At 38.1% G+C, this 472,464-nt stretch overlaps 6 protein-coding genes and 1 non-coding gene across 8 annotated transcripts; 6 read left to right on the top strand and 1 right to left on the bottom strand.

Annotated features, from left to right (window-relative positions):
* Window positions 1-7,895: 7,895 nt before the first annotated feature.
* On the top strand, window positions 7,896-37,229 carry HBP1 (HMG-box transcription factor 1). Its single transcript, XM_044245811.1, has 11 exons — window positions 7,896-7,944; window positions 16,072-16,255; window positions 18,250-18,478; window positions 21,773-21,911; window positions 22,250-22,361; window positions 22,457-22,569; window positions 24,823-24,979; window positions 25,680-25,824; window positions 31,801-32,118; window positions 34,594-34,735; window positions 35,874-37,229. Exons 1-11 carry the CDS (start codon window positions 7,930-7,932, stop codon window positions 35,889-35,891), a joined length of 1,572 nt encoding a protein of 523 aa, XP_044101746.1. The 5' UTR covers window positions 7,896-7,929; the 3' UTR covers window positions 35,892-37,229.
* COG5 (component of oligomeric golgi complex 5) lies at window positions 37,226-326,529 on the bottom strand. Its single transcript, XM_044245810.1, has 22 exons — window positions 326,415-326,529; window positions 321,053-321,192; window positions 317,589-317,646; window positions 309,171-309,225; window positions 309,002-309,071; window positions 283,627-283,747; window positions 195,139-195,269; window positions 168,669-168,834; window positions 159,710-159,822; window positions 159,378-159,455; window positions 125,409-125,490; window positions 108,081-108,285; window positions 99,942-100,103; window positions 97,916-98,015; window positions 75,601-75,711; window positions 73,884-73,946; window positions 63,734-63,837; window positions 59,582-59,819; window positions 53,749-53,825; window positions 44,772-44,898; window positions 44,222-44,301; window positions 37,226-37,864 (listed from the first exon to the last, which is right to left on the bottom strand). Exons 1-22 carry the CDS (start codon window positions 326,506-326,508, stop codon window positions 37,750-37,752), a joined length of 2,490 nt encoding a protein of 829 aa, XP_044101745.1. The 5' UTR covers window positions 326,509-326,529; the 3' UTR covers window positions 37,226-37,749.
* GPR22 (G protein-coupled receptor 22) lies at window positions 243,531-249,285 on the top strand. The gene is made up of 3 exons (XM_044245812.1): window positions 243,531-243,993; window positions 244,950-245,987; window positions 247,652-249,285. Exon 3 carries the CDS (start codon window positions 247,677-247,679, stop codon window positions 248,976-248,978), a length of 1,302 nt encoding a protein of 433 aa, XP_044101747.1. The 5' UTR covers window positions 243,531-243,993; window positions 244,950-245,987; window positions 247,652-247,676; the 3' UTR covers window positions 248,979-249,285.
* Window positions 326,530-326,585: 56 nt separating the features above from the next.
* DUS4L (dihydrouridine synthase 4 like) lies at window positions 326,586-343,838 on the top strand. The gene is given in 9 exon segments (XM_044245814.1): window positions 326,586-326,796; window positions 327,165-327,256; window positions 331,819-331,876; window positions 331,879-331,954; window positions 336,845-336,966; window positions 340,201-340,318; window positions 341,393-341,515; window positions 342,455-342,681; window positions 343,401-343,838. Coding segments are annotated over 7 exon segments (951 nt in total). The 5' UTR covers window positions 326,586-326,796; window positions 327,165-327,256; window positions 331,819-331,839; the 3' UTR covers window positions 343,649-343,838.
* A 2,427-nt stretch (window positions 343,839-346,265) lies between these two features.
* On the top strand, window positions 346,266-395,309 carry LOC122904706 (B-cell receptor-associated protein 29). Its single transcript, XM_044245815.1, has 8 exons — window positions 346,266-346,339; window positions 346,807-346,913; window positions 350,617-350,717; window positions 355,250-355,400; window positions 356,590-356,725; window positions 361,587-361,695; window positions 387,749-387,849; window positions 394,156-395,309. Exons 2-8 carry the CDS (start codon window positions 346,822-346,824, stop codon window positions 394,189-394,191), a joined length of 726 nt encoding a protein of 241 aa, XP_044101750.1. The 5' UTR covers window positions 346,266-346,339; window positions 346,807-346,821; the 3' UTR covers window positions 394,192-395,309.
* LOC122905809 lies at window positions 365,015-365,153 on the top strand. Its single transcript, XR_006384481.1, has one exon. It is a non-coding gene; the product is annotated as a small nucleolar RNA U109 (small nucleolar RNA).
* A 21,803-nt stretch (window positions 395,310-417,112) lies between the features above and the next one.
* Window positions 417,113-468,873, top strand: SLC26A4 (solute carrier family 26 member 4). Of its 2 annotated transcripts, XM_044245808.1 has the most exons (21): window positions 417,971-418,274; window positions 419,049-419,215; window positions 420,691-420,830; window positions 427,820-427,930; window positions 429,531-429,715; window positions 430,284-430,448; window positions 437,702-437,854; window positions 438,762-438,844; window positions 442,142-442,289; window positions 442,878-442,991; window positions 446,769-446,846; window positions 446,988-447,083; window positions 448,298-448,404; window positions 451,056-451,125; window positions 452,895-452,987; window positions 453,933-454,028; window positions 454,629-454,859; window positions 459,217-459,271; window positions 460,346-460,491; window positions 463,239-463,322; window positions 466,590-468,873. In XM_044245808.1, the coding sequence occupies exons 2-21, from the start codon at window positions 419,052-419,054 to the stop codon at window positions 466,611-466,613; spliced, it is 2,343 nt and encodes a 780-aa protein (XP_044101743.1). In that variant the 5' UTR covers window positions 417,971-418,274; window positions 419,049-419,051; the 3' UTR covers window positions 466,614-468,873. The 2 variants fall into 2 exon arrangements, with proteins under 2 accessions (XP_044101744.1, XP_044101743.1); XM_044245809.1 differs by lacking the exons at window positions 459,217-459,271; window positions 460,346-460,491; window positions 463,239-463,322; window positions 466,590-468,873 and adding an exon at window positions 454,367-454,482 and having other exon boundaries at window positions 417,113-418,274; window positions 454,629-454,718.
* Window positions 468,874-472,464: the final 3,591 nt, after the last annotated feature.

The raw sequence follows: 472,464 nt of genomic DNA, 5'->3' as shown, positions 1-472,464 counted from the left end.
AGTCACAAACCAAGATTCTTTACTCTTGGGAGATCCTCCATTGAAATTTCATTCAAGGATACGCTCTGTGTAGCTACGAATTATTCTGGAAGAACATTGTAATAACGCAAGTGCTTCTCCTTGTTTCATATAGTGTGTGTGTGGGTGTGTCTGTGTTCTGCATGTCACTATGAACTAGGACTTGCCTATGGTGTAACAAACACTATCTGTGACACAAGTTGGGTGAATATGCTTGGATTACTGTTAGAAACTAGCAGACCATTTAAAATGTGTAGAAATTCTGCGAGGGAGGCATGGGACATGAAGTAAAGGACTCTGGGTTTGATTGAAATATGTCCGATTAAATGCAGAGTCCTTTTCCTTTCTAGAGCAATATTCTTAATTTTCTCTAGCAATGTTATATTTAGAACAAGGAATTTGTGACCTGTGGCATTCTTTTTTAAAATTTTTTCTTTAAATTCATCAGTCTCATGTAATACCCAGTGTTCATTACATCATATATCCTTCCTAATGTCCATCACCCAGTTACCCAGTGCCCCCACCTTACCTCCCCTCCAGCAACCCTCAGTTTGTTTCCTATGATTAAGAGTCTCTCATGGCTTGCCTCGCTCTGGTTTCATCTTGTTTCATTTTCCCCTTCCCTTCCCCTATGCTCCTCTGTTTTGTTTCTTAAATTCCACATATGAGTGAGGTCATATGATAATTGTCTTTCTGTGATTGACTTATTTGGCTTGGCATAAGTCATAACGCCTTCTAGTTCCATCCGCGTCATTGCAAGTGGCACAACCTATGGCTTTGTTAAATAACTGAAGAAGCAATTCTATCTGAATAAAATGTTAATACTGAAGGGAGAAATGAAATTGTTCATGCATAAGGGAGAAATAGAATAACCAGGAATTCTGGCTTCTGGAATTAAGAGAGTGTGAAGTGTGGCTTGATGTTGAATATCAGAAAGAATTCTGACCAAAACAAACTGGAATAGGAGTTGAGACAAACTTCCCTGCTCCAGGATATTTTTAAAGGCAGCAAAACTGGTTGAGCAACTGAAACTATATAGTTGTTAGTCTTACCCCAGGTACTTTAAAAAAAAAAAAAAGACCTTAAAAGTATAGCAAATTATGGAATCATAAACAATAAAGTTTACCATGTATTGGCAGAGGTCTTATGTGCCCAACAATAAAGATGGGAGCCTAGATCAGTCCGTGTAAGTGAGGAGAGTAGGTGACTTTGCCCAGTTACGTGGTGAGGCCACGGCAGAACTCCCAGGCCACTGATTCCCTTGGTTTCCTGTGCAGTTCTTGGTCTCGTATGTTTTCCCATATTGAGCCGATAGAGAAATTTGCATCAAGTACGCAGGGCAGATGGTTAAGACTCCTGAGAGGAAAACTGTACTTGACCAACAGATCTGCGTCTGTTCCTTTTTATGCCGTAAATTTATAAATCTAAAATTGCCTAAGAAGTCCTCAAGATGCATGTTAACACTTACATTTGGGGAGATGTAATGAGGCATGCTGTGGAAGTAACTGCACCATAAAAATGAAATGACACTTACTAGGTAGGTGCCACAGCCGGAGGCTTGCTACCCTCCCCTCTCCTCCTCAAACCTCCCCCCAAAATGTATATATGAAATATTTTGTATCTATTATAATTGAGATGTTACAGTAAGTAAATGAATTTTTACTCTCAGCTGCAAAGAACAGAGAATGAGTTTCTCTCTAGGGGGCCAGAGAAGGTTTTAGGTGTGAGCCGGAAATGGACTCAACTGACAAAAGCAGCCTTGGCTCCTGACCTCAGCAACCCGGAAGCAAACCTCTAAGTGTTTCTAGCCTAACAAGAACGAGCATATGAGCAGTAAATATGACCAGTAAAAAATCTTAGATAAAGTTGCTTCCAGTCTCTGATTTTCCATATTTATCCTAATTGAAAACCTACCGGGATCCTGCTGAGGAGCAAGAGAATAAGTGATCTCCCAAGAACTCCTCTGCCTCCTTGAGGCCACGCCTTTACATACGACTATATTCTTGAAATGTATACAGATGACGCTTTTAGAAGAGATGCTCGCTTTTCCTTGTGATTGCTCCTTAAATTGGCTGAACTTAAATAGCCTCCACATGTTTATTACTACGGCGCATTGTGAGAGGCTGTGGAACTTGAAGGAGTGGAAGTGGATTCGAAGAATCTTGTTTGCCTTTGTGTGACGGAGAGGAAGAAAAATAGCGCTTACCCTGTGAGCAGATGAGACCTGTCCTCTTAGAGCCGTGATTAATGTTCACACATAGAAAGCCCGTGGAAGCTTGTTCATAGTCTGTGTGCAAGAGAACAAGTTTACCATGTATTGGCAGAGGTCTTATGTGCCCAACAATAAAGATGGGAGCCTAGATCAGTCCGTGTAAGTGAGGAGAGTAGGTGACTTTGCCCAGTTACGTGGTGAGGCCACGCAGGGACATGCAGGAGAGCACATAACATGCCGCACTCATAAGAAAGCTCCTGCCGCCTGTTTCCTGCTCACTTCGTCATTTGTTCAGCAGGCACCTACTGACTGAGTGCTCAGACAAAAAGATGCATTGGAGATGGTGGTGGGGAAGGAGGAGGTAACATTGGTAAATGCTGGCGGGGTGGGCAGCAAATGAAAGCAAAATATTAAGTGTAGCCACAGTGTGATAAGAGCTGTGTGCATATTATTCCTGTGGTTTTAATTGCTTTTTATCACACTCGTCTCTAAAACGAGGTTCTTGTGTCTGGCAACTAAAAGGAAATATATAAAGAGCCTAAAATAACAAGACACAGGAGAAAATACATAGGAGATTGTGTTAAATGGTTCAGATATCAGGAATGGTCTATTCTAGAAAACTCGCAATGAAAAACCAGAGAACAGTTATTTGAAAGATTTCTGCTTCTTAGTTTTATAAAAAGAAAGTAGGGTTAAGTTGAATTTTTTTGTTGCCTTCTCTAAATGCTCACGTTTTCATGAGTACCAAATTGGGCAACTTACAAAAACATTTTGAGGGTGATTGAGGCCACAAAGCGTTGTGCCCTCTGAGCCCTGAGGACACCCAGGCTTATTTCTCTCCACTTGGATCTAAATTCTACATAGGTTCAGCTGCTTTTAGGAACTCTGTACCTAAATTTCTTGCTTGCACAGAAAGCTCATGATTTAAAATTGAACCCACTGGGGCGCCTGGGTGGCTCAGTGGGTTAAGCCGCTGCCTTCGGCTCAGGTCATGATCTCAGGGTCCTGGGATCGAGTCCCACATCGGGCTCTCTGCTCAGCGGGGAGCCTGCTTCCCCTCCCCCTCTCTCTCTGCCTGCCTCTCTGCCTGCTTGTGATCTGTCTCTGTCAAATAAATAAATAAAATCTTTAAAAAAATTTAAAAAAAAATAAAATAAAATAAAATAAAATTGAACCCACTCTTTCCTCTTTTTCCAGTTCCCAAGTCTGTTCTCTCCAGTATTCCCCACCTCAGCAATAACATCGACATACCACCAATACCCACCCACTAGTAATCTCTACACCGGGTGTGGGGCCCGAACCCACAATCCTGAGATCAAGAGTCACATGCTTCACTGACTGAGCCAGCCAGGCGTGCCCCCGCCCCCACCAATTTTTTATTCTTCCCTTTCTTTTTCCCTTTGGCTCTTCCTCCTAAAGGTGATTATGTTAAGACACCCAACAAATCGAAGCAAACTCATGCTCTATGGTCATCTGAGTAAAATTTAAACTCCTAGTGGAATCAAGAATTATAACGTACAACAAACATACTACTCATTTCTAAAACGGCACTCATCATTAGCTCCCAGGCATTCCCTTACAATTTGAATATACTTCAGTACTTGGAATTAATTATAAAATTATAGTACATATATGGAAGGATGGCTCTACGATTTTTAAATAATCTACCCAAAGAGAGACTATCTGAAAAGTTGGGGAACTACTTTCAACCATTTCCTAGTTTTAGGAAATGTGTCCCATTTCTTAATTTTAGTATAGATGGTCTCCAGCTTAGGATGGTTTGACTCACAATTTTTCAACTCCACGGTGGTGCAAAAGCAAAGTGCACTCAGTAGAAACATTCTGATCTTTCCCCAGGCTAGCCATAGGTAGGAGGACAGTCCTCTCTCATGATGCTGGGCAGGGCAGCCACAAGAGCATATGGATCCACAGCCCATTCACTTAGAGCCATTCTATCTTTCACATCCAGGAGAGCATTTAGTAAATTACATGAGATGTTCTACACTTTATTATTCATAAGCCTTTGTTAAATGATTTTGCCCAACTATCACCTAATGTAAGTGTTCTGAGCAAAGCAGGCTCTGGTGAGCTGTGAAGCTCTGTAGGTTAGGGTGTTAAGTGCATTTTCAACTCGAGATGATTTTCAACTTCTTGGACATAACCCCATTGTAAGTTGAGGAAGATGTGTACTTGATTTGAGTGATTTCATTTCCTTTTTTATCAGTTCGAACAGTGATATTCTCAATATGTAAACAATGCCAGGTGCTTGAACTTAATCTTTAGTCCAGCATAGTCGTCATTGGTGTGCCAAATGTAGAGGAACTGAGGCAAATATATTGTTTAATTTGACCCCTAAATAGGGTTTATTTTTTTTTACTACCTTTAACAAATCAGCACTTCATGTTTCTTTATGAAAACAGAAGTTGATTTGTTTACGTGTTCTTAATTATATCTGCTTTAGTGAGAGAGAAGAATTTGCATATATAAAGATTTTCAAGGAGATCTTACTAGTTTTTTACTTTGATCTTTGCTCTGGGTTGTAAGTTGTCTGGTTTTATTAGTCACTCAAGAATTAATGAGGATGACACACCTGTTAAATATACATGTGGTACTTATCCTGTCATTTAGCTTCCCAGAAAAGTCAAAAGACAGGACTAATTGTCCACTTTAAAGGTGTATAGTTCCCAATACTATATTTAATCATTGTGACTGAAGCATTAGAATTTTACTCCCCAATGACTTAGACAAAAATTAAAGTATGTGAAGAGATTTTATATCTTTGAGAGAAACAAAGAGTTCAACAAATAATAGGAACTAAATATTTCTGAATGAGTGAATGGAAAAACTTCTCAGGGCTATTAAAAAGATAATTCATTATAATAATGTACAATATCTTGATCTGAAGTTGAAACTATTCTTACCATCATAGTGTCCACCAAAAAAAAATCTCCAGTAGGGCTTTTAGTAAGAACTTTCAAGTAGAAAACCCTTTTATTTTTTATTTTTTATTTTTTTTTAAAGATTTTATTTATTTGCCAGAGAGAAGAGGGAGAGAGAGTGAGCACAGGCAGACAGAATGGCAGGGAGAAGCAGAGGGAGAAGCAGGCTCCCTGCAGAGCAAGGAGCCTGATGTGGGACTCGATCCCAGGACATTGGGATCATGACCTGAGCTGAAGGCAGCTGCTTAACCAACTGAGCCACCCAGGCGTCCCAGAAAACCCTTTTAAAATAAGGTAAGGTTCAGGGGAATCTGCGTGGCTCAGTCAATGAAGCATCTGACTCTTGATCTCCGCTCAGTTCATGATCTTAGGGTCATGAGTTCAAGCCCTGAGTTGGGTGTGGAGCCTACTTAAAATATAAATAAAAGGAGGTAAACTTCAGCTAAAGGCAGGCCTCCTGGTTTACCCAATGAATAGGGGAAAGGAGTGGCTCAAGTTCATGAGGGCTTTTTTTTTTTTTTCTTTTTTTAAGATTTATTTATTTATTTGACACAGAGCGAGACAGCAGAGAGGGACAAGCAGGGGGAGTGGGGGAAGGAGAAGCAGGCCTCCTGCTGAGCAGGGAGCCCAATGCCGGGCTCAATCCCATGACCTCCTGGACCATGACAGGAACCAAAGGCAGATGTCTAACAACTGAGCCACCCAGGCGCCACAGGGAGACTTATTTTTTTTTCGGGGAAAAGCTTTTCAGTTTCCTGGTGGATTTAAAACATAAATATTCAAATTTTAATTTAAATGACTAGGTAAATTCCACAATTTTTTCTTTTTGTCAAAAAATGACATGCTGTAGACGTAGCACAGCAATCTTCCACAGTAAAAGGTGAAAATAGGAAGACCAAAAAGAAAACAAAATAACAGGGTCACAGTCCACATTCTTTTTTGGATCCCTCTATAAATCTCTGAAAGATAATACATTCAAATCCTGTCCTTTACCCTCAGTGAAAAATTCAGGCATCTTGTTGGCTCTCAATTATTTTTAGGAAAAAATACTATTTGTGAATACAAGAAGTAAATCTTTGATTCTGTGGTACGGAGAATGATTTTAACATAATTTCGCTTCAAGTCTTCAAACAGGAAATCCCTAAAAGAATTGGAAAACTTGTTTTTGTTTGTTTGTTTTTGAAAACTTGTTTTAACCCGCGAGAGTTACTTGGAATTTGGTATGTTATGTTGCTTTCAGGGAGATTTAAAAATTCAAGAAATGTATAGATGGGGGTCATTAAAGGAATAATCAGCTATGGTTTCTGCCTCTTTTCAGTAGTTTGACTATTGATTTCTAAATAACGTAGGGTTTTCCTCTTAATTTTAAGCATACAAATAGTGATCTAAAGATATAAAACTTGAAGCATAGCTTAATGATTAAACGTTAAAGGTTCAAAGGAAAAAAAGCTTAATAATGCCTTTGTAATGTGAATGGTGAGAACATGAATTATAGACTCGGTGGACTGTGATGGACACCCATGTTTAAAGTGAAGGTAACTATAAAACCAAAGAAGCCAACCTCCTCTGGTGAGTCAGTTATTAGTAACTTAAGGAGGAGCTCCTAGTGGCAACGAAGTGCAAAGACACTCTTCTCTCATCAATGGGAAGTCGTCGGGGGGTGGAGGAGGGGGGGGGACACACTGGTTAACAAAAACTCACCAGAGACCCTTAGATAATGATTCACTAATTCAGTTTAAGTCACACACTGTACTGCTGTTTACTTTAACCAATGAGCAAGCTGGTCAATATGGAAAATACCGCTTTGATCGGCTTCAGTCTCTGTAAGTCAATAGTAATCGTCCACCCGCTTCCAGCTTTGTAAATTCACCAGACCCCAAACTTTCCTGCGTTCATCCCCGAGCCTCCCAGGGCACGTCGCTGGCATTCAATACACCCTGCGTGAATTGATCGAAGAAACCCTCTGAAGTTGCTGTCCGGGGAGTGGCCAGGCAAGACTGAGGATAAAGGAATTCTAGTTCTTCCCACTGGAGCGCCACACCACCTTTATTACCCCATAATGCCCGGGGCTGTGATTTGTGGGTGACTGGGTCCCTCGCGAGGCTGCACAGCTTCCGCTTCTGCAGTCATCTCCTTCCCCTCGCACTAAAACAATACCTTGGCCTCCTGCCAAACTTCGAACAGCAAGCGACTCTGGCTGTTTATGGCCCGAAATGGGTGCTGCGAGAGACTGGGGCTCTCCGAGCGCTCAGAGAGGCCCAGAGGAAGAGAAGAGGCCAAAGCTTTAAAACACTCCCTTCCTCCGCCCCCTCCCTTTTGTCCCAGACACCAAAACAAACGAGCTGATACACGTGTCCCTATGACTCTTGTTTACTATCAAGACAGCGCTCTGCACGCACCTCTGGGATATGTAGTCCAACCGGTTTCTCTTGCCTACGGTTTCCCAGAACAGAGCAAGACTGAGACTACGAACCCACAAGCCATTTCGGGGGCAAAGTTTGGCTTAGGTCCCCGGAGTCTCGGCAGCAATCCAATCCGAAGCGCTCACTCTTGTGATTGACAGACCGCCTTCTCCAGTAAACACAACACAAAAGTCAATACAAGCCCGCCTCCCGAGACGGACGACGCGCTCACCCAATGGGAAAGGGGCAAGATCGAATGACACTTCCATAGACCAATAAAAAGGCGAAAGAGCTGAGAGGAGGCTCAACCCCCGGGGGGTTGAGGGGAGGGGGAAGACGAAGCTTGAAAGACTTGGTAATGGCGACGGGTTTGGTAAGTAGGAAAGTTTCGGTTGAGGAGTAAGAGCAGCGGCGGGAGCAGTAAGGCGCGCCGGAGAGACCGGCCTCAGTCGGAGAGAGGGTACATGAGTCGCTGGTGGTGTTGTCGCGTCCAGGGCGGCCCGCGTCGCGGCTGCCCGCACTCCGCGGCGGGTTTGTTGTCTTTCAGTTCGGGAAGGGGTGGGGGTGGGGAAGGGAGGGGCAGGATCCCGAGGGGACCGGGCGGCCGGGAGAGCTCGGGTCCGCGCTCCTCTTCCGCCAAAGGCTGCCCTCACAGTGGGAGCAGTTAACCGTCCGATAACTGCCGGTGGCGAACCCGCCGGACCGGCGCGTCCCGCGAGTTCACCTAGGCTTCGCGGCGGCAGGGCCCGAGGGGGTCTCGGGGGCGGGGGCTGGGAGGAGTCGGCGAGGTCGGCCCTCCGGGCCGGGTTGCGCGGTGGGTGGCCGGGCCGGGTGCGGAGATGGGGCGGGCCTGGGCTGGGGGAAGGGGCCGACGCGGCGCCGGGGCTGCCCAGGAAAGTTTGACTTCAACTTCGCGTGTGTGGGCGGAGGGTGGGAGGTTGGCCTCGGGTGGGCTGTCGGCCGGGGTTGGGGGACCCCAGTGAGGCGCCGCCTCCTCTGTGGGCCGAGAGGGGCTCGGGCCGAGCTGGGAAGCTCGCGGAGCTGCTGGGCCCCGGGGCTCATTGTTACGCATTTCGAATGAATGGGCTTCGAGGCGCCTGCGCGGTGCTGCTGAGCCGAGGGGAAAAACAAGCCTGGAGTCCAGGCTGCGGTCACATGATGGGGGGAGGGGAGGGGAAGGCGATGAATGGCGAAAGAGGGTGGGGGATGGACTTGGCTTGAACCGGGAGGCGCAGCCTCTGTGACCGAGAGCCCTAGCTTGGCAGGCGTTTTCAGTCTCCGCCTTCCAACCTATGCTGCTGCCGCAGGCAGATTAAGACAAAAAAGAATCCAGGGGAAGTCGACCGTGGGGGCCCGGTTTTTGTACCTTCCTTAAGCGCTGCACGGCGTTTGGGGGATTTCACTCGCGGCCGCGCGTGCTTCATTACCTAGAGTTCGTTCTTCATCAGTCTTCAAGAATCGTTTTTAAAAGGAGTGCTGACAACAAGGCTGAACTTCATCCAGTCTTCAGCTCAGGCTGCCGCTATAAGACGGGAGGAGGGTAATAGGGAGCTGTGTATACTAGGAAGTGTTGGGAGTCCTACCAACAATTCCCGACCAAGTGCTGTAGATTTATTTCCCTCTAACCAGCGGTAACAGATGACTCCCAACCTTAGTTTTGAATTAAAGTTATTACCTTTAAAAAATTGAAATAATTTTGACATCTGTGAATACATGTTTAACTATTGGTAATCTACATTGTAATGTATTCCTAGCATTTCGGTCCTTGCCCCCCCCCGCCCCCGCTTTTGTCTTTTGTTTTAGCTTGCTAACAAGGGTGTTAGGGTCCTCTGTTCGGTTCCCTTGATGAAGCTACACTAGTTTATCCCTCCTTACATGTGGAGGATCTGTTCCCAGTCCTGTGGATGCCTGAAACCAGGCAAAGTATCGAACCCTTTGTATGCTATGTTCTTCTTATATTTAAAAATTAGATATTAATAATTAGTAATAAAATAGAACAATATCCTGTAATAAAAGTTGTGTGAATGTGGTCTTTCTCAGAATACCTTATTGTCCTGTACTCACCCTTGTGATTACGTCAGCTGATAAAATGCCTATGTGGTGAGATGAAGTGAGGTGAATGACCTAGGCATTGTGACTTAGTTTGGCTGCTGTTGACCTTCTGACTTTAGGTCAGCAGGAGAATTAACTGTTTCCAGACTGGGTTGACCTTGGGTAACTGAATCCACTGAGAGGGAAACCTTGGATAAGGGGCGACCACTATAATCTAAATATCTCAATTTCTCATGTCAGAGATCTACACTTGATCTTAGCCAAAAGGCCTAGAAGCGATCTCTCATGTCAGAGATCTAAATTAATTGAGCATGACCTTCTGCCCCCCACCCCAACAATTTGAGCTTGGTAAAAAAGTCTTTTGGGATTAGGGGAGGACATAAATCCTTTCCATGATATCCTTGAGGATGGAAAGCTAAGGATTTAGGGACCAATGGGCACTTGTAAATGGGAGTCTCGCCTCTCTTGTCTATGCCTTTTGGCTCTTTTCAAGAAGAAAATGGTCACATTCAGTTGTCAGAGTGCTGTTTTCCTCATCCATAAGGGTGACTGCTCACAGAGCTGTTTTGAGGTTTTTACGGAATTAAAGGAAGTCAAATGCTCTGTACACAGGAGGTAGGCAGTTAGTAAAACCTAATTTCCTACTTGTCCATTCATGGAGATTTAGCTATTTCCGGTCCTCTCCACCTCTGTAAGATATGTTGGATATTTACAACAGTTTGCAAACAAAAGCAATACAAACTTCCCATGTCAACCCAATAAAAATTTGTAATGCTGGAGATGCCATTTCAAAGCATAGCTTGCTGGAGAATTTTACTCTTCCCTTTTGAGAATCCCTGGTGTAGTTGCAGAGTTAGCCACAGTACAAGGCAAGCTATGTCAAATCCTGTAATACCAAAGCTGTATGCAAAAGCATGAATGAACAATAGGGTTAGCTCTACCAGGAGATATTTGAAAGAGAAGCTTGTTTATGAAAATGAATGTCTAATTGGCATAATGTATGCGGGGGAGAATTTTTGAGTACGGACCCTTTTGGTATTTTTTTATTACCGTATCAGGGGTCTTGCTTCCCTCAAAGAGTTTGACAGAAAAGTCTGAGACAAAAAAATTTACATTCATTTAGGGATTTGAATTTTGTTTTCATTTATTTTACTGAATTCTCCCAATAGCCCATTGAGGTAAGTGCAGGTGCTGTGAGGCCGAGGTTAAGTGGCCTGCCTCACATTCCCTGGCGAGCGGGAGGGAACCTTCAGTCTTTAGACTTAGGTCTAGGCTCCCATTTACTGTGCAGTAGGTTTGCTGAAGCACTTTGGCATTATCTCAAGACCACGGTTTGATAGCCTTGAGCAGTGAGAGGAGCACACACATAGAGTTCAAATTCAACAAATACTTGGTGAGTATTTTGTTAGTAAGCAGTAGCTCTGTTTTGAAATGAAATGTTTTTTCCCCAGCTTCTTATAAGAATATTATGAGGGGATGTTGGTAGATCACGAGAACAAGGGGCTGAAGAACCGACAGAAGTTGCGGAGACGTTAGTGTACTGTAAATGGTGAGTGGGGACAGTGCAAGACCCACTGATGGGGGAAGAGAAAATCTAGTTGGAAAATGGAGAAAGCCAAAAAGTTCTGCAGAGGAAAGGGGAGGATAAGAAGAGTTGCAACTCTGCTTTCGTGGATTCTGAGGAGATACATAGGTACAGTGTGACCTCTGAACTTCATAAGCAAGAGAAAATGAGAAAATGGTCAAGTTTAAGATTGTCACTGGCTGGGGCGCCTGGGTGGCTCAGCGGGTTGAAGCCTCTGCCTTCGGCTCAGGTCATGATCCCAGGGTCCTAGGATTGAGCCCCGCATCGGGCTCTCTTCTCAGCAGGGAGCCTGCTTCCCCCCTTTCTCTCTGCCTACCTCTTTGCCTGCTTGTATCTCTGTCAAATAAATAAAATCTTTAAAAAAAAAAAAAAAAGATTGTCACTAGCTGGCTTTTGCAGATCACATCTCATGAAGCATAGTACAACAGATGCTCATAAGTAGTTGTCACTAAGAAAGGTTAAATTGTGTTGTGTATACTTAAGATGTTGGAATATTTTCCATGAAAAGACTTCAAACCCGCTGTCTAAACTGGGAATACTTGCTGTTCAAAGAACTCAGAATGACTAGGTCTCATGTCTTAGGCATTGCTCAATAGGGAATCTGCATTGATACTACCAATTTTCTTTTATAAGAACTCTTGCAAAGGAAGCTGGGAGCCAGTGGCTGGTGAATTGGAAATGAGAGAATACACTGTTTATAATGTATTTTCCCTTAAATATGAGTTATAGATGTTTCTGCATACTTATACCATGTTTCAGTATGATTTGTTTTATAGGCTCAAAGAAAATGTTTATAGTTCTGATCACGTCCGACCTCTGTTCAAAAATCTTCAGTGATTCCCGTGTCTGATAATTGCTAATAAAAATAGTAGCCACTCGGCATTGAGGGTTTGCTCTGTGTTAGGTACTACTGTAAGCTTTTTACATTTGTTAGCTCACTGAGTCTTTCTTTACAACAACCTATGTAGGCGTTTTTTGATTTCTGTTTTACAAACAAGGCAAAAAGATTTTGAGTGGATTGTCCAGGACACATAGCTAATAAGTAGTAAATCTGATTATAAAGTCAGCTTAATTTCAGAGCCCTTACTCTTGTGTACCAAAAACAAAGAAACCAATTTTCGTAAACTAGGATTGAAGATACTAGCGCAGTCTACCTTTCCAGCCTTTGTATCCATGACCACAAGACACATAAGGCCAGCTTCCCTTCTAGTGATACTGGATTCTATGTTGTTTTTATTTTATCCATTATTCTGCAGACTCTTCAAGTTTGCTCATGTGAGTTTCTGTCATTGGAAGGCTTTTCTTGCTTCCTTTTTACCCATTTGTGGCCAAGCCCTGCTGTGTAGAACCGTGATAATTTGCTTATATGTTTCCACTGAAGTGTAGATTCCTTGAGATTGAAGACAAATTGTTCATCATTGAGGTCCAACATTGCAGCTAGTTTAGTGTCTTGTATATAATGTGTATTAAATAAGTGAATATGTGTATTTAAATAAAAATGAATTTAGTAATCATTTTTAGCTCACTTGTTCCTCACAGTGCACCTGGTATTCTTTGGAAATGAAATAAATAAAAAACAGCTCACAGGGTCGTACCCCAGACCAAAGAAATCATATTCTCTGGGTGGCTCAGTGGGTTAGGCCGCTGCCTTCGGCTCGGGTCGTGATCTCGGGGTCCTGGGATCGAGTCCCGCATCGGGCTCTCTGCTCGGCGGGGAGCCTGCTTCTCTCTCTCTCTCTGCCTGCCTCTCCATCTACTTGTGATTTCTCTCTGTCAAATAAATAAATAAAATCTTAAAAAAAAAAAAAAAAGAAATCATATTCTCTGGAGGTGGGGCCTAGGCATCATTTTGTTTGAACCACACATAATCCCGTGCTTGAGAATCACTGATCTAGCTAAAGTGTGCTTGATTTTTGCATTGTGAAGTGGAGGTTCAGAATAATGATTTGGCCAGTTCTGATTGAGAAATCAGTTCGTGTTAGCACATCTCCTGTTGCTACCAGTTTTGCAGGAGATTACTTGTTATACTCCAGCATATTTGCTATTAACCATATAGTAAGACTGTGATTAATTAGTAGATAATAAATTGTACTGAACTGAAAAAATGTCCATTTCTTGCAAACGCCTTGGACATCTTCTAGATGAACTGTTACTTGCCTGAAGTAATGGCATGACCGGTGACTTTTATTGAGATGTGTTGGATAACTTGTCATATTTCTGAGGGAGGAAATTGCTGAAGCTGAATAAACGAGCTCTCTGGTCTCCTGTCATTAACTGTTTTCAGTAACTGTTCTATTTAGGATATTAAGTACCCAGAGTACGTGGAAGGTTGCCCTGCGTCAGTCGAGGGATAAAACATTTTGTAAAGAAGTCATTTTACATTTCTTTGACTCACTGTGTCTCATATCATCCTCACAACCCCTCTAGGAGGAAAGTAGAGCAACTGTTTCACAGATGAAGATAACTGAGTCAGTGAGAAGCTCAGTCACTTAGATCAGATATTTAGTAAGTGGTCAAGCTGGAATCAAAACTCATGACTCCTTACATCTGACCCAGTGCCCTTTTCACTACTCCATAGAACATCTTTGTCAGTATTGAGTAAGACTCTTAAAACAGTGGCTAGGATGTGGGTCATTTTTGAGGGGTGTAGGCAGAGAGAACCAGAAATAGAATGTTAGAAATAAAGTAAGGCAACAGGCAGTTTAGCTGCATGCATTGGGAACCATAAAATGTTTAATTGCCATTCACCAACTAATGTGTTTCCAGAAATCTGAAATAATCTGATATAAGCAGATATTTTTTTTGAAAATTCAAACATTTAGAAGAGTGAAAAATCTGGGGATAGTGTGTTCAGCAGGAGGAGAGATAAGGAAATTTTGGTATATTATGGAACTATGTAAAATCGATCTGTAAAAAACTTAGTGACATAGGAAAATGCTTATGAACTTATGCTAAGGAAAAAGGTATCAATTATGTATAATACAAAGTATGGAGGAAAATACATGATTGTAGGTGTCTGCGTGAAAAAGAAATTGGATTGTAAAACAGTATACCAAAATGGTAACAGTATCTAAATCTGGTTGGTGGGATTAGAAGTCATCCTTCCTGGGGTATCTGGGTGGCTCAGTCTGTTAAGCCTCTGACACTTGATTTTGGTTCAGGTCATGATCTCAGGATCCTGACATCAGCTCCCTATAGGGCTTCGCACTGGGCAGGGAATCTGCTTGAGATTCTTTCCCTCTGCTCCTTCCCCTCTCCCCACCCATAGAAGCCTTTTTTCTCTGTCTCTCTAAAATAAATAAATAAATCTCTTTTAAAAAAGTAATTCTTTCTTTATTAAAAAAGGTTCTTTTTTTCCATTTTTCCCCCCACAGTGATTATGTATTTTACAGTTAGGAAAACATATTTCATAATAAAAAGATCATGAAAAAGCCTTTGGAGAAAAAAATTTGTCAGTGTTGCCAGTGTTTGTTGGTGATTATGTCATGGCTTAGAAAGTTCTGGTATAAATACTGAGCAGTTAACATCTTTTCACTGCATTTTTTATCACCAGAGGCTAGAGTACTAGACTTCTAGTGACTTTAAAGTGCAGTATATTTTATTGTTTTATTTTGGGGTAAAACTATGTCATGTTAGTTTTCTTGTGTGTATTAGTACTTTTTTTTTTTTTTTTTTTTAATGAGCTTTGGAATAAAGCCTGAGAAATCAGGAAATATTCCTGCTGCTGTCAGCCCAGTTAAATAACCAACTTGATCATTGTCCAAAGGCAGAGTGTAAATGGTATAAACACATTTTACTTTTACAACAAAATTTAATTGGTAGACTTTGATAGAAATTATGTAGGTATAAAAATCTGTGTTATTTTCTTCTTTGCGATAGCTTTATAGGCTTAAGATGAGGATAGATTTACTATTTGTTTAAATTTCCTATGATTATTATTCATTTTAGAAATAATAAGGACAGGTACCTTTTTATGATGGCTAGGTACCAAACTCATAAAGAAAACGTGGCATTTTTTTTTTTTTGAGAAGTGTACTATATGGCCATTTTAAAAAACTCTTAATGTTATTTTAAGTATGTTAAACTTTACTTTCAGATAAGAGAACAAAATAACACAGTTGATAAATAGAGAAATTGAAATAGAATCTTTAAAAGTGAAAAAAATAGGGCGCCTGGGTGGCTCAGTGGGTTAAGCCGCTGCCTTCAGCTCAGGTCATGATCTCAGGGTCCTGGGATCGAGTCCCGCATCGGGCTCTCTGCTCAGCAGGGAGCCTGCTTCCCTCTACCTCTCTCTCTGCCTGCCTCTCTGCCTACTTGTGATCTCTCTGTCAAATAAATAAATAAAATCTTAAAAAAAAAAAAAAAAGAAAAAATAGAATATTTCTTCAGTTTTTTAAAAAATTTAACTGAGGAAAGTTTGTTAATTTTCTTTTCCTTTTTTTTAGTTTGTTAATTTTCTTTGAAATTTGAAGATACAAGTTGAGAAAATGGTTTTCTTGGTCTCTCTATTTGGGTCTCAGAGTTTCTTAAGTAAAAGTATATATAATAGTGCTATTATTCTATTAAAGAAAATACTGTGAGACTGACATGCTACCTACTGTGCTAACGAGGCACCTTAAAGAAAATAGTATTATAAATTTAAAATATGAATCCTTTTGGATTTGGGTATAATTTAGTGCTGACTACATGGTCGGAGTCTGGGAGTCAGGGAGTCTGCCTGCTCTAAAGGATTTGAGGGGGATACAGATGGTAATACATGATTAAGTTAAAGATGTAACATTATGAGTCTCTGACAGATTTGATACCTCTGTAATCTCCAGGTCACACGACTTGACATTTTTTCTTTATTATTTTTATTTGAAGTCGGAGCACCATAACATGGTGTGGGAAGTGAAGACAAATCAGATGCCTAATGCAGTACAGAAACTCCTGCTGGTGATGGACAAGCGCACTTCAGGCATGAACGACTCATTGGAGTTGCTGCAGTGTAATGAAAACCTGCCCTCCTCGCCTGGATACAACTCCTGTGACGAGCACATGGAGCTTGGTAAACAAAAGTAAAAGTTTTTTAGGGGTCTGAGATTCATATTCTATGTTTGGTCCACTTCTCCACCTACCTTAAACCGCTTCAAAGTATGTGAAGTTTTTGTACCTTAGGAGTTTTCAGCATTCCACTGTTACTGCTTATAAGATATTACTTAAAACTAATATAACTTTGGGCTGTTTATGGTCATCATCAGAACTCATTTACAAATTATCAAAGTAAGCCACTGTCCTGGGTAAAGGTCGGGCCATTAAACACCTCCGGAAAATCCTGCGTGTGGCTCCTGTGATTTTTGAAACCTGTTGGTGAGCTCAGTACATTGTGCTCGGCCACCTTGTGGCTGGTTTGTGGCTGCGATGGGCAGGTTACAGCGGACCCTTGAAACTGGAGGATCTGTCATTTATGGTCATCAGTGCCGCCAAGCTGCCCATGGGATGTGTGGCCGGTAGAAGTGTGTAGGTAGGACTTGGAATTGTACTGCTAGGAGGTTGGTATTGAAGAGTCAGCAGCCGTTGAGTGACCTGGGCTTGTGGCCCTGCTTTTCAGCTTGGCTCTGTCTGCATTTAATGCCCGGCTTGCTGAAATGTTTGCAAACCCCCGAGAGGCTGTGATCATCTTCCCTTTACCAGGGATAGGACAGAGGAGACTACGTGCTGCTGCACTCTTTGGGAATTTGGAGATACTACAGCTCTTGGGACATTTCCTGCTTGAATGCTGACGGGTTGCTGGGCCCTGTGAGTCACCGAGTGGTGGGTGCCATTAAGCACGGAGCGCCCATTTGTTCGGGTAGTTGCTTCTCCACCAGCCCACCAGTTTCAGGAGGATATCAGGAAGTTGGGGCCAGTGGGTGACAAAAACTCGCACCCCTCCTCATTGCTTGGGTTTAAAAGCAGTTAATTTCCTGAGCTCGAAAGACAAATGAACCCTTTCTATACAGTAACTAAAGAAGTGCTGGTCCAAGAAGGTTGTCAGCAGTGGGGAAAGGGGGATAGCTAGGCCAGAGTGAGAGTTCCAGGGCAGAGTTTGCCTAATGTGATGTTTTTCAGCTGCTCAGTGAAACGGGGGTGGCTTCTACTCCATTTACTGAGTGGATATCCTGAATTAATACTTAATAAGTAAGACATTTCAGCTTTAATAGGCTGTTCTGAGATATCTGCCTTGAGTAAGAATTCTGTGTCTGTACTTTATAGTAACAGCTGATCAGGACTCCTAAGGCTAGAAGAATTTTCTGTTTTACATATTGAAGGGACCCAGTGGATCAGCAGTTTGTTGTAGGTGTGTTTCATGAAGTTTTTTTCAAGACCTGTAAGATGCTTTCTCTTCTCTCCTTTAATTTTTTTTTAATACAGGTTTTTTAGAATTCAGTCTTCGCTGGCGTTCATAGCCGTGGTGTGTACATGAGCCTTGGGAACACACCCTTAAGAAAACATAACCAGTAGTTATCATTGAGTTTAGAATTTCTCAAAAGAAATAATTCAGCTTAGATTAAGTTGAATAAGTAGTACCTAAAACTTATAATATGACCTATTGATCTCATCTTTAAAAATCTTTCTCATTATTGCAGTAATCTTCCGTAACAGGGTAATAAAGAACGGGAGTAAACCCATGTGTGTACATAAAATGCCTTTTTCCTCATTAACTTGTTAACCTAAAAACATCTTTGGTGGCCTATGGACTAATGCCAGGTGAGCTATAAAAAAAAAAAGAAGTCAGAAGACACAGACTTTTTCTGGTCTGGGAAGAGGTATGGTAATTCAAGTTCGTTAGTACATTTACATCCGTTTGGTCTGTTTTCTGTCAGGCTCTGTTGACCCTTGAATGTAGAAGGTGTCATTTTTTTAGATAAAAACTTCCTCATCCAAGAAAACATTTCAAATTTATACTTCCCACAAAATAAATTAGCTACATTTAAGGACCTCTCTTCCAGCTGTAATTTTTAACATTATTCCCTGTATTAGCAATTTTCTTCTTATAATTTTAAGTATGTTTCTTTGCAGATGACCTCCCTGAACTTCAGGCTGTTCAGAGTGACCCTACCCAATCTGCCATATACCAGCTAAGTTCAGATGTTTCACATCAAGAATATCCAAGACCATCTTGGAACCAAAATACCTCAGACATATCAGAAAATACTTATGGTGAAAATGAGGTGGATTGGCTGACTGAATTAGCAAATATCGCCACCAGCCCGCAGAGCCCACTTATGCAGTGCTCGTTCTACAACAGGTGGGAACACTGACTGTATTGTTACTGGAAATGTCTGTCATTACAGAGAACTATTTTTTTTTCTAGTTTTAAAAGTAATAATACTACTAACCATCTAATGAGTGGTTTACTGAAAGTAGAATTTATAAGTCATTCGAATTAGGTTCTTTGTTCTGTAGTGATTATAAAGCTTTTTCACCTGGCATCATGATTTCATACTTTGAGAAGTAGATAAAAGGGACCAGAACCGCAGAGTCAGAAATATTTGTAAGTATATTAAAGTCATCAAAAAATAAACCAGACCAAGAAATACTTTTATTAGATACTTAGGCTTATAGAAATGAAAATTACACTATGTCTAAAAAACCATAGTTGTAATAAATGTTTTATTTTAAAATCTTAGCAGCCTTGAGTTTGGTTCCTTTTGGTCTAGGTTTATTTTCTTCCACAGTGTATGTAACCTTACGTTACCTTACCTGTTCATGAAAACTATAATTGCTAATGTTAAATCTAGAACTTCATAAAAGTGGACTGCCATTGGTGAGCACCACTATTTCATATACCCAGACCAAATTTTCTGCAAATGAGTTGTTCGTGCTATGAAATTATGGAAGCTTTGAACTAAAATTCGTAGAGAGACCTTAGTGAGTAATGTTTCATTAATTGTCCGTAAAATTAGAAAATTATCTATGTGACTGGGCACCTGGGTGGCTCAGTTGGTTAAGCGACTGCCTTCGGTGCAGGTCACAATCCCGGAATCCCGGGATCAAGTCCCGCATTGGGCTCCCTTCTCCATGAGGAGTCTTCTTTTCCCCTCTCATTCTCTATCCAATAAATAAATAAAATCTTAAAAAAAAAAAAGAAAGAAAGAAAATTATCTATGTGAAAATACCTAGATAAATATGATAGTTTGTAGGAGAGAGAAACGGATTTATACTTGCGTGGGTAGACAGACTAGATAGTCCATATGAGGTGATGTAGGAATAACTGAATTTTGGTAGTGCTTCTAACTTAATGTAATTCTTTGCTAAAAAATAAACTTTTCATGTGTGAAACCCTGGTTTTCTTGCAACCCATTAAATTATTTTGTTTTTCCTCTGTTCAGTGGGGTGTTGGTCTCCATTAGGACAAATTCAATTTAGTTAACTAAATTTCTCAGTTTAATTCCATGGGAAATTTCCAAGAAAAATAGTCAAAAAGCTAAAAATTTGTTTATAATGAAAAACAAACAAACCAACCCTGACTTTCCTATTGGACTTTCTTTTTCCTAGTTTAGTGATAACACTTTATTTATTTATTTATTTTTAAACAGCAAACTTAAGAGAATTAACAGTGTAGCTCACGGAAAGTTGAGTAAACCCCTCAGAAGATAATCGATATAAATAAAAACATGAAGGAGTAGTTCCCCAAAGATAGAAACTTATTCTCTGCAGCATCTTCTGTGCTTCCCTTCCTCCTGGGGAACAAGACCAAGAGTCAGGCTCTGCTGTCTGGCCTGCCTCCTCACACTGTCAGCGGCTGTTCATGCAGCTTCTTACAGTGTGTTAAACAGTGTTAGTAAGCTTTGGATGTCTGAAGTCCGTAACTGTACAGTACCAAGGGGTTAAGGACAGGTGCCATTTACATTACCCCTGCATAGGTAGAGGGATGAAGAGACCAGTGGTGTTGGGTGTTTCAGACACATATGGCATGTTAATTTTTACAGAATGTTTAGGCCATACACATTTTAGAACATTGCCTTGTTACTTCTCCTTAAATGGTTCAACAGAAGAACTCATGACCCCCAGTTTCTTTTATTAGTCCTAAAGGCAGGGATATACTTAAAGACATTTAGCAGTCTGGCCATTCTCTAATATCATAAAGGTCTAAATGTTGGGGCGCTTGGGTGACTCAGTTGGTTAAGCAGCTGCCTTTGGGTCAGGTCATGATCCCAGGGTCCTGGGATCAAGCCCCGCATTGGGTTCCCTGCTCAGCGGGGAGCCTGCTTCTCCCTCTCCCTCTTCCTGCTTGTGCACGCGCGCTCTCTCTCTCTCTCTGTCAAATAAATAAATAAATAAATAAAATCTTAAAATAAAAAACAGTATTTGTATTTTGAAATCCAGAACTGGAGAGTTTTTTTTTTCTTTTAAGATTCTATTTTGACAGTACAAGCAGGGGGAGCGGCAGGGAGAGGGAAAAGCAGGCTGAGCAGGGAGTCCAAAGTAGGACTTCGTCCCAGGACCCAGGGATCATGCCTGGAGTTGAAAGCAGGTGCTTAAGTGACTGAGCCACTCAGGCGCCCCTAAGGGGTTTTTATTTAAGAAGGGACATGAACATGAAAGCATAGTTTTATAGACCCTTATCAAAAAGTAACTTCTGCAATGGCATAATGAAAAAGTGTTAGTGAGGATAAAATAAAAATCGTGGGGCTAACACAATCTCTCAGGGAGTAAGGGAACACCTGGAAAGTGAGATGTCCCTCCCCCTTTAACCAGCTAAGAGGGTTAGTACAGACATGCACATACTTTGCTCTGTTACGGCCCAGATTCCTTCCTGTTTGGCACCTCCGAGAACTGTCCTGATGTGGGCCCTTCGGGGTGGGTTGTTCTCCCAGATCCTGCAGTCTTCCTCCCTGTTGCTCTCCGAACTCCTGAGCTGAGCACATGGTGCCGCTCACCCTGGCTGGGCAGGCTGCCTACTGCTCCCCCTTCTGGGAAGGATTGGCCTTTTTCTAAGGTGGTCCTGGGGGAGAATAACTAGCCTTGTGAGTAGATGCTTTTCCATATGTTTGTATCAGAAAACGAGAAATAGTGTCCATTACAAGAAGTTGCAAATAAGCTGCTTTCTGCTATAATAAGTTGAAACGTTTTAGCTTCAGGTAGTTCATTTCCTCTGCCCGGTGACAGGTGGTTGGTAGGTGGAGGGTTCCGTGTTGGTCCCGTTCAGCTTAGATGCCCTGTTCATACCGACGGAGTCAAAATAGAGGAGAGAAATGGAGAGGGAGCCCTGCACGTAACCCTTCATGAGTGAGGGTATGCATGTTTGTGTGTACTTACTGATGTAAAAACGTCTGAATAAAGGAATAAATAATTTGGAATTTAAAAATACATGGCTAAATTTGAAAAAAGAATGGTATTTAGCATGTGTGAAGAAGGCTTGGGTAAGAAGTTAAGGAATAGTGTTCTCCAAGTGAAATCTTGAAGTCTTTACTAGTGTTTTCCATAAGTGTCTTATATGTGTAAGTTGGTATTAGGAATATGAAGTTCTTTTCATCAAAAAGAAAGATCTGTGTGTAAGGACCTCTGCTTTATGGTTAAAACCGCTTCCTTATTTTAGATCATCTCCTGTACACATCATAGCTACTAGCAAAAGTTTACATTCCTACGCACGCCCTCCACCCGTGTCCTCTTCTAAGAGCGAGCCAGCCTTCCCTCATCATCACTGGAAGGAGGAAACACCAGTCAGACACGAAAGGGTGAGTGTGTTCATGAGCATAAACTTACGAAGTTTGCACAACAGTTGAAATATGTTAACTTTCCTTTTCTCAGAAGTACTTAGGAAGCACGTACAGCTGGGAAATTGTCTCACTGTTCTAGCGATCGGGATTCCATTTTATGTTTGTTACCAGTGGGAACGTATGTTGAACCAAAACTTTCAAAAAGTTCAGTTTTCAAAGGCGTTTTTTTCCCCTAAGTTTACAGTTTAAGTTATCTATTCAGGAGGAGAGAGAGCGAGCCAGAAGCCTTGAGATAAAGACAGATATTAACAGAATATGTTACAAAATTAAAAAGTTTCTGATGTTTTTCTCCATAGGCAAATAGTGAGTCAGAATCTGGCATTTTCTGCATGTCCTCCCTCTCTGATGATGATGATTTGGGCTGGTGCAATTCCTGGCCTTCAACTGCTTGGCACTGTTTTCTGAAAGGTGAAAGAATGCTTGAATTTTTATAGCTGACTTGTATAGCATGCTAGGCACATACCTAATTTTCTTTTCTTTTTTTTTTTTTACTTAAACTTCAGGCACACGACTGTGCTTTCATAAGGGAAGCAATAAGGAATGGCAGGATGTTGAAGATTTTGCTAGAACCGAAGGCTGTGATAATGAGGAGGATCTCCAAGTGGGCACTCACAAGGTGGATTTAAAATTCGTAAAACTTGCAAGTCTTTCAGAAGGCAACCTAGGCTCAATACTAATCTATAGGAGCATTCTCTGTTTACTTTCGTGCCTAAGTGACACCTTACATTTTAGGAAGAGGTTTTGTGACTCTGTGTTACGGCTCAGCCAGATGGAGTACCACAGTGACTTAAGGCTTACCTTTGTAATCATACTTTCTCAGGTGGGAAAAAGATGTATTTCTTAGCTGTTTTTGTATGTTCTATGTTGGGGGAGACTAAACTGGCATTTAAAATAAAATGAACAAATGAACCAAGGCTTTTTCTTAGGTAAGGTACAAAGGAGTTAATTCCCAAATGGATAATTGAGAGTTGATTATATTAAGTTACGTTCTAAATGATCTGATAAAATACTGGCATTTTTTAAGTTGATAAGCAAAAGCTGTAGGTGGCAGGTGTCAGAAATGTCAGTTGGTATCTTTTTAACATCTTAATTTCTGAAATCTCGGAATTCTCCATCTCTACTAGAGGCAGAGAAGTTGGGCATGTGGACTGTGCTTGTTTAAAATTCCTGTTTTGATCCTGCTGTTACTTACTGTTGAGACTAGAGAGAAATAGTCCCGACTCAGCTGCCTTCCGGTTTCCCTCTTGCTGCTCTTCACTTGTATTCAAGATTGTCTGGTCTGACTTCAGCCTCTGCCATTCTGCTCAAATTGTCTCAAAGGTTCCGAGCTTCATTCTGATTTCTAGTGAGACTTCTTGCTTTGTTTGGCATCTTTGCAACATTTGACTCGTCTTCTCTTGATTTGTGTAGCGTGGCAGGGATTCGGGTCCCTGCTGTCACCGTCTCTGTGACTGGTGGCTTCTCCGCCCATGGTGCTGAGTGTGAAAGAAGGTTCTGCCCCTTGGCACTTCTTTACCATTTCCTGTGTGCCCATAGGGTCATCAGCAGCTCCTTGGTGGGCCTGTGGAAGGTGCTCTGTTGTTGGTCATAGACCTGAGCTCTGGTTCTGGTTCTTCAGCAGCTGTGTGTGATCAGTGTTGGGCGGACTATCAAGCCTGCTGCGTGTTGGCTTCCTGATCTGTAAAATGGGGCTGGATTCATTTGGATGTCTTGTAACCCTAAGAATGAGAAGATTCTGTAAGTTTTTTTTTTTACAAATATATGGCTGTAGCCTTCCCCCACATGTTGGACATCTGCACGTGCTTATCAACCAGTCCTTTATGCTTGACTTGTTAGTATAACGGAGACTGGACCCACCTTTTTCTTCCCCTTCTTGGCCTCCTTTCCCTCCCTTCTTCTTAACATACTGTTAACCTTCTTAATTGGTAGATTAAAAACCAAGAAGTTGATTGTTCTCTTCTCCATCCATAGTTAGTGGATCAGTTCTGTTTCCCTAAAGATGCTTTGCAGTTACCCTTCTCTCCTCCGTCACTTCTTCCTCCCGCTAGTGGAGGAACGGTTGTGTACTAAAGCTTGCCGGTGACCTGTCGGTCTCCTTGGTTTCTCTGTGAATTTAAGGGTAGGGATCCTGTGTAGTTAATGTGTTTCCAGAACCTAGCACCTGGCTTGTGCCCACTGCTCAAATATTGGTTGAATTTAAATTTAGCCTGGTTCTACCACCACAGCCCTTGTCGAATAAGACTAATGGGTTTCTTTCCTCTTGTCTTCAAAGAAATTGGATACCAGAGGCACCTTTTATTCTGCAGACTTTATCATCTTCTTAAAGTGGACCGTTGTTAGTAAAATACTTTAATTGACTTGCAGTACCCTCTCGAAGGAAGGTTTGGGCACTTCCTCAGTCCTTAAAACTCACCTTACTAACTGGCCTCTCCTTCTTGGGCTTTTTTGCCTCACCTCTGAACTCGCCTGTATTTCTAGCAAATACTTAGCACTCTGCAGAGCAGTCACCAGTTTCAGCTGTTCCTGGCATTGAGGCACATTCTTCTACCTTCTGGGTTGCATTCCTTTAAATCCCAGTTCCAGTGGGAGCCAAATGCTCTTTCTAGTCTCTCTTGCAGTTTATACCTCCCTTCATTAAAGTCCATTAGCATTGTTTACACTTCACTTAAAATGCTAATTCCAGTCTGCTTTACATGGTAGTGATTTATAGATGAGCCTTTCATCATCACTGGGTGGAAACCAAGGACCCTACAGGCAGGGATCCTGTCTTGTTTATTGTGACCTTTTCCACAGAGTCTTACATGTAAGGAACTTCACTGTGTGTTGATTTAAAATTTGCCTGTTGTTCACTCTATGCATGTATTTTCAGGGCTATGGTTCTGATGGTCTAAAGTTGTTATCACATGAAGAAAGTGTATCATTTGGCGAGTCTGTACTGAAGTTGACTTTTGATCCCGGTACAGTGGAAGATGGCTTACTTACTGTAGAGTGTAAGCTGGACCACCCTTTCTATGTTAAAAATAAAGGTAGGGCTTCAATTTGAATTTATAGTAACTTTTTAAAGAAAGCTTCTTAAATCTATAACTATGTCTTGTGTCACAATTCTTTGATGATTAAGGAAAAAACTTGAAGGGCGAACTTCTTTCAAACTTCAGAGAACTACCCTAGGAAGTGCCTTATCATAATACCTACTGATGTGTATGCGTTTTAGCAGGAGTCAGGCCGGGTAGGAACTCTTAGACTCGCATAGCACACTATATAAGCAGCTCTCTGTTACCTTGGTATAGTTTGGGGAATGGAGTGTTCCAGTAATTGCATTTTGGTTTAAGATTACCAGATATGCTATATATCTGAGTCACTTTTCTGAGATCTGTTACAACATCACCATGTTAAAAATGATAATTCAGAGGCAATATATTTCATGGTCTCAGTCATCATCATCTATCACTTAACTATCTTGTAAATTGCTGGAAATGCCTATTGATGAATTCTGTGTATTAATAAAATGCTGAATTAAACTAGTTTTGGAGAGCTTTTGCATTGCTTGAAGAAAATACTTGGACTTGCTTTTTGGCAAATATAAAGGATATGTTAAAAATCTGGGACTTAACTAATAACTTCTTATTTTTAAGGCTTGGAAGTGATAGGTATATTGTAGAATAAATAATTAGGGTCCCTTCTGTCCATCTCTGTCCTTTATGTAACTGCTGTTTGATTTAATTTTAGGTTGGTCATCATTTTACCCAAGCTTGACTGTGGTACAGCATGGCATTCCATGTTGTGAAATTCATATTGGTGATGTATGTCTACCTCCTGGACACCCCGATGCCATTAATTTTGATGATTCAGGTGTTTTTGATACATTTAAAAGGTAACACTGGGTTAATTTTTTTTTCTGTTAATTTTTACCTTTAATCTCTTTAGTGATTGCTAAGTCAGATATTTAGGAAATTAAACCTAAAAGATTTGAGAATTACAAAAGGACTACTTAGAGGAAGTATGTACATGATTAAATGAAAAAATAGGTAGGTAGTATAAAATAATAATTCAAGGGGAGCTTTTCACAGAGTAGTCATATAGGAAACCCGGGATTTCATAAAATATTTGATATTAGATTAGGAAAAAACCATACGTTATGTGACCAAGAACTATAGAGATGAGTGTTTTGATTGTTATGTATATAATAGTTATATGTATAAAAAATTGCTATATCTAGCCAGCTGTTTTCACCAGACCACAAGTCTCCTAATAATGTTCTTTTTTTGTAATTAATCGTTATCTTTCTTTTCTTAACTGTTTCTTTTAATATTCATTTCAACCAAGGGCATTAGTTGCATGAATGAACAAATAGTAAAAATAGTGAAAAATTGACATTTGGAAAATCTTAAAGAGGAAAGTGATTTTTTCTGAGAACAAAGTAAGTATGCAGGTGTCCTGACACTCAAGAAGGCTGATGTGATCAGCTGTCTTCAGTTTGTGTGCACCTTTTCTGGTTTTAGCACTGAAAGGCCCATGGCCCTGGTCGCCGCTCAGGCCTGGGCACGCTGGGGTCGTGAGTTACCTACACCTAGGGATTAACCAGAGAAAGTGTGTGTAGGTATCTGGGATTTTAAAACTCATTTTTTTCTTTACGATAATTATTAAGTAGAGAATTCAGAATTCCTGCTGGCCTATAGGTTTTATTTCATTCATTTTAACATAAAACATAATGTTAATAATATACCTTTATTTCAAAAGGATATGTGAGGTATTGTTTTAAAAAAGCAACTAGCACAGGCCCTGACACAGGTTATATGCTCTGTAAACATCTGCAGATTGGAATCTAAATGCCATTTGATTATGTTCTTCATACATACTGTTCTAAAAATTATAGAGAAATGAGACAGTTTGAAGATCTGATACTCTAAACATTCTTAAGATTTTGGTGAGAATATTCTAGAGACACAGAAACTTTGGAATTTGGCTTTATTTTAACACTGAATATCTGTAATAGTTGTACCTAGGGAAGTGCATGTGCCCTAGAGAAGCAAATTCTCATAGACATGCACCAGGAGAGATGTAAGATCATAGCTGTGTTGCTCAGGATAGCAAAACCGTGGAAACAATGCAGTTGTTCATTGCAGCGATTCAGCAGCTGCAGAACACATACATAAATAGTGATGTAATCATATGACAGAATTATAGGTGGAAGAACAATGAGCCATAGCCAGACATTGTAAAACATGAGTCAATTTTAGAAATAATGTTAAGATTAATCTCAGAGATATGCATTATCATTCCAGTTTTTATGGAATCAGATGTTCTGTGGAAATATATCTAAGAGAATTTTAAATCTAATTACATTTATGTAATTTTTACGCAGTATGTTATAATACACATTGTACAGTTAGGGATTCAGCGATGTAGGAGGGTGACTCATAGGATTTAGTTTGTAGTCACACTCATGCCTAAGATTTCTTACAGTGAAGGGATACAAAGCAAAATCACAAAAAGGCAAGGCACGTGGGGTGAAGTCTGGAGGAAGCCAGGCTTCCAGGACTTGTCTCCCAGGGGAGTCACACACGCGTGCATCTCTCTCTCTGCAGTGTGTGCTAACAGCAGGTAGGCCGGGGTGTCAGCCTGGGAAGCTGTTGGGCACTCTCGCCAGGGCTTTGCCGGGAGCTGGTCTCTTAGGCTGCCTCGGCCTTGCATGTACCGATTACAGACTTTCAAAAGGAAAGCAGGTGTTTAGGGCAAACCATGTTGTTCGTACATGCAGTTTAGGCACGGTGAGCCACTCTTACCAGTTGTGGAATGATGAGAACTCTCCTTGAAATCCTAAGTCCAGATGCTGGTCGAGGGCCAGCCTTGCATGGATGCCCTCGAAGGGAGAGCAGTCTCCCCTGCTCTGTTAACTCTTTGCTGCATAACAAGACTTTTACATGTTACGTGCTGATACAGTTGACATATTAACATGATTAATGCTGCTGTAGTGTTTATATATTGTGTTTATGAATTTTTTCTAATACCATACTGAAAAAGTAAGGGGATGATAAACTGTTCAGCAGAGTGGTTTTTCTCTGAGGGATGGCAAATGGAACTTTAGTGAGAGAAATATTCTATTTCTTAATTAGTTTGTGGGTTTACGCATTTATTTGTACACTTGATAACATAAAAGTTCTATGTATTTTTTATCTAGCCATGTTGTAAAACTTTCCTTTAAGCAAAAAGGAACACTAGGCTAACTCATTCCCGCTTTGCCAAGATGGTAGGTTCCCATCACTTGGTCCCACTGAGTGGCAGTCATGCCTGAGATGACCTTGGACATTGGTCTTGTTTTGTTGTGGAGTGAAGCAGCATCGTCCCTTCTGCTCCTCATAAAGGAGTGGAAAATGGGCAGTTTGATCCAGGGGAAACCATGACAAAGTTGGGAAGCATGAAGTTGCTTACATTCTCACTGTGGATTAGATTGACTTCGTGGGTGAAGGGAGGTACTTCCTGGCGTAAGGAAGGCAAGAAGGGGAAGAACGGCAGGAAGAAGAAACCCTTGTCTGAGAGGGAGCCCCGGGGTAAATTCCGGGGAATCTGGAGCTTTGGGGCCAGCTCTTAGGTCCTGCTGTACAGAGAAGGACATTTGAGTATATTTTAGCTTGGTAAGGACCAGAAGTCAGCACAGACGAGCTCTTAAACACAACTTCCAGTTCATTTGTGGAAAGGAAGCTTCGGAGAGCATGATTTGGAGAAGCCCATTTGAGCCACAGAATTGAGGCCGGTCTTCTGGCATCAGGCAGTTTTCAGTCACTTCTCATTCTGTGAAGTTGGCATTTCTGTTCCAGTGTTAGAATTTAACAAACTTATCAGGAGCCCGACTGTGCCCCCAGGACTGTACACATGTCAGCTGAGGTAATCCGCGCCCAGTGAGATGACATCTCCCTTTGCTGGGGGTGGAGATGGGGCACCATTAAGGAGCTAAAACAGCCATTAGTGTCAGAACCAGGTTTCAAGTCTGTGTCATCTGAGGACTCCGAGTTTAGTGCTCTGTTTACCAGTCTAGGTTCCTTCTGCAGTAGCAGTAGACACCCCAGTGAGTGCCTGCGGGGCGCCAGTCTCCGCTGAGTTCCATGGATGCTGTTGTGGTGGCTGCACAGCTGCGCGCTCTGTGCGAACATTCCTCTCAGAGACGTTAACTGATCGAGGCGCGGGGTTCGTGACCTTCTGCCTGCCCAGCCCCGCCGCTAGTAAGTGCAAGAGGTGGGGTTGAGCCCAGTTAAAATCCTACGTTATTACGTTGTACGGCATTTACCTTCTCAGTCGTCAAATATTCGAGAGCCCGGTGTATGTGCCGGGCATGGGGACTGAAGGTCTGGGAAGACGGGGCCCGCCTCTTGCTACCCGTCTGAGGAAGAGCAGGCCCGGGGCTGTGTGCGGCCCGCGTGACCGAGCTGCGGAGCCAGGCCACCTGCGCCCGCACATCAGCTTCGCGCGGCTCCGCTGGGGAAGCGGGACTCAGTCGATGAATTTCGCTGCGGCCTGTGAAACTGGCTGTGAAATGATCATGTGGAGGGACGAGTCCGCGAGTGGCTCACAGACTGGCGGTTCACAGAGCTACCCCTGCTGTGGGGATCTCCTTGCTCAAGTGACAGCTGGCCAGGCGGGCAGGGTGTTGCAGGGAGGCCGCAGGGAGAGTGCGGGCGGGGCTCCCCGCGGTAGGCGCACCCGGCTGTCGGCTGTCGGCTGTTGGGCTGTCCGGATTGTCCAGATCCTCGAGGCTGGCTTTTAGACAGTCTGGGTCCTGTTGTAATGCTTTTGTGACATCAAAATCCAGAATTCTGTGATTACGTATTTCAGGCTAAGGACGTTGTATCCGTAATGGAAACAGGGCAGGCTCCATTCGAACCACTAGATGGTAGAGTTTTCATATTTTAGTAGTTCATGAGCTTGCCTGAGAATTTTGTTAAATCTTTTTTGGTATTTCACATTGTAATCATACTTTTTTGGTGGAGATGAATAATTCCATGTCAGGTTCATTTATAATGCTTTTTTAATTTTGCTGTTTTTCTCAATTATATATGGGAGGGGCTTGAGGATAGCAAAAATGGTTTCTTTATTGTAATCCTGACTGCTAAACATCGATCAGATGGTTTTGGAGTCATATTTATGTTGATTTCATGTGATACCTTAAAAAACCCCCACAGGAGTGGTTGATAATCGGTAGGGAGTCATTTTTATTGTGTACAGTGAATGGCGTGGGCCTCACACGCTGCGCCCGCTCCGACCCTGTCTCTGGAATAATTCGTGATCTGTTGCTTTACCTTTAGGCAGATACTTACTATTCCTGGAGCTAATATCAACCTGTTGTGATAGATCCCAGAATTTCTGTTTCAGGAAGAGAGTGGGAGAGTAGGGGCTAGATTTAGAATAAAAGTTGTTTTTTAAATTTTATTTATTTATTTGACTGAGACACAGAGGAAACACAAGCAGGGGGAGTGGGAGAGGGAGAAGCAGGCTTCCCGCAGAGCAGGGAGCTGGAATCGGGGCTCGATCCCAGAACCCTGGGATCATGATCTGAGCTGAAGGCAGACACTTAACGACTGAACCACCCAGGCAACCCTAGAAATAAAAAGTTCTCTATTAAGAGAAGAGGTATAAGCAGTGGGTGTTAACACATTTGGAACAAAAGAAATCTTGGACAGGTGTAATCTTTAGGTTGTCTTGTCTACATTAGCTCCACTTTTGAGGTAGTATTTTCGGTGAACCTGATTATCATTTCTTCACCTTGAGGTCACCCGGGGGCAAGGCGGAGCACTGTGGTTTTGGTGAGGAAATCTAAGGGCTTTGGAGGTGGAAGGATCGGATGGGGGGCTGGATTTAGTAGTGTGGGGCCTTGGGGTAAATAGTACTTGTTCCGTTCTTGGCCTGTTTATTTAAAGAGAGGCTAAGGATACTCGCTAAGTGAGCTTGTTGGGAAAATGAGAGAATATGGATAGCTGGTTTCCATGCTCACGTAAACTGAATATACCTGCCAAAATACGGAACCTGCCTGATGAGTGCAAGTTCTCACTTACAAGTTATTAAACTGTGTTCTAAATGGATGGCCTTTAGGGGTGATGGATGTGTACATGACTGTCTTGATGTAAACAAACAAAATTTTAAGTTCCTTTAGCTGTATTCAACTGCTTTTTAAAATTTTTTTTAAGATTTTATTTATTTGACAGAGAGAGATCGTAAGTAGGCAGAGAGGCAAGGCAGAGAGAGAGAAAGAGAGAGGGAGGCACGCTCCCTGCTGAGCAGAGAGCCCAGTGTGGGGCTCTATCCCAGGAACCCCGGGATCATGACCCGAGCTGAAGGCAGAAGCTTAACCGACTGAGCCACCCAGGCGCCCCAGTGTGTTCAACCACTTTTGACTGTCCTTCCCCACACTTTGCCTTGTCTAGCAGCTAGTCCTCAGGCCTGGTACATGCCTGCTGCTCCATCTGAATTTTCTAGCTTTATTTAGAATTCTGTAGGCCAAGAAATCAGATTATCAAATTTGTCAAAAAGTGAATTTAAGCAGTAATTAAGCGGGTTGTGTGGGATCTGGAGGAGGTACTTGCTATGGATAAAAGTGTGCAGATTATAACATTCTTGTGGGGGGCTTGAAGTTTTCTTAACTTTTGTAGTCTCTGTAGATTTAAAAAATAATAATTTTAGTCCGTGCAGATACAAGCTTTCAGCTTACAAGCAACTATCAGTGGTGAGGTGGTTAGAGTTGGGTAACATACACATTGACGTTTCCAATCAGATGTTAAGGGTTTTGTTTTTGTTTTTTAATCATGTTTTTACAAACCAATTAAACTGAATTAAAACCATGTTAATAAATTTTTTTTAGCTATGACTTCACACCTATGGATTCTTCTGCAGTCTATGTGTTAAGTAGTATGGCTCGTCAGCGTCGTGCATCTTTGTCTTGTGGAGGGCCTGGAGGTCAAGACTTTGCAAGATCTGGACTCAGTAAAAACTGTGGCTCACCAGGATCATCACAGCTCTCTTCCAATTCCTTGTATGCTAAAGCTGTCAAAACCCACAGCTCAGGGACTGTGAGTGCCACTTCTCCTAACAAGTGCAAAAGACCAATGAATGCCTTCATGCTTTTTGCCAAAAAATACAGAGTTGAATATACTCAGATGTATCCAGGGAAAGATAACAGGTAAAAAGAGTATTTCTGATTCTAATAATTAACACTCAGTACAGTTTTACAGGAACTGGGGTAGTTAAGTAAACTTGTCCTCCAAAAGCTTTTATTACTATTTAAAGATTTTTTTGACTTAGCATGAGAGAGGGGCAGAGGGAGAAGCAGCAGCCACCTCCCTGCAGAGCAGGGAGCCTGATGCTGGGCTTGATCCCAGGACTGCTGGACCACGACCTAAGCCAAAGGCAGATGCTCAGTTGATTGAGCCACCCAGGCACCCCCCTCCCCCAGTAGTTTTTATTATTGAATTCATTTCCTTAGGTTGACTTTAAAAAGTTTGGAATTTTTAGGGTCATGGGTAAATATTTTATAATACCTGGAGAGAATTTGGGTTATCTAAGGATCTGCCTTCTAAAATAATATTAAATGTTGTTTGCCTATTGGAAGTCACAGTTCTAACAGCTGTCTTTTCCATCTTTCTAGAACAGTTTCTTGTGTCAGATCTCAAGGATGTCATTACAACTGTGTCATACTACAGAATGGGCAGGCAGTGGCAATTTGGACAAATGTAGAAATCATTATAAACTGCCAAAGATGAAACTCAGAACCCAGGGATAAAGTTGACTCCAGTCTTTTCCACTCTCTCTGTTTATCGCTTAACTGATCTCTTAGTGAGCGTCCTCTACTCATTCCTTCTCACACCAGCCTAAATTCTTCCTGTATTTAAATTACTTCTTCCAGTTTCCCCAGTTCCCTGACAATCAAAGCTACTGTTTTCCTTGATATCCTTGAAAAGCCAAATGATTAGCCACGTAAAATAACTGAGTTTTGAACTCGAGGTTGAATGTCTCATGAGCTTAGCTGCTACACAGAGGGACAGGGAGTGGTCACGGTTTCAGATCAGCGTCACCATTTGGTGTCTGTAGAGGCCCTGAAACCCTCACCACAGGACAGCCAGTTACGGCCACCACTGCATGGTTCCAGATCTCTTTTGTAAGAACTTCTAGGAGCTCCTCTGCGCACCTTTCAAATGCACAGCACAGCGGTACTGACCGCAGCCGCTGTTCCGCACCTGACGGCCCCACGGCTGGCTGACTGCACAGCTGAAGTTTGTACCTTTTGACCCCCTTCACCCATTTCGTGCACACCCCACCCCCGGCCTCTGGCAGTTACCAGTCTGTTCTCATGAGCTACATTTTTAAGGATTTACATTTAAAAAAAAAATATCTCAAACCAAATGCACTTCTTAATTTTTTTAAGACTTTTTTTTAAAAATTTATTTGATAGAGATCACAAGTAGGCAGAGAGACAGGCAGAGAGAGAGAGGAAGGGAAGCAGGCTTCCCGCCGAGCAGAGAGCCTGATGCGGGGCTCGATCCCTTGACCTGAGCCGAAGGCAGAGGCCTTAACCCATGAGCCACCCTGGTGCCCCCCAAATGGACTTCTGATTTGGGAATTGATACCTAACGTTTCTTACTGATTTAACTGGTAAATGTGTCAACCGTTATGTGGTACCTTTAACCCATTGTAAAAACTGGGTTTTATTTTGATAAAGGAAGATGCAATACAACATTTAATTGCATCAACTTACTGGGAAAACTACATACACATCTGTCCGTGTCCATATTCACTGCACAGTGACTTCTTGCTAAGCAGTAGAGCTGCGCTGCTGTTCTTCCAAGGCCCGGACGCCCCACTCGAGCTTCCACATCAGGCACTGAGCTCACTTGTATACACTTCGCGCAGCGTACGTGACCTTTTGTGTCATGGCATCCATGGTTTCTGCATGTTCTGGATGAGATTTAAACACTGGTTTTAGGAGCAGTTTAACAAATATAAATAGAAAATAGCTTTAGATTTCTATCTTGATGTGTTTTATTCAGTTGGACTTCTTTCCTTTGGAGTTTATCCAATTTCTTCCAGTACGGAGCTCACCTAGGATTTAGTTGGCGTTGTGTTAGGAGGGGAATGGTCCGGAGCGCATGGTTAATGCCTCCACATTTTCACTAGGGTTACAGGAATAAATGAAACTGACCACAACTATTTGATGGGTTATGTATGAGCACAAACAGAAAGCAAAAATAGCTCTTATTACTTTATGCTGCTGATAGCGAACACTGCCTTGCTCTTTTAAGCATCTTTGAGAAAACCGATGTACATCAGGGTAGAGCCAGTGGTAATTTAAACCATTTCACTGAAATACTTCACTTTTTTCTTTAAGCTCTGTAGGACACTGAATTGGTTCTCTGACAACTGGAACTGGCACTATTCCAGGAGGCTTTAACTGCCAAGATTATGATGAATGGGCTCATGGGACTGGGATTTTACTGGAAATGACTACTATAGTCTTGACCTTTTTCCTTCTCTCTGTTGGACAAGATTCTTGTCTTTTTTTCTTTTAACTTTTGACTATTTCTTTCTGAGGTAGCAGCACTGGACAAGCGTCTTACAAGAAATTCTGGCCTTCAGCATCGTGTGCATGTTTATTTTACAGAGCCATAAGCGTGATCCTCGGCGACAGGTGGAAGAAAATGAAGAATGAAGAGAGAAGGATGTATACATTAGAAGCAAAGGCTTTGGCTGAAGAACAAAAACGCCTAAATCCTGACTGTTGGAAAAGGAAAAGAACCAATTCAGTAAGTCTCAACAACTTGTTGCTCAAAAAGATCTTGACTTTTCCCCATAACTGTACTGGTGTGTGGAGCAATGTTTATAACTTGAAAAAGTGGTATCGAGTCTCTTCTCAGCCTTTTTATACTTCACAACCTAATAACGTTTTACACCACCCCATGAGGCAGGCTGCCTTTTTTTTTTTTTTTTTTTTTTTTTTAAATTATGAAGTGCCCTTTACTCTTTAGCATGGAAAGTAGAAGTGTCTGGTATGCTTAAGAAGAATGTTTATCCAGAAACATTGAGGTGGAAAAATAATTTTAGAATGGTAGGATTTTTAGTTGGGTTGAAAGTTGGGTATAACCAACTCAGTAGTGCGGTACAAAATCTTTCTAATTTGGGGGTGACATGTCCCAGGAGCCTTTTTTTTCTAGGACACATTAACTTTCCTGGGGTCTTCTGACATTTGCACAGAACTTCTAGATTAAAAACCTCAGGAAGGAGAAGAAGGAAGGCGTAGGAAGACTCTACTAAATGAATTCACACCATAATAACACAGCCTTGGATGGAGCGGATTCTTAGAATGTTTCCATTACTAGGCTAGCAACTTTTGAGTTGTGTTTTTAGATTAATTCTGAAGAAAACTTCACATGATAGAACAGAGTGAGCTCAATTTGAAGTACCATTTAAAAATGAAGGGAAGACGTCCTTCACAGCGGGAGGACTAGTCAAGGATGTCTTACGTCCATTTTGTGGAGTTACAAGTGTCTTTTTCAAGTAACATGCAGTTCACAATCGCTTACGTGTATCAGGAATTTCTTGGTAAAGCAGCAGACGGTGGTCAGACTCCAGTAGAAGAGGGCGGCTCAACTGTTTTGAAGTTATTACCTTAGACTTGCGTGTGGTAGGACTTGGCCTGGATCGCCTTCCTTTGCTCCTCTTCCCTCTTCCTAACCCATCTCTTCTCACTGTTTTCATACATTTTTCTGGATGCTTGAGCTGTTGGGTGTTACCACACTTTAAAAAATAATTGTCCCATTTGAGAAAGTGATCTTTTTAAAAATAGTAAGTTTATAAACATTCTATTCTCCATCTTAGCTTTCGTTTGTAGAATTACTGTGTATTGATTTGTAAGCATTCGCTGTGTTCATTTTCTCTCCACAGGGCTCACAGCAGCATTAAGCCAGAATGTGCTTATGTTCTTAAGTCTGTAGTTGCAGAAACACTGTTGACGGAGGGACTTAAGAAGATCAAGGTGTCACCATTTGTCCTGAATTCGTGTGACCATAAGATACTGATAGCATTGAGTCTTGAAATGATTTAATAATATGAGTGAGGATTTGCTTTCTCCATTAGAGCATTAAGTAAGCTAAAACTATCAACATTGTAAACCAAATTGCCTTATTTTTCTTCCAAACTTCATATATGTCTATCAGGTAATATAGGCTTGAAAATTGATATCCTGTGGTGCTAAAGTACAGTAGAAAGAGAGGAGAGTGTATACATGTTTTATTTTAAATTGTACAAAGGGGGAATTTAAAAATATGTAACTGCTGTTTATACATTGGCTCCTTACTGCTTATTAATCTGTAATGTACACATAGTGGAAGGCAACAGAGCCGGGAGCTGGCCTTTCCTCGAGCGACCACCGCATGGCCCAGCCTCTGTGCCAAACCCGGGAGCTCCTAGTCCGGCCGGGGCCGCGAGGCTCCCAGAACGCGGCCGGTGCGCGGTGTCGGCGTCCCAGTGCGCACACCGCCTGCCACAGGGCTTCCCGGGCACGCCGGGCGGCAGCACCCCCCAGGACTTCGGGCGGAGGCCTCGTGCAGGGCCCGGTCGAGCTAGTTAATAGCATTGGGATATAGTCACTGTCATGGTGCTGTTAACAGTTGACACCATTGTATTGTTTAACTTTGTGTTCTGTATCTCCTCAGCCACATATCTTAAATATCTCGTTTGTCATCCTATGTGTATGGTGGGGGCAGACTTTGCACTTACTGCAGTGCGACACGTGCACTTTACTTTCCCTCCAGCTGTCCGAGGTGAGAGCGCACACGCTTTTGCTCTGAGCTACAATCATGGCTTTTCATGTTACTTACCAAGTGGTGTTTCTGATTAGGAATCACAGCTGTAAAATTGATTTCAGTTCATTATACTTCTTCATGATGTTGCCCCTAAATTTTGCACACTATATTCTTGTATATTATTTCAAATAAAATGGAAAAAAAAAGCCTGTTTATCTCAGATTTCTGATTGAACTTGACTGAACTTTATGTCTGAGTCAGAACAACAGGTGCAGGGCATGGAAAATATATTAAGTTGCTGATGGGGTTTTTAAACATTAAATTAAAAACAAAATGTTAGTGACAGGTCATGGGCAATGGAAAAACAAGGATCTAGATTATCTACGTGTAAGATCTTTGTAGACCAAAAATTGTTTTTAACTTGACATCTCTGCTACAAAGTTGAACAGCCAGCCCCCAAAGCCTGCTTTTAATAAAATGACGCACACAGTATAAAGATAGGCGTGCTCTGTCTTTATTAAAGATACTGTAAGAGAGACTTAACGTATGACCCTATGTCTTAGCTTTGGGAGATACCAGCGGTTCCCAGACTTCACTGCATATTGGAAACACCCGGGGATGTTTTTAAAAACTAATGCCTGGTTCCCACTCCCCAGAGGTGTCACCAGGGGTGCACAGGGGGCATCAGGATTTCGAATGCTTTCCGGCAGCGACTCTGATGTGCAGTCAGATTTGGAAATCACTGGGCTACACACCTGGTGAGGGCAAAGGTTAATTGGGAGCAGCGGGGTATTTGTAACTTGATCAGATCCCTCTAAAAGCAAAAGTAAAATTTTGACATATTACGCTAAAAGGAGATGGGCTGAAGAGGTAATATAACAGAAGATAACAGGGAATACAGAGAGGCGGACTACAGAAAGCAGTAGACGGCAGCTGGTTCTAGAGCCCACGTTTCTCAGGCGAACTGCAGCCTGGAGCTGGGGCTGTGCCAGGGGGATCAGGAAGTAGTGCCGGGGTCACGGGAGAGCAGACATGGCGTTCTGAAGCAGCTGCACCATTATGGGATAAACTGGTGCAAATTCTTTGCCTTCTCTACTTCTTACTGATTGAACATAAGCTTCCAGAGCTCCCCTGAAAACAAAAATGAAAACAATGTCAAAATAAATAAAACCACTTAGAGGGTTACCAGTATATAAAAGCAGCCCATTTCTGGAATCTCTGTGTCCAGTTCCACAAGCTAAGTGACAAAGTGACAGCCTTCAAATGTCTGGCGGTAGCATTCCCATGGCTACCGCCGAAGTCCAGGAACACTGTTCGTCTGTGTTGTACTCCGTGGTCTCCTCACACACAGGCTCTGCGGCCCCGGGTTCTCAGTTTCCCTTCTTCCCGGGTGCAGGCTTCTGGCCTGCGGCAGCCTGTGCCGTTCCACAGAGCTCACCAGGGGGAGCCCGCCGCCGCCGATCAGCGCGCTCAGGGGCGCGGCGGGACGCGGCTGCCGCGCACGCGGTCACGGTCAGCCGGGGCGGTGCCTCAATCCCCCTGACCTGGAGGAGAGGAAGAACCCCCGGGGAGACGGTACTGCCGCCGGGCTCGGAGTTTCAGCGACTTCTGGGATGAGGTTGTCTGACTTGAGTCAGGAGGGCGCGCTACTAGCGGTTAAAACCATGATTGGGGTCTGCGTTGGGTCGGGGACCCGCGAACCAGCCCGGCCCGGCGGAGAGCAGCGCCCGCTCACCGCCCGCGGCTTCCCGGCCACAGCCGCAGACGGACCCGCCGGCCGGGCCCGCGGGGCCTACACCACCTGCCGTCTGCACCTTTATAGAGAAAGTTCTCTAATCTCGGAACCGGATGATCTGTTTAAGTGTTATATCATGTTTAACTGGAGCTAAGAATGGTTGAAAGATTTTATTAGTCTATTTACGCCCCAAGTGGAACAGTAAAATTTCTGTCATAGTCCTACCGTTCCAAGTTTCACGCTGAGATGAGATGAGCGCGTTTCTACAAAGATGTGTTACTAATACCTCCACTCGCTCACGGACTCGGTGTCAAGTCTAACATGGAACTCGTAACCGGTTTTTCTGCTCCCAAACGCTGCGCATACTGACCCCCGGTCAGATGTGCCGATCATCGCTCCTCTGGGGCGCCCCCCCCCCCCCCGCCAGCCGCTTCATGGCCCTGCTGTGACCCGTAACGGAGTTCCCGGTCTCATGTCCACTCCGACCTCCCTCCTGACTTGCTCCGTCTGTGTTGTGGGCAGCATTACCCGACTTCTCTCACGTGCCCTGTCAGAAACAAACTCCTGTCAGAAACAGGGCACTACAAACCCCAAGAACGATCGGCACCGGGGAGAAGCCTCCCGGAAGCCCGGGGCTCTGGGAGACAATGATGCGCACGTGGGCGCATCAACCGGAACCGTGGGCCACCCGTGGGGGACCCTGCTAATGGGGGGGTACCGTGGGGTGGGTGGAAACTCTCTACCTTTTCAAATATGCTGTGAGCCTAAAGCTACTCTAAAAAAGAAAGTCTAGGGGCGCCTGGGTGGCTCAGTAGGTTAAGTGTTTACTTTCCGCTCACGTTCTGATCGCAGCGTCCTGGGACCGAGCCCCGCATCGGGCTCCCTGCTCAGAGGGGAGCCTGCTTCTCCCCACTCCCCTGCTCATGCTCTCTCACTATCTCTCTCCCAAATAATTAAATAAAACCTTAAAAAAATAAAAAATAAATCTATCCAGGCGCCTGGGGTGGGGGCTCAGTCAGTTAAGCGTTCCAGTGGTCATTACCACTCAGGTCATGATCTCCCGGCTGTGAGAAAGAGCCCTGCTTGCATCAGGCTCCGTGCTCAGTTGAGAGTCTGCTTCTCTCCCTTTCTCTCTGCCTCCTCCCCAGCTTATTCTGTCTCAAATAAGCAGTCTTTTAAAAAAAAAAAAACATAAATTTTAACAATTTTAGAAAAAAGTCTATCAAAAAAAGAAAAGAAACTCGGGGAAAAACCCTTCAGGGTAGTGTTCTGCCCCCCATCTCCTATTTCAGCAGAGGCCCCCACCCTGTGAGCCTCTATCTGAAGTCCTCTTTTCATCTTCCTCACAGATTTCTTTTTTTTTTTTTTAAGATTTTATTTTTTTATTTGACAGATAGAGATCACAGGTAGGCAGAGAGAGAGAGAGAGGAGGAAGCAGGCTCCCTCCTGAGCAGAGAGCCCGATGTGAGGCTCGATCCCAGGACCCTGGGACCATGACCTGAGCTGAAGGCAGCGGCTTTAACCCACTGAGCCACCCAGGCGCCCCTTCCTCACAGATTTCTACCCCCAGTCCCTCCTTTCCCCTCGGCTTCCGTCTCAGTCCTGTCGTGTGCTGCCCTGATACCTGGTGCCGCCTCAGAACACGCTGCGCCATGAGGCCAGCGTCTACACTCGCCACCCACGGAGCACCGGCTTCATCGTGACCTCCCAGCTGGCCTGTGCTGCTGCGGGCTTCTAGGTAGTTCGCTGTGGCCTAAAAACACCTTTGAATCGTGCTTCCATTGTTTGTGTTACTTATACAGGAGCAGAGCAGCCTCCCCCCACTCATGACCCCGAGCCCGACCCCGAGGCCCACCGGGGAGAGGCCCCATGAGCGGCCAGCGTCTCGCTGAAACGAAGCGGAAACAAAGCCGTCTCTGCCTACCAGGGTGGGGCTGCGGGAGGGCCCTTTGTCTCCCACCACACAGTCTCTCCCCACTTTGCCGAGACCCATCCTTCGAGGCCTTTCTCAGCTCTCGTCCTTCGTTTTGGGAGGCTCTTCCGGGTCATCTTCCCTGCAGGGCACTCTGCTAGGGGCCGGCTCTAAGGCCTTCGTTTTCAGAAGCCTCTTCGTTGACAGAGCCTCTTCTAACTCCAGGCAGCACGACAGAAACCCCCTTGTAGCCCTGAGAACTGGTGGAAAAGGTCTAAGACTGTGGCGTCAAGAGCCGGGGCTTCGTGGGACCCTGCACTGTGGAATTCCTGCCGGCCGGCTCCAGGCTCTGTTCGAGGCAGGACGACTTGCGGTCAGCGGTGTGGACGTCAGGCTCTGCCCTATTACTGAGTTGCACGATCCCGGCTCCCTTGTGAGCCTCTTTGCTCAAACACCCACATGATACACTTATGAGAATTAAGACTGTACTGGGAAGCACCTGGCGCTCTTCTAGGAACATCTCTGACCCATAAGGCGCTCAAACACAGTTCTCCCACCAGGCTTCCAGCGGGCATCAGCACACCACGCCTAAGTATCCACTACAGCACAAGGACCTGGTTGGTGCCGAACGTAACTTCATGTGGAGCGGTGGGGCTGTTTCGTTCCTTTATGCAGCCCCAGGATGTAGTGCCTGACAGATGCATGATCGGTAAATTTTAAAAAATGAATCAGAAATACAGGAAGATAAACTGTTATGAAAAGCAATGACAGGAGTGCAGAATAAAGTGAATAAAGGGGAAACGGCACTGTAGGGTTCACAAAAGCAGCAGCTACATGAAAAATGGAATTTCATGCTCTTAGAAAATAATGTTTTGGAGAAGCCTTAGTTCATGTCAGAGCTGAACCTTCGTGAAGGGTTTCTTTATGAAAAATCTTGCTGCTTTTAGTAATATTTTTCAAGTTGCTATGGCATCCTGGGCAATCGCCCCACTCCCAAAATGTAGCCCCTGCAGACTTGTACACAGGACAGAAATCCCCAAGGGCTCGGGCTGTCTTTGACACAGCGGTGTCTACACAGCAGTCTAAGATATCAGTACACTGAAATTCACGGAAACTGCGGTTGATCTGAAGTGAATGAGTTAGATCCACTTTAATAAAGGAACGAAAATCAACTTCATTTGCATTCAAAAGGACAAGACATTACGTAAACTACACGATATGCAGAAGAAAGTTCAGAAACAAGCTTGGTTAGTTTTTTGGTATTCATGAAAAACACCATCAGAACTAGAGGGAGAAAAACAGATTAAAGCTACCCTCCCACATAAAATCAGAACAGGATTTTCAAGCAATTATTAAATAACTTCATTTGCTTGAGCAAAACATCAGCTTTCTTGGAAGTCAGGCCAAGCATTATGTAAGAGTTAGTCTCAAGTCTCGTTTGTCATCAAAATGAGCAGATTGTTAGTTATCCTTATTGAAAAAAAAAAAAAAAGCACAGGAATTGCACAGCTAGTAGAGGAAAGACTGGTGGTAACACGGCAACACGGCTCAGTGTGCTATAAACCAGCCAAGTAGAGGTTTTTATGCGACACAAAATCCATTTCTGTCGGGCATTAAGTATGAAATCTGTCAAAGACTTAAAAGATCTACCACCTGCCTTCAGAGCCAAGGAAGCCCCTGACTCCCCCAGGCCCCGTCCTCACTCTCGGTTCCGTCTCAGGCACCCAAGCCACAGGTATCTAGTGTGACAGGGACACCAGGAGGGGAGACCAAATGTTCCTCTCATCAGCCGGGATCCTGCTGCTCCGCAGAAGGGCTGAGGAGCTGGGATGGTTCTGGGCCTGCAGGCCCTGGGCCATAGAGGGAGGACAGAGGGTCCCCGGCCGCATCTGGTGGGGACAGTTGTCCCACCATTGAACAGATAAACAGCACCGAGGGACCAACAAAGCTCTTCAGCATTTCTGACACGGTGAAGGAGCAGAGGAGGAGAGCGCCGTGGTAAGAGCTGCGGCCCCACGGGAGATCGGGAGAAGCCCCCCCCCCCACCCCTGCAGAGCCGAGGCATCAGTCCTCCTCTTTGCTGGACACTCACTCAGCACCCACAGGGCCCCAGGCCCTCCCTGAGGCTGCCGCCCCTGCCTGGTGGGCGCGGAGGACCCCCAGCGGGCTCCCACTCGCACCACCTGCCCCACGAGTCAGCGAGTCCTCCGATTTTAACAGGATCGTGACTAGTACCCATTCACGCTCTTGAGAAACATCTGGTGTCGAAAGGAAACAGAAAGGCAGGCAGAGGAGGCTTCACTATTCGCCACGCACTCAGCCGCAGCCGAGTCTCCTGACCTGGCCTCTTTATGACAACTGAGCATACTGTGCCGGGGGGACCAAGGAGCACGCGGCAGGGTCTCCCCAAAGGTCAGAACAAAAGTACTGACATTTAAAGAGCAACAGTCACCCTGGGCTTATCTACAGGGGAAAGAAGTTCATCTTGTGCTGCTTCGGCTCGCACGGACCAAATTAGTTTTGCAGTAATAGATAAGAAAGAACATTCTCTAGGACAAAGCTCCTCTCCTTGCCAGCAGCCTGGGCTGTGGTAGGAGCACAGCGGTTTGGAATCCCCCACGGAGGGCTCGGTGTGCTGCCTGGGCCTGGAGGTCCTGACAGCCGGCGTGTGTTTTAAAAGCCTGACAGTGCCTCTGAGCATGATTTTCAGTTGCTAAATATAGGCTTAGCAACAGCACTGGTGATGAAATCACTCAAGAGACATTTTCAAGAGAAGCAAAAGCAAACAGATTTGTGATGTGCCCACAGCAGGACAACTGTTGTAGATGAACTCCTTCCAGCTCGCTAAGACACACAGGAGCCCCATTCAATTAACCTCCTCCTGACTCCTCCTCAGCCCAGGGTGCTACAGCTCAGCCCGTCTTTGAGACTCCGCAAAAGCATCCACCCAGACACCGCAAATCTCCAAGTTAGCTCCAGGCCAAGACTCTCCTCTATCCCTAAAGCCCCTCCCAGGGCAGCTCGAACTGGCCCCACGCACTGGCGGGAGGCGCCTCTGACCTCCTGTCCCAGTTCTGGGCCCGGATGCTCACAGCTGGGATAATGGGCTCCTTGCCCACCCAGGCTCTGGACACCGAACCCGAGGGCTCGGGCTCCCTCCCAAAAGCCACCACACTTGTGTTTCTCCACCGTCCCTCCCGGCCTCCTCCTTGGTGGAGTCTCAACCTTGGCTGTGCTGCAGACCTGCCCGGGAAGCTTTAGGAAATCCCAGGGCCGAGCGCCCACCCTGGACATTCTGAGGTGGCTGAGGGGCTGGCCTGGACACCAGGCTCTCTCCAAGCTCTGTGAGGGATTCTCCTGTGCGTGTGCGCTGGGGCACCATCCTGCCCCATCAGCCCCTCTCCACTCCCCTGCCCTGCTTTGGGGAACCCAGGTTATGCGGCTTTCGGAGCTCTTTCAGAAGTACGACTGACTGAGATTTGGAGAACGAGGGTGATGGGAGTTGCATGATGTCACAAAGGTTTCTCGAGGTTGGCCACTATGTGACAGTGACATCCCAACATGAAGCAGAAAATGGGGACCTACAGCAAGGAGTCTCTTTGTCGCCGGCCCCCGTTCTCAAACCCAGGGTGCACAGATTCTGGGCTGAGTTGGGCATGGGGCAGCCCAATGAACCACCCTGTGGGGTGCTCTGGGCACACGGTGCGCACGAGGCGCCACCGTGTGTCCACCCACGCCCTGCTCCTCCCTCCTCCTGGTCGCATTCCCCGCCCCCCCCCACCCCCGGTCCTAGCCCGCGGGCTGCTAGATACGCAGGTGTCCCAGGGGCGCACGGCCTTACCTGATGAGGAGGAGCCGGTCCTTTTCAGACGGGTGGTCATCCAGCCACTGGGAGAAGCGTGCGTGGGACCATTCTGCCCTCTGCAGGGTTGAACACAAATTAGAGAAGACAAAGTGCATCAACATTCTTCAATGAAGGATAGTACGGGGCACAAGCAATCTCAAGGATTCCCAAGGTGAAATCACCCAAACACCTGCCTGAAGGAAGGCGGCAAGCCTGTGGTGCACCTTCTTGGCCCCCAAGGAACTTTCTGGATTAGCCACTGGCAGGAGGGCTAGCAAAAGTGGGCCTCCATCAGAAAAGCTTTACGAACATGAGTTACTTGAGCCATTATACTTAGAAGGTGAATTCGGGCTTCCTCGGGTAATTTGCACAGTGCTGAGAGTCCGGCTGGGGGGTGGGGACTCTCCTTCTTGAATCACTCACTTCCAAGGCAGGGATTCGTGACCAAGTAAGGCAAGAGAAGGCCAGGAACGCAGTCCGTGAGTGGGGCTCTGGATTTACGGACTGAAAAGGGACCTGTAAGAGCATTCTGGCTTTACTTTATTACCTGAAAAGGGGACTTCAGCTCAGCGGGTGCTCTGGTAAACAAAAACTGAATAATGATGCTGAACGGAATAATGTCCCCCAGGGCGGGGCTGCTGGCCACATGCTCGCTCGTCTGGAAGAGCAGCGGTCTAAAGGAAGAACACGCAGTGGTTATTTCACATTGTTCAACCCTGAAAGAGGCGCTCTGCTAGACTAGCGCGATAGCAGACGCCAATGGCATAGCGGAAGAGCGCTCACCTCGACTGGCGATTCCCGTAGCCATTTCTTAGCCACCCCCCATTCGGCCTGAAGACAGACAGACACAGACACACAAACACACCCCTAACCTATACGCTGTGGCAGGCTGACCTGCCCTTAACTTCCTTCCCTGGCTTACTGGCCTTCAGGTCTGACTCGATCTCCAGGGGGCTCAGCAAACCCCCCTCTTTGAGCTCATCTGATGACCAGGCCAGAATCAAAGCAACAGAGGAAGCTGCAGGTAGTTATAACCTCCAGCTTCTCAGCACGGTCAGAACTTCCAGCTTCCACTTCCCACAAAATCTTCGGGCCATAACCTAATGGGTAAATGTAAACACTGTCTACATCACTTTCAAATAGCAATTATGTCCTGTAGGAACACAATTATTACCTTGCTGAACATCCCATCGAGACCTGTGCCAGCTCCCTTCCAATACATTACACATCTGGAGGGTCACCCCCCTCTATTTCACAGGGACGTGTGGGCAAATCCACCAGGCACCCATCACCTACCACCTTTGCCAAAAGGCTGGCAGGAATAACTGGAAACTTCCATTGACCTCTCCTTGGCTTGGGGCTCTGATAGACAGGAGGTGACTTCAGGCCCAGCTGTGGTGGCTGAATCTGAAGAGGAAAGATGGCAGCGCGGTGCCTCCACCGGGAGCAGAAACGGTTCAGCAGCATGTGAAACAGCTCTGTGTCCTGTGCTCTTCCCTCGCTCATGCTAATCACTCCTATGTACACAGGAGGCCGGCACAACCCAGAGACCGGCTGCTTCTTCACACAGACAGCAAGGTTTCATGTCAACAGTCAGGAGTGCACTCAACAGGCAGGTGGTTCTCACTGGATCCAGACTAATCTTCGATTTTTTTTTTAAAGATTTTTATTTATTTATTTGAGAGACAGGGAGAGCGAGAGAGATCACAGAGGGAGAGGGAGAAGCAGACTCGCTGCTGAGCAGGGAGCCCGATATAGGGCTTGATCCCAGGACCCCGGGATCATGACAAGAGCCGAAGGCAGACACTTGACCATCTGAGCTACCCGGGCGACCTCTTGAAATGTGTTTATATTAACTATTCCGTAAATGAAATCTATCTCTGGTAGGGATTTTTCTAATTTCAAGTATTTTCTCAAATAACATAATCCTGTAATTTCTTTAGATACTGTGGACACATTTCAGGACATTTGTGTCGGCCATCACCAACAACCCATAAAGCTGTACACCGGGCCCTCCGGCGTTGGTGGTGGGGGGGAGGTGAGGGCCATCCTCATGTGTCCCCCTGAGGCTGCGGTACCCCTGCCCTGATGATCCCCAAGGCCCCAGTCATCCGGCGGCCGGGTGGTAGGCAGTGAGTCGGCACCTAGGAAGGTACGAAGCGGTTGCTGAGGGCGGTTCGGCACCCCGGAAGTCGCCATGCACGGGCAGCGGTGTCCATCTGGCGAGGGCGCCAAGATTAACCACCACAGCAGCTGCCACGTGCAGCGTGCACCATTTGCGATTCCTGCAGATGACCCTGCGAGGTCGGTAGTGTCCTGCCCCCATCCTGCACGTAGGTAAACTGAGGGGCAGAGAGAACACATAAAACCTGGAAAAGGGAAGAGTAAGGATTCGAACCCAGACATCATGGCTCTTAATTTTGCCATGCAGCCTCTTTGAGGATTATCAGCTGTAACCATGACTAGACCTGTTTTCAGAGCAGAGGGACTTCTCAATGGGGAACAGAGAATCCCGGAAGAAGTATAATTTCTTTTCTTTTCTTTTTTAAGATTTTATTTATTTATTTGACAGAGAGAGATCACAAGTAGGCAGAGAGGCAGGCAGAGAGAGAGGAAGGGAAGCAGGTCCCCTGCTGAGCAGAGAGCCCGATGTGGGACTCGATCCCAGGATCCCAAGATCATGACCTGAGCCGAAGGCAGCGGCTTAACCCACTGAACCCCCCAGGCGCCCAAGAAGTACAATTTCAATTGTGAACAGCTCCTGGAGAAAAGCCTGAGAAAAGGGAATGATTACAGGATACCCCTGGAAGGACAGGCAATCATTATTTCTTTGGGGGACCCCAAATTTTCTCAAAATGGCCCTCCAGTCGCCTATGTACCTCAACCATATCACACAGTTTCCACCTGGCCTGACCTTCCGATCCTGCCGGGCAGTGAGTGGGACTGTCTTAAAGGCCTCTGGACACAGACTCGGGGTTGGCATGGGGATGGAGCCCAGCTGGTCCCACTTCCCCAGCAGCAGTGCTTAGACGGCTCTAGCCCTGGTCCCCGGGTGCCCAGCAGCCGCCATTCCCAGAGAGCTCCCCGGAATGGCAATTCCAGCTGGTGTCCGAACAGTCTGCTTCCCGCTTTGGGGACAAGGCTGCTCTGGCTCGAACTGTAACAGGGCAAAGAGGCAGTGGGGAGGGGTCCCTGCCTGGGGTCACAGGCTCATCCTGCAGGCCCGGCCTGGCTGACAGCCATCATGAGGGATGTGGGGACACACAGCTCGGGTCTTCCTGAGCCTTCTTTGCCTCTCTGGCCCAATGAGGCTTTCCCCTCGCCCCAGGAAAGCTCACTCTGCCTATGCCAGCTGATTTGGCAGGCTTCCTCTTGAATCCTAGTCTACGACAGGAGGAGACCCTGGGGGGCCAGTTCTGTGTGACAGTCCTTGACTTGGGGAGGAGCAGTTACACGGAATCCCTTCTACCTCTCCTATAGGATGACAACTAGACTTTGGTCCCACATCTCTCAGTGCTCTGCACACAGAGTCCTGGATGCAGGTACTTTAGCATTAAGTCACGGGGAACACAGGGCGTGCTCTGAAAACTCATGCATTTTCTTCCTTCTGAAAATGAGGATTACACAGCTGATTCAGCCTTTCTTTTACCTTTAGCCTCAGGGAGTTTCAAGTTAAAACAAGAAACATATTGGGGCACCTGGGTGGCTAAGTCGTTAAGTGCCTGCCTTCGGCTCAGGTCATAATCCCGGGGTCCTAGGATCGAGCCCTGCATCAGGCTCCTGCTCAGCAGGAAGCCTGCTTCTCCCTCTCCTACTCCTTCTGCTTGTGTTCTCTCTCACACTGTGTCTCTATCAAATAAAAATCTTAAAAAAAAAAATGTCTCTATAGCAATTATATTGCTTTAATAGTCTGAATACTATGCTTTTATTTTCCTCTAATAGATTCTTGAAGCAAACTGCAAATGATATAAGGGCGAACAGGGAATGAGGACAGGACAAGAGGGAGGGAGGGAGGGAGGGAGGGAGGTTAGCAGCTGACCCCGCTGGCTGATGGGCCCCAATAACCAGGCCTGGTGAAAACTGGTTTGTTTTTAAGTGGGATCTTTTCATCACCTGTCCCTTTGTAGCTCTGAGTCAGAGCAGTTATTTTTCTGCCAAGACCAAATCTTCCCCTCCAGCCAGTAACAGAACTGCCAAAAGAGCCATGGAGAGCAAAACTGGACTGGATTCCACACCATGCATCACTGGCATAGTTACTTGCAAGCATCACATGCAGACATTTCAGTTCTGGTGCTCATTTTAAGAGCCTGAAAGAACCCAGCATGAGCACTTCCCTTCCCCCTGACTCCAGGTGGAATTTGAAATACTGGCAAGTTAAAAAATAAATCTCCATCTGAGGTGATATAAGGAACAAAAGGAAATTAATTAAGATGTTATAAAACGCAGTTACCCCAAACGCCGCAGTACCCTTCTCAGAGAAGGGTGCTGGAGATAGAGCAGCGCTTCCGAGGTGAACCCTGGCACGCAGCCAGCAGTAGGCAGTCTGAACTCATCATGGAGTAGGTCCTGAGATAATGTCATCTCTGCAGGAGGGACCTCCACACTGCAGGCCGATTATGAAGTAAAGTAAGACTGTGTGTCCTTATGTCCACATCCACCATCAGGGGTGGCCCAAGCCACTCGGCACACCCCCATTCCAAACCTTTTGGTGAGGGGCCTGGGAGGGTGGCACAAGCATGGGGAATGTGCACGGGTACCTGCGACTGGCAGAGAAATGGAGGGAGGGAAGGGAAACACATGTCCGCCCGGCACAGGACCCCTGAGGGCCTCCTTTCTGGAGAGGGGAAGGGAAAGCTGTAGGCTTGCAGGACGGGAACCCAAAGAGTGTGGCAGTAGGGGCCATGTGGGTCCCTGGGGAACAGAGCAGGAGGCTGATGGCTATAGGTAAGTCAGGACGCTAAGTAAAGAGGGAAAGAAAACTCGCAGTTTCCTTTCTTAGGGTCTAGACATCATCAACTGCAGCAGAGCAGGTGGGAAAGGAGGGAAGGTTTCAGGCAGATGTCCTCTAGGAATCACAGTGTACATGTGGCTCAACATTCTTCAGGTATGTTCTGGAAACCTGTGTATACCAGACAGCGGCAAGAGACAGAACTGCATACATAGCAAGTAGTCACCACTACGGTGGGGTCCCAGATCCTCTTCACGCTGACATTCTCCTGGATGGCTCGGATAAGCTCTAGGTGCTATTCTAGAACCAGGGTGAAAACAAATGGGAACTTCTGGAATAAGCTCTGGTTGTGGTGGTTACAAGCACAAGCCTTGGGATCAGGCAGCCCTGGGTCTGAAAGGCAGTTCTGGAACTCCCACATGACGTTCAGACATGCAGCCCTGTCAAGTGACCCCTTTCAGGACCAGTGCCTTCCGGGTCACTCTTGCCTCGGAAGTGTGGTGGAGAAGACGAAACCATAAAGTGTCAGGGAAACCCTTAGCACAGGCTGAGCACCCCGTGAATGATCCCAGAGGGACTGCTGGAATGAAGGCGGGGCTCAGCTAACTACCCAGCCCTCCCTGTTTGCCAGGTGCTCCTAGCTCTGCCCAAGTATCAGCAAACAACGAACGAAACCAGGCCCAAGACGGGGCTGCCGTCTGGCTGCAATGCTGAAGTCTGCAACTGGGAACAGAGAACCCAGAAACCTTGGGGAAAGAGCTGTTTCTGGGGATGGACTCACAAGTACAAAGAAAGGCGGGCATACAGTTGGAGGTCCTGATGCTCGAGCTAGAAGCAGCAGAGACGGCTGCCCTTCCTTCCACAAACATGCTGGTGGAGTGGCGGCATGGCACGTAGAAAACCCTCCCACGCCCAGAGTTAAAACCAGCAGACACGAATTCTCAACACCAGGGTTACTGCAGCTTCCCTTCTATCACCCCTTAGGGCAAAGGGCCCTCCAGAGTAGCCCCTGACCCCCGATAGCTTTCATCAAAGCTCACAAAACTCCCAGCAGAGCATGCTGTGGGCATAGTTCAGGGACAAAGCTGTGCCCTCCGGAGCAAAGGCACTGCGGCCTGCGCGAAGGCAGGTCTGTGTCCCTGCACTGGTAAGAGCATGAGGTCCCTCTTCGGTCCCTTGTCTCACAAGCATCTGCACTGAGAATGTCAAGTTGGAGCTTCCAGGCCCCTGGTCAGGCAGAGCTAGGGTAACCACCCTTGCAAACCGCACTTAGGGGACAAGGCCATGCTCCAGAGGGACAGACAAGGACGGGGCCTTGCAGCTCTGAACCTGTGTCTCATGTAGAAATACAGATCACCCAAGGGCAAATCCCTAATGTCAGCGGCTTTCTGAGGCCACACTCTGTCCTGGGGAAGAAAACAATTCTTGCTGCCTAAGAAACTCAAATGGAGACAGTAGAATGTAAATGTATGCAAGAAGCTTGCTGGCCGAATTCAACAGTCCACTAATATTACCGTCAAGAAGCAGGCACCCTGCAGCAGATGGCTGTGTGATGGGGGGAAGGAGCGCCCGCGAAGGCCCGTGTGGCTGGGTGTCTGGTGGGGTGGGGGCGGGGGGGTGCCGCACCTGCGGTCTGCACTGGAGGGTCTCTGGCTGGCGCTGTCCCTGTCCCTCCCAAAGAGGTCCCTGCACCAGCCTGCTGCCCTCCCCCCTGCAGTCACTGCCTCTTAGCCAGACGTAGGCCAGCCAGCTGGGTTTTGGTGGTTTGCCTGCCTATTTTTCTCACCCCCCCATTACATAATGTTTTAGAATATTTTGTATTAGTTTTTAACTTCCTTGTTATTTTTAAATAGGAATAACACTACAAGAGGACTTTAAAATATATTTACTGGCTTTTCTAACTGCAAATATAAAACAACCAAGGCAAAAATCATGGAAAATATAGAAAACTTCTAAAGGGAATATCGCTAGTGACAATCCTGCTACCCTCAAATTTTGATGTTTATCCTTCTTGACTTTTCCTCTCCAAACATACACTTATTGACTTAAAAATAGGAAGGATCAGGGCTCCTGGGTGGCTCCATTGGTTAAGCGACTGCCTTCGGCTCAGGTCATGACCCTGGAGTCCTTCATGGCATCCGGCTCCCTGCTCAGCAGGAAGTCTGCCTCTCCCTTGGACCCTTCCTCCCACTCGTGCTCTCTCTCTCAAATAAGCATACAAAATCTTTTTAAAAATTTAAAAAAATAAAAGAAATAGTGGGGATCATACCGTATCTACTGTTTAGTAGCCGGCTTTTCATTTCATGATGCATTACGAATTTATTTTCCCAATTTTTAGACACCGACTAGCAATATAACTTGTGAATGGCTACCTACAGCATGAGTGTTTTGAATTACACATTGATCGCTCATTAATTTCTGAATCCAGACACAGGTACTAGGTGTCATCATTGGAACTTCAACCGCTCCATCAGAGAGGGTTCTCCTGAGAGGCCCGCGAGGGCTGGCGACAGACTCCCCTCTGACAACAGAACTGGCTGACAACAGAACTGGTTTCACGCAAAACTGTCAGAACCCATCTCCCATGCCGTAATATGACTTTAAAAGCACAGGGATGAAAGCACATCGAAGGGTAAGCACCATTTTAATTCATACATGTGCAATAAACAATGAAACATGGCAGCTGGGGCTATAAAAAATAATACCCTAATCTTAATATGGCAAATCCCAAATCACAGCTTTCCCACACCTTTTCCCAACCCTGGTTGGTTAATGACCTCCACTGAGCCGGCTGATTCTGTTAACTCAGCATCGATTTGTCACCCAACGGGGATTGCTGGGTTATCATATTACTCAGTAAGTGACTTTACGGGAGTATTACTGGAGTTATTTTCATGGTACAGGCAGGGAACTGGTGGATCAGTGACCTCAGGACCTCCTAATCACTCAGCCTGTCTGTGTTTGGTAATGCCAAACCCTAACGCTTCAATAATATACATAAATACTTTTTAAAAGGTCTGAGCTGATCCAAAGATATTATCTGGAAACACATGTGGTCCAACTTTAAGTCTTTTTAAAAACCCAACTCTGTATAGATGGGCATTTAAGAAAAATGATTCAGTCTCTTGTTTTGGCCTTAAAAAGAACTCTTTGCCAATTACAAATACACAGGACAAAGCATGGGGCTCCCCTTTCAATCAACAACCTTGGATTCTTGTGTTTTAAGTGACATTTAAGTGACTGATTTTTGTACTATCGAAAGCTTAGATGACATAAGACAGTGAAGCAGTCATTTAAAGGACATGCTTCTTATTGATTGCTCTAGTTTCTAGTTCTGAGTCAGTTTTTAGAAAACTGCATGCCTGGAATCTCTTACCTTATCTTTATAAAGAAACAGTCAAAGACCATTATGGTATTGGATATTATGGACAGTTACATCAAGGTTTCCCATCTGGTATGCTGTGGTCACAAAATGGGTTTAAGTATGATGTTTGGTTCCCTCGGGCCTCAGGGTTGGTCATCTTTTCATATGTATAACATTCTCTGTGCGCCACAATGTGGCAAAATTTGGAAAGTTCTGGTTTATTGAATAAACAGTCCAAACAGTTGTTAAGTTATTCAGTGTTCCTTACAATCTAAACTGGTAGGAGGCCTATCTAAGCATTCAGTGCTGAAAAGGATTTTCCCATACACTGGTATATTCTTAGTGAATTTGAATTAACATACTGTTTTTCTCTTTGAACTGGTCTCTAGGAAGCTCAATCCTCAATTTTGTGCTCTACGGCATTAGCCATCTTGATCCTAAATTATCTGTACCATTTCTAGTCATTCCCTACATTTCACTGCTAAACTCAATTCTCTTAAGATTCTATTAACAGTTTTGCTATGGAATGTAACTCTGACATTTTTATTTTCATTACAAAAATTTTTTTTTAAGATTTATTTATTTGAGAGAGAGGGAGGATAAGTGAGAGAGAGCACATAAGCAGGGGCAGAGTGAGAGGGAGAAGCAGACTCCCTGCTGAGCAGGTAACCGGAAGCCATGAAAGACTCAGTCCCAAGACCCTGGGATCGTGACATAAGCTGAAGGCAGACGCTTAACCAAGGTGCCCAACCTCTGACATTTTTAAAGGTAGGTTAGAATGAAAATGATAAATGAACAAATGAAAATTTCAGAAAAAAGATGTCTACATAATTACGAACTGCCTGTTATTACTACTCAATATATTTTGGTAAGAATGGAAAGTAAAAAAAAAAAAAAAAAAAAATCCCCCTTAGAAAGAGCATAATAAAATTTATCAGCTCAGTCTTGTAAATTTAAACTCAAAAATCATGCACAAACGTGCACGCGTGTGCGCGCACACACACACACACAAACATCACTGCACATAATTCTGTATGGGTTTCTGGTTTGAATAATAACTTTTAGGATAAATCACGTGCAATAGCTATTGTTGTAGGTCACAAAACAGCTGAATATTGGCAATTTCATAGAGCTCAACAAGAACAGTGGGGAAGGATTTGACGGCTAACAGGATATGGATATATCAACAGCAATAACAGAACTACGTCTCACCTGAATGACCTCAGCATTCGATAGGACTTTCCTAAATCAGAAACTCTTCTGCAGAACGGACCCACAGCCAACTCCATCTGAAACAAGAGAAGATACTCCACAGCATTAATGCGAGAATCCTGTGTCCAACTGGGCTCACATCTGGCTCACAGAAAGTTGCAGACTGCTGTACACCTAATTTCATCTGGACTGTGTGGCACGTTTTAAAAGTCAACTAAATTTAACAAAAGGCATGAACTTAGATGACTTTTGCTTTTATTTACTAAAGAAGCATAACATGAGACCATTCCTTCAAGAATACAGAAAAATATTTTTTGGTTATGCGAAACGAGGAAATTCAGATATTTTCTCCACTGAAAAACTGGAGAAGGGAAGGTTTTTAAGACTGTGCGCCTGTATTTGAAGTAGGCATCACAAGCCTCTTTATATTAAGTAGAAACCATGACAACTCTTAGCAAGCTGGTCCAAGTGATTAGAAGCATGGACTCTGGAGGCAGCACACCTGTCACAACGCCAAGGCTACAGCGACTAGTTGTGTGGCCCTGGACTTCACTTCCCTAAGTTCCAGGCTCCTCGTCTGTCAAACGGAGACAACGCTAGCTCATGTGGAATTACAAAAACCAAACAGGTGATTTCACAAACCAGTATGTGCATGGCACCTAGCAACTGCTTGTTCCATGTTGAAAATTATTAACAGTATTTTTCAAACGTTCCCCCTTTTACATTATTAGCAATTAATTTGCTTCTTGACTCAAGAACTGTTGGTTTCACTGCTCTTTATTTTCCTTCTTTGGCTGGAAATTTTACTTGTCATTAAATGGAGTTTTAGGCCCTCTGTTCTTTATCTAGCAAGTGCAAAGTTTTCACAGATCTGGAACTTCGATGACAAACCATTTCTCTGTTCTTGCTATTGACAGGACCCTGGTAGAAAACAGCTTAGAAAATGTCTGAAAAAAAGTAATGGAGAGTGGGGCTTCTCTCCTGTTGGTTATCCCTCTAGAATACTGCTCAGATCTCTTGCCCCTGCAAATCCGAGGAGACCTAAACAATCACTCATGTGATGAACATTTCTGACTTCCTATTAGTTGCCAGGCACCACATTACACATGGTGATGAGAAGATAAATTAGTCAACCTTTAGGGAGCTCTTTCAAACTTAGTGAAAAAGGGGCTATTTATTTAAACAACATTATTATTGAACAAAATCACAAAAAGGCGGACGCCTGGGTGGCTCAGTCATTAAGCATCTGCCTTCTTTTCAGGTCACGATCTCAGGGTCCTGGGATTGAGTCCTACATGGGGCTCTTGCTCAGTAGGGAGCCTGCCTCTCCCTCTGCCGTCCCCACTGCTTGTGTGCTTTCTCTCTCTCTCTCTCTCAAATAAATAAATAAAATATCTTTAAAAATCACAATAAGGTGTGTCTATACACAAATACATACACACACACACACACACATATATACACACACACACACCTGATTATTATTATTTTTAAAGATTTTATTTATTTGTGAGAGAGAGAGATAGTGAGAGAGAGCATGAGCAGGAAGGACAGAAAGCAGCAGACTCCCCGCTGAGCAGGAAGCAGGACTCCCAGGATCATGACCTGAGCGGAAGGAAGACACTGAGCCATCCATGAGTTCACCAGTGACCCTCAAGACCTTCTCAAGGAAGCTGCCCACCAGATCCCCCCACCCCGCCCCACTCCCACCCCCGGAAGAGTCAGCTCATACACTTGACAGCACACTTGTAACTTTGCATAGTAACAATCAGGTGTGGGGGTGCCTGAGCAGCACAGAGTGTGTCTTCTGTGTCCTAGAGGAAAACCTTAACACGGTTAGAAAATTCTCTAAAATAGAGAAGGTTAAGTAAATAAAAAGAAAAATCCGAGGCAATAAAGTCTAGATTCTTGCCAATAAAGCAAAACAGAGCTGCTTTAAGCCAGTGTTCTCAAATCAAGACAGTGGTTCCTTGGGACCTGTTAGCTTCTTCACTTGATGAAGTTGCTGGTGTCCCTGAGCATGTGGCATGATTTTACACTGAATGCAAAGTAAAAATGTTATTATCATGTATTCCGGATTTGGTAATTCCAATCATATATGTGTGTATGTGTTACGGTTTTTACACACTAAAATTACACAAAATGTTTTTCATGAAATACTTGTGACTTTTTTTCAATTCACCATCTTCAAAGATTAAACCAAAAATCCTTTGCCTTAGCATCTGAGCAGCACAGAATGTTACAAAGTTACGATACGAGAGAATATGACCTTGAACAGCTGTATAATCTATGATGGTACAGATTTCTATGCCAGACTACAATTTCAAAATGTTAGATGTTTAAAATAAATAAAGGACCCCCAGCGTCCTGAAAAGCATATTCTTCTGTCAGACTTCCATGAAACAATAAAGGCCATGTTTCCAAAGGGCAGGAGTGTTCCTTTTAGAGGAGGTGACTCTGCAATTAGCTGTGGACACATTGAGTGGCAGGTACAAGTGCCTCTCTCCTGCTACCAGTTTGCAAGGAGCGAGTGGTCAGCTGCAGGTGCAGTGAACTAATTACCAAGTGGTTCCTGCCCCACCGCAGACATTTGGTTAACCACGGGGCATCTCCTGATACTCCCACGGCTCTCCCGCCCTGACACTGTTCAGGAGAAAAGGCAACTGCAATGAAAATCTTTATTATTTTCTTTTCTAAGTGTATATATTCAGGCAAATATGAAATACATATATACGTATATTTAAAGTGCGCCAGAAGACCTATAAATAGAAACTGCTAGGAGGACCACTGAATCAGTATTTCATGTCAGCTCCACGAGCCATCCTTTCCCTCGGGGAAGAAATGAAATTGAGGGGCAGAGGGAAGTGGGTGCTTCAGAGGGCTGGGGTTGGGGAAGGGAGGGACAAATCCCCCCCTCCCCCGCCCCGCCCAGAGGCTGTCAGTAGACCCCAGTGGCCTTGAGCAAGCAGAGTGTTTTAGAATTGCTGTGTGATGAGTGCAGACACAGAGAGCATGTGGTCACAGTAGGAAATTAATTACCTGTAGGAAACCACCTCATGCCCATGACCTGATTCCTAAGGAGACTGTATGTCAGGTACTTCCCTTGCCACGAACCCTCCAGATGGCACCTGGCAACTACTTTCCCCCCCTCACCTGTGCAACAGTGCCAGGAGGGACAAGATAGGATTCCTAAAGAAACCTTTAAACTCTATCACTGTCTGTCTTTGCAACCGGCCCGAATGACAAACTATTCAGCAAGCCTAAGCCTATGCCACGGGTCTCTTCCGAGCTCTTTCTCTTTCTGCTATTTATGCCAGAATGAGTAGGCACTTTTATCACAAGAACACTTAAAACCCAGAGAGGATTTGTGTGTTCTTGATTCCAATGGCCTCAATGGCTGTGTTTCATTTTGAATACAAACTGATAGAACTTTCAATAAGAAGGCAGTCAAAAGGCTTTCTAGTCCCCAGGTGCTGCCTGTCGTGAAAATGAACAACGTCGGGATCATACCTACATGTTTTGACTCACCCGGGGAAAATACACCCAACCAAGCACGGTCCTGAAAGCTGAGGGGTAGCATCACGGGACAGCAGGGGTGGCAAGAGACCACATCAAATTAAACAAAACCCCCAATTCACTGTCATTTTCTTAAAAATGGGGAGGGAGGGGCGGCGTAGGTGGATCCTGTTTACCAAAGCCACTGGTCACAAACGGAACGGCGCTTCCACCTGTCTCTCCTGTGTCCACAAGCCGGGTGGAGAACCATCCGCAAGGTGAGGGGCTGGGCAGGGTGCTCTGAAAACTGGGACACACTGTCCGGGAGGGAACAAAGGAATCAGCACCACAGGCAGTGCAGCGACCCGTGTCACGGCGGGGGGGCTTCACACTGAATAAATGCTGCAGTTTCTCTATTGAAGGAATGGAAAACAGGATGCCCTGGAGCTTAAGTTAGTAGTAAGGACTAATGAGTTTCATTTATCTTACCGGAAGGGACCTGAGAAAAGGGCCAGTGGGTTGCGCAACACTAGAGAGAAGGGGCGCCTGATCAGAGTCTGAATAATGCGGTTTCTTGGGGGGGGGGGGTGGGAGCTCAACTGCCACCAGGGGCTTTGCATTTTGAGCCGGTGCTGGCTGCAGGAGCAAGGGTTACAGGACAATGCCTTCCATCCTTCAGCACTCAGAAGAGAAAACTCGGGCCGAACAGGCTGCCTGGCGCGGCGCCGGCACTCATTTTGGCCATCTCCCGCTCACTGCCACTCTCCTCGGACTGGAAGTGCTGCCTCCAGGAAAGTGACTCAAGAACCAGCTGGAGCGGAATGCAAATCAACTGGTGGGGGAGGGAGGCCCGCTGAGGGAAGAGGAGAGGAAAAGAAAAACAAAATTCAGGAGGAAAGGGGGAGACAAGAGAACAGACGCTCATTTCAGTAGAGCCCACAGTGTTTTTAACAAACAGGAGCAGGACTTGGTGCGTCCTGGTGTTTTCAGTCCCTGAGCAGCCCGTGACCCCAGTAGGGGACTTAGAGACAGTCCTCTTTAAGCTGAGGTTTACCTGTAGCATTAATGCAAAGTGTACACGGGCATGAGAAGGAAGCTTCTGAAAATGGGAAAGATCAAAGGAGCAACATTAATGGTAACATTTAATTCCTATTTTTAGGTCTAGGCTACCTAAGGTATATTTCCCAAAGGAATGCTCTTTACTATGGTCTAGTGGCAGGCATATCATTTGAGGATGAAAATGACTAATTCTACACCAATTAGTATGCAAAGAACCCAGCTCTTGAAACACTCAACAATGTACCTGTTCCTTCTGGACAGGTATGAATGAGTCTGACAACCACCCTCCGTACAAGGAGTCTCCCACATCTGCTCCTCGGTGTGGGAATAATGAATCCAGACTCGCTCCCAGATACACATAGGGATAAATAAGAACATTAAATACAACTACCTTTATTAGCTGGGAGAGCTGGCAAATTATGAATAATCCATCTGAATAACTCCTGTAGATGAGTAAAGTTAACAGTTCTGAAAAGCATAAAAAATGAGTCCATCTTTGACATGCTATATAAATACGAGTGACCTGTTTCGGCACCTTTTTATTCACAGGTATGTTTGAGGTGTTTCTTCTTTGCCTCTAATACTACTGGAAGCCTTCAAAAAAGTCTGTCTTAAAAAAAAAAAAGGAAAACCCCTGTTCTATAAGAGGTGATCATGGTTTGAGAGCCTGGAATGATTTCAAGGGCCGCCAAAGACCAGAAAGGTACTCTGTTCAACAGAGGGAGACCAATCAGCCCGCTACGTACGTGGCCCACTGCACACAAATGGATTCGAACATTGTCCTGGAACACTGAGCTGGCCTCTAGGGGATTACAGATGCGCTGGGAGTTCTTTCTCTTCACATGAAAACAGATAGCCCCTTGACAGTATTTGAAGGAAATGTCATTGCCTATATTAATTCCCAGCAAAATTAATCAATTACTCTTCTCAATACTAACCTCATGGGATAATAAAATAGTAAGAAAGCCCTACATTATGTAGAAGTGAGATATGTTTTGTCCTATGGCATGAGCTACTTCACCTTAACCTTGAAATCTCAAAGATGAGGGATGATTCATTCATTAAATACAAAGAGGAAAAATCTCTTTTCCTCTTGTATGAAAGGTATGAAAGTCTCTTTAAACTCTTCTCTTTTTCTTACCAGTTTAGTTTAAGAATTTATTTTTCTTTCTGCTTCAACTCTTTAAAACACTAAAGAATATATACTTAGTCTTTCAATGAATAGATAATGCGGGGGTGGAAACATTTCCCCGCCTTGTAGCTATGGAGCTCCATTTACCTGAGCAAAATCAGCAGCAAGTCGTACTTTCCCACCTTCACCAAGAGGTCGTATGAGACTGGCATTGCGAATAAAAAGTTCAATTGCTCTTTGGGCGATAGCTTCTGTGTTGTCAAAGACAAAATCCAAGCATTCAAAGTGTTTAAAGTAGTCACTCATAACTCTGGCAATGAAACCCTGAAGCTCCTTCATGTACAGAGAACAAGGAACATCAGGCTTTCCTGAGCTGGGTAGTGACCTGCGAAAGGGAAAAAACAGCTGATGTACTAACAGCTACCATTCAACTTTTGCCCACCACCGCCCCCACCTGCTATTTCAATCCTAAACCATTTTTTCCCCGTAGTGGTTAAAAAGGTATTGCTTATTTTTACTAAGAATTAAGGAGCATAAAACAATGTTTAAATTATAAAGACTGTTTTAAGATGCTAGGAAGATTACTGAAGAAATCTTAGCATCCCTTTACCTAGAGATTATTAAGAATGAAACGGCCGACCATCTGTCTTGGGTGATTCACACAGTGCCTTATGCACTCTCTGACCTCTCAAGGTCCTTCTCAGCTTTACGAATCTCCATGCACTCATATGTTTTGCCTGGTTAGTGAATAAATCAATAATGAAGCCTGAAATAGCATTTTACACTTTGTAAGGGCAGAAAACACTGCCTTCCCCAAACAAATTCTTGGCAAAGATATTTCTGCTCCTGTGCTATTTAATCTGATCAGCCCAATAGTAGATTTCTGCCTGTGGGACTGGTTATGCAACAATACACATGGTATGCAATTTTTTCCTCCCAGATGATGAGGTTTGCAAAGGCTTTAATTTGGATCAACAGATGATGCCAGCTGATGCTCCATGAAATACTATTTATAATTTATAAGTGTTTATAATTGCTCTTTAAGGAATATATTAAAAGAATGTGAAATATTTATAGGAAAGAAGTTATACCAAAATTAGAAATCACCTGATATTAATTAGCTAACCAATGAGATCATTGGCTACAAAGTGCTGAATCGTCTTCAAAAAAATGAGTGTTTCCATATTCTGGGAATGACGTAGAAAAAGTGGCAATGGTCTAAAGAAGAATAACAGATATGACTCAAATGCCTAGACCAGAGAATGAGGCGAACTTAATTATTTTCAAAGACAGCAATGAGTGCTTATTATCAGAGGATGTTAACCAAAGGTCTTCTATTTCCAGAAGCAGATAGAAATAGAGAAACCAGTCCTAAGTTCCAGAAGGGAGAGAGTTTGTTCAGGTGTAAAAGAGAATGTCCTAACTAAGGCAAGGCCATGGAGGGGGAGCATGACAGACCACTGCTGCCTGCAGGATCACAGCCAAGTGCTGCTCGGTACAGCCTCAGCTGACGACGGCAATCTTAGGTGGGTTTGGCTGTGCCAGATTCAGACCGTTGCACAGCCTATCTTTGTTCAGTTCAACAGACTAGGTTGGAGAAGGGAAAAAAGGTACCAATCTCGTTCACGTTTTTTTAGGCTTTATCGAAAGCACTGTGGTTACCTTGAGCTACTCCAGAGGAGTGTTTCAAGGACTTTTATCTGGTCAGTTGAAATTATTTCCATGAAGATTAGAAAACAATATACTAAAACCAGTTCCAGGGGAACCTGGGTGGCTCAGTGGGTTAAGCCTCTGCCTTCGGCTCAGGTCATGATCTCAGGGTCCTGGGATGGAGCCCGCATCAGGCTCTCTGCTCAGCGGGGAGACTGCTCCCCCCGCCGCCCCCCCACCCCGCCTGCCTCTCTGCCTGCTTGTGACCCCTGTCAAATAAATAAATAAAACCTTAAAAAATAAATAAGTAAAACCGGTTCCAAGCACATGGCAATATAAGTAAAATAATCCACCAGACAAAATTTGGAAATAGGTATTATCAATTCTTAGTATGGATTAGAAGCTTGATTTAAATTTATTAGCATATGAAATGTGCCTGGCCATGGCTACAGCACAGTTTTCCCAATTATGCTGAAGCTTTTAGAAAGAGATTTTCAGCTGATCCAGTGCAACGGTAAGCTGTGCAGAAATGTAAGGGTCTTTATCAAGAAAGCCTGTGTGTGCAAGCTGAAGGCAGAGGGACTAACCAGATGCACACCTGAGAAGTGACAGATGATCACCTTCAGGTCCCCTATCTTTTTAGGGTGTGCGTGCACTCTCCCTGCGGCCGAGGGGCGCATCCTTCACTTCAGGATCTAGGGTCTTCCTACTTTTACTGCCCTTCCTCCCCCATTCAAAGCTATAATCAGAGATGAGCCATTTTATTTTAAATGAAAGAATTTCAATCAATGTACTATGTCCATCAGACATTTACATTTTGAGCTTTCTCTAATTTGGAGAAAAACACACTGGTCCTATTAAATACATTTCATGTACCAGAAGACTGTGTTGGGCGTTACTTTTTAAGTAGCAGAGGGATTCTGTAACCACAGTCCATATACGGCTGGCTGACAAGGTAAATCTGCTTTATTCCTTTTACCTAAAATAAATATAGAGGGCTTTCAAGGGCAGCTGTTCACTACTATTTTTCTGAGTGTGACCCCTGGCCCTACTATAAAAGTGATTCCTACTTCTTGACTAGTTTCATCTAACTTCACCTTTTATTTCATTCAAGCCACACATTTGATATGGGAAATGAAATGACAGAATTCCTAGTAATTACCAGTATCAAAGTTCTAGAAAGTGAGAAAATTACTGCCCTGGGGCAATAATTCCTAATATCTCAAATGTCTGCCATATGTAGACAGAGCGGAAATGGGACTGTTAAAAGCCATTTGGGGGAAAAATTAAGGGCAGTGTTACACACCTTAAAATAATGCTTCTTACTTGTGGCAACATATGACCGGCTCCCTAGTATTTAGGCAAACTAGTAAGGACATACCTACTAGGGAGACCAACTTTTAATGTCCAGTCCACTGGCTACAGGCAGCAGCCGCGGTTCCCTAACGTACACAGCAGCTGAGGTAAATAGCTGAGCACTCTTACAGAATGAGCCTTCGCTTTCTGCTTCCTTCTCACAGGCATCGAGGATTGGTCTAACTGGGACATTTCAGATCACTTCTGAACAAAATGCATTTCCCTCCAAATACTGCTAAGTCAGCAGTTTTGTATTCTTAGCTCAAAATATTACTGCATTTTGTGTATAATACACTTGACCCTCCGTGCTTCATTCCACTATTAAAAAGAGGGATAACTTTTTACCCTTCAAAAGATATTTTGTGAATGAGACAAGGGGTTTGAAAAATTAAAGGACAGTGTAAAATTCACACAGTTTTCTAGCAACATCTAGACTAGTGGCTGGACATTTAATAATGTAGATATTTAAACAATATGAAAAGAAATACAAATAGGAAAATTCTAAAACAGTAACTATGAATTAGGAAGATAAAACACATATCTACGCATTAGTATTCAAATGTTTAGCTCTAGAATATGGTTAAGAAAAATCACTCAAAGCATGTGCAAATAACTATTCCAAATTCTCTACAAATAATGTCTTAATACAGGGAGCTCAAACCATTTTCCTCTCCTTAAAAACATTTCAGTGAATATTAGGTTAAAACCTATGATTTTTATTCTCAAGACACATAGGATACAGGTAAGCAGTACTCCTGTAAACAGCTGTGGGATGGTCCCGAAGCACTGATTAGGCCAGGTGTGACACGATCAGATCAGACTGCCACAAGACTCTGAGAAATGAAAGTGATTCTTGCAGGGGGCTGGATGCAGCGTGCCTTCAAGGCCAGAGCAGGATTCAGACTAGCATCGTGGCACAGCTGGGACATTTTATATAAGAAATAACATGCCTACGCCAGAAGCTTAAGTACAGGGCATTTGTGAGAAAGAAGGATCAGGATCAGCTTGAAAAGAGAAGATGGTACCCGCGACCAGAAATCCTGCAGTGCCAAGCTGAGTCCTGCAAATGTTAATGATTCTGTTTCAATGACAGGAGAGAAAGGATGAAAGCAAGAGCTGAAAAATTTTAATTAGCTAATGGTGCTCACAATGGATAAAGTAGTATGAGGTTGGAGGCCAAACCGGTCATAAGAGGAACAAGGCCTACAGGGAAACAGGGAGGAAGGGCGGAGGTGCGTGAGAGAAAAACCAACATGGGAAAGGCTAGTGAAGACTGTGGTTCAAAGTGCTTACCCAGAAAAATCTTCCTGATGCATGGTGATGATTATGGCCTCTATGGCATCTCCCACTGAAGTCAGCAAGGGCTGCAGAGCGCTTCCCATAAGAGCATGGATTGTCTAACAAGAAAAAGGAAGGGCAGGCAAAATTAAAGACCAACACAAATCCAAGATGGGAGAAGCAGCCTTTTTTTTTTTTTTTTAAGATTTTATTTATTTACTTGACAGACAGAGATCACAAATAGGCAGAAAGGCAGGCAGAGAGAGAGGAAGGGAAGCAGGTTCCCTGCTTAGCAGGGAGCCCAATGTGGGGCTCCAACCTAGGACCCTGGGATCATGACCTGAGAGGAAGGCAGAGGCTTAACCCACTGAGCCACCCAGGCACCCCGGGAGAAGCATTCTGACTAGAGGTTTTTATATCAAATCCCAACGATATACAGCGTTTGAACTGTAATAAGCTCAAGAGAAGCCTGTTCTTCTCCCAACTGCTGCTGGGAGTGATCCTTAAAGCCAACAATATCTGGAACATGGCTCTGCAAATTTCAACTCCCCCACGCCTCTCAAATTTTCAGGAAGTTTCATGGTCAAATGAGCTCCTGGAGGGAGGAGGAGCGAGGAGCAGTACTATGTACAAAGATCAAATTAACACATTTTGTGGTTTCTGAAAAGGATTAGGGCAGACCAAAAGTTATTCTTCAAAACTGGAACAACATCGTATGGCTGTAACCAGAGGGAATGTAATAAATATGCTTGTGGTTCTTACAGGGCAGAAGAGTGAGGCATTTCATGGATTAAGTTCCTATTTAGTAGGAATACTTTTGGTACTTGGTGCCATCTTCCCTTCCCAATTTTTGTCACAAACGCCCAGTACTAGGGCCTCTGGCATGGGCATTTGCTACTGGCCTCTAGTGGATCTAGCATGGGGATGCCACTATGACACCGACAATGCATGGGACAATCTCCCACAACAAAGAACTACACAGCCTAAAATGTCAACAGTGCCAAGGTTGAGAACTGTTTGACAGTGAGGTATGATCACTGGTTAAGTTACAAAGACCCCTTGGCCTTAGTTACAGGTTTTTAGTGGGAAAATACTGACTGGGACTAAGTATACACTTAAAATCTAAAATTCAAATATATATATTTCAATGATGATTACATACAATGGAGATGCATGGCTTTTGCCTCATATGAATGCTAGAAATCAATCAGAAAACGTTAAAATAGACCCTTATTCATTAAATTCCTAAGTGTCATCTCTAGCCCTCAGTCTCTGATAAAAGTATGCATACTGTCTGTGGGGACGGAGAGCGAGAGGGAGGCAAGGAGAGCGAGAGCGAGTGAGCAACGCCTGAGCAACAGCACAGAGTCTGCCCTCAGGGAGTTCACAGTCTAGTGACAGCAGAGAACAACTTACAGTCCCATCAAAGCTGTATAGGGTGCTATGGGACCGTGGGAGAAACCTCCCTTACATGAGATGATCTGGAAAATGAAAGGCACTGTCTAAATTGACTTTCAAAGGACAAGTAGTAAGAACCAAGTGAGGAAAGATGGGGCTGAAAATACGGTTAAAGATTTGAATTTGGGAAACATTATGTTGGGTGGTAGATCGGGTAAATAGACCAAAGGCAGTAGTAGCATCAAAGCAAAATGGTGAGAGCCCAAACCAAATCAGAGGCAGTAGGAACAGATACAAGGAGATAGGCTGGAGATAGTATAAAAGGAGAATGGCAGGACTGTGTAGTTACATTTGAGAAATATGGAGCAGAGAGATTTAAGAGTACACCTAGATTTTTTTTTTCTTTTATGATCTGATATTATTAACTGGATGTCTAAATGCAGAAGAAGCAGGTTGATTTGGGGATGCAGAGAGAAAATGATGAGTTCAGATTTGGACATGAATTTCTTGGAGGGCACATAGGAAATCCATATGGGCTATCCAGGAGATACTGAAATATTTATATTTGTAGTTTTTGACACATTTTGACTAGATTTGGTAGTCTTTGGCTTTTAAGAGATTTGGTAGTCTTTGGCTTTTAAGAGGGAAGCTGAAAGTCTATGAGATCCAGAGGATGGTTTGTAGAGTAAGGCTAAATGCCGTTTTGAAGTCATTCAGAAGAGGAGAAGCCCTTGAAGGAGTAAGAGGGGTAAGATTTTTATTTAGTATATATTATGTGCCGGGTACTGTGCTATGTGCCTCAGATATTATAATTCCACTTAAAATTCAATTACTCCTTCCTCTAAAAATATTAAAATCTCTAACTTACAGGTGGGGAATCTAAAGTAATTTATAGATGGGGAGACTAAAGTTAAGGGAAAGACATTGTCCTTAAGTGAACAAGCAGAAGGACTGGGATTTCCTAGGCGTATGTGACTCCAATGAGCTTTTGGTTACATTTTGCCCACTGGCAGCAGAGAAGAAGGAAGAGACCTTAGAGTATGGTAGAAATAAATGGACCAGATTTCAAGAAAGAGGGGCAAGTTTTCTGCTCTATATGAAGGAATGATACCTAACTACAGACCCTCCTACAAAGAGGACAAATAAACAACATACTAGAGGGCTCAGAGATGGGGGGGGGGGGAAGCAGGTAGTTTTAGAGGGCTGTGGGAATCTGCCCTCTAAGGGCAAGCCACAGAAGTGAGTTCTCCGTTTTCTGTGACTTTGTCCTAAGAGCGCCTACAGTCATGGTGGTGGCAAGGCAGGGTGGCTAAAACTCTGAGAGAAAAACAAAACAAAACAAATCCAGCAGCCTTTCAGGCTAAAGGAACAATGGAAAGGAGCCCTGGTCCAACCAGGGCTGCTAGAGAGGGAGATGGGAACCTCAGAAAGGAGAAAGCCAGAGAAGAATGCCTAATTCTATATTTAAACTCAGCACTACTCTGCAGCTGACTCATCAACCATGCCCGTGCAAAGCAAACACAAAGCGGCTGGCAACCAAGGCTTGAGAATTGAACTGAGGTCTGAGGCATGGCCAGCTGCAGGTATGACAGTGTACAATCAGCGGCTAATCAGGCTGATTAATCACTAAAGAAATACCATCAACACTCAGAAGTAATGTTAAAAAAACAAAACAAAACAAAATAGTCAGTCTACACAACCTAACATTTACGAAGTCCAGGATACATTAAAAATTACTAAATATTCAAAAAACTTGGAAATGATATCAGTTTTCAAGGAGAAAGATCACCTGCCAACCTTGAGATGATCCAGACTCTACAATTATTAGGCGAAAACCTCAGTGAAGTAAAAAAAATAAAATAAAAAATAAACAATAGGAACCATATAAACAGTATACAACAGGAAACCTCAGCAGAGTGACTGAAAGTGTAAAAAAGAACCAAATGGATATTTTAAACTAAAAAATTTGCACTAGATGCATGCAGATGTAAATGTACTTCTATAAATATGAGGTTTCTATTTTTATATAATATGGCACAATATTAACTCTATGAAGATTATGGAAACTTAAGGATATACATGGTAATCCACAGAAGAACCCCTAAAAAAATCACATGAAAAGGTACAGATAAAAATCTAATAAATAAATAAAAATGGAATCAAAAAAATTTCAAAGAATCCAAAAGGAAACAGAAAAGGGGGAAAAGAGGAAAGCAAAAAAACTGAACAAACAAAACAAATGGGATAAATAAAAACTAGATAATAGGATACAGCTAAATAAAACCTTATTAATAATTATATAATGTCACTGGACTAAACACTCTAATTAAAAGGTAGAGATTATCAGAACAGAAAAAAAAGACAACTATTTACTCTCTTGAGGAGATACACTTCAAAAAAGAAAGACACAGAGGAGTTGAAAGTAAATGGACAGAAGATATACCATGTAAACATTGAGCATAAAAAGGCTAAAGTAACTAAATTAATATCAGATAAAACAAACTGCAGGACAGTATTAACAAAGCTAAATATTTCATAATGATGAAAGCATCAGTTCATCAGGAAGGTATAACAATAATAAATACGTATGTAACATAGCTTTAACGGAACTAGTCAATAGCTTCAAAATTGAGGCATCAAGAATTGACAGACTTAAAAGGTCCACAATCACGGTAGAAAATTGTAACTTCTGCCTTTCAGTAATTGATAGACTACATAAAATATCAGTAGAGACACAGAAGATCTAAACACAGTATCACTAAATAGATTACCACTACCTTGACCTAACTGCTATTTATATAACACTCTACTCAACGACTATAGATTACACGTTTTTGTCACGCACACGTTCATTCATCGAGACAGATGACATAAAACTAGACTCAATAAATTTAAAGAACTGCAATAATACAGAGTATGTTCTCTGATAACAGAATTAAACTGAAAAATCAATAAGACATCTAGGAAAATCAGAAATCATTAGAAGTTAAAAAAAAACCCACTTATAAATAACTCATGAATTAAAGAAGAAATTGCAAAGGAAATCAGAAAATATTTTAAACTGAATGAAGATAAAAGCATAACATATCAAAATTTAAGTGCTTAGAGGGAAATTTACAACTTGTTATTTTGGGAGGGCAAAGGCCTAAAAATCAATAATATAACATATTAAAAAAAAAAAGGCAAAGAGGGGCACGTGGGTGGCTCAGTGGGTTAAGGCCTCTGCCTTCGGCTCAGGTCATGATCCCAGGGTCCTGGGATCGAGACCCCCATCAGGCTCGCTGCTCAGCAGAGAGCTTGCTTCCCTTCCTCCCTCTTTGCCTGCCTCTCTGTCTACTTGTAATCTCTGTCAGATAAATAAATAAAATCTTTAAAAAAAAAGGCAAAGAAAATCCAAAGTAGATGGAAATGAAAAAGACAAAAGCAGAAATCAATGAAAAAGAAAGAGAATATCAGTCAAGTCAAAAGTTGGTCCTCTGAAAAGATCAACAAAACTGGTAAACCCCTTGCTAAACTGATGGAAAAGAAAAAAAGAGAGAGACAGAGAACACAAACACTAAAAGAAACAATTAAAAAGAGGTTATCACTATGGGTTCTAATGACATTAAAAGGACAGTAAGAGAATATTATGTACAACATTATCCTGACAATCAGGGAACTTAGATGAATAGATAAATATCTGGAAAGTCAAAAAAGTATCAAAGCTCATTAAAAAAGAAACATAACTTGAATAGCCTTTCACCTACTAAACCAATCAAGTCTGTAGTTATAAACTTCCTACAAAAAACCCCACAGGTTCTGATGGTTTCACTAGTGAATTCTACTAAGCATGTAAGAAGATAACAATACAAGTTCTTTCAGAAAACAGCAGGAGGAAATACTTCTAAACCTAATTAATGAGGGTAGTAATAGCTTGATACCAAAAGCAGACAAAGAAACTACAAGAAAACTACGTACCTGTATCCCTTATGATTACAGATGTAAACATCTTTTTAAAATAATTTTATTTATTTATTTGACACAGGGAGAAAGAGATTGAGAGAGAGAAAGACAGTGAGAGAGGAAACACAAGCGGAGAGGGAGAAGCAGGCTTCCCGCAGAGCAGGGAGCCTGATACAGGGCTCGATCCCAGGACCCTGGGACCATGACCTGAGCCAAAGGCATAGGTTTAACAAATGAGACACCCAGGTGCCCCAGATGCAAACATCTTTAACAAAAATTACGTAGATCAAATTCAGGAATATATAAAAAGGGTAATGCATCATAACCAAGGTGGGTCTGACATTTGAAAAAAAACTTCTGTATTTTATTAACAGAATAAAGGAGTAAAACTATCTGATAATTTTAATAGAGAAAAAACTATTTGATAAAATACAATTTATAATTTTTAAAAAAGTGTCAGTAAGCTAGGAATGGAAGGGAACTTGTTTTATCTGATAAAGGCCACCTAACATCATAATCAAAATAGGAGAATATGATGGAGTGCTTTCCCCCAGTCAGGAAAGCACTCACCAACATCCACTCTCACCAGTTCCAATTAGAACACATACACTAGGGGTTCTAGCCAGAGAAACAAGATGGGGGAAAACAGGCATCTACTTGCACACAATATGATAGTTTACACAGAAAATGCTCATTCTGGCTTCCCACTTAGGGGAAATACAAAACAGGAATGGTAGAGGATTAAGGACTACCGGAGAGAACAGAGAAAGAAGACTAGGTTCTATTTCATAAGCTCTTTACAAAGCAGGGAAGTGTGTCATACATTTTCCAAAGGTTTACCTAAAATAGATAAGATTATAAAAATATAGAAGCCTCAGCAATCTGGATTATTCTCTCATATAGAACACAAACCCACACATTAAGGGAGAAATGAAAAATTGTCATATATAAGCCTAGCAATACCATCACTACCCGTATAAAACAATCTCAGTAATAAATGGATCAAGGTTTTTAAACGCTACTTACAGCTGATAGTGGGTATAATGAAATGGCTCTAAATTAATATTAATTGGGCCATCCATGGCATAGTAGATCATTACGAGATGTTAAACCTCAAGCCTAAAATAACCTTTAATTCTGGATAACATCTCAACAAGGTAGAGAAGAAAAGACTGTTATGTATCCTTACCCACATTTTTAGTAAGTGAAACATATATTTAATATCTTCTTTATGAAGGGGTGCCTGGGTGGCTGAGTAGGTTAAGTGTCTGCCTTCACCTCAGGTCATGAGGTCATCATTGTCGGATGGAGCCTCACTTCTCCCTCCATGCTCAATAGGGAGTCTGCTTGAGAGTCTCTCCCCCTGCCCCTCCCCCTGTTCTCTCTCTTTCTCAAATAAAGAAATCTTTTAAAAACATACATTCTCTATCAAACAACAAATGCATATAGATTTTTGATTCTTGGGCTGCAATCATTTATGCACCCTAACATTCTACCCCGATTCAAAGTAATGTATTAAGTCTCCTACAATTTTAAAATTCGAGGTTCTCTTTTTTCTTTAAGTCAGAAGGTTTTGTTTTTTACTTCATATGTCATCCGGTTTTCATATGATTTAACTTAAAAAGCAAGGTCACAACTGTTTGAGTTCTGTTAACATATGCTGTTAAGTATCTACTTGTCAGGGCCACTGCAGAGGAGACAAACCAAATGCTAGTCTTCTCTCACCCAGTTCTCAAGGCCAACACTGGATGCCTCAGCAAACCAGCACCCAGCTCCATGGGGCCCTGGCTCTAGCGAGCAAACCCAAGAGTGAGGGCAGGAGCCTAAGAACAGGGAATTTTCCCTGCACTAGCCTCAACTCCCAGTCCCAAGTGACTAACAACAGGAATAACCTTTGTTGTATGCCAAAAATACAGATTCAGAGAGCACACCATATCCTGAATTAGAGTTTCTGAAAAATTTCTTTTTTAAGATTTTATTATTTGAGAGAGAGAGCAAGTACAGAGGGAGTAGGAGAGGAAACGATCTCAAGCAGACTCTGTGCTGAACCTGATGTGGTGCTCAATCCCACAACTCTGAGATTATGACCAGAGCCCAAATCGGGAGTTGACACTTAACTGACTGAGCCACCCAGGTGCCCCTGAAGAATTTCTATTTTTAATTTGTCAGGAGACTTTTATTATCAAGCAAAGTGTAGGCACTTGTCTTAACCCACAAACTGAACTTTCTCAGACTATGAGCTGTGATCCTTAGGGGTCAAAAAACCAATTTAGTCAATCACTATCAGAATGTTTTAAAAAAGTAATAGATGAGGAGGGCACCTGAGTGGCTCAGTCGGTTAAGTGGCCAACTCTTGATTTCAGCTCGGGTCATGATCTCAGGATGGTGAGACGGAGCCCACTGTCAGGCTCCGAACTGGGCATGGAGCCTGCTTATGATTTTCTCTCTCCTTCTCCCGATGCCCAGCACCCCACCACTCCACATGCACGTGCTCTCCCTCAAATAAAGTCTTAAAAGAAAAAAGTAACACATGAACATAGAAAATATAAGCATGTATCACACAAAATAAGGAAAAACATTGTTCTGTGAAACTTTGTTTCAATTACAGAAATACATGTAGATGTGTATTCTATACATATACAAGTATATGTGTGTGTATATATTTATAAATTATGTATTGTGCATGGGGTCACAAAGTAAAAACTCTTTCTTTCTTTCTTTCTTTTTTTTTTTTATATTTTTATTTATTTATTTGAGAGAGAGAGAGAGAGAGAGCACAAGCAGGGTGAGGGCCAGAGGGAGAAGGAGACTCCCCGGTGAGCACACAGCCTGATGCAGGACTCAATCCTGAGACTTTGGGATTATGACCTGAGCCAAAGACAGACATTCAACAACTGAGCCACCCAGGCACCCCTTAAATCTGTTTCTTATCTTGGGTAGTGATCAAAATATGTTTGACAGCTACTGCTAGAAGAGAAGGAAAAAAATGTGGAACTGTGGGAAAAGGAGACTTTGTAAGTTCCCTGCTTGGAAACAAGAATGTTAAGACCTTTTGATTTGTCATATTGGTCTGATGTCTGCTATTTTTATGATCATCGATAACTTGGAGAACTCTTAATAAAAACAATTATTTTATGATGGAGGCATGAGTAATACTTCATCACAATGAGATGAGCACTTTGGGGAAAAAAGAGAATACAGTGAAAACATCCAAGTGCACCCTTACTGTGCTGAGGGAAAACAGACTTGTCTTCTCCTACCTTCCAAATGAATTTAGTGTCCTTAAGTTTTGGGGCCTATTAAATCCCCATCCATGTTACCTATAGACAGCATTTGACCCCAGAAATTCCCTTCTCCTTTAGGATTGTGAAATATCCCCTCCAAAGCTTCTTCCTCAGTTCACTGTTGTTTCTTTGTAGCTTCCTTACTCTCTTAAATAAAAGTATCTCTCCTTGGAGTTCATTGGTAGTGTCTGTCTCTGTCTCTCTTTTTTAAACTCTACCCAAATGATCTAAATCCAACGAACCGTTGACATCTATTACGGTTGTATGGTTATATTGTGCCATTTTACAGATGAAACTAAGGCAAGAGAAAACTAACTTGTCTGAGGTTCTAAGGCTAGTTGAATAGCTGAGACAGCATTCATCCACAGGGAGTTTGGCTCTAGAGTCTGCTATACAGTGTTCCTTAAATACCAAAAAAACATTTAGTAAGCCAATGAATGATGATGGCAAGGTGTAGTAGACATGACTCTCTTGAGTCAGTGAGGTCTGAGTTCACCAGCATCAGGACTTTGAGCAAGTTACTATTTCTAAGTTGTGCAACATAGGGATAACAATACACAACTTGAACAGTTGCTATAATACTTCAATATATGGCATGTGACTGGCAAGTAGCAGATGGTAAATAAAGGATATCTATTACTATCATTACAATGAATGATATCCTTTTTTTTAAAAAAAAGATTTTATTTATTTATTTAACAGAGAGGGAGAGAGATCACAAGTAGGCAGAGAGGTAGGCAGAGAGAGAGGGGAAGCAGTCTCCCTGCTGAGCAGAGAGCCCGATACGGGGCTTGATCCCAGGACCCTGGGATCATGACCTGAGCCAAAGGCAGCAGCTTTAACCCACTGAGCCACCCAGATGCCCAATATCCTTGTTTTTTAGAAGAGTTACCCATTGTCAACTACACATGGCTCTGAATCTCATACCAACGTCAATTTTTATTAAAATTCCAGAGTGTATTTGTGTTAGTATGTTGGGAAAAAAAAAAAAAAGGAATTTACCCAGATTTCTCACCTTCTGGATACACTTTAGAGTATGTCAACCTTGGCATTATTGACGTTTTGGGCCCAGTAATTCCTTTTTGTCTGGGGCTGTCTTATGCTCTGCGAGATGTGTAACAGCATCCCCAGCACGAGATGCCAGGAGCACCCCACTCCCAGTCATGACCATCAGAAACATCTTGAGCTTTGTTACATGTTCCCTAGGGAACAAAATCACCCTCACAGAGAATCACCACATTACTGGGATCATACGAGGCTGTAATGGCTGAAGATACAGTGACGACTTGAAGACTCTTGCCTCCCTGGCTTATGATAGAATTCTCATAACTAGAACACAATCTGTAGACACCAACAGGGTTTATTTTTGAGTTCTAGAAAATATAAACACACATGCATTCTTTCTCTTTAGGATAATTATCAGCAGCTACTTTTGGTGTGTGTAGAGGATTTGAAATTATTTTTAAAATGTGAAATCCTGCACTCATCCAAACAATTCTAAACCCACTTTGATCTACAGCGTCAAAGATGAATTCTTTTACCTTTAGAGCTGACATTATAGTTTGCTCAGCTGCTGGTGGGAAGGAGCTCTGACTGGAAACCACCTAGAACAAGGTTTTGAAACAGAGTTTTGCTTAAGTCTTTTACTTTTATAAATACTGATTTTGGTAGTAACATGATAAAGCTGTTTCCACAGACACACAAAATAGTATAAATACTTTAGATTACATCTCATACATGTTTTAGATACTCATTAGTATTTATTAGTTAAGATAGGTTGAAAACTACTTTCTTGTATAAAGCAATTATACTACATAAGGCAATTATACTATATACTTCAAATAATCAAAACATGAAGAATTCTTTTTTAAATGTTTTTTTTTTTAAAAACATGAAGAATTCTAAGAGTTGGCTTCCCTTTATTCACTTTAGATAGGTTTTAATTATAAAGTTTTAACTTGAAAAGGTCAGTCTAAAGCCATATTTACATTTTTCTTTTAAAAAATTCAATTTTCTCCAGGCGGACTATAATTTTCGACAAGCCTTTAAAATACAAATGTCAAACACTTACAAATATCAATACAAATATTATGAAGATTCTGAAAGTATCAAAAAAAGCATTGAAATCACCCTAAAGAAAGAGAAACTTTCATTGATTGTGAGGCTTCAGAGTAATAATGAAAGGGAATGGAAAATGTTTCATTTATTCTTTATTTACTTCTGTTACTTTTCTGAGATTTACTTGTTAAAAACACTTTAAAATTCTCTTTAATGTGTGACATACACATTTTTGGAAACTCCTAACTGACACAAGGACTTGTTAAAAATTGATGTAAATAAATAGTCACATAATTATTCTAAAATGTAATTGAGCAAATTAAAACTTAAAATAAAGGTCATGTTCTCAAGAGCATCCCCTAACCTTTGGCTTCCTTCAGGTCTTCTAAATATTGATCTCTCTACTTACCTAAATATTTTGGAAATGACTTATAAAGAGAAAACATGAGCTATTCAAAAGTCAAGGATTGGGTTGAAAGTGTTGCTTTCTTGGTAATTATAAATACAGTTCATCTTAGAAATAATACATGAAGGCAAACAAGTTAACATTCATCATAAAAAAAATAGCAAATAGCAAACACTAGTAAAACAACAGTAATAATAGCAAAAAGGATATATATTTTTTACTTCCAAGGAGTCATCAGTGATTATATAAAAAATCAGTGTTTAATGCAGTTCCTTCCCTCCTTCTTTGTGCAAAGATGGAACCTTCGCAAGTTGAAGGGATTAAGATTTCTTATGAAATTATGCTTTTAAAAAATTTTTTTTTATTTCTTTTCAGCATAACAGTATTCGTTGTTTTTGCACCACACCCATTGCTCCATGCAATCCGTGCCCTCCCTAATACCCACCACCTGCTTTCCCCAACCTCCCACCCATGAAATTATGCTTTTTAATTGGTATGAAACACATATGATTTACCCTTAAATCATTTGCTCAATAAAGTTGATTATACCACTCAAGCCTGATGATCTAGAATTCATATGTTTTAAACCAAATGTATTGAGAAAAGTGACACAAATGATAAAGGTCAGGAACAGAAACTGTTTAAAAAGAGTTCCTTCTGCAACCTATTTTACAGTCATCATGTTTTCATTGTATTCTTTGGCCAGAAATTAAACAATAATTCCTTGCTGTCTAAATTTGAGGTGAAAAGAACAAAGCTGAAAGTAAAAGAAAGTAAAATAAAATAAAGATTACCTTTGTTACTGATTGGTGCAACTTATACAGTGAATTCACTACTGCCACATTTCTTCTCTGCCCTTCTGTAAGAGGCCCAATCACCTGGCTTGCATCTCCTTGTGTGGAGAGCTGTAAGAATTCAGCACAAAAAGAAATGACCAAAATGACAGTTCATATTTAACTGGGAAGCTCATGTCCTCCTAACCATCCCCAGCCAAAAAAAAAATTAAAAAAATGAATGTTCACTGGAAAACTGGAAATACTCAGATCAAGTGTTGGACTTCAGGCACAGCCAGAAGGAACCTCTGTAGAGAGAACAGCATGAATGGGGAAGCCCAATCAGCCCAAATGTATGCACAAGAAGATCATCTTCCATCAATACTTCAGAGCTGACGGACCTGAGGCACATGTGACCCAAAAGCCCAGTGTGTGCTGGTGTTTTCACACATCAGCGCAGTACTCTTGGAATATGTTCTGGCCACTGCCAATAGTCCTTCCACTCAAAAACTCAGAAATAAGCCATCAAAACAAAACAAAAAAGAAAAGTAAATAAAGGAAGGGAGGGAAGGAGGAAAGAATGAAAATAAGCCTCCATCCTATTTATATCTGACAGCCATCATACTAGTCCATGAAATGGGTGGTAAAAGAGGGTTTTACTTTCATTTTTATACATTTAAAATTTTGTTTGGAAAAGGAAGTTAGCTAAGATTATACTGTATATGGATGATCAGTAGAAGTACAGTTAAGAACTTTCTACTCCTCACTTGTTAGTTCTAAATACAAGAGTTTTAGGAGAGAGGACATGTAATGCTTTAAGAGTTAATGTAGAATTCCTGTAGTTTGATGTGAGAAAAGAATCCACATATAAACTGTTCTCATACCAATAAGATTTTAATCAAGTCCTCTGTAACAATTTTTTTTTAAATTCACTTATTTATTTGAGAGAGAGAGAGAGAGTGTGTGCACGCAAATGGGGGCGGGAGAAAGAGAGAGCATCTAAGTGAACTCCCTACTGTGCATGGGGCCCAGCACGGGGCTCAATCCCAGGACCCTGGGATCATGACCTGAGCTGAAATCAAGAGTTGGATGCTTAACTGACTGAGCCACCCAAGCACACGTGTAACAAATATATTTAAAGGTGAATTACATTTGAGTAGGACAAATAAAAATGACTTAAGTCAACTCTATGACCGTGGATACAGATCTCAACATGTGAAAAGCTGGGCTTTTAAGAGAACTGAAACGAAGATCATCTTGCCTTTGTTATAGAGAGTCAAATAAAGTCTAGGAGAAAGAAATACTATTTTGCTTTCTACTTTCCTTTGAGGAACACACACACATCCATTTATAAAAACTGAACTCAACTCCTACTTTATCAATTCCTACTTGTAGTAGTAAAATACAATTTAAAAATAATAAAAACTGCAATTAAAATAAAGGGAATATTCCTTTGTTAACATTACAACCCATGATGATAGCTATAAAGTCAACATAAGTCCTTTTGACCTCGGGTTAAAGAACTCTAGTTTATCATGCCTTTCCTTACGGACATGGTCACCAACTTGTAATCCAGTCGAGCTCGAAAACTGGAGAATAAAGTGGCATCATCACTGGCACCAGCAGTTATGGCCAGCTCAGCGTGTTGAATGTTAAATACGTATCTCTCGATAAAAGGCATCTAGAAGTTATGAACTCTAGCTATACAATTTTTTTAAAAATCCAATCTCTCTTACTTTTCAAGAGATTCTCTCCAAATAATTTTGAGGTAGTAACAAAGAAATGGAAAAAGGAAAGAATTTTTCTTGTTATTTTATGTCTATTTTATGTATTCCATACTTATAGAAGAGAGTCTTGCTGCTAGAAAAGCATGAAGATCCTATTCTTACTGATAACTGACTACATTTGAGGGGTTTAAAAGTAGAGAAAGGCCTGTCAGACCCATGATAACGCTGTAATAAAAAAATCAAATAGTAACAAATGCTGGCCAGAATGTGGAGAAATCAGAACCCTCATACACTGCTGGTGAGAACGTAAAATGGAGTGGCTACTTTGGAAAACAAGTCTGACAATTTCTCAAAGATGAACACAGAGTGACCATATATACCCAGCAATTTGACTCCTTGTTATATACACGAGAAAAATAAAAACAAATGTTCACCAAAAAATGTGCATATATAAACGTTCACAGCGACATCATGTCATAGTGTAATAGCCCCCAAATGAAAACAACCCAGATGCCAACTGATAAGCGGACAGATAAGATGTAGTCTAGTCATACAATGGAACGCTGCCTGGCAAAAAAAAAAAAAAAGGAATGAAGTTCTGAGCATGCAAAAGGTGGATGAACCTTGAAAACATCTTAACTAAAAGAAGCCACTCACAAAAAAGCACATATGGAATGATTACATTTACATGAAATAGCCAGAATAAGCAAATCCAGAGACAAAAAGCAAATGAGTAATTAGGAGATGGGCGAAGAGGGTAAATGGGAAGTGACTGCTAATGCATAGGAGGTTTCTTGTTGGGGTGAGGAAATGTTCTAAGTGAATATACTAAAAACCAGTGAATTGTACACTTACATGAGTGAATTACATTTTAATAAAGCTGTTTTTTAAAAAACTATAGAAAGAAAAATCCCTAGACTTCAACGGTTAATGCTGGATGCCTCAAGCCTTGTAAGGACTAAGACTAAAGTAAAATGGCTAAGTTGGAGACCTACAAAGTTCTGTGAAGAAAATAACACACTTAGGGTGTCTGGGTGGCTCAGTCATTAAGCGTCTACCTTCAGCTTGGGTCATGATCCCAGGGTCCTAGGATCGAGTAATGCACTGGGCTCCCTGATCAGCAAGGGAACCTGCTTCTTCCTCTCCCCCTCCCTTTGCTTGTGTTCCCCTTCTTGCAGTGTCTCTGTCAAATAAATAAATAAAATCTTACCAAAAAAAAAAAAAGAAAGAAAATATTACACTTAGAAGAGCAAAACATTGATGACATAAAAGAACTAAACATGAAATATCACTGTGTCAAAAACAAGGAACAAAATTCAAACATCAAAGTGAAATATAACACTAGAAGATTGGAAATTTAAGATAATCTGCTGCTAATCCTCGTTTTATAGCACAGAATATAGTCAGCCCAACATCTGAGCTTGGTGGATCACCCTGCGTCTCTCCAACACCATTCCTGCCATGACCATTTTGGGGCAATAATTTGAAATTTACAAAATATTACAGAAATAAGAATAGCGCAAGGAGCACTCATAGACACTTTACCCAGATTTACTTTTTTTTTTTTTTAAAGAGTTATTCATTTACCTTAGGGGAAGGAGGTTCAGAGGGAGAGGGAAAGAATTTCAAGTGGACTCCCCACTGAGTGCAGAGTCCCACATAGGGTTTGATCTCATGACCCTGAGATCATGACCTGAGCTGAAATCAAGAGTCAGACACTTAACCAACTGAGTCACCCAGGTGTCCCTAAATCAGATATTTTTAACAAAAACTTTGAAAAGTTCTCATAAACTCTTAGCTATATAGTCATATCTATACTTAATTTCCTGAAAGTGGTAAGCATGCCTGTATAATTACCAAATTAATTTTTAATGAGGAATTTATATTAAGATCTTTTGATCTAATAATGTTTTCTATCCAATTTTGGGATTTACAGCAAAAAAAGGACATACAAAAAGACTAAGTATTATTATTATTATTTTAATGAAAAGTATAAAGGGCAAATATTTGGCTCTCAGATTGTCACTGCCCTCCCATTCATAAAGAAGACATGAGTAATCAAGACTTACTGTTACTATCTCACGAAGACAGTGCTCCAGGTAGCAACGACCAATTTCTTAAACCCGACACAAGGGATGAAATCAATTTGAAATCCCTGATCTATGTCATATCAGTTTTTCTAGACAGATGGTCCAATGATTCTAAGCATACTCATCAATGTTTTCTAGGTCAAGAGATGCTAATGAGCAATATATTCCAAGAGCCTCAAAGCTGCTATATCCTTACTTATCCCACTATTAGAAATGTATCCTAAGAATATAATACTTACAGTTACATGCACAAAGATAATGTTATTTATGAAACAGAGAAACTGGAAAGCCCCACATGTCTAAGATTAAGAGAACAGTCAGGTATATACTAGGTAATTCACATTATGTTAGAAAAAACAATCGGAGGTGCTTATATTATTGAGCTAACTAAAAAAAACAAACAGCATATTTGTGCAGGAGTTTACTCTCACAAAAAGACTGGGAAGAAAGTGAGCATGTTAAGAATTATTATGAAGGGCGCCTGGGTGGCTCAGTTGGTTAAAGCCTCTACCTTTGGCTCAGGTCATGATCCCAGGGTCCTGGGCTCAAGCCCCTGCATCGGGCTCTCTGCTCACCAGGGAGCCTGCTTCCTCCTCTCTCTCTCTGCCTGCCTCTCTGCCTACTTGTGATCTCTGTCCATCAAATAAAATGAGTAAAATCTTTGAAAAAAAAAAAAAAGAAATATTCTGAAGCATTACACACTGAGGAAAGTTACTAAAATATTAGTAAAGGCACCATGGAATTTCATTAAGTATCTAAAAAGGTTCATTTGTAGAATGCACTTAGAAATTGTTGCACAAGATAAGTTTATCCAACGATAAAAATAAAGGATGTACAATCTCCATCCTTGAAAGATTTAAGATAATATGACAAAATACACTGCTTTGGTCACTGTTTACCTGCCCAAAAGAAGGTTTGGGGGAAAGATAGTTTCTTTCTTCCCTTCTTTCTTTTCTCCTCCCTTCCTTCCACCCTTCCTTCCTTCCTCTCTCTCTTCCTTTCTTTTTTCCTTCCTTCCTTCTTCCTTCCTTTCTTTCTCTTTCTTTCAGATTTATTTATTTATTTGAGAGAGATGGGAGAGAGAAAATCTCAAGCAGATTCCCTGTAGAGCATGGAGGCCAACCTTACAACCTTGGGATCATGACCTGTGTCCAAAATCAAGCATGGGATAAGCCAACTAAACTATCCAAGGGCCCCCAAATAGTTTCTTTTGATCTACTATTCTGTGACACAGATGAAAATAACTGGTTTTTATTTATAATTACTTATGAAATGCCTTCATCATAGATAACCTGGCTGAGAGCAAGGAATACAAGAAGTATAATTAAATATCACTTAGCTCATTATGTCAATTACCCTATAAAAACATAAAATTAAACACAGACACTCACAATTAAATGATCAAACATCTCTAGTCTGTAATACATTAAAAATTATATTGTATTTGGGGGGGGCGCCTGGGTGGCTCAGTGGGTTAAGCCTCTGCCTTCGGCTAAGGTCATGATCCCAGGTTCCTGGGATGGAGCCCTACATTGGGCTCTCCACTCAGTGGGAAGCCTGCTTCCCCCTCTCTCTCTGCCTGCCTCTTTGCCTACTTGTTATCTCTCTCTCTGTCAAATAAATAAATAAAATCTTAAAAAAATTATATTGTATTTGGAACCCAGACATAGGGCATGTTTCAGCAAATGTGCAGCAAAGGACAAATTCATAGATTTATGTAGCAATTCTCCATTTCCCTGGCATATCAGCTTACCTAAACTTCCCTGACAAATGAAACTAATTTTCTTAGATGCTAAAACTATCAGAAAATATTTCCAAGAAAATCTTTCTACAGTGTATGTCATATTTTTTGGGTTTCATACATAAGACACACAGAACAGGTAAGCAAATTCTACTTAAAATGAACCAGTGCATGTGTTCACTACTGTTCCAGTGAGCCATGTTTGTGCAATAACACATTTTTGTTTCAGAAGTCACTTCATTAGAGCTTAGCAGGTAAGTATGGCTGCTTGTCCCTTCACTCATATCTTTGGAAATTTTGTCTTCCCTTTTTCTTGAGCTTTTAGAAATTTTTAGGAATCCTTCTCTTATTCGTAAGGTGTTAGTTTTCTCTTCTTGATCTTATCTTCCCTCATCCTGGTCTAACTTGATTTACAGTGGGAAAAGCGAGGGCTAAGCACATGACAGCTGGGAGCCGTTCCTTTGCACAAGCGTATACTTCGTGGACACTGAGACATCACCTCCAGCAGGTCAGAGGATATATTTATTCCCTTCCTGGTTCTTATTTATATTTCAGACTGCTGAATTTGTCAAATATTTGACCACTTGATTAAAAAATAAAGGGGGGGGGTGTTCCTACGTATCTATTTATCTAAAAATAAGGACAGGTACATTTAACCACAGAACAGATTCAACAGTAATGTTGTGTTTTGACATCAGATTAAGCCTTCACACAAATGTGTTATCAAAGAGGTGACAGCTTCAAATGGGCTGCCTTTTAGAGAGTTAACATACAACCAAAAAGGTGGAAATAAGATCAAGTCTTGTTTATAAGTACATAGGAATGACATGTAGCTTTGTAATTCAAAACTGTGGGAGGCCTGGGTGGCTCAGTGGGTTAAGCCGCTGCCTTCGGCTCAGGTCATGATCCCAGGGTCCTGGGATCGAGTCCCATATCGGGCTCTCTGCTCAATAGGGAGCCTGCTTCTCTCTCTGTCTCTGCCGGCTTGTGCTTTCTCTCTCTCTCTCTCTCTCTCTCTCTCTGACAAATAAATAAAAAACAAAAACAAAACTGTATTGCTCATACAATCTGTATTCCTTTAAAAAGACATTTCATCAATCTACTTTTCTCATTAACCTCCTCTAGATCGTCCACACTCCTGTCAAAATGTCCACCTGGCTCATGGGATTTGGTAACCTCAGAGGGTGGGCAAGGCAAACACAATTTGCTCAGAATGGATCATTTAGAGCTCTTACTTTATTTCTCTTCAAAGGACCTTATGCTTTTGAACAACAGATGGAATTTCCACCTACCCAATCACTGGCTCCTAAATACTGGCCTTGTTAATTAAATTTAGAGTCACAAGTCTGCACATTTTTAATTCCTTGAAGAAGAGAGAACTGTTCACTGTCAGGTATACTGAGCTTTTCCCATTCTCCAATAATGAATAACTATGATTAATTCTTTAATTATCAGAAAAACTTTTTACATGCCTTGATTTAGGATACTTTTGAGTTTAGCACAGAGTTAATTTCAAACTACAGATTTTCCAAAAGAAATGAAAGTTTATTATCCTCAGGGATGTGAAAAAACTAAAATCCCAGCATCCTACTATTAAAGTCTAAATTAGGGCGCCTGGGTGGCTCAGTGGGTTAAGCCGCTGCTTCGGCTCAGGTCATGATCTCAGGGTCCTAGGATCGAGTCCCGCATCGGGCTCTCTGCTCAGCAGGGAGCCTGCTTCCTCCTCTCTCTCTCTGCCTGCCTCTCTGCCTACTTGTAATCTCTCTCTGTCAAATAAATAAATAAAATCTTTAAAAAAAAATAAAAATAAAGTCTAAATTAGTTAATAAAATTTTAAAAAATAATAGCATCCTACTATGAAAAGCTTAGTTAATAAAATTTCAAAAAAATAATCAGTAGTTTATATATTTGCAAATATAGACTAGTACTTTAAGTTTTTGAGAGATATAAGTTCTAATGTAATTAAACCTACAATCTTGAAAGCAGTATTAATTTTCATAGCAAAGTTCTTTATATACAGTCAAAAGATAAATTTCAATTTAACTAAAGTCCTAATAACAAAACAATTTTATATTATTGAACTCCATTAAGTAATAAGCCTCTCTCTGAATATTAACCTTAACAGTGGTGTTTATAATGTTAAACCGGAAACAAACAAGATTACCTGATTGAGAGCAATTATTATCTAAAAAACTAGAAATTAATTTTGCAAAATCTGACAGTTATTCTAAGTTTGTGTCTGCCTTAAATGACTTCAATTGTCTAAGAAGGAGTCTTAAGGAGGTAATTTTAAAGAGTATCATTCTACAGTGGCTTGATTAACCCCCTAACCCATGCAACTTCCCATTTTAAGAGTGGATTTGTCAATTTCTGAAATTCTATCCATTCATTTTATTAGTCTGAGGTTGCATTGTAAGGTGTATCATAATTCCTATACCTTCCTAGTAAATTGTTCTTTTTCTCATTTTATGATATCTCCCAAATCCCTAATAATGCTTGTTGCTTTAGAATCTATTTTGTCTGATATTATTGTAGCTCATTTTATCAGCTCTCATCTAATTAGCATTTGCTTGAAATATTTTTTTAAGATTTATTTATTACTTGTCAGAGAAAAAGAGAGAAAACATAAGCAGGGGGAGCAGCAGGCAGAGGGAGAAGCAGACTCCCCACTGAGCAAGGAGCCTGATGTGGGACTTGATCCCAGGACTCTGGGATCATGACCTGAGCCGAAGGCAGATGCTTACCAACTGAGCCACCTAGATGTCACTGAAATATTTTTTCTCCATTCCTTTACGTTCATCCTTACTATGTCCTTATTGATGAGAGACAGAAGCACAAAAAATGTTCACCTTTAGCCCACAAGGCTGACCAACAGCCTGCATAGTTTTGATAAGGATCAAATATGTACTGGCTGCTACATTCTTAAAGGGTCTCATGACTGCCTGTCATCTTAATGTTAATATCAAGATGAATGATAAGCACTACAGAAATCTTGCTAAAGTAGTTTTATGAGTGGAAATTTGAAGAAGACATTTATGATCTAATACTCCTTGTCATCTCCCCCTTGAGCACTAAGCATATAACCATCAGCTTCATACAGCAAAAAGTGCAGCTCTTTCTGCCCATAAGCCCTATCCCTGTGCTATAAGAAAAGCACCTTTTTGCACCAAAAATGTCTCAAGAGTTCTTTCTTGAATGTCTGCTTGTGAACCCACATTGCTTATGGTTTAGGTATATCACACAAAGTTAAACTTATTGGTTCTATGCAAACTAAGAAATGTCAGGGGTCAGTTTAGTCTATTTACATTTATTGTGATCAGTGATATATTTGAAATCCATCTTACTATGTAATTCTCATATGATTTTCTTTGATTTTTACTCCATTCACTTCTCAGACTTTTATTGAACCGATATTTTCCTCTTTTACCCATTTTCCCATCAGTTCATTTAGAAGTTATACATTCTATTTCCATTCTTTCAGTGGTCATAATTAAATTATTAAAGTTCATATTCAACTTAAGCCAAAATATCTATGACTTTATAGTCCTCCTAAATAATGAAAGCATTTTAGAATGCTTTAAAATTCATTACCCCTTCTCCTCATTTCAAACTTTAATGTGGAGAAAGTATTTCAGTTCTACCTTGTTTATATATTCATAATTATTCACTATTATTCATTATCTTATGCAATTAAGGCTCAGATTTACCTACATATTTACCAATTGCTTACGCTTACTCTTACTTCTTGCATTTCGATCCTTCCTTCTGAGTTAGATTTCCTCTTGTGTCCGACTACTAAATGGCTTCCCTTTCAGAGTGAAGGCCAAGGCCAAACCCCCTACTATATCCTGCAAGGGCTAGCGTGATCTAGAGTTAAGGTTACAGAGCTTCAAGGATATCAGATTGGGTCAGGGGAATTCAAGGAACACACGAGCATTTAGCCAGTCTCTAGTCTCTCAGTATTCCGGAATACAGGCACATACCAAGGCCGAAGAAGCCGGGTCCTTAAAACCAGAGACTCTGGGTCGAAGGTGCCACTTTATGTATAACAGATTCGAGAGCACAAACTGCTTCAAGAGCTACCAGGCTTCTGCTGGTTTTTAAGCCACTTGTTCCTCTCCCCTCAGCCCCACTCGGTGTGATCAGGCCCTTTGGGTGCGAATTCAATTATTTCTTCCGCAAGTTAAAAACCTGCATATGATAAAACTGAAATAGAACTAACTTAAAAGTATAAACTAAAAACCAAGTGTTCTCTCTCCACTAAAGATTAGTCCCACTCTCCAAAGTTACACACTAACAGTTTCTTCTTGTGACCTTCCAGGAAAAAAAAAGAGAGAAAGAAAAAAGGAAAAGCATAGAACAGCATTTAGTTATATTATCTGTTTTATTTATAGGTGGGACTGCTAAATGTATTTATTTTCACCTTCTTTTTCTAGCTTCATAATATGTCTTCGAGAGTTTTCCGTATTAGCACATAGAAGTCTTCACAAGACTATCCCCTATTTCCCTCACTAGTTTATAACCAAGCTTTCAAACTATCAATATTTTCTTGAAGCATTTTCCACAGATTCTTGAGAGAAACAGGAAGGGAATCTGAATTCCCCAGAGTTCAATATTCCTTCATTAATGTAAATCTTTGATGGCTACCAGAATGATTACAATTAGAAATTCAATTTCCCAACTAAACAGGGTTCTCAGCAAAGAGAGTGGCCACATGTATTTTACAAAAGCAAAAATAAACCTACACCCAAGAAAAGATGCCTTACACCTACACATGCGTGCATGTGTCCATGCACAAGTGTACACACACACACACACACACACTCACATTCCTTTATTTTCTCCAAACTTCCAAATGTACAGCATATTATATATAGTGTTGGTTAGTCTATTTTAGGAAGTTCTTAGATATTTAAACTGGGGAGAGGTGGGTGGTTGGTGAAATCAAGAAGCAAAAGAGACATTTTTTACTTTTCCTGATCTTAGTCCTTTTCACTTTTTTTCTAAGATTAGTTTACCCAATATTAGAGATTCACTAAACATCTTCCAAAATTTATAAAAGCTCCGTATTCTTCCAAGTCCTAAGGACTAAATGATTATCCTCCTATAAAACAAGAATACACCTATGTGCCACCTCTACACATACCTTTATAGTTTTTTAAAGGTACTTTTAATAGAAATATTAAATTGATACAAATGTATACATACAGATAAATGAGTCATCACAAATCATAGACTCTTGTGACCACAGACAAAAAATTTAAGTATTACTAGTGCTCCAAAAACCCTTCCTTGTAGTCCCAACTCAATCATCTCTTTCCTCCTATAAAGTGACTTCTTTATACAAATGTAATCATCGGGATATAATATTTCATACATAATAACTATATACGTATTTATATTTTGCTCAACATTGTTTGTTAGATTCATCCACGTAGGAATGTATGTAAGCTGTATTTTGTTCATTTTTCAGGATTGCACACTATTTCACTGATGAATATCTCAGCATTTATGCATCTGTTTCAGTGTTGATGGACGTTTGGGCTGTTTCTGTTAAGGCTATTACAAATAACGGGGTTCTATATGTCTCATGTTGTATATGTACGGGTATTTCTTTTTTTTTTTAAGATTTTATTTATTTATTTGAGGGGGTACAGAGGAAGAAGGAGATGCGAGCTCCCTGCTCAGCAGGGATCCCAATGTGGGGTTTGATCCCGGGATCCAGGATCATGACCTGAGCTGAAGGCAGACTCAACCTCATGAGCCACTTAGGTGCCCCCATCTAAGGGTATTTCTACTAGGTTTCCCCTTTCACATTTAGATTTACATTGTATCTAAAATTGATTTTTGCCTCTTAGTGAGAGCCAATTTTCATTTTTTTCCACAAGGCTATTAAACAAACCCATCATCACTTACTGAAAAGACCATCCTTTTCTCACTGTTCTCTTCTGCCATCTTTGTCACACAGCAAGTGACTATACACATGTGGGGCTGTTTCTCTTTCAATGTATTTCTTTATCCTTGTGCTAAAACTTCACCATCTTAATTACTGTATGTTTCTAGTGGATCCTGATATTAGCAGAACAAATATTTCTGCATTGGTAAGAAGTAAATTGTTACACTGAACTTATAGGTCAATTTTGGAAGAACAGACTTGTTTATTATACTGAGCCATCCGACCTATGAAGAGAGTATATGCCATCATTTATTTACTCCTTTAATTTCTCTCAATATGATTTAGAGTTTTTGGTATAGTCTTGTCCATGTTTTCTCAAATTATTCACAGAAATGTTATTTTCTGAAGCCATCATAAATAATGTTTTTTAAAAAATAAATTCTGTGTTCTGTTTGTAGCTGGTATACAGAAACAGTTGGTTTCTGGATAACTTGTGGATAAAGGAGCTCAGGACATGCCACCGCAAAATATGCTGCTCTGGTGTATTATTTTGAGTTGAAGTCACTGAAAAACAGCAGGTATGTCAGAATGGCTTTCTCTGAGCCTGCCATATCTGCTTAAAGGCAGGTCCTCCAAAAGGAACTCAACTGTCATAAATTCTCTCCCTAAAATTTCATCAACCAGGGAAGACTGACTCTTTTCACAGGACAGAAAATAGGAAGTGGCCATCACACCCACACAAGTTTTGTCACAAACTGTATCTTCCATCTATTTTTCCAAGGGCCTGATCAACTTTCTAAAAATCATTCATTGTACCCAAGTAGCTCATATCCCCTCTTCTTTTTCCCCTGTTAAGACATTATAGTTTGCAAATAACACATATGGGGAGGTTTTCTAGATACAGTTCAGTTATTTCAGGAGAAAGGATTATAGACCTCTTTGAAATAAATCATGTTTTCCCAGAAAAAATTCACATGTCATAACATTTGACAGTTTCCTGGGGTTCACAGATGCCCTGAGGACCCTTCACCCCCCTTCTAGATTAACAATTTCTACCCTAAGATATTGAAAAATGATTTTAAAAAAAGATTGAGAAAAAAAAGATTTTCTTGATTCCTATTATAGAACACTTTCCGTATGCACCATTTTTTTTGGTATGTCTGAAAAAATACTCTAAATGGGCACAACTTCCTACTAGTGAGTTGAGTAAAAGTTGCCTAGAAGTGCGCTATTGCTTGATATAGTAAAGGATAGTTAAAAAAATAATCAGTCCTCTAAGATATAAGTTTTTTTTATATTTAAATGCAGCAAACTTTAGTTAGCATCCCCAATTTTTTTTAAAGATTTATGTATTTATTTATTTGACAGACAGAGATCACAAGTAGGCAGAGAGGCAGGCAGAGAGGGAGAGGCAGAGAGAGCTCCCTGCTGAGCAGAGAGCCTGACGCAGGGCTTGATCCCAGGATCCTAGGATCATGACCTGAGCTGAAGGCAGAGGCTTTAACCCACTGAGCCACCCAGGCGCCCCAACTTTTAAAGGAAGTGTTTTTCTGTCTTTTCCTCTTCCTCTCTCTAATTATCCCAAATGTCTGGGGGGTTTTAGAGTAGCCCTTTCAACCATGCCTCCCCCTCACCACTACCACCACTGTTCTCCAATTCACAATCATATCTAATGCTTACAGCTCAGAAACCCCATCACACTGACACACTGCAGATCCAATTCCTGTGTGTGTTTTGGCCTGGGTCCATTTACCAGGCAATCTTACCAGGCTGGTAATTACAGCAGCCCTAAGAGGTAAATGTAGGTTTTCTTTCTTATTTGTGAATATGGCTAGATCTTTACTGTTACGTGTTACCAGTATGCCTGAGTGTGTTTGGATAGGAGGGTGCTCTGAATCAAAGCCTAAACTTGACTAAATGCTGACAATTTCCTCTCACAGAAACATACTTCCATAGAGCATAATTTTGAAACATTCCTTAGGGAATTAAATTATATCCCAATACCCTGGAACAGGGATGAGAATAAAAGCTCTTTTTGATCATTAATATGCTTGAAAAGAGGTAAAAGCTCTACAGGAATGACACTTCTAATTCCTGTAAAAATGGACCAGGTAATTCAGACTAGTTCTGTTAATGAGAGTACCTTGAAAAAGTGAATAATATCTTTAAATATCTTCATGGTATCGAAGAGCTAATATGACAGAAAAAATTATGAGGCAAGATTCAATTGCCCAAATTTCTTTTCAAGTCCCTAACTACTACTTCTATTTCCTGGAATTAGTATCTATTCTATTACTCAGAGACTTCAGAAACTCCACATTCTGAAATTAAGTTAAAAATAAATAAAAGAAAAAAAATTAAAAAATATTTTGTAATGAAAGAAATAAAGAAAACATAGAAGAAGAAAAATATTTATTTGAGTATTATATACTGTAGCAATGAAAACAGGTTTAGGGGAATAAAGATTAGAAAATGTGGGGCCCCGGGTGACTCAGTAGGTTAAGCCTCTGCCTTCAGCTCAGGTCATCTAAGGGTCCTGGGGTCGAGTCCCACATCGGGCTCTCTGCTCGGCGGAGAGCCTGCTTCCCCTTCTCTCTCTGCCTGCCTCTCTGCCTACTTGTGATCTCTCTCTCTGTCAAATAAATAAAAAAAATCTTAAAAAAAGAGAGAGAATGTGATAAGGGGTCAAAATACATATCATCAAATGAAATATACAGAAAAAGGCTTATATGTTTTTTAAAGTAATATTCATATTAATTAAAATCATTAAGTGAATTACGATAGTAATAAATTTCTATCTTTTGGCTATGAAATTGATACTGAATGCCATAAAAACTTAATATACACTTGGGAGAAGATATTTGCCAATCATGTATCATAAGAGGTTAATATCCTGTATATATTAAGAACTCCTACAACCCAACAGCAAAAACAAAAAATCCAATTAGAGATTAGATCTGAATAGACAACCACAATGATATTATGGTATCTCATACCTACTGGAATGGTTAGTATCAAAAAAGACAAAAAATATAACAAGCGTCAGTGAGGATATGAAGAAAAAGCAACTGTTGGGCACTGCTGTTGGGAATATAAATTGGTGCAGCCCCTATGGAAAACATTACGGAGCTTTCTCAAAAGGTTAAATATAGAACTATCATATGGATCTACTTCTACTTCTAATTCAACTTCTGGGTATTCACCCACAGAAAATCACTATTTTTTTTTTAAGATTTTATTTATTTATTTGACAGAAGAGAGACACAGCAAGAGAGGGAACACAAGCAGGAGGAGTGGGAGAGGGAGAAGTAGGCTTCCCGCCAAGCAGGGAGCCTGATGCAGAGCTTTGTCCCAGAAGCCTGGGATCATGACCTGACCTGAAGGCAGATACTTAATGACTGAGCCACCTGGACACCCCTGAAATCACTACCTTGAAAAGATACCTACACTCCTATTTTCCTTGCAGTATCGTTTACACTAGCCAAGACATGGAAACAACCTAAATGCCCACAAATGGATGACTGGATAAAGAAATTTGAGATGTATATAAATATATGTGTGTACACACACACACACACACACACACTTAAGTATACACATACACATATTCATACATACATCACATATACACATGTATACATACATATACACAATGGGATAATATTCAGCCATTAAAAGAGGAAGGAAATCCTGCCATTTGTGATAACATGGGTGGGCCTTAAGGGCATTATGCTAAGTCAAATAAGCCAGACAGAGAGTCAATACTGCAATGTATCACTTCTATGTGGAATATTTTAAAAAGAACTTAGATACAAAGAACAGATTGGTGATTGCTAGAGGCAGGGGGTAGGGGAAATGTGGATGAAAATGGTAAAAAAATAAAAACCTCTATCATAAGTAAGTCCTAGGAATATAATGTATAGCAGGGGACTACAGTTAACAATACTGTATTGTATACTGAAAACGACTAAAAGACTAAACCTTGAAAATCCTCACCACGACAGGGATGCCTGCCTGGCTCAGTTGAAAAAGCATGTGACTCTTGATCCTGAGGTCATGAGTTCAAGCCCCACATTGGGTGTACAGATGACTTTAAACAAACAAACAAACAAACTTAAAAAAAAAAAGTTCTCACCACAAGAAAAAGAAATTAGGGGCGCCTCGGTGGTACTGTTGGCTAAGCATCAGACTCTTGGTTTCAGTTCAGGTAGTGATGTCAGGGTCACTAAGATCAAGCTCTATATCAGGCAGGGAGTCTGCTTAACTTTCTCTCTCTCCACCCACCCTTTTTTCTCACTCTCTAAAAAAAAAAATCTATCCATCTGTCTGGATATATATATCTATAACTTTAAAAAATCATGTTGTATACCTTATGCAGCTAAAAATAATACAGCTGACTCTTGAACAACATGGGTTTGAACTGTGCAGTTCATTTTTTCCAATAAATACAATATAGTATTATAAACTATATTGCATTTTTTCCAATAAAAACAATATTGTATTATAAACATATCTTCCCTGTGATTTTATTAATAATACATTCTTTTCTCTAATTCATATTAAGACTATAGTATATGATACATATGACATACAAAATATGTGTTGACTGTTTAGTGTTATTTGTGAGGATTCTGGTCAACAGTAGGGCCACTAGTGTTATGTTTTTAGGGAGTTATATGCAAATTTTCAACTCCATTTTTAATAGCTCAAAAATATACATATACCTATAAATAGGTATTTTAAAAAACTGAATGCATACTGACAGGATTCAAGTAGGGGGATTAAGGAATAAAAAGAAAAGTCCATGAACTCTCTTGTCTTGTTATTGCCATGTTCTTAATTTGGCTTTGTGACAGATGGCATGATGGGTCCCAAGCCTCCATCCCTGTCTGCATCCGCATCCTCTGCAGTTAATACTGCACTGTGGTTGGGTTATTTTGGTGAGCCAGACTTTGGGGAATATTTCCTCTTGTGTGCTTCTGCCTTCATCACAGGATTAAGCCCAAGAGAGCTTGCTGCAGGAGGCGAGACATACAGAACAGAGCAGTGTGTTTAACTATGGTCGAAGTCAGCCTCCGTCAGCAGCCAGCCTGCTGTGAGTAAACCCAGCTAAGATAAGTCACTTAGTGCCCTCCACCTACCTGGGGAAGTATGAGTACTCAGCGTGTATGGTATGCCATCCAGGTGTTGTGGTGGTCTGTCAGGCAATGTTCTCAGGGCAACAGATAATACACACTTTGCAGGCTTTAGTCAGCAACTTTGCATTTTTTACTTTCTTTGGAAAATACCGCCCAATGACAATAACCATTTTTTTTTATTATGCTCAGTTAGCCAGCAGACAATAACTATTATTTGATATTTTCCTCTATCTTCACTCTGGCTTGCTGAATCTTCGACTAACATGACCATTTACTACTGACCTGGCAGAGCCCACAGAAAATCAAGCTCTCACAAGTCTGGGAAGTGATTCAGAAAACGATCTCAAAGGAAAGGAGGAGTGATCCTAAAGTAGTTCAATGCAAGAATGGAGGTACGAAAGAGAGGAAGGCTATCTAAGCATCAAGACAGTAGGTAAGCCAAAGGGCTCAGTCTGTTTGCATTACAGCTAAAGTACCTTTGGGCTGAAGAATCTACTGATATGTTTTATATCTTTGCACTTAATATAAAAACTCTTTCAAGTTATTTTTAAAATATAAAATATAAAAACTCTTTCAAGTTATTTTTAAAAACCTTTTATTATTTTAATGTTAATAAAATAAATTATTACCATTTGATACTATACAGAGCAGCATCCAGGTAGATGACATTTAAATCTGCATTAAATAATCTGTTTAAAACTAAGAAAGTTGAACCCACGTATCTCTCTATCATCATTTAAATATCACACGTGTAGGTTTTCTTCCACTATGGGAATGTCAAGTCTCCAAATTGCTTAAGAAATTACACAAAGAATAAAGGGTATATTTACAAAGCTTAAAAAAATAAAACCCAAAACCCAAAACCCTACTGCCATCTAGTACTATCAACCTCATACACAGCTACTGACCTGCATTAAAGTTGAAACTGCCCCTTAAATGTCATTCCTATTATTGTTTCCATTTAAATGGTCTGCAACCTAATTAAATGCCAATCTACTTTCTCACAGTTTATAACATCTGACATTTACACCAAGATTCTAGATGTCATCCCCTGAAACCATCAGATAATACTTACTGTTGGTCACTGTCCTTACAGTTTACCTTTTAAAAGGACTACTTACTAGTGTATTTGATATCACAAGTTCACAAGCCTGTAAGGGTTTATAAAGTACCACAATAGCTCTTTCACATACTAATATTTTAATTTCGTTTTAATATACAGAGGACAAGGAAAACATCGATTCAAACTTAAAATAGCAAGGTCAAGTGACATTTTCTTCTAAAGGTCACATTTCAGAACTATACAAACAAATTACAAATATATAACCATTAAATAATCAGTTTGCTCAGTTCAGTCATAAACTATACTATCTATACCTACAGGTATGTATTTTGAACATAAAATTCTACTTAGCAAATTAATTATAACTTCACAACTGCTATCAAAACAAGTGAATAAGAACTTTTAAATAAAGACAGTCTAAAAAGCATGCCTCTCCTTTTCATAAAAGGGCACCTAAGAAGCTGATATTCACATTATACACTAAATTAAATACATACTAGAGGTGGTAAAACCTTACTGGTTATAACTCACATAAGAGAATTCAAGGTTAAATCCCTGTTTTTCTAAACTAAACTACTAAACTATCTAAGTATCTGCTACGCTCTAAATGTTTGCACCCTTCCCACTCACTCCACCCCAGATCTATACCTTGAAACCTAACGCCCAAGAAGATGGGGTCTTTGGGAGGTGATTAGGTCACGAGAGTGGAGCACTCATGAATGGGATTTATACCCTTAAAAACGAGGTTTAAAAAAGCCCCCTTGCCCCTCTGGCCTGTGAGATTTCATGGAAAAGGTAGCCATCAGTGAACAAGTAAATGGGCATCAAGTCTGCTGGCGCCCTGATCTTGGACTCTGCAGGCTCCAGAACTGTGAACAATACATCAATGTTATTTTTAAGTCACCCAGTTCGTATCATATTGTTATGGACCAAGGCACTATCCGTTAAGACCACAGAAGTTAAGTAAACTATAACACATACATAAAATATATCATGCATGTATTAAAGTAGATTTAGATCTCTATCTCATATTGTAAAGTAAATCACAAAAACAATCCTACTTTTCTCAAATAAAAAACAATGTAGCTATGTTGAGGTATGATACAGTTTAAAGCTTGGTCTAGAGTCAAATCTGAATTTAACTGCTAGTTGCAACACTTGCTAGCTTTCTACTTTCAGCAGTCTGTTTTGGGCATGCTATTAAATTTTCTTAGTCTCAGTTTCTCCCTTCTGTGGTGGCAGATATTGATTCTTTCATTTCACAGGATTGTTGTGAAGTAAATGAGATAAGATACATAAATGGCCTGGCATAACCCAAGCCACTATAAAATGTTTAATAATCGTTATTTTCATGGCCATTCCCTAACCTCAAGAAATAAATTCTCTGGGACCATTTAAGAGTCAGAAAAAGGAACTTAAAAATTTGTCCCCACAGAGTTCGTATGACCTGTCCCTAGGTTTGTATGACATATAACTTTGGTGATTTATAAAAGAAAAGCCTTAGGGGTGCCTGGGTGGCTCCGTGGGTTAAAGCCTCAGGTTTGGCTCAGGTCATGATCCCAGGGTCCTGGGATGAAGCCCTGCATCAGGGTCTCTGCTTGGCAGGAAGCCTGCTTCCCTTCTTCTCTCTCTCTGTGTGCCTCTCTGCCTACTTGTGATCTTTATCAAATAAGTAAATAAAACCTTTAAAAAAATAATAGAAAAGCCTAGAAAAACTAACACATATGTAATGATAAAATTATTTCAGATTATTATAAGCATATACATGTACTACATACATATAATTTATGTCACACTCTACTATATCCCAGATTATTAAAATAAGGAAGTTGAAAAGAAATAATACTACTTTTCTAAGCCTGTGGAAGAATTTATCTAAATACACATAGTCATTGAGATGACCACAAAAATGGTCCATAGAAGGGATCAACTTGAAAAATCCTATTAATTCCTGGTAGGAATTAAAGGTACAGTTAAGTATATGAAAATGATCTGATACCCAACAAACCTGCATAACTGACCTTTAGTGAAATAAACTTAGGATTCTGGAAAGCTGTTCATTCTACATCTCAGGTTCTATATTTACAAGTCCCCCCTTTTGAAAACATGTTTGTCTTGAAAATTTCAGCTTTCCTTCATCTCACTGCTTGGACATTCCATTAAGGATCTGATTTCTGTCACTTTCCAACCTTGTGGACTTATATTTTTCATCTATAAAAAGAATACTCCATTTATAGAAATATGTCATATCATATTTTAAGTCAACATTTCCACTTACAGATAAAGTAGCTATTCTACTTCAAATTTGTTTCAAGTCTTTCTCCCACCGAAGGAGGGAGGCTATTTTCCTCTGAATGTTTTTAGTTAAATAAGTCTAAAAGAACAGGAATACAGCAAGATCAAAGAATAAAACCCAACAAATTTAAAAACATAAAGGAGTAACAGAAATAGTACAATTAGACCAAAATAAGAGATGTATACTAAAATGTTACTTGAGTCCTTAATCAATACTATATTTAAAAAATAAAGCATATGATGTTTTTTCTACACTTAATGCTTAGGATCTCCTTAGGCACTAAAGTCAAAGTTGAAAATGACTTTCTGGTTAGCCTTCAGCATTTTAAGTTTCGTAAGCCTGAGTAATTTAGGGTCATAGACCCTCTGACCACCAGTACCAATTCAGTCAAATGTTTATTGATACATTTTCATTTCGGCAAAGCCTTTTACTATTAGTGTCTTTTTTTTTTTTAAGATTTTTATTTATTTGACAGAGAGCAAGAGCAAGCACAAGCAGGGGGAATGGCAGGCAGAGGAAGAGGGAGATGCATCCCCCCTGCTTGGCAGGGAGACCGACAGAAGGCTCAATCCCAGGACCCCAGGATCATGACCTGAGCCGAAGATAGACACTTAACCAACTGAGCCACCCAGGTGCCCCTACCATTAGTGTCTTAACTGAAGTTACATTTACCATGTTGGTACCACGTTACCATTACCACTACCACCTCCTGTAGCAGAAAAGCAAAATATTTTCTATGCATATGCTTGTTCTTCCTTATAATATTGTTCCCAGGTGGGACCATCAAATGATTATTTTCTCCTGACATTTTCAGTAATTACACAGATTCTACAGGATATTAACACTGAAATTCATTTATAGCAACAAACCATGTTTTTAAAAGCAATGAACATCATAAAGAAGCTTCTATTAAAAAGTTTGAGAGAAAAATAGTCATTTAATTACCTACAAAGAGCTACCATGGTCTGTGTAGAGCCAGTTTTCAATAAACAAAGTTTTAAAAAGCTGCTTCTAAATTGCTTGTCAAGGCTACAAGAACAACTGAATGGAAAACAGCATATTAACAGGCAAACAAAATGTGGCCATCCAATGGAACTGAAAGTCTCATGATATGACTGTTCCCACCAAGGATCATTTTATGCAAATTCCTTCAGTTCAATTTGTCATCAGCCTACACTAAAAATCATTCCCAAACCAACTAGAACTACCAGGATGTCCGTAAAACCACATTACTTCATTTTATGATGTTTCATTTGGAAGCAGTCAGAGAGGCTAAAGTGAAAACATGGTTGGGTCACTCCTGTAAAGACAGTAGAGATTTTGGCACATTCCTTAAAATTCATCTATCAGCACAGCTGAAAATGTACTAAAGCCTTGTTTCTTGGATTCAGTTGGAATTCAAAGTATATACTAGTTATATATATACTAGTATATAAAGTATACATATACTAGTTAAACATGTGTGCTTAACTTTAAAACATTAATGCACAGAATTAGGATTATAGTTCAGCTAATTACCCAATATTTTAAATATAAATAATTTTTTAAAAAGATTTTATTTATTTATTTATTTGACAGATAGAGAGATCACGAGTAGGCAGAGAGACAGGCAGAGAGAGGAGGAAGCAGGCTCCCTGCTGAGCAGAGAGCCCAAAGTGGGGACTCAATCCCAGGACCCTGAGATCATGACCTAAGCCAAAGGCAGAGGCTTAACCCACTGAGCCACCCAGGCGCCCTAAATATAAATAATTTTTAAATAAAATTATTTGAGAGTTTAACTTCCAAGTTGTAGGGTTAAAAGCTTTCAAAAGTAAATCAACATTTTTTATCATAATTTTAAGCACTTCACTTTCTCTCGCCATTTTTTAATAGTTCAAGTCAATTTCACAATTCACAGTTTCACAACAGATAACTGCATGAATGATATCTGGAGTAAGTGGTAACAACACGAGAATTTTGATCAATCTGAGATAATTATTTATATATACATATAAAATATATAAAAACAATTTTTAATAATTTATATAATTATATAATTATTACTAATCGATAATAACTACTGTAATATAGAATTAATTTTTTATCATATACATAAAACAATTATATATATAAAAATTAGGCCATAAGGTGGTACAGGCATTTTTTTTCCTAAAAGCCTTAGAAAACCTTCCTGCATTCTAAAAGCAGAACAATGGTCAGAGGGCCATTTTCCAAATAGATTTAACTTTTGGGAGGGGTTAAGTTCACCAGAAAGTTTCAAAATTTCTATTAAGTAAAATCACCAGTAAATTAACATTCAGTCAATTTGATATTGACACTTAAGAGTCAAGTAGAATCAGCAATTTTAAACAAAATCTCGAGTGCTGACATAAGGGCATCACTTACAAGCTGCTCTGATTTTACACCATACAACTGGACCGTCTTTGCCACGTTTTTTGACACAGCTAATGTGAGGTCTGCATCTACAGCGGCTACATTTAGTTCACTGCAGAAAACAAAAACAGACTTTCATTATTAGCAACACAGTTCATCAACAAAGTAGAGAACAACATATAAACTTAAACCCAATAAGCAATGTAGTGATTCTTTTTATAGATTTCACTGATTGCTTCCAAGAATTGGTTGCATTGTTTCTTTTTTCCTCCTAAATTCGGCATTAGGGAAAAGTGCTTTGAGATGGCTTGGTTAATGACCAGTTTCTCATTAATAAAAGCACGTCATGTGTGGGTTCAGGCTGTGATTAAGAGAGTAAATTGTGTACAGATTTTTAAAGTAGCACTCTTGTTAATACTGATAAGTGCAATTAGAGACACTGCATATCACAGACATCTGCAAGGAAATGACAGCTTTTGAATGGAAATGATGACCTTGAAAGGACATAGGCTAAAAATATAAATTACACATGATACATAAAGATGCTCGGTTTCTGTAGAAATTATGTCAATCCATGCTATTTTGTAGAGTAGCTTTTTAAATATATCAAAAGCATACAAAATTTTAATTTGAAATTTTAAAATTTGAAGTCTTGAAGTATTTGTTTTGCCCCACTTATTTTCAACTTTAACACTGGATTAGTTGGGATTGCCAAAAAGGAAAAGAAAAAAAGTGTTTACAAAGACCATGGAAAAAATACTGCGAGTTAAAAACAGCACAAAAACATATACATAGATAGAAAGCAGGAAAAGTAAGTTACTATGGCTCTGAGATAGCAAAATAAATCTTGGCACTTAACAGATTCTCTTTATGAAGAAAGTGAAGGACTTTGAAACACAGGTGCACACTGTGTGTAATAAAAATGCCCTTTCATAAATAGTGAGTCAAAACTTTATTAAATTCTATTGAATACTGGCAATAACCACGCTTCCTTAAGCTTCATGTTATATTTGATTACAACATCGCCAAGCTGCCCTGAAGAATGGGAGAGATGCCTCTTTAACATTTCCATAAATAGGTCAAAAGATCAAATCCACCACCCCAACCAAAGAATCAAGTTGAATCCAAGACTGTTCTTGTCACTACCATACCAAACTGATAACAGAGACATTATAGTAAAAAAATCTAGAGTCAGGACTTTGGAAAGGCATGGTAATTATGGAAAGATTCCAGATCTTGATCACATGGTGATCTCGACACCATACGGGTATGACTGCAGCTGGATATATGCTCACAGAATTGTACCTGTGGCTTCTGGGTTCTACTCCACATGCCTGCAAGTCACCAGGTTCAAACCTATAGTCCAAAACAATCTAGACAGTCCTCTATTGCCTCACTACTATTTTTATTTCTCAAAATGTTCATCTACAAATGTACAGACTGACTGTTATGACCACTTGTTAGCTGTGACAGGAACTGAGATAGTCTTAATAGCACATTCATCTGGGTAAGTGTAAATGTCTCCAGCAACAGTATAATTACATTGTCTGCAAGCACTCAGGTGGCACCTCCACGAGGATACCTGGCCTTCTGAGAGTTTTAAAAGCTGTCGCATTCTCTTCGAAAGCTCAAAATAGCAAACACAAGTAGGCTAATCAAGATTATAATCCTGTGTATGCCATGAAGTACTTTATGGATTTAAGATAAAAAAACACTAAGCTCTATGCTTTAACTTCTCAGTTTGTAAAATTATTTTTGTGCTTATTTTACTATATAATATTATTTACTATGGCATAAAAATTAGGTTTACTTTGTATCCTTGACAAGATACAGAATAATTATAATAAGCTATTTTTAGACTGTATTTAAATGGTTTTATTAATTGGAATCTTAAGTACCTACGATATATGCACTGATTCACTGCACAACTCTTGATTTAATTGCAGGACTAATTACTTGAATAATTTGAAGTAAATTAAAACATCACTAACAAATGTGGCAGGCATTTCACAGCATGCCACTTTATAAAAACACGTACCTTGCTATAGTTTTAATGATACCTTCAAGTTCATCCACGGAAGGAGGATTGCGACCACCAGGGGGAAAAACCAAGTTGATAGGATCAAAAAGTCGAGATAGAGATTTTGATAAATAAGCAGCTTCATAGGGTTGCAGTGAGTCTTTCAAAGCTTTTTCTGGGCTGTGGGGACAAAATTTATTAAAGAATTCAGATCACACAAAACTAAATGCTATTGTATTAGGTTATAAACACCTTTCTTAAAAACTGATCTTCTATATAAAATATTAAACCTTTTATGAACAAAAAGAAAAAAATTCTGTTTAAAAATGTATATATTTACAAATACATTTCATAACTAGACAGTTATTGAGAACTGAACATTTTAATTTACACATAAATCCTATGTATAAATGTAATATAATACATGCCAGTATCTACTGTGGTAATTCTGTCTTTGAAACTAAAAGAACAACAATGTAAAATCTTACTCATTCTAATGGGGCTATGCCTTTGCTTAGGAAATCCAGTTTTTAGAGAGTATCAAAGCTTCACAAGAGACTCAAGTGTACAGAAACCTGCTCTATGAACTTGACCCTTTCCACCTGCTGCTGCCATTTCCCATAGAGCTCCTCTGTGAGAGGGAAGTGCACAGGGTCTAGGCTGTTATCATCCCTCCAATGACAAACTAATAGAAGGGACAAAACAAAAAGTGTTTGGGAAAGTGCTATGATCACATAAATCCTCCCGATTGAAGTCCTAAACTCATTTATTTTACCATATTCTTCACAAACTGGAACTTGGCCTACTATACACATCTTTCCTTCTTAATCTTCCCATGTCTCCAGTTATCTGTATTTTCCGTTAGCAGTCCCTCTATCGGGTCTTTTATCTTTCCTTTGGCAATACTATTGAAATGTCTAGAACCATTATTTCCATCTGCTTTCTTATTCCTATAATTAACTCCTTATCTTCTCACATCACCTGTGTTTATAATCCTTCTACCAGTCCTTCTGTTGTCTTTCTTTTTTTCTTAAGCCCCCTTTCATTCTAAACATCAACCTTAAAAACCTCTAATTTGCTCCACTGTATATGAATTATGAAACCTAGCTTTTTTTCTTTCCCCACACTTTCTGGTCATCTAAGGAGCCCTAGAGGTCACAATGCTCTTGGTTTGTACATCGTAATTCCATAGTTATCTCTTAACGTTTCTCATTCAGTAAGTATTTCCCTCAGCACCTATTTACTGAGAATACTATGTACCAGGCATTGTTAAGTGTCGGGAAGATGTAGATTACAAGTACTTTACAATGCAGGGAAGAAACGTGCAGGTAAATTGCTAACTATAGTGATTTCTATAATAGGTGAAGATAGAACACAATGGGAATGGGGAGGACGGTGTCTCAATCTGCCTGACTCAATCTGAGTCATCTATTGAAGACCATCTACTTAAATGTCTTCACTATTTTTGCTCCTTTCATTTACTGACCTTAAGAAGCCTCTTTCCTCTTCTGCAGATATTTCAGTTCTGAATTATAAGTACTAAGAGCTTCCTGTCTCTGAATCTGCACTAAAGATCCTTGGAGACTACGATGTCAAAACGGATAACTTTCTGGGGAGCCTGGGTGGCTCAGTCAGTTAAGTGTCTGCCTTCAGCTCAAGTCATGATCCCAGTGTTCTGGGATCGAGCCCCATGTAGGGCTCCCTGCTTTCTGGGGAGCCTGCTTCTCCCTCTCCTCCCTGCTTGGGCTCTCTGTCACTATCTTAGTCTCTTTCTCAAGTAAATAAACAAAATCTTAAAAAAAAAATAGACAAAACAAACCAAACTGATAACTGTTCTAAAACTCAACCTGTTTGAAAAGTCTGCTTTTATTTTAGTTTTAGTAGGGATCTTCCATATTTGAGTCATCATTTTGAATTATTCTTCTAAGATCTCTAAGCTTGAAGACAACTTTTCAAACTCCCACTGTCCCCATCTTATTTGCTCCTACAAATACTGTTAAGTCTCTACAATTTGCCAGGTAATTCCTAGGTGTGGGAAATACGGTAGTCAAGTCATTTAAAATTCCCTGTTCCTCTTAAAGTTCAGTAATGAGAAACTTAAGGTTGCTAATGAGAAAGACAAACACAAAAATAAACACACATTTTTAAGTGTTTTAAATATGGAATATGAGAATCATAGTTTTAAGAGAAAAATAAAGCAAGCAAGCCAGAAAGAATGTGCTCAGCTCTCTCTCTCTCTATCCTATTTTGGATCCTATAAGGCGAGGGAAGTTGCTGAGCAGAACTGAGGAGAAAGAGGGAGCCAAATGACAGAGATTTTCAGGATAAGATCATTCCAGGCAAAGAAAACAGGAAGTGCAAAGGCCCTGAGGAGGGGCCACACCAGGCTCAGTGCACCAAAAACTTAGAGGTGCAGAGCACGTAAGTGCCAGGAGAGTAGCACAAGACGAAGTCAAACAGAATGGGTGGAATAAATCATGCCAGTCTTTGTAGGTCAATAAAGGTGCTATGCTAGATTTTACTCAAAAGAACTTGCTCTTAGACCTTACTGTGATCAATGGTATGGAATCCTTTCCTACTCTCACCCTCCATCAGCCCACCAGGTCTGTCCTCCTCTGTCTGCAGCCAACTATTTCAAGGAACTCTCATTAGCATCCTGATTTTCCTAATTCACCTTCCTTTCAAAACTTACTAGAAATATCTTATTTAGATGGTCTCTGTATCTGCTGCTAAGCTACCCACATATTGCAGAGAAAAAGTAATTTGTATCTATTATACATCTATGCAAACCCCTTAATTTCAAAAGACCTGAAACACATGGTATTAACTTAAAATTCTACATTTGCAGCCCCTTGCTTTCTACAAGTGACCATTTGCCTCTACTTTACACTAAGACCAAACCATTGGCAACGGCCTTCATCGACTTGGACTTCTCTAGTTTTTTCTCCCTTTGCGACTTCATCTACTCTCTGATTTTCCTGTTATCTCAAAGAAAGAAGTAGCTTTATTTCTTTTTCCATATCAAAACTTCTCAGAAGAATTGAATCTACTTCCTTTCCCACTTTTTTTTTTAAATAAATTGCTTTCTTGAGAGAGAATTCACATTCAATTCAACAATTTTTTAAACTGTACAACTCAATGGTTTTTAGTATGGTCACAGATATGTGTAACCATCACCATCAGTTTTAGGACATTTTTATCACCTCAGAAAGAAACTTTGTACCCTTTAACTATAACCCCTTTACCTTCTCACTCTATCCCCAACCCTAATTAACTACTAATCTAATTTTTATCTCCACAATTTTGCTATTCTAGAATTTCATATGAATAGGATAAAAAAAATTGTATTTTTTGTGACTGGCTTTGTTCACTCAGCATAATGTTTTTAAGGTTCAGTTACATTGTAGCAGGTATCATTCCTTTTTATGGCTGAATAGTATTCCATTGTATAGACATATATCACTGTTTTTTACCCATTGGTCTGCTGATGGACATACGGGATGTTTCTATCTTTTGGCTATTATGAATAATGCTGTTGTAAGCATTTGTTACAAATTTGTGTCAACATTTAAAAAATCTGCTTAATGCTTTCTTTTGTAATAAAATATAAAGTTTATCATTTTAGCCATTTTTAAGGGTACAGTTCGGTGGTATTACATATATTCCTACTTGACTGTGCAACCATTGCCACCATCCATCTACAGAATTTTTTCATCATCCCATATAGAAACTAGATCCATTAAACAATACTCCTCAATCCACCCTCCCCAAACATGTTTTTACTTGTCCAGGCATGTACTTAGGAGTAGAATTGCTGGGTCATGGTGACTGGCTTTAGTTGTTTGAGTAATTGCAAAATGATTTCCAAAGCCCTATGCCACTTTAGATTTCCACCAGCAATGTATGAGAGTTCTAATTTCTCCACATTCTTGCCAACACTTGTTATTATCTTTTTGATAAAAGCATCTTAGTGGTGTAAAGGAGTCACTCATTGTGGTTCTGACTTGCATTTTCCTGATGGCAAGCATATCCTCATGTGCTTATGGGCCATCTGTCTATGTTCTTGGGAGATAGGTCTACTTAGATCCTTTGCTCATTTTTTAATTGGTTATCTTTTATTGTTGAATTTGAAGGCTTCTTCAATATTCTACATGCAAGTCCATTAACAGATACAGGAGTTGTTAAGTACTTTCTCCCATTCTTGATGATGTCCTTTGAAGTACAAAAGTTTTTTTTTTTTTCTGAAGTACAAAAGTTTTAATATGTGAAATAGTCCAATAGGTATTTTCTCTTTTGTTGCTCTTCCTTTTGGGGGTCATATAGCTAAGAATTCTTTGTCAAATTCTAAGTCATGAAGACTTGCCTGCATATTTTGTTCTGTTTTATATTTTTGACCTTATATTTAGTTTTTTTTTTTAAATCCATTTTGAGTTATTTTTGTATATGGTGTGGGGTAAGATTCCAGCTTTATCATTTTGAATGAAACCATCTAGTTGTCTTACCACCATTTGTCAAAAAGAGTATTCTTTCCCTGCTGTATGATCTTGAAAAGCTGTTTGAAAATCAGCTGACCATTGATACATAAGTCTTTTCTAGACTTTCCACTCTTCTTTCTTTTTTGAAAGACTTATTTATTTATTTGAGAGAGAGAGAAAGAGAACATGCACGGGGGTGGGGGTAGGAAGAGAGGGGAAGCAGACTCCCCACTGAGAAGGGAAGCTGCCTTGGGGCTCCATCATAGGACTCTGGGATCATGACGTGAGCTGAAGGCAGCCACTTAACGGACTGAACCACCCAGGCATTCTTGGACTCTCAATTCTATTCCATTAATTGGTATGTCTCTCCTTTTACCAGGACCTTATCATCTTGATTACCATTGCTCTGTAGTAAGTTTCACAACTGGTAGGCATAACTCCTACTCTTTTTTTCAATACTGACTTGGTCATCCTAGGGTACCTTGCAAATCCATATGAACTCTAGAATCAGGTTGTTACTTTCTTTTTTAAGATTTTATTTATTTATTTATTTATTTATTTATTTATTTGCCAGAAAGAGAGAGAGAGAAAGCACACAAGCAGGCAGAGAGGCAGGCAGAGGCGGAGAGAGAGGCAAGCTCCCTGCTGAGCAAGGAGCCCCATGTGGGACTCGATTCTAGAACCCTGGGATCATGACCTGAGCTGAAGGCAGCGGCTTAACCCACTGAGCCACCCAGGCATCCCCAGGTTGTTACTTTCTACAAAAAAGTCAGCTGAGATTCTAACAGCAACTGAGGTGAATCTGTAGATCCATTTTGGAAATATTACTATCTTAGTGATGTTAGGTCTAGTGATTCATGAACATGAAATGTTTTTCAATTTACGTAGCTCTTTGATTTCTTTCAGCAATATTTTGTAGTTTTCAGAGTATAAGCTTTATACTTCTTTTGTTAAATTTCTTAAGTATTTTATCTTTGTGGTATTACTGCCATATACAGTGTATCTATTAATGCCACAAATCCAACAATAAGTCGTTATAATTATCACTCTACAATCTGTCGCCATTTCCATAGCACATTATAGCTCTGCTCCCACCTACATCCTTTATGCTCTTATTGGCAAATGTATACACATATATTGCATTTCTATGTGTTATAAGCCCAACAATGCATTCTATATGTATTTTATACAACTGCATTTTAAATCAGTTAAGAGAAAAAAGGAGAAAACATGCATTTATAGTATCTTTTATAATTCCTAACTATCTTCACTGGTGCTCTTCATTTATGTGTACTTGAATTACTGACTGAAATGACCTGGTTTTGGGCCTGAAGAACTTCCTGTACTATTTCTTGCAAGTTAGGTCTGCTAGAAACAAATTCTCTCAGTTTCTGTTCATCTTGTTACGTCTTCACTTCTCTTCATCATGAACAACAGCTTTACTGAATACAGGATTGCTGCTTCACAGTTTCTTTCTTTGAGCACTATGAGCCGACCACCTTCTGGCCTCCTCTGTTTCTGCTGAGAGGTCAGTTATAAATCTTTGGGGCTCCCTTATAAGTGGTGAGTAGTTTTTCTTTGCCTGGTATCGAGATTTTCTCCTCATCTTTCACTTTGGACACTTACACCACAATGTGTCTGTTTGTGGTCTTTATGAGTTATTCCTACTCGGAGTTTGTTGAGCTTCATGGGTGTGTACATTGTTTTTCAATAAATTTCAGAAGTCTTCAGCCATTATGTCTTTGAGTATTTTTTTTTTCTTCTCCTTTCTCTCTCTCATCTTATTGTGGCACTCCCATTACATATGTGTTGCTATGTTTAATGGTGCTACACATTTCTCTGAGGCTCTGTTCATTTTTTTTCATATTTTTCTATCTGTTCTTAGGCCTACATAAGTCTAGTTTCTGGTTGGATAATTTTTTTTAATGCTAGTTCAAATCTATTATTGAGTCCCTCTAGCAATTTTTATAATTTTAGTGACTGAACTATTCAACTGCAGCATTTCCATTTGATTCTTTTTTTATAATGTTCGTCTTTTTATTGATAATCTCCATTTGATGCAACACTGTCATCATATAGTTCTTTACTTAATCATACTTTTAGTTCTGTGAACACAGTTCTAATGGCTAATTTGAAGTCTTATTCTATTAAATCTGATGTTTGGTCACTCTGACAAGCAGTCTCTGTTGCTTGTTTTTTACACACACACCCCAACCCCGCTGCCACTCAGTGTATGGGTCATACTGTTATGTTTCTATGTATGCCTCATTATTTTTGTTAGAAACTGGACATTTCAGATAATACATTATTACAACTCTGGGTACTAGATCTCTGAGCCTCTAGGGTTTGTTATTGTTATTTGCTTGTTTTGTGACTGGCTAGATTATTTTAGTGAAGTCTAGAAACCTTTGTCAGAGAGCCACACCTTTGGGTATGCTCACAGTCACCCATGGAGAACAGTGGTGTTGACAGGGTTCTGTTTCCTCTCTACCATGGACCATGCTCCTTTTTAATTTTAAGGAAAGCACAGAATACAAAACAAAAACTCTATCTCCTGGAGATAAACCACTATCACTATTTGTTGTGTATACTTCCAGACCTTTTTAGGGGCAAGAATATGGGTTTAAAAATAAAACTAAGCCAAAAATAGAATGAAAATATATATTCTATTTTATATAATATTAAAAAATGTATTAGGTCTTTGTATTTCAAGAGATGAGTGAAGTTCTCTTGCTCCTCTTCCATTAGTTCTTATCAAATCTCTATGTTTAGCAGAAAAGAGTTATTGAAGAGAAAAATGTAATTTCATTCTATCTTCCCAGCCATGCCATTTATTTTGCCAGTGAAAACTTCTACATCCTATATTTCACTAGCCAGAACTTCTCACTACAGTGGATAAAATTTAAGTATTTAGAAAAATAAAAACTGAAAGAGAAACATTTATATTCACCCAACATTTTTTTACAAGGTAGGTGATAAAAATCTGCTGTTACATGAGTCAGCCTTGTCACACTAAATGATTCTGGTGTTTAAAGAAAATATGCAAACCAATCAATTCATTTGTTGCTCAAAGAGAAATTTGAAAATAATATTCTTTTTCCATTTAGGAGGAAAGTTGGCTGCTTTAAACTTACTGATATGGTACACTCTTTTCCAAAGTTGCACCTAACTACATACACTGTATGTTATTTCCAAAGTTGCACCTAACTACATACACTGTACTTTATGCATAAACTAAGACATTTCAGGTTTAATTGTGACTATACTCAGTTTTTTCCTACCAGACTGAGAAGCTATCCTAGCATAAGATTTCCCCTATAGTTCCTGAACACACCAGTTACTTTTATATCATATTTATTCCTGTGGTCCATCAGTAATGATACTATCTATTATAATTATAGGTATATTACCAACTAAAAGATAATGACCACATATGCTGATCTCCCACCTTCTACTCACCCTACTTGGTGCCATACTTTATATCAGATTCCAGTTAGGAACCAGGCTGCTCAACTAATGACTTATTCATTTATGTGCTGCAAAGTCTTCTGCAGTCTACATATAAATCATGATTATTACAAATCTATAGAAGATTAGGATATTCCCATTCTCTACTTTTTAATAAAAACAGAAGACAAAATCCTTATCATGACAACAAACAGATCTGATTAAATAAACATACTCATAATCTGGCTTTTTTGGTATGAAGATGTCTTGTGTGTCATCTTCCATATGTTGTAGGTCAACACAGAGGTCTGTAGTTCCACTTGCATTAAAGTTTCCTTGCATATTTTGGCTGTATTGTTGAAGACGCTTCCATAAGTCATTATAAAGACGTAATAATTTAGGGTATTCTCCTTCGAATGCCTGTTTCAAAAACATAGAAGCTGCCAAGCAAAATAATAACATGATAAACAATGTAATAAATGTTATAATAACAAGATAATATAAAAAATATAAATATAAAATACATAATAATAAATAATTATTTATTATTTATTATACTATATTATACTAATGATGGTAGTATATAATACTATCATTATTTATTATTTGAATAATAATAAATAATAAATAATATAAAAACAGTAACAAGATAAACAATAAAAACAAAATGTGGCAAATAAATTTTCTTTTGTATATGTTGATGCTACAAATAGCCTATACTAAAGGACAAACCAAATTATCTAGTGAGACTTTTAAAAATGCTAGTAAAAGTAATTTTCCTCCTAAATTAACCACTGCATTTGATATGTGAACCATATTTTGAAGCCTAATCTATAAAGAAACAGACCAATCAATAATTATTATTGAAGATTTAGATCACCTCTCTTGCAGTAACTGATGAAACAGTACACAGAAAATCAGTAAGTATATAGAAAATCTAAACAATACGCAAACTCACTTAATTGATATTTATATAAAACTTCATCGAAAATAGCAAAGTACACATTTTGAAGTAGAAAACAAGACCAACAGTATTTGATGCCATAAAAGAGTCTGAATAGATCTAAAAACCTTCAAGTTATACAAAGTCAGTAACAGAAAGAAATCTTCAAAAATCCTGAATAAGTACCCAGAAGTAGAATTGCCAGATAAGATATGAGAGTTCTATATTTAATTTTTTTGAGGAACCTCCATATTTCCACAGTGGCTGTACCAATTTACATTCCCACCAACAGTGTACAAGGCTTCCTTTTTCTCCACATTCTAATCACTTGTTACTTTTTGTCCCTATCCCTTTTTGCAAGAATATAAAGCATACAAAGTCTCCTCCAACCTAACTGGCTAATCTTGAATCCACTTACAATACGAAAATGACCACCCTTATTATCTCACAGAAAAAAAAAAAAAGGTCACCCAAAAAAATCCCTTCAACTTTTTACCCTCCATTTCCCTATAAATGTTTCTAGTTTTCAGCTTTCTGCACAGGAATCAAGTATCCATTCCATAGAACACACACAATAGAATAACAGTAATAATACTACCTTCAGTAACATGATTTACTGAAAAGAGTTCATGGGCTTTTGGGTGGAATTCTCATTGTCCTTTCATTATATCCCAATAGGGCTAAAAAAACCATTATGAAGTAGTCAGATGAGTAAAAAGTCAAATGAAAGAGTGCCTCTTTGTGTGGTTTTGCCACCAACTGGACAAACATCTATCTGCATTAAGATTTTCCATTTTAGGGCGCCTGGGTGGCTCAGTGGGTTAAGCCGCTGCCTTCGGCTCAGGTCATGATCTCAGGGTCGTGGGATCGAGTCCCGCATCGGGCTCTCTGCTCAGCAGGGAGCCTGCTTCCCTCTCTCTCTCTCTGCCTGCCTCTCTGCCTACTTGTGATTTCTCTCTGTCAAATAAATAAATAAAATCTTTAAAAAAAAAAAAGATTTTCCATTTTACTTTTGATTTTTAGCAATTTCTTCTTTCATTTTCATTCCATTTTATATAAAATTATATATATAAAATATATAAAATTATACATTAAATATTTATAGGACAATGAAACTAAATCTATACAACAAAGTACATTTGAAGAAGCCTATAGCTTTTATCCCTGGTCTCCCTAATGTATTCTTCACACACACCCTCCCGTCCGCCCCTGCTACTGGTAATCATTTTTTGGATTTTATGGTTTATTATTCCATTTCTTTTTTTTTCTTAAAGATTTTTATTTATTTATTTGACAGACAGCGAGAGAGGGAACACAAGCGGGGGTAGTGGGAGAGGGAGAAGCAGGCTTCTCACTGAGCAGGGAGCCCAAAGCGGGACTGGATTCAATGAGCTCAGGATCATGACCTGAGCCGAAGGCTACACTTAACGACTGGGCCAACCAGGCACCCCTATTCTTCCTTTTCTTAAAAATATAAGTCAAATGTATATTTATGTCACTCCCTAACTTTGGTAAACAACAGCATACTGCACACATATTTCTCCACTTTTTAAACTTAATATCTTGGAGATCATTCCATAGCAGCATATAAAGATATTCCTCATTTCTTTTTTTGGGTCTCTTTCTCATTCTTTCTCTCTCTCTCTCTCTCTTTTTTAAGATTTTATTTACTTATTTGAGAGACAGAGAATGAGAGAAAGTACACAAGAGTGGGGAGAGTTAGAGGGAGAAGCGGACTCCCTGCTGAGTTGGGAGCCCAATGTGGGACTCGATCCTGGTACTCCAGGATCATGACCTGAGCCGAGGGCAGTCCCTTAACCAACTGGGCCACCCAAGCGTCCCTCTCATTCTTTTTAATAGTTGTATGGCATTCCATTCTATCGACGCACAGCTTGTTTAATCACCTAAGTGATGAACACTTCGGCTACTTCCGTTTTTTTTCTATTCCAAATAATGATCCAATGAATAGTCCTGTGAATACAACTCTTCATGGTTTTGCTAGTTCGTCTATAGAATAGATCCTTAGAAGCAGAACTGCTGAGTAAAAAAGCAAATGCTTATATGACTTCATTAGATACTCTGAACTCCCCTCCAATAAGGTCTGTATTTGAGTTCACAATGTGTGAGGAGTGACGTTTCTGCACAGGCTTATCAACAGAGTGTGTTTTTAAACTTCTCTGATTTTTTTTTTTTCTCATTTGATAGATGAGAAATGGTGTCCCTATGTACTTTTATTTTGCATTTCTCAATTCATGGGGAACACTGAGCAACTTTTTCAAATTAAAGGAAGCTACCTTTTTTTCCTTTAGGATTGTTGGTCTTTTTCTTCTAATTTTAGCAGCTTTTTATAGTAGGGATACTAGCTTCTTTTCTATGATGTAAGTTATAAATGTTTTTCAAGATTGTCACTTTTTATTTTGCTAAAGGTTTTTTTCCTGCCATGTAAAAAAATTTTTTTTTAAAGATTTTATTTATTTATTTGACAGACAGAGATCACAAGTAGGCAGAGAGGCAGGCAGAGAGAGAGGGGAGGAAGAGGAAGCAGGCTCCCCGCTGAGCAGAGAGCCCGATGCGGGGCTAGATCCCAGGACCCTGGGATCATGACCTGAGCAGAAGGCAGAGGCTTTAACCCACTGAGCCATCCAGGCGCCCCCCCTGCCATGTAAAATTTTTAATATAATCAAATCATCAATCTTTTCATAATTGCCTCTAGATGTTAAATCAGTTAGAGAAGTTTTCCCTATTCCTAGCTTACTCACTGTTTTCTTCCAACCCCCGAATGGTCCATAGTTTACATTTAATTCTTTGATCCATTTGGCATTTCACTCTACTCTTCAATTCTGAATGCTTTATCCATTTCCTAACAATTGGGTCACATTTGTGTGTTCAACAAATCCTCAAAAAGGATTTAATTAAATATCTTAGTCTCATGTTTGCTTTCTTTTTCTACCTCAGTGAAAACTGCTTCATGTTTTATGTGGATGACATAAAATCTTAATTGCAAAGGATCAAATATATAATGGTATAAGGAAAAAGGTAAAAAGTATTTGATATTCTATTATCCTAAGATAATCACGCCAACATTTTTGTACTGTCCTTTCATGTCCCTGTTTATCATACATATACACTGTTATTTTCTAAAAGCACTTCACATTAGGATCTCATTTAGCTTGTAAAAGCTTACTATTTTTTTAATGAAAGGTATTTTTATTTTTAGTTTTTCTGCTCAATTTCCTAATTCTTACAGCCTTTAAATATTAATTTAACACTTAGGCATCCATTTCAACAGCATGTCAGTTACATAATGAGCACTCTGCTTTGTGACAGGAACATAATATGGAACAGAGGTACTGATAAGCTTTTTCTAGAGCCTGGTGGAATGTACAGACAAGCAAGGAGGTGGCCCATTATGAAACGGTGGGCTAATTACTAAAATTGGGGACATATAAGAGCTTTATGGGAGCAGACAGAGGATGTCAAACCCTTATCTAAGCATGTACATGGGGAGGGAGATATCAAGAACACTTCATTTCTAAACTGAGATTGGAGAAACGAATGTGGGTTATCCATATGAAGGGGAGGATACAGACATGTGTTTCAGGTAATTGTAAAGATGAGATGAGAGAAGATGACTTATTCACAAACTAAAACTCCATTACAGAGATAAAAATTTAGAAAGGAAAAAAAAAAAGAGCACTGATAAGAAGGGACTAGAAAAGGCATGTTGGGAATGTATCCTGGGAGTAACAGGGGAAGAAGAGTGGAGGCAGACCAGGGCTCCCACTGTAACAATTAAAGAAGCAATATAGGGCGCCTGGGTGGCTCAGTGGTTAAGCCGCTGCCTTCAGCTCAGGTCATGATCTCAGAGTCCTGGGATCGAGTCCCGCATCGGGCTCTCTGCTCAGCAGGGAGCCTGCTTCCCTCTCTCTCTCTGCCTGCCTCTCTGCCTACTTGTGATCTCTGTCTGTCAAATAAATAAATAAAATCTTTAAAAAAAAAAAAAAAAAAAAAGAAGCAATATACATTTTTTATAAATTCAAGATGGGACCAAGCAGAGAACCTCATGCTGGAGAAAAAACTAGCAGAGCTTTTAGTGGTTCACGGAACTGGAGTATAAATTTTGAAATTTAAGGACTCTCAACCCTAGTGTCCCATGGAAGATTTAGCTAGCTATGGACTTGCAAGGGAAGCTTGGGAATTAGGTCTAAAACTTCAAAGGGCAGAAGTAAAATATGCTTGATATTTGTGGAAACATATTGGAAACAAAGGCTAGCTGAAGGGAGAGAACATGTCACAAACACACACAGTTCTTCCTTCCCATGAAGACATTCACCAGATTCTGAAGTTTCATGAAGCAGAAGGCTGAAGAGCCTTGTCTGGAAACTTCTGGATGGCAGAGCTAGATCAAACTCAGTCTTTCAGGGATGAGGAGACAAAGACCCTCCAACCTCTCAATTAAAAACCATGGGAGAAGCATCCCCTCCCCCCAAATAAAGAAAAATTAGAGATAGACTGAATCTTATTAAAACTGCAACTACCCCAATCCAACCCAACCCAAGAATGAGTGGAAACAATCAACCTATTTATGTACAACTAAACTGCCAAAGGGTGAGAAAAGAGAACAGTAAAAGGCTTCAGAATATGTGAATAAAATCTTATGAATCAATCAGACAGGCAGTTCTACAGAAATGAACAGCAACTTTAAAAAAATATGTAAATAGCTCATAAATATGTGGGAAAATGAGTATCATGAAACACTAGGGAAATAAAATTAAGATTGCAATGTGATTTGACTAAATGTCCACCAAAATGGTTAAAGGAAAAAAACACGAACAATACCAAGTGCTGACAAGGATGTGGGAAAATGTGGACTGCCAAGGAAAGTTTAAATTGGTGCAACGTTTAAAAAACTCTTTGGCAGTAACTATTGCAGCTGACAACTGTAACAAATTACCGCAGATTTGGTGGTTTACTATAACATAAATAGATAATCTTGCAGATCTGGAGGTCAGAAGTGCAAAACTGGTCTAAGCCAAAATTGAGTTATCAGCAGAGCTGTGTTCCTTCTGAAGGCTCCAAAGGAGTTTTTCCTTGACTTCTCCACCTGCCTATAACGCTTGGCTTGTGGGCCCCTTCCCATAATCACATCTCCTCCTCTGACTCTCCTGCCTCTCTCTGACCCTTCTACAGGCCTCTGTGACTATACTGGGCCTGCCTAGATAAGCCAGGACAATCTCTCTACCTCAAGATCCTTAAATCACACCTGCAAAATCCCTTTTGTCATGTAAGGTAACACATGCAAATCTCTATGCAACATATAATTTGGTCCACTATGTGTACCTATTTTCTAGTCCCAGGTTTATTCCCAGTAAAAATGGACAGAATTGTCATAGTAGCATTACTCAAAATAGCTCAAAATGGGAAGCAATCCAAATGCCCATCAATAATATGGTGGATAAATATATTCTGATATATTTACAAAATAGAACATTTTATAACGTTGAAAATGACCTACAAGTGCATGCAACAATATAGAGGATTCTTAGAAGCATGCTGAGTGAGAAATGTCAAACAGCAAATATAAGAGTACAAACTGGATCATTTTATCTGTATAAAATAATAATTTAAAAAAACTGTGTCATTAGAAATGAGTGAATACTCTTATATAGGAGAAGGGCAGGCAAAACCAGGAGACCTGAGGGGAGCTCCTGGGTCAGGTAATACTTTATTTCTTGATTTTGAGGCTGTTCTTCATCTTGTTACATAGCTATATTAATATAATATATACATATATTATATTATTTTCTTTATTATTAAGTCTTATAATAAATGATTTTTTTAAAAGATTTTATTTATTTATTTGACAGACAGAGATCAAAAGTAGGCAGAGAGGCAGGCAGGATGGGGGGAGTAGGCTCCCTGCTGAGCAGAGAGCCCGATGCAGGGCTCGATTCCAGGACCCTGAGACCATGACCTAAGCCGAAGGCAGAGGCTAAACCCACTGAGCCACCCAGGTGCTCCTACAATAAATTATTTTTTAAGAGTAATTGGGGAGCCTGGGTGGCTCAGTCGATTACGTGTCCAACTCTGGATTTCAGCTCAGATTGTGATCTCAGGGTTGAGGAACCAGGCCCCGTGTTGGGCTCCTTGTTCAGCACAGTATCTGCTCATCCCTCTCCCTCTGCTCCTACCACTCCCCACCTGCTCACATGCTCTATCTCTAAAATAGATAAATAAAATCTTAAAAAAGAAAAAAGAGTAACAGGGAATCAATGAAAAATTTTTAATCTTTTAAAATTTATTTTTTTGTTTTATTGAGATATAACTGACTTGTAACATTGCATTAGCTCAAGGTGTGCAATATAATGACTTGATATATATATATATATAATATATATATAACAAATATATATACATACCTATTTATATATATACCAATACAAGATTAAATATCTTTTTTTTTAAAAGATTTTATTTACTATTTAACAGAGAGTGAGAGAGAGATCACAAGCAGGCAGAGCAGCAGGCAGAAAGAGGGGGAAGCAGGCTCCCCGCTGAGTAGAAAGCCCGATGCGGGGTTCAGTCCCAGGACCTTGAGATCATGACCTGAGCCGAAGGCAGAGGCTTAACCCATTAAGCCACTCAGGTGCCCTAAGATATTGAATATCTTTTATAAGATATATATATGAATACATATATATATTTATGAAACCAATATAAGATATTTGTTAACATAAGATATATATACATGAGATATATATATAACCAATAAAAGATTTTTATTAGAGAATTACATGATCAAATTTTCCCTGCAAAGAAAGTCTCCAAAAACTTATTTGATGGCTAAGACTCACCTTCCTCTAGGTTCTATAAACTTTCAGTACATTCCTTTTTTTTTTTTTTAAGACTTTATTTATTTATTTGAGAGAGATAGAGAGAGAATGAGAGAGACAGAGCATGAGAGGGGGGAGGGTCAGAGGGAGAAGCAGACTCCCTGCTGAGCAGGGAGCCCGATATGTCGATATGGGACTGGATCCTGGGACTCCAGGATCATGACCTGAGCCAAAAGCACTTTCTTAACTAACTGAGCGACCCAGGTGCCCTAAACTGTTAGTATTTTCCTAAAAAAAGACTTCAGTTCTCAACAAGAGTTATTCCTCTTTTTGAACAAACTCCAAGTTTTTGACTTTAGGTACTAAACACAGGGTGCTTTGGAAGGTCTCTTATAAACCCATTTGAACTCTATAGTGAAAAAGTGCTTCAACTGCAGGGATCAAAATTCTAAAAGTCACTTACATGAAGGTGCGAGATGTAATTCCTAATATGTATTTTTAAATTGTACATTGACTTTTAAGAAATGTATCACGATTATCATTTAACATGCACATCATTCTAACATTTAAAAAAATCTACATTAAAGAAAGTACCCATAATTCACAAAGGTTGCTTATCATCCTTCTTCTCAGGACAACTAGACTTCTGATTTATCACTATATTTTTAAAAAGGTAAAGAAAATGAGTTTTAGCATACATGTCAAGTATTAAAGCTTTCTAAATCTTAAAAGATATATATCTCTCCAGTGTATCTCTTACTCACGCTTGGTTTTCCAAAGCACTACAGATATGTACCACATAGCTCTCTTAATTGTATGAATCATCTCCTTGAATTGCGTAAGAGTTTTGAGAGAATGATATTATACAAAGGTTTTAAACATTTTTTTAAAGATTTGCTTGCCAGAATATTTCAAACATATTTCAAAAAATGTTTTAAGTTCTTAAGCTTTTATCAGAGGACGCTGGCATTTTTTCTTACTTGATTCCTCCCTCTTTTCTTCCTTCCAGTCAACAAGCCTTCGTTGAAGTCTACTGTGTGCCAGTTACTTTTTTAGCTATTGAAAATACTGCTGTTATCAAAATAATATTTTGATTAGATTACATTCTAGTGGGGGAAAGGGGATCCAGACATGAGAAATAAATATTAACATATATTAACAAGTGATATAAGCTATGATGAAAAATAGGGCAAAGTAAGGGGGATGAGACATTCCAGGAAAATCATCAGATAAAAAAGAAGAATTATGTTCTAATTTCAAAGAGCTTAAAATGGTAATGTTTATCTTGCTTTTTTCTACTGAGTCTTAAAAAATATATATATATATCATAACACAACAGGTTGGTCAACAAATACTATTACCTAGAAGTACAATATAAAAGTAATAAAGCTTAGAATTCATTTTGTAAATAACTATCACCCATAGATAATTAAAGTGGCAGATACCCTATAGAAGCTTTCAAGGTAACAAGTTCAAGCCCCATTTTTAATAAAGTAAATTCACTGTCGTGGGTTATATTTTATTATACCTACTAGAACTTCTTTTTACTCAGCATGAACATTTATAATCAGAAAGAACATGTTCCTAAGTAGGAAAATTTCCTTTTAGATATTTTCTGCCAAAATATTACTTACTTAGACAATCTGTTACATTGTGTATAATCTTCAACTCTGCAGATGGTTGCATTCCTTAATATTGCCTGTCTATAATTTTAAGAAGTACTACAGCACACTTCAGGGACTGTATGTGCTATATAAATGGAAGGTGCTTTACAAACAACTTGCTTTGGAGTTCTCCCAAAGGAAGTTATTAAAGTAATAATGCTATCAGAAGTAACAAACTACTGTGAATGTGAAATATTAATGGAATTTTCTGCCCCAAATATTCTATTTCCTCTCAGTAGCTTCTTCTGACTATACAAGCTAGACAGGTCCTGTAATGAGAACTGGAAAACATCTCCTGGATTTGGTAATTAAAAAAGTAGGTCATTGCTTACTTTAATGAGAACAATTTTGTTAGAATGGTGGCAGACCCCTGGAGTACACCTAGTTGAGAAATCAACAGGCTGGAAATGAAGACAAAAAACTGCAAACTACTCTTGTGAGAAATTCAGATAAAAAGAGAGATCAAATAGTAACTAAAGAGGAACTCTATAGTTTTTAGTTTTCTACTACATCAGAGTGACTTGATAGGTTTCCTGTGAGGAAAAAAATCAAAAGAAAAGGAGAAACACAAGTTAGAACAAAGAGACCAAAGAATGGTGTTGCTTCCAGCAAAGGGTAAACAAAGCAGACAGGTGGCCAACAGTGAATGGGTAGCTCTGAAGAATAGGATTGTCACCTCACTCTCAGAGATCCACTGGGAGAAAATAAGGCTTTTCTTAGAGGGAAGGTCCGGGCTATTGAAAGAATTTCCTAATGCCACTAATTATCTTAATAACCCAGGAGATGGGGCTGGTCACTGAGAGAGAGCAGAATGGGAAAAGGAGAGCATGTGAAAAATGTGAAAGGCTTGTAATGCTTAAGGATGATGAGAAAGCAGATGACCAAAGAGAAGTAAATGACAGTACCATTGAACACACACATACCATAAACATTTTGAAATGTACTTTTAACTATTACTCTTAAAACTAGATGAGATACTTCTGCTTCTTGTCAAGGTGGAGTAACAGGGACCAGAATTAACCTATCTGCAACAACCAAAAAAACACCAAACAAAATATATGAAATAATGGTTTTGAAAACACCATGCATTCAAAGATAGCATGTAATAAAAGACAGTGATCCCTGAGAGAAAGGAAATAAATGAGGTGAACCCCTATGATCACCCCAGTGTCATTGGGGACTCACTAACAAGTCGCAAAAACTCAGTTTTCTAGCCCTGCTCACAGGTACTGTTTGCTACCAGAAGCTAAGGAGGGATGCCAGAAACTACAGCTCCAAACAGGCCCCAAGATTCAATTTTTGACTGGTTTGATCCAGTTCAGACACTGTGTTAACCCTCCAGATGACCTCATCTAACTGCAATTAACAAAAACACACCTAACAGCCTATGACCCATCCAACTGTGCCCATTTAGGGGAAGAAAAGAGGTGGTACTCTTGGTTCTGAAGCCTCCTCCTCCTTCCTGGAAAAAACCCCTCTGTTAATGTGCTTACTAGCCCCTTAACTGCCCTAACCCCATAAAACCCAACTGGGGAGAAGGTGACTTTAGAGCACAAGCTTCCCTTCTCTATTCTCTGGCCATTGAATAAATTACATGCTTGCCATCAAATACTGTATTGTTTTTGGCCATTTGGCAAAAGGTATCGACCAGGGAAAGAACCTACCACTTCGGTAACATCAGCTTATTTCCTACCAGGGGCTTCCATAGCCTGGAAGGGGAGAGCTTCCTCTACCCCTACTGTCCCAAGGACCAGGAAAACTGAAACAACTAGAATTGATGGGACAGAAGACCAGAGAGAAGAGAGCTGTTCAAAAGATTAACTGCGGAAATCTGCAAATGGTCCACCATTAGTACTCAGCAAAACGTTATGCAGCATATGTGTGTGAGAAAAGTTCCAGAGTCTGGGGGAAGAAACCATACAGGATTAGAAATAATATACCTCTTACTCACATATGACTGGGAAGCAAGCCTGTTCCTGACAGCCAGGTTGGAAAACCTTATGATTCAGAATATTTGGTAGAGTATGAAGAAAAATATTGCCTCAGGAGTAGAAAATAATTAGGTCTAGACCAAATACTGCTCAGGTTTTGCTAGTGAATCTTAACAAGCAAGACTCAAAAAAACCAAATTGTTTCTAAGTAACTTGACAGTATCTAAGAACAAGAATATTTATAGGAAGATTAAAGTGTTAGTATCAAACACTGTAAAATTCATGTCTGATACCCAATCAAAAATGATTAGATATGCAGAAAAGTGAAAAAACTACCCGTAAGAAAATTCAATCAGATCCAGAATTGAGAGATGACCGAATTAGCAGATAATGACATTTCCTTTGTAGCCTCACCTCCACTCATTATCTGTGTGATTTGTTGGCATGAAATTTACCTTACACAATTTCTACTAAAAACCAATACTAAATAATACTGGAAGGTTCAACTGGTTAAAGGTTTGAAATTTTTCAAGAATGCTAAAGGCAATTTTCTTTGATACATTCCTGCCATTCAGAGAAGAGATATTCAAATTAGGAACTAAATTTACACACTACAGTAAAGAAAACACTGACTTTAACAACTCCAAGCTTTCAAAGAGGATTATAAGTATATTTTTAAAAAATAATTTATTTTTCAAGAGAGAGTGAGTGCGGGAGTGTGTGCATGAGGGGAGAGAGGGGCAGAGAGAGAGAGAAGCTCAAGCAGACTTCTCCCACCCCAACTCTGGGCTCCATCTCATGGCCCGAGCTCATGACCTGGGCCAAAATCAAGAGTCGGACAGACACTTAACTGAGCCACCCATGTGCCCTGAGTACATTTTTAATAAATGCTTAAAAACAGATATCTTACATAGCCATAAATGAGCTTTTAACATTAGCTTTCTTTTATTCTATCTAAAAACTGAGGTTTCAATCAATTTTATAATTATGCTTATATATTTTGTAAGTAAATTTATATCTTTGTATTTCCTTTCTGGCATATTAGTAAATACATTGCATTAAACATAATAGACTTATGACATGGGAAGTTAAATATTAAAGAAAACTTCATGGTGATTATTGTTTTCATGAAAACCCATTACTTCCATACATGGTGTGAGAAACTATTGAAAGTCTGTATTTACATACTATTACATCTGAATATTTGAAAAATTACCTCCTAAAAATAATTCATGAATTTTAAATTTCAAACAAACATATCAGTTTCAAAATACTCATTTAGTGAGAAAACTGTTAACAAATACTGAATTGAAGGTACAGATATATAGATGCTTCTTTGCTATTTTATCTTTTCTATTTGGAAAAATAAAAAGGTGGCATGCAGCTAAAATACTGCTTATAGATAAATCTGCAGCATAAACAAATTAGAAAAGGAAGGGTTAAGCCAATAATCTAAACTTAGCCTTATGAAAAAAGAAAATAAACATATCAAACCCAAAGCAAAGCAAATAAATAATAAACACAAGAGCAGAAAGCAATGAAATTGAAAATAAAAAAGAGAAAAATCCATGAAACCAAGTGTTGGTTTCTTTCTTTTCTTTTTTTTATTTTTAATTTGACAGACAGAGATCACAAGCAGGCAGGGAGGCAGGCAAAGAGAGAAGGAGGGGAAGCAGGCTCCCCGCTGAGCAGAGAGCCCGATGGGGTACTCTAACCCTGGACACTGGGATCATGACCTGAGCCGAAGGCAGAGGCTTTAAACCACTGAGCCACCCAGGTGCCCCAAAAGTATTGGTTTCTAATAAGACAAAATTAATAAACCTATAATTGTAATTATTAGGAAATAAAGAAGAAACTAATGATATCAGGAATACAGAGCATCACACATCACATTCCACATACATCCAAAAGGTAATAAGGAAGGATTACAAGCAATAATTTAGAAAACTTCAATGAACTAGAAAAATTCTTTGAAAGACATAAACTACCAAAGCTTACCCAACAAGAAAGAAATGGAATAATCTAAGAAAAAAAGTTGAATTTGTAGCTAAAATCTTCACACCAGGAAATTTCTAGGCCCAGATGACGTCTACCAAACATTCAAACTGTATGTTTGAATGATTCACTTCTACCAAACATTTAAAGAGGAATAATGCCAATTTTACATAAACCACTAGAGAAAATTGAACAGGATGGAATACTTTTCCTTTTCTTCTCTGAGGTTTGCATTACCCCGATACGCACAATGGAAAAAGTCATTAAGAAAAACTAAATATCAATATCTTGTAAACACATTCAACAAGCCTTACACCCAGTTTGAATCCAACAATATATAAAAAGGACAATGTATCATGACTATGTAAGGTTTATCTAAGAACACAAGGTATTAACGTACTAAAAAAAATCCATTTGATCATCTTAAAGGATGCAGAAAGCACTGTAAAAAAAATTTACAATAGTATTAAAAAGAACCTCTCAAAAATCTAGAAATGTAAGGGAACTTCCTCATCCTGATTAATGGCATCACTGAAACATGCCATTAAGATATTAAGGTGGACTGAATGCTTCCTAAGACTATAAACAAGGCTGAAATCAATTCTACACTACTGGAGGTGGTAACCAAGAAAAAAAATGAAAGGAAGCCAGGTTGGACAAGAAGTGAAACTGCCTTTATTTGCAAACTATATGATCATCAATATAGGAAATGTTAAAAAAATCTCCAAAAACTACCAGACTAGTAATAGGGGTAGCAAAGTCAAAGATACAAGGTCAGTACCCAGAAATCAACTGTATTTCTATATTCTAACAATGAACACTCGTAAACTAAAATTTTAAAAATGCCATTTACAATAAGATCAAAATATATGAAATAGTAATAAATTTAAGAAAAGATTTGCTAGATTTGCACACTAAAAACTATATAGCACTGATAAAATTATAAAAGACCTAGATCAAAGGAATATTCTAGTCATGGATCAGAAGACTCAATACTGTTAAGATGTGAATTTACCACAAAATGATCTGTAGATTCATCATGTAATCCTAATCAAAGTCTCAGGAAACACTTTTATAAGAACAACAATCTGATTCTGAAATATTTATGGAAAAGCAAAAGGCTAGAATAAGCAAAATTATTTTGACAAATGAAATAACATAGAAGAATTTACAATTTTGTGATTACAAACCTAGAGATGCAAAACAAACAAAGAAACAAAACGAGAAAAAGAGAACTCTAGAAATAGTCTTACACAGATATAACCAATGATTTTTCTAAAAGAGTGCCAGGGCAGTCAGTGCGTAAAGTATAATCTTTTAGATCTATATTCCAAGAAATAACCTTGACCTTTATATATCATACAATAAACAAAAATTAACTTCAAATGAACTTGGTAAAACTTCTGGAATAAAATATAGGGGGAGATACTTCTGGCCTTGGGTTAAATAAAGATTTCTTTAGTCAAAAAAAAAAAAAAAGAAGAAAAGAAAAGTTGGTAAGTTTGACTCTATCAAAGTTAACTTTTATCATTTGGAAGGCCCTGTTAAGGAAATTAAAAGGCAAACCATGGACAAAAGAAATATATTTGCAAAACATACATCTGAGAAAGGACTATGAATCTAGAATGTATAAAGATCTCTTAAGACTCAGTAATAAGAGAACAAGCAATAAAATAAAAATAAAAAGCTATTAATTTTGACAAACACGTGACCAAAGAAGATACATAGATACCTAATGTGCCTGTGAAAACATGGGTCATCATTGGTCCTTAAGCCAGTGGAAGTTAGAACCACAATGAAAATCCACTACACACTCTGAAGAATGGCTAAAATGAAAACAACTGACAATATCATGGATAGATAAGGATGCAGAGCAGCTTGGGTTATGAAAGACTGCTAATGGGATGCAGAATGGTACATCCATCTTGGAAAGCAGTTGAACACTTATTTACAAAGTTAAATACATACTCATCAAATGATCAGGCAGTTCCACTCATATTTTACCTGAGAATGAACACAATACATCTACAAAAGACTTCTATGCAAACAACTGCAGTAGCTTTACTTGTAATAACCCAAAGCTGTAACAACCCAGTGGTCTCCCATCTGGGGAATAGATAAACAAACTGTTGTATACTCTATACAATGGAATACTAATCAGCAATAAAAAGGCACCACTGATATACACAGCAATATGGATGAATCTTACAATAATTATGCTGATACAAAAGAACACAGCCTGTGTGATACGAGTTTTACAAAAATTTAGGAAAAGTTAACTTACACTGACAGACAGTTGATCATTACTTGCCAAGAGCCAAGAGCTGGGAGTAGGTGATTACAAAAGTACATGTGGGAAATTTGGGGGGTGATGAAAATATTCTATATCTTCATTGTGGTGGTGGGGAAAAGGATAAAAATGATTTCAAAACTCATAGAATTTTCTGCCTGTAATTGGTGAATTTTACTGTATATAAATTGTATCTCAAAAAAGCTGACCAAAATAGATACATAATGCAAAGGAGGTGCACGGTCTTCTTGGAGTAGTGTATTTTGTAGAAGTAAATGGAGTGAATCAGTTCTAAATACACCCTCTGCTTATGTTCTGTTTGGCCACACATGAATAAAGACCTCCTCTGTGGTCACTGCCGTGATGCATATTTCCTCAGAAACAGTAGTAGGGAGGCCAGGGTGCCTGGTTGGCTCAGTCAGTTAAGCGTTTGACTCTCCATCATTTCAGCTCAGGTCATAGTCTCAGGGTTGTGAGATCAAACCCTGCTTCAGGCTCTCACTGGGCATGAAGCCCAAGAGATTGAGCCCCTCATATGGCTCCATGCTGGGTGTGGAGCCTGCTTAAGATTCTCTCTCTTCAGGGTGCCTGGGTGGCTCAGTGGGTTAAGCCTCTGCCTTTGGCTCAGGTCATGGTCTCAGGGTCCTGGGATCAAGCCCCGCTCAGCTCTCTGGCTCAGAGATCAGGCTCTCTGCTCAGCAGGGAGCCTGCTTCCCTTCCTCTCTCTTGTCTCTCTGCCTGCCTCTCTGCCTACTTGTGATCTCTGTCAGTCAAATAAATAAATAAAATCTTTAAAGAAAAAAAAAGATTCTCTCTCTTCTCCCATTGCACCTTCCTGCTCATCTCTCTCTCTCTCTCTCTCTCTCTCTCTCTCACACACACACACACACACACACAATAGTAGGGAGGCAGGTAGTGTGGTTTATTCAACTCTGGATTACCACTGACTAAATAATGTTCACATCTACTACATACTTTCAGTAACATTTGTAAGTAAGAATTTACATACAAACTTCTAAAACCCTTTTTACATTCATTGATTAGGCAGGCAATGCCATTATTTCATGACCAAAAAAAATTAACAAATTTTAGAGATTGTGTTTGAACAAGCAACTTCTAACTCATGATGAAGGTTTTTTTTTTTTTTTTTTTTAAGATTTTATTTATTTACTTGAGAGAGAGTGAGTGAGAGAGAGTACCAGCAGTGGGAAGGGGTAGAGGGAGCAAAAGAAGCAGACTCCCTGCTAAGCGGCAAGCCCAAAGCAGGGCTCCATCCCAGGACCCTGGGATCATGACCTGAGCCGAAAGCAGATGCTCAGCTGAGCCACCCAGGCACGCATGATGAAGGTATTTCATCTGCTCATTCATCACATCCTCATTTTTTTTTCACCATGTAGCTATCTTTTACTTACTTACTTATTTACTTATTTATTAACATATAATGTATTATTTGCTTCAGCAGTACAGGTCTGTGAATCATTCGTCTTCATAATTCACGGCACTCACTCCTCATTTATAATAATAAGGAAATAATATTAAGTCTTGTATTTTAATATCTTTTAGTTAGAAACTAATTCTATAAGCACCAACTAAAGTCTTCCACATCAACTGCTTTACACCCTTTATATTGGAAAACTTCCGAGTTCCTCTATGTTTGAACTATGGGGAATTAACTCATTCTTCTGGAGAATTTTATTCCACATACTAATTTGAAAAACAAAAAATTAACGTAATGTTGATAAAACTAAATATGGTTAGCAGAAGAAATGATAATTGGACAAGAGTTTTCAAAAAATGTGTATTATAAACCAATTAAGCAAAACTTCTTAACATTACATTTTAAAGTACGTGGAAAACTTTAAAGCATGTGGAAATGAAACTAACTACAAAATAAACAGCATACTTACAATCTGTTGCTATTCGGAATTGAGAAGAAAGTGCCTGAGTAACAGAATTCCAAAAAGTGTACAAAATTTCAGCTTGTCCATCCTGTGACCCAAAAAAGGAATGTATTCATTAATTATTAAAAACTGTAATGGCTAAGAAGATATAACATTAAAAATTTAATAAAAATGTACTTAAATGAAATCTTCTAAAGATATCTATCAAACAATGGAATTAAGTAACTAAAGACAAATATATAGTTGACTCAAATTATGTTTCATGTTCTCATGTCCAAGTAATCAGTCATCACCCTCTGCTACTTACTAGTTGTGTGAGCTTTGGGCAAGTTGTTGAATCATTCTGAGCCTCCTTCCATCTCTAAAACAGTGATGGTATCAGTATTTCATTGCAGTATTATTTCATTGCAGTATTATTATAAGGATTAAAAAGTTTACAAAAAGTAGTGTTGGGATAGTCCCTGACACATAATAAGCCCACAGTGAATTTAGTTATTACTATTATAATTGTTATTACCACCTTCCTTACATACACAGAAGGTAATTGTGTGACCATAACAAAATGATGAACACAGCAAGCTTAGACCAGAATGATCACCAGAGTATAATTCACCAATTACAAAAGAGAACTGCCTAAAGTATAAATACAGTTAAAAAGTATTTTTTTAAGATGTATTTATGTACTGCGAGAGAGAACGAGTGGGGGAAGAGCAGAGGCAGAGAATCTTTCAACCAGACCCCCTTCTGAGTGAGGAGCCTGACTCCAGCTGGATCCTACAACCCATGAGAGCATGGCCTGAGCTGAAACCAACAGTCAGATGCTTAACCAACTAAGTCACCCAGGCGTCCCCTATTAACAAATTCTAAAAAGTCAAAGGAATTACTACTATTCAGCACAATGTTTCATTCAACTTTGAATAAATGTTTTAGAAAGCAATCACTAAAAAGAAAAGAGTTTCATTTGTTAAAACAACACAAAATAATACTGTTAAACCTGAATCACACATCTAGAAATTTTACCAAGTACTTTTAAGGTATTTCTACATGTGTGGTATACAGTATCAAACTGCCAATATTCTACTTTTGAAGTATGAAAATGACAATTCATATGCTTAACCCTAATAACAATAAAATATACCTAATATTCATATATGTCATAAATATGAGAAAACTCTAATTCTGTTTTATTTTGGACTTGCAACAAATAAAATTCCAATTTTCAAGGTTATAAAAGAAAAACTGACCAATGAAAAGTACTGATTTTTCACTTTTATACCTATGCACACATACTTCTGTTTTCATTGTTTGTTTCTTTTAATAAATTTTTTGCTTTGAATCCAAATGAGTATTTTATACCCTAAAAAAGGCAAATCAAGTAATTGTTCATTTGCTAGGCAGTGATCAGAAAACAGATTCAGAGGCCTAAGATTTTTTTTTTTAAAGATTTTATTTATTTATTTATTTGTTTGTTTATTTATTTATCTGACAGACAGAGATCACAAGTAGGCAGAGAGTCAGGCAGAGAGAGAGGAGGAAGCAGGCTGCCTGCTGAGCAGAGAGACTGATGCAGGGCTGGATCCCAGGACTCTGAGATCATGACCTGAGCTGAAGGCAGAGGCTTTAACCCACTGAGCCACCCAGGTTCCCCCACCGTCCCAAGATTTTATATGATATGTATATTGCATATCATGAACCTTAAAGGAAATGTTTTTATATTAAAAAACTTTTAAATATACCACACATTAACAGAATGAAGGACAAAAAGAACATGATCATCTCAACTTTAGATGCACACTAAAGCATCTGACAAAATTCAACACTCTTTCATGATAAAATCACTCAAAAAGCTGGGAACAGAAATTACCTCAACATAATAAAGGTCACATAAAAGTTCAGGTTAGAAGGTTATTATGGAATTTGATGTACTGGACAGCTCACTGTGATGGTAAATAGGTTAAAAAATTATCTATATATATAAAAAAAATGAACCAGAATAGTGGGAACAAGTTAAAAATAAAAGTCTTATGAAGAAAAAAAAAGGTCACATATGAGAAGTCCAGCAAGAATAGCAAAATGGTGAAAAATTGAAAGCTTTTCCTCTAGATAAAGAAAATCTGATGACTATATAACTAATTCTATACATACATATATACATGTGGGTAAGAAAACTTGGGTCAACCTTGCTTAAGAATACAAATACAGGGGCGCCTGGGTGGCTCAGTGGGTTAAGCTGCTACCTTCGGCTCAGGTCATGATCTCAGGGTCCTGGGATCGAGTCTCGCGTTACGCTCTCAGCTCAGCAGGGAGCCTGCTTCCCTCTCCCTCTCCTCTGCCTGCCTCTCTGCCTACTTGTGATCTCTGTTAAATAAATAAAATCTAAAAAAAAAATACAAGGATAAAATTCTCAGATATGAAAGCAAATTAATTTCAACAGGTATTAAAATAATTATTTGATAATAATCTAAACAAGTAGGATTTATGCCCCCAATGTAAATATTATTTAGTATTAGGAAACCTATTAATAACTTAATGTCTCAAATAAGGAAATCCTCAGAATAACTTAGCTAAGTGAATTCAAGGCAATTAATACTCTTCAACCTAATAAAATACTTAATACACAATCATTTTTTAAAAAATTCATAGAGGGGCGCCTGGGTGGTTCAGTGGGTTAAAGCCTCTGCCTTCAGCTCAGGTCATGATCCCACGGTCCTGGGATTGAGCCCCACATTGGGTTCTCTGCTCAGTGGGGAGCCTGCTTCCTCCTTTCTCTGCCTGCCTCTCTGCCTACTTGTGATCTCTGTCAAATAATAAAATCTTAAAAAAAATTCATAGAAAATAATCCATAAAATGGTAGTAAAAAACCCACAAAATTTAGAGGTGCCTGGCTGGCTCAGTTGGTAGAACATGTGACTCTTGATCTCTGGGTTGTTGAATTCAAGCCCCATGTTGGGTGTAGAGATTACTTAAAAAAATAAAATCTTAAAAAAATACAGTACTTTCTATCTTATCTATTTTTAAGTGTACAGGAGTGTTAACTATATGTATCTTATTGTACAACAGACCTCTAGAACTTTTTCATCTTGCGAATCTGAAATGTGATACCAACTGAACTCCTCTTTCTCCCCCTCGGCTCCTACCAACCACCTATCCTGCCTACTTTCACTTTCTAAGAGTTTACCTACTTTAGTATACCTCATGTAAGTAGAACCATGTCTTTCTGAATGGTTTGTTTCACATAACCTTTAGTTTCCTTAAGTTTCATCCATGTTGTAGCATGTGACAGGATTTCCTTCTTTCTTAAGGCTATATTCATGTGTGTGTGTGTGTGTGTGTGTGTGTGTGATATTCTCTTTATCCATTCATCCATCAATGGACACTAGGACTGTGTCTCTGTCTTGGCTATTATGAATAATGGTGCAATGAACATGGGTGAGCAGATTCCGCTTCTGAATCATGCTTTCAATTCTTTTGGATACATATCTCCAGAAGTGAGATTGCTGCATCATATGGTAATTCTATTTTTAAATTTTTGAGGAACTTTTCATACTATTTCTCAGTCAGTTGTACCATTTTATATTCTCATCAACAGTGCACAAGGGTACCAAAGTCTCCATATCCTCACCAATACACTGTTCTTTGATGAATGCAAGGTGACATCTCATTATTTTAATTTGCATTTCCTGATGACTAGTGATGTTGAGCATCTTTTCATATGCTCTTAATTACTTCTGTGTCATCTTTATATGCCTTCTTTAGAGAAATGTGTTGGAGGCCACGGCATGGTTGGAGTCGAGGATCAAACCAGGCCCTGACTTGTGTCTCCTTCAAAGTCCGGACACCTTGACAAGGTTAAGGACGGGAAAGTTGAGTAACACTGAGAAAAGGGTCTGTGCTATGTGTCGTGCGCTCGCCTATGTGACTTCCCACACACTTCCCCTACAGAAGGGAACAATGTGGTCAGGGTCATGAATTCTTCCCTCCTGCCCCCATCTCTTTGTCTCTTAATTTCTTTTCACCATCCTCTTAGCCCTCACGGTTTTCCTGGTCGATTCGTCGCGCTGGCTGCGACAGAAATGTCTATTCAAGTCCTATTTACACATTTTTTTAATACAGTTTTTTTGCTGTTGTCATTGAGTTGTGGGAATTCTTTATATATTCTGGACACCAATCCCTTATCTGATATATGACTTACAAGTATTTTCTCCCATTTTGTATGTTGCATTTTCATTCCTTTGTCACACAGAAGTTCTGAAGTTTGATGTAGTCCCATTGGCCTAGTTCTGCTTTTGTTGCCTGTGATTTTGATGTCTTATTCACAAAATCGCTACCAAGTCCAATCTCATGAAGTTTTTGCCCTATGTTTTCTTTCAGGAGTTTTATAATTTTAGGTTTTACATTTAGCATTTTAATTCATTTTGAATTAATTTTTGTATATGGTGTAAGGGAAGGGTACCTTTTTTTTTTTCACAAGGATTTCCAGTTTTTCACAGCACCATTTGTTGAAGAGACTAGTGACAGATAATTTGTGTGACCCTCCTTATTCTATGTACCATTATTTGTTGTTTTATCTGAAGTTAATACTATCACTATTGCTTTCACTTGAGAAATGTTTGTTACTCCATTTATTCTTATTCCATATTGTTTGCTTTTGATGTGATGCTTATAAATAACACTTTTTTATTTTTAAATATAATTTTTTGTCTTTTAGTTAGAAATTACAAATCAAATATGTTTACTTAATAGTTGTTCTTGCTTTTATCATTTCATTTTATGCTTTCTTTGTATTTCCTTTGTTTTCTGTGTTTGTTCTGTGGATTATTTTCATTTGCTTTTATCTCCCCCAGAGGTTTTTTTTCTTGTATTTCTTTCAGATGTGTCATTATTCCTATAATTAACCGTAAATTCCTTTGAGGTAAATCATCTTTTGTAATTCTACAGAACTACTGAAACAGATTTCTAGAAATAGCAAAAAAAAAAAAAAAAAGTGAGGGGAGATGCAATGCAAAAGAATGCTGGCATGATAGAAATGAAATCACTGTCTTGAAGGGATCCCTGCACTCCCACATTCACTGTAGCATTTTTCACAATAGCCAACACATGGGAATAACCTAAGTGTCCATTTACAGATGAAGGGATAAAGAAAATGTGGCATTTGTATAGATATATACAATGAGATACTAATCAGCTGTAACAAAGAAGGAAATCCTGCCATTTGGGCAAGATGGATGGACCTTCTAGGTCCAATGAAATAAGTCAGACAAAGAAACAAAACTACCATATGATCTCACTTCCACGTGGAATCTGAAAAAGTCAAACTCAAAGAAAAACAGAGTAGGATAGTGGTTATCAAAGTCTGGGGTAGGGTGATGTTGGTCAAAGGCTGCAACCTCAGTTATAAGATGAATAAGCTGTGGGGATCAAGTGTACAGCACAGTGAGAATCATTAACATTACTATGTTATATACTTGAAAGTTGCCAAGACAATAAATCTTAAATGTTTTCACCACACACATATACAAAAAGGTAATTATGTGATGTAATGGACATGTTAACTAACTCTATTGTGTTAATCATTTCAATATAAATACATGTAAAAAAATCATCACATTATATAACTTAAACTTACACAATGTTATATGTCAATTTGTGTCAATAAAGCTGAGCGGGGAAAAAATTCTTCAAGGCTTTAGAGAATTGCCAAAATAAACAAGAAAATTCTAATTCCTTGACACACTCTTTTGAAAGAAAATATTGAGTCCCAAATAATCTGGTTACTTTTTCCCCCTTAGTGAGAAGTCACTCAAAACTTGAAATCCACGAACTATATATACTTTTAATCAGAGAATCCAGACAAACCTTGGCTAAGAAAATGACATTTTCTGAATGTGCTTTATGAAACAGTCACTACAGCATATTATATCTCATTTAAACCTTAAAACAACCCCTAAAATGTAAACTCCAAGACAGCAGAGGCATCATTTTTGTCTATTTTACCACTGTAATTTCAGCATTGAGAATGTGAGCCTGATAGAAAAGGCACACAATAAATATGTATTGTACTGTATTGATGTCTTTTTTTTTTTAAGATTTTATTTGTTTATTTGACAGACAGAGATCACAAATAGGCAGAGAGGCAGGCAGAGAGAGAGGAGGCAGCAGGCCTCCGGCTGAGCAGAGAGCCCAATGTGGGGCTCGATCCTAGGACCTGGGATCATGACCTGAGCCGAAGGCAGAGGCCCTAACCCACTGAGCCACTCAGGCGCCCCTGTATTGATGTCTTATGTACAAAATCACTGCCAAGTCCAATTTCATGAAGCTTTTGCATATTTTTTTTTCCTTCAGGAGTTTTATAATTTTAGGTTTTACATTTAGTACTTTAATTCATTTTGAATTAATTTTTGTATAAGGTGTAAGGTTAGGGTGCCTTTTTTTTTAACCTGGAAACACAATAAATACTTATTGAGTGGACGAAAAAATCTCAAAAGAAGGCATTCTTAGTCCCTTTCTAGAGAAAAAACAAACTCAAAAAGATAAGGTAACCTGCTTAGAATTAAATAGAAAGTAGCAGAACTGGAATTTGATCTAAGGTTTTCTGATATATAAAAGTATTATTCTTCCTTAATTGGACTTACAAAGCCTTTATGATTTTATTTTCTCAGGCTATTTCTCCCATTTCAAGATTCAAGCTTGTGGTTCAGAGATTCAACCACATTCAAATTCTTTCAGGTTCTTGAAGGTTCTTTCGTAGTCTCTCTTAGTTAGCAGCTATTAAAACCTGAACCTTCTTCACAGTTCGGTTTAGGTATTTCCTCTCTCTTGGTTGCCCTACGTTTGACACACTCTGTTCTATACCTCTAAAGTATCCCATATTCCCCATCATAATGATATTTTCCTATGAGATATTTTCCTTTGGGAGTAAAGGAACATAGTAGTGGTTAAGAAGAGGAAATCTGGAGCCAGAATACTGAGGTTGAAATCCAGACCTCACCATTGCCTGTGACCATGGATAAGTTAATTTCTCTATACTTTGGTATCCTCATCCATTAAATGGAAACCCATTTCATACATTTACCATGAAGATTAAATGGGTTAATTCTGATGAAGTGCTTAAAATGTTGCCTGGCATAGGAAGCACTATATAAATATTTGCCATCACTGCTAATACTCTTTGTGATATATAATCAAAATAACTAATATGTCTCACTGTATCTCCAGTGACTGATACATAGTACTATCTACTATTGTAATGGTTACTTTTATGAGTCAACTTGACTGGCAATGGGGTACCCTAGGTATTTGGTTTACATATTTCTGGTGTGTCTGACAGGGGATTTCTGGATGAGTTTAACAGTTGAACAGATAGAATGAGTGAAGCAGAATGCCCTCCCTAATGTGTGTGGGTCTCATCCAATCAGTTGAATGCCTAGGCAATCAAAAAAGGCTAAGAGGGAATTCCTTCTCTCTTACTTTCTTCAAGCTTGAGTATCAGGGTGTTGGTTTTTTCTCCCTGTCCTGCTTTATGACTCAGAGTGAAAGAGTGGCTCTTCCTGGGTCCTCAGCCTGTGGACCTCTGGGCCAGAACTACACTATTGGCTCTCTTGGGTCTCAAGCCTTTGGTTTCAGAGCAGAAATATACCATCAGTTCTCCTGGGTTTCCAGCTTACTGACTGAGATGTTGGGACTTAACAGCTTAAAAAAAAAAAAAGATTGGTCACAATCTATAGTTCTGAAACTTACTTAGTTGGACCTTTGGCTGGGACCAGTAAGTTGAAAATAAAGCAAAAGTCAGATGTATTTTATATATAATAGAATACTATGCAGCCATCAAAAACCAAAATCTTGCCATTTGCAATGCCAGTGGAACTAGAGGGTATTATACTAAGTGAAATAAGTCAACCAGAGGAAGAGAATTATCATATGATCTCACTGATATGGGGAATTTGAGAGGCAGAGTAGGGGGTTGTGGGGGAAGGGAGGGAAAAGTGAAACAAGATGGGACTGGGGAGGGAGACAAACCATAAGAGACTCTTAATCTCAGGAAACAAACTGAGGGTTACTGGAGAGAAGGAGGGTGGGAGGGATAGGATGGCTGGGTGAAGGACACTGGGGAGATTATGTACTATGGCAAGTGCTGTGAATTGTGTAATACTGATGATTCATAGACCTGTACCCCTGAAACAAATAATATATTATATATTAATGAAAAAAATTACTTTTCTTAAAAACAAACAAAAATAGTAAATAAATAAGTATATAAATAGTATAGGGGTGCCTGTCTGGCTCAGTTGGTAGAGCATACAACTCAATCTCAAGGTTGGGAGTTCAAGCCCAACACTGGGTGTGGAGCCTACTTTTTAAAAATTTTTAAAAAATATATAAATAGTATAAAAACAAAATCTACAGGAATTCTAAAACATTTATGTTTGGATGAATCTGTTATTTAGAAAAACAGCTTGATCTTTGGCTGCTTCTGTCATTAATTTTGACCTAATTAAATACATAGAGAGAAACTTAAAATGACAATACCTGGGTAAAATTGATTTCAAAGCAGATATTATTCAGTTTATCTTTATAACATGAAAACTACCATGGGTTTTCTTGGTAATATGTAATCGATAGTACCTTATTGTACATTGTTATAAGGTCAAAACCTTCAAGTGGACATTCTTGCACTTAGGTGTGATGAAAGGGTATGGGCACTGAAGTAAAAAAAACCTTGACTTGTATACCTAAGGTCTGCCATTTATTGGCTCTGTAACCTTGGGCAGGTCCTTCACCCTTCTGGGCTTGTAAGCTATGTAAACAATAGGGATAAAAATAATCTACAGAATTTACTGTTATGAAGAGTCAGGATATCTTGGGCTAGATTCCAAGGAAGACTGGAATTTACCATAGAGATGGGATGAAGAGATGAACAGAGGACATTCCAAACAGAGGGATGAACGGAGCATAAAGATGTGAAAACCATTTTCTTTTTTTAAGATTTTTTTATTTTGAAGTAATCTCTATACACAACATAGGGCTGAAACTCACAATTCTGAAATCAGGGGTCACATGCTCTACCAACTGAGCCAGCCACACGCCCCATAAAAAGCATGTTCTTTTCTCTGAATGCATAGTGAGCATTCAGGAGAAAGGGAAGTGGTGAAGATAGAAAGTAAGATAAGAATCATATCAAGAAGTGTCTTAATTTATCAGGTAGATAACAGTGAAATATTTAAGGATTTTAATGAGAGAATGCCATGATTAAACTTGTGTTTTAGGTAAATCACTCTGATAATAATGTGGAAGATGAACAACATGTGGGGTGGCGGTGAGCCTGCAGGTGAGATCAGTTATGAATTTGCTGGAAAAAAGAAATGTAGGTGAAACGGACTTTACTATGGCAGCAGGAAAACCGATGGGGCTTGATGAACAACTGAATATATTTACACAGGACTAGGACTAGATATATTTGTATAGGACTAGGAAGATGGGAGATCGATCAATCAACATGGAATTTTAGCAGGGGCAGCAGGTGGGCAGAGAAAGATGAGCTCATTTAGACTTACGCTTCTAGACTCTGTGGGGCATCCAAGTGAAGAGATCTAAGCTAGTGAATATGAATCTCTTGCTAAAGAACAAGGTCTAAGCTGAAGAAATAGGTTTAGGTGTTATCAGCATTTGGCTGTTGTAGAAACTGTTAGAATGGGTGAGCTTTTCTACTTATTGCATGTAGCATGAGAAGGAAAAAATGTTGAGGATGGGACCTAGGAGAACAACATTATTGAAAGGTTGGCAGAAGAAATAATTCAGAGTAGAGAGAAAGGAGTAAGTGTAGACAGGTATGACAAAAAAAAAAAAAAGAGAGAGAGAGAGAGAGAGATTGGTCACAAGTTAGTAACTGCTAAAAAGCTGGATGAGAGGTATACTGTCAATCACTGTCCTGTACTTTTGTACACCGCTCTCTACTTTGGTGTAGGCCTGAAAGTTTACAAATAAATCACTTCCAAAGGAAGGGTAGGTGGAGGAAAAAGAGTCAATGAAGGGTTCTGAAAAGTAGTAATATCTGTGAAGGAGGAAAGCACTAAGCAGAAGAAACAGTAAAATAAAAGAGGGTTATAGAGGTGAGAAAAATGATTTAGTAGCTGGGTCATCAGAATGAATTTAACAAGAACTATTTCAATGTAGAAGCTTGACATCAATGGCTTGGTGCAAAACAGAAATAAGAAAGCAGATATACAAAGTACCTTACTAAAATCTGGGCATAAAGGGAAAAAAATACTTCGGTGGAGACAGAGGCCCAAGAGTTTTATTTTAATTTTGGCTTTAGATGGTAGACCCTTGAGAAGAAGTAGCCAGGAAAGGCTGGTATTGGAGGAAGCAGAGAATGTTCTAGGAAAGTGTAGACTATAAAACAAAAGTAGAGGGGTAAATCTGAGAAAAAGAAAAACAAAACAAAACAAAACAAAAAAAGACGCAATCTACCTATATCTTTGAGACAAAGAGAGAGGTGAGGATCAGTTCAGATAAAGAGTTTATAAAGTTAGTGCTTAATAAGAGAAGACCAGAGGGAAGCAGAGGGAGTTAAGATAAAAACAGAAGAGCAAGTAAAAGACTGAGCAAAAATTCTGTGCCAGAGATCTCTGTGGAGAGATCATGATGTGAGTAAGAAAGCCTGTAGACTTGATCAAAGAAACCAAATATATATGGATTTTAAATTAGCTTGTAATCATCTTCTGCATTCAAAGCAGAGGGATCCTGGTGAAGCAAATAGAAGGCCAAAAAAACAAAACAGAAAAGAAAAGAAAACACTTTTACTGGAAAATATCCTTCAGGGAGAAACATTTTGCTGTGTCAATTACAAAAGGAGACAGACACAAATTCAGTAGGGACTTCAAGATGAACACCACAGAGCAAAATGAGAAGCCTGTACAAAAGAAATTTGGCTGAAGTCAAAATGTTGGCTTTTATATGCATATTGTTCAAAGAAGCAGAACAATACTTTTGGTACATTCTACTTTTTGTTTTTAAAAATGAGGGATTAGACTACAGTGGTAGTGGGAGGTAGTGAAAAGTAGTCAGATCTCAGATACCTTTTGAAGGTAGAACAGATAGGGGTTGATATAAAGTATATACAGTTAAACAGAAAAACTATATACAAAATGTTAACAGATTATCTCTGTGTGATGGGATTAAATATGATGGTATCTTCATTCTTCTTAATTTTTTTGGAGGAGTAATTAGATAATCTAACTTCATTATAAAGAGAAGAATATATTTTTGATGTAAAATATTCAATACTGGAATAAATACGGTAAAAATTTAAAATTCCTCTTCAAACTCAAATCCCATACTCTTCCCTAGAGAATACTGTTAAACTACAGCAAAAGGGTTTTAAAGCCCTTTCTATATAGTTTATTGTGTTCCTCAACCTTTTTTCATTATTGCCCCTTCAAAGAGAAAACTAAATTGAATAATTAATTGCATACAAATGTATAGTACATATATCATGCTTATATAATTATAGTGTACTTAATTTAAATTTAATTTAGTTTCTCACTAATAAGGGAAATTAAATACTAATAAATAAGATTTTGTAGGGCAAGGTTGAGCTATAGAGGCCACAAACCATTATAATATCTAAGATGTTTTGTGCCTCCTCACTACCAGCAAAACAAAACAGAACAAAACAAAATAGAACTATTTCTCCCTCTTGGGGTCAATTTGCCCTTGTTGAGAATGCATGGCTTATTGGTATTTAAAATTTCAAATTAGATTTAGTATGAGCCACACTCTCCTTAAGTCCAGTCCCTTGGCTTCCCTTACCATATTTTTTTTGGTTTCATCCTCCTCCAGGATACTCCTTGTTGCCTTTTTTGTTACAGTGTTTCCCAAACTCACTCAGTGGAAAATATTTTTTGAAACTCTAAAATATGTTTATTTAAAATTATACAAGTACTATTATATTAAGATACATACAATATAAAATATATGAAATAGTTTAAAGGATAAGGCTTTTTAAATATATGGATAGAAATTATAACTATAATTCTCCAGGCCAAACTGCATATACCTCTTTGGAAAATACGGTTCTATATGAATTTTATAAGTTATATATTTTTTGGACTCTGTCTAGGTACCTTTCTTTTTTCTCTATAGCCAATTTCATCCACTACCATGGCTTTGACTACCATCTATGAGCTCATGTCTCTCAAGTGAGCTTCAGTTCCACCTATTAAATTGCCTGACATCTTCAAATGGATGTCACGTAAATGAACACTTGACAATATAGCTCACCACCTTTCTTTTTTTTTTTTTCTTCAATGTAGACTCTACACTAAGCATGGAGCCCAACACGGGACTTGAACACATGACCCTAAGATCAAGACCTGAGCTGAGATCAAGAGTTGGACACTTTATCACTAAGCCCCTCATCATCTTTCCTCTTAAATATCCTTCTCAGTTTATGCTCCCAAATAAAATCACTCCTATCTCTCAGAACCTTTGTCAAACCAGAACAAAGTCATCTTGATACCCTCCCCATCTCACCATTTCTAATCTATTACTAAGATACATCAGTTTCATTTCCCAAGTAATTCTCAAATCAGTCCACTTGTCTCCATTTTCACTGCCATCAATGTTAATCATTGTTACAGGCCAAATCATTTCCCCACAAAATTCATATGTTGAAGTCCTAAGCTTCCCATACCTAAGAATGTGACCATACTGAAAGATCATTCTCTTTAGAGAATTAAGTTAAAATGAGATTATTGGGATGGACCCTAATCCAATAAGAAGAGGACATCTGAACACAGACACATATAGAAAGAAGATGATCTGAAGACATAGAAAGAGGACATTCATTTATAAGCCAAAAAGAGAGAGGCCTAGAAAAAAAGAGATCCTTCCCCAGTGGCTCTCAGAAGCAACTCTGCCAAATACCCTGACCTCAGACTTCTAGCCTCCAGGTATGAGAAAACACATTTCTCTCATTAAGCCACTCCGTTTGTGGAACTTCTTACAGCAGCCCTAGGAAACTAACACAACCCTTTTTAACTCTTTCTGAATTTCTGCAACAGGCCACCTTTCTCTACAGTCGGTCCCCTCAATCTATATCCCACAGTGTAGTTAACATTAAAAATTATAAATATGAATCAGGTTATTTGTGCTTAAGATAAAAGTTCAAAATCTGTAAAATCGTACATGAACATCTCCTGGGCACATTACAAAATGCTCTTCCCCCTCCAGCCACACTTGACATCTGTTGGTCCCTGAAAAGGATAATGTTCCATTCTTTTTGCATACTTCTCCCTTTCACCAACCCAACTCATCATTAACATCTAAGCTTTTTAAAATTCATTTACTGAAGTCACCACATTATATATTTTCATAGACTCTGTAAGTCTTTGTAAGCTATCAAATTATAAACCATCGTTTATACAATTGTTTGCTTAATGTTTATTTCCCCAATTAGTACCCATTTCTGTTCTGCTCATTCTGAAATTTCCAATCATTATCACAGTGCCTGTAATATGGAATGTGGCAGGCACTCAATAACAATTTAGTAAAGAACTTAGACATACTTTACTTTCCTAATGTTCTGAAATATTTTACTATAATCTTAACAAAAAGTAATCATTTGCTTGTAAATATATGCTATACAGACAACACTACTTAAAGAACATATAGAAAGACCTACTTAAAGAACTTAAAGAACTACTAAAAATTTCCATTTCATTTCTCCTTCACTTTGAGGAAATAAGATTCCATAAAAGATATACATGTTCTTACAGTTAAAAGGATTCCTCTCAATGCAAAAACTCATTTTTATGGAAATATAATCTAAAATAAATAGAGTAACAACTGGAAACTTTGATATAAAAAATAAGCCAGACTCTATCAAAAGCAATTTCATTAGATCTGTTAAAATCATGTGTCTTTAAAAGTTTTATTATAGTCTTAAGTTTGACGTACATTATGTCCTAGATAAATTAAACTGTTAGAAAAAATATATTTTACTATAGACTTTAGTTATGGTGTTATTTATTTATTTTCCCCTCCCCCAGAATATAAACAAATGCCTGAATTCTTTTACAATCACTTAAATTAGTACCAACATGACTAAGAAAATCCAAACATTCATATTCATTACTCACATACAGACGTGTACATATACACAAAAGCATGCATCTTGACATATGCTTACACACGATTTCATGCTGAAATTCAGATCCTTAAAGATCTTTAGTTTCTGTTGTTAAATAAAGGAGATACAAATTAAAGTGAAATAATAGAATGCTTGCCTTAAAATATCAAATTAACATGCCATGGCTTAATCCTCTCTAGTCGACAGAATTAACATGATAAGTAATGTACTATATGAACGACTTTTCACATATCTAGCTCTTATTTCCTACTTCTTTCCCATTTTGCAAACAGTGAGGCAAATATGTGCCTACTGTTTCCTCCTTCAAAAAGCAGAAAAGCAAAAATAGAAAAACTCTTGTCAATATCTTATTTTAAAAAAAACCAAGAGATTCTGTGACATCAGATGGTGGAACAGGAAGAACATCTTTCGCTCATCCATAAAAACACTGACTTAAGAAAAATATATGGTCTAAAACTCTTACTAGAATTCCAGAAACCAGTTAAGAAGTCACAGGACCCCACACAAGCTCAAAGTCAAGAAAAGGGGCATTGAAATGGTAATAAAAAGCATTTCAATCATGTCAGTTCCTCTCTCAAGCTAGCAAGCTCAGAACTGGGAGGAAAACTCCAACTTGCAGATTCTTCCTTGGGAGGAAAAGAGAAAAGTAGAAGGTACATGACCTTGTATGTACAACACCCTGAAGAGTCCATTTAAAAAACTGTTAGAATAAATGAATTCACCAAAGTTGCAGAACACAAAACCAATTCATAAATATCAGTTGCATTTCTACACACTAACAACAACAACCTGAAGAGGAAATCATGACAGTAATCCCACTCACAAAAGCACCAAAAAGAATAAAATGCTTAGAATAAACTCAACCATGGAGGTAAAGGACTGTACAAATGAAACTACAAAACACTGCTGGAAGAAATTAAAGATGACACAAATAAATAAAAAATTATCCAGTGTTCCTGGGTTGGAAGACTTAATACTGTTAAAATGTACATAGTAACCAAAGCAACCTAAAGTCTCAATGTAATCACTATCAAAATCACAAAGGAATATTTTGCAGAAATAGGAAAAAAAAAACATTTAAAATTCACATGGGATCTCAAAGGACCCCAAATAGCCAAAACAATCTTGAGGAAGAAAAACAGAGCTGGAGGTGTCAGACTTCCTGAGTTCAAAACATATTGCAAAGCAAATAAAAACCAATATGGTACTAGTATAAAGACAGACATAGAAACAAATGTAACAGACCAAAGAGCCCAGAAATAAATCCTCACATACATGGTTGTATGATCTCTTATGAATGTGCAGCAGCTACACAATGGAGAAAGGATTGCACTGGTATCCATGTTCGAAAGAAAGCAGACCTTTGGTTTACACCACATATAAAAATTCAAAATGAATCAAAGCCCCAAATATAAGACCTACAATTGCAAAGCTTATAAAAGAAAACATAGGGGCTTCATGATATTGGATTTGGCAGTGATTTCACGGATGTAACATCAAAATTACAGGCATCAAAGGCAAAATTAAGCAAATGGCGCTACATCAAACTTCAAAACATCTGCGTGGCAAAGGAAATAATCAACAGAAAGAAAAGGCAACATACAGAATGGGAGAAAATACTTGTTAGCCATGTATCTTAAAGTCCAGAATACATAAAGAACTCCTACAAGGCAACCGGCTAGCTCAGTCTGTTGAGCATGAGGCCCTTGATCCTGTTACGGTCAAGAACTGAAGCATCACATTAGGTGTAGAGCTTACTTTTAAAAACAAACAAACAAAAAAGCCAACAGAACACTCCTACAACACAATGACAACAAGAAACAACTCTATTAAAATATTTGTAGGGGCGCCTGGGTGGCTCAGTGGGTTTAAAGCCTCTGTCTTCAGGTCATGATCCCAGGGTCCTGGGATCGAGCCCCACATCAGGCTCTCTGCTAGGCAGGGAGCTTGCTTTCCCCTCTCTTTCTGCCTGCCTCTCTGTCTGCTTGTGATCTCTCTGAAATAAATAAATAGATAAATAAAATCTTAAAAAAACAATGTGTAAAGGACATGAATAAACATTTCTCCGAAGAAAATAATACAACTAGTCAACAAACTTGATTAGTGAAAAGATCATTATCACTAATCATCAGGAAATGCAAAAAAATACCGTAATCAGATATGACCTTATGCCTGTTAGGATGGCCACTATCAAAACCCAGAAAGTAATAACTGTTGGTAAGGATGTGGAAGAATGGACTCTGTGTACTGTGATGGAAATGTAAAATGGGCCAGCTGCTATGGAAAAACACTATGGGAGTTCCTCGAAAAAATAGAAATAGATTTATCATATGTCAAATCTTAATTGGATTACTAAAAAGAAAACAACATTTCATTTCAGGATCAGATTTCTGTTTGAGCAAGCAGCCCAAGACAAGATTTCTTTTTATAACAGAAGTACACATTAAGCCTAACTAAAGTACTCCTACTAGTTACTTAATAGAACTATAAATGTCTTTCATTTGTACTTGAGCTTTTTTTTTTTTTTTTAAGATTTATTTAGTTGACAGACAGAGATCACAAGTAGGCAGAGAGAGAGGAGGAAGCAGACTCCCTGCTGAGCAGAGAGCCCGATGTGGGGCTCGATCCCAGGACTCTGGGATCATGACCTGAACAGAAAGCAGAGGCTTTAACCCACTGAGCCACCCAGGTGCACCTGTACTTAAGTAGCTTTAATCCCTACATAAACTAATAGATGCTGCAGAGAATTTTGAGGAACCATAATTGGTTACTGGTTAGAGAAGTCTATGACTCTTGAGAGAAAGTTCAGTTCTTCTACAGAGTCTAAATATCATTTTTGCATACCAAGAATAAACTTACTACAGAAGTCTTTCTATAGGTCTTTCTACAATAAGCTTTTCTTCTTCAGATACTTTAATATTTCACCACTATAAACTATTAAAAGGTATTTTGTTAGTATTTTAAAAGAATACCGTAACAAGTATATCCCTGTGAAGGGTTCCACGAATGGAACAAGTATGACTGGAGGAAACCACCAGGAAAATAAGTTGTCTAAAGGCAAGGACTATGTCACTTTGGTCAACTTTTTATCACAGTGCCCAGCAAAGCATTCAATTATATTTTATAAATATGTTCATTTCAGTATCAGATAATATTTTGTTTTATAGGTAAAACATGAATTAGAAATTTTATTTAAGGGGATGCCAGGGAGGCTCTGTTGGTTGGACATCTGCCTTCGGCTTACATCATGAACCCAGGATCCTAAGATCGAGTCTAGCACTGGGCTTCTCACTCAGGGGGGAGCCTGCTTCTCCCATTGCCTGCCACTCCCCCTGCTTGTGCACTCTCTCTCTCACCCACTCTCTCTCTCTGACAAATAAATAAATAAAATCTTACTTGGGGCACCTGGGTGGCTCAGTGGGTTAAAGCCTCTGCCTTCGGCTCAGGTTATGATCCCAGGGTCCTGGGATCGAGCCCCTCATCGGGCTCTCTGCTCAGCAGGGAGCCTGCTTCCCCCTCTTTCTCTGCCTACTTGTGATCTCTGTCTGTCAAAAAAATAAATAAAATCTTTAAAAAAATTTTTACTTAAGCAGTTCTCAGGGGGAAAAAAAAGCAAAAAGAGAAGAATTAGAGTGACTTTAAGGGTATTTAAGTGTCTGCACATTTTCTTAACTTCTACTCATACATGTCTACTCACCACAGCTTCTCTACAACTGCAACAAGGGGAGAACACTGACCCACCTGCTTGGAATGGTGAAACAATGTAAATATTTACCAAGGTTCTAATTGTTTAATACAGAAAAAGGGTCTAGTATTACAACTTTGGCAAAAAATGATAAGTGTATCATATGGAAATTAAGTGTTTTGGGTATTTTAATATTTATTATCATACAATAAGCAATTATTGAGAGAGAGAATAAAAATAAAGTAAGTGTCTTCACTCAAATGAGAAAAAAGTGTTTGGTGAGAGCCTCCCTCCATCCACCCTAACAGTTTGCTAAATGTGGCTGAGAAGAGGTATTACAGATGATCCTAATCAGTACAAAAACTGTTGTATTTACAGTTGTGTTCATGTCCAGGACTTTCAAAAGCCAACATTTGATACATGGTATGAAAAAGTTTATAGAGAAGTAATTGGTACAGATTAATTTTAAATTATAGGCAGTACTAGATTAGCTCAATTTTCAAGAGATAGACATGTAGCCTTCTGTTGACTCTGATAGATCTAAGATTTGTTCAGATGTACAGAAAAGCAATAGGAATGAACTCTTCTGGGATTTTTGAAATCTATTAATTTATTTTTCTTCTCTTATTATGTTGGGTTGGTCCTGCAGGGCAATGTTGAAAAGCAGCAGGGACAGTGGGCATCTGGCTTTTTTCCTAACTAAAGTCAATGCTTTCCACATTTTATTGGTAAGAATCATGACTGCTAAAGGTTTAATTAGAAATCCTTTATCAACTTAAGAAAGCCCATTTCTCTTAGCTTGCTAGTATTTGTTATCGTCATGAATTTTGTCAAATACTCTTGTTATCTACTGAGATAGCTGTATAATTTTTACTTACTGCTATGCTTGGTGTACTAGAAGTTTCAGTGTGTGTGCCTGAGCATGACTGGACTACAATTTCCCTTTCTTATAATCCTTAATTGGTTTGGTATAAAGCTCACTTTTTAGTCTCATAAAATGAGGGAGGGAGTTTTCTTCTCTTAAAAAAAGAAAAAGAATGAAAGCCCTTAAAATTTTGGTAGAGGTCGCTTGCAAAACCATCTGAGACTACTGGTTTCTTGGTAGAAAGACTTTGAACTAGCAAGTCAATTCCTTTGAAGGTTAAAGGACTATGCATAGGGCCCAATTCTAGTTTAACAATTTTGGCATGTTCTGTTTTTCTAGAAATGTGTCCATTTCACCTGCCTTATAAAATCTGTTGGCATGAAGTTTTTTATGGGACCTTTTTTCCTTCAAAGTTTACATTTTGAACTTAGAGAAAAATTTTAAAGAAAAGCCCCAAGAATAACCTCCCTCCCCAAATCCTACTGTTTGTTCACTCCAACTCACCACTTGTTAACTAACATTGAGCCACCACATTTACTTTATCACCACCATTCTCTCTCACTCGCTCTCTTATTCATTCAAAAACATCTGAGAGTAAGTTGTACATCAGAGCTCTGTACCACTAAATAATTAAGTGACCCTCTAGGAATAAAGACATCCTTCGAAACACCCGTACTACAGTTATCAAACCTGGGATTTTTAACCTTGTTACATATATATCTCCTATACTATTCATATTCCTATTTCATGAACTGTCCAGTGTTTTTTATAATAAAGCATTTTTTCTGCAACAGGAACTAGATGAGGTATTTTAGTTAGGTATTTTAGTATTTTAGTTTTTTTAGGTATTTTAGTTATTTTAGGTATTTTAGTTAGCTGTCATAACTTTTTATATAAGGTCTTACCTACTATGAAACTATTTTTTTTCCAATTTATTTATTTTCAGAAAAACAGTATTCATTATTTTTTCACCACACCCAGTGCTCCATGCAAGCTGTGCCCTCTATAATACCCACCACCTGGTACCCCAACCTCCCACCCCCCCGCCACTTCAAACCCCTCAGATTGTTTTTCAGAGTCCATAGTATCTCATGGTTCATCTCCCCTTCCAATTTACCCAAAAGCACATACCCTCCCCAATGTCCATAACCCTACCCCCCTTCTCCCAACCCCCCTCCCCCCAGCAACCCACAGTTTGTTTCGTGAGATTAAGAGTCACTTATGGTTTGTCTCCCTCCCTATCCCATCTTGTTTCATGGATTCTTCTACCCACTTAAGCCCCCATGTTGCATCACCACTCCCTCATATCAGGGAGATCATATGATAGTTGTCTTTCTCCGCTTGACTTATTTCGCTAAGCATGATACGCTCTAGTTCCATCCATGTTGTCGCAAATGGCAAGATTTCGTTTCTTTTGATGGCTGCATAGTATTCCATTGTGTATATATACCACATCTTCTTGATCCATTCATCTGTTGATGGACATCTAGGTTCTTTCCATAGTTTGGCTATTGTGGACATTGCTGCTATAAACATTCGGGAGCACGTGCCCCTTTGGATCACTATGTTTGTATCTTTAGGGTAAATACCCAGTAGTGCAATTGCTGGGTCATAGGGCAGTTCTATTTTCAACATTTTGAGGAACCTCCATGCTGTTTTCCAGAGTGGTTGCACCAGCTTGCATTCCCACCAACAGTGTAGGAGGGTTCCCCTTTCTCCGCATCCTTGCCAGCATCTGTCATTTCCTGACTTGTTGATTTTAGCCATTCTGACTGGTGTGAGGTGATATCTCATTGTGGTTTTGATTTATATTTCCCTGATGCCGAGTGATATGGAGCACTTTGTCATGTGTCTGTTGGCCATCTGGATGTCTTCTTTGCAGAAATGTCTGTTCATGTCCTCTGCCCATTTCTTGATTGGATTATTTGTTCTTTGGGTGTGGAGTTTGTTAAGTTCTTTATAGATTTTGGACACTAGTCCTTTATCTGATATGTCGTACTATGAAACTATTTTTAATCTTTTATATCACTGATATTTTTAAGCAGTGAACACTAGTTATTTTACAATTGTCCAAAAGCTTTTATTTATCTTGTTTCCACACAATTAGACTCAGGTTATGCATCTTTGTCTGGAATACAACATAAATAATATGTTCTTGGGATAGCATGTATATTTGCAGGGTGTTGTGGGTATTAATTGTGATTACATAAAGTGTTATCTAATTCTTTTACTGTATAGTTGCTACCTTTCCTTGTGGAATTAGTAAGTAATTACTGGGAGACAACTTAATACCATGTAAATATACTGTTCCTTCTCAAACTCCTTCCTCCAGATTTAGCATCCACTGATTACTGCCTCAATCACATTTTATTATAATAGTTGAAAAACAGTTGTTTTTTAATTACATTGGTCTGTTTTCATCAGTTCACAGTCCATTTTAAGGGAGAGCTTTCCCTTCTCACTTGTCAGTCCATCTGTCTAGTTTGACATATGGACCTCTGAATTTTTATTTTATTTAATAGGTTAAAATCCATTACTGTCCTTACTTGTTGTGATGATCTGTTTTGGAGCATTTCTTTATTTTCTAGCACAAGACAGTCCACGCTCATCTTCAATTTTCTTAGGTCCAAACCCAGAAACAGCAATTTTTTTAAATAACCGTGGTAGTATTCGGTCCTCTTATTTTGAGTTGGTACAATGCAAAATACATATTGTAATCCATATAATGTATATATTCTGAGTATCAGTTCTTAATAAGATATAGGACTTTGAGGGAATTCATGCAGTTGTGCACCATCAGCACAGTCCACTTTTAGAACAATCCCATCATCACAAAAGTTCCCTCCTTACCCATTCATCCATCAAACCCTACTCCAACACCCAGGGACAATAATTTATCTGCCTTCTATCTATAGTTTGGCTTTTACAGAAATTTCATATAAACAAAATCTTACAACATGTACTCTTTTGAGTTTGGTCACTTTCACTTAGAGTGTTTTTAAGGTTTAACCATGTAGTCTGATATGTAAGTATTTTATTTCCTATTATTGTGGAATGTAATCTATTATATAAATACATGACATTTTGTTTATCCTTTGACCAGTTGATAGACACAGAGACTGTTTCCAGTATTTGGCTATTATGAATAATGCTGCTCTAAACAGTGTGTAGAGACCTTCTTTGTGGACACAGGTTTTCATTTCTCCTGGGTAGATACCTAGGAATGCAACTGCTGGATCATAAGGAGAGTGTATATGAAAAAACAGCCAAAATGTTTTCCAAACTGGCAGTACTATTTTACTTTTGCACCAGTAATATATGAATGCTCCAGTTTCTCTACATCTTCACCAACACTTGCTACTTATTGATAGTCGTTCTGATTCCACTGGTTGTACAGTGGAACCTCACTAGAGTTTTTATCTGTGTTTCCCTAATGATTAATATTGAGGTTTTTATGTATATGATCATTATTCATCTGCATATCTTCTCAGTTAAACAATCTACTAGTATCTTTTCCCCCACTTTAATTCCTCCCTCTGTGGCTCCCCAACCTCCTCCACCCCATCTCTTCCCTGTATAACCACTGACCTGTTTCTATCATGATAGATTAGTTGTATTTTCCACAACTTTGCATTCCAACCAGTCCTTGTTGTGCATGGTACTGTGTTAACAGAAACTCGTGTATATCAGAACTATGCAAAGTAAGGACATAGTTTGAATGTGCATAATAAGTTTCAGTAAACACAGTCCCATGTAAAGTAAGGACTGCCAATATACAGAACTGTAGAATACATCCTTTTCTCTTTGGAGACTTCCATTCAACATAATTTTGAGATTAATTATGTTTTCACATGTATCAGTAGTCCACATTTCTTTTTGTTGCTGATCACTTTCCATTATATACCTTTACCATGATTAACTTATCCATTCACATGTTTATGGACATGGGGGTATAGCTCAGTGGTAGAGCATTTGACTGCACATGTTTATGGACATCCGTTGTTTAAGGTTACCGGCTATTAAATAAAAATCTGCTAGTGGACACTTGCATGCAAATCTTTCATTTCTCTTGAATACATGGGAGTATATTGCTGAGTTACATAGTAGGTATATGTTTAACTTTTTAAGAAATTGTCAAACTATTTTCCAAAGTGGTTGCACAATTTTGTATTTCCCACCAGCAGTATGTGAGAATTCCAGTCACTCTATAAGCTCACCAGCACCAACACTTGATATGGTCAGGTCTTACAAATTTTAGGTATGTGCTTATTTGACATCTCTCGGTAAAATATCCCTTTGAATCTATTTTTAAAATAGGACAAAAATAGAAGCTGAATGCTTTCTGAGTTCTGAGAATTTTTTAGACCGAAGTTCTTTATTAAATATAGATTTGCAAATACTTTCTCTCAGTATATACCTTGTCTTATATTCTCTTAATGAAGTAATTTGCAGAGCAGAAATTCTTAATTTTGAGTAAGTCCAAAATACCAGGTTGTTTTTTCTTTTATGGATCAAGCTTTTGGTGTTCCATTGAAGAAATCTTTGCCTCCTCAAGGTCACAAAGTTTTTATTTTGTTTCTCCAATCAGTTTTAGAATTTTAAGTCTTACATTTGGGTATCCATATGTTCCAGCATTATTTGTTAAGAAGAATATTGTATCACCACTGAATTGCTCTTGCAACTTTTTTTGAAAATCAGTTTTCCATATATGTGTGAGTAAATTTTTTTACTACTCTGCATCAGTGATCTAGGTTTCTAACTTGACAACAATGCCACACTTGCTTTTCTTTTTCAAAGCTGTGTTGGATATCCTAGGTCCTCTGTATTTCTATTTGAACTTTAGATGCAGCCTGTCAACTTCTCCAAAACATCTGATTATAGATCTGTTTGGGAAGAATGGACTTCTTAACAACAATGAATCTATCAAACCATAAGTGAGGTATCTCTCTCCATTTACTTAGGTCTTCTTTAATTTCAGCAATATTTTATAGTTTTCAGTATACAGATAATATTCATCTTTCAACAGATTTATTCCTAAGTATTCCTAAGTATTTTATATTCTTTGATGCTACTATATAGGAATTATTAAATTTTAATTCTCAATTGTACATTACTAATACACAGAAATTGATTTTTTATATTGACCTGTATTCTGTAATCTTGCATTAAGTGACTTTTTAGTTCTAGCTTTTTTTTTTTTAAAGATCCCATCAAATTTTCTAAATAGATGATGATGTCATCTCTAAATGGAGACCATTTTATTTTGTCCTTTCCTGGACTGGAAATTTTTCATTTCTTCTCCTTACTCCATTACTCCTTACTCCATTCCACTAGCTAGGATAATGTTAAATAGAAGTAGTGAGAATAGAAAGAAATCCTTGTCTGCTCCCTGGTTTTAGGAGAGAAGCATTCAGCCTTCATGATTATGATTTTACCTGTTTCTTGTTCCTAAATGTCTTTTATCAGGTTGAGAAAGCTCCTTTCTATTTCTAGTTTGCTAAGAGTTCTTATCAGGAATGGATGTTGGATTCTGTCAAATGCTTTCCCTGCATGTATTGAGCTAACCATACAGGTTTTAGTTGTTGTTGTTGTTTTAGTTTGCTGGCCTTCCTTTTCCAACTATAGCCTTATATTAAAACCTCATTTAATCCTCCATAATTTTTAACCTTTCATATTTTCCATATCTTTCATTTATGCTGCATTCTGGATAATTTCATTAATTTTGTCAGTCTAATTCATTCTTTGACTTTATGGAATATCTGTATGATCTATCTGCTCAATTTTTTTATTTCAGTGATTTTATTTTTAATTTTTTAAATGTACTATTTGGTTCTTTTTAAAGAACTACCTGGTCATTTTTAAGTCTTTTGTTTCTCATTTTTTATTCCATTTTCTATTCTTTAAATATGTCATATATAGACATTTGACATGCATAAGAATATGTGTATATGTATCTTTTTTTTTTTAAGATTTTATTTATTTATTTGACAGAGAGAGATTACAAGTAGGCAGAGAGGCAGGCAGAGAGAGAGAGGAGGAAGCAGGCTCCCCGCTGAGCAGAGAGCCCGACGCGGGACTCGATCCCAGGACCCCGAGATCACGACCAGAGCCAAAGGCAGCGAGCGGCTTAACCCACTGAGCCACCCAGGCACCCTGTGTCTATGTATCTTTGCCCCTCAGAGATTCCTCACCTTTTACAGGCCCAAGAGTGTATTATGTTTATGTGTGTGTGTATATATATATATATATATATATATATATATACATACATATAGATATATTTTTTTTCCCAATGTACCCAGAATTTATTTATACTGTAGTAAGGGGACTCTTCACCGGATCCAGTCCCTACACGAATAAAAGCAATAGTCTTTTCACCTTTATAAATTACTTACTGAGGATATCTGACTTAGAAATGTAATCGGCTTATTGTTACTTGATTTTTTAATCAAATTAAGATGCCACAGATAAATGAGTTAACATTCTTCTAATAATATTAAAAATATTTCACGGTTGGATGTCCTAAAAGTTTTCTGAATCTTTAATTCTATCACGAAATCATTTGATATGTCTAAAAGAGGAAAACAAAACACATTCTTTTTCACAGTTAAAATTCTCATTAGTACTATAGCTGCTTAAAATGCTGAACACATTCCAAATTTAGCCTAATACATCCTACACACGATTACAAGACTATGTTTGGTGATAAAAATTGCTGGCTTAGAAAATGAAAGTATCATATCTTGTGGATCCTGATAATATCCTGTGGATCCTAATACTTTGTCAATACTTTGCTACACTCACTTTAACAAAGGGTTATATACAGATTTGATAATTATATAGTGACATAAGAACTCCTAACTGGTTTTAAATGACACCAAAATTGAGCAATTGACAGATATGAATATATCTTTTCAAATTATACTATAAACTTAAAATAAGAGTCTGTTCTACAAGTTAGCCAGGACATTTATTAAATTAAGCAGAAGTAGAATTAGTTATCTTCTTAAGGAAAAGCTTTCAAAAGGGCTCCACATTTAAATTATATTCCTAAAATTGTTATACCTGATATAATTGGTCCAGTTTTATTTTATATTCATGTGATAAAGAATATATCAGTATAAAGATGACACAAATGGTTGGTATGAACTATTTTCTATTATAAATCAAATGGAAAGTATTTATTAATTTAGCTTTCAGTAAATTTCAAAACTACTTATAAGTATTTTAAAATTTTAAAAAACAAATTTTAAAAAACTCTTCTAGATAGATTCCAATCTTAAAAGGTATTTACTAGAAATAATCTGAGGAAAAAACCCTTAATTCCTAAACAGATGCTATAGAAAGCATATGGCATAATTTTAGTAAGTTTCATCTTGAATTATTTACAATTTTGTTTAATTTTTAACATATAGTCACTGGTTAAAAAGACGAAAGCACTAAATTAGAACTTTCAAAACTAAGATATTTCCTCCCTAAAAACCTTTAAATTGCAAAAGCTAGTGGTGTAAAAACTTTCTGTTTATAACCTTTTCCTCAAAAAGAGATTACACAAATATTTAGAAACATTGGTCCAGATATCACTCTTCAATGACCCAGAGCACCAGATACACATCATCTTCTACTCAAAAGTTCTCTGAAGGCTTTAAGGATCATTATTTGGGAACTCCACTCACACTAGAAATCCTGCACTTTCTACAAAGATTCTGTTGCCATCAAAAATTATTTTCACTAGAATAATAATGTTCTTACATGGTAGTTATATAATTAGCAAAAGTATCTGTTCATAACTTTTCAATAGAGGAAAAAACTCAAGAAATTATAGTAAATACAGTGAAGTTTATGTGCTATTTCTGCAATATGTAACAGGTATTTTAAGGGCTTTTATTTTGTTTTGTTTTTTATTTTTCTCTTGCCCTGGAAATTCCAAGTATTTAGGATCAAAAGTTACTTTGGACTTTTCACAAAAGACTGATCTTTTTTGAATATACATGAGTACACTGAATCCCAAGAGGAAGTTAATTTTTTTTCATAAACAGTGCCATAAAAGAACAAATAACTATACTGCAAATGTGTGTTGTATATGAGCATATATATATATATATATATATATATATATATATTTTAGAAGATTTTATTTATTTATTTGATAGAGATCACAAGTAGGCAGAGAAGCAGGCAGAGAAGGAGAAGGGAAGCAGGCTCCCTGCTGAGCAGAGAGCCCGATGCGTGGCTCGATCTCAGGACCCTGAGACCATGACCTGAGCCAAAGGCAGAGGTTTAACCCACTGAGCCACCCAGGCACCCCTATATGAGTATATTTTTAAATAGGAAAGAACAGTGTTTGAAAAATCAGTCTTTCTTGGTTTTATTCTTAATTAAGTAAGAAATTTTGTGAGTTAATGTAAAGATTGACTAAAATGAAAGCATATATCCCTGTTTCTAATAATCCTTGATAATTGGTAGTAATTCACATGCTTTTAAAATCTGGCCCACAGAAGTTGCCAGTTCATTCATAATAATAATTGATAAGAATTTATATATGAGTTTCTGTGTAGAAACTTTAATAATGTGAGAAAAAAATAATGTCAGAAACATAAGCATCTTTAAATGGCACTATTCCTATTTCTGTTTTTTTTCTTCAGATTCCTTTAAATTGTTTTTATGTTGTTAGTAGAATACAAACTATTAAAAAGCAGTAAAAACATATACAAAGGATTACCTAGAAAAAGCTTGAAATCAAGCCACTCTAATAAAGAATAAACTAATTTGGGTAGAAAGGCAACCAAAATTAGAAGAAATGAATGATAACACTGCATGTGTATTTTCTTACCCATAACCATAAAAGAACAAATAACTATACTGGAAATGTGTGTTGTGTATGAGTATATTTTTAAATAGGAAAGAACAGTGTTTTTACTCTTAATTCACATTCATTCCACCACTAAAGGTAAAAAATTAATAACTACACAAGGGAGATTAATAACTATGCATTATACTATATGAATCCCCATAACAACTGGCTAGAAAAGCAAGGGGAGCCAAATTTCTTGAGTTCTTGCAAAAAAAATTTAAGTCCCTCTCGAAAAACAAGAGAGGGGAAAATGGCAAGAGAATAGGAGGTCCCTAGGCTCTCCTTGTACCATGTATACAAATAGATACCTATCAAATCATTCTAAATACCCCAGAAATAGACCTGAAGATTGGCGAAACAACTAAAGGTAGAGAAGAGGCCACATTAAAGAAGGTAAAAGTGTGGAGACACAGTTTGGAAGAGAAACTGACTGTGGTCACTGGGGTGGAAAGGGAGCTGTCATTGTGGAGAAAGGCAAGAGACAGAATAACACCCAGGGGAGTACAAGTGGAAAATGAATCTCCATAGCAATTGGTCTGGAGAGCTAGAGGGGCTGACTTTCATGAGTTCTTATAGCCAGCAGGGCTTAAACCCGGAGTTCTGAACACCAGTAGGCATGGCTTGGGGAGAGTTCAGAGGCATTAGAACTGCTCTTGAAAAGGTGGCAGGTAAACAACATGTGGACATACAGCATGGAAACAGTGACCTGAAGAGTACCTAGGGCATAGAGTGGGTAGGTTATCTGCTCATCTCAGAACTTGTCCCAGAGAGGCAGCATTCATGGAAAGACCTTACCAGGAACAAAGGAACTGGTTGGCACCATTTACCTCCAGCATCCCTCAACATAAGCACAGGGCCACCTGGGGGAACAGTGCAATGCCCATACTCCTTATGTAACTTCCTTACACCAAGCTGGCCCCCCTCCCACTCCAGTGGAACTGCCCCTCCTAGTCACACTTGCCTCAACCATAGAGGCAGGACTTCTTCCCCAGAAGACAAGCCCAAACCCCTGCCAACACCACATCTCCCAAACTGAGAGTTTTGCAGAGTCTCTGTTCTAGCAGCAGTGCCAAAAGGTCTCATGTCACAAGCAGACCAGAGGACACCTACGTAAAATGTGTCACATTCAGGCCAGTAACCAAACACTGCCCACAACAGGCAAAGACAGCCTCTGTAGATGACTGGCCTGAATGAGAAAGCAGCCAGGACAAAACAGCTGATCACATGCAGCACATAGTGGAGACACTGCTGGAAGTGCCATGCCTTGAGGAACAGAGGACACTACACAGCAGGGCAGTATAGGACCTCTTCTTCATAAGGCCATTACCTTCAAGAATAGGAGACATAACTGACTTTCCTAACACACAGAAATGGGCATAGAGATTTAGACAAATTGAAAAGGCAGAGAAATTTATCCCAAATGAAAAATCAGGACAAGGCCATGCATATCCAGAGATTTAAGCAGAATGGATATGCTTGTTAGAGAATTTAGAGTAATGACTGTAATGATTTAGACTATTCACTGGATTTGAGAAAAAAGTGGAAGACATGAGTGAGACCCTTAACACAGAGATAAGGAATATCATAGCAAAGATAAAGAGCTCAATAAACAAGATGAGAAAAACACTGGACAGAATGAATAGCAGGCTGGAAAAAACAGAGAAACAGATCAGTGATCTAGGAGACAGAGTATTGGAAAGAAATCAAGATGAACAAAATAGAGAAAAAAGAATGACAGAAAATTAGAATAGACTTAGGGAACTTGGTGACTCTATCAAAGAGTAATATTCACATTATAGGAGTCCCAGAAGAAGACAACAAAGAAAAGGGGGCACAAAGTTTATCTGAAGAGATAATAGCTGAAAACTACCCTAATCTGAGGAGGAAAACAAATATCCAGAACCAGGAGGCAGAGAGAACCCCCCAACAAAATCAAGAAAAGCAGATTCACACCAAGACATGTTACAATTAAAATGTCAAAATACAATAAAGAAAAAACGTTAAAAGGAGCAAGACAGAAGAACACAATTACATAAAAGGGGAAACTCCATAAGGCTATCAGGGGATTTTTCAGCAAAAACTTTCCAAGGCAGAAGCGACTGGCTATTCAAAGTGCTGAATGGAAAAAAACTTGCAGTCGATAATACACTATGTAGCAAGGTTATCATTCAGAATAGAAGGGGAGATAAAAATTTTCCCAGACAAACAAAGACTAGTGGAATTCATGACCACTAAGCCAAACAAGCAAGAAATATTAAAGGAGAGTCTATCAGTGAAAAGGAGAGACTACAGTAACAGTATGATGGTAGGAAACACAAAAGCAGTAAAAATAAATATTTTTGGAAAAATATCTGTCAAGGAACTTACAAAATAAAAGGGTGTGAAATATGACACCATTCAGGTTCCAGGCTGGGTTGGAATTCTCTCTTTCCCTCTGCACCACCAGCTCTTTCCCTCTCCCTCTATCTCTTAAAAATAAATAATAAATAAATAAATAAAAACAAACAAACAAAATAAGACCCATCTATACGGGCTTACAAGAGACTCATTTTATACCTAAAGGCACCTGTAGCATAGAGAAACTTTTATCATGAAATATATTTCCAAAGAAAGTTGGAGCAGCAATAATTGTATTGAACAAAATAGACTTTAAAACAAAGTCTGTAACAAAAGACAAAGAAGGATACTATATAATCATAAAGGGGACAATCCAATAAGAAGATATAACATTGTAAGTATTTATGTATCCAAATACATAAAATAGTTAATAACAAACATAAGGAACTGACAGATAATAAAATGGTAACAGTAGGGGACTTTAACACTACACTTACATCAATAGACAGATCATCTAACCTATAGATCAACAAAGAAAAAATGGCTTTGAATGACACATTGGACCAGATGGAGTTAAGAGATACATGCAGAACATTCCATCCTGAAACAGCAGAATACACATTCTTTTCAGGTGCACAAAGAACATTCTCCAGAAGAGATCACATATTAGCTCACAAAACCAGTCTCAACAAATTCAAAAAGATCAAAGTCATACTATGCATCTTTTCTGACCACAAAGCTATGAAACTAGTAAATCAAACACAAGAAAAAAATCTGGGAAATGCACAAACACACAGAGGTTAATAATGGCTACTATACAATGAATGAGTCAGCCACAAAACAAAAGAAATAAAAAAGTACATGGAAACAAATGAAAATGAAAACACAATGATTCAAAACCTCTGGGATGTAGCAAAAGTGGTTCTAGGAGGGAAGTATATAGCAATACAAGACTAGCTCAAGAAGCAAGAAAAATCTCAAATATGTACCCTAACACTGCACCTGAAGGAGCTAGGAAAAGAACAACAAACAAAATCTGAAACCAGCAGAAGGAAAGAAATAATACAGGTTAGACAAGAAATAAATGATACAGGAAACAAATAAATAAATCAACGAAACCAGGGCTGGTTCTTTGGAAAAAAAAAAAATCAAGAAAATTGATATACCTCTACCCAGACCTACCAAGACAAAAAAGAGAGCGTGTCTGGGTGGCTCAATTGATTGAGCTTCAGACTCCCGATTTCAGCTCAGGTCATGATCTCAGGGTTGTGAGATCAAGCCCTGGGTAGGGCTCTGTGCTGGGCATGGAGTCTGCTTAAGATTCTCCCTCTTCCCACAAGGGCACTCTCTCTGAAAGAAAGAAAGAGAGAGAGAGAGAGAGAGAGAGAGAAAGAAAGAAAGAAAGAAAGAAAAAAGAAAAGAGTATGCAAATAAAATCACAAATGAGAGAGGAGAAATAATAAGAAACAGCACAGAAACACAATCAGTTATAAGAGAATATTATGAAAAACTATTTGCCAATATAAAGGACAACGTGGAAGAAATGGATAAATTTCTAGAAACATAAACTACCAAAACTGAAACACAAAGAAATAGAAAACTTGAACAGACCGATAACCTGCTAAGAAATTGCCTCAGTAACTTAAAAGCTCACAACAAACAAAAGTCCAGGAACAGATGGCTTCAAAGGCAAATTCTACCAAACATTTAAAGAAGAGTTAAGACTTATTTTTCTCAAACTATTCCAAAAAATAGAAAAAGAGGGAAAACTTCCAAATTCATTTTATGAAGCCAGCATTACCCTGATCTCAAAACCAGATAAAGACACCAGGAAAAAAGATGTGGTGCAAACGACAGACAGATCACACACACAAGAATATTATTCAGCCATAAAAAAGAATGAAATTTTGCCATTTGCTAGAGAACATAATGCTAAACAAAATAAGCTGGAGAAAGACAAGTAGCGTATGATTTCACCTGCATAAAGTATTTATGAAACAAAAACGAGCAAAAGGGAAAAAAAAAGAGAGAGACAAATCAAGAAACAGATTCTTAACTACGGAGAACAAACTGATGGTTACCAGAGGGGAAGAGGGTGGGGGATGAGGAAATAGGTGCTGGGGATTAAGTAGTACACTTGTTGACAATGAGCACTGGGAGACGTATGGAATCACTGCATCACTATAATCTACACCTAAAATCAACATGATACTGTATGTTAACTGAGTGGAATTTTAAAAAACTTTAAAAAATTAATTACTATACAAATTGACAAAATTAATTACTATACAAATTACTATACAAATTGACAAATTACTATACTTATTGTTTCTCTCATACAATTAAAAGGCAAATATAAAGCAGGATAATGGAAGTGGGCATATACTATTGTAAGTACACATGCAAAAACGAATTTGCCCAGCAAGTCTGAGATTGCTGTAGTTAGAAATACCTGCTTGTGAGGGTGGTTCTTGGCTGGTACCTGGGACTTGGATTTTGAGGGCATCCTTGTGATTCTCTGAGAAGAATGCTCACTATACCTAAACTGTTTATACAAATAATGTGGTGTAGGTTGACAACTGCTTTCTTTGGGAGTCTGGAATTTTGGTACATGCCAGGCAGTAACTGATTCCTCATTAAAACTTTGAACTCCTAGGTGCAAGGTGAACTTCCCTAGAGGACATTTTACACACTTGTTGGTGGAGGAATTAAAGGTGTCCTGTCTGTGGGTCCTGGAAGAGGACTCTTAGAAGCCTGCACCTGGTTGCAACTATATGCTCTTTCCCTATTGCTGACTTTCCTTTTATGAAGCTGGGTTTTTTTTGATTCATATCCTTTCACTGTAAGAAATCATTGCCACAAGTACAACTATATGCTGAATGCTCTGAATCCCAGCAAATTACCAAACTTGGGGGTGGTCTTGGAGATCCACAACACAACATATGAAATGCTTAAATTTTGGACTTACATTTGTATCTTTAGGGTAAATACCCAGTAGTGCAATTGCTGGGTGTTAGGGCAGTTCTATTTTCAACATTTTGAGGAACCTCCATGCTGTTTTCCAGAGTGGGGTACCAGGTGGTGGGTATTATAGAGGGCATGGCTTGCATGGAGCACTGGGTGTGATGAAAAAATAATGAATACTGTTTTTCTGAAAATAAATAAATTGGAAAAAAAATCTAAAAAAAAAAAATTTTGGACTTACAAAGGAAACGATCTATACTTTAACACTGGAAACTTACTGAATTTTTTTTTGAACACTTATGTGTCAGGATTAAATGATGAATAGAATAATTAATTACTCTTTATTCCTTATTAAAAAATGTCAAGATAAATGAATACAATGTAGAGTTGGATTTCTATGCATGGAAGGAATTCTTAAGACCCATGAGGCCAGTGGATTGGTAGATGAAAGAAGGAAGAATTTCAGAATATGAAAAAATGGGATATAGCAAAGTGCTTTATAAGAAAAATTAACAACTGAATGGACTCCATCATTTTCAGCAAAGACTTTATAAGACATTATAATGACCACTAATTAAATTTCTCATTCACCCCAAATTTTCTCTAATGGAACTTTTTAAAAACATTTACAATGAATAATTTATATGATGGAAAATCAGAAATTAGTTTATGCATTTTAGAAATTAAGTCTATAAAAAGTATTACTGGTAGCATCTATTCAAAGAACAAGTGTGCTTATACATACGTCATAAAGAAAGCTTTTTGTTGTTAAGAAATACAATTCCAGGGGTGCCTGGATGGCTCAGTTAAACATCTGACTCTTGGATTCTGCTCAGGTCTTGATCTCAGGGTCATGAGACCAAGCCTTACATCAGGCTCTGCACTGATGTGGATCCTGCTTGGGATTTTCTCTCTCCCTCTTCCTCTGCCTTTTTCCCACCCTGAACACACACACACACTCTCTCTCTCAAAAAAAAAATAGAAAAGAAAGAAAAAAGGAAAAAAAAATACAATTCCTTTGGCTATCCGACATGCAGCCATTCTGTAAGGTAAGAACACAAACAATGCTGGTCATATCTTCCTGCAGTTTTCAATAAAGAGATAAAAATATTTAAATGTACCTTAACTATCTCTTCAATGAAACAAATATGAGAAACAGGATCTCTCTTCTTGGCTAATATCTTTTGTAGATGTTGTACCTACAAACAGCAGAAAGGGGGAGAATGTACATAACTGGGTATTTTCAAAATGAAACAAATGTAAAGCTTAGACACTAGAAGCAGCCAGGGAAGGAAAAGGGCATTGCGCTAGAGCCTCTACATATATTATAATCAGCTAATGCAGGCACTGTGAATGCTTAGAGATTTTAAGAAAGCTACCCAAGGTCACACAATTTAGAGTAACAAAGCATTACTCCATAATTAATGTTCTTTCCATTCTCTAAAATATTTACCTGTCCACAAACAGTACAAATATGATCCACAAGTTTCTCCATATTGGTCCAGAGGGAGGCACGAAAAGCTGCAGTGTTTCCTGGGGTTGGCATAGTAGATCGTCCAGGTCCCCCTGTATATGAGTGACAAATATGAAAAATAAAAATTTTCAAACATAACAAAATATTTTGTTATAAAAAGCATACACCCAAGCTAAAAGAAATAAGTTCCTTCTTTAAGAATTTATGAGTAATATGTAAAACCCTTTTATATTAAAAGGATTCGAAACATTTTATGTTTAAGAAAGGAAGGAAAATAAGATCTCACGCTTGGGCACACCGCATACAAACACACACACACACACAAACACATACACAGAGGAGAGCTAAAACAAAAGACAGTAATTAATGAAAATAGTTTTCTAAAAGTGGCAGTAGGAGTGGTAGGGGACATACAAGGTGAAAGGAATGGAGATAGAAGTGGTGAGTCTTTATGAGCCATGTAAATGTTTTATGTATTTTATTTTTTTAAATGATTTTATTTACTTATTTGACAGAGGGAGAGATAGAGAGACAGCACAAGCAGGTGGAGCCTCAGGCAGAGGGAGAAGCAGGCTCCCAGCTGAGCAGGAAGCCCAATGTGGGGCTTGATCCCAGAAACCTGGGATCCTGACCTGAGCTAAAGGCAGATGCTTAATCGACTGAGCCACCCAAGCACTCCTGTTTTACGTATTTTAAAATAAATGTAAGTTTAAAGAGAATGGAAAAAGCAAACCGTAAAAAATGCAAATAAATATCAAAACAAATGAAACCAACTGTGTATCAAATTGATAACACAACCACACTGGGAAAAACAATTAATTGAGGTAATTTTTAATTACAGAACCCTAACTTTAGTGAGATATATCTTAGGGGCAAAAAGAATTGTAAAGAATAATAGTACTTAGCAGGTTTTTTGCTCACACAGCAATCCCGAGACTACTTTAGATGTAGTTTGCAATAGACTAAATGAAGATTCTCACCATAAACAGAATAAAGATTCAAATATGCAATGGGATCAAAGGAATTTCTCAACTCTGTCCACTGAAAGGGTGAAGAGACAGTGACTCCTAAATAGAAATGAGTACACCTAGCACCCAAATTCTGATTTGCATGCACCATTCCCCAATAAAAGAAACCAGGGCTCATTGAGGAAAAGGGTCATCCATATTTGGAGCAGTGAAAGCACAAGGTATATCCGGTACATACTGTGCCAGAGAGCAAAGAAATGTTCAAAGACAAATGGAGACTGGTCAAAGTACATAGGACCTTGACTGGAAGGGGCTTCCCAAAAAGATCTGGGAACATCTGACCATCCAGAATGATAGTGATGGTAATGGATCATAAAATACTGATTAAAAAATAATTCATTAGTCATAGTGAAAATTCAAATGTTTAAAAAAGATGAACTTGTGATGAGCACTGGATATTGTATTCAAGTATTGAATCACTATATTGTGTATCTGAAACTAATATTACACTGTAGGTTAACCAAATGGAATTTAAATAAAAACTTAAAATAATAAAAAGGATGGAAATTTCTCTTTACAGAAGAATGTCATAAATGCAGAGAGAATGCAGAGAGAATAAACAATAATAATAAATAAATGCAGAGAGAATGATAGAAAATAATAATAATTTTGTAACTCCTAGCAAAATAATTGAGGGAAAGATAACCACTGGATATTAAAACATTGGATGAAATGTTACAGAAAACAGGATATTCACATGGTCTTAAGGTATGCACCACAAACCACTTCCTAATCACAAAGAAAAGAAAGTACTCTTATAAAAAGCAGTCTGGCATATACCACAGTAATGAGGTGATTTCCTTTAGCATCAGCAGTAATGAGACAAACTGACAAAATTTGGGTGCTTACTGATATGATGTTAATGGTAAATATACAATATCACTTCACCAGTTTGTTTACTCTGAATATACCCATGAAGAGACAATCAGATAAATCCAGATAAATTCAAATTATGGAGCTCTCCAAATATGTTAATGCCATAAAAGGCAAAAAAGGCACTGGAGTTATTTTGATTTAAGGAGAGAAAAGAGATAAGATAACTCATAGAAAAACATAATTCTGGTTGGTTCAAGTTGGGGGGGGAAACCACTGTAAAGAATATTTTGGAGGGAAAAAATATTTGGGAGAATAAGTGAAAATGTGGAATATGGATTATACATTAAGTAATATTAATATATCAATGTTAAATTTCTTAAGAATGATGTCTAAGAATGTTCTTGAATGTAATACAGAAAAACAGCTATCTGTGCAGGTCTAAAATGTTTCAATATAGAAAAAAGGAATTTTAGTCTCAAGTGGTAAAGTATAAATTCCAGGAGCACCTGGGTGGCTCAGTCAGTTAAGCATCCAACTCTTGATTTTGGCTCAGGTCATGATCTCAGGGTCATGAAATCAAGCCCTGCACTGGGCTCTGCACTCAGTGTGGAGTCGGCTTGAGATTCTCTCTCTCCCTCTGCCTTTGCCCCTCCTCCCACTTGTGTTCTCTCCCCAAAATAAATAAAATCTTAAAAAAAAAAGAAAAGAAAAAGCGTCAATTCCAATCCAAATTAAGCTTTAAAGCCACGCAAAAGAGCTCATCAATGATTAATTTATTCTGTTTTTTTTTATTTCTAAACCATAGTTTTTATCATATACTTTCTTTTATTTTAAAAGATTTTTTTTCCAATTTATTTATTTTCAGAAAAACAGTATTCATTATTTTTTCACCACACCCAGTGCTCCATGCAAGCCATGCCCTCTATAATACCCACCACCTGGTACCCCAACCTCCCACCCCCCCGCCACTTCAAACCCCTCAGACTGCTTTTCAGAGTCCATAGTCTCTCATGGTTCACCTCCCCTTCCAATTTACCCAAATTCCCTACTCCTCTCTAACGCCCCTTGTCCTCCATGCTATTTGTTATGCTCCACAAATAAGTGAAACCATATGATAATTGACTCTCTCTGCTTGACTTATTTCACTCAGCATATTCTGTTTTAAGGGGGGCAAGGAATCCAGAAAACTAGAGGCTGTGTTTGTAAGCTGCTTCATTACAGATTTTCAACAATTCTAAGTTTAGAAAAGAATTACATGTATCCTCAGCAAAGAGTGGCTATTAGTTTTTAGTCTGATAACAGTGGAAAGCAATAAAAGAGAGAAACACCTATGAGAAAAATACTGACTTTAAAAATATGAATAGGGGCGCCTGGGTGGCTCAGTGGGTTAAAGCCTCTGCCTTCAGCTCAGGTCATGATCCCAGGGTTCTGGGATTGAAACCCGCATCAGGCTCTCTGCTCAGGAGCCTGCTTCCCCCTCTCTCTGTCTCTGCCTGCCTCTCTGCCCACTTGTGATCTGTCTGTCAAATAAATAAATTTAAAAAAAAAGAATAATTCCTGTTTGAAAGCTAGACCTAAATAACTTTAAAAATTATCTGCAGTGTTGTGCAGACTATTAAAGAAAAGCAAACAGGGAATAGAGAGGTAATCTTTAACAATCTGCAGTTAGCTCACATGTCATACAGAATGAAATAACAATGAAGAAAGGGTATACAGTATCTTTGTGAAAATTAGAAAACATTGATCAAATTCCTGGAATATAGCTCAATTTTATTATAAAGAATTATGGGACACATCAACCCATCACTCTCAAAATAAGTATGAGCAGATACATAAGAAAGTACTATTTTCTGTTTATATTTATTTTGGAGAAACTGAAGCAGAGAAAAATGAGATCACAATCATTGGTTCATCTAGCTCTAGAGGTTTCATTTTTCTTACTTATTTGGTACTTAAAGATTTTTATCCTCACAAGCTAAATACATCTTGTTGAAGAGATCAACATGATAAAAATAATCAACTGAACATAGAATAGCTATATAAAGGAAGAGGAGAAAGAATAATTAAAACAGAAAAACTGATGCCATTATCGGCTAGCTTCAAGGGAATCAAGAAACAAAGTAGTGTCATAAACTAAGTTTTTTTAAATTGATAGAGGAAACCAAGAGTTTCTCAAAAAATAATACTTAAGTATGATTCCTAGTTCCTGAGAGTAGAGTAAAATCATTTTTCTACAGTCTTCCCCTAACAGCCAATGAAAATAGAACAAAAAGTAGAGGAAAAAATTAACTTCAAAACAAAAAACAAGGAAATCAACTAAAACAGCAAACTTGAGATTATGTATGCCAAATGCTGAGGATAAATCAAAATGAAGGAACCAGACAGCTGTCATCTTAGACTATTAGCAAAAACCAAATTGTCCTTAAAATCAATTGTAAAAATTTAAACAGGCTATCCAATGATTCTTTGCTGAGAGCTGAAATGGGGAGACATGGGTGAGTGAGGGAAGAAGCTAATAAAATGTTTAATGTTACAGAATAACAACAAAGAAAAACTAAAGGAGAAATAACAAAATTATATTTACGTATAATAAATAGTCCTCTAGTTTTGGGAGACTCTTAGAGGTAAAAATGAGGTGAAAGAGGAAAGAAAAGCAGAGAATGTGAGGTTTCCACACAAAAATTGCTTAAATGGCTTTACAGGGACCCACGCTAAGCTCAGAATGACCGAAAATTTGAGGAAAGATGTGTTTCCAAGATGGAAGAAAGGAAGTTGGTGAATGGTTACTCTAGATATCAAACTTAATCCTAGTTATAGACTGTCCTAGTCTCTCCCTATAACCACCCCTATATTATTCTTCAGCAACCAGCAGTACCTTTCAAAGATAAGTAACAATCAGAAACAAATAATATAGGACCTAACACAGATCGAGAGGGAAGGAAGGGGGGAAGGAAAAAACTTAGGTTGCCAAAGAAATTCCCAAAGGAAACAACAGAATGAGTAACTCTTAGAAAACTAAGAGTTACTTAGTTTTCCACAGTCTCAAAGTAACTATGAGGAATATTCTTAGTGTAAATACATAACAGAGATTAAGAACACATTACAAATAACAGAACAATATAATGATCAAGAAGAAATTATAGAAAATGAAAGTCCAAAGAATTAAAATATAATAATTACAGAAAATATGTTATAAATGGAAAACAAATAAGTTGTTACATGTATATAATTAAAGTTCCTGAAAAGAACAAATGGAAAATAAAAATATTCAAATATACAATTAAAGTAAACCTATAAAAGAGAACGTATTCTAACTCAGGAAAAAAAAAAAAGATGAAATATAGAGCATTCAATGCCAAGATATATCCTAAAGAAATTACTTAACTTCAAAGATAAGGAAAGATCCATAAGGAAAGATCCATATGGACATTGTTAAAAAAATAAAATAAAATTCAAGTGAGCAAATTTTAAAGATCTTACTGGCTTTTATTCAATGATTCATGAATCAGGCAGCAACAAATGTAGCAAATACAAAGGAGATTTCAGGAGCTGTATGAAATGAGAGATCTTTATAGGCAGAAGGGAGCAGGAACAGAGAAGTTATACTAGAAAAACAAAAACCAACAACAAAAACAACAACAACAATCAAATTGGTTATGGCAAGGTCACTTTCTTTTTAAGGGCAGTAGGGCAGAATGACCTCACTGGTACTAGTACTAACAAAGTGATTCATGATTGACTGGTTTAAAATTCCATTTCTGAGAAAGGCTGAAACTATAATTAAGTTATATCATTTTGGTGATGTGGGTTTTAGCATAAGTGACTCCATTTAGGGTCATCTGTCTTACTTTTAACAATGTCAAAGAAGAAACAAGTGAGGTATGGCAGTGAAAATCCGAGTTAGCAACTTCCATGTCTGGTTCTAACTGTGAGGAGCCTCTAAGTTGCCACTCTGTCCTAACAACAAGTAAGATGACAAACAGACTGAGAAATTAACAACTCTTCTTGGACCTGTAAGAGAGGAAAGGACACATGGCAAATCACTGCCCCCAAGATAAGAGAGACTGACTGGCGAATACGGGAAGTCTCCACCTAGGGGAGCAGAGCCTTGCTAGCGGAAAACAAATGCTGGGAGCCAGTGCGAGGGAAGGAAAACCTGAACTGTAACCCATGAATTGCTAGAGGCTCAAAGTGGGCAACTCTGAGTATTAAAAGCTCCAGGCATACCCCGAGGGGGCCCACAATATTTTTATATTTGCATCCAGGAGCCCAAGTTCCCACAGTAAATATCAGAGAAAAATCCCCTCATGCCTCCAGCAGGAGGAATCAAAAAAAGAACATCTGAAAATACACCAGAGTACTCTATTCTTTTAACAAGGCCTGCCCTGAGGGAAGACTAGTTAACTAGAGCCTGACCCTCTGGGGTATTATCAGAACATAAATGACCTGGGGAACGGAAATACCCAACTCCAGCCCACTCTGGTCATTCTCTCCCATACAAGGGAGGAGCAAAAAAAAAATAATAATAAAATTAGTATACTTGTGAAGTTCAAGGTACAAAGGCACAGGCTCAGTAAAAAACAGAGACCCAACGATAGCATTTTATTTCCACTGGAGGAAAGACTGTTTTCACTTTATCACTACTATCAATAGTAATACAACAAAAATTCCAAGAGAATTTTTTTTTCTACGAGAAATTATAAGATCACAAGGTACACAGTTTTAACCTTAGAGAACAATTTGATAAAACTGAAGTGGCTGAACAATTTCATTCTCCTACAATCAGTATACTAGAGTTTCTGCTCTTGTCTAACATTTAACTCTTAGATTTTGCCTCCTCATTGAGAAATTGTATCTTGTTTTATCTATATTTCCCTAATAACTAGTTGGTTCATCCTCTAAAGAGAAGCTGACCACATTCTCCCATTAGATGTGTTCTTCTGTTAATTGCCCAAGCATATTCTTATTTTTTCAACAAACTTATATATATCTTTTTCTTACTGAATTATAAGCTTTTGAAATACATCATGGGTAATATTTTTCCCTTAAAATTATATCAACTTTATATATTTTAATATTTCTGGAAAATCTCATTCATACAGATCTGAAAGCATACTAAAAAAAAATTTCCTAGAATCATTTGTTAGTAAGTTACTGACATGATGCCCCATCACCCTTAATACTTGAATGTGTATTTCCAAAAAGGACATTTTACTCCATAATCTCAATATAACCAACAAGATCAGCAAATTAACATGACTACTGCCAACAGCAAATTTAAAAAACTAAAAATAATAATGATTATTCTTTTAAAAAATAATAAAGAATTAATGGTTTAGGTTTCTACAATAAATCACAGTATCCACTCCTCAACAGATGATAATAAGGCTTTAAAACTCTTTATTCTTTCAACAAAAAGGGTGTACATTAGGATTGACAGCATGTGAATAATTGCTTTCATTTTTTTTTCCCTTTCTTGACAACACAAGAGGGAATGAGATTAAACTGCTCCTAGAAATTTAAACATTAGATCAAACTTTCAGAGAATAATTGCTGGGAAAAGCTGAGAGTGAAATCTCCTTTGGCAATTTGTTTTCAAAGCTCCCCTTCTGGGACAGTGTTAAAAAAGACCTATTCAGAGGCTAGGGCTAACCTTTAAAAATCCCTTTAAGATCTAAGATTCTTTTATCTCTTCTTATCTAGTGCAACTGATTTATGAGTGACATATATTTTGTGTTATTTAAGGCTATGTTTATATAGCAAATATAAAAATAATAATCACTCACTGTAAATTTGTTCAGTATAAGCCATGTATGAGGAACTCTGTTATTAATTCTATATGCATTATTTCTTTTTTAGGACAACTCTTTAGACAGAGAAGCTTCTTCAATATGAAAATGGGAAGAGGGGTGCCTGGTGGCTCCATTGGTTGAGCTTCCAGCTCTTGATTTCAGCTCAGGTCATGATCTCAGGGTCATGGGATCAATCCCTGTATCAGGCTCTGTGTTCAGCACAGAGTCTGCTTGTCTCTCTCCCTCTGCTCCTTTGCCCCTTCCCCCACTCTCTCTCTCTAAAATTAATATGTAAAAATCTAATAAAAATGGAAAGAGAAAAACTGTCGAGACAATAAATAAACACAACAACTTTGGGGAATTTTTCTGTAGTCTAAAGAAATAAATGGGGGAGCAGAGCTGAAGAAGGAAACATAGACAAACATAGATCTGTCTTTCAGCAGAAGGTACACTAGCATGACTGTATGTAACAGGAAAGAGACTTAAAGAAGGAAAACTAACTAGATGGCAGACAGAGGAGATTTGCTAAAGCAATGCCTTTGGGACATGGGATCTAACATAGGAGCACAGTACTTGGTCTTTGCTAGGAGCAAGCACAGCTCACCCATGTTAAGAGTAGAGAAGAGAAAATACAAGGAGAGAAATGCGGAGGTAAGTTGGTTAGATGAGAGGCACACATAACATGTCTTTCCCATCTCATCTGTGAAAGGTGTTTTCTACATGAATGCCAACAGCAGCTGTATCTTGGCAGGAAAAAGGATGCAGAGTGCTATTGTTGGGTTACTCCTCTCTCATACCTTTCTTTTGTAGGGTTTTTTTTTTTTAGATTTTTTTATGGTTTTAATGTTTCTAAAGGTTTTTATCAGTTTCTAAGTTCACAATGAGCCTTCTTTGCCCCTGAATACCAGAATTATTCCAAGGAAAAGCCCGAAAAGCTAAGGGAGAAACTGCATTTCCTTAAAAAATATTTTCTGTCTCAAGGAGTACTTGTGAGGATAAGGATTTCAGGAAGAAAAATGTTCTTTTTTTTTTCTTGCATCTGTTTCCTCTGAACTAAGTGGAGCCACAGTTTATAGATTTTTTTTCTAGAAGTTCTGAATATACCAATTGGCCGATTCAACTCACTGATTAGACAAAAAAAAAGTTATAAATACATTCTGAAACATAATTTCTTCTCTCATTTTCTGTCTACTAAAAAATGAGTCATTAGATTGCTTTGAAACTTAAGTGTTTCACATACTATTCAAAGGACTTCTTGGTTTATAAATAAACAAAGCAGCTAAATATAAACCATAGCCATACCTCTCACAGCTGACTGCGAAGGCTGAGTCAGAACTTTGATGTCTAACGCACTGTTGATATGTTCTTCTAAAGTAGTGCAATATCCATCCACAACACTGGTAATAGTATCCTTCAAAATTCCAAGATTATGGAAAACCTGAAGAGCTGTTCCGACTTGGGTTGGATTCTTTAAAAAGGTGGGGTTGGCAGGGTAAGAATAGATATAAATAGGAAGACAAACAAAATCAATATAAATCTACAATTTTAAACAGTACATAAGCAGCGACTACCATATTTTTTAAATTATCAGAGACAAGAACAAAGAGAGTGCATTTGGAACAAATATTATTTTTAGTCATTTATCTCATAAAAGACAAAATTAAATACTATGTATATTATTCCCCCCTTCCCTTTTTCTCCTCCTTTAAAGGATAATAACAAGATCAGAAATTGGTTATATTATTAGAGCTTATTTAAAATTTACCACCAATGCCTATAAAGAGAGCCATGCTGGAATTAACAACAGCCCTACATCTGTTTGGAGAATAAATAAATGAATTCCACGGAATTAACTGAGGGCTGAACTGTGCAGACTGACACTATTCATTATATTTCATTCATTCATTCATTCATTCTAACCACAAATATTTATACAGGGCTTACTGTGTATCTGTCTTGGTTCCAGGTCCTGGAAATATAGTAGTAAGCAAAACTATTTAAGTCCCTACCCTCATGGAACTTATATTTACTCAGAAATATATTAAAAATATATATGTAACAGACTATCAGGTAGTGATAACTGCTATAAAAAAATCAATCAGGGAATAAGAATAGAAAATGATGGGGAAAACATGGAGAAGACTCAGAGAATGCATTTCTGAGGTGATTTTTTCAAACATGGACCTGAATAGAATGAGCGAGGGAGTCTGAGGAGGATATGAAGAAAAACAGATCTGGACAGGTATCAACAAAAGCACTGAGGTAAAAATATGGTTGGCAGCTAATCAAACACCAAGAAGGCCCTGACTGTGGCTGGAACAGAGTGACTATAGTAGAGAGAGGTAGGCGGTGAGGCAGGTAGTAAAAACACTGGGCGGTAGACTGAGTCCATAGTAATAGAAACATGTTGTTGACTCTGTCACTAAGTAAATGAATTATCAAGGCAGAATCTAGTACCTCAACATGTATCACCAGGCCCAAACAGGTGAAAGTCTGCTTTCACTTAATGATTCAGCGACTATGTTTAAAAGCACTTAGTTTAAAAGTTAAATTATTTCATTAACTTAATTTCTTAACAGTTAAGTTGATAAAGAAGACAAAAAGTTACTTCTGAAACATATTGGTGTTAGTAACATAACATGGTGCAGTAACACACACTCATACCCAGAGGCCAAGTAGAATCAGCTTACAGAAAAAAAGCAGACAAGGTTAGTGGCTACAACACCCATTTTAGATTTTTTTTTTTTTAAAGATTTTATTTATTTATTTGACAGAGAGAGATCACAAGTAGGCAGAGAGGCAGGCAGAGAGAGAGAGAGAGGAAAGCAGGCTCTCCGCTCAGCAAAGAGCCCGTTGTGGGACTCGATCCCAGGACCCTGGGATCATGACCTGAGCCGAAGGCAGCGGCTTTAGATTTTTAATTAAACATGAAAAAGAAGCAAATGAACATCATTTCAAATGCTTTAATGAAAAAAGCTTAATTTAATATGGTTATAACAGAATTTAATTCTAGTATATACTATCAGTTCTCTATCAGTGAACTATCAAAGAAAATGGGAGAAAATAAGCTATTTAATATAGAATTAGTCAACTGAAAACATGGAGTATAGTACTATGCTTTGGTTTTTGTTAGTTCCATTTTTTCCTTCCTCCCCAGAGCAGAATACTTTTCTACTTCTTAGTAAAGACTTTTAATTTAATTTAATTTATTTGACAGATGTAGACCACAAGTAGGCAGAGAGGCAGGCAGAGAGAGGAGGAAACAGGCTCCCTGCTGAGCAGAGAGCCCATGCCTGGCTCATCCCAGGACCCTGCAGGGCTTGATCCCAGGACCTGTGGGGCTCAATCCCAGTACCCTGGGATCATGACCTGAAGCTTTAACCCACTAAGCCACCTAGGAGCCCCTAACTGAAAGACTTTTAAAGTCGTATTTCACTTGAAAGGTCTGGCTAACATGGACCACTTTTTTTTTTTTTTTAAAGATTTTATTTATTTATTTATTTGAGTTGCTTAACCAACTGAGCCACCCAGGCACCCTAACATGGACTAGTCTTCATCATTTCCTGCTCCAAAAATTATTAACTCCCCCAAACTTTTCAATACAGAAACATATATAACTCCTTCCTTTTTTTCTCTTTTAAACAAGAGAGGGGAATGATTTAAAGATTTATTTGAGAGAGAGAGAGAGAGCGCTAGCTAGCTCACAGGGGAGGGTGAGGGACAAGCAGACTCCCAGCTGAGCGCAGAGCACAGAGCCTGACTGAAGTTGAAATAAGGAGTGGGCTGCTTAGCCAACTGAGCCATCCAGGTGCCCCTAGCTCATTCTTAAAGAAGCATCTAATATGGCAATATTTGAAATAAGTATAATTTATAATACTTATAATAACTCTAGTAATTTTCAGCTTTCTAATTTATATAACCACTTTTTCAGTTAATGCCAGTTACTCACATTCATTAGCTTAATATAAACATACCATTTGTGAATTGGAAAACTACAAAATATTATCTGAAATAAAATTCTTGAACATACAGAGGAGTGGGCAAGTTATGTAAATACAACTTTAAGAATTATCACCAAGTGAACGTATCTGAGTAACTACCACCTAGGCTATGAAACCAAATATTATCAGGAACTCTGAATCTATTATGGCTTGCCTAACTGCATCTCTTCACATATTATCACTATCATAATTTCTAACACCATTGATTAGTTTTGCCAATTTCTGATTTTTACATAAATGGAACCCTAAAGTAAGTTATTATTTTCTGTCTGCCTCCTTCTAGTCAATATCTTATTTGTAAAATTCATCCATGCTGTTGCATGTAGCAGTACTTGACTCATTTTCACTGCTGTTGAGTCGAAATTTACCTTAGTTTATCCACCTAATATCCCACTGGTGTACATTTGAGTTATTTCCATCGTTTAGGTATTTTAAATAATGCTTTCATGAACATTCTGGTACACAGCTTTTAGTGAACATACATGCATATGCATTTCTGCTGGGTAAGAGCAGAAATGCTGAATCATTAGGTATTTGTATGCTTAGTGTTTGCAGATTCTGCCAATTTTCCAAAGTCATTGTACCAATTCACACCCCAGCAGCAATACATGAGTTGTGGGTGTTCCACAACCTTACCAAAATTCAGAATTATCATCTTTTTAAGCTATTCTTTGGAATGATCACTGTGGTTTTAATTTACATATCTGTGATGACTAAGAAGTTATCCCTTCTTGCATGTTAATTATCCATTTGAGAGCTTCTTTTGTGAAGTGCATGTTCATTTTTTTTGCCCATTTTTCTCACTGATTATTTTCATCTTTTACATATTTGTAAAAGTTGTTTACATATTTGGATGTAATCACTTTGATAATTATATATATTGCAAGTACGTTCTCCCACACTTAAGAATTCTTGTAAGGAAAAAGAAGTTCCTAATTTACATGCAGTCAATTTTATCAACCTATGGTTAGCACTTTTAGTATCTTATTTAAAAACTTTCCTATCCCACATTAATGAAAATGTCCTTCGTTCAAGAATTTATCCTCCAGAAACTCTATTCGTTTGTCTTTCACGTTCAGAAATATAATCCACCTGGAACTACTTTCTGTATGAGACAGGAGCCAAGATTAGTGATTTTCTATATAAATACCCAACTGGCCCAAAACTTCCTTGAAAAAACAAACAAGGAAATTAAAATCTTTACCTCTTTGCTCTCAAAGCCTACCTTTGCAGTAAATGAAGTTTCCATTTACGTGTTTTTACCTGAACCTTCAATTCTGTACCATTTGTCTACCTTCATTACATCAAATCACCAGTGTAAACTGTTGTAGCTTTAGAATAAGTCTGATAGTCCTCCATTTCTGTTCTTCTTCAATTTGGTATAGACTATTTTTGGTTCACGATACTTCCATATAAATTTAATAATGGGCTAGAGAGTCTCCATCAAAGAAAAAGCTCCTGAAATTTTGAGACTATGTAAAATCTATACCTAAAATTAGCAGGAATTGAAACCTTTGTAAGAACGATTCTCTAATCCATGAATATGGTAGCTCTCCTCATTTACTCAGGTCTTCTTTAACTTCTCTTAACAACGTTACAGTTCCTGTGAAGAGCTATTACATAACTCCAATGTGAATCATTCCTACACATTTGGTGCTTTTTGATATTTAAGTGGTAATTTTGAAGTTTTTTTTGCTGCTTGTATAATAAAGATACAATTGATTATTATATATTGAATTTTACCAAAGTTTCAAAGTTCTGTTATTAATTCTAATAGTTTGAAGATTGTTTTGGATTTCCTATATACATAATCATGTTATTTCTAAGTAATTTTTATTTCTTCATTTCTTTTTTAAAAATTTTTAAATTTTTTTTTTATAAACGTATAATGTATTATTAGTCCCAGGGGTACAAGTCTGTGAATTGCCAGATTTACACACTTCACAGCACTCACCATAGCACATACCTTCCCCAATATCCTTCATTTTTTTTTAAAAGATTTTATTTATTTATTTGACAGACAGAGATCACAAGTAGGCAGAGAGGCAGGCAGAGAGGAGGAAGCAGGCTCCCTGCCGAGCAGAGAGCACAATGCGGGGCTCGATCCAGGACTCTGGGATCATGACCTGAGCCCAAGGCAGAGGCTTTAACCCACTGAGCCACCCAGGTGCCCCTTCATTTCCTTTTTTTTTTTTTTTTCCAATTTATTTATTTTCAGAAAAACAGTATTCATTATTTTTTCACCACACCCAGTGCTCCATGCAAGCCGTGCCCTCTATAATACCCACCACCTGGTACCCCACCCTCCCACCCCCCCCCCGCCACTTCAAACCCCTCAGACTGTTCTAATCCTTCTATATTTTATTGCTTTCTCTTACTGCCCTGGTAAGGATCTTCAGTATGTTGCTATGTAAAAGTGATGAGTAATATCTTTGTATTATTCCTAACCGCAAGCAGAAAACCTTAAATATTTCTTTATTGGATTTTGGATTTATTGGATTAAGAAAATTCTATTCTAGGTCTGCTAAAAATTTTACATCATAGACTGATGTTGGATTGTATTAAATGCTTTTTCTGCATTTACTAAGATGATCAATTTTTCCCTTCATTGATGACATTGCATTGTATTTCTAGACTAAAGCCATCTTGATAATGATGAATTATCCTTTTTAGATGTCCCTGACTTACATTTGCTAATCCTTCCTTTAGTAGTTTTTTTTTTTTTTTTACAATTTTATTTATTTGCCAGACAGAGATCACAAGTAGGCAGAGAGGCAGGAGTGGGGGTGGGAGCAGGCTCCCTGCTCAGCAGAAAGCCTGACGTGGGGCTCAATCCCAGGACCCTGGGATCATGACCTGAGCTGAAGGCAGAGGCTTTAACCCACTGAGCCACCCAGGCGCCCCTTTGAAGTTTCTTTGAGGGAGGTTGTGTAATGATAATTAATTTTGTCAATACAACTAATCAGATTTTTAAATTTTCCTAGTGTTAGTTTCAGTAAGTTGTTTTTCTAGAAATTTCTCAATCTTATCTATCCTTTCAAATGTACTGTTTTAAAGTTATACCTAGTATCCCCTTATTAATTTATTATTTTCTGTTGAACCTATAATTGGGTCACTTTTTTTTTCCCTTAATACCAGTAATGTGTGCCTTTTAAAAAACTTTTTTTCCTATTCTTAATAGTCTTTTTCAGTATTTATCAATTTAATGTATTAATCTTGTCAAATAATGAATGGTTGGATTTGTTGATTCTATTATATAAAGTTTTGTTATACCTATTTCACAGGTATTTGGAGCCAGAAGCCTAGATCAGAAGCCAAGCACAAATAGTTAGTAGCCAAAACCTTAGCAAATTATTTAACCATCCTGAGACTTAGTTTCCTCATCTGTACTACAGTGAAAACAGCAGTATCAACCTTATATGTAAATGAAAATGTCCTTATAACTGACCTAGCACTGCAGACAGAATGAAGAGCTCAAGTATTAGCTGCCTTTACTTTGATCTGCTGGAATCATAGTTAATGTGGGCTTTTAAAAGTAAATAGTCTTGGGACAAAAGCCTAACTTTGTATAATCTGTGTGACAATGGGAAAATTCCCTTATCACTCATCAAACTTTATATTAATAATATTTCTTTCCTCACCAGATTTTAAGATCTCTGAGGGGAGGATCCAAATTTGTTTTATTCACTTTAATACTCATAATTTCTAGCACAGGTGCTAAAAGGATAGGTGTTGAATAAGTAAATGAGTAAGTAAATTTTTATGATTTGGCTTGCTAATATTATTCTTTGCATGACAACTTTTCAGTTTCAGACTATTTCAGACTATTTTTCAGTCTAATTTTCAGACTAATTTCAGACTACTGAAATAACATATTCAAAATACCTAGTATTCAGTGGAGGACCTGGGTGGTCAGTTGGCTAAGCATCTGCCTTCAACTCAGATCATGATCTCAGGGTCCTGGGATCCAGCCCTGCATTGGGCACGCTGCTCAGCAAGGAGCCTGCTTCTCCCTCTCCTTCTGCCTCTGCCACTCCCTCCTACTGGTGCTCTCTTCCTCTCTCTCTAATAAATAAATAAAATCTTAAAAAATAAAATACCTAGTACTCAGTATGGATAGTACAAAATATTGGTTCTCAGGTCATTTATTAATATTCTAAAAGAATTAAAAGAATGCTACAAGAGCTTTTGTTCCAGTTCCCAAGAATTTCCTTTTTTTTTTTTTTTTCCAAAGCCAAACAGTAAGGGTCTTTTATTACGAGTCCGAACCGAACCTCCGCGCACTCGTTGCCGGTGACGCTAAGAGGTCCCGAGTTCGGGATCACAACACCTTTTATACACTATTTTTGGGGAGGCAGGGACTTAGCATACATCATAGTATCTTCTAACAAATTGCCACATACTGCGGGAAAATCAAAAAAGAACTCTATAATATGACTGGCGTGCTACAGAGCGGGAAAAGGCTGGGAACAGATTATTGGTTAGGTCAAAGGGCTGTCATTCTTCAAACTGCTGAGTTGGCGCCGCCAGGGTATGTGTCACCTCAGGATTGACCAGGCTCTTCCTGTCAAGCCTCGGGGCGCCAGATGGTTGTTATCTCTCGGCCCAGAGTGGGATTTGGGGGGGGGGGTGTCCAGGAGCAGTCATTCTGTCACGTCCAATTCCGGGTGGGGTTTCCTCTTGGCCCAGAGCGGGGGGAGGGGTCCGGGAGCAGTCATTCTGTCAGGTTCAATTCTGGGTGTGGGATGTGTGGCTACAGAGTGTCCATAGAAAATCTGCTGGTATTTTTCCATCTCTTCATGGGTTAGCAAGCGAAGGTACAGAAGCAGAAATAGAAGTCATGGTTATAATTTAGGCATCTCATGGTATTCCCCACGTTAACCTTCTCAAATGTCCAGGTTTGTTGAAGGGATGGTGGAGAAGGTGCTTAGAGAAGAACACCGGTTCACATTTCCCTCTGTGCAGAGGTGCTATCTGTGGAGCTGGTTTAGGGTTCCCCATCTTCCTTTCTTCTTTTAGTGGACAGAAGGTGGCGTGTGAAACAGCCAGTGGCTATGTGGGAATGAGACAGAGGGTTTCCTTTGGGAAGCAGGTGGGAGAGGGAGGACCAGTCGATGGATAATCAATAAACTCCCCAAGAATTTCTTATCACTATATCTTTACTTATTCAAATGAGTAGTTACCCAATAGATACCACATGAGTAAGCTTGAGGTACTTGGTTCTCTCCTCTGCATCTTAATTTCATAAATTTAAAAATGATGAGGATAGATGAATGGAGATTCCCAAAGCTATCTGAAGTTTTTTTGTTTGTTTGTTTGTTTGTTTTATAAAAATGTAGCCAGCAAGACCTCAACTCCAAAGACTGTTCAGTTGGACCAGACTGAGACCTGGTTACAGAATTTTCAAAACTCTTCAGATGCTTCTGATATAGTTGGCCTGGCAACCATCTGGGAACCACTGGAATAGATGACTGTCAGACTTAGAAGGAGAAGGAGAATGAAGGAGAAGGAGAACCATTTATTCATGTGAAGATGGCTTTTTTTTTTTTTTTTTTAAAGAACAGAATACACCAAGAAATGACAGAGGAAAACTACAGAGTATATGTAAGGAGCAATAAAGAGATTCTATTGCCACAAATGTTATGTGCATTAAAAACTCATAATAAAAGGTAATGCTGAGCTGATAACAAGGGTCTGGTCACTGACAATGCTGAGTGGCATTCTGTAAAGATTTTATTTTATTTTATTTTACTTTGTTGGTAATAAAAATGATTTTTCTAAATATCACAATCTAAGCTGTTTGAGGAAATAAAATAATCAGCTGAAAATGCAGCTTGAAGTAGAGAGCTGCAATGAGAGTATAAAGAACAGGACAGATACAAGAGATTTTGAAGCACTGGAAAGAAACTGGATGCTGACTGATTACAATGGAAAAGAGGCAGGGAAGAGACTAGTATCCTGGAAGTGTCAAGTTGGTGAGCTTGTGAAGACAGGCATAGCAAAAGGACAGTCAGAAGGAAATCATCCAGGTGAGTGGGTGGGAGAGAGCAGGCACGGGAGGATCAGGGGCTGCTGCTAACAAAGCACTGAGTTGTTTGTCCTGCTGAGTGTCAAGTGCCAATAGGGTACTCTGGGTGGAAATGAGAACACATTTGAAATAGATAATCACAGAAACCTAGTCTAGGTAGCAAACTAAACTGAAGTAATAAATAATGAAAATAGGGGTGCTGGAAACTATAAATCACAAAGAAGGTAAATCAAGCACAGAATTAGTGAGAGTGAAGAACAGCAATGCAATGGAACAATACTCTAGCCAGGAACGAGACTAGAACATTAGAAAAATTGAAAATGAAATCATTTCGTCTAGCTATGATACAAGTGAAAAACATGTCCTGAAGATACTGAACATTAACATCCTTTCTCCACCATCCCCTCTCACCACAGACAAATACTATGGATTTTGATCACAGGCTTTTTCCGAGCCCTTACTAATAATACATTCTGGGCTTTTAGTTTCCTGATCTGTAAAATGAAGGAGCTGGACTAGATGAACTCTAGTACCTTTTCCAGTACTGAAACATGATGACTTTACTATCATTGAATGTATATCATCCACTATCAATGCACGAGACACAAGGAATTTTTTTAAAAATGAGGCAAATATTACACTCTGACTTATTATAGTCTGAAGGGATATAAAGACAAGTAAAGCAGCAATTAGAATGCACCATGATAAATGAGAGGAGAAATGCAGAGTTTAATGAAAACATGTCAAAGGGGTATTAACCTAGATCTGGGAGGGAAAGAATAAAGGATGGAGGAGTCAGGAAATGCTCCATGAAGGAGTCTCAGCTAAGATCTGAAATGAAGGTGTCTGGTGGCCTGAAGGTAAGATGTGAAACATTTACGTGAGGAGGGGGCGCCTGGGTGACTCAGCCAGTTCAGTGTCCGACTCTTGATCTTGGCTCAGGTCTTGTCCTCAGGGTCATGAGTTTAAGGCCCACATTGGGCTCCATGCTACTATTTATAGGAAGAAGCAATTTACAGGAAGAGGGGGAAAGCAAAAGGAAAACTCCTCCAAGCAAAGGAGCAGCACATTTGAAAGCCTGTGTATGAGACCGTGTGATGGAAACTAAGCCCACTAAAATGACAACTGATAGGTAAGAGATCTATACAAACACCTGCCACTTTGGGTACCTATGCAAGTGGCTCTCAAATTTTTAGAAGATACAAAAGAATTACCTGGGGGAACTTGCGAACTGCAAAAGGAGCATATGAAAGGTTTGTGGAATGCTGGTAAAGGTTTTAGTGTTTTTAAATCTGAATGTTTAGTTATATGTTTGTTCACTTTGTGAAAAACATTGGGTTGTACTCTTATAATGTATACACTTCTCTGTTCATTGTATTTTAATAAAAATGTCTAAGGTAAATATTGGGAAATGAAAAGGGTAACAAATTATGACAAAAATATAAATCAGATACCTTAGATACCTAAAAACATCATTCAATAATGCTTCCTAGTTTGGGGGGCAAGATATTAAATCAAATAAAATAATATATGAATGTTTATATTACTATATAAACATGAGTCTTCTGTGAATTTTTTCCTAAAACAATAAAAACAAGTTTTATGTCTGAATACACACTATCACAATTGCTTTTTAAAAATAACTGGTTCCTAAAATATTGGCTAATGTAAAATACGTATTTTAGTTTTGCAATTTGTTATGGACTGAATGTTTGTGTCTGTCTCACTCCCACCCCTGGCCCCCCAACCAGTTGAAGCCCTAACACCCAATGTGATGTTATTTACAGATGGGATTATTTGGAGTTAATTAGGGTTAGATGAAGTCCTGAGGGTAGGACCCTGGTCTGATGGCATTAGTGCCTTATAAAAGAAGATACCAGAGACCTTGTATACTCTTGTCTGTGTATCATGTGAGAACACAGAAAGGAGGCAGTTGTCTGCAAGCCAGGAGAGACTCCTCACCAGAAACTGAACCCTGCCCAAACTTGACCTTAGATTTTCTACCATCCAGAGCTGTAAGAAAATAAATATCTATTATTTAAGCCACCTACCTAGCCTATGGTTTCTGTTGTGGCAGCATGAGCTGCCAAATGTTTATACGCTGTACAAACAGATAAAATTTTAGATGGTGTAGTGTCTAAATTATTGCCCCTTGTCCCCAACAATTTCACGTCCACCTGAAACCTCAGACTATAACCTTATTTGGAGAAAAGGTCTTTGTAGATGTAACCAGTTAAACTGAGATGAAGTCATACTGGATTGTGGTGGGCTCTAAATCCCATGACTGATGTCCTTAAAGGAGAATAAAACACCCAGAGACAAACACCATGAAAAAGGCAATGTTTGACAACAGAGGCAGAGATTGGGGTGATACAGTTATAAGCCATGGAACGTGAAGGACAGAGTGGAACCAGGAGTAGTTAAATAAGAGGCTTGGAAGGATTTTTCCATAGTCTCCAGAGGGAGCGTGGCCCTGCCAACACCTTGATTTGGATTTCTAACTACCAGAATTACGAGAAAATAAACTTTAGTTGCTTTAAGTCACCTATTATGTGGTCATTTGTTAGGGCAGCCCTAGGAAATCAATACAAAGGATTAAAGGCAACAGAAAAACATGCGTATGCACAAAGAAATGGAAAGACATTCCATGCTCATGAACTGGAAGAAAAAATACTGTTAAAATCTCCATTACTACCCAAAGCAATCTACACATTTAATGCAATCCCTATCAAGACACCAATAGCATTTTTCATTTTTCATAGAACTAGAACAAATAATCCTAAAATCTGTATGGAACCACAGAAGACCCCAAGTAGCCAAAACAATCTTTAAAGAGAAGAACAAAACTAGAGGGATCACAATCCCAGGTTTCAAGATCTACTACAATGCTGCAAAAATCAAAAACAGTATGGTACTGGCAAAAAACATGCACTCAGATCAAAGGAACAGAAGAGAGAGCCAAGAAATAAACCCATGATTATATGATCAGTTATTATATGACAAAGGAGCCAAGAATATCTAATGGACTTCAACAAATCATGTTTGGAATACTGTACAGTAACACAAAAGAAAATGAATCTGAACCACTTTCTTACACTAGACACAAAAATAAACCCAAAGTTGATTTTTAAATGTGAGACTTGAAGCCATAAAAATCCTTCAAGGGAGCAGAGGCCATAATTTCTTTAACACTGGCAGTAGCAGCATCTTTCTACATATGTCTGCTGAGGTAAGGGAAACAAAAGCAAAAATAAACTAGTGGGACTACATCAAAATAAGAAGTTTCTGCATGGTGAAGGAAACAGTCAACAAAACTAAGAGGCAGCCTACTGAATGGGAGGAGATATTTGCAAATCGGATATCCGATAAAGGATAGTATCCAAAATATATAAAGAACTTTCATAACTCAACACACAAAAAGAAACAATCCAATTAAAAATTGGGCAGAAGACATGAGTAGACATTTCTCCAAAGAAGACATCCAGATGGTCAACAGACACATGGAAAGATGTAAAATATCACTCATCATCAGAGAAATGTAAATCACAAATACAAAGAGATATCACCTCACACCTGTCAGAATAGCTAACTTCAAAGACATAAGGAACAATAAGTGTGGGCGGGAATGCAAACTTGCCCAGCTGCTTGGGTGCCTTCCACATTTTGGCTATTGCATTCAAATAATGTTGCAATAAACATAAGGTTGTATATATTATTTCAAATTATACTGGGTAAATAACCCAGTAGTGGAGTTACTACATCACATGGTAATTCTATTTTTAATTTTGTGAGGAACCTCCATACTGTCTTCCCCGTTTTAAAGAGCCTTCATATTTACTGATATTAATTTGTCATCACAACATAGGCAGAATAAGTATTCCTATCCTTACTTTACACTTAAGGAAACCAAGGCAGCAAGAGAGCAGGCCCACAGTTGGCCAGTTTTAGGTCTTGGGCCCTTTCGTGCCTATTCTGTACTCTACCACAGGTCATCCCATCATCACTTGATTTGAGAAGATCTCCAGATATGCCAGTTTTGCAGGCAAGAAATACTCTCTGGCAAATTTTAAGAGCTCTCAAAACATACAGACTAAACATATTTGAAAATACCATGATAGTAAGAGATAAGCTTCTGCTGAAAAGGTAGCCATGTCTTCTAGACAATGTCTTCTCTTTTAAATAAGACAGTCAAGTCTAAGGATAATTTTTCTACAAATTGTCACTGTGACCTTCAAGAAATCATTTAATCTTATATAAAATTTCCCAACTTCATAAATTGTGATATAAAGTGAGATTAAAGCCCCTGTAATAGAGAAGAAAGGGATAATTTCATAAATAGATCAAGATAAATTTCTACCTCTTCAAAAGCATTTCAGAAGATGGCACAACCACTTTCTTTTTATTAAACTAAAATTGTTTCTCCTGCTTTAGAAACAAATAAATACAATGTAATTTTTTCCTTTCTCCTCCAACACCTTAGTAGTATTATATGGGAAGAAAAGAAAATACCATAATAATATAGTCAGAAAAGCAACACAGTTAAGATCCTTGAAAAGCTTGCCAAAACAGTAACACTGTAACCAAAGCAACAGCTGGCACTGAGCTAATGGAACAGAGATCTAGGCAGACTGCTGTAAAGATTGTTCTATGAAGCAGCAAGCAGTATTTCAGCACTTACTAAGTAAGCTATACACTAATAGGAGATGACCTTCATGAGCACAAATATAATATTAAGTCAAAAGTTTAATACAACTTGAAAAATTTCATATAACTAGCAGCAGAAATGGAGAGAGTGACAATTTAAGTGGAAACAAAATGCAAAAATGACATAAATGTACAACTGTGAAGGATAGCCTGAAATTATATTAAAAGTCTGAAAGGATCAAATACTCTTTGTATCATGAAGACAATCACATTTCACTCCTTCCCTTACTGAAATAATTGTTCAGCAGGTAAATTCTTTTTCTTTAGCTTTCATATAAGAAATGAGCTGAGAAAAGAAAAGGACGAATGTAGAATATAAAATCAGCTGATGCTATTCTGTTGTAACAGTCTGTGCACCATTCCAAAGTGACTCAGTTCATAAAGCTTTAAGTCCTATGATAGTCTTAGCTGTTTCCCCAACTGATTTGAACTAGAAAGGCAGGCATGAGATTCTGAAATTTTACTTTTCCTTAGTGAGGTTTAGAAATACATTATTTCCTCAAAGTTTGATCAGTAAGCCGTTTCATACTCAATTAAAACAAAAACTAAGAAAAAGGAAAAAAAAAAACCCCTAAGGAGCCCCAGAAATACATTCAGAGAGGGGGCTGATAGGGAGGGAAAGGGAGAGATCAACTTAGTGTCCCTCAAAAGCACAGATATTACAGTGAGAAAGATGCAAAGTCAGTTCAAGCAAAACTTCAGAGAACAAGTAGAACAAGCTATGTTTCACTACACAGCCAGTCCTTACTGCTGAGTAAAAATAAAATAATACACTTTCTGTAGTTTTATTTTACAGCAGAGAAAGGATACAGATTTAATCATCTTTACCACAAAGCAGGTAATTCTTTAAACCATGCCCTCAGTAGAAAATGTACTTAATAAAATCAGGCTGATTTTCAGGTAAATTTAAAACAAGGAAAAGCTCAGTACCTAAAACATACACAATAATTTACAAATTAAAAATTCCAACTATTTTATTTAACAAAAATAGTATTAATAAACTCACAACACCCTATACATAACAAGTATATATTAGGCCAAAATACTGAAGGCAATTTATAATCTCCTAGCCATATGCCCTAATGGGACAGACACACTGGACACTTTTTCTGGAGCTACAACATGCCTAAAACACTGAAAACTTAATGGAGCTCCATGGGAGATTACATGTCCTAAAGGAAGAGAGAATCACATTAAATAACATAATTTAAAAGCAAGAATTATATTAGCTACCTTGGTTGTGATTTAGAGCTTACCAGTGTCTTCTCTGATTCAGTAACATGCAGGCCATTAATGCTGGATATGTACTTCTCAGCTAACCTAATATGATTATTTCAGAACCTGTTAACAATCAACAGTCAACAGTGCATAACCCAAATGAAATTAAGAAACTAAGAAGGACATTTAATAGCACAATATGATCTTATCAACCAGAAATCAACTTTATTCTAGCCCTTTTGGAAGAAAAGCAGAAAATAAAAGAGCTATAGAAAGACAAGGAAAAAGGACAGTAAAAAAGGAGTGAACATGGACAGGAAGAGGAGGGTGCTTCAGAAGAAGTGATGACACAGAGAAAATGGAAAAGGGAGTATCAAAGGATAACAGATTTAGAGTATCAAATCTAGAGAGCATTTGAAGTCATACATTGGCATTAAATAAAAATATTTAAATGATGTCAATGCTTAGAGGAACATTCTCTTTTTTTTTTAAAGTAATCTCTACCCCCAACACGGGGCTTGAACTCATGACCCCATGATCAAGAGTAACATGTTCCACCAACTGAGCCAGCCAGGGACCCCAGAATAACATTCTCATTGCATTAAAGATCAGTAGATTAGTTTTTCAAGGACACTAAAATGTGTTCAATAGTAAAATGAATTTTATAGGACAATGACAGTATAGGAAAATAAGACAATAATGTACTAAGGCCCAAATGTTATTTTAATATAATTACACTTTTAAGTCAAATATATAAATTCAGCTTATCTTTTTAAGTTACAGAATAATTCTAGTCATTCTGTGCTTTATCAAAGACATTTATGGTAGGCATTACTAGTTACTCCCTGAAATTCAGTTCTTCCTTTCTTAACATAATGTTCCCAATGTTTCTAAAGTAAAAACCTAATTTTCTCCTGGGGTGACAATGCACTCTGCCCCCAGCAATGGCCCATGAGCAGTGCAAGCCAATGCTGACAATTTTGTGCTTCTCTGCCAGATCCTTGCTTCCACAGTACTCCTGACAGCTGGGATGACCATGCGGCCCAGATATGGTCAATAAGACAGAAAAACAGGTATCCTGGGGCAGTTCTGAAGATTTGCCCTGCCTTTTGGCTGACAGCTGACACTGCCCCATATCCACACATCAAACATGGGCATGATGCCTAGTGGTGGGAGACCATGATGTGACCAGCAAAGGACACTAAGGATGACAGAATGGAAGAAAGACCTGAATCCTTATTGAACAGCTGAAACAATGTTAGCACCACCCACAACCAGACAAATCCCTATTTTTAAGCCATCGTTAGTCTGGCTTGGTGTCACAGCTCTCGCAGTCTCACCCAGCACCACATATATAAAAATACACGAGTCCCTAACAGTTCTTCAAAAAAAAAAAAAAAAGAAGGAAAAACAAAAGAGAACAAAATCATACCACATTTGCTGCCACTGGAGGTGGCTATCATAGCAACTCACTACTTTGTAAATTGATAATAAAGGTGCAAAACTTAAATATTTATTGATCATTTTAAAAAGGAATTATAGTTCAGGGTAACCAAATTTCCTGAGTTGATGAGTGAAAGTTCTTCTTTACATGAATCATAGCTAATAAAAACAGAGGAATAACAAAAATAGAAATCACTTTCACATTCTCCAATGAAAAATATAAAATGATTTAGACAAAAATCATCAATAGATGTTAAAACTATCAGTAGAAAGAATGACAGGCAATTAAATATTCTCCAGGTGCCAAAATATCTGCCAATTCACAATGAAGTAATTCAATGAAAGAAAAAATAACCCTTTTCAACAAAAGGTGCTCAAACAACTGCCTATTTCTATGGAAAAAATGAACTTTACACTTAACATAGAAATTAAACAATAAACTCATAAATTCTCAAAAAAACACAGGAAGAAAGATTTGCAATTTTAGGGTAGGCAGAAATTTTATGTAACATGCAAACAAAACCACAGATAAACCGGTCTGTCAAAACTAAAAAAATTTGCTCTTCAAAAAGATGATATCAAGTGGGGGGAAAAGGCAGCATTATTCTTTCTTTCTTTTTTCTAAATGCGTGGCTTGAATGCGTCCTTGATCCTGAGATCAAGACCTGAGTTGAAATAAGACACTTAACTGACTGAGCCAATCAGGGATGCGAGCAGCATTATTCTTAATAGCTAAAAATCTGTAACTAATCTAATGTCCATCAACCTATAGATACATGAACAGTGACTATATCCACAGAATGGAATATTACTAAGCAAGAAGAGGATCACTTATGCATGCAACAACAAAGATGAACCTAAATAAAACAATGTGCTAAGTGAAAGAAACTAGATGTCTAAGAATACATGCTGTGTGGTTCCACTTTTATGAAATTTTAGAGAAAGCCAGAACTATAGACATGGAGAGCAGATCAGGGATTGCCTGGGTTCAGTAGCGGGAGAAGGGACTGACTGCGAACAGGCATGAGGGAATGGTTTCATGGCGATAACAGTTTTCCAAAAAAGTGTGTTGTGACATGGTTGCACAATTGTACAAACTGACTGAAATTCATCAAACTATACGCTAAATGAACAAATGTTATGGTATGTTAAATTACACCTCAATGACAATGCAAAAAGAAAAAAGGCAAGCCTTAGAAAATATTTATAATACACATATGTGACAAAAGATCTGTATCCAGAATACATTAAGAATTCTTATATTTCAGTAAGAAGAATAAAATAAACTCTTTAAATACCAATCAAAGACCTTTCATATTAAGCATATGGGAAAAGCTGGTCACATCAGCTATTAGGAGAAAGGCAAATTAAAACCACAATGAGAATCTACTACCTCCACCTGTTAAAATGTCTAAAATTAAAAAAGACTCCCAACATCGAATTTGGTGAGGACCTGGAGAAACCCTAACCAACTCAGGTGAGAATGTGAAAAGATAGAGCCACTCTGGAAAACTGCTAGTTTCTTTAAAAAGTAAATATACCATTCTTTGCAAAAACCCAACCATTCTTGCATTTCATACTTACCCAAGAGAAACGAAAACATACGCTGACACAGAGACTTGTACTTGACCCATGGCAGCCTTATTTACATAGCCTCAATCTGGAAATAACCCCAGATGTCTGTCAATTAGTTAACAGATAAAAGTACTTCAACTAAAATGGAATACTAATCTGCAATAAAAAAGGACCAAGCCACCAAAGCATTCAACATGGATTGATCTCAAAATAATTATGACGGAGAACAGACATGTTTCTTCATCATGTCTTCATCATGTCAGACATGTCTCATGTTTCTCAGACATGAGAAACCACACTACGACTTTGGTTATATGAAACTGTAGAAAATGCAAACGAATCTTGAGTGACCCAAAGCGGTTACCTGGGTCTTTTCTTTTGAATTACAAAATAAAAATTTAAGTATTTGCTACTATAATAAAAAGCCAGCATTAGATTGTTTAAATTAAGTAAAAATCATTTAAATAAGAGTTGCCCAAATAAAAAGTTCTGAGTTTTTGAGAAACAGAAAATAATTACACAAATTTTAGACAAAGAACAGGGATAGATTCTATGTGAATATAATAAAAATTTAGTCAGTTATTGAAAAAATTATTCACAGGGAAGTATGAAAATGAAATGCCACTCAGTGAACTGGAAAACTATGGAAAGCTATAATACCAAAAGACCCCACTGGCTGAAAGTAGACAGTTAATTAGACTGAATTAGAGTGAATCTACACTAGAAGATAGCAACAAAATTACATCTAAAAACAAAGTAACCAATGTTACAGTAGGTTGTTCATGACAAGAAAATGTATCAAAGAATAAGAAAATAGCATGAATACATAATGCAGAAACAAAAATAACAGTACCACTTTACATTTGGCATAAAACAAAAACACAGAGCAGTACCATATGATAACTGAAATGCTACAGAAGAGAATGGGGTCGTGGAGAGAAGGAAGGAAGAAAAATACTAAAACATACACGATGAAGAAAATAAAATGATTTAAAGCAAGGATCAGTATACTTTTTCTTTAAAGGGCGCAAAAGTAAGTATTTCAGGCTTTCCAGGACACATATGGTTTCCATTGCATGCTCTTCTTTGTTTTTTTCAACCACTTAAAAATGCAAAAACAGTTCTTAGTACTTGGGCCATAGCAAAATCCACAGTACCAACCCTTGATTTAGAGTGTTTAAATAAGAGTTTAAATTAATTTCCAAATTTAAGGATAAAATAGCAAGCACAAGCTAAATAATAAGACTAAACTTCGGGGAAAACATTTAGAGATCAGTATCTTTTTAAGTTCTACAACACCAGGCCAGTACATTCCAATTTTAGTATATGTGCTGCCGAAGCGAGCACAACACCAGGCCAGTACAAATTAATAACGCTACTATTATTAGTAACAACATATAACAACATATTAACTACAGAAGAGTAATTTTTAAAAAATTATTATTTACACATGTCATAAACCTTATTTAAATATAAATGTGCTCGTGCAGATCTCTTTTTTTTAATTTTTAAAAAAAGTTTTTTAAAGATTTTATTTATTCAGTTGACAGACAGAGATCACAAGTAGGCAGAGAGGCAAGCAGAGAGAGAGAGGAAGGGAAGCAAGCTCCCTGCTGATCAGAGAGCCCAATGCAGGGCTCAATTCAGGGCTCGATCCCAGGACCCGGAGATCATGACCTGAGCTGAAGGCAGAGGCTTTAACCCACTGAGCCACCCAGGAGCGCCCCGCCCCCGCCCCAGATCTCTATTAAATCTAAGGAAAGCTAACAGTGATAGGAGCAAACAGACAAATATTTGTGGTAGATGGGGGTAGTAATGACAAATTATCCACTGAATTTAGTAAAGGAAATACATGCAACATTTAGCTCTGGTTAACTTGAAGAGCTCTTACTATAATCATCCTTTCAAATTGTTTCTTTTCAAATTGAAGTATAATTGACATGCAACATTATATTAGTTCCAAGTGTATAACATAATGATATGATATTTGTGTATATTGCAAAATGATCATCATAAAGTCTAGGTAACATCATCACCATAGTTACAGATTTTTTTCCTGTGATAAGCACTTTTAAGGACTATCCTCTCAGCAGTACTGTTGTATTAACTATAGTCACAATGTTGTATATTACATTCTCAAGACATTTATTCTTTACCCGGAAGTTTGTACCTTTAATACCCTTCATCCATAGCACCTACCCATCCTGAAGTTGTTTATTTTGGGTCAAAAAAACTGCTTTGGGAAAACTCAAAAAGTTAAAAATAGAATTACCATATGATGCAGCAATTCCACTACTAGGTATTTACCCAAAGAAAATGAGAACACTAATTCAAAAAGATATATGTACCCCTATGTTTACTGCAGCATTACTTAAATAGCCAAGATAGGGAAGCAACCTGTCTACTGACAGATGAACAGATAAAGAAAGTGTGGTGTATGCATACTGTTGAGTAGCCATAGAAAAGAATGAAATGTTGGGATGCCTGGCTGGCTCAGTCAGTAGAGCATCCGACCCTTGATCTTGGGGTCATCAGTTCAAGCCCCAGGTTGGGCATAGAGCTTACTTAAAAAAATAAAATTAAAATTAAAAAAGCCAAAAGAATGAAGTCTTGCCATTTATGACAATATGAATGGACCTTGAGGGTATTAAGTTTAGTGAAATGTCAGACACAGAAAAATAAATACCATGAGATTTCACTTCTAAGTGGAACCTAAAACAAAATAAAAACAGAAACAGACTCACAGGAAACAAACTGCTGGTAACCATATGAGGGAGGGATTGAGGGGGCAGGCAAAATAGGTGAAGGATATTAAGAAGTACTAACTTGCAGTTATAAAATAATTAAGTCATGGGATGTAATGTACAGCATAGGAAGTACAGTCAATAACACTGTAAGAACTTTGTATGGTGACATTAACTAGACTTACAGTGATCATTTCATAACATTTAAAAATATCTAATCACTATGATATACACCTGAAACTAGCAGGATATTGTATGTTAATTTACAAAAGTTTAAAAAATGAATAAAAAGAAGAATATTTCAACAAGAGTTGAAAAATTACTGAAACTCTGCATTTTGTAAATGGCAAAAAACCAAAAACCAAAAAGCACCTTGGGACCAAATATACAAAAGGAGTTTATATAGATTCAAATGTTCTAGAATTCATGAGACAAGCCAGGAAAACTTGCAGCAGCTAAAGACAGAAAGCTAGATCTTTAAAAGCAGATATCCAACTTCACAAATCAACTGACACCAAGTCTATTACTGGTGTTGGTTGGGCCAGCACAGAAGAAAAGCGATCACAAAAGAAGCACTGCATGCTGAACTACCATAAGTAGCTACAAAAGGAATTTTTTTTTCTTTGTTCAACTTTGCCAGGAAGTGTTTTTGAAGCTTAGGAAATGCTTAATTTCCACAGATCTTCAACACAATGCATTTAAATTGGTACCCTCTCTATGCTAGAAGCAAACTGAGAATTTTTAATTACAAAAGTAAAAAGGGTTCATAATATCATAGTCACTTACTGCGTGTTATGGAGACATTTATCTATTGAACTTCAGTTCTACAATGTCATCTCTTAGAAAGACTCTTGTCTAGGGCCCCTGGGTGGCTCAGTTGGTTAAGCAACCGCCTTCGGCTCAGGTCACGGTCCCGGAGTCCCAGGATCGAGTCCCGCATCAGGCTCCCAGCTCCATGGGGAGTCTGCCTCTCCCTCTGACCTTCCCGCCTCTCATGCTCTCTCTCTCAAATAAATAAAAAAATTAAAAAAAAAAAAAAAAGACTCTTGTTTAGACCTCACTGTCACAGTACTGTTAGTTGTCAACTGATAAGCACCAGAACCTTGGGCTCACTTGACCAAGGAGGTTTTCTGCCTCAGGGAAAAGACAGGTCTGTGGATATTTACTTCCTAGCACTGGCAACAATTACCACGAGGGAGATCACTGCCGAGTACTAAGCTCTGAAAGAACAGATCACATAGACCTTTGTCCTGATGACTTTTAAAGACAAGTGACTAAGTACATCATCTTCCCCCACCCTGGAAACTCCAGAAAGTCCTGCACTTGTTTACCAGGAAAGCTTATAATTCACAAGTTAAAGCTGTCTTTCTAATTAAAATGTCATCATTTCACTGTGGAGGCCTGGTATCTATGGTGATGCAGGAACTCATCCAGATCAAAATCTTTGTCACCTATTTTTGAAAGCTAGTTAGAGCTCGAGGTAATGAATCTGCTGCAATCCTGAAAATATCATAAGGTTCTCTCTTTCTTTGTCTGGCTTCTGTCAGCGAAAGAGTCTGAGGATCAGTACAAAAGAGGGAGAGATAAATTGGAGGAAAGGAAGAGCTGCGGATGGAAGCCATATCAAGCCCCATGTCTGTGACAAAAATGGCCAAGTGAACTGAAGAATGTTTTTTCTAATGTGGTGATATGGTATGCTTCACCAGAAGATGCACTCCAAATCATCAATCCTTCCAAACTCTTAATAAAGAAAATGGTAGTGATACCTCTACAAATCTTTTCCATATAGAAATACAGCCTTTGTGAGGTTAGTTTACTTTCATATTTTTTATGCAGAAACAAGAGCTCTTCAATATCTCAGTAGTCATTTAGCTTATGTCTTCAAAAAGAGAAATTATGAAACACTATAGCAGAGATTTTGTGATACTACAAAGCCATTTAAAACCTACAAATGAAAATAGCACATTTATGCAATTAACCAGGAAAAAACAGTAATGATCAAAGAGAAATTATCTATATTTACTAAAATTTTGGTTTTGGAAAAAGAATGCCAAGAAAATAAACTTTCTTTTAATAAAGTTAAGATTTATAACTAACTGACACTAAAAACGATAGCTATCAACTACACACTCAAAAAGAAATCACTTTTGAGAAGCCAAATTAATGTCAGAAGTTGATTATTAAATGCAAGTGATGACGTAACATTTTTCAAAAGTTCCTTATTTTTTGAAAATTTCTGTTCATGTTATGAGCCTATAAACTGATTAGTGTGCAAATTTCATTATTGCAATATACTTCAAATTAAAATGCTGTCATTCTTTTAGTCTATATTTACAATAAATATTAATAATACATTTAACTATTTCCTTTTTTTTAAAAGATTTTATTTATTTATTTGACAGACAGAGATCACAAGCAGGCAGAGAGGAAGGCAGAGAGAGAGTGGGGGGAAACAGGCTCCCCGCTGAGCAGAGAGCCCGATGCGGGGCTTGATCCCAGGACCCTGGGATCATGACCTGAGCCGAAGGCAGAGGCTTTAACCCACTGAGCCACCCAGGCACCCCACATTTAACTATTTCAGTGACATCTGATAAATGGGAGAATGTGATTTGAGAATAAAATAGATGCAAGCTGCAGCATCTGTTTTAATAGGAAGTGGAAGGAGTATTTCAGGCCTAAAAGGAATATGAAAGCCCTAAAGAAGGAAGGAAAGTAGGCATGTGAAAAACGAAAAGCAAGCCTGTGAGCCTGAAAAGCAGAGAACACAGGGGAAACTGGCATCAAATATGCATGTGTAAATGCTGATGAGAAGGAAAAGAACACAAGACAGAGCATAAAACAGAAAGGAGATGTGGAAATACAACAAGATAAGGTTCCTAATACACTGGGGTCCCGAGCACAGGCAGCGTGAGAGGTCTGTGTACAAAGTAGAAATTAAGAGTATCTGCTCAGGGTGAACTGGAGTGTGTGACAAAGCGGGCAAGGTTGATGGAAAGTAGAGAAAGTCTGAAATACTAACTGCAGAGAATGGGGGGGGGGGAGTTGGCCAGAGAAACATAAAAATCCTGAGGAATACTAAAGAACTGGTTTAGATTAGTCATCACATGGAGACTTCCCAAAGAAATTTTTATGGTATAAAAATTCTTCTCAACATAAATTACTTTGCAGATTGTCAAATAATTTAAAATATGATTATTTAACAAAATTAGAATAAAGTGCTTGGTCTTATTTAAGAAAGGCATTCTCAGACCATGATTCTACCACCTGCTAGCTGTGTAATCTTCAGCTAATTTCTTAACCTTTCCAGGGCTTTGTTTCCTTAAGTATAAAAAGTGGATAATTATATCTTCCTCACATATTTGTTCCTATGACTGAGACAACAAATGTATAGTGACTAACCACAAATCCTGGCAAAGAACTGCATTCAATAAAGGTTAGTTTCTTTCTTAATTCCTGAACTGCCTGCTGACCCAGCCGGATGACACCTCTGTCTTGCTGCTTTCTAAGAGGTAAGGCAAAAAGGTTCCTATATAGACTCCTTCCACCTTGTCTCCCAAGAAGCACTGTTTCAGTAGCATCATTACTGTTGACGGTTTAATGTCAGTTCTGCAAAGGCAGAAAGCGGACATCGTGAAAATAACCCAGAGGACTCAGGTCTGAGAGAGACAGACACACGTGACTATATTCATTAATAAATGTCATAAACATGAATATTAATTTATACACAACAAATACTGTAGAAATTGTAAAATGAACCAGAATGTTAATACTGGCAGATTGGTACACTTTTCTTCCTTTAGGAAAATTATGTAGGAAGCCCAATTATTCTCAGGTTGGTTACTTTATATTTATAGACTCTAAACGAGACAAATGAATTGGATAATGCTGACTAATGAACGACAAACTTTGCTAATATAACCCATACAGCCTAAAACAGAGATAATATTTCCATCTACTAAGCAGAATCTACCCTCCTTCAAACCACACTGAGACATTCAAAATTATAGCTCCCTGTTGACTGTTCTTCTCAGATCCATGCAGATCATCCCACATCTACCCATGAAGACACATATTATTTTTATTTTTTTTCTTCTTTATCTAACTTAATCTCACTGATTAGACATGGGCCATTAGCTAAATAATGACAGTTATCTACTTGAATAATCTTTTCATTAAATTTATACAATTCAAATTTTTAACACTATTAATATTTAAGGATACTAATTTCTTACAGGTTTATTAGTTCTACTTTAAATTTAATATTATTTAAAAACTGAAGCAAAGTCATATTTGACAACTGTTAAAAGGTACCCCAAAACAAAAACATATCTAAAATTGAATTTAGTTAGGAAAAATTATCCTAGAAAATATTTCCCCATTTTAGATATGTAAGAACACAGTAAAAAATAAGCCTTTAAAAGTAACTATTCCTTTGCACTGTGTTAAAATCACCCACCCCTACTGAAAAATGGTATTTTAGTTAAACAAACTTTAGTAATGCTTCTTTTCTACCATTTTTGGCTTCATTCCCATGACTCTGAAATGTAATAAAATACTAAGGATTGCATAGATTAAAGACATAAGCATATAGGTACATACATACATAGCAATACATACTTCACAGGAAAAATTTTAAATAGTATTACATAAAGTTTGAAATCTGTGAGGTAGTGATAATATGGACATTAGATGAATATAAAAGGCTTGGGATCCTTCACTTTCTGAAATGTTAATTGCTACCCCTCTCGCAACTAAATGAAATGGGTCAACTTTCTATAGAAATATTCATCTTAATTCAAAGTTGACATGGAATTCCTTGAATATTTCTCTGAAATTATCTTCTCTAATTTGATGTAGGTGAGTATCTTTTTTTTAACAGTATAAGCAGTTTACTTTCACAGTGAGACCTAAAGTCAGAACAATCAGTAGCAGGTAAAACTCAGCTCCAGTATTCTAAGTTGGGATACTGGTTACCTTCGGGAAAGAAGGACAGCAGTGACTATGAGAGGGAGTGAAGAGAACCCAGGAGGGCTGGGAGTTTCCCATTTCTTGACTGGAGCTTGATTTCACAGATGTGTTCACATGGTGGTATTTCACTCTACATGCATGTGTGTGTGTGTGGTATTTCATTCTATATGTACTTATCATCCATTCACTTTTCATTATGTAAATAATAATCAATGTCAAAAGTTTATTTTAAACAGTGATACTCAGTTATGCTTTTTAAATTTTAACCATGAAGAATCAGAAGTCAAACAAGTACCTTCCTGATTTAGAGACTAATTAGAGAATAAAATATTTGTAAAATTATTTTTGTCCAGTACAAATACACAAAATACAACACCTAGTTTAAAGGATCCAAATAAAAATAGACACTAATAATTGTATTTGGGTCCAATACAAATGGAGAAAATATCTGGGTGCAATTGAAATGTAGAATAATAGGTTACATCTAATTTGTTGACTACACCAATAACTTTGGATTTCTTCAACTACAGAATATTTAGCAACAGGCAAATGATACCTAAGAAATATCTCAAGCCAAAATATATATATTTTTAAATTATGGCACACTCAAATAAATAAATAAACAAATATATACACAGTGATTGTAAATGGTGCAGGATTCTGGGGTTAGAGTGCTTAATGTCTGGATCCGAAATATACCATGTGATACTTAAGTTCTCAGTCTCCTCATTTGTAAAACGGAAATAACAATACTGACTTTACTGGGTTGTTGAAAGGCTTAAATAAGTAACAGTGCTTAAGACAAAATAAGCATATTCAACAGGTATTAACTGTTTATCTACATAGACACATAAATTATATCTCATTATATATATCACATACTAAAATCTTGTAATCTATTTTTAAAATTAGATAAACATATATTAAATAAAATTTCCCTATACTTACTCCATACCCTACTCTACAATTTAAACTGTAGACATGGTTCTTCAGCGAAGAGGGCATATATTAGTTTTTTAACCTCAAAGTCAAATCTTCATCTGTCTTACGACATATTTATCACATTAACAAAATGCTATTACTTTTATTACCTGCGTCTCTACACCCTGTTCCAGGAGGCGCTTAGCTTGATTTTCCACTTCAAGTCGAGCTCTTGCAATAAAAAGTAAATCATTTTCTATTACTTCTATTCCAGAAAGATCTATTCCTTGAGAAAGATAATCTATTAAAAAAAAAACACACCAAAAAACACACACATTTAAGTATTTCACTATTAAATAAATATCAAGGTACTGAACTACCATATCTAATTCTTCAAAATACTTCCCTTTCCAAATTTTTATTTTAAAAAATATAGTTACCCAAACATTTTCTATTTAATAAATATCTTTACTCTGGAGCAAAATATTCTAAATAAGATAGAGTTGATAAAGCAGGAATAGAAATCATAATTATAGTAAATTCCCAGTAATGTCAACACATTACATAAAAAGTAGTGTCAAATTTATTTAAATATAATGAAATATCCTGATCTTGGAAACCTTAGAAATCTGTTGCAAGACAGTTTTAAGTTACTTTATCGTAACAAAATATTTGAAACATTTAATCAGCATTTGAATAATTAATAAATCATGAAAATAATTTAGCATGCTAGAATTTATCATGCTGTCAATGTATATGATTTTGCAGACCTAAGAGCAGCTTACATTAAAGGATTTTCATGATATCATTGAATAAAAAATTTATAAAGAGGAATCAACTACTTATAGAATTAACATTCTATTTATAAAAGTATACAGAGCAAGAATCATGAAAAGATCTCTACAAAGATGTTAACAATAATTGTGCATACTTAAAATTTGATAGTTTTTTAAAATTTTTATATTTTGACTTATTTTAGACATATCTAACGTAACTAAAATGCTAAAACTAAGGTCCAGATTTTTTTTTTAAGATTAAGCAGCTTATTCACAGTTCTAAGACTCTGTTTTTTATTTTTAACAAGATAAATTATTTCTAAAAAATACAACAGTTTTATATAGAAGATTACTTTGTTTTCTAGTTACTCAACAGAATATCAAATCTGTTTTTCACCATATTCTTTTAATTGGAACTGATTTTTTAAGTATTCTTAAAATATATTTCAAGCACTTACATATTATCATCTTTTACTTAAGCAAAGTCACAGCATACTACCTACTGAATGCTAACGAACCACTTAGTTAACTATCCACTCTAATATCTACTGACGGAACACCATATATATAGTTAGTACTACACAAGATGACAAAAAGAAATCAAACAGAAGGGGAACTGAGCAGTGGTTATTGCTAATGGCACCTCAACCATAAGCATTTTTGTTAAATGTGCATATTTAAAGGGACTTTAGCCTACCCCAGTGGAAAGAGTTTTGAAAAACCTCTAAATCAAACAACAACAACAACAACAATATCAAAACCCCCTCTAAATCATATGGGCTTAGGATTCTGCCTCCTAATTTACTCATGAAGTGATCACAGTTACAAGATATAGCCAGCCTCATTAAGCCTCAATTTTTTCACCTGTAAAATGCCAACAGCATATAAATCATGCCCTATATAACTCTTAAAACTATCATCAGAATCAAAATAAGTTAACAAATGCCAAAGTACTTTATATACCAATCCATTATGTAAATGTAGGGTGGATTATAATACACAAAAAAGTTTTTAAACTTATTTTTAATTTTAAATTTTATTTTTCAGAGAATTTTTTGGGAAAACTATATTTGACTCCAGTCATGGTAATGATCAATGAGGAAATGGCTATGTTTACCCTAAAATACTTACTAGACAATATAGAATCAAACTACAGGCATGCACACAATAGAAAATAAGTATTTTCTTTTCCAGCCAGTTATCAATGTGTTTCTTTTTTTCTGTAATCTGAAGAGGAAAAATACTACAAGTAAGAAAAAAAGAAAGGGGGGGGTGAGAGACACTATGAGTAAGAGATCTGTCTGGATTCTATTTCTTTCAAATATATCTCTGAATATAAGTCTTGCCACCTTTGGTACCAGTTACTTTATTTGAAAAACAAAGAGCTAGAGGATATAAACCTTAAGGTTCCTTCCATTTATACTTTTCTAGAGATAAACAAAGCCAAAAGTTGCTTTATTCTTATGAATGCTGATCTGTCGCTCTGGAGACAATTCAAATCATTCACTCAAACCTTTTATTGAGTATCAAATATTTATAAATCACAGACACCAAAGAAATGAACCAGACTTAATTTCTCACCCCAAGTAGCAAAATCTAAGAAAGGAAAACAAAGCACAAAGTTGCAATCTCTGAAAGATAAAGATAAAATGTATTATGCTAGGTGTCATGGGAACAAAAAGAAAGTAAATATTGTTTATGTTATCACAGTCTACCATCCAGTAGGGGTGAGAGGATAATAAATGATTAATTCCAATACTTATTTAAGGTAAACAATGGCCCCCATCACATTATCTAACCAACTCCTTCTCCAACTGCCTCATTCTGTTCATCCACACTGTATAACACTTAAAAAATAATCAAAATACTAGACTTGGAATACAAAGGATTCTATTGCCTGGGAGGGAGAAAGGCCCTATTATTTTCCTTACTGATTACTCCACAAACCAGCTTTTTAATAAAAGAGGTTCAGTACAGAAAGGGGTGAAAAACAACAGAAAAACAAAGTAGCAACACCCCACAAGCACCTAGCCAGGAGAGTGGAAGGATTATACCAAGTTGTCCGCTCTTGTTTAATTGTCCCATACAATGGCAATCAGGGTTTCAAGTCTTCGCAATTTGCTCTTTGTGAAACATATCTAGGGAATGGGGCCAAGGACAAGATGATGATGATGATGATTCCAATAACAATAAATATAATTTTGAACATGTAACATACAGAGGGCATTAAATCAGACACAAAATATCTTTTTATTATTTTATGTATGCTTCGATTATATGTAATATTTTAAACAGCCTTGCTAGAAATATTATTGAATTATTAAAAATTCAGTTGGCTAGTAGGCAGCAAAGAGAATTTAAATCCAGATCTGACTTCCATCTTTTCACTAGATCATCCCAGGCCAATCCCACAAATCTCAGAAAGAAGAAAACTTTATATTCAAAGGATAGATAGCATTCCTCCCATAGTACTCCAGTTTGCTCAGTGAAAGAATAAAGATGTAAAAATCTTATCAAAATTAACTGGAGAGAGCGCCTGCGTGGCTCAGTGGGTTAAGCCTTTGCCTTCAGCTCAGGTAAATTTCAGGGTCCTGGGATTCAGCCCCTTATCAGGCTTTCTGCTCAGCAGGGAGCCTACTCCCTCCCCCATCCCCCCCCCCCCCGCCTGCTGCTCTGCCTACTGGTGATCTCTCTCTCTCTCTCTGTCAAATAGATTTTTTAAAAAATTAACTGGGGAATTAAATTAAGACAAGCTGGAACAATGACAGAATTAAAAACTCATATTTTGATATTCCATAAAAAGGAAAAATTTTGAAATATATAAAATGTCCTTAAATGCTAAATTTTGAAATATGCCAGCATTAGTCACACTTTAAAAATTAAACTTTAATACATGTGGAGTACGTAGCCAGAATTATCTTTCTGTCACTTATTACTAATACCTGTTGAATCCTTTCCCATACAAAAATATGTATGAAGAAACCAACAAGATCCTTTGGCTTTAACATATCACCTCCTTAGAAGAAGGAAAATGATGAGACTACTTTTTTTTTTTTTTTGGCTAGAGTTTTATTTATTTTTGCTTTTTTTTCCCCAATTTATTTATTTTCAGAAAAACATTATTCATTATTTTTTTCACCACACCCAGTGCTCCATGCAAGCTGTTGATGGGAAAGAAATGATATTGGTCATCTCTTTGTTTAATTAATCTGAGAAAAATTTAATCTATTATTAGAAGTAAAAGGAATTCAACCAAAACACCTGACACAGGTATCAAGAGGATGGATAACATAATCATAAACATTTTTTTGTCAAATATACACAAGTCTTTGAAATTTAAGGTACTAAAATATAAATTCTGGTTTCCCCTATTACCACTGTCCCGGTCTAAAACACTAAAACTTCAGAATAAATTTCATATGCTTGGGGCACCTGGGTGGCTCAGTGGGTTAAGCCGCTGCCTTCGGCTCAGGTCATGATCTCAGGGTCCTGGGATCGAGTCCCGCGTCGGGCTCTCTGCTCAGCAGGGAGCCTGCTTCCTCCTCTCTCTCTGCCTGCCTCTCTGCCTACTTGTGATCTCTCTCTGTCAAATAAATAAATAAAATCTTAAAAAAAAAATTTTCATATGCTTTGCACCCAGGCAGTCACTTGATCTCAGTGATTGGTTCTTGTATTATTTCCTGGGACTACCCATTTCTTTTTATTTCTTTAGTCTTCAGAATAAACCAATATCTCAATATGCCTTTTATTACTAAGATATATGCCTGTCATTTTAATAGACTCTCAGGGTTCTAATCAGTACTACACCTGGCTAGCAGAATAAATGTTCTCATGGTTCTCTCCCACTCACGAATTCTATGGCTTCCTGTTAACTAACAATTTCTCTTTCTATTTTGCAACACAAATCCTCTTTATTGATTCCAAAATCCTCACTGCCTCTTCTGCTACCATCATCCTCCTTTGTCTAAAACAAACAAAAAGAAGGGTAATTATAGTTTGGTAAATGATTCAGTGCATTTATTTTTCATATGGTAGCACTAAATTATTGATTTGGAACAAAAGAGATGAGGGAAGGGTTCATGTGTAAAGTTGGGATAGTGCTTGAAGTCAGGAGAAATCAAAGAGGCTAAATCTTCATGCTTCATTATAGAAAGCCAAAGAAGTTAAAAACTAAAAAGTGGAAACACAGGTAGGTTAGTTAAATATGAGGGTAAATACCATGAGAACTAGCAAAAACGTTTTGAAATGACTGCCTCTGGGGAAAAGTAAAGGGTAAAGGCATTGTTATTTTTTAAATAATAAATCTTATAGAACTATTTGAGTATGCTATGCATATGTAATCTTCTTAACAAATAAAACTAAAGAGTAAATTAGAAATAAAGAAAAATAATTTGAAAAATTAAAATAAGGTGGCTAGCTTAAGAGAATAACAGAATTCTCATCTTCTAAATCAATGATTCTGCTTATGGGAATAAGTAATCCTTAAAAAGAAGAAAAAGTGCAGTATATTGGGGTAGGAAGATATTAATCACCATGTTAACTGTAATAAATACATACATACATATGTATATCTGCATGTAGATGTATACATGTGCATATAAAGAGAAACACTGTAAATGATTAAAACCACTTTGAAAATCAATTTGGGATAATCTAATATGATTTCATATGAATTTCTCTATGACCAAAATATACCATTCCAAGGCACATAACCCAGAGAAGTTCATATATATGTATATTGGAAGACATGTACAATGTTCATAACAGCATTGTTAAAAACAAAACAAAGGTGCAAACAATCGAAATGACCACCAACTGGAAAACAGATAAATGTAACATTCGTTCAAAATACGAATTTAGAGTAGTAAAAATAAACAATGATAGGTATACACATTAATAACAACATTGATAGTATTAAGAAGAACAAAGTTTTAGAAGAATACACACAGCAAGAAGTGATTTATATTAAGACATGCAAAATTAAGCAATATATTATTTAGGGACACATACAAACATTAACAATAATAAGAAAAGTTAGTAGAGACAGGTTGTACAAAAGGCTTATAGTATTCTAATATATTTTTTTAAGATTTTACTTATTTATTTGACAGAGAGAGAGGGAACACAAGCAGGGGGAGTGGGCGAGGGAGAAGCAGGCTCCCCGCCCAGAAGAGAGCCCAATGCAAGCTCGATCCCAGGACCCTGAGACCATGACCTGGGCTGAAGGCAGAGGCTCAACCCACTGAGCCACCTAGGCACCCCTATAGTATTCTATTCTTAAAGTTGGTGGATAGTATTTGTAGCTTACACATGCTAAAAATGTGGTTTCATATTTTTATATTTTTCCATTAAATACTAAGTAAGTATGAACCACTGGTACAGATTATAGCATTACAAATGAGGACATTACAACAGTTATAACTGTACTTTGTATACTCAAAAGACTAAACATGTTAGTAAAGACATGGATAAAGTAATACACAAACTGAACTTCTAGAGATATAAAGGACGAAGTCTGGATGGGATTAATAGTAAATAAGGCCCTGCAGGAAAAACAAAAGATACTGTCCATGAAAAATTTAATGCTAGAATTATTAATTGATAACTGGATAAAGTTTTGTCTTTTCTTTTTTAAAAATAAGCTCATTAAGAAATTTTTAGAAATTGGAAAAACATTTCAGGGTGCCTGGGTGGCTAAGTCAGTTAAGCGTCCTGACTCTTGACTTCAGTTTAGGTCATGATCTCAGGGTCCAGGAGATTGAGCCACACTTGGGCTCAGCAGAGGGGTCTGCTTAAGATTCTCTCCACTTGGGGTGCCTGGGTGGCTCAGTGGGTTGAGCCTCTGCCTTCGGCTCAGGTCCTGGTCCCAGGGTCCTGGGATTGAGCCCTGCTTGGGGCTCTCCACTCAGCAGGGAGCCTGCTTCCCCCCTCTCTATCTGCCTACCTCTGCCTACTTGTGGTCTTTCTCTCTGTCAAATAAATAAATAAAATCTTTAAAAAAAAAAAAAAGAGATTCTCTCCCCTTACTATGCTTAGCGAAATAAGTCAATCAGAGAAAGACAACTATCATATGATCTCCCTGATGTGAGGAAGTGGAGATGCAATGTGATGGGACTGGGGGTAGGAAAAGAATAAATGAAACAAGATGAGATCGGGAGGGAGACAAACCATAAAAGACTCTTAATCTCACAAAACAAACTGAGGGTTGCTGGGAGGAGGGGGATCGGGAAGGGGTGCTGGGGTTATGGACATTGGGGAGGGTATGTGCTATGGTGAGTGCTGTGAAGCATGTAAACCTGGCGATTCACAGACCTGTATCCCTGGGGCTAATAATACATTATATGTTTATTAAAAAAATTAAAAAATTTAAAAAAAAAGGATTTTCTCCCTTTCCCTCAACTCCTCCCCCACCCCAGCTTTCACATTCTCCTCCCAAAAAAAGGAAAGAAAGGGGGAAAGAGAAAGAAAGAGGAAAAACATTTCAAAAGGGAGTAATTATATAACCTCACAATTCTGAGGCCACAAAAGCCAAGTGGATCATTGGAATATACATGATTATGTCTGAGAAATTTACAAATCTTCAAATTCTCCAGAAGCACCAAAATAGACTATATCCTCCCCCTGGATGTTTATCTGAGATAGAACAGAAAAAGCAAAAGCTGACATACAGGAACTGGGCAGCTGGCTATAGTCACTTACCAATGAAAGTGACTCCCTCCTACACACCAACTTTGCAAAGAGCACAATTCAGATATGTGCCTCTGAGAAATTTAAGCAACCTTCAGATGTTCCTAAAATACTTAAAATCTTGGTTGTGCTTAAAAGTGAAAATAAAGGTCTACTATATTCCTTTAAAATCTTATCCTCCTTTTTAATCTACTCATGACTTCTTTTGTTCCTGTTTTTATTTGTAATTACACTTGTTTAGAAAGACTAACTTAGTGTTTTAGCATTCACCTATCCTATTATAGTGCTTATAAATACCAATTTTTGATAGCTTCCCAGTATTTCACCAAATAAATGAACCAAAAATTATTTAATCATTTACCTAAGATGGAATAATTATTTATCATAAATAACTATTTTATCTTTACATATAAAAATTTTAAATATCTAGAATTATCCTCTTGGGAAATAATCAAAGACAGAATTACTGAGTCGAAGTATTGCCTTTAAGTTTACGTTAAATAATTTTTTTTTTTTTTACTATCTGTATTTACTTTGAAAATCTCTAAATAATTTTTATTCCTTTATTTTCTTATATTGCTTTGTATTAATTATATATTAATATTCACTGTTTATCCATCATATTTGCTACAAATATTTTCCCAGTTTGTTAATTATTTAATTTTCAGTTATTTAGAATATTACTTGAGGCCATTTTCAAAATATAATCATACAATTATATTTTCTAAAAAGCTCCACCTTTATTACTTCTACACAGCCCTGATTATAGACTTTAGACTAAAGCCCACCTTTTACAAAAGCAAGGCAGTGATAATATAAAGGATTATCTGGCAAACTGGGAATAATAATCTGAAAAGGAAAACTGTCATTTTAAAATCGATTCTACAAAAATTTTATCTTTAAATCAAGGTAAGTTGTATTTTAAGATCAGAGCCTATCACAATGACACATTTTAATTCACTGTGGAATATCAATCTTCCTTGCTACCATATTTTATGTTATATAAAGAATATCATTACAAGAGAATACTAAGCTAAATAATAAATTTAAATTAAAACCAGGAATGTAATAACCATAAAACACCACCAAACAACATGGATAATGCAGGGTTATAGTACTGATAGAATTAATTTAACCAATCAACAATGAGATCTGCGCCTCCGCTTACTGAAGTTACTCAAACCAATAATGATAATAATAATAATGATACTATAACAGAATCATTATTTGCTATTTGTAAGAAATCTAAGGTAATCTGGTATAGTTCTGAAACCTCTTTTAAAGACACACACACAGTGTCTCACATCCCCCACCCTCCCCCTTTGTTTGGTTGGTTCGTTGTTTTTTTTTTTTTTCTAAGTATGCTCTATGTTGAACATGGGGCTTGACCTCATAACCCAGGGATCAGGAGTCCCATGCTCTTGAGACTCAGCCATGCATGTGCCCCTCTAGTCACTTAAAAAAAATTTCTTTTCACTAAAGAAACAATAGAAAATACATAAATTTGGGGTAGCTGGGTGGCTCAGTTAGTTGGGCATCCAACTCTTGGTTTTGGCTCAGGTCATGATCTCAGGGTCCTGGGATCCAGCCCAGTCTCCATCTACCTCGGCCCCTCCCCCTGCTCACATATATGCAAATAAATAACTCTTTAAAAAAAAAAAGAGAGAGAGAGCACAAAGTTAGAAATTTTAAGTCAAAAATACCAACAAAGAAATGTACACACTAATTTTGATTTTCATTTCCTCACTCTACATGTAAAAAGTATTTTATTTTTCTAGTTGATATATGTTAATCATATTTAAATAGATATCCTGAACCTAATGACCAAAAAACACCTTTAGGAAAAATACTTTATTTTTTAAAATTATTTTTATTAACATGTAATGTATTATTTGCCCCAGGAGTACAGGTCTATGAATCATCAGGCTTATACATTTCACAGCACTCACCATAACACATATGCTCCCCAATGTCTATAACCCAACCACCCTCTCCCTATCCCCCACTTACCAGCAACCCTCAGTTTGTTTTGTAAGATTAAGAGTCTTTTATGGTTTGTCTCCCTCCCGGTCCCATCTTGTTTCATTTTTTCCTTCCCTACCCCCCACAAGCCCTGCCCTTGCCTCTCAAATTCCACATATCAGAGAGATCATATGAAATTGTCTTTCTCTGACTGACTTATTTCGCTCAGCATAATACCCTCTAGTTCTATTCACATTGTTGTAAATGGCAAGAGTTCATTTCTTTCAATGGCTGCATAGTATTCCACCGCAGGAAAAAACATTTTAAAGAAAAATGTTTATGTACAATTGCAGTGTAATTTCAATCATGTATAACATAAACAAAAACATAATGAAATTATAAAGCAAAATTATAAAAAAGTAATGTGTATTTGTATGAAAGTAGAAATGGTGACACAGAAAACAGAGAACAAAATAACACAGGTTTAAAAGGTCTAAGAGGGGTGCCTAGGTGGCTCAGTTGGTTAATAAGCCTTTGACTCTCTTTTTTTGGCTCAGATCATAATTCCAGGGTCGTGAGATAGAGCCCCATGTTGGGTTCTATGCTGAGTATGGAGCATGCTTTCTGATTCTTTCTCTCCCTCTGTCCCTCCCTACCCCCACCTACCCCTCATGCTCATGCTCTCTCTCTCTTAAAAAAAAAAAAAATCATTAAATAAATAAAATGTATAAGATTTTAGTGTATGGCAACCAAAACATAACAAAAAAGTAATAAAATCTTCTCACAATATTATAAACCCATCATAGAAAGAAATTAAAAAATATATAATACTTCTTCTAAGTATGGGGGAAAATAGCCAAATGAATCACAAGAGAAATTTCATAAAAATTAATATATACAATTTTTAATTTTTTTAATGAAAAAATAATAACAAAATAAAAAAAGAATGGGAGGGGTGCCTGGGTGGCTCAGTGGCTTAAGCCGCTGCCTTCGGCTCGGGTCGTGATCTCAGGGTCCTGGGATCGAGTCCCACATCGGGCTCTCTGTTTGGCGGGGAGCCTGCTTCCCTCTCTCTCTTTGCCTGCCTCTCCATCTACTTGTGATTTCTCTCTGTCAAATAAATAAATAAAATCTTAAAAAAAAAAAAAAGAATGGGAAAATTTTGAAATTAAACATATAAGTTACCATTAAAAACATATAACATATAGTTCTCAACTGGCAAATAATCAAAGGATATTAAAAAACAAGTTTATATAAGAGTAGGTTAATAATTAAGTCAATGTTTGAAAATCTATTAAAACTTTATGATTTAAATTTATTTTTATGTAAAATGAAGTAGTACATGATCACTGGAATACTTATAAAATCAATACAAATCTTTTACTTAAAGTCAATTCTACTCATTTTAGAGAAACAGGTACATCCTTTCAAAGGCAGTATATAATATGAAAGAATCAAGTAGGAATGAAAATACCTGAACTTTATTCTACTCAAATCTACAACCTGAGAAAAATTTCTTAAACTTTCTGAGATTCCTAAAAATGAAAAATCCTGTTACAAATCTCACAGACTTGTATGGATCAAATGAGATAATATGAATGAAGAAGGTTTTGAAAAATATCAAGAACTACATGTAACTAAGTTACTATTTTTATAAACAGGGTGTTAGTTGCTCTCTTTTTTCTTCCATGGAGAAAGTGTGAAGGGCCCTAAATACCAGATACTCTTAAAGAGTTCAATATTACAAAAAGATAATAATAATAAGAGTAAAATCTGTACTTTTCTAACCAAGCCTTAATTGATCTTACTGCTTATACTATGCCAGAATAACTTCAGGCTTAAGTAAATTCTTGGTTGAATCCTTATAGTTCAAGTCCAAAGCAGTTCTCAGGATATGTTGATCTCTCTTGTTCCTCAAAGCTTCATGAAAATTTAGCATCAAAAGCTTTACTTTTTTTTTTCCTGACTCTAATCGCAAGATGGAGGAAAAAACCTTACTATTAGAAAAAAGATACTTTTTCTTTCTTAAATCTTACTCTCTGTTTCAGCTAGCACAAAAAATTGTCCAGGGCCAAAAAAAGATAGTGTATTTTCTATCTTTCCTCTGGGCACAGTTTCCACACACACCCCCACCACCAACTTTCTAAAACATGGATTTATACAAACTTCCTTTGTTGACCTCCAGGAAGATATGTCAGTGCCTACCTTCCACTCAGTACCTGAGCAGAAGTGTCAATATCTCTCCCTCAAAAAGAGGAGAAGCACTAGATAAAATCGGCAAGGATATTAAAAAAATGACCACCACCAAAAACCAAAAAGTATCTAATTGATATCTACAGAGCACTCTGCCCAACAAAAACAGAATACATATTCTATTCAACTACACGTAGAACATTAACCAAAACAGGGCATGTTCTGGATCGTAACACAAACATTTTAAGTTGAAAATTACTGATATCAGACAAATTATGTTCTTTGATCATAATGATATCAAAGAACAATAGAAAAATAACTAAATTTTCCAAACATTTGGAAATTAACACATTTCTAAAGGTTTTTCTTTTTAAGTAATCTCCATACCCAATATGGGGCTCAAACTGACAACCTTGAGATCAAGAATCTGCATGCTCTCCCTGTAAGGACCTATTTAGCCAGAGCACTTCCATCCAGTTAAACCATAACCTTGTTGTTTAACCTTTAAACTGTCCCTGCTCCCCTTCCCCAGGGGACTTACTTAAGAACAAGTTCCAAACACTGTTTTTCTGAAAATACATAAATTGGGAAAAAAAAAAAAAAAAAAAAACAAGTTCCAGAAACCAGTCCCAGGTAACAAAGCCCAAATACAAGGGTGGGTCAGGCCAGGTGGAGATATCCAATTAGTGGGGGGTTGCATTCTGTCTCCCTAGTTACCAAGGAATATGGGCCCCACCTTTGGGAGCCTTTCGGGCACCAATTCTGACCAAGGTGATAGGCTAGTTCAAATATCTACTAGGGTAAATTATAATTCAATTGGTCACTTATGTGTGACCTAGCATGATTGTGCAGCTTTCTCTGTTACAATTTCATTGGCCATCTCTGCGTGGCCAGGCCCAACCACATGGCCTTTGCCCTTAAAAGCTAGTCTGTGAAGCAGAGAGAAGTCGCCCTCTCTTGTAAGAGGCGCAGCCCCGAACGTTCAGTTTGATTCTCCATGCTTGGTGCGAAATAAAGTTTTGCTTGACCTTTGCTTTGTATCAGTCTTGCTCCTTTAATCACGGACCCATTATTGGGGGACCTTTCACTACCAACTGAGCCAGCCAGGCGCCCCCCAAAAAACACATTTCTAAATGATCAATAGCTCAAAAAGGATCTCAGAGAAAATTTTCTCAAAAGATACTAAACTGAATGAAAATGAAAATACAACAATAAAATCTTTGGGATTCAACTCAGACAGCAGTTAGAGGGAATTATATAACACTAAATGTGTGGGTTTTTTTAAATGTGTAATTAGAAAAAAAAGAAAGGTCTCAAATCAATAATGGTGCAGCCATAAGAAACTAGAAAAAAAGGAAAATAAACAAAAAACAAGGAGACTGGAATAAACAAGAGGAAATCAATGAAATTGAAAACAAAACAAAACAAAACAGAAAATCAATCAAACCAAAAGTTAACTCTTTGGAAGCCACAAAAAAAAAAAAAAAAAACCAAAAAACCCACAAAGCCCTAGTGAGACCGACAAAGAAGAAAGCAGAACAAATTACCAAAAACCAGAATGAAAAAGAAGATCCTACCCACTACAAATTTCACAGCATTCAAAGAACAGTGGAATACTATGAATAGCTCTACAACTTAGATGAAACTATCAGAACTCATATAAGCTGATCTGAATAGATCTCTATTTAAAAAACTGAATCTGTAGTTCACAACATTCTAAATTAGAAATCTATAAACCAGGTGAAGCAAATATGATTACTCTGATACAAAAGCCAAAGACATTTTTAAAATAATAATAAAACTAGAACAATCTACATCAAAAGCATAAATGCAAAAATCTTCAACAAAATATTAGCAAACAATCTAGGAATATATAAAAAAATAATAATCAAGAGAAGTTTCTTAGAATACAAGGAAAGAAACGTTGATAATCTAAAGATGTTTACTACAAAATAACACAGAAATTATATAATAATAAGCCAACAAATAGATAAAATGTCTCATAAAAAATACTCCAAAAGAAAGCACAAAAAAAGTGAGGCAATGAACAGATGATACATAAACAAAAATGATAGAAAACAGATGATACAAAACAGAAAACAATTAGCAAGATGGTAGCATTAAACCCAATCATACCAATAATGAAATGAAATCTAAGCTGCATAAACATTCCAATTATAATGCAGAGATTATAAAACGGCATTCAAGAAAAAGGAGCAAACTATACACAGCCTACAAAAAACCCACTGAAAACATTAAGACACAAATAAATTCAAAGTAAAATGACAGAAAAAAACACAATACTAATACTGATCAAAACACCTACATTGATTATGTTAATATTATTAAAAGTAGATTTCAAAGTAAAGAATAGTAAGAAGGAGATGTCATTTCATGATAATAAAAAGGTCAAATCATCAAAATCATCATATTCCAAACATTTACACATGTAATAGAAGATTCAAAATACACAGTGAAGAAAATGACAGAATTGCAAGGAGAAATGATCAAACTGGAAAATACAGTGAAAGATTAAAACTTCTCCTTTAAGAACCGACAGAACAAGAAAACAGATAAATCCAAGCACTGAAAGACCTGAACAAGACTATCAACCAAGTTGACCCAATTGATATTTATAGAACATTCCACATGATATCAGAAGGCACATTCTTTTCAAGTGTAAAAGATTATTTACCAAATAAGACAACATTCTGGGTCTAAATCAAGTTTCAATAAATTTAAAAGGACTCAGTTCACACAACATATGTCTTTGAACAGAATGGGTTAGAAGTCAACAACATAAAGATCCCTAGAAAATTCTAAATATTCAAAACAAAATATCTTCTTTAAAAAATTCTAAATATTCAAAACCAAGTAAAGTCTGTTAAAAAAAATCCCTATCATGAAAGAGGAAATTAAAAAAAAATTTACACTAAATAAAAATGAAAACACCAACAAAGCAAAGTTTCTAGGATACAGCCACAGCAATACTTAAATGGAAATTTAAAACACTGAAGACCAATATAAGAAAAAAGTTTTCAAATAAACTCCATTTCCACCTTAAAAATCAAAACAAAACAAAACAAAAAACTGAAAAAAAAATGTGAAAAAAAAAACCCAAAACAGAATAAATGAAATAATGAAGAATAAAGTAGAAATCTAAAACTACAGAGAGTATCAAGGAAACCAAAAGCAGATTCTTTTAGAGGATAAGTAAGACTTAAACTGAGTGAGAAAAAAAGAATAGAACACACATATTACCAATACCAGGACTGAGAGAGATGACATCACTAAAGAAACTAAAGATTACAAAAGGAATCTGATGAATGACTTTACACCAAAACAATATAGACAACTCTCATATACTCATGCTGTGTGAAAGAAGCCAGGCAAAAAGGAACACATGTTATAAGATTTCTATTTATAAAAGTTTAGAAAGTGCAGGCTAGAACAGAGGTCAGTGGTTCCCTGGAGTTGGGAGGGAGTCGCAGGAAAGGGGCGAGGGAGTCCTGACATGGAAACTTCTGGAGGTAAGGAATATGTTAGCTTGATTGTATTGTGGTTTCTCAGCATATAAACATGTCAGAATTTATTGAACTATACAATTTAAACATGTTCAGGTTATTGTCTATCAATAAAACTGCTTTTTTTTTAAATTAAGGAAAGAATGCAACAGAAATACATCAAACAGAACTATAGAGGCTATTCAACAAAAAAATCATTTTCCCTCTTCACATTACTTATAAAAGATGTTAAGAAGGATCTGTACGACTTTTTCTCGCTCAGGCATCTAAATGCTTCCTATGTGCTAGGTTACTGTCTATATGTAGACAACAGACACTGATCCTACCTTCAAAAGTGTTTACAATATAGCTTTGTTGGCAAACTAGAAAACACGACTGTAATCCAGGCAGTTCCCCTAACCAAAGGTTTAACAATCTGCTTATACATTAAAAGATTTTGTTCTCAGATACCTAAAAACAATTACATAGTTTTTCATGATAGATACTAGAGGGATTTCTTTCCACAGGTCCTAGAACTCAAAAAGATTAAATGTGTAGTAAACACTGACTCGTACTGTATGAACAGGTGCTGTGAATCAGAAATTTAGGAAATGCCAGGTGAAACATAAAATGAAGCAGGTTTCTTTACTATATAGTACTCCTCAGAACCATGAATTGGCAGCAGAAACTTCCAAAAGAGGCACATGACCTATAATATTTCTCCAATTTCTTTACCCCCGTTTTTGTTCCCCAAATTGCAGAAAACCTAGCAGAACCAGCACTCATGGAACACACTTAAGAAAACACAGTAATTACACCATACTGGCTTAGATGCAATGCTTAAACAAAATCCATATAAATCCACTGACAGAAGTCCTTTGTTTCCCCCTTTAAAGTTCTGGTCAATAGCAGATTTTGTTTATATAGTATAAAGCACCAAGAAGCAAGAAAATAAAAAATTAGTAAGATGCAGAGCCATATATTCTACTCCTGGATGAACAGTACCTATTAGGTAAAAATCTACATTCACAGACTCAATCTCTCTCCTCTGTACCATCTATGAGATGTAACAACCTCTCGCCATATTAATTTTTATTCTGTATCTGAATTTTCCTAAAAAACACAAGAAATATTACAGGCTATAGGAAAATCATATACCCATACTATGAGGAGTCCTTACTGTGAAGAAACAACATGAAGGTCATAAACTAAGGTCCACAAAATTAAAGTTAACTCTAAGAATATTTATTCTCTAATCCATACAGATGCAGCACACTGAGGAAAAAAGATTACAGTCATAATACAGCTGTTATCACAATAACAACAATAATTAACATTCATATAATGTTTACTATGTATTTGTTAGGGGTTGAAATGTGTCCTCCCAAATTCATACGTTGAAGTCCCAACTCCCATTACCTCAGAATGTGACCCTTTTGAGAAATACGGAATTAGTTAAATTAGTTAAAATGAAGCCCCAATGTGACTGATGTCTGTATAAAAAGGGGAAAATTGGAAGTAGTTACCCACACAGGGAGAACACCACATGAGGATGAAGGGAGAGATTGGGGCGATGCTCCTACAAGCCAAGGAACTCCAAAGATTGCCAGCAAACCACCAAAAGTAGAGGAGAGGCATTGAACAGATTCTTCCTTTACAAGAAACCAACCTTACCAACATCTTGAGAACTGTGAGAATAAATTTCTATTGTTTAAGTGACCCAGTTTGTGGTACTTTGTTATGGCAACCCTAGAAAATTAGTATACTATGTGTCCAGATAATAAGAACCCGTATATTAATCATTTAATACAACAATGCTTTAGTTATCTATTCCACTTTCAAAACAACAAAACTAATACACAGAGCACTTAATTATCTTACCCAATTTCACAACTATTAAGCTCTAAAGACAGGATTTGGGAAATGACACAAATAGGATTAACAAAACAGTCCCATAAGGATGAATATTTCAACTGTCTGGAGGTTCAACATCAAAGTTTGATACTTTGGCCCCCTAAAGCTTTGTTCTCCTCATACACTCTCTAAAACCTCATTATTCCTTTCTGCTTAAGTAGCCCAAGTAGAACACCGGGCCTCAACCAGGAGCCCTGACTGACAGATAAGGAGAGCTTCAGTTAGGAACTGGAGTGCTGGCTCAAGCTGAAGGACCTACAGAATGACAGTGGTCACAGACTAAGAAAAATACCCCAATGATCTCTAACTACTACTTGCTACAAGGGTTTTTGAGTTTTGTACTGAGGTAGTGAAAGGCCTACCTGAAAAGCCTGGCCACAAAAGGTAATACCTCAAATCTTAAAGTAACTTCATCCATTCTGACCATAAACACCTTAAAAGCTCTCTCCAAAAGCAAGGTTATGTGTACATTGACCATACGGGAGTCCAAGCGCAGGGAGGTAAGGAGAATAGTGAAAGGTCCAAACTAACAGGGAATTCAAGAGAAGAGGATTATACATCAAAGTTGACAATGGCACAAGCTTGATAATTCCTTCTCCTTCCTATCTTTCATTGCTCCTAATTCACTTCACGTTAATTCTCTGCGAAAAAACTGCACTAACAAATTATTTCACAACTTGATAGTTAAATATAGCTTAAAACAAAATATTCTCTTCTATTATGATTGAGTTGTGTCCCCTAAAATGATATAGTAAAGCCTAGCTCCTAGTATGTATAAATTTGACCTTATTTGGAAAAAGGTTCTTTATAGATGTAACCAAGGTAAAATGAGGTCATACTGGTGGGCCTAATCCAGTGACTGCAGTGCTTATAAAATGAGGGGAAATGGCATGTGAAGACACAGAGACTCACAGGGAAGAAGGCCACATGAAGACAGAGGCAGAGATTGGAATGATGTATTTATAAACCAAGAAACAGAAGACGTCCCGGCAACTACCAAAAGCTGTAAGAGGCAAGGAAAGATTCTTCCCCTAGAGTCTTCAGAAACAGCATGGCCTTACCACTACCTTGATTTCAGACTTTTAGCCCCACGAACCATGACAGAATAAAATTCTGCTATTTTAAATCTCTCGGTTTGTGGTAATTTGTTAGAGTAGCCTAATGAAACTAATACATCCTCTCCTTGATGTAGTCATTTTCCCCCCCATTTTCAATCAACCCCCAGTTTAGGTCTGAAGCTATAGACCAAATGAGTTAATTGAGAATTAAAGTCAGTGAAGGTCCCACATGCACAGCAGCACAGGATGAGCCATTGAACCTACACAACATTCACTGGCCCATTACCAGCAAGTTCCATATTCTCTTAGCTGAAGAGCTCTTGAGCTACTAAAGACAATTTTCACAGTGAATGAATTATGCTTGTAAAGAGGAGTTAGGAAAGTGGAACAAAAAAACTATTTGAGCTTAAAGTACAGGAATCAGATATTTTGCTAATAAAATTAAGATCATGATGTCAATTCCACCATTAGCATTTCTTCTCTATCTGCCATATATAACAAGAAAAAATGCAAGAATTATATATAACAAACCAATTGTACAATGAAAGATACCAAGTACTAGAATACTCCTAAAGGTACTACTCAAAATTTTAACCTCAAATATATTCACATATATGTGTGTGTGTGTGTGTGTACACACACATATATACACATAAATACAAAGTATTCTATAAAGATTCTTTATGAAAGAATCATATTTTAGTTAAACTTTGAAAGAGATTAAATAAACTATGATTTGGTACAGCTCTGGCAAGCATAATACAACTATGGAGTGGAATGAGTGGAATATTTCTAACTGCAAAAGTCTTTTTTTTTTTTTAAGATTTTATTTATTTATTTGACAGAGAGATCACAAGTAGGCAGAGAGGCAGGCAGAGAGAGAGAGGAGAAAGCAGACTCCCTGCTGAGCAGAGAGCCTGATGTGGGACTCGATCCCAGGACCCTGAGATCATGACCTGAGCCGAAGGCAGCGGCTTAACCCACTGAGCCACCCAGGCGCCCCAAAAGTCTTGAATTAGCCCTCCAGTAGTTCTAGGAAATTCTGACTAGCTAGATGATATATGAAACCCTTGTCATACCATATTTACTATGTAAACATGTTGTTACTCATTATATAAGGTAAAGAAATGTCAAAGGCCAAAATATCCTAATGTTTCTTCTAAGTATAATTATGGTGTACTTTCAGATGTTTTTAAGAAATAATCTCTTAGGTATTTTTTTAGTGTTTTGAGATATATTGAGATATACCACCCATTTAAAGTGTACACACACACACACATACACACACGCGCGTATTCATGGAGCTGTAAAACCATCACCACAACATAACTACCACTTCAAAAAGAGAACTCTATTCTCAAAAAGAAACTTTGTACCTATCACTTCCTATTTCTGCTTCTCCCTGCCCAACCTACTCTGCCCCAGTCTCAGGCAACCATTAATTTACTTTCTGTCTCTATGAACTTACCTATTCTGGATATTTAATATCAAGAGAACACCACAATTTGTTCTTTTGTGATTGGCTTATTTCACTTAGCATAATGTTTTCAAAGTTAATCCCTGATGCACTGTGTATCAATATTTCTTTCCTTTTTATTGCCAAATAATATTCTAAATATATACCAAATAATATGTATAGATGTGCCACGTTTATTTATCTACTCATCAGTTCATGTATATTTAGGTTGTTTCCAACTCTCAGCTGCATTAATGTTGCTATGGATATTCATGCATAAGTTTTTGTGTAGACTATGCTGTCATTCCTCTTAAGTACTAGGAGATGAATTGATGGGTTGCATGATAACTCTATTTAACATCTGAAGGAAATGGCAAACTATTTTCCAAAGTGGCTGTACCATTTTACGTTCCTATCATTGAGATATGAGAGTTCCAATTTCTACCCATTCTCACCAACACTTGTTACTGTCTTTTTACTTCAGCCATTCTAGTAAGTGTGAGGTGGTATTTTGTTGTGGCTTTGATTTGCATTTCCCTAATAACTAATAATGTTGAGCATCTTTTCGTGTGTTTATTGGCCATTAGTGTACTTCCTTTGAAAAACATTTTTTAGTTGGGTTGTCTTTATTTTTGAGTTGTAAGCATTCTGCATGCAAGTACCTTGCTAAATACATGACTTAGAAACATTACCTTCCATTCTACAGACTGTCTTTTCACTTTCTTGATGGTGTCTTATCTTTTCATTTTCTTAAGGGTGTCCTTTGAGGACAAAAGTTTTTAACTTTCATGAAGTACAATTTATTTTTTCTTTTGTCACTTATCCTCTTAGTGTCATATCTAAGAAATCAAAGTTAAAAAAAATTAACTCCTATGTTTTTCTTCTAGGAGTTTTTGGGTTAGCTCTTATACTTAAGTCTGATACATTTTGAGTTCTTCTTTTGCTTGGTGTAAGAAAGATGCAAATTCATTTGTTTGCATATGGATATCCACTTGTCCCAGCACCATTTGTTGAAAAGACTATTCATTCCCCCATTGAATTGTCTTCACATCTTTGTAAAAAGTCAGCTCACTATGAGTGTGAGAGTTTATTTCTGGACTCTAAATTGTATTCCATTGATTTGTATGTCTATCCTTATGCCACTACCAGACTAACTTAATTACTGTAGCCCTATAGTGGGTTTTGAAATCAGGAAATTTCCCCAACTTTGTTCTTTTTATTTTGACTATTCTTTTTCAAACTTGTTTTAGCTATTCTGGGTTGCTTGGTTTTCAATATGAATTTAGGATCATCTTGTCAATTTCTGCAAAAACACCAGTTGGGATTCAGAGGATTGCACTGAATCTGCAGATTAATTTAGGGAGCTTTGCCATTGACAATGTCCCAAGGATATCCATATACTGATCTTCATAATTTGTACATATGCTACCTTACATGGGAAAAGCATCTGTGAAAAATTAAGGATCTTAAAATGGGGAGATTATTCTCAATTATCTGGGTGGGCCCGATGTAATCACAAATGTCCTTATGAGACAGGGGCAGTGGGAGATGGGACCACAGAAGATGGCAATGTGAGAAGGGTACCAAGAGGAGGAAAATGTGATGGGATGCATGGCCATGACTCACGAGATAAGAAGAGCCCCTAGAAACTGGAAAAGGCAAGGAAATGGACCCTCTCCTTTAGCCTGCAGAAGGAACTAACCCTGCCAACACTTTGATTTTTGTTACATAACACTTTTTTCAGACTTTAAAACCTCCAGAATCTAAGAGAATAAGTTGGTGTTAGGTGATCAAATTTGTGGTAATTTGTTATAGCAACCATAGTAAACCAATACACCTAATACATCCTAAGGGGTTTTGCACATAATATCAAAGTTCAAAACATGTGTAGCAAAAACTAATACTAATGAAAGAAATAGGAAAACCTAGTTATAGTTAAACCAGACTGAAATTCAGGAAGGGCATCTACACAGATACAGAAACATAGCCAAAGTTTTATAATTGTTATATAAGTTTTATAACATTATAGGTAAAAGGATATTCACTTCACCACTATTCTTTCTAGTTTTCTCTAGTTTGAAAATTTTCAGAATAATAAAATGGAAAAATTCATGCAAGTACAGAGTATATAATATATGAAAGACTATTTTTATTGGGGGCATTATCAAATTTGATGATCTTTGCCATACTGGTTTTTAAATAAAGGTTAGCTTCCAAACCAGTGAGCCTGAAGAACTACTATTTGGGGCAGTAATTTTATGTATTCTCTTTAATATTTTATTATAAAATTTTCAATAAAAAAGAAAGAATGGTATAACAGGCCCCCAGTACCCTATTACTAAGTTTCAACAACTCTCTTCATATTACTAATCTTATTTTGTCTACACCCCCACTCCACCATTTGCTTGTTTTGCTGAAGCACTTTAAAGCAGCTCTTAGAAATCAAGTTACTTCTCCCATATATACTTCAGCATAAGCATTAAATCTTAAGTACAAAAAGAATCATCAAGGAAATATGTCAAGTGAAAAGACCAAAATGTGCTATAATAATAGCTGCTTTTTAGTTAACTGAAGTTGAAAAATTAAGCACAAGGAGATTAGACAAAGTACTGCAAGGATAAAATAAAATTCAAGCTGATAAAATATGCCAAGCTGAAAAACAATTTTGGCAATTCAAAAGTAACTGATACAATAGACACACACACACACACACACACACACACACACACACATACACACACACGGAATTAACAAATTGGACGCATCTAATCTACTGGGGGTATAATCTCTCACTGAAAAAAGAATTTAACATGAATATAGCTCAGAAGGTGAGCACTATAATACGTTACTAAAAGGCAATAGTTTCAGTGTAAGCATCTCATCTAACCAAGGGTTACCTTCAAAAAAAGGTATCAAAATAGCCTGTAAGAAACCTTCCTCTTGAAAACAATAGTCTTTTGTCCTTAAATAACAATTCAAACAAGAAAAATGGGGATTTGTACAGTCGTATTATATTTATATTACATACATCCTTGTCCTGTACTATAAAAAAATATAAGGATGCACCATTTTTTGCAGTAAAAATTTTCTACCAAAAAAACCTTTCTATTTTTTCTGTTCAACATAGTACTGGCAGTTCTAGCCAGGACAATTAGGCAAGAAAAGGGAATAAAAGGCATCTGAATTAGAAAGGAAGAAGTAAAATTATCTCTGCTCACAAACATGATCTTATATGCAAAAACCTAAAGATTACACACACATAGAATAAACAAATTCAGCAAAGTTACAAGATATAAAATGACACACAAAAATCACTGTTTCTATACATTAACAATGAATAATCTGCAAATAAAATTTTTAAATGCCATTTATAATAGCATCAAAAAGAATAAAATACTCAGAAATCACCTTAACCAAGGACATGAAAAACATATTATGAAAACAATGAAACACTGATGAAAAAAATTAGAGATGAAAATAAATGGAAAGCCATCAGTGTTCATTGACTGGAAAAATTAATATTATTAAAATATAAATACTACTTACAGTAATTTACAGATTTAATGCAATCCCTTTCAAAATCCAGTGCTGTATTTGGAGAAGCAGGAAAGATCATCCTAAAATTCATATAGAATCTCAAGAGATCCTGAATAACCAAAGCAATCTTGGAAAAGAACACAAAGTTGGAGGTCTCACACTTCCTGATTTCAAAATTTATTACAAAGTACTGGCGTAAAGACAGACATACAGACCAGTGGAATAAAACAGAGAGCCCAAAATAAACCTTCACATATATGTCAGATGATGGTTGACAAGGTGGGTACCAAGAGCACTTAATGAGGAAAAATAGTCTTTTCAGCAAAAGGAATTGGGAACACAGAATGTCTACATGCAGGAGAATGAAATTAAGCCCTTATCTTATACAATATACAAAATAGTTTTCTCAAAATGGATTAAAAACTTACACTACAAAGACTCTCAGAAGAAAACAAGGACAAAGCTTTATGACACCGGATTTGGCAATGATTTCTTGGATATGGCACCAAAAGTAAAAAATAAAACTGGACTATATCAAAATTAAAAACCTCTGTGCATCAAAGGACATATTCAACAAGGTGAAAAGGCAATCTACAGAATAGCAGAAAATATTTGTAAAACAAATAGCTGAAAAGAGGTTACTTTCAAAATATATAAAGAACTGTAAGTCAAAAAACTCAAAAGCCCTAAATTTTAATAATTACCTGAGTAGACATTTCTCTGCAGATGATATACAAATGGCCAAGTAGCATATGAAACAATGTTCAGCATTATTAATCATTAGAGAAATGCAAATCAAAACCACAATGAGATTATCACCTCACACCTGTTAGAATGGCCACTAACAAAACCCAGAAAGTAACCATGTCAAAGAGTATGTGTGGAAACTTTGTGCATTATTGGTTTCTGTAAAATGGCGCTGCTGGTATGGAAAACATTATGGTGGTTCCACAAAAAATTTTAAGAAGAATTACCATATGATCTGACCACCTCATCTCTGGATAAATATTCAAAAAAAAAAAACCCCACAGAAATTAGGATCTTGAAAAGATATTTGCAAACCCATGTTTGCTGCAGCATTACTCAAAATAGACAAGAGATGGAAGCAATCCCTATGTCCCCTGACAAATGAATGGATAAAGAAAATGTGATAAATAGGAATAAAAGGCACAGCACAGGGAATACAGTCAATGATACTGTGAGTGCACATGGTGACAGATGCAGCCACACTTGTGGTGAGTGCAGCATAATGTACAGAGAAGCTGAGTCACTATGTTGTACACCTGAAGCTAATGTAACATTGTGTGCCAACTATACTCACATAAAAAATTACAATTAAAAAAAGGGGAAAAATGTGGTATGTACACAGAATATTATTAAGTCTTTAAAAAAGAAAATCCTGTCTGTGCTCCAATACTGATGTAGCTTGAAGTCATTATGCCAGTTACAAAAGTACAGGCCACTTATATGGGGTACCTAAAGTAGTCAAACTCCCAGAAAGTAGAATGGGCTGTCACACACTGGGGAGAAAGGGAAACCAGGGTACAGAATTTTAGTTTGGTACAATATTGTGAACATATTTAACACTCTTATACTTTAAAAATGATTATGATAGTATGTTTTATTTTGTGTTTTTTTTTAAACACAATTAAAAAAAACAGAAAATAAATATTAGAGAGGATATGGAAAAACTAGAACCTCTGGTCATTGATGGTGGAAATAAAAAATGGGGCAGCATCTTTAGAAAACACTATTGTCTCAAAAGATAAAAAGAACTGCCATGAAATTCACCAATTCTAGCATATACCCAAAAGATGTGAAAGCAAGAATTTGAACAGATATTTCTACCTGTCTGTAGTGAAATTATTCACAATATTTAAACAGCAGAAGCAACCCAAGTGTCCTTCAAGAGATAAATGAATAAAGAAAATGTGGTGTGTATGTATAACGGAATATTATTCAGTCTTAAAAAGGAAATTCTAACACATGCAGCAACATGATGAACCTTGGAAGGCATTACACTAAGTTAAATAAGCCAGCCAAAAAGGACAGATAGTCTGTAATCCCACACATATGTGACACCTGGGATAGTCAATTCATAGAGACAGAAAGCAGATGGTAGTCACCAGTGACTGGGAGACAAAGAGAATGGAGAGTTAGTAGTGAATGTGTACAAAGCTTTGGGTGGGGAGATGAGAAAGTTCTAGGGAGAGATAGTTGTGGTGGTTGCACAACGATGTATTAAACATCACAGAACTACACATTTAAAAATGGCTAAAATGACAAATTTTGTTATGTGTATCTTACTACACACACACACACACACACAACCTTTCTATTTTACATATAAGTATTAAACTGGCATTAGTTAAGTTTTCAAAATACTGTTTAGTTTTGCTTGCAAGTGATAGGAAGAAAACCAAATCTGACTTAAGCAAAAGGGGAAAAAAGAAATTCAATGGCTCACATAATGAGAAACTCAAAACAACTGAGAATTAAAGCAAAGGGGAATTACGGGTGCTCAGCACATAACATCAAGACTCAGTGTGTCCTGTTTAAACATAATAAAAACTTTACTATTTAATAATTAAAGCAAATAATAGGATGTATTTATAATGCAATACTATTTAGTATTATTTTTTCTAAAAAGTGAACGTCCACTTACAATAATACCTGAACTGATTAAAAGAAGACATCCCAAGGACACAATTTATGATCAAGCAGCATGTACCATCCCAAAAGTAGAGCACACACCAGGAATCCAAGATCTAATCTCAATTTCACCATTCATAGGCTGTGAGACTGTGGACAAGGAACTTTCTGAGTTTCAGTTTAGCTTGCTCATTTGTTAAATGGGGATCACTTCTCTGGATTAGTGAGTTCCAAATGAGATCATTAAAACCTGTAGCTGCTACAGGATAATCTAGTTTTAGTTCTTCTTCCTGGGAGAAGAAACGAAGAGTATGTACATGCATGTGCTAGAATGGAGCTGAGAGGAAAACAGGGTAGAAAAAGAAAATGGCAGTGTCCCTTATTAATCAGATACACACACACACACACACACACACACACACACACACACACACACACAGTGAGCAAAATACATTTGTGGCCATTATCATGATAGATGAGCCTAGAACTGCCTTAACAAGATTACTGTCTTACAACACACAATTAGAGAGAAGACTCACCATGCAAACACTTCATTCAAAGCAAATTTCAATAAGCAGAAGAGAAAACGCGAGCTAAAAATGAGAAGGCTTTGCCAGTCGGGAGGAGAAAAGATTTACCCACAGGAACAGAGGAGTATGAAAGTGCTACCTCATTCTCTTCTATCTTCCCCAGACTCAGAGCAACCACCTATTTCACAATTTTTCTTGGTCTGCCCTGTTAAACTTCAACTGACCAACTGAATGGATCCTAGCGAGTGTTTAGTAATTAATAAATTAATTAATAATTAATTTAGTAATTAATAAATTACTAAATGTAATGTTGACAGCATTACCAGTCAACACATACATTTTCCAACACCAAACTGTTTTCCTCAGAGACCTAAGTGACATAAGAAATTCAACATATCTCATTCCTTTTAGTTCCACTTCTTACCCATCTTCAGGAGCCTATGATGCCTCTAATTCAGAGGCCTTCCAGAATTCCAGGGCGGTGGGGGCGGGAGGGAGGGAGTGACATGTTTCCTGGCCTCCTCCACAGCATTTATGTTTCTACTTTCTACACCTGACTAATCAATCACCCACTATCTATTTGCTTTCCATATTCCAAAATTCTGCAATTTCTCTAATCTGCTATACCTTCTTTTACATTCTTTGTCCCTGTAGATTTATATCTTTTTATTTTTATTTTTTTTAATATTTTATTTATTTATTTGACAGAGATCACAAGTAGGCAGAGAGGCAGGCAGAGAGAGGAAGGGAGGCAGGCTCCCCACTGAGCAGAGAGCCCGATGCAGGCCTCCATCCCAGGACCCTGGGATCGTCAATGACCTGAGCCGAAGGCAGAGGCCTTAACCCACTGAGCCACCCAGGTGCCCCAATTTATATCTTTTTAGTTCTTTATTGTCATTTTAGTGAATCTTAAGAAAGAAGCATAAATAAAGGCATGTATTCAACCCACTATACTTAGCTAGTAATCCAAGCTTGCATTTTGGTCAAACCAGAGTACTAAGCACTCCCCTCTAACACTAAATTTTGCACCTTCCCAAATTCCAAACATCCCAAACAAATCCTAACTCTAGTGCTAACTACACACAATAACTGATCTACTCCCCTAAACTATAAATAATTATCTATCTTGTGAATTTTCACAGCATATTACTTGTATTTCTTCTGGCATTTACTTAGACCATATGTGCTAAATTTTAATGACTAATGCTCAAAAATCTCCCCCACTGCCCAAAGTTATTCACTTAACTAAAACACTTAAAATTCCATCAATCAGGGATTTATTTAGTAAACTAAGTGAACTTTTAAAATATAAGATACTCCTCAAATAAAGCCCATGTTATGTGTTAGTTTAATAAGTTCTTTCCTGCATGCTCACTTCGGCAGCACATATAATAAGATCTTTCCTGCTATACCAAACTATGACCCATGAACTAAGTAAATGTAGTATCTGAAAAATCAGGAAAGGAAATCTTCCACAATTTCAAGGACTACACATCTGGCCTCTAAAAATGGAAAAAGCAGGATATAGACCAAAGTGCTATGAATAACCTGCAGGTATTAAAAAACAAACAAACCCAAAAACCAAACTTCTAATACTTGTATACATACACTCAAGGTAAACATCAGGCCAAAGGCAGGTCAACAGTGCCCTCCCCTTACTTTAATGTATACACCGTAGACTGCATGTTACCTTCTAGAAATACGGTCTCATCTGTTGTTTAAATCAAAATCACCCCTCTCAAATGACAATAAGGAAAGAGAAAATTAAAACATGCAATCTGTCACCAAGAGAGAGATGATTTAGAATCAGGACCATTTGGGTAAATGGTAGGCCCAATGATACGCTGTAATACAGGCGCTTCAGGGAATAAAGTGTAGTAAGATTTTGAAAGCCAGAGAAATGGAACACCAGAAATAGAAAACAGGACCCAAACATAGGGTTTGGAGAATATTATAATAAAATTGTTGACCTAACACTATACTTTGTCAGTTCCTTAATTCGTTAATCTCTTACTAATTCTGAGAAGACTCTAATATCTTTAAAAGATGCAGTATCAAGGGTCTTCCTTTGCTGCAGGTCCATGAAAAGGGGATAAGTTATATTTTTGAATGTGCTGTTTTAAATACCTACCTGTATTTTCACCACTCATTTCCAAAATTATACCTATTCTTACCCCCCCAACCTATTTCATGAAACCTGTTAAGATTCTTCAAACCAGATAGTCTCTCTTGAACCTCCATAGCACATTTTTAATAACTAACTTTAATATGCTGAGTATTCTAAAGAATTCTAAAGAATACTCAGCATATTAAAGTTAGTTTTGTATTTTTCTTAGCTTCGCTCACCCCAAATATTCAAATGCCATACTGTTAATTCTCTGAGACCAAGGACTACGCCTCCCCTGTAATAACGGATTGAGTAACTTCCACATAAAACTGAATAGAATTGAATACAATGATTCTTCTGGACAACTGACAGTGAATTTAAAAAAATAAAAATAAGCAAATGTACTTTTTTCTGGCTTGTGATATTCATTCCCTAAAAATTCCTTGCAAGCCTTATACTAATAAGTAAATATACAGCTAATAATTATTTATGGATGAAAAATAAACAGTTGGCATTCGTAATTGTTACCTTTGCATTCAAAACCACATATATTTCCAAAACTTTAACTGAGACAATAGCATGATTCCTCCTGATACAGTTTTGCCCACTAATCATAAAATACCTAGGACTTATTAAACTTTTTACACTTATGGTGAGATTACATAAATTGCAAGCAACTCTCCAGTGCATAACAAGTGCTATTGCAAATGGGTTTACTGTTAATTCCATGTTGGATCAGCGGTTCAGTTTTGAACTGAAAAACTGCCTTAATAAAATCAGAGATTGGCCAGCAAGTAATTATACCTTCACTTATTCCATTATTCTAAAATTGTTCTAGTTTACTCTTTAGTGACAATAGAAGCTTCTTGGTGTCACAATACAAGAGGTAAATCAACATTACTTATGAAGACTAAAGAGAATGATAAATAGTTGAAAAGTATTTAAATTTTTGAATAACAGTCATAATGCCACATCAATCACTGACTCACTCATCCATTCAACAAATATTTACTGCGTAATGATGTGGTAGGCCCCATACTGCAAGACACATCAATAAACAAAAGAGACACACCTGTGGAAACAAGTCTTTAATCTGTCAAGAATATGTAGAGACAGAGCCACTGTGTAGAGCTACACTGACTGTCTGCTTTGTAACAACTGCCATTCACATAAACTACACTGAGAATAGTGCCCCTCGAAGCTGTGGCATCACCAGTCACCAACCTTTCTAGGAACCTTCCCTCACATCCATGTAACTGTAGAGGGAGAAGTCCTGTTCCTATGATGGGGCTAAATCTGACTGACTCAAGAATTATCTAAATCAAAGTATACCAGTCATCATCTTCTATTTTCTTGAATTCTCAAAAAAATAACTCAGTGTTCTTCATCTCAAAACAGCACATTCAAAAATGTTAAGTGCTGGAACTTCTTTTTTTTTTTTTAAGTGCTGGAACTTTTAAGAAATACCTTGTTTGCTTAAGCTAGCTTAAGTGTCAGCTTTAGTGCTGTCATATAAAATCAATTTCAACTAATTTCAATTCTGAATGAATACCCTCAGTATTAGAGAGGCTAAATAACTTTCATAAAATTACACTGCAGACCTGGGACTATATACGCCTAATGAGGTCATCGAGAACTGGTAGTCTGTCATCTTGGGCATATATATACTATGGTAGCCAGCCTCCCCTAATGAGCTCTGCCCACTGATAACCACACTCTTCTGCAGTATAATTTATTATTGTATCAAGATTTATCTGTGTGAACCACAGAATATGGCAGACATGATGATATGTCACATCTGAGATTTGATTCTGAAAGACACTGTGGCTTCTATCTTGCATATCATACGCTCTTATATTCGTTCAGTCTCTCTCTCTCTCTCCCCACTTAACTCTGGGAGAAGTCAGCTGCCATGTTGTAAGCAGCCCTATGAACAGGTTTCCACTTGTGGGAACTGAGGCCAATCATGTGAGTGAGCTCTGCAGTATCTGCCAGCCCCAGTCAAGCCTCCAGATGATTACAGCATCTGAACAGCTACTCTGTAATCTCAAGAGAGACTGAGCCAGAGTCACACCCGTTAAGCTGTTTCTACCTCTGGATTTCTTTACAATAGTTTGTTATTGCTACCATAAAATTATAAAACTAGTGGCTTAGAACAATAAAATTTGCTATTTCACAATTCTTTAGGTCCAAAGTACATTGGGTTCAACTGGTATTCTCTGCTCTGGGTGTCACAAGCTTGAAATTAAGGTGTTGGCTACCTGCATTACTTTGGAGGCTCTGTGGAAGAATCTGCTTCCAGAGTCATTCCAGTCTTTGGCAAAACCCAGTTCCATGAAGCCGTAGGACTAAGGTCCCTGTTTCCTTGCTAGCTGTCAGCTTCTAGAGGCTGCCTGCATTCTTTGGCTCTTAGCCTCTACCGCCACCTCACAGTGTGAATCTCTGTGAACCCCCTTCTGCCTCATCTCTGACTCATGCCTTCTGACATCAGCTGGGAAAGGTTCTCCATTTTTAAGAGCTCATGTACTACACTGAGTCTATTCAGACAATCCAGATAATCTCCCTATCTCATGGTCTATAATCTTAATCATATTTGCCAAGTTTCTTTTGCCAGATAATATAACGTATTCACAAGTCTTGGGAAACAGAACATGAGCAACTTTAGGGCCTATTATTCTGAGTACCATACCCACAGAAACAATGTGATTTATAAATGTGGTTTTAAACTTGTAACTTCCAGGTGTCATTTACTACACAAGAGACAACCAACCAAGATACCAAGAGAAAAGGTACTCTGAAGCTATTAACCAGTATAGTTATATAGAAGGTGCTCAATATATCACGTATTCATATACACACATGCACACATGATGCCATCAGGCATCATGCTAAATATTTTTTCATACGTTATCTCATTAAATTCTGCCAATAACCATTTATCATTATGTGTAAGATGAAACTCCTGGTAATTGGTAGAGTTTAGATTAAATCCCAGTTATTTCAAATCCAGACTATACTTACAAAACCTATTTTTCTTTCTCTTTTGTAATCTAAAGTTTCAAGTTATAAAATTTCAAATAACAGATTTTTATTCTAATCATAGTCTTTAAAAATAAGTTTCCACAATTGGCTTTTTTCTTACTGACTCCCCTCTTCCACAAAACATGAAATGCTTTAGTAACTGCGCTTGACACCTGAAACTACTTCTTCCCTGGAAGAGTAACGTGAATAACGTGCTTCATCTCAGTGCCTGTGCTTGCCGAGGTCCTTGACTCATGGCGGGGTCGGGGTCGGGGGGCGGGGCTATATCCCAAGACCAATTTCAATCTCATCTTACTTGAAGTCTTAGCAACATCGAACAATGCCGACCATTCCAGCCCTAAAGCGCTCTCTTTTCTTTGCTTCCAGGACAGCACAACCTCTAGTGTGCCCTCAAGTCACTGCCTCTCTTGGTCATCTCTGTGGTATTCTCTTCCCATGTCCTCCTTACTTATCATAGTTTCTCAGGGTTCAGCCTTATTTCCACTCCCTCTGGGGGACCCAACTCTACAGCCCTTCATATTCAATTGCCAAGTATACACTGCAACTTTCAGATCTGCATTTTCTTCTTCTCCTGGATTTCAAACACACATAAGCAGTTCCCTATTACATACATACACCTGTGTCCAATAAATACCTCAAATTCAACATGTCCCCCCCACACACTTAAACAATCATCCCTCACAAAATCACTCCTCCTAAAAGCCATAACTCAGGGAGCCCTACTGTCCACTTAACTTGTCCAGATAGCCCTGTTCCTCTCACCAAATCTCACTGTTTCTATATACCTTTAAAATAGATCCTATTACTTTGTTCCAATCCTCAATACACCAATAATTATTACCGCCATAAACTCTTGCTTAACAAACTAGGTTTCCCCATATCTAAGATTGTGCTCCCAACTTTCCAAACCACTTGACATTGCTATCAGCATGATCTTTCTAAAATGCAAGTTTGATCATGTTACTTACAGGCCTTCATTGGAATCATCATTGCCCTCCTGTAAAAGTTCAAATCCTCCAACATGGCTTGCATGACCATTTACTATCTGGCTCCATCACCCAACACTTCTCTGTCTTCTTCCTTTGTCTTCCCTACCTCAAACTTCTTCTAGGAAAGGCGGTCTCTTTGATCTGGTATTTTTTCACTGATCTGAACAAGCACCCATCTCCTTGATCTGCCTAATACCTAATATCATTCATATCTCTCAGCATATTTACTTCCTCCAGAAAGCATTCCCTAATCATCTCCCTCCAGAGCAGTGCCTCTCTTATGATTTCTTAATCATAATCATAATTCTTAATTTCTTAGTACCTCATACTTGACCTGTATTGACCCTACTAAGTCTAGTATAAGTACTATCATGGTGTATTTATTTGTCTGTCTCCCTTACTAAACTATAAGTTTGCTATTTATCATTGTTTACCTAAGCAGCTTACATACCATCTGACACTGGGATGTACTAACAAAGTATTTGTTAAATGATTAACCAAGTGATCAAACTTCCTCTATGGTGATTTTGATTTTAGTTAAAATAATCTCCTGAACAATAGTCATGTCTCCACAACATAAAAGAATTGCAGCTGTAAGTACAACAGTCAAATTGCCCATATTAACGTAGTACATTTAGAAGATATAAATGATAGGAATTTCAAGAATTCCCTGGTTTTTAAATGTGACTCTTATTAGAATTATTCCACATGGTATCATTAATGAAAATCTGAAAAATACAGAGAGCCAATCAGGAGAAGTATGGGAAAATGGGCAGGCCTAGGCTCACACATTAGCTAAATGACTCTCTGAACATCAACAACACCAATATGTGTTACACACTGTTGTCTCTACAAATGAACAAGTCACTAAAAACCAAGTTATCTTCCAAGACAAGTGAAAAACAGTCAAAACCTAAAATGTTAACTTATCTAATGTTTTCACACAGCAATTTCCCCAGGTAACATAAGTCATTGTGAAAACACTTTTACTGGTCTCCTTTCTAAAGCTAGTGAAAACAAATGTATTTTTAACTTAACTGAAATATCTTCATTACATCACATGTTCAAAAAAAAGAGCATAACAGCATGGCACAGTTTTGATTCTATCAGTGTAAGAGTTCATCTATGATTCAATGGATTTAAATATCTGACACAGCTATTATGATATCAATAAAGTTCTTTTGTTCTAGACTCAAATACCCTCACATCTAAGCATAATGTCAAACATGCATTTAAGAATATTAAATTCTTGTATTATGAAAGCTTCCAGGTCATTCAGAGCATCTTTCTTCAACTTTGAATAATTTTGAGTTATGTTTACATATGCAAAACACCCAATTCAAAACTAATTTTAGAAACTTACTCAAATAGATAAAACACTCATTAATGATGCCATTGTATGTCCAACAAAAAGAGGAGGGAGGGGAAAATTCAAGAGTAAAACACAATTACAAAACTAATCAAACAAGACAAAAGCAAGCAATTAAAATTTAAGACACAAAGAACTGCCAAATTGTAGTATATATGATTGCAAAAGAATAATCAAAGGATAACTGTACCTCGCAAAAAAACACTTAGCACAGAGCATAAATAACTGTTCCATGATGTAGCCACTTAAGAGAACCTAACATAAATACAGTCCTTGAAAGCTTAAAATGATTTCAAATTTGAACTGAACTCAAAAAAATAGATAAAATCTGAAAAGTAAAATCTACAGATGGAAGTCTAGTACTGTGTGTTTTACCTCTGGGAATTGCAGGCTGCACCATGATTCTATTCTTACATTACAAATCTGTTGTGTGGGGAGCGGGGGAGGATTAACTATGTTACAAAAAAAAAAAAAAAAAAAAAAGAATAGAACAAATTGTTGTAAGAACATGTAGTTTTTTAATGTGCCTTTATTCTTTACAAGTAACCTTATTCCTTAAATTCTATTTTTTATATAAATGGATTCATCTATATTTAAAACACCCAATGCCCTTCATGTTTCCTGGTATGAGAATGATCCAGAAGTCACTGCTACTTGACTTAGATTACTGTTTGTTTTCAAAATCCATAATATCATAAGAAATATGAGGAAGGGATTCTTTTGTATTTTTTCCTTCCCCATCATTAACCAAACACTAATGCAAATCACTGTCAAGGAGAGGAAAGAAGAGAGACTGGTTGGGACAGCAGCTGTGTTGAAGCTCAGAAAGGACATGCGTTGGCAGATTTGTGAGGTGATGCCTGTGACACAATGTGCCTAGATTTAGTCCGATTCCTGAATTAAAACAACAACAACAACCCCCCACACACACGCACGCGCGCGCGCACACACACACACCTCTGAACTTGACGTTTTTCCTTTTAGAGAACTATATCCCTTTCGACAGAGAACGTCTTTGCCTGAAATGTTTTAATTCATTAGTCTTATTACATTCTCATTGGGGGAAAATGAAGGAAAACATGGCCAAGATCAACTAACTCATAAGTATGTATCACAAAAATATCTTCTACCTATATATTTTTATTACAGCTTAAAAGGAATTTTCTTCCATTTCCAATTTGAATTCAACTGAAAGTACTTAAGATAAACCACTGTAGTAGTTTGGATTTTTTTACCCTTTAAAATCAACATTTTGAGAGGTCATAAATGCAAAATTTTAAGTGGCAGAACAGCAAATAAGCACACACTGATACAGTATAGTTGGGAGAATAAAGGAAGTTAATCCATATGATAGCAAAATGGAACTTAAGTTGTAAATGAACATTGAAAAGGACTAAAGCAGGAATCCACAGAGTACATTTAGGCTTAAAGGTAAGGATATGTAATTATCTTCTCATGACACAATAAAAGACAGACAAATAACCAAAGATCTAGACAGGCTTTAAGATGGGATGCATAGGAAGCAAGAAGTTGACAACATTCAAACCTCTATTTTATCAATGAAGTAAGAAGTAAGGGTTTCAGGTATAAATTAGAGAGAAAGGAAGGTTGCTTGAACAAAGTTGTAGTGATCTATGTTACAGGTGACCAAAGTAAGGCCTTTAGACCAAGCATTAAAGCTAAGACTAGTTTTTACATTTTTGAAGAGTAAGAAAAGAAAACAAAGAATTATATGCAATACCGACTGTATGTGGCATACAAAGCCTGAAATATTACTCTCTGGCCCCTTACAGAAAAAGTTTCCCAACCCCTAGTCAATATAGCACCCGTGGAAGAAGGAGAAATGACAGAAGACATAAATTTGTAAAGCCCTTAATCTGCATAGCTATGTGATCTTTTCTCCAGCACTGTTATCTTTTTTCTCTAACGAGAGGGAAAAAAAGCAACAGAGGCACTTATGAAAGAAAACTGTCCAGGTTGAATATTTTAAATGCAAAGACTCTAAATTACAGGACACAAAATACCACCAGCCTATTATTAGACTGTAACATAAGAAGGCATAAAAAGTAAAACAAAGAGTTTAATCACTTAAAGACAGTAGTAAAAAGAATCCCCCAAGAAGGTTCATAATTAATTACTAAAAGAAATTATAGGATAATTAGTTTTTAAAACAAATTTGGAACTTCTGCTTCCAACCTAATAGAGTAATTGGTATAGGACTTACCCTAGCAATTGGAAAACTGGACTAACTTTATGCTACTGTTTTCAGATCCTGGACAAAAGGAGAGCAAGGCTGTGATCCCTAGGAAACAAATGAAGTGAGCTCTAGAATTATTGAGTCTTTCTGCCTAAATACACATTCTCCTACAACATAAAAGGAAACCCCAGCAAGGCATAACTAATGGTCTATAGATGAGTTCAAGGGATAAATCTGAATTAAGGCAGGCTGAGGTAAATGGAAGGGGAAGCAGGTCAAAATTAAAAAAAAAAAAAAAAAAGGGCAAGCTAAGCAGAGAAACAGTTCCAGAAATTAGTTTTTAGGATTTCTCGAATCTTTAAAAAAAAAAAAAAAAAAAAAAGAGGAAATAAAGATTTGCTTGACCTTCAAAAAAAAAAAAAATGCTATGAAAACATATAGTGAGACTCAAAGAGGCCAGGCAAAGAACAACCATAAAGCCTGCAAACTGATCAATTCTCAGAGTTCACAATGAGAGCACTGCAACATATTCTAGCTTGAAGAACGAAATGAAGAGATGCCATTGAACACAGGGGCATTCAGTATATATCGATGAAGGATCATGCCTTAATGGTAGAGCTAAGCTAGTCTTACAGTAAAGTTTCCTCTGAAGCTTACCCCATTTAGCTTAAAAACAAACCTTAAAAGGATCAAGTTGATCCACAAGTAACTTGACTACCTGACAGAACAAAGTGCAACATTCTTTTTTTTTTTTTAAGATTTTATTATTTATTTGACAGAGAGAGATCACAAATAGGCAGAGAGGCAGGCAGAGAGAGAGAGAGGAGGAAGCAGGCTCCCTGCTGAGCAGAGAGCCTGATGTGGGACTCGATCCCAGGACCCTGAGATCATGACCTGAGCCGAAGGCAGCGGCTTAACCCACTGAGCCACCCAGGCACCCAAAGTGCAACATTCTTTACAGGAAGACAACAAAACGCATTTACAGTGTTCAAACACAATGGTCAGTATTCAATCAAAAATTATTATATGACCTCAACCGCAGCAACATCTTCCTAGGAACATCGCCAAAGGCAAGGAAGGGAAGCAAGGGCAAAAATGAACTATTGGGATTTTATCAAGATCAAAAGCTTTTGCACAGCAAAGGAAACAGTTAACAAAATCAAAAGACAACTGATAGAATGGGAGAAGATATCTGCAAACGACATATCAGATAAAAGGTTAGTGTCCAAAATCTATAAAGAACTTAGCAAACTCAACACCCAAAGAACAAATAATGCAATCAAGAAATGGGCAGAGGACATGAACAGACATTTCTACAAAGAAGACATCCAGATGACCAAGAGACACATGAAAAAGTGCTCCATATCACTCGGCATCAGGGAAATATAAATCAAAACCACAATGAGATATCACCTCACACCAGTCAGAATGGCTAAAATTAACAAGTCAGGAAATGACAGATGCTGGCAAGGATGCGGAGAAAGGGGAACCCTCCTACACTATTGGTGGGAATGCAAGCCGGTGCAACCTCTCTGGAAACAACACAGAGGTTCCTCAAAATGTTGAAAATAGAACTACCCTATGACCCAGCAATTGCACTACTGGGTATTTACCCTAAAGATACAAACGTAGTGATCCAAAGGGGCACGTGCACCCGAATGTTTATAGCAGCAATGTCCACAATAGCCAAACTATGGAAAGAACCTAGATGTCCATCAACAGATGAATGGATCAAGAAGATGTGGTATATATACACAATGGAATACTATGCAGCCATCAAAAGAAATGAAATCTTGCCATTTGCAACAACATGGATGGAACTAGAGCGTATCATGTTTAGTGAAATAAGTCAAGCAGAGAAAGACAACTATCATATGATCTCCCTGATATATGAGGAAGTGGTGATGCAACATGGGGGCTTAAGGGGGTGGGAGAAGAATAAATGAAACAAGATGGGATTGGGAGGGAGACAAACCATAAGTGACTCTTAATCTCACAAAACAAACTGAGGGTTTCTGGGGGGAGGGAGGGTTGGAAGAAGAGGGGTGGGATTATGGACACTGGGGAGGGTATGTGCTTTGGTGAGTGCTGTGAAGTGTGTAAACCGGACGATTCACAGACCTGTACCCCTGGGGATAAAAATATATTATATGTTTATAAAAAAAAAGAAAATTATTATATGGGTGCCTGGCTGGCTCAATGGGTAGAATGGGCAACTCTCCATCTCAGAGGTTTTAAGTTCAAACCTCGCTTTGGATGTAGAGATTGCTTTTTAAAAACAACAACAATCATTTGAACTAGCAAGATGCAAAAAGATGATGGAATTAAGAGACAAAGATCTTAAAATATCTATTACAACTAGGAACACAAAGTCAAGGAAAACATGAACACAATGAAAAAAGAAAGGTAAACTATAAAAATTAGTCACATAAAATCTCTAGAGCTGAAAAACAGTTATTTGAACTGAAAAATTCACTGGAAGGGCTCAAGGTAGATCAACCATTACAGAAGAAAAGATCGAAGGGCCTGAAATAAGAGCAAACCAAAACTACCTAAACTGAAACTACAAAACAATAAATGAACACAACATCAGTGGTCCATGTGCCAATACCAGGAGTCTAAAATATACGTGATCAGAGTCCCAAAGGAGAGGAAAGATGTGACAGAAAATAAAAGTACTTGAAGAACGAATTATTTTCCAAATTTGGTAAGAAAGTCAAAAACCAACCAGCAGCAGCAGCAGCCCAGACCCAAGAATCTACATGAGCCCCAAGCAAAGGAGGAAGGGAAACACAAAGAAAACACACCAAGGCACATCACAGTGAAATTATAGGATAGAATGAAATAAAAAGAAAATCTGTAAAAGGGCCAGAGGAAGACAACACACTAACAAAATCCAAAGATAAGAATGACCAGACTTCTTATCACAAACTACACATGCCAGAAAACAACAAAATAACTTCTAAATGATCAAAGAAAAAAACAGTTTTCTAAATCAAGCACAAATAAGTCAAAAACGACAAAAGAAACACATTTTTACCAACAGCAGAATTTGTTGCCAGAAAGCCTGTGCTCCAAAACAACAGCAACAACAACAAAAAAGTCAGAGTTCTTCAAATCGGAAGGAAAATACCAGAATCTCTGATGTACTAAAAAAAAAAAAGTGCCAGAAAGGGTAAATACAGTTGATCCTCAAACAACATAGATTTGAACTGTATGCAGCCACTTATACAGCTTGTTTTTATAAATACAGTACTGTAAATGTGTTTTTTCTAGCTTACTTGAAGAATACAGCATACAACCCATAGAGCATACAAAGTATGTGTTAACTGTGCATGTTATCATTAAGGCTTCCAGTCAACAACAGGCTATCAGTAGTTAAGTTTTGGGGGAGATAAAAGTTATACATGGATTTTTAATTGCACGGAGAACAGCATCCCAACCCTCACGTTGTTCACCAGTCAACTATATATAAATATAAATTTTTCTCGAAAATTTTATTTAAAAGATGATTGGCTATTTGCAACAAAAAATAACAATAATGAAGTTTGTAAATCAGAAGCTATTTTTTTAAAAAAATAGCATAAAAGATGGAAGAGGGACAAAAGAAGTGATATGATAATAAGGATCTAACATTATATATGATGTGATCTATAATTTATAAACAGACTGTGTGGTAAGTTAAACATGTATATCATAAAACCTTAAATAACTACTAAAATAAGAAGACTAAAAAAATAGGTAATAAGTCAGTAGATTACTTCTCCACTTTATTTACTCAATTTATTCATCATTAAAAATTAGTTATTAAAAATCCAAACAAAATGGAATAGCAAAAATTACCCCAACCAAAAAAGGTGAGAAAAGGAAGAAAAAAATGAGAAAATAACACATGGAGCAAACAAAACAAATGTCAAGTGGAGGGCTTAAATCTAATGATACCGAAAATTATGTTGAATGTAAATGCTCTGTACTCCAGTTAAAAGACAGAAATCAAAATAGCAAAAAAAAAAAAAAAAAGCCAAAACAAATTATTACAACCTGCAAAAAACATACCTTTAAAACAAAGATGCAGAAGAGTAAAAAGACAGAAAATATGTATACGATGTAAAACAACTAGCTACACTGAAACTAGCTACACTGAAATCAGAGAAAGCAGATGTCAGAACAAGAATTAATATTACGGTTAAAGACATACATTTCATAATACTCTTAAATGTGCATATACCCAGTAAAAATATATGATGTAAAAACTGGAAAAAGACCAAGGAGAAATAGACCAGTCCAGAATTATAGTTGGAAATTTTACAACTCCTCTTTCAGTTAAATGTTACTCAGTATAAAGATAGTAAAACAAACAAAAATAAAATCATGAAGGCTAGAGAATATGGGACCAATGTTATCAATCAACTTGACCTATTTAACATTTAAGAAACACTATGCTCAACAATGGGAGAAAACACATTATTTTCAAACATGGATTATTCACCAAGACAGACTACTTTGGGTCATTAAACAAACTTAAATGAATTTTTTAATATTGTAATTTTGCCAATTATTTTCTCTTAATGGAATTAAATGTGAAGTAAATAACAAAAAATTAGAAAAATTACCCAATACTTGGAAATGGAAAAATTTTAAAATAACACAGGTGTCAGCAAAGAAATACAAGGGAAATTAACATACTAAAATGAGTGATATACATAATCAGATCTGTGAGATGTCAGTAAAACATTGTACTGAGCATATAGTCGATAAAAAGAGATTAAAGTCTATTAAAGGTACTTTCACTAATGTAGCAGATGGAAGGAAATACTAAAGGTAAGAGCAGAAATCAATAAAATAGAAATAATAATAAGAACATTGTTCACTAAGAACAGTGAAACCAAATGCTGGTTATTTGAAAAAATCAGTAAAATTAGTATGACTCTAGGCAAACTGAAAAAAAGGAAGATACAAATATCCACTATCAGTAATGAAAGGGAGATACAGTGCCAATCCTACAGATAACTAAAATATAATGAGAAGCTGTTAAAAACAAATGGATGCTAATAAATTAGGCAAATTAAATGATATAAACAAAAATTCAAACTATACTTATCATCAAAACAGACATAAGAAAATAGAAAATCTGAATCCATCATCCATTAAATTATTTCAATTTATAACTAAAGGTTTAAATAATATAAAACCTCCTGGGCTCATATAGCTTATCTTTTGAATTTGCAAGATGTGTAATGAAGGCTTAGTCTTGATCTTACATAGGTTTTTGGTTTTTTTTTTTACAGTTTCTTTTTTTAACTAAAAAAAGAGAAAACATTTTCAATTCACTCTACAAATCCAACACTGTCCTGATTCTAAAACCGGACAAAAACATTACAATAAAAGAAAATGGCAGATCAAGATTTCTTATGAATATACAGACAAAAGACTTCACCATAATATTTGCAAATAAAATCATGCAATATCTTTTTTTTTTTAAAAGATTTTTCTTTATTTATTTGACACAGAGAGAGATCACAAGTAGGCAGAGAGGCAGGCAGAGAGAGAGCGGGAAGCAGGCTCCCTGCTTGGCAGAGAGCCCAATGTGGGGCTTGATCCCAAGACCCTGGGATCATGACCTGAGCCAAAGACAGAGGCTTAACCCACTGAGCCACGCAGGTGCCCCAAATCGTGCAATATCTTATAGGGTATTCTACCACAACCAAGTGGGTCATGACATTAATCTAATATCATGGTAAATAGCTGCCAGGACAGCTGAGGTTATAGGGGAACCAACCAACTCAAACTCTAAGGAAAAACCAGGTGCCTTGAAGAACATTTAGGACATGAGCACCCTTCGGAAAACAAGAGTGGATACCAGTCAAAGTAATCCCCTACAGCTGTTAATGAATTGCTAGAGGCTAAATGTGTGCCAGCAAGAGATACAGAACCTATGGAGGCCACAAACAAAAAAGAGAAGGCGTATGTACCCAGTGCTTCTTCAAAAACCTCACCAGGTGGCGATTCACAGACCTGTACCCCTGGGGATAAAAATATATGTTTATAAAAAATAAAAAAAATTATTTAAAAAAAAAAAAAACCTCACCAGGTACACACACACACACACACACACACACACAAAGATTAGGTGCAGAGTAAAAGGCACCGCAAGGCACCCCTCCTGGCATGGGAGTGGTGAAAGTAGCAGCCACTAAGGGCAAGGCATAAAGCCCAGTCTGGCTCCTTTCTACCATCTCTAATACAAGATGGAAAAAAAAGCCTGAAACCACTGAAGGAAGAAGTGCAACAAATCCTACCACTCTCTGGACGTTGCTGAAAACCCATCAGAGCTAGGGTAAGGAAACAGCAAACAGAACAGAACAAAACAAAACCTATACCTCCAAGGGAGGAAAAAGAATTAGTCCTACAAATGGAAGTAGTGAAGGGACATTGAGAAATCCCCTTTTTCAAAACCCGGGACACAGCAGTTGCCCGGTCCATTACGACGGCTCTGTTGCTATATCCAAAACAATAATGGATCTGGGTAGAAGTGGCAGCAAACTGGGATTGAGTAAGCCAAACTGACTGACAACCACAATCTGTTTCCATAGTTTGCAGAACCAAAGAGAGATGTTTTTGATCTGCAGATCTTCCAAGTGGCACACCTGAAGGCTGGGCTATTGGTCAAAGCTTGAGAAGTCCCGGGGTCCATAAGAACACCCACAATGCTCTTCAAGGGGTGTACTGGTCAGAGCTATGACAACAGAGTCAAGTGATGACATTCACTCTCAGTTTCTGTCGCTGGCCCTGGCTGAAAAGCTGCAGCAGCAAACTGGATACCACCAGCGTATATCTGGGCTGAACCCTAAGTGAACCAGGCCAAGGTATTTACAGGAACTTCTGTAAATCAAGGGCTCCACTGAGCTAGGGCCTTTGCTTCAAGAAGTGAGAGATACTATTTCAGGATAGAGATACAGTTTCTCCCAAAAGGGGTCACTTTTGGGACACCAAGATGTCACTAAGGCCAGGCCCGCTGCATCGCTAAACAAACCATCTGCACTTGATCAGTGCAATTTCTTGGGTCCTTTTCTTGTTAACTGTCAAGTCTGAGTCAAGCTACCCACAAAACGGCAATATCATGCTGGAGAGTTTGCAAGGAGTCTATGGGCCAGGTGTGTAGCTTTCCCAAGACCTGAACAGCAGGCCTCTTCAAAAGAGATGCACTTGGAAGCTGGGTCAGGCAGGTGGCACTGCTGTACTAAGAAATGGCCTGAGTACCTTAGCAGCCCTGTGTCTTTAACTAAAGCTGTGATTTTCTTTTCTCTCCTCTAGGGATAATCCATTGTTTGTGCTGGATCACTAAGGAAGGGGACATGCAGCATCCCACGAAGGGAGAATCTCCTGTGAACTCATAAGCATTCACAGTGTAAGCATGTAGAAGTAAAAATGGCAATACCAAATATACATTTGGCAGAGGAAGCCAGAACAACAGTATATTGAACAGGCCCCCAGACTCCACCCACACTCTAGCTTTTCTTGAATTTGACTGTTTTCCCCCCTGCGGGAACACAGACCAAGGAATTTAACACATACACAAAAGGGACTATAGCCACAGCTGCCAGGAGAAGACATTATTTTCTGACCGGGAGCACGGGGAGTACATCATAGTGGGGAAGTGGGGGAGGCTAGCCTGTGCAGGAGGACTGAAGTGGTGGGAGGCTTTTCTTCTGCTTGGCTCCTCACCCTGGGGTCAGTGCAACTTCCTCCCCCGTGCCTCCCAGCTCCTGCAAGAGCCTGGGCATCCTTAGTTTGCCCTGTGCACACTGCCACAGCTCCACCATGTAGCCCACAGAGCCTTCTGCCTCCCTTGCCACCTCCAGTGCTTTCTCCCCATAGGACCAGGTAGGCTGGTGCTTGGGCCCCCTATCCAACAGAGCTATAAAAGCTTGAATTCCCCCCGCCCCCATCCTTGATGGTTCCCTACCATACTAGGCTTTACCCTAAACAGCTGAGATTAAAGGGAAAGAGATGAATCAGAGGGTAAAAAGAAGGGCTCTGCACCAATAAGCAAGAGTTACGTATATGTTCAAACTGCCTATTTGACTTCAACAAAGAAAGTTATAATGTATTCAGTCTACTCATACCCATTGTTGACACCTTTTGGCCCAGAGGCTTACTGCCTTATTGATATAATAACATTCTTTCCTTCTCTAGCCTAGAGAGTAAGCATCAACCAAAGCATCATTCAGGCAGCTCTGTTCTAGGTCTCACTGCTTAGCCTCTAAATATTCATCAACAGGTAAGTCAGCAGGGGATCTACTAGCTTCCCACTTCAACAAGAGCATTTGCTACTAAACTGGCCCATAAGGGCACTTGTCTTTTCTCTTGCAGGAAGCTATGTTTCTGTCAACATCACGGCTTTATTCTAAAACTGCCAAAAATCACAATGGGTCTACGATTTTACTGTACTAGCAAGTTATGAAGCTAGTCTGTTTTTGTCATGGATGCTGCCAGAAGACCTAAGATGCCTTGGTCATGGGGAAAGGGCCTTATCACCCATGACACAGCAAGAAGTAAGAGGCCAGTTCACCTTCCCACCCAAGTTTCTTTGGCAGAGGGGCCTAGATGAATACTCTATATACAGTGGATTTGCATTACAGTCAAATGACACTGAGCTTTAAAATTGACCATTTTTATAACAAGTAAGGAGTCCTTACTGCATAGCTCAAGATTGCTAGCTTCAAACACAACCCTGGGAACTGGTCCAGACAAAGAACACTCAGGTTTTTGTAATCTTGGTATACCCAGCAATACCCAGCAGACCCCGGGACATTTAGGAATGCTCAGTGCTCCTGGCAGAGTACTTCTCCCAATACATTCCTATCAAATCTAATATCAGAATATATTATCTAGTTCATCAACTGACTTGGTTTCAGGATACAGAAATGAATGTGATTTTGCATAGTAAACTACAAAGGAGAATTATAGAAAGAAAATGAAGCAGCAGAAAAGCAAGAAGAGAAGCCAATGAAAAAAAGGCACAAACATGACTCTATGATTCTTTGACATAAATGTAAGAGAAAAATATCAACAAAAAGCATCCATAATATTTAAGAATGTAAAGAAGAAGATAAGTCAGTGAAAATAGAAACCCAAAAAACTTGGAGCAGGGGTCCAAGGGGACAAGGCCCCCAAATAGCATGCCAACATTAGGACAACAAACAGAAATTAAGAAGTAGTAATAGTCACAGAGTCCAAAATCTAGATTTGGATGAGAAAATGGAAGGGAAAGCCATGTATTTATTTTTGTAATATATGTGATACTGACAACTGACTTACAAATACATAGTGTAAAAAATGAAAATGAAAAATTTTAAATGTCCAACTTAGGTTAAGTAGAAAGGCTGGAAGGAACATTTTGTGGAGTTTTTCTGTTAAAAGAATATGGTTCTTATGCATGTACTTTATCTAATTATAATCAGTTTTCAATTATTCTCATACCAATAATGAATCACCAAGATTATTGACTCTCTGCTACCTTGGCTACTCCCCATTTGATGAAGGTTTCAGCAGATGGTCCATTTTTATTTTTCTGGTAAAACATTTGTTGTGAAAGAAATTTAAAGTTGAGAAGCCAAATGAAATTTCTGAATTGCCTTTCAACCAGAATAATCCTTTCTTCATTGGGCTTTAGTATCAGAGAGAGTTGAGAGTTAGCTATATTAAGCACCCTTGAAGCCATACAATTTAAAAAGTGCATTTTTCAGCAGTTAGGAACTGCTTTTGCATATATATTTTACAAACAGTTTCAAAGCACTTTTCAGTTGTCACTAATTATAATATTTCACAAAGTTGAATTTTTTTTATTTACAAACACAGAATCATCTAAGAAGTAGCATCAGAAGTAGGCACAAGCTGGATAAAAATGACCTGATATGAACAGTGCAATGTAAATGTGAACAACAAATCACTCTCTCACATTCATGGCTGTTCAAACTTAAGGCAACAGATGTATGCAATTAAAAACCAAAGACTTTCATATCAAAAATGTTAGGAATTTAAATTCTTATGCAATCAAAATATTTATAACAAAAAACCCCAGAACTTAGTGAAAGGATTTTAATGGAGCTATTTGGGGGCTTAGATTCATATCTATAACTTAGGTATCATTTGTAAGGTAAAACTGTTTTTCTAGGTCATCAATTAGCTAATTAATAATTAATTTATAAAATTATTTTATAACAAAATATCTGGTCTTAAGTCACCAACTGTTTAAAATTAGTATCTTCTATAAATATGAAATATATTAAATGCAAAAGTGTAAAAATTTGTTACTATGGAAATAAAAATCTTTGTAATTCTGACATATAATTTGAGACTAATATTTTCCTGAAAATAGTATAATCTAATTCTGAATCATGTATTTTAGATATTTTCATCTGTGTTAAAAACAAAACAAATGTAGTTAGGATTATCCTGCTAATAAATCACTAAACCAATCTGTGATTTTTAAAAGGAAAATGATACTAAATGTTGTGTGCAATAAAAATAATTGTTGTTTGTGGTATTTTGTGTATCCTTAATCACAAGTCACTTACTTGCACGGGGAATAAAGTGCAATGTCCAAATCTGAGCTTTTTTGCTGCCATTATTTCTTACAGAGATAGAATTTGTTTTTTTCAAAAGAGTCTAACTTGGGAATACTGTATTACAGAGAGCTAAAGAAAACACATAAATAAACTTCCACAAAAAGAATCAAAGCTATATTGTGTCCCAAAGAATGCTTGACTTGCCAAAAGTCATATAACTAATAAGCGGTGACTGAACCCAAATCATCCAATTTTAAGTCCCAAGTATCTTCAGAATTTTCCAGAAAGGGGGCCAACTATGGGGAGATGGGGGAAGGGGGAGGAAGTCACAGTGGTCCAACACTGGCTCTGCTACTAACTTACCTAGACTTTTTCAAGTCATTAAACTTAACTTTGAGTCTTGGTTGCCTCTACTTCATAGGGGTATTTTGATGATCAACATAAGTATACTTGAACTCTTTGGCAGAAAAGCACTCTGTGTATTTCACTACGTTAATGATTTCTTGTCCCCAATACAAGTTTCAAATGATGCTAATATCTTTCCTCCAATTTTAGTTTGAAGCTCTGGTTTTAGTCTGAAGCTTAAAATAACACAGTGTGTCCATGTGCTTGTACACTATCTTTCAACGTGGTTGGCATTCTAACAACATCCTGTTCTGCAACCTTCAAAATGCATGAAAAGTAGCATAACAACATTTTAATATTTAGCATTACCAAGGCCGTGCATAAAATTTTAGGAATTCACATCAAAATTTTCCACATTACTCTCAACTTCTATACAAATGCAATTCAAAACTCACATACTACTCAGCCAGCCCCCTGTGAAGCTTAAACACTTCAAGATTACAAAAATGTATACTGCTTTTTTAAATTATAAAAGAACAATTCCAGTTACAAATTAAAAATTTAGCATACATTTTTAAAAATGAATTCTGATATTCCTAAAATAATGGAAATAGGTGATGATCAATATTCTAATAATTCAGTCATTTGCAAGGTCTTCTATTTTGTGAACACAGAATCCAGCCACTTTATATATTCAAACCTAAAAAAGCATTTTCCTCAATACTGAGTGTAGGTAAACAAAGTTAATAGAAATTTAATCTTAAAGTCATACTTTAATTACTTCTACTTGTTTTTATTCTTTTGACAATCTACCTTAAAATAATTTAGCCTCATAACTTGTGAAGACACATAACTACTAGTTTCCTTTTTCCTTTACTGCCTTGTTTACCCGATAACTTTCACACACAGCTACATATACTATTTAGGGCACAGCAATCCATTATAACTGCCCAGGTTAAAAATAGAAATAGCCAGATGAAATAAAACATTAGGGCAGTTGATCATTATATATCTACTAAATAAAAGGGTTACCAAAGGTGAAGACAGAGAAGTAATCTGAAAGGAAAGAACATGATTAAATCTTTATACATTGAGATTATGCTAATAGTAATAGCATTTAAAAAAAAAACATTTTAGAGTAGAACCACCTTGGAGCAATCTCATTAATATTCTGAATGAAATGAATGAATGAATGAATGGAATGAATGAACACCTGAATGAATACTGCAGTCGTAACAAGGTTTAACACCTTGAGATGCTCACAACAATTTGAAATACACAGAAAAGATGACTTGAATACAAACAAACTAGTTGAAATTCAATGTGGTTCACAGTAAAGATGCAGTGGCTTTCTATTTGTAGAACAAAGAATCTCAACCAAAAACATATAGATGACGAAAATATTCCCAGTGCAATCATCTAGGCTTCAGAAAGAATATACACTTTTTACCATGCGATTCTCTCTTACCCCCCTCCACCCCCCTGTATTTTTTAATGTTTGGCATAAGTGAACAACAAACCAGAATAGAATACACATTTTTAAAAGACTAATTTACTCATATTCTATTTAAGAGCAGCTTACAACTACTTATAAATATAGCCTTTTAAAAAAGCATTCTTATATAAAACAGTGGAGGGGGGGAATCCCTGCTATACATATGAAGCACGGTTTAAGCCCAATACAACTGACCAATCAAAATTAGTGAACGCACTGCATCTCTCTGCAGTGGAGAGAAGCGACAAGGTAGGCTGTCATTCTGCAAAAGCTGCTCAGAACTGGCTTTCCTCTGAAAAGCAGTGCCATTCCTTTTTAGAGACTGAATCTAAATGTTGTCTCTGGAGACAAGAAGCCTTCAGTATGTTCAATTACTTCATTACGTTTTTCAGACGCTTATTGATTCCACAGTAGGAAGAGTGAGAGACTGCAGCAGCCTCTCGGCAGCACCACACGTCCCATACATTAGCAGGACCGCTGAGACAATGGCACAGTACAGACACATATTTTCATTAAAGTCTTTTCTGAAGAGATGTTTATGACCCTCTTCCCCCAGTCCTCTGCTAACAAGTGAACAAAATGAATCAATCAAAACTGGAAACGCTTCAACTACATCAGGAATGTATCAAATCTTTAGCGGAGGTAAGATGTGTTCCCTTATTAACAGTATAAGCTGCTTTTGAACTGGCATAGTGGGGTAAAATTACTTTGAAAAATTTCAACCTAAATTTTAACAGTTTATTTGCTTAATTCTATTTATTGCTAAACATGTATTGTTTAGATCGACTTCTTTTAAGACATAACATTTTAAATGTAATTTTTTTAGGATGCAATGTTAAATACCAAAAATTTTCTTTGTTGATTCACTAGGGAAACATCACCTTTTAAGTCACTTCAGACCTACTGAATATTCTTAATGTCATCAGGATAGTTTTTCTCAAGTGCTCAAAAAATGCTTTTATTTCTTAAAATGACCAGGTTTACTATTTAGCTATTATTTATTACTCAGTTTTAGGTTAAGTTCATTATCGGGCATGTTCACTGAAAATTATTTAATTTGCAGTTACATTTTGCATTACCTTTTGCATTTCAACTACATGAACAACTCATCAGTAGAAATTTATAAGCATCTTATCATGGGATATGTTTTAATCAGTTGATACTCAAACCATGTGCTAATAATTAAGCAAGCTACAGTATTTCCCAGTAGGAAACAGTATTAAATTTATTGTAAAGGCAAGAGAGAATGACAGTATGTGTAGTGTATGCTAATTGATCATAATCTCTGAAAACATAGGCTAGCTTCTAAACTGAGAGCAGAAATTACTTTTAAACTGCAGCCTCTCCTTCACGGTTATATTTATAATGCTACCTCTATTACTAAATAACATAACGTTTGCAAAATCTGTTAGGAAAAGAAAATATTTAAAGAATCCCTTAAATTTATGTATGGGTGGTGGCTCTACTAATATAGTTTGCTTACTTTGATAACAAATTACTGTGTACGGTGTCGAAGTCAACAAAACTAAAGTAACTTGTGTTAATTGCAAATTATTAGGAACCCTATTTCTTAACCATTTTTTTTTCTTTTTCACAAGGGCCCACAGCAGCTAATTCAGTATTTACAAGTGACAATATGAAGAATGCATCTGATCAAACACCTCTATAGCTGCCTGAACCAAAAACTGCAGGATATTCTTCTGACACATGAATTTAAGACATTAAGGAGTTAAAACCAGAAAATACACGTCCACATTACTGCTGGGATATAACACATGGACAGCAATCATCCTAAGAAGATGCTATATAAAATAGACACAAAAAGAAAAACAATTTAACTGCGAAAGCCTGAGAACAAAATGGTGAGCATTTTTAAAAGGGGAGTTTATACTTTAACATACCGGGATTGTGGAGCTGTTTCCTGAAGAAACAATGAGGCATGGAATGCCCAAAAGAGAATGCCATATATTAGCAGCAAGCTAAATAAAGCTTTATCATGTATTTTCTGCACTAAATATTCAGATATTCATAGCACTTGATATTACTAAAGGATTTTTTCATCTGAGTTTTAGGACTATGTATCCTCTTCTAATGAAAAAAAATCAAATTAAATAGCAGATGGTTTTTATCAAAAGAACATGGACTGGATTTATAATACAAAGCAAGTTATGTGACCAAGAAATCATTTCAAACTAATGAGGACTGCTATAGATACAGATTTACATTTGTAACAGAAGGATGTCGAAATACATTTTAGAAGCTAGAAACCGTATGTCTCCTTTTTTGTTTTCACATGTTCTGGAAAATAAAGAGACACTATCATATATTCCCTCAAAGGGAAACACAATTCCTATAATTTGAGGAAGTTTCTCTTGGTCGTGACTTTTTAAGGCAAAACAAACACAGATATTTTGTACTGGTCTTTAGAAATCCATCAGCCAACTAAATCTCACAATTCATGCAGTTTGAAGTATTGGAGAGAAAATGAAAGAATTTCTACAAGACATGAAATAAAACACAGCTACTTCACTGTTGTCAGGTAAAAATTCATGTCAAAATCTGTCAATGACATCATGAATCAATTTGTGAAAACCTGCTATAGTGAGCCAAAAGGCCAATAAGGCAACAGCAAACAGGTAGGTCAGAAGATGCATGCACCGCACCACACTGTTTAACATTTACAAAAGAAAACAATCTTGCTCTAGAGGAAACACGTTTTACTTAGTTACCCTCTAACTTGGCATTTCTGCTTTATCTAATTATAAATCTAACTCATGACAAAGACCTGATGTTTAATCTGTCAATTCTGAAAATCTGGCACACTTAAAATTTTCCATTTTCATATGATTTCACTGTTAGCTAAGACTTTCATTTGTTAGCTAAGACTTTCATATGCCTTTAGTAATACTTTATACCAAGCTCAAAGGAATTAATAATGTTATCATCTGTGTTTCTGAAATATTGCCCCTAAAATAATACGCATAAATAAAATTGTATTCTAAAAGCTATCGAAGATTATACCAAGTGAAAGGTTAACATGAATCTTGGAAATTATTAGTCTTTATAATTTATGTTTGATTATGATTTTGTAGTCAAAACGCTGTACTTGAAATGTGAAATATAGTTGGTTGTATGATTTTATGTTAATTGAATATAATTATTACTGACATGTTAGCCCAGAAAGTCAGACATTATTTTTATAAATTATTCTAACCCTCTATATATTAAAATATAGATTTATATGAATTGGCAAAAGAGCTTATTTTTTAATTGTTTTTAATTGTTGTTTTCCTCAAAATTATACACACCGGGTGATTTATTTACAAAAGGTTTCACATGGAATGTATAACTTTAAAACAGATTCCTCAGAAAATGGGCTTTCAGATACTCCTTTTCCAAAATTTCATGTTTTACTTTAAAAATCCTGTCTAAACATATAAAATCAAATGATACGGCCTTTTAAACCACTCCAAAAATGATTATTACTTAACATGATATTAAATTTCAATTTCTTTCTTCCACAATAAATGAGAGGGTGTGGTCACAAAATAAATCATTCATTGGAGTGATTAGTACTCATTTACCAAGTTTTGTGGTGTTCTACTTTAACATAATGTCCTTTCTCATCCAATTTTTATTACATAAGTTTGTCCATTATGAAGTTTGATGAGCATTTGCACTACAAAATATGTAATATTTATCATTTGCCTACTTTCTAGGGGAGAGAGCTCCAAATATCCCCAAGCACACTGTAGACTCCTGAATAAGAGTTTCAACCAAGAACATGGACAAAATGATTTTAAACAACTAGGGCTCTGTGCCATTATCATTTTAAATGAACTCTTGTCCTGTTCATTTGAAATCTCATGAGAATAATTACACCTACACTAATTATGCTAGAACATATTAAAATAGCATTTATTACCCACCTACTCATAACACTTTAAAATGAAATATTAAAACACCAGGCTAAAATTAGTTTTGCATACTGAGTAGTTTTATTGTACAAAAAGATACCATATCTCAAAAAGCCTGAAAAACCCAAATGAGGAAAATCTTTGGGGATCTTGATTTATTTTCAACTATATAGGAGTTAAAGGGAGAATCCAATTCCCTGTTACATCAAAACAATGCAACCTCGATGTCTCCTAATTCTACCTTTGCCATTAATAGTTTAGAAACTTAAAAATTAAGCCAAGTACACAATAAAAAGACTTTTTTTAAAAAAACAAGGAACACATGTTTTATACGTCATTTAAATTGCCAAATATCAAAGAGTTTATTCTATTTCACTTTCTAGGAAAAACACCAACTGCTCCAAAAGAATGTGTTTTTCTCCCATTCTGGAAATCAACATGCAGTCTGAATCTAACATTACAGTGCGAGATGACATTGATGACATCAACACCAATATGTACCAACCACTATCATATCCATTAAGCTTTCAAGTGTCTCTCACCGGATTTCTTATGTTAGAAATTGTGTTGGGACTTGGCAGCAACCTTACCGTATTGGTACTTTACTGCATGAAATCCAACTTAATCAACTCTGTCAGTAACATTATTACAATGAATCTTCATGTACTTGATGTAATAATTTGTGTGGGATGTATTCCTCTAACTATAGTTATCCTTCTGCTTTCACTGGAGAGTAACACTGCTCTCATCTGCTGTTTCCATGAGGCCTGTGTATCTTTTGCAAGTGTCTCAACAGCAATCAACGTTTTTGCTATCACTTTGGACAGATATGACATCTCTGTAAAACCTGCAAACCGAATTCTGACAATGGGCAGAGCTGTAATGCTAATGATATCCATTTGGATCTTTTCGTTTTTCTCTTTCCTGATCCCCTTTATTGAGGTAAATTTTTTCAGTCTTCAAAGTGGAAATACGTGGGAAAACAAGACACTTTTGTGTGTCAGTACAAATGAATACTACACCGAACTGGGAATGTATTACCACCTGCTAGTACAGATCCCAATATTCTTTTTCACTGTCATAGTAATGTTAATCACATACACCAAAATCCTTCAGGCTCTTAACATTCGAATCGGCACAAGATTTTCAACAGGGCAGAAGAAGAAAACAAGAAAGAAAAAGACAATTTCTCTAACCACACAGCATGAGACTACAGACATGTCACAAAGCAGTGGTGGGAGAAATGTGGTCTTTGGTGTAAGAACTTCAGTCTCTGTAATAATCGCCCTCCGGCGAGCCGTGAAACGACACCGTGAGCGACGGGAAAGGCAAAAAAGAGTCTTCAGGATGTCTTTATTGATTATTTCTACATTTCTTCTCTGCTGGACACCCATTTCTGTTTTAAATACCACCATTTTATGTTTAGGCCCAAGTGACCTTTTAGTAAAATTAAGGTTGTGTTTTCTAGTCATGGCTTATGGAACAACTATATTTCACCCTTTATTATATGCATTTACCAGACAAAAATTTCAGAAGGTCTTGAAAAGTAAAATGAAAAAGCGAGTTGTTTCCATAGTGGAAGCTGATCCTCTGCCTAATAATGCTGTAATACACAATTCTTGGATAGATCCTAAAAGAAACAAAAAAATTACCTTTGAAGACAGTGAAATAAGAGAAAAATGTTTAGTACCTCAGGTTGTCACAGACTAGGGAAAAATCTAAGTTTCATTAAGCCCACATTTAAATTGTAAAAAAAATGAAATTACTGCCAAATATAAGAAAAAACATTTTAAGTATTGGTTATGTTGTAAATTTTTGATGTAAATGTCAAAATTAGATTAGGTCATATATATTCAATTTCTTCATTACAATGTACTTGTTGCATGGCAGTCTGTTAAAGTAATATTGTGTATATTTTGTCAATATTATGTCCATCAGAAGATATTCATGTAAGTCATATTTTCTAAATAATAAATACATAGCCTTAAAACAGTGTATAACTTTAAAATGTAACTGACACAGGTATCCTTTTCTTTTTTATGAGGTGTATTTGTTTCTACGCCACAAGCTATAGATCTATTTATATAAATGACAAGTGGAATAGCACTTTAATATAAGAACAAAAATTATGGTCTCCAATCAAAATAATTCAGAATTTTCTATGTCACTACATTATGTTTTCTGGTATAGTATACTTGCTATAATATTTGATGCATCAAAAATAATGAACTATGTGTGAAACTTTATCCTTTTTTTTTTGAATGCAGAAAATTGTAGAATTTATCAGAATTTTAAAATTTAAGAACCAAGAAACAACCCTGTATATATACTCTAAGATAGGGAAACTTTGAAATTCAAGTTTATTATGAAAAAGAGATTGATTTTCTAAGATCAAGGGCACTATGCCTATAAATATATGAATAAACCGACAATAAAGGGAAGGAAGAAAATTAAAGCACCAGCCTCTTTTCTTCCTTCCTCACTTTGCTTGAGTCTAAGCCAAATGTTCTGGATTAATATAGTATACTGGTAAAAACCAGTGCATTAAAATAAACTAACTTCCTAACTTTATTTAAGTCAGCCTTTTTGTATACCAGAAGTCAGCTGTTAAAATCTGAATAAAAGAAAGAAAAAAAGACTTTCTATCATTGTAGAGAAGCTGCACAAAGCCAATGATTTCTAATTTTAGATATATAGCAACTTTAGAGTTATAAAATTTACACAAGTTTCCTATACTACGATAACTTCCAAATGTTTCAAAGAACAATAGTTCTATTTCCATTCTTAAAATCATGTAAGTGGCAATAAATCTTGTCAATTTTTTTACTTTACACCACTTAATCTAACTTTAATCTTTGTGTCTCCGATCTTCAGTTCATGTTGGAACTCTATGAAATTACTAATCCTAACTACAGATAAAAGGTTTGGGAATCTCATATCAAACAAATATTTTCCAACTGTTATAATCCAGTAATCTATCAGTGAGTGCTAATTACCACTATATCAGAAAAATAGCAATAAGTTAAATAGGCAAATACAGTTCTTGCTACCTTATAATAACTGGGCAACTTTTTATTCTATTTTTTTTAACACTGTGTCCATCAAATTAAGTAACAACTCATCTTTAAATAAAGTTCTATGTCAAGGAATTCAATAATACATTACTTTTACATAAGTAAGTGAGGTTGAGATTTACCCAGTCTAGTTTACTGAATACATTAATCCTTGAGAGAAATGAGCACCATGCAATAGCTTGAATTTCCTGAGGTTACATGGGAAATTTAATGTGATTTATTTCTGATAATGTTAACATGTCAAATCTTAGCAAAGGAACAGTGTCCTTCTTTCTTGTTTTCTACTTTCATGGAATTAAAGATATGCTTCAATTTGACAAAATGTAGCATAAGAAAATAGACATTTTTCAGAATCCTGTAGAGAAATTAAGACTTCATAGGTAAGGGTATTAAAATTTTTTTCATTCAGTAAACATATTAGGCACAGAATATCTCCTAATATAGCCATTAAAATTTTTTAAACTAATTTTATACTTAAACTTCCAAGCATAAATTATAATTGTATTTAGTTTTATAATCTTCATAAAAATTGGACTATTTTTAGAATTTTCATATTAAGAGAAACCCTCTGTGTCTTAAATATTTTTAGTCTTCAAGTCTATAAGCATGCCAAAGAACTTGGTTAAAAAACATTTTAAAATATATTTGCCTAAACTGCTTTCATGCCCTCTTGTGTTCTGTAATAAGAAATCTAACAAAATAATAAATGGCAAATATTATAATGTTGCCTTCTAAACTGTTATTATTTCTACGCTTGACACTAGAACAGACAATTAACAAGCATTTTTGCCCTCCTGTAAACTCAATATGGATCCTTCTGCCACAAATCACAGGCACAGGCATCCATTTATATATAGTTAACTGGGTTAGTTCTTCAAAACCACAGAAGTAAGAACTATTATTTTAAAAACAAATCAAACGAGCTCAGTAAGATATGGAACTCTCTTGCTTGCTAACTCCAGGAGGTCGTTAGTCTACCAATTAGTCTGAACAGATGTTCAAACCTATTATGAAAGTTTTAGAATTTATAATTATGCTTTTAAAAAATGCCATCCATAATATTTCTGATCTCACCACGGTAAGTCAATTTTTAGGTATGTGGTCTATTTGTCTATTTTTTTAATCCCCCAAATAAAATGATAGCAAAATCTAAGTTCTCTGGGCATTAAAAATCAAACTCCTCATTTAATTGAGATTTGACTGAAAGATGAAAACCGAAAGATAAGAAAGCATGTGCTTATTAGTAAGACTTTAGTCAACATGGTAATTTGACTATTTTCCAAAGTCTTCTAAAAGACTATTTCCTGAAGTCAATAAAACTTTTAGTTTCATTACATCTTGATTGTACATTTAAGTAAGCTTAGTAATTCAATTAATATTTGAATCCTTACAGTGTAGAAGGCACTATGTTAGGTACACATATACATATGGAATACAGTCATTACCCTGGAAGCTTAACCTAGAATCAAGGTAGTTAAAAGTCTGGCAATACCTACAAAAAGGCAGAATGCAGTAAATACTATGAAAAAAAAAAAAGCACTGTTCTTAAACTTAAGAAGAAAGGAATTATGTTGGATTTAAGAACAATATAAATAAAAGCATTATTGAAGAAACCTACTGAAGCAGATTTAGAAATGGTAAATTGCTCTCTTTAGAAGGAAAGTTATACAATAGTGAGAAACTAATCTGTTAGGTTAAGCTGGGGCCAAAGACAGAAAGAAGGCTTTAAATATTGGCAGAGATATTTGAGCAGGGGAATAAGACAATGATAAATGGGTTACAAATCAATCAATCAATCAGTCAATCAATCAGCAATATGTAGAAAGGGTTGATTGAGTAAGACACATAACAGGAAGCTGAGAAACCAAATCGCTGCTTGTGTAAGAAGACGGAAAGCCATAGTGATCACCCCAACAGGTAATGAAAGGCCTGGCAAAAAGTGCCGGCAGAAGCTGTGCAAAGGAGCATACATGTGTGACAGGCAATGTGAAGGCAGAACCGATAGGGTATGTCAACTGACTAAAAAGGCAACTGGTATAAGAAATTGAAGAATCAAAAATGATGGCCAAAAAAAAGACTGTAAAAAAACAGACTATCTTCAACGATCTAAGAACTTTTAAATTGTTTTGCATAAAGTACATGGATAATGAGGACAAAAACAGAAAGAATTTCTGGCAACGCAAAAAATTCAATTAAGTGAAATAAATGACATTATTCAAGAATGTTCTATTTATTACAAACTATTCAAAATGAAAAATTCAAATTGATGTTTTAAAATATCTATATTTTGCATATTGGTTTATTCAGTTTTTCCACTAAGCCACATACTTTCTTCTCCAGTAATTATTTAATTACAAAAATTTATCAACAATGGAAAAATGCCAAGGTATATAAAGTAAAAAATATAAGTAGCATTCTTTGCTTGTAATAATTATGAATATCTACCCGAGTCATTATATACATGTCTCCTTCATTGTTAATGGCTCCATAAAAATAGTTTTTTAAAAATTAAAAAACAGATAGAAACAATTCTAAAAAATGATAATGATAAAATATAAAATAGTTAAACCCTCTTCTATTATAATTAAATAATTTGAAGCTACACTTCAAGACCATCTTGAAAAAGGTAAGAAAGGTAACGTCAAACTGTGAGGCAGGCTATTTTTCTAAATGGAGAGAAGCAGCAAGGAAAAAGACAGAAAATTATGTATTTTTTTCTTCCTTTTCACTAAATAAGATGAGAAAGAAAAAAAAAAACTGAAGAAAACTTGTGGAGCTTATTTTCTTTACATCTCAGAAAAGCACACTTGATGTACTCCTTGCGAATGTAAGCAATCTCCCTGAGGGACAAGATAGCTAAACATGAGATTAATAATAAATGTTAGGGGAAAAGGGAGCTCAGACAATATTACAAAAGAGGAAAAAAAGGAGATAATTAAACTTAGACAAGGCAGGAAAAAGATCTAAAATACTCAGAGATACTCAGCTTTTAGAGAAAGAAAATGGGAATACAGAATTGTGGGTTAGAGTTCATAGAAGAAAACTTTAAGACTGACTTTTTCTTAAAGCATTCAAAAAGATTAAAGCAATTTTTTTTAAAGGAAACTCCAGTTAACAAACTGGGCAGATTAGTAATATAATAATAGATTACACAATACAAAGTAGAATGCAAATTAGGATGATAGAACAACTCACAAACATTTGGAACAGAGGGGTACTGAGATGGAGAAGTAAATGGAAATCTGGGCTCATCTTAATATGAAAGCTTTCACCTTTTAAAGAATATTCAGTTTCTGCAGGAGAGAAAGAGCTGAGCAAACTTAAACACAGTATTTCTTCCCTTGCTCATGATAAAATAATGTGTGAAAACAATCCGAAGTATCTCTGCCCTTCTATTCACACATTTTTTTTAAACAGGCCTCTATAAGCTATATCCATTGCTTTCAAGCATGACAGCTTTGTACTTCCACCAGCAAGTGGTAAAAAGTACTGTCATTCCTGTCACTGCCACCAATATCAACTCCTAGCACTATCAAACCCTGAAGCATCAAGATAGATAAAGGAGGAAAGCGGACTCTATCTGTGACTAAGGTCATTTTCCTCACCCTGCTTCCATGACAGCAGTGTGTCATATATTTCTGAGAGGCATTATGCAAGGCGGGCTACCAAAGTACATCCACCAGTTTTTCAAGGTGGAAACTAAAAGGAGCAAGAGAATCTTATTACTCTTATTATGAAGTTCATAGATAACTGCCTTCCACTCAGAGAGCTGTGGACATACAATAGCAGTAACAGAAGCAAACTGAAAAATTTTTAATTTAACATAAATTTTTAAAAAGGTTAATGTTAACAAGTGAGAGTTCTGACCACCTTAGACACAGACCGGAAGAGTGAGAAATACATAGGAGACTGAATCATATATATATATGCACATATATATACACACACACATACATACATACATATAGCACATCCATTAATATTACATACAATCCCACCTGTCATATACTGTGTACTGTATATTTGTTATCTACCCAAAGATACGTATTTCACTCTAATATTGCTAATGTCTTAAAACAGGCTGAAATATAACAAATCAAATGTAGTCTACATTTTTATAGTTTTTCCCCAATTGTTAAAAAACTGTAGTCTTGCTATTAAATTTTTCCAACTATCATTTCTTACAAGCAACAAAATGCTAGCAAACCATAGCTACCTAACTTTATAAAACAGTCTTTAATCCATACAATACAATAATAATCTGTAATACTACTGTAACCTTTGATAATACTTCTCCAAAAAGTGCCTGATATATACTAACTGATGAGTAAATATTAGTGAAATTGAAATGAACAATTTTTAAACTTCTGACCCCATGTATCTTGTTTGGGAGAGTATTTTTTAAAATGTAACTCCCCTATATGAGAATATTCTATGGTGCTTGTTTGAAATTCCAATTTCTGCTCCTCCCTGCTTATTAGACTTAATGAATCAGAGTATCTATGGTTGCAGTTCTGACTAGTAAGTTTTAATAAATACTCTTGGGTGATTTGTGTGCTAAAGCTTAAGAACTACTACTTTCTATACTAGAAGATAGACTATGTGTCAAAGCGACATACAGTCAAGTAACTCAGAAGAAAAAGGTACAGAAGCAGCTCTGAACTCGGTTCAGGCCATAATGCCTCCCTGAAGAAAAAAAAAATTTTTTTTAAGATTTTATTTATTTATTCAACAGAGAGAGAGAGATCACAAGTAGGCAGAGTGGTAGGCAGAGTGGCAGGCAGAGAGAGAGAGAGGGAAGCAGGCTCCCCGCTGCACAGAGAGCCCAATGCAGGGCTTGATTCCAGGGTTCTGGGATCATGACCTGAGCCGAAGGCAGAGGCTTAACCCATTGAGCCACCCAGGCGATCCCTGAAGAAAAAATTTTTAAGCTTACTTCATCTTAACTAATAAAATTTTAGCTGAATTATATATACTACAATCCAGCAGGACATCTTAGCTTCCTAAGAACTAAAATGTATTTATTCATTGATTCATTCACTCATTCATCCAAGAAATATTTTTGAGCATATAGAAAAATATTTTGAGTATAGAAATAAGAACCAATGAAGTTTGAAATGAGGTTTGGCTTTCCCTGAACTTAGAGATGATGCTAAGTGCTAAGAGAAAGTAAAGCATGGTAAGGGAGAGAGTGATGAGGGTTTATTTGTGTAGCACTGTCAAGAAAGTGAACTACTGACGCCCAAATAAGTGTTGTTGCTTAAGAGAATGAGCACGGCTTTACAGCTTTACACAGTCCTACAGTTATTAAGTTAGATGGTCCTTGAAGAACTGATGACTTATACTCAACAGGTGCCCTCTTCCCTGGGCATTTCCCTTTCAATGCGTTTAGTTGTTAATAACTCTTACATTATTTTCATGTTAGGAGTAAATTAACTGTGGAAATAGGAATATTAATGACTTAGAAAAAGGTGTAGCACAGTAGCTGGCATATAGTAGATGTACTACAAGGCTCGCTGACCTATAGCATTGAAAACTTGAAATAGGACTGAATTTTTATTTTCTCTCTAGAATTCCACACTATCTCAATCCGCAGTGTTCAGTTTTCTCTGTGAGAAATCTTTCAATAATCATAACTGACCTTATTGAATGCTTACTGTGATAATAAATGAGTTACTGTGTTAAATCTTTAGATTATCATCTTACAAATCCTCCTACCAACACTCTGAGGGAATTCTTGCTGATATTTTTTCCTCTGGATGAGAAAATATGCTGAGGGAAGTTAGGTGACCTGCTCTGTTTCACATAGCTTGTTGGAGATAAAATAGGTTTGGAGCCAAGGTTATCTTCCTAAAATTTTATTTCCCTAAAAGAAGCTATCTAGGCAAAAAGTTTCATTTAAAAATCATACAGTCAGGGGTGCCTGGGTGGCTCAGTGGTTTAGGCCTCTGCCTTCAGCTCGGGTCGTGATCTTGGGGTCCTGGAATCGAGCCCCACATTAGGTTCTCTGCTCAGCGGGGAGCCTGCTTCTCCCTCTCTTTCTGCCTGCCTCTCTGCCTACTTGTGATCTCTCTCTGTGTCAAAGAAATAAATAAAATCTTTTAAAAAAATAAAAAAATAAAAATAAAAATCATACAGTCAGAAGATTAAACATTACCAAACATGAAACATGACACTATAAAGTTCTATTTACTTTTACTACATTCAAACAAAATACTCAGTTAATTGTAAAACTGCACAGCTACCATTTGTTGTAATGTTACTTTATTCTATCCAAAAGGTAAGTACTATACAGGCACATTTTTGCTAATTTCAAAACAAAACTTCTATTAAAACATAATACTATACATAAGGAATAAGAATAACTTTTAAAATAATTGCATTGGGGATGCCTGGGTGGCTCAGTCAGTTAAGCTGCTGCCTTAGGCTCAGGTCATGATCCCAGGGTTCTGGAATCGAGGACCACATCGGGCTCCCAGCTCAGCGGGGAGCCTGTTTCTCCCTCTGCCTGTTGCTCTCCCTGATTGTGCTTACTTGCTCTTTCTCTCTCTCTCTCTGACAAATAAATAAATAAAATCTTAAGAAAAAATAAAAACAAAATAATTGCAGTGAAAATACTAAAAACTATATTTTGTGCATCTTTTGAGCACATATCACTCATGTCACTTAGGTAGGTGTCACAAATTTCTTTTGTTATTATTATTTCCTCTGTGCCATAAACACAAGTAGAGAATATTTGGCTCCTCTTTGATAATTTATGACAACTTTAGTTTCCTTTCCTGTTTTATAATAATTAAGTGACACTGATAAAAAATACTTCAAATGGTATTGCAGAAACACCACCTTGGAAACATTTCTTATTAACTTTTTCACTAAGAATTTCTTCCAACAACATTGATATTAATTATCACTCTCACTTTTTAGCATTTCCACTGAACCACAGAACCAATCCATAACAAGTTATCAATGAAAAGGGACTGCTACTAAATACAATTTAAATATATAAAAACAATAGTACAAGTAATCGGATAGAGCCACATTACAGAAAAATATTTCTAAATAATATATTCCAGATAAACAATGAATTTGGTTTAGGATTTCCTAGCGTCTCATAAAGTCCAATGAAATTGTGTGCAAAATTCATGGGAATTTTGAATTTGTGCTTTTTCCCTGGAGCAAACAGTTACAAATTCATTAAGATTCTCATGAGAGTATCTAAAAACTAAAATCCAAATTGAAACACAAATAGAAATCCAAAACTAAAACAAAAACTATTATGAAAGTAGGAAAGCAAAATTGGTAAATGCTACACGTTAATTAAATCCAGCCTTATTTTAAGGAGAATGTAAGACAACTTTTAAAAGCATACAATTTTAGATACAACTAAATGAAAAAATAATGAATCAGACCAATAAAGAGTATAAGAATGAAAAAAAACAAAATTAACCTTGGTATAAAATGTAAAAAACAAAATGCTTATCATTAAGCCCTGCATTCTTATAAGAAATGAGTAAAAAATTGTCCCTATATTTTCTATAAGGTTATATAAAAAGAGAAAAGAAATTATATGACTATTAGCACTGATAAAATAAAGATTCCCTCATTGTTCAATAGAAATACTAAGCGTTCATAATATTGAAAGCAGATTGCAATGCCTTTCATGGATCTTCTCAGAAAGTAAATAATGTGTAAACAATGTTTTTGTAACAACTTTTTTTTAATGCTTTTTTTTTAAGATTTTATTTATTTATTTGACAGAGAGAGAGATCACAAGTAGGCAGAGGGGCAGGCAGAGAGAGAGGGGGAAGCAGGCTCCCTGCTGAGCAGAGAGCCTGATGTGGGGCTTGATCCCAGGACCCTGAGATCATGACCTGAGCCAAAGGTAGAGGCTTAACCCACTGAGCCACCCAGGTGCCCCTATTTTTTTTTAATGCTTTTATAAAAGATTTATTTATTTGAGAGAGAGTGCATGCACACATGAGAAGGGAGAGGGGTAAAGGGAGAGAGAAACTCAGGCAGACTTTCCCCTGAGCATGGACCCTGATATCATGACCCAAGCCAAAATCAGTATCAGAATTTCAACCCGCTAAGCCACCAAGCAGCACCCTAACAACCTTCTCTTTTAAGTTTATTTTTTAGTAATCTCTATACCCAACCTGAGGCTCGAACTCACAATCCAGAGATCAAGAGTTGCATGTTTTACAAGAGCCAGACAGATGCCCCTTTATGACAAGTTTAAAGACAACTGAAGTCTCAGACAGTTACTGATGTCCTCCAATGTACAAAAATGGCCACAACAATCTCACAGAAAAGGCAAGAAGCCTCATAAGGCTGATTATAATTTTCCTCAAAAACAATAATGGCATCAAACTAAAGGGAAATACAGTAAAAAGAATTATTATATAGTAATACAATATAATTTTGGTTTAATCCAAAGATGGATTCCAGAAAATTAAACCAATGTATCTCAACCATTTCACACACATCTAAGAGGTCAATCAGACTGGCTGGAAGAGAGATGTGGCACTTCCAAATGAAAATACGACAGGTGTTCTTAAAAACAAAATGAAGTCTCCAGTTAATTTGCCCCACTCCCCAACCTTCTGAGATTCTCTAATCAAGAGAAATAGAGTGATTAGCCATCAGAAAAAAGTATCCTTGGGGTGCCTAAGTGGCTCAGTTGGTTAAGTGTCTAACACTTGATTTCAGCTCGGGTCATGATCTCAGGGTCATGATATCCAGCCCCATGTCAGGCTCTGCATGCAATACACAGTCTGCTTAGTATTCTTTCCCTCTCCTTCTGCTCTTCCTCCCACCCTACCACACTCATGTCTTGTCTCTCCAAAGAAGGGAGGGAGGGAGGGAAAGAGAGGAAGGAAGAAAGGGAGGGGAGGGAGGGAAAATTGGGCTTAAATTTTCTCTCTCAACAAAATTCTAGAAAAAAATAATTGGCAGAAAAATAGTTAAGTGAAAAGCCATAAACATGAATAACCATCCGAGCTGAGGGAAAGACTAACATCACGACACTCCACTCTCGCACAGAAGTGGTTGTTAGCAAATTCTGAAGCGATAAGTTAAAGAACGAATTTTTATCAACTAATTTGAAGATAAATCTACGTTGCCTGAAATATCTCATCGTCATTAAAATATCTTCCTACCAATGATTCAAAGATACAGTGAGAACAGAAACAATAAGAGCTAAAAGAAAAGAACTGAGCCTTCAATGACATGATAAAAGATACCATATAAATATTTCGTCACTGTTGTTAAATACAAGAAATGAGATATGAGTAGCTTTTACTTTTAAATATCATATTCTTCTATCAGCACCATTTATATTAAACACAACTAACTTCTCAAACTACTTAAATGTTTCTAAAAACTTTCTTAACATATGTCACAGGATCTAGTAGGCAAATTCACAAACTGCCCAGATGAATGTGCCAAGCAGCAATAACTGTAAAATCCTAGTTACTCTCACAAGCAAGTCTGTTATCTTGGAGAACTTAAAAAAAAAATCATTAAAGTACTTTAAATGGCCCATTATAATAGCATTTAATCCTCACCTGTCCAAATGTGAACATTTCATAAAAGGTTTGAGTTGGATAAACTTACAAAAGTGGTGGTGGTAACACAAGTATGTCTACATCAGTATCACAAGGCAAAACAGAACCGCAATCAGAGTAGAAACAAAGAGTAATGGGGCGCAAAGTAAAGGGAGCACAGGCCTAGCCGCACCCCTTCATCTGCAGTTTTGCTTTCTGCGGTTTTGGTCACCCTGGTCAGGCACAATCCAGAAGCAAGTGATCGTCCCTTTGTCCTATCATCGTAAGGCCAGTAGCAGCCTCGCACTACATCACAGCACCTGCCTCATTCACCTCACTTCACCTCAAAGTGTAAGCATTTTATCATCTCTCATCATCGCGAGAAGACGACGGGGTATAGGCAAACCAAGTATCTTGAGAGGGACCACATTCTCACAATTTTTATTACAGTGTAATGTTAGAACTGTTCCCTTTCCTAATTATCAATACTAATCTCTTACTGTGCCTAATTTATAAATTAAATTTTGTCATAGAGGGCCGCCCGGGTGGCTCAGTGGGTTAAAGACTCTGCCTTAGGCTCAGGTCATGATCCCAGAGTCCTGGGATTGAGCCCCGCGTCAGGCTCTCTGCTCCGCAGGGAGGCTACTGCCTCCTCTCTCTCTCTCTCTCTCTGCCCCCCTCTCTCTACTTGTGATCACTCTCTGTCAAATAAGTAAAATCTTAAAAAAAAAAAATTTGTCATAGATATGTATGTATAGGAAAAGGCATGATACATATAGGGTTCAGTCAGTACTCTCTGTGGCTTCAGGCATCCACAGATGAAGTGTGTGTCGGGGGGAACTACTGTACCTGGAAAAGCTGCAGAAAGGAAACAACAATTAAGATGAACTTTGACAGCATCTGGGCAACAACAGCGTATCAAGCAGAGACAACAAGCATGAGCAATTACAGAGCAAAAAGAAAACAAACTCTTTAGACGGGACCAATTCAATTTGGCTGGTGCACAAACTATGAATATGAAAGCAGGGAGAGATAAAGCTGGAGAACAGGCTATATTCATGTTTTATCAGGCAAAACATTTTTTTACTTAAACCCAAAGCCCAGTGAGTGTCTTTACAGATTTGACAACATGTGATGACATCTAAAATACATACATATACTTACACTTCCTATCATCATAGTTTAGGCCTTTAACACCCAGGCCACCATGTCAGCCTCTGACTTGGTCTCTCTACCTCAAGCTCTCACAATTTGCATTTTCCACTTCCTAAAAGACAATTCCACTCATTTCTACCCCCCTGTCACAGAAGATCTTCCATCAGATACCCTTCACTGAGACTTAAAATACAACACGATATTTAATAGAAAGTACTTAAGTCCAGAGGGGAGCAAAGTGGGGAAATGGGAGAAACAGGTGATGGGGATTAAGGAATATACTTGTCATGATGAGCAGAGGGTGATAAATAGAAATGTTCTATCACTAGACCGTACACCTGAAACTAACATAACAATGTATATTAACTAACTGGGGTTAAAATAAAGACTTAAAAAATTAAAAATTAAAAAAAAAGAAAATAACTAAATTCCAGAGTAGTAGTAATAACTCAGTAGTGTTCAAATGTAGAATTAGAGATACCCTACAAAGTTATACAAACACACAACCTTGAAAAAAATGTCCATGGAAAATGCAAAATGTCCAATTCTATTTTCCTATTTTTTTTTTTAAAGATTTTACTTATTTATTTGACAGAGAGAAATCACAAGCAGGCAGAGAGGCAGGCAGAGAGAGAGAGAGGGAAGCAGGCTCCCTGCTGAGCAGAGAGCCCGATGCGGGACTCGATCCCAGGACTCTGAGACCATGACCTGAGCCGAAGGCAGCGGCTTAACCCACTGAGCCACCCAGGCGCCCTCTATTTTCCTATTAAAAACAATAAAAAAAGAAACACTGGAAAAATAGTAATTAAAAAGTAACTTTAAAACAAATAAAAGCAACCCCCCAAAAAACAGTTAACCCCAAGATTTAAAAAAGGAAAATAAGAATAGACATATAACTGATACAATAAATGTACATTATATGATGAGATTTTTGTGAAAAAGAAACCCATTAAGGCCTAACATAAAAGAATGTATTATGAAATATTAGGGTATTTCCAATGTGTGGTGAAGTGATGGATGATTTGTTAAATGATATTGGAGAAATAATGAAATGTTGGAAAAATAAAGTGGAACACTTGCCTATTCCCAAGGTCAGTGAATGCACAATTCCAGGAAGCACAGTTGACGTAATATTTCACATGACATTGATTGGTACCACCTGAACTCTTGACGTGGGGCAGTTATGAATGTACCATGCTTATGTGTTAAAAGCAAAATGTAAATCCTTGACTATATTTTTATCTTGTAATATTCAAAAAGAACACACTGAAATCCCAAACCAGTCTCATATCTTAGCTGGGACAAACATTTGTTCAAAAGAAAAATGCAGGCAGCATCACAGAGAGGAGGCACTATAACATTTTTTAAAGTTTTTTTTTTTAAGTTATACAAGTCGACTTCCACTGACAATTAAAATTGTTATAATCCCTATCCAAAGTTTATGGAAGTCCCAAATTCACACAATATTTTTGTCTCACAGAACTTTGGTTTTCGTCCACCAGAGTATAAGCAGAGAAAGGAAATAAGTACTAAGTTCAAGTAGAGGCCCCCTTCTTACCAGCTGCCGGCTCCTGGGAGTGTTACTTAATCTCATGAAGACTGTTCCCTCATCTGTAAAATGGTAACATCTACTCAGGGGACTGTCGTGAAGCTTCAGTGAGATAAAGTGTATATAATACTTAACACAGTACTTGCCAACAGAAATCAAATGGCAGGTTTTATCTTAAAAAATTAATAAACATACTTCCAATGATCAACTAAGTGATACAGTTATAAAACAGGAATCATTATGGATTGATTACTCTAGCTCCTCAAAAAAGTACACTTCTAGCTTAAGTAGGAATTTGAGTCTTGATATTTACTTTTCTTAAATGTTTTTTATTCTCCTCCAGTAGACATCTCTAACCTGAAAATCTTTACAGTAATACTTCAATATCTTATTGCCATAAAAATGCACAATGAACATACATTATATGGTGTGATTTTTTGGGGAAAAAAGATAGCATTTTTGCACATTAAAACAGTAAAACACAGCCACAGATGATATATACCCAATATGACCTTCAAAGTATCATAGAAATTTGTTCTTTTCTTCTATTTCTAAAGAAAGAAAAGAAGAAAGCAATATTTGGGGGATCTATTATATACTAATAAACAAGGTGAAAGGCAGTCTGTAAACTCTCTCATTAAATCCACCCTACAGTCCTTTGAAGCCTAAGAGAAAAGTTAACTTGTTGATCTTCATGCAGTTATCACGAGAGATGAAATGGATTTAAACCAAGGTCTAGACAGTTTGAAAGCCCGTGTTCTCCTATCTCTTAATTACATAACAGGAACAATTATGATATTTTATGGTATAATTTTACGATGTTTTGAAGTCTCTAAAGTATTAGTAAAGTGAATATTACCTTAACGAAAGAAAAGTTTATGAGTACTGTGTTGTTCTGGTTATTACATTAAAATAAGTATCCTCTGTATACCCATTCAACAAAATTTACTCATAAGTTATTTACCCTCAGTAGAAGTCTTCCCCAAAACTTTCAGTTTTTCTTTTGCTAAACAGTTAGCTCACTCTAAAATATCAATCTCATTATTTAGCTGTGGGTGGAAAGCCTCTATTAGGTGACTATTCTTAAGTATCCCCAAATCTTATAAAGAAACAGCAAACAAAATACATTCTATCCTTTACCCTCTGTCAAGCAATTACCATCGTTGGAGAAAACCCGGCAGAGGTTACTCCTCTCCTTCATCTTCCAAAGAGGAGATCATCATCTTGGATAGTGTTCCATTCCCAAAGCATAACTGGATCAAGCTGGAGGATGCAGGTCATCATACAGCACATTCCAATCAAACACCAACTTATCCCACTAACACTCTCACTCTTTAAACTGTAGGTAAGTATCTTAACCACTCATGTTCCCCTCTCTGTCCCAAGATAAAACTTTTCCTCAAGTCTCTTCCAAGTGAAGGTTTGGATTCTACAGATCACTCAATGATCTAATGAATCTCCCAAAAAATAATATGACCGATTTTCAAACTTCTTTAAGCAATACAACTTTTTCTTTTTCAAACAAATTATTTTACCAAACCCAAAATTTATAAATAATATAAAATCAGGTTACTCTCAATGAAGTAAAATTGGGGGATCAGAGTCAAGAAATACAACATTCCTTTCATCCATATGGATGAATTCTCGGGCTCCTCAGGATACAGTGTAAAACAAACGTGATTTTGAGCTACTAATTTTCATAGGACACTCCATAGAAAATATTCTGCTCACTGCATCAAGATCCTAACTAAATATTATTCTTAAATCTGTCAGAAATTAAGTATACCTAAGACTCTGAACCAGACTCTACCACATCTGTAATCTAACCTGGCAAAACATGCTACAAGAATCCAAAGACCGGGACGCCTGGGTGGCGCAGTTGGTTGGACGACTGCCTTCGGCTCAGGGCGTGATCCTGGAGTCCCGGGATCGAGTCCCACATCAGGCTCCCAGCTCCATGGGGAGTCTGCTTCGCTCTCTGACCTTCTCCTCGCTCATGCTCTCTCTCACACTCTCTCTCTCAAATAAATAAATAAAATCTTTAAAAAAAAAAAAAAAAAAAAAAAAGAATCCAAAGACCAAGAATGGATTTTATCTATCTGCATAACTCAAAACAGTCCTAGAGAGGAGCACAAAATAGGGTTTAAAATGTATCTACCAGCATTGAAATAGAAATGTAGTAGAATATACAAATCTGGTTAGGGCAGAAAATTTCCTTTAATTTCTAAGTTATCTGTGTAAGAATCTTTAATATGACTTGAGGCCACTACTTATTTCTTAAGAGCAACAGGAGGGAAAATGTAGCATTAGTCATGATACCAGAAGAGTGTGCAGGATATTTTATATTTTACATTTGTTTACTTTAAAATCACCAATAAATAAAATCTTAAAAAAAATAAAACCACCAGTGAACCTTTTGTATCTGTGTATAAAACCAGTGTCTATTCCCCATATAACTGTGCCACTTTTTTCTTCCATGAGGAGAGAAAAGACACATTAAAACACTATGAGTATGTAGGTGGGTGCGTTTTGACTCCAACCTCTTCCTAGGGCAGACTTTTATTTTTTATTTTATTTTTTTTAAAAGATTTTATTTATTTATTTGACAGAGAGAGATCACAAGCAGGCAGAGAGAGAGAGGAGGAAGCAGGCTCCCTGCTGAGCAGAGAGCCCAATGTGGGCCTTGATCCCAGGACCCTGAGATCATGACCTGAGCCGAAGGCAACGGCTTAACCCACTGAGCCACCCAGGTGCCCTCCTAGGGCAGACTTTTAAAGATCATTCTCTTTCCTTCAAAAACAAATAATCTTCCTTTCAGATAATTGATTTGGTAAAAATGCTATATGTATTAGTTTTTTATTTGCTACATAGCAAATTACCACAAACTCAGAGGCTTTGAAAACTACCAATTTATTATCTTACAGTTCTGGAGGTTAGAAAACCAAAGTGAGTCCCAGTGGGCTAAAACCAACTTACTGACATGGCTACATTCGTTTGAGGTTCTAGGTGAGAATTCAAGTTTTTTGGCAGAATTTAGTTCCTCGTGGTTATAGGACTAAGGTCATCCCCACTTCCTTCTTGGCTGTCAGCTGAGGACAGGTCCCAGTTTGGCAGATGGGCACCCTTCATCTTCGAAGCCCCCAAATCTGGTTAAGTACTTGGATGTTTTAAATTTCTGCTTCTTCTATCATTACATCTCTCAGACTACTCGTCAACCTTCCTGTTCTACTTTTGAAAACAAATATTTAGAATGGACCCACCTGGATAATCCAGAATAATCTCCCCATCTCAAAGTGCATAATCTTAATTTCATTTGCAAAGTCCCTTCTGCCATGTAAAGTGACATCCTCAAAGGTTCCAGGGACTAGGATGTGAACATCTTCAGGGGCCCATCAGATCTGTGCCTACCACATGATACTCACTGAGCTACTCTGACCTGAAGTCAGGAACAAAAATGCAGAATGTATCACGATCCTTTCACTAAACTGTAAAAGTTATTAGGCCCAAACAACATTAGAATTCAAAATGCTGAGCAACCTCCATTAAGCATGACCACTATCAGAGAATCCATCAACTTAGTTATTATCGCTAAATCCTTACTTTTTAAATTGTTGAATATCGAAATATCTGAACAGAACTTACTTAAGACTAAGTAAACTAGATTTCTCCCTTTAAAATAGCACTGGTTTCTACCTTTAAGCTCCCTTCTTTGTTCACTTCCTCAATGTCCCATAAATCCTTATCTGTAAGTAAGCCTCCCATAAGGCTAACGCCACATTGGAAGACACACAGACTTAGAAGAGATTTTCTGGAAAGCATGATGCTTTTTGTATCACAGACACAAAAACAAGTTTGTGAAAATGGTAATAAGACCCATAAGTGCAAGGCAAAACATCCAAAATCTTAGAATCCCCATATTAAATATATTCGAAAACTAAATAAAGAAATGGTATTGCATTTGGGGCATCTGGGTAGATCAGCAGATTGAGCATCCAACTCTTGATTTCAGGTCAGGTCATGATCTCAGGGTCATGAGATGAAGCTTGAGAGCCTTTCCCTCTCCCTCTTCCCCCACCCACCACCTTGTTCTTTCTCTCTCCGAAATAAAATAATTGAAATCTTTAAAAAGAAAGAAAGAAAAAAAGAAAGAAATGGCATTGCTACTTTAAACTAGTTTAACCAAAGAGAAAGAATAATTTCTATATGCTCTTCTAAGTATTTACCTTAGAATACAGATTGTTAAATAGTGAGAATAATGAGCCCATGAAACTGACTTGTCTTAAAGTAAAAATTTTCACAATACATGTCATCTTTTCAAAACAAAATGATAATTTTTAATAATACTCCAAAAGGAAAAATAATGATAGAAGGACATGACAAATTTATTGTTCTAAGTCTGTACGTTACTTAGACTCTCTTAAACTTTCTTGTATCCATTAATTCTTTGGAATACCGAGATTTCATATACATATTTAAGTCAGGCATTTATCATTACCTCTAATTACATTTAAAAATTAAAAACAATGTATGAATTTCCAACTGACAACATTTTTTTTACAGAGTGATTCAAATTTAAAATGCTTGTTTAATTTTATGAACTTTGAGTGCATATGAGAAACAGGCAAATACAAATGAATTTAGTCCAGCTTCCATTAATGGCAAAATGAGTTAGTCAGGCGTAGTTTCCTGAAGATAATTTTTAAACTTAGATAAATCATTTTTCAAAACACACTATTTGAGGGCACTGGAAAGTGACCAAAGGCAGGAAGAGACTAAAGAAGGTTTACATTTGGATTACAGAACCTGCAATGGGTAAGAATTGCAAGTTTAGGTACATTTTTTTGCCTCAGGACGCTCACTAGAACTACTTCCATCAACGCCCCTAATTCCAGTAGCCACAACTCTCGCTGAAGAAAAATGCAGGCTTACAGTCTAGAGGTCGCAGCGGCAAATTAGCCACAAATTTAGGGAAGAAATTCTAAAAGCACCAGAGTCAGAGAAGGAGCAAGACTCAAATCCGTGGCTTACCACTGAAATACACATGCAGAGGCAAGATCCAAGGAGATGCAGAGTAAAGCAAAGCAAAAATCAGAGCAAAGTTTGAACTCCAAGGACTAGTAAGATAGGTAAGTTTCCTGAGCTTTTTAGACTGAGGGCATTGCTGTGTAACAATACAGAGCTCAAGCAGCAGAAAGCTGGGGTTGAGGTGTCATGTCAGAGGGCAGAGCTTGTCGCTGAGGGAGCAGCTGTAAATTTAGGGAGGAAACTCAGAAAGAAAACAAAAAATGCAGAGAGTAAGGCCTATATTCTTAGTGTCAACTCTGCCAAAATTCTAGGTGACAGCTAACTACAGAGGTACAGAGGAGATCCATAGCTACAGATGCAAGAGATGTAAGCTGAAAAAACTAAGCAGGGACAAAGGCAACACAGGGAAATAATCTGTTGCTTGCGACAAGTTTTCTGCCAGCTAAAATAACAAGAAAAAAGCAATCCTCAGAGAACATAAAAGCTAGAATGATTAAAATGTATTATCTATAATGTCTTACTTTTCAATCAAAAATTACTTTGCATGCAAAGAAATAAGAGTGTGTGACCCATACTCATGGGAAAAAAGAAGGCAGTCAATAGAAATGTACTCCATGAGCGAGCTCATATGTGAGATTTAGTAAACAACAACTTTAAATAGCTACTATTTCACCTGAAATAATTTAACAAAATCACTGAATACATTGTGCTAAATTAAAGATGCTGCTGTAATCCCTAGTGGAATTCCTACAAAAATAATGCAAACATGTAGCTAAAACCTCCACAGACAAGTATTTGATCACCACAAAAGAAAGTGGGAAATTACAACAAAGAAAAAGTCCAAGATGAAATGGCTTCAGTGGTAAATTAAAGATTATCAAAACTTCTCAAACTCTTCCAAAAACTGAAGAGGAGGGAACACTGCCTAACTCATTCTATATGTTAACATTAGCCTGATACCAAAGCCAGACAAAGACAGTACAAGAGCACTATAGGCCAACATCCCTTATAAATATGGATGCAAAAATCCTCACTGATATACTAGCAAACTGAATTCAGCAGCACATTAGAGGATTACACACCATGACCAAGTGGAATTTATCTGTGTAATGCAAAAATAGTTTAACATACAAAAATTAGCAAATACACTATAGTAACATAATGAAGGAGGAAAAAAATCATTATCATCTCAGTTTGCAAGAAAGGGATTTAACAAAAATTCAACATCCTTTTGTGACAAAAACACTTAATAAAATATGAAGAGGAAAGAACTTCCTCTGCATACTAAAGACCCCACAAGAAAAACCCACAGCCAACATCATACTCAATGATGAAAAACCGACGTTTTCCCCTAAGACCAGGAAAAAAGGATGCATGCTTTCTCTACTTCTGGTTAAAATTGTACATGAAGTTCTGGCCTTTGCAATTACACAAGAAAAAGAAATAAAAGTAATTCAAACTAGGAAAAGAAGAGGTAATACTACTTCTGTTCACAGATGACAAGATCTTATATACAGAAAATCCTAAAGATGACACACACACAGAGAGAGGTAAAAAATGAATGCAGTTATATTTCTATATACTAGCAATGAACAATTAAAAAAATAAAAAATAATTCCATTTATATTGTATCAAAATGAATAAAACACTTAGGAACAAATTTAGGAGGAGGTTAAAAGCCTTATACACGGTCGCCAAACCATGGAAAGAAGCAAGATGCCCTTCAACGGATGAATGGATAAGGAAGATGTGGTCCATATACACTATGGAGTATTACGCCTCCATCAGAAAGGATGAATACCCAACTTTTGTAGCAACATGGACGGGACTGGAAGAGATTATGCTGAGTGAGATAAGTCAAGCAGAGAGAGTCAATTATCATATGGTTTCACTTATTTGTGGAGCATAACAAATAGCATGGAAGACATGGGGAGTTAGAGAGGAAAAGGGAGTTGGGGTAAATTGGAAGGGGAGGTGAACCATGAGAGACTATGGACTCTGAAAAACAATTTGAGGGGTTTGAAGTGGCGGGGGGTGGGTGGGAGACTGGGGTACCAGGTGGTGGGTATTATAGAGGGCACGGATTGCATGGAGCACTGGGTGTGGTGAAAAAATAATGAATACTGTTATGCTGAAAATAAATAAATTAATATTAAAAAAAAGAAAAATTAAAAAAAAAGAAAAGGCAAAAAAAAAGAAGCCTTATACACAGAAAACATCCAAAAGAAATTAAAGACCTAAATAAAGGAGGTTAAAAGCCTTATACACAGATAACTACAGAAGACATCCAAAAGAAATTAAAGACCTAAATAAATGGAAACACTGTCTTCATAAACTTGAAAACTAAGTATTTTAAGATGACAACACTGGGGTGCCTGGGTGGCTCAGTGGGTTAAAGCCTCTGCCTTCGGCTTAGGTCATGATCCCAGGGTCCTGGGAGAGCCCACTGTGGGGCTCTCTGCTCAGCAGGGAGCCTGCTTCCCTTCTTCTCTCTCTCTCTCTCTGCCTCTCTGCCTGTCAAATAAATAAAATCTTAAAAAAAAAAAAAAAGATTATATGTGTCAACATACAGGTCATAAAGACCATACCACTATAAAGTATTAGTATTACTATCCAGAAAAGTTTAAAAGAAGTGTATTCAAGGAAGTGAAAGAATCAAGAATCTTGATTCTTGATTGAATCATGTACAGTCTTGTAAAAATCTTGTACAATGTACAAGATTACAAAGAATCTTGTAATCAAGAAAGTGAGAAAGAAGTGAAATCAAGAAAATGAGAGAACTGACTGAAATGAATGAGATCTGATATCTGTTTATTTGTTGCATACAGGCAAGTAGTAGGTCTCAACTTCAAAGTTTAGACAGAAATAGGGATAATACTTAGTCACTAACTCTAGTTCCTCCTTTTCGCCTGCATCTATTTGCAAAGAAAGGCTTTCCAAAAAGTTTGGAACTGCTCAGCTCACGTCCCTCAAATTCCCTTAGCTCAGATGAGATCACATGTCTATAAACAATTACAGGAAAGAAAGAAACTACCAAGACCAATCATGATGTAAGCCCTGGAATAAGGGCGGCCTCTTCCCTGAGCCCAGGGTTACTAAGATGAAAACTCAACAAATCTGCCAGAAAGAAAGAAGAGGGGGAGAAAGGATTTGGGAAGACAATCAATAATGTATTATTACACTGATGGAATACAGATCCATAGTTCTGAAAACTGAATTAAAATGTAAGAGTTGGCATCCTGTTTTGAAAAATAAAGATCCTATCCAATCGCTCTTTCCTAAAACAGATGAAGGAGGTGTTCAGGAATAGTTGCAGACAAATTCAGCATTTTCCTCCAGCAGCAGCTCTGGATAAACTTGAGAAGTTAAGAAACTGAATCTCCAGAGATGTAGACCATATAATTTAGATACAGAGATTTCCAAAGCAGATGTTACCAATTCCTGTAAATGCTAAGAAAAATCTTTATTAATCTCCATGTACCATCTCATTCTGTGCATCATGCCTTCTTAATGTACTCACCACAATAAATCTGCCATAAGATATATCTCTACCTAACAAACTTGGCCATTTTGAGTTATATGGTATTATCTAATTGGATTATAGAGAATGGTTTTCCAGACAGAATGATATCAGATTTTTTTTCTGCAAAGTGGAATTACTGTAATATATTGATATATTAATCTTATTTTAATATGCAAATAATATAGACCACCACCACTGACCACTGAACATACTCCTCGTTGTGATAATAAAATTATATTATCAGCATTATCTGCCATTTAGATATGGTAGAAAAGTACTTTTCTGATTCACTGCAACACATTTCAAGTCTGTAACGTAGAAATTAAAACAAATGACTAAAACTGCATCCTGTTTTACTGAACACGTCTCTCAGAATCTCATACCTGCCTACCTACCCTGTTGTTTATACAGTATTAACATGTAAACTTTGGGGGGCATCTGGATGGCTCAGTCTGTTAAGCATCTGCCCATCCAGTGCCCCATCTTGCATCTGGCCCCCTGTTCAGTGGGGCATCTGCTTCTCACTCTCCTCACTCGCGCTCACTCCATCAAATAAATTAAAAAATAAAATAAAATAAAAAATAAAATGCTACTCTATACTTACAATCATATATTTATATCACTTTTAGCTCATTTACCAAACCAAAGACTGATAAAAATGTTTCATGTAGTTCTAGGCTTTTTTTATACATAAAGTAATGAAGTATAATGGCAATGAAAAGTAGAACATCCCACTTAAGCTTCCCACAAAATATGAGACTGAGAGATCCAAATGCAATTCACTAAGAAGTAGGCTAACACCATTTTTAAGGAACAGTCAATAAAATAATCCAGTAAAAAAAAAAAGTCAGTAAAATAATAAGCCTGTATTTCTGAGGCACTGTTCATATACGTTTAAAATATACTTTAATTTTTAAAAACTAACATTAACTGTATGTATACTGAAATGGAAAAAAGCTTGAGATCTACTAGACTAAGCATCCAAATGGGAAAAAAAAATAGAACCCAGAAATAAAAAAAAATTTGATACATTACTAGTCCAAAGAACCTTACACTAAATAAATCACTCTCAAATACTTATAAATGTTATAGCAAGGGATGACAAATAGTAAAGTTTAATACAGAGCTTCCATAAGCATTAAATAACCATATAGAATAAAACATACACTTAGAAATGCTACTGTAACTTTGAAATGTATGAAAATATTCTGAAGTTTATAAAAAGTAAGCTGCGGGCGCTTGGGTGGCTCGGGTCATGATCTCAGGGTTCTAGGATCAAATCCTGCATCAGGCTCCCTGCTCAGGGGGAGCCTGCCTCTCCCTCTCCTGCTGTTTCCCCCCACTCTCGCTCTATCTCTCCTTCTCTCAAATAAATAAGTAAAATTAAGGAAATAAAGTAAGCTGCTTGTTTTGTCTGGATGTTATCCTGCTTTTTTGATACTGTGTGATAAAAGATAAAACCAATAAGATAGGATCATAAATGCTGTGTGGTTATCATCTGTTAAATATAAACTTTAGTAACACTGAATATCATCAGTTAAAAAGAAAGCTAGTGCATAATTTTAATATGCTTATCTCTACAACAGGCAAACCCATACTTAAGTCCATTATTTTGAACATGTGGATTTGAACACAGCATCACCCCCACCTGGTGGCAGCTGAACCAGTCACATACGTAAGTAATTTAGAGACAATCTAAAGCAAATGTACTTACTGAAAAGGTTTATCATCACAGGTGATTACAATATAGTTTGAAAAATGCATACTGAGGGAGGGAGACAAACCATAAGAGACTCTTGATCTCAGGAAATAAACTGAGGGTTGCTGGGGTGGGGGTGGGGGGAGGGATGGGGTGGCTGGGTGAAGGACACTGGGGAGGATATGTGCAATGGTGAGTGTAAGACTAAGGATTCACAGAATCAAATAATACCCCTGTAGCCCTGAAGCAACTAATACATTATATGTTAATAAAAGAAAAGAAAAAGAAAAACGCATATTGAACTCTCCATATTGGAGTTGTCACCAAAAAACCTATGCATATATTAAATGCATTTAAGAAATCACCTTGGGGGTAATTTAATACTGGAAAGAGTTATATGCATATTTACAAACTTTCCTAACAGAAGAAAATTTTAGTAAGCTTGAAATAATAAAACTTCGTGAAATTTTCACTAACTACATCATCTTGTAGACATCTCTAAAAACTAATCAGTTCAGTAAATTATCGGTCACCTACTACAGGTCAAAGTATATAAATCATACTTCTCTCACTTCTACGTAAATCAGAAATGTTTGCTTGTAAGTACTGTTTTATAAGATTGAGAAAGCATATCAGTTACAAAAAGAACAGTAATAGAGGAAACACAGATAATCTTTTCCTTCTACATTAAATATTTCCCAAAATACTTCTCTGATAAATTTGGTTTACAGAATATTTTCTCATGATACACAGTAGTAATGTATCGCAGCTTAGCAACGAAATTATAAAACTAAGAAAACGGGACATAAATAAGCAATAAAAATTAATTTTTATTATATCAACTACTTAATTATAACTTATGCTTGGTTATGCTTTTTAAAAAATGATCTTAAATGTTAATTCAGTAAAACTTTAATACAGAAGTTACTAACAACAGTCAACCAATAATCACAACATAAAATACATTATAAAAACATGGTATATCTCAAATGTCATTTTTTTAACCATTTTTTTTTTTTAAAAGAACCCTGGGAGATCTACTAATGACAGCAATGCCTTTTGTAAAGTAATTGAATGATGCTATAGAGTTTACGGAAAAGAGTATCACTGATGGTTAAGAATTCAGGCTCTGCCATCAGATTTTTACAGATACATCAGGCATGTGACCTTAAAACCCACCAGAATATGAGGTCTTATAAAAAGGAGAGGAACTCCTTCTAGGCTTTGTTCATTGTACATCTGCAATACCAAGAACAGCACATGACACATGTAGCAGGCATTTAGTAAATACTGACTGAATGAACAAATTAATTTATCTAAGTCTTATGGTGAGAAATTGACTGGAGTTTCTTTCTGATCATTTCATGGAAAAAGCAAATGAACCAAGATGAAAAAGGTGGAAAGAGAGGAGACTGGTTTCTCCCATGGTTGATGAGAATAATAATAACAATAAAAATAACATCATTGTTGTCATCAGTTTTATGCTTCGTTTCAGATAAGGACATACCTTAAACTTCCCAAACATAAAAACTATATTTACTCACATTATACCAGGTTTCTACCAAGCCTCAGGGCTTATGTGTACTACAACCTGTTTGCTAAATAAACTAAACGAATTATAAATTGTGATTTCCATGAAAAGACTAGAGAATATCCATACGAAAGACTGGTCTGCTTACTTTTTTATGAAAAATTTTTTCTCCTCCAATCCTTACTTGTAGGATAAGTAAAAATTAATTAGGTACTAAAAATTTTTTTAACTACCTAGAAGTAAAGCTAATATAAATCAATATAGATGACACACATATATTATTTTTAAAAATAATAAAAATCTTTGAAGATATAAAAATAGACTAGAATGAATGAGAAGACATTATATTTCTGTTTACAAAGCACCCATACTATAAAAAGATACAAAGTTTATATATTAACCTATAAATCTGAAGTATCTAAATACTAACAAGTTTGTTTCAGCAAGTGGGATTAACAGAAAATCATTCTAAAATTCAAGAGACCAAATGTATGATGGAAATTTAGGGAACTCTCAAACTCCCAATTCATATCTGGAATATAACTGTACTCAGCACTGACATATAATTGTAATTGGAAGCAAAAACCTAATCAATTTTATTGTGTCCTACTTGGATAAAATAATTTATAACCTAAAATAGGGACGGTCAACAACATGAAGCATAAAAGAAGAAATAAAAACTTAAGAATCAAAAGATTGGCAGTGACCAAAGAGAGGGTTCCCCATTACCCAACACTTACTCAGAACTCCAGGTAAAAGTACGCACGTTATTAATGTGAAGCTGTAATAAGCATCAGGCTTATCACAGTTTGCGCCAAATATCTGAATCATACAACCAGATTCCCTTGATCTAACTCAAATTGTACCAACAAGTCTCTGATTACAAATTTGTTTTTCCATTTAATCCAACCGGAGAGAAAATTAAATGTGTTCAGCCTAATGAACAGCAGATATCTCATTGCAAATTAATGAACAGTGTTCTAGATTACAAACCAGTATCCTGTGAATTTGGTTAATGTGAAGGGAAAGATGAAGCATTAACATGGATTTGCAGAATCAAGAAAATTTCAGAAGGATGAGTTGTCATTACAGTTTGTGAGAGGTCCAATCACCCCGACCTATGTATGAATCCCCTACTCCATTTCTCCCCAAAAGCTGTGAAAAGAATGCCTATCAATGGGAGAAGGAAGAAGAATCATGACTCATCTCTGCCTCAACCCAAGACTCACAAAAAACTAGGCTGTGATCCCCCTAAGGATCATCCCTTTTTCACTCATATTGCTGGTCTCGGATTTGTTGCTCATTCTTATTATATATATTTTTCTTATTATATATTTTTACAAGTCAAATTAATGCCTTCTTTAAAACAAGTCAGGCAATGAAATATCCATACACAATTAATTCTCGTCATTAACAAAATAAAGTTTCTAAGCCAGAAAAAGTGAGAGAGAAATAAACCCTGAATTACAGGAACTTTACAAGGTAAATATTGGCTCTTGGTAGTCATGACTCTTCAAAAACCTTTGGTAAATTTTAAGACAATTAAGGATTCATGGTTTAAAAAAAAAAAAAAAACACTTTCAAAAGTAAGGGTCTAGGGGCGCCTGGGTGGCTCAGTGGGTTAAGCCTCTGCCTTCAGCTCAGGTCATGGTCCCAGGGTGCTGGGATCGAGCCCCACATCGGGCTCTCTGCTCAGCGGGGAGCCTGCTTCCCTTCCTCTCTCTCTGCCTACTTGTGATCTCTGTCAAATAAATAAAATCTTTTAAAAAAAAAAAAAAAGTAAGGGTCTAATACAAGTAAGGAAAAATAAAATGGAAGGAATCGAAATGAAATCCCAAGTAGAGAGGAACTAGGTTCAAACTGAATTTCTCAACTACTCCAAGGCAACTAGTTATACAAGAAAAGATTCATCTACCTAAAATTGAAACAGTACAGATTTACGTCTTCCATGTGCTCTCTACATTTACATATTCTAATCCAATAGTATCCAGCAGAAATTTAACATTTGATAACACTAAAGCAGAGAGTACACTAGATTCCTCACCAATGAGTGTATGATAGATAGGTCAAGGTATCTCTATTATAGGTAGAATACCTCATAGTGTTCCAAAGGAGAAAACAAGTAAGGTTGATTGTGGAAATGTAGCACTTTCTGGTTTCACCACTATAGCTTCCATTCAACACAGAAAAAGTAAAAAACGCATTCCATGGAATAAAGGAATCTGTTATTCAACCTGATCTAGAAACGCTGATATTACAAAAACCTTTCCAACAGTTCTAATCTTAAGTAATTTCAGACACTAGTTTAATTTATAAGAAGGTCTCCTTCCAGGGGTGCCTGGGTGGCTCAGTGGGTTAAAGCCTCTGCTTTTGGCTCAGGTCATGATCCCAGGGTCCTGGGATTGAGCCCCGCATCGGGCTCTCTGCTCAGCAGGGAGCCCTGCTTTTCTTCCTCTCTCTCTGCCTGCCTCTCTGCCTACCTGTGATCTGTGTCAAATAAATTTAAAAAATGTTTTTTTAAAAAAAGAAGTTCTCCTTCCTCTGGTTCACAATGACAGCTTACCAAACTGCTCCCAAAATTCTGAAAAGGTATCAAGCTTATGAATCATGTAGAGATCCCAACTTGATGGGCTAACAACAATTTTAAAAGATAGCTAGTAAAAGTACCAAAAATACATTTTTAAGTACATCATCTTGCTGATGCTCAAAAAAACATTATCAGTTTGTAGTAAGGCTCATCTAAATTTTCATCTAGTCTTGGGACTCTTCTTAAAGAAAAGCCTTAAATCAATGATACAATTTAATCCTGAAACCTACACTAAGTAGTTTTAAAAATCATTACATAAACTCAAAATGGATAAAAGACCTCAACGTGAGACAGGAATCCATCAGAATCCTAGAGGAGAACATAGGCAGTAATCTCTTCGATATCAGCCACAGCAACTTCTTTCAAGATATGTCTCCAAAGGCAAAGGAAACAAAAGCGAAAATAAACTTATGGGACTTCATCAAAATCAAAAGCTTCTGCACAGCAAAGGAAACAGTCAAAAAAACAAAGAGGCAACCCACGGAATGGGAGAAGATATTTGCAAATGACAGTACAGACAAAAGGTTGATATCCAGGATCTATAATGAACTCCTCAAACTCAACACACACGAAACAGGCAAACATATCAAAAAATGGGCAGAAGATATGAACAGACACTTCTCCAATCAAGACATACAAATGGCTATCAGACACATGAAAAAATGTTCATCATCATTAGCCCTCAGGGAGATTCAAATTAAAACCACATTGAGATATCACCTTACACCAGTTAGAATGGCCAAAATTAACAAAACAGGAAACAACATGTGTTGGAGAGGATGTGGAGAAAGGGGAACCCTCTTACACTGTTGGTGGGAATGCAAGTTGGTACAGCCTCTTTGGAGAACAGTGTGGAGATTCCTCAAGAAATTAAAAATAGAGCTTCCCTATGACCCTGCAATTGCACTCCTGGGTATTTACCCCAAAGACACAGATGTCGTGAAAAGAAGGGCCATCTGTACCCCAATGTTTATAGCAGCAATGGCCACGGTCGCCAAACTATGGAAAGAACCAAGATGCCCTTCAACGGATGAATGGATAAGGAAGATGTGGTCCATATATACTATGGAGTATTATGCCTCCATCAGAAAGGATGAATACCCAACTTTTGTAGCAACATGGATGGGACTGGAAGAGATTATGCTGAGTGAAATAAGTCAAGCAGAGAGAGTCAATTATCATATGGTTTCACTTATTTGTGGAGCATAACAAATAGCATGGAGGACAAGGGGTGTTAGAGAGGAGAAGGAAGTTGGGGTAAATTGGAAGGGGAGGTGAACCATGAGAGACTATGGACTCTGAAAAACAATCTGAGGGGTTTGAAGTGGCAGGGGGTGGGAGACTGGGGTACCAGGTGGTGGGTATTATAGAGGGCGCGGATTGCATGGAGCACTGGGTGTGGGTTGCTGGGGGGAGGGGGGTTGGGAGAAGGGGGGTAGGGTTATGGACATTGGGGAGGGTATGTGCTTTTGGGTAAATTGGGTGTGGTGAAAAAATAATGAATACTATTTTTCTGAAAATAAATAAATTGAAAAAAAATCATTACATAAAGTCTGCATTAAAAATTACAAGTATGGGGCGCCTGGGTGGCTCAGTGGGTTAAAGCATCTGCCTTCGGCTCAGGTCATGATCCCAGGGTCCTAGGATCGAGCCCCGCATCAGGCTCTCTGCTCCGCGGGGAGCCTGCTTCCTCCTCTCTCTGCCTGCCTCTCTGCTTACTTGTGATCTCTGTCTGTCAAATAAATAAATAAAATCTTAAAATTACAAGTATGCCTGCGCAACTTGTGCTTATTCTCTGTAAGACACTAGTACCATTTTTATTTTTATTGCCCCAATGCCTAATTTTTATTGCCCCAAGGTGCTATTGAGCACCTTATATGCATATCTACCATCCATGTATCTTCTATGGTGAAGTTGCTGTACAAATCTTTTACCTATTTTTAAATTGTATTGTTTGTGTTCTTACCAAGTTTGTAGAGTGTTCTATATATTCTGGACACTAGTCCTTTAGCAAACATATACTTTGCATATTTTCTTCCTGTTGATGGCTTGCCTTTTCATTCTTCTAATAGAATCACTCAACAGAAGTTTTAAATTTTGATAAAATCTAATTTATCAGTTTTTCTGTGTGTGAACTGTGTTTTGAGTGATATATCTATGAAATCATTTTCTAATTCAAAGTCACAGAAATGTTCTCTTGTATTTTCTTCTAGATATGCTATAACTTAGGTTTTACATTTAGAGCTAGGATCCAATCAGTTAGTTTATTGTATAGGAAGTGAGGTATGATTACAAGTTCACTCTTTCACATATGGCTACCCAACTGTGCCAGTACCATCTGTTGAAAAGACTACCTTTTCCCTGATAAATTTGTCAAAAATCAGTTGTTCATTTAAGTGTGGGTCTATTTCTAGACTCACTATTCAATTCCATTGATCTGTTTGTCTATCTTTTTGTCTTGTTTACTATCAGTTTTTATAGTAAGTCTTCAAATCAAATGGGGGTAATCTTTCAATTCTGTTCTCTTTTAAAACCTTTGTCTGAGCCTGGTGATGGGTATTAAAGAGGGCATGGATTGCATGGAACAGTGGATTACATGCAAACAATGAATCATGAAAAACTACATAAAAAACTAATGATGTACTGTATGGTGACTAACAGAAAATTAAAAAAAAAAAGCTTTGTGTATCTAGATCCTTTGCATTTCCATATGAATTTTCAAATCACTTTGTTAATTTCTAAATAAAAGCCTGCTGGGATTCAGATTAAAACCACATTGAATTCATATAGATCATAGGGAGAATGGATATCTTAACAAACACTATTAAGTCTTCCATTTCAGAGACAAGATTTATTAATTTATGTCTTTTTTCACCATTCACAAAGTTTTCTAGTTCTCTGTATGTCTTAGGAATCTTTTGTCAAATTCAACCTAAGTATTTCATATTTTTCATGCTATTATAAATGGTATTTTTGAATTTCAATTTCTAATTGTTTGTTAATAGTTGAGCATATGGAAATAAACTTAATTTTTGTATATTAATCTTGTATCCTGACATCTTGCTAAACTCCTTATTAATTTAAATTTTTTGTAAACTTAAAACAGAGTATCACTATCAAAATGGTTAAAAGTAACAAGACTGACTATTACAAGTATTGGATGTGGAGGAAGTAGAATTTTCATACACTACCGGTAGGAATGTAAAATTTTACAACTACTTTGAAAAACACCTTGGCAATTTATTAAAAAGTTAAGCATATGTCTACCATATGATCTAGCCATTCCACTCCTATGTATTTACCAAAGAGAAATGAAAGCATATGTCCACACAAAGACTTATATATGAACGCTCATAGCAGTTTGATTTGTTATAGCCAAAAACTAGAAACAACCCAAATATCCATCAACAGGTTAATGGATAAACCAACTGTAGGATATCTACTAGAATATTGCTCAGAAATAGAAAGCAATGAGTTACTGATACACAAAACAACGTGGATAAATCTCAAAATTAACTGACTGGAAGAAGCCACAAAAACCAATACGAACTGTTTGATTTCATTTATATAAAATATTCTAGAGTGCCAACTAAATCTAGAGTGACAAAAAGATCAGCAAATGCCTGAGGAAGGCTTGCCAAATGCCATGAGGAAATTCTGGGGAGTGAGAGTCATGTTCATTACCTTGATACTGGTGATGTCTCATGTCAAAACTTACCAAACTATACATTTTCAATAAGTGTAGTTTTTTTTCATGTCATTTAGACCTCAATTTAAAAAAATAAAATAAATATAAATATAGAATAATTGTCACCAGGTACCAGAATATACTTTTTATATCAGAATATAGTTCAAATACTGTAAAATTTGACATTTTAAGTGCACAGCTCCGCAGCTTTTCTGTATATTGATGAGGCTGTGCAACAATCACCACTATTTAATTCCAGAATATTTTCATCACCCCAAAGAGAAATCTGTAGCTGTTAGCAGTCACTCTACATTCCCTCCAGTCCTTCAAAATATACTTAATTTTTAGAGAACAATGTATTTCATCAGGTCTCTGCAATTCAACCCTCAAGACCTTTCAAGTTTAAGAGATTATTTTAAGTTAATTTCAAGGGCCTGTGTAAACACTTCTACTCTTCATCATTTTCTTCTTTCTAATGAGAATCAGAACTATATTGATAAAGACATGGATAATTTCAGAGATGTTCCAATCATAAAATATCATTTTGTATATATGTGTAATTGTAACAGTGATTCCCAATTATTACTTTTGTTAAAATATTAATCCCCAAAGTAGAAACTTTATCTTCCTCTTGGCTTTCCTTATTATCAATGCCAGGGTTGGCTAAGACAGAACCACAGCAGTGAATGACAAAGAGATGATGTCTTTGCAAATTTTGAATGGTACATAATCTGAAAAGCTTTAAAAATTTAAGTTAACATAATCCATCTTGAGATAATTCCACCATGAACTACATTTTCTCAACAACTATTCATCATTTAATATTTTAAAAACTTTGGGTAAAGCCAATGCCTCACTGGAAGGATAATTTATACTCTACATTAAACCAACTCTGAACATTATGATTGATACTTGTGTCTGTTTTTTGTTTTTTTTTAAAGAAGACATCACCATTTGCATTACAGCATATGTTTTTTCTAGAAAAAAAATGATAGTCATAATCAGAATCTAGCAATTTTTTTATTATGGAACAGTGTCAGTGATGAAAAATATACATAATAAACCTTGGAATAATTTGTGCCTGTTTTTAATGATTCTATTATCCTGCAGGTTATTTTGGGAGCAAAGATATGAAATGTGATAAAGCAAAAAATAAAAGCTGATACTAGAATTTTTACACTCCTACATTTAGCACATACTGTGAAAAAAAGACTCAAGCGTTACTGATTAAAAATGAACTTTTTAACAGACTCTTAACTGTACAGAACAAACTAATGATTACCAGAGGAGAGGTGGGAAGGGGAATGGGTTAAATAGGTGATAGAGATTAAGGAGTGTGCTTGCTGTGATGAGCAGCAGGTGATCTATGAAAGTGTTAAATCACTATATTATATACCTGAAACTAATAGAACACTGTATGTTAACTAGAACTTAAAAACTTAATTTTTTAATTTAAATAAATAAATATTAACTTTTTATGTAATAAATTCCAAGCATACTAAATCACAAGTTAGGTATATGCCCAATGATGTGCCTAAGCAATGTATTTGAGAATTAAAAATTGATATTGAAGTATCATTTATACGGAGGCTATATTTCTTTAGGAAAAAATATGGAATAAGCATTTCAAACTGACTATGTAATTCAAATATCAAAGACAGAAAAACTCAAAAACATGTAATGCATATCTTTCTGATATTATTTTCAAAGCACACCACCAAGAGTAAGTAGATGCTCAATACCTGAATTGGATATCATCAAAGACCTCTGAACCTACAAAGGTACAGAATCACTAAACATATCCACTTCAGAAAAATTACTGGGTACCCAAAGAAAAGAAGAAAACCACAAAGCCTCATTAAAATGCAGATGTTAGTTCTACACTATTCAAAATTTTGCCTGAAATATGAACTATATCATCATGGACCTTGCAGCCTGTTAACAGTCAAAACCATTAGTGTTAAACCCTTGGATGTCAAGACTCTGTTCTAAATGCTTGAAAGATGAACGAACATATGAAGAAATGAATTCAATAAATCTTCTAGGCAGAATGTCAACATAGGATTTGTCACCTAAAAAAATAACATTTCTTCTACAGAAATGAAAATTAAGTTCACATGAAAACCTGTACCCGAGGGGCGCCTGGATGGCTCAGTGGGTTAAAACCTCTGCCCTCAGCTCAGGTCATGGTCCCAGGGTCCTGGGATAGAGCCCCACATGGGGCTCTCTGCTTCCCCCTCTCTCTCTGCCTGCCTCTCTGCCCACTTGTGATCTCTGTCAAATAAATAAATAAAATCTTAAAAAAAAAAAAAAACCAACCTGTACCCAAATGTTCACAGTAGCTCTATTCATAATGACCAAAAACTAGAAACAACATAAATTTCCTTCAGTCCTTGAATCATAAACTGTGGTACAACTACACAACAATATTCCACCAAACACCAAGTAACAAACAATGGTATAAATAAAAACTTGGATAACTCTCAGAACCATTATGCTAAATACAAAAAGCAGTCTCAAAAGGTTACATACTTCATAATCCCATTTATATGACATTCTCCAAAAAATAAAACTAAACTGATGGAGAACCAATCAGTGGTTGCCAAAGTTAGGTGGGGAGGTGAGACTCTAGAGGGGATAGCAGGAGGGAATTTTGGGGGTGATGAAACTTATTCTATATCATGACTGTGCTACCAATTACATGAGTCTATGCTTGTGTTAACACTCATAGGAATGTATACCCAGAAAACTCCAGAAAAAAACAGCCAATCTTATCACATGAGAATTTAAAAAATAAACTGCATTTCTAAGAAATCAACTAATTTTTCACCCATTTTGAAAAGTGTGACCATGTTGTATACAGGCAATTGTTAAATACATTTATTCAATAATATTTGTTACTGGTGATAACAAAAGCCAAAAAATCAAGTGACTGAAAAATCTGTAAAAGTGTATTAGCTTTTTAATCAAAAGAGGACTTACCAAGTTCATTAAGACTCTGAGCAGCTTTTGTTATCTCTCTACTTCCCCCTTGCAGTTGTCCTTGGAGTCTCTTAGTGAGATACAAGATGCGAATTATTCTCCGAAGCAAATCACAGGCAACCTGTGCAAATATCACAATGTTCAATAAGTGTAATCAATCATGGAGTTTTATTATATTCTGATGTGAATCTGTCCATTCTTTCCAGATGTTAAAGACTCATTTATGTCTTTTTTATGTTTTCTATCCATCAGAAACCTAAACAAATCATAAAGCTTGGAAAGCATCATTTAACAAAAAACTTCAATCTATCCCAAAAGAAGAGATTTGGGGATTGAGGTGATGTGCAACCTGGGAACTCCTTCCCTCACTCCTAGACCAGTTTTCTTCTCTAAGTCAGTGGTTCTCAGTCTTCATATTAAATTCAAATGTGTAGGTTCAAAAGTTCCAAGCCAATGCCATAGCCTGATCAATTAAATCAGAATCTGCAGAAGTGGGAACTAAGCATCAGTATTTTTTTTTTTAATCTTCAGTGGTGCCAATGTGCCAGCAAGGTTGATGGCCACTGTGTTGGTGCTGCCTGCCTATTACCTCTTATTGTTTCTAGTCCTGGTTTCTCTTTTCTAGGTCCACAGGGGAGCAGACTTACAACTTCTCCTGATTTCATTAGACCTTAAAGAGTAAGTATCCCCTACCTAAATTTTCCTAATGGTTCTTTTATCACTGATAACAAACTATGAAACAGAGTTATTAAAACAAAAAGAAACTACTATATGTATGTATGTGTATATGTACGTATGTATATGTACGTGTGTGTGTGTGCATTTAACACTTCCTATTCTCTTTTCATCACCAGATCTAATACTCCATCTTTACCTAGCCAGAAGACTAAGACACAAAATGAAGACCCATGTATTTCAGGACGCTATTATGGAAGCTGGATCCAGAGCAACTGCCTCAGGGAGAAAGAGAAGAGGGGAGACTGATGGAATAATAGATATGTAGTGACCTTTAGCATCAGGAGTGATAACAAAAAGAGACAGTCTATGCTGCTCATTACCACCATCTTTATGGCCCTGAAGCTGGTTGAGAAGAACATCTCCCATTTAAGGAGGAAAATCATAACTGGAGGCAATAAGAATTAAAAGCACCAGGAAGAGTTAAGACTCCATCTATAAACCCCCCTTTTTTTTCCTGAATGAAACACACACACACACATCCAGACCCAGAACCACACTTGCACCCACATAACATACAGAGACACAAAACATAAAATTTGTTCAAAAATACAATGTTTACAAACATATATAAGACAAAGGCGACCAGTTAATGAACAGGCTTCCCTGAATGTTTTTCTGAGTAACTATAGTCTAAAAGAACTTACAATGATAAAAAATGCCAACTAAGAATTTGTCCCTGAAAATTGGAAGATTTGGGCATCTTTATCTTTTAATTAAATTTTATTTATTTTCTGAATAAGTAATATAAGCACAATTCAAGATTCAAAAGAAAAAAAAGTCACCCTCATATCTCTATGTCACAAATATGCACTTACCAAAAACAGTCACTGTTATCAGTTTCTTGCTTGTCAGAACACAGTTTTTAAACAAACCATTTGGAATGCAGAATCCCTAGTAATCATTCCTCTGGGATTCTAAATACATCATGAGGAGAAATACCAGATCTTACTTTTAGTCTAATCACCTAGAATTGTCCTTCTAGAATTCCCCAGTACATACCCAATAAAGGATATGCCCTCAAAAATGAAATCTTTGAGCTTATTTCTAATGCTTTTATTTTTAACCACACTTAATCTGTCAGCAAGTCTTATCGACTATTCTGTTGCATAACACAACAGTTACATTATCTCTGGTCCTACAAGCATCACCTAATCCAAATCTTTACCACTTTCACCCTCACAATGTGGTGTACCGGTTAGCTTTCCAATCTCCTCCTGAAATCCACCCTGCTAGATTTATCTTCCTAGAAACACAGTTTCCAGCACTCCAACCCTCTTTTTAATAAACTTCAGCAGCTCTCTGCTGACAGATTATGTTGAATCTCTCACAACAGTATTTAATGAAATGCTCAGTCAAAAAGTCTTAGATAATCTATAAGGCATCATTTACCACCATTTCCTGATAGAGTGGCCTCCACTCTGGTCAATTTCCCTTCCTTAATTTTTATTTCAGACTTTTATAACCGAATATAATACAAACATTATTCAGCACTAAAAAGAAATGAGATATCAAGCCCGGAAAAGGCATAGAGGAACCTTAAATGCATGCTACTAAGTGAAAGAAATTAAGCTGAAAAGGTTGTATACTGTATGGTTCCAAGTATCTAACATTTCTGGAAAAGGCAAAACTATGAAGAAAGGAAAAAGATAGTGGCTGCCAAAGTTTAGAGGAATGAATAGGCAGAGTACAGAGGATTTTTAAAATACTCTGTATAACACTATAATGATGGACATATGTCATCATACATTTGTCCCAAACCACTGAATGTACACCAAGAGTAACCCTGATGTAAACTATGGACTTTGGGAGATAGTGATGTGTCAATGTAAGTTCATCAAGTGTAACACATGTACCCTTCTGAGGGGTTGGGAGAGATGGAGATTAAGGGGAAGGCCATGCATGGGTGGGGTGGGGACAGGGGGTATAGGAGACACCTCCATCTTCCTCTTACTTTCACTGTGAACCAAAAACTGCTCTTAAAAATAGTCTTTGAAATAGATACAGATATTACAAACACAGAAAACCACATGCAAAAATTATAGCTAACTGAACCTAGAACCACCATGTAGATCAGAAGACAGAACCATGTCAGTGACTACAGAAGCCCTCCATGTATGTACCCTATCCTAGCTCTCCCATCCCAACCAAGAAACACCACTACTCTGGGTTTTGTGGTAATCACTTCCTTACTTTTATTTATGGTTTTATTACTCAAATGTATGTATTCAACTGCTATAGTTTAAATTTGCCTTTTTTTTTAAATACATATAGGTTCCCTTATCATCTCTTACTTTTTCTTTGCAATCTGCTAAGTATACTGGACCATCTGTCCTATACAGTTTCCCACAGAGTGGGTTTCATGGAGTTCATTCCAATAGTACAGCTGAACATGTTCCTCTGTCTTGCATGTTTCCTATATGTTGGCAGTTGGACATACACAGACTTGCCAGACTCAGGCTTAATATTTTGGGTACTTTCCTTAGGTAGTGGTGTATGTGCAGCACATGCGTGATTTTCTCTCTTTCTGTGTCATTAGCAGTCACTGATAGTCAATGTCAAAATCCATTAAAATACAGAGATTACTCCAATTCTATCATTTTGTCTTTATTTGCTAGCATATAAAATTTCCCCATAAAAAAAAAAACTTTACCTTACCTACTATTTGTTTACCTGGTGGTACTATTCATATAGAAAAGTAAAAAATATATATTTGATTCCTTCCCTTGCTTCATCAGATTTCAAAATTAAAGACTGCTTTCCTGATATCTATAAAAGATGAACAATTAGTGGGTTTTGTTTTGTTTGGGATGTCAGTATGAACTCAGAGACTTAAACATAATAAATAAAGGATGCCACACTACTGTCGCTCTTATCCTTGCAGATGCTGACCTTATCCCTTTGTGGCCAGTGGGAGACTCTGAGGGTGATCAATTGTACCAAATGACTGAGAAAGAGGTCTCCCAGGACCTGGGACTTCCAATGCTAAAACTGGGATTGTTGGTCACCCCAAAGGCTCTTTAAGTTGGCTCCTCAATCCTTTTGTCTTGACTTGTCTTGTAGTGGCTAATAGGTTCCTTGATATACAGTATAAAAATACTCCAGGATCATTTTATACATTTCATGCCCCACACCTAGAATCAAAGATTTATCAAAGAAGCCCTAGTTTCTTTTAGATGTCAGGAGCATTTCAAAAACACATTCTGGGAACTAGGTTTGCTCATTTCTGTGACTTTTCAGCAGACATAGCTAGGAAATGTCAGAATCAAATTATCACATAAATATTCATTTGCTTTATTCCATAATATACATAAAACATTCTCAGATTCATATTATACATATACATATGTATAAAAATATATGCATATGTGATGTATATATCAAGATAAAATTAAAATACCTCATGAGTTCATACTGATATTTCCAATTAAAAATCAGGAGTACAGGGTGTTTACATATTCTAACTTATATCTGTACTTTATTTCTTCTTCAGAGACTTCTGGCTCTGAGACATGAGAAATAACAGAATTAGAAAAATTTTAAATTATCCATTTGCTTTGCTGCACAACACACAGAAAACATTATCTCAATACAAAACCCACACTACAAACACAAATATGACAGCTGAAGATAGTTTTTAAAACATTGTTTTGCACATGCTCTCCATACATTTTAGAGTTGAGTTTTACTTGTCAAAACATACAGCTGTTACATATTATACTTCCCTTTATATCCTTCATTTAATCTCAGCTCTAACGCTTAACACCAGTCTTACTTTGGTGTTTTTCTAGTCATTCTCGAGTGCGCTATCAGATTCCCAAGGAAAGATTCACAGGAGCAATCATCCTTGAATTCTTGTTTGTGGATGGCTGTCTCTATATTTGAACATCACTTTGGAAAGTCTACCAATTACCTATTGTTGCAAGAAAAAAAACAACCCAAAACGTAGTGGTTGAACATGATTTGCTAGGTCCCACACTTCTGTAGGTAATTTTGGCAGGGTTCAAATGCCCCACGTGTTGTCATTCTGCAGCACCTGGCTAACAAGAAAGTTGGTCTGGACAGTATCAGAAGGCTTCACTCCAGTATCTGGTGTCTCAGTGCTTCTGCACCTATCATCTCCACGTGGTTAGCTGGGGCTTCTTCACAGCATGGTGGTCTCAAGGCAGGTGGTCTCAAGTCTGCTTACACAGACTGTGACTTTCCCAAAGCAGAGCCAAAGTGGCGATGCCCCCTGCAGGCAAGGCCCAGAACTAGCACAAGATCACTTCCACAGCACAGGTTCTTTGGTTTTGCTAAGGTAGTTGTTCTCTGTTTTTACAGCATTTGGGGACACTGGCATTTTAAGTTGCTACTATCTTTCCTCTTCCTTCCTCCCTTCCTGGCACATTCACTTGTTTGGTGGATAATTATACAGCTAGCAAAATAAGGCATCATTCCAATTCTATCTATAATAAAATAGATAAAATCAACACCACATTAACTGAAAACTGAAAGGGATCCTATTAAACTATATGGTAAAAACCACATACCTATAAAACATCAACATATAGAAAAGAGAAAATGTTTTAAGGACAAGTCCTTCCTTCTTTATTCAAAATTTTCTCAAACTTTCTTACTTATATGATTTCAAAGTTAAAAAACTACATTAAAAACTTTCCAGTAAAAAGCTAATATACGTGTAGGACTTTAAAAAAAAGGAAAATGATAAAAAGTTAAAAAACATAATTTGAAAAGATAAAAATGTTATATAATAGGTATGGGATTATATCTCAAGAAAGCTGTTACACTGAAAGTTAAAAAACTCATTTTCTTATATAATTTTAAAGTTAAAAAAATTTAAATACTCTCTGTAAGAAATAATAAGCTCTTCAAAATTTCTTTCTGAAAAACTCTGAGGCAGTTCATAAGCAAACAATGTTACTAAAATGAGCTCAGATAGATGATTCTTGGGGTGATAATTAAATTCAACTCATGTATTCATGTATATAGATGAAGTCAGAAGCCTCTGCTTGGAGAAAGAAAAGGCTTCTGGAAAAAGAGTGAAATGGGGATAAAAGGAAAAAGAATTAAATGTAAAAGTACTTTCTTCTAATTGAGAGAACAATCACAGTGATTTTATGTTCAAGGCAAAAACTTCGTAGCTCTTTCTTTCTTGCTTTCTTGTACCACATGCATTTAAATGAATTAAGAGCTCAAAGAATAAAAAGATTAAACAGGAAAATTAAAGTTTCCCCAATGTTCAAAACAGATATGACTAAACAAAATGAATAGCATAAAAATGGTTAAAACATAATAAGCTTCGGAAGGGGCCCTAGACTTCAAAATAGTTTTAAAGGCAGCACATTTCTAAGATGAATTTCCTTCCTAAAGTAAGCCTGCATAGGAGTCAATCCAAGAAAAATTTAAATACTGGAAATAAACATACCAAAATGTCCATAGGCATATTTCTTTATTTTCCCTTCACCTCTTTCTTCCATTATAATAATTTGGCCACAGTTATGACAGTTATCAACTTAGTTATTCCTCTAGTATAATATTCTTTAAAATAAGGGTGTAGAAAATCAGCACAAACATTTAATAACAATAATAAAAGTAAAAAGTGTTTATTTAAACACAAACAATTCTGACTTCTCACGCTTATATAACCATAAAAAATAAAAACATTCATAAAAGAAAAGATCACAGCTTCACAGAATTTTAGAGCTGGAAGGGAATTCACCGATTCACTCCAAACTTTCATTGTAAAAAAAATATACCACCGCCACCACCACAAAAATGGTAATTTGGTATGGTGAAGGATGAGTTAACTAACCTTATTTTGGTAATCATCTCACAATATATACACATATCAAATCATCATGTTATACATTTTAAGCTTATATAATGTTATACATCAGTTATAAATCTCAATAAAGTTGGGGGGAGGGGAAGATATTCAAGTTCCTTCACTACCATGCAGGTAGAGTGATGAGCAATAGCAGTCAGGCCTCAGAAGTCTTAGGCCAGTGTACTTCATGGGTACTTACAAAACTGGACTTGTTTCTCCTTTTTTTTTTTTTAACCTAGAACAAGCTTCTGGGAAACAGGAATTATATGGTCTACCTTTTGTATATAGTCCACAGAATCAAAAGCAAAGAATAGTAAACTTAGAGAAAGAATTATCATTTCATAGTCAACATGCTGCTGCACACTGGCTTTATGAACTCAAGCAAATAACTTTCAGAATCTAGGGTTACTTATCCATAGAATGATGAGATATGCAACTTCTAAACATTATTATAAAAGTCAAATGATTCAGAATACTTGAAATTTTCATTCATTATAAAGTCCTGCATTGAAATTTTCATTCATTATAAAGTCCTGCATAAACATGAAATTTCCCTTATTGCTAATAATTAGTTAAAATTAGCTAAAAGAGGCAAAAATAAAGAGGTTCTTAAAACTTACTGTCAAAGGAGTATATTGAACAAAGGGGAAAAAAAAGAAATGCATGATTCTGACAGGTTCAAGATCTGGAGCTGAAAGCAAAGAAGTGAACTAAAATTAAAATTCTAGTTGAAAAATCAAATTTTAATTTGCTATCTAAAATTAAACATAAATCTACCATCCTTGCATGTTAGTTTATTCCCCTAAACATAATACCATGATTTTGAGTACAAAATGAAAACGTTATCCTAAAAAAGCAGTATCTAAATCCCAACTTAACTATGAGGAGGTATTGTTATAATGTGGATTTCAGCATAAAAGTAAGACATTAACTTTTAGGAGAGAACTTTTATAATGTTCTGGGCACTTGTAGTACCCATACTCCTCAGGAAAGTAGCTTGGGCAGGTCCTTCCACATGGTTCACCAAACTTCAGGTCATAGAGGACCTTGAGGCCTTAGACACAACTCATTAGATTGGGGAACAATGCTAGGTCAAAGGAAACCATACCAAGTCTATCATTGACATGACATGACATTGTGCATGACATTGTCTTGCAAAAGAACTGCCCAAAACCATTACTGGCAGGGAAGTGGCAATAAGCAGAAACCTTGAAACAAAAGCAGCGAGAGTGAGAAGAAACAATAAGCAAGTGAAAAGGAGCATGAGCGTTTACCCACTGTGGCAGAAAGAAAAAGCAGCAGATAGAGATGCAAACACACAGAGCCTGAGTCACAGAGAAGCGTGAATGTTGGTATGCTATTACAGGCCAAGCAATGTCTTACTGTGCACGCGTATCACACTGTTTCAGGATTTCTTTGGCTGTTAGGACAGGTTCCCATGTATCCTCACTGCTTCACATGCTCCTAAAGTAGCTATCCCTGAAATAACCTGAAAGTATCTCTTCTCTATCTGAAAAAGACTAAAACATACACACTCTTCTCACATGCTGTATTTCTCAAGTTGTTATAGGAGGAATGTGTAAGTACATTAAAAAAAATTTTTTAGAAGGAAAAAATGAAACCAGATGGGATCAGGAGGGAGACAAAACACAAGAAACTCTTAATCTCACAAAACAAACTGAGGGTTGCCGCTGGGGGAGGGTAGGGAGAGGGTGGTTGGGTTATGGACATTGGGGAAAGTATGTGCTATGGTGAGTTCTGTGTAGTGTGTAAGCCTGACAATTCACAGACCTGTACCCCTGGGACTAATAATACATTATATGTTAATTTTAAAAATTAAAAAAAATTTTAGTACACCATGTATGTTTTGTTCAGAAACATGTATTACATATTTAGAAAGAATATTAAAACTGAGACACAGATTAAGGAAAAGATCATTTTATTCATTTCTTAAACATTTAACTATCTGGTATATAATACTATGCCAAGGCTAAAGATTCAAATATTAACAATACATGATCACAGCCCTTAAGTACCTCAGTCTTATAAGAACATAAAGAAGGTAAAAACTATGCAGAAAGTACTATAATGGAAGTATCTACAGTACTCTAAAGGAACCAAAAAATGAAAAGAAATATTCTGCTTTGCCAGAAGGAAGGGCAAGAGAGGCCCTCACAAAAGAATTGACAGATCAGTTAGAGTCTGTTGAATGACAAGAACATTCTGAGTTAGACAAAAAAAGAAAATGTGCAAAGAAAATCTGAGAATTTCTAGCAAAAGGCAAAGTTGATAAAGGCAAGCAGAAGCCATATCATGAAGGGGCTTACATGCCATAGTGAGGACTTGACTCTTCATTCTCTTTTTTGTTAAGAAACTGAATACTTTTAAGTATTTTTAAATTAATTTAATTTAAATATTTTAAATATTTAATTTAATTTATTTAATTAAATTAATTAAAAATAGACCTTCCCTAATACCCTGCAATTGCACTACTGGGTATTTACCCCAAAGATACAGATGTAGTGAAAAGAAGGGCCATCTGTACCCCAATGTTTATAACAGCAATGGCCATGGTTGCCAAACTGTGGAAAAAACCAAGATGCCCTTCAACGGACAAATGGATAAGGAAGATGTGGTCCATATACACTATGGAATATTATGTTTCTATCAGAAATGAAGAATATCCAATTTTTGTATCAACATGGATGGGACTGGAAGAGATTATGCTGAGTGAAATAAGTCAAGCAGAGAGAGTCAATTATCGTATGGTTTCAGTTATTTGTGGAGCATAACAAATAACATGGAGGGCATGGGGAGATGGAGAGGAGAAGGGAGTTGAGGGAAATTGGAAGGGGAGGTGAACTATGAGAGACTATGGACTCTGAAAAACAACCTGAGAGTCTTGAAGGGGTGGGGGGTGGGAGGTTGGGGGAACAAGGTGGTGAGTATTAGGGAGGCACGTATTACATGGAGCACTGGGTGTGGTGCAGAAACAATGAATACTGCTATGCTGAAAATAAATTTAAAAAAAAAGAAATTATGAAACAAGTAACATCACTGTTTCTTAAAATAAAAAACACACACACACAAATAAAAAATAAGTTAAAATTAATTATTATAAATTAATAATTTATTATTATGTTATTATTTTATAAATTAAAAATTATAAAATTTTATTATAAATTTATAATAATTTGTAAATTATAATAAATTACAAATTAAAATTAAATTTAAAAGTGATTAATCTAATTAAAATTAAATTAAAATTTTAATTTAGTTTAATTTAAATATTTTTAAAGTATTAGGCATTTGTTTTATAAAAAAGATAAGACATGTGAGTCTTCTATTTTCAGTATGGCACTAGATTGTTAGCTTATCACTGAAAACAACTAAAAATGTTGTAGGACATGTAAAAATGTCTGAAAAGCATCAAAGAAGTGATAAAACATATAGAAATACCAAGCTAAAAGTAAAGTACAGGAGAATCCAGAAAGAAAAGAAGCAAATCCACCTGTAATCTGAGAATACTGGCTAATCTTGGAAAACTACGACCTACATCTTAACAGCCAAGATCGAGGCCAAATGGGGCAGATAGCTAAAACTGATTAAATTTAATGTTGTTCTTAGACTGATAGCAATCTCTGATACCACGCAGAAACAAAACAATCTTAAGGACTCAGATATTCTAAAAAATAGCTTCTCGGGGTGCCTGGGTGGCTCAGTGGGTTAAAGCCTCTGCCTTCGGCTCAGGTCATGATCCAGGGTCCTGGGATCAAGCCCCACATCGGGCTCTCTGCTCCACAGGGAGCCTGCTTCCTCCTCTCTCTCTCTACCTGCCTCTCTGTCTACTTGTGATCTCTTTCTGTCAAATAAATAAATAAAATCTTTAAAAAAATGTTAATAAATAAATAAATAAATAAAAATTAAAAATAGCTTCTCAAAAAAAAAAAATGTCCAGCACACAGCAAAAGATAATCAGGCACCCAAAGAAATTGAACTCCATTAGACAAAACAGGCCAAACATACTACAAAAAGAAACATAACTACAAACACAACAAACACTGTACCTTCCAGAGTCAGATAACAGAAAACCTCCGCAGAATATATACAAAGAAGTAAAAGTCAGAACACAGGATACAGGACAGGTCATACAGCATTTCAGGAAAATAAAAATCGAATTTTTAAAAATAAAATAAACATTACCAAAATTTAGCAAAATAATAATAGACTAGTTTAGACAGACTGTAATTGGCTAAAGAAAGAATGAAATGAAATACAATCAGGAAAAAGTCCAGGAAAGACAAAAGAAAACAAAAAAACCACATAGATTAAGGAAACGTGAGTAAATGGCTTGGATGACAAAGAAAGTTGAGCATACATTTATTATATTCTAAAGACGAAGGAGAGAGACAATGATGTATATTTGAAGAAATTATGGTTTACAAATGATGAAAGAGATAAACTCGCAGATGGAAAAAGAAAAACTAATTACACTTGAGATGAATAAAAAGGAACCACATTCTGAAACTGAAGGGAATCAAAAAGAAGAGAAAATCCTAAAAGAAGCCAGAAGAAAACTACCAATTACCTTTAAAAAAATCCAGGTCAGAATCAAAGCTTTTCAACGACTAAAACAGAAGGCAGAACATAAGGGGATGATATATTCCAAGTGCAGAAAATAATAAACAATAAAGAAAGGAAGGAAGGAAATAGATCAAAAACCAACTTTTAAAATGAGCAAAAATCTGAATAAGAGATGATATACAAATGGCTAATAGACATTTAACAGTCTATTTCTTGGTTTGTCTCTCCTTTTCCCTTTGCTCTTTTGTTTTGTTTCTGGAATTCCACATATGAATGAAATCATATGCTATTTGTCTTTCTCTGATTAACTTCACTTAGCATCATATTCTCTAGATCCATCTAAGTTGTTGCAAATGGTAAGAGTTCATTCTTTTTGTGGCTGAATAACATTCCATTGTGTTATATATACCACATCTTCTTTGCCCATTCATCAATTGATAGGCACTTGGGTTGCTTCCATATCCTGGCTATTATAAATAATGCTGCTATAAATATAGGGGTGCAGGTATCCCTCTGAATTAGTGTTTTTGTATTCTTTGGGTTAATACCCAGTAATATGACTGCTAGACGATAGGGTTAATTCTATTTTTAACTTCTTGAGGAACATACATACTGTTTTCCACAGTGGTAGCCCCAGTTTGCATTTCCACCAGCAATAATGGTTACCAGAGGGGAGGTAAGTGGAGGATGGGTTAGACAGATGATGGGAATTAAGGAGTACACTTATTGTGATGAGTACCTAGTGATACATGGAATTGCTGAATCACTGTATTGTACACCTGAAACTAGTAACAAACTGTAAAAAAAAAAAAATGATTTTTTAAAATGGCCAATAGGTACAATAAAACATGCTCAAATCTTTAGTCATTACGGAAATTCAAATTAAAACAACCATGAAGGGGGTGCCTGGGTGGCTCAGTTGGTTAAGACTCTGCCTTCAACTCAGGTCATGATCCCAAGGTCCTGAGATTAAGCCCTGCACTGGGCTCCCTGCTTAGCGGGAAGTCTGCTTCACCTTCTCTTTCTGCTCCTCCCCCCCAACCCCCACCTGCTCATGCTCTCTCCCTCTCTCAAATGAATAAAATCTTTAAAAAATAAATTTTAAAAATTAAAAAGAAAATAAAACAACCCAGAAGTACTACTTCTTAGCCAATAAGAAGGTTATATTAAGGGGCACCTGGGTGGCTCAGTGAGTTTAAGCCTCTGCCTTCGGCTCAGGTCATGATCTCAGGGTCCTGGGATCGAGCCCTGCATGAGGCTCTCTGCTCAGTGGGGAGCCTGCTTCCTTCTCTCTCTCTGCCAGCCTCTCTGCCTACTTGTGATCTTTGTCTGTCAAATAAATAAATAAAATCTTAAAAAAAAAAGAAGGCTATTTTAAAAAGAAGAGAGGTATTGTAAGAAATAAACTAACTTTCATACATTGCTGATAGGAATGGAAAATGGTACAGCTTCTTTGGAAAACAGTCTGGCATTTCTCAAAGTTTCTTTTTTCCAGAGATTGATAAATAATTAACATATAACATTGTCTAAGTTTAAGGTTATATGCATATTAATTTGATACATTAAAATAGTAAACAAGTAGCATACAACCTTGCATATCCTCCAGTAAACACCCAAGATAACTGAAAACAATACATCCACACAAAAGCTTAGACAAAAATGTTCATAACAGTTCCTACTCATCATAGTCAGAAAGTAGAAATAACCCAAATGTCCATCAAGTGCTGGGAAAACAAACCAGATGGATAAACAAAAATGTGGTATATCCATACAATATTATTTATTCTTAAAAAGAAATGAAGTATTGAAACATATTACAACAAGGATGAACCTTGAAAGCATTATGCCAAGTGAAAGAAGCCAGAAAAAAAATGCCACATAATGTATGATCCATTTACTTGAAATGTCCAGGATAGGCAATGCCACCCGGACAAACAGCAGATTAGAAAGGGGAATGGGTAAAGGGGAGTAACTACTAGTGGGAATAAAGTTTCTTCTTGGGGTAATGAAAATGTTTTGACATTAGATGTGCTAGTAGCGCAACCTTGTGAAAATAGTAAAAACCACTCACTTTGCACTTAAAATACACTTTAAAGTGGTGAATTTTGTAGCATGTGACAACTCCATTTTTAAAACTGAGAGTAACTTTTACTTCTAACATGATGGAATGATAGACTGGATTTACACTCCCATCTTCTTCTTCTTCTTCTTCTGAGATTAAACTTTTTTCCCCTTCATTTTATTTTATTTTATTTCTTTTCAGTATTCCAGAGTTCACTGCATGGAGCACTGGGTATGGTGCATAAATACACTCCCATCTTAAACAACTAGAAAACTGCACAAAGTACATGAAATCATTTTCAGACACTCAACAACAGATAGCACAGGACTGTGATCCCTGGAAGAAAATGAACTTGGGGAACCTGACTGGCTCAGTCAGTGCAGCATGCAACTCTTGATCTTAGGGTTGTGGGTGAGAGTCCCATGTGGGGTGTTGAGATTACTTAAAAATAAAATCTTTAAAAAAAGAAAAGCAATAAAATGAACTTAACTATCCTAGTATACTGCTAGGAGACAATTTCCAGGTGCCAGCAAAGGGAAAGGGGAGGGAAATAGAACATGACAGTCTCTCCACAGTGAGGAAAGAGAGATCAGACTTCAGAAGAACCAAAAAAAGCTAGTTTATGGACACAGAACTGGACAGAAAGTAAGTACCAATCTGTACATGTGTAAGAGAAAATGCAGGGAAAGAATTACTGAAACAAATCACAAAGCTCACAGTATAAAGACCTAGCAATAAACATGTAGGACTAAACTATAAATTAGCCCTAAACCAAAGTCTGCTCTGGACCTGCACTAACAAAGAATTAAAACCAGTCCTCATTTATAGGCATATGAATAAGTAAAATCATAAAGCCCGTAACAAGAAGAAAGGTCAATCAACAAAACAGACCTAGAAATAATGAAGACTGGAATACTAAGATATCTATTATAAATTATTCTATGTGCTCAAGAAGTATATTATAGAAAGGAAAGATACAAAAAGACAAAATATTAGGGATGAAAAATGCATTATGTAAAAATCAAAAACATACAGGATGGAAGTAACAGCAGATAAGACACTTAACAAAAATAGTTCAGTAAACTTAAAAATATTTCAGGTATATTATAGACCAAAACATATGATATAGGACAAAACAGAATATCTTCATGAGCTCAGGATAGAGAAAGTTCTCTTAAACAAGACAAAAAAAACAAAAATAAAACAAAACACCAACCCTAACAGAAAAAATGGCAAATTTCACTTCTGTTCATCTAGATATTATAAAGAAAGAGAAAAAAACAAGCACAAAGGGATATTTGAAACTCACAATAGAGGACTTATCTCAGGTATTCAGTCTCTTTTAGGACACTGAAAAACAAAACTGAAACCATCGCACACTCAAAATATTGGCAAAAAACAAGAAGTCTGACAACCCTAAATGTTGACAATGATACAAACTAATGCCAACTCATAATGCTGCTGGTACGCATGACATACCTCTTAGGGAAAATAATTTGGTATTACATAATAAAGCCAAAGATCAGAAGTTCAATAACCTTAGCAAACCCATTCTTGGGATATACCTAGGCTAACAAACATATGAAAAGATGCTCCATATCATTCATCATAGCAGAAATACAAGTCAAAAACACTGTGAGATACCTCCTCACGCCCATTAGTGGGCCAGTATCCAAAGAACAGAAAATACCAAGTGTTGATGAAGATGCAGAAAAGCTGGAGAACTCAGGCCCTACTGATTGGGACACAAACTGTGCAGCCACTACTGGAAACAGGATGGAGGATCCACAAGAAATGACAAATAGAATTACCATATAGTCAGGGTATCTCTCCGAAGCAATTCAAAGCAGAATGGATCTCAAGAGATACTTGCACATCCATGTTCACTGCCGCATTCTTCATAATAGCCAAGAGGTGGAAGCAACCCTAATGTCTATCAATGGATTAATGAATAAAGAAAATGTGGTCTACACATACATACATACATACTATACAGTCTTAAAGAAGAAGGAAATGCTGTCATGTGCTAAAACACAGATGAACCTCAAGGATATTATATTAAATGATATAAGGTAAAAGGACAAATACTCTAAGTTCTGCTCCTATAAACAGCTAAACTGGTCAAAATCATAGAAACAGAAAGTAGAACGGTAGGCTCTAAAAGTGAAGACAGGAGAAAGAAAAATTCATATTTAAGGATTTAGAGTTTCAGTTTTAAAAGAGGGTAAAGTTCTGGAGATCTGTTACACTACAATGTTCACGTACTTAGCAGTGTACTTAAAAATGATTAACATGACAGAGAGATCACAAGTAGGCAGAGGGACAAGCAGAGAGAGAGAAGGAAGCAGGCTCCCCGCTGAGCAGAGAGCCTGATGGGGGACTCGATCCCAGGACCCTGAGATCATGACCCGAGCTGAAGGCAGCAGCTTAACCCAAAAAAAAAAAAGTGATTAACATGGTAAATTTCAAATTCCTCTTCAATGAGAAATTTTAAATTTCTCTTCAATGTTAAAAAAAAAAAATCAACGTGACTAAAAAAATAACTTCTGCTATGTCCATCACAAAAAGTTGCTCACAGCATCAATTCTAGTCAATTCTCCTACATTCAAATTTTGGTGTACAGTATTACTATTCACTAAAAGAAATCAGGAAGTCTAGCAGTTAATTAATCCTACTTCTTCCAGCAGAAAGCATCAGAATGGGTCTAGAACTTTCCACCACTCGCAGAGAACAAAGACACTTTCAGAAATGGCAATGGCTCCTTGAAAAAACAAAGCCAGTTTGAAAGAATTCCAAATGATTATACGGATAGCTTGAGCATCAATAGGAGTACAGTAACTAGGGGCACCTAGTTACCCTAGTGAGTTAGGCCTCTGCCTTGCTCTCAGAGTCCTGGGATTGAGCCCTGCATCAGGCTCTCTGCTCAGCAGGGAGCCTGCTTCCCCCTCTCTGTCTCTCTGCCTACTTGTGATCTCTCTCGGTGTCAAATAAATAAATAAAATCTTAAAAAAAAAGAATACAGTAACTAAAACTAACTGGAAGATGGGGCACCAGGATGGCTCAGCAGGTTAAGCGTCCAACTCTCAATTTCAGCTTAGGTCATGATCTAAAGATCCTGGGATCAAGTTCCATACTGGGCAGGAGTGTGCTTAAGGATTCCATCTCCCTCCATCCCTTGCCCCACTCATGGGTGTGTTCTCTCTAAAATAAAATAAACAGGAATTCCTGGGTGGCTCAGTCGGTTAAGCATCTGCTTTCAGCTCAGGTCATGATCCCAGGGTCATGGAACTGAGCCTTGCATCAGACTCCCTGCTCTGCAGGGATCTTGCTTCTCACTCTTCCTCCTGCTCCCCCTGCTTGTGCTCTCTCTCTCTCCCCATCTCTGTCAAATAAATAAATAAAATCTTTAATAAATAAATAAATCTCCAATAAAAAAACTAAAAATAAAATGTAACATTAATTGGAAGATATTGAGTCTATGAAAGACTGCAAGTACAAATTGATATTCAAAAGAGAAAAGAATAATCTGAAGTATACAAAGATGGTCACAAGAAGACAAGCAGAACAGTACAATACTTCATTGATTTAATAAGTGTTAATACAGATATATCAGTATTTCATTTCTTCTTCATCCTGTCAGGATGGTTAAAATTAACAACACAAGAAGTAACAGGTATTGGCAAGAAGGCAAAGAAAGAGGAACCCTCTTGCACTGTTGGTGGGAACGCAAACTGGTACAGCCACTGTGGAGAACAGTATGGAGATTCCTTAAAATGTTAAGAATAGAACTACTCTATGACCCAGCAATTGTACTACTAGGTATTTAACCAAAGGACACAAAAATACAGATTCAAAGGGATACATGCACCCCAATATTTATAACAGCATTATCAACAATAGCCAAACTATGGACAAAGCCCAAATGTCCATCATAAAGAAGACCTGGGGTATGTGTGTATACACACACACAAACACATACACACACCCAATGCAATATTACTCAGCCATCAAAAAGAATGAATTCTTACCTTTTGCAATGACATGGATGGAGCTAGAGTGTATTATGCTAAGTGAAATAAGTCAGTCAGAGAAAGACAAATCTATATGCTTTCACTCAAATGTGGAATTTAGGAAAGGAAACAGATGAACATATGGAAAGGGGAGAAAGAAAAAGAGAAGAGAGGGAAACAAGCCATAAGAGACTCTTAACAATAGAAAACAGAGGGTTGACAGAGGGAGGTGGGTGAGGGATGAGCTAGTTCGGTGATGGGTATTAAGGAGGGCACTTATAGTGAGCGCTGGGTGTTTTATATAATGATGAATCACTGAATTCTACTACAGAAACTAATACTGAATCATTGTTAACTAAAATTTAAATTAAAAAATAGTTTTAGAAAATCTATCAAATTTATGATTTTGTTTCCATGTTTAAAAGAATTTGGTTAAGTAAGTTTGTAACCAGTTTTTAAATGCCTGGGGCAATAGAATTTCTTATAAGTTTTGACATTACTTGCATAAAGAGTCCATAAACATTTAAAGAGGTAATGATTACTTAATGTTAATGAATTCCTGTTTAATAAATCTAATAGACAAACTAGAAATTTCTAAAATATAAGTGATGAGGGATGCCTGGCTGGCTCAGTCAGCAGAGCACATGACTCCTGATCTCAGGGTTCTAAGTTGAAGTCCCACATTGGGTATAGAGATCACTTAAAATCTTAAAAAATAAATTAAATAAAATATAGGTAATATGTATTCTCCATTCAAGAATGCTCCCCAGATACTAAAAATTCTATCAAAAATATTCACATTGAAGTAAAATATGGAAGTGCAATGTGTAACATAAAACCTCTGTTATAGACCAAACCAAAACCCTTCCAACTCATAGAAGTATTAAACACTTCTTTTCTGTTAGGTTCTTAAAAGATTTTGTGCTTGTATCTAACGTTTCAAGGTCTTTTAGCAACTGAAAAGTCACAGTACTGCAAGAAAATACACAAAAAGAATCAAAAGATGGTAATGTTAATTCTAGCTAAAGATAGCAAATATGATATAAATGAATATAAAAATACTTTTTCTAGACAGAGTTCTAACTTACTTATAAAAGTTAAAGATATAAATTTAAACCAAAAAAACTAACTATAATTTATATATAGCTTAATTAAAAGCTTGAATAAGATATAAAGAAGCAATATTGGGAAAGACAAAGAAATATACAGTTACAGACCAAATTTGGAAAGTTAGAGGCAGGAAATTGAGAAAATTTAGTTGTACACTTAGTTGAATTATAGCTCAATAAAGCTATTTAAAAAAAACAGGTCTGAGAAAAGGTACTGAGAAAGTTGGAAAAATCAGGGGAGGTATAAAAAAGAAAATGGGCCATAAGGGTTTAGGGTTTCAGAGGTTAATGTGTGGTCATGGGAGTAAATGGCTCAGGTAGAGTTCAGATGAAGATCATAACTGGAGTTAAGAAAGTCAAAGAATAGTGAGGACAGAATGATAGGTGGGTTAGTATGGGTACTAAAGCCAGAAACTGTAAAGACTTTCACTGTAAAGATAACTGAGCCAGGTTTGTCTTTAGTGAAGAAGGAAGCTGACGGATACATGTAATAAGTAAGAAGGACAAGGGGAAATGGCTTGAATTAATCCTTTTAATGTACACTTTCATTGCCATTCTCTGGATATGCCCTGCAAGCCTTCACCTCATGCCTTTGTCATATTTTTCCTTCTGTCTATAATACCTTACTCTCATCTTAGCCTACCCAAATTCTACCTATCCTTTAAAACCCTTATCAACTGCATTCATTCTTAAAGATTTATTTCAAAGCTGTCAACAGCCTACTTCTTTAAGCTTCTCTCCTTTCTTAAGCATTAAACACTTCATAAAACAATCCAATTGCATATAATTTCTCTCTTCTGTGAATACTTATTATTTTCACAATTATGTAATCAGTATTTTATTAGGTCATTTTATACAGTTATCATACTTCCTTTAACCATGACGTAAACTTTTTGAAAACAACTACTATCTTACCCATCTTTGTATTCCTTACAATAACACAACAGCTCTCGTAGTAGATGTTCCAATGGCTTACTAAGAAAATCAGAGCTGCTTAGTTATCAGTCCCTCATTGTCTTACCTACATTCTTTAACTTCAAACAATATCAGCATTAAGTCATACTAGGCCTAAAAAGACTATGAAAAGAAAACTTAATTTAAAAAATCTACAGGGCAGGGGCACCTGGGTGGCTCAGTGGGTTAAAATCTCTGCCTAAGGCTCAGGTCATGATCCCAGGGTCCTGGGATCGGGCCCCACATCGGGCTCTCTGCTCATCAGGGAGCCTGCTTCCTCCTCTCTCTCTGCCTACCTCTCTGCCTACTTGTGATCTCTATCAAATAAATAAATAAAATCTTAAAAAAAAAAAAAAAAAAAAAACCTACAGGGCATCTGGGTGGCTCAGGTGGTTAAGCGTCTGCCTTCTGCTCGGGTCATGACTCCAGGGTCCTGGGATTGAGTCCCACATCCGGCTCCCTGCTCAGCGGGGAGTCTACTTCTCCCTCTCCCTCTGCCACTCTCCCTACCCCCACTTGTGCTCTCTCTCAAATAAATAAAATCTTAAAAAAAAAAAAACTTCATTATTTCCTCTATGGAGTCAATTTTCAAAAACCAATTCTATATAAAATAGCAATGAAAAAATAGAATTTTTTTTAGAAATACCATTTAGTACAGTAACAAAAACAAAGATAAATTTAACAAAACTGAAATCAAAATATAGCTGAAATTAAAGACTTACATACACATAGAAATAACATATTCATGAGTCAAAAGATTCAGTATTGTTAAGATGTCAATTCTCCCCAAATTCACCTATGGATGCAGTATATTTCCAGTCAAAATCCTAACCAGCTTTTCCCAGATATCCATCGACAGATGAATGGATAAAGAAGATGTGATATGTGTGTGTGTGTGTCTATATATATATTCATATATATATATGAAATATTACTCAGTCATTAAAAAAATGAAATCCTGGGGTGCCTGGGTGGCTCAGTGGGTAAAGCTTCTGCCTTCAGGTCGGGTCGTGAACCCAGGGTCCAGGGATTGAGCCCAACATTGGAGACTCTGCTCGGTGGGGAGCCTGCTTCCCCATCTCTCTCTCTCTCTGCCTCCCTCCCTGCCTACTTGTGATCTCTGTCAAATAGATGAATAAAATCTTAAAAAAAATGAAACCCTTCCATTTGCAATGACATGGATGGAACCAGAGAGGATTATGCTATGCGAAATAAGGCAATCAAAGAATTATCATATGATTTCACTCATGCGTGGAATTTAAGAAACAAAACAGAGGAGCAGGGGAAGGGAGAGAAAAAATAAAAGACAAAAGTCAGAGAGGGAGACAAACCTTAAAAGACTCTTAATCATAGGAAACAAATTGAGGGTTGATGGAAGGAAAGAGGGTAGGAGGATGGATTAACTGAATGATGGACATTAAGGAGGACATGTAATGTGATGAGCACTGTGTTACAGAAGACTGATGAATCACTGAACTTTACCTCTGAAACTAATAATATACTATATGTTATCTGAATTTAAATTTTAAAAAATAAAAGATAAAAAATGAATTAAAAAAAGAAAATAAAAAAGTTCATTAAGATGAATATCAGCCAGAGCTGAGATTAGCCTTGAACAAAACTGAATTTATTCTAAAAAGAACTTGGATTATCTTACTTTTCATTGTAATTTGGGTCTGTAATTCTAGGAGTGAGACAAAAATTCACCAATATTCTCAATAAAGAGAAAAATGGGAAAAGTAAAAAAAAAAAAATTACAACATCTCCTACCCTACAAAAAATATAATGATAAAATATTGTGTAAGAAGAAATTTCTAGTATATTAGAAATACAAATGATACTAGGAAAAAAAATCCTAACCAGCTTTTTAGTAGAAATTAGTCAGCTGATGCTAAAACTCATAGGTAATTGCAAAGGTACTAAAACAGTATTCTTCTTCAAGATCATTTGCCTGAAAGAAGACTTACTAAAAAGCTATAGTAATCAAGATTGTACTATTAATAAAAAGGCAAAAGACTAGAGCAACTAAAGAGAGTAGCCCAGAAATAAACCCACATACATAAAGCCAATTAAATATCGTGAAGGTAACAAAATAATTCAACAGGGAAAGAAAAGTTGCTTTTAAGAAATGGTGCTAGCAATCCATAAAAGAAAATTTGGTAATTTGGACTTTATCAAAATTTACAATTTTTGTTTCAAAAGACACCACTTAAAAATGAAAAGTCAGGGGCGCCTGGGTGGCTCAGTGGGTTAAAGCCTCTGCCTTCAGCTCAGGTCATGATCTCAGGGTCCTGGGATCGAGCCCCACATCAGGCTCTCTGCTCGGTGGGGAGCCTGCTTCCTCCTCTCTCTCTGCCAGCCTCTCTGCCTACTTGTGATCTCTGTATGTCAAATAAATAAATTAAATCTTTTAAAAAAAAAAAAGAAAGAAAAGTCAAGGGATAGACTGGGAGGAAGATTTAAAGATCATTTACTGGGAGAAAATATTTGCAAATCATATATTGTAGCATAATGTGTAAAAAAAAAAAAAAACCCACACCAAAAAAACCCTCCTAACTGGGTATTTATCCAAAGAAAACAAAAACACTAACTCAAAAAGATATTTGCACTTCATGCCCAGTGGAACATTATCCACAATAGCCAAGATATGGAAGCAACCTAAGTGTCCACTGATTCATGAATAAAGAAGACATGGTAGACACACACACATACACGAATATTATGCAGCCATAACAAGGAATGGGATCATGACATCTGCAACAATTTGGATAGACCTAGAGGGTATTACATTAAGTGAAATAAGTCAACAGAGAAAGGCAGTATCAGATGATTTCAATTATATGTGGAATTTAAAAACAGAACAAACGAACACACAGAAAAATCAGAAACAGACCCATAAACACAGAGAACACACTGATGGTCAGCAGACAGGAGCGGGGTGAGTGAAGGGGAGTGGGCAGTATAGCCTTCCAGTTATGGAATGAGATAATCATAGGGATGAAAGGCACAGCATAGAGAATACAGTCAATGGTCCTGTAATGCTGTTATATGGTGACAGATGCAGCCACACTTATAGTGAGCACAGCATAATGTACAGAGAAGCTGAGTCACTATATTGTACACCTGAAACTAATGCAACATTATGTGTCAACTATTCTTCAATTAAAAAAAAAAACAGACAGTAGGACAACCCAATTTTAAAATGCCTGAAAGATATGAATAGACTGCGTAAACCAAAGATACACTAAGGACTAAAAAGCACGAGAAGCGTTGCTCAATATCACTAGCCATTTACAAAATGTAAGCTAAAATCTAATGAGACACCACTGTCCACCCACTAGCAGGCTATAGTCAAAAAAGAGAGAACAAGTGTTGGTAAGGATGTGTGGACACTGGAACCTTCCGACATTGCTGATGAAATATAAAATAGTATAGGACCTTTGGAAAAGAACATGGCAGTTCCTTAAAAAATTAAACAAACTTACTATACAACCCAACAATTACATTCTTAGAAATCTACCTAAAAGGGAACACCTGGATGGCTCAGTCAGTTAAGTGTCTGCCTTCAGCTCAGGTCATGATCCCAGGGTCTTGGGATTGCGTCCTGCATCAGGCTCCTTGCTCAGTGGAGACCCTGCCTCTCTCTCTGCCTGCACTCCCCCTGCTTGTGCTCTCTTCTTCTATCAGGCAAATAAATAAAATCTTTAAGAAAGAAAGGAATCTACCTAAGAAAAATGAAATACATGTGAGCAAATGTTCATAACAGCATTATTCATAAAAGCCAATAACTAGAAATAATCCAAATATCCATCAACTGGTAAGTGGATGAATAAAATGTGTTACATCCATAAAATAGAACAGAATTCAACAATTAAAAAAGAATGAACTACTGAAGACATTCTGCAACGTAGATACACCTCAAAGGCATTATACAAATGAACAAAGCCAGACACAAAAGACAATATCTTGTACAATTCCCTTTATATGAAATGACCAGAAAAAGCAAATCAATAGAGACAGAAAATAGATTAGCTACTGCCTAGAACTGGGAGCAGGAATAGGTACTGACGTCTGGAATAAACTGAAGGTTAAAATCTTGCCTTTTGCAACAACATGGATGGAGCTACAGAGTAAAATGTTAAGTGAAATAAGGCAGTCAGAGGAAGACCAATACCATATGATCCAATTAATATGCAAAATTTAAGAAACAAAACAAGCAAGCAAAGTGGGGAAAAACAGAGAGAGAGAGACAAACCAAGAAAGAGATTCCTAACTATAGAGAACAAACTGATGGTTACCGGAGGGGAGGGAAGTGGGGGAAAGGGGATATAGTGGATGGGATTAAAGAGTACACTTAACATGATGAAGGAAAAAAAAAATACATGAAATTATTTTTAAAAAAAAATTCGTGGGTTGAAATCCTAAACCCCAATGTGATATTAGGAAGTGGGGAGTGATTAGATCATGAAAGTGAACAACTTACAAATGGGATTAGTTCCCTTATAAAAGACCCGAGAAATCTCTCCTGCCCTGTCTGCCATTTGAGTATACAAGAAAATGACAATCTAATCATGATGAGCACTGAATATTATATAGAATTGTTGAACCACTACATTGTACACCTGAAACTAATGGAACACTGTATGTTAAATAGACTGGAATTAAAGTTAAAAACTTAGTTATAAAAATAAAAAAGAAAATTATTATCTGCAACCCAAAAGAGAGTCTTCACTAAGGACATGACCAGGCTGGCACCCTAATTCAGTCTTCTAGCCTCCAGAACTGTAAGACATTTCTCTTAAAAGCCACCCAGTTTATGATAATCTGTTACAGCAGCCCAAATGAAGCATGACTGGCCAGTGGACCCAAGGGATCTTTCTGTGGTGATGGAAATATTTTCAAACTGGACTATGGTATGACTGGCACACTCTATAAATTAGCAAAGACATTAAAGTAGCTATTTTAACAATATTCTATATGTTCAAAGATTAAGTAGATTAAGAGAATGTAAGAAAAGACCTGAATCAAATTTCTACAGGTGAAACAAAAATGTCTGAAATGAAAAATACACTGAATAAGATTAGGGGAAGATTAAACTTTACAGAAAAAAAAATAAGTGAACTTGAAAACAAGGCAATAAAAATTATCACACAGAGAAAAGAGGATGGTGGAAAAAAATGTACAGAGAATCCAGTGATCTGTGAGATATCCTTAAGATGCCTGGTAAATTTGTAACTGCAGTCCCAGAAGGATAGGGGAGGAACAGAAAAAATATTTGGAAAAACAAAGGTCATAAAAATCACTAAATTCTAATCAAAAACTGAATTTCCCAAAAAAGTGCACAAGTTATTAAAATAAGTTATAATTTGGATTCCTTACATTTGGTCACAGCATAAATGTTAGGTTTCCTCCTGTTCTCTATTGAACAAATATTTTTAAATTTTAATAAGTTAGTAAATTACTGTACACTATAATAATATGAATGAAAATAATTCACTTGAATAGTCAAGATTTGTATTCTTTTAAACTGCATATCTTGGGGTTCCTAGGTGGTTCAGTCGGTTAAGCATCCAACTCTTGATTTCGACCTGGGCCATAATCTGAGGGTTGTGAGATAAGCTCCCCCAACCCTGTCCAGCTCCATACTGGGCATGGAACCTGCTTAAGATTCTCTCTCTCCCTCCCTCTCAAAAAACAAAAACAAAAAAACCCCCTGCATATCTTATTTTAAAGCTCTGTAGTATTTTTCTCCTTTACTCTCCTATCCCCTTATTTCCTCAGAATTCATTCTCTTGGAATCTTTCCACTTAAAAGAACAAAATGCATAATAAAGTACAAAGAAATGAAAAGTGAGAACCTGGGACGCCTGGGTGGCGCAGTTGGTTAAACGACTGCCTCCGGCTCAGGGCGTGATCCTGGAGTCCCGGGATCGAGTCCCACATCAGGCTCCCAGCTCCATGGGGAGTCTGCTTCGCTCTCTGACCTTCTCCTCGCTCATTCTCTCTCTCACTGTCTCTCTCTCTCAAATAAATAAAATAAAATAAAATAAAATAAAAATCTTTAAAAAAAAAAAAAAAAAGTGAGAACCTACCTGAAGTCTTGTGAGTTGTGCAGTCCGGGCTACTATTTTATTGTATGGTTCCACAATTTTTGCTTTCATCCTAAAGGAAAATAAAGAAGTGTGACAATAAAATCATCTTCAAAATATCAATGGTTCAACTTCTTTCCATTCCACTTATTAACGAAATGAACAACAGTACCTATCAACAGCTCCCTGTAAAGCCCCAATTCTTGTCTGCATCATCTGAAGGACACCTGGGAAAACATAACAGTTTCCATTACTTTACAAATTTACAAGGCCTCCAACTGGGGAAAAAAATTATATTAAAAGAAAAAAATCATACATATACACATACCCATATATAGAAAAATTTCAATTTTTTTCTGCCACCATTATAACTTAAGCAACCAGGATCTTTACCTGCACCATTTTTAAAGCCTTTAAGTAGTCTCTTCTCTTCTTACAATTCTTGTTCACTAAACAAGTCTGACAAATGGAGAGTGACTGCATTAGGAGCACAGGGTTTTCCACTTGGGTGATGAAAAAATTCTGGAACTACATAGTAAAATTGTTGCATAACACTGTAAATGTAATTAATGGTACTTAATTGTATACTTTAAAATGGTTAACTTTCAGGGCGCCTGGGTGGCTCAGTGGGTTAAAGCCTCTGCCTTCGGCTCGGGTCATGATTCCAGGGTTCTGGGATCGAGCCCCACATCGGGCTCTCTGCTCCGTGGGGAGCCTGCTTCCTCCTCTCTCTGCCTGCCTCTCTGCTTACTTGTGATCGCTCTCTGTCAAATAAGTAAATAAAATCTTTAAAAATAAAATAAAATAAAATGGTTAAGTTTCATGTTCATGTGTATTGTACTATAGTCACAAAAGAAGCTTGAATGCTTTTTTTAAATTTATTTATTTTCAGAAAAACATTATTATTTTTTTTCACCACACCCAGTGCTCCATGCAAGCCGTGCCCTCTATAATACCCACCACCTGGTACCCCAACCTCCCAACCCCCGCCACTTCAAACCCCTCAGATTGTTTTTCAGAGTCCATAGTCTCTCATGGTTCACCTCCCCTTCCAATTTACCCAAATTCCCTTCTCCTCTCTAATGCCCCTTGTCCTCCATGCTATTTGTTATGCTCCACAAATAAGTGAAACCATATGATAATTGACTCTCTCTGCTTGACTTATTTCACTCAGCATAATCTCTTCCAGTCCCATCCATGTTGCTACAAAAGTTGGGTATTCATCCTTTCTGATGGAGGCATAATACTCCATAGTGTATATGGACCACATCTTCCTTATCCATTCATCCGTTGAAGGGCATCTTGGTTCTTTCCATAGTTTGGCGACCGTGGCCATTGCTGCTATAAACATTGGGGTACAGATGGCCCTTCTTTTCACAACATCTGTGTCTTTGGGGTAAATACCCAGGGGTGCAATTGCAGGGTCATAGGGAAGCTCTATTTTTAATTTCTTGAGGAATCTCCACATTGTTCTCCAAAGAGGCTGCGCCAATTTGCATTCCCACCAACAGTGTAAGAGGGTTCCCCTTTCTCCACATCCTCTCCAACACATGTTGTTTCCTGTCTTGTTAATTTTGGCCATTCTAACTGGTGTAAGGTGATATCTCAATGTGGTTTTAATTTGAATCTCCCTGAGGGCTAATGATGATGAGCATTTTTTCATGTGTCTGATAGCCATTTGTATGTCTTGATTGGAGAAGTGTCTGTTCATATCTTCTGCCCATTTTTTGATGTGTTTGTTTCATGTGGGTTGAGTTTGAGGAGTTCATTATAGATCCTGGATATCAACCTTTTGTCTGTACTGTCATTTGCAAATATCTTCTCCCATTCCGTGGGTTGCCTCTTTGTTTTTTTGACTGTTTCCTTTGCTGTGCAGAAGCTTTTGATTTTGATGAAGTCCCATAAGTTTATTTTCGCTTTTGTTTCCTTTGCCTTTGGAGACGTATCTTGAAAGAAGTTGCTGTGGCTGATATCGGAGAGATTACTGCCTACGTTCTCCTCTAAGATTCTGATGGATTCCTGTCTCACGTTGAGGTCTTTTATCTATTTTGAGTTTATCTTTGTGTACGGTGTAAGAGAATGGTTGAGTTTCATTCTTCTACATATAGCTGTCCAGTTTTCCCAGCACCATTTATTGAAGAGACTGTCTTTTTTCCACTGTATATTTTTTCCTGTTTTGTCGAAGATTAATTGACCATAGAGTAGAGGGTCCATATCTGGGATCTCTACTCTGTTCCACTGGTCTATGTGTCTGTTTTTAGGCCAGTACCATGCTGTCTTGGTGATCACAGCTTTGTAATAAAGCTTGAAATCAGGTAACGTGATGCCGCCAGCTTTATTTTTGTTTTTCAACATTTCCTTAGCGATTCGGGGTCTCCTCTGATTCCATACAAATTTTAGGATTATTTGCTCCAGCTCTTTGAAGAATGCCGGTGGAATTTTGACGGAATGGCATTAAAAGTATAGATTGCTCTAGGCAGTATAGACATTTTAACAATGTTTATTCTTCCAATCCAAGAGCATAAAATGGTCTTCCATCTATTTGTGTCTTCTTCAATTTCTTTCATGAGTGGTCTGTAGTTCCTCGAGTACAGATCCTTTACCTCTTTGGTTAGGTTTATTCCCAGGTATCTTATGGTTCTTGGTGCTATAGTAAATGGAATCGATTCTCTAATTTCCCTTTCTGTATTTTCATTGTTAGTGTATAAGAAAGCCACTGATTTCTGCACATTGACTTTGTATCCTGCCACGTTGCTGAATTGCTGTATGAGTTCTAGTAGTTTGGGGGTGGAGTCTTTTGGGTTTTCCATATAAAGAATCATGTCATCTCAATTGATGCAGCAAAAGCATTTGACAAAATCCAGCATCCGTTCCTGATTAAAACACTTCAAAATATAGGGATAGAGGGAACATTCCCGAACCTCATCAAATCTATCTATGAAAGACCCACAGCAAATATCATCTTCAATGGGAAAAAGCTTGCAGCCTTCCCATTGAGATCAGGAACAAGACAAGGATGCCCACTTTCACCACTCTTGTTCAACATAGTATTAGAAGTCCTAGCAACAGCAATCAGACAACAGAGAGAAATAAAAGGTATCCAAATTGGTAATGAAGAAGTCAAACTCTCTCTCTTCGCTTGAGTGCTTTTTATTTTTATTTATTTTTTTTTTTAAAGATTTTTTATTTATTTGTCAGAGAGAGAGAGGGAGAGCGAGCGAGCACAGGCAGACAGAATGGCAGGCAGAGGCAGAAGCAGGCTCCCCGCCGAGCAAGGAGCCTGATGTGGGACTCGATCCCAGGATGCTGGGATCATGACCTGGGCCGAAGGCAGCTGCTTAACCAACTGAGCCACCCAGGCGTCCCGCTTGAGTGCTTTTTAAAGGTGCAAACTGGGGATATCTGAGTGGCTCAGTCGGTTAAGTGTCTGCCTTCAGCTCAGGTCATGATCCCACGGTTCTGGGATCAAATCCCGCATCAGCATCCTTGCTCTGTGGAGAGCCTGCTTCTCCTTCTGCCTGCTGCTCTCCCTGATTATGTTCTCTCACTCTCACAAATAGATAAAATCTCCAAAGATATAAACTGTAGCCCAATATTCCCTGTTAAAACTCTTCCACAGTCTCCCCTTCGCTTCCATGTCAAAACTGAAGTCCACAGCTTGGCCTTCAAGGCCCTGCACCACCTGGAAATGGTGTACTTTCTCTCCAGCACTCAGCTGTATCCCCAAGCTCCTACTAGATAAACGCCACTATTCACCAAGCCTTGGCTTAACAGAAACAATTACTAAAAGATCCCCCACCTAATTTAGGTTTTCTTTCTATTTTCTTCTACAGCATACATTTCCTTCATGGCACTTCCCACATTAGGTAATTACATATCTGCTTATATACCTGTTTACTAATCCTTAAATTCCTGGAGGTTAGGGAAAGTATATTTTCATTCATTACTGTGTGATCTGAGCCTAACTCAGACTACTTCCAATGGCGATGAATATTTGTTCAATTAATTATATCCTAGGTAAGTAATGCACATGGGTAACAAGGATAGTATCGCCCTACTCTCTATATGAGATGGTTAATTTCATATACATGATGGTTAATTTCTTAAAAATGATTAAATTAACCAACATGATGGTTAATTTCTTAAAACTGTAAAAATATTATCAGGAAGACAGATCTTAAATCTTACTGTTTTATATACCTGAAAATAAGCTTTTCAATATTACAGTTTTAATTATTTTGAACTCCACTCTTTAAAACACTTTTCACATTTAACTGGCATAGTTCTGGTTTTAAAACAATATTCTAAATAAACTTAGGTACAGAACTCTGTCATATATTAAATTAAGTAATATTAGAACTAATAAACATTATCAGATATAATTCTGCTTTAGTATAGCTCAGTCCAATTTTTCTGCTGGTTTTATGGTTCCTTTACCTTAAACCGCCAGAAATGAACTTCTTTTATTTGTTATCATCATGTCCTCACATCTTATTTTTCCACAACCTACTCTCAAACAGATTTCATACACACCACACCAAAATCAGTCTTATCAAGGTCACCAGAAACCGCCAAGGTGCCAAATTCTATTGTCAGTTCTGTCTTTATCTTGCTCAAATTCTCTGAAATTCACAAGAGTCAAACCACTCCCTCCCCAAAACACTTTTTTTCCTCTGGGCTTCGAAGTTTACACACTCTCTGGGTTTCTTCCTATTGCATTAGTGGTTCTTCCTCCTCTGCTAGAGTCCTACATGCCAGAATACTCTAAGATTTCATCCTCTGTCACTTTCACTTCCCTGTCTACAATGTCTCTTAGGGATTTCACCTAATCCCAATGTTTTAAATACTACCTATTCAATAAAATACCAGTTTTATATACACACATCCACACATAGGTACACATATCTACAGAGATTTTTTATGTCTGCCTACCTATGTACACACACACACATGCACACCCATCTCAGTTATCTATACCATCACCTATCCCATTTTTCAGACTAAAATCTTAGGAATCATACCTGGTGACTTTTTTCCCTCGCCTCTTTCATCTCCCATCAACAAACCCCATCAGCTCTGCCCCCATTTTATGCCACCCACTTTCCTCTCTCACATCTACCACTCTTATCTGAGGCGCCATCAACTCTCCTCTACTATTTCTAAACTGGTACCCCTGATTCTACTGATTTCGAAAAAGAAAACTTTTTAGAGCATTAGTCTTATATACCATACCCCTAATAAAAACCCTCCAATGGTTTACCACTGCATTTAGAATGAAAAATCAAAATTCTTTTCCAGGAACCTCATCTACAATTCTCTCCTTTATTCATTAAATTCCTCTCATACTGGCCTTTTTTCTGTCCCTCATACAACCCATGTTAACTCCTACCTTCCCATTTATTGGTCTTTCAGCTTACCACACACTCTTCTTCCACTTTTCATGTGGTGGCTGTTTCTCATCATTTAGTTCTCAGCTTAAATGTCAGCTTGTAAAAAAGGCCACCCCCTCCCGAGTATCCTAGCTAGTAAGGGACTCCCCTTCCTCCAACTAATAAACCATTTTATTTTCTTTGTGGAAATTAAAAATATCTGAAGTTTACCATTTGTGTATTTTCTTTGTCTGCTTCCCTGCCTTAGAACATAAGTTGCATAAGAACCGTGACTATCTATTGTTCGTAAGTGCCTGGTACCTAACAAGTTCTCAGTTAAGACTGTTTGAGTGAACAAATGAAGGTAGGAATGCGGTTATCTCTTTTCAATAAAATAGCGTTAATTAAAAATACCTCTAAATCCCAAATCTACCTGTCTGGAACCTAGCAAATTATCAACTAATATATTTTTTAAAGTTTTATTTATTTATTTGAGAGAGAGAGAGCACAAGTGGGAAGGGGGGTAGAGAGGGAGGGAGAACCAGATTCCCACTCAGCAGGGAGCCCGATTTGGGACTCAATCCTAGGACCCTGAGACAATAGCCTGCGCCAAAGGCGGGAAATAAACCACTGAGCCAGCCAGGCACCCCCTCAACTAATATTTAAATAAATAAATAAATGAAAATGAATGGAGGCAACTTTTAATAAAATAGGTTCAATAAATGTACTGCTTAACTATTTACATGGCAAAATTCAATATTGGGGGTTAAAAAGCTGAAGTAGGAGTGCCTGGGTGGCTCAGTGGGTTAAAGCCTCTGCCTTCGGCTTGGGTCATGATCCCAGGGTCCTGGGATCGAGCCCCACATGGGGTTCTCTGCTCAGCAGGGATCCTGCTCCCCCCTCTCTCTCTGCCTGCCTCTCTGCCTACTTGTGATCTCCATCTGATAAATAAATAAAATCTTAAAAAAAAAAAAGCTGATGAAGTAGAAGGTGGGATACTATTCATTTTCAAATACAGATCACGCTTATTTTTCAGGATCTCAACATACTAGTAAGTACTTAGAAATACACATAATGCCAAAATGAATACTACTTCAAATAAATTCTACTAATTTGATTAGTAGAATACGACTAACACTAATTCAAATTAATACTATTAATACTAATTCAAGTAATTCAAATTTGAATATTTATATTCAAACAATCCAGAGAAGATGCTTAAATTATCACAAGTACTCAGAGAAGGCAGTCTTTGTACCTCATATACTCATCCAATGGACAGTCATTCTAACTCAGTCTAACCATACATTTTAAGTGTCGTGATCACTGAAAATCATTTTGGGAAAAACAAGCACATCGTAGACCTAAATGTATATAAAAAAACCACAATGAGAACTATTTCTATTGTGATGATTCACGTACACCTAAATACACTCAGAATCAATGTACTACCAGCCATCCTTATAGGTTTTACAAATTAAAAAAAATCACCTCTCATTTGTTTTAAAAACAAATCACCATTAAAACAGGATATTATTTACCTGCTTCCAGAAACACATAAAATGATATAAGATTAAAAATAATTCATTTCCAGGGGCGCCTGGGTGGCTCAGTGGGTTAGGCCGCTGCCTTTGGCTCAGGTCATGATCCCAGAGTCCTGGGATCGAGTCCCGCATCAGGCTCTCTGCTGAGCGGAGAGCCTGCTTTCCTCTCTCTCTCTCTCTCTCTCTGCCTGCCTCTCTGCCTACTTGTGATCTCTGTCTGTCAAATAAATAAATAAAAAATCTTTAAAAAAAAAATTCATTTCCAATAGGAAGTGGTCAGTACTCAGTTTTCCCAAGAACATAGTCTGATATCCAGTTAAATATTCAAGTAACAAACTATTATTCCCTCAAATACTAAGTTCTTCATCAGGATGTCTGAGAAACAGTATACATGCTGAGAATAAGTTAACACCTTTGAGTGCATAAGAAATAAGGGGAAGCATTGAAGCATGAAAGCATACTGCATCCCAGAAAGCAATATCCTTCCTCGCCAAGAATTTGATCAACATAGGGAAAATTACTTAGTTTTCTTTTAATGTGTAAGATTAATAATAGTAATCACAACACAAGTGATAATGTAAAACATGTTATTAACATTCCATAAGATGTAGTTTAATTTAATCAAGAGACAATGAAAAATTCATAAAAGATTTATCTAATCAAAAATACTAAGATTCATAAAAATATAAATCCAATGTATTATTCTTTTTTTAAGATTTTTTATTTAGAGAGAAAGAGGGAGCGCTTGCGCACATGCGTGAAGGTGAGGGGAACAAGAATCTCAAGCAGACTCTGCACTGAGCACAGAGCCTGACTTGGGGCCTAATCTTGCAACCCTGAGATTATGACCGGGGCTGAATCAAGAGTCAGATGCTTAACCAACTGAGCCACCCAGGTACCCCCAATATATTATTATTCTATTATAACTTCATTGAAAAAAGCTTCAAAGAAAGCCAAAAATAAGGAAAGTATTCAAGTCTACCTCCACTATTACTCACTCTGGTGGTATTGATGTTTTCATTAATTAACAATTTTCTGTTAATTCTACAGAGGCACTAAATATATACCAGGAATTGTTCTAACCATTTTTCTAATTCACTTAGCCCTCAAAATAACACCATCCAGGTACACTTTAATACTCTTCCCTTGGGGGCGCCTGGGTGGCTCAGTTGGGTAAAGCCTCTGCCTTTGGCTCAGGTCATGATCTCAGGGTCCTGGGATGGAGCCCCGCATCAGGCTCTCTGCTCAGTGGGGAGCCTGCTTCCCCCTGCCCACAACTGCCTCTCTCTCTGCCTACTTATGATCTCTGTCAAATAAATAAATAAAATCTTAAAAAAAAAAAAAGATACTCCTCCTTTGCAGATAAAAGGGAGCCATACAAAGGTTAAATAACTTGTCCATAGTCACATATCTACTAAGTGGCAAAGCAAGGATTTGAACCCAGATAGTTTAGCTCAGAGGTCAATAAAGTTTTTATTAAAGTTTTGTTGGGACATAGTGATAATCATTTACATATTATCTGGCTACTTTCACTCTGAAATAGCAGAGTTTAGTAGCTAAAACAGAAATAGTATGGCCTTCAAAGTCTAAAATATTTACTATCTGATGCTTAACAGTAGAAGTTTGCCAGTCCCTGGTCTAGCTCAATCTAATTTATAGTACTTAATGGAAACATACCTTCCAAAGACTCAATACCAGTTGCTTGTGCTAATAAATCTTCATGCCTTGCAACAACCTGAAAATCAAGAATTTGCTGTGAGTATTGGATATTTTTCTTTGTAACTACAAGAAGAATAAAGGTCTCTCTCCATAGAGGAAGGCACAAACACCAACACAGAAGAAAAAAATACAGGTGATAAGGGTACATTTGATATGAGTTATTAGCAGAAACATAAACATGCTTATAAGTGAACATAGAGCCAAAGAAGACACAGCCTTTTCACCAGTCCTTGCTTTCTTAATGGGAAGTGCAGGTAGAATTGTGCCAAAATTGGGAAAAAAACAAAAAACAAACAAAAAAAACCAGCTAATTTTTGCAATCCTATTAGGTCTTCCTTGTAAAAATGTTTTTTAAACATTGGGTTCTCTTAGTTCTTGAACTTAAGTCAGCATATTCTAATCTGAAAACATAACACAGAGTCAGCACCCATCTATCCCTAAACATCTCTCTGCTTTCAGTTTCCCAGGGTCATAGCAAATCCCTTTCCCTGCACAAGACTGATTTTTTTAATGAAAATTAGGGCAACGTGAATGATCACATCAAAAACCCAAAAAGCTTAAGAGGTAAAGACCACATGCAAGAGATCCCTAGAAACATCAAGAAATCATGAGTAATCATTATTCTTTAGAATAATTCGAAAATCCTTATCATTTTGTACCTTTTCAATTCCAATGAAGAAGCTGTTTCCTATCTAGGCTGGAAACTGAAGCTCCTAGTTAGCAAGGATTCATTCACTGGAACCCCTACTGCCTCCACTTTGCCCTGTTTCAGATATCATTGTTATTCTATCAAGTCCCTTTCTACCACAGCCATCTAAATTAAGTACTAATTTTGGTTTCCTATGTCTGTTAAGATGGCCAGAACATGTCTGAATTCTCCCCAGGCCACTGATACGGTCATCGGTCTGTCCATCCTAACAAGACTAAATTTAATCCTCTATTCATCTTTTTTCTGTGTGAAGAATACTTTGAAAATGTTGAAACTCCTAAAGCAAGACTTTCATGAATCCCCCTGCAGCCAGCTGGATGAATTTCCAAGAGATCTGAAGACAGAAAAGAAAGGAATGCTATCTTCTTATTGTCTCAGCTAGTAATGAGCAAGGTCCTGACATGAATTTAGAGATGGTTGGAAAATTTAGAGATGAATTTAGAGATGGTTGGAAAATTTAGAGATGGTTGGAAAAACTGGATCAATCATTCTAGAATTTAGTTACCGGATACCCCGAGGCAGAATTTTAGCAGTGGCATGGGAGGTAAGGGCTGGAGCTTCCAGGCCTCCGCACTGCATCTATGAAAGTAGATGCTTCAACTCAGTTCACTGGCTGACTTCAGAAGCATCCAGTTCTCTGTATTAAACACCTTCCTGCTTTCAATACGTAGAGTGGTTTCTGTTTCCTGTCCAAAGCCCCAACTAATACATACTTCATCACATCTTCTATTATTTTATTCATCTCAACAATATTTAAAACAAAATTTATGGGTTTGGTTAGCATTATCCCGATTTTTCTTCTGCAGAGAAACAATTATAGCAGGTTCAGGGCCCATACTAGGCCTCTACTTCATATTCCAAACTACCATAAGTATAATTTGTCCCCTGTAAGAGATGTTAAACAAACTTTTAGTTTTTATTGATTCCTTCAAAGAAGGTACTGCATGCAAGGAATAAAGAAAATACTAATCATATTACTCAGCCATAAAAAAAGAATGAAATCTTGCCATTTGCAACAATGTAGATAGAGCTAGAGAATATTTGCCAAGCAAATTAAGTCAGAGAAACACAAATACCTTATGATTTCATACATATACAGAATTTTTTTAAAAGATTTTATTTATTTATTTGTCAGACAGAGAGAGAGAAAGAGAGAGAGCGAGCACTGGCAGATGGAGGCAGAGGGAGAAGCAGGCTCCCCACCGAGCAAGGAGCCCGATGTGGGACTTGATCCCAAGATGCTGGGATCATGACCTGAGCCGAAGGCAGCTGCTCAACCAACTGAGCCACCCAGGCGTCCCCATATACAGAATTTAAAAAGCAAACAGATGAACATGGCAGAGGGAGAAAGAGAGGCAAACCAGGAAACAGACTCTTAACTACAGAGAACAAACTGAGGGTTGCTGGAGGAGAGGTGGGCAGGGGGTGGGCTAGATGGATGACAGAGATTAAGGAGGGGACTTATGATGAGCACTGGGTGGGGAGTATGAGTGACAAATCACTAAATTCTATAGCTAAGACTAATATTACATCATATGTTAACTGGAATTTAAATAAAACCTTGGGGGAGAAAAATAAAATAATAACCATAAAAAAACAACAACAACAAAAAGGAATTTCAGGTGGCTATTATAAAAAGCCACCCCTGAGAACCCTAGGCAGAGTTAAGTGCATTCTCTCCTGCTTTTATGAATGTTTCCTACTATTCTAAATAAAACAGGCATCACTTCCCTGTCATTATTTCTCTCTGTATCTGCCACTGGTCTTTGAGTCCTTGGAGAGCTGGGAAATATGTTCATTTTTCTATCCCCACAGCCTAATGTGAATCCTGACAATTAAAATATACAACTAAATGTGTAATTAAAATACATAATATATAATCACAGTTAAAGTGACCTTAGAAGTCATCCCAGTCCTAAGCTACTCTTTCAACTGATAAAGTACAATATAAAAAATTTAAATGAATACGTATCATGTTATAACAGATCTAAGTTTCCTGGTAAACAGTCAATATACTCATGCATTTGTTCATTCATTTAAATATTTAATAAGTGCCTACTCTACAAAAGCCAAAATAGGAAGTATACTATAAAACTCCCTATAAAATTACAGAATTATAGAAAAGGAAGGAACCTTTAAGATCTTCCACTATAATCTCTTCCTCCTTATTCACTCCAACCCATTTAATAGATTTCCTTTTTTTAAAAGCAAAACTCAGAGACATTAAGGTACCAGCACAGCTAAGATTGGGACCCATCTCCTAATTCCCCATATTGTGTTCTTTCTACCACAAACTTGTCAACGTTCTAGAATTTCAGCAAATATTACACTGTTTCATAAAGTGGGAAGTGCCAATGGGAACACACCAATTTTTCCTATTCACACTGTTCTACTTCCAAAAGTCTATTTTCTATTACTTTTATCAAAGGCTTCCATTTTTCATCTACTTATATTCACTGCACATCTGTTAAGGAGATGAAAGCAAAGTATGAACAACAGCTTTTGGAGAGATGGGTACGTTAGTTTTTCATCTAACGAAAAGTAGTTTATAGAAAACTTTTCAAAAACATACTTTGAAAAATAAGCCACACTGGTAAGTTACACATTTGCTCACTTAAATATGCATTTAGATTAAATAGCAAAAGTATTACAAGTGATAAATTATTTTATCTTTAGGTTGAAGAATCCAGATGATCCAGAAGATTGGCAATACCTGTAGGTGTAGTTCTTTATCCAACTGACTGATTCCTTGGGCAAGTTTTGCTAGTTGTTCAGCAATTACAGCTTGATGAATAGACTGAGAAGTATAAGTCTTTACATCAAAGTCTTCATTTAAAAAATCCCTGTAACACTCTAGGGGGAAAAAATAAGGAAAAGTCTTTCATTATTAATTCCACTGCACTAAACCACAGATATCAGACAACAAAACCAATATAGATAACATACTTTGACCTTTTTTATATACCAAGAACTGCTGTAAATGAGAAGAGAGTGGTAACATTCACTGAGAGCTTACTGTGGGCCAGGCACTGACCCATGCACTTTAAACATATTAGCACTTTCAACCTCACACAACCCTGCTGGAACTATCATTTCCCCCATTTCACAGATGAAGAGACAGGTAAAGACAGGACATGCAACTTGCCCAACCTGTCTGAGATATGAATGCAGGTTTCAGAGCCCACAGTCTGAACCCCTATATTACACTGCTGAAAGTTAACTTTTACCAGAGAGTCGAAAGGAACATATAAGAGTAGAAGACTAAAAACTATCTACTAACCATAGCCTTTAATGCAAGAAAACAAGGTCACTGACAATGACAACAGGCAAATTGACTATATTTGACATTTATGGTCTCAAATATCTCTAAATCAATAAACAAATGCTGTCATAATAAAGTGAATCTGGAATTTTTATAGAAATAGGCAAACACAACTTTCAGGTGTTACTGAAACTAAGGATTTATGGGTGAAATAAGTAAATGGAAAGACAGCCTATGTTCAAAACAGACCCTTATTAAACACAAAAAAAGTAATGATGCTAGATGTTAAGCTATCTTCCAGTACAGAAACCCAAAGATCTGTGGGTGAAAGTCAAATGGAGAGAATTAAGAGTTAAAAATCATTATGTAGAAGTGAGCTCAGGGTAGGTAGAAAACCACTACCTTCCACCCATGTGGGAGATACAGGTAAAAGTACCCTGACAGAGATTGTAAAACTAACCGGCAAAATAAAGTTCTTATCAGACAACTTCTTTTGTCTCTCTCCATATAATGCATGCTCCATAAGGGCAAGGACTTTGTTTTGTTTACTCCCACATCCCTAGAGCCTGAGCAATGCCTAACACATGGCAGGTGTTCTGGACCAGTTGAATGAATAAATTCATCTATATATGACCTGGAAGTAGCATTCTGCAAAGAACAAAGATTCATTCTTGATGACTCTGAAAGTGAAAGAAAAGCTACTACTTTGGCCTTAATTCTGGGAGCCCCATGTCCTTCCAGTTTGCCAAGGAGTTTTCAGGATTAAAGATCCTGCAAGGCAGCCAAGTGGAGAAGGCTACTCCAAGAAGAAGGAAGGTGTAGAGGCAGCAAATGCCAGAACGTATTTTGAGAAAGAAGGGCAACACTGACGTCAGTGTGTCTAGATCACACTGCTGGGCAGAAGGAGAAAGAATAATAGAAGTTGAGGTTCCAAAGGAAGGCTGAGGGCAGTTTAAAAAGAGACTGGTAAGACTTCTAAAATGTTCAGACTATCTCATTAAGGTTAAAGATGAGAAAGAGGGGCGCCTGGGTGGCTCAGTGGGTTAGGCTGCTGCCTTTGGCTCGGGTCATGATCTCAGGGTCCTGGGATCGAGTCCCACATCGGGCTCTCTGCTCAGCAGGGAGCCTGCTTCCTCCTCTCTCTCTCTGCCTGACTCTCTGCCTACTTGTGATCTCTCTCTGTCAAATAAATAAATAAAATCTTAAAAAAAAAAAAAAAGATGAGAAAGAGCACTGTCAGCTTTGTGTTTTAGTTTCTGGCAGCAGAGCGGAGGATGACTGAAAAGGAATTAGTCACCAGTGATATGCTGGAGCTGCCTCATATTGGCTCCTGAGAGTCAACAGTTCAATTCTCAGGAACTGTGTGAGCTAGGGGACATCACATGTAGGCATCTAAAAAATGACCAGGTTGAAAGTATTTATACCATGGAAACTGGCATACACTACAAAATCAGGGCTTTTCCTATTGTATCAGAAAGCTGGTTTACCAGCACACTCATGTAATAGAGCTACAGAAGCCAGCAGTAAGGTGCTCTGTTAACAGCCCAAGAGACATGATGAAGGCCTAAGACAGTGATCCTAAAAAAAAAGAAAATGACTAAGTTGACAAATATTCGGACACTATAATGTGTAGGACTTAGAGACAAGCTGAAAATGGGTGATTAGGTAGAGCAAGAAGTATAGGGATGATTCCCAAGATTCTTGACTGAGTAACTGACACAGGGAATTCAGCTTTGCATTAAGTTCGACCACTAGGCATCTTTGCATAAAGATAAAATTGATCATATTGCTGCCTCCAAGGAACTCATCATCTACATGGGAAAAAAGCACATATTTAACTAACCACATACAATCGATGGTAACAGAGAAGGTTAGAGGAAAAGGGTAAAAAAAAAAGTGAAGTAATCCCACCTTTTCACATGTAGCACCTGAACTATTTGTTCATATGTAACTTTTGGTAAGTAAAACTAATCGTGCCTGTTCACTATCAAGATAGAAATGTCCAGTAGACAGCAATCGTACAGCTTAGAAGAGAGGTAAGGACCATGTATGTGTGTATTTGTGTACAACTATATTAATTTTGAAACCATGAAAAAAATGATTTAGGAATGAATTTTAGAATGCACAGAAAGGGAAATGGAGAAGATGGAGTTCAGAAGCCAGACAAACACCAAAAATCTGGAAGTAGATGGGGAAAATGAAAGCAATCAAGGAGACGAAGGAGCATTCAGAGAGAAAGAAAAACAAGAAAGAATGGCAAGGGACGGTTTAGAGAAAGTAAGTGGTAAGTGGCATCAAAGATCTTACAAAGATCAAACAGTGAAGGCTGAATATAGGCCATTGGACTTGGCATTTGAGGAGTGATTGTCCATCAGAAGAAAAGTCATATAATGCTTCTATTTTACAGTTGTCTCATTCCTATAGGAGGTGTATCAGAAACAGCCCACAAATTATTCCAACTATGCATCTGCTCACCAACCCTATCAATCCTATCCTCTACCAGTGGCAGATCCTGTACATACTGAATCGCTATTACGGACAGAAATGTTTAATTTTTTTAGGAAGGTTGCAGAAATGGGTGAAGTGAACCACTGAAATAGGGGCAAACTGAAGATGACTAGCAATCAAAGAAACTTGGAAAAGAGCACTTGGAGAATTAGGAATTTTTTCTTAAGCACACAACTCACAAGTCACATTAAAAGAAATATTTCAAGAAGAGTCAAACCCCTTTTACAAGTTCAAGTAAGGTAAGAACCAAAAAGTATCCATTTGATTTATTCACAAAGAGGTCATTAGAGACCTTGGCAAAGAGATTTCAATGGCATGGAATGAAGGTGACTGGGTCCTTAAGGAGACGGGAAAAAAAAAAAAAAGACTCAACACAGGAGGAAGACCATCCTTAGAAGCAGAGATTCCACTTACAGTATAAAAAAAATACAAAGGGGACGCCTGGGTGGCGCAGTTGGTTGGACGACTGCCTTCGGCTCAGGGCGTGATCCTGGAGTCCCGGGATCGAGTCCCACATCAGGCTCCCAGCTCCATGGGGAGTCTGCTTCGCTCTCTGACCTTCTCCTCGCTCATGCTCTCTCTCACACACTCTCTCTCTCAAATGAATAAATAAAATCTTTAAAAAAAAAAATACAAAGGAAAAAGAAAGCTTAGTTACAGGTTTGATGGCTAGAAATGGAGGAAGCTTGTATATGATGAGTTATCTTTTTTTCCAGGGAAGTTTAAAGTCATTTATTGAGTTTGAAAGAAGAGGTCTGAGAGAGTACGGATTTAAATAATCACTGTGGAAGACAGAAAAGAGAACTAAATAGGAAAATACAGAAGGCAGAATTAAGGACTATTCACCTTTCAAAAACTGATTACAATTCCAGAATGCATCCTACTTAAATATACACCTATGCAAGTTCTATTTATACTTCAAAACTAATTCCGTCTAGAAAGCCTTTCTTGACAGTTCGCTAATCACGCCCCGTTATCATCCTCCTCTGTATTGTTTGACTTTGTACACAACGCTGCTACCCAGCAACACTATACTAAAATGCTTAACTTTACAGCTTACAAGATTATTATCCCTTACTAAAATGGCAAGCAGCTTGAGGTTGGAAATTGCACACATATCAGGAGTTCAAAACTTGGTTAAATGGAATTTAAATCAAGATACAGAGATGCACTGGACAGAAATTCTAACCTAGAGAATCTAACACAATCTGGCTCAAAAACACCTCATCAGAAAGTTTTGACAAAAGTATATACATTATCAGAAGGCAAGGAATTAAGGGCAATAATACGCAACACTCAGAGGAAAACAGTAATTTAGAATGTTATTTCATTCGTTTATAACCTACTTTGATCTGCAAATGTGTGCATATACTTACTGTGATGTTCATTAAAAAATGTATGCATATACTTATTGTGATATTCAACTATAAAAATTTATTCTGCACCCACCATAAGAAAGGTACCATTATTAACTGTGCAGTAAAAATGCAGTTCTACAATATAGCAGAAAAAGTCAGGCACACAAATTATTTTCAATACCAGGTAGAACGTGATGGCAATTAGGGAAGAAAATTAAGAACAGATGAGAAGAATTGTGAACTTTATTCTGAAGGATAAGAGATTCGCGGCGTGTTAACTGAATTAATACAACTTAATGTACTTCTCAAATGTCCTATGTTTAACTTATTTCCTACAGTTTTCCTCTGTCCAAAACTATCAATAAATTGCTATATTCAATACATATGGTTAATCCCTGCCTGAATTAATGTTCTGAACTCGTCCCCATGCATGCTTGTGGAAAATGCCTTGTAAAAAACTAGGCTGCGAATGGGCCACCTGTGTAACCCGAGAATTTGTTAAGAGAGGGATGCTTCCAACTTCACTTTAAAATGAAGCTTTTTTAACATTAAGAGCTGTCATCTATCTGTTCTAGGTCTTTCACTCTTCATGGGATGTAACGCTTTCTCCAATTGCGGCAGCTGCCCGCGGCTGTCAACCTGGGTCACTGGAGTGCGGCAGTCCCAGGAGTTCAGAGAAACCTCAAGTGCAGGAAGGGTAGAGTTGAAATGAGCAACCAGAAATTAAGTGTCCCCTGGACACGCGGAAGGAAAGGGGTCTGTTAGTATCTGGAGAAACAGGTTGGCGAGGCCAGCACCCAGACGCCAGGGGGCCGGGCGGGGGGGAGTGGTCACGTCGAGACCGGAAAACTTTCTGCAAAGCGACGGGTTGAGTCTACCACCCGGGTCCAGGTGCGGAACAGGACAGTCCCCCGGGCCCACTACCCAGCCAGACCCAGACTCCTTACCGTCCTGCAGAAGCTCCCGGACTGTCGCTGTCACCGCCCCAGAGCCCAGAGCCCCTTGGCCAGCCACAGCGACGCCGCCGTCACCACCTTCCATGTTGGCGGGTGCCTGGGTGATGGCGTCAGCAGCAGGTTCGCCCCGCCCGGGTGGTGACGCTTAATGCCGGCGCCGCCGGCTCCGCCCAGTCCGCGGCTCCTGGCCAGCGTGGAGAATCAGCTCAGCGGCAGCAGCTGCTCGAATCCCGGCTGAGAGCAGCGTGGGGCCCAGAGCTGGCGAGCGCCCAGGGCCTGACGCGCGGGGGAAGCCGAGGTCACGGCGCTGGCGCCGTGCGCCGTGTCCTGTAGCGCCCCTGGGCTTGGCGTCGTTCCACCGGCTGAAGAGAAGGTGGGCGCGGGAACCTGGCAGAAGCGCTGATCTCCTTGCAAGTATTTAACCTGAGAACAGGGGCCTCTCGAAGGAGGCTGGACAGGAGAGCGGAGGTTTCTGGGAGCTTCGCTTGCACTCCACAGACACAGCTGGGGGAATTAGTAACTCCCCAGCCTTTTCTGTCACACGCCTTGGCTAATGGTCTTGGGGTAGAGGCTGGCGGGAAAGCTTGGGAAAGAAAGTTGCGGGAATGAATACTAAAGCAGAGTTAGGGAGAGCCGAAGGTGGTGAAGAAGGAAGACTGAACCAGGAAAAGACAAGTGGACTCAGTCTCTGCCCCCCGCCCTTGACCTTAAGCTTTTTCTCTCTCTTCCTCTCTTTTTCAGCCACGTGCTGTGAGTGATGCCAAACTTTTTCCTCTTACAAACTGATGGATTTTCCGTATCTCAACTAAACAGTATTGAAACTGTCAAATCAAGTTAGTTCCCGTTGTCTTCTCCGCTAATACAAATTCAGTTAGATTTCTCCCAAGATGAATACTGATAATTTATCAGGTTAACCACTCTTGTGCAAGAAGGTTAATTATTCCTACTTAAGTAGAATCTGTAATACAACTTCCCCTGTACACCGAGAAACCAGTTTTTCCTGATTCCGGAGCTACACGGTTCTCTCTATTCTGGTAACAGTATTTCAACAAGGTGCTGTAATAGTACTTTGTGCATTTAATACTCATAATCACTCAGGTAAGCATGTCTTTTGATACACTGCCTATGCTTTCTCTTGACTTTGTCTCGGGTTTTTTCCTAGTATTTTTGGTCTCAATCAGGTCTGTCTAGAATTGTTTCTGAATGAGTCACATGAATTGTTCAGGGCAGCATGCTCAGATTCACATTAGATTTCATTATCCATAATACACAGAATTTTTTTAAAAGATTTTATTTATTTATTTGTGAGAGAGAGAGGAGCGAGAGTGAGCACAGGCAGACAGAGTGGCAGGCAGAGGCAGAGGGAGAAGCAGGCTCCCTGCCAAGCAAGGAGCCCGATGTGGGACTCCATCCCAGGACGCTGGGATCATGACCTGAGCTGAAGGCAGCTGCTTAACCAACTGAGCCACCCAAGCGTCCCAATACACAGAATTTTTAATTCTTTAAGGATAAAACTCATCTTTGAATTGCGGGATCTTTTTCTTTTCTTGGCTTTTACATTAGAAGATTCTAGAAAAGTTGTGTAATACTTGTTCATTTCGTGAAGAGATTTGAGCCCCAGCCATACCCACCAGCACGAGTTTACAAATGAGACTCAATTCCTATCTTGTCCCAGAGGAGCTCATAGGTAAGGTAGAAACCCATGTAAACAAATTGTAAGGTGCTTTGCAGTTTATGGGTTTGTTTATTAAGCTTAACTACAGATTGAAATCACCTGGAGAGCTTTAAAAAACCACTGATACCTGCATCCTAAGCCCAGAGATTCACATTTAATTGGTCTGGGATATGGTTTGAGCATCCTCATTCTTGAAAGCTCCCCAGATTATTCTAATGTACAACCAAGATTGAAAGCTACTGATTTATTCATCAAGCAAATACATACTGTGCGAGGCCTTTGTGCCATGTACTGGAACTACCAGGAATGAGTAAGAATGGAATTGTTTCTGCTAAAGTTACTAACGACCTAGTTACTATTAGATGCTGTTTAGTCTTTTCCTTACTTAACTTTTTTGCGCTGTTTAAGTTGCTTATCCCCTCCGTTCTTGTTATTTGTCTCTCTTTTCAGTTTTTGAATATCACTCCTCAGGTTTATTCTTCTCAGCTCCGGAATTCATCTCTCAGTCTCCTTTGTGTTATTCTTTTTTGTCTTTTACTTAAATGTTGGTGCTCCTAAGATTTCTGGCAAAATATGTCATCCTTAAGTACTTTGTCCATGTGATTAGTTTCAACTGATTACCTAAAGGTAAAAGATTCTTAATCTTTATATCTAGCTTTTTCCTGAGCACTGTATCTGTATAAGCAGTTGTGAGGCATTACCATCTGGAAATCCCATGAGCTCCTCAAATTCAATGTGCCCAAATATGAACTTATGTTTCCCTACTAAAACCTATTGCTCCTCATTTTCTATCTCATTGCTTAGAATTGCCACCCACCTAACCTCTAAAGCCAAATGTATACATCATCCTAGAATTCTCTCATACTGTAAAACATGCACTGTCCTGAAGTAATTTCCACTTCCTAAATATCTCACCAGTTTATTTCTAAATAGCTCCTAAGTGCTTCTCTTTTCTTATTCCTAGCGACACACGTCAGACACTTTATGCATTGGATCGGTTTACTACAATAGCCTCCTTTGATATTTTGCCAAAAGCCCTACCCCCTTCATTGAAATCTTTAAATCAGAAATCTAATGTCATCTTCCTGCTAAAGTTATTTACAAATACACAAGGAGAGACATACAGCCCTTAAAAAATCTTTGTATGAAAGTATGTCATATGCCCATATTAACATGTTGGGTGCACATGAAAAATCACCTACAAAGGTGGAAAAATGGTTAAGAACCAAGGCCCTGCAATACCAACATGGAATGTAAGGTCCATGATTATCTAGGCTTTCTTACAACCTCTTCTAATCTGCTCAAATAACACGGGACTACGAATGCTTCACTCTTCAGGTGTATTTCATCAAACATTTTCAAGCGTCCGGTTTTATATGTGTTGCTCCCTGTAACAGGACAGTTCCCCATGTCCCACATATGTCAGCTCAAGCTTTCCTTCCTCCACTATTGATGACTTTCCTCATTTCTCCAGACAGTTATTTCCACAACACTTAAATTGTGTACAGGTGTATGCTTGAGAACTACCATTTTGTGCATGTCTAACCAATAATTTTTTTTTTCTAACCAATAATTTTTAAAGACACAAATGTTTTTCCACCTGTATTCCCAACATGTAGTAAGAGCTTATTATTTGTTGGTTGATTAAATACGTGTCCATGCCCTCAAAAACTCAAGAAGAAACGGATGTGTTATTATTATACTCTATAAAAGTAATTACAAGTGCACCTGGTAATAGGAGAGCCTAGGGTGTAGTGGATAAGTAACATCAGCTCTATCTGGGATTCAGAGAAGAGGTCAGAGTCATCAGAATGGAGGATTATGAGTACACAGACTAAGGCAATGAAGATATGCTCAAGATTTAGTTAAAGGTACTACTTGGTTGACACACTTGAGGGGATGGAGGAGTGGAGGACAGACCCCAGGTTTTTTTTCTATTTTATTTTATTTATTTGACAGAGAGAGATCACAAGTAGGCAGAGGCAAGCAGAGAGAAAGGGAAGCAGGCTCCTCGCTGAGCAGAGAGCCTGATGTGGGGCTCGATTCCAGGACTCTGGGATCATGACCCGAGCTGAAGGCAGAGGGTTAACCCACCGAGCCACCCAGGTGCCCCAGACCCCAGGTTTCTAATTTGAGTGTGTAGAGGTGGCATAATCAGGATGCAAAAATGCAAGAGAGAAGAAACAGGCTTGACTCATGAAAAGGAACTGCCTTTCTCTTCCATATTTTTACCTATGTATGTGGCCTTACATTGTTCTAATCATAAATTTTTACTTTAAAAAAATAAGTAAGGGGCACCTGGGTGGCTCAGTCAGTTAAGCATCCAACTCCTGATTTCAGTTCAGATCATGATCTCAGGGTTGAGATGGAGCCTGGCCTCAGGCTCTGTGCTCAGCACAGAGTCTGCCTGTCCCTCTTCCTCTGCTCCTACCCCTGTTCCCTAGCGCTCTCTCTCAAATAAATAAATAAAGTCTTTAAAAATAAATAAATAAGAGGTAAAAGACCGCATTGGTCAGTAAAGCTAGCTTATTTCAACTCTACGTTATACCTATAGAAATGGAAATTAACTAGTTTATATTTAGATTTTAATAGTACTTTCTGGATTAGCTAAACAGATAATTGCATGTTGAGCAATTAGCTCTTCCTAACGTTTGCCCCGTATCTGTTACTAAGTTACTAAAGCTAAACACTGGAATATGGAAAGCAGCCAACACTATGAAATGACAGGAATCTAGGTATAGCAAATTTAAAAACATTTATGAACTGTAACTTAATCACTTGTACCTCTTTGAGTATAAAAGTGATTTACTGGAATGCCTGGGTGGCTCAGTTGGTTGAGCGGCTGCCTTACGCTCGGGTGGTGATCCCTGTGTCCTGCAATCGAGTCCCACATTGGGCTCCTTGCTCGGCGGGGAGCCTGCTTCTCCCTCTGCCTCTGCCGCCACTCTGCCTGTGCTCACTCTGACAAATAAATAAATAAAATCTTTTTTTAAAAAAAGTGATTTACCATGCAATTATATGATTATAATTGAAATTTTTACTAGATGAAACCACACTTAAATTTTTTTAAATAAAAGTTTGCCTTCTGATTCAGATGCAAAGAATAGAAATTGCAAATAAGAATAAACATAAAACAGACTAGTACATCTTTTGATTTGCTTAAAGTAGTTCAATTAATGCCATTTAGCCTTCCTGCATAAAACAGGGTATTTCAAAGTGCCAGACGTACATAGTCTTATATATAACATTATTCAAATTAAATTTTCTGGTTTGTCAATACCAAACAAAGTAACATGGAAAATTTTAAATGTAACATGAAAAAACATGGTATTCTAAGAAAAAAAACTTGTAGTTTTCCACATCTTGAACATTTATTAATTTGAGCAGATAAGTATATAATAGTGAGTTAAGTATATAATTTGAAACTGTGAGTATTTGACACGAGCAAGCATAATTTGTACCAAATATAAAAACGTGATGATTTCACTGTATACTAAAAACTGTCAGTGACTTATGGAGATAGGATTCTGTAGTATCCTATTTGATACTGTGAAAAGAAGCTAAAAAGATTCCTGAGCCCAAAAGCATGACAAAAAAAAAAAAAAAAAAATCTTGGCATTTGAAAAATGGCCCAAAAAAATCTGGGCAATTGCAATTGTTAGAATGATGGGAATTCATCTAATGAAAGTAATTTTTCTCTATGCAAACTGTCTTTGTCAGATTTGAAATAAATCTGTATTCATGAAGAGTGACTGCATGCAAACCACAGTATGTCAAGAAAGAAAAAAGATCCAATAGAAATGCTTCATTCTGGGCAGCTGGTGAAAGTCTGTGCCCCAATGGTTCGATATTCAAAGTAAGTATTAGTAAAAGGTTAATGAGCTAAAATGTGATTTTCTTTTTATGCTCTGACCATCATTTGGGATCATCAAACACCTAGCTTTGGTGTTTGATGAGGTCATGATCTAGGCTTGTGTGCTGGTGTTATTTTCCTGTTACGTGTGTGGCCTTGAGTAAACAATAACCCCTTCAAACTTCACTTTTTATATCAATAAAAAAAGATCCTGCTTGTAACCCCCACCTATAAAGATACAGAGGATATTAATTAAAAGATACTAAGTAAATGTAAAAATTCAAACACAGGTTTTTGTGAATATAAGTCTTCATATGTCTGGGACTACAATTGCTAGGTCATGTGGTAACCATGTGTTTAGTTTTTTTAAGAAAACAGATTTTCCAGAGTGTCTATACTATTTCACACTTCCACCAACAGAGTATGAGGGATCTAGTTCTCCTCATCCTCACCAACTTTTGATAATATCATGTTTTTTATTTTGGCCATCTGATAGGTATGTAGTGATACCTCGTTACAATTTTAATATCTATTTCCTTTATAGCTAGTGATGTTGAAAATGTTTTCATGTATTTATTTGCCATATGTATTTTTTTTTTTTTAAGATTTTTTTAAAAAGATTTTATTTATTTATTTGACAGAGATCACAAGTGGGCAGAGAGGCAGGCAGAGAGAGAGGAGGAAGCAGGCTCCCCGCTGAGCAGAGAGCCCAATGCGGGGATGCAATTTGGGGATGTGAGGCTGGATCCCAGGACCTGGGATCATGACCTGAGCCAAAGGCCAAGGCTTTAACCCACTGAGCCACCCAGGCGCCTTGCCGCCTGTATATTGTTGAAGAAATGTTTCTCTGTCTCTTGCCAATATTCTAATTAGATTGCTTTTCTACTACTGAGTTGGTTTTTTAGATTTTTCAGTTGTGGTAATAAACAACTTGGGCATTTTAAGTCTTTGTCCATGGTGTTAAATGCATCCACATTGTTATACATCCAATCTCTAAAACTCTTTGATTTACAAAACTGAAACTCTACACCTATTAAACAGTAGCTCCCCATTCCATTTATCCCCTAACCCCTGGCAAGCATCATTCTAGTTTCTCACTCTTTGAACTTGGCTACTCCAGGTACCTCATATAAGTGGCAATATATAATAGTTGTTCTTTTTTGAGACCAGCTTATTTCACTTAGCATAATATCCTCAAGGTTCATCCATGTCATAGCATGTATCAGAATTTCCTTCTTTTTTAAAGGCTGAATGATCCTCCAATTGTATGTATATACTACATTTCGGTTATTCATTTATGAACACTTGGGTCACTTCCATCTTTTGGGTATTGCAAATAATACTGCTATGAACATGGATGTATAAATATGTCTTTCAGTTCTTTTGAATATATGCCCAGGAGTGAGTGCTGGATTATATGTTAATTCTGTTTTTAGTTTCTTGAGGAACTGCCATATTGTTGTCCATTTTTTCATTCCCATCAGCAGTGTACAAGTGTTCAGTTTCTCACCATCCTCACCAATATTTATTGTATTATTTATTTGCTTTTACTATAGCATCCTAATTGATGTAAAGTGTTACCTCATTGTGGTTTTGTATATCCCTAATGATGCTTAGCATCTTTTCGTGTGCTTATGTCTACTCAAGCCCTTTGCCCATTTTTCAGTCATGTTTTTGTTGTTGAGTTTCTGTTCGCTAGAGTTCTCTATATATTCTGGATACTATTCCCTCATCAGATTTGTGATTTGCAAATATGTTCTCCCAGAATGTACTTTATCTGTTCATCCTCTCAACAGGGTCTTGCAGAGCAAAAGCTTTTTTTTAAAGATAAGGTCTAATTTACCAGTTTTTCCTTTTGTAAATTGTGCATTCAGTGTCAGGTGTAAGAGAACTTTGTGTAGCTCTTAATCCTAAAGGTTTCCTCCTATTTTTTTTTTTCAAAAAGCCTTGGTTTTTTTGTTTTTACATTAAAGTCCATAATCAATTTTGAGTTAAATTTTGTGTAAATGTGAGGCTTAGGTTGAAGGGGGATTTTTGTTTTGTTTTGCCTGTGGGTGTCTAATTACACCAGCACCATTTGTTGAAAGGGTATCTTTCTAGTATTGAATTTCATTTGCATTTTGTCAAAAATTATTTGGGCATGTTTTTGTGGCTCTTTATCTGCATTCCATATTCTGTTCTACTGATCTACGCATCTATCTCCCTACTACACAATCTATTGTGTAGACAATACACAATACTATTAGTACTATTAGTACTATTAGTACTACACAATCTTGATTACTTGCTATATAGTAAGTCTTTAAATTGGGTAGACGAATTCTTCACACTTTATTTTTCTTTCTCCATATTGTTTTAGCTATTCTGTTCCTTTGCCTTTCTCAGTAATTTTAATATGATCTGGTCTTTAATACAAAATACCTTGCTGGAATTTTCAGAAGCATTGTATTAAATTTGTATATCAATTTGAGGGGAATTGAATTCTTTCTATGTTGAGTCTTTCAACTCGTGAACATAGTATCTTTCCCATTTATTTAGATCTTTGATTTTTTTCATCATTGTTTTGTGTAGTTTTCAGCATATTAAGTGCTATACATGTTTCGTAAGGCACCTGATTATTTTTCTCCTTTTTGTAGCAATTGTAAATGGTTTTATACTATTATTTCAGTGTCCATGTATTCACTGTTGCTATATAAAAATAAAATTTATTTTTGTGTTGATTTTGTATCCTATAAACTTACTGAACTTCCTTATTGGAGGGTTTTTAAAATAAATTCCTTGGAGGGGCCCTGGGTGGCTCAGTGGGTTAAAGCCTCTGCCTTTGGCCCAGGTTATGATCCCAGGGTCCTGGGATCGAGCCCCACATCGGCCTCTCTGCTCAGCAGGGAGACTGCTTCCTTTCCTCTCTCTCTGCCTGCCTCTTTGATTTGATGCCTGCTTGTGATCTCTGTCTGTCAAATAAATAAATAAAATTTTTAAAATATAAATAAATAAATAAATTCCTTGGGACTATTTATTTAGACAATCTGCTCATCTACACAGAGGGACAGTTTCATTTTTTCCTTTCCATCATATGCTTTTTATTTCCTTTTCATACACTGACTAGAAGTTCCAGCACTGTGTTAAATAAGAATGATGAGAACAAGCATCTTTGCTTTGTTAATGATCTAGGAGGAATATGTTCAGTTTTTCACCTTTAAGGATGTTAGCTGTAGGAGTTTTTTGGTTTTTTTTTCTTAAAGATTTTATTTATTTATTTGACACAGAGATCACAAGTAGGCAGAGAGGCAGGCAGAGAGAGAGAGGAGGAAGCAGGCTCCCCGCTGAGCAGAGAGCCCAATGTGGGGCTCGATCCCAGGACCCTGGGATCATGACCTGAGCTGAAGGCAGAGGCCTTAACCCACTGAGCCACCCAGGTGCCCCGCTGTAGGAGTTTTTTGTGGATGCCCTTTATCAAGGGGAGAAAGTTCCTTCCTATTCCTGTTATTCCCTGTTTTCTTGAGAGGGTTTTTTTTTTTTTTTAATCATGAGTATTATTTTGTCAAATGCTTTTTCTACATTGATAGAATTATGTGGTTTTTCTTTTAGCCTTTTAATAGAGTGGATTATATTGGTTGAATCTGAATATCAAACCTTTTGTTTTAACTTTTTTTTTCCTGCCATCACTATAGCAGAAGAATGAGAAAGCACTACCTCATTACTATGAGGTGAAAGTAGAAGTCCTGATTTCCTATTTGGTCTCCTTTGATGCTCTGGGGGTAGGAGGCTCCCCATTACTGCTGAGCTGGGGGTAAAGCCATGGAGGGGATGACCTGGTACCTTTTGGACTCTATGGAAAGTCCTGGCCTTTCACTAAGCATCCTCTGATACTACTAAACAGTGAGAAGGGAAAAAGTACTTAAGTTACTGACCAGCAAGTATTAAAGTCCCAGCTCCCTACCAGGCCTTCTCTGACACCACTATGAAGAGGTGTTAGATAACTTTGTTTCAGCCCTGGAAAGGTAGAAGTGTAAGCTCTGCACTAAACCTTTGCTTCTGGAGGTGGGGCCACAGTTTTGTCTCCGGTGTTTGGCTGGAGTGAGCCACTATTTAAAATTGTTCTTTCTTGCTAGTCTTCCCCTTTCCTAGTCTTTGGTCAGAGAGGGCTGACTTTTGTTGGGGCTCTTTTTGTCTGCACTCTCCATATTTCCAGATTGCCAGCTTCTTCAGGTCCAAATCTGGCATATTTGAAGCAAAAAGGAAACCCAGGAAACTCACTAATATGGTTCCTCAGGTCCCAAGGTCCCTTTCTGCTCTCTTCTCTCCACCCTTCAGAGTTTTCTTACGTTTGTTTTATATATAATATACTGAGCAGTGTTAAAGAAAACAAAGTTCAACTAAGTAAATGTGAAGATCTCAATGACTTTATTAAGCAATTCATGAATCATACAGCATCTCACTTAGCAAGTAGAGAGATATACCACGGAGTTGTACAAAGTGGAAGGTTTTTACAGGAAGGAGGGTGGAACAAATTATTAGCAAAAGAAAAGAAAGGATTGATTGAGGCCAGGATATCTTGTGGTGGGGATTGGAATGACAGGGATTTTTTTATCCTGCAGATTGCTTTACTACTACTGTTCAAAGAAATTTCAGATTGACTTTTAAAAGGTCACGTTCCTGGGGTACGTTGAAACTGTAATTAGGTCTTGGTTTGTGGTCATGGAGGGGCAAATGATTCCAGTTTGGGCTTTTCTTTTTCTTTTTTAACAGCCAGAATAGGGAAAAGTACATCTCTCTAGCCTCTCAAAGGTAGACCTTTCCTCCAATAAATATTTAATAATTAAATTAAACTTGGAAGTACATATGATTGTGGTGTTTTTTTAAATGCCTAATGAAAGTTTTATATGTTCTCAGGTTGGCTTTTAGGACATTAGTAAGAAAATACAGTTGTGATCTATGCTATACACCAATGATAGTTGCCGCTGATTTTGTCAGATCTATAAAAGCCCGAGACAGTGAATTTACTACAAACCAAGGTATGTGAAACCCAGAATTTGCTGACTTTAGAAAACTAAAAAAAAAACCAAAAACAAAAACTCTTGTCTAATTAGAAACAACACAATTCAGAAATTTTCTTTTTAAAGCTTTTAGTTTTTTTATGTTTTTAATAAGTTTTTTGTGTTTTTATTCAGTGCCTTGTAAACTATGGATGATATATCTAAGCATGAGATCAGCCTTCCTTAAGGCCCCATCCTCTTACCTGAGCTATTAGGTTCCTATCTCACTGCCTCCAGTCTTGCCCCATTCCAAACCATCCTACAAATAGCCCAAAGGAGCCTTTGTAAAATGGAAATTTGATCACATCTCTTCCGTGCTTAAAGTCCTTCTTGGACTGCTCATGGCCTGAAGCAGTGGTTCTCAAAGGGTGAACCCCGAGACCAGCAGCATTAGCATCATCTGGAAGCTTGTTCAAAATCGAAATTCTCAGCTCTGCCCCAGGCCCACTGAATCAGAAACTCTGGGTATGTGATCTGGCAATCGGTTTTAAAAAGCCCTCCAGGTGATTCTAAACTTGCTTAAGATTGAGAACCAGTGGCCTAAAGAGTAAAATTCCAGTACCTGCCAGGGTACTTGGCTGGCTCACTCAGTAAAGCATGTGATACTTGACCTCAGCGTGGTGGGTTCTGAGCCCCAGGGTTAGGTGAAGAGATTACTTTAAAAAAAAACCCTAATACCTGTGAATAATCTATAATGTTCCTCATGATCTAGCCTCTGAATAGATCATTTGCAGCTTTGTCTTCCATTAGTTTTTTTCCAGAGACAACTTTATTCTTTTTTTTTCTTCTTTAAGATTCATTTATTTATTTTGAGAGAGAGGAAGAAAGTACATGCACACATGCTAGTGGTGGAAGGGGCAGATTCTCTTTCAAGCAGATTCCCCACAGAGTACAGAGCCTGTCATGGGATTGCATGCCATGATGCTGAAATGACTTGAGTGGAAACTGAGAGTCAGAGGCCTAACCAATTGAGCTACCCAGGCGCCTTCCACCAACTTGTTCTTTATTATTATTATTCTTTAATAATACTAGCTTACTTAAGTCTCTGAAAATGCCCCATCCTCTCATACATCTCTATGAATATCCTTTCCTCAATTGTACCTGACCCCAGATCCAGATCTCTCCGGCAAATGACACCGGCAAGCTTCTTAATCCAGCTCTCAGGGTTTGTGGCCAGGGAGTTTGCCTGATCACCCTCTGCTATTGTCCTTTCTCACGGGCTTTTTGTTGAACTTAATCCTACCGTTATCCCCTCTTTGTGTGCCTGTCTCCCATTCTCTAGACTATCAACTCCTTGAAGTCTGGAGTTATCTCTTATTGATTTGTTTCCTTAGCTTTTAGCCCTGTGTTAAAAATATAGTAGACCAGGGCACCTGGGTGGCTCAGTGGGTTAAAGCCTCTGCCTTCGGCTCGGGTCGTGATCCCAGGGTTCTGGGATCGAGCCCCACATCGGGCTCTCTGCTCCGTAGGGAGCCTGCTTCCTCCTCTCTCTCTCTCTGCCTGCCTCTCTGCCTATGTGTGATCTCTGTCTGTCAAATAAATAAATAAAATCTTAAAAAATATATATATTAGACCAATAAATGGTTATTAAATTGAAACCCTGTAACTCTTTAAGTTATAAAGGAAAAACATCCTAAATCCTCAGGGAAAAGCAAATTCTCCTCTCCTGTGTTAGTCCTATAAATCAGTGGATTGCCAGAGAAATTCTGAATCAAAAAATTAAGTAAAAAGGAAAAAAGGAATTCTGAATCCATGGAACTGGGATGATGCTCAGAAATCTGCTTTGGCAAACACTCAGTGAATCCCATACAGGTAGTCCTCAAAATGACAAGAAGAATTAAAATACATCTATCCAGAGTTTATAACACTCACCCAAAGAAAGATGGGAAAAATATGTCCTTAAAACTTAGGAAGTACCTGACACATTTGCTTGATTAAAATGTAAACTTTTATATGTAAGAAAGGAGTACCCATACTCAAAGACAAACCAAAACCTGGAAAAAGTATAATATTTACAATAGAGGGGCACCTGGATGGCTCAGTTGGTCAAACTTCTGACTTGGGTTCAGGTCATGATCTCAAGGACCTGGGATCAGTCCCTACATCAAGCTCCATGCCCAGTGGGGAGTCTGCTTGTCCCTCTCTCCCTCCCCCCGATTGTTCTCTCTCTCAAATAAAATCTTTAAAATATATTTGTGTATTTAAGATAGCAGAGCTAATTTCTTTGTTTTATAAATAAAATTTTTAAAAGTACTAAGAAAATAAAGAATAATTAAGAATTACATCTAGTGGGGTGCCTGGGTGGCTCAGTCATTAAGCATCTGCTTTCAGCTCAGGTCATGGTCCCAGGGTCCTGGGATTGAGCCCCATATCCGGCTTCCTGCTTCTTGGGAAGCCTGCTTCTCCCTCCCCCATTCACCTTGCTTGTGCTCTCTCTCTTGCTGTGTCTCTCTCGGTCAAATAAATAATAAAATCTTCAAAAAAAAAATTACATGTAGAAAAATAGGCAAAGAGTATGGAGAGAGAACCCACAAATAAAAATACAGATTGTTGGATAGACAACATAGAATAAGTTGTGAGAGAATGAGAACTGCCATCCGTATTGTTGTGTATCTATATTGGTAAACTCTTCTGAAAGAAAACTTTGTGATGTCTATCAATGCCTATCTGGTAGTCACATTCCTGGGAATTTATCCTGTGAATATACTCAAGAGTAGCATGTGTGTAACAGTATTCTCATCTCAGCACTGTTTCAAAAGCCACAAATGAAAAACAGTCCAGAAGTACACCGTATGGTCCATCCATACAGAAATACACTACTAAAAAGAAAATAGGTCTGAGTACAGCTCCCAGATTCATCAAGGGGAAAAGAAAGCAGTAGGTGTGGAAATATATATAGAATGTTCACATTTGTTTAAATTTTACAGGTATACATAAATTGTTCCAGAACACAATAAATTAATTCTCATCTTTGGAAATGGGATCTGTTTGTCATGAGTGTTACAATGTTCACTTATCAAATTTTATACTGTTTGAATTTGTACTAAATGTAAATTATTTTTAAAATATTTAAAATTAGTTTAATGGTATGTTGTTTGAACAGATACTTCTTAGGCTGAAAGTAGTTACCATTATCCCATACAAACATGAAGAGTTTGGTGTATCATGTGTGTGTTTCTGTGAATTTTAATGTTGAGCTATTCGTTTTATCAGGTGATTGCCCATTGATTGTTCAGTTTGCTGCTAATGATGCAAGACTTTTATCTGATGCTGCTCGTATTGTCTGTCCTTATGCGAATGGAGTAGACATTAACTGTGGTTGCCCTCAGAGGTAAAACTTAAAGAAGTTGGAAGAATTTTCAAAAAATTAGAAAAAAATTATGTGAACATGGTAAACGATTTCTCCAGTTTTCCAAGAATAAAAAAATAAAATGGAGTTAAAGCACTTGGGATCCAAATAAGAAGCAAGAAAAAAATAAGGAAAGATTATTTAGGAACAGATATGCAAAGGTGTTTTCTGATTGCTAAAACAAAGCATGGATAAGTGTTTCATCTTATCTCACCGCTAGAATTTTTTTATGTGTGGATCTGCCTTGAACCTGATCCATAGGTTGTTAGGGAAGACTAGAACATTTATAGCAGTCCCTAAAGTGAAATTTTTTTTTTTCCTAAAGTGAATTTTTACTGCTATGTCAGACAAGAAACTGTGATTCTATGATTTGAGAAATTGCCCCTTGTTTTCTCCTAATTAATTTTCTCTATAAGAATACCTTCTTATAATTGCCTTTTCTTTCCATACCATAGTTATTTGGCTGAGTCAAAGTAACTGGGTAAACTGATAGGATGCTTAGTTTGACGTTAATATCCCTACCTTCCTAACACCATGTTAGGTTATATGTCAATAATACAAAATGTGTCCAAAGAATAAAATCAAGGTTTTAAGTACATCATAATCCAAACCAGATTAGACATATTTGTATACTCATTAGGAGAGTTAAGTAAGCTGTTCAGTGGTGTTGGAATGCTGTAAGCCAAAAATATCTTTCTACTATTAAGATTACTAGAACATCTTGTTATGTACAATAAACATCAAATTTGGAATTTTAAAAATCTGAAGTAATTGAAATTAATTACAAATACCTAAGTCTGTTTTGGTTGAATGAATTTTAATTTAATTTTCTCACTTGCCAATGAAAACCATTTCTCCTAAGCACTTTTTGATCTGGGAACATGTTTTCCTTTTCTCCTATTGATCCACTTTAAAATGTTGGATCTGTGAATTATAAAAATCTGATTCCGTTCCAGGTCACTAAGACTGAGAAATAGATGTACTTAATGATGCTTTTAAAATTGTATCTCCTTGTCCATATATTTATAATTTATTTGTTGTGTCTGCTTTATAAAGGTGGGCAATGGCAGAAGGTTATGGAGCTTGCTTAATAAACAAGCCAGAGCTTGTTCGAGATATGGTGAAACAAGTAAGAAATCAAGTGGAAAATCCCAGATTTTCAGTATCTATTAAAATAAGGTAAAGACAATATTTTAATCTACTGACAAGATAGTCTATTACCTAGGAAATAAAAAAGTGCCTTTTGTCTAAGAGTGTGGATGTATCCATCCTTAATAAATTGGTAGCTAGTGTTTGGATATGTTGAAATAAGACATTTAGTAAATTATTATGTACCATAATTTTTATTTATAAAAATAACAGAACTTCATTATTTTTTAACAGATATTAAAAAATCCCTTTATTATTAAAAACTTCCCCTGAAAAGAAACCCTGTTTTTTCCATGTACTGCTTAAATGATAATGCTGAGAGGGGTACCGGGTAGCTCACTTTTAAGCGTCCAACTCTTAATCTCAGCTCAGGTCTTGATCTCAGGAGTCATGAGTTCAAGTCTTGCATCGGGCTCTACACTGAGCCTGGCATCTACTTAAAAAAAAAAAAAAAACAACAAAAAACAATAATGATGATGTTGAGAAACATTCCTGGTGCCAAGAGTAGAAAATAGAAATAATGTTTGCACTAAAATTCCACAATGAAAAGAGAATAAACCAGGAACAGGTTTTTGGGTGACAGGCTAAAAATATATTTCATGATAATGTATTATATTCTCCCACTCGCAGATTGGGGCATACACAAAAGATATTAGGATACTGTCTTTCCATTCCTCCATTCCATCCAAGTATTCTTGGACGACTTTTTCAGTTATCAAAACCAAAAGGGTGAAGCACTAGGTAAGGTAAAATTTGTCATCCTATTGTTCCAATAGTGAAATAGCTAAATTTGAAGTCTTAGATGGAAACTGATCTCTGAACAAAACCTTTCTGATAGTAGCATGTGGTGATAATATAGCAAAGCTAACTGAATAATGTATCAGATGAAATATTATTTTATTTAACTTATTAATTTTAGCATTAAGATTTGTACGCTCTAAGTAGACTGATGTAATTTTGAAATTGCAGGATCCATGATGACCTTACAAGAACTATAGATCTTTGTCGAAAGGCTGAGGCAACAGGAGTTTCTTGGATTACAGTCCATGGAAGAACTGTTGAAGAAAGACATCAGCCAGTTCACTATGAGGCTATTAAAATAATTAAGGAAAACATGTCTATACCTGTAATTGCTAACGGAGACATCAGAAACTTAAAAGAAGCAGAAAATATATGGCATATTACTGGGACAGATGGTAAGAAATAAGTACTTGAGTTTTCTTTACTTTTAATTAACAAAAAAAAAAAATGTGGGCGTAGGAGAGTAAGGTTAATGTGATTTTTCATTATTGGTCTTCAAAGTGGAGCCATATTTTCCTGTTGTACTGATTTAAGCTAAACAATTTATTAAAACTATATTAACTCTTATACTCAGAGGCAGAAGATTATTTTAATTGGGGCAAATTAAGTCAGTTACTTTTCTGCCACCATCATATCCAATGAGTGGCCAGTTAGAAGGCTATTAGTAAAATAGGTAGCCTTTCATAAAATAGAAATTAGTGAACACAGAGTGGTCATAAAGCCAAAGGAACTACCTACTGCTAAACAGTTTTGTTACTCCCTTAAATTATTGGCACACCGAGGCCTGTGATAAGTGTTGCTAAATGGGAGAATGCAAATAAACTTAAGCAAACCCAATTTATGACAATCTGGATTAACCCTAAAAAAATCCCTAGAGACTAATTGTTTAATGTAAAAGTCTTAAAAATTTTTTTTAAATTCTTATAAGTACATTGAAACATTGTTGGGTTTATAAACAAATCAATTTGGTTTGTAATTTAGACTAATACATGATTATTATGAAACCTTGTAATAATACTTTATTTTTCAGTATTCTCAGTTTGTTTCATTAAGTTTGACCTCATACCCATGAGTTCTTAATATGTGGACAAATGTAATGTGCTTTAATTTATAGGTGTGATGGTTGCAAGAGGACTCTTAGCAAACCCGGCCATGTTTGCTGGATATGAGGAAACCCCACTGAAGTGCATCTGGGACTGGGTTGACATTGCTCTTGAACTTGGAACTCCATATATGTGTTTCCATCAACATTTAATGTACATGATGGAAAAGATAACTTCAAGGCAGGAAAAAAGAGTATTTAATGCTTTGTCAAGCACATCAGCAGTCTTAGATTACCTTACAGACCATTATGGGATTTGACTGGACTTCCTAAATTTCCTTAGTATTTACTTCACTTTATATCTACAGTGAAACCACCCAAGGTCACATTTTGGTTTCTACTTTAAGTCAGTGTCTCTCACACATTAGCTTAAGAACAGAACCCTGAGAACATTTTAAAAAGTTTGTCCTAGACCCCATCCTCAGAGATTCTGATTCAGTAGATCTCTAGGTGGAAGCAAAATTTAGTTTTAAAGAAGACCCCAGGTAGGGGGCCTGGGTGGCTCAGATGGTTTGGGCATCTGCCTTCAGCTCCTGTCATGATTCCAGGGTCCTGGGATGGAGTCTTGTGTTGGACTCTCTGCTCAGTAGGGAGCCTGCTTCTTTCTCTGACTCTCTTTCTGTCTCTCATGAATAAATAAATAAAGTCTTAAAAAAAAAAGAAGAAGATGATGACGACGATGACATCAGGTAGATCATACATCCTGGTCATCCTACCAAACATTGACAAATAATTGCTCTGAACCCTATTATGAACTGAAAGAAAAAAAAGACCCTCATTTTTTTTTCCTGAAAGGAATTGTGTTTTTAAAATTTTTAAATAAAACTTGTTTTAATGCTAAAAGTGTAAGTCCTATAGTATTTGTAAGTTAACATGAAGCATGTTTGAATGAAAATAAGTGCAAAGTGACAAAATGAATGCCAATTCTATTTAAAATGAAAAGGAACAAGAAATCCTGTATAGAATTGCTTTCAGGGCTTAGATTAAAAATTCAAATTGGGAAATCAAACTGGTACTTCCTAATTCATGAGTGAAACCTCGATGTATTTATTTTAAATGATTTTTTAAAAAGATTTTATTTATTTATTTGACAGAGATCACAAGTTGGGGGGGGCGGGGTGGGGAGCAGGGTCCCCGCTGAACAGAGAACCTGATGTGGCAGTACCCTGAGATCATGACCTGAGCTGAAGGCAGAGGCTTAACCCACTGAGCCACACAGTTGCCCCAATTTTAAATTGTACGTAACCAAGTTTAATTATGTGTGATGTTTTCAATAATTTTAAAACTAAGATCCGTGAAACTCTTTAAATGACATTAACTTTGTTACATTTCAAGTCTTCTAGATCCTAGAAGATTGATAACTTGGTAAATACACCTGTACCTAAAATAAAATTAGTTTTAGTCCCCGAAATTTTATGTATAAAATTTTGGTAACTAACCTGGAGATGATTATATATTTGAACTATTTCTTAGAGAAATTTAATTTTTAATTTAAAAACCTAATTTTCATACTGTTTTTAGTGATTTATTTATATTTTTAGGCCTTCCAGCAGTGGATAATAATTTTAATTTTTTAAAATAATTTTAACTTCCATGGTCTGGGAGTGTTACTAAGAGAATTTTGTTAATGGTGAGTGTGCCATTGCAAGAATTAAGTATCTCAATTATGAAAAATAAAACAGTTCCATAGTTAAGATACTGGTCTATACTACCAACATGAGAACTGTATAAGGAGACAGCTATCTGTTTGGCAATATTAAATGAATCCATTTTGAAATAAACATCGTGTTGCTCTGTCTTTTTAAAAAATACACATTCTGTACTTTCCTTTTTCAGTTAACATATTTTTAAAGATAACTGGATTTTTCATTTGATATAAGTAGTATATGTGCAAATAGGGAGCTATAGTTAAAATTTGTAATTTTTATGTGTGCAAATTATACTAGTGGTGTGTGCACGGCAGCATAGAAGACGATGCCTGGCCTTTCAAAGGAACCGGTGTAGAAGAGCATGGAGTCCTAAATGCGTTTGACTTAAAACGCAAAAAGCAAAAAACAAAAACAAAACCCACCTTCCTTATAGTTAATTTAGATTTAGTCGTTTTTCTCTTTTGTGTGATTAAGTATATTTATGATAAGAAAAAGCACCCACTTAAGTGGATTTTTACCTTCTATAATTATCTATTTACTTCACTTAATATTCCCACATTGTCCAGGAGGGTCATACTGTCATTTGCATTTCTGATATCTTGTCAATATTTAAAAAGTGTATTCACGCAACTCGAAAACCTGGAAAATAGTCCCCAAACATCTCTCCAGTGTCTTGTCTCTTCCTAGCCTGCAGACAGAGCAGGAAAAAAATGTTTTGAAGCTGCCTATTTTTCCACGTTCTCAAAAGAAAACGCTGCACAACCAGCAATCCTGCCTCTTCCATTTAACTCTAGCGGCTGTTTCTAGGGACGGAAGACGGAACAGGAAAGCACAGGAAAAGAGCCCCTTTCTAACAGGTCCGCGGACTCCGCGTCCCGCTCCGGCGCCATTGCCCCTCCGTGGACCCCACGAAGCTCTTTCAGAAAACGTCGGTTAACCGCGCCCCTCCCGCCAAACCACACTTCATTAGAAATTTAAAGTCGGCTCTCTTGAAGTTGACTGGGGAACCCCAAGCATTCGACCGAAAAGTCTGAGTCACCCTCTAACTCCACCATCAATTAGAAAACAATTATTGCTAATCGTCCTCCTCACGCAGCCAGCGACCTCGGCGGGCTCGCGCCCCGCGGTTCCGGTTTGGGAGCTGGCGGGGGCGGGAAGGAGGGGGTGGGGCGCTCTCCTCCACCCTCCCCCCTACACACACACCGTTCCCCTCCCCGCCCCCCTCGCCCCGCCGCGGCGTCTGACGTCCCGCGCGTCGGTTTGCGCGGAGCAGCGCGGGGAGCCAGGCCGGCCGCAGGCTGGGTAAGGCCGGACGGGTGCCCGGGAACGGCGGGCCCGGGGCGGGGAGGAGCGCCAGGCCGCGCAGGGCGGCGGGGTCGCGCCTCTCCCTCCGCGGTGGAAGCTCGGGAGCTGGCCCAGCCCGCGGCGCGTTCGCGGAGTGGGAGGGCCCCTGGACGCGGGCGTTAGCGGAAGGTAGCTTTAGGCTCCTTCGCCGCGGTGGGGCGGGGGGGCGGCAAGCACATCCTCGGTGCAGTGCAGGCCTCCTCGGCGGTTCCGCAGGGCTCGCTCGGGAGGTGGAGACGCGGGCCTCCCGGCCCACCCTTGACCCCCGCCCCGGCCCTCCCGCCGGGAGTTCAGGCCGGGTGCCTAGGGTGAGAGCAAAGTCCGACCCCCGTCAGTCCCCTGGACGAAAACATTGCTCCCCAGCGCCCTTAACCAAGTGGGTCTTTGAAAGGCGGCAAAGTAAACTTAAGCGTTTCTCTATTTAGGTGTGAAGAGAAAAAATGACACTCCAGTGGGTGGCAGTTGCAACCTTTCTTTATGCTGAAATAGGACTTATTTTAATCTTCTGCCTGCCTTTTATTCCTCCTCAGAGGTAGGAAACCTCCAAATCTTTACAATAAGTATACGTTTCAATAAGCACAGGAAGCATGATTAGCTCCTTACACTGTTTAGTGTGATACGGAAAAAGTTTTCTTAAGATTAAAAAGTTTTGAATGCTGATTATCTAAAAAGTGCTGTTTAAACTCACCAACTTTAGGAACTGTCTAATAATATTAAAGAAATCACTTTATATAAAACATTTTATTGTGTGTACAAACAAATTAGCCGTTTCCCTCACTTCTAAAAGGAAAAGGACCGCCCTTTTGGTTCTGTTGATTACAGATATGATAAAGCGTTGGTTGTACTTATAATACATGTCGTCATCAAACTTAACCTTGTTTATTGCCCTGAATTGGAACAGTGAACTAAAAAAAGGGAAATGGATAAATGAGGTAAGCAGCACGCATGGGTACAGAAATGTTTCATTGAGGCAGTGGAACAATGTAGGAGACGTTAAACCAGTAAATGATTCTTAGTGTTCTTATGTAACCCAAAGATAGTTTCATTTATGTTTACGGGTAATTTTACTACTTTTTTTCCATACACAGAATTAATATGTACCAAAGTGCTGAATATGGAAAGTACCACAACCATACATTAGCGTTAATTCCTTAGTAAAGACCTTCAAAGGTCTTTAAGTACAGTACTGAGTATTTAAATTGAAGCCTTGGCTCACTTTGCCCCTATAATAATACTAATATGGCTTGGTTTGAGGGCTGTGGGGGTGGCAGTTAGTGTAGTGGACACACAATGTAGCATTAGTTTCAGGTGTACAACCTAGTGATTCAACTTCTCTGTGGTTATGCCATACTCACCACAAGTGTACCTGCCATCTGGGGAGTTAGTTTTAGATCCAGAAAATTGATAATATGAATGGTGAAATGCACTTTTAATAAAAATGTTGCAACACCTTTGTTCATGCTCATGACATTAAAGAAAATCTTTCATAAATGAGATCATAGAGATAAATTCAATGAGATCGCATGACCGGAAAAGATTTATGAAAGTTTTTACTTTGGCTCAGGGCCCATGTGGTCTTTACACTTCTTAACTTGCTTCTTACCTACCTGCATTGCTACTCACTTCTGTCCTTGTCTATCAGCTATGCCTTGTCTTTCTTCCTTACTAAAGAAAAAATATTGAATCATGCGGTAAGAAGGAGCATTAGACATCATTTTTTTCCAACCCACTCATTCAATCGTCTGAGTAGTCTAAGGTCATCTTGCTGATCCATGGCAGACTCCAGACAAGAATCTGGCTTTCAGCCTTGTGCTTTTTCTGCGCTGCTGCTTATCCTGTTCGTTTGTTTCAAATCTCTGTAATGCCCTGTTAGCATTTTGGTAGTAGTTCCAACAAGAGAGTCCTATATTCGAGAAAAGGAAAGATGTTATTTATAAACATCTGATTTATAAATAAGGCCTAAGAATTTGCAAACACACACACACACACACACACACGTGTGTGTGTGTAGTCAATATTTTCTGCATGAAAATGGTCCATAGATTATGGATCTTTTTCTTCCTGCCAAATATAATTTTTTTCCTATACAAGTAGCTCTTTGATAGATATGTATGTAAATATACAAATTATTTATAGGCTCATGTACAAATATACATAAGAAAATGTGTGTGTATATATATATATATATATAAATAATGTGTATGTTTATGTATGTACAGAAATGAAAACAATTCACTTATAATTTGTCCTTATTGTATGTAAGGAAATGATACTCCAAGTATACTACTTGTATATATACTTTTAATCTTTTATATACATATCACCATATTGTCAAAGAAAAGACTTCAATGGTTATTTAATTTGACTATTACTCACGTAACCCATTGGTTAAAGACACATAGTTACAAGTCTGGCTGCCTGGGTGTATGTCCCAACTTTGCATGTTACTGTGTGACGGTGGGCAAATTATTTACCATCTCTGGCCAGTTTCCTCGTCTATAAAATACAGTTAATATTAGTACCAACCTCATATAGTGGTTGTGGTGATTAAATGAGCTAAAATTTGTAAAAGTGCTTAGAACCATAGTATTGTAATGACTGAATATATAATAGCTATTATCATTTCCTCCTTGAATTGAGTATAACTAGAAACTGCTAGTTCTTTTCTGTAGGAAGTCTTTTTTGTGTTTCCTTTTATACTGGCCCTTAAAATGTGAATTTGCATTGGGACGTAGATGAAGGCATTGCCAGTTATGTTCTCTTACTAGAAATATAAAAATTTTCATAATGAAAAATATGAATAGCATCTCTGAACTTGGAAGTATAGAGGCATCTGTATCAGTCTCCCTCTCCTCATCAACTTCAAGTTGTTACTTAGGGCTGTTTTCCAAACTTATTAGTTAATAATTTGTTGTAGTCTTAAAACATTTTAAAGTTGTGTTTGAAGTTTTATTAGGTGCTTATTACTTTTATGTCTCCTCGAATCTATTATTCATTTAAAATGCCCTCGTAGGGGTACCTGGGTGGCTCAGTGGGTTAAAGCCTCTGCTTTTGACTCAGGTCATGATCCCAGTGTCCTGGGATTGAGCCCCACGTTGGATTCTCTGCCCAGCAGGGAGCCTGCTTCCCTTCCTCTCTCTCTGCCTGCCTCTCTGCCTACTTGTGATCTCTGTGTCAAATAAATAAATACAATCTTTAAAATAAAATAAAATGCCCTTGTAAAAAATAAGTATGTAAATAAATAAATAATAAAATACATAAAATAAAATGCCCTTGTACTGGGACACCTGGGTCACTCAGTCAGTTAAGTGTCCGACTCTGGATTTCAGCTAGGTCAGGATCTCAGAGTCTTTAGATTGAACCCCACATTGGGCTCCACACTGGGTGTGGAGCCTGCTTTGCCCTCTTCACCTCCCCCTGCTCACACACATGTGTGTTCACACTCTCTTTCTCTAAACAAATAAATAAAATAAAATGCCCTTTTACAAAATTTGTTACCTTTCCAGTTGTGTAGTGGATTGCTTTGTCATTCTTTGTCATTTGTAATCCATTTTACCTCTGTGTCTTTGCTTGTGCTGTTTAAACCTTCTAGACTATTTTTTTCCCCATTTCGTTTCCTCTGAGTTCACATCTTGATCTAGGTAATAATTACATGAGTATATACATACATAAAAATTTGTAAACCTATTTAAGATTTTTGTAACTCATATATGAAATGTCTCAGTGATTTTTTAATTCCTTTGTTATAAAAATAGAAAAATTCTTTTACTTGGAGTAGATGTTAGAAATGTATTATGTAAAAATATATAGTGCAGAGTTGGACTCCCTTTCCTGAAATGTTGGTGATTATTACACTAGTAGGTCTTTGTTATTTCTGAGTTATTACCCAGATTAGCAAAAAGATAAAAAGTGATAACTTCTATCAGCGATATAACACGTTACTGTAAGAATTCATGTATCTTTACTTTAAAAGTTATTTTTTGCTGTAGAATGTTTAAACCAAGACAGAAAATAATGTCAGATTATCATTCAGCTTGAAAGAGTTGTTCTTTATTTCATGAGACATCTTATGTCATCTCAGAAAATTGCTATTTCTCTGATATGACATAAAAAATTAAATTTCTATAATTCTTTTCATTTACTATGCAGTTACCAAAATGTTAATTGAATATTTGCAAAGCATTTCAAAATCTTTTGATTTTTTTAATGCCTTGAGTAATTGTATTGCTTTACAGATGGCAGAAGATTTTTTCATTTACTGTCTGGGGTAAAATTGCAACTTTCTGGAACAAGGCTTTCCTTACTATTATAGTCCTATTGATTGTTCTGTTTCTAGGTAAGTACTGGATTCCTTTTTTGATTAGGCTTAACTCTAGAGCTTTTTTTAATTAATGAATTCATGGAGTTTTCAATTAGGTTGATGTTGCTATTGATGTAAAGTAGGTTATACAGGACTCATCTTGGGATAACCACCACGTCTAACTCCATTTTATGAGCAAATGTTTCCTATGTTCCATACCACCAGCCTCTGAAATGAATTTCTTTTTATAAAACTGGGAACAACGAGGAGGTATGAGTAGGCGATTGTGTCAGGATGTGTGAATGGGTTCATGCCTCATTTCAAAATGTCAGTATTTGTCCCAGGGTATGCTCTTGTTATCAAGTAAATCTCCAGCTTTGTAAGAAATAACACTAAACAACTAAAGGACAATAAGAAAAATGGGTCCCAACTCTGCCACCAGCTAACTAAAATGCCTTTTGGAATGGCATTTCATCTCTCTGGTCTTGGTTTATCCATTTGCATGCAAAGAGAAAAGGCGATCACTTCTGCAGCTCCTTCTGACTGTAGTATTGTAATTTTTTTTTTTTTTTTGAGTTGTCTCTACACACAATGTGGGGCTCTGACTCATGACCCTAGTGAAGATTTGCACACTCTACCGACAGAGCTAGCCAGGTGCACCTGTAGTATTGTGTTCTTTTAACTCTAAAATTATCATAAGAAGTTTGACTGAAAACTACCACATATCCATAAAAAGAAGGAAAGCCGGAGTACAAGGGTTTTTTGGTTACATATATCAGAAACCAACTGGAGCTAACTTGAGCAAGAAAGGGGAACTAATAATAAAATACAGAGTTGTTTTAGAGCAGCTCAGAGAAGGAAGAAAGCCAAATTCCAGGAAGAGACTTGTCCTAGAAACTGAAGTGTCCTTTTCACGTCCCTGCATTACTCCATGGGTCTTCATTCATCCTCATCCCATATAGCTATGGGCACCATATAGCTGAAAAATGTCATCACTCTGGCCATGTACAAGGATTAGTAGCCATTTCTGAATATCAATTCCAATTATAAGGAAAATAAATGAGCCAGCTAGTACTAGGTATCCAACCTTTGTTTGGTAAGCTATGGCCAGGGGGAGGAGTCACAAAGCAGAACCATGACCTCTAGCTAGAACCTACATCCATGGGCAGAGTGGGTAATCAATTCTCAGACAATAGCAACATCATGGATGATTAATACAGGACCTTTGACCTTGGATGGTAAAGGCAGCCAGATAGGGATCTATGCTTTAAGCCTCAGTGTTTCCATCTCAGAATAGGGTAATCACATCTCCTCCACTGAGGTATTCAAAGGTTTAAATGCAGTAGTGAATGTAAAATACACAATCCAGTGTTCTTGTGCACCGGAATGACAATGGTGTAAATTGTGGAAAACCAGTAGATTACTCAAGTTTCATTTTTATTTTACTTTGAAATTTATTTCATTTTTCATGTTGATTTTTTCTCTAATAACCTAATCATTACAAGGTGATCATGTTTCTGGAGCCAGAACTAACTGAAAGTGTGTGTGTATGTGTGTTTTAAGGGGTGGGAATAGGCAGAAAGAAGCAGGAAACCCAGGAATATGTTTAGTATCAGCAGAAACGCATCCCAAGAATTTCAAAGATTCCATGAGTGATCCAAAAAGAAAAAGAAAAAAAAAGCTGTCCCCATGTGGTTTCTAGAAAACTGACCACATATCATACCCCGCGTGCATGGTTGGTTGCCCCTGTATCATTTTTCATTTTTCAGACATAGTTTTCTTGTTTTCAAACAGGTGATTTTATTCCCTAGTTGGGTTTGTATATCCATTTATCTTTATAAACTTCTTTTATATATATATATATATATATATATTTTATTTATTCATTTGAAAGACAGAGATCACAGGTAGGCAGAGAAGCAGTCAGGGAGAGAGGAAAGAAAGCAGGCTCCCCACTGAGCAGAGAGCCCAACATGGGCTCGATCCCAGGACCCTGAGGTCGTGACCTGAGCTGAAGGCAGAGGCTTTAACCCACCGAGCCACCCAGGCGCCCCAATAAACTTCTTTGATGTTATTGGTTAATCTTCAGCATTTCTGCATAATGGATCCAGGAATATTACTTTTATTTAAAAGCCAAAGAAGCTGAATAACAAGTATAAGGATCCTTCATATTTCTATGTAGTTTAGCTTGCCTGTTTAGAATAACTCATAAATACTATTGTGTTTGGGGTTTCTTTTTTTAGTTGTTTCATAGTGGTTGGTATGCTTTTACTATATTATCATGGAAATCTGAGAAATGTAAAAGAGAAAATAGACATTAAGTTCAAGAAAAATTTTTAAAGATAATTTAAAAGACTGGGGTACCTGGGAGGCTCAGTCAGTTAAGCTTTACTTCAACTCAGGTCATGATCTCAGAGTCCTGGGTTCAAGCCCCATGTCTGCCATGGGGCTACGGGCTCAGTGTGAAGTCTCCTTCTCCCTCTGCTCTTCCACCTCCTCATGCACGTGCTTTATCTCTCTCAAATAAGTAAATAAAATCTTTTTTTTAAAAAGACTATTTCATATATCTCTATGCAAATAAATGTGAATACCTAGATGAAATGAATAATTTTGTAGAGAAATATAACTATCAGATGAATTCTAGTAGATACAGAAAATTTAAACAGACCAATTTTCCACAGAATTACAGAAAGTTATTTTAAAAAAAAGAAAGCTACTCCCATCAGAAAAGAATAAAACCAGATAGCTTTGCAAGAAATTCTACCACTTTGAAAAAATAGGCATTACTCATGCTGCTTAAACTGTTCCAGAATTTATAAAGCTAGAAAAAAGCCAACTCTCTAATTGCAAAAAAAAAAAAAAAAAAAATTAAACCAAATATAAGACTGGTAACATATACCACAGAGGAAAAAATGTTCACAGCAGTTTTAGTCATAATAGCCAAAAAGGGGAAACAGTCCAAATGTCTTCAAGTGACGAATGGATAAACCAAATGCAGTATATCTGCACAATGGAATGTTATTCAGCCATAAAAAATAATGGCATACTGCTATGTGGTACAACGCAGATGAACTTTGAAAACATGCCAAGTGAAGGAAGCCAGATGCACAAAATGCACAAGTTAATGATTGCTTTTGTATTGGATGTCCAGAATAGGCAAATCCATGGAGAAAGAAAGTAGATTGGCAGTTGCTAAGAGATAGGGGAGGGGCAGAATGGGAATGGGGTTTTGAGGGGGTTGATGAAAATATTCAAAAATCAGTGGTGGTGTTCATGCAACTTTGTGAATATACTCAAACCCACTGAATTATATGCTTTAAAGGGATAAGCTTTAAGATACATGAGTTATAACTCAACAAAGCTGCTTTAAAGATAATTAAATAGGGATAGCTTGGTGGCTCAGTCAGTTGGGCATCTGTCTTCAGCTCAGCTCATGATCTCAGGGTCCTGAGCTTGGGTCTCATGTTGGGCTCCTTGCTCAGTGGGGAGTCTGCTTCTCCTTTTCCCTCTGCCCTTTCCCCCTTTTGTGCTCTCTCTTATGTGCTCGCTCTCTCAAGTAAATAAATAAAATCTTTAAAAACTAAAATAATTGTTTAACTGGCCTCAGTTTCTAACTGGAATCTCTTTCCTATAGCAGTAACTCTTTTCTAAGTGTGCTGATGGCAACATGAAAGAAGCAGTCTGACTTGTTTGTCCCCCTGGTTTTTGAGACACATAAGGAGCAGATAAGTTACCTAGGACCTGCAAGATCCAATGACTTAAGAATGCACTAAATATAGATATGAATAAGCTGAAATCTGTTTTCCATTAGAAAGAAATAGATCCCCTATACCTCTGAGAATTAATAGAACTGAATGCATCAGAAGTGCAGCTCTCTGAATGTTTCCAGTAGCAGATGCCATCCATGTGCCCATTGGGGGAGCATATGCCCCCATAGGTCAAATTCCATTTTAACCTATGCCAGTGGAAATCTCAGTGTAATGCAATATTTCTAAAATCTCAGTAAAGTTATATTAGTATTACTAGTATGAATTATTAATAGCATTTTAATAATAATGTTACTTTAATATTATTACCTTAAATAACTTAATATTATTTTAATAATTACCATAACAATTTGATAGTATTGAAGGAATAATACAATAAAATGCTAGTAGAGTCAGGAAAATATATAACCTCTTAGAATTGATTGGAATGGGAGGTGACCTATATGCTACTGTCAGTAGGTTGGATTTTACTCAACCTATTAGGGATTGAAAGAGTGAAAGATAACAGTTTGCAGTGTAGCTAGAGATTACAGACAGTACAGTGATAATAAGTCCTAGATAAAGTGTTTTTAAAAAATCCTCTTCCAGTCAAAATTCCTACTAACATCCATTTACAGAGCATCTCTTTTGAGTATGGTGCCCTCCCAGGGATGGATAGTAGAGGAAAAGACAAAAAGAGGGCCCATACCAAAAGTCTATTATTGAAAAGTCCATTCAATTGTTCTGAAACTGCTTTCCATTTTAATAATAATTTGATATTATTAAAAGCCTAAAGTAATGTTTTCTCTTTTTCTCTAATAGATGCTGTGAGAGAAGTAAGGAAATATTCCTCATCACCTGCCATTGAGAAAGGCTTAACCACCAGACCTGGAGCCTATGAACATGCACAGATGAAACTTTTTAGGTCTCAAAGAAATCTTTACATTTCTGGATTCTCATTATTTTTTTGGCTGTAAGTTTTTAAAAAAGCACAATTTTAAAACATGATTTGTGTTTCCCTTCCTCATTTTTCCTACCTATACCATACTTTTTTTTTTCCTGTGCTGTTTAGTATACTAACATCTTCACAAAATGATGCAGATGAAATACCCAAATAATAGTCATTATGGCTTATAGGTTTGCTGGGTCCAAAAGGCCTTGCATGATCTGGCCCCTGCTTGTCTCTGGAGCCTTGTCGCTCACTGTTCTCGGACATTCACACCACATTCCACCCACCCTGAGCTTCAACTGTTCACGCATTCAATCTTGCAGCAAATATTTATTGACTCGCTATTGTTTACCTGACTCCTTCCTACTTCAGGATCTTCACACCCGGTTTAACCTCTGCCAGAGCATTCCCTTCTTTCCCTGGCTACCTTTCTATTCATCCTTCACACCCTTTCAAGGAGAATTTGTTTGTGACCCTCACCTCCTCCAAAGCATGCTTCCATGGAATGTATCTGTATATGTATATTTTTCTGAGGATCACTCATGTTTGCAGTTAAATACTGTTTTAACTCTTTCTTCCCCAACTAGAACCTAAGCTCCTTGAAGGACTCTGTCTCACTTCCTGCTGTGTCTCCAGTATCCAGCATGTGCTTAACACTTAGCAATTCCGAACACTTAGCCAAGGAAATACCTGTTGAATGAATATTTGAAGATACTAATTTCTAACAATGGAAGTTACCCATAAACTGATATGAATGAGCAGTTTTTAGGCTTGGCCAGCCTCATACAATGCTCTTTAAATAGCAAATATTAAAGTGGTAAGGGGGAAAAAAATAAAATGAACAAAATGACCTCTCTTAGTGGCCCTGCCACACTGTCTGAAATTGTTTCTTCTCCTCCTGGCCAAACACCTATAGGAAAAAGATGATTAAATTAACAAGTACTGCTGAACCTATCTTCCAAGTGCTAGTCTTATAACAAAGATTCCAAAGGAATGAGATACAGGCTTGTTTTGACAGAAAGACTTTAAAAAAAAAAAAAAAAAAAAAAGGAGAGAAAGAAAGAACATATGTATACATGTCCTCCCTAAACATTATCTCCCTCCACCTTACCCATACCTAAAAGGGAATCATTTGACAGTGACTGTTTATCTTAAATCCGAGCTTCTAATGATTAGTTACTTATACAGTACTCCGATGCTTTTGTTCGTTTAGAGTGTTGAGACGTCTGGTTATCCTTATTACTCAGCTGGCGAAAGAACTGTCAAACAAAGGAGTACTTAAAACTCAAGCAGAAAATACTAATGAGGCTGCCAAAAAATTCATGGAAGAGAATGAAAGACTAAAACGGGTATTTAAATTTGCTTTTTAAAAATGTGTGTAAATGTTGTTAGTTTTCCCAAGGGGTATTATTTTTCAGTATCAAAAAGAGTATTTTTGTAATTTGTAAGCAAAAATAACCATAAGTAACAATATTGTTCTATGAAATGATTGTTTCAGAGTGTCTTACTCTCCTTTACATTTGTTTGTTCTCGGTTTCCCTCAGTAGTAGAATGCCATTGAACCTATTTCCTATGATTAAAAGAAAAAACAGTATTCTGGGAATATGGATTTTAATTCCTTCATTACCATTAATTTTACTTTATAACTAAAGCAAACCTTTTAAGGCTCTATGTTTCCATTTTCTTTTCAGTTAAATTATTTTTTAAATAATTTTTAAGCCTGATTTTTAAATTTTTTTTGTTTTCTTTTAAATGTTTATGTAGGGAGCAGTAGAAAGTAGTTAATGCTAGACTGATTATATTATTTTTAATATAATTTATATTTATATTTTATATTTAAAGTCTTTAATTTGGCTGTGCTGCTGATAGTCCTTCCTTGAGAACCCTATGCAGTAATTCCCCTGCCAATCAAGCATAGTGAGTATTAGGAACTGATGTTTTCTCTGTTAAATAAAAAGAACAAGTGTGAAAATGATAGCCACAGAATTATTTTATTTTCTTCTTAAATGTAAAATTTAGGGATAAGATGTCAGAGCTTGAGTATTTGGTGTTCATGTTAAGCCCCATAAGTTTTGCTAATTCTACTTCTTAAAACAAAGTATCAGTGGAACCATTCAGAAGTGAAATACATTTTCTTAAAAACATTCCTAAAATAGTACAATAAAATGATTTTCCTATTAGAAATTAATGAAATGCAAATAGTCAATTATGTATTATTCTACATTATATTTATATTAAAAGTATTGAGTTTAATAGGAATTAAAATACCTTAGTCTTAGAGCCTAGCCTCTTATAGAAATTAATTAGCCAATACATAATATAATAGAAGTCTTTCCAGAAACCTATTAAATAAGGCAAACCTCATTGCACAAAAAATTGTGTTTGATGCTATGGTATAATGGTCATCTATTCAGAACCCATGTTTTATTTATAATGATGCCTTCCTTATTTCCCAGTACAGCAAAAAAGTAAAGAAATACCTTTTTTCATATAAAACACCATTCAAAAATGTTTCTTTGGGGTATTGTAAAATAAAGAACCACTCTATTTTTTACTTCGTTTTGTTTTGTTTTGTTTTGAAAAGGCATTGATCTATAGATGCTATAAAAATTTCCTTTTGTAGTAAATATAGCTCCTGGTATTTCTGTGTTCAAAGTCATTTCTGCTTTTTTGTAAAAAAAAAAAAAAAGCAAAATCAGCCTCATTTTGTACCTCAATATTACTTGTTTCATTTTCTGTCCTTTCATCTTATTTCAAAATGGTGAAAGTAAAAACAAAACCCTTAAAGCTTTGATTAATACATGATGGCTAAACTCAAAAGCACCCAGCCTTGTATTTGTAAACTTATTGTGTACCTATCTTGATTTAAAATTATGCCTATCATGTTAGAGTAATGAGTTCTAATTACTAACGGAACACAGATTTTTCCTCTTATTCTTTAGTTGTTTTCCTTTTACTCATCAGCTTTAAGAAAATTGAAAGTATTTTTGTAAACTTCTGGTACTATTATTTTTTTCAAATATACCATAATTAACATATCTAAATTCATCTTGTCCTTCAAAAAAAGTACCTTCCTCAGAACAATTTTGGCACTTTTCTTTTAGTATTGTTTTCACAAGTTACCCTTGCAAGGAAATTTATTTCATGCCTACTGATTCTTTGATTCCTCCACAATTTCTCTCTCTCTCTTTTTTTTAAATGTTTGTTTTATTCTTCCCCTTTGATTCCATGCTGTCCTGGTTCTCTGCTTCCTATATTGATTGGAAGGTCCCAGTCATTGGCCCCAGATCATCAGAGACCCATAGATATGCCATGATAAAGCTAGCGCACAGTAAAGAGAAAGATCATGAGCTACACATTAATACTGTCAGTGCCCAAAAGTGTACTGACTGACCAAGAAAAGCCAGAGGTCAGAATATCAAAGATCACTTCTGTTTTGAGATATTTCATATAGATTTTGAAATATTAGCTATGGAAACAACTCTTTATTCTCTGTCAGAGACACCTTACCTAATGGAAAGCACTTTTACTGTGAGATCCAAGAAACTTAGTCCTAACTCTAATAAAAGTGATTAGCATTGTGATCTAGGGCAAGTCACCTCATATGTTCTCATGTCCAAGGTTATAAATAATAGCTAACACTATGCCAGGTATTGCTTCAAATCCTTCACGGTAAGGTATTAACTCTTAATTCTTGCAACAACCCCATGAGGTTGGTACTGTTATTATCTGTTTTTATATATGAGGAAATGGAAGCACAGGAAGGTTAAGTGACTTGCACAGAACCATTCAACTAATTAATGGCAGAACTAAGATTTGAATTCAAGCAGCCTGGCTCTAGAATCCATACTCTTAACCACATTTTTTGGTGCCCTTTGTATGCTGTCTTACAAAATGACTTGTAGATGCTGCCTGAGACCCCTGTCTGTTTGGATACTCAATTAATGAAATAATTATGGAAGACCAATCAGCTTTTAATTCAACTGCTTTAAAATAACAACAGTGATGGAGCTTTACTTCTTACCAGTTTTGTTTTGTTTTTTTCCCGGCCACTCGCCACTATGGTATAAGGTGGGTGGAACAGGGAACACATGCATTATTGTAACTAGTAACTAGCTATTGAATTTCAGTTCCAGGGCTCTTGGTCTTTCTCCAGCATCAAGTCACACATAATAAATCTGGACAAGTTTGCAGGTGCAATAATGAAAGGTTATTTACAAGACCCAACACAAATCCAACTTTTCCAAGTCAATGGCATAATAATTCAAGCAGTCAGTATAAACATTCCTGCAACTCAGAGGTTCTCTTCCAATTTGGGTAATCACTGGAGACTGTGTGAACTGAATTCAGTGAAGTAACAGCTGGATTATTTTGAACTTGACGTGGGCAACAAATTTATAGAGTTAATGGGAAAAAAACTTGTTTCTTTCTACTCTTTTTTTAAATTTTGAAGATAAGAGGCTCTTAAGCTTAAGGATGTATTTCAGTGTTTGTCTCCTAAAAAAATTCTTTGCGGTCATATATTCATGAGAGCTTTAATTCCTCCTTCTAAGCTGCCTAAACTGTATTATAACAAGATAGAAGATAGAACTGTATTTGATCTTACATTACAGTTTTTATGCTCTTGTGTCCCCCTTTCCACTAGAGTTACATGAGAGCAGAGACCATGTTTCTCTTACATTTTTTCCCTTATATCACCTAATTATAAAAATTGTAATATATTTACATGTAGCCCATGCTCAGTAGAACTTTGTGAGTTTTGTTTATTGGATATACCACTTACATTAGAAAAGGAATCACCCGGCAGTAGAAATTATTTTCTGTCACTTTGTTCAAAATTGTCCTGAGCTGTGTTTTTTATTTGACTATAGAAACCATCAATATCAAGTTGCTTCCACTTTATTTACTCAGATAACCCATGTCAGTGTATACATATTTTTTTCCAAACATTAGTTTAATTTGCCTTTTGTGGTTACTTAAATATCTTAAAACTTCTCTAAGATAAGTAAGTTTCTTAATTCTGTTAACAATGATAGTTTCCTTTTAGGCCTACAGATTATGAAATTTTTACTTCATGGTATTTTTATTTTAGTCAAATATTTTACTATTCTGATCTTAATTTTTTTTGCCCAGAAAAGATGATCTACAGGGACACCTGGGTGGCTAAGTCAGTTAAGTGTCTGCCTTTGGCTCAGGTCATGATCCCGGGGTCCTGGAGTCAAGTCCTGTGTTAGGCTCCTTGCTCAGCAGGGAGCCTGCTTTTCCCTCTGCCTGCCATTCTTACTGCATGTGCTCTCGCGCACGCTTTCTCTCTCTCTCTCTCTCTCTCTCTGGAAAATAAAGTCTTTAAAAAAAAAAAAAAAGAAGATGATCTACCAACATACAAAAAACATTTTAAAAGCCCACACTGAGGGGCACCTAGAGGAGCTCAGTCAGTTAAGAATCTGCCTTTGGCTTTGGTCATGTTCTTACAGTCCTGGGATTGAGTTCGGCATCCGGCTGTCCACTCAGCATCGAATCTGCTTCTCTCTCTGCCTCTGTGATCCCTCTCCCTCTATGATTGTTTTTGTTCTGTCTAAAATAAATAAAATCTTTAACAACAGCAACCCAAAAAAGCCCACATAGATTTTAGAATATAAAAAATATTGTAAAAGATTAGCTGAATAAGATTAATTTGGGGACTATTCAATGACTATTCAGAATTAGGTAGAATATTCCAAGCATAGAGATAGCCCTATCATTATACACTTACCCATCCCCACCCTGACTTCTATTCCTTTTTTACAGATTGGTCTGCATAAAAATAGTCTGAGTAGACAGCTCTGCAATTGGAACATAATGGTTTACCAATTAATACCATCCTCACAACTGTTTTTTTCCTTAGATTTACATCACACATTTAATGGAGGAGGAGACATTCACATTACTTACCTAAATACTTTTTGAAAACATAATTTTAATTATAGCCCAACCAAAAACTCTCATTTTCATTTCAGAGATTTCAGCCTTACTGAGAAGAAATCTTTTCGTTTGCCAAATATCAAGTTTCTACCAGCAAAAGTACATTGTAGAAAATTATAGAATACTAAAAAGATAAAGAATCAAATAAAGACCAATAATCTTAAATATGTTATTCAGCCTACTTCCTGAAACAGTATGTGGTTATTGCAGTCTAAGCTTACTTCTTTCTATAACTCTCTTTTCGGATAGCTCTTGAAAAGCAATGCCAAGGAAGAGGAACACATTTTGGAAGCCGAAAATAAAAAACTAGTAGAAGAGCAGGAAAAACTGAAAACTGAATTAAAGAAGACTTCAGATGGTAACTTTGTGTGCATGTGCAGAAGTAGAAAGTGTAGCATGATATTTTATGCGGTTACACATCACTGTTTTCCCTAAAACAAAACTAATGGCTCAATGTTCTTCTGGCTAAAATAACCAAGAGTGACCTATTTACAAATTCCTGCTCAAATATGAAGATAAAACATGGTTTGGGCCAAGAGAAACATGCTCTGTTATACAGAAAAACATGTAGGTGTTTCAGATCTGTGTTGTAAATATAGATGTTCCTGCCTTAGCAGAAAAGCTATGTTCCTGAAAAGTTGCTTGTAAATACAGTTTTGGAAAATGAATGACATTTTGACATTTTTCCTTCATAGTATATCGCTGCTTTGAAAGAAGCAATCGCAGGGGGACAATTTTGATTACAGGAAAATATATTGCTTATCTCAAACCCTAATATTTCCTACCTGCCAGATATAAGGAATGCATTCCCTGAAAAGATACTGATTGTGTAGAGTAAGCAACAATCTGGAATTGTTGACAATTTGAATGGCTTATTCTAAAATACATTACAGTTCAGGACTTGGGAAGGCACCTATTTCTTCTATGTTTGTTGTTTTTGTTTTTGTTTTTTTTTTCTTAAAAAAAATTCTAATAGCATTTTCTTATTTGTCAAAGAAAAAATTCTTACTGCTTATAGCCACATAACACAGAAAAGTAGGTACCCCAAGTCCAGTGTCATCCCAAGAAACTCAAGAGTAAAAATCTGTGACTTGACCCTTGGACAACATCCTTTCATATAACAGATATTCCTTGATGTTGGCCAGACAGTGGCAGACTTCTCAGCCAGCCAGAGTTAAGGTAATGGATCAATGCATAGACCTTCTCCGATTTCAAATCTCTTCCACCACTTTATTTTGGAAGTAAATTGGAGAATGTTCAGTGACTGAATCAAGGATCTACTTTTAGACTATTTGTAAGTTTATACTTTTTAAAGAGATCTCAGCTTAAGAAAAGTTTTTTATAATATAACTTGCTTTATTGATTATCTATTTATCATATTTGGATAGAGGTTACTTCATCATGATATATTTGAATTTGATATGGAAAGCCCAAAGATAAAAGCTGATTCTGTAAAAACAAAAGTCCGTAGGATATTTCATATGATATAAAATTCTTTAATAGCTTTCTTACTTCTTATTTAAAGTGAAAAAAATGATTAGAAGCAGTAAGTTAAAAAATAAGTTACTCTTCTAGACAAGATAGTGCATTATGTGGTTGATGTAGTATAGTCCAAAATTCATTGCTGGTACTGTTGTCTCTTGTGTCATTACAAAAGATTTGGAACATGATCAAGAATTTTTCACACTTACATGAAAATAAATTTAGTAATCACCCACCTTCTACATTAGATGTTTAAGAAGAGAAGCAGTATTCTTTTTTTACCCAGCATAAAATATTGCTGCTAATCCTTTTGAAGACTGCAAGGGACCGTTTCCAAAGTACCTTTAATTAGTATAAAAAACTGTTTCAAAATCTTGCTTTCTTTTTTTCATACCTGTCATGGCATGGATTCCTCTTTTAATGTAAGAAGGGTGATACAAAAATAAAGACAACAACAAGTTGTTTGCCACATTACACCTTCCTTTTCCTTTGCCTTTCAAAAATCCCAACTTTAAGATATTTTGAGCTTTGACTTTAGAACTCTGAGATATAACTCTAAACCTAATATTATTTTAGTGTAATATAAAGAAACTCAGTATTTCTTTAACAGACAATTGAGATGTTTGGAATAGATGAACTCTTTGATAATATAGACATTGTGTTTATGATCTGATAGCAAGAGATACCAGCCTCTGTGTTTAAAGTGTAGACTACAAACCTTCTTTCAGAGTGAATCAGAGTTGAGGTAAAAGCAGATTTTACCTGTTTGAGTATGTCCTGTTAGGTTTCTGCAAGATGTGTAATATTTTATGAACACATTTTATGTACCCAAAATTATTATTTCACATAACAGTATTAGTGACCTTGAGAAGATCAAAGCTCCGTTTCTAAAAGAGATATATCTTTAGCTATGTTCTCCTGACATATTCCAGTCAATTTCATTAAGGCAAGGATTAAGAAATTACATAAATTAATAATGCAAGGGATTCAGATGAATTCAGTAGCACAATGCTTTGTGTTGTATATTACCATTCAAAAATCATCATTGATTTCTCAACATTGAAGATATTAAGACTGACAGTGCTTAAGAAATGTTTCAGAAAGTTCTTTTATATTTGAAAATTGAGTAGAAAAGCAGTGTGATTTCTCTCTTAATGGAGGCAAACAGAATATTTCAGTATGCATTTTTCTCACCCTTGGTGTTTGTTTAATCTAAGTGAAACATTTTCTCTGAAGTATATACTAGTGGAGATAGAGCATAAATACAAATGTTTATTTAAACTGGTTAACTTCAAGCTGGAAAAGCGGTGTTCTGAACCAAGGTATTAAGAACACTCTCTTAGTAGTGCCAAACACTCCCATCAGTTTTTAATCACCAACTCAGATTTGGACCAGAGTTAGTAAATTGTTGTGCTTCAGTGCAGTAATATGGCCCTGGTGATCCAAAAGAGAGTATGCATGTCCCAGAGCACCTCATTTATAGTCAAGACTAACCTAGTCAGGTGTAAGGACCTGATCTGTCATTTTTAATGATCTGTTTAACAATAACGCTGATACCCCAGTATGTGGAGTAATTGGGAAAGGGCACTGCCATGAAAAATAAGAACTTATCTCTGAAGATTTAAGAAGCTCACATAATAATAATAATAAAAGAACTCAGAACCTCTCATAATAAAAATAGATCTTGAATGAAGTGAAAAATCTTGTGATGTCCGAGGCAATTGACTTCAAAGGAGTCTCCCAGGATAACTCCTGGTTTTTATTCTTAAAAATAAATACTTTCTTGGCCTTTATGCTTATAAATAAATACTTTCTCAGTATATATTAACTAGAGGAGACATGTCCCATTCATTTATTGCCTGCATTCATGCAATGGTAAAAGTAGATAATGATTATAAAAGCGAGGGCACTGGCTGGCTCCATTGGAAGAGCCTGGGACTCTTGATTCAGGGTCGTGAGTTCGAGCCTGATGTGGAGTATAGAAATTTCTTAAATAAAACAAAGCAAAACAAAAACGTTTTTATAATAAATATGTTTTAATAAAACAATAATAATATGATATTTAGTGAAATAATAATATTTAATAAAAATTAACAATTGAAATGATTGAGTTTCAGGGTACCTGCCTGGCTCAGTCAGGGTCATGAGTTCAAGCCCCACATTGGGCATAGAGCTTACTTTTAAAAAAAAGTGATTTTTATGTGGAAATGTCTCCTCCTTATTCCTTTATGAACAGAAATGTATTCATTACATGCTACATTTTAAAAGGAGTTCTCAGAGCTGCCAGTCTTAAAGTAGAGGTTGAGTAGTGGCCTGCCTATTTCTGCTGCATAAAGGGAAAAGAAGAAAAGACAAAAAAGTGATTGAGGGCGCCTGGGTGGCTCAGTGGGTTAGGCCGCTGCCTTCGGCTCAGGTCATGATCTCAGGGTCCTGGGATCGAGGCCCGCATCGGGCTCTCTGCTCAGCAGGGAGCCTGCTTCCTCCTCTCTCTCTGCCTGCTTGTGATCTCTCTCTGTCAAATAAATAAATAAAATCTTTAAAAAAAAAAAAAAAGTGATTGAGGCAGATTCCTTGATCCTGGCTTCATCCTCCTTCTCTCCATTCCTCTATCCCTCCTTCTTTCCTTCCTTCCTCTTTCGTCCCATCAGCAATTTTTTAAGGAACTTTTCAAACAATGTATTTATTGCAAAATCTTTTAATATGGAACATAGAGACATAAGCTTTTTATACAGATTTAAAACTGAGGGATGGAACACCTGGATGGTTCAGTTGGGTGAGCGTCCAACTCGTCCTCTCTGCTGGAGTCTTGATCTTGGGGTCATGAGTTCAGGCCCCACATTGAGCTCTGAGCCTACGTTTTTAAAAAAATGAAAAATAAAATAAATAAGTAAAACTGAGGGCTTTCGAATTCCTTATAAATGAGTTATTTGAGCCATCTAAAAATAAATTCTCAAAGTCTAACATAAGCATGTTTTACCCCTGAAAATTTTTGTGAGCATGAACTATCTTTAATTTACAGCCATATCAAAGCCATCACCTTATTTTAAAGTTGTTAATAGTTTAAACAAAAATGTGTCAGTTTTGTCGTATTTTTTGCTTTATTTCCTTTTAATGAGCTTTTATAATTTGAATAAGAAATTCAAATTTTTTCTCCTCTGTTTATATAACTGGAAGTTTCTGCTTCTTTTCCATCTCCTTCCCTTCTCTTAATAACTGAAGTAAAGTCCATATTAAAAAATAATAGTACAGTGTATTTGGTGGATGTGACAATAGACAATATGTAATGAATAGTATATTAATTAAGCAAAAAATTGCTCCAAGCTATTGATAGCAGTTGTCTTTGGCATATACAAAGAATTTATTTTTTTCTGGAGTTGAAATTATTTTCTGTAATGAATTTCTTTTACATGTACAGTGAAAAGGATAAAAAAACAAACAAACTCTATTCCAAATATCCAGGTAATCTAAGGCATTCGTTTTGGGGGCTTGAATCACCTAATCGATTGAGTCTATTCCCAACTTTACTTTGAGAGTAGATACTACATATTAGAAGTTGTTTAACCATTGCTAAATGACATGGATCACCTTACAAAATCTGAAAATGTACAGAGTCGTTCTAGTCAAGTCACTGAACCTTTTTAGGCTGCAGTTTTCTTTAAAATGAGGGAATAGGCTACTTAACCTTTAATGTCTGTGTGTCTCCAAATAATACAATTAAGCAAAAATTACCATCAAGTCCTATTTTCACTGTGGCTTTTTGACCCTTAAAATTGTATTTATTTTTCATGAGAGAAAATTTTTCACCGTAAGTTACCTTTCTTCCAAGCTGAGTTCAGCAGGTGGTTAATTAAGCCATATTCCTCACAGAAAAATGTTTCATGTAGGCTTAGAGTCATTAGGACAGGACCTGGCATGTTTTATCGACCCATTAGCTTATAACTCAAGTGTGTTATATGGAATGGGGTTACAAATCTTAACCCTCTTGGGTGAGACATAACCATTTCTCACTAGGTTATAGTATGGTTGTTTGTTTAGAACATCTTTTAGAATACTGATGTGGAATAGTATAACTGCAGGAGAGGAGAAATGATTTAGTAAAGAAATCAACATGCTCTTTTCATTAAAAATATTGGGGAAATAAAAAAGAAGATTAGATCTTTAAATCTTTTCTCTCTGAGTATCTTTCCTTACAGAATTATAACACAAAGTAGTCTCTGTAATGCTTAAACAGAATACCTAATTCTTTTTTTTTTTTTAAGATTTTATTTATTTATTTGACAGACAGAGAGCACAAGTAGGCAGAGAGAGAAGAGGAAGCAGGCTCCCTACTGAGCAGAGAGCCTGATGTGGGGCTTGATCCCAGGACCCTGGGATCATGACCTGAGGCTTTAACCTCAGAGGCAGAGGCTTTAACCCACTGAGCCACCCAGGCGCCCCTAATTCTTTTTTTTTTTTTTTTTTAACCAGAGTTTTCATATACAGAAATACTGAAAGTTGAAAGTACTACTACAGGGCTTACAGTGAAAAACAGCAATTTCCTGGGACGCCTGGGTGGCTCAGTTGGTTGGACGACTGCTTTCGGCTCAGGGCGTGATCCTGGAGTCCCGGGATCGAGTCCCACATCAGGCTCCCAGCTCCATGGGGAGTCTGCTTCGCTCTCTGACCTTCTCCTCGCTCATGCTCTCTCTCACTGTCTCTCTCTCTCAAATAAAATAAATAAAAAATCTTTAAAAAAAAAAAAAAAAACAGCAATTTCCTGAGACCCTCCCCAGAAACAGCTGTGTTCAGCTCATTTGGCTGTTTATTCTGATGTTCACCTCCAGATTTCTAAACGCAATGTTTAGGTAGCTGTTTTTTGATCTTTCAGTGTGTGGGATTTTTTCTTTGACTTTCTTACATAGAAGAGAAGAACTTAGCTCTCTTGCCCAGCTACTCAGACACATTTCCCATCCCCTGTCATTCCAATATGAGCATATCATAATTTTTCTTATATCACATTATTATGAGTATGTACCTACTATTCATAATTGTTGTGAGAACCCCTGTGCCCCTTTCCTGCACTGATACCCTTTTTCCTGAGTTCCATGTTTTCCATGTTTTATTTACTCTCTCCTTTTGGTAGAACATACCATCCAGTAGCTTACTGAGGAAGAATACATGAAAGGTAAACAACTTGAAGCCATGAATGTCTGCAAATCATTATTTTCTGAAACTAACTCTCATTACTTTAGCCTTACCCTTCTTTGAAAAATGCTTAACCTCAGAAATTCAAAGGCAGTGCTCCATTATCTTGTTTCTATTGTTTCCATTGACATAGCCAGTCATTCCAGTCCCAGATTCTTTTTGTACATGACCTGTTTTGTTTTGTTTTGCCTTCTGGAAATTTGTGGAGTCTTCTTTCTGTCCTCAGGGTTATAAAATTTTGTCATGAGAGGGATTTTAGGAGGCAGGAGGAACAAACAAGATTAGGGGAAGGAGGGAAAGCAAAAATATAAGATGACTCCAGGTTTCTAATTTGGCTGACTAGGTAGGTAATACTTTTAACCTAGATTAAGACCAAAGGAGATGTGGGGTGCCTTCTTTTATTTGGAGAGAGGGAAAGCAGATAAAATAAGTGTGGTTATAAATATGCTGAGTTTGAGGGGCCATCAGGATATCCTAGTGAAAATGCCCAAAAAACAGTTTTAAATACAAATTCAAAGCTTAAAAGAAAGGTCATCTGGGGGCGCCTGGGTGGCTCAGTGGGTTAAAGCCTCTGCCTTCAGGTCCTGGGATCGAGCGCCGCATCGGGCTCCCTGCTGAGCGGGGAGCCTGCTTCCTCCTTTCTCTCTGCCTGCCTCTCTGCCTTCTTGTGATCTCTGTCTGTCAAATAAATAAATAAAATCTTTTTAAAAAATTTTTAAAAAAAGAAAGGTCATCTGAAGCTAGAGTCAAAACCATCATACATATGGATAACTCTCAGTTAAGTCAAGGAATTAATGGGAAAAAGCAAGGAAGACTGTATTGAGTGAGAAGGGAGAGGTGTGAACACAGAACTCTGGTACATACCAACATTTGAGGCTTAGGCGGAGAAGAATCAGAGGTGCCCCCTGAGAACGAGTCACCTCTGGCCATCTGATTCTGTCATTTAGGTAGTAGGAAAGAGCCTCTGGGTTCCAGGTAGAGGCCTCTACCTTGCAATGTGTCTTAATAATGTGAAGCCTGCTGATGACCAAGAGGGTATTTATAATATGAAATGCTAAGTGTAATTACAAGATTTTCTTCTAAAATTTTAAAATATCTTTGAGGAGTACCTGGGTGGCTTAGTCGGTTGAATGTCTGACCCTTGGTTTCAGCTTGGGTAATGGTCTCAGGGTCATGAGATCAAGCCCCGTGTCAGGCTCTACGCTCAGTGGGGAGTCTGCTTGAGGATTCTCGCTCTCCCTCTCCCCCTCCCCCAACACACTGTGAGTAGGAGCATTCTCTCTTTCTCTCTCTCTTTCTCTCAGATAAATAAATCTTAAAAAAAAAGACATTTTTGAAAGGTATTTTGAAATTGCAAGAAGGAACAGAGTGAGAAGCATATGGCTAACATGAGTTGGAGCAAGTTAGGATATATGAGGAATCTGAAGCTTGGGAAACAAAGATTGCTCGGTCATGCTCTCTCCTCTCTGGACTACCTCACAGATTACTGTAATTTGATCTTTTATTCCAAATTTGAAAACCGATAGTATTTTCCTTCACTTCCTCTTTCCCCTTCTTGTTTCATCTTCTTCTCAGTTATTGGCAGGAGATTGCTGTTGAGGTACATTTTTATTGACCCAACACTTCTGAAGGTTTGTATTTAATTTCGAGAAGTCTTCCAGTGATTTTCCCAAAACCAGCTTTGCCCTCTACACTAAATTAATAGCACATTCTGCTTCATAGAAGGCCCCACAACCTTCATGAACCAAATACCTCTCAACAGTTTTTATAGGATAAGTTCCTGAGGTTTGAGATTCTGCGGATGGCCACATTTCCTGCAGGGTTACATATTAAAGAGGTTTTAGCAACATGGAGTCTTTGCTGCATTCTATTTATGAACTTTTCCGTTTACCTGCCGTAGACGAAGTATGATGCTGGATACGAGGAGGGATACCAAGGCACATATAGTATCGTCCCAGTCTTCAGGGATCTCTAGTGAGAACAGTAGATACATTCACTCATAACAGGAATGTGAGGCAAGGGATGGTAACTGAACTGAAGGGAAAGCTCAAAGGGCTGTGGTAGCACAGAGGAGAAAGAGATGGATTCTTATTGGCAGAGTTGAGGAAGATTTCATAGGGGAGGTTATTTGAGCTTGGTCTCAGAGATGAGAGGGATTTCAGAAGCAGAGATGACTGTGTCTTCCCCTAGCCTCGGCAATGCACACGATCCAAGGATTAAAGGCCATTATGCCTAAGAGAACGTTTATGGATTGGTTTGTGGAGTGGGCGTGATGAGGATGCCAAGTAATCTGAGACAAGATCTGGGGGCCATGAGTACCATGTGTACAAGTCTATCGTTTATTCTAAATTGAGCCCAGAGATGGCAGCAGGTTTTAAGCAAGAAAATAGAGAGCCAGAAAGTCTTTCACCAAATAATTTGTAGATGAGATTTAGATAGAGAAGAAAGAATAAATAGCTCTCAAATGTATAAATGTCTTTATTTAAGAATTCCCTTGAACAGTTTGTTGAAGATGCTAAGAGCATCTGATATTTGGAAATGCGGAGTTTAAAGTTACTCATACTTCATTTGAGACCAGCTTTTGCATATTAGCCTCTCTGGGACCTTGGGGAAGGAATTTACTCTAAGCTGTAGCTCTTCATGGAGTCATTGCATATAAAGCACACAGCCCAGTGCCTGGTCTGTGTTCAATTTTAATAATGTGCTAGGCTTTACCATTATTGTTGTTATTTCTATCAGAAAAGCTTCCAGGTTAAACAAGGAATGACTGAAGCATTTTAAAAAGAAAAGTTTATGCCTGAGTTTTCAACCTAAAAAATTTTATCAAAACTAATTTAAAACCTTTTCCTCAAGTTAGGAGATAATTTTTCTGACAATATCTTACTTTACAAATGCATGTAATACTGCCTTTTTGGTACACCATAATGAAAAGTCAGATTTAAGGTAAAATCTTTCCCAAGCTTCTAAATTGAAAAAGAGAAAAAGACGTTTCAGAGTCTGATCAGTGGTATAACATGCCAGTATTAGATGTTTGACTTGTTCATTTGCTAATTAAATCTGGGGTTGGTTTACAAAACCGAAGTAAAATAACAGCTCTGTTCTTTTCTGTGGGTGTCGTGGAAAGTTATTAGTTGAGTCCAGTGTGTTTTAAATGCCCAGTGTGTCTGAGTGATGGACAGCGAAATGGGTTTGTTTGTGCTTTCGAAGCTGGAGCATGAGTTTTTTGCTTTAGAGGCACCTGGCTGACTCAGTTGGTAGAGCACATGACTCTGATCTCAGGGCTGTGAGTTCTAGCCCCACGTTGGGTATAAAGATTACTTAAAAATAAAGTCTTAAAAAAAAAAAAGTTTTTTGCTTTAGAGGTTGCCTGATCACCCAGAGTCTCAAATCAGCCTATCCAAAATTAAATTTGTCATCCTCTCCAAATTATCCCTGCTTTACGTTCCTGAATCAAAAGCTGTCAGCTAGATTACTAGAAAAATAAAGGGGGGGGGATCTCTTCTTTCTAAAATTAAATCTCATTGCAAGCCCCCTGTCTGGATAGCCTTTGTTCTTTCTATAAGGAAAATTGATGGAGTTAAAATGGGAAACTTTTTTTTTTAAAGATTTTATTTATTTATTTCACAGAGAGAGATCACAAGTAGACAGAGAGGCAGGCAGAGAGAGAGAGAGAGAGGGAAGCAGGCTCCCTGCTGAGCAGAGAGCCCGATGCGGGACTGGATCTCAGGACCCTGAGGTCATGACCTGAGCCGAAGGCAGCGGCTTAACCCACTGAGCCACCCAGGCACCCAAAATGGGAAACTTTTTGGGAGGCTTCTTAAAATTTTTGGAATGATTTGGATCCTGTAGTTCTTCTGAGTAAATTTATGATTTAAGAGAAACTGATAACACTTAAAAAGTGTTGTTTTAGGACAAGGGCCAGAAAACTATAGGCCAAATCTTGCCTGCTGTCTTGTTTTTATAGATTAAATTTTACTGGAATGAAGCCATGCTTATTCGTTCACATATTTTCTATGACTACAGAGTTGAGTAGAGTAGACAGAGTCTGCATGGCACAGAAAAAAATATTTACTATCCAGCCCTTTATAGAAATAGTTTGGGAACCCATATTTAAGGTCTTTAAATAAAAAAGAGTATCTTTTTCAGTTTAAGTGAGGTGATGCTGAAAAAAATTCCTTCTGCCATCAATATTGTTATAAAATTTGGTGTGTACCTAATTGCTTGTTGAATATTGATCAGATAATTTAAGAAATTATATATATTTATGTATAGTAAAGCTAGTTCTTTGTTTATAGTCCACACAAATTCACTCCTTCAATTCTCTTTGGGTTCAATTCTCATGATGGGTTAATACTTCTAGATGTCATGTATTTCTTTTGCTTACACATGACCTTGCTTTATTAAGTGTACCCTTTCTAAAGCAGTTTGTATAAGCTGTACTTAACACGGTGCTTTGCCTAAAATGTACATCCTGATTTTTAAGGGAAAAGCCAGCATATTAATGTAGTTGATAATTATTCTTTGCTAAGTTAACAGATCCAAAATTGTTTTCTTAAGCATTTAAGCAACCTAACCAAGATTAATTGAGGAAGTCTTTATGCATTTATTGATGTTCTTTTCACCAACAGCACACACATTGGGGCTGATTTTATTAAATTAGGAAACCTATTTATCAAGTTCCCTGGCCCAGAGTACCAGTAAACTTTGAAATAACTACACACATTGAGATCCATGTCTTTTCTAAAACCCAAAACGACTTTACTCATGAACCTCACCCATGTTCCCAGTAGCCCAGAATGTATGGGCAGGCACTCATATATGCAGAGTAATCATTCGTTTTCCCTTTGTTCTGTGCAGGAGGAAAAGTAGGTCTATATTTGGTTTTATTTATTAATGTTGACTCTGTGATATAATTAGTTGTGCAGCTTTGTTTCCATTCCAGAGATGTCTTAATCCTCCTCCTGCAGAGAATGCAGTCTTGTAAAACATGTCCCCGTTTGGTCTTTGTGCCTTTTTGTTTGGCTTCCTCGTATTGCCACCGGCGTAGTTTTTCAGCGCCACGGATCTGATGATGCCTCTGTGCTATTTAAAACTCTCCTTGGTGCCTTTCACCTTTGCGGCTCTCCAGGATGACACACATAATCTGTGATCTGGCCCCCGCCGTCATCTCCAGCTCTGTCCCTCAGTTTTGTCCAATCTAAATGTTATACTCCTACTCCATTAAATATCGGAATTGGGAGTTCTTCTTACAGTGGTGTTTCCATACTTCTCCCATTTGCCCAGGACTGCAGGTCTCCTTCCTTAATCCTTCACTCTTGTCATTAGCTTACACTCATCCTTCAGCTCCAACACTGCCATGTCTAAGAAGGCTCCCCAAAACTCCCTTCCACTTAGACTGAGGAACACCTTGTGGGCCTCCATAGTGCTGCGTGCTTGCGTATGTGCTAGCATGCTCTGTAGAAATTTCCTTTTCATTCATTTGTCTTTCTTTCAAGACCCTAAGTGCTGTGAAGGCCAGGGCCACATCTAAGTCAACTCTGTTTCCCCAGTATGAGGCTTGTGTCCCAAATACTGACTTTTGTGCCTTCTCTTCCTTCCTTACCCCGTTCCGATTTCATGGTTTATCCTAATTATGTTCTTGCTAACTACTCGTCTCCTTCATCTCCTTATCCCATCGCTCCCCCCTCCCCCTTCCTTCTCTACTCCCTGGCTCTCTCTAGGACCTAGCCCTGGTTAATTTTCACATCTTTACCTACTTGGCATCTGCACCCAAACATGTCACCATTGCTGAAGGGACCAACTTTTTGCTTTAACTAAATGGTCACTAAATTCTGTGGGCCATCAACATGCACGACCGTTATGTCGAACTTCTCTAAAATCTCCTTTCCACACTCCAAAACTATCAGATCTCATCACACTGTGAAATTCTAAGTTGACCCTCTTTCATCAGGCACAAAGAATTAATCGGACAACAACTTCATCTTCTCACCACCAAACTACCATCCTCCTGCCAGCTGGGCTCAGGGGTTCCCATGGATTAGGTTTCCATCCCTCATCCAGTGCTGTGGATCCCAGTCTCCATGACTTTGCTTCTGCAGTCACTCCTGCACTTCCTGTCACTCTGCAGACGTCCTCAGGGATCTCCGATGCAACAGAAACTTCCCTTCGTCTCCTATTCCTCCAGTTATTGCCTCCGTTTCTCTGTTCTACTTCAGAACCAGATTTTTTTTTCCTTTAAACCTTTTTTTTTTTTTAAGAGTTTAGTTATTTTTTTGACAGAGATCACAAGTAGGCAGAGAGGCAGGCAGAGAGAGAGGGGGAAGCAGGCTCCCTGCTGAGCAGCGAGCCTAGCCCAATGCGGGGCTCGATCCCAGAATCCTGAGATCATGACCTGAGCGGAAGGCAGAAGCTTAACCCACTGAGCCAGGTGCCCCTCCTTTTAACTTTTTATTCAGGCATAATTTCAAACTCACAGGAAAGACACATGAATAATATCAAGAAATTCCTCTGTACCCTTCACTCAGTTCCCCAGTGATAACACTTTACATTTGCCTTATCTTGTTCTCTCACCCTCTTTGTATTATTCTCTCACTTACTATTTGGATATTTTCCAAATGTTGATTTCCTAACTCCCCCACTCCTTTTACATTAGTCAGATGCCATTCTGTGATAAGGAGGAGTCGTCCTTCGTCCCCTAGTTATTTACGTGTTTCTTTAATACTTTCAGTGGGTTAGAATCCATTATGAGCGTTGCGCTTTTTGTTCAGCTTGTCTCGGAATTGGCAGTCGGAGTCTTTTCAAGTGGGGTCTCGTATCATTTTGTCATTTCCCCATTCTGTAGACACTTACTTTCTGGTATAATGAGACAATGCAAGCTCACCTTATACTTTCCCTTCTCCAGCCCTTGAATCAACCATTTCTCCAAAGAGCCTTCATTCCTTTAAGCAGAAAATGGGATTTAGAAAATAGGATCTGGATTCTGGATGTTTCCATTCCTACTGGGGCGTCATTTATTTATAGGCTCTCTCAGCAGACAGCACGGAGGGCAGCTTAAATTCCACCTCTCTAGAGAAACTTCGTGACTACCTGGTCTCATAGCCATCCAGTCCCTCGGCCAGCAGTCTGTCTGGGCTTCTGTGTGCCACTTAGCACTTGGCTGGTCTCTGTATTGTGTCTTCCTCCCAGATTAGAAATTGGCTTTTGTGAGAATAAAGACCCTAGCGATCTTCTCACTCAGCACTCAGAAAAATGCCTGATGCCGAGTAAGTTTTTGAAGGGATAGATGAGTGGGTAACTCCCTTGTCTTGGGACAGCTTCATCTGTGTAACAGCTTCTTTTGTGTCATAAGCAACAGGAACGTCAGCAGTTAGAGACCAGAAGAAGAGTCTCCTTCCTCATGTTGTTTTTTTAAGATTGTATTTATTTCTTTTGAGAGAGTGTGCAGGGAGGGGCAGAGGCAGAGGGAGACACAATCTGAAACAGACTCCATGCTGAGCGTGACCCTGAAATCTTATGATCTCATGACCCTGAGATCATGACTGAGCTGAAATTAAGAGCCAGATGCTTAACCATCTGAGCCACCCCAGTGCCCCTTTCCTCATATTCTTGATGAAACGGGGAAGATTTGCCATCGCTGTTAAGGAGCTTATTTCTCACTGCCCTTCTATGTTTATTGTACATATGACCCTAATACATGATTGCATAACAACTCTTCTTTTGAACTCTGATTTTAAATATCTAATGTATTAAGCCCATGCTTCTTTACTAGAATATCTGTTTCTCCTTTATGCACCTTCGTACTGTTTACTCACTGACTTTAAAATAGTACCACTTGGTCCTTGTTTGTTCTTTTAATACACACTGTAATACGGGATTGAAAAACATATCAAGGGGCACCTGGGTGGCTCAGTAGGCTAATCCTCTGCCTTCGGCTCAGGTCATGATCCCAGGGTCCTGGGATTGAGCCCCACATTGGGCGCTCTGCCCGGCAGGGAGCCTGCTTCCTCCTCTCTCTCTGCCTGCCTCTCTGCCTACTTGTGATTTCTCTCTCTCTGTGTCAAATAAATAAAAATCTTAAAAAAAAAAAAAAGAAAAAAAAACATATCAAGATTTTTTACAAAAGAAAATTTTAACTAATTTTTTCTTTAGTTAGAACAAAAGAATCAGGCATACCCTATTTGATAGTGTCTTACTTAGATAGTACTTATAGCCTAATGAATGTGTATTATCTGATCCTGTATGTGTAGTGTTTTGTTTTATTGTGTTCCCCTTGTGCTTTTTTTAAATAAATTTTATATGTTAAAAGAGGTCAGACTTATGGAAAAACTGCTAAGATAGTACAGAATTTTCCCATGTGCCCCATACTCCATTTCCCTATTATTGATGTTTTGCATTAATGTGGTACATTTATACAACTAAATGAGCCAGTTTTCATACAGTATTATTGACTAAATTCCCTAGTTTCATTAGATTTTCTTTAGTTTTCACCTGATTTTTTTTTTTTTCCTTTCCAGGATCTCATTCAGGATACCACAGTGCACTTGATAGTTATATCTCCCTTGGGCTCAGCTTGGCTAGATTAACTTCTCAGACTTGCCTTATTTTTGATGACTTTGACAGTTTGGGGAAGTAGTGGTCAGGTATTTTATAGAATGTTTCTCTGTTGGCATTTATCTGATGTTTATCTTATGTTGTTATTAGGGTTGTAGGATTTGAGAGGAAAGTCACAGAGGTCAAGTGCTACTCTCTTCATGTTACATCAAGAGTACATACCAACACAATTTATCACTGCGGGGGTTGGCCTTGACCACCTGACTTTGGTGGCATTTGTCAGGGTTCTTTACTGTAAAGTTACCTTTTATATTCCCTCTTTCCATAATGCACTTTTTGGAAGGAAGTCACAGCTAACACTTAAGAAATACTCTAAGGGGTGTCTAGGTGGCTCAGTTGGTTGAGCGTTTTGACTCTTTGGTTTTGGCTCAGGTCATGACCTTGGGTTTGTGGGATGAAACCCTGAGTGGAGCTTCCTCTTATCACGAAATCAGCTTGACATTCTCTTTCTTTCTCTGCTCTCTCCCTGCTTGCATGCACATGTATTCTCTCTCTCCAGTAAATAAATTAAATAAATAAATAAATAAATAAATAAATAGTTCTTTTAAAAAATGGTTACCCCCCTTGAGGGTGGAGTGTCTATATAAATTATTTGGAACTCTTCTGCAGAGATTTGTCTGTTTATCCCTATTTCTTTTTTTCTGTCTTTATGACTCGTGGCTATTCCTCTTAATACTTTGGATTGTAAATTTTAACATTTTTATTATGTTTATTGTTTCAGCTCTAGCCGTTGAGAGCTCTTTCATTTGGCTGCCGTGTCCCTTTGACATATATATCCCCATTATTGTGGATTTGTTTTGTTTTATTTTCGTTTTTTGAGTATTCCCTTATCTGACACTACAAGATGCTAAAGGCTTATCTTGCATATATCCAGCCCCATTCCTAGAGCCAGTGTTTCAGTCTTGTTTTTTTTTTTTTTCTTAATTGAACTGGATTCTGTAATACTGTTTGGTTTTGTTTTTAAATTTTAATTAGCGTGAGATATTTGTGGGTTTTTTTAAAGATTTTATTTATTTATTTGACAGAGATCACAAGTAGGTAGAGAGGCAGGCAGAGAAAGGGAAGCAGGCTGTCTGCCGAGCAGAGAGCCCAATGCGGGCTCTATCCCAGGACCCCGAGATCATGATCCGAGCTGAAGGCAGAGGCTTAACCCACTGAGCCACTCAGGCGCCCCTATCGTGAGATATTTGTAACATGATTATATTTTTATCAAAATATTTTAAAATGGTCTGTTGGCTTTGTGACTCTCCAGCTATCAGGATATTTTTTTAGCTAAACTATGGTTGACACACAGTATTACATCAGTGTCAAGGGTGCAACACAATGATTTGACAACTGTGTACCTTATGCTATGTCACTGTGAGTGTCGCTATCATCTGTTCATCGTACAGTACTATTACAATGCCAGTGACTGTATTTCCTGTGCTGTACCTTTCATCCCCACTACTTAATCATTCCACTATTGGAAGGAATGTTTTGTTCTTTGATTAAAGATATAATTGTTTTCATTCGTAACCAGGATTCCTATCAGGTGAATAGAGTGATACTTCATTGTTTACCTGACGTTTATCACAATCTCAGGAAAAGAACTGGTTACACACAAGTGAATTTTTCAAATGCTTAGAGCTTAAACTTTTCATTTACCCATTTTTTCCCTTCCTTCAAGGAACATACTTTAAGTACCTTCTGTGTGCTGAGCACGGTGCTGGGTTCTCAGAACAGAGAGACAAGACACGGTTCTGTTTCCTGAATAGTCACAGTCTAATGGGGACATAGCTACACTTCAACATGGTGGGCACTATATTTTAGGTGAGCTCCAGATGACATAGAAGCCGACAGTGGAGATCAAGGGCAATTTCTTGACATTTTGCAGAATAATGTTAATTAGCCAGAGGAAAAGGGAATAAATGAACCTGGCAGGGAGGTGAAGGTCGATGAGCAAAGGTGTCTTAACGAAATGAGCAGCAGATAACTAAGAGAGTATGGCACTTCTGAAATACAACAAGAAGCTCACTGTGACTGGAGCATAACGTAAGACAGCGGCAGTGGCGAGAGGGGAGCAGAAGGCCTAGGATCCGTCAGAAAGGGCCTCGGGTTGCCATGTTCACATTCCCGGGCACTGCTGAAGGGGTTTTAGGCAGGGGGCAGTCACTCTGACAATACTGTGGGCAGTGAATTAGAATAGCCAGGAAACGGGATGAGGAATCCATTTCAGCAATCTAAACATGAGATGAGGACAGTGGTGACAGAGTAGAGTGGATGGACTGATGGGATAGAAAGGAAGTAGAACCAGCAAAGCTTATCAACAGATGGATATAAGGTTAAAAGAGAGTGGGTGATAATGGAAGTGATGAATGCAACAGAGCTGTTTACATGTAACTGGCCATATAGGCATGTACCAAAAAGCGTAGCCATAATATAATTAAAACCGCAGTTCATGTTCCTTACTGAACCAAAGTTTGTGTGTCTACTTTCCAAGTGTCTTGGAAACATTGCTGTTGATTAACACACCAGTCATTGATCACTGGTGAAAGAATAGTATGTGTGAGGATTAAGTATTAAATACTCCAATATACCTCACTCTCAACGTCCCCAAAATAGAACAAAATAAACTGAAAGAAACCAACACTCGATGTATGGAAAATTTTCAAATAAAAAATGATTTCCTCTGTTGCAATCCTTATACCTATTGTACAACAGCCAACTTTAGCTGTCTTGTTAATGCCTCTAGAATGTTCTCTTCCATTCCCTGGCAGAGCTTAGCTGGTGGTGTCTGTTATCTCAAGTAGAAATCATAGTGATACATCTACACAGTGCATTAGTCTCACCAGCTTTTCCCACTTTGCAAACAGCTCCACAAATGTGAATTTGGCATTTGTAAAATTACAAATATCATTGACCTATTTACATGTCATTTTACACAAATATTTTATGCAAACATTTTGGTTTACATCTCACTGTAATATCATTTGGGGTTTCTCTATATTAATAAGTGATGTGTATGCCTCAGAAAGTTCCTGTTGACTAGAACATAACCCAGCTTCTAACTGAATCTGGCCAATACTCTCATGAAATATCTCAACATTTCCATAAAGCCACCAGCAAGTGATAGCAACTCATTTTTGCAGATGAGAAAATTGAAATAGTGACTTAGATGTATCACCTCAAGCCTCCTTGTTTAATAATGTCTTTCCTATAAATGCTACTTCCAAAATAAAATAGTTCAAGATGAAATAAGCATATGCAAATGTCAGATAACAAGTTTATATAATCCCTTAGTCACGAAGGCAGTTCCAGAAGGAGGTGGAAGGCATCCAAAGCAGAATATTATAATTTTTATAAAATAAGAGATAGAGAAAGGACTGGGAAACAGTCCAAAAGGCTCCTAGACAATAATAGCCTCTCTTAATTGAAGTGAATTAAATAAGATAGTAATCATTAGGTTTATTAATATCTGCTGAGATACAAAACAAAGTAAGAAACACAGCTCCTACCTTGGCTTGATAAGTGCCAGAAAAATGGGATTTGCCTGCATTTATTTTGCCATACCTTCATATGTAGTGATCAGGAGAAACTTCTGCATAGGCTGCATAGTGGTTTTCCAGCTTCTTTTATAGATGTGTAGGACCTCCTGACTCATTCTATCTCCTAACAGTTCCTCGCTTTAAATAAGGAACTGATGAGATGATATCTAAAATTTATTCAGAAATTGAAGTATAGATCATAATGTTAAGACCAGCTCCTCTTCAGTACAAGCTCCTGGCCAGTATTCTATATTTTTAAGAATAATTGACATACAATATTGTATGAGTTTCAGATGTACAACATAATGGATTGATATTTATATACATTATAAAATAGTCACCACAGTAAGTCTAGTTACCATCTACTACCATACAAAGTTGCTACAGTATTATTGACTATATTCCCCATGCTGTACATTACATCCCCACATCTTTATTTTATGACTGGAAGACTGTACCTTTTAATCCCTTTGAACTGTTTCATCCATCTTTCCCACCTACCCCTCACCTCTGGCAACCATCATTTTGTTCTCTGTTTTTGTTTTGTTTGTTCATTTGTTTTTTAGATTCCACCAATGAGTGAAATTATATGGTATTTTTCTTTTTGTAACTTATTTTACTGAGCATAATACCCTCTAGATCCATCCGTGTTGCAAATGGCAACATTTCATTTTTTTTTTTTTTGCAACATTTCATTCTTAAGGCTATGTAATGTTCCATTGTAAATATATACACCACATTTTTTTTATCCAATCATCTGTTGAAGGATATTAGTTTGCTTCCAAATTTGGGCTATTATAAATAATTCTGCAATGAACATAGGGGTGCATATTTCTTTTCAAAATAGTGTTTTCATTTTCTTTGGTTAAATACCTAGAAGTGGATTATGTATCATATGGTAGTTCTATGAATAGTTTTTTCATAGAGGCTTGAGTGTTTTCTATATATAGTATCATGTCACCTGCATATAGTGACAGTTTAGTTTTTCCTTTCCAATTTAAATGCACTTTCTTTCTTTTTCTTGCTTAATTGCTATGGCTGGGATTTCCATTACTATGTTGAATAAAAATGGTAAGAATGGGCATCCTTGTCATGTTCCTGATCTTAGAAGGAAAGCTTTCAGCCTTTCACTGTTGAGTGTGATATTAGCTCTGGGTTTGTCATACATAACCTTTATTATGTTGAGGTGCATTCTCTTTGTATCCACTTTGTTGAGAGTTTTATCCTAAATGGATGTTGAATTTTGTCAAATGCTTTTTCTCCATCTATTGAGATGATCATGTGATTTTTATCCTTCATTTTGTTAATGTGGTACATCACATTGATTGATTTCAGGTATTGAACCGTCCTTGCATCCCTAGAATAAATCCTACTTGATCATGGTGTATGATCACTTAAAGTATCATTAAATTCAGTTTGCTAATATTTTGGTGAGGATCTTTCCATTTAGACTTACGAGGAATACTGACCTCTAATTTTCTTTCTTTCTTTCTTTCTTTTTTTTTTTTTTTTTTTTTTGGTAGTGTCTTTGGTTTCGGTACTAGGGTAGTGCTAGCCTCAGAATGAATTTGAAAGTGTTTCATCCTCTTTTTTCTTTTTGGAATAGTTTGAGAAGAATAGATATTAACTTGTCTTTAAATGTTTGATAGGATTCACTGGTGAAGCTGTCTGGTCCTGTATTTTAGTTTGTTGGGAGTTTTATTACTGTAATTTTATTACTAGTAATTGGTCTATTCAGATTTTGATTTTTTTTTCTTCAGATTTTCTATTTCTTTCTGATTTAGTCATGGAAGATTGTATGTTTATAGGAATTTATCCATTTCTTCTAGGTTGGCCAGTTTGTTGGCATGTAATTTTTCACAGTAGTCTTTTATAATCCTTTGTATTTCTGTAGTGTTGTTTATAACTTGTCTTTCACTTCTGGTTTTACTTAAACCTTCTCTTATTTTTTCTTAATAAGTCCAGGTAAAGGTTTATCAATTCTGTTTATCTGTTCAAAGAACCAGCTCTTAGTTTCATGAGTCTTTTCTATGGCTTATTTAGTCTCTTTTTCACTAATTGCACTCTGATCTTTATTTTCTTCCTTTTACTAACTTTGGGCTATGTTTTTTCTTTTTTTTTTCTAGTTTCCTTAATTTTTGGGGTTTTTTTCCTTGTTTTTTTGTTTGTTTGATTTGTTTTTGTTTTTGTTTTGAGGGAAGCCTATAAACTTCTCTCTTAGAATTGCTTCTCCTGCATCCTGTAGATTTTGGAATGTCATATTTCCCTTTTCATTTGTCTCAAGTATTTTTTTGCTTCATTTTTGATTTCTTCATTGACCTGTTGTTTATATAGTAGCATGTTTTTAGCTTTCATGTATTTGTGCTTTTTTCCAGTTTTTTTTTCTTGTCATGTATTTCTACTTCTATACTGTTGTGATCAGAAAAGAATCTTGATATGATTTCAGTCTTCTTAAATTTATTGAGATTTCTGGGGCACCTGGGTAAGTCAATTGGTTAAACGTCTGCCTTCATCTCAGGTCATGGTCTCAGAGTCCTGGGATCAAGCCCTGTGTCAGGCTTCTTGCTCAGCAGGGAATCTGCTTCTCCCTTTCCCTCTCCTCCACCTCCTCCCTCCCCAGCTCATGCTTGCTTGCTGGGTCTGAAATAAATAAAATCTTTAAAAAAAACTTTGTTGAGACTTCTTTTGTGGCCTAACATGTAATCTTTCCTGGAGAATGTTCCATGTATACTTGAAAAGAATGTGTATTCTGCTGGGTTTGGATGGAATGCTCTGTATATATTAAGTTGATCTGGTCTGATGTATCATTTAAGACCAATATGTCCTTATTAATTTTCTGTCTGGGTGATCTATCCATTGCTGTAAGTGGTTGTTAAAAGTCCCCTACTATCAGTATGTTGTTGTAAGTTTCTCTCTTTGCATTTGTTAATATTTACTTGGTACTCCTATGTTAGGTGCGTAAATATTAAGAAGTGATACAACTTCTTATTCAGTTGATCCCTTTAATACCCATTTTGTCTCTTTTTATAGCCTTTCTTTTAAAGATCTCCTTGTCTAGGAGAACCTGGGTGACTCAGTCACTTAAACATCTGACTCTTGATTTTGGCTCAGGTCATGATCTCGGTCATGAGATGGAGCCCCATAACAGACTCTGTGCTCAGTGCAGAGTCTACTTAAAATTCTCTCGCTCTCCCCTCACTTTTGTACTCTCTTTCTCTAAATAAAAAAATAATAAAATAAAAAATAAAGTCTATTTTGTCTGATAAAAGCATTGCTATCCCAGTTTTCTTTTCATTTCCACTTGCATGGAATACATTTTCCCATCCTGTCACTTTCAGTTTAGATATGAAGTGAGTCTCTTGTAGACAACATATAAATGAATCTTGTTTTTTAATCCATTCAGCCACCTATGTATTGATTGAAGCATTTAGTTCATTTATATTTGAAGTAATTATGTACTTACCACCATTTTTTTAATTGTTTAGTGGTTTTATAGTTCTTTGTTCCTTTCTTCCTGCTCTTTTCCCTTGTGACATGATAATTTTTTTTAGTGTTATGTTTGGATTCCTTTCTCTTTATTTTTTGTGCATTACATAGCAGTTTATTTTAAACTGATGATCATTTAAGCTTGAACAAATTCTTAAAACACTACATTTTTACTCTCCCTACCCCCAATATTTTGTTTTTGACATTGTGTTTTACATCCTTTTATTTTTTGTATCTTTAACTAATTATTGTCGTTACAGTTTATTCACCACTTTGTCTTTTAACCTTCACCCTAGCTTACAAGTGGTTGATCTACTACCTCCACTATATGTTCACTTTTTACCAGTGAGATTTTTTTCTTTCATATATTTTCTCAATTTTAGTTATAATTTTCCTTTCTTTTTTTCTGAAGGAAATCCTTCTAATATTTTTTGTAAAGTGGTGAACTCCTTTAACTTTTATTTGGCTGGGAAACTTCTTATTTCCCCTCCAGTTCTGAATGACAACGTTGTCAGTTAGAGTGTGCTTGGTTATGTTTTTTCATTTCAGCACTGTGAATATATTTTGCCACTCTCTGCTAGTCCGCAGAGTTTCTGCTGAAAAATCAGCTCATTTCCTTATAGGAATCCCCTTAGATGCAGTTAATTGCTTTTTTCTTGCTACTTTTGAGATTCTTTATCTTTAGTCTTTGACATTTTAATTATAATGTATCTTGGTGTAGATCTCTTTTGAGTGCATCTTGTTTGGGAGCTGTGCTTCTTAGACTTGGGAAGATCCTCAGCTTAGTGAAATTTTCAGCTATGAATTCTTTAAATAATTTTGATGCCCTTTTTAAAAAAATATATATATACCCTTTTCTTTTTCACTTGTCCTTCTGGGACCTATATAATGTGAATGTTAGTATTCAGTGTTGTCCCAGTGGCCCCTTAAACTGTCCTCATTTTTAAATTCCTTTTCTATTTTCTTTTTCTTCTTTTTTCTCTTTCTCCTTCCTTCCTTCCTTTCCCTTTTTCTCTTTCTTGTTCTTTCCTTCTTTCTTCCTCTGTTCTATTTAGGGGACTTTTTTTTTTTTTTTTTTTAAGACAGACAAAGCGAATGCATGACCAGGGGTTGGAGAGTGGTTAGGGGCTGAGGGAGAGAGAGAATCTCATATAGACTCCACATCCAGTGCAGAGCCCAATGCAGGACTCAGCCTCACAACCCTGAAATCATGACCTGAGCCAAACTGACTGAGCCACCCAGACACCCCAGTTTGTGTGATCTTCATTACCCAGATCACTAATCTGTTCTTTTGTATTATCAGATCTGTTTATCCCCTCTAGTGTATTTTTTTCTGTTATTGTATTCTTCAGCTCTGATTGGTACTTTCTTATATTTTTTCTTTGTTGAAGTTCTCAGAGTTTGATAAGCATCTTTATGATCATTACTTTGAACTCTTTATCAGGTTGATTGCTTAACTCCCTTTCATTTAGTTCTTTTTCTGAGATGTTGTCTCACTTTTTTGTTTAGAACACATTTCTGTCTTCTCATTTGACCTAACTCTATAATATTGTTTTTGGGTATTTAGGGAGTTCAGCTACATTTCCCAGTCTTTTTTCTTTTTTCTTTTTCTTTTGGAAGTTTTTATTTAAATTCTAGTTAGTTAACATACAGTACAATACTAATTTCAGGTTTAGAATCCATTGATTCAACACTTACATACAACCCTTACATATAACACCCGGCTATTTAAATAAAACATTTAATTATAATTAAGTATAATTGGGGCTACCTGGGTGACTCAGTTGGTTAAGCATTCAGCTCTTGATTTCAGCTCAGATCATGATCTCAGGGTCCTGTTTCACATTGAGTCCTGCAACAAGCTCTGCACTTGGCATGGAATCTGCTTGAGATTCTCTTTCTCCCTCTCCCTCTGCCCCCTTTGCACTCTCCAAATAAATAAATAAATAAATAAATGGTAAGTGTAATTTAAAATTCAGTTCTTCAGTTACACTAACCACATTTCAAGTGCTAAATAGCTGCTTTCAGCTAGAGGCTGCTATATTACCCAGCACAGATGTGTCCAATAAATGTCCTGCAATACAGGAAGCTTATTGACAGCATTGTCTAGAAAGTACTGATACAAAAGCCACTTTAGTTGAAAGTGACTTATATACATAAAAATACCCATATGGTGTCTTTTCAAGAGGAGAGGTAACCAGATTGTTTATAAATAGAACCTATGATTTCATCCTGTTATGCCTAAAAAGTGAATTTATAAATTTATAAATCCCACTTTTTTTTTTACTAAAACTTCTACTCTAAAAGATTATAAATATAGAACTTCTAAAGACTACATATGCAGAATCATAAGTAGAGTTAGTTCAGGATTTGCAGAATTTTTCCAAACCATCTTGTGCTGATCTTCCTTTCTACACATTTGCTTGCTATCTTCTCCATAATGTGCTGACTTTAATGTTTATGATATATAGATATATTTTTTAAACTTCTGTCTAATCTGCTAAGACTGTAGCTCCTTGTAGACAGAGGCTAGTGTAGAGCATTTTTGTGTATCATATTGAGGTAAAGCCTTTAAGTGTCACACACCTTTATATTTTTCAACTTTGTATAAGAAAGGATTATCTTTGCTTTGAAAGAAATACGGCCACTTGTCCTTTGGTGAGAATGATAAAATATTTTTTTCTTCCTCAATTTTTTCAAAAACATACCCTTCTAGGGGCACCTGGGTGGCTCAGTGGGTTAAGCCGCTGCCTTCGGCTCAGGTCATGATCTCAGGGTCCTGGGATCGAGTCCCGCATCAGGCTCTCTGCTCAACAGGGAGCCTGCTTCCCTCTCTCTCTCTCTCTCTGCCTGCCTCTCTGCCTACTTGTGATCTCTGTCTGTCAAATAAATAAATAAAATCTTAAAAAAATAATAACCTTCTAATAAATTCTTTACTCTACTGATTGAGTCCAGGATGAATCAGGGAAGATTTAAGATGAACCTGGAACATCTTATGCCAGAAAATAGAGTACTCAAAAAATGATGGGGACATAGTCAGAAGATGTAAGATCCAGCTTGACAGGGTTCCCACTAGCCATATCTGGGAGAAATTAAGTAAATCATGAATTCTAAACTGTTGAAAAAATAAGATCCTGTGAGTTCATACTGATGATATATGAATTGATAGATAGTTGGGTGGGTGGATGGAAAAGAGAGGAAGGCCCTTGTTTATAGTAAAATGCTGACTGATAAATGTGGATGGAATGGTGAAGCTGGGAAATCACCATTGTACAACCGTCACAATAAAGATTGGCTTAGGCAAGAATTATCAGTGAATGCTAACTATAAGGTGGAATTTTGACAAGGAGCAAGATACTTACATTGTCTTGTCTTCCTGTATACTCCTTCTTAGTTATGAGGAAGAAAATCAGTATAAAATGAAAAAACCAGTGAGAGGCAGATGGGCCACTTATTGTAATAGCTTGACAGACATTCAGCATCACTTATGTGATATTTGGGTGTAAGTGGGATGCATAACCTGAATTTAATCATGAGCAAACATCAGACAGAACCAAAATGAAAGACATTCCATTTAAAAAAAAAAAAAAGTGACCTGTATTCTTTAAAATGTCAGTGTTACAAAAGGGCAGAGGAATGCAGGGGAAAAGCTGAGGAACTATTCCAGATTGAAGGAATCCAAAGAAACATGACAACTTAATACTAATCTTTGCTCTAGGGCTGGATCTAGACTCGGAAAAAAATTATAGAAAGCACGTAATTGAGACAGTAGCGAAGAATGGAACATGAATGGTAGATTAGATACAAAGTATTATATTGATGTTAAATTGCCTGCATTTGCTAACAATGCTATATGGTTATGTTAGAGAACACCTTTTTTCTTAGGAAATACACAAGTATTAAGGAGTAAAGGGGCATGATGTTTGTAACTTATTCTCAAATGATTCAAGAAAATAATTTTGCATGTGTGGAGAGAAAATACAGTAACAAATGTACCGCATCTTAACAGTTGGTGAATTTGAGCAAGCGCTACAAAGGAGCTTTCTATTTAAGTCTTGTTACTTTTCTGTAAATTTAAAATTATTTCAAAATAAAAATTTAAAAATTCTATCCCCTGTGTTCTAGCCCTCTCTAAGGCACAGAATGATGTGATGACAATGAAAATGCAATCAGAACGACTTTCAAAAGAATACGACCGACTCCTGAAAGAACATGCAGAACTTCAGGTGCGTGACCTCCACTTTGTGGACCTGAAATACTAATTACTATGTTAGTTATTTGGGTTATCTGCCCTTCCCAAATCAAGAAGATGCACTTGGTCCTGGCTTCTTTTTTTTTTCTTTTTTTTTTTTTTTAAGATTTCATTTATTCATTTGACATACAGAGATCACAAGTAGGCGGAGAGGCAGGTAGAGAGAGAGGAGGAAGCAGGCTCCCTGCTGAGCAGAGAGCCCGTTGCAGGGCTTGATCCCAGGACCCTGGGATCATGACCTGAGCTGAGGGCAGAGGCTTTAACCTACTGAGCCACCCAGGTGCCTCTCGGTCCTGGCTTCTTAAAAATGATTAAGGAAACCAGATTTTTCCCTCAAGGGTGAAGATGAAGACACTGCATGAAAATACAAGACAGTCATAGTATGGAGAATTAGCAAGATGCTAACTTACAGCATTCTAGTTTTAGTGAAATTTTAAGCAAAAGAATTGAGCCACAAGAGTGCCAAGATTGAAAAACAGACTGGTTCTATAAACATTTCATCTTGCCATTGGCAATGTTTGCTCTATTCATGTCAAAAAATAAGGTCAAAATTTGAAGTCTCACCTCACACTACTTCTGTCCCAGTGTTTTAGACATCTTGGGTCAAAACCTATGGCATTCAAATACATGATTTGCCTCCAACATGGATTTAAAGACAGGAATGGGAAAAAAAAAACCTTTTGTTAGTAAAGTCCCAGAGTCAAGGGCTATAGCTTTTCTTTCTCTTCCCCTCCAGCCCAGCAAGAGTTCATGGCCTGCATTCCTCCATGCTAAATTTGACTATCACTTCCCTCTTTTTTTTTTTTTTTTTTAAGACTTTATTTTTTGAGAAAGAGACAGTGAGAGAGAGCATGAGCAAGGAGAAGGTCAGAGGAAGAAGCAGATTCCCCATGGAGCTGGGAACCCGATGCGGGACTCGATCCCGGACTCCAGGATCATGACCTGAGCCGAAGGCAGTCGTCCAACCAACTGAGCCACCCAGGCGTCCCTATCACTTCTCTCTTGATTTGGCAGCCCCTAATCTGAATTGATTTCCCAGCCACTCTTTGACCATATGTGGGGAGAATTTGGGGGAAAAGACCATTCCAGAGGCAGCCCTGGACCTCTTAGTTCCTCCTGAGATGGAGAGTCTGTGTTCTTCTGCTCTCGGTTTGGATTTATCCTGAGAATTTGGCAACTTTTGTGGCTATCAGAACTTTTTAGCAATCACAGCTCTACAGTTACTTCATGATAGGAGAAGCACTGGTCCCAGGATTCATTTCCCTGTTAATTGTCCAGGGTCTGGCACTGTGCCTGTCAAAGGGCAAGCAGATACTATATTGATAGACCTTGGAGTCAGACCGACCTGAAATAACTCAGAATTTCATATTAGCTGATTTTATGACCCTGAACAGTTCATGGTACCCCTCTGTAGCTCACTTTTCTTCACCTATAAAGTCAAACTAATAATAACACCAGGCCCACCGGGTTTTCAGTAGAATTAAATAGAATGTGTAGGGTACTTAGCATTGTACCTGGCTGATAGAAAACACTCAAGAAATTATACCTATTAGAGTTATCATTGTTATCATCAGCATACGTTCCTCTGTAAAAGTTCTGCTGGAAGAATGACTTATTCTTAACCAGCTACTTCAGCCTTGATTTAGAGCCAGCCAAGAAGCAATCCAAAATACATATGTAACGTGGTATTCCTAGCTGAGTTGAAAGTTTAACTAATCTACTTTGACAACAGGGCAGTTCAGAGAAGGGTAGATACCCTGTGTGCTTCAAACCTAGGACACCAAGAGCTCAGTTCACGTGTTCTAGAGTAGGCGGTTAGATGTTCAGCAAGACCACCCTTTCCCCATCTCTAAAACACAGATCCTTGTGAGTGCCTGGGTGGCTCAGTTAGTTAAACATCTGCCTTCAGCTCAGATCATGATCACCGGGTCCTGGGATTGAGCCCCACATTGGACTCCTTGCTCAGCAGGGAGCCTGCTTCTCCCTCTGCCTCGGCCTGCCATTCCCCCTGCTTGTGGTCTATCAAATAATAAATATAAAAATATACAAACAAGCAAACAAATGCAGGTCCTAAAATTGCTGACTTCACCATGGCCTGATGAGAATTACTCCAGGGCGTCCTTCAAGTGCCACATGGAAAGTGAAGGAACACTTTAGAAGCCTTTGGCCTAGAAACAGAACTTTTTCTCTCTTCCATTTGTGAGGTCAGCTTGTACTCAACAGGATGAGTATCCACACCAGTGGACTTTGCCAGGAGGTCAGAAACATTTAGATCCCTGAATGGAGAAAAAAGAAGCAGGAATATTCCCTCATTTTCTTATGGCCAGTGGCCATTGCTGAGTGTCCCCGTTATGGTAACTGCTAATCTCTTAATCCCTGGAGAGTATATATGACAGTGGGATTCCCTCAACCCTTTTTCTTTCCCTTCCCCAAACCGCCTCTGTTTGGAGCTTATGCGTTCTTGATAACAAATGCTAAAAAGTTTTTCGGAGTAATTCCTTCCCCAGAAAGGAGTTGTTACAGCTATTTCTTTGAAAAATGACCCATCCTAGAGATGCCAAGTGCCACACTGAGAGTTGGGCCTTGTTCACTAGTGCATTTAAGGCCTTGATCTACTTTCTTCTTTTATTTTTAAAATACGTAAGGGGAGACATTTATTGAAGATGTGCCCTGGTCCAAGCACTTAGCTAATAGCTTCATATATGTTACTCTGTTTACTTTCATCACAGCCCACTAAATTAAAATATTTTCATACCCTATATTGTGGATAAGGAAAACAAGACCCAATAACAGAGGCGTTATTTAATGTATCTAAAGTCACTGAACTAGAAACTAGGATTCAGAGCTGGATTCAAAATCAGGACATTTTTCTCCAGATTCCCCATCATTAAGAACTCTGCTCTTTGGCCTGTTCAGTCATGAGACTGTATTCTTGGATCCATTGTCTTCCTACTTCTGCTCATTCAGTCTCAGAGAGCTACATTTCCCAAGCCTACTTTCTCTCCTCTGGGCAAGTTCAGCAACAGGAGGCACAGGAGGCACAGGAGGAGACTGAAGGCAGGAGGGACAAAGCCAGGGATTTTTTTTCCCACCTGGTGGCCCTAGCTCTGGGGTCCATGACACTGTCTTCTCCCTTGTCCCTCCAGCCGGAAGAGTGGTGGTGGTTCTGTGCTAATCCCTGAGGTCTCCTACCACACTGCCCCATGTGTCTGCTCTTTCATCACCTATAAAACCAATTTCCCAGGTATAAATAACTGTTTGAAGAACAGAAGAGCTCTCTTGGCTCCATAGTTTGCCAGTTCTCTACACACCAGGTAGATGACTTGACATCCCCACACCTTGGCTTCCTCATTACTTAAATGAGAGTTAGAATACCTTATGAGCATTAAACCAGATTGTTTACAATACAGGAAGGCACTTTAAATATTTTTAAACAAGAAAAGCTCTATATCCCCATAAGATACTAGTAGTTATTTCTTGATTGGACAGATTTTTTCTCCCTACTCATCCTCCATTGTCCATTGAGACCTTGTAGAAGATTCTGAGATTTAAGTGTCATTAAATGACTACCGTTTTCTTAAAAGTGGCTCATACACTTTGATATTCACCTTCTGAAGTCTACTTGAGAAACAAAAAAATTGCTGTCGACCGTCTATAGTCAAAAGCTGTATCAACTTGCCTTTCATGAATTTTACTTCTATTGTCAAACCAACCTTAATAATTGAATTTTATCTTTAGAGTTCCTTGGGAAACTTAGCTTTCTCAGTTTTGCATAATTGATTTACTTTAAATAAAGTAACCATAAAATGACCATTAAAATATTAAGGAAATAAAGGTGAAAGAAGGGAAAGCTGGTTTCCTTACCACAAATGAATCCCACTTTGCATTTTTAAAATCTCTCTGGATTTCCCCATTTGGTCCCCTCCCTGTTATAAGCACTAAATAAATATTAGAAAACAATCTCTTCAAGATAGAGTCTTTGTCTTTCCTTGTTTGCCCGGGCTGTCCTCTAGAAAAGAAAAGCAAAACTAACTGAAGGTTATGGGCAGCACTGGCCAGTGTTTAAATTTTATTTTAGAAAATCACCCTTTACTTAAGGGAGTTATCCAGAATAACAGCTCCATTAAAGCCATGATTTTTTTTTAATATTCATATCCACTTTTATTTTGGGTAAGTGCAAGATTATTTCCCTTTTTTTAATTGAAGTATAATTAACATACAGTATTATATTAGTCTCACATATACAATATAATGATTCAACAATTTTGTACGTTTCTCAGTGCTCATCACAAGTGTACTCTTAATCCCCATCACCTGTTTCACCCATCCCCCACCCACCTCCCTTCTGGTAATCACTGGCTTGTTCTCTGTATTTAAGAGTCTGTATTTTTGTTGGTCTCTTTTTCATTTTGTGCATTTGTTTTGTTTCTCAAATTCCCCATACAAGTGAAATTATATGGTATTTGTTTTTCCATATCTGACTTATTTTTTTTTTCATATCTGACTTATTTTGCACGGCATTTTACTCTCTAGCTCCATCCATGCTGTTGCAAATGGCAAGCTTTTGTCCTTTTTCATGGCTGAGTAATAGTCTATGATACACAAACATGTGCACACCACATCTTCTTTATCTGTTTGTCTATGGATGAACATTTGGGTTGTTTACATATCTTGACTATTGTGAATAAGGCTTCAGTAAACAGAGAAGTACATATATCTTTTTTTTTTAAGATTTTATTCCTTTATTTGATAGACAGAGGTCACAAGTAGGCAGAGGCAGGCAGAGAGAGGGGGGAAAGTAGGCTCCCTGCTGAGCGGAGAGCCCAATGTGGGGCTTGATCCCAGGACCCTGAGATCATGACCTGAGCTGAAGGCAGAGGCTTTAACCCACTGAGCCACCCAGGCGCCCCACATATATCTTTTTAAATTCGTATTTTTGTATTCTTTGGGTTAATACCCAGTAGTAGAATTACTGAAACATATGGTAATTCTATCTTTAATGTTTTGAGGAACCTCCGTACTGTTTTCACAATAGCTGCACCAGTTTACATTCCTACCAACAGTGCATGATGTTTTTTTTTTCTTTACTTCCTTGCCAACATTAATATTTCTTGTGTTTTTGATACTAGTCATTCTGACAGGTGTAAGGTGATATACCTCATTGTGATTTTGATTTGCATTTCCCACAATGTGATGTTAAGCATCTTTTCATGTGTCTGTTGGCCATTCATAGGTCTTCTTTGGAAAAATGTCTATTCAGTCATCTGCCCGTTATTTGAGGTTTTTGGTGTTGAGTTGCATAAGTTCTTTATATATTTTATAATATGTAATAAATAATCGATATTTTATATTAATATATAATATCTATTGATTATATATTAATATATAATATCTATTAATTATATATTATATATATATTAACCCTTGTCAGTTATATCATTTGCAAATATCTTCTCACATTCAGTAGGCAAAGCTGTGATTTTTACCTAAAGTGTCAAGATCTATACAAACATGTGAAAGTGGTACCTTATCATTCAAAATACCTCCTCTAATCCTGTCTTCTGATTTGGTTGGTTAATGTTAACATTGTTAAAGTTACTCTGAATCCATTACTGCTCAGCCTGAGCAAGAGATTGGTGAACCTCTCTTCTGCAAGCAGTAACACTTCCAACTCCATTTTATGAGGGTTTTTTTTTTCCCTCAGTGTAGACTTTTGCTTTCTTAAGTGCAAATGATCTCTTAAGGTTAATTTCTATCCCATTTTCCTCCAGTTTTAAATGATATCATCTTGTGTTCAGAGAAGAGTATAATTTGAGAAGTCAGTTCAATTGGCAAATATCTGAAGAAAAAAACACACTCAAAAAGTCCATCCCATCTGGGGGTTTTTTGTCCCTTCATCCTTTCTTTGCCAAAAATCTTAATTGGGTTTGTAAGAAGGGAATTTGAGAAATTTTGTTTTCCTGGTATAACCTGTGAAACAAAAGCAAAATGGATTAAGGCAGGGATATAAATGAACTTACCAAGAGTGTTATTTTTTCCCCTTCAGACTTTTTTTTTTCTCAAATAAAACCCACAAACTTTGTAGTTTTTTTAAGTTTGAGACTTTCTCAATCCATGTTTTCACATTTGATTATTCTCATAATTAATAACCATACACAAAAAGATAATTTTTTTAAAAATTCCTTGTAATATCTACGAATCTCTTTTTCACTCTTTGTTGTAACTACTTACCTAAGTCTTTTTCTTTTTCTTTTTCTTTTTTTTTTTAATCACCCTGCAGAATTGTTTGGGGAAAGACAATAAGAAGGGCCTGTGAACTTTGAGGGAAGATTGTGCGACGCCATGTGAAGATGATCACTTTGTTATCATGTTAGCCTCTAGAACATTTACAATTCAGTTCGGAAGAAGGTACTATTTACGAGCAGCCAATAATTTTTTTAATGCCATGTATAGGCTGTTATCATAACAGCATTGTCACAATATTTGATGATGTTTCAGATCTATTGTAAAGTCTATATTCCAGCTCTCACATAAAATGTAAGCATGATAAGCACCCTGTTGAGATGTTGAGAGTAACACTGATGTATGGTGCTGTTTGCCAATAAAAGGACAGATTTATAACCAGTTACTTCCAAACTAGATTTTTAAGTTGATGAAACCATTAATAGCCTTGAAACCTTGATGAGTTTTCAGTAATAATCATAACCTATTTAATGAGATGATGATAATGCTGATATATTTGAAAATAGTATTCAGTATCAGCAAATTTGTTCATAGGGAGATTAAATAAGGACAAATGATCAGAATTAGCCACTGTTTGTATAGGGAAGAGTCATAAAGAACAAAAAATAAAAACAGTGACCTGAGCTGTTTTTTATAAGCCTGACGACACTATAGCTTACTCTTAGAGGACAGCCATATTAATAATTATATTTTTGTTACTTTGCTTCTACATTTGTTGGACTGTTTTTGTTGACATTGGTGTTAATATGTAATTAGTAGTTGTTACGCCTTTTTAAAGTTCATCTGGTAATGAAGTTTACATCTATTTGCATAACGGCCATACACTGAACTTAAAATTATTATACAACAATGTGAAATTCTTGACTCAGAAAGCTAATGTACAACATATGCAAAGAGCAATGTTTCCCATCGCCGTGAGAGTTACTAATTATACAAATATTACCTCAAATACACGTATGCTGGGGTCACAGTTTCTCTGAGATGTATCTGTGTTCTGAAAGCTAAATCTTAAATGCTATTTTTTCATTCATATTTCTTTGGAATCTCCTTCAGCACATGATAGTGATCATAATAGTATTAATATGATTTAGGTTGTTCCAGTGTTTAGACATGAAAGTCATCTTCCTTGTCTCATAAAGACTTAAATATAAATGAAAATGGAAAATAATGACCAGAATTTTTACTTTCCCAGTATCTGTTTCTTTTTTTTCTTTTAATTTTATTTTTTCAGTATTCCAAGATTCATCGTTTATGCAGCACACCCAGTGCTCCATGCAATACGTGCCCTCCTTAATAGCCACCACCAGGCTCACCCATTCCTGTACTCCCCTCCCTTCCAAAACCCTCAGTTTGTTTCTCAGAGTCCTGTCTCTCATGGCTCATCTCCTCCTCCGATTTCCTCCAATTCACTTTTCCTTTCCTTCTCTTAATGTCCTCCCTGTTATTCCTTATGCTCCATAGGTAAGTGAAACCATATGATAATTGACTCTTTATGCTTGACTTACTTCACTCTGCATAATCTCTAGTCCTGTCCATGTTGATACAAAAGTTGGGTATTTATCCTTTCTGATGGAGGCATAATATTCCATTGTATATATGGACCATATCTTCTTTATCCATTTGTCTGTTGAAGGGCATCTTGGCTCTTTCCACAATTTGGCGATTATGGCCATTGCTGCTATGAACATTGGGGTACATATAGCTCTTTCACTACCTCTGTATCTTTGAAGTAAATACCCAGTAGTGCAATTGCAGGGTCATAGAGTAGCTCTATTTTTCATTTCTTAAGGAATCTCCACACTGTTTTCCAAAGTGGCTGCACCAACTTGCATTCCCACCATCAGTGTAAGAGGGTTCCACTTTCTCCACATCCCCTCCAACACTTGTTGTTTTTTGTCTTGTTAATTTTGGCCATTCTAACTGCTGTAAGTTGGTATCTCTGTGTGGTTTTGATTTGAATCTCCCTGATGGCTAATGATAATGAACATTTTTCTAAGTGTCTCTTAGCCATTTGTATGTCTTCTTTGGAGAAGTGTCTGTTCATGTCTTCTGCCCATTTTTTGACATGATTATCTGTTTTTTGAGTGTTGAGTTTGAGGAGTTCTTTATGATCTTGGATAAGGCAGGAATCTATTAAAATTTTAGAGGAGAACATAGGCAAGTAACCTCTTTGACATCGGCCACAGCAGCTTCTTTCAAGACATGTCTCCAAAGGCAAAGGAAACAAAAGCGAAAATGAACTTTTGGGCCTTCATCAAGATAAAAAGCTTCTGCACAGCAAAGGAAACAGTCAACAAAACAAAAAATTCATTCTCCCACTGAACGGGAGAAGATATTCCCAGTATCTGTTTCATCCTTTGTTGTTTATTTCCATTTTAGCACTGACTTCATGCATATCTAATTTTGGTCATTGTAACATAGATGAAATGAGCAAACACATAAGAATTTTATTTCAGATCAAAGTCAGGAACTACTGTCAGGAGACATTTAACAGGAGTAAGCGCTGGAGTTAAACCATATGGGATGACAACAACCTGAATAACAAGGAAGGAGAGAGCTCCAGTAGGAGGAAACTGATTAGGGACTGCTCAGAGTATTGCCTCGGAAGTAGCAGAGTGGGTAAATAATGAAGGTACCGGGCACTTGTGATCCTCACCTCCAGGGCACAGATATCAAATCTAGTGACAAAATAATAGAGATAGAAGGAGAAGAGCACAGCTTTAGAACTTTCAGAACTAAAATTGAATCCCAGCCTTACCACTAATTCAGCTGTTTGATTTTGAAAACATTATTCACACTTGTTAGACTTCCATTTCCTCATCTCCAAAATTATGTCAGGACTATTATGTGAACTAAGATGCCACAACAATCCTCAGTTTTTCCGACTGTGCAGCAGGGGGAAAATGTCTCCCTTTGAAGAGCATGAGGATTCAAGATTACCAGAAAGCACATAAGCTTTAAAGTGTACATTTAAGGGACACCTAGGTGGATCAGTCATTTAAGGTTCTGCCTTCGGCTCAGGCCATGATCCCAGGGTCCTGAAATCAAGTTCCATGTCAGGCTCCCTGCTCAGCAGGGAGTCTGCTTCTTCCCTGGCTTCTTCCCCCCTGCCTAGTAAGTGTGCCCTCGCTCTCAAGCTGTCTCTCAAATAAAGGAAAAGAATCTTCTAAAAAAAATAAAGTTTATATTTAAGTAACCTTGTACCTCAATCCTCAATTTTAGAAATCTGCAACCCGAGGCTTTAAAAGTTTGAGCTGTTTACCCAAAGCAGTGTAGAAAGTTAGATTCAGGGCCAGGGTCTGGGTGTGTTCCAGTTCCCCAGATATTATTCTAGTGTCTATACACAGATTAATTATAATTTGCTAAACAAGATATTGCCATGTGTTCGCCAGCATTTGAACCAAGGAGTCTGGCTCCAGAGTCACCATACTGAACTGCCTTTCAAGCTACACTTGTTTGTTCTTATTACTCTCTTAACCGCTGATGGTTCTTAACACATTCTGTTGTTATAAATAAACATCTATCCCATGGGTTTAGTTGTACTGCGTACTAAGTTATGTTCTTTCCTATTGTCAGTAATGACTGCACTATGTCTTGGGCTGTATTAATAGATTCTAGCACAGGAGCGTCAGTCTTGCCCTTTTCCATCAGAGTTACACAGTTTTGCCAGACTCCCTTCTTGTAAATCTACCTTGAGGTTCTGGACTCCAGGAAGTAGTACTTAAGTTTTAAGTAAGCTCTCTAGAATTTGGTATAAGTCGCCCTGGTTGCTTGCCTGGCTTTATCTTGGGCCCGGTATTGGTAACTGAGTTACCCTAAACTCCAATCTAGAGCCTCTCTGATCCTCTCCTGATGCCAACACCTCTAAATACCCATGCTCCCAGTCCCAGTGCTGGTCTCTGCTAGCCTGCAGTGACACTCCTGCTTCCTCCTGGGCCCTCCCCAACCCAGCCGCTTGCATGCACCTGCTCTTGTTGTCTTCCTCTACCTCTGTGGGTTGGTCTGGTTCTGCATTCTCCTTCCATTGTCCACTGCCTTCTCGCTGTCCCTCCCTACTCTTCCTCACCACAGCTGAAAGACCCATGCCCAGCACTACTGGCAAGGCCCATGGGACATACCTTGCATTCGAATGCCCACTTTAGACTGTGCAAATATAGCAGTCTTCCTTAGCACTGACTTCTATATCTAGAATGGATTTGTCTAAAGTCCATGAGCTCTTTTTCTGAACTTTTTTATCCCTTGGCCTATCTTTCCTAGAATTCTTAGAACTCCATTTACAAAAATTCAATCTTCTTTTCTTTATTTTTGGCATTTCTTTCTCTAATCAATTTACTAGGTGGCATTTTCTTACTCCACAGTGGTACTTTCCACCTTATTCGCTAAACAAACGCATCTTCCTCATTACAGTCAAAGTGATTTCTAACACTGCAGACCTGAAAGTTGCCCCCCCTTGAAGTTATCCATGTCCTAATCCCTGGAAGCTGGGAATACTCTCTTCCATGGCGAAAGTGAATGTTATTTTTTATGGCGAACAATGTGATCAAGGATCTTGAGGTAGAGAGATTGTCCTGGATAAACTGGGTGGGCCCTAAATATAGTCACAGACACACACACAAGAAAGATGTCACCAGACAGAGGAGGAGAAATCACTGTGACCACAGAGGCAGAGACTGAAGTGCTGTAACCACCAGAGCTAGAGGAGGCAGGGGACAGATTCTCCCAGAGCCTCCTGAGGGGACATGACCCTGCAGACACCAGTTAGACTGATTTTGGACTTCTGGCCTCCAGAACTATGAGACAATAAAATTTCTTGCATCCAGCCACCAAATTTGTGGTAACGTGTTACAGCAGCCTTAGGAAGAAACAAAGACAGGAACATACAGCACAATCTATAGTGGGCTGGACTGAACCTCTCAATGGGTGGGAAATAGATGCCCTTTAATACCACTTGGCCCCCCCAGGAGCTATGTGGGTAGATCAAAGATTGCCATAGTCGGCTGCTATCTTCATTCTTTTTCTCTAGCACTTTTATTTCCCACTGTTTCCACTGCCATCCTCCTTCCTCACCTGGATGACTGTGACAGCTTCCTGCTGGTCTCCCTCTGCTCCCTCTTACTCCTCTCCTAGTACGTGTTCTAGGGGATCATCATTCCTTGCTTAAAGATCCTATTATCAAGACCTCACCAAGACTTCCCCCAATTTCCTTCCAACCACACTTGCCTCTAATTCTTCTTACAAGAAACCAAGTTCTTTTCTTTCAGGGCTTTTGCATCCACAGTACATCCTGAATTGCAACCCAATCTGTCTTGACCTTGTTTTATTTTCATCGTGACTCATCACTGTCTGAAATTATTTCACTTTTGTTGTAGTGTTGTCTCCTGCCCAGTGACAAACATAGTTCCTGCACACAGTAGAAGAATGTTTCTCAAATTGGGAGTAGGGAAGCTGGTCCCGGGAACATTTAGCAATGCTTCAGGGTAATTCGGGTTGGCACAACGAGGGGAACGGTCCTGGTGGGTAGAGGCCAGGGAAGTTGCTAAGTCCACTCTACAATGCACAGGATAGCCGACACACACACGAAATAGAAGTATCTGACCCAAAACGTCAGTGTTGCCAAGGTTGAGATATCCTGTGATAGATAGATGCTTGTGCCCAGGAGTACTGCCTATACCCCAATATCCATTCTCTCATTCATCTGTGGTAATAGATACCCCAATATTTTTACACAAAGCTACCAAGTACAAAGATGATATTTTCTGGTCTCCTTGGACCAGAAATAGAAAGGAATGTCATGCGACAGTAATTTTTTGTTTTTGCGTCTTCCGTTCTGCTGCATGAAAAGCAGATATCACCATCTTAGACCATGAGCTTAAGGCCATACAAACTAAAGCAACAAGGTAGGGCGCATGGGTGGCTCAGTCAGTTAAGCGTCTGCCTTTGGCTCAGGTCATGTGGGATCAAGTCCTACATCAGGCTCCCTGCTCAGTGGGGAGTCTGCTTCTTCCTCTGACCCTCTCCCCTGGCCCCTGGTTTTGCTTGTTTGCATGCACACACTCTCTCTTCTCTCACAAAAATAAATAAATAAAAATCTTAAATTAAAAAAAAAGTAATAAAGCAACCAGCAGAAAAATGTTGTGTCCCTGACATTCGTCCCCAAGCACCATACCTCCCCTGGATTGCTGCTCAGTGAGTAATTGAATGAATGAATGACATCAGATATTTTTAATGCATTGTTTCTCTTACAGGCCTAGACATGAATAAAAAGCCAAAATTCGTTTGTCGGATATAGCACCAAACTATCAACTTTTCTTTCTCTTTTGTACTTGTAAGAGTCTCATCACCCCGCCTTTTACGTTAGAATGATTTTAAATTACATCCTCTACTTATTGTGTGTTTAACTCCTCATCAGTCCCGCTGCAGCTTACAGAGTGCTCCCATAGTACCTTTCATTCCAAAATAGCTTACAAGAGAAGCAGTCCTCCGGTCCATTCACGTCTCTTGTCTCTCCTGTGACTCTTGCCACAAGGTGAGCCAGCACCAGAGAAACAAGAGTGTTCTGTTGCATCATGGGTACATATGTAGTGCATAGAACTTGACATATGATTATGGAAATCAGGAAAAATTTAAGTTCCTACAGAGTTCTGTTCTTTTCCTGAATGTTAGCAGACAGCATATTTGAAGTTTTGGCTTTGCCCCCCCAAACCAGACGCCTTCCTGGTTAGCCAGGCTTCTCCAGAAAATATATCACTTCTCCAGAAATCTTTGTTCTCCCTGAAGCACCACCCATGGTAAAGAGCTTTCTTGGCATTCCTCCAAGGGCTGCCAATTTCCTGGAGCACGAGTAACTGTAAGACCGTCACTTCTCAGTCAATGGCTCCCTGAAATAACCCTCTTCAGGGGTTCACTTCCTGAACATTGTTTTTACTTAAGTTTGCTTGTTTTCTCTTGAAACAAGATAGAGGGCAAATATAGAAAACATGAAGATTACAATTAGCCTTTTGGTTAATGCTCTTCCACAGATACACCTACACATGGTTACCAAAATGAGATTATACCACACATACTGTTTTGTGACCTGATTTTAATTCCATCACCACTCCCCATATCAGTAAGTGTTTTCCAACAGGCCTGTCCAACAGGACTTTCCAACAGGACTTTTAATAGGTCATAGAAACCACCCGAGGGGTCAGGGTTTTTTTGGACTACATCCAGTCACACTTCCGTGCACAGTCCACCACTCCTACCACTGAGAATTGCTCACCAGGAGGCACCCAGCTGGCTCAGTCAGTAGAGCACACCACTCTTTTTTTTTTTAATTTATTTATTTTCAGAAAAACATTATTCATTATTTTTTCACCACACCCAGTGCTCCATGCAAGCCGTGCCCTCTATAATACCCACCACCTGGTACCCCAACCTCCCACCCCCCCGCCACTTCAAACCCCTCAGATTGTTTTTCATGGTTCACCTCCCCTTCCAATTTACCCAAATTCCCTACTCCTCTCTAACGCCCCTTGTCCTCCATGCTATTTGTTATGCTCCACAAATAAGTGAAACCATATGATAATTGACTCTCTCTGCTTGACTTATTTCACTCAGCATAATCTCTTCCAGTCCCGTCCATGTTGCTACAAAAGTTGGGTATTCATCCTTTCTGATGGAGGCGTAATACTCCATAGTGTATATGGACCACATCTTCCTTATCCATTCATCCGTTGAAGGGCATCTTGCTTCTTTCCATAGTTTGGCGACCGTGTATAAGGCTTTTAACCTCCTCCTAAATTTGTTCCTAAGTGTCCATGTAGAGCACGCCACTCTTGATCTCTGCTTTGTGAGTTCAAGCCCCATGCTGTGGGTATAGTTTACTTAAAAGGAGAGAGAGAGAGAGAGAAAGAATTGCTGACCCAGGCAACGAGTGTCAGTGGTGGGGCAGGGCAGGAAGCACCCAGTGTGTGAAGGCCCCAAATGGGGATGAGACACACTGTCCTAGGACATCGAGCATTTAACTTACACACTCTATAACTTTACCTACTTCCAGTCTCTGGGTATTAGAATATAGTCCTCTTTGGGAGGCCATTATTATGATGTCTACCACAGTGAGGAAATTATTTGAGTTGCAGAGTACTTTTTTTTTTAAGTAATCTTGAGGCCCAAAATGGGACCCAGACTCACAAACACAAGATCAAGAGTCACGTGCTCCTCCCAACTGCACTATCCAGGTGCCCCGTGAGTGCCAATAACTTTGGAAAAAAATTTTTTTTTGCCATCAGATTCCTGTAACATTTTATTGGTTCTCAATTTGGCAAGTTTTTATTTTTCATTAGACAGTCTGTGAGGGAAGCCAGAGCATACTTGTACATTTTGAATTGAAAGGGAGCTGGTACTCGAAGCTCAGCTCGCCCAGAAGTCTGCCGCCTTTGGTTTTTCTCCATTTGAAAGCAACTGCAAAACTCCCCAAACACTAAAAAATATCAGATGTAGGATTTTCACCAAAAGAAAGCAGAATTGCAAAAGATAACTGATGGAACACATGCTTCTAATATCTCTTACGCTACACCGAAACTATAGTAAAGGGGAGTTTATTTTAAAGACTAAGCCTACAGGGATAAATTGAGCATGATAAGAAATTTTGTAAAGGCTGTAGAGCCCATGAACAAGTGGTACTGACTTTACTAGAACTGAGGAAGAATGAATTGTGTTTCCTCAGAGGGGAAAGCTGAGAACAGAGTCCCTCGAAGCCACCAAGTAACCGGGGCTCAGGGATCAGCCCGCCAGATGCTTCCGACAAAGGAGGGAAGATCTCTAGGTGCTCCTCTCTCCCTGCAGACTCCTGGGTGATGAACCTCCCTCACCCCAGCACACAACAGTTTTCATCTTCAAAGAGGGGAAAGCAGAATGTCTGTCTAATAAACGAGGGTTTTGAAGGGGCGGGATGTGGGAGGTTGGGGGTACCAGGTGGTGGGTATTATGGAGGGCACGTATTGCATGGAGCACTGGGTGTGGTGCATAAACAATGAATTCTGTTACACTGAAAAGAAATAAATTTAAAACAAAAACGAACAAACAAACAAAAAAACGGAAAACAGGAGTTCGGTAAATGACGGCCGCGTACCATATTGCGGAAGTCACTCAACCTGGAATGATAGCAGCCAGTCTCTTACTTCCAAGCGGGAGACCAAACAAACCTTTCTCTAGATGGGAATCTGTTGGACACAAGATAAAGACCTAATGATGTCGACAAGGGTGATGACATCAGGGGTTCCCCACCAAGTGGCAGACAGAATATCACCCCCACTCAGAGCTCCCAGGCAGCTCTGGAGGCCCCAACATTGGAGTGAGAGCAGGCACTCAAAAGCATGAGCAGAATCTGAGAAAAGCCCCTAATACAAAAACATAGAGACCGAAAACCAAACAAAAAAATGTGGTGAAAACAGAAAGCATGCAGGAAGAAGAAAAGTATGTTTATAAAAAAATAACAACTAAACCCTCAATGTCTTCGGAGAAGCCACGCATTCTTATTTCAGTACACCTATGATGTCAGAATTGGAAGCCCTAAGACATTTCCTGAAGAAAGTAAAAAAGAGCGCTAAGGAAAAAAAATAGAAAAAGGACCCAACAAATCCTAGCGCAGTGCCTGAAAATAGACCCACACCACTAAACCGAGTTCAAAAAGAAGATTCTACAAGTTTCCAGTGAAAAAGCTGTTTAAAAGAAAACCACAATTCCAAAATGGTGTCACTTGGGTTAAGGCCCAAAATCTGTATACTAAGACTTAGTAGCTAGCCTCACTGCAATTTCAACTCCCCAGAAATGTACCCTAACTGGGAATTTCCTGGTCAGCGCCAGGAAGTTTACTGATAGACCACCCTGACCCCCTCTGCTCCCCTTAGGAGGAGGACCTTGCCTAAAACAATGGATCCTTTGCTAATAATTTACTTTTATCGGAGGCTCCCTCTCTACTATTAAAAACCTTTCCTTTTTTGTTAGCCCCTTGGAGCTCCCCTCTACTTGCTAATTAGAATGCTGCCCAATTCATGAGTTGATTAATAAAGCCAATTAAATCTTCAAAATTTACTGTTTAATTTTTGTTACTGAACAAATTAAAGGCGAAGGGATCTGAATGAGTTCAGATTTCTCCAAAGGAGCTCTGGAAGAGAGAAGACAATGGAGCAATTCGGAGGGAAAATTATTTCATGTTATAAATCAAGTATGAGTGAGGAATAAAGACATTTTCAGGCGTGCAAGTTCTCAAAAACTTTACCTCCCACACATCCTTCATCAGGAAGCTAGTGGATAGAAGATGTGCTCCACCTAAAGGATGAGTAAACCAAGAAAGAGGAAAATGGGTAATAGGAGAAGGAGGTGAGCACAGGGGACAGACAGAGGGAACACACAGGATGACAGGAAAGGCAGATTTCTAGCTGTGAAGCAGTTCAGTTGACCCTGGGAAAGAATTTTCAAGATGAAGTTAACCAAATGCTTTATGTGAATGAACATATGGACCATAATGAACACATTGAAAGGAAACTCCGCATTACGCTGGGGGAGGGTTTGGGGTTACATTAGTGACATAGTGGTCATAGAAAACTAAGCAAATAACACAAGATAAGCAAACAGAAAACCAAGACAACTGAAATTAAGGGTTTGCCAGAAAGATGGGGAAAAAAAAAAGTCCAGAAAGTAAAAAGTAATAGCTTACCACATAGCCCCTCTGTGAATAGAAAACAGAATTATAATAATGTGAATAGTCACTCTAACTCTAGCCAAAACTGTGGACAGGTGAAGAAATGTGGTATGCAGGGGTTTGGCAGTAGTGGGAACACAGGAGAGAACTAAATCCTCCTCTCACCTGGTAAGAAAACAGAGAACAAAACAAAACAGAAATGCATGAATGCTATTTGGAGATGTGGTCATGTGGACGTACACATCCGAGCCTCAGCTGCAGGCTTTGAAAAGTGGTCACCTTTGGGAAAGACAACCTGACTGAAGGAGCTAGGATTGCTATCCATCTTATTCACCCTGTAAAACTAGTTGATTCTTCCCACTCTAACACTGATAAAAATTTTTTTTTACTTTTTTAAAGAAAACTATTACTGAATGAAGAACCCTACTTTTCTGAAAAATACTTCAGAGTAAGGAGATTATTTATAAAACATTAGGAGCTCTTTAGAAGAAGAAAGCCTTATTTAGATTTCTTTATATTGGTCATCAGCCCGTATTAGCATTTCCATTTCTCCCCAATGTAATTTTATTAACATTACATTAGCATATGACTTTGCCTTTTCCAGAACTCTAATTAAGATTTTAAATAAGATGTATACCGGTGGGAATCTCTCATTCACCCACGTTAAACACCTTTCCTATTTGATTATAATTCCACTTACTAATTCCTTCTGGCTTTTGTCTTCTAAATAACTTCTGATTTTTATGACCTGAATGCAATTTGAACTGGTCCAGCAAATGGTTTACAAGGCCCAGGTGTAAGATAAATTGGCAAACTGAATAGAAAAGAAGACAGCCATTGGGTAGTGACCAAGGTAACCCCAGCTGATCTGTTTATTAAAAGGACTGTGCTATGAATTTTTTTCCAATTCATTCTAAGTATTTTGTAGGCACCTACTCTACACTGAGCATTATGCCAATAATAACGGCCAACATTTGCTGAGTCCTCACCATGTGCTAGGTTCTAATTGCTTTACCTACTCCACATCATTTAATTACTACAGGGACCCTATGAAGTAAATACCATTATTATCCCCAATTTGTAGACAAGGAAAATGAGACATGGAGAGATGAAGTATGTTTCCTGAATTCCTTAGCAGAGACTCAAACGCAGAGCCCACACTCCCAATCAGTGCTGTGTACCCTCTCCCCATGGAGGGGGCCACAAAACTAAAGAAGAAAGAAAGAAACTGACCATGGAGCTCTTTACTATGTTCTAGAAAATTCTCTCACTGTACTTAAATTATCACAACAATGTGAAGAATGATTATCACCTCCTTCTGTTTGTGAGATTGATTAAGAAACGTGTTCAGAGTCACAGACATAAGCTTCAGCCCTTAAGAAACTTATTTCTACTGGGGGCTAAACAAACAAACACAGAAGAAATTGACGCAACCACAGATGATGTCAAATGGGTGCAAGGACTAAAAGTATAGTAAGATCTCCAAGGAGGGAGCATTTAACCCAAGGGAGATGCTGGTGAGGCATCCTAGTGAAGGCTTGATGTGTTGCTTTGGGGTAGGCACAGAGGAGGAGCGAATAGCATTGTCCCTGATTTTTGTTCTTTACTGTAATTGCAATTTTCCTCTTTTCTGTAAATGTTTATTAGTTTACAATGTATTAGCTGCCATATTGACAAAAGTTGTTTCCAGATTGCCCTCTTTTTTAGAGGAGTTCCAAAGCAAGAACAAATGCCTGTATTTAAGAATGGTATGAATGGGCGAAAAAGCAGAATGTGGGAACTCAAAGGGAGGGAAGTTGTTCTCTGCAGGTTAGAGAAGGCGAAGGAGGGGAGATACTGGGAGGTAAAGAGATGAAAGGAAGGTAAGGGTAGTTGAGGAAGGAGAGTGATTTTCCCAGAGGGAAGTCTATTTTGAGATAGGACCTGCATTCAAGCCTTCAGGGCCAGACCACCGACCAATATGCTCTTGGAGAGGCTTTTGTAAATAAGATGCCGCCACTTCCCTTTTTTTTTTCTTTTTCTTTCCTTCTTTTTTTTTTTTTTTAAAGAACATCGGAGGTGTAGGTGAGAAGAAAGAAGAAAAGTCTCTTAGCCAAGACTTGTGCCAGTCCCCTCAGATCAGTGGCACATCGTCTCAATCCAGGGAAGTATTGCTACTGCTTAGCATTTGGGACAGAGCCAGTGGGGACGCTCAGCAAATATGGGTTCCATCTACTTGAGAATAATTGCCTTTACATCTTGTGACATCTTCCATGGACTCTGCAATGAAAATCAATTATAATCCCTTTTGGTGGGAGAAACTAAATTAGAAAGAAAAATGATTAGAAACAGAAGGCAGCTTGATGCTTGTGATGCCAGATTTGTTCAACATGTGATTCAAAAGCCGTGGAGAAGTTTTTCTGGCCGTTCTCCCAATTAACAACCTTTAGCTTACTTAAAAGCCAAAATCCGTGACTCAAAAGAGCGTGCTAGGAAGAAAATTTTGACAGATGAAATTAGCTATTCCTGGCAACATCAAATAACATATATACATACACTCACGTACCTTTTTTTGAAATGAAGTTCAAAATACACCAAGATCAAACTCAAACTACTCCCTAGGCTCCAAGACTCAATTATGATAGCTAACATTTATCCAGGGCTTACTACACGCCAGGCATTGCATTTAATTCTCACATCAACATTATGAGTTAGGTACTATTCTCATATCTTATTTTAAAGGTGAGGAAATTGAACCAAAGGGAAGCTAAATAACTCCCCACAGGTAGAACATGACAGAGCTGTTTTCGGTTTGGACTACTGCAACTTCAGACAGTCTGACTCCAAGGCACTCCTGATAAAGTCTTTGCCTTTGAGGAGGTTATAGCCTAGTAGTGGATCCAGACAAGCACCGTTCAGTGTGGTAAGTGCATACATATTAAGAGTACTAAGGGGCACCTGGCTGGCTTAGTTGGTGGAACAAGGGACTCGTGATCTCAGGGTCATGAGTTCAAGCCCCACACCAGACCTGGAGCCTACTTAAAAAAAAAAAAAAAAAAAAAAGTGCTAAGGCCTATGAAGGAAGAACATCAACCCTGGCCTATTAGGGAAGACTCCATGAAGAGGTGAACTAAACCAAGATAGAAGCTAGGGATGGTGAAAAGAGGAAAGAGTCCTGAACAGAGGAAGAGCAAGCCTCCAAGGCAGAGAGAGCTCACTCAGTTCCATGGGTGCATAGAAGCCGGTGATGGAGAGCCATTTTGAGAAATTTTAAGTCTAAGGACAAACCTGACCAGATAGGCATTTCTAAAACTACTATTGGCTGGTTTGAAGAATATCTTGTGAGTAGAACAAGAAGAGAAATGGGGAGAACTATTATGGGGATATTGCCTTCGGGGTAATCCTGGCCTAAACCCAGCAGTAAGTAGTTGTAGAGATGGAGAGAACTAAAGGAACTGGAGAGTTATTTAAAAAGTAGATGTGACCATAGAATGACATCAAAAACATCAAAGAAGACTGAATCAGGTGGTGTCCTAAGTTTCTGCCTTAGGCAACTGAATGGATGGGATGATATTCACAAAGATGAGAAAAGCAGCAGATTATAAAATGGGGTTGAAAGAAGATAATTCCATTTTGACCATATTGAGGTACTCATGTAACATACAAATTCATAGAGGGATCCATTCTTTATGAAAGAATAATTCACATGAGTTCTTTTAATCACCCAGTTGCCCTAATATGTTTTTCCCCTAATATATTTTTAAAATCTTGACTCACAAAATTTTTAGTAGGTTTTTCATCTAATAATATACAACTCTCTCTCTCTCTCTCTCTCTATATATATATATACCCACACACATACATACACACACACACACACACACACACACACACAAAACACACACACAATTTATCTTATTATCACTAGGGCATTTCTAACATGAAGAGATGTTAGAACTAAAAAAAGAACTAATATAGTTCTTTTTAAATGGTTAACAAACTATCAAATGGATATAAATTTTTTAAAAACCTCTAACAGTACAAAATAGTGTGTAACAAAAATAAGTTTCTTCATTAGTATGAACCTATGTTAAGCTTAATAGAAATACAGATGGCTACATATAAAGTATGTACTATAGATATGTTTATATACATATTTCATAATACATAAAATGTTACCTAATATTATTTCATAATACACACATGTATTTCTTTGCTCTATCAGCAATGCCATCCCAGAAGCAATGAGCGCACCTACTGCCCACATCTTGGTCTCTAATACTGTGTCCCAATAAAAGAAACCAGGTGGCCTTCCTTAGTGAAATGACAAATTCAAGGACTGATACAGAAATTATACAAGATAAGCCTTGAGGGGCTCCTGGCCTGCTCAGTCAATAGAGTATGTGACTCTTGATCTCAGGGTTCTGAGTTCAAGCCCCAAGCTGAGTGTAGAGATGACCTTAAAAAAAAAAAAAAAAAGATAAGCCTGGATTATCCTGCAATGTCAGAAAGTAAGGAAGTGCTCCAGAAACCAAAACCAAAGCCACCCTACATTGATGGGGACATATCGAAGGGACACAGGAGCCAAATGAAAAAGCTTTCAAGGCCAAACCTGGAATAATTTGATGAACAAAATAAAGTAGTATTAGATTCTAACACAAAGAATAAAAGAGTCATGATTCCATACTGAATTAAATAAATAATTAAATGAATAAATGGATAAATGGAGGGGGTTGATACAAATCTCTGTTACAGGAGAATTCTAAGTATCGAAACTGTGTAACCTTGATACGGTATGATAAAAATGGCTCTTGGTCTGTATGGTTTTCTTCCCCCCCAAAAGTGTAACAGCAATCTAAGTATGAGAAAAATCAGATAAATGCCAACTCAGATGTACCCAAAATTGTCAAGGTCATCAAAAACAAGGCAAGACTGAGAAACTATCACAGCCAAGAGGAGCCTAAGGAAACCGGAAGACTGAATGTAATGTGGAACAGAAAACTAATGTTTGGTGAAAACCAAGGAAATCAGAAAAAACTGTTGACTTTAGTTACCAATAAGGTATCATACAAATTCGAGTTGCTAATAGGAAGAACTGGCTGTTGAGTACATGGGAACTCCATACTATCCCCTCAATTTTTCTGTGAATCAAAAACTATTCTAAAAATAAAATGTATTTTTAAAAAGATCTCTTGTTTCCATCAGAATCTTGTTTCTGATGGATCATTCTAGAAATACTCTGTTTATATGCAGAGATCTTGACAATTCACCCCCTCACTATTCTTTTTCCACTTTTCTCTACTCTGCTCTGGGCCCTGAAGACTGAACTTATGACCTTAGCTGTCTGGCCTCTTCCAGTAGAATTTGGGTAATGGAGACACAGAGGGGTGGGGAAGATCCAACCAGTGAAAGATGAGAGGTAAGGAAGGGAAGCAATCTGTACATTTATCCCCCCAGCTTCTTCCTTATTGGGCCTGGAATTAGCAGGGCTTCCATTCCTCTCTTAAGGGCCATAGTTCTTGCTGGGCAGCCCTGTCCAACCACTCTCGGTTGTGGTAACAGCGCCCACCTCCTCTTCCCTCAAGCTAGAATTGCTGCCAGCTGTCTTCTCAGACAGTAGACAGCTGACAGCTCCCCTCAGCTAGCCCTGAGGTGCTTCACCATTGCCTTGTTCATTTTCCTTGACCTCCCCACACTTTTTATATACAGTCCCCTTATTAACTGTCTCTCAGGATCTTATCTCTTTCTTGCTATGACTCTGATTATTGCCGGAGACAAATATTCCTTTCCTTTATACAACTAGGAGCATGCTTTACACACTTTTTGCACCTTGCCTTTTTTTCATCTATGATACATTTTGGGGTCCCTTACATGTCTGTATTTATCGATCAACTTCGTTGGTATCCCATAGTATATCCTATTGTCTGCAGATATCATAGTTTAAAATATTATATCAAAAGAGAGGAGTTAAAAGCTGAAACCTAGCATAGAGACCATGAATGAAGCCTGGGAGAGGGGAAGAAGATAGAACTAGAAATTCCATGATGTTGTGGTGAGGAGAACCGACCTCACCAAAGCTGACCATCGCCAAAGCTGTGGAGACATGAAGAAGGTGGAAGTTAAGAAGGTGGGCTTTGGGGGTGCTGGGTGACTCAATGGTTTAAAGCCTCTGCCTTCCGCTCAGGTCATGATTTCAGGGTCCTGGGTTGGAGCCCTCAGGGTCCCGGCATCAGGCTTTCTGCTCAGCAGGGAACCTGCTTCCCCGCGCCCCCCCACCCCGCCCACTCCACCCTCTGCCTGCCTCTCTGCCTACTTGTGATCTCTGTCTGTCAAATAAATAAATAAAATCTTTAAAAGAAAGAAAGAAAAGAAAATGGGCTTTGGAGTCAAGCTGCTTGGGTTCATATTCCAGTTCAGCCAACTTGGGGGCAAATTTGGGCAAATTACTTAACCTTTCTGTGTGTACTTTCTCACCTATAAAATGGGAATACTGGGTAATATGGCACATCCAGTGGAAATAATGCCATGAACTTCCATCCCCGTCTTCCTTCCTAGTCCCAATCCTTTGATTCTTTCTCTTCAACCTGCCTCAGCTTCTTCCTTCCTTGCTCTTCACACCAATCTCTCCCTTTATGCACGATATGCTATCTCTCTCGATAATGAAGATTTGCTTTTAAATGAAGAAATCATAGGTTCTAGGATTAATTGTGTCATTACTAATTTATAGTTCTGCAGAAGAGGTATAAATACTTTTAAAAACCATTTTTAAAATAAAGCAAAATAGCTGTCAGCCAGCCAAAAAACAAACAAACAAACAAAAAACAAGAAAGAAAGTAAAGAAAAATAAACTGTCTCAGATAATATGCTGTTGTTTTCTACCAAAAGCAGTTAGAATTGTTGTCTGGATAAGAGTCTGCTCAGTTCTAACACAAATTACCTTAACTACTGAAGAGAACTTACTGAGTGTAAGGCACCACCAGTTCCAAAAAAGAAAGTAATCATACATGGGATAATTAGAAACAATTAAATAAATTCTAAGTACCAATTTATACATTTATACATGTCATTTAAAAACATAGCTACCAGCAAAACTTTACTCAGAAAATAGTTCTCCAAAAAGTTCAAAGTATTTTTTAATTTAAATTCAATTAATTAACATATAATGTATTATTAGTTTCAGAGATGTAGTTTAGTGATTCATCATTTGCTTATAACACCCAGAACTCATTACATCATGTGCCCTCCTTAATGTCCATCACCCAGTTACCCCATCACCCCAAGAGTTCAAGGTATTTCAGATTTTTTTTTTCACACCACCTAAATTCAAGGGTCATCTGCATTTTGCAGGGAAAAAAAGAGGTCTTTCCTTCTCCTTCATGACCTCTCAAGGGCTTGGTGCTGGCTTTTTTATCTGTCTACCCCGCCCCCCTCACAAAATGCCTGGGTGTAATTGCTACATACATATGTACGGAGGGCTCCCAGGATGCTATCTGTAGATCTGACTTTCCTGGATTTCAGCTACACTACCTTCCTTTTCTCAAGCACACCCTGCTCTTTGCTGACTCAGGGTTTTAGCATTTGCTGTTCCCTTTTCCAGGAAGGCTGTCTCCTCATCTTTCAGATCTCTCTTCCAATGATAGACACCATTGAAAGCCGTCCTCCCACTCTCCTTGCGGTGCCTTTTCCCCATCAGCAATTCCACGTGACATTGTTCTGTTTATTTCTCCCATAGATTTCATCACAACTAGAATATTATCTGATTTATTTCTTTGCTTGTAGCCATTGTCCCCCACGGGAGTATAAAATTCTTTGGGGGCAGGAACTTTGTCAAACCTGCTCACTGCTGTATCCCCAACATTTAAGAGGGAGTCTGACATAAGTAAGGGGTTCAATAAATATCCACTGGATGCATAAATAAATGGATGGATGAATGCATGAATGGAATGCCTAAACATCCAACTCATGACAAGGCACATTCCTCAAGTTTCCCTTTTCTCCCTCCATTGATAAACCACAGGATAAGGTGTGCAAGGATAATTTTAAAATTTCATGCTAGCCAGAGACAGATTTCCGGACCACACGTCAAGTTTGGATTCATATTAAAGAATCTGGTGCTTCCTCTACTATCTGAGACATTATCAAATTATATAAAAATACATTTTTGTTGACACTGAAAATTATTTAAATTTTAAATTTTTATTTATTTATTTTTTTCAAATTGTTTTTAACTGGAATGCATGGCCACACAGTTTTAGAAAAATTCTTTTTTAGGGATTTTTTTTAAAAAGCATGGGTTCTAAGTTTTTTAAATTAGTTTCATTCCTACCTAACAATGTCTCAAGATTCCATCATTAAAGATCCACCAATCAATAATTTAATGAGTATTTCTTCAGTATCTATTACATCATCATGATTTGCTAAGGTCTTGTCTAGAGACGCAAAAGAAGACTAACATTATAATCTCACAGATAGAAAAAAAAAAAGACAGGCAGGAAACAATAAAAAAGCTTAATGGTGACTATCTGGGTAATGAAATAGGAAGTGAATACTGTTTTCTATTTTAATATATTTTTTTAACTGGTCCACTTAAAGTCATGTCTTTTTTTTTTAAGATTTTATTTATTTGACAGACAGAGATCACAAGTAGGCAGAGAGGCAGGCAGAGAGAGGAGGAAGGAAGCAAGCTCCCTGCTGAGCATATAGCCCAATGGGGGGCTCCATCCCAGAACCCTGGTATCATGACCTGAGCCGAAGGCAGAGGCTTTAACCCACTGAGCCACCCAGGCGCCCCTTATTTTTTAACATAAAAGACATACATGATATTATTTCTGTCTTCAAGCAGCACATCTTGTATCTGGAGAGGGGAAAAAAAGTAACATACAGGAAACAAACAGAACTATTGAATACAAAATCGTATGGTTACTGAAAAGGATCCCAGTTGTTCAGTGGAGAGATTGGAAAAGGTGAGAAAAAGTCAAAATTCTTCCTGTGTATGCATATGGCAGAAATTTAGCATCTGTTGTCTTGAGAAAGTCAACTAGGAAAATGAAAATAAATGCTCAGGCTTAGAGTTGATTTTCCCAGCAAAAAATGACCACTTCGCCAGGCAGCTGATTATTCAAAGTTTCTACTGATCCCCCGCACCAGCCTGAAATGTGAACAGTGTTTCTGTTTGAAACGTGGGACAACAGTGAGTTCCAAACACTGCCTCCAAACAGAAGGGACTCAATTCGGTTCTACAGAAAAATAAATAAATAAATAAATAAGCTACACACTTTACAATTCAAAGGTAGAAGATGATAAACATCAAAGTCTAGGTTGCTTTTGAATCATCAAAATCATCATCAAAACAGATTTGGGGGCATTATTTGCATATTTCCCTTAGTTTGTAGTTCTGATCAGAGAAATTTTAAGTGGTTTGAAACGAAGAAAGTAAAACTTTACACCATAAATTTGCCCTCTAGACCAGAAAAGAGTGAAAACTTGCCAAAAAAAAAAAATTGAAAATGCTGCTAATTAAATTTTAGGATACCTTCAATTATAGGATGAGTCCTGATAAATGGTGAAAACTGTGCATTTTAGAATCATTGAAATAGTGTATATATTTTGTGACCATTTGATGAACGTCTGCTACACCCACAGATAGGAGACCAGTGTCCATGCAGCTTTTGTTCATCATTATAACCATGGCCGGCCCGAACCTGTTCTTAATCAATCCTTGAATGAATGAATGAATGAATGAACCAACTAGTGTGTAGATCGAAAAGTGAGGTTTGTTTTACACTCCAAATACCTAAATGGTAATAAGAAATGCATTTTAAATCAGCACTAATGGCTAAATAAGTGCTGGAAAGTAACAGTAAAATTGTCTGATACTTATTTTGAAGTGACACAGTATCTCTTTGGAAAGAAGACCTAGAAAGGATTAAATTCTGATAAATAAGAACCACCCACCTCTACGTGAACCAGGTGAAGCTTGATTTGTAAAGCCTAAGTGAGTAATTTGAGGTGTTTAATGTAACAAATAAATTGACCAGGGAGAACAAGCTGTTAGCACATCCTACTCTTCCTCTGTTTTTAAAAGAGAGCCAGATTCAGACTATGAGAAAAGCAGTTCTCTACTTTCATTGAAACCTGTAAGAGAGATGCCATTCTGTCCACGCATCATTTCTTTCTTTCTTATAAAAGGCATTTAAAGGGTGCCTGGGTGGCTCAATTGGTTGGCCATGGGTTCTTGATTTTGGCTCAGGTCATGATCTTGGGGTCCTGGGATCAAGAATCCCATACCCCTAACTCCACTCTCAGTGGGAGGTATCCTTGAAGAGTCTCCCTCTGCCTCTCCCCTCCCTCCATGGATAAATAAATCCATCCCTTTGTAGACAACCTGGTTCGGTTTCAGGGTTTTACTGGTAGCAGAACGGGTCCCTTGCTGTAATCTCTTGAAAGCTCTCAACACAAGGGTTTGTTAAGGAAGGACTGAAGGAAGCGAGGGAGGGAGGGAGGGAAGAAGGAAGGAAGGGCATTTAACAGAAGAAAACAGATCTTTAACCAGGTACATGCAGCACTTACTATGGTACAATTATTAAACCAATTCTTATATAGAAAGATGCAGTTCAAAGAATAATTCTACTCTCCAAAGGAAGTTATTCCCTTGCCCTCTAGTGCAAGTTGATAATTTATTTTCTCCTCTGTCCTTCCGACACCTCTACCCCACTCCTTATTCCTTTGATCTCTACCACCACCACCAAAGTCCCATTAATTTCCGATACAAGTGGTCTGCAGAGCTGACTGGCCCAGGTTAGAAGTGTTCAAAACAGCAAGTAACAGGGAGCAGAAATTCTAGAATGGGATGTGGGTTTATATCTGTGTTTGTGCAGAGCCTTTCCACATTAATTCAACTAAGAACTAACTGTGAGTCATTTAGGTGAATGACTGTGGAACCAAGAGTATGAATTGATGACATGAAATCCTAAGCAGTCATTGGCAAAAGTTAGGAAAAATCCGTATGTACTCACCTGGAAGATATCAATGACATAGACTTAATTTAAAGAAATTAGTTGTAGACTAATTTAAAATTTAAAATTTAATTTAAATAAAAAAGTTGTAGACCAATATGTAATTTAAGTTTTCGTTTTTTAAAGAAATATGTTTGGGTTATAAGTATATCTGTCTAGAAGACATTACAGAATATAGTAATGATGGTTGAGGGAGGCATAGTACGTGCCTTCAAAAACTTTTGGTCTCCAAAAAAAAGTTTTGGTCTGGTGAGGGAGATAAGACTTGTATGAAAACAGAATTAGGATATTAAAGTAGATAACAAAGGGCATCTCAAGAGAATCAGTTAAGGGGCCTAAAGAATTCAGAAAAAAAAAACTGGATTAATTCTGATTGAGAACATCAAGGAATGTTCATGGAGAAGATAGTGTTTTAACTGGAGCTTGAAGCTGTGTGTGAGAGTGTAGAGAATGGAAACATTCACAATCTACTTTAAGACAAATATTTACCTCCATTTCAGAGTAGTTGAGTTACACATCCAACAATGTGTTGCTTATAGAAAAAGTCTGCATGTATATGTATACATATATATATGGACAGAGATGCACATGTGTAGTACATATAGCAATTTAGTAATAGATGTACATTTTAAGTAACATACAGAATCTTAGAGGAACTTTGACCCCATCATAGGATGTTTAATAGCATCCCTGGCCTCCATCCAGTAGATCTCATTAACATACCCCCAGGCATGACAACAAAAATGTCTCTAGACATCGCCAAATGCCCCCCAGAGGGGCAAAATAGCCCTCAGTTAAGAATCACTGGTTCTTAGTAAAGAACCACAGCTGACCTTTGAACAACATGAGTGCTAGGGGTTCCAAACCCTATGGAGTTGAAAATCCCCTGATAACTTTTGACTTCCCTCAAACTTAACTACTAAAAGCCTATTCTTGAGTGGAAACCTTACTCGTAACAGTCGATTGACTCATATTTTATATGACTTATATATTATACACCGTATCTTATAATAAATTAAGGTAGAGAAAAAATGTTAGGAAAATCACAAGGAAGAGAAGACACATCTATAGTACTGTAGTGTACTTATGAGAAAAATTACACCTATAGGAGGTCCTGTGAGGTTCAAACCTGTGTTGTTCAAGAGTCAACTGTACGAGCTAAAGTTCCACTGTGAGCGGATAAGAATTCTCAAGTTCATGACCTGGATTTTTATTTTGGGGTCCCTTCTTCAATGGTTCTTTATTTTATTTTATTTATTTTAAGTTATCTCTAAACCCAACACGGGGCTTGAACTCAGGGCCCCAAGATTAACTAAGAGTCGCATGCTCTTTCGACTGAGTCAGCCAGGCACTCCTTAACCTTATTTAAGAATCAAGCAAGTTTTTGAACACCTGTTGAAAGCTGCTGACTCATTCATTTGTCAGGAAAATGTACACACTCACACCATGTGGAATATAATTACAGGGAATTTGCACTAGGGTTCTCCCCAGAGGAGTTCTGTTTCCTGGAGCTTAAAGAATTGTCATGGTCTGTATTTTCCAGCTAAGCAACTGCAGGCTAGTGTCCAGAAGGCCCATAGTCTTTTTGGGAGTCGCTTCTGTATTTACTTAAGAACACTGATAATCAGGCAAGAATCTTCCTGTTTACCAAACTCTCCCGTCCTTCATTTTCACCTGCATTATTAGTCAGTGGCATTCATCCCAGCAGAAGACAGAACCCTGCTGAGCGAGGACACATCTGACTCCCTGTCACTTCTTTCTAGTCTCCCTTCCTGTGCAGTCCCGCTGATTCCTTCCTTAATTGCCTGGATGTCTGAGAAGATAGATAGAAAGAACCAAAGAGGCAGAAGGGTAAGAAAGCCAGTCCCCTGGACACTTGGTTTTGATTGTGAAATACAACACACACAGGCATACACACAGAGAAAAGTGCATAACAATGTATCTAAAATGTATGAATAAATCATGAATTCTCTATAACCACCACCCACTGAGCGCTTGTGAAGAAACCGTCTCTAGAAATACAGAGACTGGCCACTGCTTCTTTCCTCCCCCTCTCCCGCCCCCCACCCCCGCCCCAGCCGGAGCAGTAGGAGAGCCTGACCAGAGCTGCTCGATTCACACAACCTAGGAGCCAAGGTCAGCGCTCCCTGCGGTCGTGTTTTCCACACAGGGCGGGGCTCTGCTCTCCTGTAACAAGTTTCCCTCTCCCACCCCCGACTTCGCAGCCCGCGTTAGCAATCGGGACGTGAGTGAGGATCCCGTGGGCCCTCCCGTGACAACCAGTGAGATTCTCGGCCTTCCCGGTTCGGCAAAGGGAAAGAATAGGTGGGGAACGACGGCTGCCTCTGCGTCCCTCTCTTCGACTAAGGTGTCTCTGTTGTTCCATAAATAAAACGTCTCACTGCCTTCCGCGAGCGCTATAAAGGCAGCGGAACGGCGGTCCCGGGGGCATTCCGGGCGGGCCACCAGCCGACACAGGTGAGCTGGCCGCTGAGGATGCCGCTTACCCCACCCAGCTCTGGCTTAACTCTCGGGAGGCATCGCTAGCCGCGGATGGGACTAGTGCGGGGACACGGAGCGGGCGGGCAGGGGGCAGCACAGTCTTCTTTCTGAGCCGCTGAGAGCGAGAAGGAGGCTCGAAAAACAGGCCCGGGCAAGAGGTCTGCTCCACCTGCCCAAAGTTCTGCCCTCGGGAGAACTGCGACCCGCTGCTGGAATCCGCCTGCAGCGCGTAGCCTCGGGACCCGTGGAACGTGACTGAGTTTCCACGCCCGGCCCGGGGGCCGGTGCTTCTCTCCTGGTGCGCGCCTGGGGCTGTGCCCTGGTCGGGTGCGACGCGAGAGGAGCGCTCACAGTGTCCCTGTCCGTCCCCGCAAGCGCTCGGGCTCCAGCCGGGATTGGGGGAGATTTCAGGACGCGGACAGCGCCCTGGCTGCCCACGGGTGGGGATTGGGTCGAGCTCCGGAAGACCCCGAGGAGGGCCTCACCCTCTTCAGAGTCCGGGAGCCCCGGGCAGCAGGTGCAAGCTACGGGACCCGAAGGTCCTCACGTGCCCCGGCGCAGCCTGGTGGTGCGCGCCCGGGGTCGGCGGCCTGCAGCGGCCAGGACGGCGGCGCGCAGACCAGGCGCTCCGGGAGCGGCTGCAACAGGTGGGGCCAAGAGACCGCTAACGGCGGTCGCCTCTTCCGCCCCTTCCTCTCTCTCCTTCCCCGCTCCATCTCCTCCTCCTCCTCCTCCTCCTCCTCTCCGCAGGTCATGGAGGCGCCCGGCAGCAGGTTGGAGCCGCCACCGCTCCCGGAGTACAGCTGCAGCTACGTGGTGTCGCGGCCGGTCTACAGCGAGCTCGCCTTCCAGCAGCAGTACGAGCGGCGCCTGCAGGAGCGCAAGACGCTGCGGGAGAGCCTGGCCAAGGGCTGCAGGTAGCGGCGGCGGCGGGCTGGGCGTGGGCAGCAGTAGTGGGGCCTGGCGTGTGGGCGCGCGGACCCGGCGTGGGATGGCGCGCCACCCTGCCGGGTCGCCCGGGTTTCAACCATCCGCCCTGCTGTCCTTCCTGGTCGCATGGTGGCTCCATCATTCTCGGCCAGAATTGAGTCCAGTTCCGGAAACTCATCTTTGGGGACAGTGTGTTCCGGGTGCCCCATCTCTCTTTTTTTCCTCTCTTCGGGACATCTGGAGTGCGCGTTGGGGTACAGGAGATCCCTGCGGCCTTCTCGTGAAGGTCCGGCTGAGGAGAGTGGAGAAAAAGGGGCCCGATTAAAAAGAAATGATGGGTAAACCCATCACCTGACCAGGAGTCCTTGAAAGCCCCAAGTTCATCTAGGCAGGACGCCATTCGGAGATCCGGAATGAAGGCTGGAACCCAGAAGAGAGTACTCCAAAGTTCTCCCCTGTCAGACAGTGGGACCCCCAGGGAGACCTGCCATCACTCCCTAAACCCAAACGGCCGGCTGTAATTAGATACCACAAAAAGAACTAGAGAATTGTCAACTGCTGCCAGATTTTCTTTCTTTTTAAGAATCTTTTATTACAGAACATACATATATACAAAAAGCAGACATAGTAGACTAATGAAGCCCCTCCATGTTTTTACCTACCATCCAGCTTCAACAGACAAGCTCTATCTCCACGCACTTGCCTCCATTCCACGATTTTTTTAAAGCAAATCCTATATAGTGTATCTTTTTGTCTGTGTGTATTTAAGTATATATTTCTAAGGACTCTTAAAAAAATAACCACGATCCCCTTATCACACCTAAAAAATTAATCCTTAATGTGAAAAATGTTAAAATTTCCAGTTGTCTCATAAATACAATTTAAAAAGTTCAGTTAAATGGGAAGTCAGATAATGTCCACCCACCCTTAACATATTTTTTTCCTTTTAACTATAGGGTGCTGAATTTAAAAAATACTAAGCAGCAGGGTACAACAAAGTGTACATTTATCTTGTTAAGATTTTTGCATAAGCTGGCTCCAAGCTTGTATTGCCAAAATAAAGAGAGCATGTTTATTTTTTCTTTAAAGAGAACGAAGTAGTAGAAGAAGGCGCCTGGGCTAGAAGTCTGAAAATTAATCTCCGGTTGGAGACTCCACATTGATAGTTCTGTGGCTGGTCTAGAAAATGGGTCCTTGTGTAGGGATATTTTCTCAGAGGATTACAAAGGTGGGAGAGGGGAGGGAACACTTAATCCTGTGTTTTCTAGTACAGCGCATTTAAAAGCGTAGATAGAGTTCTTGGCAAAAGCATGGTCAACACTGGAGCGTTAGGATTTACACGCGCTTCTCATTCTTTTTCTAAGTGGTTATAAAGAGCAGCAGACTCCTGCTCAAAACTTTGTGCTTTGCAATCGGTCATGACCGAGATGGTATTGAAAAAAGTCTTCTTGCCTTTCAACAGTTGTTCAAGAAAGAGGGGCCTTGGTGTGCTGAAGACGCTTCTGCCCGTCTTGGACTGGCTCCCCAAATACCGAATCAAGGAATGGCTGCTTAGTGACATCATTTCGGGAGTTAGTACTGGGCTAGTGGGCACGCTGCAAGGTAAGGTGGTTGGTGGACTTGGCTTCCAAGTGACTGAGAGTCACAACCTCCAGCAGCAGTTTGTAACTTCCTTCTGAGTCCCAGGAGTCTGTACCAAGTGTTTGCTTACCCTTTGAGATCTTCACCTTTCCTCTAGAGCCCCTTAGTGGACAGATTTGCCTCTTTTTCCCTCTTCCTTAGAGTTCTCCGGCAGGGAAACCCTGCTGCTGCTTAAGCTGCAGGGCTTCAGCTAAAGCCCTAGCATCTGAGCTGTGGGTCCCCAACTTCTGTGAACCACAACTCACAGGAAGAAATATCACATCATGACCTGCACATGCATATCTCAAGTTTCTTGAAATAATATTACCCCTCACTACAAATGATATGTTTCTATCTATATGTTTCTACTCTGTTTCTATTCTGTCCTCTTCTATTCTGCTTATATTTTACAAGTGCTCATTGCAGTCCATTACAGTATTTTGCATCCCACACATGGGTCATGACCCGCAATTTGAAGGTCGTTTAAGGGAAAGTGAAGGAAGTGTTTTAGTCTGGAGTATTGTCCATAAGCATTATTTTCTGTCCTCCTTCCTTTTTTTAATGTATCCCCTTTTTTAAAATCTCTGGCAAAAATGTCTTAACAGAGGTGTTTTGTTTTGCTTTGTTTTGTTTTAAATAGGCTTTATATTATATTTTCATGAGCATCTTAGAAATCTGTTGCATAGTTGGTGAATTGCAGTATGGGCATTCTCCTCCGTCCCCCACCCCCATTGTCTTGCTTCTCCTACCCCTCCTCCACCCCCTACAACTCTACAAAGCCCCTGGACCATGAAAACAGAAGTATCATTTATTTATGATAATTTAAGAGACGTTCTTTTTTTTTTTTTTTTTTTTCTATTTTATTTATTTGAGAGAGAGAGACAGTGAGAGAGAGCATGAGCGAGGAGAAGGTCAGAGAGCGAAGCAGACTCCTCATGGAGCTGGGAGCCTGATGTGGGACTCGATCCCGGGACTCCAGGATCACGCCCTGAGCCGGAGGCAGTCGTCCAACCAACTGCGCCACCCAGGCGTCCCTAATTTATTTATGATAATTTGATGGGGCATCTAGTACGCTCCAGGCACTAGGTGTGCTGATGTGAATGAGCTGGACCACCTGCTCTAAAGGAGCTCATGGTCCATGGGAAAGTGGATAATAACAATTCCACAAGGGCTGTGATAGGTAACAAGGCCTCGGAGGGGAGCATCGAGGCTTACAACCCTGCCTTAGGGGACTGGGAATGGCTTCCCGGAGGCTGAGTTGTCAGATGGACTTTTTGTGAAGGTTAAGTCTGAGACGGCCCCTTGATGCGAGATAGAGCCAGGTAGGGATGTGGGTGGAAGGATGGCTTGAAAATGGACTATTTCAGAAGTTAGATAACAGTCATTGAGCAATGTCAACTTTTGCCCATTGAGCTCTTAAGATTACTCAGAGCAAGCCTGGAAGATTTCCACAAAGGAGGATAATTCTGTTGCCCCCATGTGGAGCCCCAGGCTGACCCACCATGGTTTCAGTCACAAAGGTGTGTGGGAGAGGAGGTAGGACTGGGCAGTACATTAGTTTGATGACGCCACGGGCCCACAGAGGACTCTAAAAGCTATGACGTAGCAACACTGTGTGACTCCTAGGGGACAGGAACCATCCAATTAATGTTTGCAGGTACCTGGCATGGAGACAAAGTAGTAAGTAGATGGCCTCATAAACACTTAGTGAAGAGGACTGAATTGCCTTTCTGATGATGAATCATCTTTATATATAAAACAATGATATTCCAAGCTCTAGCTCCCAACTTTTCATAAAGTATCTTATAAGAGTTAATCCTATTTTTAATTTTGTTTATGAAGTACCAGACACTATGCTAAGGGCTTTGGCCGATTATGTCATTTAATCCTCACAAAAATAATTGTTAACTCCTTTTCGATAGAAGAGAAGTCCATTAAGCCTTTTTCTATCTCTATAAAGTTATCTTTGTAATGTAAATTTCTGGGAGGCTAACCTGGTTCATTCAGGCATTCATTCATCTTTCACTCACTTAATAGTATTTATAAACCAGTCCTGTATGCCGGGTGTTCAGTCCTGAAGATTCAGTGATTTATTGACAAGCACAGGTACTGACCTCAAGGAGTTCTTTTCAAATGGTGGGCATTAATTATTAATTACATAAAGAGATAAAATGGACAAATAATTATAGATTGTAATAGAGTTAGTCCATCGCGTTGGGTTAAATGCTCTGTTTTAGGGATGACTTAGAGGAGGGAGTATGTATTTGAGATCGAATGGTCAAGGAAGGCCTTACTCAGGGAATGAAATTTAGTCAGAGATCCAGAGGATGAGGAGGCCACAGAAGGAGCAGAAGGGAAAGTGTTAACCAGGCAAAGGCCCAAGGCAAAAAGGAATTCAGTGTTTTCCAGGGAGCTGCAGGAAGAATTCTCTTGTGGGCAGGGGCAGTGTGTTGGGGAGAGGGAACAGAGCTAGATAAGGTTGGGTGGGGCTGGGTTACGAGGAGGCAGGGAGGCACTTGCTCTCCGGAGGCTTCCTTGAATATTGTGCCTCGGGGACCTGCCTTGCCTCACCCCACTCCCAACCCCGGAGGACAGACGTGTCAGCGTAAACCAGCTCAGGCAGGAGACGGAGAGATCTACGGAGATCTCAAACGTGCTTTGGAGCAATCACTGGTGTCTACTGATGGATTTAGCATGTAGATGGCTCCAAAGTTGTTTGCTTGAACAACCTCGTACATGGTTACGTCACTTATGAAAATGGCTGAGGATCAGGTTTGGGATGGAAAGTGAAGAGTTTCCTTTTGGACATGCTAAGTCTGAGATGTACAGGAGACCTCCAAGCGGAAATGCCCAATGTAGACTTGGAGCTATTACAAGTGTGAAGGGCAGAGGAGAGGTCTGGGCTAGGCAGAAAAATTAGGAATGCATCTGTGTCGAACTGGTCTTTAAGGGAGTGGGAATGCCTAAGACTACCCCGGGAGGTAGGGCAGATGGAAGAGATGGCAGGACCATTCAGAGGTCTGGAAGATAAGAGGAGGGCCACGGAGACCCATGAGAAGGCTCAGGGGGCTGGAGAGAAGGAGCAGTTGGAGGCATGAAGGGTCAGAAGCCAAGAGAGGAAGCTGTTTTTAAAAGGATTGAGGGGCGTGTCATATTCTTCAGGGAAGAGTTTGAAGATGGAACATCGACAATGCCTTTAAGAAGGTTTGCTGTGTGAGGCACCTGGTTAAGTGTCCAACTCTTGGTTTAAGCTCAGGTCGTGATCTCAGGATGGTGAGATCGAGTCCCACATTAGGCTCCACGCTCAGTGCGGGAGTCAGCTTGAGATTCTCTCTCCCACGGCCCCTCCCCCTGCTCCCATCCACACACACTCTCTCTCTCTCTCAAATAAATAAATAAATCTTAAAAAAAAAGAGAGAGAGAGACTAAGGAGAAGGTTTGCTATGAAGCAGAATAGAAAAATGGCTGTAACCAGAGAGAGGTAAGGGGTCGAGGTAACATGAGGGAAAATTTAGGTTTCTTTTAATAGAAGAGATACTAGAATATATCTGGGAACTGGTGGGAATGTCCTTGTAGAGAAAAAGGTATCTACGGTCCCCCAGGGTGGAGGAGAAACTGAAAGTGGTGAGAAGGGGAGACTGCAGCTGGGGTTCAAGGACAAAAGTAGGCGGGTTGCTTCTTAAAGACAGGAGGGATATCTCCTCCATTTTTAAAGAAAGAACAAATGGTGCAAATATAGAAGCATTTGAAATTATGGTGAAAAGCAAATTAGGAACATCTCTTAAGGATTCTTTGTCTTAGGTAAAGTCTAAGAATCATCTCTGAACCGTGTCTATGTGCAAAAGCAGGGGGCAGTTTGAAGAAAATACGGGAGACCTGAGTCTTTTTCAGAGCAAGGACATGGAGTTGGACCACCAGGTAGTCCTGGGGATGTGAAGGATAGGGACAAAGTGAATCAGTTAATCCTTTAGAAGCCCCATGAGAAAAAAAGAAATGTTGCAACAAGGAGTCTGGAGTAGGTAAGCTGAAAGGCTAGGAGGCTATGGTTTGAGAGAGGGAGCTCCAAATTGAGATTTCAGGGGTGATGTCATTGTCTCTAGTGGTGGCAAGATCCATGACCCCCCTCTGGCTGGCTGGGCTGCTGAGGAACAACTCGTCAGAGGGCAGGCTCAAGTTACCAAGAAGCCATTGTTGCTAAGGATAATGGGATCTTTCAGACTTTGGCTATGTAAAAAAAAGTTACTACAAGGCAGCAAAAGATCTATGCAGGCCTTCTAGGGCTATCTTCATTCCCAACTGTGGGGAGACAGCTCTCCAGTGTCTAATTCCGCCTTCTAGATGCTTGCAAAATATTGTTAGCCCCGCTAACAGTATTTGCCACCATCCTACATGGGAAGGGTATCAGCACAGAGGTTCTGTGGCTTAAATCAATGGCTTAGATTTCCTTACAAACTGTGTAATTTCAAAATCATTGCACCAAAGTCCTTTATAAATAGAGATGATTACAGTCTATTTGAGTAGCAGTTGTCCCTAAGTAGGACACTGTATGGAAACAGACATTTTCTCAGGTCGGTAAAAACTGCAGAGCCCAGTTCGGGGAAGTGAAGTTTGAGAAGGACTTGGGAAAAGTACATAGAAAATAGGTTGTTTTTATTTCCCACTGCTCCTTTGTTTGTCTTCCCTTTCGGGAGTCACCTTTCCACTCCATGTTCTTGGGACAAGTGATTGCTATTTCTTGTTGTAAGTTATGTCTTATGTTGTAAGTTATGTCTTAAAATGATTGCATCGGTAATACAGATTATTCTAGAATGCAGATTTTCTAAGGGTAGACACTTTCTTTTGTCCACTCCCATAGCCTCTCAAACCTAGAACAGTTTGGGCACATGGTAGGTACATAATCAATAAATTGTCAAATGAATAGCCCAAATGCTTATTGTAGGAAACCAGAGAATATACATAAGGAATGGAAAGGTACCTCCTCCACAAACTAGAAGTCTCCCTTGATCCCACTGTGTAGACAACCCATCAATATTTTAGTAAATATCCTACTAGACACATAAATCATATAAATGCACATCCTTTTTTAAAACAGATTTTATTTTCTTATTTGTTAGAGAGAGAAAGAGAGAGAGTGAGCACAAGCAGAGGAAGGGGGAGAAGCAGACACCCCACTGAGCAGGAATCCAGATCGGGGCTCGATCCTAGAACCACGGGATCATGACCCAAGCCAAAGGCAGACGCTTAACTCACTGAGCCACCCAGGCATATCTATAAAAAGTAAGGAAAAGCAGCCATATCTATGTAAAAGAATAAACTGTCAGAATGATAAGCACTTTGTCTTCTGGGGGTGGAGGGAGGAAGAACGATGTGATTGAGGAGAAGTACGCAGAGTTGCAACTTCACTGGCAATTTATGTCTTAAGCTGGGCAGTGAATACATGGGTGTTTATTAATTACATAGTCTTTTGTGTATGGAAATGACTTAGCATAATATTGACAATCTTTCGAGTTTTTTTGTGCACGCAACATCCATGTTTACTTTTATAAAAGTGAAAGCATGCATACTTACCACAAATTTTTTTTTTGAGATTTATTTATTTGAAAGAGAGAAAGGAGAGCACAAGTGGAGGTGGGGGAAAGGCAGAGGCAGAGGGAGAAGCAGACTCCCCGCTGAGCAGGGAGCCCCACATGGGGCCTGATCCCAGCACCCTGTAACCATGACCTGAGCCAAAGGCAGATGCTTAACAACTAAGCCACCCAGGGGCCCACTTACCATGATTTTGAATCCTGCTTTTCTCTACTTTTTCCTTTGTTCTTTACCTATCTCCGTGTTAGCAGATGTATTCTTATACATCACATCAATTTCATTTTATAGAATCATAGTATGTAAAGTATAATTCAGTTAACCACTTTTCCATTCTGAGACATTCATTCAACAAATAATGCAGAGCACTTGTGAGCCAGCATATTTTAGTTGTTTTCTGCCCTTTTTTTTTTTTAAAGATTTTATTTATTTATTAGAGAGAGAGAGAGAGAGAGAGAGCAAGCACAGGCAGACAGAATGGCAGGCAAAGGCAGAGGGAGAAGCAGGCTCCCTGCCAAGCAAGGAGCCCGATGTGGGACTCGATCCCAGGACGCCGGGATCATGACCTGAGCTGAAGGCAGCTGCTTAACCAACTGAGCCACCCAGGCGTCCCTTTTCTGCCCTTTTTTAAACTGCTATCAATGTAATCCTTTGTTGAGAACCCAGTGGTCAAAGGGCGTGATTTTGCTTTCACTGTGAATGAAATGTGAGGAAACCATAGGGAGTGAGATGGGCTGACTCCCTAAGAAGTATTTCACCAAGGAAAAGAAGGCATCATTGCGGTCTTCCAACTCCCACATATGTGGAAAAGTTGAGATTTCTGCACACTGTGCAGTGCGGCCCCAGAGGCTGTTGGGGACAGAGACCCAGTGGAGGAGCTGAGCTCCTGGAGGAAAGCCTAGTAGAGTTGTCTTACCTGCTGCTGTGGACAGTTGTCATAGCTTCCTTTGTTTGGCTTTAGCTTCTGTTCCCCGACAAGGAAGCGGGTATTACAGCGCAATGACTGTGTCCCTGCAGACACACCAAATCACAGTATTCACACGAAACGTCTGTGCGCGCAGCTGCTCTGAGCCTTTGGGCTGAGTTGATGGAGTTTTTAACCAACTGACTTGACTCCCTTTTTCCACTTGTCTAATTGGTGGATGATTGGATTACTGATCAAGTCTATCAATTCATTTCAGCAGGTGGTGCATGAGGATGAATCATTTTCTCTGCTGATCCAGATCACGTTCTGCATTCTAGCGTGGCCCCAGGCTGTGCGCAAAATAAGGAAGACCACGCAGGGCAAGATGCCATCGGGGGTGTCTAAGAAAAGGCCTTTCTTTGCACAGTGGAAAGAACACCCTAACTTTTGTTTGTGAATGTAATCATTTTGGATGTACTTGCAGGCATGGCGTACGCTCTCCTAGCAGCAGTCCCTGTCGGATATGGTCTCTACTCTGCTTTTTTCCCTATCCTGACCTATTTTATCTTTGGAACGTCAAGGCACATCTCAGTTGGTAATTATAAGCATATATTGCAATTGTATTTATTCACGTTTAACGTGTTTTGGCTATAGTATGTGTATTATGCTTCCGTATCTTTGTTAATGTTTTCCAGGAAAATAGGCCTCCAGTGTTTTGCGGGCTTATCCAATTCAGTGATGCAATAGTTCTTAGCTTTCAAAATACCATCTCTTTAGTATTAGGTTTATACTTAACTCTTTTTTTTTTAATAAAAGAGGAGAAAATTGAAAGATTGTCAAAAGTATAGCCTACCTTCAAATTCTAGTATATTTTCCTTTTAAGAAGTGTAATAATTTTGACTCCATATTTAGAAAGCGTTCTCTTCCAAGATACAAAATGACAAGGGAAAAAGATGTTCAAGAGGTCTTTAAACCTACTGTTTTACGAGACTAACTTATCATTTACTAAATTATATTCATTGAATACATATTCATCATTTCATTAAAAACTGTACTCATTTTTAAGTCACTAATATTGGAACACTGGCAAAATTGTGCCAAAACTATTTAGAAACTAAGCTTGGCTTTCCTTCTTGGTATGGCTCAAAATAGGCTTATTTTCTGCTGTTCCTAAAATCTGAATTCTCTTGTGCTGGAATGTTCTAGTAAATGAATGTTTTAATGCTATTTTGTGACTTTGACATTTATACTTGAGATAATTTTGCGCCTACATCCATCTGCTGGCTAGACATGTCTACCTGGACAATCCTCTTGAGACAAATACAATCATCTCCAGCCCATATCCTCATCCTTAGCTGTATTATCCCCAGTATCTAGCATATTGCCTTGCCTATGGAAGGAGATCAGGAAGAGGCTGTTGATTGAAATTGTTTCCTCACCTGGGAGAGACAATCAGTGTCAAATCCTTGACAACGTGTGCAACGCAGGAGCTGATTTTTTTCTCTTTGGTATTCTATTTATTTAAATACTCCAGGTTACTGGATGTCAGTACTGAGCCCTCCCAACTCTTAACACCTTCCATGACCAAAGGACAGGATCGCCATCATGGATAAAAATATCAGGAGTGACTGGGAGAATAGGAACACTTTTAAAACCACAGAATCTTGCAGACTGCCATATGACATGAAAAAATAATTTGTCTTGAAAAGAGAAAAAGAAAAACTATATACTCTTTTTGTTTTCTCTTTATCCCAAACCAGACCTTGTGATACTGATCAAGGTCCTCAGCACCAGAGAGATAGGGGCATTGGATGCTCTAGGAAATGAGCTTTTTGGAATAAATAAGATAGAACAAATAAGGATTCAGCTTGTTGGCCACCTCTGTCAGGAAACCTTTCCTGGAAACTCCCCCCACTGTTGCCCCATATGCATGAAGAACATGCAAAGACAGGCTAGACAACCTTCCTGTGGATTCACAAAGCATCCTGAGTACTGTATTATAATTGCCTACATACATGTCTCTCTGGGTCATGAATGCCTTGAGACATCTGCTTTGCTTCTTCCTTTGTGAACAAATGATATTCTCCCAATCACACCTAATAATTCCACACATCTTTCTAATCCTATGTAGACATATGGGACCTAAACATTTGTGATGAATAATTATTAATTGATAGAGGCTTTGCTCCCCCCAGGACCGTTCCCAGTGGTCAGTTTAATGGTGGGATCTGTTGTGCTGAGCATGGCCCCCGATGAGCACTTCCGCGTATCCAGCAGTAATGGCACCGCATTCAATACCACTGTGATAGACTATGTGGCCAGAGATACAGCAAGAGTACTGATTGCGAGCACCCTTACTCTTCTGGTTGGAATCATACAGGTAATACAAGTACAATGTGGATCTACATGATTTTATTTGAAATAACTGAGTGTACAACACATGGAATGCAAGATTCATTTAAACGTGAAACCAAGCAATTTATTGGACCCCAAAGTTATTTTCTAAATTATATTGTTTTAGGTCAGATGCCGAAATAGTCAGTAAGACCCTACTTATGAAGGCTTGAGTATCGTCAAGGTCAAAAACAGAAAGAAAAAAAAAAATCAGAGTAACATGTGTGATTTAAATGAGGATGAGGGAAGGGGAGTGTGCAGAGCCAACAAAAGAGAAAAAAGTGTCCTGATGAGCAGAGCCATGGGATCTAAAAGGCACAGAAATAAGCCACATGATTTTGCCTTTTCTTCTTACATATCTAGAAGTACTTCAAGGTTCATATTACGAGTTTTTAAATTTTAGAGGGGTGGAAGAGCATTCCTACAAGTATTTTTTTGTTATTAGCAGACTACCAGTTTGAACTGGTGTTAAGTTTGACTTAACACTTAATAGTTCAAGAGAGTTGGTCCTTCTCTCAGGCAAACGTTAACTTTCTCTTTCCTTCTTATCCTAGTTGATATTTGGAGGTTTACAGATTGGATTCATAGTGAGGTACTTGGCAGATCCTTTGGTTGGCGGATTCACAACAGCTGCTGCCTTCCAAGTGCTGGTCTCACAGCTGAAGATCGTTCTCAACGTTTCCACCAAAAACTATAATGGAGTTCTCTCCATTATCTATGTAAGTGTGGCTTCTTACTCTGGGGATGGCTCACTGAGAAAACGCTCTTCTTTTCCTCTTTAACCTGCGTCTAGAGAGCAGAAGTTCCTCCATGCCATACTTTGGGTGCCATGGAAAACGTTTTTCTCTGAAAGCAAGCAACAGAATCAGGAGTAATACTGAAGAAGGCACATTTTACAAATCCTCCTTTTCAACTGGTCAAAATGGTTTCAGAAGAGTCACTGCACTTAAAAATATTAATGGAAACAAAGGGTTAGGGTATAGGGTGAAGTGAAGTCTGGTCTGGGAAGCCGTGAACTTGAGTTCCAGTTTCTTTTTTTTTTTTTTTTTTTTTTTAAGATTTTATTTATTTATTTGTCAGAGAGAGAGGGAGAGAGAGTGAGCACAGGCAGGCAGAGAGGCAGGCAGAGAGAGAAGCAGGCTCCCTGCCGAGCAAGGAGCCCGATGTGGGACTCGATCCCAGGACGCTGGGATCATGACCTGAGCCGAAGGCAGCTGCTTAACCAACTGAGCCACCCAGGCATCCCTTGAGTTCCAGTTTCAAGCTGGCCTCTGAGAAGTTGAGTGACCATAGACACGCCATGGGGGATAGTGGCTGAAAGCTCAGGTTTGGAGCTGAGTGTCCTGGAGTCATGTCCTCACTCTACTGCCTACTAGTTATATGAGCAAGTCACCATGCCTCAGTTTCCTTTTCTGCCAAATAGAGTTGGTGATAATATCTATATTCATAGTTAAGTAAAATAAGGGTATAAGAAAAGCACTTGGCCCAGAGGCTGGCACATAATAAGTACTCAAAAAAAGTAGTTAGGTTGGAATTATTATTTCATATCTCAAGTCTTTCTTTTTTTTATTTGTAACATGAAATGACTGGAGATGTAGCTCTAAAGCCCTTTCTAACTGTGTGAGTCCATAAAATGCATAATGTAAATGTCTCAGCAATTATAGATGAAAAGGAACATTAGATTCGGAGATGATTCAACATGCAAAAGAGATGCAAAAGAAGGATGTAGATCACACTAATTAGATTTGAAAAAGTTCTTGGATCTAAATATACGTTCTATATAAAGCATGCTATTGATGCTTGAAAATGGTAATGATAGTAACATGATGTCATCCTAGCTTGGGGAGAATGATACTATTCAAAAATAATGTGCTGGCCTTAAGAACGGAGCTTAAGTCCTTTAGTGACCCATGGATTAGCTTCTAAAACAACATGAGGCCATGCATCCATATGTAAAAATCAGAGAGGTGGTCAGGAATTTGCTCGGTTTCAGGACAGTGCCGTAATCCCAGATCGCCCTTGCCATTCAACAAATACTGCCCAGAGCCTGTGGCCATGTACTGTGCGGTGAGAATAGGTAGAGGAGGCGGTCTCACAGAGTGATTAACCAGAGGCTTTGAATTTCAGTAGAGCTGGAAACTTGAATCCACTGCCTACCACCCATGTGATTTGGGGCACGTTATATTTAACATCTCTACAACTCACTGTCCATAACTGTAAAATGGAAGTAATAACAGTAACTGCCTCTTAGAATTGTGAGGATTAAAAAAAAAAAATCTGTATAAAGCATTTAGTACACTATCTGGCTCATAGTAAGAGCTTAGTGAATTCATTATTATTATTGCTATTGTTATTATTTTCATTACTAAGGTGAACAGACCTCATGGAGCTCACTGTTCCCAAGGATCCAGCCTACTAATGCGGGCTGGGTTGTTTTTTTTTTTTTTTTTTTTTTAAGAACAAAAAATTTTTTATTATGAAGATTTTTTATCGTAGCATGTGGCAAGTTTTGTGGTCTTTCTTCAGTCATCTTTAAGCAGCCTGGAGAGTTTACTCATATCTGGAAAAGTTGAGGTGAAGATTGGTTTAATGGATTCAAATCTCCACATCTTATAAGGCCTATAGATCTGTTACTCACACAGTAATGCAGTGACATGGGATTCCATCATATTATACCCATCTCTCAAAAGAATGCAGGCTGTTTTTTGATTCAGAATTACTTTTGTCATTGTTGCTTTTTTTCCTATCGAGTGCTTGATTCATTTCGGAACCTTCTGACTGCCTTTCTCAAACAGGCCCTCTCATCTTTGCAGTCCTTGGCACGTCTTGCTTTTTCTTGCATTCATACTCTTCTTGTCAACCGTTCATTCATTTATTCCTTCATTGTCATTCATACAGTTCATCTGTTCAGTAGGTGTTTACTGACTATCTCCAATGTGCTGGGAACTACTTACTCCTCAGACAAATTCACTATGCCCTGAATCCAGCAAGAAACCCCTCACTGAGTATACTCACCTCTTCATGAACATTGCTTGGCTCGCATCCACACAGACCCCAGGAGCCTGAGGCCAGTGGTTAACTTCGTTCCCTGGCCATTGGGGGAAACTCTGCAGATACTAATAGTCCTTCTGGTCTCCTAGGACTATGGTGGTTTTTTTTTTCAAGCTTTTATTTTAATTCCAGTATACTTCCAGTATACTTAACAATTCCAGTATACTTAACAGTGCTATATTAGTTTCAGTATCATGATTCATTACTTCCATATATCACCAGGGGCTCATCAAAAGTGAGTCCTTAGTGTCTTCACCTATTTCCCCCATCCTCTCCACTCCCCTCCTCTCCGGTAACCATCAGTTTGTTCTTTATAGTTAAGAATCTCTTCTTGGTTTGCCTCTCTCTTTTTCCTTTTGCTCTTTTGATTTGTTTCTTCTATTCCACATATGAGTGACATCGTATGGTTTTTGTCTTTTTTTGACTGACTGACTTGTTTTACTTGGCATAATACCCTGTAGCTCCATCTACACTGTTGCCCATGGCAAGAGGTCATTCCTTTTGATGGCTGCATAATATTCCTGTGTGTGTGTGTCTGTGTGTGTGTCTGTGTGTGTGTACACCACATCTTCTTTATCCTCTCATCTGTCAGTAGACATTTGAGCTCCTTCCATATTTTGGCTATTGTAGACATTTGCTATTATGATCATTGGGGTGCAGGTGACCCTTAGAATCACTATGCTTGTATCCTTTGGATAAATACCTAGTATTTACAACTATGCAATTGCTGAGTTGTAGGATGGATCTATTTTTAACTTTTTGAGGAAACTCCACACTGTTTTCCAGAGTGGCTGCACAAGTTGAAATCTGGAACTGTGGTACCTCCAATTTTGTTTTCTTTTTTCATGATTGCTTTGGCTAACAATCAGGGTCTTCAGGGTCTTTTGTGGTACCATACAAATTTTAGGACTGTTTGTCCCAGTTCTGTTCTGTGAAAAATGCTATTGATATTTTGATAGGGATTGCATTAAATGTGTGGATTGCTTTGGGTAGTACAGACGTTTTAACAATATTTGTTCTTCTAATCCATGAGCGTGGAATGCCTTTCCATTTCTTTGTGTCTTTTCCAGGACTATGTTTATGACAAAGCTTGCTGCAAATGATCCCACTTTCAAACAGGGACAAAAAGAACCAAGAAACACTAGAACAAGGTCAAAAATAGTTTAAAACCAAACACAATTGTTACGTGTCTGTTGAACATTACTCTTGAAATATTAGGTTAGAATGTGTCATAGAATTATGTGAGAAATTCCTCCAGAGCAGTCAGGTTGGATGAAGATATTTCAATCTTCCCTGTGTCATCATGACTCTTAAGTTTTCTCTTCAGAAAAGGAAGGATCAGCAGGTTTGGAAAGGATTGCATAAGGTTGAATGAACCACTCAGTACTTGAACAGAGAATTTTGCTTGTGACATAACCAGATACAATCATTCATGAAAGAATCCTTCAACAAATGCAGAGTAGTCGGGATTCCTCCAGGAAAAATTGGAAGATTTTTATAAGATACTTTAATCTGGCATGTAGCAACTTAACATCTCTCTCTCTCTCTTTTAAGATTTTATTTATTTATTTGTCAGAGAGAGCACGCAAGCAGGCAGAGTGGCAGGCAGAGGCAGAGAGAGAAGCAGGCTCCCCGCTGAGCAGGGAGCCCAATATGGGACTCAATCCCAGGACCCTGGGATCATGACCTGAGCCAAAGGCAGCCGCTTAACTGACTGAGCCACCCAGACATCCCTTTAACATCTCTTTTGTTATAAGGCTATACTTTGGATTGTTTCCCTCCCCCAACTCCTCTCCAAAAGGAAAACAATACAAAGAATTGGAGGAGGAAATACCAGGACAGTAAGAAAAACTAAAACTTGAACTCACAGATGCCAGAGCCACTGAGAATAGAAGTCACAGAAGGGGGAAAGACAGGGTATTGGCAGAATTCACAGTTAGTAATACCCCTCCCCCTGCCCCATGCCTCCAAGTAGCTTCTCAATTATGTAAGTAAATCACAGAGCACATTTAAGGGTGATTGTTTTCCTATCATTCACTTTAAGTGGCTTGTCTCAATAGACAAAGCGAGACTTTCTGCTTGCTTACCGAAATGACGATGGCCACCTCCTCATTTCTTCCTCTAATGAGGTGGAAGACCACACTGAAAAGTTCTGCCCGGATGATGGGAGTTTTGAAAGCCACCATTAAGCTCGATGAGACACTCTTTTGAATCTGTTTCAGTGTGTAAAAATTAAACCATTCCAATAAGGAAAGTAACGCTTTAACGGGTGATCTACATATGGGCAAAAATTGTTTCTGGTAGGAGGAAATGCCCAACTGCAAGGGGTGATTATAAAGGGTTTGCTCTATTTATAGAGATGAATTAAAATAAATTTGGCACTAGAAGTTAACTGATAAATTTCCTCCTGTGTAACAGCAGGTATGTATCTGTTTCTTATGGCTTTGTACCCCCAGGCAATGCTAGGCAAAAAAGGAAGAAATGATCTGAATGAAATGGTCCTAAAATTCTCCAAGCATGGTAGGAAATAGAGCAAAATATTTCCCATCACTGAAATGGTCATTATTATGATTCGATCTGTTCAGAATAGTAGGTTGAAATACAGATTCATACGTGTATCCACATTTTAAACATATTTTAGGAAATATTTTAATAGTAAATGAAATTGGAATTAGTTTTTGGTGCTTCCTTAGAGTCTCATTTCTCTTATCTTTGAGTATAGTCTGACTACTTCAGTTTTATTTCTACACAGACTAAACTTTTTATTGTGGAACTTTTCATAGGAGATATCTCACTATATAAACAACTAGTATATGCTTGCTTAATGCAATTGCATAATATAAACTGATTTTGTTTTTTGCAACCCATATTACATTTTTAATAAACCAGAGGTGCTTTTTATTCAAAGCTCTCAGTGACTCTCATAGATTAAATGGGAATCCTGGAGTGATCATTTTTGTAAGGTGAAAATGTTTTTGTGATTGGGATCGTTATCTGATTGTTTGTTGTCAAGTTTGGATTTTTCCCTTTTGAGTTGAAAGTAAACCTTTACTACATAAACAATTAAGTGAAATATTATATCCAGCTTATGAATTAATGAGGCTCGTCATCAGAAAACCGATGATGGGAAGGGCCAGACAGCAATGCCATAAGACTGAGACATGTGGGCCTGTTGGCTCCTGAGGCAGATGCCCTAAATTCTTGTTACTGTGCCCACTTGTGGTACTCCTTCATTTTCTCTCTCTCTTTTTAAAAAAGATTTATTTATTTTAGAGAGAGAGAGAAAGGGAGAGAGTATGAGTGTGTGTGCATGAGCAGGGGAGGGGCAGAGGCAGAGTGAGAATCCTAAGCAGATTCCCCACTGAACATCCCACGACTCTGAGATCATGACCTGAGCCGAAATAAAGAGTCAGATGCATAACCAACTGAACCACCCAGGGCCGCCATTTTCTCCTTTTCTCCCTGCTATTGTTAGCTTCCTCTTTTGCTGTCCATGTAACTGCCTCTCTCAATTTTGACTGCCTCAGGAAGGCAAAGTAAATTTGTTGGTATTGGGTTTCAAGCAAGAGCAAAAATACTCTCTGAGTGAAAGTCCAAGAGGCTTCCTGTAAGTCAAATGCTTGAACTCTAGTTCAGCACTCGGTGGACATCTTTTGCTAGCATAACAACTTCTCCTGTCACTCCCTTACTCTTGGAGCTGCTGGCCAAACGACTGCTGGATCACTTAAGGCTCTCTATACATAACCGTTATTGACTGCCATTGTGATTATTTAAAATATAGCTTGTCTATAAAATCAAGTAAGATACATGTTACAAACAATAAGGTACTACATTCCTTTGTTTTCATATAAAAATATATCTATGAAAGGACTCATTCAAAAAAAAAAAAAGTAACCTTCACTGAGAGATTATTTGTTTCAAAGAATGAAAGAATACCTCTGAAATCATGCCTTCTACAGGACCCAAGCTGCGGGAACAAAGGTATTAGTGTTCTTCCCTGGGAGTCTCCTTTGCTAATCTCCCTTGATTCCCAGAAACCTCCTATTTACAAAACAAGACGAGTTTATTCTTGATTTGGCTTGTCTGCCCACTTGAAAAGAGTTGTTTTTATTTAAGTCATCTCAGTTCAAGTTTGAACTAAGTACCAAATTAATTTCTAAAAATTTATATATATATATATATTTAAAGATTTTATTTATTTATTTGACAGAGATCACAATTAGGCAGAGAGGCAGGCAGAGAGAGAGAAAGGGAAGAGCAGGCTCCCTGCTGAGCAGAGAGCCGGATGTAGGGCTTGATCCCAGGACCCTGAGATCATGACCTGAGTCGAAGGCAGAGGCTTGTTCACTGAGCCACCCAGGTGCCCCTAAAAATTTATATTTGAACAATGTATCAATTTAGTAGTTTTTCTTCAGGATGAAGAGTGGATCAGACCCTATGTAGCTACATATGAAGTATTTAGGTATTTTTATTTCCAGCCATCTCATTCAGGTTGGGGAAGAGTTTTACCTAAAATACTGGCTAATTGGGACTTTTTGGTTTGTCCGTTTTTAGTCTCAATAATAGCACATCGACATTGTGAAATTAGGTCACTTAATAGTCCCTATAAAACTGCTTTAAGATATAAATTTTTAAAGCTTTTCTGCAAGTAAAATTCAGTATGTAATGAAATTTTTTCTTTTAAAACATCTCATTTTTATTGTAAAAAAGTGCAGATAAACAAAAAAAGTAGAAATCACCCATGGTTTTACCACTCCAATTAATTAATTGGTGTATGTATTGCTAAGACTGGATGTTTTTAATGGTCTCTGTATTAGCCGAACACATTTTTATGATTTTACATGAAATTTTTAAGTGCTATTTGATGATGTTATCATGATTTTTCATGTGGGAAGAATATACAATTGTTTTCTTTATACAGACTCTGATTGAGATTTTTCAAAATGTTGGCAACACCAATCTTGCTGATTTCATTGCTGGATTACTCACCATTATCATCTGTATGGCGGTTAAGGAAGTGAATGACCGATTTAAGCACAAAATTCCAGTCCCTATTCCTATAGAAGTCATTGTGGTAAGTAAAACATGTAATTAGAAAGTTCAGCATTAATGAGTTTAATAAGAAAGAAGTGGTTATATATATATATATGGAATATTACTCAGCCATAAAAAAGAATGAAATCTTGCCGTTTACAACAGCATGGTTGGAGCTAGAGAGTATCATGCTTGGTGAAAGAAGTCAGAGAAAGAGAGATACTAAATGATTTCACTCATATATGGAATTTAAGAAACAAACAAAAAAGAGACAAACAAAACCCCCAGATTCTTTTTTTAATTTAATTTTTAAATTTATTTTTTATTGAATTATGTTAGTCACCATACAGTACATCATTAGCTTTTGATGTAGTGTTCCATGATTCATTGTTTACGCATAACACCCAGTGCTCCATGCAATCTGTGCCCTCCTTAATACCCATCGCCAGGCTAGCCCATCTTTCCACGTACCTCCCTTCTAAAACTGTCAGTTTGTTTCCTGGAGTCCATAGTCTCTCATGGTTCATCACCCCCTCTGATTCCCCCCCTTTCATTTTTCCCTTCCTTCTCCTAATGCCCTCCATGCTATTCCTTATGTTCTACAAATTAAAAAAAAAAAACCCAGATTCTTAAATACAGAGAACAAACTGGTGGTTGCCAGGGGGAGGTAGGTTGGGGATTAGGGAAAAAGATAAAGGGGAATAAGAGCACTGTCTTATCTTGATGAACACTGAGTAATGCAGAGAAAAGTCATATCATTTTACCGCACACCTGAAACTAATATAATGTGTGTTAATATAATGTATGTTAATTATACTTGGATTAAAAAAAAAAAAGAAAGAAACCAACAGGGCAGGCTTCCTAAGGAGGAGATCAAAGAAAGGGGGCGAGGAGTTGTTAAAACATGTAGTTTTTTTTATTTTTTAACTTCTTTTGTTTTATTTCAGACAATAATTGCTACTGCCATTTCATATGGAGCCGACCTGGAAAAAAATTACAATGCTGGCATTGTTAAATCCATCCCAAGGGGGTGAGTGTGGAGCTCCTCTTAGGCTATACTAAGTCAGTATTTTCTATTTAAAAGAAACCTTTTATTACAAGCTTCATTTCATTGATGCTCCTTCCATAGTCTTCCCCGTGTGTGATCTTAAAGAAGCACCCACTGGTGCAAACGATCAGACAAACTGTGTGTGTAGAGAAAGTTTGAGCCATTTGTTGAAAAGCAGCTCCCATAGGCTCTAAGGTTTTTTTCTTCATTTTCTTAAAATGTGGCAGGACTTACACAGTCACTACCAGACTCCTGACTTAAACTCCTGTGTATAATTACAATATAATACAAATAGAATCATGGTTAGTCACATTTGTCACACTGAGAACAATCTGCTTGAGAAATAAGGGACAGCTGGCCTAAACTCTCCACCAATTAGTTTAATCAATCTTAGGTAATAATTATGTCATTGGTTCTCGCGAATAAAATGCATCATCTTAAGGGAGGTTTTCTATATATTTGGTAGTTCGGTGAGTTCGGAAAGTAGAGTTGAGTATCTTTGTGCACTTCTGTCACCACCTAGATGGGTGAGGGGGTTCTCCTAGAGAACAGAGTAAATTCTTAATTCGGGCTTGTTCTGAAATGCCAGTGAGATCTCTCATAAAATGCACTGAATGGACCAAGTGCAGTATGCTGTAATTTCAACATATGGCATTAAAAAAGAAACCCAGATGTTTGCTAGATTGGTAACATTAACCTCCCACAATTATGACCAGACTCACTGTTAGCTAGCCAGCAGGTAATGGTACCAGAGGATGTCACTGTCATGTTTGTTTCCACTGCTTTCGAAATGACGTGCTTTGCACTTGTGTTTGAGAGTGTGGCACAGGGGGGACGGGGCAGGGTAGGTCAGCAGAATCATCGGGGTTTTCTCCTGGCTGCCTTTGGAAGGCCACTTTTCCATTCTAGTTGGAGCAGTGGTGCATTTGCCAAATGTTCAGGGCCAACCGCAAGTAAATGGAATCATGTTGATCACGTCTGATTCTCCGTTATAGGTCCCCCGACCTCCGTTATAGGGTCCCACCACTCCCCGCCCTTAGCTTTTCAGAAAAGCCTCCTTCACCCTCACTCACCATCATAGCGTTAGCTCATGATCAGGCTAGACATAGGAGGGTTGGCTGTAGCCAAACAGGGCCCCTGAAAAGGGCAGGAGGTAAGGGAAAGACAACTCAGAGGTCATTGGAAGGTGTCCAGTGTGGGCCCCAGGTGAGTGACGTGAGGCCAAAAATCGGCCCTGCTAAGAACTAGCAAGGTAAAAAAATGGATGGCAGCTGTGTGGTACATTCAGGGTCTCCCTACACTTACTGAGCACCTACTATGTGCGTAGGTACTGATTACTTACTCACATCATCCTTCCTTGACTCCTTCCAATAACCCTATGAGAAGAGTATGTAGCCCCCATTTGACAGCTGAAGAAACTGGGACTTGGGAATCTTGAATAATGTGCCCCAAGTCAGTCAGTCAGTTTCATACAGAGCCATGGAGCCAGCATTCACATCCTTTGACTTTAAGTCTCTGTGCTTTACACTTTGTGACCCTGGAGAATCAAGGACCTGGTAGAAGGCCCTGGCATTAGAGAAGTTGGCAGGCAGGCAGTGGGCATTAGGTCACAATCAAAGCTGAACTCTGCAGGACTGGAAAGGTATCTGGACAGACTGAATTACCTCAAGTAGGGCTGATTGGGTCTCAGGAATGAGTCACAAGCCTGATAGTATATAAAGATTTTCTTTATTTGTCAGAGAGAGCTCGCACAAGCAGGGGGAGTGGCAGGCAGAGGGAGAAGGAGGCTCTCCACTGAGCAGGGAGCCCGATGTGGGACTCGATCCGATCATGACCTGAGCCGAAGACTGACACTTAACCCACTGAGCCACCCAGGTGTCCCCACAAGCCTTGTTTTAAGAAGTGAGGTCCAAGCCCACGTCCAGATGAGCAGAGGTGTGATACAAATCTTGTGAGTCAGGATGAGATGTGGGAAAAAAGGAGTCTGGAAAGTAACCTCACCTGTGGGGGAAAAAAGGCCACTGGGGCAGAGAATCAGACAGATCTGGTTACGCACGAAATCAGCATTCATACTAGACCCTACTAAATGACCTTGAGCAAGTCACTTCATGTCTCTGGACCTCAGTTCCCTTATCAACAAAAGGAGAGACGTAGATTCAACCATTTCTAGGATATTAGATGAGCATATTAATTTGGATGATATCAGGATATTAGCTAGCTCTAAATTTCTGTGGTTTTTTGTAACAATCTTATTTCTGCTATAGCACTTCCCTCTTAGAGGAGAGGAATGTAGTTTCCTATTAAAGGAAACTCAGACATAAGTGAGGTAGGTGAGGGAGATTGTTTTGCTGGGGTTTTTCTGTTTGTTTGTTTGTTTTGGAGGTTTTTTGGCTAGGGACCTCTGGATGTATGCTCTATGGATAAGTCATCAAGATACAGGTACATGAAAGCCATTCCCCAAGTTTTCATATTTGGGGACAACTGAATGATTATAAACATGTAGGTTTCCTTCCTTCCCTCCCTCCTTCCTTTTTTCCTTTTTAAGTGGGCTTTTGTGCCCAAAATGGGGCTTAAGCTCACAACCCTGAGATCAAACATCACATGTTCTACTGACTGAGTCAGCCAGGTGCCCCTAGGTTTATTTCTTTATATGATTTGTAGAACAGTTCTGGTATGTCCAACAGTAGCCGTTCAACCCCACAGTCACTAGTCTTAGTCATTGTGATTCTGGAGCATTCTGATAATTACATAAATGTAATCTCTTCTGGACTCAAGATTTTAAATATCGTGGCTCTTAAGATGCGGATTTTTTACTCAGCTCTTTTAGCATCCAATTATCGTTTGTCTCTTTCATAGACCTGACATCTCTTCGCACAAGACAAATCTCATTTTATGGCCAGACTATCTTTTAAATTCAAAGACCTTTAAGATAAAATTGTGTGAGGAGAAACACTAATGTGTGAAATGGCGTGGCATCAGGCTGTATACTACAGAATCCATAATGACACGTTTATTTGTGTCAGGGGTATAGATAAGGCAGCATTTGTAGAGGGGATGAAGAAGTCAGCTCACGAGAGAGCGCCAACTTCTAATTAAAAACTGTAAAAGCAATGCTACCACTTAGTTGTCGCAATTTGCTTTCTTCCCTCGGGATCAAGCAATTTCATGCCTGACTTGGGTCTGGGTGGATATAGCCTTTGTCGAGGTAGGAACAGAGAACTGTGGTCAAATCCTCACTGTGTGTTTTTTTTTTTGTTTGTTTGTTTTAAAACTCACTAGGTTTTTGCCTCCCATACTTCCACCTGTGAGTCTGTTTTCTGAGATGCTGGCTGCCTCATTTTCCATCGCCGTGGTGGCTTATGCTATTGCAGTGTCTGTGGGCAAAGTTTATGCCATCAAGTACGATTACACCATCGATGGGAACCAGGTACGGTCACCCTTGCGCTGACCTGCTTTTGTAGGGCGGCAAAGAAGAGAAAGGCATAAGCGGGACAGACTTAGTTGTCTGCTGGAGAAGGGATTGGTTTCTTTCATCAGCCCTTGTCGAGCTGGTTTCCCTCTTCCACGTGCTGATTGAAATTATTTTGAAATACACAGGCTGCGTCTCTTTTCTTTTTAAGAAATAAGTTGAAGTCAGCCGAATTCTAAGAGTTAATTCAGTCAGGTCCTAAATAACATTCAACGCTCACATATGAGGTCAGCATGAGAATCCTTCATGCAGTCCAGTGTCTCCGGATATATTTCATAAGGGGAGCTATAATATAGCAAAACAGTGCAGCAAACGCCAGCGATGATGGTTGTGACCATTTTGAATTCAGGCTCTTGTACACACGGGCCCTTGTTCAGGTGGGCTGATTTTAAATTGCTCCCACGTGTGCAAGCGTGGGCAGTGTCTGGGGGCTACCAGACAGGGTGGACTTGGGAGCTTGCTTTCCTCCTCTTTTTCCTTAAACACTTGGCAGGTCTTGCCCAGTGATTCTATTCGTAGCATCCCTGCCCCTGGTCTCTGCCTTAGGAATTCATTGCCTTTGGGATCAGCAACATCTTCTCGGGATTCTTCTCTTGTTTTGTGGCCACCACTGCCCTGTCCCGCACCGCCGTCCAGGAGAGCACCGGGGGAAAGACCCAGGTAAGGCACAGCAGCGTGGGGGTGTCACAGTCCTGCAAGGGATGGGCCGGGGAACAGCACCCGGAAAGGCGTCTAGGAGAGCTGAGTAAGGCAAGTAGCCTTGGAGCAAGGAGGCTTCTGCCTCGGGAGGCACAAATCTGAGCAGATCTGAGCAGATCTGACCCGGGGCTCACTTATCAACTTGATCCATCTCCTCCCCAGAAACCTCTCTGACATTGACGGTTTCCCAACGCCCAGATCCTCAAACGAAATCTCTGTGTCAGTGCTCAGCTCGCAGGTGGCTGTATTGACCTGCAACCTGGGTTTCCGGGATAAGAAGAACTGACAAGAAAATCAGTGGTGAAGAATGCTGATTTTTATCAATGTGTTATCTGGAGATAGAGAAGGTGGAGCACGCACTTCCTGGCGTTAGTGAGCTGTTGCATTTTCGGGAGAATCCAAGGTGTCCACTATGTTTCCTTTCCAAGGATCAGGAAAGTTCCTGATAGGAAGTTCCTGATAGAATTTCCTCTAGAAGCCTTTGTCCCACAGAACAAGTCTGCCAGCCGGGGATATTTTGGTGATAACATTTTGGCCTTTCCTCTCGAGGACGATTTTTGTTCCTGAAGTTCTACCCATGGATTTAATCTTATCAGTGTGGTTTTATGTTGTTACCTTCACAAAGGGACCTCAAATCTGGCATCCCAGTTCATCTCTGAATCACCCCACCTTTGGCCACAAAGCTAAGGAGCCATTCTCAAAGGCTATCCTTTCTAGCGGGGCATGGGGTCAGATTTGCCAAAACAGGTGAATGGTGGCAAGGACAGGCTCAGGAATTGTGTTTCTGTTGTGCCTGGGGGGTGGTTCCCTTCCCCACACAGAGGTATTGTAAAAAGTGTATTGAGACTATAAAGAAGGATGTCATTGAATCCAAGGTAAGTACTAGGACACACACGAGCTTCAGTTAGGGTTTGTTACGGCAGAGACACACAGCAGTGTGAAAGAGATTGAGAAAACTACAGTGGCCTGCCCAAGAGGAGACTTAATTGTCCCCAGGGCGCATGTGATGCTCCTTTCCCATTTATAATGGATCTCTGTGTAGAGGGATTGGAAGAATGGGCCTCTTCCAATTTCTTGGGTCCTGTTGAACAGCATCTAATTTTAATTTTCAGAAATTTTCTTTTTAAAATTGAACTTCCTTTTTTTGGGGTGAGGGGGAGACAGACCAGACCTTTCTAGCTCTGTGGGAGCAGGGGAGACCATCCAGCCTGTACCAGGAGGCCGAGCCAGGCATCTGTGGTCTGGGGGAAGAGGTCAGAGGTGATTTCCAGAGCTGCCCCCATGTTCCAGTGGCGGCTGTCAGCACAGGAGTTGAAGTGAGATGAAAGCGCTCTGCTATCATCGGAGATGGGGCATTGACAGACTCTCCAGGGCCCGGGGCTGTATGCGGGTGTAGGCGGGTCCCCCACGGGTGATGTCCACTCTCCTGCTGTGGCGTGCAGGCTCAAAGGAGGCACGGGCCAGCCGGCCCAGGAAGAATGCCCGTGTAAAGCGACTCCTTGGCAGAGGGCTTGGGGATAATGGTGTTCTGGTAAGCTAACACCCACCGCCACACACTGGCATGTATTATATTTAGGAATGAAGGATGGCAGCATTTTAGTAGTGAGGAATGAAGCAAGCACAGAAGGGGCTTGACATTTAATTACTGAAATGTATACTGAGTTCTGGGGTTAAAAGTCCAAGTGCCTGGACTGAAATCCAGGGACTCATGACCACATAAACTGGATGGTCTCCCCCTGTTGTGTGGCTTCTTGGGCTTTTTCTCATGTCAGGGGCCTTGGTGTCAGCATCTATAAAATGGGAACATGAACTGCATCCACTCAAAGGGATGTTGTGAGGATTGAATAAAAACGTCTAGAAAGTCCTGGCGCGTTCTTGTAAAGGCTGATTGTTCCCATCTGTCGCTCCTCACGGTAGGAGAGCATCGTGTCCCAGTGATCCATGTGTTGTCCCTGACGCAGAAGAACCAGTCCTCTCCCAGTTGAATGAACGGGGTAGCGAGGGTTAGTGCTCACTGTGTGCAGCACATTCTCAGACTGCAGCAGGGCTTAACGGTACAGCCCGTTCTTTCTCTCACCTGACTCCTACGGACTCACCAGAAACTCTGATTACTAACTGTTCTCTGATCTGATTACGTTCTCACTTAGAATCATTAATTATCTAGTGATTGAATGTGCTCATAGATATAAAATCTACCGCAATTCCCACAAACCAGCCTTATAAAGTAAGTACAAGTAACAGAATCCTCTCAGATTTTAAGAGAGTGGCCAGGATTCATTTCGGTCCCCATCATTGGCGGCTTCCTGTCCCATGTACCAGGCGAGTAGGTGGCCATTCTCCTGGCAGGAGCTGGACAGCTGGCTGTGATCTCTGTCCCCAGATCTCCATTTCTTTCAGCTCCTCGCAGAGCCCCACATCCACAGCGAGATGCAAGTGGCTCGTGATTGGTGACCAGTGTTGGTTATGCAATTATATGGAAGGGAGGGAGGGAAGGAGGGAGAAAGGAAGAAAGGAAGGAAGGGAGGGAGGAAGAAAAAAGGAAGGAAGGAGGATGGATGGATAGGTAGAGAGAGGATCTTAGTTTCTCTGCTCAGATAGGAGAGGGAAAGCCACCAAGGTACAGGCCTCCTAGAGGTGTGGTGCGAAGGGACAACAGAGCCTAAAAAAGAAGTCTGGAAGTACAAAGTGAAGTTTATAGTCCAGTAGATATATAATCTTGCCTCAGGCTGATCTAACCATAATGAGAAGGTTGAAATGATCCATTTGCCAGGTGGGAAGACTGTGACTTTGAAGTTTTCTGATGTTTCTGGATTTTCCTTTGATGTGGGCCTGATCTCTCTCTTCACCTGCCACCTCTTGTGCCCCAGCCTGTCTTCCCTGTTGCTTCTCCCACTGCTTTGCTTCTGGTGCTCTGTCTCCTTTTCTCCTCTGTTTCAGAGTTTCTGGTCTTCACCTCCGCCACGCTGCAGCCGTCTCAGTGGTAATCACACCAGAGAATAGCCCCACCCCTCAGCCTCTCTCCTAACTATTCACGGATCTTAGCAGAGCTTTTTGGCCAGCGAAGGTAAAGTTTCTGAAGGTCCTTTATGCCCCATGTGCTGGTGCCCCCGTCCCTGGGGCCACACTCTGAGCCTGTGTCTGGGGACAGAGGAGCAGGGGATGCGGTCCCACGTGTCCTGGTGCTCGTGTAGCATTCTGAATTTGCGCTGGGACCGGGCCATTTAGTTCCTCGGCGATTTTTGTGGGAATCATATGCCGTTAGAACCAAGTGTCAGAATCGCTGTTAGGGCTGCGGCTTCCACGACGCGGAAGAATCCGATGTGAATGGCGCAGTTTATTTCCCAAGAACATTCAGTGATTGCTCTTGGGGGGAAGAGGTGACCCCGCTCTGGCAAATGGTTACAAGTCTGGCCTCCGGATGGGACACCGAAGCTCTAGGTCAGTAACACATCGTGCAGCAATCCCGGTGCCGCTGGCTTTCCCTGCGCAGGCTCCGTCTCCACGTTTCCTTTAATTCCTCTGAGATAGCCACCCTGTGTATGTTGCCCACTTTTCCCCTTACGTTGTGGAGAGTTTTCGGAACTAATTCTCATTTCTCTCAACAGTAGTGAGCAGGAGGAGGGAGTAAGGCAGCGTCAAGCGGCCCACAAACAGGCTGTCCTGCACGTACCCGCATCCCGCAAGCTAGACACCAGTGGGGAGGCTGAGCCCTGCTCACGGCAGGTGTGTGTCTTTCAGATTGCCGGCATCATCTCGGCTGGGATCGTGATGATCGCCATCATCGCCCTGGGGAAGCTGCTGGAACCCTTGCAGAAGGTACAGCCCTGCTTCTCGGCACACTGATTGCATAATCTCACTTCCCTGCTCAGCCACCAGAGAAATAACAGGAGGTTTAAAACTCACCGGGTGGAAAGCCCTTGCCCTGAATAACACAGCCTTCCCTGTCTCTCCCTGCAGTCGGTCTTGGCTGCCGTTGTCATCGCCAACCTGAAAGGGATGTTCATGCAAGTGTGTGACATTCCTCGTCTGTGGAGACAGAATAAGATAGATGCTGTAAGTCACTTACCACCTGTTTTTGTCTGAAATAAGATTTGGTTCTTTTTTTTTTTTTTTTAAAGATGTTATTTATCTACTTGACAGAGAGAGAGAGTGAGCGAGAGCACAAGCAGGGGAAGTGGCAGGCAGAGGGAGAGGGAGAAGCAGACTCTCCACTGAGCAGAGAGCCTGATATAGGACTTAATGCCAGGACCCCTGAGATTATGACCCAAGAAGAAGGCAGACAGTTAACTAACTGAGCCACCCAGCCAAGATTTGGTTCTTACGTGCCTCCTGCCACATCATTATGTGGGGACATGTCTCCTAAATCTCATTTGCATTTTGGGATTCCCAGAGAAGAAACTAGAATTGTGTGTATAAGCCAAGGCTCTGAAGCCCAGTTTTGTGAACGTCCTGTATCTCTGGGGAGATCTTTTGCCATCTAGGAAGAATCTCATACAAACAAACACCAAACAAACCAACCAGACTAACAACCAAATTAAAAAACAAAACAAATTCTATTTTTAAAAAACCTCTGTAATATAGGAGGACAAACAAAACACAAAACAAAGCAAAACCAAAGTACAAAACCCTTGCTGAGTCTAACTCTGACCAAAGTAAGCTTCGCAACTGAGGAACTGTGACAACCAGAAGCTATATCCTTCTGAGTCCCGCTCTCATTTAAACTATGACAGACAGAAAGGAGAAAAATGCATCCCTCCAAGATGCATTGTAAAGTGAAAAAGAGACCAGCGCAGTATGGCATAGTGTGTACAATGCATGAAAAGACGGGAAAAGAAAATACTGCCGTTCAGTCATATTTGCTTGTGTTTGCAGAAAACGATGCTGGTGAAAAGTGCGCAAGTGCACGTGTACGTGCCAGAGACACATGAGAAAACATAAGAGAACACAGGGAGGGAGGCCGGATGGATGGAGAAGGGAGGGGGTTGGGAGCAAGACTTTTCACTGTAGACCTTTTTAATATTAATTCGACTTTGAACTATGTTCGTATTTTCCCTATTTAAAAGTCATGAAAGCACGTTGAAATGGGACAATCGGTCTTTACCAGAAAGGCCAATTTCCACTTCCTCTTAACATGAAGTAGAGTCTGAGTATATAAAAAAAAAAAGCTGTGATTTGTTCATGGACAGTTGATCTGTTTTCACAGGTAGTCTCTCACTGGATGGCACCTGCCGGATTAAAGCAGTTCTTCCTTTTCTGTTTTGTCCTAGGTTATCTGGGTATTTACGTGCATAGCATCCATCATTCTGGGGCTGGACCTCGGTTTACTAGCCGGCCTCATGTTTGGACTGCTCACTGTGGTCCTCAGAGTGCAATTGTGAGTAATGCAGACCCAGGTCTCCCTTAAACAGGACCACACACCCTGAGCTTCCTTATACCATTTTGATAAAATATAAGGAAACCACTCCCTTTCCTAATAGTTTCTATACGTTGAGGGCTTCTATGAATTAAGCCCACAGTGCTTGACACACGTTATCATATTTAGTCTTCGGGGAAAAAAAATCCCATGAACAGATTTTATTATTGTCATTCTATAGGTAAGCAGTTCGAGGCTCAGAAAGGTTAAGAACTTTTCTGAAGATCACACAGCTAAGTCAGGCTTTGAACCCAGGTGTGTCTCACCCCCAAATCTGTGCACTTAGCCATGTGCTCTTTGGCTGTGCGCTCCTTTCGAGGGTGATAAGATGCAAAGATTCGTGACTCAGCAAAGGACTGAGGTGGTTCCTTCTGCAAATGAGACGCCGCACGTGGGACACTGGGCCCGAGGCTAGGGTCAAGGTAGCTGCTAAACAGATTGCAGCCCGGTTTCTCCTGAAGCTAGGAACCCAGAACGGGAGACTTTGAAAGTGTTGATTGTGGGCAGAATTCATTCAGACCCGCCGAATGGAGCGTGCGTCCCACAGGCCACACGATTATATGAAGTAGAGGTCATTAGGACATATGCAGAGGGAAAGCAGCAAAGGCGCGGCTCGATGCCACCAAGAGTGATCTGTGAGGGGTCCTGAGCATCTGGGTTTCTGTTGGTTCCGTAGTGACTCTTGAGAGGCTTTCTGTGTGTGCCCTCCTGGGTCTGTGAAGCCGTCCCAGCGGAGAGGCAAACAGAACCTGTCTCTCTCCTCAAAACCTCTGTTACCTTTCCAGACTTCTGGCCTCCAGTTGCAAAGGAGTGAGAAACCTAGAAAAACATCATCCAAGACCTCTCCCACTTTGCATAAGTCTACCCTTCTTTTTTTTTTTTTTTTTAATTATGCTATGTTAGTCACCATACAGTACATCATTAGTTTTCGATGTAGTGCTCCATGATTCATTGTTTACGTATAACACCCAGTGCTCCATGCAATCCGTGTCCTTCCTAATACCCATCACCAAGCTCACCCATCCCCCCACCCTCCTCCCCTCTAAACCCCTCAGTTTGATTCCCGGAGTCCATAGTCTTTCATGGTTTGTCTCCCCCTCTGATTCCCCCCATCTTCATTTTCCCTTCCTTCTCCTAATGACATCCATGCTATTCCCTGCATTCCACAAGTAAGTGAAACCATATGATAATTGACTCTCTGCTTGACTTACTTCACTCAGCATAATCTCCTCCAGTCCCATCCATGTTGATAAAAAAGTTGGGTGTTCATCCTTTCTGATGCCTGAGTAATATTCCATGGTGTATGTGGACCACATCTTCTTTATCCATTCATCTGTTGAAGGGCATCTCGACTCCTTCCACCATTTGGCTATTTTGGACATTGCTGCTATGAACAATGGGGTGCACATGACCCTTCTTTTAATGACATCTGTATCTGTGGGGTAAATACCCAGTAGTGGTATTTTTAACTTTTTGAGGAAACTGCACACGGTTTTCCAAAGTTAAGCCCACCCTTCTCATTGCACCAGCCAGTTCCCCTTCTTCCCAAAACCTTGTGTTCACTGCCTCGGGGCCCCTACGTGGTTGCCTATGGGCCCAGAGAGTTCCCAAGCTGTGTGCCCATTTTGCTGCTGGGAAATAACTCCAAACCTGTGCTTGGAAGATGCTGCTTCTTGTTCTCTCTGTGCCTCAGTGTCTACTTGGCCTTGTGAGGGTGTGGTTGGGAGAGAAAAGTTTGTAGAGAAAGATGATGTAGCTTATGAGCTTTACATGAATATTCAGCACAGCCCAATAAGCTGAAGATAAAGCAGCAGCACATTTTAGCTCCTGATTCGGTAACCAGGCTTTTAGCCAAACAAAAGCCATATCCTCCACAATGCTTCATTGCCAGTAATTATATGGCTGATCTGGAGAGCACGTTGCCAAGAGTACCCCAAACAGATACTCTTTCTTCAGGAATTGTTATTTAACATCTGTCCCTGGTCTCACTTGAAGAATCACGGGATTTATTCGATTACATGAGGAGCAGGAAGACAACAGTCTGGTTGATGGGAGGAACTTTCTCCTGGTCCCCCCAGGCTCCCATTTCTACCAACTGAGACTAATTTGATCCCTGAAGACTCGTCATACTTCCTCAGAAAGTTGCTCTACCTCATGAGTAAGTTCCAGGCACTGTGCCAGGCTGTGAGGACCCCTGGGTCAAATGTAGATGCTGCCCCTTACCTCCAGGGCCTTTTTGACCTTACCTGACCCTCAGCTTACCCATAAAAATGAAGATAGGACCGCTGACCTTCCAGAAGAATAGTGGTACTTAGATAAAATTTACCATGTGTGAAAGCTCTTTGTTTGTCCTCTGAAGTGTGATACACACGTAAGAGGGCTGCTCACGACTTCTCTCAGCCCTCAGGGAAGTCCTCCTCCTCCCAGGGCCCACGCAAACACCAGCCGTTCATTTCGGAGCAGAGCTGGCTGTAGGAAGATGTCATCTGTAATGAAGACACAGGCCCAAAACACCAGAACGATGGGCTCTTTCCTATCTGTTATTTCTTCTAATGTTTTATTCCAAAGGAGGCCTGTTCCAAAAAATCCTGACCTGATTTTTCTTCTCCTAGTCCGTCATGGAATGGCCTGGGAAGCGTTCCTAGCACAGACATTTACAAAAGTACCAAGAGTTACAAAAATGTAAGTGCCTTTGTGAGACATTTTCTGGATTTGGTTTTCTAGCCTGGATTTTCAGGGCCAGCTTATTTCTCTTTTAGTGTACCAGGTACAAAGTAGTTAAGGGGGAGGCTTCTGCCAGGAAGTCCACCGGGAGCGGGGGTGTGTCATGAAAACTTTGACCCAATGTGCCTTCTGATATGCATGGCTTGGACGAATTGTGCCCATGCTAGTGTGGAGATCCTATTCATGTAAAGCCATTGTAAGAGAATTTTCTTAAAATAGCCAATTTGAGGATTTCTGGAAGTTTCCACAAAATTCTATTCCTCTGCTATGTAATCTTTATCCTCTATGAAATTACCTGAAATCCCCATAAGGTTATCTTCATTTAATTCTAACCGGAGGCTTTTAAGTTCTCCGTCACAAGGAACCTTCTTTGACATGTTGCTCTAATCTTGGAAGAAACAATATATGATACCGGAAATGGAAAAAAAACAAATCCCACGGATGGGCTTTTGTTCCTTGCAAACAAACTAGCTTAGTGGTCACCAGGGCAAAAAGCAGAGGAAGAAAATTTTGGACACTGACCCTGGAATTCCATTAGCTGCTACTTAACTTATTTCCACATTCTTTCTCAGTTATGTTGAGCCAAGTGCTGCCCAGAGCTAAACATGATGGTAGAGAATCTTCTGGCTCATGGGCTGAGTTTGGGAGTTTGCAGTTCAAGGCTCCACCCTGGGGAGAATGACACCTGTGTCACTCTGAGTGACACTCTGTGTCACTCAGCCTCCCAGCTCCTGCTTGCTCCTCTCAGGGACTGAACTGAAATTGCTAGGATTCCTAAAGACTGGAAAAATCTAGGATTCTGTAAGCTTTTTTTTGGTCTGGCCACTCTGTGTCAGGGCAAGAACAAGCAGATGATATCACAGGCCTCAGTTCTTGCAAATCCCCTTGTTTGCTACTTTTTTTTTTTCTTACTTTTATAGAATAGTAGCCAAAGAACAAAGTGGGCAGGGAGTGGTATGAACTTGAGGCAAAATTATTGCTAAAAATAATGTCACTGAAAAATAATCATGTCACTGTTCTCAGCCTCAGTTTCTCCATCTGGAAATCAGAGGGTGCATAATTGCTTATGAAGGCCCTTCCTAACTTGACTTTCTGTGAGACTGTAAAATTCCAGTGGTTTTATTTTTTTATTTTTATTTTTACTTTTAAAGATTTTATTTATTTGACAGAGAGAGACAGAAAGGGAACACAAGCAGGGGGAGTAGGAGAGGGAGAACCAGGCTGTGCTGAGCAGGGAGCCCAGCGTGGGGCTTGATCCCAGGACCCTGGGATCATGACCTAAGTTAAAGGCAGACACTTAACACTTGAGCCACCCAGGCGCCCCTCCAGTTTTAATAACCTGTGGCCTCTAACTGGGGGAAGCCCCTATTCAGGTAGAGGTGGGTGCTGCTGTCCAGCTCCTTTGAACAACTGAAACTCCCCTCCTAGCGGAGAATCCAGAATTTTTTTTTTTAAAGATTTTATTTATTTGAGAGAGAGAGAGAGAGCAAGAGGTGGGGGAGGGGGAGCACAGGGGGAGGGAGGGGAATAAGCAGACTCTGTGCTGAGCATGGAGTCCAAGAAGGGCGACTCCACCCCAGGACCTCTGTGATCATGGCCTGAGCTGAAACCAAGAGTCAGAGGCTCCACTGACTAAGCCCCCCAGGTGGCCCAAAAAGCCAGAAATTGAATCAAATGTTTGAAGCCCAAGATTATTTAACCTCATGCTTTTTTTTTTTTTATGCTAGATTGAAGAACTTGAAGGAGTGAAGATTCTTAGATTTTCTAGTCCTATTTTTTATGGCAACGTTGATGGTTTTAAAAAATGTATCAATTCCACAGTGAGTATTTTATCCCTAGAAATTTGGTTTCTAACCTCCTTTGAGACTTCCTTCATTCCATAGGTATTTATTGGCTCAAACTGGGCTAAGGTCCTACACCCTATTCCATCTGTATGGGGCTTTAAGAATTATAACATCCAAGTAATTTACAGTCTATTGGAGGATAGGAAAATACCAATAATACCGTATGTGTTAAAATCCAGGTAGCAATAACTATGGAAGACAAAAACAGCAGAGATGTCTCCAGGCGGAATTTGAGTTCCAAATAAGTAGTATACACAGTACATGTGAGGAAGTTTCCAGAAGGGAGCAATCCCTGTGAGTTGGATGGACCAGGCTGGGTGTGACAGTTGGGCAGAAGAGTGGTTATGTCAGGTGTTTGGGAACCCTGTGAGCTGAGAGTCCAAGGTATGTACACATCTTTGGGTTGGGAGGTATTTGCCCAGTTGGAATAAAGGGCAAAAAGTGTAAGTGAAATATGTCAGCAGGAAACTGTGGTCTTGAATGCCGTGCCAACTGTGGTCTTAAATGCTTAGCTCTGATGCTAAGTCTCCCTGAGTGGGGTCCAGAGCAAACTGGTTCACAGGAATGGTCCTCTGTGATTTTGCAATAACATAAAGGCTCTGTGAGGTCAAAGATATTCGTTAACATAGACTTAAAGCTAAAGAGGATTTTCTTCACTGTTTTTGGTTGTTTTTTTTTTTGTTGTTGTTGTTGTTCTGTTTTTACCAGCGTAGAGCCTTTAATATGAGACTGTCTTTCGTGAGTCTCCGGGTAGGTGGGGGAGGGTTGATGGGGCAACTGCCACCAGACCTTAGAATTTCTTTTTCAACAGGATGTCTCAAGGAATAATAGTACTTGAGAAACAACCTTCCCAGATAACAATTGCCATTAATGAGCATTAGGAACCAGAAATTTTAAGTAATTTGACATTTTTTCCCAAAGGTTGGATTTGATGCCATTAGAGTATATAATAAGAGGCTGAAAGCACTGAGGAAAATACAGAAACTCATCAAAAAAGGACAATTAAGAGCAACAAAGGTGAGGCGACATCTTTCTTTTCCCTGTTAAATTCTTTCCCTGCTCAGAGGAAAATGAAAGCAGTTAGATAGTTAAAATTAGATTTATTCCCTTTGGTACCCAGATATGTACAAGGAGACAGTAATGTTGTTCTTGTAGGCAAGAGGAAATGGGAGAGAATTTAAAAATCAGCAGACCTCTCTGGAAACACAGGGTTTGATTTTTTTTTTTCCCCATTGAGAAATAAACCTTACTTTTACCAAAGGGAACAAAATTAGTGCTAATTCAATGCCAGAAAATTGCTCACAGTAGAAGACAGTTAAGTTCATAAACTTTTAGATCTATTACCTTTTATTCAGAATCTCCTGCCTATGTATCTCTTGGCCAAGTTCCACAATCTTCCAGAAATCAAGAGTTTCCTGGCTGCTCTGCTCTTCCATTTTTCTTCCTAGGGAACATCACAGTTTGGACTGAGGTAAATCTCATTCCTTAAGAGTTCATCCCTTTGATGTTTTGCTTGCCAAGGAAAAGTGTATAGGACTTTTAAGTAATTGGAGTTGAATCTTTGAAAGATGTCTCCCAGTGTTTGGCACTGAAGCTGGCAGTATTTTCTTTGTTTAGAATGGCATTATAAGGGATGCTGGTTCATCGAATAATGCTTTTGAGCCTGATGAAGATATTGAAGATCCAGAAGACCTTGATATCCCAACCAAGGAAATAGAGATTCAAGTGGATTGGAACTCTGAGCTTCCAGTCAAAGTGAATGTTCCCAAAGTGCCAATCCATAGCCTCGTGCTTGACTGTGGAGCTGTGTCTTTCTTGGATGTTGTTGGAGTGAGATCCCTGCGAATGGTAAGGTTTTGGTGCTTTTGTTTATAGATCTGCTTTTGTTTATAAACCAGGTGTTGGGTAAGGGACACCTGGTCTTACAAAGGGACAATTGTTGGATCTGTAGTTTTTGTAGAGGAATGCTTTTGCAATAGAGTATAATATTTGAAAGCATGGGCTGTGAGGCCAGATGGGGGGCAGGGGAGTGGCGTTTGAATCCCGGGTCTACTACTTACTAGTGGTGTGACCATGGACAAGTCACTTAATCTATCTGTACCTCAGTTTCTTCATCTGCAGTATGGGGGTAATGATGGTACGTACTTCACAGGGTTTGTTATGAGGATTAAATAGGCATATATATATGTATATATTATATATGTAGTTTATTTTATTAGCTACATATATAATATATATTATATAGGTATTATGTATAAATAAAGAGGTAGTTTAGAAGAGTATCTTAGGAAATATATTTATTAAGTTTTCTTTTTCTTAGAGTACGTAGAAGATAGGATATTAGAAGGAGGAAAAATGGACAACTGTTTGTGTCAAGTGTTATGTTTTTATTTGTAACACAAACAACAGCAGGGTAAGGACCCCCAGAGAACATGGTAGGACTGGAAAAGCAGGTGTCATTAAGAGGTTAGAGCAGGAAGCAGGTCGGTTATCTAAGACATCAAAGCAAGAGTTGAGGAGCGTGCGGGACAGAAACTTTCATGGTGTCAGAAACCAGTTATGCAGGCTCAAGCAAATAATTGTGAAGTGCCTAATATTTGCCAAGTGCTTGCCAGGCACAAGAGAGACACGATAAAGCCACCGCAGTCCCTATCCTGGGGGGACAAAAAAGTCTAGAGGGGAAGGCAAACATTAAGCAAACATTTAACCAACTGTATGAAGTGCCCCCACACAGACTAACCAGTGTGTCAATGCGGCTAGATGTCAAATTTAGGTGAAGCTTCAGATAGGTGTTAAGAGGGTCGGGGTTAAAAACAGGTTCAAGGCACCGACAATCAGATGTAATAAATGGAAATGACCCTGGTAGGTGAAGGGGATTAAGAGTACACGTAATCACGATGAGCATTGGGTAATACATGGAACTGCTGAATCCCTACATTGTAACCCTGAGACTAATACAACACTGTAGTTAACTACACTGGAATTAAAATTTAAAAAATTTTTAAGTCTATTTAAAAAGTATGGCAATGACCCCTAGCTGGAGTTTAATCCTAACTGGAAGCTTAATCGGGGCTTCCTGGCTACCTGGGCAAGAGCAAGTGATGATTCCACGGGTGGGTCCTGGGCTGGTGAGGTAGAAAAGTGATTATTATATTCGGCAGAAGAGTTCAGGAATATGCTGGCAGGTTCTATTCCAGCTATTTTGGAAAACCTGGCTATTATAATAACCATTTGAGAACGGAAATGAAGACATAAATCTTGTTCTGCCTTGTGCATTTCACTCAGCTGCGGCTCAGATCCACTGTAGATTGTGTTAGTCCAAGGGTTTAATGAATTGCTTTTGGGGAGAGTCAGGACTTATTTAATGCCAGGATAGTTTCCACACCTAACCAGTGGTTCTTTCAAATGCTTTAAGGGCAATTATGAGATCTCCAAACATTATACTTGCATAGAGGTCTTGATTTTTCCCCCCAGAAATGTCACGTTCTATTTTATTATTGCCCATAGGTCTTGTGTCTTGTTTTTTGTTTTTAATTTTTACTAATTTGTATATTTTTATTGAAGCATAATTTTTAAAAAAGATTTTTTTTATTTATTTGACAGAGAGTGAAAGAGCACAAGTAGGCAAAGCAGCAGGCAGAGTCAGAGGAAGAAGCAGGCTCCCTGCTGAGCAGGGAGTGTGATGCAGGTCTTGATCCCAGGACCCTGGGATCATGACCTGAGCCAAAGGTAGATGCTTAGCTGACTGAGCCACCCAGGCAACTCTACTAAAGTATAATTAACAAACAATGTTATATTAGTTTTGGATTAACAATATAATGATTCAAAAATTCTATACATCACTCAGTCTCATCACAATAAGAGTACTTTTCATCTCCTTCACTGATTTCACCCATCCCCCAACCACTTCCTGTCTGGTAACCATCAGTTTGTTCTTCGTATTTAAGACTCGGGGGGTTAAAAAAAAAAAAAAAGACTCTCAGGTTTTTTGTTTTTGTTTGTCTCTTTTGTTTGTTCATTTGTTTTGTTTCTTAAATTCCACATGTGAGTGAAATCATATGGTATGTCTTTCTGTGACTTATTTCACTTAGCATTATGAGTGACGTTGAGTATCTTTTCATGTGTCTGTTGGTCCATCATGTTGTTGCAAATGGCAAGATCTCATTATTTTTCATGGCTCAGTAATATTGGTGTGTGTTTGTGTGTGTGTGTGTGTGTGTGTGTATACACCACTTCTTTACCCATTCATTCTTTACCCATTCATCTATGGTTGGACGCTTGGGTTGCTTCCACATCTTGGCTATTTTAAGTAATGCTACAATAAACAGAGGGATGCATATATCTTTTTGAATTAGTGTTTTCATTTTCTTTGAGTGAATAAATACCCAGTAGTGGAATTACTGGATCATATGTTACTTCTTTTTAAAATTATTTTAGGAAGGTCCATACTGTTTTCCTCAGGACCTCCACCAATTTACATTCCCATCAATAGTGCACAAGGGTTGCTTTTTCTCCACATTTTTGCCAACTCTTGTTACTTCTTGTCTTTTTTGATACCAGCCATTCTGACAAGGTGATACCTCCTTGTGGTTTTGATTTGCTTTACCATGATGAGTGATGTTGAGCATCTTTTCATGTGTCTGTTGGCCATTTATAGGTCTTCTAGGGAAGGTGTCTATTCAGGTCCTTCGTCCTTTAATGAGATTATTTGGGGTATGGGGGTGTTGAATTCTATAAACTATATATTTTGGGTATTAACACCTTATTGGATATATAATTTGTGACTATGTTCTCCCTTTCAGTAGGTTGCTGGGTTTGGGTTTTGTTTTTTTTACGGTTTTTGTTTTGTTGATAGTTTCCCTTGCTGTGCAAAAGCTTTTTATTTTAAGAAAGTCCTAATAGTTACATTTTGCTTTTGTTTCCCTCGCCTGAGGAGCCATATTTAGAAAAATATTTCGATGGCTGATGTGAAAGAAATTACTGCCTATATTTTCTTCTAGGATTTTTGCGGTTTCAGGTGCCACATTTAGGCTCTTAATCCATTTTGAGTTTATTTTTGTGTTATGATATAAAAAAGTGGCCCACTTGCATTCTTTTGCATGTAGCCATCCAGTCTTCCCAACACCATTTGTTTGAGAAACTATCTTTTCCCCATTGTGTATTCTTGCCTCTTTCATCATAGGCTAATTGACCATATAAGTGTGGGTTTATTTCTGGGCTCTCTATCCTGTTCCATTGATCAATATGTCTGTTTTTGTGCCTATATCAGACTGTTTTGATTACTAGAGCTTTGTGGTGAATCCCAAAACCTGGGGTTGTGATACCTCCAGCTTTGTTCTTATTTCTCAAAATTGCTTTGGCTGTATCTAGATTTTTTTTCATTAAATTTTAAATTTTGAGATAACTGTAGATTCACATGGAGTTGTAAGAAATAAAACAGAGAGAGCCTATGTACCCCTCACCCAGTTTCTCCCCACAGTAACGTTTTGCAATACTAGAGTGCAGAAATCACAATCAGGACATTGACAATGACAGAGTCAAAATACAGAGGACTTTTTAGGTCAGTTTTTGCATTTGGCATCCAGTGGCCACATATCCATGCTTACATGTCTTCTACTCAAAGATACAAACACATACTCTTGTTTCCAATCCACAGGGGCTGTGTTAGGAAGCTTCCTGTATTTTCTTCCCTTTCTTCCACAAATACCGGTGAAGCCTCTCTGTGCTATCCAGATGGCAACATCTGCTGCCGTCTCTGGAGACATGGTCTTCTCATCCTGCCATCATTGTAAATCGAAAACCTCTGTGGTTTTCCAAGAATGAACTTTTCTCCAATAATCCACTTTCTTTTTTTTTTTAATTTTTAGTTTTTAAAAAAATATTTTATTTATTTATTTGGAGAGACGGAGATCACAAGTAGGCAGAGAGTCAGGCAGAGAGAGAGAGAGAGGAAGAAGCAAGCTCCCTGCTGAGCAGAAAGCCTGATGAGGGGCTCCATCCCAGGACCCTGGGATCATGACCTGAGCTGAAGGCAAAAGCTTTAACCCACAGAGCCACCCAGGTGCCCCTAATAGTCCACTTTCCTCGATGTCCTGGTTAACCATGAAAGTGTTCACATTTCTCCTGAGCGGGTAATGGAATGCTCCGTAACTGCGGACAGATAAAGTCATTCGCTGTTACAATTTTTTTGTTTGTTTGTTTTTAGATTGTCAAAGAATTTCACAGAATTGATGTAAATGTGTACTTTGCATCGCTTCAAGGTAAGTGCATATACAAATATATCTGCCTCTAAGACTTTCTCCTAAGCTTTTTCCTCTGCCTTGGAATGTGGGTACACAAATCAGCCTTTTTTTAAAACTATGGTTTATTAGGGTAAGAAATGTCTAAGTATAAAAGTTGCCATTTTAGTCACACTGATGTTTACAATTAAGTCAGCGGCATTAAGTAGAGTCACAGTGTCGTGCAACCATCACGACGATCGATTTCCAGAATTTTTCAGTGCCGCAAACAGAAACTCTACTCGTTATGCAATCTCTCTGGGTTATTTTTTGAATCTGCAAAGATGTTATTTCCTATTTGTTCAGTAAAGCTAGTAAGCCATCTGAAAGTATGTTCTGACAGCAGTGCGGGGTCAGTGGGGGAAATTTACCACGGGGATGACATAGATCCCTTAAAAGTAGAGGATCCTCCAGGGTCTGAGTCTTTGTCTATCCGTGCACCAGTGTATGTATATAGAAACATGCTACGGCTTAGGCTGAGTTCCCTAGAAGCAGGCCCTGAGATAAGGATTCTTGCGCAAGTGATTGAGAGTGTACATGAGAAATTCGTGAGGGGCTGATGGAAGAGGATAGGACAAGGGAAGAGGCTGGACGAAGACATGGTTTTAGAGGTCTGCCTGAGCCTGATGTCATAGGGGGCACCCAGAAGGAAGAACATCACGGGGATATCCTTCCTGAGGCAAGCAGGCCAGCCTTTTTATCCCCGTATCAGTCCGTCAGGGGCTCTGCGCCCCAAGGTTGGGGTTTAGACTGGTGGCCAAGGAAAGTTCTTCAGAGAAGGGCATAGCCGGGAGCCATTAGCAGCCAGGCTTCTGGCAGCCCGAGGGTGGTGCCCTGGCAAAAACAAGGTGGTCAGGAGCCAAGTCTGCCCACTCCAGCCAGTTAGGGTATAACCATTCCATGTGCTTCTGGAAAAGAAGTTCAGTCAGCTGAGAGCAGGGTCACATTTTGAAAATGAGGGAAAAAAAAAATAAGGAGGAGCTGACAAAAGTTAGTATTGGCTGATGTTAAAAACGTGCTTTCCTAGAGACTGAACATTATTTCCTTCTTTTGAAGATCATGTGATAGAAAAACTGGAGAAGTGTGGTTTCTTTAATGATAATATTAGAAAGGACATATTCTTTTTGACCGTCCATGATGCTGTCCTCCATCTACAGAACCAGGTTAAATCTCGAGAAGTTCAAGATTCCATTTTAGAAACGGTAAATAAACATTTAACCTTTCTACATAGGTATCTTTCCTAAACTTCGATGGTTTCTGTGAAGAGAAAAAATTCCACAAATCTTGGTTTGAATCCCAGTCTAGTAGGATTTGGAGCCACCTGCTTAACTTCCCAGAGCCTCACTTTTTTCATTATTAAAATGGGAGTAAAAATGTTGACCTTACTGGGTGGGTAGGACAACTAAATACGATAGTTTATAGGAAAGCACCTGGTGGTACCAGATACATATCCGTTTAACAATGTGCAGGTTTACTAATAAAAGTAGACATTAGCTAAATGATGCCTTTTTAGAATGTAGGTGGTGAATCTTGGATTTTCTGTGATTTATGTATACAAATGCACAACTGTGTATACAATTTAAATTTTCAGCCAGCTGGAAAATCTCGATGGTAAATGTCTTTAAATAGGATCCATTAGGTCACGAGTGATCTTTGAAAAAGGAAAAAAAGAAAAGTCATGAATCAGCTCAGAGTTAATTATTTCCAACAAAATAGAATAGACCCTGGTTTTCCAGGAGCCTCCCTATTTTTGTCAACTCTTCTGATATCCCCAGAAAGCCAAGCATTCCAGCTTGGGTCATTGGACAGGTCAGTGGGCTGGGTCATTGGGCCTAGGCCAAGAAACTCTTCTTTCATGGACCCTCTGACCGTGAACTTGGGCAACTAAAACAAATACTTATAAAATAACAATAGTAGTAATTACTTCGGTGACACGGTGTACTGTATCTTCAGTTGGTTACTTCTTTTTAAAAATAGGATGAGTAGATTTTTATTGTAGGTTGGAAGCTGATCTTTGAAGTAAAATTAATCTAGAAAACAATAGTGCATTATTCTTTTCAGCTCTTGCTAGTGGAGAGACCACTTAATGCTGCTGGGGGATATATTAACACTAAATATCAAGGTGTGGATCTGAAATACATAAAAGAAAAAAAAAGTAGTAAAACCACAAATCTCAAAAGAAAAAAAAGAAGAAGAGAAGAAAGCCAGCAAGCTACATGCAAGAGGCTGATCTTTGAAAACTCAAACCTTTTTCTATTTTCTAACTTAAAATTCTCTAACCCATAGGTAACAACAACAAAGCAGGATCATACAAAGCATAAAAAAAAAAAAAAAACCCGGGGCGCCTGGGTGGCTCAGTGGGTTAAGCCGCTGCCTTCGGCTCGGGTCATGATCTCAGGGTCCTGGGATCGAGTCCCGCATCGGGCTCTCTGCTCAGCGGGGAGCCTGCTTCCTCCTCTCTCTCTCTGCCTGCCTCTCTGCCTACTTGTGATCTCTCTCTGTCAAATAAATAAATAAAATCTTAAAAAAAGACAAACCCTCACATTAAAACTATTTAGAAGTGAGGTGTCAAATTCTTTCTCAGCATGAAATTGTTGTTTTGTTATTTGTTTTTACTCTATTTCTGATTCAAGCTCTCAGGCCAGGAATGCCGCAGAAACAGCTAAACCACGAGTGCCCCTTCCAGGGCTAGACTCTGTCTTTTGGCATCATGGAGGCCTAGTCCGCCATCAGTGCGTGGCTGGGATGGCTTTTTCTGGTCCCAAACAAGTGTTAGCCTGAGTATCACTGAGGGCTTATAACATACAACATAACATATAACATACACTTATACAGGCTTATAACATATAAGTGTATGTTATACACTTATATGTATATGTTATAACATAGCATATAACTTAAAACATACATACATACACTGGTTCACGAAGTAGAGGGTTGAGCAGTGCCGACGACTGGTCACACCAGGAACTTACACTTTTATGTGCCCTCACTGTCTAGCACAAAGCCTTATACCCAGTAGGTGGATAGCACATTGACAATAAATCTGGCCTTTGGTTCTTTCCTTTCCTTCAGGAAATGTAATGTGTGGGTATTGTGGATGCAGTGATGGGACCCTCTCCCTGTGACCATCACAAGGCTTATCCCAGGATAGCCTCAAGCCATGGTTCTACCTGCCCCCTGACTTTTACGTCATGGCCATCTGCACAGGGACTTAAGAAGTCTTTAATGCATTTCCACCCAAGCAAAGAGAATTGGATTATTTATTTCTGAAATGAAAAGTCGCTCAAAAGCACTTCGAAACAACACCCTTGCCTTGATACACATCTGGAATTGCTTTAGAAATACCCTTCATACGTCAACCAAGGCCCAGATTGTTATTGATTTCCTCTGTGTGGAAGATTAAATTGCATGCTACTGCTAAAAAGCAGAACTTTCCTGAACAGTCAACCAGAGAGTGGTCCGCACAGTCTGGCTTCCACTGGCAATAAAATTAATTTCCATCCAATTCAGCTGGGAGCGGCTTATTGTCATCGGTCACAAGCCCTTCACTGGGCACTCACTGCATGCTCAATGGGGTACTAAGTGCTCTCAGCTCAGCTGCTGAAGGAGAAACACAATTGACGGCTGAGTCATTTAGGCAGACAGGGTGACTCGCTAAGCGGTGCACACTTCAGAGGCTGGGGAAGAGAGATGAGAAGGAGGCGAGACAATGGCCGTTCATGACAGCTCATGACTTGACATGTTCACAATTGAATGTGGAAAAAGTAGTACGAGGAAGAATCCTGAGGTGGGAAATGTAAAAGAACAGGAAAGCTGAAAAGGATTTCGCAGTGTGGAGATTAGAGATGAGAAGCACCAGCAAAGCTTCAGATAATTTTCAGGGGAGTATCAGGGTGGGCTGATGTCATTATCGTTCCAATAAATATTCTCTGTTCTCTTGGTCAAGATCACTCTCATGCAAGACTGTAAAGATCCTCTTGAATTAATGGAAGCAGAGCTGATTGAAGAAGAACTTGATGTCCAGGATGAGGTATGATCATTATTTCCTTTCCGAGAAAATAATGTGGATTGAACCTTGACTGGATAGAATAATACAAATAGTGTCTGTGTCTGAATAAAACCATTCAGGGAAAATGACTTTGAAAAAGATACTAAAAGGATGGCTTCACAGAAAGGGGAAAGTGGAAAACAAGACCTGTCCCTTAAAGACGTTAAGTACCTAGGGGACATTTTGGCCCAGACATATAGGTAGGTACGTTCAGTGATTGGAAGCAGCCAATATACTGGTCCTGACTTTATACTTAAGCCTCTGTATATGTCTTCTTCCTGCCCCACCTCAGGGAAGTGGGCAGGGGGAAAGATGGCTTGAGGGAATTTCTAACCGGGGAGTTTTATAAACTTCAGGAGAAGTTTGTGAGGGACAGGAACCTCACAGAACTTTCTTCACCTGACTGATAATGGTAAACAAGACACACCCTCCAACTGAAACTGATTCCATGTATTTTTTTGAAATATTTTATTTATTTATTTGAGAGGGAGAGAGAGAGAGAGATCGTGATAGAGATAGTGAGAGTGAGAGACAATAGGAGCAGGAAGGAGAGGGAGAAGCAGGCTCCCTGCTGAGCAGGGCTTGATCCCAGGACCCTGAGATCAGGACCTGAGCTGAAGACAGACACTTAACCCACTGAGCCACCCAGGTGCCCCACAATTCCATGTATTTCTGATGCTCTTGGGACATCAGACTCTTTCTAGGAACCTTGACCTAAAAATAGTATCTGACTGACCTTTGTGGCTCCACCACCAATTAAAGTGGGACCAACAAAGGAAGATCCAGGAATTTTAAAGTTGAAAGATGTCTTGGAATAAGACATCCACATTCTAGCCCCTACAGATGTTCACTCAGCTTGTAAGTGAACATTTCCAGATATTGGCAAATGGTAGCTTTTCAAGGGAGTTTGTCACGTGATTGGATGTCGCCAAGTGCTAGTTTTGCTTCCAAAACTAGATGCAGCCTTTCTTTAATAACCACTCAGTGGACTGAGATCCGCCTTCACAGCAACACAAGCCCTCCTACCGCCCAGCCCTTACGTATTTGAGAGAAGCTCTCATGGGTCCACCAGACTCCACTCTGGGCGAGATTCCTCCTGTTCCCTTTCTGGTACTCCTCACGGGCACACAATTTGTCAGTGCTTCTCTGTCAAGAACAGGACACAAAATCCCAGGTGGAGTCAGGTCAGTGAGGTGAGTACACAGCCACGACCGACCTTGATCTTGTCGAGACACATCTGTTCCTGCGACTTTAAAATGTGTTTATTTTCATTGCAGCCACATCACAATCTTGGCTTCTTTTTTTCTCTTTTTCTGTTTTTTAAAGATTTATTTATTTGTGAGAGAGAGAGAGAGAGAGAGAGGGAAAGAGAGAGTGAGTGGGGGAGGGGTAAAGGGAGAGGGCACGACTCTCAAGCAGACTCTTGCTGACCCTGGAGCCCAGTTCGGGGCGCTTGATCTCATAACCTTGAGTACATGAACTGAGCTGATGTCAAGAGTTGAATGGTTAACGACTGAGCCATTCAGTCGCCCCTCAAAACCTTGACTTCTGTTGAGCAGGGACCAACTAAAAACTTGGGCATTTTATATAAACTATGGCCCAGGTAGGCTCCCCATTTATATTTATGTAATTGGCTTTCTACCCTAATGCGGGGTTATGCATATGTTTGCTAGATTACATCTTGTTAGTTCTAATTTATTGATGTAGTTTCAAATCCTGAACTCATCACCCAGCATATTAACAACGCATCTACTTGCTATCATATACAAATCTGATCAGTGTGCCTTCTCTCCCTTACTCCAGAGCTCGATAAAAGATGTTGAGAAGAATAATATTCAAACCCCTATGGTAAAATCAGGCAGTGTGGATGACAGGCAAAGATTTTTGTGGGGGAAATACATTGCTAGGGTGAAAATCAGAGGTCCTGTGTCCTTAGTCCACCAGCTTAGTGAGTCTTAGCTGAGTAAGAACTCATCACATTGGAACTTAAGGGGACGCCTGGGTGATTCGGTTAAGCATTTGCCTTTGGCTCAGCTCATGATCCCAGGGTGCGGGATTGAGCCCCACATTGGGCTCCCTTCTCTGTGGGAAGCCTGCTTTTTCTCTCTGCCTGCCATTCCCTCTGCTTGTGCTCTCTTTCTCTCTGGCAAATACATAAATAAAACCTTTTTTTAAAAAAAAAAAAAAAACTGGAACTTGGGGTGCCTGGGTGGCTCAGTGGGTTAAGCCTCTGCCTTCGGCTCAGGTCATGGTCTCAGGGTCCTGGGATCGAGCCTTGCATCGGGCTCTCTGCTCAGCAGGGAGCCTGCTTCCCTTCCTCTCTCTTTCTCTGCCTGCCTCTCTGCCTACTTGTGATATGTCTGTCAAATAAATCAATAAAATCTTTAAAAAACAAAAAAACCCAAAAAACAAAAAACAAAACAAAACTGGAACTTAATGGGTGCCTGGGTGGCTCAGTTGGTTAAGTGACTGCCTTTGGCTCATGATTCCAGAGTCCTGGGATCGAGGCCCCGCATCGGGCTCCTAGGTCCGCGGGGAGTCTGCTTTTTCTTCTGACCTTCTCCCCTCTCAGCTCTCTCTCTCTCAAATAAATAAATAAAATCTTTTAAAAAAATGGAACTTAAGAAGTTCCACATTACAGAAGTATTTTCTGATTGCCACATAAACTAATGGCATCATTATCCAACTAACAGATAAGAGGGTCATTCAGGTAGGGTTTCTGTGGGTAGCAAAGGAGTAGTAGTAGAGTGGAGTGGTTTTGAGGGGTATGAGCTGTATTTCTTTTTTTTTAATTTTCTTATTATTTAAATTCGATTAGCCAACATAGACTACATCATTAGTACCTGACATAGAGGGTATGAGCTTTAGAACAAGACAGACGTGTGTCCACCCCAAATCTACTACCTACTGGCTGGGTAGCCTGGGGAAGATAACTGACCATGTCTTCATTTCAGTTTCTTCACATGAAATGGAAATAGTAATACTTCATAGAGTTGTGGAAATTAAAGGACGCATGTGAAAGAATAATAGTGTCTTATACATAGTAAGTGCTTGATCAATAGTACATCTCACTTTTAAATAAATCTAAGAACAATGTGGTACAAAATAAAGTTTTTACCCTATACACACCTAAGATGAGCAAATGTGAGTAACCCAGACTATCAAATCATATTTGTAAAAAACAAAGAGCACGTAGACTCAAGGAGAATTCGGTTGTATGAACGCTTTGTTTCCCCTTCATTTCCGCAGGCTATGCGTAGTCTTGCTTCCTGAAAGCGGGCTCAGGAGGTTGCTATAAGCAAGAACTGCAAGGCAGAATCCACCTACCGATGTCATTCTATGCAAACATTTTCTGCATTGACTATTTCTTTGGACTTGAAACACTCATTCTCTTCCCATTCGATTTTTAAAATGCTTTGATTTTTTTTTTTAACCTCTTAGTCAATGAAAGAGAACCACTAAGAATTTTTTGGAAAGGCTTTACTTATAAAATAGATAGCCTACCTCTAAAATATGCAAAATGGTGAGGAGAATTATCCAGGTGATTTAGTCTTGTCCAGATCTGCTGATGTGATGATGCTGTTGTTCCCCTGTCCACCCAACAGATTTGCTAACAGTGTTCTTGTGGGTACTGGAGTACCTCTGTTAGTTGGGATAAGTGTGCCCTAACAGCCTCTGTGGGCAGGTGAATCAGGAAGGATTGTCATAAAGAGAAATCCATTTCTCACTGAACTGGATACCCAAGAGTGGCACTGGTCACAGTGTAGGGTCACACTGAATAACTGCAGAAATTTAATTAACACATTTATCAATCAAAGTCTTCAAAAATCACTTTTAGTAAATGCATAAGCCAAGTTTTTCAAATGCAAACTTAGTACTTAATAATCAATGTGATTATATGTGACCAGATATGTAAACAGAGCTCAAAATTTTAAAAAAAAAGGTTCACTTAAAAACTATAGAGCCAGGCTGATCTGTTTTACAAACACTGATCCAGAGAAGCAAAGCAATAAAATTATTGTGGTTGGTAGAAGTCATTTTTTGGTATGATAATAGTCATGGATCACAATTAAGATCAAATAAAATATATGACAGATTGTCTCCAGCTTAAAAATGTAGATTTAATTTAGTTTGTAGGAATGATCATCATGTACAGGTATAAAGAGGTATGGCCTATTTAAAATCTAATGCAAAAATTGTGTTATTTTGAACAAAAAAATTTTGATATGTTTATAAGACTGAGTTCATATTTTTGTCTAAAACTTAAGCAGCGTGTACAGTGATCTGTAACAGAATTCTGACTACCTTTCCCCCCAAAAATTTAAGAAGTGAACATCTTATATATAAGTCTATGTTTAAAATGAGTTTTTTTTTTTAAGACAGAACATTCTAAATGAACTTAATATCAAAAGACAAAATGTTGGTTTGGAATATACACATTGAAAATATATAGGTCTTTAAAAATCCTATTTTAAACCGGAACATTTTGTATCTTTTATTTTTACGTAATCTTTTCTGAGTGCCAATGGTTTTCTAGGTATTATATATAATATATAGACTTTAGTCCTGAGGACTATTACCATATATCACACTGCAGTGAATGAAGTTGTACTTGATTTCTAGGGAGAAAGAAATATGCAGGTCCCCAACTAAGACACTGTTTTGCCTGGTTGAGATTTGTAATGTACCTTTGGCACAAAGGTGTGAAATTCCCAAATGTGTTCAGCTATCCAAAGGCATCATGTCTTATCTCTGTGTTTCTTAAATACGATCAGAAACAAGTTATCTACTTCTGAAGGATTATTATCAGTGGTCATATCAAACTGGTTCACTAAAACATCACTGTCATTTCCCCTTACCCAAATCATTCTGCATACTGGAACTGGAGTGAGTTGCAGTGGATTGCAATGCAACAATATTCTTTCACTCATGGGTTGTACTATCCTTTGCTGATATAGAACAGATATCTCCCCTGTTGGGAACAGCCTAAACAGGATTATGATATTATCCCATTTCCACATCAATACCTGCCTGTAATAGTGACACATCTTCTAAGAGTGAATAGAACAGTCTTGCAGAAAATGGATGAATACCTCTGTTTAATAGAGGAAATGTGCACTGCCCTTTTTTTTAATTAGTTGAAGGAAATACCAAAGTTCTATTTTACAATAAGGCTAGAGTCTTGTAAAATCTTGGGTCCACTTGTGGCTATTACAAGAACACAGTCTGACTTGTTTCCCAAGCACACTCTAGGAATACTGCCTTCTCTGTGCATTTTGTGAATAGTAACCGTACTTTTAAATCTGTATTGTTAATGGAAATTTTACTTGAAATTAAAGTTGTCTTCTGTTATGTTTTTAACCTATAGAATAAGATTCCAGTGTTGTATATGAATTTCAATAACAAATGAAAAAAATCAAACATGTATATTTGGAAATATTTGCACATATTTTTTATTAAATGTAAAGTAGCCTTTCAGACTACTCTGATGTGTCCTTTCTGAACAAGACTATTAAATATAATAAAAAAGCTACATTTTCAGTTTGCCATTGCTCTCATCAGCCATCATTTTGCTGTATTCTTTATAGCTCCACTTCTGGGGTGCCTGGGTGGCTCAGTTGGTTAAGCGACTGCCTTTGGCTCAGGTCATGATCCTGGAGTCCCATGGGGAGTCTGCTTCTCCCTCTGACCTTCTTCCCTCTCATGCTCTCTCTCTCTCAAATAAAAATAAATAAAACTTTAAAATATAGCTCCACTTCTATTTGTGCGCAATGTCTTTTTATAAAGGCTTTTCAATGTAATAACAATGTTACGAATAATCTTAGTTATGCTTTTTTTTAAGATTTTATTTTTTGAGAGAGAGAGAATAAAAAGGGGGTAGGGGCAGAGAGAAGCAGACTTACTGCTGAGCAGGGAGCTCGATGCAGGACCCAGGTATCATGACCTGAGCCGAAGGCAGATGCTTAATTGACTGAGCCACCCAGGAGCCCCAATCTCAGTTAATTCTTATAATTCTTACCCAAGTATTTCCAGTTTATTTTGTGCAATGATTTTCATTAATTTAAGCAAAATCTTAAAAATATTTTATTCATTTATTTCAGAGAGAGAGAGAGAGAGAGGGAGAAATCACAAGCAGGTGGGGGGAGGTGCAGAGAGAGGGAGAAGCAGACTCCACACTGAGCAGGAAACCTGATGTGGGGCTCAATCCCAGGATCCTGAGATCATGACCTGAGCTGAAGTCAGTAGCTTAATGGACTGAGCCACCCAGGTGTCCTTTAAGCAAACTTATCACACCGGTACAACATATGTACATATCAAAAGAATACAAAGTATAGTGTACTGCTTGAGGAATTTCCACAAAACAAGGATACCAGGATAGCCAGCAGCCAGGTCAATAAGCAGAACATAACCAGCAACCCAGAAGCCCTCTCAAGCTCTCTACTGGTAACTACTAACATCTGTGTGATGTCTAAATGTGGTGGCTGTCTGGTTGGATGTGGACCCCCCCCAAACTGGAGCAAGAATCAGGTGGAACTGATGGCATGGGAAGTTGAAAAAATTCACTTGAGGAAGAAAAAAGGAGACAAGTTTATTGAATATGCCCCAAGGGAGTGGCAGGCAGGAGAGCAGAGGAAAGCTTTCTGCCATGAGGCAGTGTGTGGGGGCAGTTTTTAAAGGGGGAAGGGAAGGAGGTATGGCAACATATCGAATCTTCCCTTTTTTGGTAACTGCCTACTTGTAGGTAGCCCATTGGTCAGTTAGGGTCTACGGATGTTCTGAGGTTGGTCGCTCGATGGGCCTGCCTGGATTCAGTCAGGGGGTCACTGTGGGCCTTTTCTACGGTCCATCACTCAAGCCCGTTTTTTTGGACTTCAAATAAAAGGAATCAAAGAATATCATTTCTCCCCCCACTTTGTGTCTCGCTCCACTCAACATTACAGTCGTGAGATCCACGTTCCTGCATGCAGCAATCATCCGTTCTCGGCTGGAACGCATCTGTTGTCTGGACTTACGACCACTTCCTTATCCATCCTACCGATCGTGTACACTTGTGTGTGCATCTTTTGGCTTTCGTGAATAGTGCTGCCACAAACATTCTCATTGTTGTTGTTTTTCAGTGAACATAGGCACAATTTGGTGAAGTATGCACCTGGGGTTGGATTCGCTGGGTCGTGCACACGTTCTGCTTCAGCAGACCCTGTGCCAGACATCTAGTATCCACAGCTGACTGTTTTCCAGAATATTGCGCCAATTTATACTTCCTTCAGCTGTGAAGTTAGAGTTCTGGTTGCTACACATTTTTGTCAACACTTGATTTGTGTCTCTTCTCCATTTGAACCATTTTTTTTTTTAAGATTTATTTTTTGAGAGAGAAAAAGCATGAGTGGGGGAGGGGCAGAGAGAGAAAGAGGTAGAGAGAGACTCCTCAAGCAGACTCCCTGCTGAGCGCAGAGCCCCATGAGGGCCTCAATCCTGGACTTTGAGATCATGACCTTAGCCGAAAATCAAGAGGATGCTTAACCAACTGAGCCACTCAGGTGCCCCTCCATTTGAGCCATTCTTGTGGGGTGTGCAGTAGTATCATACTGTGGTTTTAACTTGCCTGTGCTAATCACTAAAGAAGTTAAGTGTCTCCTCAGATGTTTATTATTATTTAAATATCCCCTTTGGGGAATTGTCTGCCCAAGCCCTTTGCCAATTTTTCTTTTTGTCATCTACTTTTCTTTAATGGCCTCATAAGAGTTTATATGGTAAGGATACAAATCCCTTGTTGTGTATGGGCCAAGGGTAAGCTGTCCCAAAATGGTCCACTTTGGCATGAAGATTATTTTTGAGTTAAAAGCAATTAAAACCCAGCAGATTCAGGAAAAGCTCCTTACCTCCCCCACAACTGCCTAAAACAATTTAGACAGAAGACCTACTCCAGGAAGAGAGCTATCACCATAGATAACTATATTATATGAACTAGGTACGGTAGACAAGGAGAGACCTAGCAAGGCCTATTTGATCAAAGTCCTCTGTGTCCCATTGTTTCTCAGTGACCCTGCAAACATTTAACGATCATTTATTCTTTCTCATCTTCCTGTCAATTGCATTCCATCCCTTTGAGGTGCCAGACTCCTACCCCCTTCTCCTTAGTTGAATGACATACGTACCTCTTTTCACCTGTCTTTGGAATCTCTGCATCTGTTTGGATTCCCTATATGTAGGAAATTAAATTAAATTTTCTTCTGTTAAGCTGTCTTTAATCAAGTTGATTACTAGTCCAGCTAGAAGGATCTTGAAGGGCGGAGAAAATTTGTTCTCCCCAGCAGGTAGAAATATGTATTACAAATACATTATTCTATTTAATGGGAGAAAAAAGAGCAAAGCTTGGCCTTTGCTGCAGCTCCCAGTCTCCAGGCAGGATTCCTGAAGCACACAGATTGTAACACTCCTACAGTTCCCTCAAGGACTCTCTTTAATGTTTTATCACTGTAGCTTTGCTCTGGTGTTATAGCCCTCTGATAATCATGAATATCTCCCACCCCAGGATATAAATTAGCAATCATCCTTGAAACATATGACTCACTGATACACATCTGAAGGGTCTCATGGCTAGTGTCTTACTAGACAGTAGTAAATAATTTTATCTTAACAGCAGCTAGCCCCTCAAGGTTCTGGAAGACTTGCTTCCAAATTCCTTAGAGACTTATGCTATTCCCAACCCCCAGTAACCAATTGTCATTCCTCACAATCCCAGGGCAGCTCTTTCTACTCACCAGCCCTGTTTCTGTGCTGTAAGAAAAGTCCCTTTTTGCACTGGAAACATCTCGAGATTTCTTTCTTGACCACTTGCTGGCAGTCCCACATCATATTCTGTGGATTGCCTTTTCACATTTAATTGTGCCTTTCTAATTTTAATGTAGTTCAATATATTATTTTTCTCCTTAATGGTTAGTTTTTTTTTGGGGGGGGGTGTATATAGTTTAAGGAATCTTTCCCAAAGATAAGGAAAATATTTTCCTATGTTTTCTAATAGAAATTTTATTTCTCACATTTAGACACATTTCTGGAGCTGATTTTTGGTATATGGTGTGAGGCAAGGAGTGAAGAGTGCCGGGTGCATAGTAGGTGATTAACA

The sequence above is a fragment of the Neovison vison genome, chromosome 4 (genome assembly GCF_020171115.1).
Source record: "Neovison vison isolate M4711 chromosome 4, ASM_NN_V1, whole genome shotgun sequence".
In the NCBI taxonomy this organism is placed as follows: domain Eukaryota; kingdom Metazoa; phylum Chordata; class Mammalia; order Carnivora; family Mustelidae; genus Neogale; species Neogale vison.
This window is presented reverse-complemented; position numbering and strand designations above follow the sequence as displayed.

Coding starts and splice junctions, on each gene's coding strand:
- SLC26A4 (XM_044245808.1), top strand. CDS start 419,052: ATGGAGGCGCCCGGCAGCAGGTTGGAGCCGCCACCGCTCCCGGAGTAC. Junction 419,216..420,690: donor AGCCTGGCCAAGGGCTGCAG/GTAGCGGCGGCG, acceptor GCCTTTCAACAG/TTGTTCAAGAAAGAGGGGCC. Junction 438,845..442,141: donor GTTAAATCCATCCCAAGGGG/GTGAGTGTGGAG, acceptor AAAACTCACTAG/GTTTTTGCCTCCCATACTTC.
- LOC122904706 (XM_044245815.1), top strand. CDS start 346,822: ATGACACTCCAGTGGGTGGCAGTTGCAACCTTTCTTTATGCTGAAATA. Junction 346,914..350,616: donor CCTTTTATTCCTCCTCAGAG/GTAGGAAACCTC, acceptor ATTGCTTTACAG/ATGGCAGAAGATTTTTTCAT. Junction 387,850..394,155: donor AAGAACATGCAGAACTTCAG/GTGCGTGACCTC, acceptor ATCACCCTGCAG/AATTGTTTGGGGAAAGACAA.
- COG5 (XM_044245810.1), bottom strand. CDS start 326,508: ATGGAAGGTGGTGACGGCGGCGTCGCTGTGGCTGGCCAAGGGGCTCTG. Junction 159,456..159,709: donor TTTGTACTGTTTGTGGACAG/GTAAATATTTTA, acceptor TGCTGTTTGTAG/GTACAACATCTACAAAAGAT. Junction 44,899..53,748: donor CGAATGCTGAGGTCATTCAG/GTGAGACGTAGT, acceptor TTCTTCCTTTAG/ACCGCTGCTCTTCCAGACGA.
- HBP1 (XM_044245811.1), top strand. Junction 18,479..21,772: donor CAGTGCTCGTTCTACAACAG/GTGGGAACACTG, acceptor TCCTTATTTTAG/ATCATCTCCTGTACACATCA. Junction 25,825..31,800: donor GTTTTTGATACATTTAAAAG/GTAACACTGGGT, acceptor AATTTTTTTTAG/CTATGACTTCACACCTATGG.
- GPR22 (XM_044245812.1), top strand. CDS start 247,677: ATGTGTTTTTCTCCCATTCTGGAAATCAACATGCAGTCTGAATCTAAC.